The sequence below is a fragment of the Crocodylus siamensis genome, chromosome 5 (genome assembly GCF_052110815.1).
Source record: "Crocodylus siamensis isolate JL-2025a chromosome 5, ASM5211081v1, whole genome shotgun sequence".
Lineage (NCBI taxonomy): Eukaryota > Metazoa > Chordata > Crocodylia > Crocodylidae > Crocodylus > Crocodylus siamensis.
In genome coordinates, this window is record NC_143399.1 from 182,582,335 (window position 1) to 183,033,088 (window position 450,754).

Below are 450,754 nucleotides of genomic sequence, written 5' to 3' on the forward strand. Positions count from 1 at the left end.
CAGGGAGGGGGGCTGGTGCTTCCCTTCATGGCAGCGGCTTCCCCCCTGCCCAGGTAGCACCCGCCCACAGGACCCGACTTGAGTGGTCCCAGGGGCAGCGCAGCCGTGAAGGCAAGCACCAGGCCCCCCGCGCAGCTCAGGCAGGCAGGCAGGCTCCTGGGGAAAAAAAAAAGATCAAGCTCACTGCTTTTCTTGGGCAGAGCCTGCTTTCCTGGGCCGCTGCCTGGCTGCCTGCAGGGCTGCCTCCAGAGCCGCAAGCTGCATGGAGGCCAGTGCTTCGCTCCACAGCTGTAGAGGCACTCCTCGAAGAAGTTTTAGTTTGCTGAGGCCCAAGTCATTTAAGGTGCATTACGCTGCCGAATTTCCTACAGCGGCTGGAATTAACGTGCAATACGCTGCTGATGCATGCAAACACCGACACCATTAAAGCAGTGCAAAAGCATTTAGCCCGCTTTAAAGTGTCATGCACACATGCCTTCCATTTTGTCTACACACAGCTTCACAAACACACTCAGGCACATGGAGCTCTACATGCCCAGAAGTGCCTCGCACCCACACACGCAAGCCCAGATGCATGCTGAGACCCTTCTGCCGTGTCAATTTGTATTAATGGACACTTGGTGACATGGCCTTATTGCCCTTCTAATCACATGCTGATACCTCAGTCTCTTTGGTAATCAGGCCTGTCACTCATCCAAAGTGCAACAATCTTTCCATCAGCAGCACTTATTTCTCCCTATTACCTCAGACCTGTTGCCTCACACACCCTGCAGCCACGCTGGGTTTCCTGCCAAGATTTAGACAAGCCCCTATGCCTGCTCACTTACGGAGAAGCAGGACAGGAGTTCAAAGTCCTTCTAAGCCTTTCTGAACTAGGCCTTAGCTGCGCATGCTCGATAACACAACAGAATCCAGCAAACAGAAACCTGGGGCTACAGGTGAGGGCACTGAAGCAAAGACAGCGCACAGAGCTCTTGTTGGTTTACCTGAATCTGTTTATTCTGAGCGACTTAAAGTGAAGACTGCTTGGTTTGGAAACCTCTTGCAAATTATCACATGTTCTTGGAGGCAACGTGTAACTCTGAATACTCACAAGATTGAACCTCTGGCAAGACCATGCTTAAGTAATTGAGGTATCTATGAAGGGTCAGCACTGGTTCTGTAGCCCAGTTGGATGATAACTGGGTTTCACTTAACTGCACAATAGATTAATTTGGCTGTGGTGTAAAGCATCATAGTCTACATATACAATGCTATTAGACAGCATAAAACTAATTTTTGCTGTCATAAGATCAGTGCCATGGCAAGGAAGTTTGGCACCCGGGGCACAGCCTGCAGCAGCAGCCCACCCTGCGCATGAATGGGGGGACCCCCCCACCCATGCTTGCCCAGGAATGCACAGATCAGTGGAAGCCACCCTCCTTTCCCCTGTTCCTGTGACCCACCCGGGCTGGGCAGCACCTGTTGGCACCCCTTCGCTTTGGCCCCCAGGGCAGTCACCCCACTCCCCATTCCTTGCTACAGCACTGTGTAAGATAGTTCTGTCAGGGACTGTCTTACAGTGGCAAAACTAACTGCCTAAATGCACACATGAACACTGACCCTAGTGTAAATTACACCCAGTCAGCCCAGGCAGCAGGAAGCCAGACCCTTGCCTGCTGCCTAGGCACATGGCTTCATGATTTGGGCACTCTTGTGCCCCAGCCAGCCCCTCCACTGACTGATGCTGCAACCCAGAGCCTGGGGCCAGCCTCCCAGGGCTGCTCCACCCCAGTCCGCCTTCACAAAACTTGATCCAGTCCATCTTACTGTGCCTCACTCCCTCTGCAAGCTGACTCCACCAACCAAAGCAGCATTCTTACTCCTTTCCCAATCATCCACAGATTCCAAAGGATGCCAAGTCATCTTTGCAAGCATCCCAAAATCTATGCAGTAGTCTGCCTCTTCCTAGACCCTTTGCGAGCTTCAGAGTTCAACACGTTCTTTGGGATCCTGTGATCCAGTATTTACTTGATATGACCAAGCCACCCGAGTCTTTTATTATTAATCAACCTTCCCATGGATGACATACCAGCAGAATATAACTCTTCCACATTTGTCACCCTGTCTTGCCATCTTATTCAAAGAATTCTATGCAGGCATCTGATATGAAAGCTGTTTCATCTTTTGATATGTTTGATGTAGGTTGTCCATGTTTCTGAGCCATGTAGAAGAGTGGACAAAACACAATCTCATAAATATGGCTTTTTACTTTAGTTGACACTTTGTTATTGTTCCAGGCTCTGTCTTGCACAAGAGCAAAGTTCCTGGCTGCTTTGCTGATTCTACTACCAAGCTCAGCACTAATATATCCATATAATCAGAGGTGTAGTTATACTTGGATAAATGGATGTTGTACCTATGGGGAAAGAGAACACCCTACTAGGCTGAGCATGCTGGTGTAACTATCAATGCTAGAATTTGCACTGACGTAGGAAGAACACTGAATATAAACCAAAATACCTTACTGGATAAAACTCTGTGTAAGACCACACCTGTGGAACTTAGCCCCAAGGGATGAAGAAGAGTTCATGGCAGAGTTGAGATGATAGTTCAGGAGTAGGAAGGTGAACTAACTTCATATCTTTTTTTGGTTCAGCTGCTGAATTAAAAAAATAAAAATAGGTTGAAATAACTTATTTGCTTCAGGTATTTTTTTACCAAAATGAAAAACCCCAGAAAAATATTGCACGTGACTCGAAATGAGACTTTCTTTTAGATACTTGTAAGAAAAGCAAGCAGTGGAGGAACAGTCTCAAAAAACTGTCAGGGGAGGAGGCACTTCCCATGCCTTCCTCCCCATGCAATAGCTCAAAGATTAAGAGCCCTTATCCTGGATACAACCCAGGGTTCAATTATCTGTTTTTTCCAGAGAGGTTTCTAACCTCTGTCTCGCAAGGATGCACTATAGGCTTTAGGTTCTGTGTGGTCGCCCTCCCCATCTCCTTTTCAAGCTGTTTTAATCTATACAAATAATTAAACATTTACTGGAGCAAGAACTGGAACTCAAGTGTCCCATCTCTTAAAGCCATGTCTTCCAACCTAGATTGTCATTTTCACACTTTGGCTCTCAAAATAAAACAGCTCTAACAAGAGCAATTGATAGCATTTCATCCCAGAGTATACTACTACCTAGTGATCTGAGCATCCACCCGAGAGCTGAGAGCTCCAAGTTCAACTCCAGTCTCTTTCTGATTCAAGGCAGGGGCTTAAATCAAGTTTATTTAAAAAGGCAAGAACACATCTCACAAAATAACTGAATTCCCTAAATCTAATATTGTTCTGAATGATGCTGCAGAAGTAGCTCAATTAGCTGCATATCTTAGTTCAATTTTTTATTCTCTCTAAACTTCTTGATATCCCCTGAAGTGGCTTATTTCCCCTATATATTGTGTTCATCTGTATATATGCTTTAATGTGCAGTAGCCTATTCTACTGTACATTAAAGAGTCTTGTCAGAAACAGTGCTAATATGCTAATGTCCAGTAGAGTTAGTCTACTGCACATTAAACATCACTAAAAAGGCATTCACTTTTGCTACTGTGCATTAGGGCAGCCTAATGAACCTTTATGTAGTGCCTCATATTAAAGGATGCCTGTACACGAGTGCGGAGGCTGCTCCAATGTGCTGTAATTTAGAGCATCAGAACAGACTCGATTAAGTGAGTCTGCTGGCGTGTAGTAATTACCATGTTTCAGCAGCCTCCCGCGTCTTGTCTATCAGTATCCTCGCACTTCAAAATGGTGGCAGGGCCACTTGAACTAAAGCTGATCTAATGAGCCTTACTTCAATTGCCCCTGCTGCCATTTTGAAGCGCAGGGATGCTGATACACAAGATGCTGTGGAGCTTTAATTAGAGCATCTCCCAGAAACGCTGTACAATGCCGCCTCTCCCCACCCCCAGAGCACATGTAAAAGTGCACAGATGTACTAAACGTAATATGCAGTAGCAAAAGCACATTAATGAATGTGTAGACATACCCAATTTGAAGGTATCAGCAAGGAATTCCAGTACGATCTCTGTCTCATAGATTTCATAGATTTCATAGGCATCAGGGCTGGAAGGGACCTCGGAAGATCATCGAGTCCAGCCCCCCGCCCAAAGGGCAAGAAGTCAGCTGGGGTCATAGGATCCCAGCAAGATAAGCATCCTGCTGAATTAAAAAAATAAAAATAGATTGAAATAACGTATTTGCTCCTTGGCTTGTTTTATTCATTCTTTTTCTGACCAACTTGTTTTCCCCACCCTGAACTTGAGATGCAACAAATAGTCTCAACTCTTCTAAATTAAAAAAAAAATCAAGTCAGCAGTCAACATATAACATTCTGATTTTCTACAAAGCACTCTACTTCTAAAATCAGCATAAGTTTTGAGTGTAAGAGAACATTGCCTTATCTTTGTTTACATACAGGGAAAAAATATATATTTGCTCAAAATATTTTTCTGTCCAAGGCTCTGGATTTAAATTTTAGACAGCAGCTAAAATGTAGTGCCGTATGATCTAACCTCCTACCCAACCTATGATTACCACTACCTATAAGGGTTGCTAATAGCACTATGGCTAGGCTTTCATAATTTTGAGCTGGCACCATTATAATGTCTCGCATCATAGCAAATTACAATAATTTACATAATATTCATAATGAGGTAAGGACAAAGAACAGATTAGTAACTAAAATAGTACATTGGGAATTAAAACTCTTGTGTTTAGCAGCTGCTCATAAATTGCTGGAAATGGACATTTACATAAACAAGGGCTTTCCTTTAATGACAGGACTCTGTTGCACAAAGAGATGGCCAATATGCTATTTGAATCCCGCACACCCAGAGAAGATGGAAATGTTCAGCTGCAAGATCACATTTCCTCTCTCTTCCACTTCATGAAAAGCCTACTTCATGGTGTTTTGTGATGGGGAACATCAGAGTAACAATGGAATTACATCAAGGAGTAAAATTTACCCTTAAGCATGTTGCAGAAAGGTACGTACCACTTCCCTCAAACAGAGACAGTGAAATGTCACCTCGGCCATTTGCAGATCCAGTTCAGGTATGTCTTCCAAGGATCTCTGCTGGTTGTCCTGAAGTTACAGGCAACTCCAGGATTAAAGATAGGACTTTAAAAAAAGTTTTCCATGAATTTCTTCCCAGTTATCTTGCACCTTCTGGATCAAACTAAAGCGTAATATTTGTTAATTATTGTTATCAGTTGGTTGCTTCTGCCCATCCCAAAGATGGCTTTGGAGAGGGGCTAGCAGCATTCAACAAGACATGGGCTGGAACAACCAAACTCTCATCCAAAGTGAGCTGGGTGACTTTGGTGGCATGTTAGCATCAGGGGGCTTTCTCTTTGTCTGTGCCAGGGCCAGGCAGATTGAAGTGGTTCCCACATCCCTCCACTCCCTGGCTGCAGCACAGGCACAGCTTCCAGCCAGTGGGAAGCTATAGCAAGACTGGACATCTACAAACTGAATCCATGCTGCTACTGTTTCTCCCCACTCCCCCTCTACTCTCACCAGCTGCAGCATGGGTAAAGCTGCACCTGCCTAGCCCCAGTACAGCTCTCTACCAGCTAGAAGCTGTGGCCATGCCACAGCCAGTGGGAGGGGATATGGAGCAGGGAGAAGCAGTAGCAGTACAGACGTAGTTTGCAGACGTCTGGACCTGGCAGAGCTCCCCATGGGCTGGAAGCAGCATCTGCACCACAGCTGGGGATGGGAGAGCTGGGAGAAGTGGCAGCCGCATGAGCACAGCTCCCAACTGTCTAAACCCATCATGGGCTCAGGCAAAGCCCCTTGACACTGATGTCCTGCCGAAATCACTTGGCCCATGTTGGACTGAAGCTGGGAGGGCAGGGAGAAGAGGGAGTGGGGCAGCCATAGCTGGAAGATGCCCAGCCCTGGCACAACTCCTCACTGCCTGGCTCCATCCCAGGCACAGGCAAAGTCCTTCAAGTCCACTAGCCATGTCCAGTGGCTCTACAGGGCTAGATCCAGCCCATGGACCACATGTTGCCCTTGATTTAGGCAATTTCCTAAAGGATTTAGGAATAAGGAAACATTCTTAACTGAACAGGAAGAACTTTTTGGGAAGCTGTACAGCAAAGCAACAGGTCAAAGTAATACATGTCTTTAGATAGATGCGCTAAGTCAGCTTCCTCATAGGCAGCATTGCATGAGTTGATCTGTAAGAGGGATGTAAATACACAGAGGGCTGAGCCTTGTAAATAAATGTAGGAGCAGCCTGTGTACAGATTTTGTTCAATAAACTGACAAATGCTTAACTGAGACTGGCACTGTTGCCCTGCAGACAAGACCTGTGCGCAATGAAATACCCATGAATAAATAGGACAGGAAAGTATTATTCAAGACTTTGAAGTTGATGAAATGTTAGTGAGTATTTAATGGATTTTAGTGAGCCTGAATAGATTTTGAAAGAGAGTAACTTGGCATAATACATGTGTTGGAGATCAGAAGACGGTACAAGTTTACAAATTTGGACTACTTCTAGTTTGTCTTAGACTCAGTTACATTCACTTTAAATCTGAGTGGGCATCTCTAGTAAGAGAGGGGACCAGGATGCTAGGTGTTTCTCTAAAATCATGGCAGGCAGGAGGGAGAGCCAGGAAAGGGTCTAAGAGAAACTGCACTGAGAAGTAAATTTAAGAGTCAGTGGACACATCTACGTGAGATACTTTAGTGTGCAGTAGACTGATCACAATAAAGTGTCACCATCTACACGTAAGCAGTATTTACTGCACAGTAAATTTAAGGTACTGCATGGTTGGCTACTGACTGTAAAAACAGGTGGTAGATTAACTGCGTAGTAACTACTGCACAGTAGCGTACATGTAGATGGTGACTCGGGCTCATACCTGCGCCCAGTCAGTCAGCCCAGCTTCCTCTTTGGGCCAGAGCCACATGGCTGGGAGTTTCTTTAGCCACATGGCAGGGATGGCACCTTGGCTGTCCCAGCCTGGTGTTTAGACCTCTGGCCTGACTTCTGGGGCCTCTGCTAGGTGCTGCTTACTCCTGGGCTCCCACAGACCCTGGGTCTGGCCCCCAGGGCCTGTTCTGCCACCTGCCTACCTCCTGTACAACATGTCCCTCTGCTGCAGGCATCTGCCAAGCCCCACCAGCATCCACAGGCTCTGCCTGAGCCCCTGAGCTCCCTGGAAGCAGGGAAGCAGCCACAATGGCAGCCTTTCCAATACTGCATATAGTGTTGGGCCTCAGCTGGTTGGAGGGAGAAACCTTTGACCTCATAGCAGTGTGGAGCAATGCCCAGATGCAGAGGCAGTTTGCCCAGGGCAACTGGTCAAACATCTACATTTGAGGCCATGGCAGCCCACGTGTAGGAGCATGGCCACTAGCAGCCTGGGTATCAGTGCTTCATAAAAGTCAAGGCCCTGCAGGACCACATCCCAGTCGAGAGGTACCCTGGACATGGCCACCATGTCTACTTCAGCACAGGCAGCCTGCCGGAGCTTCCACCAAGGCCTGGCAGTAATGAGCAGTTTCTAGGGGAGGCCCCTCGGGGCACCAGCTATGGGTCCCAGTGTTAGAAATGGAATATTGTTAGAAATGGAGTATTGTTAGAAATGCACAGCTTGCATCTTGCACCCGATAAGAAAGAAACACTGCCAAGGACTTTTTTCCTTGCCCAGCCTTGCCACAGCTTTTCTTATACTAAATCGCAGACTCTCCCCCAGCTTCTCCCTAGCCTTTCTCATGCAGATTACAGAAGCTGGAATTCAACTGACTGTGTCCTTGAAAGGGCGGGGGTTTAAACTCTTGGTGACCTATAGTACTCTCTGAGCATGCTTAATTAGCTGATGCATATTTACCTCTCCGCCTTGCATACTTAAGTAGTTAATTATAATATACATGCAATGTATGTAGTGATGTAACCACATGTATGCTTGTATGAAACGGAAATGAGCTGTAAGAGTTCCTGTTTCTGCACACGTGCCCAGGAGGAAAAAGATAAATACAGCCTACAAAATTCCTTGGTGGGTTCAGAGTAATCTGAGTTTTTGACTCTGCTCTGACCCTATTTGCAAATACACCTTTTGTGCCATCTAATGAGTGTGTGTCTGTGATTTTAGTGGCCTCCAGAGAAACGAACCGCTTTAAGCATCACCAGCATGTTCCCCAGCCTCCTCTAGCAACTCAGGGAGCCCAGGCACATCTCCCTAGAGGGGAGACAAGCTGAGGATAGCATCAACAAGTCCAGCTCCAGCTCCTCCCCAGAGAGGGCCACAACTCAGGCAGCTAGGTGCTGTGCCTCCATGCCCCAGGACACTGTAGGTGGGAGCATCACCTTGCCTCCAGCAGAGACCGAGTCAGTCCTCCAGGTCTGCCTGCCACACCCATCCAATAAGCCCCACACAGGCACTAGGAGGAGGGCTCGATGAGAGGGGGCCCATGGCCAATGGGTGCATCTACATGAGGTGCTTTATTGTACATCAGACTAATCTAATACACAGTAAAGCATCATTGTCTACACAGCACTTACTGAGCATTAAATTAGTCTAGTGCAATGTTTGCTGGTACCAACACATACTAGACAAACTAGACAAATGGCATATCATCTAATGTGCTTTAGCACACACTTAGACACTGACCAGGAGCAATTTCCTGGGCAGCCCAGGCAGCAGGGGGCCCACTGCTGCCTGGTTAAGCCCTGATGTGGGAGATGTGCCAACTGTCTCCCCGCCATGGTGGGGAAAGCTGTGCTGGCTGCAGAGGCAGCTGTCTCCCACCCTCCCTCCCTTGTATCTGGCACAGCTCTCCCCAGCTGGTGGAAACTGAGACCAGCCCCAGTGCCCCCTGCCAGTCACTGGAGCTGGCAACCAGGGGAGCCTGGAGCTCCCCATAATTGCTGCAGGGGGTCAGAGCAGGGCAAGAGCAGCCCTGTACTGGGCTGCTTCTGTCAAGTACAGTTTTCTCTCAGTGGGGGCACATGTCTAGACCTGTGCCTGGAAGCATATTAATTGCATGTTTAGACACATCTAGTGTTACCTGAGAATGAATCCTGTTTCACATATTCTAATTTAGGTACCTGCTCAATGTTAGAAGAAAATATCTCTCTTCATAATGCTCTGTGTATATAAGAACAAGGTAATCCATTTAGGTACCTGGTAATTGTAGGTATTCCATCCATTTAGGTAGATCATATTCCATTTAGGTAATTTTCCCATCATGCCAAGTTATATTGTTTCAAGACCACAGAGAGTCAGGCCATAAAGTAGAGGAAAGGAAAGAGAGTAATGGAAAATAACATCCAGGAATATCTCTACCAAAGGAAACCAAGTGCTGAAAGATGCTCCATAAATAGTCTGTCATGACTTATTTTTCAGTTGTGGGGAAGAAGAGTTGGGGAGAGGAGAAATGAGCTCAGAAGAGACAAAGGCTGAGAAACAGAAGAATTTTTGTGTGCGTGGGAATTGGGTTCTGCAAGCCATGTTCATAAATGAAACAGCATAGAAATGGAGTATATTCATTTATTTCCATAGATTAATTCTTGTGCCTTGATAATGGTATGCAAATGCTTGCATAACAAGAAGATTTATGATAGAAGAGAGCTCTTTCTTTTGGTTGACAAAGACATTTGATTGAAATCAAGGGTGGATCTAAGATTTGAAGTGAGGGTGCAGATGGTGAGGTGCATCATCACCAGGCATCTGGGTTTTCCATTCACCATTAGAAAACATGGAATTTCCATTTTAAGGACAAAAATGTAGATTTTTTCCTTTAAAAGAGACAAACATAGGAAACGGCAGGTTTCCCCTTGGAACACTGGGGGGAGTGGGAGAAGGGTGACCAGGCAGGGGGTGCCATGTGCATGTGCACACACACACACATGCATATGGCAGCCAGGCAGCATGAAAGCAGCTCCCTTCAGGTAAATCTGGCGGGAGAGGGAGGGATTGAGGTCCCCACAGTGAAGGAAGGAGGGATGGAGTTGGGCAGGGCTGGTGCTGGGAGCACTGCCCAGCTGCAATGGTATGTGGAGCCTGGGGTCTGGGTCCAGGGGAGGTTGCAGGGCCTGGCGGGATGGAGCCATGCTCATCCAGGGAGTAGTGGGGAGGCTGACTCCCCGCCACTGCCCACACTCCTGGTGGGGAGCATAGGGGGCGCATGCCCCCCTGTACTGTGTGTGGGGCAGGAGCAGACACAGGTTGCTCACTGTGGGATTGGGACTTTCCATCCTGCTGCCCTCCCCCTAGAGCTTCCCCGGTAGACAGGACCCAACGTGGTAAGGCAGAGTGGAGGAGGGAAGCTTGATGCCACTGGGAACATGAACACTATGTACCCCCGGTGGCTCAGGGGGCACACCGAGGTTTGGCAGGCAGTGGTGGCACTGTTGGCAGTGGGTGCGTGGCAGCGGTAAGTAGGGAGCTGCTGCAGGCAGCTGTGGCACTGTCGGTGGTGGGGCGGAGGGGGTGGCGAGTGCCAACCTGTGGTTGGTGACCACCTGCAGACACTGCCAGCAGCAGCAACGATCACAGACCACCTGCAGATGCCACTGGTGGTGTCAGCAGCAAGGGGAAGGTGCTGAGCAGTGACCGCCAGCAGTGTCGGCAACACCTTTTCATAGGGGGTGCATATGCACCCACATGCACCCCCTACACATTGCCAATGACTGGGAAGCACCCCCTACCCACCACAGCTCCATGGTGAGGCACCCCCTACCCACCCAGCAGTGGTGGAGGTGGTGTCATGGAGTTGTGTCCTCCACTGGTGCCGGGCAGGCAAGGAGCACTTTGCCTCCCCACCCAAAACAGATTTTTGTTTTTTTAATCAGAGAACTTGTGTGTGGTGGAGGGGGGAGGAGGGTCAGAGAATCTGCAGCTTTTAAACAGAGAAGACCAGGATCCCTAGTTAATATTTCCACAGCCAAGTTAACATTTTTAGCTAGAGTTAAAAATACAGTCTGAAGGGCTATGAAATGTGAGGTACATAAGCTAGGAGCCACAAACAGACAGCAGCATTGCAGAAGTAAGGATAGCTGTAGTAGTGGAACTGTTAAAGGCCTTATAAAAAGAAAGAGGATCATTAACAAAGGTCAAAAGGAAAGAGGGTAAAATGAAAGGACCATTTAAAAGGAAAGAGGGTTATAAACTCCTAAGAGTTTAGGAGGAATCAAGGAAATTATTATGAGCCATTAAGTCAATTGACTCTATTACTACTGCCTGAATTCAAGTGCTGCTGCTGGTACCAGACAGTTTGCTTTAAACTTTGGATGGACCAGGAAGCAGAGGGGAATACAAGTGTACCAGTGCACCCCTCTTGGATCTGCCCCTGATTGCAGTGTCCTAATACAATAACATACAACACTGAGAAACTGATGATGACCAAAAAGGTAAACTAGAAACTAGAGGGCACATTCTGAATGATATGGGTAACCAACAAATAAAACAACTAGACTAAAACAGTAGGACCATTTTGTCACCTGAAGTCCTCAAACCAAGTTTGGATGGTTTTCTAAAAATGTATGCTTCATAGATTGTGTTATACAGAAGCTAAGATCCCTTCTCTACTTAAAATTTAGAAATCTGTTAAACTATTATCCAGAAATTCTATGCTTCTGAGATGTTTTCACACATACTATATGTAGTAAACCAGTTTTTGACCATGCTTATGGCCTAGGAATTTACAATCAAGCATAAAACATGGCACCAGTAAGAAAAACAACACAAAAGCAGTAAAGGATAAACAAAAGATCAAGTCCAACTTAAAAGATACATATGACAAAGAGATAGATGTACAATAAAGCTGACTGACAACTCTTTATCACATAAACTTGTGTGTATCATAAATAAAAAGAATAGGAAAATAAAGAAGTCGAAGACCAGTGTCCATGAAACATTAATCAATGATAAAGAACAGAAAGAAATAAGAGCATCTGAAAGCACAGAATAATGACTTAGATACTACTTTATCACAAAAAATCTGGGCAAATAATAAAATACAAAAAAAATAAAAAGAACGGTTATAGCAACAGTAGGGTCCTTATGTCATAAAAATATGATGAATGAACAATAGCTACTCCTGACAATAGGGGCAAAAACAGCTACAACTGGTTGAGACACGTAAGACTGCTCCTGCTGTAACGCTGCAAGGTCCTCAGCTTTGATCAGCGTTAAAGAACCTGAGATACACTGTACTAGAGCAAACCATAACAGTAAATTTCAGTTGCATGTTTTCCATTGTCCACTCACTTGCCCAGCGAAGAAACAGAAAAACAGTGGCTCAGAATACTAACATTTAAAGCAAGCGTCAGTGAAAGAAATGTTGAGTTTGTAAATAGAAGATAAGAATTGCTATTTACTGAGCCAGGTCACAGGTCCATCTATCCCAGCTGTTCACAATAGTAGAGAGCAGATGCTGAGGGGGAAACAGGACATGTCCAGAATATGCCACCCCCTGCTCCTCTCCTATCACAGCTTCCAGCCATCAGAGACTTAGGAAGTTTTGATTTGCAAACCTCCCAATCTATCATGTTCAATACCTACTGATGAATATTTTCTCCATGAAATTTTCTAATCCTTCTAATCCTCTTTTGAAGTGAGTTAAATAATCAGCCTCTAAAACATCTTACGGCAATCAGTTCTACGAGTTAATTGCATTCTGTGCAAAAAAGAACAGCCTCTTGTTTGTTTTAAACCTACTACCCAATGCTTTCATTTTATATCCCCTACTTCTAATATTCGAAAGAAGGTAAATAATAAAGCCCTATTTATTTTTTTTGCACTATTTAATATTTTGCAGCCTTCTATTGTGTGCTTTCTCAAGTGTCCCTTTTCTAAGCTGAAAAGTTCTAGCCTGTTTAGTCTCTCCTCATATGGAAGCCCCTTCTTACTCCTTTCTGCCCTTCTACCTTTTCTAGTTATTCTACACCCCTTATCCACCTTGATGTGATGGAAAGGCTTGTGTGCACCAGTGACCTTGACAGCGATAGTGTCTGGAATATTGTACCCCTGGTATGGTCACCCATGGTGGCAAGGCTGCAGAAACCTCTGGTCATCTTGGTTTTCCTTGACATCAGATGAAGGTTTCCTTCCCGCTAAATATCAAGCGACTTCCTTCACAGAGATGTCAGGTTGGCCTCCTTAGTCATCTGTAGACTCACCAATAACTTCCTTATTTCCTGGAAAACTGTCATTCTCATACTGAGGGACTGCTGACAAGGGTATTCTTTTTGAGGTGGAGGTAGAGGTTATGGTTTGGATATTCAAAAGATTTATAAATGGGAAAAACTTTCTGTTTTGTTTACAGTTCCCTTCCTAATCATTCCTAACATCTTATTTGCTGATTCTGAACTTTAAGTTGATTTTTTAGCAACTTGTCCATAATGACTCCCAGATCTCTTGCCTGTGTGGCAATAGTTAATGTTGAGACAATCGTCATATATGTGTCTGTTTGGTTGATCTTCCCCCTCACCCCCTACCATGGGCATCACTTTGCACCAATCAACATTGAATTTCATCTGCTACTCGGTTGCCTATTCACTCCATTTTGCAAGATTCTTCCGTAGTTTTTCAGTCTAGCTGGGTCTTTACCATCCTGACTATCTTTGTGCCACCTGTAAGCTTGGCCAGCTAAGCCACGTTTAGGGCATTTGTACTACTACAAAAGAATTCCTGTTTAAAACTGCCTTTTGTAGCTCCACATGTAAGTGTCCAAGAGAGCAGCAGATGTGGTGAGGGACCCTGATGTCAGGGAACAAGGCCACTGCCACAGCACTGGTGGGAGAGAAGTTGCCCCACCACACAGAGACAGTAGGCACAGTTGAGGTCTGCCTCCATGTTGCAGCAGTGGGGACGGGGGGGATTTGCTGTTTTTCACCACTGGCAGCTGCTGTAGACTGGCAGCTGATCACTGAGGGTGCTTGTATATGTGATGATGTGGCCTTTACACGTGAAGAAAAGTGACAAGAAATTGCCATGCAACTAGCATAATTGCGTCATCATGTACATATGCACAAAGCTTTTTCCCGTCAAAATTTTTCTGAGCGTGGCAACTTAGACCACCTCCAATGTATTTTAATTTGGTCATGGCAAATTGTCCCAATATGGACAAAAAAATCTGTCACATGTACATGTCACACAGCTTCTGCTACCTCCACGTGCTGCCCCAGGAACAGGCTGGCTTGCTCCTGCAGCAGTGCGGGAAGGCGGCAGAAGGGTGGCTGGGTTTGCTGGCAGCCGGAGAAGAAGGTGGAGACAGTGCACAAGGTGCAGGAAGCCTAGGCAGGCTCATGGAAGTTCGGGCTTGATGGGGCTTTCAGCACCCCGTGCACCATCTCTGTCGCCTTTTCCAGCTGCCAGCACACCCAGCCACCCTCCTGCTGCCTTCCCGCACTACCCCATGGGCAAGCCAACCCATTCCTCGGTGGTCCCAGGTGGTGGGAAGGCAGCAGGGACAGTGCACAGGGTGCTGGAAGCCTGCCAAGTCCAAGCTTCCCCAAGCACACCCAGGCTTCCAGTGCCCCATGCACCATTGAATCAAGCTGAGTGCTGCCTGTGAGCTGGGGCAGCATCCATGCAGCTAGCAGCATGCCCAGGCAACCCCGAGAGACACTGCCACCAGGGAGGGAAGGACTACCTCCAACCTCCCCTAGCTCAGGGGTTGCACAACCCACTGACAACTTGTGCAGGCAGGCTCCACTGAGAGGAAAAAACTGTGGCAAGGGGCCTGATCCATTTTTTTTTTCTCCCCATGAAGCCTGCCTACCACTCCCATGGCCAGAGGGTGAGCTGCTGGAAGCCCGTGAGCTGCAGAGGGCCCTACTCCTTCCCTCCATGGTGGCAGCAGCCCCCTGGGCTGCCCACGCAAACACGGGGGGCACCACCATTGCAGGGCCCCCCACTGCTTATGTACCATTAGCAGCTTGCCCCTTGGGCACCGGAGAAGCAGGCAGGTGGGGGGGAGGAGATTTGGCCTGATTTGGTGTCTGAATCTCCAAATCCAAATTGAAGCAGGGGACCAATAAAAAGGTTTGAATCAACGTGAAGCTCTCCAAACCTTCAGAAGAGATTCGGAGATCTTCAATGATTCAGACAATCCCTGCCCACTGCAGCAGGGAGCAGGAGCCAGACTCCATACTGGTAAATAGGGGATGGAGGAGGGAGGCTGGAAGAGAGGGGAGGGAACCATGGGGGGACCCCTGCCAGGCCCCGTCTCCTGCCTGCTCCTCCAGCCTCACCCATTACTGCCCTGCCCACCCCAGTTTCTGGCACTTGGGGAAAAAAAAGCCCCAACTCACCAGGTGCTTCTGGGCAGGGGGGCAGTCCCTGCTGCTCTCCCTGTCCCACACTGCATGGGGGGCACTGCTATAAGCCCCCCAATGCCCCCTACTTCCCCAGCCCCATAGGTGCCCCGCCTGCCCAAGTTCCAGCCCTTTAAAAAAAAGCAACCCCCCTGGACTCACCGGCTTCTGCAGTGGCCTTGGGGCTTCAGGGACTCATGGAAGAGCACCCCCATGCAGCACAGGGCAGTGTGGGGCAGCGGGGATTACCCCCCGCCCGGCAGAAACTGGTGAGTGCAGATTTTTTTCTTTCTAAAAGCTGGGGTGGGCAGGCAGCCATGGCTGGGTCAGTGGTGGGAGGGTGGGTAAGTGTGGGAAAGTACAGGGTGGCGGGGATTACCCCCTGCCCAGCAGCACCTGGTGAATCAGGGCTTTTTTTTCAAAGAGCTGAGAGCTGAGGCAGGCAGGGCAGCTACTGCCAGAGCTGGGAGAGTGGGTGGGGGATGGGGCCTGTGTGATTTGGAGATTCGGCTGATTCAGCAGTAGCCAAATCTCCAAATCAGATTTGGCCAAATTGAATCACCAGATTGAATCACTGTCCCCTGAATCAGCTGAATCTGAATATGAAGAGAATACTAGCCACTTTACACATGCCTATTAAACAGTACCCATCCCAACACAAATCCTTGGAGGACTTCACTGCTTGCTTCTTTCCACTGAAAACTGACCACTTATACTCACACCGTGTGTGTGTGTGTGTGTGTACACAACACCAGTTTTTAGCCGTGCTTTCGGCCTTGGAATGTATAATCTATATATATATTTGGTAGGAAGTGTTCAAAATCAAGTGTGCCATTGTATCTTCACTCTACAGCAGAAATGGAATACAAAGCTCTCCCTGGGCATGATTTGGTTCCAAATTGTTGTGTTTAGTTTCAATATATAAACAAATAAGTCCTAACTACATTTTTCATTGAAAAGCAATGAAAAACAGACCAACTAAAGATCTCCAAAATGCTAAAAATCTCTATATACTTCATTTACACATATGATCTGTAATTAACCAAATTGCAATTTGTAATTATAATTGAATGGTTTATAATTTTATTTACAAGGAATGTTCAGTTCTTCAATAAGCCCTGTCCATTTTCATGCTTTTTATGATTCTAAAAGTTCCATTTTCTTTGTTCTGGTCTCCTGTGTAGAGTAACTTCTCCCTGAAACAAGTTTAGCACTGCTCATGGTGGCTTGACTTCAATCACGCTCAAAAAATTTCCTGCTGTTTGTTGATCAAAAGCACCTTGACTAGAGTCTCGGTTGGGGAGAACAACATTCAAGATGCAAGTGAAAAATATTCAATAGGATTAGATAACAGATCTGATAGACAAGGAGAGTGCAAAGTAAAAGGGAGGGAAGTAGTGAAACTGAACTGACAACTTTTCCATGAAAACTGGCATTTAAAAAACACTGAAAATGTTACTTGATAAAAATGGAAATTCTAGTATTTTGATTTCTCAAAGGAAAACACTCAAAATAAAACCATGTAAATAAAACCTTTTATTTCATTTTTTGCTCACCATTCCTTTACTAAACTGTAAAGCACCACTTCTATGTAAGGGATAGAACAACTACATTTGATTTGGTAATAAATTGCAGCAGCTAGGAGATTCTGCTATGTTCAACATATATTCTGTGATAATGCCGTCCAAGCCCTGCACCAAGGAGAAAGCAAGGCTAACAGAACTTTAATAGGGGGCCAGATGCCTCGGTTTTCTGTCCAACATCTCTAGGAATCTCTTGCGTTTCTAGGAAATGTCTATTGAGTTGCGTATGTGCTGCACTTGAACAGCAGTTCTGTAGAAATTTTCAGATACCAGTCAAGAGTAACCTTGGGATTCATGGACCTTCCCTCACTGTTAAATGGAGTGAACTGCTTGGAAAACTTCTGACTTCCACCACCTCAGAGTTAAATAAGTGTGGCTAATAGCTTTGAGGAAGGACTTGTGCTGCTCCTTGAGTGGACCTGAAGGCTGCTGATGACTCTTTTTTTTTGTCTCCCAGGTTCTACTCAGCCCTTAGTATGAACTACCTACAAAAAATTAAAGCTTGATGCAGCATAGTTCCCTTGAGGTACCACTACCCATTACACTGCTCAGTATTTGAAGGAAGAAACCAGGGTTCCACCCATTCTTCTATCAAATCCACAGGGAAAAATGTAATGGCTCCTCAGAACTATGTCTCCAGCCATATTATATTACTGGGTTATGCGTGATCACCATAAACCAGGCTACAGTGTAGTCGCCATTAGTATGCTTCAACATGGAAGAAGGTTTAATCTGTTTCTAAATTTTAATTATAGCTGGATGAAATGTTGTTGGCCCATGATTTATTTTCTGAATAATGCAGCTTTGGAGCTGCTGAAATAATTTGAAAAGGCTTTTCAGAAATTAAAACTATTGTAAAAATATCAAAGTGGTTCACTTCATTGTTCAAGTTTCAAGGAGACTTCAGCATCATCCAATAAATAGTGAAGAAAGAGGAAGTGCACCAGTGCTTTAGTGCTTACCTGGACTATGGCAGACTTTGATACAATTATTTCCTGCCTGATTCAAAGCAAAGACTCAGACATAGGCCTGTTGCCTCCCAGAAGATTGCCCTGGCTATATTCTACAATGTGGTCTGAGCCTCTTCTCTTGTGCCTGTTCCACATTGTATAAATACTTAAATATTCACTGGGGAAGAGAGAGAGGGGAAAAGACAGAGAGTCTGAGGTCTGATGCCAGGGCACTCACCTGGAGGCAGGATGCCCAAGATCCAGTTTCTGCTCCACTGAATATTTAATTATTATAGGCAAACTAGAAGAGCTTCAACCAGAGAGACTGAGATTTTGTTCACCCCAAAACCTACACAGTTTTGGTTGCAAAAACAGAAGAAAAAACTAGTTTCAAGTCAGTTTGCAACAGGGGTTTTTTGTTGTGTGTTGCCACTCAGCAATTTTTTCATTTGGCCCAGACCTGAAAAGTTACTAAAAGTAGAGCTATGTCAGTGTGCAGTGTGATCTTTTGTTCATGTTTTTTCTAACTGCAACTTTTTAAAAGAATCTGTCTCAAAATCTATAGTATGCTTTGGCATTTGTACTTGTTTATCCAGCTCTGATCTATTTTCCATCTCCCTATATTCAACAAGAAAATGACTGCATTTTCCCTGCTTATTCTTTGAACAGTAATGTAATTGAATCTAGTGAAGTATCAGTTTATATTTCCCTTTTCCATTCACTTTGCCAAATCACTTGTTGCTATGATTCTCCAACTTCCAGCAAAAGCCACAGTACATAGCAACTTTGGTACATGCAAAGCATAATCACAAATTATTCATCAAATGGAGTGTCACTTGCCAAATTCTGATATGATTAGTCATTTCTTGAAATCATGAGCAATATAAATATTTTGTCTCTATTTCCCTAATTAACTTTTAGAACACCATGTAAAGAGAGGTGATAATATGAGGCAACATACTTGCATCCCCAGTTTGAAACTAACATTGTGAAGAAGCTTTCAAATTTTGAGTTAAGAGCAAAATATTAGTTGGAGGATAGCTAAAGTAAACCTTCCCACAAATGTTTAATATAATAGTATCACTGCTGACCTGTGCCCCTTCTAGTATAGAGCTAGTGTCCTTACTCTTCCTTGGATCACCGATTAATTTTCAGTGTCATATAAATTTACTGCCAAATGCATATAGAGAGTTACATCTGTCACATAAGGGTTGAGAGAACTGATGAGAGAAAATTCTTTTTCATTTCAAATTACTGAGGTTCAGATTTGGCAAAGGATTTATGCTTTATTTCAGTGAGACTTGGACATATGTTGCAAGGTTGTGGCTAAAAGCTGAGTTTAGCGCACACCTAGATGTTTAGAAACCAAAAGTGACATAAATTTTCTTTAAAGAATTTGGTACAAATTGGACTTTGCTGCTTACTTTGCAGTTCTGTGGATTATCTCCTTGTTTAATATGCAGCACAGAGCAGTGCTGAACAGTTACGCCCATCTGCTGGTTCTCTAAAGCTGGGAGTCTTCATCACTGTTGCAGAAGTGCTAGATCAATTTGCACAGAGTTTCTGAATAACATGTCAGTAGATGGTGCTCAAAAGCATGTTGAATTTGCAGGATCCTGTAAGAACTATATGCTGCAAATGGCTTCTTCTAGCAAGTCCTTACATTACCCCTTCCTGTTAACTGTTTGCCCCAAAACACTAAGGGAGCTAGAAATTTGGGGTAGCAGTATTTTGATTACATTGGATTAAGTGTCTACAACTCATGGAGCCTGAATTCAGTATAAATAGCATCACTTTTCTCTTTGTGCCTGCCAGGGAAAGGACTGTGGTTCACTATGAATTGTTAGAACTTAGGCCCAATAAGGCTGGAGCAATGTTGGCTGGCAGTGGAGCGTTTGAAGGAATGATATTGGCAATCATTCCAACATTTGTCTAGGGACTCCCTAGTAGACTTTGTTGCTGCTCTAGTGATAGCCTGTCCCATGTGCCCATAGTACATGGGGCTCGGAAAAAAGTTTTTATTGTGGCATTGCACAAGGAACTTCATTGGGAGAAAAAAAAAACACAGTGAAATTACTGAAGCTGCCCAGTCCCTCTCTCAGGCTCCCTGCAGTACTGCTGCCTATAATTAGTGCTAACTCTATCCTGCCTTGTTTTCTGCAATAGTTTTAAAGACACAGAACACAAATCTGTATTGTTTTTAATCTTTGCCCCACTAGGAGACTGTGTATTTTGTAATCATTCATCTATGATTGTGTTACCTCCAGACTTAAGTGCTGAAATGCACCTGCTTCAAATGGTTAGCTGAGCTGAGCCATGGGTAAAGAGAGTGTTGAAAGCTTTCTTGAAAATATATGTCTAGTAGGTATATTTCTCATTGTTTTGCAGTCTGTGCTTACACTATTAGAGCCAAATGACTCCATAGAAAGGAACAAAATAATACAACTTCCAATTGCATTGTTTCTGTATCTCTCTTGCAGTGCTAAGTAATCCTACAGAAAAAGGAGATGGCACCTATGTCCATATTTGCCTTGGAAATATATATGTATTAGGGGTGTGCAAAGTGGGCCTTATTTGATTCGGATTCGGCCCGAATCAAGGACAGTGATTCAACTCATTGATTCGGATCACTGTCCCTGATTCAATTCGGCCAAATTCAAATTTAAAGATTTGATGCTGATTCGGAGAATCAGCAATTTGGTCATAGACACAGCTTTAAAAAGTTTTTTCTACATACTTTAAGGTAGCAGGCATGGCTCGTGATCTATGGAATGCTGCATACACCCCAGCATCGCAGTGTTGTGCAGGAGGGCCTCCATGTGCTCAGTGGCAAACCCTGAAGTGGGCCAGAAATACTTCTGGTCCTCTTCTGGGTCTGCCGGAGAGCGCACTGTGCGCCACCCGGGCCTCCCCAGCTCAGCAATCGGCCATGAGGAGACCTTGGGTGCCCCCCCTCCAGAACCAGGAGGCACCAGTCACTGAGCTGGGGGGGGAGGCCCCCCCAGCGTGCTCCCCGGTGGACTCAGAAGTGGACTGGAAGTGCTTCTGGTCCACTTCTGGGTCTGCTGCCCCATGCTTCTGTGGGATGGTCCATGCACCTCAACATTGCAGTGTTCACGAGCCCCTGCCACCTAGAGTTATGTAGAAAAAGCATTCAAAGCTGTGTCTATGTCTGAATTTCTGAATTTTTCTGGATCTCTCTGAATTGATTCAGAGGGTTCCGATTTGATTCGGAGAGATTAAAGGGTCTTCTGATTCAATTCAGATTTGGAGATTTGACCACCAAATTGGGCCAAATTTCCACTGAATCAGATCAGGGTCCGAAGCTTTGCACATCCCTAATTCCACGTGCTGTGGGACAGAAAAAGCTTCTGAGTAGCTAATATATTTTCTGTGTAAATTTTGGATACTTGCTGATTCCAGTATGTGCTGGTAATAGCGCAGCACAGAACAGTCAGCATTCTTGAAACTGGGTCACTTATCTGAGGAGAGACAATACGCAGACAGCAGCTATAGGATTACTAAACTATTCTAATTTGCTTTTACTTACAGACCTACAATTCCTGCAGGGTGGGTTTGAAAAGGACAAATGTTATCAACAAAGTAGCCCAGTTCAGCCTGCAGAGAGGCATTCAGAATGAGGTTTCTTTTACCATCTGTGCTGAGCAATTTTTTTCCAGCATCCTCTGTCAGCATAGTCTAGCTGCCTCTCTGGCCACCCATTTTCATTCCTACCTGATGCTACTAGCCTGAATGATTCCATCCCAAACACATTAAATACCTGACTTCTCTTGGGGCCTCAAGCCAATTTAAAATGGGCAGCAGGGAGGTATGGCCTTTCCCTGACATTTCTTTGCCCCAGTAGGCAAAAACCACTGACCTCTGAGACTGTTGCACCACCTGAAAGGGTGCTGTACAAAGTATTTCCCCTGGTTGTGAGGTCATCATGGCAGTCTTCTGAGTGGAAGTCACAGCTGAGAACTATATTGACTCTGTTGCAGATACAGGTCCTGTTCCGGTGCACTGAAACTTTCCTGCTCATTTTCCTGAGCTATTTGGCATGGTTGCCCCCAGTGGGCCAGGGACATTACGGCTAGGAGCATTGTGCTACAAAGAAAAGGGTTGGTTACTTTAGAACTAACAGCTTCCCACCAGTATTACCTTCGGATTCAGCCAATTTGGGGGACAGTGATTCAATTTGGTGATTGGAATCACTGTCCCAAATCAATTCAGATGAATGCTGAATCTCTGAATCACACAGGCCCATCCCCCAGCTCTCCGCTCTTTGGGAGGTGGGGGAAGCCATCTCTCACCAGGTGCTGCTCAGCGGGGGGTGATCCCCACTGCTCCCGAGTGTCCCATGCCACGTGGGAGGGTTCTGCCATGAGCCCCCAGCCCCCCTTCATGGCTGCCCCCCCTGCCCTAGATCTGGCCCTTCAAAAAAACAAAAGCAAAAAAAGCCCTGACTCACCATCTGCTGCCTGGTGGGGGGGCAATCCCCGCTGCCCCCCACTGCCCCGCGCTGCATGGGGGGCCCCAAGGCTGCTGCAGCAGCTGGTGAGTGTGGGGTTTTGGGGGGGGAGGTTTCCTTAAAGAGCCGGAGCTGGGGTGGGCAAGGCAGCAGGCAGGGGCCGGGGGGCTTGGGTTGTGATTGCATTAGCTATCGTAAGTATGGAACCTTCTGCGTTCTCAAGTGAAGTCCCCGGGCATTGCATGACTAAGCCGGATTTTCTGGAAGGAGAACTTCCAGATATTACAGGAGTGCTGTTTTTTTCAGCAAATAGCACTGTTCCCTCTGAGTCAGTCCTGATGTTATACCTCAGAATAATGTTATGTAGTGCTTTGCTGCTGTACTCTTCCTCTTCTTTCCTCTTTTAGTTTTATAAAATAATCACAAGCACTTCTCTGAGTACTTTAGGAGAGTGTCAAATTGAGATCCTGGTATTCTGGTCATTAATCCCATGCATAGTTTATAGTTGTTTGGCATGTCCAGACAACAAAGTCCAGAACAAATTCCGTTTGGGGTAGTTATACCCTGCTTACATAAATGGATCCTGCAGTTTCAGATGGACATTATTATTCCTGAATTGCTGCTCATATTAGGTATTATAAATTAGTTGCCAAATGTCACTCCAGTGGTACTTCATATTAGTGACTGGTGAAAGGATTCTTCCTTGCATGTGTATGTTTATTATGAAGCCGGGTTACCCTTTGTTATAGTTTCATAGTTTGTAGGGTCGGAAGGGACCTGAGCAGATCATCAAGTCTGACCCCCTGCCATGGCAGGAAAGAGTACTAGGGTCAAATTACCCAGGCTAGGTGTCTATCTAGCCTCCTCTTAAAGACCCCCAGGGTAGGAGCCTGCATCACTTCTCTTGGAAGTTGGTTCTAGATCCTACTGCCCTAACCGTGAAGTAGCACCTGTTGATATCTAGCCTAAATTTACCCTCTGCCAGCTTGTGACCATTATTCCTGGTCACTCCTGGTAGCGCTTGGGGGAACATGGACTCTCCCAATGCCTGCTGGTCCCCTCTGACTAGTTTGTGAACAGCCATTAGATCCCCCCTCAGCCTCCTCTTGTGGAGGCTGAACAGGTTCAGGTCCCGTAGCCTCTCCTCATAGGGCCTGCCCTGCTGCCCCTGATCATGTGGGTGGCCCTCCTCTGGACCCTCTCCATGTTGTCCACATCCCTTCTGAATGCGACGCCCAGAACTGGACGCAGTACTCCAGCTGCAACCTGACCAGTGTCACATAGAGGGGGAAGACCACCTCCTTGGACCTACTTGAGATGCATCTGTGGATGCATGACAAGGTGAGGTCCTGACCGCATCCCCACACTGTCAGCCCATGTTCATTTTGGCATCAATAACGACTCCAAGATCCTTTTCTGCCTCTGCACTGACAAGAAGGGAGCTCCCCAGCCTGTAGGTATGGTGCTGGTTCTTCCTCCCCAGGTGCATCACCTTGCACTTGTCAGTGTTGAAACCCATCCTGTTCTCATCCACCCACCCCTGTAACCTGTCTAGGTCCAATTGCAGCCTATTTCTCCCTTCTAGCGTGCCCACTTCCCCCCACATTTTAGTGTTATCTGCGAATTTGAACAGGGTGCTTTTTACCCCCTTGTCCAAGTCACTGATGAAGATGTTGAACAGTGCGGGCCTGAGGACCAAGCCCTGGGGGACCCCACTGCCCACATCCCTCCAGGTCAAAAATGACCCATTCACCACCACTCTCTGGGTGTGGCCATCCAGCCAGTTAGTGACCCATTTGACTGTGTAGGTGTCGACGCCACAGTACTCCAGTTTTTTAATGAGAATGGGGTGAGAGACAGTGTCAAAGGCCTTCCGAAAGTCCAGAAAGACTACATCCACTGCTACCCCTACGTCTAAGGATTTTGTGACCTGGTCATAGAAGGCCACAAGGTTGTTCTGAGAGGACCTGTTGGTTGCCCCTAAACATAATCTCCCTTGCTGGCCCCTCATTGACATGCACTATGATAATTCTCTCAAAAAGCTTCCCCAAGATCAAGGTAAGACTAATTGACCTAAAGTTTCCTGGGTCCTCCTTCGTCCCTTTTTTGAAGATGGGAACCACATTGGCCCTTTTCCAGTCCTCTGGCACCACACCAGAGCACCACGAGTGCTCGTAAAGCCATGCCAGGGGTCCTGCAGAGACCTCTGCTAATTCCCTCAGCACTCTGGGATGGAGATCGTCCGGACCAGCTGATTTAAATACATCCAGTCCCTCCAGAAGTTCCCTGACTAGATCCTCACTGACTCAAGGTCTGGGTGAGCCTCCCCTGGGGTCTACGGAGGTCCTGGTTGTGGGGAGCTGACCCGGTCCCTGCTCAGGAAAATGGAGGCAAAGAAATGGTTAAATAGGTTAGCTTTGTCATCTGGTGTGATGACCAAATTTCCTAGCATGTCTTGCAGGGGCCCCGCATTACCCAGTACCTTCTTTTTTGCCCCCTATGTATTTAAAAAAGGACTTCTTCTTGTCCTTGATCCAGGTAGCTAGTCCCAGTTCCATCTGCACTTTGGCCTTCCTGACCTCCCCCCTGCAGCCCCAAGCAACTGCGATTTAATCCTCCCTGGTGATGGCTGCACCCTTCCATTGGGTATACGCCTCCCTCTTAGCCAGGAGACATTCCCGTGTGCTTTTGGTGACCCATGGGGGCTTTTGTGCCCTCTTTCCATCTTTAATCCATGTTGGGATTACCTCCCTTTGGGCTTGGAGGATCATCTCCTTAAGGAACAACCACTCTTCCCACTCTTCTTGGACACCTGACTCCCCTCCCCTCTGGGACCTCAGTGCCTCCCCAACTATTATCTGGGATCCTGATACTGAAATGCTGTTATACATACATGTTGTGACTGTAGGTTGGCTTGCTTTTTATAAAAAGAACTATTACAAATGGCTAGAAAGATTTTTCACATAAAAATATTCTAGAATTTGAAGATTAAAGCTTGCAAACCTGCTTCATGTCATTTAGTAAGGGTTAGATGTTTGTTGGGCCAAGTATGGAGGATTTTAAATGAGCTATTTCCTGCACAGGGCTTCATGGTTAAAAATTTCCTTCAATGCTGAATTAAGTATTTCAATTTGGGATGATCACAACATTTGAGGCATCATTTGAAGTTCTAGTCTAGCTTAACTACCTTAATGATTCATTTTTTACTATTAAAACTCAGTAAGCATTTTGAAAAGTAGTAACTTTCATGGTGAAAAAATGAATAATTGAATATGAATAATATGTTAGATAAGGAATCATAAAACACCAGGAAGAGTCAGCCAAACAATATTAAAAGCAATTCAGTTATCTATTCTTATTTTCGATTAGAACTAGTGCGCAAATCAGAAAATATCGTCAGCTGCATCTGGCATCCTAATGCAGAAAATTAGAATCTGCATCCATTAGTTACTTAAGAATTATTATTTTCTAGATCTGACTTCCTTAGTATGCTGGGTCCCTTATACAGAAGAACAAAGAGCACTGTCCCGTCTTGAGCAGCTTATAGATACAGGTGAAGTCTTTCCACTGGTTTCAGTGGACTTTAGGTGAGACCTAAGGAGGAGTTTTCAAACTGTGTTCTGTGCAACATGTGCAGGTGATTCAGGGAAAGCTGGCAGTTCCCACAGTGCTGGCTCCTTCTCTTTGCTCCTTCTCTTCTCTTGCATCCTGACATTTCTGGAGGTGTCCGTCATCTCCATGGCAAAGAAGTTTGGTATTTCCAGCTGCTTAGAGACACATAGGAAGGGGATCCAGTTTAACTGTCTATATCCCAGCATGTTGTTAGAAAAAGTAAAGGAGCTGCCTTTAGGAACTCATCCATCAAAGACAGAAGAATGTCTCGAAGAGAAGGGAATAAAATGCAGTGTCAAGGGTATGAGGCAAGGAGAACAGAAGGCATGAGAAGTTGTAGGATTTGGGTTATGTTATACATGCACATGTATTGTGTTTCAATAGTTATTTTATTATTTATGCTTACAATTGAGCCTAGAGGCACTAGGTGTGGACCAGGACACCACTGGACTAAACAGACACAGAACAACAATATGGTCCCTCTCCCAAATGGCTTACAATTAAATGGTGAGACAACAGGCAGTAAGTGGAAACTAAACCCCAGTGGCTTAGTCCTCAATGAAAGAAAGAGAGGGTGCACCTACACAAGATGCTTTACTGTGAAGTAGCATAGTTAATTGCACAGTAAGCATGTGCATCTACACATGCACATGCTTACCACACAGTAAACTTTTCTACTTAAGAATAAATTTGCTACCTACCCATGCAAGTAGCAAATTTACTTTTGAGTACTTATTGTGCAGTAATGCTCGTGTAGATACCACCCAGAAGCAGATTTGCTCCCAGTCAACCCTGCCAGTAGGGGGCTAGCCTGAGCTCAGCCCCAGGGGTCCCAGTCCTGAGAGCCTTCCTGCCCCAGGGCTGGACCATCTCTGTGGCAGTCTCAGTCACAGGCCCTTTAAAATCCTGCAGGCATTTTGAGCCATTGGGCACAAAAGCAGAGAACCTAAGGGGGATTCTTGGCCTCTGCTGCCCCTGCATAGGGCACACACTACCTGGACCAGCCTGCCTTCATGCTGCTGCTGCTGCTGTTGCTTCTTGACATTGCAGTGCTGTGCTGCTGCCAGAACCATGCCATCCAGCCCTTCAGGTTGCTACAGGTTCCTGCCCACCCTGACAGCCCCTGTGCCCAACCGCAGCCAGCTCCTAGCTGCTGGGGCCAGCACCAGCTGCCCATATCCAACCCCCAGCAGCCTGCCCAGAGCCTGCAGATGCTGTGGGGTATCACCTTGCCACATGGCTCCTAGTCCTGTGCTGTGCCTCTGTGCTGCAGGCAGCTACCCAGGCCTGGCAGCTCAGGGACAGCCACACAGAGCCCCGGAGAGCCATCATGGGAGCCCTGATGGCCTTGTTGCTGCCACCATTTGCTGCCACCCATGGTCCCAACTGGTTGCAAGAGGAGACTGGTGACCTCATGGTGCTGTGGGGTGAGGCAGAGGTGCAGTGGCAGTTCACACAGGGTAGGCATTCCGATGCCCAAATCTGAGGGGCTGTGAAGTTGGACGCAGGAGCATGGGCACACTTGATCATCACAGCAGTGTCACACAAATGTCAAAGTCTTGCAAACACAGTGGGTCACCATCACCAACCACAATCATCAATCAGGGAGTGCCCATAAGTCCATGCCCTTTATGTGGAAATTGACTGAAATCCTTGCAACCTGGGACCCAGCACAGGCAGCCTGCCTGAGCCCCAACTCTGGTCTGGACCCACGATGAGTGTCACTGAGAGGGGGCCCCTGAGGCACCGACAGCTCATCCCACTGTGCTCCCTGCATTCAGCCTTCACCAGCAGCTCATGGATTCTGGGCCAGTGCCTTCCCCGACAGCTCCACAGCCTCAGTCTCAGCCATGAGGCACAGCCATCCATGTCACCAGCAGCACCAGCTCCTCCCAAGGCGGGGCCTCTGGCCAGGTGCCCACATACCACACCCCACCTCCCAAGGATACCACTGGAGCTACTCACTATCGCTGCCAGCTGGAACTGACTGGAGCCACCAGGCATGCCAGCTCCACCCACATGGTAAGCCCTGCACTGTGGGGAGAGACCTCCAAGCCCCTGCCCCTGGCCCCATCATACCCTCGCTTCCCCGCCACCCCACCTGCACCTAGCCCCTAGGTTCCCCACCCCCCAACAGCATGCAGGGATGTGGGAGACAGTGCAAAACTTTATTGAGCAGCCCATGCCCCCAGAGCTAGGCAGGCACAGGCCTCACACACTGAGGAATGCACTGATGCTGGCAGTGATGTTCTCCTTGGCTGTGGAGGACAGGGATGTGTAGCACAGCCACAGGTAGCCCCTCAGGTAGTGTCAGAGGTTACAAGGCAGCCAGGGCTTGCCTTCCCACACTGTCAAAGGTCAGGGTCCCATGCCAGGTTTGTAGGTTCACCTGGAGCATCATGGTGATCAGCAGCAGTAGGACATAGTGCAGTGGTGGGCAAAATGGTGGATCTGGCTGGTGGACAAACTTCATTTTTCCAGCAGCCCCTGCCCGCATGGCTAGGGCTGGTTTCCATGGAGAGCCCAGCACCAGCCACGCTGTGATAGTGTGAGTCTGGAGTGTCTGTGAAGACTGTCCCTGGCAGGGCATGCAGTAGGATGCAGAGATGCTCCAGAGCCCAGCTGGGATTTTGCAACACTGACAGCATGATCCACAGCCAAGGCAGATCTGTGATCTGCAGCCTGGATGCTCTGAACAGGGGTGCACAGGCAGAGGATTGCAGCTGTGCCGCAGCTCCTTGCAGAGATGACAGAGTGGTTCAGAACCAGGGCAGAGCTGCAACCGCTGCTTATACGTCCCTGCCCAGAACATTCAGGCTGCAGATCATGACTCTACCCTGGCTCTGGATCGTGCTGTCACTGCCACAAGATCCCAGCCAGGCTCCAGAGCAACTCCATACTCTGCTGTGCACCCTGCCAGCAGGGGTGGTGCTAGGGGGGGGACTAGAGGGAGCTATAGCCACCCAAAAATTCCCCATAGACCCCCATAGCCACCCCTCCCAGCAGTGCCACCACCACCACTGCCTGCCCTGCACAGGCAGCAACAGCTGAAACCGTCCCACTCCTGTCCACATCACAGCCTCCCCTCAGCCTCTATCACAGCTCAGCTCCTGCTGGAAGCTCCATGAAAATGCCCCAGCCATGAGGGCAGGGGTTTCTTGGAAATGGAGTCCACTGCCAGCTTGATCTGGCCCACTGGCTGGACTTTTCCTGCCCCTGGCATAGTGGATTGAGCACCCTTTGCTTGGTGCAAACAGCTCCTCCTGCAGCACCTGGGACACATGCAGCAGGGGCATGCTTAGGGTGCAGCACCAATGCGGGGTGGGTTGGCCTGGGGTACCTCCCCAGAGAAGCCTCCGGGAGGAGGGCGGGGGCAAAGGTAGCTCCTTGTCCCAGTATGACAGAGCACCCTTTTGGGTGTCTGTCACTTTAAGGGCTGGAGCACGGTGCCTGATGAGGGCAGCCATTTTAAGGCACAGCTCTGAGAGAGTAGGGAACAGTTTGAGATCAACCAGCAGGGAAGAAACATCTCCCTGCTGAGCTCTGGCTCCAGGAACAACCTGGAGGTAAGGGTGAGGCTATGGGGAAGGAGGAGGCCTCATTGGTCCTGGGCATGATCTGAAACTGTACCCTGCTGGGATAGGGAGGCCTGATGGACCTGCCTGTGGTGGGGAAGGACCACTCAAATGCCAGAACTGAGAACCTACCTGATGTAAGGCAGGTCAGGGCACCTAAACCCCTGCTCCCACCTTCAGGTGGGTTACAGGGGTGGCGGGTAAGCTTAGGAGAAGCACATGAGTCCCATGGGGTGTTGGACCCTGGAGGTGGGCCAGCAGTACTCAAAGAGGAGCGCCTGAGCCCAAGGGATATAAGATCCAGGGCCCTGAGGAAAGGGCAGAGTGAAGGTCAGACATACTTAAGGGAGAGAAGCACCTGAACCTGTTGGGGTAGAAAACCCCAGTGTAAGGGGTGCAGTTGTGGCCCAGGAGAGAGGCATAGTGGTCCAGTGGGGGGCCAGGGGTGAAGTAGGCCCATAGTTGAGCAATCACTCAGTCCCAGTCAGGTGAGGGCCATGGGAGAGGCCCATAAGACTGCACGAGGGCTGATTGAGGGGTAAAGAGAAAAGTCCAAGGACCTCTTTGAGTAGGGTGGAGTGAATATGGCCTGGATATGCAGTGTTCAAGAGACCGAGTGAGAGCCAGTGGAATGTAAGAGACTTCGGTGACAAGGGGGTGGTATGTGGGGGGCCCTGAAAGGGACAGTGTAATAAAGATCCAAGCGTATGCCTAGTTTGACCTCGCCTTGAGCTGGAATATTATCACACAGTGTGACATCTGTGAGGCATGGAACCTGCCCTGTTACAGCTGGGTACTCAAAGAGCAGCCTCCTGCTTATTTAACATCCCAATCATATACCAACAAGGTGGGCAGTTTGCTCAGAGATGCAGGCAGGCCATATTAGCACTAAGCCTGGAAGTCACCTTTGTCACACCCAGTCATCTGGGAGCCCCAAGTCCCCCAAAGCCAGGCACCATGGGCTTGGTGGCAGCACAGAAGACCAGCAGGCTTGTAGGAAGAGAAAGGGGGGCAGCAGGGTCTGGAGCTGTACCACCAGGTGTTACCAGAAGCCCGGCCTGTCCTTGCCTGGGAAGGGGGTAGGGGAGGCAGGCTGCCCACAGCCAGCCAGCCAGCCCCAGAGGAATGAGTGGGCATGAAGGGGCTTGGTCAGTTGCTACCTGGGCCCAGGACTGCCTGGCCAACTTGCCATGGTCCCTGGACATCCATGCATACCCATCTGCTGAGCTGAGGCCAGGCAGCACACCGCTCCTGCCCTGGTGCACATGCCTGCATGTGGGGTTAGTGTAGGGAAAAAAAAAAAAATGCTCTAGGTGGGTAGGGCAGTTTGTTATCTCACAAATGTTGCAAATTCTTACAACTTCTTTCTCCTGGCTCTGCAGGTGCACAGAGGGGAGATGCTACCATTGGCAGCTGGGATGTGGCCCCAGGGTCACCACTGCCCACAGCTGGGGCCCTGGGGAGGCACCAGGATCAGAACTTCTTCCTGGGCTAGCTGGTTCCAGCCTCAGAGGATGGGCAGGTGGATGTATGGATGTGGAAGATGTTGCCCAGCAGCACAGATGGTGGGAAGAGGACATGGCCTGCAAGGACTCTCAGGACTGGGCAGACCGGGAATTCAGGGTGCAACTCCTGGCCCTGGAGCCATGAGTGCATGGAGGCCCTGTGGGAGCAGGCTGCAGTTGTGACCAGAGCCATGCAAGCCAGAGGAGGACTGCTGGGTGCTGAACACCATTCTGGCCTTAGCAGTCATCTTCGTGCTGCCCTGACCCCAACCCTAGTCCCACCTGCCCCTGGTGCCTGCCCACCACCCAGAAGCAGGCCCCCTTGTGGGCCTGGGCAAAAATCTAGCAGTGAGCAGCTGTCCAGGTAGGTTCTAGTGAGGAGAGCAAGAGGAGGCGATTAGCCAGAGCCTCTCACTCCTGGTGTCCTGGACCCCAGTAGCAGATATGCAGTTCAGCTGGGACCTTGGCAGGGGTGTCTCACCTCTGTTCCTACTGCCATAGCTGGTGCTCCTGCTGCCAGGCCTCCTCTGCCAAGGTCTTGAAAAAGAGTTCTCCCTGAGCCTCACAGAAGTTATACAGCATGCAGGCTGCAGTGATGACCCGGGGGAATGTTGTCCTCAGCAAACTTGAGGCGGGCAGTGATGGTGCCTTTGAGGTGGCTGAAGGTGCATTAGCAGCACACAAGTGCACCCCAGGCACTGGCTGAAGTAGGCCTGGAAGGGGTCCTGCTGGCTGGTGTAGGGCCATAGGAGCAGATAGACAGGGTCCCTGATGAGGAAAGGCAGGACCATGGTGCCTACAGCTGCAGGTCCAGCACCCCTAGCACAAAGCACCCTTTCTGCACCAAGGTTGGCAGGGCAGAGTTCCAAAACATGCAGCTATTATGGGTACTACCCACCCAGCCAGTACTTCTCTTGAGATGCATTTCATAGACATTAGGAGCTGAAAGGTATCATCAGGTCCAGCCCCCACCCCCCCGCCATAGGTGGGAAGTCAGCTGGGATCAAGCAACCCCAGGAAAATATAAGTCCAACTGTTTTTTTTAAAGGAGTCCAGAGTAGGTGCTTGCACCACCTCTGAAGGGAGTTTGTTCCAGACCCTGGACATATACACTGTAAAGAGCTTTTTTCTAATATCCAGTCTTAAACCAACCAACCAACCAACCTTCCTGGAGTTTATGGCTTTGAGGAGCTCTGGTGAACAGATGTTCTCCTAAGTCCTGACATAGCCTACCACTTCATAAGAGGGGTGCCACCAAGTCCCCCCTGAGCCTTCAAAAGGGCAGTGAGAGGGTCCAGAAAAGGGCCACTCTCATGATTAGGGGGCAGCAGGGTAGGCCCTAGGAGTAGAGGCTACGGGACCAGAACCTGTTCAGCTTCCACAAAAGAAGGTTGAGAGGGGATCTGGTGGCCACCTATAAACTCCCCGAGGGGGACCAGCAGGCAACGGGAGAGTGTCTCTGCCCTTGAGCACTACCAGGGGTAATAAGGAACAACGGCCATAGATTCAGGCTAGATATCAGGAGGCACTACTTCACTGTCAGGGCGGCTAGGAGCTGGAACCAACTCCCATGGGAAGTGGTACTCACCCCTACCCTGGGGGTCTTCAAGAGGAGGCTAGACAGCCACCTACCTGGGGCTATTTGACCCCAGCATCCTTTCCTGCCCATGGCAGAGGGTCGGGCTAGATGATCTACTTAGGTCCCTTCTGACCCTACCAACTATGAAACTACAGAACTATGGAGGTTTCTGCTGCCAAAGGGGCTTTGAATGTGAATACCAAATTCCAGCCGAATGATGTCTTTTAGGCCTAGCCTCCGCTAGGAGACAAGGTGCAAGATGGCACATAGATGCCATTACTCTCAGACATGATGACTTCAGTAAGAATTCTAAGTGGAAAACCTGAAGGATAAAATAAAAAAAGCCTTAATGATCTTATCTAAGACAGCAAGATCACTATCCAATGGGCCAAATCCTGAAAGTCCTCTACATTGAGATCCCACTGCCATGATTGGGCTTGATTCTCTATGGCATTGTAGCTTGTTACACTTGCATACTCTCAAACCACCACACAAGTGGGCATCTCATGGCCAGTCCTTTTGTGTAGTGCTAGCCACCCACCTACCTCACCTGTTTAAAGTTGCTCCCAGGCAAGAGGCTGCCCATTTAATTGCTCTGATTCCAAGAGCATATACACAACTCCAGACCTTCCCCTACAGCATGTCCCATACCTCACAGCTAGCATCCATATGCTCCATTACAGCTCAGCACCTTAGCTGGGCTGTCACTCAGCCTCACCCAGACTAGAAATCACTATGTCCCCCTCACACTGGGGCTCTCAGTCATGCCATCCACAGTGGGGCCTCAGTTCAGCAACTCCTAGCCCCTCACTTTGTCTTGGGCTCCCTGCCCTCCTCTGGACCTTCTTGGTCCTATGTGCCCCCACAATGGGGCTTCTCAATCCTATATTTGTCCTATTGCTCTTTGAGCCCCAGGCTTCACTATGGACCTGGGCCCTGTCTCAGGTCCTCTTCTCCAGCCTGGATCCCACTTCAGGCTTCATTCCATGAGCCAGGGCTGTGACAGCTGAAAACTATGTCTGTGTAATAAAAGGTGTTTGCTGAAGGCTCTATGAAGATTAGACCAAGTGTTTTTCTGTTATTTGTTTAAGTATTAAGCTATATGTTGTTGCTAAAAGCCATATTAAAGTTTAAGATGTAATAAGGCCTTGTAAATTTAGCAAAGCCTTGAAGTAGTAAGGCCCTGTGGTATAGTTAAAACTAACTTTATCAAAAGAATGCAAGGCTTGTACTATTATTAGTCAGTCTAAGGACAGTTGAAATAAAAAGAATCTGAGTGGCTGTAAGTTATCAGCACAGTTCAGAAGTTATAAATCAGCTGAAACATCCAGAAATCATTCAGAAGGAAGATACACCTCTGTGAAAAGGATTAAAATTGGCTGTTTACCTGGATCAGTGGGCCCGTGGATCTTGAGGAACCCAAGGACTGAATACCAGGGTCCTTCCTGGTACTTCTTGGACAGCCATGATCAGGGATGCCTAACTTTGCTGAGCTTTGTGGAAAGAAAAATTTGTTGTACATCAGAGGGGACTGCTGATAGGTTGCTGACACAAATTATTCTTGTCTGTCATTGTTTGTCTTGTTACTATGCATAGTTGTATTCTTGTTAAGTCAATAAACCTTTCTTATCTTTCTACCCCCTGACCACACTCAGTCAGTCAATCCCAAACCCTCCACAGGCAGCTGGGCCTTGTACTTTATCTTTGGGGTGTGCTCCCCTAGCCTTTTCGCTTCACAGGGTTCCCCACAAGGTGGCAGGGGTTGAGGCTTTCTGGAGCCACATACTCACCCTTCATTGGGGAAGCACAGGTGAGGCATTTCCTGAAAGCTGGCCTGCAACAAGCATCCCCACCACACCATCCAGCACCAGCAGGGTATAGTTTTAGGTCACGCCCTAGAACTAGGAAACTCTACCATCCCCATAGTTTCTACCCTATACCTCCAAGATGTGTGAGTAACAACTCCAAGCAAGTGATATTCTCTCTGCAGTAACTGCTGACTCTATTGTTTAGGATCTGCTTTTATCTCTAACAGCTGGGCCCTCTTTCCAATCAGGCATCCTCCTGCTGACCATGTGACTCCTGATTGAGCTGCAGTCACCTGCAGGCTGCCCTGCTGTCTGCCCAAATTCCTTTGGGTGAAGAGCACAACGTGTGCTCTGTCACAATAAGCTTAATACTTTTTTCTCACAGTTAAAAAATGCTTTCTTAAACAAAAAGGGGCATCTACAGAAGACTTAGTTCTGCTTAATGGGTAATTAATACCCCTGGGAAAAATGTGTCACAAAAATAGGTTTGAGCTTGTTTTAATGGCTTGACTCAGTGTTGGTGGAGATAAAAGCTTTGGTAGTGTATTAATATGTTGGCTTTTGTTTGAAGTTTATTTTTCTGTTAGGAACTCCAGGGTGTACAATGCATTGTGCGATACGCTGCTTTGCTCTGATATATTTCCTTTTACACTACCAGTGTGTCTGAAGGATGAACCAATTTTCCCAAAGTGAAGGCACCACTAATTCATATGCTTTGCCTTCTGCCATCCAGAGTTACAAAGCACCTCCTCTCCTTACCAGTACATCCTTTTTTTAAAAAAAATGTTTTCTTTAAAAACAAGTCTCATGAGCTTGCTTGGGATGGTACTTTACCTGTAATAAAGGTGTAACACACTGAAGTGCTGTTAAAAGTCCCATCTTTACTCACTGGCCGCAAGCGATTTAAAATGCTTAGAAGATAATGTCCAGAATGGAAATCAAAGGAAATGACTCAAACCTCCCTATAGATTAAAAGATAATTCTGCCTCTTATCTTCAAACCTCAGGGGCTTTCTAATCATATGGCCACTCCTTGACCAAGGTTTTAAAATAGGTAAAGTGGGCATCGGAGTAAATATCTTGATTTTGTGAAGTATAAGGAAACAAAAACTCATGCTGAAGTCAGTGGAAACTAGTGGGTGCTCTATACTTGAAAATAAAGCCTGCATTTAGACTTAATTTTAGTTGTCTAAAACTTGATTTATAGTCCAACAGTTCCTCCTTCAGTGGCCTGTAGTTGTTAACTGAGTTGTTTGAGCATGCATTACTCCTATTAAGCAAGTTAGCAGTGTCAGCAACATTCCAGATTTCCGTATAAAACTGTCAGTGATTTCCTTCATTTTTGTTCAGATATCTTCTGTTTCTTCTGCAGGTCTGATTTTCAGATGTGGCTATAGCAAAGGGCCATAGTGCAGATGTGTGATGGGGGCCAGAGTCTCCTGTTACTTTAAGGAGAGAGTGCAGCAGGGCAAGTCTGCTGTATGGGTCATGCAGCAGAAGAACACAGACAGGTGATTAGGCAAAGGGGAAACCTCTGTGTATGGCTGGGGAGCCACATGACTAGAAAAGGAGGGGCTTAAAGGCATAATATCCTGGCCTGAGGCTAAGGAGGCAGTTGGGTCCTGCATGTTGAAGAGAGTAGAGCTCCAGGCTGATAGAGGCCTGACTGGCCAATGAAGAAGGATTCCAGACTACAAGGAGCTGCAATAAGCTCCTGCATGACTGGGCAATAGAGGTATGTATCTTGACTCTATATTGTATCTTGTTGCTACAGTGTGATGTTGACCTAGACTTAGGAAAACCCTTTGGAAGTGAATGTTTGTATTTTTCACTGGCATTGTAGTTGAACCAGAGGACTAGATTGTGGCTGTTAGAGTGGAGGAGGCCACTGAGAAGGGTGCTGGGGGCATCCTGTGTCCCAAATTCTGCAGATGGGATGCAGCAAGTACTGTGGGGCTAAGGCTGAGAAGGTCAAGGCCAAGTCATGAGCCCCAGGAAGTTTGGAGGCCACAAGCAGCACCTGAGGTGAGCACAGCTATCAGCTGGGGCCGAGAAGCCTGAGCCCACAAGGGCAAGACCAGGAGCCAAGGGGTCCAGAGCTCATGAGGGCATGGCTGTTGCTGGTGTCTGGCATCCTGGGACAGTGGGCCTCAGGTGGAGAGGCCTGGACAGAATAAAGTGGGCTAAGACCAGAGGGTCTCAACCCAGACAAGGGCCTAAGACTCAAAGCAACCCTACCCTGCCACAGCCTCTAGGGGCAGCCTTGCTGTCCAATTATAACATAAAGATATGGCAGGTGAGGCAATAGGGTGGGACTCTGAGAGGCCACGGGGGCAAGCAAGGCAGGAGATGGGCAGCCATTAGGGCAGTAGTTCCCAAACTGAGTCACAACCCCAAATGGGGTCATAACATCAGCCACTGGGGTCATGAGACTTCTGCACCAACAATGGGGCATGGGGCTGGACCAGCTCCAGGCAGGAGCTGCCTTGGCAGCCCACTGGATGGGACCCAACGCAGGAGGGAGAACCATACCATCATAGCTGCCAAGGTGAGGTAGGTACAGCAGTGTTGGTGGCACAGAGTTGTGCCCTCCCTAATGCCAGGTGAGCAGGGGGAGCATCAACTTGGCTCCCTCCCATACCAGGTCCCACCTGCTGGGCCATGAAGCCACTGGGGGTAGGGCAGCAGGACAGGGAGCCCCAAGCCTACAGCAGGTAGCCTGCATCCACCCCCACCATGGGCTCTGCTTTGGCCATGCTGCCCACAGGGGAAGGGAGCAGATGGGGGAGGGGGAGCAGGAGCTGGGATGTGCAGTCTGCTTTGGCCACAGCAGCTGCCGCCTGCTGCAGGTGGCAACTGATGCTTTGCCACTGCTGGGTGGGGACAGGAGGCTGTGGGCCCTGGCTTTGGGGCACTTGGGAGGAGTAGGAGGCTGTGGGTTGGAATTGAGAGGCACCAGTGGGGCCGGGGGGCTGTGGGTCAGAAGTGAAGGGCACCTGGGGGGGCTGTAGGTTAAAAGTGAGGGGTCATGGTGAGGAAATGGGGTCATAAATGGAGTCAAGCTGAGGAAAAATTTGGGAAGCATTGCACCAGGGGATGACTTGCCCATGCATGGACCAGACCTGCTACAAAACATCAGTTCCCCAGATGCCCGTCCCTTTCTGCTTTCAGTCTTTCTTTTCCATTTACACTGAGATATATCTGTCTAGCAGTCTAGTTTCAGTACTTCTGTTTTAGTTTCCTGGCATATAGCTCTTTTTTACTTTTAGGTATATCACAATTTATTTTCCAGCACTTGAAAAGCTTTCAATTGTGCTCTTTTACCTATGAGTTTTCAGACTGGTGATTTTCTAATAAAGTATTGCTAGATGATACTAAAATTTCTCAATATGGATCTTTTGAATCTTCTAGAGATTTTGTTTTTTAAATCAATTTATTTGCTATTTGTTTACTTATAATTTTTTGCAACCATGCATGCAATCCTTGCTGTACTCTGAAAGAATTTGATGGAGTGTGCTTGAGCTATTATATAAAATAAAATAAAATAAAATAACTGAAACTACCCACTCATGAACCCAGGACCATTTCAAATTGTTAATTTATCTGCGAACACGTCCATTTTAAAATGCATTATTGTATTGTTTCCCTGCATTGTGCAACCATTCAGTCTCAAAACCATATGATTAGTTGATATCTAAGGCTGTGTCCACACAAGCACGCACATGGCCCAGGATCCCAGGTAGGACTGCTGGAGCCAGCCCAAGTGCTGGCCCAGGCTCTCCTGCCCCACCTAGAGCATTTTTCCCTATGCTAACCCCACATGTAGGTGTGTACACCAAGGCAAAAAGCATCAGCATGAATTTGTGCTGCCACTTTTTTTCCCCTGTGGCAACCTCATGCCACTGCTTATAGGGATTTGGCCTAAGACATTTTCCCCTTATAATTCCAACAGACGCATGGATGCTGCGTCAAGGGCATTCAGTAACCTTGTAGTTCCAGTGATTCTTTTACGTTCTGTATACTGGATTTAATGAGGATTTCATATGTTGCACTCAGATCCAGATGTGTCAGTGCCTGTGTCTAACCAGAAACACTCTGCTCCATAAAGGAAAGTATGAGCTCTAAGACTTGACAGACAGTAGGAGAAAGCTAAAACTTCCCAACAGAAGCTACCATGGCAGCTCTTTGGCTGCAACTCCATCAACTAGTGATGGTGTAGGGAGACTGTAGGGGCAGTGGGACAGTGTCTCTATTTTTACAGTGCTATGGGTTTTTGAGCTGTGTTAAATTGTTACTTTTAAGTTTGGGGTTAGTTGCTCACTTATTTTATTATCTTGATAGCCTTGCTGATCCCTTTCCTTTTCTAAATTGACTCAGTGTATCTTTTCTGATCTGTTGTTCTTTGATATGCTCTAGCCTTGTCTACACATACGCTCAACTGAAGAGTAAACTAATTAGTTGTGGAGCAAAGTGTCACTGTCTACATGTGTGATGGTATTAGGCCACAGTAAACTAATTAACATCTCAGTAAGACAGTAGGGGTCAGAGAGAGTACTATTTTATAGGGGGTGTAATTTACTGTGAATAAACACGTGTGGATACTAACTGTGAACAGAAATTGTGCCTGGTCAGCTCAGCCGGCTGGGGGCCAGACTCCTGCCTGCTGTCTAGCCATATGGCTCCATACTTTCAGCACCCTTGTGCCCCTGCCAGCCTCTCCACCATCTGCCATCACCCAGAGCCTTGGGCTGAGTGGCTCTGGCATAAATTACTCCACCTCAGCTCAAATTGTTGCTGTCCTGGGCACACGTGTAGACACTGCACCCAGGAATAGTTTGCATCAGCTCAAACTACAATGGAATATATTGCTTCAAATTAATTGTGCATGTAGAGGCACCCTCTTAGTACAATTCATGACATCTTGGCTGTCCTGGTGTGTGCATTTGGTCACTGTACAGATTACAAAATATTCTAAGCCACTTGGCGCTAAGTTAGTTATCAAAGCCTCAAATGAGAGAGAGAGAGAGAGATTTCTCTTGACCAGGTAGGGAGCTCCAGGGATGAGATGGAAAAGATTTTATGCAGTTTGGTCATCTATTAAGAATTATTCGTTCAATGTGTTTCTAGTTCAAGTCCATTGTACTGTCTCCTGAAAATGAGTATTTATTGAGTTCTATTTCCTTCAGACACTTTTGCAGCTCCTTGTTTTCACTATTAATAGGCACTTGAAAGAATATTCCCTCATAAATAGTTTCATGCTGGATCAGTATTTCAGATTTAAATAGGGTGATCATGTTATTTTTAAGGAAATCCAGGACACTCTCCCCCTCCCCTAAGTCAACAGCACTGCTGCAGGCAGGCAGGGATGTGGGGCAGTCTGGTGGGGAGGCAGAACAGCATGGTGCGCCAGGCAGGCAGGTGGTTGTGCCCCCCTGCTGCTGTGCAGGAGCCAGGTGCCGAAGCAAGCACCATCCCACATACACATACCTGGCCTGGCTTCTCTAGCAGCTGGAGGCAGGGGGTGGGCTAGGTTGGTTACCACTCATGTCTGCCCACCTTACTGTCGTACAGCAGCAGGGGTGCCTGCCTGTCCACCAGCTTGGTGCACCATGCTACTCCACTCTCTGCCAGACTGCACCCTGTGCCCCTGCAATTCCAGGACTTCTGTTTCAATTTCCACCAAGTGGCCAGAACCAGCCCATGAAGTCTGGAACTGTCCTGGTCAAAATGGGGTGTATGACCACCATTATGGTTAAGGAGTATTTTTTGCAATTTCAGGATCACTTCCCAAAGTCCTATGAAGTAATTTGCACAATGGGGCTATTAAAAGGTTTAATGGTTTCTCTATTTCCACCTGGAGAGATTTGTTCCCATAAACCTATTCATTAAGCTACCCAAAATCAAAAGCAATTTGTATGTTATTCTACAGCTTTCATGGACCCAACCAAACTTCTTTGTCACCAAGTTATGTGTCCTACACAATTTATTCCACTGGCATTTGTTCCCACTGGGCACGTCTATGTGAGATGCTTAACTTTGCATTAGCATAGTTTACTGCAAAGTAAGCAAGTGTGTCTACACGAGCACATGCTTATTTGCAGTAAATCTCCCTAATGTTGAGTAAATTTGCTACCTGCAAATGCAAGTAGAAAATTTACACAAGATTAGTAATAGTGCCAAGGAGCTCATGTGGTTGCCTGACTGGGACCAAAATCTGATCCTGGCCAGCCAGCCACCAGTGGGTTGAAGATAGCTCCCTGCCCCTGACAGCTTCCTGCTGCTGGGGCAGGCTCTGCCACAGGAGCCTGGGTGGGAACTATGTCACTCTACCCCAACAGGAGGGAGCTCCAAGCCCCCTGCTCTGAGATCATGAGCGGAAAGCAGGGACTGGGAGACCCTTATCTCCCAACACTGGCTCTATGACCGTGGGGCCAATGCTGAAAGAGCCCAATCTCCCAACCCAAGCTCCTCAGTTACAGGGCTCAGGCTGAGAGACCCTCACCTCCCAGTGCCGGTTCATGGAGCTGGCACTGGATGATAAGGGTCTTCCAGCCCAAGCCCCCTGACTGCAGAATTCAGCCTGAGCCCTGAAGTTGCTGGGAGCTTCCTGCTGGCATGGGCAGGGAACCCTGTTCCCCACCCAATTCCATGATCATGGAGTGGAGGCTGGGAACAATCACAAGTGCGATCGCAGAGCAGAGGCTGGGAGCTCCCTGCACGGGGACAGTTCTCCGCCCAGCCTGGAGCTGGTTGGGACCTGCCCCTAACCTGGACAGCTCCTAACCGACCTCAGGCTATGCAGGGAAGCACATGCAGTCCGGAGGTAGCTGGGGACTATCCTGTTTTGGACAGTCCCCAGCCAGCCCCAGGCTGCATGTGCAGACTTCCCCAGGCAGCCTGACACTGGCAGGGAACTGTCCCGATAAGGAGCTGGTCCCAGCCTCATGCCCTGAGTGGGTGATTGAGGCATAGGACTTGGAAAGAGCTACTACCATTGGGTAGGTTCCAACCCCCTACCCTGATCTCCCAGTGGGGCAACTAGCAGTGAGCTAGCTGCCCCACCAGCAGATAGGGCCAGGGAGCTAGGACTTGCCCCTCTGCTGCAGCTCTTTCCAAGCCCTGTGCCCCTGATTGGGGAACCAAGGCCAGGAGCTCCTGGCTGCTGGGGCAGGGGGTCATTATCCCCACCCCTACAGCAGGCAGCACCCCCAGGGCCATGAGACAGCTGTCTCCTGGCCCAATGCTCCCTGCCAGCCCCCGGGGGAGTCTGGACCTCCCACCAGTGGTGACAGGGGCCTACTGCAGGGCTGTAAAGATCTGGGTACAAATCTACTGCCTAATTTTCTCTCTAAATGTGTAGATGCTTACCCAAAAACTGTTACTTCATCTTAGCTTACACCAGAGTAAATCTGGGCCAGAGTAAATGTATGTGTAGATGCACCCATTCAGTTGCAGGTTGTTTTCTGTGACATTACTGCAGAATGTTTACATGTTCTTGTATCATAGTAGCGTTCTTTTTCAACAGATCAGCAGGTCATCCATTCTCTCCTCATCCAAATCTTCAAATATATGAAGCTTGCTGATTTGATACGTGAAGAGGAGGGAGAGTAAACAATGAAGAATTTTGCACGTTCACTGTCAGTTAGGAAAATGTTTGGTTTGTATCCAAAACTGAAAATACTCTTGCATTTTGAAGCCTGGGTGTTCTCAGTGGGTTATGGTCAGGCTTATATATTTGTTTCTTTAGACCGAGACAAATTTTTAATGTGCTCTATTTTATAGCCATTCGGTTCACCTACTCGCTTTCTAAGTCAATAAAACCTTGTGAGGTGAGTAGTGTCACTGATACTGTGTGATTTTTTTTTTTTTTTATTTGCTCATTAAACTAAAAATTTTTTTTGTCTCAAGCACTGTATTTTGTAATGAAAACGAAATCTTTGGGTTTCAGGTATATATTTTATGGGGTTTTTTAATTAAATTAATTACATTGTGGTAAATTTTAGGAAATAAATTTTCTGAAATAAGAAATTGGAAATGATTCATCACAAAGCACAGTGACACAAAATGGTTTTGACTTTTTCTGTTTCTTTTTGGCTTAAACTATTTAACAATTTCTCTAATAATTTTAGTAGGCCTGAATCTGCATTTTTCACTGCATAACATTTAGCAGAAAAATGCTGTTCAGCTGAAGCTGTGATAAAATCTATAGTCATTAAAGTGATTGTGATCACGATGATTGAAGCTTCTCCCTCAGATTTGGTGAGCTGACTCCTTTTTCACGCTAAATGTTCTTTCAGACAATCAAGAAATGCCTCTGTGTATGTCTAGGATCCCCAGTGTAAAAAAAGCACTTCAAGCTTTTAAAAGACCTCAGTAACCTCATAGAATACATTTTATAAATCTTCCTAATTTTCACCTCTATTAGAATTACAGGGACCTTCACTCACAGTTCATGCATCAGGATAGAACTGTTCAGATTCACTTAAAGATTCAATAGCGAAATTGGCATCTCGGCTGATTACTTAGGCACCCTCTAATTTCAATAGAGGTGACCTCTATAAAGACACATAGCAAAATCTGCTCTTTTGTGGTGTCACAGCGATTGCCTTTCAATTTTTCTAGAATGGTAGGTAGCTATTTATATTTAGCAAATACTGTTCCTTCTCCATTATTTTTCCATTAAAATGCATGCAGCTGAGCTAGTTAACCATTTACGCCCCATTTTAAACAGTGAAGGGCTACCAATACAACAGGAGCTTTTGCATATCCTATCATGGAACTACAATTTAGTCTATATTACAGGTCTGCTGGCACTTCAGCTGTGGTGGAAGAGCTACAGTGGTAGATCTTCTGGTGCAGACCACAGCAAAGCTGGTTGGAGTTTTTCAGATACCAGAGTTATGCCAGATCCCCATACAGAAAAAACTCTGGTGCCAGAACCTCATCTGCCCCAAAGGCTTTGCCACGATAGCAACATTGACTATAGGGTGGGGTGGAACACAGAGTCCTAAAATAAAGACTGTGAACATGATTTTGGGTCTATTTTTGCTGGGAAGAATGTGCAGCACTGTTTCAAAGGGATGACTCTAAAAGTGTCTTACTCTTGAGCATGCTCAAAGGCAACTTTCATCTATTCTGCTTTTTAATTCTTATTTTTAATGCAGGCAAACTAACACATCAGTGAGAACCACGTCAATACTGGGGTTCAGATTTCAAGCACCATTTTTTCCCATGAAACTTCAAAGGGAAGCATGACACTCTGCCCAGGTACCTTGACATGAAAATAAGGTTATTTTAATTCAAAAGCTGGTGAAAAGCTACTGCTAAGCTGAACCAGGCATTTGTGGAAAATGTCAGCACATGGTTTCATAGTTTCATAGTTTCTAGGGTCGGAAGGGACCTGAGCAGATCATCTAGTCCGACCCCCTGCCATGGCAGGAAAGAATACTGGGGTCAGACGACCCCAGCAAGGTGTACATCCAGCCTCCTCTTAAAAACCCCCAGGGTAGGAGCCAACACCACTTAGCTTGGAAGTTGGTTCCAGACCCTAGCCGCCCTGACTGTGAAGTAGCGCCTCCTGATATCTAACCTAAACCTACCCTCTGCCAGCTTGTGACCGTTATTCCTGGTCACTCCTGGCGGTGCTCGGGGGAACAGGGACTCCCCCAATGCATGCTGATCCCCCCTGACTAGTTTGTAACAGGCCACAAGATCCCACCTCAGCCTTCTCTTTTGGAGGCTGAACAGGTTCAGGTCCCGTAGCCTTTCCTCATAGGGCCTGCCCTGTTGTCCCCTGATCATGCAAGTGGCCCTCCTCTGGACCCTCTCAATGCTGTCCACATCCCTCTTGAAGTGCGGCGCCCAGAACTGGACGCAGTACTCCAGCTGCAGCCTGACCAGTGCCGCATAGAGGGGGAGGATCACCTCTTTGGACCTGCTTGAGATGCATCTGTGGATGCATGCCAAGGTGCGGTTGGCCTTCCTGACTGCATCCCCACACTGCTGGCCCATGTTCATCCTGCAGTCAATAATGACCCCAAGATCCTTTTCCGCCTCTGTGCTGACAAGAGGGGAGTTCCCTAACCTGTAGGTATGGTGCCGGTTGTTCCTCCCCAGGTGCATCACCTTGCACTTGTGTGTGTTGAAACCCATCCTATTCTCATCTGCCCACCCTTGTAACCTGTCTAGGTCTGATTGTAGCCTGTTGCATCCTTCCAGTGTGCCCACGTCCCCCCACATCTTAGTGTCATCAGCAAATTTGAACATGGTGCTTTTTACCCCCTCGTCCAAATCACTGATGAAGATGTTGAACAGTGCAGGCCCGAGGACCGAGCCCTGCAGAACCCCACTGCCCACGTCCTTCCAGGCTGAGAAGGACCCATCCACCACCACCCTCTGGATGCGGCCCACCAGCCAGTTGGCGACCCGTTTGACTGTGTGGGTGTCTACACCACAGCCCCCCAGTTTCTTAATGAGAACGGGGTGAGAGACAGTGTCAAAAGCCTTCCGGAAGTCCAGGAAGACTATATCCACTGCTACCCCTGCATCTAATGATCTGGTGATCTGATTGTAAAAGGCCACCAGGTTGGTCTGACAGGACCTGCCACTGATGAACCCGTGTTGGTTGCCCCTAAGCATGCAGCCCCCTACTGGCCCCTCCTGGATGTGTGCCAGAATAATTTTCTCGAACAGCTTGCCTAGGATCGAGGTAAGATTAACCGGCCTATAGTTTCCCGGGTCCTCCTGCCTGCCTTTTTTGAAGATGGGAACCACGTTGGCCCTCTTCCAGTCCTCCGGTACCTCACCAGAGCACCATGAGTGCTCGTAAAGCCGTGCCAGGGGACTTGCAATGACCTCGGCGAACAACCCCAAAAAAGATTACATTAAATGAATTGCAATTAAAATGGTCTTGCTATTTTACATGCTTAGAGGGCACTACTGGGCCCTAGTGTACAACTAGATACAGAAAGTATACTTGCGTGTAGGCAAGCATGCACGGACACCATCCCCAGTGACATAATTTGTTCCCTTTTGACTTGTTACTGTTTCCAGATCTGTTTCTGCCTATAAAAGATTTATAGGTAGTGGTACCAAGGTGTAATATTATTCAGCAGGGATAGTCTTATCGTATGATGATTTTCATGTGAATGTGTCAAGTGGCACAAACTGATAATAAAGCTTTTTGCCTTTCAAAGGAAGATATGAAACATTTAAGCATCGGTGACCTAGTATTTTCATCTAGCTTTGCAACTTGTTCGGATATCTCCCAACATCTATGTTTCCATTGTCACTCTGCTGTTTCAGATAACCATACACCTTGGACTGTTGCCTGCTAGCCATTAAGAGATTAAGGTCTTTCGGTCTACTACAGTGATGATTCCCTGCTACAGTTACCATTTTTAAATCAGTGAAGCAGGAAATTAAAAAAGACAGACCAGCAGCACTGGTCCTCAAATACCACTGACAGTAAAGGTGCAGGATTCCATTGTAACACTGGACTCGCTGTGTAACTTAAACAGTGTTCTTATAAATGGATTGCACTTGTTAAGCAGCTATAAATATGTGCTTCAGAAAACAACTAAAGATTAATTCATTGTATATTGTCAGTACCTTTTTTACATGTTTTCCTTTATATGAAGGAGACAAAAAGTAAAAAAAACCCTGAAGATATTTTCTTTCTCAATATTTTCATCTCAGTTTTTCCATGTAGTAGTTCTAGCTGTCTCCTTATAACACAGATTTCAGCCTGAGTATTTCCATTTCCTGTTTTGCTGATTTTAGGAGCTTGAATTTTCCTGATACAGTTTATCAACTTAATAAAATGACAACGAGTAAAAACAATAAGGAGAGAGGTGGTGAGTATTCCTTGTGATATGTGTACTGGTTATGGATTTTCATAGCACTAAAATATACAAAACATTGTTTATCTTATTATCATTATATAATAATTTTTCATTTTTCTATGGTTCCTCTAACTATTGACAGTAATTTTTATTCTTCAACTAAATGAATTTGTTCACTTATCGGTGAACAAAAGATTTATGTGCCCAATTCCTATTAGCATTAATGGGATCTACATGCAGAAATCCCTTTCAATTTAACAGGGAATAGATTTCTAAATACGCATTATGTCTTGAACCATTCATCAGCAGTGTCATACTTGTGTGGAATTTATTCTGATCTGCATACATGATTTCCATTAACATCCGGGGGCCTGAGCCACAGTTTATTGCAATCAGTAGAAATACTTCTGTGTATTCTACATAATTTGGGTTAAATTTTATAATACATCCATGCATAGAGAACTGGAAGTATTAATTTCTTGACGGGATGGAAGAATGATCTGAAATCACCAGCAAGACTTGCATTTGTCTTGCACATTCTTTGCTTAGATCCATTGATTTTGATCCTCAGAATTATATGTATAAAGAAAATAGTAATTGAAAATGTTCCATAATCACTTCAAAGCTGCTATCTCCACTGGGGAAGATTTAATATAATATAATAAAGCAGCCAAATAGTAAAGCTTATCGGTATTATATATGAACGAGAAAAGGTGTCAGCCTTCTGTCTAAGGTAGTTTTATTGTCATTGAATGAAAATCTACCCCAGGTTGAAGTTCTACTTAAGGTAAAAATGAAGAGGAGAAACAAAATTGGAATTGTGTTAAAATGCTAACCCAAATCCATAAAAACAATTCATTGAAAGTTATAGTCCCCCTTAATTCATCCAACTGGATTTTGAAATTGCAGCAGACATGTTACATGAGAGGAAACAATACTCTGAGAATTCATAGTACAAAGACACGGTGGTATAGTTTACATTTAAAGCTCTGTCAAATGTTGGTAATATAATCTGAAACAGTCAGCTTAGTTTTGTTACAGACCTGAGGCTCTGGTCTAGTTTAACAAAGAGTAAAGGAACTCAGGTGAAGGTTCCCCAAAACTGAAATGAATTTAGGGAATTTAGAGAATGAACTTCAAACAAGCATGTATTGTTCAGGGTTTGTTTTGAAACCGTGTAAGTCCTCAGGGGCTCCCAAAAACTGTATGATGGATTTTACAGGCTGCAATATACTGTGCCTTGTCTCTCATGAAGAGCTTATATTTGTTCTTGTTTTTCTTTTAATATAGATGTTTTTAATTTAAAATCTTCAATATAAAAATATAAACATTTCCTTGTATGGGAATGCTATCTTTTCCTTGGGAAAGAAAATTGTGCCTATTCCACCATAAAACCAAGCAATTTGACTGCTTCTTCTCTGACGTTTGGGAAATCTGAATCTCAAAGGAAAAGGGTTATTAAAACTCTGTCAACCAGCCATTAAAGTATATAATTATGTTTACCCCCAAACTGGGGAAAGGCTGATCATTTAAAAAGCACAGCAAAAAGAAAATGCATGTACTGGGAAAGGCTCTGGTCACTTGAGCAAACACATAATTTATCATTTTCTGACTATTTTGATCAGGAAATAGTGAAAACGTGAAGATAGATTTAACCATTCACATTGACATGACAAGAAGTCATTCCAGTTACGTGATGTCATTGAAACTATAAAGCAGTGGGTCAGTGCATCCATGAGTTAAATTATATATCACCAATCAAATCAGACTTTTGAAGCCCTCTTCATTCTTTTTGCTTTCCTCCTCTGTTCCTTTTCTTTATGTACAAGTGTGATTTCATTCTCCCCTAGTGGTCCAGAAAGATTGGTGGTTTTTTGCTTTGAAAATGTGGGTGCATTTATTGTTATTGTGGCTCTAAACTGAATGTTGCTGTCCAAAATGAAACTGATAAGCTCTTGAGGCTGTTGGTGATGCACTGGGGAAGTAGATGTACATGATCTTATATAGGGGAAGTGTCCTAAGCATTTATGGGCAAAGAGGAAAGTTAACAGCAGTACAGGAACTGAGGATAAGAACAAGGATTATCTTTGTCATCTTCACTATATTTATGAAACAACTGGAGAATAAGCTAGATAACTAAAAACGTACTGGTACTTATCCCTTGTCATTCTGGAGTCCCCACAAATAGCTTGGGGTTAATCCAGCAATCTGGAACAATGCTGGCCTGAGAGGAACAAGGTGGAGGGGAGGGGGAGGGTAATAAGGGAATGTTGTGGGAGCATTTGGGTTTTCACAGTTAGGCAGTAGAATTGATCTGATTTTTACTACAAAAATAAGGAACAATGGGCTAGGATTCCTGCAGTACATACAACAGTGCTGACGTGACATTTGGAGGCCAAAGGGAATCAGAATGAGAGCATAGACCAGAACATTAATAATCCCTTGGTAATTACAATCAATTGTGAAAGTGAAACATAGTGCAAAAGAAGTTGACTTTTAATAGGCTAAGTGTGCCATATAGATGTGGTACAACCCAAGGCACTAGATATGCCCTTGTATTCCTCTGCACTCTTAGCTGAACTTCCAAAGAAAACAGCAGGAGAAATGTGGGACTGGCTGATGGTAGTCTTTTGTCTTCATCGGACAGAAGGCTGGTTTAGAGGCTTGTATATTAAAATGTTTAGCCAGGAATGTCAGATTTCTAGAATGCTTGAATATAACCAGTAGAGGCAATTTAATAATCAGGCAAAAAATATACTTTTATAGTTATTTAGAAAAAGCATTTTTAATTATGAATCTCCTGAGTGGGTTAGATGAGATGCTGAGTTGTGTTCTGTTCTGTTCATGTTCTTATGCCATACCTGAGGTTAGATATTGGCTTTTCAATCTATAAACCATGAGGTTAGATATTGGCTTTTCAGTCTATGAGCTCTAAGCGTTATAAAGTAGAAGTCGAAGTAAAATGTATTATCTGCAGTTGACATTAACACAGTGTATTTTATTCTCCAATGCTGCTCTCCAAAAGTATAAAACTCTTTTCTTCAAGAGGGGTATCGCTGTCATAATAAGAAAAGCCCCATATAGTAATTTTGCTTCTGTGGAAGAAAAATCATTACAAATATCCATGAGATCCTTTGCTCCAAGGCAAATTTTTCCTGGTGTCACAGCAAACATTGAAAGGTGGCATTGGCATCCTCACAAATAAGGCCTGTTTGGCTTATTTACTAGTTTAAAGCTGAGACGATTCCACAAGCTTGCTGTACTGCAAAAAGCCTTTCTTGTTTGCTACTTGTTCCTTTGGTTATTTATGATGAAGCTGCAGAGAAACAGGAAGTTAAAGGCTGAGATGCAGAACGTTACTTGAGGCAGTACAATTCCATTACTTCCCACACATTCTAAGTGAATTCTGAGTAACAAAGTCCTCTGTGTACCTTTTGTGCTAGCTTTGACCCTAATTTGGGGGTGGGCAAAATACAGCCCACAGACCAGATGAATTGTATCTGGCTGGCAGGTACCCTGGCGTTTGGTGCCTCTCCCCTTTTTTGTTTCCCCATGTCAGCTGGCTGCAGCAGCAGTAGCCACTCCTCTCCCTGACTGGCCTGTCCTATCACACCATCAGCCCCCACCGTATGCTTCAAAGCAGGGGGCACTGAGCTCCTAGCCAGGCTTCTGCCCAACGAGGCTGTCTGCATGCTGCTCCAACTCTGTGGCCATTCACAGACCAGACGGCACAGTCCCTATTGAGCTGAAGCTCAGATAAGGTCTCCCTGCTGGTGGGGGAGGGAGTGCAAGGGGAAAAGGGTCAGGAGCTGCAGGTTATCCAGGTTCTGCCAGGCCGGGGCCTGGCAGGGCCACAGGCGTTGATAATGCAGTGCCACGCTGTGTTCCTGCCACATAGACATAGCTGCAGCGGTTGGCGCAGAGCTCCTGCCTGACCCCGAGTTCCCAGCGTGCGGCTGGGTCAGACAGGAGCCATTCTGGATGCACCCATGTGGCCTGATGTGGCACACAGGAGCACAGCATGGCACCAGCCTGGCTGTATGCCACAGCTGCGCTATTCCCACATGCTACCTTGGGCCATGTGGACATATAGCTCCTGCCTGACCTAGTCACAGGCCAGGGACTCAGGGCGGTGAGGGGGTGGGAAGTGCAGGGAGAAGCGTGGAGCAAAGGACAGGTTCACCTAACGTTTGTTCTCTCTGCCCCTGGATCAAGGGTGGATAATTATCTGACGGGGCACTTATGGAGTTTTAGTGAGCTGTTGTGGGGGTGAGGGAGATGGTGGTGCTTACCCGGCCCACCACAGCTCATCCAAACTCCCTAAGTGGCCCTCCAGCCTAAATAATTGCCCACCCCTGCCCTAATCCATTCCATGGATTTGGTAGAAACCCAAGAGGATGCCTTGCTTACAGACCAAAGTAACAGAAGCCAATTGCCATCATGGCTCCTCCATGGTGCCTTGAGTTTATCAGAGCAACCATGGAAGTGGTTTAAATGTTTTACTCTGCTAATCTTATTTCCATATAGCTAGTCACTATAACGAAAGACGGGGTGGTAAGTAAAGAAACCTCCCAGATCCATTTACCCTATATATTAAACAGACTGTGCATTTTGTACATAAGGGTAACAGTTTCACAGAGGAGAAGAGTGCTTAGTTTATCATAAGTATTCTATATACAGGACTTGTCTTGGTCAACCTTCAGATCAATACTTTATGTATTACAAAATGTTGTATTTTTCTGTAGTATCAGAAAGTATAGGCCTGCTGCATGCTCACAGACTTGTTTTCAAAGTCGCATGGGGATTGTTGTTCAATAAATTAAAAGCAGGAAATCCAAGACATGTTATCTCTTCTCTCTAACACCAACTGAATTAATTAGCAAATTGCTCTCTGTTGCATAGCAGGTGCAAAGCACGTCACATTCCAGACCTTAATCCTCCTGGGGAAGACAAATTGAATGCCATGTAGCTTACTGTATTGAGGGGTCTTCTATATGAATCCTTAAATATTTAAGTGCTGTTTGCACTACGTGATCAGTACTCTGTACACACAAATAATCGGGGGCAGGGTACATTAAAAATACTCAAACAAAGGGGTATATTTTGGTGAGAATTATCTTAGGTGGTGTTCTTAGCTAAAATTTCCTTTTCCCAGTGCTGTATTTTCCCACTTACCTGTTGCCCTCCTTATCCCACTTACCTGCTGTCCTCCACCGGAGAGGTAGTTGTCTTATTATCAGCTAGGGGTGCATAGACTGTAGAGCTTTTGGGAATCCTCAGGGAAGAATATAAAACCTGGTTACTTCTTGTTGTTATCTTGCATACAAAGAAGCATTAAGTGAACTAAGTGAATTGCATTTGCCAACAAGAAATTTTGGGAGTCCTGAGGTTTTTACATGTTGATTGCAAATTGGGGGTTAGATCCTACCCTATCAAGGGCAACAGATTTGTACCATTGCTTACAGGGATTATGACTAGTCCCTGGGAATGTAAATTTGTGGTCATTTCTGATGCTAATAATCCACGTCAACTTCACCACAGGTAACAAGTACCATCTTGCCTCCATTGAACTTATTAATACAAATATGAATATAGCAACTGAAGCTCGTAACTTATGTCTGTAATGTTTAAAAGATTACAGGGCCAGGATTTCCTCTCATTTATATGGGTTTTATATAACTGATTTTGGAGAAGAACATTCTTGATGTGTACTAGTGTAAATAAAAAGAGAATTGGCCCCACCTTTTGTTTGATGTATAAATCAACAGAGAGGGAGATTTGTATCCTTCAGGGAAAAAAAGTAATGTTTTGAAGTAGAATTTTTCCTATATAGTGGACAGGGGGTCAGTCACAGCCCTGCTGTTTTGAAAAATATTTTCTTTGTATTTATTCTGGCAAAAAAATTGCAGACAATTTATCTTACAAAGAGATTTCTTCTTTGAATTTCAGTATGACTGATGCTACAAATCAAATATCAGATAACTGTTTGATCACAGTAGTGGGAAGATCTGGGTGGCACTGCCCTTCTGTGTGTATTTGTAGTGTTAGCCTCTCCCTGCTGTTCCAGTTATTCTTTCTTTCCATGTCCTGTGGTGTCTGCTAAGCAAGGCAGTTCCCATAATCAAAGTTGGAACTGTGGGAAGCAAAACTGCCTCAAGAAACAAAGACCTACCTTTTTGTGTACAAAGAGCTGACTGGTACTGACAATAAATGGAGGAGAGCAGGACCAGGCTTTGTTTTCTCAATGGTTCACCAAATCAACCAGAAATCTTCTTTCTCTTGTTTGTCTTTCTATTGCATATGAAGGTGGTGAACACTGTATTTTAACAATAAGGAAAAATCCTGAGAAAATTTCTGTTTGGGATGGAACAGCTCTCCCAAGTATAAGGTTCAAAATGGCTTCCTACTCTGTTCTCCCTGCCTGGTTTCTTCCTCTTCTTTCTACTTCCTTCCCTATCTGTTACTGTGTTTCCTGCCCCTTCCCTGATCTACCACATGCCACACTCAGAGGCTGCCCAGGCCACTTGTGGCACAAATGCTGCAGGCTGGCCACCCCCAAAATAAACCATGCTCAACTATTTTATTTTTCAAAACACTAGGTACAGATCTCAGCTTCATTACATCCATACTATATGGTAATTGTAGGATCAGGCCCATAGTTATAAGAATTTTAAATTAATATGATGTAGCTTATTTTAGAAATGTTCGTGCATCAGGTGTTGTGCTACTTGGTTTTTCAGGGAATGTTAATTATTTTCAGGAAGGATAATCATCTTAATAAATTCTGAAGATTATTGGGAATCTTTGCATTGTTGGCAGTACTTTGATACGTGGATGACCATCTTCCAGTAAATAGGGACATGAGACTGAAAATGACTGAAAAGGTCAATCTAAGATTTTCATGTTCAACTGCAGACATGGCAAACAGTTCCAGGAGGGAGAAGATCCTGTTGATATCGAGTCACAGATTTTCCCTTTGTCTCTCTCATCTATCCACCTCCATAGTGAGGTGAGTTTGTTCCAAATGATTGATGCCTGGTCATGCATCATAGTGTTAGAAATGCGCAGCTTGCATCTTGCACCTGATAAGAAAGAAATACTGCCCAAGGCTCCTTTCTCCCCCGGTCCCGCCTCAGTCTTTCTCATGCTGATTACAGAAGCTGGAATTCAACTATTCATGGCCTTGAGGGGTGAACTTTTGGCGAACTGTTGTAGTTTTGAGCATGCTTAATGAACTGTTGCATATTTACCTCTCCGCCCCGCATACTTAAGTAGCTAATTATACTATACATGCAATGTATGTAATGATGTAACTACATGTATGCTTGTATGAAACGGAAGTAGCTGTAAGAGTTCCGGTGTCTGCGCACGTGCTCAGGACAGAGAAGATAAATTCCGCTTGCAAACACAATTAGTTTGTCAGAAGCTGATTTGGGCATCAATGCCCCACTCTGACCTTGTTTGCAAACAAATACTTCCTTTTGTGCTGGCTGATGTCTGTGTGTCTGTGATCTCTGCGTGCCTCCAAGGAAACGAACCACATTTGTGCAACAATAGCAGCATTGGGGATGACTCAGTTGTCAAGTTTCCTGGGTATTGATGTTAATATTGTATTTCTTCAGATTGGTCTTCAACGTGTCCTCGAATCTCTTCTTGGCTAGGGACAGACATTACACATAAACCAGTTTAAGTGATCAGAGACTGGTTTAAACCTGTAACAAAACAGAAGTTCAGTGCATATAAACCAGTTTGAAAATGGCTGAAACCGATTTAAGATTCTCCCCCCCACCCCCAACCACTGGTTGTTTTGGGGTTAACAGTAAAAGCTAAATGAAAACAAGATGCTGCACCTCATGAATGCTGCATGTCCCTGGAGGCTGGGGGGAGCGCAGTGAGTTCCCACAGGCAGCGGCAGCACTGTCAGCAGTGGGAGTATGGCAGCGGCAAGCAACGATCTCCCACAGGTGGCCACAGCACTGTCAGCACCAAGGGGGGTGGGTGGCAAGTGCCGACCAGGGACCACCCAGAGACGTCTCCAGTGGTGTCAGCAGTGCAGGGGGGTGGTGAGTGGCAACTGCCTACAGGCACTGCCAGCTGTATCAGCAGCACTTTTTGCAGGGGGTGCACCACCAAGCTTAGGGGGTGCAGGTGCACCCCCTATGTGTCGCCAATGCTGCATCTGAAAAAGAGACATGGTTAAAATCCTTAATGTTTCCTTCACAGTCCTGTCAAAATAGCATGGAAAGTATCCTGGAATACAGTGTACCATGGAAGTTTATTAACTAATGTGTCTTTGTAAACTTGAGGTAAACTAATACTTAGTTCCTTAAAACATTTAAGCTGCCAATTAGTGTAATGGCCTAGTAGATATTGTATCTGGCAGCTGATTGGTGCCAGAAGTAGAACTTTAGTTTTATTTTAGTAACCCTTTAAAAAATAAGTAAAGTGAAACTATGATGAATTTAAATATAGTCATAATATTTTAGGTTTATGTACATATTCTACAGTCTCAGATATGAAAATGGATTTTATGTTCTAGGGTCGAGGCTGCATCAAACTCTGCTCCTTATAAGTACTCCACAGTCCTCTGCAACAGTTACTCAAATCTACTGAATCCTTTCTGAGGGCCAGATCCTGCTAAGTTCCACTTGCTGTCAATTCCCATTGAGGCACAGGCATCAAGTAGCTGGCATGCCTTAGATTTTCAGATTTACATCCTGCCAGTACTGGTTTCTTCTCTACCTGTGGGGTCCTGAATGCTGGGACAGGCTGTATATATAATCTTGACCAGAATGAGTCTGCCCAACGTTTATCTTCTCCACTTCCCATGTGTGTGGCATTTGGTAATACCCAGCCTTAGAGCTTTGGTTGTTTGTTTACCTTTTCACATGGGAGTAATTGGATGGAAGTAGCTGGTGGCATGTGCTCTGCATTCTGGGGCTTGGTAACATACACCAGACTACCAAAAGGGCATCAGCTTGTCCCTAGGAACCTCCTACATATTCCCTCAGTCTTTCATTGGCTTTGGTAGCCCAGTTATCAAGGCAAGTAGTGGAACAAGCTAGTACCCTTGACCTATAATTTGCAATGTCAGCACCCTGATGCCACCATCAACCTTCTAAAGATCAAGGTTTCTGTTGGACAGTGTTACCCATTTGATGATCTAAGTCAACCAGCTGTTCCTATCAACATGCTGGGTTTTTTGGTTTTTTCTAAACTTGTATTACATGAAGTTCAGAAACCACAGCAATGCAAGGAAATGGTAGTCAGTGGAACAAGGATTGCTATTAACTGAGTGATGAGGTGTATTTGTTGAAACATTATTTGAAACCACTCCTTATCCTGTCATTCAGCACACAGCTATTAGATGTGGGGAATGGAAAGGTTTAACATGGACAGTTTAATATAGCTTGGGTACAAGTGGGATTTGCCAGCTAAATTCAAGGTTAGTGGTACAGCAACAAATATATTCCCTGAGAAATGGGATGGAATGTAGTTCTTGGAAGTGGCGATGTGGCTGCTTTTCTCAATGTCACTGAAGTTCAGAATTGGAAAATAATGACTGGTCCTAGAAATTATTCATGGAGCACTTTGAGGAAACCTTAATTTTGGCATTTCCTAATTTTGACTTTGCAAGCTTAATAATGCTCTTTTAATGTAGCTTTTGTATATTATACCATATATCAGGGGTTTTCAACCTTTTTTTAATAAGTGTACCCCCGGCAGCTCCCTCTTTAGCAAGTGTACCCCCAGGGAAGGGAGGGTGGCAAGTGGCCAGATGCGGAGTGGGGGCATGGTGAGTGGTGGAGTGGCGACAGTACAGCATCTGTGTGGTCATGCTCTCACTCCTCGCGGGCCCTGTCCCTTGAGATTTCCTCAAGATTTTCACTTGTTGTCAAAATACTATAAATGTTCACTGCCATTGGATGCAATTAACAAACAACTTGATGAAGTTTTCTGATTTATTTGGTGAGCTACTGAGAAAACAAAGCATCAGATTGGGCTGATGAAGAGGACCAGAGTGACATTCAGGGAGGGTGTGGGGCTAATTTGTGGCACATCTTCCAAAAACGTTGGCCCCCATTGGTTTATCTGTTTGCTTGTTTATGTGATTTACAGCAGAGTATTTCTAGAACAAGTTTTTAAATATGGATTCCTAATTAATAATGAAACCTGTATTCAATAACAGGCTTTAAATCTAGGGTAAACTAGCTCTAGAATGAAACAAAATCAATCTGTTGCAAAATAAATTTACTTACAGCAGGCTAACTACTAGATTTTAATATGTAATTGTTATATCAGAAATCTCGAGTGTGCAAGGTCTGGAATAGACTCCTCCCAGAGGTAGTACAATCACCTAAACTTAATATCTTCAAAAAACATCTGGACTCTTGCCGTGCTGGGGTCATCTGACCCCAGCAGTCTTTCCTGCCCAGGTGCAGGGGACCTGTACCTGATGATCTCAAGAGGTCCCTTCCAGCCCCTAACATCTCTGAATCATCTAGGAATCACTGCAGTCATAAGATGAGTGTGTTTCTAGCAGGGCCCTGTATGGACCAAGTCTTGGCTGTGTGCCACTTAAGATTTTTCACAGTGATCTACAATACAAAAAATCATTACTGTTAAAGTTTGCAGCTGACGCACAGATTGGGGAGTTTTTAACAGCAAAAGTCACTGATAAAGCTCTACAATTCACTTTAAAATTGGCACCAGAAAACAATATACTTGTTAGATCTTTAATATGGTCAAATGAAAAGTCATACATCTAGAAACAGAATGTAGCCCTTATGTACTGGATAGGTGACTTTATTTTGTGGTTCAGTGTGTCTGGAAAGGACAGGAGGATTGTGTTGGAAAGATCTCCTACTGAAATACCATATTCAGTTTTAGAGTCCACAGTTTATGAAAGATATTGATAAGTTGGTGGAGGTTCTGAGAGCAATAAGGACTGAAAAACAGACTTAACAGTGGAGGACTTGAGGATTTCAATCAGGTTAGCTTAACTCAAGAAAAAGGTTAAGGAGTATTTTGTCACATTCTATAACCATCTACATGGTTGAAATTTGATAACAGTTTCTTTCAATCAAGCAGGCAAAGGTATAATACAATCCAATTGCTGGACATTGGAAGTAGAAAAATTTAGACTTCAGACAAGGCACAATCTTTTAGTTCTACCATTAACCATGGAAAAAGATTACAAAGAATTGTGATGGACTGCCTGTGACTAGAATTTTTTAAATCAAGTTTAATCAAGTCTGGATTTTCACAGATACTCTAGTTCAAGAAGGTAGTAATTCAAGGAAGTTTGTAGTCTGAATTTTCAAGGAGTTTGGTATTCCCACTCCTTCAGAAGATGAAAGCCACCACTTTAAAGGAGTAGTGTTCCTGCTCTGTCCCAGAGCCGGTAATACTCACTGAATTGCTGAGGCTCATCCTGGGGCTCCGCCTCCCCTACACCCCAGTCCACTTGCCAGCTGTGCAAGCCATCATGCCACTGGCTCTGTTCCCAATTACTGGCTCCAGCCCCTCATGGCTTCCCATCAGGCCTCGACCCCGTCGGCCTCAGTGGGAAGTGCAGGCTTGTAGTTGCAGCCTGGCACTCATCTCTGATCCTTGGCCCTGCTCCATCCCTGGGCCTGGAACTGCTCTGCCCTCCATGAGTTCAAGGATGGATGTAACAATTCAGAGCTCACAGGGCAGTGACAGAGCCCAAAAACCGTTCTTGGGGAGCTTTGCATGGGAAGTCCATTCTGGCTCCCTTATGCTGCGTCCGACCCCTGTGAGCAGCCTCAGCCACCACACTACTCCTACCTTATATGTGTTATAAAACACATGTAAAGAAAACAAACATTAAAAAGTTGTTTCTATCCCATCTGCCTCCCACAAAAATCCAAGGGTTTAATCCTGCAAGGTATCATCTGGTAACCCTTGTTAGTAGGCACCCCACAAAATCAATGGCTTAGATGGAATCTTAACTACTGCAGGATGAGGCCCCTTATATGTTTATATGACAGGTGGACAGGAAGAAGACGGGGACACAGACAGAAGTGCAGCTCCCCAGTGTAACTCAGAACACTTCACAGGAAGCATCCTGAGTTACAACAATCCCCCAGACCAAACAGAAGTTCACAGTTGGTTCCAGGGGGGAGGGGAATCTAGTTGCTGGCAGGGAGCCTGCAGCCAGTTTCCCCAAGCAACAGCAGGCAGGTGCAAATTACAGAACATGGGTTCAAATTTTTGCCCAATCAGCCATTTTTGTAGCAGTCTGCAGCTGTGAACTTGTGTTTGGTCATGGCTATAGACTGCTTTCTGTGGCCAAATCAGGTGAAAATTGTCACTTCTGTCTGCACCCAAAGATACAGTGGAGGTAGAAAAGGTACAGAGAAAGACTGCAAAGACAATCAGGAATACAAAAAGGCTTCTGCACAAGGAGAGGCTACATAGGCTAGGACTTTCTAGGTTAGAGATAGGATAGAGGTCTATAAAGTCATAAAGAAAGGAAATGGAGATTTAGCATTTACTAGCACTTGCAATACTAGCACTACAGGACCTGCAATGAAATTATTAGAAAGCAGGTTTAAAACAAAGTTTGTTTTCACAGAGATTGTAATGAACTTCTGGAATTTATTGCCACAAGCTATTGTAGAGACTGATAAATTTAACCAACTTCAAAAGAGAATTGGACAAATTTATGCAGGATAGATCCCTTGGGGGGGTATTAAACTTAGTATTTGGTGCTGCGACCTCCAAATTAGGATTTCCTCCGTCTCTGAATCCTGGAACCTCTAAGGGAACAGCTATTTGGAGAAAAAACTACAAGATAAACATTAATTATTTTATCCTTTAAGTAGAAAGTAAATTCTTCCCAGAGTTAGGTTCCACTATGGAGATGTGGGTTTGTGAAATAGTCAGGTGTCATATACAGCCACAGCACACACTGCTGGACAATTGTGGTGCTCCACCTGTTTGCAGCTTGTATTACAGAGGGCACTGCTTCTCTACTCCACTGCATGGTACCACTACTGTTCTCCAGCTGTGTGATGAGGCAGTGTCCTTTGAAGTAAAAACTTCAGCAGTCAGCTGAGCACCTTTCTTTAATCTGCCAACCTGCTGCAAACTGAGTTGTAAACCCCCCAGGTATGAATGATCTGGGTGTGGCAAAATACCATCCCCGTCTCTCTCCAAAACTTTGCTACCTGACGATTTGGTTACCATGGTCACTCCTATACCCCATCTTTTCGTGTGACCCTGAGCTGGATACATTCCAGAGGGAGGGGGAAAACCTGCCGTCTCTGCCTACTGGCATCACATAGCTGGGTGAGGAGCTTACGTTCCGTATTGTTCTAAGCAATGCCAACCTGTCTGGGAGAGGGCTAAAGACCCTGCCAGTCTACACAGCAACCTGTGATGCATTTCAAATTGGTTGGCTGGCATCCAACAGGTGCTGGCCTCCACTGGACCAGGTAAATGAGGTCATAAGGTCTATATAAGTTAAGGACTGCCCAGGAGGAGGTGCAGTAGCCATAATGAAAATTTAGAGAGAAGCTGGACCATCTGAAACTTGCTCTCTCTTGAAACTCATAATTAATGAACTGCCTACCTCCAAAGGGAATCTCCACCTGCCTCTGGATAATACTCGTGAGTAAGCTACCTGAGATCTAACTATGTATATAGCTTGCAGTAACTCACATGCATGACCAAAGGCTACCCAACCATGCCAGTTTGCTCTATGGGATTTCTTTGATCTTGCTCTACCCTGTAACCTATTCCAAACCTACTCCGTGTAACCAATAAAGTTCTCCTTTGTACCTAACATGGGAGTTCATCTAAATTATGTCTTGAGGTCCCCTTGGTTCAGCTGACTAAGAGAGACCAATATTTGTGCTTCAGACTGAGGGAAGCACCCCAAGTTCTTGAACTGGGTTGAATACCCTCAAGGCCTACTAGGCCTGTGTTGCCCAGGGGGCACAGAGCCAGGATCACTCCAGACCCTGGGTGGTGGCATCATTAACCCCAGGCTAGCAGGTGTGCTCCAGGAAGGGGGTTGGCTAGACATCAGGTGCCACCAGAGAGGCACTTGGAGCCTGGAAGGTGGTTGGGCACAGTGAGGTAGGCAGCTCAGTGCAGGAGTACCCCCTAGTGACAAGCCACACTGGGTTCTATTGTAGTCCTCCCAAATTGTTTCTGAGGGCTCTACCAAATCTTGTCTGAGGCCATATTTGACCAAGCCTTACATTAAATGCAAAGAGCTAAACAATGCCTTCTTGACTCTGGCCTGCATGGCTGAGTTCAGAACATGTTGGAGCGGGGCTATGTACTGAGAGAGAGGCATTTTATGGGCTCATGATGCCCATCCTTTGGAATCTTTCAGTCCTCAATCCTTGTGAGTACCTTGGAACTCAACCTCCTATTGCCTTCAGTGGGACAAATTTCCTACATGCTAACTGATTGATTGACCCTGAGGGCATGTCTACATGTACATTTAGGCATGCCTAACTTGAATGTGCATTAGCTTAATGCACATTAAGGCAATTTAGACTCACATCTATACATACACATGTTAAAGCACATTAATGCCATGTGTGTGGACTGATGTGGGACTAAAGTTAGTCCCGAGTCAGTCCATACACAGTGCTAATGCACCTTAATGCATCTACACATTAATGTGCTTTAACTATTTTTGCTAAAAGCTATTTTCCATTTAGCTTTTGCAGGTATCAAATTTAGGTGAGAATAGCCTAAAATAGACATTTTTAAGGCACATTAAGGGCACGCACTGGTAGATGTGCACCCTTAATGCACTTTGTGACAGGGAAGTGAGCCTGCCCTGCTATAGAACACTAAAAGAACAAGGGAGGAAGTGAAACTTACCAGGGCAGAGAGCCCAGATGGGGAGAAAAAACACAGTGAGCCCGGACAAGGGGAAAGATGCGCAAAAACCCTGGATGGTAATTAAAGTGATAGCTGTGTAAGTAAAAGGAATACTACCACTGCAGACACAGCTGACCACCACAGGGATTTAAAAGAGCCAAACAGAAAGTTGGCTTTACTCCAGAGAAGGGAGCAGCACACAGGGGAGCTTGGCAGGACCAGAAGCCACAGAGACTGGGCATGCCCCACAAACTTACCTGAAGGATCAGGGCAATGAGGAAGTTCTCTCAGAAGAACTGGTGAGCATGGATTCAGTGGGAGTGGGGCTTCATCCTGGGAACTTGAGGGAGGAAGAAAGATAAGTGGACTTGAGTTCTGTATTAGGGCCAGTAGCCCAAGACGATCTTTCCCTGAAGCTAATGGGAAGACAAAGGAACTGTGTAACCTTATATTGTGCCCAATGAGTTAGAACAGGAGCAGAGATCCATGGCCAGAGACCAGCAGTATAGAGTCCATGTGAAGTAGCACTGAGATATTTGATCTTCACAAGAAAAATGGAACGAGATTGACGTACAAACATCTGGTGTGGTAAAGACAGTGTATGAGGATGGTGGAGCCCTGTGAAGAGGATCACTAATCTGAAGTTGCAGGATTTTACATCTGCTTTGTCCCACAGGACAGTCTATGCATTTGGATCCTTTTTTTGACATGTAAGTCATGGCGGGCAAGACAAAAAAGGAGGATCTCTGATCCTAAGAGGGAAGGAAGCTTCAATTTTCATTGGGGGCCAGATGCTGTCTTCCACACACTTTAAATTGGGCTAAAGCACTTTAAATCAGCACATGTAGACATGCTCACAGAGCCTTAGGCCAGAAGGCACAATGAGATCATAGTGCAGTGAAGCCCTTAAGGCAGATGAGTGGCACAGACCTGGTCTGCAGGTTGGCCAAACTCCACACACCAGGATGCTTCCACCCATTGGGATTGGGCCCCAGATCCCCACGTTGTCTCCACCTGGTCCTGCCCACCAGCATCACATTACAGGGCTCTGCACCACTTCTGGCCACCAGGATTGGGCCCAAGGGTCCCATGCCATCTCTGCCCAGCTCCATGTGTCAGTATCAAGCCTGGGGCCCCACGCTGCTCCTGCCTGGCTCTGTACAACCCTGTATGCCCCTGATCTAGGGGCCTAAGGGAGTCCCTACAGACCTGTCTGAACACTCGTGATCTAGTGTGACAACCTGTCTAACAGAAAGCTTTAAATCTCACCATAGTATCCCAACATATGTTTGCTTAACACACAAATTCTAGAAAGGCATCATGTCTTGACCTGAAGACATCAAGAGGTGAGAATTCATCATTAACCTTGGAGGTTCCTGTGATGGGGTAGTGGTTACACCCTGCCATGATGTTACAAGAAATCTGAGGAACTGCAGGAAAGAGGGTTTCCCTACCTGCATGATGGAAGAAAGAGCCAATAAAGTGAGTAGCAAATGAGAGCAGCTGTGGTGTTTTGCCGGGCCCAGTGGGGAGAATAGATAGATGGGAAGATGCCCTGATAGGCTTGGACGTCTGACCCAGAAATTAAAGCTCCAGGGTCAGGTGAGGGGTGTTTCTCTGGAGAGGGGAAAACCAGCAGGAGTGAGAGCTTATGCTGCTGCACAACCTAGTCAGGGGTCAGCAGTTTCTGTGAAGATGAAGAAAGGGACTTACCTGTAACGAGATCCAAAGCAGGAGCATCCCACAGAGGGCCAGCAGTGAGGCAGCTCAGTGGGTGCGGCATTCTGCCTTCAGGACTAAGGGGGACAGGCCTTGAGAAGACAAGGTTTTCCTCTTCCAGAAAGGGGAGGTCAAATGCTGGGACTGAGCCAGAGGACTGTGCTAAACTGGGTATGATTCTGGCCAGCTCCCTATGAGTTAAAGTAGAGTGGCACGGGAACTCAGAAGCGTGATTGGACACTGATTGCACAAGATAAAAGTGAGAGTGATCAGAGAAGGGATTTGTCCCTTTATACAAAGGAGCAAGTTGGACTGATATTGAACCTGAACTGGGGACATATGAGGGTGTACACCTAAGTTGTGGTAACACCATGGCCACAGGCATGTGATAACCAGCAAGAGCATACAAAACTGTGATGGTCCATTAGGCAAGGACTCTAGTTAAGGAATTGCACTATGAAATATCTGGAGTGGTAAAGTCAAAGTTGGGGGTGGAGGAGCCCTGTGAAGAGGTAATCTGGATAGCTAGGTTGCAGTAAGAACCAGCAATGTACCTCCCGATATTTACTGTCTCCTTTTGGATTTTCTTTAACATCAAAAGTGTGGCAGGCAAGTTCCAAAGAGAATCAACGAGTCTGGGGTGGATCGACTGCAACAAAGATTCCTGACAAGGGATTCAGGCTTCTACAGGGAACCTCAGGCTTTCACAGTTCCCTGTAATGGTTAATTACTCCCAATGTTTAATATTTTTTACTTTATTGCTGTTGTGAGCATAGGCGATGTTTGGGGGCCCAGATTTCTGCAATGGTGGGGCACAGAGTACTCAACAGCCATGGGAACAGTGGCTGCATAGAACTGAGTGCCAGCCCCTTCCCCCCCTCCAACTATCAACACTTATATTGTTAGCATTACTCACAGTCTGTCCTGTGGCAAACTGGGCTTATAGGGAATCTGTTGCTATAGGCAGGCCCAGAAGTGGCTCTGATGAACCAGCTCAATGGGCATAGACATTTGCAGGGACTGGTTCTGCCTGTTCCTCAGCTGTTTAGGCCTGTGTGCACTGTGGGAACAGTCTCTACATGCCTTTTAACAAGGAGCCCTGCAGTGACTACTGATAAGGTCTTCTGCTTGCAGACATGAAAATAAAAAAAAATCTGTGCTTTACTTTAAATTGGACATGCTCCTGCACTGAGCCCAGCATATGTCCAGAAGACACAGGACATTACTTCAACCTGACTCTGAAGCTTCTGTATAGATTGGGCACATTAGTGGGGCTTTTTGGCACTTTTATCTAATAGCTGAATCGACTTCAGATACAAGTGCTAAAAAGCCCCACAAAATCATCCAATCTGTATAGACACGGCAGAGCCAGGTTGAAGTAATGCACTGCTTCTTTCAGTAAAGTATAGTTTGGAGGGGAAAGGGGAAAGTCTTGCATTTGCAAGCAGCTGGTACTAAACTCATAAACTAGTAGAGCCACTACTACTCATAAACTCAGAATCATGTGTTGGACAGGTCCAAAGCACCGCAATATTTCCTGTTAACATCACAGACAATGAGAGTTTCCTGTGCTTCAGGGAGAGGAAATGCAACATCTATTTAAACTGGTTTAGCCTCACAAGAAGAATAAGATAATTTAGCAGTAGGGGCAGAGTAGAATAGAGTGTTTCTTTATATATATTTTTTATATTTATGCAATTCAGAAAAGACCATGGGATTCAACAAGGGCCTTTACTAAACCATAAAGTAGAAGGAAAATCTCAAGGAATGAACAGATTGCAGAGATGGACCTGGAGCTGAGAAGATTTCCTTTCCCTTCACATCAGAAGGTATGCACCGCCCTCCCCACTCCAAGTATAATCCTGGTTGTGCCACTGTTTGCTGCGCTCTGTAATTGGATAAAATTAAAGATAAATCCAAGTCAAATGGCCCTTTTTGGAATATCCCTCGAGATTAGCAAAGGACTCAGATGTAGGAAACTGTTTATGGGAATTCTTTATGTTTGCATCTATGTAATTCAGGAAAGTACCTGTAGGCTGGATAATCCGGAAGACAGGTCACTTACTATAGAAAGACTGTTACAGTGTTGGAGACACAGTGAATTTATTGTTGAATTAAGGTGTAATTCACAATTTGATGTGAAGGAGATACAACTCACCTGACTCTCTCTAATTTGTCTTGAGGGAAAAAGAAATATTTGATATTTTTAAGGCAAATGAAATGCGAATAATGTGATGTTAGAAAGTATAATGTGTGTAAAGTCAGGCAAAGTAACTGCTGTCCTTGATGTCAGAGGAAGCAGAAGCCAGACTTCTGTCTGTAGGCATTTAAGAGGGACAAAACAAAGAAGAATGAGGTATTTGAGATGAGTCAGAGTATTTTGCATACAGTGCAAAGTGACGGACTTGAAAATATCTGGGAAGCAATGTGGGGACTGAAGTACTTCCAAGCCCAAATATGCAAAAAATCATGAATGAGTGGCCCCATAAAATTACACTATTTTTAAGAGATTGCTTTTAAATGAGTTCCTGATTCTTTTTTGTTGTTGCTATCTTATTCCTGAGCCTTTATGTTCGAACCTGGGTCATGTTCAAATTTTTCTATACAGCCATGAGGGCTAGAACATATTTTATTTTAAACAAAAACTGAGTTTCTCTTTTCATCTTATGAAACCAGGAGCCAGGTCTTTAAGAACATCTCCAGATGTCAGGAGACTCGTGATGAAATCACTGCGGTTTGTCCAGCAGTAGGTATGCTGACATAACATGGCTCCAGTGGCAGAAATTTCTCTTAAAGGGAAATTGCTGTGGCGTAAGCACCAGAAATCTCTCTTCTACTAACCACTGCAGACTCAAGAGTTGTATTTGGGAAGAATGAGATTCATCAGGGTATCTGGGGACAGGCTGTTTGCATGAATTCTATGAACAGAATATTCTAGTATACACATGGAGCCCTGTCCACAGATAAAACGTCAGATTTCCCATCATGAAATCCTGAGGTTGGGCTTCCAACAAGATGTCAGTTGCAGTATAGAGCATGGAACCAGTGTCTCCCAGTTTCCAGACTGGAACCTGGAAGAAAAAGTATTTTTGTAGTTGAAAATGTTTGCATTATGCCTGCAAAAGCATTTCAGAAGAACTTGGGAAAGAACTTGGTTTACATTTGAAACCCTGATCTTCCAGGCTGCAGCATCAAACCATTAATATCAAGTTATGTTTCATTAGCTAACACGGTGATGTTTATATAAAAAGCATATTTACATTAATAAAGCTAATGGTGACATTTTTTTCTTGTATTTTCTTAACCTACCTAAATCTTGAATGACCATGAAAAAATCTAGCTGCAGGGAAATGCAGTTTTCATCTTATTTTTCTTTTGTAATTTAATTCAACAATAATTCTTTAGCATTTTAGTGAACTCCTGCACAATAAATATGTTTTTACTTCTGCATTGCAACCAATTTTGCTTGCTCAGGTTCTTAAGTGTTAATCCTTAATTCTCAGTGTTTGGGGAATCTTAACTTTTTTGTATCTGTGTGGACTGAAAAGAAGAATATGGAGGGAGGGAGGGCTGCTTGGTGCCTCAGCTATGTTCCAGGTTCCCTTCACCTTTTTTCATAAGTCATGTGCCCTAGCTCCCTAGCCATTTTCGTTGCCTTTCACTGGACTCTCTCCAGACATGCACAAGGGTGTCCCTTCCTGGCAACCCACTGCAGCACCACTTCAGGGCCTGCTGCCCACCCACAGCACAGCTGGGACCCCAGTCTCTGCTGTGCTGGGTGGACAGCAGTGACATGGCTCCTTGCCCCAGCGGTGCCGGGACGGCATGCCCATCATCAGTGGGGAGCTCTCTCTCCACAACCTCCCTGTGCTGTTTATGCTCAGCACAACATGTCTGGTCTGTGTGTTGCAGTTAAAAGTGGGTTTTTAAACCTAGTAGAGTTAAGGATTGACACAACACCTCATTTGATTAATAGCAGAAAGGTTTTAATAACAATGCCACAAACAAGCTATAACCCTAAATAACAGGGTGGGTTGGGGGGGGAAGAGACAACAATTCAATACACAACAAATGAGCTGTCACCAAAGTCTGAGTATTTGTTCAGCTGTGAGAGTGTTTTCTCACAGATGCAGGCAAGGAAACAGTTTCCTTATGGCTTTCACTGAGCAGGATCCTTTCTCTTGAAGAGCTGGGTACGATGTTGTAGTGATCTGTCTCTTTCTCCAGGAGCACACACCTTACTTGCAATTCTATTTTGCTCTCATACGGTTTAATTGTATAGCTTCAAAGAATTTTTTTTCTTGATGAGTGGTTAAATAAAGTCAGAACAAAACAGGGCAGAAAGAGGAATTATCACATTACAGCTGTTAGCTGCTTGAATCCTGTTTTTGGATTTGTCCAGGTGTGAAGCTTGTTTTTCTTGCGGTTTCTGACCAGCCTGGAGGTTGTAAGTCAATCAAATGTGATGGGTCTTGATTGGCTAAATGGGATAGTTAGGGGAATTGGTTACAGGACCTGTTTTGGGTATTTGTTTACCAATGGGGTGAATTTGAAATAGCCTGCACAGGTGATGATTTATTTACAAAACTCCAGAAAGATATTGAATAATTGAGGCATTTGAGGAATATGAGGATGTGTTAACAAGGCACATATAGTATGCATGCCCATGCATTCGTTAGGTACAGGGCACCTTTCACATATTCAGTGTACCTCTTACAGGTTCTGTTTTAAAATGTATATTTAGTCTTTTGTTTTCTTTAGTTACTAGTCCAATTGATATGTGTATGTAGTTTCCTTCTTTCTCTGGTTACACTGTCTCAGACAGTCTGTGCCCTTCTCTCTTTCTCTTAGCTTTGTTATACATGTGTGATGAGTGTGCAGGTCTTTGCCAACAATTTTTCTTTAAGGGGAACCATTACTTTTATTTTTAGGCTCATATGTGGTAGAGGGTTGAAGCCTATCTAACTCAGTGCTTAGAGGGTGGCAACCACTAGCAGAGCAGCTATTTTAGTTTTTTTGATAGCGCTGTCACTATCCTCACCCACTCATGCCCCAGCCTTCATTATGACTGTTATCGTTTATGGCATGGGTCTGGTATTGGATGCCACAAGCTACGCCTAATGGGTTGCAACCATTAGCGAAGACTGATCTTCTTTGTGGCAATCTTGTCACCATTACCCAGTTTTTCCCCAGCCACTGTCTTTTGTGAAGGAGGGTTTCTTTCCTAGCTATTAAAACTTTCAGGTGACTACAAACACTTCAGTGATTTGACACAATCTAGTACAGAAAATGAAATCAATTGGGATTGCTTTATTTTGCATGGTCCCAGCCACCACCTTGCGTTCTTGTGCAAGATGCACTGTTATTTCAATTTGGTGACTTCAGTGTATGTCTGGCCGAGCTGTCACAGCTTTCACAGTCATCATGTGTGCCATGCCTCCTTTGCCCAGGCTTTGTGGAAGACCTCCTCCCTGGTCTTGCAGATGTTGTGGAGGACACGTGATAAAAACAAGGTATGGCTGGTTCTCCTCCTCAACTTAAGGCACATATTAAGAGCCTGCCAGCCTGCCTTAAGGCAGCTAAAGGCACACTCCACAGTTGTGGGGGAACCTGCTCAAGTAGTAGCTGAAGTTCTCCTTTCAGCATCTAGATGTCCTGTGTGGGGCTTCATGGGCCGCAGCATAAGGGGGTAAGCTGGGTTATCGATGATATGGGGAAAGGCAACAATGGTGCTAGTGATGAACTTGGACTTCTGGAGCATAGCACTTACTTTCCACCATCTGGGGGAGCGGGGAGTTACAGAAGACTTGGGCCTTGTGGGCACTGCTGGCCCAGCTGCTGAAGTTGTGAGTGAAGCTCTGGTGGTCAACAAAGCCCTGCAGGATGCTGAAGAAGTAACCGTTGCAGTTGATGAATGCCTGGGTGCCTTTGGGTGAGCAGAGGATGGGGGTATATGAGTGCTGTCCATGGCCCCCACACAGTTTGGGAAGCCCATGCAGCAGAAGCCAGCAACCACCTCCTGCGGGTCGATCAGGCAAATGAAGTGGTTGGCCAGGACATTCTGGATCATCAGGTACACCTCCCAGACAGCCTCTCCAGCTGTGGACTTGCCCATGCTGAACTGTTTGGTGACACAGTGGACACTTCTGGGGGTGGCCAGCTTCATGATGGTGATAGCCATCCAGATCTCTGCAATATGGGGAACTACCTGAGCAGTAGTGTCCAAGAAGGTGGCCTGGCACATGTGGAAGCTCTGGACATAGCATTCATCCCAGGTATCCAGGAGAATTTGTTCACACCAGTCACTGCTGCTGGTATGGCCCCAGAACCACTGCTTGATTGTCTGGAGCTGGTGCCAGAGCACTCCAGCATCCATGGCATCCTGGGTGGTCTCATCCTCATTGGCCACTTGGAAATCATTAGCTTAGTTCAGGATGCTTGGCTAACTCAGGGTGCAATCAGTGGCCCCACACAGGACAGCCGGCTGCTGGCTTGAGGGCAGGAAGCTACATGTCATGGCGACCAGCTGCCACATCATGTCCAGGTGAGCACGCATGATGTCCCATACTCTCCTTCAAGTGTTTCATAGTTTCATAGGTTCTAAGGTTGGTAGGGACCTGAGCAGATCATCTAATCCAACCCCCTGCCATGGCAGGAAAGAATACTGGGATCAAACGACCCCAGCAAGATGTTCATCCAGCCTCCTCTTAAACACCCCCAGGGTAGGAGCCTGCACCACTTCGCTTGGAAGCTGGTTCCAGACCCTAGCCTCCCTGACCGTGAAGTAGCGCCTCCTGATATCTAACCTAAATCTACCCTCTGCCAGCTTGTGACCGTTATTCCTGGTCACTCCTGGCGGTGCTCGGGGGAACAGGGACTCCCCCAATGCCTGCTGATCCCCTCTGACTAGTTTATAACAGGCCACAAGATCCCCCCTCAGCCTTCTCTTTTGGAGGCTGAACACGTTCAAGTCCCCTCATAGGGCCTGCCCTGTTGTCCCCTGATCATGCGAGTGGCCCTCCTCTGGACCCTCTCCATCCTGTCCACATCCCTCTTGAAGTGCGGCGCCCAGAACTGGACGCGGTAATCCAACTGCAGCCTGACCAGTGCCGCATAGAGGGGGAGGATCACCTCCTTGGACCTGCTCGAGATGCATCTGTGGATGCATGACAAGGTGCGGTTGGCCTTCCTGACTGCCTCTCCACACTGCCGGCCCATGTTCATCTTGGAGTCAATGATGACCCCAAAATCCTTTTCTGCCTCTGTGCTGACAAGAGGGGAGTTCCCTAACCTGTAGGTATGGTGCCAGTTGTTCCTCCCCAGCTGCATGACTTTGCACTTGTGTGTGTTGAAACCCATCCTATTCTCATCTGCCCACCCTTGTAACCTGTCTAGGTCTGATTGTAGCCTGTTGCATCCTTCCAGTGTGCCCATGTCCCCCCAAACCTTAGTGTCATCAGCAAATTTGAACAGGGTGCTTTTTACCCCCTTGTCTAAATCACTGATGATGTTGAACAGTGCAGGCCCGAGGACCGAGCCCTGCAGAACCCCACTGCCCATGTCCTTCCAGGTTGAGAAGGACCCATCCACCACCACCCTCTGGATGCGGCCCACCAGCCAGTTGGCGACCCATTTGACTGTGTGGGTGTCTACACCACAGCCCCCCAGTTTCTTAATGAGAACGGGGTGAGAGACAGTGTCAAAAGCCTTCCGGAAGTCCAGGAAGACTATATCCGCTGCTACCCCTGCATCTAATGATCTGGTGATCTGATCGTAAAAGGCCACCAGGTTGGTCTGACAGGACCTGCCACTGATGAACCCGTGTTGGTTGCCCCTAAGCATGCAGTCCCCTGCTGGCCCCTCCTGGATGTGTGCCAGCATAATTTTCTCAAACAGCTTGCCTAGGATCGAGGTAAGACTAACCGGCCTATAGTTTCCCGGGTCCTCCTTCCTGCCTTTTTTGAAGATGGGGACCATGTTGGCCCTCTTCCAGTCCTCCGGCACCTCACCAGAGCACCACGAGTGCTCGTACAGCCGTGCCAGCGGGCTTGCAATGACCTCAGCCAGTTCCTTTAGAACTCTAGGGTGGAGATCATCCGGGCTGGCTGACTTGAATACATCCAACCCCTCCAGAAGCTCCCTAACTAAATCCTCGCTAACCCATGGCCCAGGTGTGCCTCCCTCGGGGCCCGAGGGGGGCCCAGCAGGGAGGTGGCTGTTCTAGTCCCTACTTAGGAAGACGGAGGCAAAGAAATCGTTAAACATGTTAGCTTTGCCGTCTGGTGTGACGACCAAATTTCCCAACGTGTCCTACAAGGGCCCCACATTCCCCGGGACCTTCTTTTTACCCCCTATGTATTTAAAAAAGGACTTCTTATTGTCCTTAATCTGGGAAGCTAGTCCCAGTTCCAGCTCTGCCTTGGCCTTCCTAACTACCCCCCTACATCCCTGAGCAACTACAGAATGGTCCTCCCTGGTGATGACCCCTTCTTTCCATTGGATGTAAGCCTCCTTTTTAGCAAGAAGACATTCCCGGATGCTTTTGGTGAGCCACGGAGGCTTGTGTGCTCTCCTGCTCCCTGTGATCCTCGTTGGGATTACCTTCCTTTGGGCTTGGAGGATCGTCTCCTTAAGGAGCGACCACTCTCCTTGGACACCTGGCCCCCTCCCCTCCGGGACCTCAGCGCTTCTCCAACTATCCTCCTTAGCTCGTTGAAGTTTGCCCTTCTAAAGTCTAGGGCCGCTGCCTTACTGCATGCCCTTGCCACCTTGCACTGGATGGTGAATTCAAGCAGGCGGTGATCGCTGTCGCCCAGGTGGTCAAGCACCCGCAGCCCCCTCACCAGGTCATCACCCATGGCCAGCCCCAGGTCCAACAAGGTGTCTCCCCTGGTGGGGCTGTGCACCTCCTGGGTTAGATGGAGGTCCTGCCCTCTGGCCAAGAACCTATGTGAGCGGTCAGACCTGGCTGACTGTTCTTCCCAGCAGATGTCCGGGAAGTTCAGGTCCCCCATGACTACCGCATCCTTAGCCTTCACTACCTCTGTGAGCTGATCCAAGAATTCCTGGTCAAGCTCTTCTCCCTGGTTGGGAGGTCTGTAGTAGACTCCCTCCATTAAGTCTCTTTCCCCTCGACTGCCTTGTTCTCTAACCCAAAGCACTTCAGAGTGCCCCTCCCCTGACTCCTTGCTAATTGACGAGGATGTGTATTCCTCCTTAATATAGAGTGCCACGCCCCCACCTCTCATTCCTGTCCTGTCCCTCCTGTACAGCCTATAGCCCTTGACATTCACCACCCAATCATGCGTTGCGTCCCACCATGTTTCCGTAATCCCCACTATGTCCGGGCTGGTGTCAGCCAGCAGGAGGGTGAGTTCCTCCTGCTTGTTACCCATACTACGAGAGTTTGTGTTGAGGCATTTGAGGCCTCCTGTGGGTGTGTGTACTGACCCCCTAGTCCCAGCGTTACCCTGGCCCTTACCTCTTACCTGTTTATTTGCTTCGCTCGTTGGGCTGGGCTGGGCTGTAGTTGTGGGTGCTGTTTGGTCTGGCAGTCTGATGTTTCCTCTGCCCTCATCTTCCCCTTCCCCTGACTAGCCTAGTTTAAAGCCCGCCGGAGGAGGTCCGCCAACCTAGAAGAGAACACATGCTTACCTTTAGGGGAAAGGTGAAGCCTATCACATCCCAGCATGTCTCTCGTTATGATGTGCTGGTTATGGCTGAGGAAGCCAAAGCCCTCCTCGAAGCACCATTCCTGTAGCCACCAGTTGGTCTCCGCGATGCACGTTTCATGCCGTCTGACTCGTCCACTCACTGGCAGGATAGAAGAGAAAACCACCTGTGCACCCATCTTCTTCAGCATGCCCCCCAGAGCGTGGTAGTCCTCCATCAGGTGATCAGGGCTCCTCCTGGCCGCATCGTTAGTGCTCACATGGACTAGGACCATGGGGTAATAATCGGTGGGCTGGATTACGGTTTGGAGCATCCCTTTCATGTCCTGAATCCTCGCTCCAGGTAGGCAGTAGACCTCGCGTGCCTAGGGGTCCCAGTGACAGATGGGGCCCTCGGTACCCCTCAGGATGGAGTCACCAATAACGATCACGTGATGCTACTTCCTCCTGGCCTTCTTGCCTCCTTCAGCTTGCACAGGACGCGGTGAGTGTGGAGTTGCCTCCTCCCTGGTTTCGTCCTCTCCTTCCTCCTCCTCCAGGGCTGCCAGGGTTTCATACCTGTTCTCCAGCCGGACTGGAGGAACTGGTGCTGCCGTGTTTCAAGCAGCCCTGGCACGGGAGGTGACCGTCTGCCACTTAGCAGTGGAGGGCTCATCTTGAGGGGCATCCTCCTTGGTCATACAACCCTGCAGGGAAAGAAAATAGCTGTCAATTTCTGTCAATTTCCTCCTCTGCCTCCCTGATTCCCCTCAGCCTTATGACATAATTAACAGTCATAATAAAGTAATAAGGTTAAAGATAGCCAATACAAATCTACTTTATTTAACTAAGAAAAAGTATTAGGCTTACACTGTTCAGTTTAGTTGTCTTTCCTGAAGACATCTAATATAACCATCATTGGAATTATCTAAGAAAGAAAGGAAGGATGTACTTGTGATTAAGATATTGTAAGATGATCAATTATTATATTAATCTTAGTATGCACTTAGTAGTCAGTAGTCACAGCCAAGGCCTTGGATCTTGTTTTGATAGGCATTTCACATCCTACCACACACACACGGAACAAGAAGATGGTTCTTGTCCTAAAGACTTCTGAATTCTAGTCCAAATCACTGCCTAGTAGCATCTAGGGGTGGGCAAGAAGGGCAATAGCCTTGGGTGCTGACTAAGAGTGGGCACAAGAATAGCAGCCTCCATTGCTGCCACTATTGCTGACCCAACCATGGCTGTTGCCCTGGCCACTGCCACTGTGCAGGGTGCAAAACTTCCTAGGCATGCCTCTGGCTCTGCCAGCTGACCTTATGTGTGACCTAGGTCAAGTCACAATTCCATAATGTCCTCTTGTTTGTTTGCAAAATGTCCTCTTTCTTGTTTGTTTGTAAAACGGGGAAAATAATATTACTCTTCGTATATGGAGTAACTGAAAAGCAATTATTTAACAGTCATTAAAATACTGCACAGATGACCACTATAGAAAAACCTTTAATATAGACAGGCAGATGCACAAAGAAGTTTTACTGAGACAGCTGAAGATAAATTATTATTTTAAGAGTCAAACATGAATAGTTTACTTATCTTTCTTTACACCCATCCTGTTTGCCTGACTGAACAAAGCTTGAGTTAGGTAAAGGGAATTCCTTTTCTTCTTGTGTTTATTATAAAAAAAAACAGTACTTCCTTCTACCCCTGAGCAATGATCCTTCAAGAAAACTTCTATGTATCTTTTGTGCCATAAAAACTGTTTTTCCTCAAATCACAAATATCATCTGCCATAATAAATTACCAAGCATATGACAGCAGAAGAGTCATTTATTAAATGCATGTAATTATTTGGAGCAAATTCAACACTTGGCTCTGCCAAACATTTTTTTTTTTAGTTGATCAAAAGAACGCTCTGACCCCTTTTGAAGCTCTTAGATGTGTGATCCATGTAATCACATTTGTTGAACTAGTTGGCTCAAGAGATTGTTAATAGGATAGAGCCCTTCACAACCTGGATCTACAGGGATGAAAAGCTGCTCCAATTTAGCAGCTCTTTGGTGTCCCCTGTGAAATGAACTAGTGGCCTCAGTCCAGTTCCCAGTAGAGAAATGTTTGCATTTATTATTTTAGTTTATGGAATGTATTTAATAAGGTATGTACAACACTGAAAGACATTGAGACAACAGAATTAGTAATACAACCAATAGCAAGTAAAGGATTCAATCAAAAAACACGATAAAAATATTTCCCACTCCAAAAATGTCTATTGCTCCCAGAGGGGAAAATGCCCATGTAACAAGCTGAACAAGGTAATCAAAAACTTAAGGATGTGTAAGAAAGGCAGGGGAGGTAAATTAAAGACTTGGGAGCCCTTCACTGAGACTCCCCTTTTATAAACCTTGCAGCACTAAAACTAGTGGCAATTAATGTGAATGTTAAGAAACAACTTCTTATTGACAAAAGTGGTCTTTACACTAAATTAGATCCAAACTTAGTGGGAGTTAGAGGCACCAATGGGACTTATAGATCAAAAAGAATACTCTGGCCATGTACAGATATTCAAAAAACCAGGGGAAGTATTGATTTAAGTTACCTGGTTTTCTGCAAGTGGCTTAGTTTCAATCGGGAGTGAACAGTTGGCCCTTTGGGGGGGCAGGGGGAGGGAGGGGGCACAGGCAGCCTGCACTACTGGAGACTGCTGAGTGTAGCTGAATGTCTGGGCTACCCCTAATTGGCTGTGGGGTATAAGCAAATATACCCCAACCCCCCACCATATCACCATGGACCCTCCCCTGTACCCTGCAAGTGCCCTACCTCATGAATTGCACGTGCTTCTGTGTCTCAGCTCACTTGGACCCTGTCAGGGTGCCCTGCCACCCATGCCCAAGCACACAGATCCAGGAGCTGAAGCATGTCACTGACAAACGAGATCTGCCAGACCAAACAGCACCCACAACTACAGCCCAGCCCAGCCCAACGAGCGAAGCAAATAAACAGGTAAGAGGGAGGAGCCAGGGTAACGCTGGGACTAGGGGGTCAGTACACACACCCACAGGAGGCCTCAAATGCCTCAACACAAACTCTCGTAGTATGGGTAACAAGCAGGAGGAACTCACCCTCCTGCTGGCTGACACCAGCCCGGACATAGTGGGGATTACGGAAACATGGTGGGACGCAACGCATGATTGGGTGGTGAATGTCAAGGACTATAGGCTGTACAGGAGGGACAGGACAGGAAAGAGAGGTGGGGCGTGGCACTCTATATTAAGGAGGAATACACATCCTCGTTCATTAGCAAGGAGTCAGGGGAGGGGCACTCTGAGGTGCTTTGGGTTAGAGAACAAGGCAGTCGAGGGGAAAGAGACTTAACCAGGGAGAAGAGCTTGACCAGGAATTCTTGGGTCAGCTCACAGAGGTAGTGAAGGGTAAGGATGCGGTAGTCATGAGGGACCTGAACTTCCCGGACATCTGCTGGGAAGAACAGTCAGCCAGGTCTGACCGCTCACATAGGTTCTTGGCCAGAGGGCAGGACCTCCATCTAACCCAGGAGGTGCACAGCCTCACCAGGGGAGACACCTTGTTGGACCTGGGGCTGGCCACGGGTGATGACCTGGTGAGGGGGCTGCGGGTGCTTGACCACCTGGGCGACAGTGATCACCGCCTGCTTGAATTCACCATCCAGTGCAAGGTGGCAAGGGCATGCAGTAAGGCAGCAGCCCTAGACTTTAGGAGGGCAAACTTCAACGAGCTAAGGAGGATAGTTGGAGAAGCGCTGAGGTCCCGGAGGGGAGGGTCCAGGTGTCCAAGGAGAGTGGTCGCTCCTTAAGGAGATGATCCTCCAAGCCCAAAGGGAGGTAATCCCAACAAGGATCACAGGGAGCAGGAGAGCACACAAGCCTCCGTGGCTCACCAAAAGCATCCGGGAATGTCTCCTTGCTAAAAAGGAGGCTTACATCCAATGGAAAGAAGGGGTCATCACCAGGGAGGACTATTCTGTAGTTGCTCAGGGATATAGGGGGGTAGTTAGGAAGGCCAAGGCAGAGCTGGAACTGGGACTAGCTTCCCAGATTAAGGACAATAAGAAGTCCTTTTTTAAATACATAGGGGGTAAAAAGAAGGTCCCGGGGAATGTGGGGCCCTTGTAGGACACGTTGGGAAATTTGGTCGTCACACCAGACGGCAAAGCTAACATGTTTAACGATTTCTTTGCCTCCGTCTTCCTAAGTAGGGACCAGAACAGCCACCTCCCTGCTGGGCCCCCCTCGGGCCCCGAGGGAGGCACACCTGGGCCATGGGTTAGCGAGGATTTAGTTAGGGAGCTTCTGGAGGGGTTGGATGTATTCAAGTCAGCCAGCCCGGATGATCTCCACCCTAGAGTTCTAAAGGAACTGGCCGAGGTCATTGCAAGCCCCCTGGCACGGCTGTACGAGCACTCGTGGTGCTCTGGTGAGGTGCCGGAGGACTGGAAGAGGGCCAACATGGTCCCCATCTTCAAAAAAGGCAGGAAGGAGGACCCGGGAAACTATAGGCCGGTTAGTCTTACCTCGATCCTAGGCAAGCTGTTTGAGAAAATTATGCTGGCACACATCCAGGAGGGGCCAGCAGGGGACTGCATGCTTAGGGGCAACCAACACGGGTTCATCAGTGGCAGGTCCTGTCAGACCAACCTGGTGGCCTTTTACGATCAGATCACCAGATCATTAGATGCAGGGGTAGCAGCGGATATAGTCTTCCTGGACTTCCGGAAGGCTTTTGACACTGTCTCTCACCCCGTTCTCATTAAGAAACTGGGGGGCTGTGGTGTAGACACCCACACAGTCAAATGGGTCGCCAACTGGCTGGTGGGCCGCATCCAGAGGGTGGTGGTGGATGGGTCCTTCTCAACCTGGAAGGACGTGGGCAGTGGGGTTCTGCAGGGCTCGGTCCTCGGGCCTGCACTGTTCAACATCTTCATCAGCAATTTGGACGAGGGGGTAAAAAGCACCCTGTTCAAATTTGCGGATGACACTAAGATGTGGGGGGATGTGAGCACACTGGAAGGATGCAACAGGCTACAATCAGACCTAGACAGGTTACAAGGGTGGGCAGATGAGAATAGGATGGGTTTCAACACACACAAGTGCAAGGTGATGCAGCTGGGGAGGAACAACCGGCACCATACCTACAGGTTAGGGAACTCCCCTCTTGTCAGCACAGAGGCGGAAAAGGATCTTGGGGTCATCATTGACTCCAAGATGAACATGGGTCGGCAGTGTGGGGAGGCAGTCAGGAAGGCCAACCGCACCTTGTCATGCATCCACAGATGCATCTCGAGCAGGTCCAAAGGGGTGATCCTCCCCCTCTATGCGGCACTGGTCAGGCTGCAGCTGGAGTACTGTGTCCAGTTCTGGGCGCCGCACTTCAAGAGGGATGTGGCCACTCATATGATCAGGGGACAACAGGGCAGGCCCTATGAGGAGAGGCTACGGGACGTGCACCTGTTCAGCCTCCACAAGAGAAGGCTGAGGGGGGATCTTGTGGCCGGTTATAAACTAGTCAGGGGGGACCAGCAGGCATTGGGGGAGTCCTTGTTCCCCCGAGCACCGCCAGGAGTGACCAGGAATAACGGTCACAAGCTGACAGAGGTTAGGTTTAGGTTAGATATGAGGAGGCGCTACTTCACGGTCAGGGCGGCTAGGGTCTGGAACCAACTTGCAAGGGAAGTGGTGCAGGCTCCTACCTTGGGGGTGTTTAAGAGGAGGTTAGATGAACGCCTTGCCGGGGTCCTTTGACCCCAGTATTCTTTGCTGCCATGGCAGGGGGTCGGACTAGATGATCTGCTCAGGTCCCTTCCGACCCTAGAAACTATGAAACTATATAATCCAGACCCTGGAAAGTTTCAATATAACACTAGACATACTCTGTGCATGTTAACCAAAACCATGTTCTTCATCTCTATCAGGACGAGCACACTAACAAATTACCATGAGGTAAGAGCAGGGATTTGAACTAAATCAGGTACCATGATAACTGTTTGTATGCCCACTCTTACCCAGCAGTAAATGAAAGTAACCCATGGTAGCTTGCCCCTCAGTGAAGAAGTCATAGCAGTAGATGTTAGCTTTCATGTAACATGGACTAAGAGTGTGCATATGCACAATTATCACAAACTGGCTGGAGCAGTGTTGAGTTCCCACCCTTGCTTAACTCATAATCCCTTGTTATGTGCCCATACTCTTAGGAATTTCTAACATGCCTAATTATAGGTCAGTGGTGTTAAAGAGAACATAGATATTTTTTTTAAGTATCTAAATAATATTTCATAACTAGTTTGGAAACTAATTGCTTAGGGAGAGAGAGAATTTGGGGTGAATCTGTGATTCCCAAAAGGGATGGGGGCAAGCATAATCTCACTGAGCACAATACAGTGAAACTATTTGGCCTAATTCAATAGGCCCTAACTCAGCAGGAGGTAAAGAAAGACCACTGTGAATTTACTGCTTCTCTAGGCAATTTTTTAAATGAAAGTGCTATGGTCTACTTCAGTTTCTTCTACATATGTTGTACTTTGCTCTGGTCATCCAAACTGCTTCAGCAGCTTTGAAAAATCTCACCCTCACTGTATACTATGGAGAAGAGAAGGGCATGTATGTGGTGGGTGGGCAAAAGGAAAAGACAGCAAAGCAGGGCAAGATGTGGAAAGAAAGACAAAAAGAAGAGAATAATCCAGGAGTAAGAATAACTTTTAAAGGGAGAGGAAATGTCACACTGACCTGCTGAGTGGCCTGTGGTATCACTTTACCCTTCTGTGCTTTTGTTTCCCATGAAAAATTTAATCTGTCTTGTCTATAGTATTCAGATTGTGGCTCTTTAGGGCAAGGTCTGTTTGGCACCTATAATAATGGGGCTCTGATCTTGTCTGTGACTTCTAGGTGCTACTGTAATACAGGTGTGAACTGGCTTTCTTTCTGCTGCAGTGTTCTGCAGTGTTGAAATCTATAAACTGAAAATTATTTTGGAGCAATTGTATTAAAATTATAGTGGGATTTTAGAAGACTGATTTCATCCAGAGGTTCTTTGTGCTGATGGGTAAGTTAAACAAAAGTTCTCAGATATGGCCCTCTGTTTCATTTTCTAGTTTCCATAAGAGGAGTGGGTGCTGTGCACTCATAATTACAGTGAAGATCAGTGAGAGCTCTGCTCCAAATAAAGTTCTAGAAAAGTGCTGTTCTGAGCATTCTTGCCCAAGCCCTCTGAAGTTGGACTCTTAAGCAAATTTTTGCCTAAGTATAAAATGGGAATAATAATGGCACCACACCATGCCATGTTGTGTCAAACAAACGCAGGAGTGCTTGTGAAGTGCTCCGGTGCGAAGTTAAAGATCAGCCCATGAAAACCCATTAGAAGTTAACTGAGCTGTGCTGAGTGCTGAATTTGGATAATGTGGTGTAAATAAAACATGGGCCCCACGTTCCATGATGAATATCGGACTGCTGCTCACCTCAGTGAGCACTGGGTTTCCTGCACGCTGAATGAGGTAGGCATCAACTAAGGGAAAAGTACTATCATGTCATTAAAGGCTGTATCATATACATGGGGAGGGGGTGAATATAAGCTGTGGTGGTATGCTCAGGGGTGCAGGTTGTATTCGTGTTGGTCTAAGGACATAGGCAGACTAAGATTCTTCAGGTAAATCTGATATCAGACCTTCTGCAGATGCTTCCTCAGCCTGATGAAGGGTGTTTGTGCCGGAAAGCTTGCTAAGAATTTTCCAACCATTTGAGTTGGTCTAATAAAAGATATTGGATTTACCCAAAGAAACTTCTCTGCCTTAGTATGTTCAGGCATTTTTCTAACTTTTGACTGCAAATTTCATCTTTGCCATTTTGTTAATGTGTTGTTATATCCATATCGTGCTGTCCCTGTGGATAAGCAATGATGTAGGACAGGTAGGAGAGTGTGAAGAGGGTATGCATGGGGAGCTCACTTCTCCAGCGGACTGGGAGAAACCGCATACGTATTAAACTGGGCAAGAGTAATGACCAGAAATGCTCTTGATCCTGATTCAGGTGCCTGGTCACTTTTTGCATCCTCCTCCTGGCAGGATGCTGCTGATTGCAGAGGCTTTTTTTGCTGTTTTGGTTGGACCAGCAGAAGCCGGATGACAACATGTGTGCGGTGACACCTGCGCGCGAGGGGCGCTTCAAGGGCTGCATGTTTGTGTTGCAACAGGAGCAGCCTGCAGCTGCATTTGGGATCCACCAGCAACTCGGGTGTTAGGTCTGGGGGAGCTAACGTCCCCCAGCCCTGCTGTGCGGGGGTGTCCAGAGGGAAGACGTGCACTTGTCCTCCCTTCGGGCAGAGCGTGGCAGTCAGTCTCCCAGGTCCGCGGGGCTGATCCGGCCGCACCGAGACACCCCAGGTGCTCCCTCCCCGCCGGCTGCACGTGGCCCGGCCGCCCGCGGGGCCGGGCCGGGGCGGGGCGGGGGGAGCCGGCCCCTTGCTAAGCCGGCCTTGGCCCCGGGCGGCGCGGGGCGGGGTGTCCTCCCGGCTGGGCTGGGGATTGCGGGGGATTAGGCGGGCAGAGCGGGCGGCGGCGGCGGGGGGGGAGGGGTCGGGCAGCGCCGGGCGCTGACAGCCCGCGCCCGGGACGTCCGGCGGCGGCGGCGGCGGCGGTGCCGGCAGGTGAGCGGGGCGGGGCGGGGCGGGGCGGGGCGGGGCCCCGCGGCCGGCGGCTCCTCTCGCCTGAGCCCGGCCCGGGGCTGGTGGGGCCCGGAGCCGCGCTCCCTGGGTCCCCCGGGGCTGGCGCGGCCCCTCCGCCGCCCGGACGCTGTTTTGCCTCCGTGGCTTCACCGCGAGGGAGTGAGGGCGGGGCGCGGCCTGCGCCCCCGATCCGGCCCGCCGGCGGCGCCTCGCGCCGGGCCCTAGACGTCAGGCCTGGAAGGGACCTGGTGAGATCCGTGGCCCCAGCCCTGCCCCCGGGCCACGAAGTCAGCTGGGGCCAAAGGATCCAAGGAGCAAGACAAGTGTCCAAATGTTTGTTGAAAGTGTGCAGCATTGGCGGTGCGTAGCGGTGCGTGTGCACCCCCTGCAAAAAGTGCTGCCAACGCTGCCGGTGGCACCTGTGGGCAGATGCCACTCGCCACCCGCCCTCTGTCTTGCCGCTGACACTGCCAGTGGCATCTGCGGGCAGGCCCTGATTGCTGCTGGGCGCCACCGGTGGCAGAGGCGTCTGCGGGTGGTCACCAGCTGCCAGTCAGTGCTCGCCCCCAGCCCCCAGACACTGCTGCAGCCCCCGTTCACCGCCACCACACCCCCTGCCAACAGCACCGCCGGCGGGCGGTCGCTGTGCCCCTCCAGCCTGCAGGGGCACAAGGCGTTTATGGCATCCAGAGTAGGTGCTTGCACGGCCCCTGGGGGAAGTCTGTTACAGGCCTTGGGGGCTCGGGCAGTAAAGAAGTTGTTCCTTATGTCCAGCCTAAAACGGGCTTGCAGGAGTTTGTGCCTGTTGGAACTTGTCATCCCCTGGGGCGCTCTGGTGAAGAGTCGTTCCCCAGGTCCTGATGCACACCCCGATGTACTTATGGGCTGCCACCAGGTCACCCCTGAGCCTGCGCTTCTCCAGGCTGAAGAGTCCCATGGATCGCAGCATCCCTTCATAAGGCTTGCTCTCTTGCCCTCTGATCATGCACGTGGCTCTCCTCTGGACTCTTTCAAGCTTCTCCATGTCCTTCCTAAATTGTGGAGCCCAAAATTGGTTACAGTACTCCAGCTGCAGCTTCGCCAAGGCCGAGTACAGTGGGAGGATGAATCCCTAGGGGACTGCTGAGTCACCCAGGAGATAAATGATAAGGCATTCATTAAAATAAATATTAAATGTTGAATCTGATTTATACCATTGTCCAGTGGGTTTTTAAAACACAATAGTAATGTTCATTTGCCTTCTTGATGTAAAGTCATTAATGTAATTACATCATGTGACGAAACCTCCCGGAATAGATTCAACCAGAGTTGGCAATCCTAAAGAGGCAGCATTTTTCAAAGGCTGCTGCAACCTTGGGCAGAGGTGCCTTGAGTCTGTCCTGGGATGCCTGGAGTCTGAAAAAGGCTGAGAAGTTCTGGGCTAGTTTGCCTCAATTTTCAAGCTTGTAAAGGTGGCTGATAAAGCTGGCAAGTTCTTTTTTTTGGTCGCCAGTGCTTTGTGTTGAGAAGTAGGCAAATGGGCATGTGTATTTCTACTGTATTGATTGTTATGACATTATACCATTTTCTGTTTGAAAATGGGAAAATTAAGTGATGTTTTAGCTTTGAAAGCAAACTTGTTCTGAAAAAAAATGTATTGATCTGGTGCCTAGCCGCTGAAAGCTTACACTCGTCGCTCGCAATACTTTTGTGCAAGGAGCTGCAGAATGGCTTTGATAGGATTGAGCTCACTGATTGTTAATACCAGCTCGGTGTTCCTACCGGCACAGGGTTCAAATGGAAAGGTGTTTTTATCAAATGACATCCTTCCATTATGAACTCTGCTTTCAAGGGTTTCTGTAATAGCATGAATACTTACCGTTGAATAACAACTGACTTAGAAATCCTAAGTTTATTTTTCAATAGATATAACTTTAAATAATGACTGAAAAAAAAAACACAAAACCAAATGAGATGTGTAATTATTTCTTTAATCTCAATGTAACTAAAATTTTACTGTAAAAAAAAATGGAACTCTGCAGCAATTTAGAGCTTCATTTGGCAAACATTGACTGCAGGGGAGGGCCATTACTTGCGCAGCCCCTATGCATGGAGTTGGAGTAGCAGGTATCTGAGCTGTTGTCAATGGGACTGAAAGACTTTGTCAGTCTTGCTTCATCAGGACATCCCTTCTGTGGCCCTGCAGTGGAGTTACATGAATATGTACAGCCACCTACCTGAACTCCAGTCCTACAGGATGCAGTAGAACTATCGCATGTGACATAGGTGGGGAGAGCAAGATCGAACCCTGCATGGCAGCATCATAAATGAAGGGTAGTAAGGAATGCCATCTTTTGGGAATACTCAGCAAGGAAATGAAAAACCTGCCCATTTCTGCTACAGTCCACCGGGAAGCCACCTCTTCATGATCAAGTGTGGAAGGCAGCAGATAGTATGTCCAGACTGACACTGTATCTGCATCTAGCAAAAAGAGGAGATCAGGTACCAACAACACCAATGCAGATTTTGTACCATGTGTGGAAGTCCAGCAGGGGTCAAGGAGACTGGAGGCATAAAGTTTCTTTCAGAGTTGTCTTGCCACTGCCTTCTCTATTATGTTAACCAAAGGTGGAAGATTGCAAAGTGGATGACAGCTAGCAAGGATGCTGGCATCAGATGTTGGAGCTTTGAGAAATGATTGCACAACTTAAAAGAAGCAACCGTCCTGCCCTACAGAAAGAAGGAATTGACCATCTCTTTCAGCAAAGGACTCTTCCTTTCATAGCCCTGAGATAATTTATTCAGTCTGGTCTCTTTATAGTATCTGAATGAGTTCTATGAAATATGTTACCTTCCAAAGAGAATAAATTTATATAAATATATGTGTGTGTGTAACTGTGCGCCACATCTCTTTGTATTTCATTATTGCCATTAGGCTGGGGAGCTGTTGCTGCCAGTGCTCTGTGGTTGTTGCCAAATATATCTAATTTGTCATTTCCTTGCTATCTCCCTGCCCTCCCTCCCCTCACATGTAATCAGGGCTATTTATTTTGGCAGTTTTCCAGGTTCTAGCTTATTGTAATATGTTTCCAACTTTATTGTCTATTTTTACTCATACAAGGAAGTGGTAGAGAGATCCAGCTCACTAAACATGAAATTGAATGTCATGGGTATAACCCAGATGTGGGAGGTTAGGGTTCAGGACCTGAGGGTCTACAATACCAGAAGCCCAGGCAGAGAGTTGCATTGTCCTTATTCACATTTTAAAAATAATCTGGCTAAAATAGTTTTTGATTGAATAGTATGAGCTATATTAAGGCCTCCAAAATTAGGTTAAGTCCTTTGAGCCTGGTTCTGCCCTTAGATCTTGGTTCTCAACCGTTAGACTCACGGTACTCCTTGACAAGTTTGAAGCAGCCCTGATTGAACTCAGTGCACCCCCTGGAAAATGCAAGTTCTTAGTTTTCATTTGTTTCTCAACTACAGAAAAACAATAGAGCAGATCTGTGCAAAGAGTTAGAAAAACCACAAGTCAGTTTTTATTACTATGGATTCCTCTTTGAAATATTTGCGTTTATCTTGTAAATCACGGTTGCATACCTAACAATGCTAATATTGTGTGACATCCTGCAGCACCCTTTAGAGTATCTCAAGGCACCATGGTTGAGATTCACTGCTCTAAATATATCTCACTTGTGTTTGGCAGTGGTAACAGAAGTATATAGGAAGTTCTAAGGTCCCTTGAATGCATTTGAAAATAGCATTTGGTTTTAAATGATTACTGTAGAAGTACATTGATCAGGATGAGTTCCTGTCATCAGACAAGTATAAACTTGTTTTGGCCAATCAATGGCCAGTGTAAAACAACAGTGAAACAGCTTGAACAAATGATAAATAAATCTTTCTTTTTCCTATTGCAGCTTTTATGCTTGATTTTCTTAAAAGCAGAATAGGAGTTGTAGGCAACAAAGACTTTATTCTTCATTTCTAGGAAAACTTTTGTCTTCTTTTATGTGGTGCTGGACAAGATTCTGTTCTGGTGTAACTTGCTATAGCTCTATTAAGCTATTTTTTCCTGGGGTATGTTACCAAAAGGTTTTGGTCTACAATCCATTATTACAGTCAAAACAATCTTACTATATTTGTATTGGAGAATCAAATAATGTGCGTATTTGTCTCAAGACTGAGTTATTGGCTTGGTAGATGCCACATGGGAACTGCCTATGTTTGTAGCTTATCTAAGAATCACTAATATGTACAGTAACATTTTTAGTCAGTGGTTGTTGGCATATGCACTAATTGAGGAAACTAAAATCTAAAAGGTTTGGGTTGTTGTTTTAATGCTGGTAGGGTCTTTTTGCCCTCTTTAGGCAGTAAAGCCACATTATGCCACGTCTGGAGTGGTCAGCCTGCACATTCATGCTGCAGGTTACATGGGCAGCTGCTAATTGGCATGTGAACCTCAGGTGTTTGGTAAAGGGAGACACTGGACTGGAAGCAGGGAGCAGAGCACTCTGTGGAGCTGAGTGAGGGCAGGATGCCGCTGGGAAAGACATGTCAGGTGTCACTGCCAAGAGCCAGGTTTACCCTTTCCTGGCCCTGCAGCCACTGCCAATTTCAGGGCTTTGGATCCTCACTGTCCATATAAAGCTGGGGCAGTTCCAGGGCTGGGGCAGGGTTAACCTGGCATTGGCAGTAACACCTTTTCTTGTAGCAACATCTTGCTTCTGCTCCATGCTGATCCACATAGCTGGAGGGTCAGAGCAGCACTTGGACAGGGAAGGTGGCTTAAGTTGTAGTATGCCTGCCAAAAAAGTAGGCCACCGTTGCCTCATTGCTACTAGGTGTTCTGAAGGCTGTTTTGAAAGAGGACTGGGATGGAGGAGTCGGGGTCAAAAGTGTGAAGATGCTTGAGGGGACCATAGAGCTGGTTGGAGATTCAAATTCTCGGCAGAATGAAGATGGAGGTTGGCAGTTCTTAATAGTTATAATTCTTAATAGTCATAATTCCCATACCCATAACAGATACAGTGATGATACACTATGTAAGACCCTGTTAGTAAAGACAGTGGAGAAAGGGAGAGAGGTGATGATGGATAAGAAAGTTAAAGTGAAGAGCCAGGAAGATGATCTTAGGGCAGCTTTTGGAATTGAGTCTGAAAGAAGCAAGAGGGCATTTGTCAAGGCTAGAAAGAAGGTTATAGTGGTCAAAAGGTAAGAAGATGAAAGCCAGGGTCCTGAGTTTCTACTGGAGGTGAAGAGGTTTGGTGGGTTATTGTTATGCTGCCTGTTTTTGTCTGCCTGCCATAGGCTTGAGATGAGACCTACAACTCAAATCCATTTCCTATTTTTACATGTTTCTTTGTTCACCGTTTTAATGTCATCTTGCCCTTCTGGAGAGAATGTTAGACCAGCTGCTACTAGGGAACCTCTACTTGTTTTCCATCTGCCTTTTTAATACTATGATTTGTTAGATATTGTTTATACAGTGCCAAATGCTTCCACTGAAGTCAGGCCCTAAAACAGCTCAAAAGGGCACTTGCTGTGGCCAGATCACTGCCAGAAGAGATGTCAGACAAGCACCTAACTTCCAGTGGGTAGGCTGGTAAGAGTCAAGCTGTTCAGTTTTCAAGCACTGCCAAAGCCTAGAGTCAGGAAGTATCAGGGTCACTTCATAAATCAGAACAGAAGACAAAACAAAAAAAAAGGGCAAAGAGGCAGGGCATGCTGCATCAAATGCACACAAAAGCAATCCTCCCTCCATAAAGCCAGCAGTCTTTATAATTTTCAATTCACATGTAAGCTCTGGGACCACATGACTTACAGGGCTGGAGCATCTCTGTTCCTTCTGTAACAAGGGAAGAAAAAAGGCAGCACTGAACAGCTCCATTTAATATGGCATGCATGATATTTACCCATAATTCCCATACCCATATAATTTGTTGTTTTGATGGAATTTTTGCTTTGATTAAATAGATTATCATTACAGCACTCAAGAAAGGCCAGAGAAATTGTTGGGGTTATGTCCTAGATGAGGGGACATTTATCTTAATATTTATCATTTAAGGCTCAGCCATTTATCTGTATAGGCTCATTCAATAACAGAGTAAAACTGAGAAAATATTGTTCTATATAATTCATGCAAGGCATACATTTGTAATTCTAAATCAAACCCCAAAGATTAGGGTGACTTCAGCTTTTTTAAATAGTATCCTTAAATTATTGACTAAAACTTTCTTACATGAAAGTCTATGTATGTTTTTACTATGTCCAGAGCTAGTAAATGCTCATAGAGTGTGTATGAGGACACTCTATATATACATTTCTAGCTGCAAAATGTCTCTAGCCACTGTATCCCCAAAGACAAGGAACATCTGTGGGATAGTGCATCCTGTACCTTGTAATGAGGTTTCTTGTGGTAGCTTCATTCACTAGCGGCAAATAAGTCATTAATATGGATGAATCAGATTCATTCCAGTTATATTTCATTAATGCTTAGGGAATCTAATCTAACCAGCTCAGTCATCTGCATCTACCATTTTTACGTGCTCACTAACCTTGGAAGGAAAAGATGGCCTTTTGGGTAAAGCTTTATACAAAGACTTGGCTGGGGGGGCGGCGTTCTACCCAGGACATTTACTGCGGAGTTACCTTATTAGCTTCTCAATAAATGTCTCACCACCTACACATGTGGCCCTATTAGGCTGCATGAAACAAACTCTGCAGCAGGGTAGTACTGGCAAATACAAGTACTGTCCTGCTACAGAGTTTTTACCCTGCAGCACCACACATGTAAATGCTGATGCAGCTGATTGGGCACATGGGTGCTTCAGTGCAGGGGCTGCCTGATGACTAGCCCGCTGTATGGGGGCTTAGGAGTTTGGCCGCAGGGAGGAGTAGTGGGAGTAGTACTGGTACTGCTCCCCTGCTGCCAAGTTTCCCAACCTGTGGGGAGCCCCATGGGCCAAGTGCCAAGGTTCTGTGGCCTGAGGATGAGCACTGGTTTATATAGCTAACTAATTCATATACGTGGACAATCTTTACTATCTTTATTTTAGTACCAGCAAAAATTTAAGTATGGAAATGAATAAAGCCTTCAAGAAAGTTTAACCCACATGCTGCAACTAGAAATATAAGATTGAAAAGCATTACTGAACTTGTTGCTTTATTCACTTTCTAGAATAATGTACAGCAAACTGCAATTCATAACAATACAGCTAGCTTTATCATCCTAAATTTATGAGGGTGACATACAGAATGCCATGATATGGATCCGTGGTAAAATATTTTAGGAACAAGACTCCAAAGTTTTCAGAAATAGGGACATAAAAAACATTTTTAAAAGTCGGGGACCTTACAGGGTGTCTCAGTATAGATTTAGGAGCTGGACATATTGTCAACTGTTTTTCTTCAAATGTTGGCCTACACTCTGAAAATGATCTATTAAAGGGTTTCTGAAGAGATTTTGCTTGACCATGAATGCTGCTAAGAGTGTTCCAATTTTTACACTGCAGGTGTAGAATAGTTAGCCAGTACAGAATGAAGGCTTAGTGGCTTTTATCTGTGACTGAGACCTATTTAACCTCTACCTTTATAGAATATAAAACATGCATTAAATAATGCACATTCTAAACACACCTTACATGCTTGTGCATATTTTAGATGTCAAAAGACCATGTTATTGTGTTCATAGTTTTCATAGACATTAGGGCTGGAAAGGACCTCGCAAGATCATCGGATCCAGCCCCCTGCCCAAGGAGCAGGAAGTCAGCTGGAGTCAGATCACCCCAGCAGGTTGGGCATCCAAGTGTTTCGTAAAGGTATCCAGAGTAGGTGTTTGCACTGCTTTGGGGAGTCTAGTCCAGACTCTGGAGACTCGGATTGCAAAGAAATTTTTCCTTATGTCCATCTAAAATGGTCTTCCAGCAGTTTCTGACCATTAGATCTTGTCTTCCCTTGGCATGCCCTGGTGAACGGTCATTCTCCCAGTTCCTGATGCACACCCCTTACATACTTATAGGCTGCCACCAAGTCATCCCTGAGCTTTTGCTTCTCCAGGCTATAGAGTCCCATGCCTCTCAGGCTCTCCACATAAGGCCTGCTATCTTTACCTCTGATCATAGAGGTCAAGTGGCTCTCCTCTGGACTCTCTCAGCTTATCCACATCCTTTCTAAACTACAGAGCCCAGAATTGGATGCAGTACTCCAGCTGCTGCCTCACCAAGGCTAAGTAAAGCGGGAGGATGACTTCTTGGGTCTTGTTTGAGATGCATCAGTAGATGCAAGTCAGGGTTTTATTTGCTTTGCTGGCTGCGACATCACATTGGTGGCTCATGTTTATCTCGTGGTCAATCATGACCCTCAAGTCTCTTTCAGCTGCAGTGCTAGTGAGTGTAGCACTGCGGAGCTCATAAGTATGATGTGGGTTTTTTCTCCCCAAGTGGAACACCCTGCATTTCTCCATGTTGAATATCATCGGGTTTGCATCCACCCACCTTGCAAACCTGTCTAGGTTGGCCTGACTTGCCAGCCTGTCCTCTAGCATGACCGTACTTCCCCATAATTCTGTGTTGTCTGCAAACTTAGCCAGTCCACTTCTGACACCCAAATCCAGATAATTTATTAATATATTAAAGAGTACTGGTCCAAGTACTGAACCCTAGGGGACACCACTGGTCACCATGTGCCATGTTCAGTTCCATGGACTCAGTTCCATTGACTATCACTCTCTGGGTTTGACTATGGAGCCAGTTCACCAGCCATCAGACCATAAGGTTGTCAAGACTTCAGTTCCCCGATTTTACCATGATGACATCATGGGAGATGAAGTCAAAGGCTTTTAAAAATCTAAATATATGACATCAACCTCTTCTCCTTTGTCCAGGTGATGCGTCACCTGGTCATAGAAGGAAATGAGGTCAGTTACACAAAACCTACCCACAACACAGCCATGTTGGCTATCTCTCAGAATGTTGTAAGGTTCCACCTGTAAGGATCCATTCTGTAAGGATCCACCTACTTGAACTTTATAATTATGAGATGTCTAAAAGCTAAGAATAAAATCTTCAAGTTGCCAGTTTAATTTAAAGGAGTGGGTAAAATTATTGCTTTGTTCCTCAGTAGGAATTTGTCCCTTTTCCCCTCAATTCAGGGTTGTTTAAAATGGAGCAAAACTCCTTTTTGGACATTGATGGATCAGTCATCTTTAGGTTTTTATAACTAAAGGGTAGCCCTATATGGCAAAATCCTATTGACTTCATCGGGACCAGGCTTTTTCTCAAAGTGAGCTTTGTACCTTTTCCAAATTCCCACTGTTCACGGAGGTTCCTATCCTGTGTGCAGAACCTCCACCTGATGCAGGAGGTACATGGTCCCACTACAGGGAATGCCTTACTGGACCTGGTACTGGCAACGGGGGATGACATGGTAGGGGACCTACAGATCAGTGGTCACCTGGTGGACAGTGACCAACAAATAATAGAATTCACCATAAGTCATAGAGTGGGCAAGGTAACTAGTAGGGTGGAAGTGCTAGACTTTAGGAAGGCTGACTTCAGAGAGCTCAGGCATTTAGTCAATGACACACTGCAAGGTAAGAGATTTGGTGGGATGGGATGGGATGGGAGCCCAGGAAGGGTGGCTGTGCCTTAAGGAAGTGATCCTTCGGGCACAGAGGAAGATGATCGTGATGCGGGGGAAAAAGGGAAAAGGGGCCAAGAGGCTTCCTTGGCTAACCAGAGAAATCCAGAGCAGCCTAAGGGCAAAAAGGGGGGCATATAAGCAGTGGAAACAGGGAGAAATTGCTGAAGAGGAGTATGCCTCCTCATCTCGCAGTTGTAGGGAGGCAGTTAGAAAGGCCAAAGCTGCCATGGACCTGAGGTTGGCATCCCAAGTTAAGGATAACAAAAAATTGTTTTTCAGCTGTATAAGGAGCAAAAGGAAGGCCCAGGGTAGTATAGGACCACTACTGAACACGCAAAAGCAATTGGTGACAGACAGGGGGGACAAGGCTGATCTCCTCAATGAGTTCTTTGCCTCAGTCTTCCTAAACGAGGGGCAAGACAAGTCTCACAATGGGATCATAGAGAGATAACAGCAGGGTGCCAGACCATCAAGCATTGACCCTGAGATAGTGCAGAGTCACTTGGAAAGACTGGATGCATTTAAGTCGGTAGGCCCGGATAAGCTCCATCTGAGGGTACTGAAGACACTGGCTGATGTCACTGCACAGCCACTGGCAAGAATATTTGAGCACTCGTGGCACACGGGCCAGGTCCTGGAGGACTGGAAAAGGGCCAATGTGGTGCCTATTTTTAAGAAGGGGAGGAAGGAGGATCCAAGCAACTACAGACCAGTCAGTCTCACCTCCATCCTTCGTAAAGTCTTTGAAAAGATTATTAAGGCTCATATATGTGAGAGCCCAGCAGGAAAAATTATGCTGAGGGGAAACCAGCATGGGTTCATAGCAGGTAGATCATGCCTGACTAATCAATCTCTTTTTATGACCAGGTTACAAAACACCTGGACGCAGGAGTAGGGGTAGATATTGTTTACTTACACTTCAGGAAGGCCTTCGATAAGGTATCCCATCCCATACTGGTGAACAAATTAAGAGGTCGTAACTTGGATGATAACACAGTTCGGTGGGTGGCAAATTGGCTGGAGGGTCGTACCCAGCGAGTGGTGGTGGACAGGTCAGTATCAATCTGGAAGGATGTGGGCAGTGGGGTCCCACAGGGCTCAGTCCTTGGACCGATACTCGTCAATGTCTTCATCAGTGACTTGGGCGAGGGAGTGAAGTGTACTCTGTCCAAATTTGTGGATGATACAAAACTGTGGGGAGAAGTGGACACATCGAAGGGCAGGGAACAACTACAGGCAGACCTGGACAGGTTGGACAAATGGGCAGAAAACACTAGAATGCAATTTAACAAGGAGAAATGCAAAGTGCTGTACCTAGGGAGGGAAAATATCCAGCACATCCACAGCCTAGGAAAAGACCTGCTTGGCAGCATGGAAGAGGAAAGGGATCTCGGAGACCTAGTGGACTCCAAGGTGAACATGAGTCATCAGCGTGATGAAGTCATCAGCAAAGCTAACTGCACTTTATCATGCATCAGCAGATGCATGACAGACAGAACCAAGGAGGTAATATTTCCCCTCTATTGGGCGCTGGTCAGACTGCAGTTGGAATACTATGTCCCGTTTTGGGAGCCACACTTTAAGAGGGATGTGGATAACCTGGAGAGGGTCCAGAGAAGGGCCACTCATATGGTTAAGGGCTTGGATGCCAAGCCCAATGAGGAGAGACTAGGGTACCTGGACCTCTTCAGCCTTTGCAAGAGAAGTTTGAGAGGTGACCTTGTAGCTGCCTATAAATTCATGGGGGCACAGAAGGGAATTGGTGAGGCTCCAAGGTGCCCCCAGGAGTTACAAGAAATAATGGCTATAAGCTAGGAGAGAGCAGATTTAGACTGGACATTAGGAAGAACTTCTTCACAGTTAGAGTCACCAAAATCTGGAATGGGCTTCCAAGGGAGGTGGTGCTCTCCCCTACCCTGGGCGTCTTCAAGAGGAGGTTAGATAGGCATCTGGCTGGGGTCATCTGAACCCAGCACACTTTCCTGCCTATGCAGGGGTCAGACTCGATGATCTATTGACGTTCCTTCCGACCCTAACGTCTATGAATCTATGAAATCTCAGACCACATTGTTCCTATCCATCCGTAGTCAACTCTGGACCTATCTTTCGAGTTCTAGCTGATGTGATTGTATGCAAATAATATACAGTTCCAGACTCAATCTACTCCTGAGGTTGCCACATATATCTTTGTTTTATCACACTTGCTATTAATTGCTTATTCAATGGAAAACTGAAATTTTGTTTTTTTTCAGGAACCAACATTTGAGATGCTTCCATTAACTGGGAAAACAATAATATTTGATAACTTCCCTGATCCTTCTGATACCTGGCAGATAATTGAAACCATTGGCAAAGGAACATATGGCAAAGTTTTTAAGGTGTTAAACAAGAAAAATGGCAGCAAAGCAGCAGTCAAAATCTTGGATCCTGTTCATGTAAGCCACTTCAATATTAATTATTAAATATTAATATTAATGAGTGATTTTTATTTAATTATTCTGTCTCCTGGGCTGGAATTTGAATAACCAGTGGATAACTCAGTGATACTATTTGTGATAGTATACACACACCTTTATATTGTAAATATATCCAGGCAGAAAGACTGTTGGGTGTTTAAGAAACTCTATTGACTTCAAGTGAGATCATCAGCTGGGCTGTTTGGCTTTACTTATAGTGGGTACCAGTCCATAAAACATGGAAAATGTGTGCCAGGCCCCTGCCCAGTGCTACTGCCATGGAGTCACAGCATGCCCTGCACCTAACTACGTCACATCTCACCCACTCGCCCACTACAATTTGATATTCAGATGATGACCCTGTACTTGCCTGGAGACACTTTAGTGGTTTCTTGTGGGCTGGATGTGATTATAGTGGTGTGTCTTCTGCAGAGTTCCTCCTCCTCTACACCCCACCCCTTTCCACTCGGGTGTGACTGCCATTGTTATGACAGTGGAGGCATTAGCTATGTGATGCATCCCACAATGTTAGGCTGAGGCTGGTATCCTTTTGGGGTCCTTTTTCCCCCATCCTGGCTAATGTAAAGCTCAGAAATAATGTAAACCAAATTTATAAGATGAACTCAAAAATGACTTGGACTGGTGACCAGATAGGACACCAGTGCCTCACTGCCTTGAGCCTTGTCCCTTTCTTGGGGTTGTGGGTTACTTTGGACCCTGTGACCCCTCACTCTCCTTATCAAGCCTCTTGAGCCTCCAGGAAGGTGATCTTTCCACACAGACCTTTTCAGTGTGTGCACCGGGCCAGGTATCGCTTTGCCTTGGGGTGGCTACCTTTGTGCCCCCACAAGGCCTGGGTTCCCTCCTGGGCATGGGGGGGCATGTGCCCCCAGATCTGTGTGTGAAGTGAGGGCAGGCTGCCACTGCAGGCTGGGGCCAGGGCTGTGCCAGGCTCTTCCCAGCACGGGGACTGGGCTGCTAAAATGGAGGGCTAAGGCAAATTTTGGGGTGGCTGTAGGCCCCCCCCCCATAGCTCTTCTCCCAGCACCACTGCCACCTACCCCAAACACAGCCTCGCCCAACCCTCCCCCCCGCTGGGAAGAGCCCGGCACTGCCTCTGGCCCCAGCCCCCCAGTACCCCTTGCCCTCACACTGCACACAGATCCAGGGCCCTCCTGGGGTGTATGTAGTGGCAGGAGCTGCCAACCTATCTCCGCACTCCCCAGACAAACCACTCATGCACTCCATCCCATGCCCTGCCCCACCCCAGTTGGGCAGTGCCTGCCCCTGCCCCTACCCCAGCCTGAGCCCCACTTCCTCCCCTGCCATGGGGACCTCAATCTGCGCCCCCCCCCACGCCCCTTCCCCCACAACAGATTTACCAGCCGGACGCGGCTTTCCACACTGCCAGGCTGAGCTCCTGGTCACCTGCATGCTGCACTGCAGCTGTGCACATGCGCAGGGCATTTATTGGTGACATTATCGGCAACATCAGCCAAAAAAAGCCAACTGCCGATAATGTCAATTTTCCTTATATCGGTGCCGATACAGGACGGGACCAATATATTGGTGCACCTGTAGTTACAGCGAGACATCTCTACTTGTTTCAGTTAAATAGTTTGTGTCACAGAAAAGGTCAGATCAGATGATCAAAATACTTCCTTGTTGCCTAAAGCTCTGTGAAATGTATTAATTTCACAAACCTACAATACAATTATTTTGCATTGTGGTTCATGTTAATCTTTTTCTGTTTTTCACTAGTTTTTTCAGTGCAAAAAATAGGACCCACTCTCCATTTATCATCATGTCACTTTTCAAAGGCAAAAATGATTCACAGCCAAGAGATTGCAGTCTTAATGAAATGAATTTAAATGCACCAAAACATTTTACAGATTCTTGCTGCTTTCTGTAGACAGGGTCTTTCAGTCTTACTGCTGACTGAGTAATCAGAGCTCCCTTGTAATCCAAGTTTATCTGAATGCCTGCATAGCAGGAAGTATTTGTGAATCAACATATTTTGCAGGCATACAAGAACATTCCCTAACCAGTCATTGCTTAAGGAAGGAATTATTGAAGGAAGTGGGGAAACAAACAGCAGTGTTGGGAGTACTTGAGAGAAAAGAAGAGACACAAGATAGGAGGTGAGAAGAGATAGGGGTGATGACAGGGGTGAGTTGAAGAGAGGGAGACATGATTCAGAGAAGGAGGAAAGAGAATTCAAAGGAACCAGGAAGAGTGGGAGGAACATAGTGAACAAAAAAATCGTTTGGGGAAGAATAAGGAAAATATGTGAAGCTGGTGAGAAAATGAATATTTTTAAATGGAAACGTTAGTTGAAAATAATGACTTATCCTTTGGGCCAAAATTTTAGTTAAAGAAAAACAAAACAACTCTGTTAAAAAAAAAATCTTTCCAAATTCATCCAAAATGTTTAGAATGTCCATTCAAAATTAAATAATTTTCAGCTGAAAATGCAAAACTGGAATTTTTCAACTTTTTTGTGAAAATGTTTATTTAATTGTAAACCAAATTTAATAGCCCTAGAAACAGGCACTTGATTCTGTAGACAAATAGCTGAGCTATGAGCAGGTTTCCAGTAACTAGCAAGTCAAATGCATTAGACACAGAACTCTTAACAATTAATTTCTAGTTGGTTTTGCTTTAAATTTTTATCCTTAAAAAACAAACAACACTTAATGTGACTCTTCATCTCACCACTAGGTCCAATGTACCTAATCTGCGTGTGCATACAATTACACACTAATATTCCATCCACTCTATTTTCAATAAAGTATTTCTTCCTGGAATATAATAAACTGAAAGAATCATTAATGGCTGCAGAGGGAGCTATTGCAATGAAGAAAAAAGCATTTTAATTGCTCCCTTCTTATTATTTTATTTAGTTTTATTTCTTATTATTTTATGCCTTATGGTCAAACTGGAGAGATGGACAAACATTATGACTATGTAAGACATAGTCTTTATTTTCAAATAATTCTAATAAATTACCGTATTTTGAGTGATATGAGACTGTGATGGTGTCTTTCTCTAATCATTTTGAATTCTTTTATGGGTTAAATTCAATTCAAAAGATATAAAAGTGAAACAGGAAGAATATTTGTGAAAAAAATAGCAATGTTATCATTTGGATTAAAAATGCTCTCAATCTCATCTTTTTCTTGCTTAGAAAGCATTAACAGCATTTGATGGATAGTTCAGTTTAAAAATATGTGTCAATTATGTAAATATAAAAAATCCCTTTTCTTGCTTCTAGGAAGGTAGCCTTTACTAGCAATTTGGGTTTTATGAAATTATTTTTATGATATATACACGAATCTTAATGAAGTATATCTAGTTCTCTTCCCTCATGAAATGCAGTTTTTCTTTCCATTACTGATAGAATGAATAGTCTATTCATACTCTCTTATCCCCTCATTTCTTCCTGTAATGATACAAATCACATAAAATCTGAATGCCCCTCAGGAGACAATAACCTCCATTAAATCACAGTAGGACAGTGGGTTAATTTTCATCTTCGTTTCCCTGAGGCAGCTAGGGCTACCATGTACTTGTTTGTAACATTTGCCTTTTTGTGTGCAGGCTTTTTTTGCTAATGACTTCTACTCCTATTCGTTTCTCTCCCCTTCTTACCTTGCATTTTACTCTTCTTCCTTTTCTATTCTTCAGCAATATCTTGATTAGTATTTGTCGAAGTACTGTACTCATATTGAGAAGAAAGTTTGCAGACATTTGGAAGATCGGGGGATTTCTGAGAAGCACCCCAGCCTCAGACAGATGGCTGAATTAACCTTTCCTCTATTTTTCACAAGCTTAGTTACTGAAGTTAGCAGGTCTTATCTCCAAGATATCTCATAGGACATTGTTGTCACAAGCAAAGGCTCTCCATGTTCAAGACCCTTCCCAGACCTAGCCTAAGACTAGCAGTGAAACCTTGAATTTGACTCAGAATCCAGTGGGGAGATGGTGTACAAGATAAATTATTGGAGCCCTGGACAGAGGCGAGGGGAAGGCATTTTGAGGGTAGATGCCTTTGTTCAGGGGCCAGGTAAGAGTAGACCCTGGAACTGCCTAGCACTTCTTTTCTTCTGGCCTCATAACCACCATCTTATCTGAGTTCAGCATTAGGCAGTTGCCTATTACTGAGGTGTTTGGCCTGCCCAGCCAGACAGAGAGGATGTTTGGAGTCAGTTTTCTCTGGGACTCAGACAAAGGTGTCATGAAGGTGATCATCCTCTATACTGGTGTTTCTGGCATTTGAAATCATGGCAGCTGTTTGTACAACAGCTTTATGTAGATAATACAAGTTGAGGTTATATTATCTGGAATAAATATGTATATCCATGTACATGAAGATCTAAAAGAGAAAAGGTGGCAGTTGTGATTACTTTAATTGTCCCATATCTCTGTGTGTGACCAGATGGGCTGTGCTGTGATCTCCCTGTCCCTAAGGATGGATGCAATAATTCAGGCAGAGGCTAGTAGTGTTCTTCTGTGTGTCCTTGACAAAGCCCCATTAACTTTGGGCTTCCCCTAGAATCCAGATCTTGTATACTCTGCACTTCAGAAACTCCAGACAGTCTGAGACGTGACTCCAAATTTGAGTGATTCAGTGGGACCCAAACAAATGCTGTGGTCTCCTCTGTCAGGGACTTTGAGAATAAAGCAACAGTGGCTGTTCTGACTTCGTGCTGAGAGAAGACATGGGTCCCACTGTCAAGGGAGGGAAGCTTATCCAGTGCCTTCACTAGATAAAGTGGTTGGTGTTCTTTGGAGAGTAAATATCAGTATTTAGCATATCTCAAGCTGTTACATTCTACCTTGTTCCAAAGTTACCATTTTCACTCTCATAGTCATCACAATATCTGGCTATCAGGATACATTGCACATGTAAGATTTTTAGACTGTATCTAGCTGGGTAAAAGTTATAGTATACTTTTAGTGTAATAAAGTTTTAATTTTAGGCCATTATTACATAGGAACCCTGGTCATGGATCTGGGTTTTGTTGGTAGGTGAATGTATGGTGCCTAGTACCAAGAGATTTTTTTCTTTTGTTGTTACTGCCTAAAGAACAACCTAAAACAAAAGACAACAAATGACCGACAGGAGAGCATAAGAAAACAGTGAGATAGTATTGGTCAATAAAATTCAATTACTCTGGTAAAATTTCAAATTCAGCCTTGATGCTGTCACTTTTTAATAAAGTTTCCTTCAAAGCAAATATTTCTATGTACTGGATGCTGGGTGAGTGCTGCTAATAGAAGGTGGCTGAGCTAAGGTCTTCTGTCAGAGGGGGAAGGCAATAAATCAAGACTGCAACTAATGGAGCCCACTACTAAAGGGAGGGCAAGTGGTAGGAATGCTATTGGCTCTCTTGCAGGAATATCCCAGAGGAGAGAAATGGCAAATACTTCTAGGGGGTTCAGTAATATCTCTTTGGATGAAGTGACAGTGGTCAGCACTGCCCACTTTTGGGGGTTAGTTTGGCTTCCTGCAGGCCCCCATCATATTATGACTACTTGAAACACAAGAGTGTCTTCTTTCTGATGGCCTCTCTTCCACCCCGTGCTTTAGCTTAGATTAGGGGTGTCAAACTCATCCCACTCCCTGGCAGCGGTGGGGCACATGCTGATGAAACAAGTAGTGCTGTGTCAGTGTAGCCATAGCTTCCCTCTTTGCTGTCAAAGAACACCTCTGTTCACCCCACTCCTGAATTCCCAGGACCACCAGGAGTTCTGTGGGCTCAAGACAGTGGTTCCATGGGCCAGATATGGCCCAGGTCATATGTGTGATTTCACAGGCTTAAATTGATAGAAGATGATGTAAAACAGAGGTGGTCTTTGTTCTATACAGTTAAATATATTCGGTGGGACTGAAATACCTGAAATATATACCTTATGGTACTGTAAAAGATGAACTAATGTTTCTTTTGATGTTGCTGTATTTTAAATGCAATCTGAATAACTTAAAAATAATGTGGGGGCAGCAGGGTTGGGGTGGTCTTTGTATGTGCTTTGCCTTTGCTAACTGCTGTTTATTTCTGTGATGACCATAGGACATTGATGAAGAAATTGAAGCAGAGTACAACATCTTGAGAGCTCTTTCTGATCATCCCAATGTAGTCAAATTCTATGGAATGTACTACAAGAAAGATGTGAAGAATGGAGACCAGCTCTGGTTGGTTCTTGAGGTAAGTAATTTGTAATATTTGTTACTTCTTAAAAAACAATACAACAGATTTCTTTCTAGTCACAGTCTTGGTTCAGTGTTGAATGCATGCCATCAAAAACAAATTCTTTACTTGATACCTTCTCCAGCATGACTCCATACACAGTACATACGTAGTATTGTAGCCCTTTGGCACTCTCATATAATTCTTTGATTTTTCTCTATTTCCTGAAAGACCTTTTTTACTATTTATAACCTTCTTATTAAACATGCCTTTTAGGGGTAAACCTTTAAAATAAGATAGCATTTTTTACATTATTATATATCCTTATATTAGTAGAAGTTCTCACCTTAGTGAAAAAAGTTTTGTGAAGATTGGCATAAACTTTCCATCTGTAGTATTTGTTTGAATATGTAGAAATTAGTGTAAATGCATGAGTAAAATATTGCCAATATGATGTATTTTTTCCATGATGTAGTAGAAATGAATGAACTTTTGAAGTCTGTATGCAGTAATAAAATGGGGAAAGAGCAGGCAAATAAACCAGCCCCATTCTGCCATTATACCTTTTGCCACATTAATGTTGATATCAATAAGTATTCTCTCTATAACAAAGGGGAAAACAAGGGCTCTAATTTTGGGGCTTTATTCTTGTAATTTTGATTAATCAATACCCAGAAATAAAAAGTATAGAATTGTTATTGAAATATAATCACAGAATCACAGAAAAATAGGGTCAGAAGGATCCTCCAGCGGTCATCTGTTATGGCCTCCTGCCTGATGATCTAAACTCCACATAAGACTACCAATGCCTGTGACACAACACAGACCTAAGACCCTAACCTGCCACAAGGAAAGCAAGGGAGCCCTGGCAGTCAATGTTCTGTTTCTGTGAAATGTCAATATATGCTCAAGCAATCCTGGGTAGAGGGCCACAGCCCCTGCTATATTTTCCCTCACCCCCACCCCCCGCAGTCCATACCAAACTGATCATGGAGTAAAATTCCTTTCTGACCATGAATATGGTGATCAGTCTGACACTGAGGGGAGAGGCAAGACCCTCTGGCTTTGGTCCCAGCAGTAGCATTGGCACCCCCCAGTCAAAGTGCCAAGCTTTGGCTTTCTCTGAGGAAGGCTTAAAAAAACCCTGGCACATATAACAGAAATAAGAGCAGGGGCAACCAGCAAAGCCCAGAAGCATCAGAAATACCCACAGTAGAACATAGGCATAGTCATGCCTAGATTGTCCCTGACCAGTGGCTGTCCAACCACAAATTTGGTCATCACACCAGACAGCAAAGCTAACATGTTTAACGGTTTCTTTTCCTCCGTCTTCCTAAGTAGGGACCAGAACAGCCACCTCCCTGCTGGGCCCCCCTCGGGCCCCGGGGGAGGCACACCTGGGCCACGGGTTAGCGAGGATTTAGTTAGGGAGCTTCTGGAGGGGTTGGACGTATTCAAGTCAGCCGGTCCGGACGATCTCCACCGTAGAGTACTAAAGGAACTGGCCGAGGTCATTGCAAGTCCCTTGGCACGGCTTTACGAGCACTCATGGTGTTCTGGTGAGGTACCGGAGGACTGGAAGAGGGCCAACGTGGTTCCCATCTTCAAAAAAGGCAGGCAGGAGGACCCGGGAAACTATAGGCTGGTTAGTCTTACCTTGATCCTAGGCAAGCTGTTTGAGAAAATTGTGCTGGCACACATCCAGGAGGGCCAGTAGGGGGCTGCATGCTTAGGGGCAACCAACACGGGTTCATCAGTGGCAGGTCCTGTCAGACCAACCTGGTGGCCTTTTACGATCAGATCACCAGATCATTAGATGCAGGGGTAGCAGTGGATATAGTCTTCCTGGACTTCCGGAAGGCTTTTGACACTGTTTCTCACCCCGTTCTCATTAAGAAACTGGGGGGCTGTGGTATAGACACCCACACAGTCAAATGGGTCGCCAATTGGCTGGAGGGCCGCACCCAGAGGGTGGTGGTGGATGGGTCCTTCTCAACCTGGAAGGACGTGGGCAGTGGGGTTCTGCAGGGCTCGGTCCTCTTCAACATCTTCATCAGTGATTTGGACGAGGGGGTAAAAAGCACCCTGTTCAAATTTGCTGATGACACTAAGATGTGGGGGGATGTGAGCACACTGGATGGATGCAACAGGCTACAATCAGACCGAGACAGGTTGCAAGGGTGGGCGGACGAGAATAGGATGGGTTTCAACACAGACAAGTGCAAGGTGATGCACCTCGGGAGGAACAACCGGCACCATACCTACAGGTTGGGGAACTCCCCTCTTGTCAGCACAGAGGCGGAAAAGGATCTTGGGGTCATCATTGACTCCAAGATGAACATGGGTCGGCAGTGTGGGGAGGCAGTCAGGAAGACCAACCGCACCTTGGCATGTATCCACAGATGCATCTCAAGCAGGTCCAAGGAGGTGATCCTCCCCCTCTATGCGGTACTGGTCAGGCCGCAGCTGGAGTACTGCGTCCAGTTCTGGGCGCCGCACTTCAAGAGGGATGTGGACAGCATGGAGAGGGTCCAGAGGAGGCCACTCGCATGATCGGGGACAGCAGAGCAGGCCCTATGAGGAGAGGCTACGGGACCTGAACCTGTTCAGCCTCCAAAAGAGAAGGCTGAGGGGGGATCTTGTGTCCAGTTATAAACTAGTCAGGGGGGATCAGCAGGCATTGGGGGAGTCACTGTTCCCCCGAGCACTACCAGGAGTGACCAGGAATAACGGTCACAAGCTGGCAGAGGGTAGATTTAGGCTAGATATCAGGAGGCGCTACTTCACGGTCAGGGCGGCTAGGGTCTGGAACCAACTTCCAAGAGAAGTGGTGCAGGCTCCTACCCTGGGGGTGTTTAAGAGGAGGTTAGATGAGTGCCTTGCCAGGGTCGTTTGCAGGGGGTCGGACTAGATGATCTGCTCAGGTCCCTTCCAACCCTAGAAACTATGAAACTATGAAACCTATTCTTGAACACCTCCAGTGATAGGGAGACCACAACTTCCTTGGATAGTCTATATCACTGCCTCATTATTCTAACAGTGGAGAAGTTTTTTCCAGATACACTATCTAAATTTACTTTACTGTAACTTTAGGCCATTTGTCCACATCCTCCTCTCTGTAGCGAGAGAGAAAAGGTGCCTTCCCTCTTCCTTATGGCAGCCAATCAGGTGTTTGAAGACCGCTATCATGTCCCCTTTTAAGTGCCTTTTCCACAAGCTGAACAAGCCTGGCTCCTTCAGCCTCTCCTCATATGACTTCCTTTCCAAGCCCTTTTGTTGCCTGCCTCTAGATCCTCTCTAACTTCTCTATGTCCTTTTTTAAATGTGAAGCCTAGAACTGCACACAGTACACCAGATGAGGCCTTAGAAGTGTCAAGTAGAGAGGCCCTATCACCTCACAGGTATTGCACCCAAAGTTTCTATTGATGCATCACAAAACTGCATTCACCTTTTGCACTGACATTCTCCAACCTGTATGCAGTACTCCCCAGTTTTGATTTATCAGCAAACTTGTTCAAAAAACTTTCTATGCCAGTATCCAAATTGTTAATAAACACGTTGAACAGCACCAGACCCAGGAAAGGCCCCTGTAGGTCTCCATTCAAAACCTCTTGCCATTCTGACATGGACCCATTAATAATTACCCTTTGCTTGCAGCTGGTGAGTTATGTGTCCACCTTTTAGCAATTTTATCTAGCCCATATTTATCCAATGTGTTTGAGAGGGTTGTACAGGACCCTGTCAAAAGCCCTGCTGATGTCCAGATACACTATATCCACAGCCTTCCCTTCACCCCCCACAAGTGGTTACTTTGTCAAAAAAGATCAAATTTGTTTGACATGATTTGTTTTTTGTAAATCCATGCTGGATGTTTGTGATCAGCCTTTCCTCCCCCAGATGCTTGCAAATGGCCTTCCTTAGGATATGCTCCAGTAACTTCCTAGGTAGTAAAGTGAGGCTAACCAGTCTGTAAATCCCTGTGTCCTCCTTTTTGGCTCCTCATGGCATTCCAGGCATAAGAGCTGTCCCACAATGTCTCTGTAATACCAGTCAGATAAGAGTTCTTTTCACAGGCTGCAACTTCCAGCTCATCATGTTTATTTCTCATACTTCTTGCATTGGACATATTTTTTCATTTTGACCTACTCACTTCCCTTTTGCACCACTTGTTGCAGTCCTGTACCTCTCTGGCCCTTACCCAGAGTTAAGTTGCTTCTTTGAGTCCTTTCCCCTCTGTACTGTGTGCTCTGTTGCTGGAGGGTTTTCCTCATTATCTCCCACAGAAATTAGCTGAAAACATCCCTTAATAGGTTGGCCAGACAATGCCTAAAGATGTTCTCCTTGGATAGATCCCATCTCTTAATAACAGTCCTTCTCCCAAGAGCATCCACCCATTGTCTAAGAAGCCAATGCCTTCATGTCAACACCGTCATCAACGCCATCTCAGCCACATGTTCATTCCAGAACAAGATGGTCTCTGCCTAAACCCTTGCCTTCTACAGAATGTATGAGATCACCACTTGTACTCCAAACTCCTTAATCCTCTTGCCAAGAGCTTCATAGTCATCCCGATCTTCTCAATGTCATTCTTGGCGGTATCATTGGTGCCTACATGGACAAGCAGGAAGGGGTAGGCTGAAGGATGGATGAGCTTTGGGAGTCTCTCTCTGACATTCTGCATTCCGGATGGCACACTGGTTTCTGTCCCCCGCAGAAGGGGTCACCAACTAACCACCACTGTTCTATTTATTCTGGTGCAGTGGTCCTGGAGCCCCTGGTCTTAGGGACTTGCAGTTCCTGCTCTCTAGGTTGCTGCCTCCTCTGTCTTCTCTCCTCTGCCTTTTCCTCAGTGGTTCCACTGCAGGGTGCTTGAAAGCAGTTGCTGACTCCAGTTTGCTGCTCTTCAATTCTGTGGGCCTTCCTGCTTTGAGTAGTCACATGCTGCCACTTCTCCTCATTGCCTTTTAGCATCTCCAAGACCAGCCTCTTGTAACTCTTGTCCAAGTACTCTTCGTGGTCCCTGATGCAATGTAATGTGAATGCCCATGCTTCCAATTGTTGAATCTTCTCCTCAAGGACAGACATCAGCTTACACTTGGCGTAGATTAAGTGCTTCTGACCCTGTAGGAGGAACAGAGACCTGGCACATCCCATGCTGGTCACCAGACTCCATTTGTGTCTTCTTTCCTCCCTGGAGAACACCTATTCTGTAAGGAGAAAAAAAAGAAAGAAGGGGAAGGGGGGAAAGACACACCACAAGAACCCACACCAAGACCCTTGCACGCATGCGCATGCACACACACACACACACACACACACACACACACACACACACACACACACACACACACACACACACACAGAGTCACCTGCTCCCTGGCTCCCTCCACAGACAATTCCCTAAGAAAATTCCCTGTCTGTTTGCTGCTCACACAGTTTGCTGGGACTGCTTTTTATAAGGCTGTCTATCTTAACTCCAGCCCTAAATTACCTAAACCAGCCCTACGCAGAACAATACCTGTCACTGTCACTCCAGTGAAGGAAAGAAAAGAACAGACAGACAGACAGAAAAGGAAACATGCACTGCAAGGGAAAGAGGGGAGAAAAAAACCTCTAACACACATCCACCAGGCACTAGACAAACACCTTAGCACCAATCAGCCACCCTAAAGTACTAGCACAGAGAAAAGCCTCTTCAAGGCAGTCCCATACCTGACCTACTTATCACAGAGCAACTACTCTGCTTCCTTCTCCGCTTATCAATAAGGGTCACAAACGTGGAATTCCCAGTGACATTTTCTGTGAATGCTACAAATCCAAATGGTCACTAATGTTTCTACAAACCTTGTTTGGCTTTTCCTAAAAATCATGACACTCTGCTGCATGGGTGTTTGATAACAATGGGACTAAAGAACATCCTTTATTGTATTGTTTGCTAACTAAATCAAGGAATACTGAATATTCTAGCTATACAAGTATTGTAGCATAAGCCTTTAAATGAATGTAAAGAAATGTGAGTATTCCAGTATATTACTTTAAGGTCACATTTTCAAAAAGGCTCATGACCCTATAATCAGCACAGCATTTTTTTGAAGAAGCTAAATTCACATTTAGAGCTTGTAACATATAACAGATTTTCAGAAGAGGAGAGCATTTTGAGCATTCTTGAAAATCTAATGGTGATGAGTGTGTTAAGCTTTGTAGGCAGAGTTTCCAAACTGGTTTGAAAATGTTGGCCTATAAATTGCTGAGGCATAAAAATTAAGATAGGACAGGGTTTATGGGAAGTGTTTTGTTTCAAGTTGTTTGTATTTTAATTCTTTTTTGCATAAATTTGTTTGAAAAAATGAGAGACATCAGCAGAACTGTTTTTATGCTTAGCAAACGTAAATCTTACATCAGTGTGTGGCAGGAGTATCAAACATACAGACCATGGACCAGCCACTCCGTCTGGCCTCCTGGGCTGCTGGAAGCTGAACATGGCCAGTGGTGCTGTGGCCTACCACAGAATCCAGTGCTATGGGGCCGCAGTGGATGTGATCCTTAGTAACAGGTGGGCAAATGAGGACTGCGTCTTCCACAGCAATCAGTTGCCTAGCTGGTTTTCCAGGTTGTATCCAGTCTGCAAGGAGCCCCACTGTCTGTCTGGATCAAGCCCAGACCCCTTGTGAATTTGTATATTATGTTACATTTTGTTTAAAATTATTACATTACTGTACATGTAAAAAGGGAATCCATTGGATTTCACTGTGTATCTGTACATATATTTACGTAGGAATGTTGGAAAATTTAAACTTCAAAGAGTAGATAATTGTAGCTTTTTGGTTACTGAAGCTTTTCTTCTTCTAACAGATGTCAAGGGGGAAAACTGTAATGTGAAAGAGATGGCCCTGTTGAAATGTCATCTTTTTATTCTGTCTCTGGCTTTCAGTAGCCATTATACCTTGTTTATTGACTGTAGTTATTTAGCTACATTGCAGTTTGTAAGAAGGAAAGTATCTTCTGTTTGTTTCAAATATCATTACTGAAAATATGTCCTGGAGAAAGAATGCTTGTTTATACATTCCTAAAAGTGTTCAGTCATCCTTCCCTGGCTTAGTGGTCATCTAGAGAGCTCTGTTTCGGACTGGAATGTCGGTTAGTGAAAATTGTTTGTTTTTAGAAAGTAAGGTCTACTTCTTCTCCTCAGCTACAGAATGCAAACTCTGAGTTTGTGCTTGTAGATTTTCTCTTGACATTTCATGCAAATGAACAAGTTCTTCTCCCTCTCCCTGGTCAGAAAAGTGCCAGAGATTACACTGATCTCAGTGGATTTTAGGTTATCCTATAACACAAAAAAGTATCCCTCTGCAATAGAGGTTCCCTTGCTAGACATCCTCTTCCAGGAGCCTACTGTGGCGTGTCTATATTAGAGCTTTTGCCCCTGTATCTGTGTTGGTATAGTACTGTCCACAAAGTCCTCTAGTGGAGATGCAGCTTAAGCTAGCAGAAAGGTTTTTTCTGATACTTTACCTGTTCCAGCTCCCCTAATGACACAAGCTAAACTGAGAGAATCTCTTTCTGTTGATATGGACACAGCCATGTCACAGGTTTTGTCAGCAAAGCTGTGTTTCCTTGTGGGTGTGCTGTTTTCACAACTGTAGCTGACATACCTGTGTCAGAAAAACTTTGTAGTGTAGACCAGATGTAAGCTTCCAGAAGATGGAGTGAGAAACTGGAAATCAGTGCATATTCGATAACTTATATTAGTTTCCCCAATTTGTGGGGCAGTGGGAAGAGGAGAAGAGAAAAAGGTGGAAGTAGATTTCTGTGCAAAGACCCTGATCTCTCATTCTTGGAAGACCACAGAGCCCGAGCTCCATGGATGAGCTTTGCTGAGGCCATTTCCCTTCATGCTCCAAGTTGGCATCCATAATTGCTGTCTCATCTCCTTGCTGTTTGTGGAAGGAAGTGTGGGGGCTAGTTTAGCTGAAAGACTACTATTTCTATGCATAAAGCAATAATAGCATAATAAGCTGTGACTGTTACAAATTAAGATTTTATGGATCAGCACTTGAGTACAATAGGTGCTGGGGATAACAGAAGAACCTAAACTCAGAGGCAGATGGTAGGATGCTAAAATGCCAGAAGCAAATAGCACAGTTGAAATCTGTCAGGACAGATACTGAAAATTTGCAGGCAGCCCATCTGCATACCACACACAGTCTCGATAAGGAAACAGTTAATGGAGCAGAGCACGAGGAGAGATCTTCAGGGCACCCACTAAGAATAAGTGGCAGAAGTGATGAAATTTCTGCCTTGGGAACAGGTGTGGTACCCATCAGTGTGTCCAAGCCAAATTAGATTTAAGTGTTGGAGAAAGCTTTAGCCTACTTCTGTTTGATTATGTGACAACTTCCTTTTAAGAACTGGTTGGAACTACAGAGCTGCTTTTTTAGTAGCCTCTTTAAAAATAGCACTTTACTAATTGGGCAACACCATACAGATCTGGTGAGTAGGCCATAGTTTGCATTTCTTGTTAAGACATCAGCATTGGCCTGCACTGAGTTTGTTGCCTGGCTGGTAAAAGTTTAATGAAACTTTCAACATGGGTGCATCCCCATATGCAGGGCTGTGCGTTTAATGTGGCACAAACTTGTGCCACTTCTTTTTGCTGCTGCGCACACCCCTATACCTGGGATTTGCTGTAGGACAAAATGCCCCGCTTTGGGGAACTGCCATTTCCACATTCCTCCTAGCTTCCGCATACTAGAACAGCTGGGGGACACCTAAAGCAGTGGAAATGCTTTGGGCAGCAGCCAAAACATCTCCCTGGAGGACCCAGCCTCCATTTGCTCCAGCACACGCTTCTGGAGCATTTTTTTTTATACCAGGGGTTGCCAGTATCAAATTTTGGTGCTGTGCTGTAAATTTGCAGCACAGTGAACATTTACTCATGTGTCACATGTGGTTTGTGGCACCTTAAACAGTTTTGAGGTGCCACAAACCACACATGCTTGTCTAGACATGCACTATCACTTTGTGAGAGGAACCCCAAAAGGAAACCTGTATAGGAGGAGCCCTAAGCATTGTATAGGAGGAGCCCCAAGCTGCACTGAAAGCTTAGGTATCTGGCTTACATGGTTCTAGCAGGGGCAGACCCAATCTGCATATAGCTAGATGGGCAAAGAAACAAGAATATAATAGTCATAGCTGCCACCTATAGTGGGCTGGTGCTTGACATAGCCTTAAATTCTGGGTAATTACATTTTTTTCTTTCATTGCCCTGCTCTCAGAGATAGAACAAGAAGGTATTCAGAGCGGAATTGAAGTGGGGATTTCAGAGCAAAATCAAGTGAACTAATAAATGTAGTCCATTTCTTTCTAACCTTTCTTGAGGGGTTCTTTTGAATTTTTAACCTCAAAGTAGCAGAAATATCCTAAAATCAACTGGTCTTATAAGATTTCAGCTCCCTTGGATGGTGAAAAATCTCATGAGATAAAATAAGCTGTAAGATGAGATTGCTGACAACTTGAACTGAAATCTCAAGAGAAGCATCTGTCCTGACCTAGCCATGGCCAGATCTGAGCCTAAACCAGGAAACGGCCCTTCTTCAAACTGAAAGTGTTGAAACTCAGATGGATGCTCATTAGAAGTTCACTCTTGGACCATGACTAGCGTTAATGAAAACTGACACTTTGAATTCAATTGTTGTTTACTCTGAGCATTTAGATTGAATAGTGCTGGATGCAGTGACACCCAGGTTGTAAACAACCCAGGCTGAAGCTATTTTCTGAGTAGAAATCATTAAACTAGAACTGTTAAGAAAAACTTGTCTACAACTATAATGGAGTCAGGAAGCACAGTTAAAATATGGAAGTTTTCTGAACGAAAATTTGGGTTCAGATGGGATCTGTTACTAGGGTTGATCAACACTGAGACTGAGGTCATAGCATTCCAAGATGCCTAAGGAACTGGGCCTCCAGATCCCCTTTGATGCTTTGAAAGTATCTCCTTCAACATATAATTGTGTTCTAACCAGGTTAGGGTAACACAAAAACTGATCTGCTGAATCAGACCAATGGTCATTCTTGCCCAGTTTCCTGTCTAAGCAGGGGACAGGAAATCATAAAACAAAATCCACAATAAACAATAACTTTGTGCAGACAGGAGGCCACTTTCTAACCTCTTCAGTAATTGGTCTGAAATAGCAGAGCATGTCCCCTTATATTTTTTTCCAGTTAAATCAGAAGTTTCTGATTTTTGGATTGAATTAGATAGATGCAATAAATGTATTGAGTTTTTTCCTCCCCATTTTCACAGGAGTGATGTACAAAATAGCTACCTGTAAAGTGCTTTGCAAATGTAAAGTGCTATTTCCCTAAAACATGCCTCTGGGAGAAAAGGAAATATTCTGAATTAAAATTTTGTTCCTCTGAAAAAAATAAAATGCAGCAGCTTGTTGAAATAATGAAGCAGCTAAATACATTCAGTTAATACTGCACTCTTACCTCCCCAGTAGCTGATAATCAATGTAATCAATTAGAAGTTCTCCAGATGGTATTGGATGATAGTACAATATCAATGTACAAAGGCCCAGATGTGTGTTTGTTGTTGACACATTTTTAGAAACAATGTGGAAAGACCATTTCCTCTTTCTCAGTGTATTATGATGTGTACATATACGTCATGCCTAACAAAATATTAGTAGGACAAGCATAGTATTATTACAATATGTGCAGGACAGGGTTGAAATTATATCTCACTATTCATCTCAACATATCAAGGGAAAGTCTAGGGCAAAGATAAAGAAATGTTGATAGAAAAACTGTGGAAAGTTTTAAATTATGCATAATTCATTTATTTAGTGTAAAAATTTTTGTAATCTCAGTTCAGCAGTTCTGCTGCAAGTAGACAACAGGAGAGAACATAAAATTGGAGTTGATCTGTATGGAATAAAAAAATACATCTGACTCTAAACTCGGTTGGCTTCACACTGAGATGTGCTGAATATGTGCATAGATTCTGATAGGATTGTGTTCGCTCAGTAAGACGAAATCCATGGTGTGGGGCAGACTTGAGAGGGCTCCTGCCAGTTTCATTAAGCTATTTCACATATCCAGAAATGCAGGCAGAAAAAATCTCTCTATTCAGTTTGGTTAGAAAAAAAATAACTGGGATGAATCAACTAAGCAGTCTCGAATTGGCAGAGGTCAGGATAGCTAACCTCCTCAGGATCAGTCTGATGCAGCTCTTTTCTTCTTCTTTGGGGAAGGTTCTGTACTTGGTGAGGGGTGGCTGACAGTGAGAGAGCCTGAGGAACCTGCAGAGGAGCACAGTGGTTGCAGGCAGTTGGGAAGCACCGTTCAGGTCTTGCCCAGTGCAGGAACCTTAGGGCTTGTGTACACCACCATGGACAAGCCTGGGGGTGCTGCTGATCCTACAAAGGAAGCAGCTACCTCTTTCAGGGTAGCTCTGGATGCACATCAAATCCAGCCTTGGGCTGTCATTGCAGGCATGCTTATAGGCATGGTCTCAGGGCTGCTGTTGGGCACAGGCGTAGGAACTGCGGGCTGGAAGGCAAGGATTACTGAACGTTTATGTATTACTGAACTTGTTTTTTCAACAGCATCCTGGTAGGAAAAAAATTATTATAAAAAAAGACTGGGTGGAGCATGGATCTTAATAATCTGGTTCTTACAAATGCCAGGCCAAAGTTTTAAAAAAGATTTAGTCTCTGATGTTCCAGATTTGCTTAGACCCATGAAAAAAATTATCCATGATCCATAATCAATATCTTTTTTGCATTTATTTTTTGCATCTCTTATACTAATTTTAGATGTTTCTGATTATACAAATTACAAACTAGGGATGACTGAAAAGATTTTGCTGAAACTGTTTTTCATGAGGAAAAAAGCTTTTTCAGGGTTAAAACATTTTATGGAAAACTGGCCCTTTCTGCAAAAATGTTTATGGAAAATGTTTAAATCAGTTGCCTTGACTTTCCAGACATCTGCTGGAAGAACAGTGTAACCAAACATAAAATATCAAGATGACTCCTCATGTGTGGAGGACAACTTTCTGTTTCAGTGTATTATGATGTACACATGTATGCCATGCCTAATAAAGTATTAGTAGGACAAATAACATTTTATTACAGCATTTTCAGGACAATTATTAAATTATATCTCACTATTGATCTCACCCTGTCAAGACAAACTTATCCCTTGTTCCAGAAAGTGGAGGATACAACTAGGGGATTATCTATCTTGGATCTTGTCCTCACCAACAGAAACAACTGATGGAGGATGTAAAGGCAATGGGTAACTTGGAAAGAAGTGATCACAATATGATAGAAATCCAGATCTTGAGACAGAGAAAGCATGAGGTCAGCAAAAGTAGGATGCTAGATTTCAAAAGGGCAGATTTCATCTGACTCAAGGAGTTAACAAGGGCAGTGTCACAGGAACATAAATTGAAGGATAAAGGTGCCCAGAATGGCTGGTAGCATCTGCTTTAGAAGCCCAACAAGAAACTGTCCTGACACACTGGGAGCACAAGAAGAATGACAAGGAAACCAATGTGGTTGCACAACAAATTTTTCAAATGTGAAAGGAAAGCATACAGGCAATGGAAGAATGGGCAGGTCACCAAGGAAGTATACCAGGAAATAGCCAGAGCCTGCTGGGACAAAATCAGGAAAACAAAGATAAAAAGCAAGCTGCACCTGGCAAAGGAGGTTAAGGACAACAAGGAGAAGCTCTTTATATAAGTTGGACAGAAAAGAAGGACCAAGGAAGCTGTGGGTTCTCTCTTAACAAGCCAGGGGGAACCCCTAACTGAAGGTGCAAAAATGGTGTATCTACTCAACAGCTACTTTGCCTCAGTCTTCACAAAAAAGACAAGCTGAGGGAAGAGATAACAAAAGAGATGGCCAGAGAGTTTTTGTTGGGTCTGAATGAATTCAGTTCAGTGGGGCTGAATGAACTTCATCCCAGGGTCCATAAGGAACTGGTATAGGAGATCTCAGAGCCCTTTGCAGGGAGCTTCATGAAGTCATGGGAAACAGGCCAAGTACCTGAGGACTGGAAAAGAGCCAATGCCATGTTCCTCTTTAAAAAAGGCAAAAAGGAGGACACAGGGAATTACAGCTCAGTTAGCCTCACCTCAATACAGGGGAAATTACTGGATCATATCCTAAGGAAGGCCATTTGCAAGCATCTGGAGGAGGAAAGGCTCATCACAAGCAACCAGCATGGATTTATGAAAAACAAATCATGTGAAACAAACTTGATCTTCTTTGAAAAAATAACTATCTGGGGAAACGCTTTGAGAAGATTATCAAGGAGCACATCTGTGATGGGCAAGTATCAGGGATGATGCTCAAGGGCTACCAGCACGGTTTCATTAGGGGCAGGTCCTGTCAGATCAACCTGATTGCCTTCTACGATCAGGTCACAAAAGCATTGGACGCAGGTGTCGCCACAGACATAGTCTTTCTGGACTTCAGCAAGGCCTTTGACATGGTCTCCCACCCCATCCTCATTAAAAAACTAGGCAACTGTGGCACTGATGCCTACACAGTCAGATGGATTGCAGATTGGCTGAAGGGTTGTACTCAGAAAGTAGTGGTGGACGGGTCATTTTCAACCTGGAGGGAAGTGGGCAGCGGAGTCCCCCAGGGCTCGGTCCTGGGGCCTGCACTGTTCAATTACTTTATTAGTGACTTGGACTATGGTGTTAAAAGCAACCTGTGCAAATTTGCTGAAGACACCAAGATTTGGGGTGAGGTGGGCACGCTAGTAAGGAAGGACGGATTACAGCAGGACCTGGATAGGTTACAGGGGTGGGCTAATGAAATAGGATGGGTTTCAATACTGACAAGTTCAGGATGCTGCACTTGAGCAGTAGGAACCAGCAGCACACTTACAAGGTGGGAAACTCCCTTCTCAAGAGCACGGAGGCAGAAGGAGATCTTGGAGTCATTATTGACACCAAGATGAACATAGGCTGACAATGCGAGGTCAAGGTCAGTAGGCTTAACTGTACCTTGTCGTGCATCCACAGATGCATCTCAGGCAGGGCCAAGGAGGTGATCCTCCCCCTCTATGCAGCACTTATCAGGCCACAGCTGGAGTACTGCGTCCAGTTCTGGGCGCCGCACTTCAGGAGGGATGTGGACAACATGGAGAGGGTCCAGAGGAGAGCCACCCGGATGATCCGGGGGCAGCAGGGCAGGCCCTATGAAGAGAGGCTGCGGGAGCTTAACGTGTTCAGCCTTCACAGGAGAAGGCTGAAGGGAGACCTGGTGGCCATCTATAAACTCACTAGGGGAGACTACAGGGTTTGGGAGAGACCTTGTTCCCCCTAGCAGCCCTCCGGGGTAACAAGGAATAATGGCCACAAGTTGCTAGAAAGCAGGTTTAGTCTAGACATCCAAAGGCACTACTTCATGGTCAGGGTGGCTAGGATCTGGAACCAACTTCCAAGGGAAGTGGTGATGGCTCCTACCCTGGGGGTCTTTAAGAGGAGGTCTGATGTCTACCTAGCTGATGTCATTTGAGCCCGGTTTTCTATCTTGCCCAGGGCAGGGGGTCAGACTAGAAGATCCACAACGTCCCTTCTGACCCTACTTCCATGAATCTATGAAGCCTGGGCAGATGAAGGGAATGCTGTGAATGTAGTGTATCTGGACATCAGCAGAAATGTTCCCTCCAAGCCATGTGCATGCGCGGCCACGCAGGATTTAAAACCATGCCGCGCACAAACTTATAATGCTGCACACCTGCCCAGGGAGGAGCTGGGCTGCAGCAACAAGCTGGGTGTGAAGCGTGGCAGATGCACCAAGGCCACACGGGATACTTACCAAAAGTAAACTCAGGCAGCAGCTGGGGCTGGGGATGGGGAACTGCTCTCCAGCCCCAATGCCATGTGCCTTTTCACTCCTGGAGGTGAGGTGGGGGCTGGGGCTGGTGCCAGGGAACTGCTCCACTCCCCAGCCCCGATGTCATATGCCTCCTTGCTCCCGGAGGTGAGGTGGGGGCTGGGGCTAACACCAGGAAACTGTTCCTCTCCCCAGCCCCTCCAGCTGCGTGTACCACCTGGAAAGCTCCTCTCCTCCCTTCCCTTCACCCCTCCTGCAGCATAGGCAGCCTGGCTCCCCTCCACCGTGTAAGCAACACCTGCCCCCTCTCTTCCTCCAAACAATTGTAAGAACGTAGGATAGTCTGCGATTTGAGGCACCTTTCAAAGAAGCTATTTAACCTTTTGCATTGCCTCTCTGTTTTAACATTGAAAAAGTATATGTGCATGCATGTGTGCGTGCATGCATGTGTGTGTGTGTGTGTGTGTGCGTGCGTGTAGTGATAGGGGGACAAATTCAAGGCAAACCTCTAACAATTAGATTTGATACACCTGAAAAATTATATCAAATTTATAAATTTTCCACATATAAAATCTAATTATTGGGGGTCAGCTTATATTTGAGTGAATACAATGTATCTCTATAGTTCTACAGTATGGCAATCAGATTAGTGCGCTTTTAATTCTTCCTCCTGAATTTCTCTTGATGTTAATTAAAAAATGCTAATCATACACTGATAATTCTACAAAAAGAATGAGGGAAAGATTATCACATAGGATTATTGTGATCTAGTTGGCAGTGATATATGCTAATTTAAAATCTGCCTGGAGTGATACTAAGTTTTATGTTATTTAATTTTTAAAGATCAAAGTTAATTCCAAAAGCTTACATTTTATTCATGCTGATCTGGAGAAGAAATGCAATGTTTAAATTCATTTCAAGTACTTTGGAGACAGATTCTTGAATCTTTTCATGGCAATGAACATAAATTCACAGTAATTAAAAAAAAAAAACTATAAGTTTGTTTTAACACCCAAGTAGCAGTGCTTAAGCTACAGCTAAATCAGTAAAACACTTATAGCATGGATACAGTTAAAGCAGTGAAAGGTCTGATATGAGAAGGAATAAACTATATGGATTAAAAAAATACCTTTTAACCAAATGGGATTTACACAAAGTAAATGTAAATGTCCCTTTGCCAAAATGCTTATAATGATGCAAAAAGTACATGTACATCATTTTAACAGGGACAACTGAATAGTATTTGGATGCAATATATAGCAACTGGAGTAGATTCTTTGAGATTCATAGTCATTTATAGGATGCAAAACTAAAAGGGACCATTGTGATAATTTAGTCTGATGCAGTCCAAAACACAAACTCTAGGATTCCCCTAAACTAATCACTGGTTAAATATGAGCATGGGGTGGGGGGGAGTGTTATAAAAACACCTAATTCTGAATAACATGCCCATAGAATAGTTTGCTTTTATTCCATGCATTATCAGCTAAGGTGAAGATGAAAATCTACAAGGTTTGTGTGCTGTCATGCCTGCTTTATAGTTCAGAAATGGGCTACATATGCTATACACATCAAGAGACTGAACAGCTTCCACATGAGATGTCTGCATAAGATCCTGAAAATGAAGTGGGGAAACAGAATACCAAACACTGAGGTACTGGAGTGCACAGGAAACTTAGAAACCACTATCAAGAAGAGGAGCTCTGATGGATTGGCCATGTCAGGAGAATGGAAGGAGACCATATCCCCTAGAATATTTTGTATGGCGATATTTGAGATGGCTGTAGAAAGCACTGTCATCCTCTATGGCGGTACCACAATGTATGCAAAAAGGTATGAAGTTAGTCAACATCGGTGTAGAAAGCTGGGAGGAGTGTGCAGAATCCTGTCAAATCTGGAGGGAACATCTGGCACTGGGTGCAGCTCAACATGAAGCACCTTTTAATCCCGAAGAAGGAAGCAAAGCGAGAAAGAAAAAAGCAGTATGCTATAAATACAGACTCCAGCTCAGACAAGATATGAATCTGTGCAACTTGAATCAGCTGCATTGCTCTCAAATTGAGCTTATCAGCCACAAATGTATTCATGCATCTGACTGGACCTCTTATGTGTACACCATGATCCAGAAGATTGATGATTGCTTACTAATCCTGAATTAAAATTTTCCAGTAATGGTGAGTCCACCACAATCTCTGGTAAAATGTTACAATAGTTCTTTACTTTTGAAAATCTTTTTTATTTTTAGTGTGAATTTCTCTGTCTTCAGACTTCCACTAAAGGGTCTTTTTTCCTGGTGGGGTTTTTTTCCCTGCTAATTTAAAGAGTCCTCCATTTTCAGACTTCTGTTCCCATACAGATACTTGCAGCCTCTTACAACCTCATTTTAGTTGAGCCAAGTAGATTGAGCCCTGTTATTTTTTTTACTCTAAAGCAGGGGTGGGCAAAATGGCAAATCTGGCCAGCAACCAGACTCCATTTCCTGCAGGCCCTGCCCACAATGCTGAGGGTGGTCTCCCTGGAGACCCCAGCCACAGGTGCACTGTGATAGTACAAGGCTGGGGTTGCCATGGAGACTGGCCCCAGCCACACTGGAAAGATGTGCAGCAAGGCAGGGCAAAGCAGGAGGCTGCACCAGAGCCTCTGGGAGCTTGCAGTGGGGGCAAATTGGGCTGAGGCCAAGGCAAAACCATGATCCACTGCCTGTACACTCTTGCCCAGAGCATGCAGGCTGCGGATCACAGCTCTGCCCTGATTCCTTGCAGTGGTGACACCGTGGTCCTGAGCTGAGGCAGAGCTGTGATCCGCAGCCTGCACACCCCTGCCCAGACCATGAAGGCTGCAGATCGCAGCTCTGCCCTGGCCCCGAACCAAGCTGCCCCCACTGCAAGATCTCAGCAGATCCAGAGCAGCACCCCTGCCCTGCCCTGCCCTGCCCTGCCCTGCCCTGCCCTGCTGCACGCCATGCCAGCGTGGCTGGGGCCAGTCTCCATGGTAACCAAGCCTTGTGCTGCAGCTGGGGTCGCCCCGGAGACTGGCTGCTGGGAAATGGAGTCCACTGCTGGCTGGATCCAGCCTGGGGCCAGACTGAGCCTGCCCCTGCTCTAAAGCATAACTTTAATCATTTTCATGGCTCTGCTGTGAGTTATCTCCAATTTATCAGCATCCTTGTGGGCATCAGAACTGGAAGAAGTGTTCCAGCAGCAGTCACACCTGTGCTATTGTTGTTTGTATAGTAGAGTCTTGGAGGACAAATATAGACAAGCTATGGACAAACAGGATAGAAGGCTCCTGCTCCCCAAAACCTCTGCATGGGGACAGTGGAGAGTGAGCACTGGGGTGCTTGAAAATTTAACCATGGATTGACCAAAGACAGGAACTGACTTCTTGCTGCTGGAGGAGAGGATATGTGGGAGTCTGGAGTTATGTTATGATAGGCCTTGAAAGATACAGAGGAAGAGAAGTCATTAGAAAAATGCAAAGAGAGAACTGGAGTGGTACAAAAGAAATGGCTAAAATATATCTTTAGCAGTAGCACTCTCAGTAGAAGGGAATGGTACAAAACTGAATTTGTAAGGGCTAGAAAAAAAATTACGGAAATGGTGATCCAAAATAACAGGACTGGATAAAGTCCATACTGTATGAATACCCTGCACACTAGCTTGCATGCCAGCAGTAATGTAACTGCAACACCATGGAACTGACCTTGGGCTAATAATTTACTCGACTTCTCTTTTCTGCTATAGCTGGGGTGTTTGTAGTACCCAAGCTGGCCCATTTAAAATTCACTCAAATGTCTCTGTTTTCTGCTGCAGACTGCAACAAAGGAATAACTTTGGGTAAGTCAGTGCTAAATACAGAGAGAGTATTCCAAGTATTACTGAATGTATTACCCTGAATATATGACCAGTGTCTAATCTATCAGTGCTCTGATGCAAAACCACAGCACATATAGATGAGACTTCAGTGTTGTTGCACTGGATAGCCATATCTGTATTGAATAAATGCATTTAACAAATGCCTCATGTCACATTAGATATGTCTTTTCCATCACTTTCATGACTGATGTCTTTTAAAATGTATAATTATACAACACAAATAGGATACTATAAGATATCACACTGCTGATATTTATAGATATAGTTTGAGTAGAAATTCACAATGGGAGTTCGTTGTGGAGTTTGCTGACCCATCCACCACTGCAAGCGCATTGAGAGGAAGCAGGTAAAGGTGGAAGAGGGAATTTTTCAGGCATAACAGCAGAAGAGGAAGAAGGAGCTAGCAGGATAATAAACAGGATGGCTGGAAAACATCACAGTACCAAAGCCTTTGTCACAGCCAGTTCTTCCTCTGCCTGGACCTGTGCAGGCTCTATCCAAGCATGGCCACTGACTAAGGCTTCCACTCAGGTTCTGGTCTGGCTTTACAGGGACTGCAGCCAGAGGATTGCAGGAAGAGATGGATAGGCTTAGACGCATCCAGGTCTTCATTGACTAAATGCACAAAAAGATGTCCCACATCATAGAAGAGGTATAGCCAGGGACGGCATTGGAAGACACAGATACACAGGCAGGTGGAAGCAGGCAGCTTTTCACTTCTGGCAACAGACAGCACTCCTCTTCAGACTTTTTGCTGTCCAGCTGGACAACAAGTATGAAGGCCTGGCATCAGATGAGAAGGAGACTACTTCAGTGACAGGAAAGCCCAAGCCATGCATGCATGAGAGGTGGGGGGAGGATTGAGACCACTGCTGTCAAGAGGAAGTGACAGGTGGTGGTGGCTGGCAACTCCATCCTGTAGGGCATGGAGGCATGCATCTGCCAGCTTGATCTGTTGGCTCAGAAGGTCTGTCTGTTGCCAGGAATACACATCCAAGATGTCACAGAAAGGTGGCCAAGACTCATCCAGCCCTCTGGCTACTATCCCATGCTGCTCATCCATGTGGGCATTAATGATGTAGGGGTGATCTTCAGCAGATCTGGGTACAAGAATGAAGGACACAGGTAGTGTTCTCATCAGTCCTTCCAGTTAAGGGTAAAGGCCCAGCTAGGAGCAGACACATCCTGGAGATCAACAAGTGGCTGTGTAGATGGTGTTACCAGGAGGTTTTTGACCTCTTTGACTATGGAGTGATGTTCCAAGAAAAACTACTAACAAAGACTTACAGATTTAATAACCTAGTAAAAAGGGCTTTAAACTTTGTTCGCCAGGAGGTGGAGACAAAAACCCAGAGTTGAGTGACAAGCCAGGGGACTTGGATAAAAACATAGCAAGGGGAAGCAATAGCAGAAGCCTCAGCAATGAATTATGATGTAATTGGGATTACAGAGATAAGGTAGGATAGTTCGCATGACTGGAGTATGGTCATAGATGGATATTCCTTGTTTAGGAAGGAAAGGTTGGGGAAAAGGAGGTATTGCTATAAAGGAGATGTATGCATATCCTGAAGCACAGTACTAAGTGGAAGGTAGGCCTACTGGGTAAGAGTCAAAGATGAGAGCAGCAGGGGGATGTCACATTGGACATTTGCTCTGGGCACCAAACCAAAAGGAAGAGGTGGATGAGGCCTTCTTTAAACAACTGACAGAAATGTCCAAATCACAGGACATGGTTCTCAAGGAGGACTTTAATTATCAAGATATCTGCTGAGAGGGAAACATAGTAGTGCACAAGCAATCCAGCAGATTCTTGGAGTGTGTTGGCAATAACTTTTTTATACGTATGGTAGGGAAGTCAACTGTGGGGAGGTCTTCTTGACTTGCTGCTCACAAAGTGGGAGGAATTGGTGGGGAATGTGAAGATTGATTAAAACAGGGTGACGGTTACCATGAAATGATAGGGTTGAAGATCCTAAGGGGAAGAAGAGAGGAGAGCAGCAAAATAAGGACACTGGACTTCAGAAAAGCAGACTCTATCAGACTCAGGGAACTGGTGGACAGGATCCTCTGGAAGGCAAGTCTGAAGGGAAAAGGATTCCAGAAGAGCTGACTATTTTTTAAGGGGGCCCTTTTAATGGTGCAGGACCAAGTTATCCTGATGCAATAGAAGAATGGAGAGTGCAACAGGAGAACAGTCTGACTAGACAGTCATCTCTTCAATTAGTTGTAATTCAGCAAGAAAACCTATAAAAAGTGGAAACTTGATCATAATACTAGGAAAGAATATAAGAGCATTGCATGAGCATACAGAGATAAAATTAGGAAGGCCAATGCATGATTTGACATGCAAGTGGCAAGATAAAGGGAAATACAAAAGGATTTTACAAGTATGTCAAAAGTTAGAAGATCAGAAAAATCCTAGGTCCTTTAATGAATGTGGAAGGCAATTTAGTTATGGATGATGTAGGGACAGAAGTAATTAATTTCTTTTTTACTTCACTCTTCACAAAAAGGGACATCTACCAGAAGATGAGCATTATTGACAGCAAAGACGGGGAAGGAGTCAAACAGCTTAGAGCAGCGGTTCTCAATCAAGGTGCCATAGCACCCAGGGGTTCCATGAGGCGCTGCGCACTTCTCCTAGATACAGGTGCAGCTGGAGTTGTCCTGGCTACTTCTGTTTCTGGGAGGAGTGTAGGAGGCCATGGACTGTGTAAGGTTACAGAGCATAAGGCAGCTCTTGCCTGCTCTAGGCTCATTAGAGAGTCCTACTGCAGGTGGAGCACATGCATGTGGCACAGCCCTTCCTTGGCTGGCTGTGCAGCAGGTACGCTGAATAGTTGAATCTGTAGGCAGCAGAATCCAATTGAGAAGCACCAAAAGTGACTCTCAGCCAGGGTAATCCCACATGAAAAAGAGTGGAGATGAATCACTCCACTCTGTGATTGAGAATCATAGAGAAGCAGGGTAGAAGGCACCTCCATAGGTGACCTGATCTAACCCCCTGCCTGAGAAAGGATCGTCCCTATCCAAACCATTCTATACAAATCCATTGTCTAATCTCTTAGTAAAATTATACAGTCACCCCTGATGCAACACAAGACATAACACCCTAACTGAGACAGGTAAGGCAGGGGGACTAGGGTAGTCAACATCCTGCTACTGCAAAGGTTGCTGAAAATATGTTCAAGAGATCTCAGCAAGATGGACATGTCCCCGACTCCAGAGGAAGGCAAAAGCACCTACAGTCTATACAAATTTAACCATGGAGTAAAATTCCTGCCTGACCCCAAATATGGTGATCGGTCTAACCCTGAGCACAAGGGCAAGACCCTCTAGCCAGGACCCTCTAGGTTTAACACCCAGCAAAAGCATTGGCACGCTCCAGTCAAAATCCCCAGTCCTGCACAACTACCAGCTAAACCCCAAAGCATGGGAAATACCCATAGTAAAACATAGGCATAGCTATGCCTATATCATCCCTGACCAATGCCTGCCCAGCCTCCTCGTGAACACCTCCAGTGATGAAGATTGACCACCATCCCCAGCAATGTTCCCTCTAAGGTGTAGTGGTCCATGAGCGCACCACTTTGGTCTGTTAGTGAATTGGTCCCACCTCCCCCTGCAACACTGCCCTGGGGAAGATCACAGCCTCTTCCTAACAGCTGACATACCCAAAGGCACAAAACCCATTCCATGGATCTGGACTACACTCAGCCTAATAGACAAGTATCCTCATGTAATGGATTTTGCAGTAATGGATTTTGAGTAAAACTAACAGTGAGTACTAAACTAGAAGTAGAATGGCGTGTGGTTTGTTTGGAGGAAGAGAGGGGGCAGGTGTTGCTTACACAGTGGAGGGGAGCCAGGCTGCCTATGCTGCAGGAGGGGTGAAGGGAAGGGAGGAGAGGAGCTTTCCAGGTGGGACATGCAGCTGGAGGGGCTGGGGAGAGGAACAGTTCCCCTGCATCAGTCCCAGACCCCACCTCACCTCCAGGAGTGAGGAGGCACATGGTTGGGGCTGGGGAGCAGTTCCCCAGCCCTGGCCCCAGCCCCAGCCCCAGCCCCCACCTCACCTCCGGGAGCAAGGGGCACATGGCATCAGGGCTGGGGAGTGGAGCAGTTTCCTGGCACCAGCCCCAGCGCCCGCCTCACTTCCAGGAGTGAAGAGGCAGAAGGCATTGGGGCTGGAGAGCAGTTCCCTGGCCCCAGCCACTGCCTGATTTTACCTTTGGTAAGTATCCCGCATGGCCCTGGTGCATCTGCCATGCTCCGCACCCAGCTCATTGCCACATCCCAGCTCTTCTCCAGGCAGGTGTGCAGCATTACAAGTTTGTGCGCGGCATGGTTTTAAATCCTGTGCGGCTGTGCACGCACACAGCTTGGAGGGAACATTGTTCCCCAGACAGTCTTTTCCACTGCCTCCGTGTTCTAACAGCGGAGAAGTTTTTTTTCCTAATATCCAATCTGAACCTACTTTGCAGTAACTTCAAGGCGTTGGTCTGTGTCCTACTCTCTGCAGCAAGAGAGAAAAAGTGATTTCCCTCTTCTTTATGGCAGCCCTTCAGGTATTTGAAGACTGTTATCATGTCCCTTCTTAAGTGCCATATCCTCAAGCTGAACATCCCTAGCTCCTTCAACCTCTCCTCATATGACTTGACTTCGTAGTCATTTATCATCTTTGTGATAGCAGTCTATGCCATTATCTAGGGTACTTTGACCTTCAAAAGGAGACCTTCTAGCTTAGAGTTATGGCAAAACAGGTTATTGATTACTTAGTGAAGCTTAATGCTTTTGAAGTCACAAGGTCAAATTGGATACAGCCTAAGGTACTGAAAGAATTGGCTGAGGTAATTTCAGAGCTATTCTCTCTGAGAACTTGTGGAGGTTGGGTAAGGTCTCAAATGACTGTAAAATGGCAAATATAGTGCCCGTCTTTAACAAAGGGAAGAAGGTGGATCCAGGGAATCACAGGCCAATCAATTTAACCTCAATAGCTGGAAAACAAGGTGATCAGGAACAGTCAGCTTGGATTCACCAGAATTAAGCCATGCCTAACCACTCTAATTTCTTTTTATGATAAAATGACAGGCTTTGTGGCTATAAGGGAGAGCAGTGGATGTGATATACCTTGAATTTAGCAAGGCTGTTGACGTGGTGTCATTAATAAGCTAAAGAAATGCAGACTAGACAAAAGTGCTGCACTATAAGGTAGATACATATCTGGTTGAATCGATGAGTTGTCAATACTGACTCAATCTCTAGTTGGGTGGACATATCAAGTGGGGTTCCCAAGGGGTCTGTCCTAGGACTGGTATTGTTTAACATCTTTATTAGTAAATTTGTAGATGACACCAAGTTGGGCAGTGTTGCAGATCCCTGGAGGATTGGGCTAGGATCCAGAATGACCTGGATAGAAACAGTTGTGAACATAGATGGTCCACCATTAAGCAGATGAAAGTCAATAAGGAAAAATGCAAAGTCCTGCACTTAGGACAAAATAATTGCATGTACAAATACAGACTGTGGATTGAGTGGCTAGACTGTAGTACCGAAGAGAAGGTTTTGGGTTTTACAGTGGACCATAAGCTGAATAAAAGCCAACAGTGTGCTCTTTTTGCAAAAAAGGCCAACAGTAAAATGGGTTGTATTAACACGGCAAATCAAGGGAAGTGTTTCTTCTACTGTATTCTGTACTAGTGAGACCTCACCTGGAGTATTGTGCCCAGTTTTGGGCCTCACATTTCAGGAAGGATGTGGAAAGATAGGAAAGAGTTCAGTGAAAAGCAACAAAATGACTTAGAGGCCTAGTAAAACGATCATATTTACTCAATTTTAAAATGAACCCCCTCCATTCAACATAGGGAAAACAGGGTTTCATCTTAGAATAGAGTAGCAAATAGAAATGCAATATCTGCAGTCAGAAGAGGTGGCAGGAAACTATTTGGCAAGGCACTGGGCAGCACACGATCCAGTGCAGAGGCACAGGGTGGCTCAAAACTCAGTGCTTAGACATAAGGTAGTGCAGGACTCAGCCCTCAGAAGCATGGGGTAACACAGGACCCATCATGGAGATGTGGGGCAGTGTGGCACACAGTGGCCAGGGGGCAGGCACAGGGTTGGGCAGGTAGCAGGGGTGGGGCAAGCATTGAGGGTGAGGGCAAGGGACCAGTCAAATTGTCTGCCCTCCCCACCACTGCCTCCCCACCACTTGTCCTTTTCCTACTGTTTTCCCCATCACAGCAGGAGAGGAGGGGAGAAATGAGTTTAGGATGCCCCTCCAATAAATTAGATTCTATACATGGCAAATTATAATGAATTTGTAATTTTCTATGCATAGAATCTAAGTTTGGGGTATTGTCTTAAATTCATAGTTGGCTTGGATTTGGGTCAATACCATAGTTTAAAGATAAGCCTAGTTAAGAAACTGAAGATTTTTCTATATATACATTTTCTCTTTTCAGAAATGTAGAGGATTTATATGAATCACAGTTTAAAATGACTTCTTGCGTCCACTTAATATATCTCCTTTGAATACAGCACTTCCGGTTAGCCATTATCTTTCCATCTATATGGAAAGAGAGGTAAAAATGAAAAATAGAAAAAGCAAAATATGATGAAGTAATTTGTTATAAAGGTAGCTATGCAGATGATTATAAGATTGAGTCTTTTATAAAGCAAGTATTTTTTGTTTTATTTTTCAAAAGTTCAGTATTACTAGAAAACTGACTTTTCTTCTCTGTGTGTGCTGTGATTATGCTGCATCATATAAAACATTTCAAAATGTCATGTATGGAAGAAAAATTGGGCAAGTCCATAATGCACTTTTTCCTGTACTTCAGTAGGGTATTTTTCCATGATGTCTTTGTAATTGCTCCTCTTATATCAATACTCAGTACTTTGATCCATTAAAGATCTGACTCAGCCTTGATTTATCCATTTTGAATAATGTGTTGCTTTTTTCTTCCCAACTATAGTAATTTTTCTCTTTTGAATTATGTCCTATTTTCTAAGATCAAAGATTTGTGGCTACAGTAGTAATCAATGCTTCAGAGTTTAGTAAATGCTCATAATTATTTATCCAAAATGACCCTTTTCAAATTGCATTGTAATATGCACAATCCACATCTTTTTGGCAGCTCTAGGATATAAATTAATGGCTACTTTATTTAGCATTTACTGCACATATAATAAGTTAGGTCCAATAGATCTTTCTTTACTGTAATTTCTGTCATTAAGTGAAGTAAAGCAAAGCAACCACAACTTTGTAAAATACTGCATTATAAGTGCTCTTAATTGTTAGGTGTACTTTTTAATCCATGAGACAAGATCACATTGTTTAAAAATCCAACCAACCTTAATACAGCTGGGACTTCTGCAAAGTAAAGCTTGCTGCCTCTAAAACTAGTCAGCTGCACCATCACCTACCATACCATGGGGATCTTTGTTTCAGTTTCAGTTTCCATTCTCAAACCACATGCCATCCTGCCAGTGGGGGAGGAAAAGCCCCTCAGAATATTAAATTATGATGAATCAGTAAATTATGGTGTTCATTTAGCCATGGGGATACAAAACAATTTATGAATTGCATGATTATGATGCTATTTGAAGGTATGTATGAAACCCAGTTTTCCAAGTCATGAGATAATAATTATTTTTCCACTAATGTTGTAACAATGACATTGTAACAGAGAAACATCCCTTGCAACTGGCAAACAGTGGGTTCAAGTGATATATTTATAGATAGGTGGACCCACTTGAAGTTATTGCTGGCTGCCATATTCACTCATTAGGTCTTGTGTGTATGATAGGGACCTGATGTCTTGACCATTGAAATATTCTCATAGACTTTGTTTAGCTTTGGATCAGGCCCTGAGAGAGACAATCTTAAATATGACCTTTCTAATTATTTTGTGGTAGAGTTGATCAAGACATTATAGACTGAATGGTTTCCTATTGGAAGATACCTGTTCAACAAAAAAAAAAGTTTTGTAGCAAAGCATTCACTTTGATTAATCTTTTGGCAGGGCTTCAGTAGAACTCTATATTCAAGGTTTCTAATTAATAATATCTGCCTGATTTCCTGCCACCTTGCATCCCAGCTTTTCAGCAGCCCTTTTACAGGATTATTTTATAATCATGACCTATTTTTTTCCAGGGTTCTATGGCTCCAAGACAAATCTCCCATGCTAAATGTACAGTGTCAGAGTCCCCAGACCTGCAGGATCTGTCTGTCCATTGTCAGGACATTACTGATGGCTTTCCAATTTTGCCCAGATTAGAACATAATTTTTTCCAACAACTTGAAAATTATATAATTGAAAATTGATTTCCTAGCCAACTCTACTTTTGAGCATTTTATATTGTATCCTTAGCATTCAAGGGCACTTTTTGCATAATAGAAAACAGAATTTCTCCAGTGCTTTTGGATCGGTTAATAAAGCCCTGGCTTAAACATTACTTCTAACCAATTTTACCCAGTCTCTTAATTATGCTAGCTTTGATTTAGTAAAAGTATCCTTCAGTGTTGTTTAATTAAAGAAAATATGAGTTATGTTGTATGGATCTGCATTACACAGCTGTAGTTAAAGATCTTTGAGAACTTCTATTATAAATACTTTCTGAAGGAATTTAAATACTCATGGTTTAAAATTGCACTAATCCAAATCAGAAGATAGAATATATATTTGCTAATGTTAGTACTGTTGGGACAGAAGGGACAGAGGAAGATACAGCCATTTAGCAATAGACTTTCCATGGCTTTAAACATATTTTGTTGGATAAATAAGTGAAACAGATTATGTGATAGTATGGCATAGACTTTTATCTAAATGAATTTTCAATACACCCAACTCAAATAGTGTTTCCACAAACTTTTAAACCCACTATACCACTCATTTGGTTTAAGCTTCGTATGTTTAAGGAAAAGCTATCTTATGAATATTTTAGAGAATTTTTAAAATTCTTGTTGGTAGAGAAATTGGGGGTGGGGTTTAATATCTGTGCCTAGGTGCTAAGTATAGACAGTCAAAAAGCTTGAGGCTGAATCAATTAAATCTTCACAGGTTAGTCTAAGCTGCATAGATTGAATCAACAAACAAATGGACGGACATTCACTTTTGATTCCAGAAATGCAGCCAAATGCCTGCAGTTGCTCAGGTCAGAAGCCAGGGGGGAGGGGGGAGGGCACGCTAGAGCATGCTGGCCTCCCTGCGAGACTGGTGTAGACGGCTTGGGCCAAGGCTAGTCTGCCCACCCTTTTGCGGGGGGAGGGGTTGCAGGGCAGATGCAAGGCATCCTGAGATGCTGGGGAACTGTGAGTTAACTTGAATTTAGAGGGGATCTGGGACAGAAGTTCAATAAATTGATTTAACCTGAATCAGTTAAGTCTGAAACTGCATCCTCCACATTCATCTTAAACTAGTTCTGACCATTCTGAAAGCAGTTTGTGTGCACTGAACTTCTTTTGAGTTATTTGAACTGATTTCCCATCACTTATAGTGGTTTATGTGTAATTTCTGTCCCTAGCCATGAAGTCAGGTGCCCTGGTTTAGAATTATCCGGTTGTGCAGGGCTTCGATTGAAAGAGTTTAAAAGCACATTTTAAAAACCTTTAAACCTGACTAAACAGTTTCTTTATTTATGACAGTGGCTCACTGTTAAGGTCCCTTCCAAGATATAAAAATGAGCACTGTGCCCACTGGTAACCTGGAAAATTCTGTTTCAAGAAATACAATCCAAAAGATATAGGATGTACAGGACATAAGATACCCGATATTAGTCATTACATTTTTTTAATAGAAAAGCTGATACTGGCTCAAGTGTGGTTCTTTTCTACTCCAACTCAAAGGCCAGGAGAGAAATTTCTACATTTTGGTTGAGAGAGAAATATTTCTTTGGAGAATGTGTGAGCACATGTGTATTTTTTTTTTCCATTAAGGTAAAAGCTGCATGGAGGTATGGCATGTTAGAATAATTTTCAGAAAAATATGTAGGTATAGTAGGTAAGCCAGTCAAAGCTGCAAGCTAAATGTATTTATTACACTACTCTGTAATTTATTATAGTGATACAACTCCCAAATATTTGGTAGATTGTAGCTAAAGCAATGATTTTAGTTAAAGTTCTAAAAGTTTTTGAATCAAAAGGTTGCCAATTTTATTTGCTTTAAACTTCAGTCATTTATCTGTCAGACTGATATTTAGTTTGTATTCTCAGTCTGGGGGCAATTTTTCAGCACATATATAGTTTGCCTGTTGCAATCGGACTTAGACAGTTTACAGGGGTGGTCGGATGAGAATAGGATGGGATTCAACACCGACAAGTGCAAAGTGATGCACCTGGGGAGGAAAAACCGGCACCATACCTACAGGTTGGGGAACTCCCTTCTTGTCAGTACAGAGGCAGAAAAGGATCTTGGAGTCATCATTGACTCCAAGATGAACATGGGCCAGCAGTGTGAGGACGCGGTCAGGAAGGCCAACTGCACCTTGTCATGCATCCACAGATACATCTCGAGCAGGTCCAAGGAGGCGATCCTCCCCCTCTATGCGGCACTGGTCAGGCCGCAGCTGGAGTATTGCGTCCAGTTCTGGGCGCCACACTTCAAGAGGGATGTGGACAGCATGGAGAGGGTGCAGAGGAGGGCCACTCATATGATCAGGGGACAGCAAGGCAGGCCCTGCGAGGAGAGGCTACGGGACCTGAACCTGTTCAGGCTCCAGAAAAGAAGGCTGAGGGAGGATCTAGTGGCCTGTTACAAACTAGTCAGGGGGATCAGCAGGCATTGGGGAAGTCCCCATTTCCTCAAACAGCACCAGGAGTGACCAGGAATAGCGGTCACAAGCTGGCAGAGGGTAGATTCAGACTGGACATCAGGAGGCGCTACTTCACAGTCAGGGCAGCTAGGATCTGGAACCAACTTCCGAAAGAAGTGATGTTGGCCCCTACCCTGGGGGTCTTTAAGAGGAGGCTGGATGTACACCTTGCTGGGTTCGCTTGACCCCAGTACTCTTTCCTGCCATGGCAGGGGGTCGGACTAGATGATCTACTCAGGTCCCTTCCAACCTTATGAAACTATGAAAATATGAGACCATGTTTGATTTACTTCCTCTTTATTTATTTTTAAATTCTTCTTTTTTACTTTATCCTTCACTGGCTGACTTTCATTTCACCACCCATCCACCACCCCCATTCCTTTCCCCCTGCCATTTCATTGCCTACCCCCATCCCATTAACTCTCTACCTCCCAGCTTCATGTTTCTGCCCTCCCAGCCCATCTCTTACCCCTCTCTTCCCACTGTCTACAGCAGGGATAGAAGCCTGTCCTGGCTCAGTGGCCCTGTAGTGGCAACTCACAGCCATAGCTCCTAGTCAGGCCCTGGCTCAGCAGCTCTCTAGTAGGAACTCACCGCTGTACAGGTGTGAAACGGGCAAAGAAGATTATTAGCTCTAAGGTGTGACTGTTCCAAACTCCAGGTAGCGCTAGCACCAATCAACATTTGAGCAGCTCAAACTGCAACATGTAACAAGGCCCTAACTTCCCCTGCGTTTTTAATTGCATTGAGCCTAGTGTCACTGTGAAAAATTCCATTAAAAATAACATTATTATTATGTTGCCTTTCAGATCCCAGCAGTAAAGGACTAGAGCTGCTCTTTGTAACCTGGGCTGCTCTCTCAACTTGCCATAGTTCTCCCAGTGTGTCAGGGAATGAGTGAGAGACCAATGGCTTGTTCCAAACCCTGCTAAGTTCAGTTGGAGCCTTTGTATTGACTTTGATAGATTTGGGATAGATTCCAGTCAAGTGTTCTTGTACAGATAAGAATTCTAAATAGGTGTTAGCTTCTTAATTCTCTATCAAAATAGATATTCACCTCGGGGTTAAAGGCCCTCCCGTAGGATAATAGTCATAATAGTTGGGTGCAAATAAAACATCTTTCTCTTAATTCATTTTCTGAGACTCTGGTCACTTATGTTCATTGGTTTAGAAACCTTTTCACAAACAAGATTCAATAGTTCTTTGATTAATGCTGTTCACTTTTACTGTGGTAGTGCATAGAAGTCAGGGCTGTACTAGGCACTATAAAATGAGGTTACATTTTTCCTTCTTTCATTGATTTGGCTAACTGTTTATAAATTAAGAAAATGTTCATACATTTAAACTTTTTACCAAAACTCCCGAAAATGTGTAAGTAACATCTCTTTTGAAGGTTATTTTAACTTGCAAGGCTGAAATTTTCAAAGCTGCCTGGTTTGGGTATGCAAATCCAGTGGAGCACATTGGAAATTCATGCTACACATACAGGATCCTTTGTTAGCTCAAAAGATGTCATGAAATCATAGTTCTTCACCTAGTAAAACCTGCAGCACAAAATCAGAAGTACAAACTAGTGCTTATTCAATGCCATTCTGCTGCACAAAATGGAGGACGCTACCATCTCTGCCTCAAGAAGTTTGCAGTTTAAATAAGGATTTTATAAAGGACTGAGGCACATCAGTATGATTTAAAATATAGGTGGTACATAAAATGCAACACAAAGTGGCTTCAGTCTGAGAAAACTCTATGAATGTGTTGCACTTTGTTGGCTGTGTGAGATGTTTTGTTTGTTTTTGGAAATGTGGCCTGGCAAAGGAAACCTGTTTCAAGTAACTGGGTCCTTAAGTGAAATAGTTCTTGTTTCCTGGGGTTTTGCTTGGGAAATGACCTGAAGCTTCTGGTACTATGGCATATCTTCAAAGGTCAGGATACCATTGGCAAAAGGGGGGTGGGGCGCTGTTTCTCCCCCACTTTATTTTGACAGCTCCTTGAATTTAAGAGCTATTTTATTTTACGGACATTTAAAAAGAAAGAAGTGGTCGGAGAGTTTATAAACACCAAAAAGGGTTTATATGAGCATTAGCAGGTTAGTTTCAGGTTGAAGCCAAATCAGTAAACCTGATGTACTAGAAATTGGGCGTGTGCAGTTTATTTACATAACTCTGAAATAAATGTATACATAGTTCCCAATGTTTTGAAAGAAAGTATCTGAAAAGGGCTGCTCCAGTATTCAAATTGATTTATAGATATGGAATAGTTGGAATAGGTGCCATTTGTAGAATTGTTATTTTATGCTCATTTATTTGAACAGTGATGCTGGTAGTTATTTCCATTGTACTGTTATTTACAGCAAATTCTGTTTTCTTCTATTAATGGTTATGTATTTTGAGCTTCCTGATACCTTCTGAAATAGGTATTTAAACATATTTTAAAGGAAAAGGCTAAAAATATAAGACTTAGATTTGTGGTGGTTCATTTAAGACTTTACACAATCCCACTAATCTGTCCAATTTATACTGCATCAGTTTTAATGTTGTTTACATATGTAGACTGCATTGTTACTGCTTTACAGGGCACTTTTAATACTTTTTACTGTTTAAGAATTGTAAGAATTACAAAAAGAAGCTGAACGTATTGAATACGTTACTTGTTGCAAGTTATTCGTTGCAAGTTATTCATTCAGCTTTGGTCAATATAGTAGATGAATGGAGCCTCTTTATTGTCAGCACATTCTTAATTGTTATTGTAGCTCAATACTTTTCTTCTTGTTATTGTACATGCATATGAAAGACAGAACCCAAAGTAAAGATCTTTTTTCTGGACTGTATTGTGTAAGGTAAGGGAAAAATGTGAACGAACACCAAGGTTTTTCCTCTACTCCTGTGAATTGTTTTGATGAATGATTTAATGGGGGAGAAAGGGAAAATGCCACTAACATGATCTTACTTGGTCCTTCCCTACCCCCCCCATAAAACTCTGAACTCAGTTATTAAGTAAATTCACTGTAGCTTGGGGTCCAGAATTACAGAAGTACTGCACCTATTCTCTGAAGGAAGATTTCCTCTACCCAGGCATTTTGTCAGTGCATGACCTTGGCAAGAAAAGTAAGATGTTAGGCAAAACTGAAAGAGATTAAATTAGGAGCAACAAAAACCCATAAAACTCTGACTGACACAGTCCTAAAAATGTTAAATGAAAGCAAAATATAGACGCATTGTGGCACATGATGATTAGAGCTATTTCAGAATTCCAGAAAAATGTCTTTTTCAGTAGCACAATTCCTTCAATGAATGTTGTCTTTTCCTGATGGAGTTTTATCTATGCATTTGATTTCCTGAGTTCATGATTAGTTTCAACAGTCACTTGAAGAAGAGAAGAAGCCAAGAAATGCTGCCATGTCAAACGATTTCACTAGAGAACTGATGAGTAAATTGAACAGCCTTGGTAAATTGAAGAGAATATCTAAATTCTGTGTCTCTGGAACACACCATTAGTCTTGGCAAGAAGTTGAACATATAAGCTTCCTCAGTACTGCTACATCCAGCATGTTAATCATCTACTTGACAGTTGGTTAGGCCTCGGCTAAAGTAATGTGCCCATTTTGGGACAGTGCTCATTCTGTAGGATATACATAAACTGGAGAGGTCCCTGAAGCAAGTGGTAAAGATAATCGGGTTGCTATGCAAGCCATGTGAGGAAAGGTTGATGGAATTAGGTAGGTTTAGTTGGAGAAAAAGGAGGCTAAATGCGGGGTATGATAAAGGTTTAAATATTTGAAAAGCTTCCATAAAGAAGAGGGAAGAAAATTGCTCTCCCTTGTCGCAGAGGGCAGGACAAAAGCCAATGGGTTTAAACAGCAGTGAAGCACATTTAGATTAACTCCCAGGAACAGCCTCCTAACTGTAAGAACAGTAGAAATGGAACAAACCGCCTAGGCAATTTGTGGGCCCTCCTTCACAGACAGTTTTCAAAAAACAGCCTTGATAGGCAGGGAATCCTGCTTTTGCAAGCCCTAGGCTAGAGGACCTTTGAAGTCCCTTCCAACCCTCGAATTCTGTTCGCTGGTCAGTTTATTGTACCATCACACCTGGAGCAAGGTATGAAGGTGTATTTAGAACTTCTCCAGCTGACAGGTGTGTCTTCTCACAGCTAAACAGCAGAGTGGTAAGCATAACAGGTTTTTACTCCTTTAATTTGGTGGAAAACTTGAGCCATACCTTATTCTATTCTAGTTTTGTAATCCTACCAAAGCCTATTGCTGGCTTTATGTGAGACACTACCTCCCTGTCAATGCAGACGCAGTTGTTCAAAAAATTTCACAGTAAGTCAGCTTCTGAGAAACCAGAATTTAATTCCACTAATGAATATGGGAAGGGCAGGAAACTCTTTTCCAGGAACTGATTAAAACACAACCACCATTTTCTTCAGACTCATGATTACTCCACAGCTAGTTGTATGATCTACTACAGCTGAAGTATCTTCTTCCAAGAGGGTCACAAGAGCCTAGTCTTCAACATATAAACATTCCTCTATAGCCTTTTTGGCTTTAGACACAGGTTAAGCAACCCTTCTGCAGTTGAAAAGCAAATTGAAAAGCCTGTTTTAAGGTCCTTAGTCACCTATCCAGAACAGTATAAACAGATTTGATGCCAAGGCACAATGTAGTTTCACACCATTTAGCACGGTGCACACATCTACACAAGATGCTTTACTGTACAGTAGATTAATCTATGTAACTGTAGAGTCTACACAGAGCAGCTACTATGCAGTAATACAGGCTAATGCACGGTTTTCTATTACCTGTAAATACAGGTGGTAGATCTACCATGCAGTAGCTACTGCACAATAGTGCATGAGTAGGCAAATTGCTCCTACTCAGCCTAGGGAGCAGGAGGTGGGAGAATTGTCCCTTCCCTGAGGCAGCTGCCTGTTTCCCAGCCCACAGCTCCTCTTGGATGACCAGAACGGAGGCTGGGACATTGTCCCTTGCCCCAGTAGCTGCCTGCTGCCTGTCCCCCACTTCAATCTCGGAGCCTGCTGCTGGGGCAGGGGATGATGTCCCAGCCTCCACTTTAATATCAGGGTGGGGGTTGGGCAACAGGCAGCTGCCCAGGGCCCGGGTGCAGGATGGGAGATAGATGCCCAAGAGGCAAAACAGCTCCCCCCGCCCCCTGGAGCCCAGGCCTGACCCCTGTACCCCCTGCCAACCCAGGGCTGGCACCTGGAAAGCCTAGAACTCCCCCTGGCTGTCATATGAGAGCAGAGCAGGGCAGGAGTAGCCCTGCAGTAAACGGAATCTCTTCAGGCTCTGCAAGAGAAGCCTGAGAGGTGATCTTGTGGCTGCCTACAAATTCATCAGGGGGATAGCATGGGTGTCTGGTGCCTCTTGAGTCAGGGGGGCACATGCCCCCCCGACTCCATTCAGTGACCGGGGGGGCCGATCTCACTCTTCGTAAAAGCAGCCACGCCACTTCCAGAAGTAGCGCAGCCACTTCCAGAAGTAGCACAGCCACTTTTGCTGGTGGCCCCGCTCCCTGGCCAGTGCTTGCAGAGGGGGCACTGGTGCTTCTGCCTGTTCCCCTACCTGCCAGGTAAACAGGGAGCACGGCATGATAGGGGGTGAACCAGAGCTCTCGGGGGGTGCACGTGTACCCCCTACACATTGCCCTTGGGAGACGGCAAGGAATAGGAGATGCTCTGTTTACCAGGGCACCCGTTGGAGTAACTAGGAACAACAGCCACAAACTGATGGAGAGCAGATTTAAGTTAGACACCTGGAAGAACTTCTTTATGGTAAGGGTTGCCAAAATCTGGAATGGTCTTCCAAGGAAGGTAGTGCTCTCCCCTACCTTGAGAGTCTTTAAGAGGAGGCTAAACATGCACCTGGCTGGGGTCATTTGACCCCAGCACTTTTCCTGCCTAGGGCAGGAGGTCACACGCAATGATCTGCTAAGGTCCCTTCCAACCCAAACATCTATGAATGTATGAACTGCTCCCATCAGGAGCACATTTGCTTCCAACTGGCACATGTGTAGATGTGCTCCCAGGGAAAGCTTACTGCACAGTATTTTACTTACTGCACAATAAGCTTTCAGTGCATTAATAGCACATGTAGATGCACACAGTGTAACTTTATTCTTCATACATACAAGCACAGAGCACTGAAATTAATTTAAGCAAATGTTTATGAGTACAGTACAGAATAGGAAAAGAAAAGGGTGGAGAATGTTAATTAGATGTTTCCAAGTTGAACAACTTCCTGATATTGATATTAGGCTTTAGGAAGTAGCTAAGAAACCTCTGTACCATTACCAGTGCCATATGGAAGATAGACAAAGCCACAGAGAACTGGGGAAGCACGGGAATAGTACCTAGTTTTAAAATGGAATAAAAAGGAAGAGCTGGGGAATCTTAGATCAGTCAACCTAACTTCAGTACCCAGAAGGATACTAAGACAAATAATGATCAGTTTATAATCAAGTTGAAATGTTTATAACATAATACAATGAAACCAGCTTTGATTTGTGAAGAGCAAATCATTTCAAATCCATCTAATTTCCACCTTTGATAACTCATCTAATGGATAAGGGAGAAACTACAGATGTAATATATCCTGACTTCTCAAAGGCTTTTGCCAAAGTCCCAAATGACATTCTCATAAATAGGCTAATAAAATAGGCTAATGGAAATTATTACAAGGTGGGTGAACAACTGGTTGAAAAGCCACACTGAAAGATTAGTTATCAAAAGTTTGCTGTTATCAAAAGTTTGAAACCATTTCACCTGAGGTACTTTAGCTATCTATCATATTCCAGTTAAACTTTCATTTGGTGCGTCTACATGTGCATATTAATATGACACAATAAACTCAAGTGCATATTGTGCCAGAGTTTATTGCTTCTGGGCAACATGTTTATATGTGTGCCCAGGACCCCAGCGTGTTGAACCAGATCAGAGCAGCCCTGGCCAGCAGGGTGTCTGGCCGGTCAGCCCATGGCTGCTCCAACCTGGCTGCAAAGGGGCTGGCTGGGGCTCAAGAAGACTTCAGTGTGGGACTAGTCAGCAGGCAACCCCTGCACTGAAGCACCCTCATGCCTCAGCCAGCCACATCAGAGTCTACACATGGAGATGTTCTAGGGGTATGGCTAGACTTCTATTTAAGAGTGATTCTAGGGGTTGCTCTTACCTAGCCCAAACTACATGAAAGTCAGTTCCCTGCTTTTGTCATTTTCCCACAGCTGCACACTAAATACAGAAGGGGAAGGCTTGTAGAGCACTGACTGATCCCTACATATGCTTGATTGGAGGTCTTTTGTTAATTAGTCATAGAATCATAGAATCATAGAAGTCGGGTCAGAAGGGACCTTGTAGATCTTCAAGTCCGACCCCCCGCCTGGGCGGGAGAAAAAGACTGGACTCAAATGAGTCCAGCCAGGTAGTCATCAAGCTTCTTCTTAAAGATCCCCAGGGTAGCAGCCAGCACACTTCCCTAGGAAGTTGGTTCCAGCTCCTAGTTGCCCTAACTGTGAAGTAGTTCTTGTGGATGTCTAATCTAAATCCACTCTCTAATAATTTCATGTGTCCATTGTTCCTTGTCATGCCAGGGGGCGCTAGGGGAAACAGTGTCTCCCCTAAACCCTTCTGGTCCCCCCTAGTGAGTTTATAGACAGTCACGAGGTCCCCCTCAGCCTTCTCTTGTGAAGGCTGAACAGGTTCAGGTCCCACAGTCTTTCAATGTAGGGTCTGCCCTGTTGTCCCCTGATCATGCGGGTGGCCCTCCTCTGGACACTTTCAATGTTGTCCACATCCCTCCTGAAATGGGGCGCACAGAACTGGATGCAGTACTCCAGCTGTGGCCTGACCAGCGTTGCATAGAGGGGGAGGATCACCTCCCTGGCTCTACTTGAGATGCACCTGTGGATGCACGACAAGGTGCGGTTAGTCCTGCCAACCGAGACCTCGCATTGTCAGCCCATGTTCATCTTGGAGTCAATAATGACTCCAAGATCCCTTTCTGCCTCCATGCTCTCAAGAAGGGAGTTTCCCATTCTATGAGTGTGCTGCTGGTTTCTACTGCCTAAGTGCAGCACCCTGCACTTGTCAGTGTTGAAACGCATCCTGTTTACGTCAGCCCACTCCTGTAACCTATCCAGGTCTTGTTGCAGTCTTACCCTCCCTACTAGCGTGCTCACCTCACCCCAAATTTTGGTATCATCAGCGAATTTAAACAGGTTGCATTTCACCCTGTCGTCCAAATCGCTGATGAAGAAATTGAACAGTGCAGGCCCCAGGACCGAGCCCTGGGGGACTCCGCTGTCCACTTCCCCCCAGGTCGAATATGACCCATCCACCACCACCCTCTGAGTACGACCCTTGAGCCAATCTGCAATCCATCTGACTGTGTAGGCATCAGTGCCACAGTCGCCTAGTTTTTTAGTGAGGATGGGGTGGGAGACGGTGTCAAAGGCCTTGCTGAAGTCTAGAAAGGCTATGTCCACAGCGACACCTGCATCCATTGCCTTTGTGACCTGATCATAAAAGGCAATCAGGTTGGTCTGACATGACCTACCCCTAATGAAACCGTGCTGGTTGCCCTTAAGCATCATCCCTGAAGCCGGCCCATCACAGATGTGCTCCTTGAGGAGCTTCTCAAAGATAGAGGTAAGACTGACGGGCCTATAGTTGCCCGGGTCCTCCCTCTTCCCTTTTTTGAAGATGGGGACCACATTAGCTATCTTCCAGTCATCTGGCACCTGGCCCGAGCACCATGAGTGCTCGTAGAGCCGTGCCAAGGGCCCTGCAATAACCCCAGCTAGCTCCCTCAACACCCTGGGGTGCAGAGCATTTGGACCCACTGACTTGAACACGTCCAGCCCCTCCAGAAGCTCTCTAACCCGGTCCTCCCCAACCTGAGGTCTGGAGGCGTTCCCCTCGAGTTCATCTGGCATTCCAGCGGGGAAGTTCTGGGCCCTGCACAAGAAAACGGACATGAAGTATTGGTTAAAGAGTTCCGCTTTCTCCTCTGGCGCAACCACCAGATTGCCCAGCGTACCTTGCAGGGGCCCCACGTTACCCGGTGCCTTCTTCATCCTCCCTATGTATTTGAAAATGGACTTTTTATTATCCTTGATCTTGGACGCTAGTCCTAGCTCTATGTCCGCCTTAGCTTTCCTGACAGCCCCCCTACAGGCCCAAGTAGAGGAGGTATACTCCTCTTTGGAGATAGCACCCCCCTTCCACTGGGTGTATGTCGCCTTTTGGTAAGCAGGCATTTCCGGACGCCCTTGGTGAGCCAGGGGGGCTTCCGGGCACTCTTGCCTCCCTTGCTTCTTGTTGGGATGGAGTCCCCTTGGGCCCTGAGTATCGTTTCCTTAAGGAACAACCACTCGTCCTGGACACTGAGTTCCCCTGCCCTCAAGGACCCCAGCGCCTCACCCACTAGTCTCCTCAACTTGTTGAAGTTGGCCCTCCTAAAGTCTAGGGCTACCATCTTGCTGCAGGCCCTTGACACCCTGCGCTGGATGGTGAATTCCAGCAAGCGATGATCGCTATTGCCCAGGTGATCAAGAACCTGGAGGCCCCTTACCAGGTCATCGCCTGTGGCCAGGACCAGGTCCAACAGGGCGTTTCCTCTGGTGGGACTGTGCACCTCCTGGATTAAGTGGAGGTTCTGTATCTGAGCTAGGAACCTCCTGGAACGGTCCGTCCTGGCTGACTGTTCCTCCCAGCAGATGTCTGAGTAATTAAAATCACCCATGACGACTACATCCCTCCACGTTTCTGTTAGCCCTATGATATTTGGGTTTGAACTAGCTATTCTGAGGGTGAGTTCCTCCTGTTTATTCCCCATACTGCGAGCATTGGTATATAGGCATTTAAGGCCTTGCAAGACTGTGTGTGCCACCCCCCCCGTTTAGGGAGACTGTCTGGACCCCCATTTCTTACCTTAGCACTCCTTGCCTTTGTCACCTGTCCTGCTTGGGTAGTGTCTCCTCATCTTCCTGTGGCCCCCTCCCCTGGCAAGGCTAGTTTAAAGCTTGTCGTACAAGATCAGCCAACCTGGAAGAGAAGACACACGTGCCTTTAGGAGAGTGATAAAGCCCATCCCACCCCTCCAAGTCTCCTGCCCGAAAGCATGGGTCATTATCAAGGAACCCAAAGCCTGCCTGGCGGCACCAGCTGTGTAATCGGTGGTTGACCATGCCAATGCAGGCCTCGTGTCGCCGTCCCCACCTACTCACCAGAAGAAGAGAGGAAAATTCCACCTGTGTCCCCGTCTCCTTCAGCTTGTCTCCCAGAGCCTTGAAATCCTTCATAATGTGGTCAGGGTTGCCCCTGGCTGCGTCGTTCGTACCTACATGGATGACAACCATGGGGTACTGGTCTGCAGGTCGGATGCAGGCTGGGATCCTTTCCGTGATGTCCCTGACCCGAGCCCCAGGCATGAAGCAGACCTGACATATCCAGGGGTCAGGCCGGCAGATGGGACCTTCCAGTCCTCGTAGGATGGAGTCTCCGATCACCAGGACCCGGCGTTTCTTCCTCCTGGTGTTTTCTCTCTGCCCATTCCCTGTTGTGTGCATCCCTGCCAGAGGCCATTCCACCGTCCTCCTCCGTCACAGCTGCTAGGGCATCAAATAGTGTAGCTATTACTTGTGTTTCTTTCTGTGTTTGACTCTGATTACAGCAATTGGGCTACAGCAGGACCAGATATCAGGTGCCAGAAGACTTCCTCTGTTTCTTTGACTGTTATTCTGAATGAGTTATGAACTTCCAGGGAGGATTAGAGGGAGGACAATGTGTTCTAGGGGGAAGCTTGACTTCAGGCCTAGATGCTCAGAAGAGCCTCTGGGGTAGGTTGGACTGCTACCTGTGGATGACTTAAGGGAGTTTTAATGTGGATGGTTGGCACCTTTGGGCTAGAGGCCCAGCCTTGGAATGACTTCAAGTAGCAGTACAGCCTACCCTAGGTGTACTCCATCTTGCATCAGTGCAGACATGTGGACTAGATGACTACTTTACTTTCTCTCCCTGCACTTCTGTGATTCTGTGGTCCAATTAGAAACAAAACAGCAATTACTCAAACACCTTTTTGCTGCCAAATGCAGAGCTAGACACAAAGTATGGCCAATACACACTTATTGAGTGAAAAAGAAACAGTTTTAGATTCTTGATGTACTGTATTTAAACAGAGGGATTAGTGGCCAGAATTAGTGGTAGTCTGAGGCATTGTGTTGGCTACTTAATAACTCTCACCTGTATACCATTTGTCCTCTGTAAATGAAGTGCTAAACCAGTATTTTAAGATCTCAGAACCCTCACAGTGGATCAAGATAAGAAATGCATTTGTCTAAGTAATCACAACAGAGTTATTGAAATAGGCTGAGGGAATCTTGACAAGCTCAAGAATATAAGCAAATGTAACCTGATGGCTAATGGTGTTTAAAGGCCAGAGTATTCTCTGTTTTATTAAAGCTGAGATAATTTATATTTACAAAATCAGAGGTGATATTGAACCTTTGGTCACCTGGCTTGAGAATAATATGAGCCTCCTTAATAGAATGACTTAAATAGAAATGTGTCGCTCATGTCCGCTGAAAAACGAGCAACATGTGAAAAGATGAGCTGCATGACTTCGAGATGGTTGCAATTTAAATTGACATTTCCTGTGTCAGAATTAAATGCCATTTTCTAGATGTATTGTTGAAGACAGCCCTGCACACAAACAGCTCAATTATGCTAACTCAGAGCTTTGGCAGGTTAGGGTGGGAAGTATATCATTTAAGAAAAGGGCCCTCACTTAAGTATAGCCAAATAAATTATTGAATAAATGTCTGTAACTACTGTGAAAATATGCAACCATTATTAATGGGACATCTCTGAATATGGGACTCATTTCCCTGGCAGTAGCCAGTTGGCTTTGCTGTTTCATTAGTCTGCTTGCAGCAAACTTCTTCTTTCCCCTTCCACATGAAGAACTTCCTGCTACTACTTCCAGTCCCATTTGTGATTGGCATTGGGAGGTGGAGACTGCAGAAGAACTACCTGAGGCAACAGGACACTTGTCCTGCAAAAGCAACTGAGACAGCCAATTCAATATACACATTTTGTTCCTTGTTCCGGGATCCCTGAGACAGCTGGTTTCCTTCTCATTTCCCTCTGTGTGCTCACTTAAAATCATTGTCCTTTTTCTTTGTTCCTCTGGAACATCGGATTTTAATTGCCCTTTGAGACCATTTCTCATCAGCATGAAGGAGAGACTGCAGTCAGGCTCTTATTCAATTACTTTGACTCTGGAGTCAGAAAACAGCCCCATGTTACCAGAAATGTGATTGCACTCTAGCAGGTAACACTAATGTGAATGGGGCCAGGCCCTGTGAGGTCAGCATGGGTGAAAGCATTCAACAGCTTGCCTGATCAGGCCTCTAGCTCTTACTGCATGTTCGTCTTCATTGCGTGATGCAATTTTTCGCTTCCACTTATGCCATAATTGCTTTCAACCAAAAAAAAAATCCAATGAGATTTTTCAGAACACGGTTTAGGAGTGACATGAACTAATTAACTGTCTGGCCGTTCTGTCTCACAATGGGTAAAATCTTGTGACAGAATGATATCTCACATCACCTCTTCCTTTTAGATGCTTGGCTGAAAAAGGGGAAGGTATCTGATAATGTTTAGCTCCATTGCCTTCATGATTTCTTGTCATGGAGGCCTTCCAAATAAATGAAGCTGAATTCAGCATAAATGATTCTAGGAAAAGTCTGCAAAGCTAGACTTGTAACATTTAAAAGCCCAACAGGAAACTGGCAGACTGGGAGTGCTCCAAAACAATATCTCTCTTAAAAACTCAAAGGAGAGAACTGTTTGGTTCCATGGGTTTTGACTTCTCAGCTTTTTTAGGCTGTGGACCTGATCATAACAGAGAAATGATCTGTGGTCTTCTCCTCTCTGCCTCACAACCCCATTCACATGCTTGTGACAAGAGATGCAAGAGCTTTCTATATGGAAAAATCCCAGCGGGGAAGAATTTTTCACTGTCTTTGAGGCAATGAATAGTGTGCCCTTTTAAAAATAGCTAACATCTCAACAAATTATCAGTCTTTTAAAAAAGCAGAGGAGAAGAAATTTGATCTAATTTGATCATTTTTATCAGAAATGATTAAAAACAGATTTTTCTCAATTTTCTAATTTAAATTAGAAACTCTTTTCCTCCCTTTTAAAAAATGAACTGACCTAAAATGAAATATGAATTTTATGCAAAATATATTAAGGCCCACACTTATAAAAGCAGAGACCAGAACAACTGATCAGCCAAATGGAATATGTAGTTCTGGATCCTGATGGGGCTTAGGCATGAGATAGGCACTAAGTCTTAGGTTCTTCTGGGCACACATTAGGCACATGGGAAACTTAATTGTCAAAAACTGAAACACATTTGTTTAGAGACTTTGAGATTTGGGGAACAACTAAGTAGAGGTTTTGGGGATCCCAGTTTTGGCACCCAGATTCTCCTAAATCACACTTCTAGGTGTTTAGATCCTTCTGTGCACCTGGCCCTTCATTATTTGTCAGTGGGCGCTTCTACAAATGACACTACATCACTGTAGCGACACACTACGACGATGTAGCGTCAGTGGGCACAATCCATGATGCTGACGCTATGTCGCCAAAGCAAGGAGCTACCACTCTATAGCATGTCACTATGGCGATGTAGCTGCTAAAAATAACAGCGAGCCTCCAGGATGGCTCAGTAATGGCTGTACTGCACCATCATTTAGTACTTACTAAAGCAAGTATTAAATGACAGCATGGTGACAACTGCACCGTGGAGTGAATGTGTCAACATACCCTGTGTCTTTGTATTCCATATTATAGCAGGAATGTTAAACATATGGCCTGCAAGCAGGCTCTGGCCTATGTGAGTGGGTCATCCAGGTTATGGGGCTTCCCACGGAGGCTGCCACCAGCAAGAGAATTAACTCTGCGTGATGGATTCACATCCTGATCTAGCCACTGAGCTTCTTGGTATGGCTTCTGCAGCAGCACCAATTGGTGTCGAGCAGTGGCAGCTTGTTAACTTCTTGGCTGCTGGTGCTGACACAGCAGCTCTGGGAATCAATCTGTGAATTCCTTCACTGCTGGCAGAAGCCCCTGGCCTATATCCAGAAATGCTTCATGTGGCCTGAGAAGCTCCACAATCTAGATCCAGCCCACAGAGCCAAATGAATGTGATTCTTCTGACTAGGCACATTTATGCATACATTTCATCTGGCCTAAATTTACTGTGGTGTAAACTACTCTGGAGTGAGCACTTTTGGGCAGGCATCAACACATGTGGGGATAAGGGAGCAGATTTGCTGCTCTTTGCACCATTTCCTGCAGCCCTGCAATAGGCCCTGCCACCACCAAGGGGAGCTCAAGGTTCCCCCTACGTGCTAGATCAGGGCCTAGCAGGGAGCACTGGGCCAGGAGACCTGGCTCTGTGGGGGCCGCTTGCTTTTGGAGCAGGGAGCTCCTGGCCCTTATTCCCTGATCAGGGATCGGGGATGTGAAAAGAGCTTCAGGGGAGGGGCAGGTCCTAGCCCCCTGCCTCAATCAAGCCCCATGCCTTTTCCAAGCCCCTTGCCTCAATCACTAGATCGGGGCATGGGGCTGGGACCTGCCCCTAACCAGGACAGTTCCCAGCCCCTGCCCTGCATGCTGGGTAGAGGCTGGGCAGCTTGTTCCCTGCTCGGCTCCATGAGCCAGGAGCTGGGCAGGGGGAAGAAGCTGAGGGGCTTGTTCCCTGCCCAGCTCTCTGAGCACAGAGGTGGAGGGAAAACAGGCTGGGGAGCTTGTTCCCCACACAGCTCCATGACCCTGGAGCTAGGGCAGGAACAGGTTGGGGGGCTTCTTCCCCACCCAACTCTGTGAGTGCAGAGCTGAGTGGGAAACAAGCTCCCAAGCATGTTCTCCCCTCAGCTCTGTGCTCGGGGAGCCGAGTGGGGAACAGGCTCCCCTCCCCCCATCAGTAGGGAACTCCCAGCACCAGCTCCGTGACCATGGGGCTGATGCTGGGTGATCCTTGTCTCACCGTACTAGCTCCACAGTTGTGAGCCAGTGCCAGGAGATTCTTTTCTCCCAGCGCTGGCTTCTTGACTGTGGGGCAGTGCTGGGAGATCCTTAAGGGTTCACAGAGCCGGCTCTGGGAGATAAGGGTCCCCCAGGCCTCCACTTCCCGATCACGGTCTCAGAGCAAGGGGCTTGAAGTTATCTCCCACCTCCTTGATGGACAGCTGACCAGCAGCATATTTTACTCCTGGTCAAACATCTACATGAACGCTACTGCAGCATGACTAATCTCAAGTACATTTGCTACTTGCATTTGCAGGTTACTAATTTCCTTGGGATTAGGCAGATTTACTGGGTAGTATGCATGTGCACATGTAGATGCAAATGCTTACTTCGCATCAAACTACACCAGTGGCATAGTGGTAACTGGAAGTCTCTGTTTCCCCCGTATGTCCCATTGCCCCAGCTCCAGCTATGCTCTTAACTGTAGTACATAAAATACTCATGTTTGAAACCAAACCATATATACAAATTCTGATATAGGAATGTTAAAACAACTTCAGTCTATTGACCATGACGTTCACAGAATAAGATATACAGTTCTAACTCAAATAATCTTGCAGGATGAAATTCACTCCAAATCCAGGGTCCGAGGCCCGGTACAGCACATTAAACCCATAATTGAGGATTCATTAGCAGTGACTTCATATGAAAATTCCAGACCAAGGGATTAAATTAGATCTGCTATCCCAGGGAGGGGAGAGGGAGGGGAGCCTGTGTCAGGGACCCAGTCTCCAAACCAGAGTTGTCCTTGTACCTGAACCTTTAAAGGTATACTGGGGAACCCAGCATCAGGGAATTGGTCCTCCATTGCTGGGCTACACAGTACAGCTTTCAATTTACTGGCATGCAGGAAGCCTGGAATTATGATTGTGGCCTTAAATGCACTGCTGGTCCTTAAATGTGCTCCTATGCAGGCTGCACTGTGTGGCTTCAGGAGAGCCCAAGATTAGGGGGCATCTCCCTGGTCTTGGGACCCCTCCCCATACCTCTCTCAGCATGTTCAAAAAAGCACATGGGCACTTGGACTGCAGAAGTGCAGGCAGCACAAGATTAATGAGTGGGTCAGAACAGCCCCACAGTTATTCCACATTTTTTGGATCTGGGAAGAATACTTCAGATCTCATTGCATATCTGCTGATGGAGGGGAAGCCCCAGATTGGAACTTCTTTGCATGGGTGGCATGTTATAATGAATAGCACAATTAGCATGTGAATTATGCCATAAATGCAGTGCCTTCCACACACTGTAGACATGGTAGGTTTTTTTAGGGGGAGATTTCAAAAGGAAGCATAATCATATTGACTTTTGTAGCACAGAAGTCTATTTTTCCAGAGTGATTTTTTTTTGCATTTATGATAAACTTGCATTGTTGAATATACATTTAGCTCAGTGACTTCATAAAAGAAAACAATCCCTTCCCTTTAATCTCTACCTAGCATCATGGCTGCAAAGAAGCAAGTGCTAGCACTGCTAGTAAAAATAGACAATAGAAATAGAAAATGTATTAGACGTGACATATTGCCTATGAGGTCTTCTTTGGGCATAGAAAAAATAGAGCAAGGTTAATACTAATTTTTTTCCCTGTGGCTCAGAGAAGAGCGTGTGGCTAAAATGTCACTCTTAATCTCATTTTCTGTTTGGAACATGCTTTTTAATAATCTCTCTCTCTCTCTCTCTCTCTCTCTCTCTCTTTTAACCACCTACATTCTGACACTGCACCAGTTTTTTTTTAATATTCTTCTCATCCTATTGATCAGAAAAAATACAAGTACAAATCTTACAGTATAAAATAAAACAAAATCTGGTTTATGTAACTGAATACCTAAAGGTTATGAAATGGAAGCATTGCAACCATCAGGCCTCCAAACTCTCCAAAAGTAGCTGCTCTTATTCATTATAAGCCTTCATAGACATACAGGGGCCTTTGGGTAAATCTGATATCTTTTATTAAACCAACTCAAATAGTTGGAAAAAATTCTTCTTTGAAAGCTTTCGGGTATAAATACCCTTTGTCAGGCTGAGGAAGCATCTGCAGTTAGTGTGTGCTTTTCCTGGATGGAATGAATAGTAAAGAAGCCAGAGGTTGAGCTGGTATGCATGCAAGAAAGCCAGTAGGTGAAGATGTAAATTGAGAAGTCAGTGGATAAGAGACAGGTGGCATGGGGGGCAGGGTGGAAAGGGAAATGAATGCAGCTGGTAAATAGTGGAGAGGTACCTGGGGAGTCAGATGTTAGGCATATTATAATGTGTCATAAATCCAATGTCTATATTTAGTCTATGATTTTTTGTATCCAGTAGATTTATGAAGTGAAGTTCATAGGCTCTTCTGTGAAAGGTGTTTTGTAAATTCCCTTTGAGGATTAGAACTGAGAGATTGGAGAGAGAGTGGTTTTCTTGTGAGAAATGTGCCCCCATGGGTAATTGGGTATTCCTATCTTTGATAGATTTTGGATGTGTGTTCATTCTGGTGTGCAGTTGTTGTTTGGTCTCTCCTATGTATTTTCCATCATGGCATTTGGTGCATTGGATGAGATGTATTACATTTCTGGAGGTGCAGCTGTAAGATCCAGAAATGGTGATGGTTCTGTTGTGGGGTGCAGTAGTTGTGGGGGTAGTGGAGATATGTTGGCAGGTTTTACATTTCTTGTCCTGACATTGTCTGGATCCATTCAGCGTGTTTTCAGTGCCATAGGAAGTTTGCTTCTGCTGATGAGGTCAGCAAAGTTTGGTGCTTGTCTGAAGGCTAGGCTGGGTGGTTCTGGGAAGATCTCTTTAAGAATTGTGTATTCTTCTAGTATGGGTTGCAATTGTTTCAGGATTTTTTGTATAGGTTCCAGGGATGGGTGATATGTCATAACCAGTGGTGTGCAATTCATGGAGGGGTTTTCTTCTGTACTGCAGCAATTCTTCATGTGGTATCTGGGTGGCTCTTTCAAAAGTGCAATCTATCTGGGGAAGCGTCCTTATTAAGTGAATGCCATCTCACAAATCTCAAAAAAGCTATCACAGGTGTTCTCCTCAGTGCAAATGTGGTGGTTTCTGACAGCTTGGCTGTATATTACAGCTTTCCTGTTGTGCTTAGGGTGATTGCTGGTTATGTGCAGATATGTCTATTGGTCTGTAGGTTTCATGTATATCATGATCTGTATTTTACCATTCGGGATATGAATCTTCATGTCTAAACAGGAGATGTTGGTGTTGGAGTATTCAAGAAATAGTCTGATGGAGGGGTGATGATTGTGGAATTTCTTATGGAACTCAATCTCAGATTATTCCATCAGAAATTCAAACTTCCTACAGCCCAAAATACACCAAATGGATCCAGACTATGCCATGAAAAGAAATGTAACACCTGCCAACATATCTACACCACCTCCACTACTGGTGGTTACTGCATCGTGCGCATAGCACACGGGTAATTTTCACCACTATGTTACCATAGTGGCATGATATACCTGGGGAGTGCTCTGGGAAACATTTTGATTTCTCCTTAAGTAAGTACAGTGTACTTATGGTGTACAGCATACTTACTTAAGCAGAAATCAAAATACCTCCACAAAACATGTTTACAAATTAGCCAGTTGCACAACAATAATTAAATCTCTTTAAAAGCTAACCCATTGCACTACAGGAATTTAGCTTCAAAAAAAGATTATCATCTTAAAAAAAGAACAGCAATATAAGACACACTATCTCTCTTCAAAAGAGGAGAGCAGTTAGATGTAGGGAAAATAAACAATATTGGGCATGTCTACACGTCACCCTACAGCGACTTAGCAATGCACTACATCGCTTCCTGGTGCACTGGGGCAATGTAGTGATCACGTGTATCTACATGTGATTGCCAGCTATATTGCCATAGCAGCATGCTCCCCAGGTATAGCACACTGCTATGGTGATGTAGTGGCAAGATTTACCACATGCATGGCACAGTAACCACCTATACTGTACCATACTTTACTGCATACTTTAGTGCACCTCAAAGCATAGTGCCATAGCAACATCACCATATGGCTATGTGTAGATGCACCCATTGGGTACAAATAGTAAAAACAATTGCTTTATAGATAGTGTGAAAGGCACCAAAAGTTGATTTCTAAATTATGAGTTTGAGGATCCTGTACAGAATTGAAATGGAATCTACTGAAAATTAGAATTAATGTGATTTCTCTGTCCTCATTTTCTATCTTGTATTTTAAAGCAATATGGTCTTTTACAGCTGTGCAATGGAGGATCTGTGACTGATCTTGTAAAAGGATTTTTGAAGAGAGGGGAAAGGATGGATGAACTTATAATTGCTTACATTTTACATGAAGCTCTTATGGTAAGCTAACCATGTCAATAAATGGACAATAAAATGGATAACTAATTTAAAGTAGTGTCTTTCAAGAAATAAGATGTATTCCTATTTTCAAAATATGGTGTACTTTTTTATATCATAAGGCTATCTAATTAAATGAGGATGATGTTTAGATTACACAATGGTATTTGAATAAAAACAAGTAAAGGGGAAATTCATCTAAATGTTTCATTATCAGAAAAATGAGCATTGATTTCAGGCAATGTTTATTTCTCCTTGTTTCCATGAAATAAATACAGCTTTGCATCTAAATTGACTTTCTTTTGGGGTTGTAAGAACAATATACCAAGCATGTTTCTTTTTCAAAGTTATTGTACAGCATCCAAGATGTAGTTATAACAAAATAATCTACAAATAATTGAAAATACTCTTAAAATAAATATCTTTTTAGTTAATCAAAATGAAGTATCTTTCTTACTGTTGCTATTTAATTGAAATTTGATTTTGCTGTAAAGTCATTCTTATTCGTGCCAAGAACTTTGCTTTGGTTTTGCTATTTAATGGTACAACATATAACCAAGATTAATAATGCTTCTCTTCTTCTGCTATCATACAGCTTGTGTCTGTAAGTGAAGTTATTAAAAAGTCTGTCTATCCCACACCTGGCTGACAGTCAACTAGGCATTCTTTCAATTTAGTTCAAAACTTCTAGTCCAGCATTTCTATGGATTTTCTACCAAAAGTTCTCAAAGTCTTAGAAAAACAGAAAAAATACATTGAGTATTATACGGTAAGTGCCTGTCTGTTGGAAAATGAAGGATTAGTTCATTTTAGAATTTTTGCCCCATTTTCAGTCGAAGTTCAGAAAGGCTGAGGCCCCAAATTATTCTTTGTTTGAACTTTTCTGGTATTTTGTATTTCCTTTTTCTGTCTTCAAATAAAACACACAAAATATAACAATTAGCAACAACAACAACGAAAGAAAAATTTGAATGTTTTTAACTTATTTTTCAGGGGCTTCAGCACTTACATGAAAACAAAACAATCCACCGTGATATAAAGGGAAATAACATCCTGTTGACCACTGAAGGAGGAGTTAAACTTGTGGATTTTGGTATGTCATATTTTTTCTAATCAAAGTTGTAAATTAAGCCTGGAAAATAAAGGCATCAAAGTTAACAAACTACACACTCCTGAAGTATTTTGATTTATTTTGACTATTTGTAAAAATCAACATAGATAGTTAAAGTTTGTCATTAAGGCTAAGTACAGGCATTCAAAAAGCCCGAGGCGGAATCCATCCAATCTACATGGGTTTCTCTGAGCTGCATAGGTTGGATGAGAAGCAAGCAGAATTCATGTTTGCCTTTCGGTGAGAAGAGGCAGGCAGATGCCTGTACTGGCTGAGACCAGGGAGCTGGGGGTGCTCCCAGGCATCTCCCAGCCTGCCAGACATTGGTGAGGGCAGCCGAGTGGGGGCCATCCCTCACTGGTTGTCAGGCACACGCCTCCCCCTGCTGCCATGTCATCTGCCAAGTAGTTCTCAGCTGCAGGCAGCTGGTAGACAAAGGCATACTCACCCTGCCTCAGTGGCATGGGGATCCCTGGACTTTGTCCAGTGGGGGAAGCGTGGAGATCCACCCCAGGCAGGACAGAGGCGAGGAGGAAGAAGGGCTCATTGAGAGGAAGTAGTGCTGGCAGTGCACCCCACATTCCTGGCCAGGCCAGCAGGACACAGAGTATCCCTCCCATGTCCCCAGCCCCAGGATCATGTGTTGAAGCAGCTCTGGGAAGGACTCAGGATTTCTACCCCCACGCCCCAAGCCAGTGCTGAGTTGCTGAATGAAGTTGATTCCTCCCATGCAGTCACCAGGCTCTGGTCTCTGGGGAGAAGAGGGGGGGGAAGCCATGCCCTTGCAGCTGCAGCACCTGGTGGGGGGGTGATTCCAGTGTGGGAACAGGGGCCACTGCCTAGGGAGCCAACCGAGCCCTCACCCAGCCCCACCTGGTGCTAGTGCTGACTGCTGCCAGCTGGCCTAGCTCGGCTCAGACAGGTCCGTTTTCCAGGGGGAGAGGAGAGGAGGCTGCCAGGTTAGCCCAGCACAGGGATTCACTGCCTCCCTGCCCAAACTTAGCACTAGTATTTCACCTGTCAGATCCTGCAGCAACAAGGATATGGCTGCCTCCCTATCCCCAGAGACTGAAGTCCCTTGTGGCTGCACAGAAGGAAGCAGCTTCAGCTAGGAACTCGGCACTACTTCCGGGGGTTCGGAAGCAGGGAACCCTCCGAGTCCTTCCTGGTGCCACTGCATTGCATGATACCAGGGCTTGGGACAGCGGAGGGACACTCTGTGTCCCACCAACCCAGCAGGGAATGCAGGGTGCACCGCTGGCACCACCTCCCCCCAGCAGCTCAAAAGCCCTATTCTTCCCCACTTCCCCTGCTTCTGTCCTGCCTGTGGTTCACAGGCTGAGAGGTCAGGGGTGAGTCTGGCTAGGTGCTCAGCTGGAGCAACTGAGCTGTGCCCTCCCTGTGAAAGGGAGCTAGCAGGAACCTACAAAGTCCCCTGGGATACTGGCAGACAGTGTCCTACCTTGATTCATGAGTGGACCTGGCATTCACGTTCAATAGACTGGTGTAACCTACCCTTCTCCTGAAGTCTGTAGCCTTCTCCTCTCACCTCCTCACCTAGGGGGTTAAGCAGTAGTATAGATTTCTGTGCCTTTTGGCCTTGGGGAGTATTAGCCCCTCCCCCCAAGACTTTGCATGACCTCCCTCCCTATGTCTCAGGGTACAGTTCTTCAGCCCTCACTTTTTCGGTGGCGAGCATGTTCTTTTGGCTACTTGTTAGCTCACAAGAAGGGTTACTACCATCCGTCTTGAGGGATGGCTCTGCGCTCCATACCTGAGTCTCGGGAGGCAAATGCCCTGGCCCTTGGCCAGTTGTTTTCTGTGCCCTCAACCCCAGCCTGCAGCCTGTAAGCAAGGTCCAGGTTCCCTTGATTTCTTCAAGTCTAGTTCCACTTGGTGAGGTTGGCCAGACACAATACCCATGGATTACGGGGAAGGTTGCAGACTTCTGGAGGATACTGAGTACATTGGGACCCTGAGGCTTAGTCACCTTCCTGTAATTCAGGTCCAGGTCTCTGCTCTGTTCTGCTGCTCTTGGTATTATTGAGAAGGTCTCCTCCCACACCCTGTGAACAGGGCTGTGCTCCCAACCCCTCTGACCTTGGGGGAGGAGTCTTCATTTTAACCCTTTGGGCTCTGTGCCTTCCGTGATGGGAGGCTGAAGTCGCAGCCCTTTTGTGCTCCTGGCACAGGGCAGCTTTGACCCCTTGGGTGAGGGGCTGGACCCAATGATCTTGCAAGGTCCCTGTCCCCGATGGGCCTTCGTAGATCCCTCCTAGTAATCTGGCACGCTGTTTTGGTGACCACCCTCTTCACCGAGCACTGGTGTTACTAGGTTTGGTTGTATACCTGCTTTGCCAACCCCGCTTCTCACCTGCCACGACTTTGCTGTTATCCCAGTGGGGCGGGGCTAGTCCACAGGTCCCTCGGTGTCCCGGGTCGACCTCATCGGTTACATACGGGGCTCCTGCCACCCCTACACCCTGGCCTCACGCCACCTGTGGTCTCCACCTGCTCTGTGATGGGCCATCAGACTCCTTCCCCGCCGGTATAGATGGCCCAGGCCTATAACACTGTATAATTCCCACCACCGATCCGTCACCCTACACCATCAGCAGTGTACTTCTTCAAAGTGATCTTCCTATAAGGCCTACCTCCCTGATCTACCACCAGCGCCCCTATGGTCTGGCCCCAGGAGTAAACATCTCCTGAATGAATATATATATATATATAGCGCTGTCCCCGTATCCTTCGATAACTGCCTTCTATTCTAGGCAGCGATCCCGCCCCGATCTTTCTCTCCCGCCGGGCGAGCCTTCAGCCTCATGCCCTTCTTTGGTGCTTCCTGCACCCACCGCCACGGCACTTACTTCCTGCGGCTCGGGATCTTCCTGGGTGGTCTTGATCCTCTGCTGCTCACCTGATCTGGCACTGCAGGCTTTCTCTGCCGGTGATCCGCCGTTCCGCCTCTTCTCCCGGCTACCGGACTCTCCAGCACTTCAGCTCAGCAGCTCTTGTCCCGCTGGGCTGTTGTCGGGGATGGCTTTGCCCGCCATTTGTTCCCCTCTCCATCCGCTGCCACCGGAGCAGCGGCCACCATTTTTAAATCTCCTGGCCGGCAGCTGACGTCACCGTCAGCTGCCGGCCACAGCTGTACATAGACGCGGCTAACGAGCTGCACGGGCTCTCCCTCCACCGCGGCATCCTGCTCTCCCGGTAAGTCTTCCTGGCCCCTTCGGGTCCCGGGACAGTCCCGTCCAGCCCTAATGTCTATGATACTGCACTGATCCAGGTCTATCTTGTACCAGGGTCTTCCATGTTTAAAGCAGTCTATGTGCCCTGAACTTCTATCCTGTTATAGCTATAGACTGGTTTCTGACGACCTAAACTGGAAAAAGTATAATTTCTGCATCTGGCCTAACACAGTGAGGGGTGTGTTGGATTGTTTACTTCATAGTTCAGTTAATATGCCTAAATATTAGCAGTTACACATTACACATTAGCAGTTAGTCACCTATTGCTAGGGGACCACAAGTGCCTTGGTAACAGTTGGTCAAGCCTGATTAGTGGAGTTGACAATTACTTTGGTATTTAGGACCTGGAGTGATGTTATGCTAACTCAAAGAAGTTAGGATCTGGTGCACAAAGCTTAGTGATATTATTTAGAGGACTGTGAAATTGTAGGATATTGTGGAGAATGAGAGAAAGATCTATGTTTTTTATGAAATTTGGGAAATAGATTATTGGAGGAGGAATATTTTATTATCTGAAATATTATAAAAATTATCTCATTAGCTCTCAGTGGCATAAATTGTAAGGATGTGAATAGCACACAAAACCTGGGCACCAACTTAGTGGCAGAATGGTAGATCCCTGGAGCAGCTGGGTGTATGGACACTGGACTCTGCTGTAGCAGCAACAACCAGTGCAGGCAGACCACATGGCAGCAGCAACTTTTTAGAGTCCCCAGAGCAGTTAAGACTCCCACCTCACTCATTTCCTCCCCTTTCCTCTCCCTCCCCCACCCCTAGGTTTGCCCAAGGGTTTAGTTATCTGTCTCTGATAGAAATTTGGCAGTTGTTGATGTCAGAAATTCATATGTTTGTAAAATGCATAGCCTGGTTATCTCATCTTGTTGCTTGAAGTCTTTATGTACACCACAGTAAAAATCATAAATAAGAATAACACTGTTTTCAAGCTTGTTTTGTATGGGCCCTATAGGTGTATAATTAGGGGTCTGTCATGTGAATAATTACTCTTAAAAATAATTGCATTGCTTTACTTAAAAAGAACCAAAATTATACAATATACGGTATAAAAATAAATTGAAAGGAGCAGTGCATAAATTCCATTCTCTTTGTTTGTGAATATGTATTAATTAATTAGACGGGTGTCTATTAGCTGTCTAGATAGTATGTTTTTCTATTTTCACTTTTTATAAGTCCTTGCATTTGTTTGAATATTCTGGCTGTCTCAGATAAGTTCTGGCCAAAGTTAGAAAGGTATTTAAAGCTCCCAAAGGTAAAGATAGGTGTTGAAGGAGATCTTCAGATTTTTTTTGGTACTTAACACCTACTGAATTGGGCAACAAGACACTATTTGAAAATCCAACTTGGCCCCTATCTGCATCCTTAGGTACCTACATACCTTTCAGAATCTGGCATGAAGTCACTAAAATATGTTTTTTTCATTTTATTTGAAATACATATTTTCACCCATGCCTTGCAAACTTTAACTAATTTCACTGAGAGCTAGAGAGTGCTTTAGCAACCATGCATTCCTGTGATGATTCTGTCAAGATTTAATAACTCTGCTTAAGTGTCATAAATGAGCTGTAACCACTGTAATTATACCAAAGGATGCTGATAGTAGCTGTTGTGGTGCAACTGTTACATTCAGCATGATTCTTTAGCAATACGAATTCAGTAAAATCTCCCTGAGTTTAACTCTGTTTCATTCAGAGTCAAGGTTAAGGTGCTTAAAGTAACTTGTATTACCATAAGCCCATGTAGATATGACAGCTAGATCGTAACAGCTTGGGCATGCTACTGAATGGCAGTCTCCCCTCCCCTTTTTTAGTGGCTAAAAGTATGTTTGTCCAGATTGTAAGTCAAGTTGCCCAGAAACTGAAATTCTTCTTAATAGAAAATTCCAGAAAGTCATTTTTTTTAATGTAACAAAAAACAAAACTTTTCATTTTTTGAAATATTGATTTTTAAAATGTCTGTGTGTGATTGTAGGAAGAATACATAGTAATGCCCATAATATGATTAGTTCTGCCAATACCACTACTTGCATTAAAGGTTTAATTTCATAATAATGACTCAACAGAAACTTTAGCTGATTAACATAGAAGTACATGTGTATGACTGTGCTAGTTCCAAGTTAATCACTCACAATTTGTGTTGGAACATTTCTAATAAACTAAAGCCTTTAAAGCAAGTGGTAGGGTGATAATCATGCCTATTCTGTATGCATAAATGCAGGCCAAGATGTTTTGTCAGGCTCATGCTTCCTCAGCCTGACAAAGGGTGTTTGTGCCTAAAAAAATCACAGAATGGAAGAAGAGAAGGCTGAGGGGGAATTTAATAGCAGCCTTCAACTACGTGAAGGGTGGTTCCAAAGAGGATGGAGCCAAACTGCTCTCAGTGGTGGTAGGTGACAGAACAAGGAGCAACAGTCTCAAGTTACAGCAAGGGAAGTTTAGGTTAGATATTAAGAAGAATATTTTCATGAGGAGGGTAGTAAAGCACTGGCGCAGGTTACCCAGAGAGGTTGTGGAATCTCCATCCTTGGAGGCTTTTGCTTGCTAAGAAGAATTTTTCCAACTATTTGAGTTGGTCTAATAAAAGATATCAGATTTACCCAAAGAACCTTGTCCTTAGGCCAACACTGCTACAACCTACGCCCCTGGACAAGTTCTTTAAATTCCTGAATGACTAAACTTGATCCATATTTAAGCACCTAAAATGAGTGGACTGAATTTTCAACAAATGAGTGTTGATCATCCAACATCTCCCTTTGTAATAGAATCATAATAATTATGGCCTCTGGCATGTTATTGTGATGACGTAGTATTCCTAACCTTCTGAGGCCAGTCCTGAAGTCATTGTTCAGTCCCTGGATAACACATCATTTGCTTTGGGAAAAGGGTAATTTGATCACTGACTTTATTAGGCATGAGAGAGGATTTCTGGTTTGTTTGTTCCACATCCACTGTAGTTATAATCCAAAATGACTTTCTGAAGTTTTCCAAATTGAAATAGAAAATTCTATTATTTTGAAGCAGTCTTATTCTAATATATTCATAGATTGTGGTTGTCCTACATTAGCTGCAAACTCAGTCTGAACCACTTTGCAAAATTCAATAATTAAGTACAATGATTTTAATTGTAAAATATTCAAAAATAAAAGAATTTGCCTATTGCCCTCAGCTTACTTTGAGCAGTGAGTCATAGCAAGTCTTCTGTTTGCTTTAGTCATTCTGTTATGCATCCATAATAAAGCTGTCTGCTTCACTGATTCAAATCAAGAATAAGGTATCATTGTGCTGTCATTTCTCTGTACTGGCTAACATGGCATTCGTATGTTACTTTTAAAGAACATTTAATATAAGATCCTAGCAGAAATCAATAAAAGCAAAGAACATTAAAGTAAAAGCTTCCTCCAGAGAAGAGCTTGTCAAGAGCTTTGAATATGGTCTGGTTAATAGCAACTGAATTTTCTGAGAGAGTCATTGGGAGAAAAATCCATTGCTATGGACCAACTTGCCCAGCACCTTTGCATGTGCCATTTAAACAACCTTCCTCTGTTAACTTACATAAAGATGCTGTTGAATAACATATTACAAAATAAAGTAATAATATGCAACAGCATTATGACAGTAAACTAATATATGTGTATAAATAAGAGTAGAAAGTATTGGGATTTAGCCATGGAAGGATTCCCTGGCATGAAGGCATTGTCTTCTGGCACAGGACTTACATAGTAATGTCTTGCATCATTTACCCACTCAGCCCAGGAGCAAGAAGCTTGTGAGAAGAGGGAGAGTTTGCTAAAATATACTGCACTTCTGCTAGGCTCATTGATTTATGGACCAAAGCATTTTAGCATAAGGTAATTGCCCACTGTAAGTAAGCTCCTTGGAGACACTCAGACTTACCTTTGAGTTTGGCCCAAATGATTTTCAGTCTGAACTTTAAATACCCTTTGTTTCCTTACATATAAAATTCTGGCAGTTGAAACAGAATTATAAAGAGCTAGTGAAAACAGTCCAGTTACCTACAGTACTCAGGACTAACTGGGCTCATGTACACATTCATTAATGCACTCTAACTAGGACACATTATGTTTAGTACCTGTAATGACAGGTACTAATTGAATGCACTGTAGTTGTTGTTACAGTGCATTAGTGCAAATGAACAGTCTTTTTGTGACATTAATGCACAGTAGACTAAATCTACTATATATTAGCATGGGTTTTGCCTGCCGCACTAATGTGCAGTAAAGTTAGTTTACTGCACTCAAAGCATCTCATGTAGACATGCCCACTAACATAAGTGATGTGTAGGGGAGCACAGGGGGGGCAAATGCACCCCCTAAAATTGGCCGATGCCTGCATTGCCGCCTGTGGGCGGTCACTGCTCCCCCCCCGCCCTTGCCTCAGATGTCACCATGGCCAACTGCAGGTGGTCACCGCTCAGCCTGCCCTTGCCTCTGACATCACCATGGCTGCCTGCTGGCAGTTTCTGCTCACTGCCGACACGCCCCCACTGCTGACACTGCTGATGCCTCCTGCGAGCAGTCACCATGCCCCCCCCAGCCTCTTTTATATTTTTAATGTCTCTTTTCAACTCCCCTCCCATCCCCCACACATACACTTTTTTTCCCCTTTTCACCAAAGTGCTTTCTTAAAAATCTTACCATAGCATAAGAGTGATGATGATGTAGCCATGATGGTCCAGAAATTATGTGAAAGCCAATGATATCTTAGGGTAATATCTTTTATTGAACCAACTATGTAGCTAGGACAAACTTAGACAAGCTTATGAATACAAGGCATTCTTTCTCGGGACTATGATTATAGGGAACTAGGCACAGCACACTGAGTGCAGCATAGGGAAGGGGCTGAGAGAAATTCTCAGGTACAGCAGACACACAATCAGCAACAAAAAAGAAGAAGCTGAGTTCTGGTAGATCAAGGCTCATCAAAATGGGGAATGAGGGGGTTCACTCTCACCTTCCATGTGTGGAACATATTCAGAAGTTGGATAAATTATCAATGGATAATAAATCCAAGACCAGTGTTAGTCCTTTGTTCTTAGCGTCCAGCCAGCATATTCATTTTTGTTCCCACATTTGTTGTTTAAAGATGTTTTAAGGATGTTAGGCAAATGTAGTTGTGGGTTCTCTGTATGCACTTGAGTCAAAAATAACCACCAGATTTGCGTTCAGAAAGGAATTTCCCCCAGGTCAAATAAACAAGGATTGTTTTGGGAGGTAGAGGAAAGGAGTGTGTTGCCTTCCCTTGCAGCATGGTCCATTTCCTAGGATCATCTGGGCATATTTTACCTAACAAATTCCCTGTAACTGGTGGGATCTTGATGGCACCTTTCCTTATCTCTCTCTCATTCTCTCTCTCTCTCTCTCTTCTTGCTTTCTTCCTGTGGCAAGTTGTGGGTGTTTTATACTAAGGATTTTAAGGTTATCATTAGGAGTGCTTTGAGTGGGAGGGGCCAGAGTGGAAATTCTATGAATCTTCTCTGAACCCTCAGAAAACTATATACCAGAAATAAGATGGAGGTGCCATCAGTGCCTATGACCCCTGCAGTGGCAAGGAACATGCCCAGATGACCTTAGAGAGAAAACTGAAAAATCCTGACATTTCTACCACTCTCACCAAGGGAAAATCATAACCCACTCTGCCACAGCCATGCACCAACAGCTCCTGTTGAGACAGTTATATATCCACGATGCCTAAGTCCTTCTCCAAGTTGCAGCTTTCTAAAGCAGAGTGACCTAGCCTATAGGATGGCTTCCAAATTATCATCTTGTATTTGACTATATTGAAATACAAGTGGTTGGGTTGTATTTTAACCAGGGAATAATACAGTTGCTAGGCCTGTGCAAATAGGGAAGTATTCGATTCAGATTCAGCCGATTCAGAGGACAGTGATTTGATTCAGAGATTTGGATCACTGTCCTGAATCAATTCAGCTGAATCAGCTTCAGAAGATTCAGTGCTTATTCAAAGTGATTCGGTGATTCAGATCAGACAGGGAGAGGCAGGCACAGCTGGGTGGCTACAGGTTCTCCCATGGGTCCTCCAGCTATGTCCGCCTTTCCCTGGGTGGGGGGAGCCATGGGAGAAGCCTCCATAGCTGCCCTGCTCAGCCCCACCCCTTGCCTAGCCCCAGCCTACTCCTGGCATGTTAAAAAAAAACAACAACCCGTACTCACAGGCTGCAGGAGCAGCAATTGGGGCCTCCAAGCACTCATGGCAGAGCCCCCCCCGATGAAGCACAGGGCAGTGGGGGGCAGCAGGGATCGCACCCCCCGCCAGATTGGCACCCATATGGCAGCTGTTGCATTGTGCAGGTGCAGCACCACTCAGCAGGGTGCCGCATGCTGTCTGGGGCCACGGGGACTGAGTGGTGCTGGGCTCTGGCTGACAGCTGGAGCCCCCCAGGTCCCAGACAGTGCACAGTGCCCTGCCAAGCCACGCTGCACTAGTGCCATGAGACAGCTTCTGCATGGGTACCAAGCAGGGGGGGCAATCTCTGCTGCCCCCAGCTCCCCCCAGCACTGCACAGGAGGGCTCTTCCATGAGCCCTTAGAGGCAGGGGAGTTGGGGCTGGGCAGGGCAGCCATGGAGGCTTCTCCTGTGGCTCCTCTGACTGTGCCTGCCTCTGCCTCTGCCTCTGCCTCTGCCTCTGCCTCTGCCTCTGCCTCAGCAGAAGGAACCATGGGAGCTATGCCCTGCTGCCACTTGCCCAGCCAGCGGGGGGCGGGGAGGGCACAATGCAGGCACGACTTGCTTCAGGTGGCAGCAGGGCATAGCCCCTGCTCCCAGTGCTGCCACACCCACATCAACACCGGGAGAGGGGACTCTGCCCTGGAGCTGCTTGCCAGCCAGTGTGGACAGGCATGGGATGCAGGTGCGGCAGCTCTGGAAGCGGGGGCTATGCCCTGCGGCCACTTGCCCCCTTCCACCTGAAGCAAGCCATGCCCGCATCCCAACCCCCCCCGCCCCAGCTGGGCAAGCAGCAGCAGGGCAGAGCCCCCGCTCCCAGTCTGCTGCTGCACCCACATCCCATGCCTCCCCCAGTCCCCTCCCCGAGTAACGCACCACCCTGCCCCAACCCCAATCCCTTCCTCACCCACACGCCTTCTCTCTTCCCTCCCCCAACCCCAAGAGACTTACCAGCTGGAGGCAGCTGTCAGCTGCCTGTTTAGTCCATGGCTGAATCTCTGAATCGGCCAAACCTTTCCTGAAGCTTTTCCGAATCGGTTCAGATGCTTCAAATCACTTTGGAGCTTTTACTTGATCTCCTGATTCGATTCAGATTTGGAGATTCAGTCCCCAAATCAGGATGAATCTCCTCCAAATTGAATCAGCTACCAAAGCTTCACACAGCCCTAACAGGTACCTATATAACAATAGTATGAAAATTAATTACCACCCAACCGAGCCCTGTGCTATCTACAATCTTTACCAAAAATCTTCCTGTTGGAAGTGGTATTCCTCACTGACTGTTCTTCATTAAAAGCTGATTTTTAGGATCTCTTATTGAGCCATTTTTTAAAATCCTGATTTGAGCTCTGTTAATTCCACAAAATGCAAGTTTTTGTAATCAAAATATCATGTGGGAACTAAGCCAAATTCCTCAAAAAAATGGAAGTATAGCACATCATCACAGCTGCCTTTATCATCAGACTTGAAATCTTGTCAAAATAAGACAATGGGTTTTCTGTGATAAGCACTTCCTTCCCAGAAACTATGCTGACTAGCATTAATTCCATGTTTAAGCTCTAAGTCCTTGTTGATACAGTCCTGAATTACCTTCAGTTTTTTATCTGGGATCAATATCTGACTAACTGGTGTACGGTGTCATTCCTTTGACCCTTTTTAAATATCACTTGCATTAGTAGTCATCGCATCCTTGAAAATGTACCCAGTTTCCCACGATTTGTTCAAACCTAATGTTAGTGATTCTGAGAGCTCCTTATCTAGTTCCTCTAAGACTCTCAGTTATAAGTTACAAGGCTTGTTGATCTGAAAATGTTAGTTTAGCTGCCTGATATGCTTCCTTATTTCAAAAAGTGACATTTCTATTCCAGCATCATCAGAGGGGAATGGATACCTTTTCTACACTGCTACTTATGGTGTTACCATCTCCATCAAATAATGGTCTTATATATGACCTAGATTTTTGGTTGCTCCTGTTGGCCACAGATATTTCATTGATTCCTTTAGCTTCTCTTATCCATTGCTGACCTCTTTTTAACTAGTATTCATTGCCATTTATTTCCCATTTTCCATGCTTTACATTTTCTTTATTTTTTTTATTTTCGTTATAGTTTCCATAGTATTTCCAGTGTTTCTTCTACATAATTCCTGATCTCACCTAATTCTTAAATGCTAACCTCTTGCTGTGAAGTGGTAAGGAGCCATTCAGCTGACTTTTGGCAATTCCTGTATTCTGTTTAGGATTTCTGCTCTAGTATGTATTTCTCCTGGAAGAGCTTGTGCAGCACTGTTTTGCCAATACTCCACTGTCACTGCTGCCCCTGGTAGTTTGTTCCACATGCCAGTTCTTCTTCATTGAATAAGATTCTCTTTAAAAAGATCTAAAGCCTTTCCTACCTCCGGTTTTTGAGCTGGTTTTGCCCACTGTGGTTTGGTGGAGAACCCCTGGTCGTTATGCTCTACGCAGGGTTGGAACTCTGGACTCCTTGACCCTAATTCTGGCATTGATGTTGATTTGCGGTGTATGTGCCCTGCATCCTGGATGTGCTGTCGAATAGCTGAACCATTGCAAGCTCATCAGAGTAGGTGCTTTTAAATGGCATTTAAAAATAACAAAGTGCATGCCATTTGTACATCTTTTATGCTCCTGCTGTCTTCACTATCCCTTCCCTCCAGCATAATCAGATATGGAAGACTGTGCTGTGAATGTGTTTTAGATTTTTAAAAAAATAAAAAAAGTAAAAGTTGAAATGTTTCAAAAACCTTCACTTTAGCTCATCATTTCAACTGCATTACCTCTTACTCCTCTACCAGTACTTACTCTGTTCCATCACATCAAGCCCAGTCTACCTATTTTTTATGACTTGACCCCCACCTGACTTCTCCTCATGCCATCAACACTGTCTCCATTCTGTCAGATCTGCAGTCGTTATGGATCCATTATTAAAGTTTCCCACTAAACAGCCTCATGTTTTCAACCTTGCCACCCCTTCTGCCTGAGGAACTCCCTGCAGGCCTCTACAAGTCAGCTGTTTTGTTCTCCTTTCACCTTTCCAGGATATTTAAAAACTCTTAACAGTGGCGATGCTGCCTGAGTGCAGACTAATCAGAAATAGCTCATTTTAACTGTTCTTCCTTTGTTGTCTATGGCTGTTATAAAGAATGTGTTAGGTATATTTCTTTTCTAGTCACATCACATGCTCCTCAGTTTATCTGTGCAAAATTATCCTGCCTAAATGGCTAAAGTTAAATCAAATGGGGGTATAAAGAGGGAACTCACAGGAGATGGGACAGTGGCAAAGATAAGACACCTAGGAGAACGTTTTAAAGGAGTTGAGACAATCATTTGCAAGGAAGCTACCTCCCTGACTCAGTGGCTGACTGATGCTGCTTACCAGAGCTCTCCATCTCCTCTCCTCCTGTCCCCCATGGCAGGCACTGCTCAGCGGAGCTAAGCTCTCTCTCCTCTATAGCTCTCTCCGTCTCCTCTATGGCACATGCTGCTTATTCTCTCTCGCTTTCTTCCTTCCTCCTTCCCATATGGCAGACTGCTGTTTACCAGAGGTGAGCCCTCTTCTTCTCTCCTTCCCGCGCACGTGTCTCCTTTTTTATACATATCTATAAAGGCACATTATACCAGTGTAATGTGCTTGTGTCTGCGCCCGTGCCTTTTTGTATTTGTGAGTCTGTAAAAGAGTGTCAGTGCATTTGCTCTGGTAATGCTCTTATTTATCAAGTTGTACATCTTCATAAAATTTGGCCTTTCAGATTTAATGAACCACTTCTTTGCAGTGTTTTTTAGACTTTCTAAGAAAAATACTTGATTTTATTTTCACTAAAGCTATAGTAAAGTTGGGGGGAGAGGGAGTAAAATGTTAGAAAATATACCATTAAAAAAAGCTGGCTAGCTTTATGCTTGATTAGTTGCCGAAGCGCTGGAAGAAATGTTGCTAAGTGTGCCATGACATCATCTTCCCCTCCACACAGAAAAAGCCCAAGGAAACATCATTTGTCATAAGACTTATACTCCATAATCTGAAATGCCAGTTTACTGCCAAAAGCAAAAGGATAAAAAAAGAAAAAGGAAACTAGTGACGAACACTTCAAATCAAATCAGATTTTTCTTGAAGTTAAAAATAAAGAGCAGAAAAAGAAATCCCTTCAATTCTTTTAATAATTGCAATTTGGTGAAAAAAATCTATAAATACTTTGAGAAGACTTTGCAAATTGACATTTCTTTTGCGTTTGCTCCTTATCTGTGCAGAAAGTTGCAATTATTTATAAACTCTGATGCTGTAATAATAAAACCTTACTTTCTGCATCTCTTTGCCAGCAGGTCCAAGTCTGGGCTCCTGTGCCAAATTTGAGTAAATGAGCTTAGTGCCGGAGTTCATGCTGGTTAGAGAAAGCTCCTCTCTCTCCAGTACCAAAGCAGACAAATCACTGTATGAACACTACAGTGGCTGCAGTAGCATGCATAGTTGCTACGTACTCCTCAGTGTGTTTTCCTGAAAGCTGTGTGTAGCCATGATACCTTGGGCAAAACCTAGCCCCAGAACTTCCTCCTGTTATAGCAAGGATTGCACTGCTGTGTAGCAGAGCTCCATTATCTGCAAAGGGGATCGACTGCAATGGCTTATATTATTCTGCTCCCTGCTATGTAAACAGCTACTGGTGGTTCTGGTATCAGCTGGGCCTTTACAACCATGAGGGGATAATAGATTCAGTGTTTTGTGCTCAGCATAAAATATAGAGAGGCCACTACCAAATGCAATGATTTTGAATTTGTTTATCTCTAAAGAACAGGCTGATGTACCAAATTGAAACTTTAATGCAGTCTAATTTTTAGTACTTACGTAAAGTGATTTTGCATGATGGACAAGTACAGACATGCCATGAGTCAGAGTTAAGTACAAAAAACAAAATAAAATAGAATAAAAAACAGACACTTTTCTCTAGAGTTTCTTTAAGCCAGTTGATCTGTTCTAGGTAGTGTTTTATTTCCACTTGGTGTGAATCATTCCTCTTATGAGGAAACTGTAGGTTTTTGGAGCCAGTAAAATCAGATGGATTCAAACAGGATGTTACCTGGAGGGGATAAATGCAATAGGGTTTTTTTGCTTGTTTTGGCCTACTGGCCAGGCCAGGGACCCTTAGCTAGCCCACAGGCTGAATGACATCAGATACTAGAAATGGGCTGAGGGTAGGGACCTCATTTTTTTTTCCTCAATAAATAACTGTTTTGCTGTTTCTATGGACATGTGCCTCTTTTGTAATGATGCAGGGCAACTAATAGCTTAAAGTAAACACCTTTAATCAGATAAAATGGGTAAATAAATAAATACATGAAGTACAAAACAAAGATGTGCCCTGGTCAGTGCTGGATAGTTAAAAGAAATAACACACACTAAAAGGGGCAGCACATTTTAGCAATAATTGTTTTGCTTTTCTAAGTACTACTTGTGGTTTCTTGCTCTTAAAATAGTGTACAGAAATACTGTAATTAGCCACTCAAAAATATGGAGTCAGATTACTCATAAAACACTCATGTAGGTCTAAGTCCAGGTTCCCCTGAAGTCATTGGAAGTTGAGGATGTTCAACAGCTCACAGAAGTGCCCAGTATCTTGGGGAACTGGGCCATTTGCAGAGAACTGGGAAGACTTGATCTGACAATTTTTCCTTCAATATACATAGCATCCCTATTCCCAGAACAAGATGACGAGGGTATTGTCCAGATGGAAGCTCTTAAGCAGAAGAATCCACCTCACTCAACGTGGCTTCCCCTTATTCCCTTAGGTGTGTCTGCTCAGTTGACCAGCACTCATCTCCGTCTGAACACTTCCGTGGGCACCCCTTTCTGGATGGCTCCAGAGGTGAGAGCTTATTTCATAGTGTTTAGTTTTTACACTGTTTTTGATTTGTGTTCGCCTACCTGTTTCTTCCCCTTTCTGCCCTTTATTGAATGTCAGTAGCAGTTGTAAAAACTGCTTACCCTGTTTTTAAATAGGAGTATTTTCTTTCAGATAGGCAATGCTTTTGAAACTGCAGTTATTTTTTAAAGTTCAGAGGTAGAAAGGTATATGTGGATTAGTTACTGAAATGCTGTAAGAGAGAAAGGACTGGCACTGGGCCCTTCTAGCCTTACACTACACTGTATGTAACTTTTTTCTGGCATCATCTCTTCCTGAGCAGACAGAATCCTGTGCGTTCAGTCCTCTCATTTTAAGATCTTGAAGGCTATTTTTAAAGTCTTCTTCTGAGAACTCAGTGATCCTGTCTGAGTACGATGGATTTTACACTGAAAAAGAACTAAGTAGATTACTCCTTTACTCTTATTGATATTCATTTTATTATTTATGTATTTCACTGCTCAGGACACTTTTAATACAAGTTCTTCACAAATAAATAGTCACAAAAGTAGAACACTTTAATTTTACCGATAAATAAAAATGTTTTGTGTTTTGAAGCTTCCTTCAGCTGTAAACCTAAAGTATACAAACAGGGTTTTTTATAAATTCCAGTAGGACAAATGTGTATATATAACATAAATATATACAGTGATACGGTGCTTGCACATAGACACATATTTATAAATTATGGTAGTTATAGAAAAAGATGTACTTTGCTGAGCCCAGTAACTAATCAGATGGCAGTTCCTGACCCCTCTGTAATTGTGAATTAACTTAAATTGATTTGAAACTAGAGGGCTGTTGCCACCGCCGTCACCATCATTGCTGCTGGCTCTCTGCAGGGTGTGCGGCTGAAGGGGAGGGTCGGGGTGTGCATGTGTGTATGAGTGAGTGTGTGATAAAGCAAGGACGGGGGGAGGGGTGTGAGAGAGAGAGAGAAAGAGTGAGTGTGTGGGCGAGAGAGAGATCTGTGTGTGCATGTGTCCAGCCTGGCACCAAACAATTCTGTCCTGCACCTCTCTCCTCCCCATCCTTCAATCAGGGCAGATCTCGGTGGGACAGGCACCCCCAGCTGCCATCACGGCTCCAGGGAAATGCTGGTGCTCAGCCTGCCCCCTCTGACACTTGGCACACAGGTCCCAGCCCCCAGGCATCCCCAGCCCAGTCAGTAGGTCCCTTCCATCCAGCTTCTCTCTGATTCTCCATGATTACTGTTGCTGACAGAGCAGCAAGGGGGACACTGCTCCCCCATGCCAGGCAGCTAATCAGGGATAGCTTGGTCATTCATCTGTGCTCAGGAGTCTCTGGCAGCCTGGGGAGCCCACAGGGTACACTGGGAGGCATGGGAGAGCACCCCAAGCTGCTGGCCTCAGCCACTGCAAGCAGACTCTGAGCCCCCCTTCTGCCCATCAAACAGCACATATCTGTTCAGTTTGGTCCTGACCTAATCTAGAGCACTTTGAGTTAAGTGTGATACTTAGAGCACTTCCACCTCAAGTTTTTTGAATGTCTGGACTTAGCCAAAGTTTCTATCTGAAATTGGCATTTTTTGTGTGTAGCTAATGGTGGGTATCTTGTTGAAAAGTTAGCTCAATTGTGAAACTGGCAGGGGGCTCCTTTGGGAAAGACTGAGTCAAATCCCTGCTTTAACTGAAGAAACAACTGCATGCCTCTTTCGTTCCCAAAGCAGGAATAACTCAGAGGATGGAAAGGAAACTTTACAAAATCCAAACACACTGGATTTCCTTCATCTTTGTCTGTTTGGTAGAGGAGATGATTTGCCATCGTCTACCAAAGCTAGAAGCTTCCACCATTTGAGTCGTCAGATCACCTGATATTTGCACAGATAGAGAGGCTAGGAACATCTGTACAGTTATTTCATGCTGCAGCTCACCCACCCCAAGCACACCAACTTCAGAAAATGTGTTTTCAGGAATTTTATCTGCAGCTGTTCTCAAACTCCTCTTTAAAAGGGTACTTTGGTGCAGATGAGAAATAGCACACATTAATACAATCTCTGGTTGTATTGGCTTTTTTGCTTTCCTTTTGCTGCTTTCCCTGGGGCAAGATAATCTGGATGAGCTGGATCAACTCCACATACCGGCCCTGGGTGCTGGCTCCAGGGCTGGTTCAGACTGGGCCATGATGGAACCACTGCAAAGGGCTGGTCTAGTGAGCACCACATGCAGCATGTGCCCCCTGCCAGCCCCCCCGTGCTGCAAGCAGCTCACACAGCCAGTCTGGCCCTATGTTCCACGTGCAGCACAGGCTGGCTCCAGGACTCCCTCTGCATGCAGCACACAGGGCTGGCATAGCATATGTCCTGCCTGAGGTGCCCAACCCTGCTCATGCCACAGGGGATGCAGCAGAGTCTGCAGGTTCTAGGTCCACATGAAGATGCTTAGTTGAGCATGGAGTCCTGAGTACTCGTTAATATTCAAGAAGGTGTTTAATGTTCACCTTGGAAAGTTCTTCTGCTGGTAAACCAATGTGTAGAAGGGAGATGGAGCATATTGTTAAGAACTACCCCAGACTTTTAGCGGTTATGTTTGGTAAGAAGGGAGTACTGTGCACCAAGCTCATGCTGAACCCATCCAAGCAGCTCTCCCAGTAAGTAGAATGTAGTAGAAGCACTCAAATGCCAATGTGGTATGGTTTCTGTGTGTGTGTAGGTAAATAGATATTCTTACTGCTTTGAGAATTGGGCTGTGACAAAACTGCTATTTGTCACTCTGGTTTGAGCATTTGTTTCTGTGCTGCATGAGAACCACTGGTAGGAAACTTGGACATTTGAAGTATAGCCTAAAAGTTTGCCTTTCAAAGTATTTGCAGTTTGTCTGTCCCAGTGAGAACATTTGGACACATGGCTGTCCAGGTTATTGTGCTTTTATGTTTAAATATTTAATGGAATTTTCAGAAATGAATAAAAAATTATATTGCTTTGATCTCACAGGTGATCGCATGTGAGCAGCAGCTGGATAGCTCTTATGATGCCAGATGTGATGCATGGTCACTAGGTATCACTGCTATAGAGCTAGGAGATGGAGATCCACCTCTGGCAGACTTGCATCCTATGAGAGCACTCTTCAAAATACCAAGGTAATGTCTGGATACACTTATATCTCATGTCATTAGTCTAATCCAGTGGTTTTCAACCTGTGGTCTGCGGACCCCTGGGGGTCTACAGACTATGTCTGAGGTGTTTTCAAAAGATGACTCTGATTAATCAAAAGTATGTGAATACCCACACTTACAATTCAAGGGGGTCTGCACTAGGCCTGTGCAAGTAGGCAGCTATTCAGGCCGCTTCGGATGCCAGGGAGCTCCTGTCCGAGTTCTGGCTTTGATCCAGCCGAAGCAGCTCCAAAGCTTTGGAGCCACCTTGGAGATCCAGCCATAGGGTATAATGGGGAATCAATGAAATATCTATAACTTTGTTGTTTTCTGTCTAATTTGAATGAAACTTGCAGGGGTAGTAGCCTCTGCTGAGAGCATGAAGCCAAGCAAGTTTCAAGGGATTCAGTGCAGGGATTTGGGGGGAACTGTACCCAAAATTTTGTGAAAGCAAAATTCATGTCAAGTGTATGTATTACACCACAGGGGGGTGAAAAATTCCAGGGTGGTGACCCCTGGTGAGGGCACAAAGCCTGACAAGTTTCAAGAAGATCAGTGTAGGGGTTTGGAGGGAACTTCACCTCAAGCTGCAGACAAGCAAAACTCATGACATGGGTGACCCTGTGTGTGCTAAGGCACAGCAGGGTGAAAGCTGCAGGGATGGTAGCCCCTGATGCAGCCACGAAGCCTGCCAGTTGTCAAGGAGATAGGTACAGGGCTTCTAGCTGCTGACAGAACTCATGACATGGGTGCCTCTGCAACTGACTGTCTCTGTCTTGGGGCAGTTGATCTCGTCTGTATTGATTCTTTCCTCTCCTTAGTCTGTTGTTTTGTAGGTGTTAATTGTTGCTAATTAACTGGTTACATTAGCTAGCAACTGTATATTGAGCTGGTTCCTGAGTGAATCATGATTGACTGGTAACTGGTAACACAGTAGCTTAGCAGCCAGGCCTCCAGTAGTTACCCTCTCTTCCCTCCCCACAAGACAGACACAGTTGCACAAGCACCCATGTCATGAGTTTTGCCTGTCAGCAGCTAGAGGTGCAGAGCTCCAGAACCCCTGTACCTATCTCCTTGACAGCCAGCAGGCTTCGTGGCATCAGCAGGGGCTACCATCCCTGCAGTTTTCATCCTGCTGTGCCTTAACACATACCCATGTCATGAGTTTTGCTTGTCTGCAGATTGAGGTGCAGTTTCCCCCAAACCCCTGCACTTATCTCCTTGAAACTTGGCAGGATTTGTGGCCTCAGTAGGCGCCACCACCCTGCAGTTTTCAGCCCGCTATGCCTTAATACACACAGGGTCATCTATGTCACAAGTTTTGCCCCTCAGCAGCTTGAGGTACAGTTCCCCCCAAGCCCCTGCACCAATCTTCTTGAAACTTGGCAGGCTTTGTGGCCTCACCAGGGGCCACAAGCCCTGCAGTTTTCACCCCCCTGTGTTGTAACACATAGATGTGACATGAGTTTTGCTTTCACAAATTTGGGGTGCAGTTCCCCCGAACCCCTGCACTGACCTTCTTGAAACTTGGCAGGCTTCATGCTCTCAGCAGAGGCTACCACCCATGCAAGTTTAATCCAAATCAGACAAAAAACAACAAAGTTATAGATATTTCATTGATTCCCCATTATACCCTATGGCTGGATCTCCAAAGCGGCTCCAAAGCTTTTCCTAAGCTCTTTGGAAGCTCTGAATCACTTCAGAAAGCCTAACAAAGCCAATGCTTTGATCTGGACATGCTGCTTTGGACGCCAAAGCATCCAAAGCTTCTCTGGATCCAAAGCATGGTCCAAAGCTTTGCACAGCCCTAGTCTGCACCTTGAGAGAAGCTTGAGAGAGTCCGGAGAAGAGCCACATGCATGATCAGAGGTCAGGAAATCTTATGGTGGGAGGCTGAGGCCACCTATAAGTTTACCAGTGGTGACCACCTGATCTGAGGGAACGTTTGTTCACCAGAGTGCCCCAAGGGATGACGAGGTCGAACGGTCATAAACTACTACAAGACCGTTTCAGGCTGGACATAAGGAAGAATTTCTTTACTGTCCGAGCCCCCAAGGTCTGGAACAGCCTGCCATCGGAGGTGGGTCAAGCACCTACATTGAACACCTTCAAGAGTAAATTGGATGCTTATCTTGCTGGGATCCTATGACCCCAGCTGACTTCCTGCCCTTTGGGCAGGGAGCTTGACTCGTTGATCTTCTGAGGTCCCTTCCAGCCCTAATGTCTATGAAATCTATGAAATCTATTTGAAATTTCCATAGAGGTCCACACCTCCATTAAAAATGTTTCAGGGGGCCACAAATGAAAAAAAAGTTGAAAACCACTGGTCTACCAAAGCTTGCTTAATTTGTTTTTTGATGTGTGAAAGAGGAGGCAGTGGAACTTAATAGACAGAGCACTAGACAGGGACCCAGGAGACTAATTTCATCTCTGGGACTGGCATACTAAATAGCCTGCTTAGTAAGTCACATCCTTGTTGTGTGGTTCAGCTTTCCAAACTGTAAAATGGAGATCTATACATCTCTTTTAGATGTACTGATAAAAAACACTATATGAGATCTAGACATAATCATTAAAAAGTCCCAGCTGAGCTAATGCCTGGAGGTAGGCTGGATTTATGGGTTAGGCCATGATTCACATTTGTTATTCTTGTGTTATCCTTAGTAGCCTATAATCCTGAAAATTACAAGTTGTATACCACCAAGCACAAAGATAACTATTTGTTTTTGAGCTACAGAAGAACATAAAGTTCACTGAACTTCTTGTCTAGATTCTCTCCAGTTTCAAAAATAAAATAATTTATATCCAGGAAAATAAAACATAGAAGTAACAAAGGAAAAGCAAAGCTCATTTTAGCAAAAATTATTACTCTTAATGTGATATCATATGGTCTCCATGTAGAATCATAGAAACTAGAATCATAGAAAATTACAGTTGGAAAGGACTTTAGGAGGTAATCTAGTCCAACGCCCTGCTCAAAGCAGGACCATCCCCAACTATGTCGTCCCAGCCAGGGCTTTGTCTACCACCAAAGATTCCACAACCTCTCTGGGTAACCTGGTCCAGTGTTTTTTCTACCCCCTTCATGAGAAGTTTTCCTTATATCTAACCTAAACTTCCCTTATATTTCTCAAATTCTTATATTTTTTTCAAAATGAGCTTCGTGTGTTTCTGACTAGCAACTCCTTGATTTAATGAACCTGTACATACTGTAAGAAGTTGTTAAGAGAGTAATGTAGAATTAAAGACAAGGTCTTTTTTATATCACAAATAAAAACAAAGAGCTATTAGAATTCACATAAAGCATTACTTGAGGAAAAGCAGCTATGATGGTAGATCAATATCACTTGATTACAGAACAGACTTGTCTTCAAGTGATTTCCTTATGCATCCGTATGTTAAGTGGAAATGGTTCACAATACTTCAAAGGCAAAAGACCAATTCAAAACACTGAGTCAAATTCAAACCTAGGGTAAACAGATGAAATCCCACTGAAAGCAAAGAGTGGTATGTATTTGCTGCAAGTCTGAATTTAATCTATTAAGTAGACTTGGTCTTACTAAATCACAAATGGGTTAACATGTATTTTGATATTATCTTCAATGGAATGGTGAACACAATCAAAGCCTAATCCTTCAAAGGAAATTTAAACTAGAAATCTGTAAAGAACTTTTGTTAAAAAAAAATACATTTTTTGTTTCTTTCATGCCTTTCTTTCAAGAAATAAAGTAATTTTCCATTATATAAATAGTGATTTTTAAGTTGTTAGTTTTTGTTGACATGCTTGAAAAATGATGGCAATTCTTGACTATATTTGGTCGACTTTCTTGATGCTTCTTATCTCTGTTAATTATGTAAAGTAGAAGGATCAATGGTGTATTGTATTGTCTACCCAAAGTTCCTTTTACCAGTGCAAATCAATACTTTTTTTCAGTGGCCTTTCTAAAACTCATTACTCAATTGCCTTCTCACATTGTTTTTGTCAAGTATGTACATATTAACTTATTGTAATGCTGACCTTTACAGAAATCCACCTCCAACATTACAGCAGCCAGAGCTGTGGTCACCTGAATTCAATGACTTCATTAACAAGTGAGTAGCAGTTTAGACCTTTTCAATCAAATAAGATAGGTGTATAAATGTTGTTAGAATGCAATATCTTTATATTCCATCTGGAAATCTACTGCTACATATATTTTGCTTTCCCATTATTAATATTGTAAAATTGTCTTTATATAAATTCCTCCTGTTTATTTGTAATTCTGTAAGCAGTTTTTTTATATTAAGCTTCCTACAAACACTCAGGCTGAAGATAACCAATCAGCGTCCACCGGAATATTAATGAGTACTTTATTTAATATCTTAAATACATGAACACTTTTCTAACTTAGAAAGAGCAGGGGTGTGATGCAAAATAGAAGCTTTTGTGAAATATCAAAATTTCACAGGGCAGCAAACTATTTTTTGCTTAGCTCTAATAAAGAAAGAACTGAAGCAGTGTAACAATCTACCAAGGACCTCCCATGCTTAGCATGTATAGTTCTGTAAATAGATCGCTGTTCCATAATGAAACATTTTAATGAAGTATTTGTATGAAAAACATTCGAATTTTTAAGTAAAAATTAAAAAGATGTGAGTTAGATCCTCTGAGCTATGCCAGTTACCACCAGATGAAGATCAAGACCAGATGGTGTTAAACATATGACCTATGGGCTTTATCTGGCCCAAGGAGTCATTTCACTTGCCTTCATGGCTCCCAGAGTGGCCAGGAATTTGGTGGTGGGACAAGCGAGAGTGGGGCCTGCTGAATTCCCAGTAGCTGAGACCCAGTGGCCATGTCTTGATAGTGCAGAGGTGGGTAAAAGGGTAAGCAATACCTAAGTCCGTGGTTCCCAACCTTTTTTTGCTGCAACCCTAAATTGGCTACCAACAGGACCTCCCGACCTGGAGCCATGGGGGCTACTGGGAGCAGAGTGCAGCAGCGGCCTGGGGGCAGGGGAACCACCATTGCCTCTTTTGTGAATGGCATCCCCACCCTGCCCTCCCAACCACCACTCCCAGGCTGCACGCTTGAGCAAGCATATACACACATGTGTGTGGGCCCTTCACAACCCTACTGAGGACCCCCCCATGAACCTGATTTGGATCGCACCCCAAGGTTGGGAACCAATGACCTAAGTAAACCCAAACCACGCCGCTGGGTCCAGATCTAACCCAGCAGGCTTTTTGCAGTCTGGATCTGTCATGTGACGATCCTTGTGAGGAGAGTGCAGGTGAGTTTGGCACCCCTTACCTAGACTGTAAATATAAATCATGTATATTATTTTGTATTTAGTATATAGGCAAGGATTATCTTCAGAATTTCTTTGCACCTACCTATTCCAATATATAAAATCAAAAAGCAAGTCAAAAATGTAAAGTTTGGAGATATACAGAAGTAACTAGACCTGCATCCCAGCTGGATTTTGTATAGTCCACCAAGCACTGCTACAGTAATAATATATCTGCTAAAGACCTGTGCACCTTATCTCTAATGATAGAATATAGTTTCTAAATTTCTGTGCTTGTCTCATAAGTGAATATATTTTTGTAATTTTAAAGTAAAATATTTCTCAAACTTCTCTTGATCCTGAAAAGGAATCTATTAAAAGCTAAATCCTGTCACATGTACCATCCTTGTGTAAAGGCTTTGCAGAGGGACTGTGTGAGAAGAATGCTCAGTGAAAAGTAGCCCTTTCTGCTGTGTGTCCTTTCTCTGTAGGAATAAGCAGAAGAACAACTGATCCTGTTCCCATTTTTCCTTTAGCTGTCCCAGCCTCCAAGCCCTGCTATGTCAGGATGTGCAGGCAGCACACCCAGAAGCAGTCAGTCATAGAATTATAGAATCAATGAGTCAGAATGGACCTAGACAAATCGAGTCCAAACCCCCGCCATAGGAGCACTGGGGGGTGGCAGGGGTCATAAGACCCCAGCCAGGTGCCTATCCAGTCTCCTCTTGAAGATTTCCAGGGAAGGTGAGAGCACCACCTCTCTGGGGAGCCTATTCCAGGCTCTTCCCTTACAGTGAAGTACTTCTTCCTAATATCTAACCTAAACCTATCGTCCCTCAGCTTGTGGCCATTGTTCCTGGTGACTCCAAGGGGGGCCTGGTGAACAGACTTTCCCTGAGTCCCTGCTGCTGGCCCCTGATAAGGTTGTAGGCGGCCACAAGATCCCCCCTCAGTCTCCTCTTGTGGAGACTGAAGAGATTCAGGTCCCTCAGCCTCTCCTCATAGGGCTGGCCACAGAGGCCCTCAGCCATACGAGCGACCTCCTCTGGACCCTCTCCAGGTTCTCCACGTCCCTCTTGAAGTGCAGCACCCAGAACTGGACCCAGTACTCCAGCTGCGGCCTGACCAGCGCCATATAGAGGGGGAGCAAGACCTCTCTGGACCTGTTAGTGATGCCCCTGTTGATGCATGAGAGCTATTGCTTCATCGCATTGGCAACTCATATTCATCCTGGAGTCAATCTTGACTCCAAGATCCCTCTCTGCCTTTTTGCTGCCGAGAGGGTCAGCCCCTAACCTATACCCATAATGCTGGTTCCCTCTCCCCAGGTGCAACACTCTGCACTTGTCCTTGCTGAACCGCATCCTGTTCAGATCCGCCCACTTCTCCAACCTATCCAGATCTGCCTGGATGCGGTCCCTGCCTGCCGGTGTATTCACTTTACCCCACAGCTTGGTGTCATCAGCAAACTTGAACAGAGTGCTCTCCACACCCTCGTCCAAGTCGCTAATGAAGATGTTGAACAGCACCGGCCCAAGGACCAACCCCTGGGGGACTCTGCTGCCCACACCCTCCCAGATCAACATCGACTCATCCACCACCACCCTTTGGATGCACCCCTAGAGCCAGTTTGCCACCCATGTGACTGTGCATTCATCAGTGCCACAGTCCCTCAGGTTGCCCACCAGAATTGGGTGGGACACTGTGTCAAAGGCCTTCTGGAAATCCAAGAAGATGACATCAACTTCCTCCTTCACATCTAAGCTCTTTGTTACCTGGTCATAGAGAGAGACCAGGTTAGTCAGGCAGGATCAGCCTTGCACGAACCCATGCTGGTTACCCCTCAACATCACTTCCCCTGCAGGGCTCTCACAAATGTGGCCCTTGATAATTTTTTTCAAAGACCTTCCCCAGGATAGAAGTGAGGCTGACTGGCCTGTAGTTGCCAGGCTCTTTCTTCCTCCCCTTCTTGAAAATAGGGACCACATTGGCCCTTTTCCAGTCCTCAGGGACTTGGCCCGAGAACCAGGAGTCCTCGAACAGCCATGCCAATGGCTCTGCAATGACACCAGCCAATTCCCTCAGCACCTGTGGATGAAGGTCATCCGGGCCCACCAACTTGGACACATCTAAGCCCTCCAGGTGGTCCTTAACTAGGTCTGAACTAACAGTCAGGGGACTCGCATCCCTCCCGGGCCTCTCTACGCTATCACCCAAGAGCACCCCATTGTCAGCAGACAGGAACACGGAGGCAAAGCACTTGTTGAAGAGTTCTGCCTTCTCTCACGTGTCCGTCACCAACTGCCCTGCCCTGCCTCGTAGGGGTCCAATGTTACCCCGAGACTTCTTCTTGCTACCTATATACTTGAAAAAGGACTTTTTGTTTTTCTTAATCCCAGAAGCTATTCTAAGCTCCAGTGCTGCTTTAGCCTTCCTCACCAAATCCCTACAAGCTCGGGTCAGGGAGGTGTACTTCTCCTTTGTCCCTGCCCCCTGCTTCTACCACCAGTATGCTTTTTTCTTTGCCTTCAGGCCAGCCTGGATATCCGCGCTCAGCCATGAAGGTTTCTTGGACCCTTTTCCCGCCTTCCTGCGCAGAGGAACTGTGTCCTGCTGCACCCCAAGGATAGCCTCCTTGAGGAAGGACCACCTTTCCTGGACCCCCATACTAGCTACCCCCCATACTAGCTGCCCCTCTCCACCAATCCACAGGAAGGGGCAGGGCTGCACGAAAGGCAGATCTCTTGGCCAATCAGTAGTGAGAAGCAGGGCCGCTGGGGCCCCTTGGCCAATCAGCGGCAGGGGGCAGGGAAGCAGGGTTTGCTGTGAAAAGACTGCAGAATGGCACTGGGTACTGCAAGTGATCTGCAGTTTTTATTTTCCCTCGGCACACTTTAAGTAGATCCCTAATTATATCCTTTCCCTTTAAAGTCTGTTATTTAAAGGTACTGTGTAAAATATGAGGAAGACAATTTTCAGGTTTAAAAATAATACTTAAAATAGCCCTGAAATATGGGCCCAAGCTCAAAGGGGGAATCCAGAGTTTCATAAAATCAGTGATTTTTATCTCAGAGGTAATCAAAGTGTTCACTTCTAACTGACATATATCTAGTGACAACCCGAGTGTCATGTTGAGATACCATATCTAAAATTTCAGACCAATAGCATTTCAGCTGCTTCTTCCAGATGTTCTTTAATCTTTCTTTCAACTTCAGATTCTCCCCAAATGTCTGTATTTTAATGAATACCAATTGTAATTATGAGGTATGTACTTTATTGCATTGTGGGTACATAGCTTAGACAAGAATAAGCTCAACATTAGTGCTTCACAGTGTAAGCCTCTCTGAACAATCACTTGCCTTCTCTGTCAGTGCAGGTGCTTGACTAAAGATTATGAGAAGCGCCCAACAGTATCGGATCTTCTGCTACATGATTTCATTAAGCAAATTGAGGGCAAGGAGAACATGTTACAGAAGCAGCTCATGGACTTTATTGATGTTCATCAACAAATGGGAGTCACTGAAAAGGCAAGGTACCTGAGTTATTTCCTCTTCAGTAGAGACAAAGATTAGTGTGGCAACCTTTGGAACTTTTAAATGTAGCTATCACTAAGGGTCCAATCCTGCTACTGATAGTGTACACTGGACTCCTGGTGATGGAATTAATGGGATTATTTATGGACTTACACATGGTGGGACTTCTTACCGCCTGGGTTAGGTGGAGGTCCTGAATACAGGTTAAGAACCTGCGTGAGCAGTTAGCTCTAGCTGACTGTTCCTCCCAGCATATGTCCGGGTAGTTAAAGTCCCCCATGACTACCATGTCTCTAGACTGCACAGCCTCTGAGAGCTGCCTGGAAAATTCCCCCTCTACCTCATTGTCCTGGTGCAGAGGTATCTAGTAGACCCGCACCACCAGGTCATTTTCCCCCCAGCCCCTTAGATCCTAACCACAGAGTTGCTTCTTGTCCATCCTCTGATCCCAGTTTGATTAGGGAAGATGTGTACTGTTTCTTGACATAAAGAGCAACACCACCTCCTTTTTTCCCTTCTCTGTCTCTCCTGTACAACCTATAGCCCTCGATTCCTACCACCCAGTCATGAGTAGAGCCCCACCAGGTTTCAATTAGACCCACTAAGTCAAAGTTATTGCTCACAAGCAAGAGTTCTAGATCCTCTTGCTTGTTTCCCATGCTCCAGAATTGATTCAGGCATGAGCTTTTTGACAGCCTGTACTTAGCTTAAGTGATGACTAAGGAGCCTAAGTCCCACTGACTTCCAAAGACATTTGAACGTTGAGATGCCTAAATTTATTTTGCAAATGGGATTTAAGTGCCAAATTGCACTTTTAGGCAAGTGCTGAAATGCCTGATAGTCATTTAAGCAATGTGTCAGTAAAACTGCAAAGAAGCCTTAAGTATGTTTTGCTACTGCACATACTTGTAAGCCTATGCCCATCTATATCCTGCCTAACAGCTTTTGCAATTCCTTTGTGGAAGTTTCTTTAGGGGCCAAGTGCTGTAGCCATGTCCTAGGCATGTTTCCACACACAGCATTGAGTTCCGCACAAAGTACAGGCACTTTCATTCAGAAATGCGGGCTACAGCAGCATGCATCTTCACTGGAATATTGTAGCAGTTAGATTGTTTACCCCAGTAATGGAAGACCTGGATTCCAGTCTGTCCTCAGCCTGAGGGGCTTAAACTCACAAGTGATTAAGGTATTCCGGTGAATGCAACACCGTGTTTTAAAACAAAAGATGGAACCTTTCTCAGTTCTTTCAGAAAAAAAGCTGTAGGTGCCTGTCTTTTAGAGGGAGGAAACCCAGTGTATGTTGTCCCTTTGTCAGATTTAGGTGCCTGACTCAGGTCATGTTTCCAATTGGTTAGCTCTAAGGGACTCCCAACTGTGTGTGCTAACTGTTTTGGATCCCTGCTGAGGTGCCTAACTCTCTTCATGCACTGTATTTGTCACTCAGCACCTAACTAAAGGTTCCAGGTCTCCAGGTGCTAGATACCAAAAAATCAGGCATTGCCATGCTTAACTTTTAGGCACCCAAGAACTTTATTGGATCTAGTCTTAAATCTCACTGGTGCTTTTGAAAATTTTACCCCTTCTGTATGAATTACCCAAAAAAAACTGAATCATGTAAGAAAAACCATCACATTTCCCAGTAGTGTAACTAGGGCAGGGCGAGCAGGGCATCTGCCCCAGGTGCTAAATAAGGGGACACCAAAGCAACAGCTTCCTGAAACCCTGCATGGTAGCTATATCAGAGCGTGTCTGAAAAGCCATTCATACTTCATAGCACCTACCAACAGGGAGTTGTTCATACACTTCAGCAGTTGCACAGCACCAGGCAGGCAGGGAGCCAGTCCCACTGCATTAGCATTCCCGTGTGAAGAGCCAGCCCCAGGCAGATAAAGTCACAACAACTCTTGGAAGAGAATAGTGGATTTCCCATTAAAGCTTCCTGAGTATCTTAATCCTTGTAATTGTGAAGTTAGCTCCATTCTTTCATAAATTCCAGCTAAAGCACAGCCTGTTGGAAATCCTCCATACCAGTCTCCTTTAGCTCTCAAGGAGCTTTTGAAAATATTTGCTCTATGTTTAATATGTTGCAAGGAGTTATCTGAGGGTCTTCTGTGCTAACCACTGAACTCTCTGCTTTTCTACAACCAACTTTTATATAGCTGTATATTCCAACCAACAATAAACAATGGTATAAACATAATAGGCAGAAAATACAGTGGTTTCTGTATTTCATCCTTGGATTCCCATGTTCCATGCCCTGGACCTACATTTGTAGCCTGATGAAGAACTAGGTAGCATAACTTGGGTCTCACTGTGCACATCTACATGAGATGTTTACTGTGCAGCTGTCTAATTAACTGTGCAGTAAACGTCTCTGCATCTACACTTGCACTCCTATTAGGGCACATTAAACTAATAATTCTGCAGCAGGTTAGGACTTTAAAATACAAGTCCTAACCTGCTGCAGAGTTTTTTTATACACAGCAGCAGACATTTAGATGTTGCCCCGGCTGACTGGGACACAGGGTGCTTCAGTGTGGGGCTAGCCAGCAAGGAGCCCCCACCTTGAAGCACCTTTGTGACCCAGCCAGCCACTCTGCAGCACAAGGAGCCCCCCATCAGAGCAGCCAGCCCAGGGCTGCTCCAACATGGCTCATGCTGCAGAGTGACTGGCTGGGGCACAAGGGTGCTGCAGTGCTGGGCTAGCTAGCAGGCAGCCCCAGGCTGAAGCATCCTCATGCCCCAGCCAGCTCCTCTGCAGCATGTGGAGCCTCATTGGAGCAGCCAGCCCTGTGCTGCTGCACACAAAAAACTCCAGAGCAGACTAGTACTTGTATTTACAAGTACTAGCTGGCTCTGGAGTTTATTAGTTTCATGCGCCCTAATAGGGACGCATGTGTAGATGTGGAGACATTTACTGCAGAGCTAATTAGTTAGCTTCATATTGTAGCTGGCTGCCCTACCTCATAATCCTAGGGTTAAGCCCAACTGACACAGAGCTTTTCTCTTAACTCAAAGCATATTTCATGCTTCTGGGGAAAACAATTCTTGTGAAACAGTTATACTGGGAGGAGTAAAATGTGCCTGTAGCTCAACCTGTTAGCAAAGTAATGTGAGGATAGAAAAAAAAGTAAGAGAAATAACTGTCATTTATACCCCCATTAAAAGTAGGACTAATAATGCCACCCCAAAAATCTGAACAACTTAGGTAAAGAAAAAAAGGTTCATGAAATAAAAATGCACAAAACAGTCTTCTTTGTTACACGTAACACAACTTTATTTGGGGTGTTCCAGCATTAAGCACAAAATGTGGTCTAGCATAGGTGTTGAGGTATGAAGGATTTTTTCTTTTATACAGGCAGAAACAGGGGACGAGGGCACAGTCAACAGCATCTCAAATCAGAGTGTCAAAAGTGTTCATTCCACCTCTGACTTTTCCATTTTTAAATTCTTGAATTAGCTGCAAATTAATTTCCAGTTTACTTTACAAATCCACAAGCAACTTAAGCCAAACCTAGTGTGCTTATTTGGCAATTGGGAAAACTGTCCAACATATGCAACAGGCAGTTAACCTTTCTCGCCTGTATCAACCATCAAGAGCCTGAAACTGCCTAAATTCTGTCAGTGTCAAGGATGATTTTAAAGGCAAGATGCTCTGAGTAACAAGGTAATGAGATTTAATGGGGTGCGAACATCTGAGAGCAGGCTGTTCCTTCAGGAATAAGCAGGCACACTCAAAATGACTTAAACACAGTGCCTTTAGTATTGAAATCAATGAGATTTGGCAAATGGCTAGTGTTTTAAGTGGGCTATGCTGTATTGAAACATGCTACATTAAGCATCTTACAGGGCCTTTCTCCCCCTCCATATCACAATCCTGAAAGAAATGGCTTTGTCTGCACCAACTTCCTGCATTGTGTAGCCCCTCTGGTGAAGTTAGATTGTCTTTTGTTAACTGATTGGCTCATTGTGTGAACCAAGGCATGAGGAATTGTAATGAGGCTGCCTCTTCTTTTACATCTGATCTAATTCAGTTTCAACATTAAAGTATCACAAAACAAGACTTTTTTCTCTGTTTTTTGTGATCTGGCCTGCACCAGAATTTGAACAGACCATTATTTTAAACTGGACATTTTTATTTCAGTTGAGTGGTTAAAATTGCTATTTGTGTCTAAGTTGGGCACAGACAGGCATCACATTCGATGCAGCTACACTTTGAAACAATTCAAATCTTCCTGTCTATACCTGAAGAGAGGTTGACACTGATTTAGCAAAGGTTATGTCTCACTGAAGCCAGCTCTGTAATGTAGGGATCCTCTAGTTAGCTTGGGTACTGGAAGCAGTCTAGCCAGGGGTACTGGAAGCAGCACCTCAGAACTCCACATAGGCTAATTTAACCTATCCCGTGCTGCTACAAGTAAATCTGTTCCCCCTACCTGAGCTAGTTTTAGCAATCTCTACACGGGAGTCTGCAGAACAGTCTTTGTAGCTAACAGCTCACTGTAGCCAACGGCACCAAAGGTTTGCTCCCTAGCCCAAATGAGAAAGCACCTATTTATTGCTGGATCAGCTGGGGACAGAGCAAGATGCTGTAGCCAGATATCTTACCTGCTTTGCCAGCATGCTCCCTGTGGTACAGACTTTCCCTTAATCTTGTCTTCAGATGACTTAAATTAAGATGGCATAAGCTCCATATGCAGTCACAGATCATAAATCAGATTTGACACTTACTGTACATGTTATTACTTCAGCTTTTGTTTTCCACCGTGTACTTTGATAGATAACATTTGTTGGAAAATTGCCTCCCATAGGGGAGTGCACACATCGTAGTAATAGTAGCCTCCTCCTGGATTTATTGAAAATCCCTGTTTTAATATCTACTGTAATCTTAGTGCAAGCAATAAAAGCATTGATAACTTTCTGATCATTTAAGCTGTAATAAAAGATGCTCATTATTTCAAGTTTGCCACTTCTGAAGAAATCAGATTTCCAAGGCTGTAAACAAAGTTAATGCAGGGCAGCATCTGATTGTTATTGCCCTGTAACAACGGGGTGCAGATCTCTCTGTCATTCCATGATTGGGCTACTTAGTTCACTTTTTGAGTGCTTAAGTACATTGAACTCCATTTGTACTCGGAACCACATCTCCTGATGCTTGACCAACTGGTGTCTGTGCAATGCCACCTGTCTTAGACCCACAACATGGTTCTGATTTCAGATTCAAAGTAATAGATTTTTAGCTTAGGGAAAAGTGTGCAAATTTGTGTGTGTATTCATGTGGACATATACACTATAGAAACAAAAAAGAGGTAGTGAGAGCAGAGTGAAAGCTGAGAGTGTGTTAAAGGGTAATCCAAGTAGCTTCTGTCCTCCTGAATAAGTCTTTACAAACATTTTCCACTTTAGAGCAAAGCAGTATGAAGTCTGGAAATGAGCAGTTAAAGGATCTAGCCAGGGCTCCCTGCCATCTACAACACTCTTTCTGAGTATCAGCCAGCCCAATCCTGGAAAAATCCCTTATTGAGATGGCTCTCGCAGGAGTGTAGAGCCTGACTGAAGTCATTGGGTTCTTTGTAGGTGGAACTAGTTGCAAAATCAGGGCCTTGGTCTTCCACATGTATAAAGTTATTACACTGATCATGAATATGGTGTGTCAGGCACAGTTAAAACTATTAGATACTTGTAGGTGCTGCATACTGCTGGTGAAAAGTGACAAGGCAGGAAATGGTATTATGATGTGATTATATTGATTTTGCCCAGCAAGATATAATTAGAAACAATTCAACAATGATATATTTAATAATCTTATATTTTAAGTCATAGAAACAGAACCAAAAGGGACCTCATAGACCATTGCATTCAGCCTCTTGCCATAGCTGTCATGTCATCTCTCACAAAATGATCGACCTCAAAAATAGCTTTATTTTACCATCATTGCTCCTACTGGGAGGATGTTTTAGAACCTCATTCACCTGAGGCCACCTTCTAGTTTCAGCCTAAATTTATTCATGGCCGGTTTGTGTCAATCTGATCTTGTGCTAACATCATCCTTTATCTGAAACAGCTCTTCTCCCTCATTGTCATTTATCCCTAGACATATCTGTAAAAAGCAAATACATCTTGTCTCCATCTTTATGTCACTAAACTATACAAACCAAGCTTCTTTACTCTCCTGTTGTGCGGTAAGCTCTCAATCACCTGGGCATCTTTCCTGGAAGTTGGTGACCCAAACTGGATGTAGTATTCCAGATGAGGTCTCACCAGTGCTTTGTAGAATAATATTAATACTTCTGTCTTTTTACTGGAGATACTTTGCCTGATTCATTCCAAGATTGCATTTGTCTTTTGGACAGCTTTATCACACTGGTGACTCATTCTTACTCTAATCAGCTAATACACCCAGGTCCTTCTCCTCCTCACTTGCATCCAGCTGATGAGCTCTTAGCATACAGCAGGAGTTCTTGCTGGTTATTCCCAAGTGCGTGATCTTGCTTTTCGTACTATTGCATTCCATCCCATTTGTATTGCTCCAGTTCTCAAGACTGTCCACTTCTTTCTGTATATTGCCTTGGTTTTCCTCTGTCTTGACAATGCCTCCTAATTTTGGGTATGTCTATGCAACTCAAGCAACACTATGCAGAAATATGCTGAGCTACTTTTGTATGTGTTAGAACTGGAAGCAGTACAACTGCATTGTACCGCTCCCAAGAGCTAGTTAGCCCAGGCACAGCCCTATACTAACAAGCCTATACTGCCTGAGTTCTCTGCAATACCCAAGAAGATCTGTGCATATTGTCTGTGTGGCATTACCTTGCACTGTGTCAGCATACCCAGTAAATCATGAGCAAATTTTATTAACATTTTCCCACTTTTTGTGCCCATGTTATTAAATACTGTACGATCACTCCCAAGACCAATCCTTGAGAAACTCCACAGCTAACCTCCCTTCCACCTTCCTCTTTCATCACTACCTATTGTCATCTCCCCTTATACCCTTATCCAGATAGCTACCTTCTTGAACTTACAGGATGGGCAATAAAAATGGAATTAAAAACTTAATTTTTTGAAAATCAGTGCTGTAGCTTCTACTCACTGATAATCCAGAGACAGCACTTCTTGTTGAGCTAAATATGAAAAACATACATTTTTTAGGACTGTAGCTACACTTGAAATAGAAACTTCTGTCTTTGAAACAACCTTCAAAACACTGGCTTTTCTGACTGACACTTAGGCTTGTTATACTTCTATCTGTGATTGTTCAGCTGCTCTTATACTGATGGCTTTCACATTTACTTTTATAATGTCTGCAGTAATACGCAGCAATTAGTATAACATGCATTTCTTAGAAGTTGTGACTCATTCGAGAGTTAGTTACTTATGTCGAGTCCCATCAGTCACTCCTGTCACACTCAGATTCTGCCACGAAGCCGTGTCATAATTTATTCCTAGATCCTTCCTTGACATTCTAAGTGATGTGGCTGCACATTTTGAACATAGAAGGGCTGCTAGCCTGGGCCTGTGATGGTTGATCATATTTCTTTGGAAGTTGAGACCAAGATGTACATCAAACACAGATCCAGTGATCTGTGGGAGGGGACTGCCTTTTGAAACCATTTAGAAGCTTTAAGCTTGTGCTTGCATGTGTGTGATCACTCATGCATATATGGCTGTGTATGTATTCGACAGAGAACTATCCTCCAAATTTTGCAGTAGGCACTACTTCATTTGAGGCATAGTTTCAATACATAGGAAGGTTTGGTTCCTGAGTGTTTAGAGATTTCACTTCTCCCTCTGTTGGCTATTGACAGTTGTAAAAATTCCTAGATTTTATTTTTGTCAACATAAAGTCCAGGTGGTCTCCAGTTAAATCTATAGTGTAGTATAAGTTCGCTATGAATGAGCTAGCTGAGAAGCAGAATTGAGTTAGCCATTGCTGTGCTGCTGCAGCTAGATTGCTTCCAGGCCTGTGCTGTTTTAAAGTTAACTTGGGTATCTCTAAATGGCACTGCAGTCTGAAGTGTTAAATATACCCCTAAGGGAGGGCTCTCAACTCTGAAATCCATTTCCCTGGTTGTTTCAACAAAGTCAGCATCTTCTGAGCTTCAGGCTTGTGGGAGAAAGTGGTGCTGGGCTTAACTAGGGAACCTAGAAATCCAGGTTCAATCCGCTACTCTGCTTGTCAACCTTGGTCAAGCACTTAGGGCTCCTCTACATATGCAGGAAGCCTGCTCTGGTGCACTGGAAATCCAGCACATCAGAGCAGACTCAGTTAATCGAGTCTGCTGGAGCACGGCAATTGACACACTCTAGCAACCTCACGTCAAGTGTATCAGTGTCACCATGCATCTCTGTGCTGACAAAATGGCGGCAGTGCACTTTGAAATAAAATACACCCAATGAACTTTAGTTCAAAGTGCACCACCACCATTTTTTCAGCATGGGGACACACAGCGACACTGATACACATGATGTGCAGGTGCTCTGTAGAATTAGTGCAGCTCAGTAATTAAGCACCCAGTACTGCATCCAAAACCACATGTAAAAATGCCCTTAGTATATCTAGTTAAAGTTATACATACCACTTAAACCATATGAAGGGCACTTAAAATGTGATCATCTGCATGTTAAAGTTTGTTAACTTAGGCTAAGTGCCCTCTGAGTTGCAATGCTGTTCCATTTCAGGCATATTTAACCCAGGTTAACTCTGGGTTTTACTACTTAGCTACTGGTAGGGTAACTACAGTCTGCTCTGTGGAGATAAAACAAGCAATTTGCAGTCCTCCAGCATCCTGGATTCACTGCTCCCAGCCACCCCAACCCAAAAAAGGGATAGAGCCCAGGTGTCCTGGCTCCTAGCCACACCTTTGTTTGCAAATTCTCTAATGGAAAGTCAAAGCTATGCAGGCAAGGAACGAGATTAACTCTTCGCATGAGACTGCTCACAGCACGTTCTAATTTTAACACTGCTTAGCGTTCCACAAAGTTAGTAGGGTCTGGGTGTAATGTGTAACTTCACCACCAGGTGCTGGATTTACTTGACACTAGCTAGTGTGTTTTCCATGCTATATTTGTCTGTGCACCAAGAAAAATACTGTTGGATGGGTTTAATATATTATGAGTTTAATAAATAGACAAGTGGTACTCCTGTAGCAGAAGTTCATTAACGATAAAAGGTTGTGGTTTTAATGACTGCCATTACATGTCATCTCCCATCTGACATATCAATAAATAGAGAAATTATTAGAGGGTTTCATCGATTTCATTGATTTCATAGACTTTAGGGCCAGAAGGAACCTCAGAAGATCATTGAGTCCAGACCCCCGCCCAAAGGCCAGGAAGTCAGCTGGGGTCATAGGATCCCAGCAAGATAAGCATCCAATTTACTCTTGAAGGTGTTCAATGTAGGTGCTTGAACCACCTCCACTGGCAGACTGTTCCAGACCTTGGGGGCTCGGACAGTAAAGAAATTCTTCCTCATGTCCAGCCTGAAACTGTCTCGCAGTAGTTTATGACCGTTCGACCTCGTCATCCCTTGGGGCGCTCTGGTGAACAAACATTCCCCCAGATCCTGGTGGTCACCCCTGATAAACTTAGGTGGCCATCAGATCACCCCTGAGCCTGCGGTTTTCCAGGCTAAAGAGTCCCATGGCTCTCAGCCTGTTGTCGTAAGGTCTGTTTTCCTGACCTCTCATCATGCGCGTGGCTCTCCTCTGGACTCTCTCAAGCTTTTCCACATCCTTTTTGAATTGTGGAGCCCAAAACTGGACGCGGTACTCCAGCTGCGGCCTCACCAAGGCCGAGTACAAGGGGAGAATGACGTCCCGGGATTTCCTTGAGAAGCATCTATGGATACAAGCCAGCGTTTTGGTCACTTACTGGCCGCAGCATCGCATTGCAGGCTCATGTTCATCTTGTGGTCAATGATGACCCCCAAGTCTCTTTCTTCTGTAGTGCTAGCCAGTGTAGCACTGCCAAGCCTATAAGGATGCTGCATGTTTTTCTTCCCAAGGTGAAGAACCTTGCATTTTTTGGTGTTAAACACCATCAGGTTCTCATCCGCTCATTTGCTGAGCCTGTCCGGGTCAGCCTGGATCACCCGCCTGTCTTCTGGTGTGGATGCTTTGCCCCAAAATTTGGTGTCATCGGCAAACTTAGCCAGTCCGCTTCTGACTCCATCATTAATGAAGATGTTGAACAATATGGGTCCAAGGACAGAGCCTTGGGGGACAGTTGCTTGAAATGCATAAATAGGATTTCAGCTGTCTCACTGTGCCTAATATTGCCTTCAAAGTAAAGATGTTTTTGTTCCAGTTGCACAAATTTGCACATCCAAAACATGCAGCAGCAGATTCTTAACTGTGATATTGCCTGTTTATGCCTCACATAATACCATCATATTGTAGTGAATCTCTTCTCTTTTGCACAGCAGTACTGGCTTTCCAAAAACATACTTTTCTGTAGTGTACTGCATACTAATTGCATATGCATATTGTGTTATAGGTGCTTGTATGTTCCTCATTCTTATAGTATATGAGCACCTCATCATCTGTGCTTTTTTACCTTCACAAGAGCCCTTGGCAGCAGGGAAATAGTAAATTCCTTGTCATGTAGGCCCAGTGAAACTAAAAACCAGCTCCAGCTCTACCTTTGGATAGTACGTAGATTTTAGATTTCACTCCCCCAGGAAGGCACGTAATTCTATGTGAGTACAAACATGCAGGGGGAAGGGAGGGGCGTGTTTGCCTTTCTGTGCAGCTCAGCAAGATAGGCACTGCCTTGAAAGTCAGGGGCCCTAGGTTGTGGTTCTTTTCCCCAGTGAGCATCCTACAGTCCATCTATTTCATCCAATGATCATTAAATGCAAATGTAGAAATGTCATTTGGCTAAAACCCCAGGCATCTCTCTTCTAGGGCAAGGTCCACCCCACCAAGACACACTCCTTTCTGATTAGGCCCCATGTATCTTCTTTTCCTGGCTGCCCGATAGGCCAGCTTCAGCAGGAGAGGTATAGTATTCTGGGCAATGCCTGGCCTGTGGTGGTTTAGGATACTTGCTGGGAAGTCAGAGGTATAGACTGAACCCCTCTGCACTGACTCCCCTCCTGGCTAGAACACACCTCTTTGGAGTAAGCACTAACTGCTGGCTTTGCCCTACGCCCAGCATTCCCTCCTTCCATGCCAGCTCCTGGAGCTTCCTCACACTGCTCCCAATTTGTAGCTGTGCACAAGTAAGTCCTGACAGCAAGGTTACAACCCACAGTACCATTTCTAGAGTTACCCCGCAGTGCAAGAAGGTGAATTAATATTGCTTGTGTCCCTGTGATTTTCCCAGTTGTATTATGCAGCCTGCTGTGTTAGCAGCAAGAAACATAGAATCCCAGTTAGTGGCTGTTGTGCTGTCTTTCTATACCTTTTGTTTTCAGTTATATTTTGTTAGCTGTTTGGAGACCTATTGCTATTAACACCTTCAGATCAAAAGGTATCTTTCTTATTTTTAATGTCTTTTTTTTATACCTTAGGTTAAAGCCAGGATTTTTCTAATTGCCTTCAAATCTGTGGCTGGTTTTTGAGTTTTCCAAGCCAGACGGGGTATTTTATTGTTTGTTTCACTACCTCACAAGTGATAGAAAGGATCAGTGAGTGGGGCATCATGAATCACACACCACTTTTCACAGTATTTTTGGAGTCATCAGGCATCACTTAAATACATTCTGACAATTTGAAAAGAAAAGAACTGCAGTGGCTTGGGTTTTGTTTTCACTGAAGCATGAAAGATAAAGTGGGGGCAGGGAAGGAGCAGAAACAATACTGCCTTGACTCATTTTCTTGTCCATACTAGCCTGATGTTTCTGGCCTTTAGCTGCCTGAATTGCTTATTGAACATGGCTCCAGGATTTAATGCCAAAAACAAATAATGTCTCTGAGTAGATGCATAATTATTTCAGTTCTCAGTATCCGTGTGCAAGATGATAATGAAAATTCATTGCCAATGTCAGCTAAGGGATTTTTTTTTAAATGTTTGGGGTTTAAGGAAGTGAAGCAATATAACTGCCCTTGAAGGGGTCTGTGCCCTTTGACAGCAAAGAGAAAAATATTGTGTGTTCTGCAAAACTGTCTCTTTCCTATACATAGGAAACTGAGAATATAATCTGGTTAAACAACAATGTAGTTTTCATGAAGACATCAGACAGGATCACATGGGAATCTGTAGATTTCCTCCTTCCTGGGAAATAAGCCATCTTTTAAAGTAGCAAAAATATTGGGGAGGAGAATAGTATTCTCTAAAACTGGGATTTTTCTCCTCCTTCTGTAATGCAGCTGTTAACTTTCCAGAGTGAATGAAAAGCCGGGCTGGATGCAAGTTTTGTGAAATGCCATTCTTTCTAATCAGTATAATTAAAGAGTCCACAGTATTCATCCAGTATATAATAATGATGTGAGGAATCGAAAATGTGCCTGACCTAAGCGTTTGCTTTGGGAGATGGAAAAGTGGAATGAGGTATAGTTTAATGAAATACTGTCATTTCCTACATCTTTCCTTCACATGTACATTTGCAATTTTCTTTGAAGTCACGCTGTGAGATATAGGTTCTAGAAAGCAGAATGACCTTCATGTAGCTCCACAAAGGAAATTCCTTCACATGTCCAGATTTCACAGGAAATCATATATTTTCCCTATCAGAGAACTTGCTATGGCCCTAAATGCAGTAACCCCCTTTGACATATTTAAGAAAATAAAGTCAAGTAGTACTTGTCAATGAAATGATGAGCATTATAATTATTTTAAATATTTTAAAATCTGTTCTATATAAAGCCAAAAATTGCTTCATAATTTTATAAGAGGGTAGCTTGTATGACTGGGGACAACTATTACTGCATAAAAGTCTCCTGTAGGAAGTGGAATGGATCATAGAAAAGATCACACCTATGAACAGTTTAATACCCCTTCAGAGCCATTCATCTAGATGTTGTGCCATGGTTCTTGCATATTTTCAGTGTCCCAGTGTTTTAAATGTGGGTAGTGAATTACAGGCCCTATTGTACCTATCTGTGGCAAAATCTGCAGGAAAATAATTTTAAAAAAAAACCCTTGGGAAACGCAGAGGTTTCCCCTACAGGAGCTGAGCAAAATTGATCTTATTATTAACAGTTCAGTTGGTGACCACAAGGTTTTAAATAATAATAGGAAAATAGCTATCTCTTGCCTTTACCCCACAATGAAGGAGAATAGAGCCTACAGGCAACCCCCGCTTAGCGCTCTTATTTGGTTCCCAAAAACCAAGCATTAAGCAGAACTGTGCTAAGCAAAACACATTTTCCTATAGAAATTAATGTAAATAAATATAATTGGTTCCACGACTTCTTGCCTGCCCACCAGCCAGAGTGGCACCGCCAGCCAGCCCAGACCCCGCGCTCTTACCACCCCATCCTGCGTCCTGCCGGCCCTGGCCCCGCACTTCTGCCACACCACTGGCCGTGCTCCTGGCCCTGGCCCTGGCCCCACTCTCCTGCAGCCCCACTTGCCCTGGCCCTGCGTCCTACACTCCTCCTGCCCCACCAGCCCTGGCCCAGGCACTGGCCTGGGCTCTGTGTTCACGCTTCCTGCCTGCCCCTTCTCACCGCCACCACCACTGCTGCTCCTCCCCACCCACCCACCAGCCATTCAGGTTCTGATCACTTAAACCAGTTTATGTGTAATGTCTGTCCCTAGCCTTTGGGAGTAATAATCATGCTCACTTAAACGTTGATGTGATGCTAAAAGAAATGTCTGTCATCATGCAGAGTGAGCCAGTAACTCTAGTGTTGAATAATCTTAAGAAAACTGTGAGGCACCATCCCTGCCAATGGACTAGCTCCTGTGTATGTGTACCAGTTCAGCGTACTAGGTACACTCCATTAGATTGGATCTTGGATATACCAATTCCTTCTGCTGTAGTAACATTAGGAATATATATTGAAGTCTATAAACATAAACAGGAATATCCACGTGGTAGGTGCCTAAGTGTGATCCTCTTCTACCCTGTTCAGGTCCCTGTAAAACAATCAGTAAGTCTATAATTGTAACATGCCTCCATCTTAGTCTGAAGACAAAGTGATTAAAAGCAGTGGTGAGGAGGAGTCACACACCCACCTTTTACATTAGTGGTTTTTCAAGGATTTGAGTAGGGTGAAATAACATCCTGCTTAGGCTGTTAGGTAGACCAGGATCTGGTCCTACAAGTTCAGCTCACCCTAATGTTTTTAATTAAACTGTTAGGATAGATTTGACAGAACCCAGAGCCCATGTGAGTTTGGCTTTTGGAAAAATCAACAAGTACAAGTCGAAGGTCTGTGAATTCACATGCCTTTGCCTACTCCTTGAAGATGTCCTCTCCAAGCCTCCCCCCAAGTCTCAGGATTGCCCTTTAACAATATTATTAAGTGAGGACCTGTCTTCTCACATCTCTGCCCCCATCCTGGCCCTTCATTGTGCTGTGGGTAACTTCACACAGTCTTCCATCTTCGAGTGATCTGTCCAGTAGATTCTGTCCTTCTGCACCCTGTCCATTCTTCCATGGTATGAAAGCACCTGCCCTGTTCTATGAGTGTCTCTGCATCAGAGCAAATGAAAGGGCCTTCTGTGGCTTTTCAGAAGCTGATAATTGGCTTAAATTCATGCAGCAGTCTCTGTGTTATCTCTGCTTCACAGCTGACACACCCAAACCTCATTTGTGTGCTTTTCTGCATGGCGTCTGGAGGAGAGAGATCAGATCAGGAGATCTGAACCAATCTATGGCCCCTGGCTGCTTTTGTCCATCTAAACTCAGTATAGGCTGTAACCCTTTTTAGCCTGTAGAATTCCTGTTCTTTGACCCTGTCTGGTCTCTAGTGGCACATATGCCTAATCTGAATCTTGCTTCCCCTGCTGTCTCCCTCATTAGTGTTTTGATGGATCCCACTCCTCTTTCTCTAATGTGGCCTTTTTCCCTAGGTAAGGAAACTCCCTGGAGATCACCTGCTCCTCTGTGATTTTTCTGCATTATTTCTAGCACTAAGTCAATTTTTCTTTGTTCCATTTAAAAACACAAAATACTTCCCCTAATTTATAAAATTACTAGTCATGCTAGGATGAAGGGCAGTTTTGAAATGCTCTGTTGTTTTCTACAATAAATTTTTTTTAAAAAATCTACTTCCAGTGAACACATTTAGGGGGTAGGACTCAGTTAGATCAATATTTTTTATAAAAACTACTTCCATCTTGGAGTTTTGCTTACATCAGTGATGCCAACTCATCTGGACTCTGAGCTGGATGAGTGTTGTGGTGCCAGTCTATGGGCCAGGTCTGGCATGGGGCTAGTCTGCAGGCCAGATCTAGTGCCTGGAGCCACATGTCATCTGAGCCACAGGGCTCTCCAGGAGTCTGGCAATTTAGTGGCAGGACAGGCAGTGGCACTGTTAATTCCCATGACTCCTGTAAGCCATAGAAATGAATGCTGCCACTGCTCCTCACTGCCAAATTTCCAGCCCTGTGGGGAGTCCCATGGGCCAGATAACATGACCTCATGGACCAAATCCAGCCCATGGTCCTTATCTTGGTTGCCCCTGTTCTACATCATTCTTGCCCTGTTATTCATCCACATAACCCCATATTTGTCCTATCCATAATAATAATCTGGTTCACTTTTCTAGGTAAACACTAGCTTATGATGATTATATGCATTGTTATATTTTCTATATAACCCAGCTCCCATCTAATAATTGATTCTTGTACTCATGTAGAAGCCATGTGAAAAAAAAATTCCTCCTGGTATCAGCTGCAGGATCAAAGCCTTCATCTATTTTGAATTTACAACATCAGGACATTGATACAGCTGTACCTGGAAGGGTCAGTTCATGCTTTCTCACTTCATGGAAGTGTATGACTTTTGTATTCTAGATTTGAGCGTATTCATACAAAGAAAGGGAACTACAATAAATCTCAAGTTTCTAACCAGGAGGACGTAGATGATTTAGCAACCTTGGAGGTACTGGATGAGGTGAGATGTTTCACTTGTAAAAGGTTTCCTGCAATGGAGCATTCAGATATGAACCTGCTATATTCTTGATGTTTAAATGGCCTGCATTCTCACATTGCAATTAATTAATAGCTAATGATACGTTACAGATTTCTGCTTGTTTGCTGAATGTGAGATAAAGCATGCTGCATCTTGAGTAGCCACAACTGACATAAATTGTTATAAGTTTCATCATTGGTCCTTTACCCTAGTAAAGACTGTGGAATCTGACAATGTGTTACCTTAAAACTATGGCAACTCCAGATACAGCAAACATCACTTGACATGCATCCAGAGGAGTTTGTTCTCAAAGGTGATACATCATAATGGGCCATAATGGGATTCTCAGCAGGCATAAAATGATGGGTAGGTCCATTAAAGTTAGTGGTGTTGTGCCACATTGAATCAGCTGGGGAGATGTTTTTGTGCAACCAACTCTTGAACCTATACAACATTTGAGAGACAAAATTACTGCTGTTTTGTAATCACCATCACATAGGGAAAGTGTACTATGAGCAAAATACCTGTGTCAAAAGCTATTCCCTTGGAAATCTTGCTCTGCATATGCTTCATTTTACTTTGTTTTATTGGTCTTTATTGTTTCCTTTACCTCTATTTGCTAAGGAATGTGGCCGGAAGGTTTGATTCTCTACTTACACTTACTCTGCAGTAGTATGCTTCCATTTTCTTCAGTGGAATTGCCTCTGATTTATACTAGTAAATGTGAGAGAGAAAAGAATCAGACAACAGTGCTTTATCTACCGTTCACAGAGGCAATGATTGGATGTTGATGAAATGCAAATGTTGCACTGTTGAATGGTTTGTGAATCATTACAGAATATAATTCATAATCTCCCTCTTCACGTTAAACTCTACTGATATATTACCATTAATCAGCCCATAATAGTTCACTCTGTGCTTCTGAGGTATGTTGTCATCATTGGATAGTGATAACTGCACTTTGAGTACTTTAAATTTTCAAAGCACCTTAAACATTAGTTAATACTACAGTAGCAGTAGTTTATTTACAGTGTTTGCTAAAACAATACAGTAAAATTGACAATAAACATATATATAATTCATAATAAAATTATATAATTTATGAGTATTGACAAAAGCATACGGTAAGATTACACATTCTACCAGTTTAAACAAAAATAATTAAAGCAGAACATAAGATTGTAGGAAAGTAAAGCTGGAAGGCACCTCCCAAGGTCATCTAGTTCAACCACCAGCTCAAGGCAGGATCATCCCTGACTGAAACATCTCAGTCAAGAGTCTGACTAATCTGCTGTATTGTAACCTGCTGTGACAAAATATATGGCAATGCAAAAATAGATAAAATGAAATAATACAAAATACTAGAATAAAATAAGAAAAACAGGGTTATTTTATTTGATTTTGGCCATTATTCTTTGTACAAGTAACACAAATACACCAAGGAGTATAGGATAAGCTATTAGTGAATAGAGACAAGCCAGATTGTTTTTACTTCATTAGCCCAGTAGTTAAAATCTTCCACCAATGAAGAGATCAATTTTCCTCTGATTTATATAAAGAGAATGAGGAAGGCCACATATAGAGATTTAAACATCTATCTCATTCTTCCCTCTAGAACATATCCACTCGAGTCCAACACCACCTGCCTATAATGACTTTGCATCTCATTTGAGTGAATTGCAGTCTATTAATGACCTGTCATTGTTTGTACTTTTGTATTTCAGATAAGTAGGTTTCTAGGCCAAAAGAGCACTTTATTAATCTCAAAAAGGAGAAGTTTGAGAAGATCTCACTGCCTGCATATTTATCTGTATTATATCTTATTCTAAATATAGGATTAATATTGGGCCAGTGACTGTCAACACATTTCCCAGACCCATTTGTCTGGAGGAGAATAAAAATGTTATTTAACCGTTCAAATAAGGATTTACTTGGAAGAGGGGAGTCTTCTAAAATGTACTTCCCAGGGTATCTGATAGGGCTACAGGCTCTAAAATGTTTACGCAATAATTTCAGCCCCATTTCAGATCATATGAGTTTCCCCTCCCCCCACCCTCACCTCCTATCCCCAAAAGACATTTATTCACAGTAAAAATGATCATACACTGACATAGGGTTGGATGGCAGAGTGAGTGGTTCAGGAGTGTCTGTTGCTCCAAGTGAATAATTTTAAGTCTTGTGTAAGCCCTGTACCAGGGGCTATTCCAAGTTAGCCAGCCTTCAATGGACACCAGTTCATTCAGTCTGGGAATTCAGAGGTGGCTAGACATGAATACAGGTCACATTTTGGGACCTAAAAACCCCCTCTTTGTTAACTGAGTGGCTACATTAATCACTGGTTAATGTTTATACAATTATCTGAATATGTTTGGTGGTCTGAGAGTCATTTAAAGCTTTAACATGAAGATGACTTCCCCATGTGTTCTCTCCCTTTCCTTCTAATACTCAATTTTGAATGTTCTTCTATCTGCAAAATAATTTTATAAAAAATAACAGAAACTTCCCTATTCTTTTTACAACAGAATACAGTGACAGAGCAGTTGCAGAAGAGCTATGCCAGGAATCAGATCTATACCTTTGTAGGAGACATCCTCATCGCTGTCAATCCATTTCAGAACCTAGATATTTATTCTACACAGGTCTGTAAAAATTGCATTGGTTTTCGTCCTATACTCTCACTAATTTACAGCGAAATATGAACATTTACATGAAATCCTGAGTAAGCCATCCCTAATAATCTACTCCTGCTCTCTTTAAATAAAAGAATTACTAATAATTCATGTTGCATTGTTATCTAAGTAGCTTCATTATTGTAGGTTGAACTTCTGACCTTAAATGAGCCACATTCTGTCACTGACAATGCAAACAGGCTGAAGCCCAGTCTACATTGAGACCCTCAACTTTCAATTGTCTTGTTTTTGGAAGAGATACAAGGGTGTGTCTACATGTATTTCCAAGCATGCAGCTGTTACTGTGCAGTTATTTAGTACTTGCATTAGCCCTTGCTTTAGCAAGTACTAAATGACTGCACAGGAACCACCATTTCTGTGCAGTCCTGGCAGCACATGGATTGTTTCCAACCCTACTGGGCAGTAGCAATAAGCTACTGTGCAGTAGTGTCAGCATCACAGTTCCTGCCTGCCAATACTATGTCACCATAGCAACAAGCTACATCATCATAGCTCATCACTATGGCAACATAGCGTCTCATGTAGACACCCAGTGTTTTCTAAAGCACCTTGTACCATCCACTTTTGCTCCTCATTGTGCTTTCCATGAAGGGCCAGAAGAATTTCATGCTGATATTCTACTGTTGCCAGTGGTTAGTCCTGGTTGACCCAATTGTAATAGGAGGAATATTGAAGAACAGATGCTAAAGACGCTAAGGATTTTCTCTGTTCCCCCTCATGTTATATTTCTGAAATGCCTTGTATTTTTTGCTGCTTTGCAACACTCTCCTTGCAGTAAAAAGCTAATTTTGGCCCCTTGACTACAGGGTTGGACAGGCCTGAATGGATATAATTCTACTAAAGAATGAGGAGGGCCAGACTATACATCCCCTGTGTGACACAAAGGGCTCCTCTGTTAGAGGGCCCTAAAATAACAGCACAGAAGGAATGAGGGGTCCTAGTCAGGCCACGTGAAAGCTTGATCTGGAGAATCTGTAATTACACAGACCTGTTCAACCCTACTCTTTCTACACAGGAATACCAAGTTCACAGAGATTATACTAGTTAGGAGACTAAAACAGACTCTGTGAAGTAGCTCTGCTTCTGCACCACAGAGGAGGGGAGATCAGAGTCCTCCCTTAGTCTCTTCCTTCTCTCCTTCCCTCTTCCCCCAACAGATAATCTGATCTGGATAATCTGAGAAATCTATGTATATATTTAACTGATTAGCTTGTTACCTAAGGGACACTTTAATGCTTTATCCTTGGGTATGTTGCTCATGGTATTTAAACAATAGGTGATTGATGTGAGAGTCAGGAACAAATACAAGATTGCCATTGTTATTCCTAGTTACAGAAAATACAAAGAGAACATCTGCTAAAGTTTGCCATCTAAACTGCATGCACACACTAGGAGGATGGGAAGAGAAAATGAAATGAAATTATAATTGGGTACTTTTTTTTGTGACTGAAAACAAAAAATCTTGCCCTAATTATTTTAATTTTACATTATAATAAAAGCACAATGGGATTTGTAGCTGTGCTAGCTCCTGTTTAGGGTATGTTAATACACAAAGCACATAACAGCCCATGGTATAGGTAGTGGAGTAATAATACTTTTAATTCTAAAACAGCTCTACTTGTATGCTCAGGATCCTTTATAGCAAGCAATAAAAATTAAAGGGCTGTGATGAAATAATCCAAATGATGCATTAAAGAAACACTGATGACATTTTCATTTTTCTTACACTCAGCATTCCAAACTGTATTTTGGAGCAAAACGGACTGCCAGTCCTCCCCACATTTTTGCTGTAGCTGACATTGGTTATCAATCAATGGTGACATACAACTCAGATCAGGTAAAAATACTGCTGTACAAAATCAGATTTATATTTTCTACCTCTTTCTGTTTAACTGAAAGAAAATGGACTTCTGCTTTGATTTTCTTCAGTGCATTGTCATTTCTGGAGAAAGTGGAGCTGGCAAGACACAGAGTGCCCACCTTCTTGTTCAGCAGCTCACTGTCCTTGGAATGGTAAGTTTTGAAAGTAGAGGTTTTTACATCTCTTTATAAAGTGCGAAACCAGAACAGATTGGGTCATATTCTCAAACTTGCAATACTTTTACAGCAGCATACCAAAGTCCATAATTCTGCATTGGAATCTGCTAGCTCAGGGTTTGAAGCAGGTGTGGAAAAGGTAATATGGCTCAAAACTGTATTATCTTTTCCAAAGATTATTTACAAGGCTAGAGGAAGGATGATGCACATCATCCATTGCACTTTTCCCCCCCGCATTTGTGTTGCCCTGTAGGGTCAGACCAACTCTCAGGATCTCAGTGTTGCGCTGTTAGACAGGAGGGTATGACACAATTGTACACATACAAACACACAAATTAGGTGCATGCACACACACACTACCAGCTCAGGCACATACACATCCAAACCAGCCTAGGCACATGCATACCTATCACCAATTCAAGCACATACACACTAAAAATTAGACAAAAGTCAATTTTCAATACCCGCATACTCAGTACACATACACAGATCTCTAATTTGTACATTATACACACAATTATATATATATATACACATACACACACACACACTCACCAGTTCACACACATAAAACCCAGCTACACATAGATAAGTTCCTAACTTGGATGGTATGGTATGTATGTGTGTGCTTGGGGTACCTAGGATACTTGGGGGAAGGTTAAGGTGAGAGAGAGAGAAAGAGAAAGTTAAAGTGTAGGAAGTAAAAGTTGCCAGAACCAGGATTAGAACCAGTGGACTAGAAAGAAGCTGACTGAGGCTTAGGTTAACTTAAGATCAAGTAGCCCCAGGGTTACCTGAGGTCGCTGGTGCAAGGGAAAGACAAAAAAAATAAAGCCTGGTGGCAAGGAGGAGACAGCCAGGAAAGAGAGAGAGAGAGAAACCTGGGAGCTTGGGGCTGGAAACTGAGGCAGACAGCTGAGATATTGGGAGTGGGGGGTGGGCAGATAAGTGGTGGCAAGGAGGAGACAGCCAGGAAGTAAACTGAGGAAGAAACCTGGTTGCTCAGGGGAAAAGGCAGTGGGAATAAGACCATGGCAAAGAAACAGGGGGGTTGGAGCCAGAGAGGAGATCAGGACAGGTGTTGGAGGTGGCAGTGAGCCAGAAACAGGAGAGGGAGAAATGAGACAGAAGTTAGGGGGGCAAGAAGCAGAGATTGGAGCAGGGCTGAACCATAGTAAAGCAAAACCCAACTCAGGGGTCCAAATAATAGGTTAATGAAACAGGCAACATGCAGCCCCATGAAGTTATTGGTTCACACACACACAAGCACTCACAATGGCAGCAGGAGAAAGAGACTCAGTGGAAGGGCTGGAGTCCAGGTAGGGAAGAGAAACAGAGTCCAAGTCCTTGGGTGAAGAGAGGGCAAGGGGTGATAGCTACCTATCCAGGCTGGAAAGGGGTCCTTGTCCAGTAGGTGTTGTCCAGAGGGAGGGTCACCAGCAGGGCCTCTGGGTGGATTGGTGGCATGGCATGGTGCTGGTCTAGATGGAGAGAGCATCCCAAGGAGTCAGTCTTCACTACCCCTTTTATTGGGCAGACTACCTCTGATCTCCTATGGGGAGGGCATGTCCAGGCAAAGTCAGTCCTGTTCCAGAGGGCTCCAGGTGTTCTTACTGATCATGTGCAGCCTGGCACAATGGTGGGTTGCCTCATCTTTTGTTTCTTGAATCCTGAGGGTGGTTCCAAGGGCTGGGTCATTGGTCCAAGTATGGGTGTTGGTGGTTCGGTCATTCAGAGGGAGCTATTTTCAAACCTACTGCCATTGTCTCTCAAGCACCCTCATTCATCCCCATTCATTCAGAAGCCAAGTTACATAGGTGGGGTAGGTGTGAGTCATAGGTTACACATCCGGGCCTGGGGACAGGATGGAGACTTGACAAACAAAATGGAAACTTCATATGGCTTATGCTAACTTACATATGTAGGCCTATATCATATAGTACCAGTAAAACAGTAATATAGAACAGTAAACATCAATATAAACATAATAATGATACAATATAAAGAAGGAGAAAAAACAAAACAAATGCAACTTGCTACCAAAATAAAATGCTGAAACTTATCCTATGTCTTAGCTCACTTATTACTTATCTATAGGGAATAGAAAGGGAGAGACAAAGTCAGAAATGGTTGGGTAAGGGGAGGGAATAAATTTAAAAAAGAAAAATTGGGGGGGTTGCTACATTTAGACCACTTGATAATTTTTTTTTCAAATGTTGGAAGATACTAGAAAATACAGTGAAATCTGTACTGTTCTTGGGCAATCCTCTGCAATACAGCCTTTCCTAAAAGTTACCCAAACAGTCCTAATTAAGATTCTTTTCCACCTCTTCAGAAGCAAACCTCTCTTCACCACTGGTTTGTTGGCAATTCCACTATCCTTCCATATGTGTTTTGGAGAAGGAAGTTTGGCCTGATGATTTGGCTTCTTAAATCAATGCAAAAGTATGGTAGATACCCAGGTCTTGAGAGTTTTAAAGAGTGGAAATATGTAGGCAGGAGCACACTGAGTTTGGGAATGATTTATTACTAATGGAGGAACTCCACTCAGATGTCAAATTGGGCCTCCAGGAGTATCCTCCTTCAGAAAGTGAAGATAGATAGGCAAAGGTTTCCTGTGAGGAAAATAATTAATGGAAATACAGGGCATCCTTACATATGTTCCAGGGTGGGGGTGGAGGTGTGCCTTAATTAGAGTGGCTTTTGGGAACCTCTCTAATTAAAGCACCTGCAGCATCTCATGTATTCAGTGTTCTGTGCTTCAAAATGGCGGCGAGGCACCTTAACTAAAGCTTGTTTGATTAACTTTAGTGAAAGCGTACCCAGCATCATTTTGAAGTGCAAGAACGCTGAATACATGTGATGCCAAAACTGCTGGAGCATGCTGATTTGCACACTCCAGCAGACTCAATTAATTAATCAAGTTCTAATTAGAACGTATTGGAGCAGGCACCGGTCACATGAATAGGTGCCCACAAAGACTAATCAAAATGATCAAATGAGAAAAATCTTGGATCCACTGAAGTCATTAGGAGTTTCCCGATTGACAGCCATTGACTTAATTGGATCCATTCATAGATTGGATTGGAAATCATGGTTTTCATTCACTGTCTTTACTCCTTGCTTCTATGCACTTTAAATGAAGGTACATGTACACACAGTAAAATGGACATGTAATTGTAACACAGATAGATATACCCAAAGTAGCCTTAATCTAGTTACTATAAATCACACTTATAGTTAAGACTTGGAGACATAGACTAGCAAGCTATCAGAAACTGTTAAGTAGACTCAACCTTCTTTACTGCACAGCATCTTTACTGCAATTGTGATATGTAAAACCAGATTAAAGCTGGTTATATCTTGCAATCATATTTGCAATATGTTGTAATTACTTTTTCCTGTGCAGAAATGCCCTCTGTCAGGTGGACATCCACTATGGCAATGGATCATGTGGATGGTTCTGTGGCTAAAATTAAGGCCCCAGTTTGCTTTCCAAGGGAATTTTTTCTCATTCGGGTTTTGATGTTTGCTAGTTATAGCTAAACAAAGATTTCAAAAGTAAATAAGACAGATCAGAAATCCAACTCTATATTAAAAAAGAAATTTTAACAGATAAATTGAGATTCTTCTAGATAACTTGTAAAAAAATACTTTTTCTGTATTTATAAGCAATTTGTTTATACAGGCTAATAACAGGACTCTCCAGGAAAAGATCCTCCAAGTGAACAATTTGGTAGAAGCCTTTGGAAATGCAGGCACCATTATCAATGATAACTCCAGCAGATTTGGGAAATACTTAGAAATGAAATTCACCTGTGGTGGGACCGTAGTAGGAGCCCAAATTTCAGAATACCTCCTTGAAAAGTCTAGAGTTGTCCATCAGGCTCTGTAAGTAAAAAAAAAACCAAAAAAAGCAAAATTGACCCATTTGGAAACAAACAAAAAGAATGCATAATGTAAGAAAATATTAAACTAAAGATGTAAATAAGTGAGATGTTTTCAAATAAAAGCTGATCGTTATAAATGTCTAACAATACAGCATGATTTTTAGTGTACCATTTTCCATTGCCTTCTGGTTTCTCTAAGCAGGATTTTTTTTAACATTGCATATCTAGCAAAAGGGTGTTTATGTGTAAAAAAGATAAACAGTTTAATATTCTTAATTCTGAGTTTCTCTGGTTATGTCATTTTATATTACTCTCTTAATATTGTATTTGTTTGTTTATTGTTTAGGTCAATATCTGTAATTTTCCTTCCTTAATGTAACTTACATGCAAAACATTTAATTAAATCTTGGATAGTTTAATACAGTTTTGTTTATAAAGGAGCATGACCCAAATATAGTACAGATACACAAGTCAATATGTATTTTGAATATGAGTCTGTAATCTGTAATCGTACACAAAAGTCCAGCTAAGTTTGACCTGGAACAACATGACTAGGGACCTACCTAATTCACAGAGACTGCCCCTCAATTCCATTGTCAGAACGTGGGCCCAGGCAGCCATTTTGCTGGAAGAGCACAGTGAGCCGAGGAGCCCGGCAGCCATGCATGGGGCCACATGACAGGCAGCCCTCAGAGCCAATCAGGAGCAAGGGGGGGTATCAGTCATCTTGCCAGCAGCCCTTTGAGTGGGCAACCCCCCTCCCTTCCCAACCTCAGCAGTCTGGCACAACACACTGAGGGCTGCTGGCTTCTTCTGGGGAGCCTGCATTTTATTTTTGGTAATTTATTTTTTCCACAGATTCCTGGATTTTGCAGGCAATGCCGGATTTCGCGGATTCTGTAAAATCCACAAATTCACAAATTTGGTCAGTCCCTAAGCATAACAAAACAGGGTGGGACCGGTTTTATGACAAACTTTTTTTTCCCAGTGAAACTTAAGTCACAGAAATTGTGAAGTTTCAGAATAAAATCAAGTTTGCCCTAAAATAATCCAAAAAATACTTTTCACAGAAAGAGACAGACTTATTGTTACTCACCTGGCCAAAAGTGTGTGTAAATTAATATAATGTAATGTAATTATGCTGTCCATCTGGACAGCATTTTTGACACAGTAATAGTGTCAGTGTCATTAACAGTACAACCAATTTACTAAAAGAAATAATTGTTATTTTTTTTGTTTCAGAGGAGAGAAAAATTTCCATATTTTTTACTACATTTATGCTGGTTTGGCAGAAAAGAAAAAGCTGGCACATTATAAATTGCCAGAAAATAAGCCTCCCAGGTAACACAGGTTTTTGTTTTTGTTTTTGTTTTGTTTTGTTTTTTACATGAATTAACAATGAAGAACCAGTCTGTAACTGGGTTCCTAACCTTGTTAGGATTCTAACCATTCCTCGCTCAAATCTTTCAGATATCTGCAAAATGATAATTTCAGAATAGTGCAAGATTTAATGAACAATAGTTTCTATAAGTCCCAGTTTGAATTAATTGAGCAGTGCTTCAAAGTCATAGGCTTCACAATGGAGGTGAGTACTGACAACTTCTAAACTTTCTCAGTTTTTGAAACCTTCATGTGCATGTTTTCAGACCAAGAGATAAATGGGAAGTATACACAACGGATGCAAATAGTCATCTTCTTTCTTTTATATTTTTCAACATTCTATAGTTTGTTATATTGGCAAAGAAATATTTAAATTATTTAAGAAGTTAAAGTAATGTAATATTATCCCCAGTTACTACAGAATTAGTGAACATAAGACAGCTAAGTGACTGGGGAAAAAGGGCTTTTACAAATTAGACACAGACAATGAGACAGTGGAGTGTCAGAATTAAAATATATTGGTTTTCAGAGATAATTTTTTTTACTGTAAACACTGATATCTTCTGAGGAAGTAGGCATTTTGTGTAAAAGAAAACCAGTTAGCCGAAAAACACTTTGATGGAAAATTTCCAACTGTACCTTTACTTACTTTATTGCACATCTGCGTACCATAGCCAAAGCAGATAGGTGCATCTTCAACTGCAAACGGTTTCCACATGTTCCACAATAAGCCATGGAGTCTATGTTTTCTTACAAGCCCTTTTCTTCTTTTTCCTTGTGATACTTATACACAACTTCAGCACCATAGCAGCATGAATAAGGCCACACATCCCTCCTTCACAGCAGTGTTTGTCAACCCATGGGGCATGACACAAAGGTGGGTTGCAAGACTGTATGAAAGGGTCATGAACAAACTTTAAAAATGGATTCTCCTTTAAAGGAGAAAAATGTGGGAAACTGTGGCTTTTCCCTTGCAGGCTGGCACAGTTTCAGCTTGCAAGGGGCTGCTTGAGGCCCCCCACCCCACACATCCACCCCTGTCCCACACACCGGGGAGGGGCTAGGGCCTGAGGATAGTGGGCAATGGGTCGGGAATGAGGGGCACTGGGCTGAGACTGGCTATTGATGGCTTACAAATGAGTGCTGGCACAAAAAAGGTTGAGAACCACTGCTTTACAGAACTAGTGTAAAAGAGTGTTCAGGATTCAGGGCACAGAGAACTGAAGGCCTCAATGTACATGAAGTACACTGTACAATGAAACCCTCCTCTTCCTGTTCCCTGTGCTTAGGTGCTTTGGTTGATTGATTAGACCACAGATGTCCAACTGGTGGCCCACAGGCCACATCTGGCCCACAAGGGGTTCAGTTACAACCCCTGGGGTCCTGCTCAGCTGCTGCTTTCCCCCTATCCTTTGCCTGGAGTCTCAGGGATCCCCTTCTCTCCTCTGGCTTTCACTGCCTGCCCCAACCCCCGGAGGTGGAGCAGTGCAACTTGGCAAGGCCCGGGAGATGACAATGAGCCAGGGGCAGCAGTGGGGGTGTGGTGCAGTGGGGGCAAGGGGAGGGGAAGTGGCAGCCACATCATGTGTATCCTGAGGGGCCCATTATCTGTCCTATTGTGGTCTATGAGTGTTCCCTGCCTGATGGTGTGGCATTCAACTCCCAGCCCCTTAGAAGTTGGATAGTCCTAGATAAGGACATCACTTGCATAAAGTGGTGACTTCATATGGCCTAAAAAGAAGTTACTTCCATGAGATTAGCTGCACTGCAGATGAAGTTAACTTTCCTTTTCTTTTCACTTTGCTGAGGGGGCACTGTGCTTAGGTAAGGAGGTTGGAGGATCATAGAGAGTACTAGCCAATTGCCTGTCAAAAATGACAGGGGTCAGGGGAGGGAGGGGACTGGGATGGAGTGCCACCACCTAACGCTCCATGCTGCCGCTGTTCTGCCTCTTGCAGGGGGCGAGGTGGGCTCCCCCACCTTCTGTCTGGTCCTCCACGCAGCTTCAGAATCATGGTGGTGCTCCCCCATGCTTGGAGCACTCCGATTGGCTGTTTCTGCCAGCCAGTCAGAGTGCAAATAAAGTGTTAGGGACAGACAAACAGACAGACAGACTTAGGTTTTTCTAATATCAGAATTCCTGCCTTCTTGAGCTTCCTGTGCTAGGCACGAGGCAGCACCGGGTCTCCATGGACCTAGTTCTGCACTTAACAATAGCCTCTCAAAAAAACCTAGCAATATTGCCTTGTTCCACTTCCAGACCAGCTGGCAGAGGAGGGAGTAGCTGCTGCAAAGGGTGATTCAGCAGCCATGTTCCCCCAAGCTCTTGGATTCACACCTACTTTGGTTGCAATGCCTGCCATCCTTCCTTACTGCAAGGAGTCTGTAGGTCTCCACAGCATCCCCTTTGCAGAACTTTGACTAAGGGTCAAGAGCTGAGCCTGCTATATGCAGAGACTGCTACTCTATGGCTAGAGAGGGATACTGTATCAGAAAGAGACTTTTTCATGGACAGCTGAAATGTTCTATAATGCAGCCCTAAGCTTTGACTTTTCATCCTGGAGCATAGATGAGTTTCTCTACACACGTTTATAAGCAGAAATGTTGAACATAAAGCCATCTTCACACTGACTGCAGTTCAAACCTTAATGTTTTTATGAAACATGTCCATTAAACTGGCTAATGTGCTTTAATGGTAACATCACACTCTATGTTTTCTGTGTTAAAGTTATAATGTTTTACTTACAACTGCATGACAAAAATAATAGGAGATGACTACCTGAGATAAACAGCGATCATTCTGTAGTAGGCAGACCAAGCCAAATTTAACACCTACTGAAAAAGGGCACAAAAATGTCAGCTGCTGTACACATAATAAAACAAATGGCAAAAGTCAGGTTATTCATTGTTTTGCATTCCATCTACATTTGCAAGCTTGGAAAGCAAATACTCACTTTAAATACATACATGCTGAGACCCAGTCATCCCAAGAGTAATTTTTTAAGTGTGAACTTTTATAGTTTGTCTCAATGTCACTGGACTAATTCATTTTTATTAGCCACTGAGTTTACGTTGGATTTTTTTTTTAGCATTAAAAACAAGATCAAGAATTTTTGTTTTGTTTTGTTAGCCACTGGGTTTATGCTGGATTAATTTTTCAGTGTTAAAAACAATACCACAAGTGTATTTGTGCAAGTAAGGATTTTATCTGACTAATCAATGCTTGGTGCAATGCCAGCAAGACAGTAAATATTTTGGGAGATGGCAGGATGAATAGCCTAGCTGATAAAATGTGTGTCCCTTACCCTTGAGAATATTTCACAGTTTTAGCTTAACTTTAGCCCACATCACAAGTATAATACCTGGCAAACTCTGCTTAGTAGATGACCATAAATCACCAATTATGCAGACAATGATATACATTTATGGCTTATATCAAGTCACGCCATAGTGAAATCTTTTATTTCTTTCATTAGTCTAGACTATTATCATTTTTTATTTATTTAAAAGTCAGTTACTGTATATCCCCCTAACAAAACTTATGCTTAAAGATACTGGCCCTGGGACAGGTAGATTTCCCCGTTCAGGACAGCAGTTAAGCACTTAACATGAGTGGTACCAAGACACATGCTTAAATTAAATAACATATTTACTCAAATACAAGACGAGGGTTTTTTTGTCCCCAGTCAGCATGGGGAACAATTTGCATACAAGGAAACCACTGCATACAAGGAAACCACATTAAGTATATTGTCGATCATTAAACTGGTGCCAAAAGCAGCCTGTGCTCAGCAATGGGCACCAACTATGATGTTGATTAAATGCAGCCAACACTGAGGATGACCCATAAGAGGGAAACACAGATGGGAACTTTTTTTCTTTGATGGTCCTTATGAAATGGGTGGGTATTTCTTCTACAAGGAATTGGCACCAGGCCTGGGGGTACTACAATACCATGCCAGCAATGGGACAGCCGGAGCCAGTCCTGACACCCTCCTCTTGGTTCCAAAATTGCTACCACCACACGAATAAGTTAATGCAGCCCATCTGAATAAAATATGTGCAGATGTCCATTGTATTTAGAGTTACTACTCTAAATACATTTGGACTTCCTCTTAACTCCCACTGCTAAGCTACACCTTACTTTCTCATTTCCAGTGATTCCTATTTCTTCACCAGCCTTAAATGTCTGGCAGACATCATCAAACAGGGCCCCAGACAGACAGAAGCCTTCCGTCACCCCCTTTTTCAGCCTGTTACATATGGTTAGTATGGCCCATTGTGCATGAGGTGGAACTGGACCAGGTTGCCCTGCACCTCATCTGCATATACATTTTTTGAGGATCCCAGGACTTGTGACAAAGACCACCCAGTTCCATTCATGAGTGGAGAGCTAATCAGCACATGGATCCTTTGGGGAGTGGAGGTACACACACATACTCAGCAATGCTGAGCTATGGGGTCACTATAGCTTAAAATGCTGCTAGGGCCCAGCCCAAAGAACTATAAAGCAAATCATGACACCTTTGGCTTTGGACTAATATCATGTATAGTTTGTATTATATAGAAGTAGGTACCAAATTGCTGCTTAAAGGTATGTTTATGAAGTACCTTTATTAAAACTTGCAGCCATTTCAGAAAAGATAAACTGTATCAATTCTAGCTGAATTAAATCAATAAGTACCTGTAGCAGTTTGCTGATATGCAAATTTTGCACTTCACTTTCATGTGCTTACAAAGAGCAGGGTCTAACAGTAAGGAGAGGAGAAATAAGTTGGAAAAGGGAGTGGGAGGGTCTAGAGGGCAAAGGAGCCCTTTGACTCTCCCCCCCCTCCCCCCCCCCCCAATTTATTTTCCATACTCTAGCAGTGGAAGGGGGGCAAATTCAGGGAAAACCTCCAATAATTAGATTCTATACCTGGAAAATTATAACAGGTTTACAATTTTCAATATATAGAATCTAATTATTAGGGGGCTGTCTTATATTCAATGTCATCTTATATTTGAATAAATGTGGTATGTGCAATGCTGAATGCAGATTGGCTTAAGGCATGATTACATGCTTTCAGAATCAGGTCCGTATACTGTCTGATTCTTCTTGATTTCAGTGGGCACAGAATCAGATCAATTTTAGGAAAATTCCTTGTACCAAGAAATTTAGGCAAAGATCCACAAAGGTACTCCAGTGTCCAACTGAATGAGACATAGCCAACAAGTATGAAATTCATTTCTATCATTGCAAATTTCACAGGGATTTGCTGTGCTAGAAATCTTGCAAGAAGTAATATAGAAGCATTCCAGCCTGCCAATCCCCAGGAGGAATCGTGCGACCAGGAAGCATACAGGCATTCATTCTGATACAAGAATCTCATGAAAGATGTTGAAAGAGGAAGTTGTTTCTCCCAAATCTGCCATATTTCTTCTGAGAGAATCCACTTGAACACCTGTACTCTCCCAGTTTCTTGTAGGCATTTCTCCTGCTACAAATTGAATGCATCTCCATGCTATTTTAATATTTTAAGACAACGGGGCCCAGTACCACTTCTGGTTATTAAGATATGGAAGAGAAGAACAGAATAACAGTTACACAGCCTAAGGCATCAGATGTAAAACTATAAATTGTATCTATTTTTCAGGAACTTGGAAGTGTATACAGTATTCTCGCTGCAATTTTAAATGTGGGTAACATTGAATTTTCTTCTGTGGTATCCGAGCACATGATTGACAAAAGCAACATTTCTAATCCAGTAGCTCTTGAGAACTGTAAGTTCCTCCTTTAATTTAATATTACATGTCTTCAATGTTTTAGGAGACAGCTTGTTATAAGACAATAGGGTTATCAATAAAAGTGTATTCATATGGAAATCTTACAAAAATAATAACATACTGTACTTCAATTCATGATGAACACATGCATATTTATTATAAATTATTATAGCAGTTAACCAAGTTGCATTCATGAAGCATTACATGAGATAGGTGAAAGCAAAATGTAACAATGATTTTTTTTATCTATATTTGAACTTCCAATGAAAATTTTCATTGAAATCTTAAATTCTTAAATTATTTTACCAGCCATACCTCCTACAATGCTCACAGCATTCAAGGGTTGGACAATACCTCAGGGGTCATCTAGTCTAAGCCCCTTTACTGTGGAAGGTTTTGCTATTTGTAAACCATCCCAGACAGATGCCTTGATAGCCTTTTTTGTCAAAAATCTCCAGTGAAGTAGATTTCCACATTTCCCCAAGGCTGGTTGTTTCATTGTCATGCTCTTCCTACCATTGGGAAGTTTTTTTGTAGGATTAAAAAATCAATTATAAGCTCTTCCTCTGGGTGGACTCTAGTTAGCAACCTACTGAGGTATAACAGGGCTATCCAGCTTCTAAGTGGCTGTAAGCTGCATGTTGCACAGGCCACAGCAGATTAGGCCACATACTCAGGGACCACAGTAGCATGAGCTATGGACCGTTTGGCCCCTAGGCACCCTAGCCCACAATGCATGGCCCCATCCCCAGCTCCCATGAATGCTCCTCCACTGCACCATGATATGAGCTTCCCTGCTGTTACAGCACTTACAGCACTGCCCCCTGGAAGCAGAAGCCAGAGGAGGGAACAGGAGCCCAGAGTGCCCGTCTGCTGCTGTAGCTGGAAAAATGGGGGAGTGGTAACCAGATGGGAACCCAGAGCCACAGATTAACCCCCTGTGGGCCACATGCATCCTACAGGCCTCCACTTGGACAGCCCTAAATTATAACAACAAAAGGCAAAGTAGCACCAGGGAAGTTGTTTCTTCTCTACCTAGAGTTGTGGCTGTGACACCAGCCTATTACACCCTAGCCAGCATGACTGAGCTGGCATGGAAGGGGATGTAATCTACACCTGGGAAAGATTTGGTGCATATTTCCCTATTTTAAAGCAAAGAAGAAATTACAGACATTATGACGGAATGACAGTTGAAGATCTTGACCTACTTCTAGGGTCAGCATAGTTATGCTCTACCCCTTTCTCAGGGCATGTTGCACTTGCATAGTCAAGCCCTTAGAAATTAAAAAAAAATCTTCATCCTTCAAAACTATCTCTGTGAGCTGGCCATATGTAATTTAACAGTAAACTTGTTTACTTCCAAGGTGCTTCTTTGCTGTACATTCAGGCAGATGAACTGCAAGAAGCTCTCACCTCTCATTGTGTGGTAACCCGAGGAGAAACAATCATCCGTCCCAACACCGTGGAAAAAGCGACTGATGTCAGGGATGCTATGGCCAAAGCATTATATGGACGCCTCTTTAGTTGGATAGTCAATCGCATCAATACTTTACTCAAGCCAGACAAACTTCTAAGGTAAAGGTAGAGGGCAATGTGTGGCAGGGGCACTCCCCAATGACAAACACCACACTCCCCATAAACCATACCCCCCCCACACACACCTCCCCCACACACACACTCCCACACACCCACACCCCCCAAAAAACTCCACAATGGCCCATATTCACTCACACCGCCACACACTCCCACACGCACCAACACCCCTACAAGCCCCACACCCACCCACATACACCCCCATACACATCCACACACCCTCCCAAACTCCACACACTCCCACACACACCTACACCTCCCACACTGCTTCACAGCCTCCTCCACAAACCCCACACCCCCACCACAAATCCCACACCCTGCATGCCCAGCCACCAGACAGGACAGGACAGGACCTGGTGACAGGAACCGTGGCCACATGGGCAGCTGCCATACTGCAGTCCTGCCCCATGCCCACACTGGTGCTGGGACACGCAGCCCCGGCCTGGGGTGGGGAGGGGGGAGGCTCCTGGTCCTGAGTATCACTTGGGGAATGATGTGCTGGGCAGAAGGGGTGAAGGTCGCAGCAGGGGTGGGTCATGGGCAGGGGGGGATTAAGGTGGCAGCACGGTTTATGTGTGTCTGTGATGGGCCAGTGATGGCAGCAGGGGTGTGAGAGAGAAAAAGAAATGGGAGGAGGAAGAAGAAGAAGACTATGGGTAGAAGCAGCCACTAGAGCCAGGCTTGGAGCCTCCCTGTCCTCCTACAACAGCCTATGCAGGGGGAGGCCGGCCCCAGCCAAGGGTTTTCCAGGAAGGGCAAGGGGATCACTGGGGCCTGGGCACAGACACAGGGAAAAGAATACCAAGGGCTGGCACTGCTCACAGCCACAAAGCTGCAGGTGGGACAGCTGCAGCTGGACTCATGTCCTGGTGGAGGGTGGTGTGAGATAGTGCTTATGCTAAGCAAGGGCTAGCATTAAGAACAATGCACTAAAACTCCCAGAATGCTTCAAGGAGGTTGAGAAGTCAGTGATTGACATTCTGGTAATCACTTTCTGACCCTTAGATAAAAATGCTGACCTTCTGACCCTTGGACAATGATAAAAATAGCAGGCAAGCAGCTTATATTGTTAATGGACAATGATAAAAATAGCAGGCAAGCAGCTTATATTGATAAAACAGGAAACCGCATGGCTAAACTTCAATGACGAAAAACAACCACATATTATGTCAGCCTTGACATTTTAACCCTGCAAAAACCAGCAAAACTTATAGATGAATAATGTATTTAGGTTATAGAAAATTAACATGAGAAATATAAAGGTTATTAAGAATTAACATAAGAAGCGTAAAAATTATAATACAAAGCGTATCACCTGATATTATAATATAGATAAGTTAACTAAATAACCAATAGAAGTAAGAATTAGAAATGCATATGTATATGTGTTATCATATATAAGTAATAGTAAAGTTATGTTAGATGCCTCACTGCCAACATGGGGACAGTTTTGTATCTTTTGTCTAAAAAAAGATAAGGGACTCCTTTTAAATGAGCTGTTGACCAGTTCTGAGACTCCTGAATCAGGCAGCCACACCTAGCCTCCAGGTTAGAAAGCAAGGGCTTGATTTGGGAACCTCATGAACCAACAGACCTCCTTTAGTTTATGGCTTTGTGAAACAATGAAAGTTTTAAATTGAACATCCAGGTCTGAGCCTGTGCTTAATTCACTCCTTATACAATTTGGCATCGAACTCACACAGGTGGGAGTTGCTGCCAGGAGGGAGTGAGGGGGGGGCAGGCAGAGGTGTGGGTGACGAGTGAGGGGCACTGGCAGGGCTGTGGGGGCTGTGGCTTGGGAGTGAGGAGCAGGGGCAGGGCACCAGCACATCCGTGCTGCTCAGTTCCACAAAGCAGCTGTAGAGACAGTCACAGCTGGACCCTCATCCTGGTGAGGGAAGGACACGGGGGGAGCTCTAATTTCCTATGATAAAAAAACCAAAAGTAAATGCCAAAATATATAAGTATTTAGAATTTATTTTATTGTAATGGTTGAGGCAGTGATAGGCTTCCAAACAGAATTAAAATTGTAAATATATCAATAAAACATTGTGCTTAACTAATACCTATATATATATAGTAGTGTTTCATTTTAATAATGGAAAAACATGGAATTTGAAGACTTAATTAGAGAATTTGGGGTTTTTATCAGAGAATTTGTGATTTTTAAATAGAGAAAACCAGGATCCCTGCTGCTGAGGCAAGTGGGGGGACACAGAGAGAAAAGCCTGCCCAGGGCCAGCACCAGGGACCCAGCTGGAGGGTGAACGAGGTGGCTGACCTTCCAGTCATTTGGAGCCAGGAGGACACACTTAAACAGTTCAAAGTGGACCACCGTAATGAGCACATCTTCTGAGTGATAGCTGCCCAGATGGCAGAGCAAGGGCACTGGAAGACATGACAGCAGTGCCACACAAAGGCCAACTGAGCAGCCTCGGGTACTGGAAGCTGGCAACTGGCCCAGTAGTGCAGGTGGCTCTGCTTCAGTGCCCATACCACAGCCCAAGTGGCCTTGCAGTCCCCATCTGGGTCTGGCAGGTGTGCAGCCGTGGGGCCATGGGTCACAAGTAGCAGCAGGTCACAGCCAGGCAGCAGCTCCCACTGCCAGACTTTTGCAGTAGGCAGAGGATGCAGGGGCCACGCTAGGTCCAGGCTGCTGCAGCAATCCAGCTGGCACAAAGGGCTAGTATCCCCAGATACTGTGTGGCTAGGCCTCAGAAGCTCCTGAGGGCAAGTGGCCTTGAAGGCAGGTTTTTATACTGCTGGGGCCAGCCTCCAGCTCCCCCTGGCTGAAGATCCAGGAGGAGCTGGACAAGGGCAGTTTGCCCCAAGCAGCGCAACTTGCCCCACATCAAAGTACACATTCAGACACATGCTGAGGCACAAATCTCCAGCACAAATTTGTGCCGCCGCTATTTGAACTGCAGCAAATGCACGTGTCTGTATGTGTGGACACCCTTAGGGAACATCTAGACAAGTGTGGATGCTTGTTTCCCCAGGAACAAGTAGCAGTGGCATACCTTGTTCCGCTGCTACTTGTCCCTGAGAAATGCTCATGCCACACATGCTCTGGTGTGCAGCAGGCTACCCCAGGTGAGGTGGAAAAGACTGGGGACAGCAACTGTGCTGGCCCCAGCAGCCTTACCTGGTGTCCTGAGGGCCTCCCAGGTCTGCAACCATAGCAGGAAGCATGGCCAGCAGCCAAAGTATGGCTTCAGCCAGGCGGGCTCCAGTTTAGGACAATGCGCACTGCCACCAAGTGCGCCACCCCACTTTTTTCAGTATTGTTTTATTCCTGCACCTCAAGGTAGCAGCACAGGGAACACCTGCATGTGTGGTGTGTAGTACCATAGACCAATCTACGGTGCCACATATGGCACATCCGCGCTTGTCTGGATACAGCCTTACTGTCTAAAAATGTAGCCAGATTCGGGGTAAGAGACTGGGATATAACATGTAAGCAAACCTGTTGAAGAAGTTATATGGTTTTGTTAGCAAGTCATATATATTAAGGCACCCTGAGGCTGCTGGTGGTGAGGAAATTGGATAAACTGCTTGTTGATTCCAAATATCCATTATATTTCAATTCAGCAAATCTGCACTTTCATTTTTGAAGAACTGGGTTAAATCTGAGGCTTCAGTTTTTAGGAGTCTCTTCTAAACTTTCCCATATTAAATAGCAGCAAAACACAAATACATATCATTTTAATCAATGGATGTGAAGCTGAAATGCATGGAAGATTGCCCAGCACTGCTAACTGATGCACATATCTCTTTTCTGTGCTACAGAGTATCCCTGGTGGGTCCTTTAGCCAGTGGAACAAGTCTTGATACAATCTGGAAGGGAATTTACTTATTAATTTCTTGACATTCTGTAAAGATAGAGTTATGTGAAATATTTTCAACAGATAATGTGTTCTGGAGCAACTAAAACTATTTGCTGATTTTGACCTGAATTAATTACTTTAACCAAAAAAGAGCAGGGGGTGTGGGGAAAGGGTGCAAAGGATAGAAATGTCAGAATGCTTAATTTTAATAGCTCCAAACTGAACCATTTTGATTTTTCAGACTACATTCAGAAAAGGCTTGTGAATTTAGTCCTTCATTGGCAAAAGTCATGTGCTTTTTATGAAAAACTGATTGTGAAAAATACTCCATCAAACAAAATGTTTAATTTCAGGTCACAATTTTTCATGTGACCCAGAATAAACTTTTATAATTAGCCAAAAAAACAAAACTTTCTACTTTGTGGTAACTAATAATAATAATAATACCTGCCATTTTGCCCCCTGCAAAAAAAAAAATCATTTAGTCACACAATTCCAGTATTGGTCCAATTTCTTTCACGTTTCTTGATAGAGGCATGTAAGATCATATTTTCAAACTTGGGTATCTTAAGCTACTCTTTTAAATTCCTTTTCCATGAACATATTTGCTAAGTTAATTTTCTATCTAAATCTAATTTTTAATTCTTAAAAAAGACATTTAGGTACATAATAATGAATGCAGGGACTTTTCTTTAGACTTTTTTTTTTTATAAAATCATTCCTAAGCATTACATGCATTGTAATTGAAAGCAAGCAGTAACTGGCATTTAATTACAAGGTATTATCCAGTAAAGCTTATTTTATTACCATAGAAACAAGAAGCAATTGAATGTTGTTTATGTGCTGTAGTTGGTTTTTTTGACAGGCTAATCAATATTATTTTAAACATAAAATTCGAAGTCTAACTTGTATTTGCCATTAGAGTTCACCAATAGTACAATTCAATTAGGTTGTTCTGCAAGTATAATTATTCTTACATGTCCATATCTGTTGTATTACGTATCAGAAAGGATTATATTTCTAAAGTAAATCTGACTGATATCAAATCATCTTGATATAGTATCCATGGACATTTGGTTCATTATTTGCTTTCTTGATACAATAATGAAATTAGAGGTCATGTAAAATAAAAATATGATGACTTTATTTAATCTTTGCAGTGAAAATGATGATGGCTTAAACATTGGGATTCTTGACATCTTTGGATTTGAAAATTTCAAGAAGAATTCTTTCGAACAACTCTGTATTAACATTGCTAATGAACAGATTCAATTCTATTTCAATCAACATGTCTTCGCCTGGGAACAAGTAAGTTGGGGAACATTTTCACACAGCATAGTATTTATGAATATCTAAACGTTGCCCAAAAGGTTAAACTGCTTCTTTCTCTTAAGAGTAAATGAACGGTAGATTGCAGCAGACTGCTTTCTGTATGTACACGATGTGAAAAACTGTTGGCTTTCCATTTGCAATTGAAATGCCTATCTAAAATGCATTAAACTTCAGATTTACTGTATCTAGGCAACAGAACACTGATAATTGGTTTAATGCAAATATCATGTTGTTCTGTTGAGGAATAATGTGTGCTATGTAATTTATGGTTCAGCTGCAACTCCCTACCACAAATGCCTTATATTACATATTTTTTAAAAACTGCAACTTTCATAATAGCTTGCTAATAAGGTTACCTATTTTGAATTCTATTTAAAAAGTCAGAAGTTATTTTCATTTCATTTAGGGACAGGATTTCCTAAGCCAACTGATAGAGGATTTACTTTGATTACACTATAATTTGATTTAAAAGATGAAAAAAGAATTCTTGCTGTATTTACTTAAGGTAACGAACTTGAAAGGGTGAGTAGTAAAACTGCAAAATCAGGAGTGTATAAAAGGATTCAACAAAAATTAAAATACATTATATTAAAGTTTTCAATATTTAGCCAATACTCCTTATTTGAGAAAAAGTGCTTCAAGAAAAAAATAAAATGCTTCAGAATACCATCTTGGGCAGTCACCACTAACATTTTAGGTTCAGTGGGTGAAAAGATACTTTTTTTGCCTTACTGGAGGATATTTTAGATATTAATGTTTGAACCTCATTTGGTTTCTTAATCTCATACTTTTTAGTTATGAATACTTCTCTAGTATCCTGCTAATTGTAACCACTGCTTGTTTGGAATGATTGAGACAAAAGGGGGGGGTGTTTGTGTGTGTATGCATATACACCAAGTGATACTATGGACAAAAAGTGTTATGTGACTGGGAAGTATCCTCCATCAAGATTTAAAGTCATCCTCAAGAGTTTAGAACCAGTCCCGTAAGACTGAATTTCCTTTGAATTAAGTGGAAACTATAAAATCTGTTTGCAGTTGAATTAGTCTGTTCTTATCAGTACAGCCATCCTTAGGTTTGTTGTAATTTATCTCAGAATGGGTTATATGTCTAAGATAAATCTAGGCAAAAATCCTCCTGAGATAGCTCCCATCTTTATAAAATGTTTTTAGATCCTGAGATAGCTCCCATGGATAGCAAAAAAATGGTTCATTATTTCCTTTCTAAAAACTATAATAGTTGGAAGATTCGTTTCAGTTCCACAAAAAAATCAAGGAAGTATAACAGTGTAAACATGTAAGTGAGACCTGTCAAGCCCATGAAACAAAAGAATACATTAATCCTTTTTGTAGTGTGCAAATTATGGAAGCGGTGGAATTAAAAGGAGCAGAAGCATACATAAGAAACCAAAAACACTTAATGAGTGAAACTTTTAAACTTTAGCATGGTAAATAAAACGTCTGAACACATAACAGAATAACAGTCATACAACATTTATCTACTTTGGTCCCTAATGTAAGTTGTACTGCTATGTAGAACAGACAATTGATAAGCTCTTCCAGGGTAGCTGCCACAGTAGGGGGCTATTATGGGACCTCATCCTGAGGTAGCAGGGGATTCAGTAATTTACACCAATGTAGTTTTTCTGAGATAACTCAATACTTGATCCCACTGAGCAAAACCAGTATGAAATCATACCTTGCATATTTGCTTCTTTTTTTTTTCCAGTGATGTATGAGCAGGTTAACTGGTATAAATGTGCTGTGTAGCCAAATGATCAAACAGAAAAACAAAATTAAGCCTTTTGTATGTATTGTGTATCATACTGGTGAAAAATGGCTTCAATCAGTCCAGACTCCAAATCCATAATTCACAATGACATTTTATTCCTCAACCAAATATTGGTCCTCATTGAGTATATTATGTTGCTTAGAGCAAAGTAATATCACTTCTTTATTGTTCCCCTAAATGTTAGTCTTTTAATACAGTGACAGCAGTTGTGTGCTCTAATGGGCTAATACTTGTTGCCAGACAGTAGTACTAAAATGACACGTACACAGAGATATTCAAAACAGGTGAAGGCTCTTTCACGAGGATTTTTCATTCCTACTTCTTTGTACGTTGATGGAAAGGTGCACTGTTTTTCAGTTCTTGGTTTATAAACTCCCTGAAGGATGACTTCAGGCGATGCAGAAATTAATTGTTAAAGAAGTCTGGAAGCCATTGTCTCTGCATGCTTTAATCTGCAACAGAAATATACAACTGGTAGTACAATCCACCATGTCTAGAAGAAGAGAATTTTTGCAAACTAAAGCTGAATTTTCACAGCAGATGCTCCTTAGCTATTTAGCACAGCTGTTACTGTAATTAGCACTGAAGTACCATTCTGTTCACTTCAGGGCAGAGGCTTTGCTGTTGGCAGTCATCCATGTCCAAGGACATGCCCAGCCACACGGGCCCTACACAGGTTCCCAGTCTCTCTCCACCTTGTTTCCAACTGACTTTTAATGCATTTATCAACTCATGGACTTGACTCTGACTTAGTGTGGCTGGCTTTCAGTTCCTGCAGAGTATCTTTATTTGTAGATTTTGGCCAGGCATCTGTTGACTCAAAGGTTCTTGGTTTTACCACTTAGTAAATAAGCTTGTGTATTTATTTCCTTCTGCTTTTATATCTGCCACATTTAACAGGAGGTCCAAACAGGCTTTAGAATATAGCAGGCTTCGTTACATTATCTTGCTCTCGCCAGAGGCTGGTACTGTCGTGATATACAGTGAATTCCGTGGGCAAAGTTAGTGTAACTCTGATTGGAAAACACTAAAGTTTTCAAAACAGGAAGTGATAACTGACAGTGCTGTTATTTATCACTGGTTGCAGGTGTCTGGCATAAGGATGATTCTTCTCACTCATGTGTAATAGTTATTATACAACATCCCTTCTCCCTCGTCTGGAATATGCCCATTGCTCCAACTCCAGGTCAAATAATAATCTTGGAGCAAGGAAGTGGTTCAGTATTTTGAAAGGTCATTTTAATGCTTGTTCTAAGTTGATAATGTACTGTGAATTCTAGTATGTCCCACTCTCCAAAAAATCTGCAGAGAAGAACACAAAAGATATTGTCAAAGTATCTTGTCAAAAGGGACAAAATATTGTTATTTGTATTATACCTGTATGTATGAAGAAACAAAATATGATTTCCCAAGTGACTAAGTAAGAATATAAAAATTGCAGAAATTTGTTATTCTATATATGCAAATCAGCATCTTTCAAATAAATGAGTATGGTCCCAGCCCTTTACTACTGTGCTTGTCTGACTTAATGCACATGTGTAAGAGTTTGTAGAGAGAGGCTTTTAATGCATCCCTGATTATTTCAATACAAAAAGGTAGAAGTTATGGAACTGACTATTACAAGCAAAAATTGAGTGTTTTCTTGTGAACACATCTGCCATTTCAAGTTGATCATATCTCAAACTTAAATATTTCTTTTTATTTTAAATGCAGTCTTCAGTGATATTACAGAGCCCACAAAGCCTATACTCTCAACATTAATTTTACACTCTATGGCCACATCCAGATGAGTGTAGCTTGCAGTATGTGACACTGCAGAGACATCTGTGGCACCACATACCACACATCCAACTGTTCTCCATGCTGCAAGGGAGCAGCATGGACAGGTTTTTTGACCCTGAGTATCCAGGGGGCAAAAAAACCCTCACAAAAAAAAAAAGCAGAAGAGCACACATGGAGGCAGCACACGCCACTCCAAACCAGAGCCTGGCTGGCTGGAGCCACACTCCGGCTGCTGGCCAGGCTCTGAGCAGCAGGATCACCACTGCTGCAGCCTCAGGTGGCCCCCAGGGTCCCAGGTAAGGCTGCTGGGGCCAGCCCAGTGTTGGCCTGAGCCTCCCCTACTGCACCCATGATAACCTGCGGCACTCCACAAGGCACATGGCACAGATGTTCCCAGGGGATAACTAGCAATGACACAAGGTATCCCACTGCTAGTGGTCCCCAGGGAAACAAATGTCCACGCTCGTGTGGACACTGCATATAAGTACTAAAAGGTCCTCATTTTAAAACTATGTGTAAAACTTTACGAAAGCATTTATGTTTTCTTTTGCAGATACAGTGTTAGTTTTTGCACACTGAACTTCCATCAGTTGTATAACATTTTCAAAGCATATTTAAATCTGTGGCAGTGTCCACTCTACAATTTTCACTTTCCCCTGAAAACATTCAAAAAGTGAGAAATAAATAATGTACTCTTTCCTTAAAGGGATTGCTTTTTGGCACTCTAATCAATAAAGCAAAGATTTGAATGATTCTGGAAGAATAAATTATTCCTTCACTGCTGGAGGTGGCAAATTTTAGGATAATATTTGCTGCCTTTGTTTATCCTGTACATTTTGCATAGAACAAGTAAATAATAATAATATCTAGTTCAAATATAGAGCTTTTTATCATCAGAACACTTTCCAAAGGAAGTAGGAATGGTATCATTAACCTTGTTTTACCTATGTGCAAAAATTAGGCTTGGCCTGGGTGGAGCTGGAGCTGGAGCTGGAGCAGGGGCAGGGGCAGGGTGGAGTGGAGCCCCTTCACCTCACCCCCCACCCCCACAGCTGCTGCAGCTGGAGTTTTGGTGGAAGGTATCATAGTACTTAGGGTTGGAAGGGACCTAAACAGATCATCAGGTCCAACTCCCTGCCCTGAGCAGGAATGGGTGCCAGGGTCATATCACCCCAGCCAAATATCTGTCCAGCCTCCTGAAGACCCCCAAGATAGAAGAAAGTACCACCTCAGCTGGGGGCCCATTCCAGAGCCTGGCAGCCCTGACTGTAAAGTAATGTCGCCTGATGTCCAGCCTGAACCTTCTCTCTAACAGTTTGTGGCCATTATTCCTAGTAACCCCAGGTGGTGCCCGGGGGAACAGAGCCTTCCCCAGTTTCCACTGGTCCCCCCAGTGAGTTTGTAAATGGCCACTAGATTCCCCCCTCAGCCTTCTCTTGTGGAGGCTGAACAGGTTCAGATCCTTTAGCCTCTCCCAGTAGGGCCTGCCCTGCTGCCTCTTGACCATGCAAGTGGCCCTTCTCTGGACCCTCTCAATGCTAGCCACATCCCTCTTGAAGTGCGGCGCCCAGAACTGGACGCAGTATTCCAAGTGCAGCCTGACCAGTGCCGCATAGAGGGGAAGGATCACCTCCCTGGACCTGCTTGTGATGCATCTGTAGATGCATGACAAGGTGCGGTTAGCCTTACTGACCACTTCCTCACATTGGCAGCTCATGTTCATCCTGGGGTCAACAATGACTCCAAGATCCCTTTCTACCCCCATTTTGACATGAAGGGTGTTCCCCAGCCTATAGATGTATTGCTGGTTCCTTCTCCCTAGATGCAGCACCTTGCACTTATCTGCATTCAATTCCATCCTATTCTCATCCGCCCACCTCATAATTTGTCTAGATCTAGCTGGATTCTGTCCATCCCCTCCAGCGTGCCCACCTCGCCCCACAAAGTGGGCATGAGGTGGGCTCGGCCCAAAAGCCAACAGTGGCTCCCTTCCCCCACTCTCTCCCCAACCCTCCTGACAGCAGCAGGCCAGGCCAGAGTTAGGGGAGCGGGGCTGGAATGGAGCTCCCTTGCCTTGTGGGCCGAGCCTGGCTTCCCCAAAACCTTATCCAGGGTATCTGGGGGGATGGGGGGCTTGAGGCGATGGGGCTCTGTACCACTGCACCCCCTCCCTCCAGGCAAGCCCAGCCAGCAGCTGACTGCTGCTCCTTCCCTTCCCTGTTGACAGACCTGGAGCTGAGGGACATGGGGGTCAGAACTGGGGAGAGGGGCATTTAGCAGCCCCTTGGAGGCTTCTGGAGCATCCCTGCTGGCCAGGTGTGCTGCAGGCAGGCTCAAGCGTCCCCAGCTGAACAGAAGAATGTCTGCTGGGTTGGGGGGGCTCTAACTTACAGTGCTTTGTGTAAAGCACCTTTAATTAAAGTGGGGCCCTTACACACCTGTAGGCACCCCTAGTTACTATAGTATCAAATGCAGATGGGACTGTCTGGGAAGACAACGTGACCAAAGACTCAGGGAATGCATTCACTGAGGTCATTCCCAAAGTCAGTTCTCCTGGAGACCCCATCTCAAGTGTAAACCTATTCTTTCTCACTCTTTCTCTCTCCCACTCTCTCTCTCTCAGAAGGCAGCATTGCAAGCAGTAGTTGCCAGCCTCCAGAAGCAAACCCTTTCCTGGGGCATAGTTGGCCATTGTATTTCCCTTGATTTGGACTGAAATTCTTGTAGTGCTAGAAGCAATCACAAGGGTAATGTTGTGGTGGATGGATGCTACAGATCACCACACTAGAGAAAGAGGTGGATGAGGCTTTCTTCAAACAGATAGCAGAAGTCTCCCAATCACAGGCCCTGGTGCTTATGGGGGACTTCAGTCACCCTGACATCTACTGGGAGGGCAATGCAGCAGTGCACAGGCAATCCAGTAAGTTTTTGGAGAGTGTTGGGGACAACTCCGTGGTACAAATGTTGGAGAAGCCAACTAGGGGCTCTTCTTGACCACCTCACAAGCAGGGAAAAATTGGTGGGGAATGTAGTAGTAGATGGCTGCTTGGGCAGCAGTGACCATGAGATGATCAAAATCAGGATTCTGAGAAGAGGAAGGAAGGAGAGCAGCAGAGTAATGACCCTGGACTTTGGCAAAGCAGACTTTGACTCACTCAGGAAACTGATAGGCAGGATCCCTTGGGAGACCAGTGTGAGGGGGAAAAGAGTCCAGGAGAGCAGGTTGTATTTTAAATAAACCTTGCTGAGGGCTCAGGAACAAACCATTCCAATGCACAGGACAACTACAAGTATGGCAGAAAACCAGCTTGGCTTAGCAGGAAACTCTTCAGTGAGCTAAAACACAAAAAGGACACTTACAAAAAGTGGAAACTTGGACAAATGACTAGGAAGCAGTATAATAGTATTACTTGAGCATGCAGGGGTGACATGAGGAAGGCCAAAGCACAATTGGAGTTGCAGCTAGCAAAGGATGTGAAGAGTAACAAGAAGGGCTTCTACAAGTAATGTCAGCAACAAGAGGAAGATCGGGAAAGTTTGGGTCCCTTACTAAATGGGGAGGAAACCTAGTGACAGATGAGGCAGAAAAAACTGAAGTACTCAATGCCTTTTTTACCTCAGTCTTCACAGGCAAGGCTAGCTCCCAGACTACTGCACCTGGCAGCACAATTTGAGGCAAAGGTGAGCAGCAAAACAGTGGTGAAAGAACAGGTTGGGAACTATTTAGAAAAATGTACAAGACCATGAGACTAGACATGATGTATCCAAGGGTGCTGAGGGAGTTGGCTGATGTGATTGCAGAGCCAGTGATCGTTATCTTTAAAAACTTATGGCAATTGGGAAAGGTTCCAGATGATTGGAAAAGGGCAAATGCAGTGCCCATATTTGAAAATGGGTAGAAGGAATAATAGAATCATAGAAAATTAGGATTGGAAGAGACCTCAGGAGGTCATCTGTCCCAACCACCTGCTCAGAGTAGGACTATCCCCAACCAGATCATCCCAGCCAAGGCTTTGTCTTAAAAACCAGGTCTTAAAAACCTCCAAGGATGGTCCACAACCTGTTTGGGTAACCAGTTCCATTGTTTTCCTACCCTACTACTGAGAAAATGCTTCGTAATATCCTACAACTTGAAACTTTGGCTCCTTGTTCTGTCATCTGCCACCATTGAGAACAGTGTAGCTCCATCCTTTTTCAAACCACCCTTCAGATAGTTGAAGGCTGCTATTAAATCCCCCCTCAGTCTTCTCTTCTCTAGACTAAACAAGCCCAGTTCCCTCAGTCATCTCTCATAAGTCATGTGCCCTAGTTCCCTAACCATTTTTGTTGCCTTCTGCTGGACTCTCTCCAATTTGTCCACATATTTTCTGTACTGGAGGACCTAAAACTGAACACAGTACTCCAGATGTGGCCTCAACAGTGCTAATCATTTCTGTTGACCTGCTTGCAACACACGTACCAATGTAGCCCAGTATGCTGTTAGCCTTCTTGGCAACAAGGGCATACTGTTGGTTCATATTCAGCTTATTTTCCTCTGTAACCCCCAGGTCCTTTTCTGCAGAGCTGCTGCTCAGCCAGTTGCCCCCCTGTATCAGTGCATGGGATTGTTCCATTCTGAGTGCAGAATTTTGCACTTGTCCTGGTAGCAAATTTTGCCCCAGCACTGCAAATTAGCAGTGCCATACACTGATGAATGTGCAACTCATACAATTTGTGGTGTTGCAAAGAGGTTTGCAGTGCCACAAACCACACGTGCTTGCATGTCTGGATCCAGGCATAAAGTTCAATAAGAATTGCAAAGTCGTGCACTTAAGACAGAACAATCCAGTGCACCAGTTCAGGATGAGGACTGACTGGCTAGGTAACAGCTCTGCAGAAAAAGACTGGGGGTTACTGTGGACAATAAACTGAATCTGATCCAACCGTTTGCTCTTGTTGTGAAGAAGGCTAATAGCATACTGGACTGCATTAATAGAATGTTGCCAGCAGAATGAAGGAAGTGATTCTTCCCCTCTATTCAGCACTGGTGACACCACAGCTGGAGTAATACACCCCAGTGTGAACCCCCACTACAGAAAGGATGTAGACAAATTGGAGAAAGTCCAGTGGAAGGCAATGAAAATGGTTAGGGGGCTGGGACACATGGGACACATGATTAATGAGAAGAGGCTGAGGGAACTGGGCTCATTTAGTCTGGGGAAGTGAAGACTGAGAGGGGATTTAATAGCAGACTTCAACTATCTGAAGGGTTGTTCCAATGAGGATGGAGCTAGACCAAGTGTAGGCAATTATTTGGGCCAATGGGCCACATCAGGAGTTTTGCTGAGCTGTCACAGGCCAGGACAACACCCACCCCCATTCCTGGCAACAACTTATCAAAACTCCCTATGTGGGATGGAGCCATGGGTGGGTGGGGAGCAGTGTTTGGAGAAAGATGGACAGGTGAGACCGGGATCATGGGGTAAACAGTGATACCATGGGACCAGGAAAGAGCTGCAATCCATTGCCCACACACCCCTGTGACAGGTGCTGGTTCCACAGGCATGGACATGCAAGTGAGCTTCTCCCCAACCCTGCACTGTCACCGCCCCAAGATGCCAGCCCCAGCCCTGGACACAGCTTCCTGCCTGACCACAGTCTCATTCTATCTGCCTGGCCATGCACCCTGCCTGCATGGCTCCCAGCCTGTCTTCATAGAGACCCTGGGATCACAGGGCTTTGACAGCATGGGGTTGGGGCAGAGCCATGATCCGCTCCCTGCACACCTCTGCCCGTGGAGCCCATGCCTGTCACATGGGCAGATAGCGGATCACGGGTCTGTCCTGACCCCAGTCCCAGTCATGGGCCCAGCCCTGGCCCCAGCCCCATGCTGTCACTGCCCCCAAGATTCCAGGTGTAACAGCTGAGAATCGTCTGTGTGATAAAGGTGCTTGCTGATTGCTCTATGAGGATTAGACCAGGTGTTTCTTGTCATTCGTCCATGTATTGGAGCTGCATGTTGCCGCTAAGAGTTTAATTAAAGTCAGAGATTAGTGAGACCTTGTATGTAGTGAGGCCTAGTAAATTTAACAAGGCCTTGCAGAAATAGTAGTAGGCCTTGTGGTGTAGTCAAAATTAACCTTATCAGAAGAATGCAAAGGCTTGTACTGCTATTGGTCAGTCCTAAGAAGAGTTGTAGTGGGAGAATCTGAATGGCTGTAAGTTATCAGCATAGCTCAGAAGTTATAAATTGGCTAGCACATCTGGAAATCATTAGAAGGAAGATGCAGCTCTGTGAGAGAAGCTACTAATTTAGAAATTAGCTGCCAACCTGGATTTGGTGGGCCCGTGGATCTCGAGGAGCCTGAGGACTGAATACTAGGGTGCTTCTTGGTACCCCTCGGACAGCACATAACAAGGATGCCTGACTTCGCTGAGCTTTGTAAAAGAAGAACTTGTCATACATCAGACATCAGAGGGGACTGCCGATAAGTTGCCAACACGAATTGTTATTGTCTCTCATGGTTGTTTTTTTATTACACATAGTTGTGGGGGGTTTTGGTAAATCAATAAACCTTTCTTGCCTTTTACTCCTGACCACACTCACAATCCTGAACCCTCCACTAGAGGCTGGGACACCAGGGTCTCCCTGCTTCCCACCCATCTGCAGCCACTGTGCCACCTCAACCCTGCTGCATGCCCAGGGGGCAGAGCGGGAGGCAGAACCAGCCACACACACCATGGCCTGGGCTGCCCTTCAGGCCTGGGCTGGGTGGGACCAAGGAATCTTCCACAAGCCGAACAAAATCCCTGTGGGCTGAATCCAGCCTGCAGGCCGTGTTTTTCCTACCCCTGAGCTAGACCCCTCCGTATTCTGTCATCTGTCTCAGTGTATTTATTTATTTATTTAGCAAATGCAAAAAATCTGCCTCAGTGGTGGCAGATGACAGAACAAGGAGCAATAGTCTCAAGTTGCAGCAAGGGAAGTTTAGGTTAGATTTTAGGAAAAGATTTCTCACTAAGAGGGTATTAAAGCACTCAAACAGGTTACCTACTCAGAGAGTTTGTGGAGTCTCCATTCTTGGATATTTTTAAGACCCAGATAGACAACGCCTTGACTGGGATGATCTAGTTGGGGATGGCCCTGCCTTAAACAGAGGTTTGGACTAGATGACCTCCTGAGGTCCCTTCCAACCCTTATTTTCTATGATTCTATGATTTGAGGGGGTTGTTATTTGGACAAAAAAAATCTTTCCTGAAATGAAAATGTATTATTAGTAGTAGTAGTAGTAACAAGAAGCCCAGCAGGCTCTTGCTACTTAAGAGGAAACTAAAGCAGACTGAGCTGGATCAGGGAGGGCTGGCAGCTTGGAAGCAAGCTAGCTGCTAATGAACTTGCTGCCAGCAAGCAGACAGACTGCAAGATCCAGCTAGAGGTCCACTCCAGGAAGGTAACCCACACAGGGAGTGGACACAGAGCAGTAAACTGTGCTAAGGCAGACATGAGCAAAGTGCTTCAGGCTGCTGAGCTAAGCCCTCATAGGGCAGAGCAGGAGGGTCATCAGGCCCAGGAGGGGAACACCTGTGAGTGTCTGCAGAGTCATTTGACTGGGTGGGCATGGCTTAGAAGGCACATAAAGCCAGGGCCTGAGAGCAGGCCATCAGTCTGGCCCTGCAGCTAAAAGAGTAGGAACTCCTGAGCAAGAAGGCTGAAGGGGATTGCCTGGTGGACTCAAGCTGCCCTGAGATCTGCAAGCGAGATGTTTACAACTTGCAGGGAAGTGGGACCCAGTAGTGGGCTGGAGCTTGGTGATCCATCCAGGGAGCTTATGTTATGTTGAAACCCAGTGTAAGGAGAGCTTTTGTTACATCCAGAGGGCTTTCTTATTGTGTTGGGGTTGATACTGGTGGTTTGGATTTGGGACCAGTAAGGGTGGTTGGAGATCCTATTAATGCCATAAAAGCATATGAGGCTTGAGCTTGCCAGGGGCAGGGCCCAAGCAATGGTATAACACAAGAGGGTGAGAATTGGGGCCAGGGACTCAGTGGTAGAGAGAAGCCCTGGAGGGGCAGAGGCAGGGCTAGAGATCCCACAGCCCTGGGAGGTGCAGAAGCAGGGCTATAGAGCCCATGATCCAGAGAGGGGCAATGACAAGGGCCAGGAGACCACATCTTGAGAAGGGCAGAGATAGAAGCCTGAGGGGGCAGGATGGGAGCTGGAGCCGAGAAGCAATGCAATGTTACGTTCCAAGTTAGATGGATTCAGGGATGGTTTCTTTTCCTCCTTTAGCTGATCACCAAGGAATATTGATGAGTGATCAAAAGAATGGAATCCAACAACAAAGATTGCTCACTATTCTTTCAGAAATCTCTTATTTTTTCTTTTTAATCAATCACTGCACGTGGCATTTAGAATTCTTCCAGTTCTAATAGGGTCACTTTGGTTTTAATTATTTTTCAAGCTTTCTAATAACTTAGCTATATATACCAAACAGCAGGTTAACAGGTAGAAAAAAATATAGCTGCACACTGAGCCAGTTCTGGTTATTGTAATGGGAGTTCATAAAGAGTAGCATGCAATTACTTTCCCACTATGTACACACATTTCTCCTAACTAAAACTACAGACCAAAATGGAATTTATAGGTCAAACAAGGGATTACAAATGGAATGAAAAGAAATTAAGCAGGATTAATGAGCACCCATGGCTTGAATTTCAAATCTGTTACCTTATCTCCATAACTGGAGATGCACAAAGGGCTTCTGTCTCCTCCTGAATTAATGTTCTGCAAAAGTTATTCCTTGCATGTCACAACAGCATTCAGCCTGTGCTATGCAGGGGCAGATCCAGGATCTGGCAAATCAGGGTGTGGGACCAATCACCAGTGCTTCAGGGGTGGCTGCATTCCTCTCTTAGCCTTCTCCCCTGTATCCCACCACTGCCGATAGATGGCACCATGGGAAACTCTGGGGAATTTTTAAGTCCTCAAAGTGGGTAAGACTCCCATCCTTCCCCTCTGTGCTCAAAAGCAGATCTCTTCACCTCATCTTTCCCCACTCCCCTGAAACTGCTGCTTTCTCTGCAGTCCTGGGGAAAGCTTCAAAACTGCTCCTGCCTGATCCAACTGGGCTGCATGTGAGCTGGGCTCAGTGACAGCTGCAGCAGCAGTGGTGAGCAGAGGATGGGTTCCCCACCCTTCCCAATCCCTGTAGGAGCAGGTGAAGGGAGTGGGAACACACCCTCCCTGTCCACCACTGCTGCTGTTCCCAATCCAAGCCCCTGCACAGTCCAGCTGGAGCAGGCAAGAGTGGCTTTGAAGCTTCCCCTGCCCCTGGGAACAGTAGAGAAAGCAGCAGGAAGAGGAAGGGGAGGGGAAGTGAGAGATTCTTACCCTCTTTGGAGACTTAAAAAAAAATCCCCAAAACTTCTCCTGGTGCTGTCCAGTCCAAAAGGGAGTGTGGCCTCACCACAACACCCCCTCTGGATCTGCCCATAGTGCTATGCAATGCTGTGGTATTTGTTCCTCAGCTTGCTGTCTTTGGGTGTTGATCATTCCAGGATGAACACCATCCAATGTTCAGTATTTCACAGGGTAATTGGTGGAGGAATGTTCTACTTGTGAGTATAGATATCTCTGTGTTTGTGGTGCAGGAGGCACTTAGGCTTATAATCGCTGTTCAGACTATTTCTATACATGGCTAGCAACCCTATGCAGCCATCCGTAACAATTGGGAGAGTGATTTTATTTATTTATGTATTTGTTTACCTTGGGTTAAAAAACAAATAATGAATTTGCCACAATATGTTGGAGTAAGATCATTATTAGGGGTCTGGGATAGGTAGAGAACAGGAGTCAGGCAAAACCTTATGAGAATCCCATTGCAGAATTTGGTTGCCTAGGAGTTGACCACACAAATTGTATTGGGAAATTATCCCAAGCACTACAGATTCCAGGGGACTGGCCCATCATCCCAGTGGTGCCATAATCTAGCCCAAGTATTTGTCATCTGATTGCATGGTTCCAGAAGTACCAGGCTGCCAATATCAGGCTTTCCCACAGCTTTTCTGTGATGTAGCTTCTCTGGTGAATGGATGATGAATGTGCCTGGAGAATTCATGCTCCAAACAGATGTTGCACTAGTCCCAGGGGAAACCATTTTTTTCCAGGACAAAGTGCAGTCATTCACATGTCTATGTCCATTGTTCCAGGACAAATCCTTAAAAGGTTTAGAGGATAAGAAGTGCTAACAGTTTGTCTCAAGCCACTGTGAAACACATCTGAACAGTTGTCTGTGGGCTGCATCATTAAATCAATGGCAGAAAAGCATCAGTGCATTCAGCTGCATACCAAACCCTGATTGGAAAAGCGATGTGTATACATGCCTAGCTTAGAACATTTCTGTTCCAGGACAACCAGAGGTGTACAACTTGTCCTGGGACAAATGCAAACATATGTTCCTAGCTTCAGAGTCACTCATTATTAGGAGTCTACTCAACTCAAGGAGACAGCCAGCTCATTTTGTGGGCAGATTGCTGGGCCAGCTGCCATTTTCAAAGGCTTATTGTGGCAAGGGACCCATCATGCCTCTGACAGGCCCTTGTGCCCCCACCCCCCACCACTGGGGGTAGCAGTCATCTTGCCTGTTAGCTTTCATACCAGCAATCTCCCTCTGCCTTTTCTCTGAACAGGCTGTGTTGAGGGGAGGACTGCTAGCTCCCACTGAGGAGCCAGCATTTTATTTTTAGTAAGTTTCTCACCCCTTCCCTTCCCCCCTGGATTTCACAGAGATTGCCTGATTTCCTGATTTCCATGAAATACGTGCAATCACAATTTGGGTAGGTCCGTACTCATCATGGAGCAGCAAGTCTGTTGGAGGAGGCAGTTGTTTGCTGCAGGTCATTTGTTTGCTGCTGAGTAAATATAAGATTAAAAATAAAAGCTCTCTTGTTTAACATTTCAGTTGGTCTAATAAAAGATATTGGATTTACCCAAAGAACCTTGTCTGCCTGTGTCCTTATCCTGCTTGTTTAACACAAACTTTTCTTGTGTTGATGTGAAGTAAGACACAGCCTCTACAGACCAGGGCCTGAAACCTTTAAGGCTAGGGACATACATTCAAAAAGCCTGAGCCTGAATTGAGTCAATCTTTGCAAGTTAGTCTAACCTGGCTAGGCTAAACCAGTTTGTAACTGTATAGACATCCCAGAAATGCAGGCACATGCCTGCAGTGGCTCAGACTAGAAGCTGGAGGAGTACTACAGCAGCCCTCCCACCCTTTCCATAGCACTGAGCTAAGGAGTGCATGGCCAGGCCCTGGCAAGACACTCTGATTAGGAAGGGGTTACCCCTCCCCCTTCTGAGCTGGCTAGCAGGGAATTGATAACACAGTGTTTATCACCCCTATTAGAAAACAAAGCCTCTCTCCATTAGTTCAAGCTCTTCTTAAACAGCTTTTCCAAAGAAGGAATGGAGGGACATTAGGAGGAGGGCCACTCGTATGATCAGGGGACAACAGGGCAGGCCCTATGAGGAGAGGCTGCAGGACCTGAACCTGTTCAGCCTCCAGAAGAGAAGGCTGAGGGGAGATCTTGTGGCCTGTTATAAACTAGTCAGGGGGGATCAGCAGGCATAGGGGGAGTCACTGTTGCCCCGAGCACCGCCAGGAGTGACCAGGAATAACGGTCACAAGCTGGCAGAGGGTAGGTTTAGGTTAGATATGAGGAGGCGCTACTTCACGGTCAGGGCGGCTAGGGTCTGGAACCAGCTTCCAAGAGAAGTGGTGCTGGCTCCTACCCTGGGGGGTTTTAAGAGGAGGCTAGATGTACACCTTGCTGGGGTCGTCTGACCCCAGTATTCTTTCCTGCCATGGCAGGGGGTCGGACTAGATGATCTGCTCAGGTCCCTTCCGACCCTAGAAACTATGAAACTATTACCAGCTACCTGTTGATTAGCTCCAAAAAGCCCTAAGAGACACTGTCCTGTCTGCCTGTGTCCTGTCTCCTGCAGCATGAGCAGTAGCCACCATGTGGTATGCTAGCTAATGCTGAGAGGTGTCTGTGTAAGGCAGAGGGACGGGGGAAATCCCTGCTTCATCATGGAGTGGTGAGAGGGTTGGGGGAAGCAGGAGGGAACCAGGCAGACACTGCTGTACAGGCATACCTCGGAGATATTGCGGGTTCGGTTCCAGACCACTGTAATAAAGCGAGTCACATGAATTTTTTGGTTTCCCAATGCATATAAAAGTTATGTTTACACTATACTGTAGTCTATTAAGTCTGCAATAGCATTATGTCTAAAAAAACAATGTACATACCTTAATTAAGAAATACTTTATTGCTAAAAAATGCGAAGTGAGCAAATGCTGTTGGAAAAATGGCACCGATAGACTTGTTAGACGCAGGGTTGCCACAAACCTTCAATTTGTAAAAAACGCAATATCTGCGAAGAACAATAAAACGAGGTATGCCTGTACTTGCAGTCTCTGCCAGAGCTGCAGCCAGGGAGCAGAGGGACGGGGCCAGCCCAGCTCTCTGGAGCAGAGAGCCCCACCCAGCCCAGAGAGCATGCCAGGATCCTGGAGGACTCTGATTTAACTGAAACCAGGAAGGGGTCTGGGACAGAAGTTTCATAAACTGGTTTGACCCAAATAAGTTAAGTCTGATACTACATTCAACCAGGTTTATCTCAAAGTGGTTTCAGCCGTTTTCAAACTGGTTTATGTGCAGTGAACATCTGTTCTGTTACAGGTTTTAACCAGTTTTTGATCATTTAAACTGGCTGATGTGTAATATCTGTCCCTAACCTAAGAAGGCATTTCTTGGTGAGAATGGGAGACCTGAGGTGCCAGCTTCCCCATGGACCCTGGTCCTGACTGGTGACAGTGCAGGTCTTCACCTCACCTGACCCTGCAGAAAGGATTTGATAAGGTCCAACAAAACTTGATAAGGTCCATTACAGTGCAGTGACCTGACCTTTTCTCTGAGAAGGATCTCCATTGACTTTAGGTAAAACCAGGAAGATTTCCATTTCTTCCCAAGCTGTGTTCATTCTTCTACGGTTTGCATTGTGTTAACAAAGATAAAAATTGTGCTGCTGACCATTTCAAGCAGCTGACCTTCTTAGTGTGACCCATTATATAAAGTTAATACAGGTGAAAAATGCATTAGTCAGGAGTACTCCAGCTTTCTCTGTTTTTTGAATAAGGAGCCCACAGTGTTTATTTTTAACTTTTACAGTTGCATCTTTTGCTTTTCTAAGCTGACAAAAGGCTGCTACTGAATACATTCTTTGGAGTTAACCTTCAAACCAAAGAGGCATCAGCAAAAGGTCATTACAGTTCTTACAAGCACAATCTAAATTTGCTAGCTGCATGTAATAATTCTGCTGTTTACACGAGGTAATTTGACCTGGTTTTGATCACAGCACGCAGCCTGAAATACTGCCTGAGATGCTCCAACCCTATTACATGTACTCCAGTGTAATGCAGTCATTCCTTGTGACATCCTATCTATGTGAATCCTGTCTTGTGGATTATGTTTTATCATCTCAGTGAGCAGCTGCTATTTTTGGGAACTCTGATGCTCTAAAACATCATAAGGGATTATAGCCTCCTGCAGCTGACTCCGGGTCTTGTTTATGGTGATGTTAAAAAATAATTCAAATGAAATCTATTTCATTATGGCTTTATAATACTTGTCACACAAAGCAAAAGAAAAAACTTATATATCACAATAATATGGGTAATATGGAGTCAGGAGTGGACTGGCCAAGTTCGCCGATGACACCAAACTTTGGGGCAAAGCATCCACGCCAGAAGATAGGCAGGTGATCCAGGCTGACCTGGACAAGCTCAGCAAATGGGCAGATGAGAACCTGATGGTGTTTAACACTGAAAAATGCAAGGTTCTCCACCTTGGGAGGAAAAACCTGCAGCTTCCTTATAGGCTCGGCAGTGCTACGTTGGATAGCACTACAGAAGAAAGAGACTTGGGGGTCATCATTGACCACAAGATGAACATGAGCCTGCAATGCGATGCTGCGGCTAGTAAAGCGACCAAAACGCTGGCTTGCATCCATAGATGCTTCTCGAGCAAATCCTGGGACGTCATTCTCCCCTTGTACTCGGCCTTGGTGAGGCCGCAACTGGAGTACTGCGTCCAGTTTTGGGCTCCACAATTCAAAAAGGATGTGGAGAAGCTTGAGAGAGTCCAGAGGAGAGCCACGCGCATGATGAGAGGTCAGGAAAACAGATCTTACGATGACAGGCTGAAAGCCATGGGACTCTTTAGCCTGGAAAAGCGTAGGCTCAGGGGTGATCTGTTGGCCACCTATAAGTTTATCAAGGGTGACCACCAGGATCTGAGGGAACGTTTGTTCACCAGAGCGCCCCAAGGGATGACGAGGTCGAACGGTCACAAACTCCTGCAAGACCGTTTCAGGCTGGACATAAGGAAGAATTTCTTTACTGTCCGAGCCCCCAAGGTCTGGAACAGTCTGCCAGCGGAGGTGATTCAAGCACCTACATTGAACACCTTCAAGAGTAAATTGGATGCTTATCTTGCTGGGATCCTATGACCCCAGCTGACTTCCTGCCCTTTGGGCAGGGGGCTGGACTCGATGATTTCCCAAGGTCTCTTCCAGCCCTAATGTCTATGAAATCTATATAGGGGAATATTAATGTGGAGTATCTTGCTATCAAGCCAGTGGTTTAAAGCCAGTTCAGTAGTGACTGGAAGTTTCCTGGTACTTATCAATGCAAAGTGATTTTTGTGGTTCATTCCATAGCCTAGATGCTAACATCACAAGGCCTGTTGGCACTAATTGACATTCTGTTTGGATGTTGTTAATAAAGAAGTTGAAGACTGAACAGTCACAGAGGACTGAACTACTCTGATGGTCCTTCAGGTCAGAACTGTGAATTAGGAGGGTAGCACAGGGAAGCTTGGGCTGCTGTTACCAAGCTGTGTAGCTATTGAGGAGTTCCTTTAACTAATAAAAATAACTGTTCAGATTCTAGTGCTCTTAACCTGGCTCCTTTCAAAACAACTGCATTTTAGAAAACAGGATAATTAATGGTTTTGTATAGGACTGTTTGTTCAAGGATAAATCAGCATCAAAGACACATTTTATTCCTTTTCTGACTATCAAAATCTACACCAGCAGATTCTTAATTCATTTGCATGTAGTTTCTTGCCAGTTTTAACAATATCAGCTGGAGCATAATCATAACAGCTAGACTTGCTGGTACAGCCACAGTTTTGAGCAAGAGGTGCTGCGTAAATAGCCCCCTCCAGGATTATCCCTGGGAAAAACTAACTCAGAAACATGCCGTTAGTTACAATTATTCTCCTATTTCTTCTTCTCCTCCAACAAGGTTAGTAATTTTCTGTTGGTCTCTACCAGTGATAAATTATTACTCTCCTGTCCTGCACTGACTCTGCTTCTCGAGTACTGGGGAAATTCAAGACTCCACTTGTTCACTGCTCAAAAGTAAATAGGCAAAAGTGAATGGACTTAATATTATGTACCTGCACCCAAGATATGAGTTTCCTGCAAAAGGATTCAAGAGACTCAGACTCCTTACTCTCTTGCTTAGAGAGAAGACTAGAAATCACTATGCAATGAGATATATCTAGCCAAAAGAAAGGTGGTACCATGAATTCCGCAATGGCTTTCAGGCAGGTTTAAAAATCCTATTTTTCTGGGCCTGCTTTCAGATTGGCAACACTGGTTTTGTTCATTTTATTCCTGTTTCTATCTGACTGAGAGGTGAAATAGATTTTGAGATGTGTGCATTTCTTGTTGTTAGACTATATATAGTGAATAAATGCTTTTTAAAATGTACCATGTATTGCCCTTTTCCTCATTCCTCCAGGTTTTTCAGACTAAAGTGAGTTATGCCCCAAAAGAGCTCTTCCTGGGTCTAGAATTCCTTACTTATTATTCTCACCTGATAGTTTGTAAATCACCTTCCAAAACTATGTGAGCAAAACATGCCTTTTATCACTCATTGCAGAATGAATATCTATATGAAGGTGTTGATGCAAGAGTTATAGAATATGAGGACAACAGGCCTCTCTTAGATATGTTCCTGCAGAAACCAATGGGCTTATTGTCCCTGCTGGATGAGGAAAGTCGATTTCCACAAGCAACAGATCGGACACTTGTAGGTATGTGTATGTTGTCTTTCAAAGAGATCTACAATGCTTCTGTCAATATTCTGTGCAAATTGTATTTTAATGCTAGCTGCCTGTGTTTTCATTGTATAATATTCCAGTTTCCAACTATATTACAAGGTAAGGGTGCTGTATGCAGGCTGTCCAGGAACTCTGGCTGGGAGCAGGAAGGCTGCAAATCCCCCTACTCCCAGGCAGCTCCAGTATGCCACTCCACCTGCTCTACCAGTTTGAGTTCACCAGCCGTGCCTGAGCGCTGCAAGCCAGTTGGAGTGGGAGAGGAAGGAGGGCACTGCCTTGCCTCCACTGCTGGGACTGGCTGTGCTCCTAGCAGAAGCAGAATGAGCTGGTCAGAGCAGGAGGGACACCACCTCCCCACCACCACTGGAACAACTGGTATGAGTTGGGGGGTATTGCCTCCCCTCTGCCACTCTGATCAGTTCTGCTCCTTGGAAGCAGAGCCAGTCCCAGCAGATCCTCCTGCCTCCCCACACTATGACTGGTTTGCTCTGCTCCTGCCAGAAGCACAGCCAGTCCCAGTGGTGGCAGGAGCCATCATGCCACCAGGCCTTCTGGGGCTTTGGTACTCACTCTACCCAATGGTAGCAGTGCACCTGTCCTTCCCCTAGCTCTTAGTCCTGCCCCTGCTCACCAAGCCTGTAGCGGCAAGCCACAGCTGTGCAGGTAAATGGCAGTCAAAGCAGGTTTTTTCCCTTAACATGTGACTGCTTCACTAAGCCCAACAACACTAAGCCAATTAACATTTTTACAGCTTTCAGTGTATGGCCTGGAGTCAGCTCTTATCAGGAGGTTCTAACTGTGTAAAGAAGTGGGTATGAATGTTGCACCAAAACACAGAACCTGTTGAAGTATCAGTTAAAACAAAACAAATGCTGCTCTAGGGACTGTCCACGTAAATACTGGAACTGAAACCTGAATTAAGAATACGTATTTCAGTTCAGCTCTTTATTTGGAAGCACTTATTTTAGAGTAAGAAAATCTACCACAGACTCAAAGTATAAGCTACTTCAATTATAATTGATTTAATTATTTTGGTTCTCATGTCCATGTGCAAGAGGCCTTATTTTAGTCATCATGCAACTATAAAAGTCTTGAAGTGCCTTTTGTTTTTCAAGTTAAAATTAATTTAAACCAAAAAAAGTTCATTTTAATTAAATTTAATTTTCACTTCAAAACTGCAAGGTTAAGTCATACAAAGTTTTTGACAGAGCAAATGATGGATCCAAGAGCTCCTAACTCTTTGTCCACTGCTTTAAACATAAGACCAGCTAATTAGCAGGGTGTTTTTTTTCTTGAAAGAATGACAGAATCTGTTTCAGGTCACTGCATTTGCTCGAAAAGCCAATTAAGTTTCCTTATTAGATCCCTGCTTCAAAGTACTATGGACATATGGCCAGTTTTCTACCATTACTTTAATAAGATGCAATGTGTTTTTGCTTACAGAAAAATTTGAAGATAATTTAAAGTCAAAATATTTTTGGAGGCCCAAAAGGATAGACCTAAACTTTGGGATTTACCATTATGCAGGAAAGGTAAGAAACTTATATTATACAGGTGGTTGTTTTAGCATTCTGAGTCTTAGAGGCACAATTCTGAGTGAGGTGCACAATTCCCAATGATTTTTAGCTAGAACTGAGTGCCTGCCTTCCCCATGTGCATTTGAAAATCTGCCCTTTTGGAAATACATAGATCTCAGAAAGAATGTTAAGTCTGATTGTGACAAATGCTTTATGTAGTAGTAAACAAATGCTTTATGACAGTTATCAGTTTGGCTTTCATGGTGAGTATCTTAGTGTTTCTGAACATTCAGAATTAAGACTAGCAGTCGGCAAAAGAGGAAGAGTCAGTCACTGGCCCTTAGGAGCGTGTCTCTGCAGAGACAAGTAGCAGCAGCACACATGGTGTGCCACATGCACTCTGGCTCATGGCATGTTGCCCCAGGTGAGGTAGGGGAGGCTAGGTCCAGCAACTGTGCTGGCCCCAGTAGCCTTACCTGGGGGTCTGGGGGGCCTCTGGGAGCTGCAGTCACACTTTTTTAGGTACAGACTTTTTGACCCTGAGATATCCTAGGCTCAAAAAAAAACCCCTGCACTGTAAAGTAGCAACATAGGGAATGCCTGCATGTGTAGCATGTGCAGTGTGTGGCACTGCATACCACACATAGGCGCTCACCTGGATTTGCCCCCAGGCTGCAAATTTTCTCTTCTGATATATTATCGTTTTATAGCACTTGGAACAAGGCTAATATATCAAAAACCAAGGGACTCCAAACATACTTTTTCAACAGGTACTTTATAATGCAAGTGGGTTCTTGGCCAAGAACCGAGATACCCTGCCAGCTGACATTGTGCTGCTCTTGCGGTCCTCCGAAAACACTCTGACCAGACAGCTGGTAACCCATCCTCTTACAAAAACAGGTAACATATTTCCTAGGAATTGTGGTAGATCTTTTCAGCATAACTAGCAACTGCTTTTACTGACTACTTCTGGCTTTTGTCTGGCTGCTTGAGATATTGCATAGCTTAGTGGCATTGCTCCTTAGAATCTATACAGATTTCAAGCTCAAAGTGGGGAGAGCTTTATCTGGACAAGTCAGAAGAAATGGGTTGGGACTCCTTCTGAGGTTCCCACATCCTTCCAGTTCCAAAGAGAAGGCAGGCAGAGGAGGGCCCTGCCTAAGTTGAAACCTGGCCCAGGGTGCTTAAGTAAGCTATAGGCATGGTCTGGGTAAGGCATATATATAAATGCCCTGCTCTGCCTGATAGAGCCTTGTCTCACTGTCTGAAGAATCTAGGGAATTGGCTCCTGATATCAAATATGCCTTATTTCATAGAATCATAGAATCAATGAGTCGGGAGGGACCTAGACAGATTTCATAGATTTCATAGATTTCATAGACATCAGGGCTGGAAGGGACCTCGGGAGATCATCGAGTCCAGCCCCCTGCCCAAAGGGCAGGAAGTCAGAAGGGGTCATAGGATCCCAGCAAGATAAGCATCCAATTTACTCCCGAAGGTGTTCAATGTAGGTGCTTGAACCACCTCCGCTGGCAGAGACTGTTCCAGACCTTGGGGGCTCGGACAGTAAAGAAATTCTTCCTTATGTCCAGCCTGAAATGGTCTTGCAGGAGTTTGTGACCGTTCGACCTCGTCATCCCTTGGGGCGCTCTGGTGAACAAACGTTCCCTCAGATCCTGGTGGTCACCCTTGATAAACTTATAGGTGGCCATCAGATCACCCCTGAGCCTACGCTTTTCCAGGCTAAAGAGTCCCATGGCTCTCAGCCTGTCATCGTAAGATCTGTTTTCCTGACCTCTCATCATGCGCGTGGCTCTCCTCTGGACTCTCTCAGGCACTCCACTGGTCACAGGGCACCACGATGAGTGACTGCCATCGATTACAACCCTCTGGGTCCAACCACAGAGCCAATTTCCCAGCCAGCGGATCGTGGTGGAGCCAAGGCCACAACTGGCCAGTTTGGCCAAGAGGTGATAATGGGATACCAGATCAAAAGCTTTTTTGAAGTCAAGATATATGACATCAATCTCTTCTCCCTTGTCCAGGTGATAGGCCACCTGGTCGTAGAAGGAAATGAGATTGGTCAAACAAGACCTACCTGCAACAAACCCGTGCTGGCTATCCCTTAGAATGTTAGCCTGGGCCAGTCCCTCAAGGATGGCCTCCTTAATAAACTTTTCTAAGATCTTCCCCATGATAGAAGTCAGGCTAATGGGCCTATAGTTAGCCGGATCCACTCTCCTCCCTTTCTTGAAGATTGGCACCACATTGGCCTTCTTCCAGTCTTCGGGCACTACACCAGAGCACCAGGAGTTTTCAAAGATCCGTGCCAGGGGCTGGGCTATGACGCTCGCCAGCTCCTTGAGTACCCTGGCGTGCAGATTGTCAGGGCTGGCTGACTTGAAGGTATCCAGCTTCTCAAGATGTTCCTTCACAAGGTCAGCATTTATGGAGGGTAGGGGATCCCCATCACCAGGATCTCCCTGTCCCATAGCAGGCATGGGCATCCCATGGGACTGATGAAAGACCGATGCAAAGTACCCATTTAGTAGGTTGGCTTTTTCCTGGGCATCAGTAGTCAGTTGCCCCATCTGGTATAGCAGGGGTCCAACGTTGCCCTTGCTTTTCCTCCGACTCCCCACATATCTGAAAAAGGACTTTTTGTTGTCCTTGATGCTTGAAGCTAGTTGGAGTTCAGGTGCAGCCTTGGCTTTCCTGGTTTGCTCCCTGCAGGACCAGACCAGTGCAGAATAATTCTCCTTGGAGGTGAATCCCGTCCTCCATCCTTTGTAGGCTTTCCTTTTTAGCCTCAGGAGGTCCGCTAGGTCCCTGGAGAGCCAGGAGGGCTGCTGTGCCTTCTTGCTGCCTTTCCTGTGTGTTGGAATAGATTTAGCTTGTGCATTGAGGATCACTTCCTTGAGAAGCAACCACTCTTCTCGAACTGCCATCTCCCTGGGGTCATGGTCCCTGAGGGCCTGACCGACTAGCCTCTTGAGCTTGTCAAAGTCGGCTTTTCTGAAGTCAAGGACTTCTGTGTTGCTGACTGACTTGCCAGCTTTACGGCAGATGGTGAAGGTGATCAGCTCATGGTCGCTGTCACCCAGCTTCCCATCAATCACTAGGTCGCCGATTAGGTCATCCCCCATAGCCAGTACCACGTCGAGCAGCGCTTTGCCTCTCGTTGGCCCATAGACTTCTTGAGTCAGGTAGAGGTCATCCACGCATGAAAGAAAGCTTTGCGACTGCTCGGATTTTGCTGAGTGATCTTCCCATGAGATGTCCGGGTAATTGAAGTCACCCATGACAACCAAGGTCCTGGAGCAAGCAGCCTCAGTCAGTTCCCGGGTGAACTTCTGGTCAAGCTCAGGACTTTGAGTGGGAGGTCTGTAGTAGACTCCCACCGTTGTGTCCCCTGTGCCGTATTCCCTACAAATTTTTACCCAGAGGGTTTCTAGCTGTCCATGCTGGTCACCGCCATCAGCTTGCAGGGACATGTAGCTTTCCTTCACATAGAGAGCTACACCCCTGCCCCTTTTATCTACACAATCCCTTCTGTACAGGGTATAGCCATCTATACCCGTGGTCCAGTCATGGGTGGAGTCCCACCAGGTCTCCATTATCCCAATGACGTCATAATTCTTTGCACTGAGCAGGAGGATGAGCTCCTCCTGCTTGTTGCCCAGGCTCCTGGCATTAGTGTACAGGCAGACAAGTGTCCCCTTGGGGGCTCTTGCCTTGCCCACAGATTGTGCCAGAGCTGGGGCAGGGGTGGGCTCCCTTAAGTGCCTTCGTCTGCTGGCTTTGCAAGGGTTGCTCAGTGGGCCAGCAGTGGCAGTAGTCCCCCCATCATTGAGATCATCGAGTCCGACCCCCCACCATGGGCAGGAATGACACTGATGGTGGGAAGGGTCATAAGACCCCAGGCAGGTGCCTATCCAGTCTCCTCTTGAAGATTTCCAGGGAAGGTGAGAGCACCACCTCTCTGGGGAGCCTATTCCAGGCTCTGGCCACCCTTACAGTGAAGTAATTCTTCCTAATATCTAACCTAAACCTGTCCTCCCTCAGCTTGTGGCCATTGTTCCTGGTGACTCCAAGGGGGGCTCTGGTGAACAGGCTTTCCCCAAGTCCCTGCTGCTGGCCCCTGATAAGGTTGTAGGCAGCCACAAGATTCCCCCTCAGTCTCCTCTTGCGGAGACTGAAGAGATTCAGGTCCCTCAGCCTCTCCTCATAGGGCTGGCCATGGAGGACCCCGACCATACGAGTGGCCTCCTCTGGACCCTTTCCAGTCCCTCTTGAAGTGCGGCGCCTAGAACAGGACACAGTTCTCCAGCTGCGGTCTGACCAGCGCCGCATAGAGGGGGAGCAGGGCCTCTCTGGACCTGTTAGTGATGCCCCTGTTGATGCATGACAGGGTGCAGTTGGCTCTGCCTATTGCTTTGTTGCCTTGGTGACTCATATTCATCCTGGAGTCAATCCTGACTCCAAGATCTCTCTCTGCCTCTGTGCTACCAAGAGGGTCAGCCCCTAACCTATAACCATAATGCTGGTTCCCTCTCCCCAGGTGCAGCACCCTGCACTTGTCCTTGTTGAACCTCATCCTGTTCAGATCTGCCACTTCTCTAACCTATCCAGGTCTGCCTGGATGTGGTCCCTGCCTGCCAGTGTATTCGCTTTACCCCACAGCTTGGTGTCATCAGCAAACTTGAACAGGGTGCTCTCCACATCCTCGTCCAAGTCACTAATGAAGATGTTGAACAGCACCTGCCCTAGGACCCAGCCCTGGGGGACTCCGCTGCCTACACCCTCCCAGGTCGACATCGACTCATCCACCACCACCCTCTGGGTGCACCCCTGAAGCCAGTTTGCCACCCATGTGACTGTGCGTTTGTCAGTCCCTCAGCTTGCCCACCAGAATTGGGTGGGACACTGTGTTGAAGGCCTTCTGGAAGTCCAAGAAGATGACATCGACTTCCTCCTTCACATCTAAGCTCTTTGTTACATGGTCATAGAAAGAGACCAGGTTAGTCAGGCAGGATCGGCCTTGCATGAACCCATGTTGGTTACCCCTGAACATCACTTCCCCTGCAGGGCTCTCACAAATGTGGCCCTTGATAATTTTTTCAAAGACCTTCCCCAGGATAGAAGTGAGGCTGACTGGCTTGTAGTTTCCAGGCTCTTCCTTCCTCCCGTTCTTGAAAATAGGGACCATATTGGCCCTTTTCCAGTCCTCAGGGACTTGGCCCGAGCACTAGGAGTCCTCAAACAGCCGTGCCAATGGCTCCACAATGACACCAGCCAATTCCCTCAGCACCTGCGGATGAAGGTCATCCGGGCCCGCCAACTTGGATACATCTAAGCCCTCCAGGTAATCCTTAACTAGGTCTGAACCAACAGTCGGGGGACTCACATCCTTCCTGAGCCTCTCTACGCTATCACCCATGAGTACCCCATTGTCAGCAGACAGGAACACGGAGGCAAAGAACTTGTTGAAGAGTTCTGCCTTCTCTTGCGTGTCCATCACCAACTGCCCTACCCTTCCTCGTAGGGGTCCAATGTTACCCCGAGACTTCTTCTTGCTACCTATACACTTGAAGATGGACTTTTTGTTATCCTTAATCCCAGATGCTAATCTAAGCTCCAGTGCTGCGTTAGCCTCCCTTACCAAATCCCTACAAGCTCGGGTCAGGGAGGTGTACTCCTCCTTTGTCCCTGTCCCCTGCTTCCACTGCCAGTACGCTTTTTTCTTTGCCTCAGGCAAGCCTGGATATCCGCGCTCAGCCATGAAGGTTTCTCGGACCCTTTTCCTGCCTTCTTGTGCAGTGGAATTGCACCCTGCTGCACCCCAAGGATATCCTCCTTGAGGAAGGACCACCTTTCCTGGACCCCCATACTAGCTACCCCCTGGGCTCCGAGTGCCTCCCTGACTACTGCCCTGAGCACATTGAAGTTGGCTTTCCTAAAGTCAGGCATTTGCGCTGTGCTAGTTACCCTCCCCACCTTTCTCTGAATAGCAAACTGGATCATTTCATGATCACTGTCCCCTAGCCTCCCTTGTACTACCACCTCCCCCACCAGGTCTTCCCCAGAGGCTAACACCAGATCCAGTATGGCGTTTTCCCTAGTACGGACAAGTACCTCCTGCATGAGGTATAGGTCCTGTACACATGTCAGGAACGTTCGTGAGTGGCTAGACCTGGGCGACTGCTTCTCCCAATTGATGTCAGGGTAATTCATATCACCCATGACCACAGCATCCTTTGCATGCACAGCCTCCCCCAGCTGCCTGGAGAATTCCAGATCCAGCTCTTTCTCCTGATATGGTGGCCTATAGTAAACCCCTACCACCAGATCCCTCTCCCCCCACCTCCTTGAAGTTTGACCCACAGGGTCTCAGTTAAGCCTTCCTCTGGTCCCATTTGGAAGGTAGAACTTGTATACTGTTCCCTAACATAGAGTGCAACCCCCCCACACCTTTTTCCCCCTTCCTATCTCTTCTAAACAACCTATAGCCCTCTATGTCTATTGCCCAGTCAAAAGTTTCATCCCACCATGTCTCCACTAGGCCAACCAGGTTGATTTTACTACTTGCAAGCAGGAGAGCAAGCTCCTCCTGCTTGTTCCCCATGCTTCTTGAATTAGTGAAGAGACACCTTAATCCCTCTAGCTTCTTAATAAGAGAAGGTGGTACAGTCTTAGTAGTAGTCTGGGATCAGGTCTAGAAGGGACAGGAAATTGATAGGAGCTCCTTCCCTCCTCCCTGTCAAACAGGTAGAAACAAAGGAACAACAATGACCAGCCCTGCACAAGCTCTTGCCGGGTAATTCCCAGATAATTCAAATAAACTTCCTAATTAAACCACATCCTTTGTATCTTGCATATCTAGTTTCCATAAGTTTTCCATAAATAAGAACCTGAAAGCTCAATATAATTTATTCTGTTCTGCTATGGAGCTAAACATTGTTGCAGTATTCTATATATGTAATTCTGTGTATATGCTGCCACGTCTAAATGAGATCCATTATTTTCTTTATTATATGGGCTATAATGTAGTAGACATCTGTGACAGAAAATAGGTATTTTTCTACTGTAGTTACATAGACAATTACTTGGGAGATAAATTGGTATTATAAAAAGAAAGTTAAAGTTGGAGACATTATTAGATATTACTCTAAAATATTACTGTAACCATACAGTAATCTAAAGTCTTTCCTTAGACAAAAGTCCTCTTGATTACAGATGGAGGTTTAGCTGCATAGGGAATTAAGATTAAGTCTATTTTAAGTCAGGAGAAGCAGGGAAGTTCAGAGTTCATTGTGAAACAATGCCATTCCTACATGCATTTTATCCAGGTACTGGAATTTTTTGTCATACAAAGGTGCAATTTCTGTGGAACCAACACACATTGCACTTCTAGGGAAGAAGCCAGTGACTGAAACACTCTTAAGCAAAAGTGTGAAATAAACCATGGCAAGGTTATTTCTGAATGTTTTTGTCTCCTTGACTTTATGCAGAGCACAAGAATTGTTAAAATGTGGACTGTGCATGGGAACTTTTAAAACAAGGTCAAAAGCATCTAGGCTAGGGACAGAAATTACACATAAAAGGGTATAAGTGATAAAAAAAAAACATTTCAAATCTGTAACACAACAGAACTTCAGTGCACATATACCACTTTCAAAATGTCTGAAACTGGTTTAAGAGAAAGCTGGATGGATGTAGTATCAGACTTAACTGGTTTAGGTTAAATCAATTTATTGAACTTATGTCCTAGATCCCCTCCAGTTTCAAGTTAACTCACAATCTCCCAGCATCCCAGGATGCTTTGCACCTCCCCAGCAAACCTCCCCTTACAGGGTGAGTGGGCAAGCTAGCCTTGGCCCAAGTTGTCTGCTCCAGTGGAGCAGGTTGATTTGCTCTGTCACCTCTTGGCTTCTTGCCTGGGCCACTGCAGGTATGTAGCTGCATTTCTGGAATCAAAATTGAATGTCTGTTCTTTTGCTTATTGATTCAGTCTATGCAGCTTTGGCTAACCTGCGAAGATTGAATCGATTCAGTCTCAGGCTTTTTGACTGTCTCTACTTAGCCCTATTAGCATTCTGATGAAGCAAAGGGGAGTTTGGTATTTGGTGTTATCACAATAACCATGAGCCCTTAACATACAACCAGTAATGTGCTACAATGTGTCTGTCTACATTTTATTCACCCATCCCTGTAGAAGCTGAAGACAATTTGTACAATGTTGAGATGCCCCAAATTGTATGTGGGTAGCTAAAGCAATGTCAGTTTGTTAAAATGGTTAGAATTAATTAAGCCCAAAGTGGATTGTTAAGGCATTCATAAGGTATTTTCAGTATTTCTTTAAAAAACCCTGTTCTGCTTAAACTGCCTCAATTCAGCTAATCCTGGGCATCCTAACAATAGAGACATTTCTTGATTTTAAGGACTCTAGAAGTGGAACTACAAAACTGATTTCCCTTTTTTAAGTCACGTTTGAAGCCATATTTACTTGTCAGGGCAGTATAAGGGGACTTCAGTGTAAATGAGCATCAGGGTATTCATGTTTGAAGAGGCTGCCTGTTTTAGTCAGTCATGGCAGAGCCCTGTTTCATCCTCATGTGGCTTTTCCAAAGTTTTCCCTTTTACCCTTGGGAAGGAATAATAAGAACACAAGGAGAAGCCAGAAATCTACAGAGATATGACCTCAGGAGCCTGCACAATGTGGTTCTTCATTTAGCTGAGATGTAAACGTTTTGGTAGGTTGTTTTCCTGTCATCTCTCCTTAGGTAACCTGGCGCATACTAAAAGCAAAAGTGCAATAAATTACCAAATGTGGACTCCCCAGAAATCAATCAGCCATACCAAGGTAAGAAACCTAGTTTCACTGCAGCATATTGAACTCTTATTTAAAGTAGACAATGGCAATATTATCACTACTAACAGTAAGCAAGTAACCCCTTCCTTGGTTTTTTTTTCCCTCTCCTATTTTCTTTTCTGCTTAGCTGGATTTCTTTGTGTTGTGCAATTCGTATTCCTTCCGTGAGGTAAAAACCTACATTTTCCCTTCTTTCTGACTATAGTTTATAGCTACTTCAGAAAAACATTTCCTAGCTGTATTGTTTAGTCAAATAGAAAATATTTAAATATTTGTTTGTGGTATAATCGTGCTCCACAGAGAAGCAAAATAAAAGTGTGTTAAAATTATGTACAGAGCTTCAGCAGTCCTTAATATAAGGGGGATAAAAAATTTTCCTCTTATCACAGTATTTCTGAGTTTTTATCTAGACATTCAGTTTTTAAGCTGCATCGTGTGTGTGTGCGTGCATATACAGATTGTATGAAATGTAATATACTGGCACAACAACTTCTGTCTTTATGAGTGATTATTCTATAGCCCTTGTAGTTTGGCATACATCCTTTATAAATGATAGTCTTTTAAGGAGTACTTTGTTTTGATGCAAAATACGCTACAGGCCATAACAATAAGAAGTGTCTTTTTCTTTTTTCATGTTTACAGAATGAAACTGAAGATACAACACATCATCCGAGAGAGACAACCAATATGAAAACACAGACTGTCGCTTCTTACTTTAGAGTAAGATTTTGGATCTGTCCTTACCTTATGCTAGAGTAAAAGTAATGCATACTTTCTCAGTTTTTAAAATGTACTGGCCTCCTTTCCAGGTACTTGTAATTATGACTGTGATTACAACAAATCAGACAAACAAAAGAGATTCTTTCACAATTTGTTAACTTAATAGACAACTTTGTGAAGTGTGGTGTAGATGCCTGGATTAGGCAGATGTGACAGTTCATGTTCACTCAATAGAATGGAATTGATCTCTTGTTTTGATGCAGCAAGGAGTAAATGACACTTCCCCCTACCACTCTGTCCTTAAAGGAGATAAAGCAGGGAGGAGAGCAGGCGCTAATTGTACTGCATCTCTTTTAGGTTTTAAACAGGAAAAGGGCAATTTTAATTGTCAACAGAGACTCAAGCAGAATAACAGTGGTAGACACTGCTGAACTGGTCCACAGTCCCCTTCCCTCCCCTGAAAGTTCCCTCTAGTTTCCCAGTATCAAACCCCTCAGTAGAAAATAGCAGCAAGACAACCTCCATTAAAGTATACTCAAGCTGAGTTATGAAATCATAATAATTTTTGCAAAAACATGAAAATGTGCTAATAATCATCATTTGCTACCAAGTCCCAAGTGCAGCATCAGGAAAAAAATATCAACCCTAATAGCGAGAGAAAGGATACCCAGACTCAATTCCAGACTGTTCCACAGAATTCTGGTATGACTTCAGGCAAGTCACTCTCTCTGTGCCTTGATTTCCTCTGGAGATGATAGTACTGCCCTACCTCACAGGGAGATTGGGAGAATAAATACATCAAAGAATGTAAGATGAACACATACTATGCAGATGAGAACCGTGTAAGTACCTAAAACAGGTAGAATAGCAAGCTATATTATCATAGAAGGCAATAATCAAACTTTGCATAGTGTTCTTGTAAAGCATGTTCCAGAACTGAAGAGGGGTGAATACAGTAAATAATACAAGAGAAAATAATTATTTCGTAGATTTCATAGACATTAGGGCTGCAAGTCAGCTAGGGTCAGAGGATCCCAGCAAGATAAGCATCAAAATGTTTCTTGAATGAGTCCAGAGTAGGTGCCTGCACCACTTCTGGAGGGAATCTATTCCAAGCCTTGGGGGCTCAGACAGTAAAAAAGTTTTTCCTTATGTCCAGCCTAAAACAGTCATGGAGGAGTTTATGACCGTTGATCCTTGTTATCCCTTGGGGCGCTCTGGTGAACAGACATTCCCCCAGATCCTGGTACACACTCCTTACATACTTATAGGCAGCACCAAGTCCCCCCTGAGCCTGCGCTTTTCCAGGCTGAAGAGTCCCATGGGTCTCAGCCTCTCTTCATAAAGCCTATTCTCTTGCCCTCTGATCATGCACATGGCTCTCCTCTGGACTCTCTCAAGCTTCTCAACACCCTTCTTGAATTGCGGAGCTCAGAATTGGATGCAGTACTCCAGCTGCGGCCTCATTAAGGCTGAGTACAGCAGGAGGATGACAACCTGAGATTTACTTGAGAACTATCTATGGATACAAGCCAGGGTTTTGTTTGCTTTACCAGCTGCAACATCACATTGGTGGCTCTTGTTCATCTTGTGGTCAATCGTGACCCCCAAGTCTTTTTCAGCTATGGTGCAGGGTTTTTTTCCTGAGGTGGGAGTACCTTGTATTTTTCGGTATTGAACGTCATCAGGTTTGTGTCCACCCACTTACTAAGATTATCTAAGTCATCCTGGATCACTAGCCTATCCTCACGTGTGGACACTGTGCCCTAAAGTTTAGTGTCATCGGCAAACTTGGCCAGTGTGCTTCTGACTCCAATGTCCACATCATTGATAAAGATGTTAAAGAGAACTGGTCCAAGGACAGAGCCTTGGGGGACACCACTGGTCATGGAGTGTCATAATGATTCACTTCCATTGACTACTACTCTCTGGGTCTGACCTCAGAGCCAATTTCCCAGCCATCGGACTGTGGTGTAGCCAAAGCCACAGTTGGACAATTTTTCCATGAGGAGATCATGGGACACCAGCTCAAAGTCTTTTTTAAAGTCCAGATAGATAACGTCAATCTCTTCTCCCTTGTCCAGGTGATATGTCACCTGGTCATAGAAGGAGATGAGGTAGGTCAGACAAGACCTACCCGTGACAAACCTGTACTGACTATCCCTCGGGATGTTACCATCAGCCAGCTTATCCAGAAGGGTCTCCGTGATAACTTTCTTCAGAATCTTACCGGGGATTGAGGTCAAGCTGATTGGCCTGTAATTCCTGGGGTAATTGTTGCCACCACCCGGGCTCTGGTCTCCGTTAGGGCCCTGTGCGGCTGGGGTACACAGACCCTCCTGAACTTGGGGGTACTTAGGCCACAGGTAATATTTCTGAGTGCTTCTTATAGCTTGTAGCCTCCCAGGGTAATCTTACATTTGTCTGAGGTAGTTAATAAGCAGCCAAGCTCTTCTGGGAGCAAAAGAGCATCTCTGACCCCTCTTCCCTCATATATTCACAGCTAGACTCACTGAGCCAAATATCCTTTTAATTATCAGAGAGAGAGAATAGGGAAGGGGGTATCACAAGGGACGTTAAGAGAAAAACACCGTGAGCAATTTCCAATCAATTGAGTCTTGCAAATATGAGCTCAGTGGCTCTTTTAATATGCAACTTCCTACGCGTAAATCCTAATTTCTGGCTAGATTCCAAGTTTCTACTTACATATCAACTTCAGGCAGCTGCCTGAGGTATGCTATTTGTCTGTGTTGCAAGATGCCTGGTCAAGGAGGGAGTGTCCCTGAGACCAGGTGACCTGACCTTTAAATAACTTTTCTGACCTCATCACCTGGTTCCAATTCAAAACAAGCGTTATGTGATGCAAACCAATCCTTTTAAAAGTCGTCAGCATCCCCAGGGAGAGGGACCAGGGTCATACAGGTTGTTCTCACAGGTATCCTGGTGGGGAAACTAAGACAAAGGATCTCTACATCCCAGCTCCCCTTAGGTGACCAGGCTCAGTTGCCAAAGCAACCTGGCAGTGTGAAGAGGAGACAGAGAGGGTTGGTCTGTCCCCTTACCCAGGAGAGGCAGACTGAGGATGATTCCTTCACAGCCTACACATGCCATTAGTGCACAGCAATAAATTGCAGATCTTATTGCTCCGAGGAAGTTCCTGGGCATGCGGTTTACACGTGTGCCTGGACTGCAGCACATTGAGCTGGGTTGGAGAAGCCCCACCTGGCAGGGAATCCCAGAGCTCAGCCTGCCAGCCTGGGACTGCTCTGACCAGGTTCAGAGTTCTGCAGAGGGGTTGGCTGGGGCATGAGGCATTTCCATGTGAGGCTAGTCAACAAGCAGCCCCAGTAGTGAAGCACACTCATACCCTAGCCAGCGGGGTTTACATCTACATGTGCACTGCTGCATGCGAAACTCCACAGCAGGGTAGTACTTAGATTTACAAGTACTACCCTGCTGTGGAGTTTATTAGTTTTGTATGCCCTAATGGGGGTGCATGTGTAGATGCTGAGATGTTTACTGCACAGTTAATTAGGCAACTGAGCATTAAATGTCTCATGTAAGTTCCTGCCTTTTACATTAATTACTCCAGCATTGCACCTGGAGATTGTTAATTTGGGGTTTCAGCCTGAATTCCAGGCTCCTGTTGGTTTATTTCTTCCTCAGATAATGTTAGGGCCTGTTGGGGTAACATTCAAGACAGAAAAAAGTAAGGAGCAGTCTCAATGTTTAGCAGACTGAATGTAGTACTTTACTATCAAGGAAATAACTGAGTGATGTGCTAGTCCAGTTGCGGCCAACCTTTTATTGCGGGCATGCCACAAATTAGCTTTGCACCCTCCCCAAGTGCCACTTCTATCTTCTTCCCCTGCCTGATCTTCTGCTCTGCTTTTTGCTTCCTGCTGTATCTGCCTGTCCCGTCCCCAGTCTGCTATGTGCCACACCCAGTGGCTGCCTGGGCTACTTACGGCACATGTGCCACAGGTTGGCAATGCCTGTATTAGCCTGTATTTGAATGTTATTTTGTTTACAGTGTGAATGGAGAAAAAGAGTGAACCAATTTTTTCTACCACTGATTTCTGTGATTCAATGAGCGAAGAGCAAATATAGTTCCAGAAGCTGGCATTAGGGCTTATTAAATCTTGACCCCTTTTGTGTATGGTGGAAACTCCATTACAGATAACAAAGGACTCAAACCAAATCCTGTTACCATGACTTAGCTGAAGAAGTCCACAAATTGTTGAGAAATGCATATACAGACCTCAGTGGCAAAATGACTTATCTTGATAGTGTTTCACTGCAAGCTGTTGACAGAGCTCATTTTAACACTATACTACACAGTGCAACATCCATCCAGAATGCAATTGTACAACTTAATTGGGAACATATGGTTTTTTGACACCCCACACTGGCTATGTGCATCTAGCTCACTACTGTGATGTGTTACACCCCGCCCCGCCTCCCCCTCATCCCCGCCATGCTGCCACTTTCCTTTGAATCTTAAGATATTAGCCTCTTCATCTGTGTTTTAATAGGATCTTGAAATGGAGCGATTCAGTAACAAGGAGACTGTGGGGCCAGATTCAGCCTTGTTACTAATTTTCAGCTCCTTATGGCAGTCTGAGGTGTAGGCTGACTAGGGTAAGCTGTGAAATGTAAAGGTGAAGTGGTGTTTTTCCACATCTGACCTAGAGGTTTCTTGCGGAGAAGGCAACTACTGTTTCACCAACTGGCTCTGCTCTGATCTAGCTTGCCAGAACCTCATTTTGAGGTGATTTGTTACCTTAATTCTTCTCCCTCCTCCTACCAAAGAAAGGTAGCTTTTACTATCTTGATGCCATTGAGCTATCCCATCATTCCTGACTTTGGAATGCCTGGGGTTCCCCAATAGCTCCAGGAACAGAGATGAAGAGTCTTCTATATAAATATCACCATATTTACTTAAATACAAGATGAGGTTCCCCTCTCCCCCCAGCAATTTGGCATGGGGTCTTATAATTGCTTACAAGGAAATCTCACTAAATACGTTGTCTATCATTAAGCTGTTACCAAAAGCAAAATGTGCTCAGTAGTGAAAACCAACTGTAAAGTTTATTAAATGTTTTTAGAACTTGGGCAGACAAGTTACTGGAAACATACCACAAGAATAGGTTAGTGTAGCCCATCTGAATAAAACATACAGTAGTGCCCATTAAGTGCAGTCCCCCTCACGACCAACTCTTTAAAGTCATGGTGAGCCACAACTTGGAATACAATTCACCCACAATCCCTCTGTCACCCCTTCTCTCAGTTGGCCGATATGATTGGTGTGGCCCTGCCCCTCCATGAGGTGAAGCCAGACTTGGTTGTCCTGTGCCTAATCTGCATATAAACTTTTGGAGCATCCCAGGACTTCTGACAAAAACACCTGGTTCTGATCATGAGTGGCAGCTAATTAACATTTGGATCCTTTGTCGAGGTATCTGGAGTACAGGAAACCCTTGCCATTCACGGACTTTCCATTCGTGGTTTCAGATATTCACAGTGCAAATATTCAAACCCACGCTCTCTCCCTGCGCAGGCTCTCCCCCTGCACACTCCCCCCACACACTCTCACCAGCTTTCACGCACTCTCCTTATAGTTTACATTAATTAACTGACTTGCCACCACGGTAATTGAAGGAGCGCGGCGACAGTTAACATTCATTGTGGATCATGAGCTCATCCAAGCTTCTGGATCAATTGATCTGCTGCCCTGTTCCCGGGAAAGTTTTTCCTCAAGATACCCTTCAGCAGGTCCATCCAGCCCGCTCCTCTTCATTCTTCCCTCCCCCACCACCAACAGCACCACTGCTGGCTCCCAACGTATTCATGGATTTGGCCATTCACAGGATCTCTGGAATGGATCCCCCATGAATGGTGAGGGTCTCCTATACACAGAAATACTAAGCAGTGTTAAATTGTGGGGTCAGCCCAGTGAACTGTGTGGTAAATCACAAGCCTTTGCCTTTGGACTAAAGAAGTACGTACTAAAGTACTGCTTAAAAGTATGTTTATGGAGTACCTGTGCTAAAATTTGCAGTAGTTTCAGAAAAAGGTAACATGCAACAATTCTGGATAAACTAAGTGTGTAAGTACTATATTCAAATTGCTACAGCCATGTTTAATTTCAAGGTTATTTTTTTCAGCTTTGCACTTTACTTCCATGTGCTCAGGGAGAGCAGTCTCTGACAGTAAGGAGACAGTAACGAGTTGGAAAGGGCTGCTAAGGGAAAAATATTGGGGATGTAGGGAGCAGAGGGCTACCTGACCCCCCCAAATTTATTTTCCCTGCTGTAGCAGTAGGAAAGGAGGGAATTAAAGGCAAACCTCCAATAATTACTTCTAGGCCTGGAAAATTATAATGCATTTATAAATTTTCCATTTATAGAATCTGATTATTGAATGGCCATTATAAAGAAGGCCATTCTTGCAAGTAAATATGGTAAATACGAGGGCATAAAAAGTTGAACTGTAATTACCTGATAAGATGTAACTATTTGATATATGATTCACTCCACTTACTTCATGGTTTCAGGATTACATCACCACATGGTCTATGTGCATTTTTTAGAACAAGACAATTAAAATACTATTTTTTAAATCTATTTTTTATTAAAAACCTTTCTGCTTTTGCAGCTATGTTCAGGTATTTTCCTAGATGAACTATGTTTTCCCACAACTTAATATGAGAGAACATAGCATGGCTGATGCAATTGACCAGCAACTACAGCAGTGCAACAGGTCATTAACATTAAACCTTGCAAAAAAAAAGCATTTTAAACAGTGATTGAGGACTAAATGAAAGTTTGTGCTCAATTATTTAGCCATACAGTAGTTTCTGAGAATATTCTCTGTAGGGATTTGATATTCTTATATGCTTCATATCCATATCTATTTATTTCAAGTATTGAATCCTGCTCCCTTAAAGATATCTCTGTGACTAGAACTTCTCCTAAGCCAGTTGCTTTGTGTACCATTAAATGACCACATTAGCAAAATTCAAATGGATTCATACAGGTTTTCCTTGCTTTATGGTGTACATGCGTTCCTGGAAAATGGTGCATAACTCAAATTCACATAAAGGGGAACCCACTTTACAATGTAACAAATAAGGATGCATTACAAGACCTTGACAATGCTGACCCCCAGACCCATTTCTACCACTTTTACAAGACAATTTTGGTAATCACTAACAGCAGACAGTACATGCAAGCAGAGGGCACTATCATAATGAGGATGGCAACTACAGAAATGCGTGTTGCAGACAATAAGCAAGGAGCACAGATCCACACAGGAGGCTATATTTTGGTGCGCATCACTCCCACAAAGCACCACACAAAGCAGCTGACTGTGGGCTTCCACCACACTGATTGCATAAGAGTGAATTTACCTCACATATAAGGAATCTTTGGTATATAACAAGGACCATTGCATAAGAGTAAATTCACACGTACATAACCCGCATGAAGTGAGGGAACCCTGTATATATATATAGAGAGAGAGAGAGCGAGAGAGAGAGTAAAAGTTCCATTGACTGGCACGTTACAAGCCAGCATACTCTATTAACTGGCATGCCAGCTTGTAAGGCAAAGAGAAACCAGAAGTGCCCACCATAGCACTTCTGGTTTCACCGAGCCACCACAGCCCAGGGCAAAGCAGCCTGCGCTGGCCTGGGGGCATGACAGGTTGTGCGGGGCCCATCTCCCTGTCCCACAGCAGCAACACCCTGGACGCAGCAGGAGAAGCGGCAGCCCAAACAGGCAAGGACACCTGTTCAGGCCACTCAATTAATTGGCATATTTTGTTATCCAGCATCCCCCATTACCAGGGGATGCTGGATAACAGAGCTTTTAGTGTGTGTGTGTGTGTGTGTGTGTGTGTGTGAGTGGTTCCACAGATGTGAAATGAAATTGCAAGTGCACCACTTGCATCTTACAGGCTTTTAATATCACAGTGAAAAACATTTCCTTTATTTTCTTACAGTACTCACTGATGGATTTGTTATCTAAGATGGTGGTTGGCCAGCCTCACTTTGTCCGTTGCATCAAACCAAATAATGACCGGCAGGCACATAAGTTCGACAAAGAGAAAGTACTGGTGCAGCTACGCTACACAGGAATTCTGGAGACAGCAAGAATCCGAAGACAGGGTTATTCTCATCGCATTCTGTTTTCTAACTTCATAAAACGGTACATATGGGAAACATGGGCCTTTTTCCATGATGACTGTCATCTGATGTTTGCTGGTTATCATCAGTGTGCTTGGCACTATCTTAAAATAGAAAGGTGAAAAGAAAATCCTGGCCGAAGAAGGTGACAATCTGGACTGGACAGACAAAATAGTTCTGATGTGAGGGTAAATGCCTCCTTTTTGATTAACAGGGGGAAACTGCCAATCCAAAAAAAAACTGTTTCAAGCTGTCTTCAGACTCAGAAATCACTCTGCTCACAATTTGGAGACTTTCCATTAGGTTTTGAAACTTAGAGATTTTAATGTTTTGAATTTGATGTAAAAAGGTGACAGCCTCGCTAAATCATAACTGTTGCTTTAGCTGCTCAGTGTTAATCTAGTTCAACCTCTGGCATTTCAATGCTACTTCATAGCTAGGATTTGATTAGAGTGTATCCAAGATTAAGATGTAAACTTATGAATACATGTTCCTGCCATTTTTACATTTAGTTTATAAGTGTTATTCATATGTTAAGAGAAGAGTATCACCCTTGTTGTGAATGTGAGAATGTTAAAGTAAAAAGCCCCACTCAAATGAGAATTATTAAACAATAATTTTGAATTGCTCTTTACAAATGAAAGAAGTCAGGCATTTGCCTATATCAGAACATAAATTTACAGGGGAGGGGAAATATAAAATATGCAGAAAACACCCACTCTGATCAAAACTCTTAAAAGAGCTAAGGGATGTTATATAGATTTTTCAGGAGTGCTGATGAGGCCATCACTTTGTCTGGAAAGCACAGCCTGATGAGGCATAGTTAACACTGTATCAAGTAGTGAACAAGCTGTGATGTGATTTTTGCTGCTTGTTTTCTAAAGATTTTGGTAATGGTAATATAAGAAGGGAATTGCAGGGAACAGCAAATATAAAAAGCAACCTCAAGTCACTAAAGCTCCACTGAAGTCAGCAAGGCTATGTTGATTCACACCACAGGAGGATCAAGCCCCATGCGCAAGGGTTTTGTTAAACATCTGTCAAGTTTTATTTGAGCCTTGTAGTTAAAGTCCTGGCAGAATGGGAAAGTTTGTTTATCAGACTAAAAATCAGCCAATCCAATCAGTAGTAAAATGAACAAACTGCAGATTTAGTGGCAGTAATAAAGGAATCAGCACTGTTTGTCCTTTTTATTACATACCATGGGGAAACTGCCTTCATTTATAACTGTACAATTCAGGATTTGTATGTCTAGATGAGCTGGACAACAAAAAAGATGACACCTAACGTGGCAGATATCCCACACAGTAGTGTTTCTGTAACTGTTCTTGAACTCAGAAAACTTTATGGTTTTACCCCCTAGTTCTACATGCTAATTATTATCTTGTTGGACACAGCCTGGTGGTCTTTACAGTAGACCTATGTGAGGTTGTGTTGTAGCAAAGGCAAAATATGTTTTGGAAATTTTTATGTAAGAGTGCTCTGTCCTTAGCTGAAAGTACCCAGAAAATGTTTCCTTAGAGCACTTAACTTCAAATATTAAAACCTGAGGTGAGAGAGGTAATCTCTCAGATATGTATGACCCAAGCTACAAAGGTCTTCATACATCAAAAACAACGCCTTAAATTATACCCAGGAAAAAACTAGAAACCAGCATAGTGTCTACAGCACGTATGTGAAAAACTCCCTGCAAGGATTTAAGTCATGTTCTGCAAGAGCTGAAGTTTGAGTGGTCTTCATAAGTAGCCCCAACTATTGCGGTAGTCAAGCTTAGCCATGGCAAGGGCATGGATACAAGATAGTAAGTTCATTGTTTTGAAATAATATAGCTAAACAGAAAACAATTGTAAATAATAGGATCAAAGTGTTTGTTGTCATTCACAACATGCAAAAAATTGTAAAGGCAAAGAATTGGCAGAGGATCTCACTAAAACAGCATGCTTTATAAAAGCCCTGTAGTGATGTTCTAGCACTAAACGCCCTCCAGAGTACACAATTTGCAATAATCCACTTTTAATGAAGTTACTAAATGCTGCCTTTAAATGCATGGTGGTTTTGGCAGGTTGTTCTATTATAGAGTATTTTTTGATTCTTACAAAGTTCATTTAAACCTTGTATTTGTTGGATGAATGATATGCATCTGAATCTTTCTTTTGTTCAGTATCACTATAATGAAGAATCATGCATTTATCTTTAGGTATTCTCTCATCTGTTATAAAACAAATGCTGATCCTCCAGTCAGCCCTGAGACCTGTGCTGCCATCTTGGAAAAAGCCCACCTTGACAACTGGGTTCTTGGAAAAACCAAAGTAATCTTTTTCATATTAGCATGCATTATTGGATTTTATAATATTTTTCAGTTTCTGTGGTATTGATGGAATTTCTTTAGTCTAGATTCACTTTTGTTTAACAAAGAGCTTGCTTTGCTAGATCTCTAGAGATCTAGACTGAAATCCTGGCCCTGTTGAAGTCAATAGCAATATTCCAGTCAACTTCAACAGCACTGGGATTTCACTCTCTGTATACAAAGGAATTTGAAACAATGAATGTTCATACATTTTTTTTGAAAGTCTGTTGTGGAAGATCAGTTTTAGGAAGCTTTAATATATCCTAGTGGCAGATGAGAGTCCTAAACTTCAAATAATAATAAAAAAGCCTCTAAACATTTTCCACTGAGCAATAGAGTTCAAAATGTAATCTGGTTTCAGAGACCTGTCACAAGAAAAAGATTTTTCCCAGCAAAAGGGGAGGAATGGACCTGACAACTCAGCTAAGTATGTGGAGAAGGGCTGGCTGGAGACAAATTCTAATGTGGGGTTAGGGGGAGGTTTTGTTTATGGGGTAGATATATATCTGTTGACTCAATATTGCCACTTGACTATGAGACAGTTCATCAATCACTCATCCACCCTCCCACCACAGCCTTCCCCTTCTAATGAGCTTCCTTTGATGTACCAGAAAGGTGCTCCATATCTCAACAAAGTATCCTTCCTCCCAACTCTGTTAGCAACTCCCTCCATGACTGACCTTGTTATTCACCTATTGTGACACCCAGAGATTCCCATCTAACACACCAGAGGTGGATGTTCATGGTGATAATGGCATGTAGAAGAAGGATCATCCTCAGGTGTGGATGGGCATTCCTGAGACAGGTTCTACTAAAGGAGACTGGAATAGGGAGCCAGGGGGATGCACCCCTCTTGCCTTAACCTCTCTCATATTATGGGGCAAGTCCAAGGGAGAAGTCCAAGGTGGGTGGGGACTATGGGAATGCACTCATCGCCATTTATTTAAATGCAATTAGTCCACATCTACAACAGCATAACTGAGAACATAATTTGACACACAAAGACTGCAACAAAAGGAGCAAAAAGAAGAGGAGAGAGAACCTGTGAAAAAATAATGTGCCTGAATCCCCTCTCATCTACACTGGGTAGCTTTGTATCAGCACATCTCCATTTACTTCAGAAGTTGCAGGTGTGATTTACCCCAATAGGAGAGCTAGGGCTACTGTTTGTAGTATTTCTGCTTGTCAGCTTTCCAAGCTGTTTTTTCTATAGCATTAACTTCCATTTAGGAAAAAAGCAATTTGAAAAATAAAATAAATTTGAAAAAAAAAATGGCCTGATACAGATACAGAGGAAAAAAGGTTGCTCAGACTTGAATCAGTTTTGTGAAACTTGCTTTAGAGGAAAATGTTTGTGATCTATACTCACAAACTCAAGTTTTACATTGTAAAAATGATAAAGTATCTTCCTGTGAAAACACAAGTGGTGGTTGGGATTTGGGGGTGGAATAATATTAACAGTTTTGGCTGCTTGTGGTACTAAATAAAAACAGATACATTCATATTTCAGCTTTGTCATCTTCAAAAATTATCATTTAAGCAATACGACTAAAGATTTAATCCATTTTTTGATCCTAGTACGTAATTCCCACTGATGCTAAACAGACTGAAATTCATTAGTGGGGAGAGAAGATTAATTTACATTGTGGGGTTTTTGCTCTTTTTAAGGTGTTCCTCAAATACTATCATGTGGAGCAGCTGAATTTAATGCGAAAAGAGACAATTGGCAGGATTATCTTGATTCAGGCTTGTGTCAGGGGGTGGCTGTGTTCAAAGAGATACCAGAAAATAAAGGAGAAAAGGAAACAAAGTGCTATTAAAATACAGTCAGGTAATATCTCAACAGTATTTTACATTAAAGATAGCATTTTGTGTATGTATAGATATATGACTCTACACACCTTCTTACATTTTGCTCTTTTACACCTCTTGCATTTGACAAAGTACCTTATAGTTCATGCTACGTATATTCTTTTGGAAAAAAATGTCAGTTAATCAGTTTATGACAAGAAGTTCTTCAGTGCAGTTGTGTTTGTCAATGTTATATTTAGGAGACTAGTTTAACAATAGAGGGATGTGATTACATAAATGATATTGTTATTAGTAATATTTGAGCATGCTCTGACAATATTGTGTAGGATACAAAAAAAAATTGAATGCATTAACCATCTTGGATAATAAGCCTAATTAAGTCATTGATTGAAAAATTGCTAACTGAAGGATCTCTCTTAGCTGTGAGCATCACCCTCTTGTAACTTCCAACTTCCATACTATTATTTATTAAATGAATTAATAGTAAAGATACCCACAGAGATCACAGGAATTTTTATACTGTTTGTGTCTACTTGCCATAGTTTTTGAAACCTCAGTTGTCTCCTTTATTTGAAATTTTACTTCTATGTATATATACCTGGAAAAAAAATATTTGTGAATCCTTTAATTCAGATTCTGTTATTCTTTGCAGCACTCTTTTGTATCATCTAATGAACTACTTAATTTTTCCTAACTCCTTTTAGCTTACAGGGACTATGTTGCTCATAAAGATTATAAAAACATAAAAAAAAATCACAAAAGGGAAATGTTGATTACCAGCTTTCAAGCAGGTAAGAACTGTTTGCTTTCTAGGGTTTTAATTCACTGATTTTACTCTTTATACATAATAACTTAGGATCTAGATCAAGCTCCTCGATCGCTCCTGTGAGCACCACTTGCCTCCCCACTGCTCATGCAGATCCTGTCCACCCTCCCACCCCCAGCAGATGATGGGTACCCTTGATTGCTCCCACAGATCCTGACAGCCCCCCACCTTCTCCCAGAGATCATGCCTCCCCACTCCCCATTCCCTGCAGAGCCCTAATCCCACCCCATTCCCCTCACTAGCTACCCCAATTCCTACTTACCTTAGATCAGGGGGCCATTTTTAATGCAATCTAGCCTCCCCCTAACCTCTCCCCACCTTAATGTCTGTACTTGGCTCTAGAGAAAAGTTGAACTTCTGTGTCTCTGACTTCCCCTTACATTACTCTTAACTACCACACCACAAGTTAGGAATTGCCCAGGGCTCTCTCCAGCACTTCTTTTGAAGCTGGTTCCTTGGGCAGTCAAGAGAGGGAAATGTATGCAGCCTGGAAGAAGAAAACAAGGTGAAGAATACTATATACGTAATTATTCAGTGGCTGGGGAGAAAGCAACTCCATAGTCTGCAGTGGGAGCCTACCTTTTTAGCAGGTATACTACAAATTAAGCCATGTGCCCATGCAAATGCTACTTCAATCCCCTTTGCTACCCAGTATACTGCTCTGCTTTATCCTCCATTCTATATGCTCCACATTTGATCTGCTGCTCTGTTTTCTTCTCCCTGCACTATCTGCCACTGTGCTGCATGACCCCTCTCTTATCTGCCATGTGCCACACAGAGTCTGCCCATGACATTTGTGGCATGCTCACTACAAGTTTCATAGTTTCATAGTTTCTAGGGTCAGAAGGAACCTGAGTAGATCATCTAGTCCGACCCCCTGCCATGGCAGGAAAGAGTACTGGGGTCAAACGACCCCAGCAAGGTGTACATCTAACCTCCTCTTAAACACCCCCACAGTAGGAGCCAGCACCACTTCTCTTGGAAGTTGGTTCCAGATCCTAGCTGCCCTGACCATGAAGTAGCGCCTCCTGATGTTCAGTCTGAATCTACCCTCTGCCAGCTTGTGACCGTTATTCCTGGTCACTCCTGGCAGTGCTCGGGGGAACAGGGACTTCCCCAATGCCTGCTGGTCCCCTCTGACTAGTTTGTAACAGGCCACTAGCTCCCCCCTCAGCCTTCTCTTTTGGAGGCTGAACAGGTTCAGGTCCTGTAGCCTCTCCTCATAAGGCCTGCCCTGCTGCCCCCTGATCATGTGAGTGGCCCTCCTCTGGCCCCTTTCCATGCTGTCCACATCCCTCTTGAAGTGCGGCGCCCAGAACTGAACACAGTACTCCAGCTGCAGCCTGACCAGTGCCACACAGAGGGGGAGGATCACCTCCTTGGACCTGCTTGAGACGCATCTGTGGATGCATGACAAGGTGCGGTTGGCCTTCCTGACTGCATCCCCACACTGCCGGCCCATGTTCATCTTGGAGTCAATGATGACTCCAAGATCCTTTTCCGCTTCTGTACTGACAAGAAGGGAGTTCCCCAGCCTGTAGGTATGGTGCCGGTTGTTCCTCCCCAGGTGCATCACTTTGCACTTGTCGGTGTTGAATCCCATCTTGTTCTTGTCTGCCCACCCTTGTAACCTGTCTAGGTCCAATTACAGCCTATTCCTCCCTTCTAGTGTGCCCACATCCCCCCACATCTTAGTGTCATCAGTAAATTTGAACAGGGTGCTATTTACCCCCTCGTCCAAGTCACTGATGAAGATGTTGAACAGTTAACCAGTCCTAGGTTGCAGGAGTCAGCAACCTATGGTCTACAGCTTAGATGCAGCCACCATGATCCAGATCACTGCCTGCAAAGCCAGGACAGTAGCAGAGGGAATTGGTAACAGCCAGATCATGTCACAAGTGGCAGCCCACCCCAGAAGCCGCATGAATTGGGCCCACTGCTGCTAAAAGCCCCTAGACCTCTGCTGTAGTGGCTAACCCTCACCTGCACTGTATCAGGTGCAAGGTAAAGTACCTCAGACACAGCAGAGACATGAACTTTGGTGTATTTCATTTGAGATGGTTGCTCCAATATTCAGGTTATTGACTGTTTCTGGGTCTTGCATACTCACACTACCCTCCCTCTTCCCCCTTGAAAAGCTTAAATCTAGGTTTCAGGCTGACACAGAATGGAAATATTTTTGAAAGCTCAGAAAATTTTACAAAACAGAAAATCTGAGTTGAAAACATTCTTGCCCCTTTGTGTATGCTTTCCTGCTGCTATGTTAAACTATGTGGTGTTAGTTTAGAATCCAGCCTGTATGTTGTCTGAGGTTTTATTCTACTGTGATTTCTATCAGTTGCAAGAGGATACTTAATCAGGAAGAAAAGGAAAGAACAGACCGATGCAATTAACAAAGCAGCAACAACAATTCAATCTCACTACAAGGGATACAGGGAGAGGAAGATCTTTGAAAGAAAAAGGTAGTGATCTTTTCCTTCTATTTTATCACCAAGTGCCACTGCTTTAGTAATCACAGTATCAGTTAGCACCTATATAATCTGAAAGTGAAGCAGAATTTCATGTCTGGTATATTTGACTGTTTTATAAACATCAGTAAAATTTTTCCTCCAGTTTTGTGAGCTCAGGAAGAAAAGACAAACTTGGGATTAAAAAATATAATTGGCAGTATTTCACTTTCTTGTAGTTTTAATATAATCAGGTGTCATTGATATATATTAATCTATGTCTGGAGTAGCATTCCAGGAGATATTTCTATAAATAATTACATTTATATATAGTTGATAAAAGTAAAATCAGAAAGAAATCAATAATCTAAAACACCAAAACTCCCACTCCCCCCCACGCAAAGTAAAATGAACACAATAGTGAAGCACAGTGGGTTTGGGTTCAGAATGATTTCCTGATGTGTGGTGGTTGTTCTGTGCCTGTTCAGTAAAATTGACCAATTATGATCTCATTATCTGTACTCCTGGGAAATCCTGTTTTTATTTTCTTAAATGTGAGCCTAGTTTTGTTTTGGGTTTTGGGTTTTTATTTGTTGTGGGGGAGTTGTTTGGTTTGGTTTGGTTTGGTTTGGTTTGGTCTGGGGGTGGGGGTTGTGATGCATGGTTGGGAGTAAGCCTAGAGAGATGTAGTGCTAGAAAGGAAGGTTTAGAAACTTTCTAATGGAAGGAAACCCCAGAGGTCACAGACAGCAATGATATGGATGGATAAAATATAAGGATGACGTAGTGTTAGTATGCCACATTGTGGAACAGGAAAATGACATTTAGTTTTCCTGTGTGACTTCAGCTGCATTACTTAGAACTAGATTCCTTTTCACCTCTCAGGTACTTTGGAGCACTCAGATGCCTGAGGATGGAAACAGACATCACCTTTTGTCATCTTTGTGCTACCAACAACTAACCACCAACTAAACAGAAGTCCTTGTTGCACTAAAAATGCCCAGAACTTGTGACCATGACAAGGTGGTATCAATTTTTGCCACTATTTTGTGGCAGATGTCTGTTTGCTTTGTTGCATGAAAGCGCAGGCAGCCCAGAGCTATCAACTTCTCCAGCTGTCCTAGGCAGCTGCTCCAGGGGACTTGAGGATCCTGATCCCCCCAGGAATTTCCACACAGGATTGGGCCGCTCATTCCATGGGAAACACTTGCCTGGCTTCCCCACCTTACAGAGACATTCCCCAGACATCTCAGGGACACATCTCTGTAAGAGGGAAAAATTGGCCAGGGACTCCCAAGGCTTCAGGGGTCTAATTGTGTGGGGGAAGTCCCAGGGCATGCAGGACTGGGCCCCTCAAGCTCTGGGAGAATGTGTTACCCATTGTCCCCGGCATCACTGGGTAGAGCAACAAGCAAATCACCTGTGCTGGGACATGGCCTGACCCAGTTGATCTGCTTCATATAGTAAAGCCCATTTCTAGCCTAAGTGCAATACTATTCCACCTTCTTTAAGTCCCTGCAAAACTGTTAATACAGAAGTGGTTGGGTTCTTTCCTTCCTCCCTGCTTTTTATGACTCCATCTTAAGGGTAACAAGTTAGTGTGTTACAAAAGAGATGCATGTTTGGATTTTCAAGGACTTGAGCCAAGTGGAATAGAATTGCACGTAGGTGCCAAAGTCCATTGACACCCCTGATAGGTAGAATAGGATCCAGCAATTAGTATCTCTCTGTCTCAGTTCTCTGTCTTTAAAATAGAGGTAATCTCACTTACTGTGCCACAGATGTGTTTTGAGTATAAATGTGTTAAAGGTTCCAAAATGCTCAGGCACTTGGGAATAAGTACCATATGAAATAGAAGGAAGTCATGGAAGGTGTCCAGGAGGTTTTTCAGGTGGCAGGTGGGGAGAAGAGCATGAAAGACATTGGGATTGAAGCTTAGCTAATAGTGAGAAGAAGACCAGGAAATGTGCCAGTTATTTCCCTGGTGTCAAGAAATATATCCATTGTTAAGCTTTATAACCTGGCTTCAGGTCCACAAGGTTTCTTTTTTGGCATTGCCACCTGAAACCAGGTAGCTCCTCTGTTTGAGAATGTGTTTTGGGCTATACAAATATGGCAGTTTTTCCAAGCTCCTGGAAAATGCCTGCCTTTATATGTTCTCTAGATTTTCAGTGTATTGTTCTCTATCAACTTTATCACTGGCCCTTTTATGCATAGATTACTATCCCCACTGCCTTCAAGAAGTTTGATAGAGATATTCTTCCTGACTTTGAATATCATTGGTATTCAGAAAATATATATATTCACTACTTCTCCTTAATGTGCTCTATGCAGTTGCCAAGTTTTCCCTTCCTGATGTATTAAATTATGGTTTAGTACACAAATGTTGCTACAGGAAGTTGGAAGGTAGCACTACCTGTCTGCTATATTTCCCAAATGCAACATGTCTCATGCAGGGAATCATTTGTGAAGAAGCAAAAAACTGAAAATGAAGGCTCCATTACTGTAATGGAAGAAGATGAGCAACCTCAAGGCAATGAAGCAAACCCTGCTGGGATGAAGAGTACTTCTTCTCAGACTGAAGAGGAGGCAGCTGTCATTGTGCAGAGCAATTACCCAAGCTACAGAGGGAATAAAAATCGAAAGGAACAAAGCAAAAAAATGTCAGAGCAAGAGCTATCTCCGGCAGAAAACCTCAAGCCAGAAGGAAAGCCAGATGAAAATGTAGCACAGGAGGCTGAGGCTGAGAGAGGCAAAAAAGATAAGGCTGCTACTGTCATTCAGAGCAGGTACCGTGGACACCTGGACAGAAAGAACCTAGAGGATAAAAGGAAAATGCCTCCAAGAGGTGATGATGCTTCTGACAAACAAAACCTTCCAGAGCAGAATCTCAGCAACAGTAAAAACCAGAACTCTTTGAAACAGCCATCTAGCAAATCATCTATCAAAATCACAACCAAACCTGGCCTCCAAGAGCAGACTACTGAGAAAACAGTCAGTACAGATGACCAAAATCAAGTGTCCATGGTTGTCGAAAATGAACGTGAGAGTCACCTGGAGACAAACCATCAGAAACACAAAGGAATAGTGCCTGTTGAAAGTAAAGGCAGTATACAAAAAGACTCAATAAGTTGTTCACATAAGCAAGTCAAGTTGGAAAAACAAAGTTCAGAAGATCAAGAGAAGGCAGCAGTGGTAATTCAGAGTAATTATCGGGGTTACAAAAGAAGGGGGGAACTCAGGAAAGAGGGCAAATTACCATGCAGAAATCAAGAGAGAGGCACAAAGAAGCCATTAGCAACAGCAGTACATTTTCAAAACCATGAAAGAGAATGTTCTCATTTGGCTGATGACCATAAGACTCTCAGGGAAGGCTCAGAGAAAGAGGCCTGTGATTTGGCAACCTTTTCAAGACAGGTAAGCTTATAATGTTAGATATATTAAGAGCAGTGCATTAGAAGAAAGCACGCTGAAAATGATTGTGATGAATCACACTCCTTTAACATGCAAAACACTGAAATTAACTGTAGGAAAGGTGCATTGTAAAACTGGGTGCAGCAGAGGCACCAAGTGTTAATCTGTTTTCCTTAAATTGTATCAAAATCTGTCCTAGTCCCAAGCCCTGGATTTCTAGATGGTCTTTAGTGCACAGAAGTCCCCTCCACAAATGTTTTCAGTCCATTAGCTGCGCAGGGGACAGTTCCTTTTCACAACATTGTTCAAGTTTAAACATACACCTTCAAGAGCAAATTGGATGCTTATCTTGCTGGGATCCTATGACCTCAGCTGACTTCCTGCCCTTTGGGCGGGGGGCTGGACTCAGTGATCTTCCGAGGTCCCTTCCAGCCCAGATGTCTATGAAATCTATGAAATATAATTTTGTCTTGCACTGAAATAAAAATGAAATAACCAGTGAAACTGGCAAACATTTATGCAAAGTGGAATTGTGTTGAAATGTCCATTTTTTAAAACAAAAAAGACAAAAAGGTCAGGTTATCCCTCACACTGTCTGGCAAAAGGTAGGGGAGGATGGCACCTGAGAAACTACCTGGTTCAGAGAAGCAAGAGTTTTCATAGGCAACAACACTGTGGGGAAGAGGGATGGGGAGGAGATGCGAGCAGGCTATCAGCCCTGGACACCAACTTAGAGGTAGTGCCAGGATGGCTCCCTCTCCCCAGGAGTCCTTGCCATGATAGGTGCATCCCCATACCTCATAATGAATCTGTGGGACAAGGGAGTGAGCAAGGCAAGGGGAATATCAACCCCATCCCCAGGAGACTTTGCCATGGGTGACACAACCCTGCTCCCAGAAGCCTGTCTGGGGGGAGGGGGAGTTAGGGAGCCCCAACTGCAAGGCTGCTGCACCAATGTGCAATGAGCCTATCCCTTAGCTGTGCACCCTTAGCCCCTGATGCTGCAGCAAGAGCAGTAGCTGTAGCACCTGTGGCCCAAATGCTTCCAGGTAGAAGCAACCAGAACCCAGCCTCCTTCCCTCAACACTTCCTACCCCTCAAGCTTCCCCTTAAAAACTTTGTCAGAATTGATACATCTCCACAATACACTCCAGCCTCAATGAAACAACATATTTCATGACAAATGCATTTGGCTGAAAATGTTCCAGCCAGCTCCAGTGCATATAGGGAAATTCCTGTCCCAGTTAATTCAGTAGCAAAACTCCCAATGATTTCAGTGAGACTGAGATTTCCCCCTTTAAATATGTGAGGTATTTTAATATATGTTTTATAAAAACTATAATGTTACCTATAAGTTAAATGAGCTTGCAGGGGTAGGAAGGAGAGGAGGGTTTTAACCTATTGCATCCGTTCTAACCTAATGGTTTGACCCAGCAGTTTTAACTTAATGCAGGAACACCAGGTATGTTAAGTGTTTTGTTGAAATGCTGGCCAAACTGTTTGGCCAATTTACCAAACCAGGATCTTGAGTCAGCAAAATAGGGACACACTGGTAAGTATGAGTACCGTGTCAAACTCAGTGGCCCTTATTCACATGCCTAAATTTATTTTTGCTGAGTAAAGTTATAGCTATGGGCAGATCTAGAACTTTGAAAAGGGGGGTGCAGATGGGAAGGTGTATCATCACATATAAAACACCACATTTTTCTCCAGTTAAAAATAAACTAGAAGCGTTATTGATATGCTGGGGAATGTGGTATTCAGTTTAAGATTGAAGCAAAAACAAATATAAATTAATTGGAATGAGCTAAAAACAGTCTGTCAGGCTGTGAAACAAGAGCTTCTTTAGCAGGAGCAGCTAAGAGACAGCAACATTTCGGAACAAAGGCTAGCTTGATTGGTGGAATATCAAGACCATTAAAAAGAAGGCAGGGTCAGTGACACCTGAAGAATGAAGAGTTTAGAAGGGATCGGGTAGACTATTAAAAAGCCATGAAGTCAGTTGACTCCCTCAGCACTGCCTGACTAGAAATGCTGCTGCAGTTGGTTTTAAACTTTGAGTGGAGCAGGAACCAAAGGGGGATGCAAGTGCACCAGTGCACCTTCCCTGGATCCACCCCTGGTTATAGGACCCATTTGTACAAGCTGCTCTGCGCCAACTGACTTCAGCAGGGCTTCATCTACTCACAGGTGGAAGACCACACAGAGCAGCTTGTAGAATCAGGTTGCCGATTGATCTTACCGATGTGGTACTTCATACAGTGCTGTGATGGGATTATTTCATGTTTTCACAAAGCAGCAGCATAGTGCATAGGAGCAGTTTCTCTTGCCTCTGTTTGTCTTATGGTCCCATCTGCAATTTTTAACCTTTGTTTTTATCTTGAAGCATAGAAATAAATCTCTCTCTATATATATATATTTTAGATATCAAAATTATCTGAAGACTATATAGCACTGCAACAAAAACTGAATGAAATGATTTTGTCGCATCAGCTGAGGCCTGTGGTTATATCCAAAGAAAAGCAAACAAATGGTCGACTTTCTCCTCACATGTGTCAATCAGGTAATCTTCAGCCTTGTTGTTTGCCAGGAGCAAATGTTGCATCCAGAGAGGGATTCCCTGGCAGTGTTTTATATTTCTAGTTTTTTTAGGTCATTGGGTCTCACCTCATGAACACATCCAATGATTGCAATAACCCTTCAGGTCACAGCATCACACTGGGAGCTCATGTTGATTTACTTGTCCCCAAAGAACCCTTATGTTCTAAAGTCAGCGCTTCTCAGGATACAGAGCCTCCTTCTGGCAGGTCTGCCTGCAGCCCTTGTTTCTAGCTGCATAGCTTTGCCTTTGGCAGCGTTAAAACTCATTTTGTTTGAAGTGGCCTTGGTTACTAAGCAATCCAGCTCACTTTGTATGACTGCCATGTCCTGTTTGTCTTGCTGCCAATCTTTGTGTCACCTCCAGATTTCATCAGCAGTGATTGTATATTTGTTCCAGAACAGTGATGAACATCTTGAGTATTATTAGGCTCAGGACCATTCCTGCAGAACCGCACTAGAAACACCTCCATTCAGTGATGATACTTCATTGGCTATCATTTCTTTATATCTGTCATTCAGTCCATACCTAATCCATTCAGCATCTGCTGTGCTGGCATTGCATGAGACTATGTGGGCTTTAAATCAACCACCTAAGGATACTGCAGCTACATAGGCTGTAGACAAACATTCAGTGGCTGCACTATGAAGTGCTTCAGCACTCTGTAACACTACAGAAATATAGTGCTCTAAGAGTGTACACATGTGCACAGTCCCTTGGCTGGAGGATGACAAAAATCACATCAAAAGCACACTCTCCAACCTTGGGTCAATAGGAGATAGCTGTTTTTCTCCCCGCCAACCACTTTGAAAGCCAGTCAGTAAGCCTGATCACTTACAGCAGGGATGTCCAACTGGTGGCCACAGGCCACATGAGGACTGCAAGGGCTCAATCCCCTGGGCTCCCTCCCAGCTACCTCCTAGAGGTAGCAGCAGCCAGGATCTCTGAGCTGTCCCTCCACCTGCTTCTGCACCTGTCCCAGGGAGTGGCATGGTGTGTGTGCCCACAGCTAGTGAGTTGGTCTGTGTCTGTGTATACAGTGGAGCAGCTGCCCACACATGATCTGCAATGGTGGGGGAGCCACCCACAGGGGAGCCCTCAGCTTGTACTATTGCAGCCCTGGTAGTGTGTGGCCCCCCTCCCTATGCAGACTATGTGGGATTCAGCCTCTGGCCACTGAGAAGCTGGACACCCTGACTTACAGACTGTACTCTCCAGTGGGCTGCCAGTGAGCAGCAGCTCTTCCTGGCAATTCTGTGGTGGCCCTGGCAGCTGTTCCCACTGCCATTACCAGAGCAGGAAGAGCTGCCACAGTCCCTGCAGGAAGAGCACCTCTGGTGTTCTCATGACAGTGTAGGAGTGAGAAGGTCTGCCACAGGAACAAGAGCTCATGCTGGTACTCTTTTAGCAGCAGTGGTGGCAGCCACAGTGGACCTATTCCCATCACTGCCGCTAGAGCACTGGTAGTAGTGGAAGCCCCTGTTCCCATTAGCACCATTACTACAAGAGCAGCAGCAAACAAGGGTATGTGTTGTGCTAAAAATGTAATGTCTGTCCATGGAACAGTTGTGTTTGCCAAAATGTTTTTTCCTTAAAACTGTTGACTGACATTAATGCTGTTCCTCCCTTTTTATACTTCATTAGTTGAATCCATTGTTATAGTTGCATTGTTACTGGTGCAGTTATGTTGTGACAAGTAGAGGTTAAGGATGTGAGTGAGAAGATCTTCTGTTATGCTCTGTCTCACATGGACATATGCATGAGGAGCTGTCAGAAAAAAAAAAAAGCCCTCTATTTTTTCAGGTTTCCTGGCCTAATGGGAGAATTTCCAATCCTTCCAGCACATCAAAGGCTTAGGGCATAGCCCAGACTTAGAATTTATCCCTCATTGTTCAAAGCGTGGTATACTATTTCCACTGATTTGTATTTGTAACATGATCCATTTACACACATCCTCCATTTAAAGAGGGTATTAAGTACATGCACTTTACCTCCACCCTTCCCACTGCCCTAGTAATGTAAAAGCATGCTGGTGTACTTGAGAGCCAAACCCCGTAAGTGTTAAGGCAACTCTGTAAATCCCCTGCTATCTACTGCAACACACTTCAGAGACTGAAGCTTTCAGGAAAAAACAAACCTAAAATGGAAAAGTCCATGCCAGGAGTTTGGGAGCTTCTTTCATTCTAGACATACTGCCATTAATGATTAGTAGGTTTATGCTGAATTCATGATTAAATTTTACTCAGTTTTGACAGTATGAGGCTAATTCCTTAACTGATATAGAATTAAAGGCTTCATCATCGGAAGGCAGGAATTGGTCCTCCACTTAAAGACGGGATCAGGAAAAGGAGGAAAATGAAATTTGTTTTGCTAGTCAGAAAATGATCTTACCAGCTAAAAATGATAACTCAGATGGAAACATACCTACATGTTCCTGCCATTCAGTTATGCTGGTCTAAATCTAGAATAACTCCACTGCAACCAATGGAATTAGGATATTGTTCATCTGGTAGAGATCCAGTTGGAGGTTTTCAGAGACATAAAAGGAAGCTAGGCACCCAACTGATTAAATAAAGTAAATGGGTGTACGGCATTTTACTCTCTTTCATATTCTTGAAAATTTTCCCTTAACTTACCAGTGTCTCTCTACAATGCTACAGTCTAGGCTTTATCCACTCTTTCCTTTTAAATGCCATGTTTTTTTCTGTGGTAACCCTGATAAAAAGTGCTACAGCACATCATTTTGAACATGGAGATAAAGAATGTCATACACTCCTCTGAGCCAAATCCTGGTGCCATTTAAAACAATGGTGAAGCTCTCATTTAATTACATTGCAACCAGGATGTTGCCCTTTCTTGAATAAAATGGAATCCATTTTTTCACAAAGAAAAGCACGTGGTTTTAAACAAAAGGAGGATTTATTTCCTTTATATTCTCTCCAGACAAATATGTGCACCTGTGACATGGCAGTACTTGATTCTTTTGTGCACCAAATGCAGTTATGAGAAAAATAACATCTGAGAATTCTGATACACACAGAAAACCTTGCTTTTATCTTGTTAAATAAAAGGCAAAAAAGAAAACTGGGTTTTTTGTTTGTTTGACTCAGGTACACTTAATTGCCCATTGAAAAAATGTCACCTATAATAATGCTTTCATGATTTCAAGCATTCATTACACAGCAAAAGGCCCTGCATATTCATCTTCAGAAACATAAAATGTTCTTATTTCTTGCTTTTTTTCAAGAATGCTCATATAGATTCTTTGGGATCATTCGTAATCTAAAGAAAAATGTTTGTAATTTTGATTACATTGCTAACAACATCACCTAGGCAAATTAGTGCAATACTTGAGGGGTAAGTGGGTGCATCCCTAGAAGAAAATATGCAGTGAAGGACACAACTTTATTAAGAAGATATAACCAAGCATGAAGTTATGCAAGTGCATTTAAAAGGGCAGCTATAGCTTTTCTCATGACTTCAAACCTCTACCTTCAGTTTCAAGGCAAATTAATTCTTTCAACCTACTCATTTCTGGCCAACTGCAAGGCTAATAAATTAGTTAATACTCTACTTCCTTAAGGAGAACCACCAAGCCAAACCCCACTGTGACGGGGGGCAATCTCCCAGGCCCAGTCACAGTATTGGCATACCCACCTGTCTAGGGCAGTCTGCCTAGTCTCACCTGCCACACCATTGACATAATGAAAAATGGTTGCAATAAAGCAGGAGACTGCCCATTTAAGACCCCGATGCCTAGGGGTTTACACATGACTCCGACCTCCTATTATCGTGTCCCATGCCTCGCAGATGTCTCCTTTTCAATTACTTTCAACTCCAACTTGGGGCCAGGCCAAACTCAGGCCCCTGCTTAGCCTCATGCATTCACCCTTTCTCTCTACCCTAATGGACCTCATTCACACCACCCAGTCTTACTGGGCCTCTTACACACTGCCCCACACTCAACCTGCCCCACTTCCTTGAGCGGCTCCCACAGGTCATTGTGTTTGCCTACTCGCATGCCGTGGCTGCCCGGCACACAGCCTCTCGGGCCTTCTCGTGACCTTCATCCAAACGGTGACTAGTCAATTCACCTTGCCCTGGATGGAGTTCTGACCCAAAGCCCCTCGTCAGGTGACTTATTACTCTCTCTCCCTCGCTAGGACCAATTACTCGGCCTCGGGCCCACTTGCAGTCTCAGGTGTCCGAAGACTTACCTGGGCCTAGCTGCCCCCTTTCTGGGGCCTCAACACACACACCCCTCTCTGAGACCCACACTCTGCCCCTATGCTGGAGCCTTGGAGTATTACACCCCCAAAGGCTCAGGTGCCTCTCAATAGGTGTACCTGGCCCCACTAAAACTGGGGTATTACCCCCTTGAGGTCAGATACCCCTCCCATGGGCCTTCCTGGCCCCACTACCCTCCGGTCATTATGACCCACCAGATGGTGGGGGCTGGGGTTATCATGCACCCCACCTGCCTTTCACCAGGGAGGTAACTGGCCTGGCATTTCTGGGGGACTGTCCCGCCACGGACAGCCCCACCAGACCACACTTCCCTGGCAGGGTGCAGTTTTCAGTCTTACCCAGGACCAAGCAGGCCAACCTGTCCTGGTCTAGTTCCCTCATTGCAGCTTCTCCTTGGGCTCTCTCTCTCATTGGGCCCAATTCTCGCTCTCACCCCATTCCAATACTGTAACTGCCAGCATGCTGGATGACCCCTACCCTCTTTGGCTGTGATGTCCCCTTCATCAAAGGGTCCTTCAGCCCATATGGGCTCTGGCCTCGCCTCCAGGCCAGTCAGGGTACCAGATAGCTCACCTTGGCCCTGGCCTGCCCCTCGTGTTGGGCATAACTGACCTTCAGCCTTTCAGGGCTGGCCCTCTTGCAGTGACCAAGTGCTCCATCTCACACCTTATTTCTCCAGTGACATAGAAAGGTAGCCTCAAGGTACTTGCCACTGATTTTTCTTTAATGGAAATATGGGTTTTTCTAATTTAGAAAAATATGAAGCTAAAATTAATCCATCTCATGGGAACTAAGAGAACATATTTGCTTATTGTAAAACAAGCCCACACATTTGCTTGAGAACACTGAATGCCACAAATGTTGATACAGCGTACTACTCGCAGTGTTTCTCTGAGAGGCCCTTGGAGAAGTCATACATACTTTATGATGAGAATGATGAGCAATTAATTGTGCAAAGCATGTTTTGCATTTTCATTGCCAGTATTATCTAATTTACACGATACTAATAATTAAAATTGACGTTATCCTTATTTTCAAATTTGCTGATTTTATATCAGGTTACTAAGCACATATCATGGATGCAATGAATAGCTGGAGCAGGAGCACAGCTCAGTTGACCTTGTATTTACTTAGATCAGTCTCAGTTTGGTCGTATTTGCACACACTTCATTGCTGACCCAAGCACTTCCTACTTAAGTCAGGCTGTCTGCCACAGTGAATACAATAAAGATGCCTTTTAACAGATAATGGTCATTGCAAGTGCAGGAAAAGTTTCCTGAATTAAAGCCTGTAATGGGGAGTTGTGAATTCTAGAATTACATTAAGTATGAAGTGCTTCTCCCCCTCCATCTCCGCCCCCCCAATGAATTATGAAATCTACTTTTCTTCCAACCTTGAGAAAAGCCAGAGGGCTGGTAGTTAAGGCACTCAGCTAAGATGTAGGTGGATGATGGGAAAAACTTGAAGCTCCATCCCAAATGATGGGAGCCCAAGAAGGGTGGCTGTGCCTTAAGGAAGCTATCCTTCGAGCACAAAGCGAGACGATCCCCGTGCGAGGTAAAAGAGGGAAAGGGGCCAGGAGGCTTCCCTGGCTGACCAGAGAAATCCAGGGCAGACTAAGGGCCAAAAGGGGAGCACATAAAAAGTGGAAACAGGGAGAGATCACCAAAGAGGAATATACCTCTTCTGCTCGTGCTTGTAAGGAGGCAGTTAGACAGGCCAAAGCTACCATGGAGCTGAGGATGGCAACCCAAGTAAAAGACAATAAGAAATTGTTTTTTAGATATATAGGGAGTAAAAGGAAGGCCCAGGGAGGAATAGGACCCCTGCTAAATGGGCAGAAACAATTGGTGACGGACAGAGGGGACAAGGCTGAACTCCTCAACGAGTTCTTCGCCTCAGTGTTCCTAAGCGAGAGGCATGACAAGTCTCTCACTGGGAGTGTAGGGAGGCAGCAGCAAGGCACCAGACTTCCATGCGTGGACCCTGAGGTGGTGCAGGGTCACTTGGAGGAACTGGATGCCTTTAAGTCGGCAGGCCCAGATGAGCTCCATCCGAGGGTACTGAAGGCACTGGCCGACATCATTGCAGAGCCACTGGTGGGAATATTTGAATGCTCGTGGCGCACGGGTCAAGTCCCGGAGGACTGGAAAAGGGCCAATGTGGTTCCCATTTTCAAGAAGGGGAGGAAGGAGGACCCGGGTAACTATAGGCCAGTCAGTCTCACCTCCATCCTTGGCAAAATCTTTGAGAAAATCATCAAGGCTCACATTTGTGAGAGCCCGGCAGGACAAATTATGCTGAGGGGAAACCAGCACGGGTTCGTGGCAGGTAGATCGTGCCTGACCAATCTAGTCTCTTTTTATGACCGGGTCACAAAACGCCTCGACGCAGGAGGAGGGGTGGATGTCGTATACTTGGACTTCAGGAAGGCCTTTGATACGGTATCCCACCCCATACTGGTGAACAAGTTAAGGGGCTGTGACTTGGATTACTGCACAGTCCGGTGGGTGGAGAATTGGCTGGAGGGTCGCACCCAGAGAGTTGTGGTGGATGGGTCGGTTTCGACCTGGAAGAGTGTGGGCAGTGGGGTCCCGCAGGGCTCGGTGCTTGGACCGATACTCTTTAATGTCTTCATCAGCGACTTGGACGAGGGGGTGAAATGTACTCTGTCCAAGTTTGCAGATGACACTAAGCTATGGGGCGAAGTGGACACGCCGGAGGGCAGGGAACAGCTGCAAGCAGACCTGGACAGGTTAGACAAGTGGGCAGAAAACAACAGAATGCAGTTCAACAAGGAGAAATGCAAAGTGCTGCATCTAGGGAGGAAAAATGTCCAGCACACCTACAGCCTAGGAAATGACCTGCTGGGTGGCACGGAAGTGGAAAGGGATCTTGGAGTCCTAGTGGACTCCAAGATGAACATGAGTTGGCAGTGTGACGAAACCATCAGAAAAGCCAATGGCACTTTATCGTGCATCAGCAGATGCATGACAAATAGGTCCAAGGAGGTGATACTTCCCCTCTATCGGGCGCTGGTCAGACCGCAGCTGGAGTACTGCGTGCAATTCTGGGCACCGCACTTCAAGAAGGATGCGGATAACCTGGAGAGGGTCCAGAGAAGGGCCACTCGTATGGTTAAGGGCCTGCAGGCCAAGCCCTACGAGGAGAGATTAGAGAAACTGGACCTTTTCAGCCTCCGCAAGAGAAGGTTGAGAGGCGACCTGGTGGCTGCCTATAAGTTCGTCAGGGGGGCACAGAAGGGAATAGGTGAGTATTTATTCACCAAGGCGCCCCCGGGGGTTACAAGAAATAATGGCCACAAGCTAGAGGAGAGCAGATTTAGATTGGATATTAGGAGGAACTTCTTCACAGTTCGAGTGGCCAAGGTCTGGAACGGGCTCCCAAGGGAGGTGGTGCTCTCCCCTACCCTGGGGGTATTCAAGAGAAGGTTGGATGTGTATCTAGCTGGGGTAATGTAGGCCCAGCACTCTTTCCTGCTTATGCAGGGGGTCGGACTCGATGATCTATTGAGGTCCCTTCCGACCCTAGCATCTATGAATCTATGAATCTATGAGTGCCAGAAGCACTGGGAACAGTCTGTCATGGGTCTTTTGCTTGATGTGACACATGAAAAATATTGAACTCTTGAAAATGTTCTCAGGATGGGAAAACCATTTCCTGTCCAGCTTCAATCTATATGCAAGATATTAAAAAAAGAAAAAAGATTAGTAGTTATTACTAGGCTGGAAAGCCAGTTAGTTTGTATCCAAGACCAACTTAAAAAAGATGTACATATCCTTAACAATAGTCCCAGGTATCCTAGATAGCATTTCATTTATTATAGCTACATATTATCTAAGGTGTACATATTACATAAGAAAAATAGTCCACTGTTGATTTATGTACCTGGGCCCTGATGGGGAAAAACAAAAGGAAAAACACATATAGGACACTAAAGTGGGACTTTGCCAGGATTTAACCCCTCGCATCAGGTAGTACCTTCTGTAAATACCTGCCTAACCACTCAGGTACTGAGAAGTCATAGGCATCTATGTTTCTACCAGTAAATGTCCTCAGTTGCCTTGAATTTTGCTACTACGTATGCATAGATGCACCTCCTGCTCCCCCCACCTCCCTCTACTTGTCTAAACTGAGCCGTCTAGCACCTAAACTTATTTGGCATTCACAAACCTGGCACCTCTGCATGTACATCCCCTGGGTAGGGTCATAGAGACCATTAACTGCACCCTAGCAGTGTTGGCACAAAATACAGCAGTCATGACCAATTTCATCCAAGAAGAAAACAGAAATAGAAGATGGCAGTATTACTGCCCACCTTTTGCCTAGTAGCCTAGTAGTTAGAGCACTTGCTGATGTGGTGAGAGACCTGCATTCTTCGGGGTTCAAGCCCACGTCTTCTACCACCCATAGAATGCTTAAACTTCCAGATTGGCTGCTGTGCTACCATGAATGAAAAATTAACGGGGCCAGAGAAGAGTTAGCAAGGTACTACTTCCCTCTACGGAGAGTACTCATCCAAGAGGCAGGGAGGGAGCAGGAGAAAGTCTTGGAGTCTACTCCTTGATGTTTGTGCATTTTATACAAAGTTCAGATGCAACCCTGGATGCAGTGACCAGACACTAGGACTCTGCACTCTGTGGAAGTGCCCCAAGCTAGAGTCCTGCCCCTCTTGCTCTAACACTCTGGCCCCATTAATCTTGCATTTGCCCTTTGTTTCTGAAGAATGGGACAGCTTCAACAGGAGGGGTGGAGAGTGCCCTCTGCCAGCTCTCCTCTAGCCTGGTGCTTATGGCATCCTTCTGCCCACCCCAGCAGGTGGGAGATTTTTTTTTAATCCTGCAAGCTGAGGAGGTCCTAAAACCAGTGTCTCCCACCTCCTGGGGCAGTGGTCTAACCCACTGGCTATTGTAGCAAAGGCACTTCCCCAACCTCCTCTGCCAGCTGTAGTTTAAAAATAAGAGTGAACCAGTCTCCCATTACCAAAAAGGACAATTTAGACATCTAAGTCCAGGAAAGAATGTCAAGCTGTGAATCCCAGTCTTACACAGAATCTCCTCATTCTGGAAGATGGATATGAATTCAGATGTGCACCTCTATTCAGTGTTTCCTATTAGCTGGCTAAGGTATCCCCTTGCTCAGTGTGCTTCCTGTTTTAAACCCATTTCCTAGACACCTAACTCTCCACATCCACTGTGTAGGGAGCTAAAATACGTATATCAGGTTTTTAACTTCCAGACACGTGTGGTAAGGTTGTACATCACCACACCTAGATCTCTTTGTGGATCTGGCCCTACTCCTTACAAGAATTAGCAGCATTCCAGGTTTCTCTTCTTTTTTTTCATCATGAATGCACCAGACTAAATTAGTAAAGAGTGCTCCTATTCTGCCAGATCCCTGCCTTTAATTATTGCTCACTGTTCTGATGTGTAATGACATGAAGCCTAAAAGACAATGAAAATTTAGGTACATCAGTTACTTAAAAATACTGCCTAAAACTAAATTATCAACTTTTCTTCATAAAAAAAAAAACCCTGGGAAACTCCAGGAAAAAATGAGCTAGTAACCTAGGCTACCTATTGAACATCTAAGGAGGAAAGATGTGACATACCATTTATCAGAAAGGGGAAAACCTTGCCATCCTCTTTCTGACATATTTTAAAGCAATGATTTTTTTTTTAGTACAGTTTTCACACTGAGTGGCACACTATCCCATTCCCGACCAGGGCATTAATCAGTGGATAGCAGTAAATGCTGATCTTTTGTCTGTCTGTAAATCAGAAGACAGTTAGATGTATATAATTACTATGATGGTTTAAATGATAATTGCACACATTTTCTTCAACTTCACTGGTTTAATCTGTCCTTGTACAGCTGCAACATATGACTCTACAACTGTATTTTGTATGCCAAACTGAAATATGCCTGCCTTTAGAAATAGATTGGCATTGTTCATTTTGACAAATTAGGAGCTCCAAGTATAATTTTTTTTATAGTATGTTTCCAGAAAATGAGTTTTGCTAACTACAGAAGGCAAAGGGCTGCAGATCACCTGGATGGCATGCTTGTGCCAACTACTTAAAGCTTTAAAAATATTCATTTAATAAAAATGTAAAAGCTGCAATATGAAAATCTGAGTAGAAGCTGCTATGGGTATTTTAGATCAGCAGGATTTTTAAATTGACTGTAAGTAAAATTTTGTTGAGTTTTATAAAATTGCACAAAGCAACCTGTGCAAGCCTCCTGAAATGAACAATATTCTCCATGGATTGTTCACCAGCAGGGATAGGAAAACGTACCTCTTTTCCATGATAATGGCTATGCCTGTCATTGCATGTATTAAATGAAAAATCAAGTACAAAAGTTCCACTAAAGAATTTTCTGCTTTTAAGTTGAAGTCCCCCTGGGTGCAAAGTGTCCATTCAGTGCCACCCTTTGTAGGCCCGTGCTAGTTCATGAGATGCTCTGGTATAGCTGAGAACTTAGCCCACTGCAAAAAGCCAAGGCAGAGTTGCAGGCTTTGAGGATATTCCTCTTAGTCTAGGCTATTTGAATGTAATATTAATAGCTTCTTAGGAAATCTCTGAAAGTAGGGGGAAATCTCCAGGTAGTGTAGGGTCAGCAAAGCAGCCCTTTACTCTATGCCAATGGTTCTTAACCTTTTTAGACTCAGAACACCCATTATTTCACTCAAGGCATCCCTTGGAAAATGCCAGCTTTTAGTTTTCACTCCTTTGTTGACTGCAGAGAAGTAGTGGAACAATTCTTCTGTTGCAAAGAACCCAGAAATACCACGACTGGTTGGAATGTTTTGGACACTATGGATTCATATTTGAAAGCTTTGGGTTTATCTTGCAAATCATGTGCAGGTGTTTTCACACCAAACAGTGCTAATATATGGCACACTGGAACACCATAAAAGGATCTCATAGCACCTCAACCTGGGGCACCCAGGTTGAAAATCACTGCTGTCTATATATACATCCCCAACCTTTGAGCCCTGGCTGGGAAAAAGGGATGTGCTCAGGTGCCTCTGCTGTCCAGGAGTGGTCCTTTCAATGCCATGGCAGTCATGTGTAAATTAAAACTGCTTTCTGGAATCTCCTGTTTATGCTAGCAATAGAGCAGATCCCTGGCAGGGTACGAAATATGAGGATCCAGAAAAAGTATATACAGCCACATTCCCCCACCAGTCTCCTCAGCTCATGAGCCACTCAGAATCAGGGCCTTGGTATCTATCAAGGAACTGAAAATTGTACTAGTCCTAAACTTGTTGAAATCAGGGCACAATCCTGAGAGACTGACTACTGTCAACTCCCATTGAAAAGACTAGAATCTGAAGTTTTTCAGCATAGGACTGAGCCCTTCATTCTGGGCAAATGTGAAAATAGCTCTTCTAATGTGAGGAATGAATTCAGGTTTGATAGCTTTTACAGTCAGCTACCCTGAGAACTGCCAGATCCTCAGACCAGATCTAATGCTACCAAAATACTTGGCATTGCAGTTTTCAAGTGTTTCAAGAAATCAGTGTTTTCAAGTTGGCGGCCCTTTGATGGAAGTGAAAATATATGACTTTCCTGTGACACTTACAATTAAAAATGAACAATGTGCTAGTGATAACACTTTATAACACTTTATTGTGTATGTGAGCATGTGCATTTGTGCACCTAAAGGACTGATGGTACCAACTCATCCTTATGCAAGATTTTCTTTTTTTAGTCATTTCATACCTCAGTATTTCACAAGTGTACAGGTGCTTGCTGCAATTTTTAGAGAAATTGCCTTGATCAAAACACATACAAATTAACTCTGAATGAATCAAGCTGTACAATCTTTATGCTGTTTCTTTAATTCTGTAGGAGCATCAATTGCATCTGAGTACTCCAGTGACAGGTCCTCTATGAATATTTGGGTTAGATATACATATATACAGAAAAATAGCCCAGATGGTCAGATCATCTTAGATGCACTTGAGACCTTCGACAAAATTAGGTCATGTTATAATTTACTCTGAAGAGACATGAGAACATGAGGAAATCTTTCCTGTGTAATGGACTCAAGAAGATGTTTAATTGATGTATTAATAAGTGAATGATTCTATTCATGCATTCTGCGTCCTTGCCCACTGCAGGACTGTACTGACTGTCTAGAAACAAGCACACAAAATTCACCATCTCTCAGGTTCAGGTGTCTAATTTGCCTTCCAACCTTGGCCCTAATTAAGTAAACCTTGTCTGGAAATATTGGCAACTAATGAAAAGCAGATTTCATTACTCCATGCAATTAGTTCTCCAGTAGTACAAATACCTGCTATAGTATCTGTATTTTATTAGCAAAGAACTCACAAAATGGAGCAAAAAGAAATCTTTTCATCACAAATTGCATGTCCACTAAGACAAAGAGGGCTAAATTCATCCTTGGGGTAACATCATTGATTTAATCTTAGAGAACTTCAAGACTATATCCAGTCTTCTATATAAACTTTTTCAGGATTTTGCAATGTGAAATCAGGGTTATATTCTTAAAGGGCCTGCTGTCTCCCAAAATAATAATTCTCTCCTCCTACAATCTTTCAACAGTCACTGACATTGGAAGTGCAGCATGTAAAACTCATCAGGCCAAGTTCCACCGGGCTTTAAACTAAGCCCACTGGGGGACAGGAGGACTACCGCCAAGTCTGGCCCACTGAGCAACCCTTGCAAAGCCAGCAGGCCAAGGCATTTAAGGGATCCCACCCCTGCCCCAGCCCTGGTACAGTCTGTGGGCAACGCAAGAGCCCCCAAGGGGACACTTGCCTGCCTGTACACAAATGCCAGGAGCTTGGGGAATAAGCAGGAGGAGCTTATCCTCCTGCTTAATGCAAATAATTATGATGCCATAGGGATAATGGAGACCTGGTGGGACTCCACCTATGACTGGACCATGGGTATAGATGGCTATACCCTGTGCAAGAGGGATTGTGTAGATGAAAGGGGAGGAGGTGTAGCTCTCTATGTTAAGGAAAGCTACACGTCCCTGCAAGCTGATATTGGTGACCAGGGTGGACGGGTGGAGACTCTCTGGGTTAAAATTTGTAGGGAACACGGCACAGGGGACACAACAGTGGGAGTCTACTACAGACCTCCCACCCAAAGTCCAGAGCTTGACCAGCAGTTCACCCAGGAACTGGCTGAGGCCACATGCTCCAGGGCCATGGTTGTCATGGGTGACTTCAATTACCCGGACATCTCGTGGGAGGATCACTCAGCAAAATCCGTGTGGTCACAAAGCCTCCTCTCCTGCGTGGATGACCTCTACCTGACTCAAGAAGTCTAAGGGCCAACGAGAGGCAAAGCGCTGCTCGACCTGGTACTGGCTACTCAGGATGACCTAATCAATGACCTAGTGATCGATGGGAAGCTGGGTGACAGCGACCATGAGCTGATCACCTTCACCATCCACCATAAAGTTGGCAAATCAGTCAGCAACACGGAAGTCCTTGACTTCAGGAAAGCCAACTTTGACAAGCTCAGGAGGCTTGTCAGGCCCTAAGGGACCATGACCCCAGGGAGAGGGGAGTTCAAGAAGAGTGGCTGCTCAAGGGAGCGATCCTCAATGCACAAGCTAAGTCTATTCCACCTTGGAAGAAAGGCAGCAAGAGGACACAGTAGCCTCCCTGGCTCTCCAGGGACCTAGCAGACCTCCTGAGGCTAAAAAGAAAAGCCTACAAAGGATGGAGGATGGGACTGACCTCCAAGGAGGATTATTCTGCACTAGTCTGGTCCTGCAGGTAGCAAACCAGGAAAGCCAAGGCTGCAACTGAACTCCAACTAGCTTTGAGCATCAAGGACAATAAAAAGTCCTTTTTCAGATATGTGGGGAGCCAGAGGAAAAGCCAGGGCAACATTGGACCCCTGCTGAACCAGATGGGGAACTGACAGCTGATGCCCAGGAAAAAGCCAGCCTATTAAATGGGTACTTTGCGTTGGTCTTTCATCAGTCCCATGGCATGCCCATGCCCGCTATGGGACAGGGAGGTCCAGGTGAGGGAGATCCCCTGCCCTCCATTAATGCTGACCTCGTGAAGGAACCCCTTGAGAGACTGGATACCTTCAAGTCAGCCGGCCCTGACAATCTACACCCCAAGGTACTCAAGGAGCTGGCGAGCGTCATAGCCCAGCCCCTGGCATGGATCTTTGAAAACTCCTGGCACTCTGGTGTAGTGCCCGAAGACTGGAAGAAGGCCAATGTGGTGCCTGTCTTCAAGAAAGGGAGGAAAGTGGATCCAGCTAATATAGGCCCATCAGCCTGACTTCTATCCTGGGGAAGATCTTAGAAAAGTTTATTAAAGAGGCCATCCTTAATGGACTGGCTGATGCCAACATCCTGAGGGATAGCCAGCACGGGTTTGTCGTGGGTAGGTCTTGCTTGACCAATCTCATATCCTTCTATGACCAGGTGACCTATCACCTGGACAAGGGAGAAGAGATTGATGTCATAGATCTTGACTTCAAAAAAGCCTTCGATCTGGTATCCCATGATCACCTCTTGCTGGGTGCTCGTACTGGCTGGGAAATTGGCTCCGTGGTGAGACCCAGAGGGTAGTAATTGATGGAAGTGGGGTCCCCTCAAGGCTCTGTCCTTGGACCCATATTGTTCAACATCTTCATTAATGATGTGGACATTGGAGTCAGAAGCAGACTGGCCAAGTTCACCGATAACACCAAACTTTGGGGCAAAGCATCCACACCAGAAGACAGGTGAGTGATCCAGGCTGACCTGGACAGGCTCAGCAAATGGGCAGATGAGAACGTGATTGTGTTTAACACTGAAAAATGCAAGGTTCTCCACCTTGGGAAGAAAAACCTGCAGCATCCTTATAGGCTCAGCAGTACTACGCTGGCTAGCACTATGGAAGAAAGAGACTTGGGGGTCTTCATTGACCACAAATTGAACATGAGCATGCAATGCAATGCTGCGGCTAGTAAAGCGACCAAAACGCTGGCTTGCATCCATGGAAAAAGCACAGGCTCAGGGGTGATCTGATGGCCACCCATAAGTTTATCAGGTGTGACCACCAGTATCTGGGGGGAAGGTTGTTCACCAGAGTGCCCCAAGGGATGACGAGGTCAAACAGTCATGAACTACTACAAGACCATTTCAGGCTGGACATAAGGAAGAATTTCTTTACTGTCCGAGCCCCCAAGGTCTGGAACAGTCTGCCAGCGGAGGTGGTTCAAGCACCTACATTGAACACCTTCAAGAGCAAATTGGATGCTTATCTTGCTGGGATCTTATGACCCCAGCTGACTTCCTGCCCTTTGGGTGGGGGTCTGGACTCAGTGATCTTCCGAGGTCCCTTCCAGCCCTAATGTCTGTGAAATCTATGAAATTTCTGCTAGTATCCCAATCTCAATTACTAAAGGCCAAATTCTGCTCTTAGTTACACCAGTGTCCCTCCAATCTGGAGTTATTCCATTACTTCTGATTTATACCAATATGACTCAAAGCAGAATTTATCCTATAAGTTTACCTCTCTGATTTACTGTAGTAAGTGCAGACTCAGACTCTGGTAAATAACAAAAATGGCTATACAGAACGAGAAATGTTCGGTAGCAGCTGGTAGCACAAATAGCAGACTCTGTGTGGACCTTGCAAGAGTAATACTTAATCCCAGTTGCAGTGAAGACATGAAAAGAAATCTCTGTTTGGAGAGGGGGTAGGAGATCGGCATTTCCAAATACTGGAGGTTCACAAGCATGGAAGAAAATAAGAAGGGACATAATCTGGACCTTTGAACTTCCATCACATCCATGGAGCAATCAAGTGAAAATTAAATATGGACATGTAAAATGTAACATAGGCATCCCTGTTGGCAGATTTTTCAAATGGTTTCACTACTAGTAAAGAATGGTACTCTTTAGCAATATAATTTTCAATAATCACAGATAATTTTCTTACTGAGATCCTTATGATCCTTAAAGACATTTCTTAATTGAGATTCCAGTGCAGTTAGGAAGAAGAGTAACGTTCACGGCTAATTTCAACCAGACTAGTGTTAATCTAAAATACTTTGTATCTTTGACAATGATATGTCAAATAAGACAATGAATGGCATAATAGTACATATGCTCTTTTATTAGAAGATTTTTAAAAAGTGGAAGATATGAGAGATCCTCTTTCTTGTGCTTCTCGTTGTGCTCCAAATTTTCCCTACTTTTTTTCCAAATTTTCCTGTAAACATCAAATCCCTCAGATACAATTTTTGAAAATTGAATGCAGGAGTTTTAAATGTAAATAAGCTAGTTGTATAATTTTAGCTCTCATGTCTGATTTATATTCCTGATATGTTTACAAAAGAAACAGAAGGGGCCTGACTGTCCTTGGTCACTTGTGTACATGAGGCATAACTCTACTGAAGCCAAATGAATGTACCCCTTTAAAAATAGTATGCATGGGAGTAGGGTCTGTCCCAGGATATGTGTATTGGACCTGCTATCTGTTTAAATGAAAAAGTATAAATCATATATAATCTCAGTTTAGCAAAATTAATTAATTGCATCTAAATCATATTGTCTAAGTGAATTATCTATGCCCTGACTTAGAAAAATGCCTTTGTTCATTTAAAGGCAAAATGTTAAGAGATAATTGTCCGTTCAGTACATTAGGAACAGTCTGCATTTCAGATAAGAAGCTAAAACAATAAATGTAACCATTACCCAAGTACAGTTTAAATTAACATTATTACTTCTGGCTCTTCAATATACCAGTGACCTTTAGATTTTATTTATCACACATAACAAAAAATTTATACAGCTAATTTTGCCAGAGTCAACTCTGATGTATTGCTGATCAGTTCTCATTATAAATGCTTGTGCCACCTTAATTAAAAGGCTCATGTAGATAAGATAGTTTTTACCTTCCTAGAGTAAAGAAATAAATAAAACTTTCTGGTAGCCATTAAAGAATAATATTTATTCCTCCCTACCTCACCCACTTGTGTGGTTGACATAACTGGATCATGGGACAAAACTCACTACAAGTGAAGAGTCAGTACAGTTTAAACATGCTTTCTGTGTTTAGTAATATGAAAAATTGCTGAGAGATTCTTTCCCCAAACACAATACCCTTGGCCAGCAGTTCCCTACATAGTCGGCTATGAGGTAGAGTCTTGACAGGCAGAAAAAAAAAGGGACTCAAGTGGAATCACTGAAGATGTTAATATCTTGAGAAACAATGTCATCCATGAAGAGGCCTTGTTCCCTCATATCATCCCTTATCTCCATCCATTCTCCTGGTAAGCAGAAACTATTTTAGGTACAATGTTACCTTCAATAGCACTAATAGTCCTGAGACTGTACCAATACAAAGGAGGCTCCACAACTGCTGGTTTTATTAACTTTTCTTTACTGTTGAAGCCAGGTGGCTCCAGATCAATTATTCTCATCCCTGGGTGGGAGGGAATGCTAGTGTATGGTGACACACCTTCTGCCATCACTGTTGCTGACCTTGACCCAAAATGTGCCACTCTCCTGTCACAGACTGCAAAGAGCCACTGTACAGGATGCCAAGCTCTTCTTTGAAGAGTGGCAGCAGTGGGCACATTTCCTCTTCCTACAACTGCTCCCTACTGCTCCCCAACTAGCTGGGAGAAGGCACTGGAAGGAAGAACTTGCCTCCTGCCATCTCCACTATCCCTTGTATAGGGGGAGCCCCACAGCTGCTCCTGCCCCTCTCCAGCTACAGGCTACAGGGAGCAGCTGAGTGGGTCAGCAGGCTTGGGTGGGAACAGCAGCAGCAGTGTGCAGGTTCCCCCTTCCAGTGCCTGCTCGTGGCCAATGGGGGATACGCCAGGGGAGAAAGTAGGCAGGGAGCAGGTGCTTGAAGGAGGAACCTGTGCATCACCACCACTGTCTCCAGCTGAACATGGCACTCTGCATTCCCAACAGCCCCATGCCAACCTAGACAGCTCAGAAACCAATTTCTAGCTGTAAAATTAGAGCAGGCCAAAAGGCAAGGTCTCCATTTTGTGAACCCTTACAAGATTTAGATGTTTGTCTTTGATTTGCACTGAAATGAAAGCAAAACCTTTGTTCAAAATTTTCCTTGGAGCAGAGACTGGAATTCACTCCCGGGGACCATCCTAACCATTAAGTTACAGAATCATCCTCTTGCACTTTTACACACTGAACATTTAAAACTGTCCGAAGGAAAAGCTTCTGCGGAAAAGATTCCGAGGAACCTACCTTAGAATACCCGGTGGCCCAGTGGTCATCCCTCTCAGGTAGAGAGAAAATGTGAATCTTCCACTTGCAGGTGAGCACCCTAACCTAGACATTGGGAGGAAGAATGTACCATCATCTCTCCATTTTAAGTCTATCTGATGTAATATAGCATGTTTCTTACAGCCCTTAGCTCTTGACACTTTTCCTTGAAATCCAACATTAGCCAGTGTCAGAAAGCATTGTTTATTAGATGGACCATTGGTCTGTTCAACTATATCAATTCCAGTAAGGTCTGTTTTCATGAGCACAACTAAGGATGGAATTAACAGATGCACAGCCAACCATGATCACAGAAATGTGCAAAATGGTTATTTTTTAAAAGCATTAAAAGTATCTGAAAGGGTCTTTTTTCTCTCTTTCAAATGAGTGTCCCCTCTGTAGGCTTTTATGAAACTCTTATTCTGTGAACAAATAAACAGTAATGTCTCTTGCTTTTTCTTACAGTTGCTTGCAATGCAGAGGACTGTCGTCCCAAGCAGAGACCAACAAGGAGACCACGGAGACCCAAGACTTTAAATAATCCTGAAGATTCCCCATACTATACTCTAGTGCATGTAAGATGGACAATTTTTGTGCATAAAAACTACCAGGCATATATTTCTAGAAATTCCTTTAGAGTAGAGAGTAGGAGCTGCTTTGCAGTGAAAAGGGATGTACCACAAAATTCAGAACAGGAACTAGATTTCAGCTTGGTCCATGTTCAGATATCTACATCTGCTTTTCCTTTTTTTGTCTCTACTGCCATTAAATGTAAAAATGGAAGTGAGTAAGCAGAAAAAAGGAAACTTAAAAAGCAGGTCAGAAGGCTTCAACAATGAGAGCAATTAAACACACTTGCTAGAGGCATGTGTGTTTTATTGGCTGATTTTAACAGCAAGTGAAAGCACAGTTGATCAAACTGACTGAGACAATTGGTACTCTTTTCAATGGAAAGTAATGCAAAGGTCCTTAAGGAACAGGTTGATTTGTGTACCTAAAAAAAGGCAAGGCATGGACTTAGTTTTGTATTCATGTGAAGCAAGCTATCATGTTCTTAAATAAAGATCAGTACATATGAATCAGATCTGTTTTCAGGAAGACAGGATTTGTAAGGCTAAGGACTCAAATGGAAAACATGATACTGAATTCTGTGTCTAGAACTTTAAGAGGAAAAAGTATGTTCTAAAGTAAATGAACATCTGTGACAGGCAGGGACTAAAGAGTTATAAATAAAAACTAGTTTCTGAAAACTCATTTATCAAGAAAAAAACTCAACAAAGATGAAGTTGGTGCTAGGGGGAACTGATTATTTTCAAGTTAAATGTCAACAGTAATCTTCAAGACAGGAATTAACATCAGTATCAATTCATTGTGTTTATTTGCAAGAAAGAATAAAAGAGAAAGTCTACCTTAATAACATCAAATTAACTGGCAAAGAAGATGTGGGGACCTAACAGCTGTACAGGGAAGCATGTCCTCCCTAGTGCTAGGTTTATTTGATCTTGAGATAGTCGCTACAAATTTTCAAAAACAACTCAGACAAGCTTCTTTGGGTAAATGTGATATCCTTTATTAGACCAACTAAATAGTTGGGAAAATTGTTCTTTGCAAGCTTTCAGACACAAACACCCCTTTTCAGGGTCAGAAGCTTGAAGAAGGGTGTTTATGCCCAAAAGCTTGCAAAGAACATTTTACCAACTCTTTAGTTGGTCTAATAAAAGATAATCACACTTACCCAAAGAACCTTATCTGCCTATGTCCTTAGACCAACACAGCTACAACCAACAAACCCAAAAACATCTCATAATTTATAGTCACTCCATTTTTGGAATAGTCAGTATTCAGAGGTACCGAGCACCATTAGCCTCGCTTGAAATCAATAGGAGCTCCAAAACTTTGCCTCTGAAAATTAGCCCACAAGAGGTCCAAGCTGAGTACCCAAAAATTAAGACATCCAATAGGAACAGGTACTTTTGAAATTGTTGTTCTTCCCCTCTCTACCTTATGGTCCCAGTCTGTAAAAATAGAGATCAGAGTGTGAGCTGGGACATCTCACACATCGTATGGTAAGATTTAATTAGTTAAACTATATATTGTTTTCACTTAGTTCCATGCAACCCCTGATTGCTGATGAAGGTTACATAGGTGTAACTGAGGATAGAAGATGGCTTATTGCACTAATTGTTTCAAGGGTATTTGTTGTAGTCGTGTTGGTCTAAGGACAGAGGCAGACAAGGTTCTTTGGGTAAATGTGATATCCATTTACCCAAAGAACCTTGCCTGTCATTGCACTAATAACTTTTGTAAGAGAACACTTGCTTTATTTGATGTTCATTTTTAGCCATTCTGTCACTTTAAAAGGTAAGCTGTCTTTCTGCACTTACTTGTGAACACAAAAGCCTGTACTATACTTAATAGCCAGATTCCTAAGTATGGTTGTTGTAGGCATGAATTTTGGTTTTCTTTACATGCTGGTTTCAAACTACTGAAATTCATTGGTTTTTATGCTGGTAAGTGGAAGCAAAATTAGATTCATTCTGCACTTTAAAATGTATTACTTTGTAAGTGTCATGCTGTTAAAAATTCTGCAGCATAGCATTGCATTGCCTATAGAGAGAGGCAGTTATTAGAGATAAGAAATTATTTAAATTCTCAAAAAGTTCTGCCTCTTCTGCAGCTTGGGATGTTAGTATCCCAAGGGTGATATAACATCAGTAAACTGCTGATTTAAGTATGGCCATAGTCTAGTCTTTTTCTCTTAAAGGCAACGAAAATCTCCTTTGGCTTTAGTAAGAACAGGGCTGGGCCTTCTCCCAGGAATTGGCTAATAAGTAAAGTAGTGTACCAGAAGATAATCTGCCTAAGTTGGCCTGTATATGTCAATATTTTTAAAACATGCATAGGGCCTTGGAACTCTGATATTCCCCTCCTACAGTTTATTTCATTTTTCCAATAATATTAGCACCTAAGATGCATGGGAGAAAAATACTAGCTTTATCCTCAAACTTTATACAGATACAGAGGCTATTAAAAATGCATAGAACAAGGTTTTTTACTCAATAAATTATGTTGTTCATAGCCATATATTTCATAGTAAGAACTATAGACAGTTCTTATACTGAGCATGCCCATGATCCAGACTTTTCCATAAAAATGCATTAGGGTTTATTTAAAAAGTGTTACTTTTTTAATTGCTTTATGTTTTCTTAGAAATCAGTACAAGAAGAAAAACGGAAACTAAGAAAGGACAGGTAATTTTTCTCTTCCTCCTTTCCTTTAACCCATAGTGATCCTTTTAGTGTTCTAGGAACAGTGAGTAGCTGCACTGTCAACCAAGAAAAAAATAATATTAAGAAAAGGATATAAGTATTTGATGATGCATAGATAGGGTATCATGTGCAAAGTAAAATTATGCCATTCTGAAGAAGGCGAAAACATTGTAGCATTCAGGCAGGCAGTTTTACTACTGCATAGTCTCTTGCCATGGCAACACAAGCATAATAATAAATTAAGCCAAGGTCCAGCTCAATGACAGTTCTAAAACAAAAACATTGGGTGCTTAAAATTCCAGTTCAAAGCAGATGAGCAGCCATTTTACTCAGTTAGCAAAAATTCAAAAAACGATGTAGCTCCCCTCCTTAGAAAGCAACCGCTTGGAGATGCCACAAAAAAACTATTTACATATTCATAGCAGTACCAAAAACAAAAATACCCACTGACATTTCAACCATAAAGCTTTTCCCACAGTGTAATTGAAACATTCTGGTGGATCGCCACATTCAGTAAAGGAAACAAAGCATATATCCTCTCCTTGCACTTCCTTGGATCTGTGTACTTGCTGTGTTTCTGAATGCATGGGAAGCATGGCAAATATACAGCATACAGTTTCTAGCAAAATTTATAACCAGCAGCTTTACTTAAACTTGTTTGGTGCTTCCCTATGATCCAGCAATCTAAGGTACACGTCTTAGTGGTTCCTTTACTTAATGTGTATCAGTAGTTATGCAGTATCTTATTCAAAAACATTCCCACAACAGGCTGAATGCCTTTGCTTCCACCAAAATTAATAGGGAGCGGAGTATGGATCACTTTGCAGGAAGTTATCAACACCCTACATATTTGACCCTTCATGCTGGTCTTTGGATGAAGCTTTAAGATGAAATATTTTTTCCTAATAATTTTAAGTTTTGTGTGTTTATTTTTTATTTTCTTTAAGGCACACTGAAACCGTGTTTGTGACCAATGCTTATGTAATCTCCTACATATCCACAGTCACCCAATAACACTTTAACACTCTTTTTTATTATTCCTATTGTTATTTATAATCCAGTAGTGCCTCAGGATCTTAATCAGCAAGGATCCAGGTTTTTCATTTCCCATGAGAAAACGGAGAAAAGTGTGGATTTCTCCCTTTCCCCAAGGAAAATGCAGATTTCTTGTTTTAATAGCGAAACCATGGATTTTGGAGTTTTTCAAAGAGCTCTCAGCAAGCTGGCAGTTTCAGCCTGGAAGGGACTTGTGGGGGAGTGGGAGGAGAGTGACCAGACAGGGGGTGCCAGGCAGCCTGGAGAGCAGCTCCTGCAGGTAACTTCGGTGGGGCGAAGTTTGAGGCCCTCATAGGGAGGAAGGGAGGGAGGGCGTTGGGCAGGGCAGGGCTGGGGCTGCAGCTGGGGCTCCTGTTGCTACCCGACTGGGTTGTACACAGGGCTTGGGGCCTGGGGCCATGTGCAGCTGCAGGGCCCTGGCAGGAAGCAGGATATGGCTGCAGGTGGCTTGTCCAGTGGACAGAAGTGTAGGACCAGCTCCCCACTGCTCTACACACTCCTGAGGGAGCAGGGGGGACCCATACCCCCCAGATCTGTGTGCAGGGCAGGGGCAGGCTGCCCACTGCGGGCTTGGGCTCCCCACCCTGCTGCCCTTTGCCAGTGCTTAACAACACAGCAGGTGTGACCCAATACTGGAGGACAGTGGTGGGCCATGTGGGGAAGCTCATTGCTATTGCAAGTCCCCCACTACCCTAGAGAGACTTCCCTGCCTGCCTGCCTGGATGCAGCAGGGGGCACAATCCTATGCCGCTGCCCCTGCTGCTGCTGGGCACACGGGACACCTTACCAGAGCAGCATGAAGCTCACAGCAGTAACAAACTTCTCTGCATGCTCCCCACCTGCCCTGCAGCGCTGGGTGGCACCCGCTGGGCTGCAGAGGCCCTGGGGGAGGACAGCAAGGTGGGGAATACCCACCCCAAGGTGGGGAATGCCACACACAGATCTAGGGGGCACAGGTTGCCCCTGCCCCCTGGGAGTGTGCACAGCAGTGGGGAGCCGGCCCCACCCCCACCCAAGCCCACAGCAGGAGGGAAGCCAGCAGGAGGGAAGCCAGGCTCCGTGCTCCACTCTGCTGCAGCAGCCTCCGCCTCCTGTGAGAAGCAGGGGGATGTGGACATGGGTCCCTAGCCCCATAGCCCTAGCAGCTGGGGGCCACCTCTGGCAGGGCTCGGAGGGCAGGAGGCTGTGGGTGGGGGACACCAGCAGGGCCTGGAGGGCTGGAGGAGGGAGGGGAGTTAAGGACACTGTGTAGGGCAAGGGGGGGATTGAGGGGCACCAACAGGGACAGGAGGCTGTGGGTGGGGAGTGAGGGGCACCAGCAGGCTGGGGGCTGTGGCTTGGGAGTGAGGAGCCTAGACCTGCATTCTGTGACCTAAGGGGGTAGGAGGAGCTCTAATTTTCCATGACAAAAACCCAAAAGAAAATACCAAAATTTATAGGTATTTAGAATGTATTTTATTATGGTCATTGAGGCACTGCTAGGCTTCCATATTGTTTTAAAATTGCAAATATATCAAGAAAAGATTGCATTCAACTGATACTTATATATATATATATAGTGGCCTTTCATTTTAATCATAGAATTTGGGGGTTTTATCAGGGAATTTGCAATTTTTTTATTCAGGGGAAACCAGGATCCCTGGTAATCAGTATCAGGGCCCCATTGTGTTATGCACTAACATGGCTTGTATTCCATCCAGGCTGTGGTGTGCCCCTTATTGCTGCAAAATATTACAACCCCATTTTCTATAAGAGATGGCCATTATTTAAATTTTTGGTTTTTTAAGTGAATTATTAGCCTTGCAACAGAATGGATAAAATGACAACACTAGAAAATGATGGCCCCTTTGCATAGAATAAGGATAGCATGGGCAGCAGCAGTGCGATTTTTTCATATTGTCCCAATAATGCAACTCAGTTTTTAATGTGGAGGCATTGCCTCCTTTAGCCATTCTCTGCCACTTTTTATGGCCAGAATGAAGCTGAATAACATAGGACCTGTATTGAGACCACCAACTCCATTTTGTGTATTTTAGGTCACAGAACTTCCCAGGTCCATCACTATCAGGTTCCATCACTATCTTAAGCAAGATATATATATCTGTGACAGTGAAATTAAAGTCTCTATATTACATTGCAAATCTCTTTAGAAATCCAGCTCTCAAGTGGTTTTCTGCTTTTTCAGCCATGGCAGTCTGAACATGTTAAATATACAGATGATGATTATCTCCTTATAACTTCTGGATCAGGATAATCCATTCATTTATCACTAAGCCATAGTCCTCCGGGGAGTGTCATAAATCTACTGATATCCCTAAATGCTAGTGATTGACTTTGAATCTCTTGAATTACCTGTAGATTTGCTTGCTAATTTGCCACCTAAAGTACATTTTGTGGACGGAACAGAAATGCCTGAAAATCAGGGATTACAAAGACAGTTGTAATACAGTCTTAATTACATGAATTGGAATGGCATCACTGAAAACTACCCAGTAATTTTAGATCTTTAAATGTTAGTGGTGGCCTAAGGTACACAGGTACATACAAGCATACATCTTATAAAATCATCTACAGCCTATGCAGGTCCGGAGAGAGTAGCTGATGTTAAAAAGGTCTTGGTGTGCAAATACATATTTGTTAAACCCAGTAAGAGACAGAGGTAGGTAGTCATCTTAGTCTGAAGTCAGGCAGGGTCTATTTGCACCTGAAAAACTAACTACATAAGATCTGACTTCATACAGCATCTGATGAAGTGAGCTCAAATTCAGGAAAGATTGTGCTCTACCTATATCTTCATCTATAAGGTGCATATGTGCCCTGCCTTCTTTCAGTAAAAGATATCACCCACAAAAATCCTTACCTCTCAAATATTTTGAAATGATAAACTTAGGCATTTTATAATAGTTACATTCCAGGGACTATATTTGTTGTGCTTCTGTGTATATGTATGTATAGACATATGCTTATGTACATGTACATATATGTCTACCTATACATAAGTGCATATGTATGTGCACATATACGAACAAGCACAACAAATCAGGTTTTGTGTGTGTGTATTATATATTTCTCCAACACTGTCAGCAGGTAAAAAGTCCTTAGCTATTAACTGGTAAAATAAATAGCAACCTTTGTTTTTCCATATTTTTGCTGAGAAAATTTTGAAAAATACAGCTGATAGCTTAGTCCATTTATTGATTGACAGTTTGGACAAGATGCTTGATAGAGAAGATGTATACTACCAAGGAATTTCATCTACTGATGCTGTATCAAAGAATAGTCATTCTGGCCGAAGAGAAAAGAGACAACCAGCTGAGCTCAGGAGTTCAACTTTAATGACTAGTGAAGGGTAAGTAAACAGAAAATAACAGCTGGTAAAATAAAGTTTTTTTAATTCAGCTTAGAAAATGATGATGCATTCTTATTTGGGTATATTTTCATATAAGACAAAACTATCTGCATTTAAAAGCTCTAAAACAACTCATTTTCATGGAATCTTCTACAATAATAATTCTAGCAATTAGGAAATTTTATGCTTAGCTGAAAATTTCCTTTCTTCGATTTTCAGTCTGTCTGAATTTTGGAGCAGAACTCTGCCCATTCAGTCTATGGTGCACATTTGTCTTACTCAAAAACCTGCCAGTTTTGTTCTGCTTCCACAGCTCCCGATAAGGTGAACACACCTCCTTGCTGTAGAGCCTCAGATCTCAAACTTGTATCAAACTAAAGAAAAACTTGAAAGTTAAATTTCTGGCTCAGTCAGGCTTTAAATCATATGGATATTTGCCAAAATTTTGCCTGACTTTAAGAGCTGATACACCAGATTCTTGGCTTCCTTTTTCCCTATTTTATAAAAACCAAGTGCCTTGATAACCTCAGCTTGATGTGAGCATGCTGCAGAGAGAAAAGGAAGAAGAAACCTGAAGACAAGCCCTGAGATGTGCCTATGTAGAGTTCATAGATAGTGACCTCTGTTGGTCAGAAAAAAATTGTCTTTCACACCCACAAATGTGTGCAGATACACAAATATGTACATGCACAAACATGAAATATAATCCATAGTCGGAGGATTAAAGAAAATTCTAAGGAAACAATCCTATTTATATAATCTAGAGAGACTGCCTGGTTTAAAAAGAAATATATTCAAAACAGTAGTAAAAATGTTTGCAAACCTGCCTTAAATTCTTTCTTTAATCCTTCTGTTACAAATAATTTTTTATGCTGAATACGGGAGCAACACAATTAGCTTTTTAGAAAGATTTGATGAAAGCATGGCCTTTAAAAAAAGAATCCATGTTATTGGGTCATTAACTTCACCTAACCTTTGACTTTTTGTTCAAAACATTTCTTGGATATAGTTGGAGGCTTGATTTTGCTAATGTTTAAATCAATGAGCACAGTGGAAGCAAGAACATGCTTTATAGCATGTTTTCCTCTGGCTGCCATCTTCAGTAGCATGTTGAAATAACAGGTAATTCTAGACATACCCTAATGCAAGTGAGAGCAGAATTTATCCTCTTGTTACAAGCTTATTACTTTAGCATTAGGTAGAATTCAACATTCAGTGACCATTTCAGTGGAGCTTCTTGTGTGGTTTAATCAATTAGGATATGCCTGTGGAAAAATGAACCCTGTTATTGTTTGCTGAATTCAGCAGCAGTTCCCTTCATGCTGCTTCCCAGATATTTCAGTGGTTATTCTGAAATAAGATATGTTTCAAAACAATCAAGTTTGTTTTGAATCATGTTACAGAGAAATGCCTGGTTTCACTTCATATGTTGAGACCTAATGCAACTTTCCATTTGGAAAAAATAAAATTAGATGATTCTGTTCTGTGATCTTTGCAGGTATAAAAATTGGGATAGCTCAGTGAAGCCAGACCAGTTTCCAACACCTGAGAATCTGGTCCAGTATCTATCCAACAAGAATCGATACCAAGTTTTGCATGCCCTAACATTTTTATTATGTCTCTAATGATTCCCACTTTATGGAAAAAACATGTTTTCCTGTAATGTTTCGCTGTACTGTCTGTAATGTGTTGGCTCTGAGGTGCCTCTTTTATTCTGCAGAGAAGAGGCCTGGGAAAGGCAGCTGCTTTTGCTGAGGGTGGAAGTTAAGCAGTCGATTAGCAGTGTTTGCTGAAGCAAATGTTTTGACTTTAATTTCTAAAGCACTTCTGCACTTAATCCTTAGGTCAAGGGTTGCAGAGAGCCCCCTGGAAGAGAGCAAAAATGAAGATAATCCCTATGACTACAGAAAACTGCTGCGGAAAACCTCTCAGCGCCGGCGCCTTATCCAGCAATTCTAGTTGCTGCTGCTGCTGCCATTTGGCTTTTATTAGCATAATCTTTTTTATGATTTTATACCATATGCTTTCCCTTTTTTTGTATGGCTATTTCCAGTATTTTGCATTTACAGTGTTTTTTTTCATTTAAATACAAACTATTTTAACTTGTGGTCCCACCTCCTGTTGAAGGGACACTGTCAGGTAAAAAAAAAATCATATATTTAAAAAATAATCCACAGAGTTTCCTTTGCTGATGTTCTTAATCCATTTCAAGATTATATAGCAGGAAAGGATGTTTAAAATTAGTTTATTTTCTTTAGCATATATTGTTTTCTGCTTTTGCATTTCTTTCATCTTTAAACAAGGTAGATAGACCAGTTAATGTATAGTCCTTTCCTACTCAGGTTCCCACCCTGACAGAAAATTAATTTAACAAATAGAAGAATGAATTAGCTGCATTGGATTTTTAATTGCATGTAACCATTTGTTTTGGTTTATGCTTTACAATGCCTAAATTATAGAGCAGATCTTCATATAAATTATTCATTGCACAGTATATCCTGAACTTATCTCCTTATCGACTATGTACTGTAAAGCTCTGGGGTGGGGTTAAAGGTCAATATAGCGTGTGTAATCTTTATCTGGGAAATGTTTATATGCAGGACAGGACAACTAACCACAACCTTCTCTCCTGCCCCCTCAGCTCTGTGGCGAAACTCCTGAATCTTGTTTGCTTTGTTCTCCTTTCTAAATCTGTATTGTTTTTTGTTAAGGCATTTTAATTTTTGGGTGACTGAATTTCTGGGTGCCGAGGGAAATGAAAATTGGTCTATTGCTGCCTCAAAGGTAAAGACCAATCGCAATCAGTTCCACCAGGGTGCAAAGGGAATAGCCACTTAAAAAAAGATCCACCCAAAAACCTATTTTACAAGAGGCCTGGCAGATAATTAGTGCATTCACACCCAGGCTTCCAGGTCTGATAACTGCACTCTCCCAGCTGTAAAGGGAGAAAGGCAGACTTCATCAAGCAAACAGCCCCCAGGGGCTGAGGGCCAAATCCCGCTCCCTCGCTCAAGCCAGTCACCCGGATTGCAGTGACTGCCAGAGGCGTCCAGTTCTGCACGAAGCCCTTCAGAGGGAGACACCGCCGGCCCGGTGCGCAGCCAGCCCGGCCGCGCCGCGCCCTGCCCGGCGCAGAGCCCGGCGGCCGCCCCGCCCTCGCGGCACAGGCGGGTGCGCTCTCGCCGCTCTTCCTCGTGTGTCCATCTGGAAAGCTCTTCCTTCCTCCCTAGCAGTAACGCGGCGGAGTAAATAAAGACTGACGCGAGTTAATGACACGCCTGGCTGTGTCTGAATTACCCCGCACAGGTGAATCGCGGCGGGGAGACAGAGGGGAGCGACCAGCGGGCAGCTGATCCCGCTGGCAGCGGCGCGCGGGGAGGGACGGGAGCAGGGCCCTGCCAGCGCCCCCCGGCTGCGCCGAGCGGAGCGAGGCCTTTCGCGGCGCGGAGCCTCTGCCGTCTAGTTTCTTCCCGGCTGCCCCTGCTCCCGCACACCGCCCCGGCCGCGGCGGGGGCCGCAGGACACGGCCCGGCTCCGACCGGGCGCGCCGCCAGCCCGAGCCCGGCGCCCGCGTGGGCCCGGGCCAGGCGAGCCCGGCGCGCCCCGGGCAGGTTGGGAGGCGCGGGCGGGGGAAGCGCACGAAGGCGGCCCGCGGCGTGTGCCAGGACCGGCCGCGCCCCGCCCCGGGCAGCCCCGCGCGGGCAGCGCCGTCCAGCCGCCGGGGCCGGCTCATGGCTGCGAGGGGCCCCTGGGCGCCTTCCCGCTCGGGCCGGGCAGGCGGGAGAGCGCGGGGCACACTGCCGAGGCCCTCCTGCGCCTCCCCTCGCGAGCGGCCGAGAGTCCGGGCCCCCGCTAGCCTGCAGCCCCAGCCGCGCGGGCGCCGACGGGGGAGGTGCCGGGGGGCCACAGCCAGGCTTTCGGCGCCGGGGCTGCGGCTGTGGCCTCCCCGCGCTACGAACGGACTCCACCGCAGCCCCCGCCGCCCGCCGTGCGGCACTGCCCGCTGCTGTGTCCCGGGGGCGGGGCCGGGGCCGGGGCTGCCCCCCCCCCCCCCCCCGCCTGCAGGCGTCGAGGCTGGACCTCCTCCTCCCTTCCCCGCCCTCCCAACGCGAGGCGAGGACGTCAGTCGGGCACTGCTTCGCCTTCAGTGCCGAGTCCCGCTCTCCTGCGCGGCGGGAGTGACGGTACTCATGTGATCCCGCCACAGACACCCCCCCTCGAGCTTCCCCCCTTCCCGCCCCCGAGGGCCCCGGGGCTGCCGCGCTTCACGAGCGGCTGTGGAGCGGGACGGAGCCCGGAGCACCAGCCTCCTCCGCCCCCTGGAAGGCGCCTCCGAGGGCGGCACGTCCAGCGGCCCCGGCCCCGGCCCCGGCCCCGGCGGGCAGTCGTGCCCCGGGCCGCGGCTCCGCGCGCGATAAAGGGGCAGCGGCGCCGCTCGTGTCACTGCCGCTCAGCACCATGGAGAGCGCCTAGCACCGCCCCGCGCCCGCGCCCGCGCCCCCGCCCCGCGCAGCCCCGCGCCCCGGCTCCTCGCGCTCCCGCACGGATGGCGACGCCGAGCTCCGGCTTCTGGTCCTTCGGGGCCGAGGAGGGCTCCGGGGACCCGGAGACCCCGAGCGCAGGTAGGGGCGGCGGGGGGCGCGGAGCCCGCGGGCGCCTTCCAGCCCGGCCGGCGGGAAAGGCCCCCGGCGCGGGGCTCCGAGCCCTTCCCGCTTACCTCGCGCCTCGCCGCGCACCGGCGCCACCCGGGCGCAGCTGGACGGTGGCTCGGGCTGCTCCACGACCAGGAGCCCGCCTGGCCACGAGTCCCCCCGAGGGGGCTTGTCCCTGCGGGCCGGCGGGGGGTCCTTCCCCGGGGTGGGGGCGAGGGGAGGGGAGAGGCCTCGAGGCCGCTGCTGGGCACGTTGCCTTTCTTTGTTCTCCTGGAGCTGCAGCCCCGGGCAGGCCGCACGCCCCGCGCCGCGCCGCTTCATTTCTCTTGTTTTTGCAGCCAGAGCCTGGTGCCAGGCGGCCCAGAAATTCACGGGAGGAATCGGAACCAAACTCTGTGGTAAGGAAGGAGCTCGCTGAGGCCAGTAGCGGCTTGTCCAAAAACAACCCCCAAAATATTTAGGCATTAAAAAGAGAGAAACTGTCGCAGGCCGCGGGACCGGAGAGCCCCTGCGCGCGGGCACAAAGGGAGCATCGGGGCCGCGGGCTCGGGGCTGCGTTTGACACACGCCGCATTTCGGCTTCCTCTTTTGTCTCCTCCTAAGCTTTGCTCTACCGGGATGCGGAAAAGCCCATGGAAACCGGAGCAAAGGAGGACCCGGGCTCGGAGGAGAAGAGGCCGGCCTGCACCTGTAACACCAAGCCCTGCAGCTGCCCCAAAGCGGATGTTAATTATGCATTTTTACACTCAACAGGTACGGAGCGTCCCCTCGCGCGTGTGCTCCGCGGGGCCCTTCTCACGGCCGGGCCGGGCTCGGGCCGGCTCCTCACCGTCTCGTCCCCGCGCTTAGCGCAGATGGCGCTGCCCGGGGCTGTGAAGAGGCAACATTTTATAACATCAGGATTGAAAAAAAAATACCTGCACAGCTTCGCCCCCCGGGCTGCTCTGCCCAAGGACGCGGGCAATAGCGACCTTTTCCTAGAGCGACTCGAAGCCCCGGAATATGATCCCTATTTTTATGGGGGGGTTTTTTAATTCGGGAAATTCTTGCCAACGAGTGCATGTCTAGCGGCCCCCCCTGCTCCGGCACGTCCCCCAGCCGCGGGTGGGGATGTGCTGCCGACACCTATTCCCACGCGAGCCGCGAGCTCCGGCCCCGCGGCGCGACGAGCTCGTTGCAGGGCTGCAGCCTCCCCGCGCGACAAACGGCTCGGAGCTGACACCGGGCACGAGCCGTAACTAGACACAGGAGCTGCACTGATTCATCCCGTTGAAACCCGCCGGTAACGAAAAGGCAGTAACCGATCAACCAGCCCCCACACTTGACCAGCCTCGCAGAAGGGATCGTACTGTAATGCATGCGTGGGGCCCGATCGGTCAGCGCAGTCCGGGCACAGTCTCTAGCTGAAACGAGACATGGCAGCGGGCTCGCCTTCCGCACCGCGGCTGCCGGAGCTCCCGCCCGGGGCCGGGCCCGGCCCCGCTCCCACCCGGCGCCGCCGCTGACGTTTCTCTCTTCCGCCTCCAGATCTCCTGCCCGCCCGCCACGGGGAGGTGGCGACCATGTCTTTCCTGCAAGACGTCGTGGACATTTTGCTTCAGTACGTGGCGAAAAGTTTTGACCGATCAACCAAAGTGATTGATTTCCATTACCCAAACGAGCTGCTCCAGGAGTACAACTGGGAGCTGGCGGACCAGCCGCAGACCTTGGAAGAGATTTTGTTGAACTGCAGAACGACGCTGAAATATGCCATTAAAACAGGTAACGGAGCCGCCGAGATTTCCTCCTCCTGCCGCCCGCGCCGTGCCGGCTGAGCGCCCGCCGGGGCCCGGGCCGAGGCCGAGGGATCGCGCGGGGCGCTGGCTCCGCCGCGACGGGGCGGCCGATCCCGGCGGCTGCGGCCCCCGGCCGCCGGCGCGCACGGACCCGCTGTGGCGCCGCCGCTCGCCCGGGGCCGGGGCCGGGGCCGGGGCCGGGGCCGGGGCCGGGCCGTGCAGGCCCTGTAAGGTCGGGGCTGGGCTCGTGCAGGGCGCGGGACCCGGGGCAGGAGCCGGAGGCCTGCAGCCGCCCGAGGCCCCGCGCTCCGCGTCCCGGCTGCGGGCGCGGGGAAGGGCTCGCCGGAGCGCGGGGGCAGGCGGCCCTGCCCCTCTCCGCCCCCCGCTGGAGGGACCGGATTGTGACCCCGTGGCCAGTCCCTGGACCATGGAGAGGGGAGATGCGGACCGTGTTTCTCACCTCTCCCCCAAGCTTAGTTCAGCCTACGAAGTCCATGCCCAGCCCCGCCGCGGGGCACAGACCGGCTCCCCCGCCCAGCCCGGGCCCAGCGCCGCAGACAGCCCGCGCCCGCAGGGGCACCGGACCCCGGGCTCAGGCCTTGGCCGAGCTGTGCTGCAGCCCCGGGCCGAGCCCGTGTGGGCATCGGAGCCTGGCGGAGCAGCGGGGCCGTTTCCTGCGGTGAGAGCTGCCCCCGCCTCCTGCCGCCCGGCTGAGTGACGACCCCGGGACAGCGGCAGCCAGCGGAGACAGCTGTGAAAACAGCTGCATTTTGCCGCTGGGGGAGTCCAGAGGCTGGCTGAGAAGTTGCCGTGACAGAGGAGAAGGGCTTTTAATGGAGCAGAGGAACTTGGACGCGAGTCCTCGCAGCCCACATAAACGCTTTCATTTAGGTCCCCATTTCCCGGGATTCACTCCCCTTCTGATGTCTGGGCTTCTCTAATTCTTTGCTGGCCGGATCATAGATCTTTAAAATTCAAGTTGAGTTGCAAGACTGAGATTGGGCGGATAAGTCACATGGCTTGGGTTTTTTTCCCCTGCTCCTTTATTGGAGAAGTCGGTCGGCACCGGTGTATCTGGTGAGAGGGCCAAAGGGAGATTTGAAATCCACTATCTGCAAAGGGTTTGCAATGGAGATGAATTGCAAGAGTTTTAAATTGTATGGGAACTGAAATGAGCAAAGGAAGAACTGGTGTTTGTCCAGCATTGTTTCCAGTCAGTGTTTTGTTTGGGGCGGGGGACGTTTTGGGGTTGGGCGGGTTGCTTTTTGCGGGGGTTGTTTGTTTTTTGGTTTTTGCTAATTAGCAAGTAGGGAATAAAAGAGGGCAAAGACATGGACAAAGCAAATGACTATCAGTGGATTTTTTTCTCCATTATTTGCCCAGTTCTACTGATTACTTTCCTGCCAAAGCCACTGGGGTTACTGGGGCCACAATTTTAGTATTTGGGAGCATGGAAAGACTGCAAAGAAATGACAGAGAATACTCAAACAGAAAGGTTGCTGTCAAATGGGGGGGTGTCCTAGTCTGTGGCTTTATTACTGCCTCAGACACCAGCTCCTTGTGTTAGGAGGGGCACATCACTGACAACAGATTGTCTGGCTGCAAGAATAAGATAGCACTAGCACTTACTTATTTCAGGCTTGTATTTTACAGCTTGAACAGTGTTTGAAAAATGCTTTGAGCTCTTCTGCAGATGGATAAACATATCCAAATTAGTATATATTCTTTTTAGAATTAGCACGTCAACAGACAGTAGTAATCCACTTCCCATGCTCCCCAGATCAGCCTTTAAGTCACCTCCTTTGGTTATTATCACACAAAGCTGACTGGCATGCACCATTGCCATTATTTTTCTAAATGCTGAAGAGAGCTTTGCTTCCATAGCCCAGGAGGTTTCAGAGGTGTACATAAGGTTAGAATTGACCTTGGTTACCCAGCAGGGTGAAATAACCCTACACTGCACCTTGGCCACTGCAAGAGAGGGAGATTCCAAGCACATCCTACCCACCCACACCCACTGGCAGAACCTAACCCACAAAATGCAGTAGTGACGTTGTTCTGGGATGCCCCTGGCACTTACTATTGAGACTTCTGTCTTTAACATGCTTAAGAGAGGCAGCAAGGGACACCTCTGGAGCAGGATATGGGCTAGTAAAGATGACTCCATTCATCAGTGATTAACGTCAAATGTAGAATTATGTTTCGCTGCTTTACATTTGGTAGACCCCAGTTTTGAAGGGGAGTGAATTCTCTGTGTGGAAATCTCCACAAGTCCACTGTGCACATATAAGGCTCTTGGTTGTGAGGACAGTATAACTGAGTGAACACAAGATAGATCTGAGAGAGAATCACCAGCGTCATCTCTCTGACAACCCCTGGGCAATTCACCAGGCCAAAAAATGTCAATTGCATATCTTAGGAGCAACCTGCTCCATATTATCCAGCTTCCCCACCCCAAGCTGAACAGTGGTTTGGCTAGCACCTGGGGTAACGCTGACAGCAAGGTTCTTCTGGAGTTGTGTGCTGTGGCAGACAATGCAGCCCCAATTCTGCCGTCCCCCAGAATTTCTCCCCGGGTTCCAAGCTGGAACGCCTGGAGTTTCCCAGACCGCCCAGGGGTCCTGTGGAGGGAAGGACTGATTTGACACTTCATTTTTTCTAAACCTGCCTGAGAAATCTGTTCAGCCAGGTTGGAACTGGCCTGTTGGCAAAGGGCCTGAGCTGGATCTTGAATTATTGAATTATTGTAGTGTCCCCAGGGCTGAAGCAGTATGGCCATGCGAGCCAGGGTGTGTAAAGCCGTGGGGTCTGCTCCATGCCAGAGGGGCTGGCTTGTAGCCCCATGGGAAATCCCTGGACCATGGAGATGGGGAGATTTGGCTTGTGTTTCTCAACTCTTCTCCAAGCTTAGTTTAGCCCACAAAGCTCAATTACTCAGCCTTTATGCACCATGAGGTGGGAGCGGATGAGTAATTCTCTGTTCATAATTTTTTAGCCATGTGTATGTTCCTGATAACAGGCCACTAGAGACTAGAAGATAAGTTTTCTCTTGGCCTTTGTCTGCATTTCCTCAATTATCCTGCTGTATCTTATGTTTCCCATGTAGGCTATAACAGCCTGTAATCCTCAGGTTAGGACGGGGAGGAGGTGTTTCAGCGGCAAATGTTTTCCTTAGAATCAGATGATATTTAAACAATTCTCACTGCTAACAAAGCCATGTAACTTTAGTCATGGATATGCAGGACATGCCTAGCAATATGATTTCTTATGAGTTATTTGTATTCCCAGTTTTAGTAGTTCCAGGCGTATTTTTGAAGTAAAATTTTGACAGGATTTTAGAAAAATCCAAGAGTCAATTAGATAAACCTTGAAAATGGACTGTCCATCCCACTAAATATATTGTCATGCATTATTCTGACATGGTAGCAATGTTGATTTTAATCAGGTTTATTTAAAATCACAATTATGAGGGAGCTTTGCTATTTATAATCATATTCTGACAGGGAAAAATGACAAGTATTATCACTGTCCATGTTTTCTTTGTATAATCATGAGCCTTTGAATTGTGCAGAGCAGTCAGCAAAGTGTTCCATTTTCTCATTTTGCTCTGTGTTTTATAATCATTAGCTATTCATCACTGATGCTGTTATAAGTAGTGGCAAGCTCCTCAGTTGGTGTTGTGTATGCCTTTCAAATGTAACCCAGCAAAAACATATTAACTGAAAACAAGTGACATGCAAACAGAAGTGAATAGCTATTTTCATATGAACAGCTATTTTTGTGTGGCAGCATCACACTAATTTTAAAGAAAAATTGAGAGAACAATAAAAATTATAGATGTTATTATTCAAAACCCTACTGTAGTATTCCATTTTTGCTTATTTTGGAAAAAGAAAAAGAAAAAAAGAAAAAAATCCTGCTTTTTAAGAAATATGTTTTTGTTATTTTTTACACATTAATAATATTTCCCATTGTGTGAAAGTCCATGGGTGAATATATTATTCAGTTTTGGGTAATTTCATTCCATGTTATTAGAATGTTAATAAAATTTTCCATTTTATATAGGGCATCCTAGATATTTCAATCAACTGTCAACTGGATTGGACATGGTTGGATTAGCTGCAGACTGGCTAACGTCAGCTGCAAATACTAACATGTAAGTAGTTGAATTTGGCAATATTGTTATCTAGAATATTTTTTAAAATTACATTTTGCAGTACTTGTTGTAGAGGTATGAAAAATGCAAGGTTTTGATGCTAAACTAGGAGAAAAAGTATTTGTCTGCCTTTTAAGGTTTTAGTAGACCCTTCATATTATTTGTATGAAGATTTTAAAGCTGGCTTTTATGTTGTCTCTCATAAACATTCATCACAAATAAAATTACACCTGTGCCAAAACCCCATGAAATGCAGGAAAATATTATTTTTATTTTGCATAATAAAATAGTAGAAATATACATATTATAGGATAGAAATCCAAGCAAATGCTGCAGTGTAAATGGTCTGAAGAACTCAGCCATGAATTCCTCATTCACAAGAGCTAGCAACATTAATTTCCTTCTTGAACTTCAAACTTACTGCAAAATACCATTCTTTGCTAAGTATAATATACAGAATATTATGGCTGTGATGTAATGTAGATTATGTGTTTAAAGCAAGAAACAGTTGTATAATTATTTAAAGTAGTAAATTAATGTTTTAGAATAAAACATTAAATATGGACATTACTACATTTCAGGTTCACCTATGAAATTGCTCCAGTGTTTGTACTTTTGGAATATGTCACACTCAGGAAAATGAGAGAAATGCTTGGCTGGCCAGGTGGCTGTGGCGATGGGATATTTTCACCTGGTACATGATATTTCAAGCTTTTTCTATGTTTCAGATTATGCTATAACGTCCCTGTAAAGAGTGAATATAATGAAATCCACACATCCAAGAGGACACTTTACTAACACTAATCAGTGACCTCTGCTTTATTAAAACCCTGCATATTCATGGCATTCGGGGACATGATTATTAGGGACTTTAATGTATGTCAGTGTTGAATATTCCCTTCAAGCAAATTTCACTGCCTTATGAACAGTGAAAGTAGTTCATGGAAAAGATAATCAAAAGAGACATTTGCCCTGCAGTTTTACTATGTCCTTACTATTTTATGGATTATATGAAATGAAAGGATACAGTATTAATAATGAAGAAGAGAAATACTCTGATACCTTCCAGTCTTATAGTGCGAAGTTAAGTGTGAAGGGAAATACTTATAGGAATACTACAAATACAGAGGCTAGTAAAGATCCTGGAAATACTTTTGTATCTGAATAACTTTACTCACATGAGTTTTCCTGTTGCGTTCAATGGGACTGCTCATGTGTGTTGTTACTGCACATTCTTGAAGGAACAGAGACTTAATTCCTTGAAGGTAAATACATAAGGCAAGAAATGAATGTGATTATCTATAGAGAAATCATTGGCATTGACATGCACTACTTTCCTGAGATATTTGATTTTTTTTAATCATGATATTTATTCTTTTCCATTGAACTCTTTGTCACCTCCTATTTTACTTTGAAAATCTATTATTTGAAATTAATTGAAGATGTATCTCCCTTAAATCATAAAAACTATCCAACAAAAGGGCAAAGATTTAGCCTTTTGTATAGCACCTTGGCTTATCAAAACAACCAAATGGCGACTGAGAAGCATCTGTTCCTGAAAGACTAAGTTCCTGGCATAAGAGAGAGAGGGATGTTTTGATTATCACCCAAGGAGAAGACTGTACTGATAATCATCACAAGTGTTTCAGAGCCCTCACATGAACTGAGGCTGAAGTTCATCCTTCTGCAAAGGACCAGCACAAGGCCTCTGTGTCACTGAGTCCCACATCTGAGATCTTAAGCAGGACATAGGTGATTCATGGCCTGTGTTGTGGCCCTTTGCACCATGGTGATTTTCAGCCAGAGGGTAAGGGAGGACATAAGGGATAGGGGCACGGATACTACTTATTACTAATGAGCATTGAACTAGTACTGTATGAGCCAGATCCCACTCCTACTGAAGTCAGTGAGAGTTTGGATTACATAACTAAGAACAGAATTGGGTTCTTAAATCTTTTTGCTTGTATGTCAGTTCCTGTACCTACTGCTCAGATGTCATAGCCAATGCACTTATATAGTCTTCCCATAAACAGGGGAAAGAAGCTAACCAGGAAAAGCAGGAAGCTGTAGTGTGATCTAAAAGAGTGTAGAAATAGAAGAAAATTATTAGTTTCATTGTGGTCTCGTTCATGGCCTGCATTGTGACTACCTGACATTCAATGAATACATGGCTCTACAGCTTTGTGTGGATTGTGGATCAAATTCAGCCTGAACTAAGTTGGTCAAGTCCTAAGATATACTCTGGCCCAAAGGGTAACATAAACTATAGTATAATTTACAGGCCAGCTGTTAGGAGGGTCAGAGAAAAGAGGGAGAGAGAAAGACAGAGTGTTGGGTTAACGTGGTATAACTGATACTGATTTGACAGTAAGTGGATTAGCAAAGTGAACAGTATATGGTCATCAAGGGGTAACAGGAGGGGTAACAAGAGGGTATTATTGTTATTATTCACTGTTTATATTACAGTGGTACTTACAGGCATTGACAAAGATCATGGTCCCATTGTACAGATGGAATGTATGAGTACATAGTATAGGATGAGTCCCTATCCCAGAGATTTTACAATCTGAACTGATATCAGATGGGAGGGGAAATAGAGGTAGAGTGGGGAGAATCAACTTGCCCAGAGTGATGCAGCAGGTCTGTGAACAGAACCTGGTACTCCTGCTCTGTATTCAGGGCCCTATCCAACAGACCATATTGTCCCACAAGAGACAAACAAGGTAAAGATATGATAAAGCAAGAGGACCTCAGAACTGACACCACTTAGAATCAAGGATCATAGAAAAACAGGGCTGAAAAGGACTTCAGGAGATCATCTAGTCCAACCACTTAGTCAAGACAAGATCATTCCTGTATAAACTGTGCTAGAGAAGTATTTGTCTAACCAGCTTTTTAAAAAGTCCAAGGATGGAGACTCCACAACCTCTATTCCAATGGTGAGAAAGTTCTTCCTAATCTCCTTCCTAAATTTCCTTTGCTGCAATTTAACGCTGTCACCCCTTGCTCTATCCTCTGCAGCCACAGAGAACAGCCTCTATCACCATTCTCTTTATAACCACCCTTTAGGTATTTAAAGACAGTTAACAAATCCCCCATTAATCTTTTCTTTTCCAGACTAAATAATACTACTTCTTTCAGCCTCTCCTTGTAAGTCATGTTTCCTAGATCTCTAGTCAATAGTGTTGCTTTCTGCTGGACTCTTTCAAATCTATCCAGATGTTTCTTGAAGTATGGGGTCCAAAACTGGACACAGTACTCTAGGTGAGGCCTCACCAGTGCTAGATAGAGGGGAAGAATCATTTCCCTCGACTTGCAACCAACACTTCTCTTAATACAGCTCAGTATGCTACTGGCCTTTTTTGTAACAAAAGCACACTGTTAACTCATATTCAGCGTGTGATCTACTGTAACCCCCTACTATCCCAGCTCCTTTTCTGCAGTACTACAGCCTAGCCAGTCATTCCCCAGTCTGTTATTGTCATTCCCCAGTGCATGTTATTGTCCCAAGTACAAGGCTTTGCACTTGTCTTTCCTGGGTTTCATTCAATTAATTTCAGACCATTTCTCCAGTTTACCAAGGTAATTCTGAAACATAATCCTAGACTCCAGTGTCAGCAATCTCACACAACTTGGGTTCATGTGCAGATTTGTTAAGTGTATACTCAATCCATTCTTCCACATGATTAATGAAGACATTAATCAATACCAGACCCAGGGCAGACACCCTGGGGCACCCCATTTGCTACCTCCTCCCAGTAAGACACAGTACTCTTGATGACTGCTCTTTAAGCACAATAATCCAACCAGTTATGTATCCACATTACAGTAATTCCATTTAGATCAGTGGTTCTCAAGTTTTTTAGACTCAAGGCACCCCTCAGAAGATGCTAGCTCTTAGATTTCACTAGTTTTTGCCTACGGAAAAATAATAGAAGAGTTTGTCTAGACCACAACAGGTCAGAATATTTTTGACACTATGGATTCCTATTTAAAATCTCTCAATTTATCTTCTGAATTATGTTTGTACACATAACAGTGCTAATATTGTGTGGCATCCAGTGGCACCCTTGAAAGGATCTCAAGACACCCTGGGTACCATAGTGCCTGGGTTAAGAATCATTGATCTAAACTGTATTTCCTTAGCTTGTTAATGAGAATACCATGGGGAAACAGTGCAGCAAGCCTTGCTAAAATCAAGGTATAGCAAATCTACTGCTCTGCCTCCATAGAACCTGTCACCTTGTCACAGAAGGAAATCAGGTTGTTCAGGCGTGACTTGCTCTTGATGAATCCATACTGGCTTTTCCTGATCACTTTTTTCTTCCTCTAGGTGCTTAAAAACAGATTACTTGATGACCTGCTCCATGGTCTTTCCAGGTATCGAGCTCAAATTGATTGGTCTATAATTCCTCCTTCTTTCCTTTCTTTTTTTCCACTATATTTGCCCTTTTCCAGTCATCTGAGACCTCACCTGATTTCCACAGTTCTCACACGTAATAGCTACTGGCTCTGAAAATACCTCAGCCAATGTCTTCAATACTCTAGGATGCATTCGTCCAGCCCTGCTGCCTTGAAAACATCCATCTTGTTTAAGTAATCCCTAACCTGTTCTTCTACTACTCTAGGCTGCTTATCTGCTCCCCTGTCCTTGCTGTCATCTGTGCTTGTCATTTGGTAGCTGATCTCACGCTTGAAGACTGACGTGAAAAACCCATTCTTGACTCAAATGTACTCTGCATTTAGTAAAGGACCTCAACTTTCCTTGGTTTTATTATTTCTGACATACTTTATCACACTGCATCTGTTCTCTGACCAACTTTACATTCAATATGCAACTTACTTCACAGTTTATATGACATTTATATTTGTCTCCTAGCCTCTAAAGACATCATCTAGCCTTAGAGATTTTCCTTAGGACCCTGTATCATACAAGTTGACAGTGTGTTCTATTAACTAGTGGTGTTGTGCTTCTCTGGGTTTCATTTTTGCCTTAATTAATATATGTAATCTTTTGTTTTGCTGTGCACATAATCAAGTCTAGTGTACTTGAGAAATACCGCACACTCCCTACTCCTAACTGAATTAGTAAGGAGCAATCCAGACTCAGGTACAAAATGAAAGCTCCACTAAAGTTTCTACTGGCTCAGGTATAAAGAATCTGATTGCCTTTTACCTAATTATTCTGCACATTCCTAGTAATCAAATGGTGCCACTAAGAAATATAATAGCAGCTGGGGCATTCCTGGGTGTATACTTACTGGGCATGTCTACATGTGCACATTTACTGCACAGTAACCAAAATTATGTGCAATATAGGCATGCATCTACACATGTATGCCTGTACTGCCCAGTAAATATGCCGACTTATGCCGACTTGAGCCTAAGTTTGGTACCTGCATGATGCAGGTATCAGCTTTATGCCCGATTAGTTACTGTGCAGTAACACACATGTAGATGCCTTACTGCGCAGTAACACTGTGTGTGCAGACTGTCTTGGGACTAACTTTAGTCCCAAGTCAGTCCATACATAGCATTAATGCACTTCAATGCCTGCATGTGTAGATGTCAGCCTGTTCCCACTTACCGCACTTTAGGTAGTTGTCAGCTGCTGAAATTACATGGTGGTGCAGCCCTATTGAATTGCAAAGAAAACTATTAGAGAAAAATGATTAATAGTAACAGTGCCAGGCCAATAGATCTGACAGTAGAGATGGGAAGTATAATTACACATACCTTTTTATTGCTAGATGTGAAGAGTAGCACTCTAAGACAAAGGTCCTATTTCAAGTATGAAGTCCTTTTAACTCTGGTAAACAGCTATCTGGGATGGAGTGAGCAACCAAACATACAAAGAATGCGAGCCCTGTTGGCTGGTCCCAGTAAAGTCAGTAGAAATTTTGCTGTGGCCTTCACTGGGGCCAGATTTCACTCAGTGGATCTAATTATGGAACTGTTATTTAGCCACTAGAATGAATACTGATACTTTGACTAGCAGAAGCCCTTTATACAAACCTCTTTTAAATAGGTTTTAAAACAGGTATGTTCTCTTATGGCCAGAGTAGGAGTCTTTCATGTCTGCTCAGAGTAGGGATAATCTTCATAAAAGAAAGAAAGGAGCTGCATGTAGGGACCATTTCTCAGTCAGGGTAAATGCAAATTCTGCTTCCTTTCCCCTACCTCTCACTCTCCCTCACTTCAGCATCTTGTCCAAAGGGCCTGCAGAGTGAATTCTTGGGGCAGACAATTGCTGCTTCACATTATGATAGGTCCTGATTTTCTGAAATACATATATGTGCAATTCCCATTTGGGGTGCAGCCTCATGTCATTCATTCTTATTTATGAGTCACTCTGCTGAAGAAGCAGTAGCAGCTGTGCTAGATCTACTTGTTTAGGCAATACTCAAAACTACCTTTGTTTTCTGTTTTGTGATTCACCCCCTGATCTTGGACATCTCACTTGGATCTCACCAAATTTTTCCAACTAGGATGCCTTAACTTAGGTATCTAATGCTGTAGTTAGACATTGAATTCTTTGGGGATGTACATTTGAAAATGTTGGCTTTACGTTCTCTTTTTCAGTTTCTTCATTTGTATAGTAAGGGATAGAAATATTGTGTAAAATAGATCAGCTGCAGGCTTGCTTCTACTCTCACACCTATTTAATACTGGAGCAACTCCACTGACTTCACTAGAGATAATATTAATGTATACCAATGCAAATGAGATGTAATTAGCGGAAAAAATAATTAATTGAAAACTAGTCTCAATTTAAAGGAAACCCCTAAACTGGGGTGCCAGTTAGGAATGGCATTAAAAGCACAGTTCCAACTGCAAGATGAGAGTACATAATGCCTTGCTCACCATGCTAAAAATAAACCAGCCAAAAGCCGAAACAAGATTAAATTTACCAGACCGTATCCCTCAGCTGATGTAATGTGGTATAATTTCATTGCCCTCAATGGAGTTGCTTTGATTTACACTAGCTGACAATATGGCCCATCATTTTGGAACATAAATTATAACAATTGAGTAGACATAGAAATATTATAACATTCTAAACCAGGGTGTATATTACATTCCCATAGTGATGATTCAGTATTCTACAATATCCAGGAATTACCTTCTGGATTCATTGCAGAAGCAGAGGCATACCTTACATAGATTTTAAGGAAGAAAAAATGAAGAGTTCCATTTCACTAACCCATGCCTAAATCGTTTAAGCATTGATCAATTCTGTTCAAAACACTATTCTGCCATAGATTTAGAATATTGATTCAATACTTGAAATTGATATATTTAAACTATATATGCTAATGATTTTAATAGATATGGCTAGAGATATTTTCCCTTGGTCCCAGTCCTATGAGCCGGTCCATTTTCTAACATTTTCAAGTAAACAGAACAATAGTTGGCCAAATGTCCCTTTTTTCTTCTTCTGTGTTTTTTTCTTGCTGTCCTGATGCTTTTACCTGGTGGTGCATCCTTTGGCAACCACTTTGCAACGAACAAGGGGGTTCCATCACTGGTCTCTGGTATCACATAGCACTTGAAGGAAGTTCTTTGCCTTTTTATGCATAAGGTCAGAATGTATGAGAATATATGCTTGCAATGTATGCAACTGCTTTCAGGAAACATAAGAAGAAATTTGAGAAGGGGAGGGAAGATCCTATTATGTGCTGTCTAAATTCTAATATGCTTTATTGTTGAGTTTGGGGGCAACAGATTAATTTGATATATTACCCCCATAGAGAAACAATACACATGGAGAATTCATGCTCCCTGATATAGGCTCTTGTATTGGGAAAATTGTAGCAAAATGTAGTACTGAAATGATGTTAATGAATAGAAAAAATAACAAGTGTATTACTGTGGACTCCAGGTGGTGCCATATCTAACATGTATGCTATGTTGATTGCACGTTTCAAGATGTTCCCAGAAGTTAAAGAGAAAGGAATGGCAGCTATTCCCAGACTGGTTGCCTTCACATCAGAGCATGTATGTTTTTTTTATTTTATACAATTTTTTATATTTGCTTTTGTTAATTAAACCACAACAGAAAGAATACTTGAACAAGAAATTTGTAGCCATCTGTCTTCATGCCTTTAATACTCTCATTGTTTCTTGTAATATAAAGGCACGTGTCAGATGCTGATTTCATGCTGAAATGTGTGATCCTGAAAAAGCAGATTCTATAAATCTCTGTCTTTCTGCGTCTCACTTATATCAGTACAAATCTTGAGAAACTCCACTGTAACCTAGTATGGATGTGATCAGAATCAAGTTTCTGACACGTCAGTAATTTCTTTGCCTATATCGCTTTAACTGAAGCAGCAGAAGCTGACACCATTTCTTCTGTAATTTAATAAGAGAATAATGAAAAACAGTCTTGTGTAAATATTGTACAACAGAATACCAGATATATGCTTGCTACTGAATAAGGTGGTAGATTAGATATTAATTGTTCTGATGGGTGGAAACTCGGCAGGGGTCTATCAGACATAGGCTACTTCAAGCAGACTGCCTTTTTGATTGGAAGCGGTGGAGCCACATCCATGTAGATACAAACTAAGGTTCTTCTTTGAAAAACCAAATGGAAATCTCAGTCCCATCTCTCCAAACTGGGGATTTTATTAGGACTCCAATAACATCCCTGCAGCTACTGTCAGAAAAGAGGAAAAAAGGACAGGCGGGTCCAAGGTCCTGAAATTTTGTGCATAAACTGGATGACAGCCACTGTGAGATGCTATACTGCTCCACTTCCCTGACATCATTCTGATGAGTCGGCTACCCTATATGGCAGTCTTGACTTGTTGAAGTCCATGCTCTTAGCACTGGGAAGAGCAGAGCTGAATGCCCTCAAAGTTGTTACAGCTGTCATAGTAGGGGAAAATCCCTTTCAGAATTTGTGCTGGCTCCCATGGGTGCAAAGATAAGAACAAAGAGAACCCCTGCAGGTCCACACCAAGAGCAACTGTCTGCATAGCAATAGCAGGGGGAAAACAATGCATTAAATAATAATGGCTCTCGAAAGAATGCCATATAGCAATAGATATACTGTACGTATATCATCAACAGAAAAACTATTTATCAGGTTCTTGCAAACAAGAATCAACAGGTTTGTTTAAAATAATAATTATCACTAGCCGTTAGATAATCTAACTTTATTTCACATAAATGGAATGTGACACAAAGAAGCACATTTTAATATCAGTTTCCAAACAATTAATTTAATTTAACTAGCATTTAGCAGCACACTAAGGGTAAAGAATATTTCTAAACAGTGAAAAAAAATCCAAAATCCAAAATGTTATCTAATCTATAGAATGACTCATGAGATCTGAAGGTGATTTAAAAAAATGTTGAACTGCAAATTTAACGCCTCCCATGAAATAGTTGCAAAACCACTGAAAACAAGAGGATCCAAATTTGCAGTGATTTATTTAGCTATAGTTTTCTATAAAATATTTATGAGTGTATATTTTAGGATATTGCTTTAAGATAAAACAAAATTATTGAAGCTTACTCTTGTAACCTTTAAATATATTTTAAGTATAATAGAAATTGTTACCAAATTATACAATCCCAGGAGCATAGTCCTATTTAGAAAAGAATTGTTCAGAACAGACACTGTGATCTTAGGATGTCAACTCCCATATGAAGCTGGCATTCTACACCATGTAATCCTATTCCAACTTGATGCTAGCTTCCCTTGGGTACAGTAGCATGCCATGGCTAAGCAACAAACCCTTCCATAAACTGAATATTATCCCCACATACACACTTTGCATATGTGACGTAATGGTAAACAAAGCTTTAAAATTGTAATATTTGTTTTGATGAATAAAGTCTGTCTGTCAGGGGACAATACATTTTGCAAGAGTTTTAACCCTAAGCAAAAACATCTAGCAGGATCAAATCACAGACAATTATAGCAAATCATAAGGCCAGATTCTGTTTCTATTTACACCAGTGTAAATATAGAATACCAGCATTGTTAAATTCATGGTGTTATTCAGAATTAAACTGATGTTACTAATATCAGAATCTGGTCCAATTTGGATTACATTTGATATCTTAGGACCTTGGGCCTCATGTGATATGATAACCTGTCTCTTACTGCACCTTTCCCTTTTCATTCCACCATTTAGGATAACAGGACAGCTGAGTTAAAACAGGTCACATTCATCCCTGATATAACTCTCCTGTGTTTATACCAGGACAAAACTGAGTCTTCTATATTACTGAAATGGCTATCTAGAAGCAAATACTGCTCTCATTTTCATTAGTGTAGATTTGGAGTAGTTCCTTTTAAATCAATTATTGAGTGTGATGTAAGACTGAGTAGAATTTGACACTTGATCCAGAACAAGAAAAAGTAGAGACATCTATTGTAAAATTCCGTAGTGTATATATATATATATGTTTTTTATACACAGTGAAAACTAAAATATAGAATACTTGCTGGTTCTGCTTTAAGGTTGTCTGGCAAGATGAAACAGAGTACATACAGGCACATGTGTTCAGATAGGTGTTGCATTCTACAGTGCCTGAAGAAGAAGTTTAGCCAGAACACCTCTATCATCAACGCAAGGCCTTCAGCCATTACAGTCATTTAATATCTGAGTTCATATTAGTCCATTATTGTTCCACATAATGCATGATCCATATTAAGATGGTTAGAAAATCCCATTGCATTTTGTACTTGACATATAGTTAAGGGCCATATGGTCTTTACCCTGAATGGAAGGAAGGAATAGCAGATGAAAATTACCTAGACTTGGGTGAGAAGACAGTGCTATTTCCACAGGTCTGCAGAAGCTTAAACAGTAAGTAGATCTGATTCAATCAGCATCAGCTTACCTGGCTTTCCATTCCCTTCTATCATACTGCTCAGGGAGGACTCCAGGACAAGTGATAGGAAGGGGTACATCTGGCAGCATAGCTCCAATTGTACAGTTCTTCATATGAAACCACATAATAAAAACTGGAGACCCTAACAGTAAGAGCCCATGACTGCAATTTGATCTAGGCATGAGTGGTCCCAGTACTCATACAGGGACCCAACAGGATATGCAACAAATCCAGGAGGTTAATCCTTGCTTTTTACATTCCTCAGGTTTATATAAGTCTATAGAAATAGGCTGATTTTGGTAAAGGCCAGTTCCTTCTCTTTTTCATATTCCAGTATGTCTGTATGGGACAGAATACACTATACTCTCCATCTGGAAGAATAGAGAGAGGTACTTAGGCATGTTAGCCATGTGATCCTTCCATAGCACCTGATAAAATGAGCTATGACTAATATAACCTTATGTCTCAGCTTATGTTAATCTATCTATAAGGTACACCTATACCCTGCCTTCAGCTAAAAGAATGTGTAGGTCTATAGGCCTCTCAGAATTTCCTGTTAACATATCTGGGAACATCCCATGTAGGTATGGTCCTACATACATTCAAAGGTTATCTGTAGGGGGAAGTCAGTGGATGCATCCACATGTGTAATTAGCATGTAGCAATAAACTCCAGTACAGTTCATGCCAGAGTCAGCTGCTTCCCAGATGCAGCATCTTCACATGGGACCACAGTTGTTTAGGGTAGAGCAACCCTGGGCTGGCAGGTGCTGGGGGGCAGTGGGGAGGTCAGATCCAGGCTCCGGGTGGCATTGTTGGGTGGCGGAGGGGCCAGCTGAAGCACAAGGATGCCAGCAGGCAGCCTCCACATTGTAGCACCTTCATGCCCCAGCCAGTCCTGATCACCATCTACATATGCATTTTGAAACACTAAATGGCTCTGCTGTAGGATAGTAATTATCCCATAGAGTACTATCCTATGATGGAATTAATTAATTTACTGTGCCCTTATATGGGTGTGTGTGTAGACGGTGATGCTTTACTGCAACGCTAATTAGTAAGTTCCTCAGTAAAGCGCATGTGTAGATGTACCCAGTGGGCACATCTACACTTGCATTTAGTGCACTTGAATAACATTCAAATGGTGCACCTGGAAGCAATTAACTCCAAAGCAGTCAGCTCCGGAGTTTATTCATGCACAGCATGTGGCAGGGAGGTCTGGAGAGTCAACCTGCCATCCTGGGTCTGCTCCCCCCAGGTCAACATGCTGTGGAGGGGCTGGTTGGGGTACAAGGGAGCTTCAGCGCAGAGCTAGCTGGCAGACAACCACTGTACTGAAGCACTCTTGTGCCCCAGCAAGCCCCTCCAGCGTCTACACATGTACTGTTGTGGAGTTTTCTACTCCACTAGGAACTCCCAGTATCAAAAGAAACCATGACAGAAAAAAAGCAGCATGGTGCACACACCAGGGGCTGGGCCCTCCAGGGAGACACTCTGGCTGCTGGCCAGAGCATCTCCCATTCTCTAGGTCCACCCTGGCTCTCCATCTGGGAGAGCAGGGCATTAATTTGTGCTGCTACTCTTTGTACCACTGCAAGCACACACTGCTGCATGTAGGGACACAGCATAAAAGTGCATTCTTGTGACTTAGCTTTATTTCACTTTAAATGCATTAAAAGTATCCCTCGGAGAAGTTAGTGAACAGTGTAAATTCATATTATCTTTCCTTTGAAGGAAGTCTGTTTCCTTTGTAGACAAGTAACTGTAATAAAGATCCAAAGTTCATACCGTAATGAAAACTGTGCCGTAACGCTAGACAGAACATTTCTACAAAACATTTTTTAACAGTCCGAATATGTTGTTATGTCAAAACCAAAATGTTTTGTGAAGACATGTTGATTTTACACATTTTTGGCAAAAAACGTTCCTGCAGTCCAGAGTGGATCTCTGGACAGTTCCAAAGAGAGGGGAGGATAAGAAACAGAGAACTTGACTGTTTCTATTCAGGGGGAGCATCTACACATGTGTCATTACTGCACAGTAACTTAGGTTAACATAAAGTTATTAAAAACGTATTCCCCCTAATTTAATAAATAACCTACTAATTTAATACCAATAGCAAATTAAACATTAACCACATGACTGCAGTGTGTTTAGTAGGGCTGTGCAAAGCTTCAGGTGTTGATTCAGTCTGGAGGAGATTCAGCCCGATTCAGTGGGAGAATCTCCAAATCCGAATTGAATCAGGGGACCAGTTAAAACATCCAAATTGATTCAGAAAAGATTTGGAGAGCTTTGGTGATTTGGGCAGTCTCCCCCCCACACCCAACCACTGCAGCAGGAAGCTGGGCCCAAGAGGGTGGGTGATGGGAGGCTAGATGGGGGAGATGATCCCTGCTGCCCCCCAGTGCCCCACACCATGTGGGGGGCTCTGCCATGAGCCCCCAGCCCCCACCCACTCTCCCAGCCCCACCCCCCATGGCTGCCTCTCCCACCCCAGCTCCAGCCTAGTGTTTAGGATGATAATGGATCAATGCCCAGAGTATGCATACAATGGGACGGACCATTGCAGTAAATGCTGTAGTTTGCTATTAGACCTGAAATTTCAAGTCATCCAAGTACCAAGAGCCTACATAAGGCCTGCCATACTGTTTAAACCCTGAGTGGAACTGCACTGTAGAGGGAATTTCCATGGTAGCCTAAAATGACTAAGACAGAGGGGCTATTAGGGATAAGGACCCAGGATCCATGATTACACAGAAGCAGTGGACCAGTGCCTACAAACAGATATCTCAGAGGGGCAGCAGCCACTGCCTTAGTTATTCTGCTGCCTGTCATGCGAAGTAGTTGAGAGTTAATTCCTCACCCTATTAATTTTCTTCTCAAAGCTTATCACTCTGATTTGTGTAGAAAGAAACTAATTTCAGGCTTAATTGTACTGACATGGGCACTGGGGATCCCTATGTTAAAATGTTTTTTCCTCAGTACCAGCCATTCCCAATTATGAGATAATAATTTAAACTAAAGTCAGTAGGTAAAATAAAGTCAGCCATAAAATAGGACAGTAGATTGAATGTTGTAATAATAACAAAGTATACCATCTATATATTAAAGGAGTTCTCATGTAAGATCATTATATATCTTGGTCATAGCAATTTTAATGAAGCTTTACATCTAATAAGTGGGATATCTATTATTTAAATTCTTTATTTTTTTTAAGAGGCCTGACCTTTTTAATTAATGCACCTGTAATACATTTGCATTGTGCTTCTTACCTTAGAAAGTATATTATCAAAAACTTTAGAAGAACTGGTACAGCAAATAAACTTATTCCAAACATAAGGCATTTTAGAACATATAACAAGTATCCTCACTCAGCAGGTCCATTTTGCTGTGGGGAATAATCCACTCTTATTGTTTAAAGTTAATAATACTCTCAACTCCCTGCTTTTCACAATTTCATTTAAACCATTTCCCTTTCCAAAAGCAAATCTAGATTTCCTTTCAACTCCTAGCCACTCAACTCTAACTCTTTGCTAACATAAAGGATATATAGATCATTTAATTGAAATCTTCTAAGAGGCCATTTCAAAGTCTCCTTTTACCACTGAGAAATACCATGAAATACATCTACCAACTTTGAGTTCTGTATTCTTTTATATTAGTAATACAATACAATACAATACAAGGCTATAGAACTCAAAAGTTGTCCTTAATTAAACACAACATATTCCATATTCTATTCAACATACATATGTGTATATGTATATAACTGAATTGATGCAAGTAATTATTTTACTAAATCTATAATAATTTCTGGCTTCATAAAACCATTAGTAAACTATTATTATTTTGACACCATTGCATTTCCACTCCAGTCTGTGTAAAGATCAGCTATGCCTTCTCAAACTCAGGAATTTACTGTCATTACAGACTTCATGATGTCAGCAGCTTTTTTCTTAGTCAATATGTCCTTTACTTATCATGGAGCTCTATGTATCATGGAGCTCTATAGATTTTCATAGATCTCATAGACATTCGGGCTGGAAGGGACCCCAGAGGATCATCGAGTCCAGTCCCCCACCTCAGGGGCAGGAAGTCAGCAGGAATCATAGGATCCCAGCAAGATAAACATCCAAATGTGTCTTGAAGACATTCAAAGTGGGTGCTTGAACCATCTCCGGTGGAAGTCTATTCCAAACCTATTTTCAAACTGTACAAAGTAATCAGTACCACCAAGTGAGTCTTTTTCTAGAATTCAATAGAGATATGGATCTAACTAATTAATGTAAAGCCTTCTGATTTAATCATTTAGCTAAAACATGAAAAGCTGATTTATTAATCTAATCAGAGAAGGTCAGTACTTTTTCCATTCATACTCAATGTTTGATACTGTTGGTATCTTTAGTCACATGAGTTTGAGAAGAATTTTAAAGGTTTCAAAAACCATTCAAGACAATAGGATTTTCCTTAATATATTGTCCAATATAATATATAAGCATATGTACCCATAGTTCAGTAATAGGTTTGTTAAAAGTATGGTTAGGTTGTACAGTTCAGTCGTAAAACTGAGTAAATACGTAATTATAATAAACTTTAAAAATGTTGTTTCCCCACTCATCTACGTTAGCTCCAACATGTAATCTCCCCAAACTCCATTTCACAACCTAAGCAAGGTAAAAGCCTGAAATCTCTATTTCATATGCCCAAAATGTGATTTCCATGGACTCATAACATGGACAAATCAAAACTAGTTTTCATCAGAATATTCAAAAACATTTCAATAACACTTATTTTATACCATATTTCAAATTTCTATCTCCACCTGTTTAGCACCCAACCACACAAAATTCTTTTACATAATTATTTTACTCTCCTTGTTCTCTGAAAATGTTGTGGCAGAGATTTAAAATGGAAACTCATGCAACCTTAGGCATGATAGATACTGCTACTCCTCTTGTGAGTACATAGATTATGTTAAATAGTTTTAGGTCTTAAACATCTTTCTATATCCTTTTTTCTTTTGTTACAGTCATACACATCATTTCTGGGGGCTGGTGTGATGTGGTTGCTAAGGCACAGAGTTGCAAGCCAGATTCAAGGCAAATAGCTGAAACACTCATGGCATGGCCCTATTAGATTCTAATTCTGTTAAATACCTTTTCACAAGAATACAAAAAAGAAAAGGAACTGTATTTCTTCACCTTACTAAGTATTCCTCAGAGGTAGCTCTGTCTTAAAAACTAAGTTAATTTAGAATGGACCACCTATTGCAAAAATTTAAGTATGCCCTAAACTTTAAATATATACTAAAGTTCCATTGACTTCACATGCCCAAAGTGAAGCACATGTGTCCGTGCTTCACTGTATCATAGGAGTCATAGTAAATAATTTTCTAGTCATCTACCTCTTTTCTTAATGTGTCCAAATCCATCTGCTTAGCAGCACAGCTGAGGTCAAGCAATTGCTTTGTGTAATAATAATGGTTAATTCTTTTTCTGACTCTATTCTGCCCTTTAGTTATTTTGTAATGGTGCAAGGACGGACCACATGCCTTAGTACAGCTACTCCTTGCTTAACGCCATAGTTAAGTTCTTGAAAAATGTGACTTTAAGCAAAACAATGTTAAGTGAATCCAATTACATCACAGTAGTTACCTACTAGCAGGCAGTGACCAAACAACGTTATAACCAAATATTGCACAACTTTAAACAAGCATGTTCTGAAATAGATCAGCAACGTAATAATGAAACAACATTAACCGGGGCAACCGAGGAGTACCTGTTTGTCCTCTTGTCTTTTTTTCCATGCTATTCCTGAGCTAATGCTACTGTACAATATACAGAAAAGTTCCTTATTGCTTTGTCAGAATTCTAGAATTTGGGTTAGATGCTGTTCTATGATATCATAACTTCCATCAATTCAGCACAAGCCACTTAAGATGGCTGCAGGTGAAGCAGAAAGCTATCCACATCATGCAAAAGGTACTACATATCTGCACAATCCCACTGATTTCAATATTAAAGGTATTGCTTAAGATGATGGAAGCATGCTTATTCATTTGTAGGGGAACAGCCTGCTCTCAGGTTTTCACACAACATTAAGTCTGGTTTTCTTCTTGGTACTCAGAGTCTCTGTTCAACTTCTGTTCCTCTCTTTGCACCTCATCAAGGCTCCCTACATTGTTACAAGCCTGGACTCTGCTAGCACATTTGAATCAACAGAACCTAGTCAGTTTGATTAAAAGCAAAGGTTGGACTTCTCCTGGGACAAAGACTTTTTTTTCTGGGACCCTACAGATATAGAGGCCACTGTTTCCCTTTAAATACCTGTGAAGTATCCAAGATAACACTTTTTCCCCAAGATAGTTGGGGTTAATTCCAAGTTGCCTGTGTGAAGGATTGTACCTATTTCAATACAAGTCAAAGTCTGGGACGGTCAGACCCAGGATAAACTCCAAGGACTGCTTTTACCCTTTGATTGTAAACAGACATTGCATTTCTCCCAGGAGAAAATCTTTTGACCTTGGATCCTACAGACCTTCACACCCATTGTCCTGCTCCAAGTACCTGTGAAGTATGTGCAATAAGATGTGTACTTCCCTCCTTCTTCCCATGGTAGTGCTGTCTGCATCTGTAAACTAACTGTGGTTTATTTAACTTAATTGCCATTTACTCCAGGGGCAACCCTTTCAGGGTGTGTGTCTCCATGGCTGTCTACTGGCAGAAGAACAGCAAGGTAGTTTTAAAGGACTACATGTGTAAACAACTGTTTTGATCCAAGTCAAAACTCAGGACCATTAGTCCCAGGACAAATGAGACATCTATTTACAGCCAGGGCAACTAAGGATAAAAACTGTCAGTTCTGACTGAATGAGTCAAAACCCGGGAGCAGCGTAGTCCTCCATACACACAGCTTGTCCCTGAAATGAATGGCAATTAACTTGAATTAGCCACAGTGGTCCTGGAGAAAGAGTTATCTGGGGTAAAAAAAATGTTGATTCCCACCCCTCCCCCAGCAAAAAACATTTTATCCTGGGATCCTACAGACAGTACAAACACTGTCCCATGTTAAATAACTGTGAACTGTTAAATTAAGACTTGGAACAATCATGGCTAATTCGAGTTAATTTGCTTTCAGATTGTGCAAACTGTGTGTGTAAATGTCTGACCTGGAACCTGTTTTAATGCAAGTCTACAGCACCAGATTAAACCTGCCATCTGTTTTTAGCCTAAAGGGCTATTCTGCTCCCAGGTTTTGACTCAAATCAGTCAGGATCTACTCAAACTCTACATTTGTTTTTGCCTTTGGGTGCTTCCAAGGTACCTAAAGTGGGGCAATGTGCTTGTATGTCTGTACAGTCCCAGGTTAACAGGCTTTGTCCCAAGAGAAATCTAACAACTGTTTTTAATCCAATAACACAGCAGTGAGAGTAGATTGAGATGGGATAAAAGGATTAACTATCCCACCACTCAAACAGTTTTCTGTTTGCTAACCCAACCTGCTTTTCAGTGAATGGCAAACATGCTTATCATTTTAATCACGAGTATTATAATTGTTTCAACTACAAAAGTTGCACACATTCCTTTTTGGACAATTTAATGATCTGTAGTTAAGTTATAGGACTTAGGACAGACACATTACAGTTAAATTCAGGTTAATCAAAAAACCACTTCTCAGCAGTATAGCTTGATACATTATTATACACTTATACAATATTATAACAACTGGAATTTAAATTTAATTATAAACCACCACTTATTTAGGAGCCAGTTCCTAACAGAATAATTAGATTAAGCTATTTTCCCCACTATATAACCCCCACTTTTATCCTGTGCATTTATATTAGCCCTGATTCTGATATGAGGTTGGTATAATTCCATTTACTTCAGTGGAATTACTCTTAATTTTCATTGACCTGAGATCAAAATCAGGCTTACTGTCTTTACACGTCCTCAGCTGGTTGCCTATGAAAAGTGAATGGCATTATGACAGTATCTGGCTACTGGTCACATAGCAGATGTACTTCACTTGGGATGCCACATGTAAAATTAATGGATTTTCCAGTAAGCTAAGGCAGTAAGTAAAAAAGTTAAGGGTTCTTCTGAGATGAGGACCATAGGGCTCCCAGAGTTAAAGCAGGTCAATTTCTGTAGGCAACAGCACACCAGGGAGGATTGTGGCTGGAATCACGTGACATGCTTTTGGGTCCCCAGCATGAGTACCCAAATATTCATTTACAGCTGGGTGGTTGGGGTAGCCTTTGCATAGGGTCAAAGTGGGGTTTGACATCTCATCTCTGGAGCCTTAATAAAATTACTTTAACTGCTCTACCACTGTGTCAATAGGAGTTACAGAGAGTCAAATTCAGTGATAGATGCACACAGGCGTTTCCTGAATAAAATCAGATTAAAGTTATTACTATTGCTTCAAATGATTCCAGTGTCCTAGTCTGAAGCTTCAAATTAAAGAGCTGAGTTTCTTGACTGGGGTGGGCAAAATGCGGCCCAGGGGCCAGATGCGGCCTGCCAGGCCATTCTATCTGGCCTCTGGGGCCCCTAAAAATTTTAGAAAATTAACATTTATCTGCTCTGGGCTTCCTGTCATGTGGCCCTTGGTGGTTTGCCGAAACTCAGTAAGCGGCCCTCTGCCCAAAATAATTGCCTGCCTGTGTTCTAGACAAACTACATGAATAGAATGATTGTCTATCTAGCTTTGTTTCTCGAGATCACTGGAAAACTAAAGATTTTTGTTGTTTTGGGTTTTTTTGCATTAAGTTGCAGAAGGATTAATAATAGAAATAACACAGAATACCATATATGCTTTTTCAGAGTCACTTTTCTGTGAAAAAAGGAGCCGCAGCTTTGGGAATTGGTACAGATAGTGTCGTTCTGATTAGATGTGATGAAAGGTAAGTATAGATTCCAAACATGGTCACTTTTAAATGCTATGCAAAACATTTAGGCCCTTATTATCATTTGGTGTAATCAGCCTGGTTTGCTTGATTTATACTGATAAGGTTGACTTACACAGATGAGGAACTAGGGCCTTTGAAACAGCTTGTATAGCAGCTCGTAATTAGAACTGGTTGAAAATCATAATTTCTATCATACTGAAAATTCTGAGATTTTGGAGTTTGTCATCATCCTGAACTGAAATAAAAAATCAACCTGTCAATTATTTTAACACCAAAAATGTTCCTTGAAATTTTGATGCAGAAGTATTGACATGCTGTGTTTGGATCAAATAACATTTAAATATTCTTGCATTGAAATGTTTAATTTGGCGTTGTCAAATTAAGCTGAAATACTGCATTTCAATGCAGTTCAATGTTGAATTACAGCCACCAGTGACTCCTGGGAGTTGCAGTTTGGATGCCTCCTGTCCTCACTCTCCTCTATGCGCTAGGTAGTTTGACTGAACCCTAGTTCATATGCTATACTATGTTCATGAGAATCCCAAGATATCCTCTGACAGTAAAGCCAGAGGACAGATTGTAGTACACTGTAGATCATGAACCAGGCAGTTCAGCCAATAGGACAGGAATGAGGGCATGAGGTACCTACAAAAACTTGAATATTCATTCATGTTGAACTGTCTGAAATTAAATGTTTTCATCCAGTTAAATCCATGTATGTTCCTAAGACAAAATAGAAAAGATGTGGCAAAACCAGCATTTTCTTGTGGAAATTTTGTTTTAGAGAAAGTGCATTTTCTGTTGAAAAAGAAAATCGATGCAAAATTTCCAGCCAGTTGTATTAATACTCTTTTAGTAAAAATACTCTTTTTATGACCCATTGAATACTATTGTTATAATGTGCTGAATCATTTATGGCTCCAGATGAAGTGAAACACTTAACTAGAGTCTCAGTGTTCTATTTCTATCATACAAAGAATAAAACTACCTGAGCAATTTAGAGTAGTAATCACAGAAGACCCTGTATATTGATTTATAGACTTATTATCTCCCTCTTCACAAAAGATTGAGCACTCTTTCCAAAGGAATTAATGACCACGTGGACAACTGACACACTAGTCCTTATAATAAACCCTTTGCTTTTTCTGTTTGCTAAGAACCAAATTCATGTAACTGACAGCTGACAGTAGCATACTGACGGGGGCAGGATGGGGTGGTAGTGGGCCATGGCCCAGGGCACTGGCCGGGGCGTGGATGCCAGCTGGAGAAGCTGTGACACCTCCCGCGTTTTGTGTGTGGCTCACCTGTCTGCCCGCCCGGTGGATTGTGGTTTGCGGCTTTTGGCTTTCTTTGGCCATTCCAGACAGAAATTCCAGCCACCATCCCTCCCCCTACGGCCAACATGCCGCACTGCTAGTTCCCCCATGGAAGTGCCATGGGGTAGGAGGTGGGACCCTGCACAGGTTGATTTGCCTCAGGCCCCGCACCCTGCTCGGTTCATCTTTGGGGGGGGCACAAATGCAAGCACTGGCCCCCAGGCAACAGATTCATGGTTCACCACTGACAGTTCTTATTCTCAGCTACATCTCCTAGAATTTGCCTGTATCTTTGTTGCACTGGGGCTGGTCTGCAGGGTATTTTCATAAGCATTTTAGCCAGAAGAACATGCAGGCAACTACCCTAAACAAAGCAAAAATGCAGTTCTGTCAAAGGTAGGACTAGTTTACCAATCTTTTTACCCTGTGTTTACTTACCATGCAGGTATATTGACAATGGTAGTGCCTGGATAACTCCATGCCCTTCTCCATGCCCATATTCCTTGAATATGATGCCCTTGAATTTAAGCTACCCAAATATTCTGACTTGCAACTTAATTTAAAAAACCCAAGCCAATAGGGACAAATTTAAAAGGATACAACCTCTGTGGTACATATAATAACTTTTTACTTTTTTTACTCTAAGACAGTCCATTTTTAGAAGAAAGATTTGGTTTTGAAGGCATATTATATATCTGTTTGTAATGTGATAGGTTGATTTGCTCCTACTATATTTTGGCTTTATTGAAGATTTTTTCTACCTGCTCCAATGAGTATTATGGCCATATGGGGGACCAACTTACTACTTGCTCCTGTGTAAATTTTGAAAATGCTTGCAGCTTTGTTTACTGAACACTCCTGTGTACATTGTGTTATTGCTCAGAGCTGGCTAATTACTTCCTTCCACATGAATTTTGGCAATGCTCAGGTCTAACTAGCTGCATGTGACTGGATCTATTCTAGCAATGCTTAAGACTGTAATGCAGCAGGTTTCTATACCATATATAGAGCAAGAATACTCAGCCTTGGTTTTACATGTTTTTATTACATTCCTTTTATGTTTCCAGAAACACTTTTAAGAGAAAAAGAAAAAATGTTCAGACTACTTAATACATAAGCAGGGGAAAGTTCGAGTCAATAGAAATTTTCCCCTTGGAATCTAAAAACAAAATGATTGTTGATGTTATTCTTTCACCGGGAAAGCAAAATACTGTGACTGGGTTTTTACAAAAGCTAGGCTGTCCAGGTATAAGAGGTCATAAGGTCTATATAAGTTAAGGACTTCTCAGGAGGAAGGGCAGTAGACATGATGAAAACTCAGAGAGAGAAGAGCTGGACCATCTGAAACTTGCTCTCTTTTTTGAAACTCATGATCAATGAACTCCCTGCCTCCAGAGGGAATCTCCACCTGTTGGATGCAAGCCAACCAATAAAGAAATTCATCGCTGGTTGCTGGGCAGACTGGCACAGTCTCTAGCCCCCTCCCAGTCAGGTTGGCAGTGCTTAGAACAATAGGGGGTGTAACCCCCTCACCCAGGTAAGTGATGCCAGTCACGTAGGCAGAGGGAGCAGGTTTTCCCCCTCCCTCAGGAATGTATCCAACCCAGGTTACCTAAAGAGATGGGATGTCTGCCCTCTGTAGGGCCCATATTAACCAAATTGTCACACAGCAGAGTTTTTGGGAAGAGACAGAAGTGGTCTTCTGCCACAGAGCTCATAAGAAATGCAGTTTTTTCACTGTAACTTTTCATTTTTTTCCGTCTCCATTAAAAGTTCACATGAAGATTTTTTTCAGAGAAAAACATGAAAAAACTTACACATTTTGGTATTCTCTTACCTTTTTGGGAAAGCATTTCAAGTTTTTGGTTTTCAGTTCTTTCATAAAAATATTCCTTTTTAACAAAAACCCACTTTTTCAGTAAAACAAATGACCAGCTGTACTAAGAAAAGGTCCTTTAAGATTTGGTCTCTATAAATACACCTGGTTAGTCAAAATTAATTAAAAAAACTTTGCAAAAAATCTACAAGGAACCATCATGATGCTAATCCTGTTATACATTTTCTTTCTTCTTGGATAGTCTTACTCTCAGCTGAAACAATCAAAGCCCCACATTTCAATATGTAAATATTAGCAGTGTTTTCATCACAAACCTAATGAATTTACAAGATTTCCCAAATTAGCCTGGAGGGCTTATATGACAGAGGTTGAATCTCAGGTGAATGGCTCATACTAAATCCATTTCAAATACAATATACTCTCCTCGTGAAGAGCTTGAATATGTACATAATCTTAGCCTGGACCAACAGTTTATTTTCCTGCCTGTTTCAAAGCTAATATTAGTTGACTGCGTCAAGCTATGGAGTAGTTTTCCCTGTTGTAACTCCATTGATTTCATTAGAATTACACTAAGGATGAATTTATTTTATTCAAGTGCAAATGAAAGCCAGTGCTTTCCTGTGGATGTGGAAGTGTGACATGGTCACACCTTTACTTCATAAAGAGGGGAGATACCTTCCTCCTACTGTCCACTTCATTTATGAGCTTCCAGCCAGTCCCATTGCTTGAGGCCACTGCAGCTGAATTGGGGATCCTGTGAGTTGGCCCTTGGAAGGTAGAATCACGGGCTTCACCTTTCAAAGGCCTGCAGTTGAGAACAATATTGGGTTACTGAATTCAGTAAATTCAGAATTTTCCCTGAATTCAGAACTCTCCTGAGGACATGCAGCATATTCTCTATGGTTACAATCCATTTGAACCCTGAGGCTCATTGGGCACGTACTTTAAGTGGAGCTTGTGTGAAGGGCCATGCCATGCCCTCTCTGATTTGGAGTGACTCACACATGATCAACAGTACATTGGTGCAAACTAGGTGACAATCCACAGGTTGACAATCAGCCCTGTGCTAAGACCAGTGCAAGGACTATACACCAGATGAGGTCTTAATTTAAGGGCTTAAATGGGGTATAGGCCTTGTGCAGTAGTATTAATTTCATCCTTACCTGGGATTGTTACTTAAAGGGGAAAGCAATAGAAAAGGCTGTTTTCAAAAGCAAAGCCCTAATATTATATTATCTTTTGCTGCAGGGGGAAAATGATTCCATCAGACCTTGAAAGAAGAATTCTTGAAGCTAAACAAAAAGTAAGTGCATTAGCATGTGCCTTCAGAAACAGTACATGGAGTTTGAGCTTCTTCACATATGAAAATGCGTTAAGGTCAATGTAGTTAAAAACAAACAAAAAACGAATATGTCCCATTTTGCTGTAGGTAGTTCAGAACTTTTAAGAAAGATCAGTCACTCTTTCTTATGTTGTTCTAAATGTTAAAACATATATACAGCTCCTGTCTGTAATTTTCATATACACTTTAGACTCCAAGGCTAAGTACAGACAGTCTAAAACCCCGAGACTGAATCAATTCAGTCTCTGAATGTTACTTTAAACCACAGAGATTAAACTGAGAAACAACTGGATACACATTTACTTTTGATTCAGGAAATGTAGCCACATGCCTGCAGTGGCTCAGGCCAGAAGCTGGGGGGTGCTAGAGCACGCCTTTCTGGCATGTAGCCATCATGGGCCATGTGTTTGCTTCCTCTCATAGGAAACACATACAGGGTGCACAGGGGTGCAGGTGCACCACCTGAGAGCGCTGGTGCCCCCCTTGAGAGCAAGCGCTCTCAGCTTAGGCAACTGGCCGTGGAGGGCAGGCACAGCACTGGGTAGTCCCTGCCCTCCCCCCCCCCGCCAGACATGTACCTTTCTCTGCTGGAGCAGACAGCCCAGCCCAGGGCTGGAAAGCATGCTGGGGGACTGTGATTTAACCAGGAAGGGGTCTGGGAAGGAAGTTTCATAAACCAGTTTGACTCAAATCAGTTAAGTCTGATACTGCATTCAAGCAGGTTTATCTTAAACTAGTTTCAACCATTTTGAAACTGGTTTATGTGCAATGAACTTATGTTCTTTACAGGTTTAAACCAGTTTCTGATTACTTAAACTGGTTTATGTATAATTTCTGTCCCTATCCCAATACACAATTAATTTGACTCACTATGTCTGTTGATTTCAGTGGAACTATTCATGTATTAAACGTTACACTCAAGCACAAGACTGCAGAGCCTTAAAATGTAAACTCCCTGGGGCAGGGCCAGCATCTTTTTACCTGATGTACGTAATCTAGCACATTCTGAATGTTAAAGAAATTGAAAGAATCATAATATACCAACAGGTTAATTCCAAATTTTCCAGAGATATTTGTTGTACAATGAATCTCTATGATAGAGGTAATTTTACATTGGCATAACACAGAATACACATTTTTTGTTTCTGACAGAGGCAGGAGGTGGGTTGTTCATTCTAAATCTTATCTTCCCAATGCATACCCTCAATCCTGACCTTGGAAGTTTGCTGCCACCTTAAGACAGAAATTGTAACATCACTACTATATCAAATAAGAAAAGCCAAAAAAATAGCATGCAAGTTCCTTATTTCCAAATGGCATCTCATTTTTTCATAGGAATATAGATACAGTAGCACAGCAGCTACTGGAATTAAGCTTATTTTTTTAATTACTTACTTTATTGTACTACTACACTCTGGCTACTTGGGAGGAAATCAAACTATTGCAAGTGGGGGTGGGTTTTGCTTGAATATTCCCTCTTTTAAAAATGTCTCTCTCCTTTGCATAGGGATTTGTTCCTTTCTTAGTGAGTGCCACAGCAGGAACAACAGTGTATGGTGCATTTGATCCCCTCATTGCTATTGCAGATATCTGCAAGAAATACAAAATCTGGATGCATGTGGATGTAAGTACTGTATTAGTCTCAGGTCACATCCCATGTTAACATGCATTCACTCATGCACATATAGTGTCATTTTGTACAGATAACAACATACCTGGTTCCTGTAGTGAAAACTACACCTAGGGACCAATTCTCTACTCCACTGATTTGGAGAAAGCCTGGGCTTCTGGAACAGACTGGGCATGTAAAACCATTTAAAAATAAAGGCATTTGATTTTAATTGGCTAAACATGAACTTACACAACTGATGTTTGAAACCTTTGTTTGAAAATCTATGCCTTATTTCTAGACATAATTAATTTTAAAAAACAACATATTTTCAGGCCCATTTCCTGCAAAATGGGGGCTGGGGTGGTGTGTAGGATTACCATATTTCCAGTTTCAAAAAAGAGGACACCTGCTGGGGAGGGAGAAAGGGGTAACATGATTGTGGGAGGGCAGTGACATGCCCATGCCCTGTCCCTGCCCCTCACTCCCAAACCACAGCCCCCCTCAGTCCTGCTGCTGCCCCTCACTCCCAACCCATAGTACTCCACCCCCCAAATCATGCTTGTGCCCCTCACTCCCAGCCTGCAGCCCCCTTGTCCTTGCTGATGCCCCTCACTCCTGACCTGAAGCCTCCTGGCATTGTCTGTGCCCCACACTCCTGGCCCACAGTCTTCCACCCCTCCTGGTGCCCCTCACTCCCAAGCCACAGCCCACCCCCACCCACCCTGCCAGTGTCCCTAACTACCGACCTGCAGCCCCCTGCTCTCCCCAGCCCTGCAGCATCTCCTGGCTGCCCCACCCCTGTGAGCACAGGCACCAGTGCCACCAGCCAGCCACACAGCTGTCTGCTGCCCCTAGAGTCCCCTCTCCCCTCCTGTGCTGGAGGGTTAGGCATTTCCCCCACCTCCTCTGCCCCGCTACAGCCCAAGTCAACTACCCCCAATGCCACCAGGCACCTGCCATACTCACACACCCATCCCCTCCACACACACACTCACATACACACACGCATATGCACATGCACATGCATGTGATGGATGCACACATGCACAGTCCCAAGCCCTGGCCCTCAAACCCCCACCTCCCATAGACTTACCTGCAGCCAGCTGCCGGGGCTGCTCCCACCACTCGGCCTGGCTGCATGCTGGCCACATGCATGTGCTTACACAAATGCATGTGATGCCCCTGCCTCCAATTGCCCTCCCTCCATTCCCCCCAGCCCCAAGCAGCTCCTTGCTAGGACAAGCTGGGAAGTGCCAGGAAAAACTTTGAAGCTGAGCAGAGCAAAACCCCAGACATTTGTTGATATTAAAAAAAAAAAAACCAGAGATGGGAGGGCCCAAAAAGAGGACACGTCCATGAAAACCCAGACATATGGTAACCCTAGTGTTGTGGGCACTAAGATTGACAGCCGAGAGGTTGCAAGTTTGAGGCCGTAGCAGAAGCACTTGTGGTGCAGCTATGTCAGCTGGAAATTCTACAAACTACCTTGTCACAAGGGCATGAAAAGGAAGGAAGACTGCAAAATAGACAGTTGAGCAAAAGGACATTATTTTTTTCTAAATTTGCAGACAAATAATACTATAATTTCCCCCAAAATGGCCCTAGTAACTGGGGCATATGCTGAAAGTATTTGCCAAATGACATGCTTACCTTACTGGGGTCCTTGCAGTGGCTTATTCCCCTGCACATGCTGGGAGATCAGCTCTCAGAGTTCTGCAAGAGGGGAGGCAAGGCAAACAGCTGTGTTTTGTGTCCCATCCCATTCTATTACCAGTGCCATTCTCCTCCCAGTCATGAACGTGTAAAGGTCAGTTGACCTTTCAGTGAGTTTTTTTTCCCTACTTGTTCTCCCTACCACTGCTTAGGGCAGGCCCAGTGTAGCACTGCCATGTGCTAGTGAGAGAGAAATTAGCTGGGCAGGAGGGTGATGCTAGCTGGTCCATGGACCTTGACCTACATAAGTCCAGCCACAGGCTACCAGAAAAAAACAGCAGAAAAAGAAGAACTGTGCTGGTATGGATTATGTTTCCACCCACAGACTGCAGCTCCATCAGAGCTGTGATTTAGCTTCATGCAACCCACTTTGGAAAGAAAAGGAGCAGACATCAAATTGACCTGAATATATGTGTGTCAGCAATGCAAAGTTATCTGATTTTTAAGAGAATGTATCTTGTTTTTCAGGCAGCATGGGGTGGTGGGCTGCTGATGTCCAGGAAACATAAATGGAAGTTAAACGGTGTTGAAAGGTATGATTTATTCACAGATTATTAGATGCCCCAGTGAACTCAGGATTACTACCAAATGGCTCTAAATAACAATCAACCAGGTTGATATACGATTAATAACTTATGCCCAATATACACAGTATGCAGCAATCTTTGAGGTTGTCTGTCCTCTCAACTGAAATAATATCATTAAGTTCCCTTGTTTAATAGGTATTTTGACTTAAAAGTTGTGGTATATGATTTTGTTTTCTGCTACAGATAATGGATATTTTCTATCTGTGGAATTCACCTCTTCCAAGCTGCAAAATAGCTTCTGAGTGATTCTCTGTGTAGATCTGTTTAGTGAGACTTAGATGTGTATCTCAGTAAGAAATGATCCCTGAAGACCTTGAATTTGGGTTGCCAGATGGTCTGAGATCATTCCATTATTACTGGGGCAATCATGTATAAATCTTCAGATCACTTGCAGGATACACAAAAAATCAACATCACAGTTTCCTGATGTTACAACTCCTAAGTCTTTTTGCAATGTCACAACATTCTGGGTTCCACAATGCAATTGGTTCTATAGAGATTTTTTATGAGCAGATGAGCTCCTGTGCATAGATTCTTCTATGCCCCATACTCCAGTCTTTCTCTGGAGGGTCAATCTCCTTTTCTCATATACATGACTATATAATATCTTGTTGCCAATGAAATCAGAAGCACAAAACCTTTACAATTAAAAAAAATGACTTAATAAGCTTGATATATTTTAGTTAACCTCAATCCCCACCAACACCCAAAACACACAAATATTTTTTGCACCAAACAGGATATATTTAGTATATCCAGAACAGATAAAAATTCTGCCCCTCCTGTCAGGAGATAGCATAAAAGAGACACATATGTAAAAAAAATGGATACAGGATAGGAGCCAAATCTGGATTAGAAACTCTGGCTATATCTGCATTTGAAAGATGTTCAAATTACAAAGTTCAAATCCACAACTGGATCAGAACTTCCTTAATGCTCTGCAAAGAGTCATCTCCAAGTAGTGGGCAATGACATGGTTCCCATGGGACATGGGAATCTTGCCATTTCCTATTCTTTCATCATAAGGTGATGAATAGGGGAACAACTTTGATTTTTTCAGGACTTGTATACACTTGATATGTCTACATTGAAAACTGTAATAGAAAACAGTTAAGTGATGTTGAGGGGTAACCAACATGGGTTGGATGTGAAGGAGGAAGTCGATGTCATCTTCTTGGACTTCCAGAAGGCCTTCGACACAGTGTCCCACCCAGTTCTGGTGGGCAAGCTGAGGGACTGCAGCACTGATGAATGCAAGTCACATGGGTGGCAAACTGGCTCCAGAGGCGCACCCAGAAGGTGGTGATGGACGGGTTGATGTCGACCTGGGAGGGTGTGGGCAGCAGAGTCCCCCAGGGCTTGGTCCTTGGGCTGGTGCTGTTCAATATCTTCATTAGCGACCTGGACGAGGGTGTGGAGAGCACCCTGTTCAAGTCTGATGATGACACCAAGCTGTGGGGTAAAGCGAATACACCGGCAGGCAGGGACCGCATCCAGGCAGACCTGGATAGGTTGGAGAAGTGGGCGGATCTGAACAGGATGCGGTTCAACAAGGACAAGTGCAGGGTGCTGCATCTGGGGAGAGGGAACCAGCATTATGGTTATAGGTTAGGGGCTGACCCTCTCAACAGCACAGAGGCAGAGAGGGATCTTGGAGTCAGGATTGACTCCAGGATGAATATGAGTCGCCAATGCGATGAAACAATAGACAGAGCCAACTGCACCCTGTCATACATCAACAGGGGCATCACTAACAGGTCCAGAGAGGTCTTGCTCCCCCTCTATGCGGCACTGCTCGGGCCGCAGCTGGAGTACTGTGTCCAGTTCTGGGCGCCGCACTTCAAGAAGGATGTGGAGAACCTGGAGAGGGTCCAGAGGAGGTCACTTGTATGGTCGGGGTCCTCCGTGGCCAGCCCTATGAGGAGAGGCTGAGAGACCTGAATCTCTTCAGTCTCCGCAAAAGGAGACTGAGGGGGGATCTTGTGGCTGCCTACAACTTTATCAGGGGCCAGCAGCAGGGTCTTGGGGAAAGTCTGTTCACCAGGGCCCCCCTTGGAGTCACCAGGAACAATGGCCACAAGCTGAGGGAGGATAGGTTTAGGTTAGATATTAGGAAGAACTACTTCACTGTAAGGGTGGCCAGAGCCTGGAATAGGCTTCCCAGAGAGGTGGTGCTCTCACCTTCCCTGGAAATCTTCAAGAGGAGACTGGATGGGCACCTGACTGGGGTCTATGACCCCTCCCACGCCCAGTGCTCCTTCCTGCCCATGGCAGGGGGTCGGACTCGATGATCTGTCTAGGTCCCTTCCCACTCATTGATTCTATGATTCTATGAAAACAGATACCTCAAATCATCTTTAATGAAGCTAGCTCAGGTACTGGAAGCAACGTAGCCAAGGGAGCATGAAGTTCTGCATAACCTGATTTACCCTGTTTCTTCGCAGTGTGGGGTGTAAATATACCGGCCATGTGTCCGTTTTGAAAAAGTAAGCACACGTATGGAATTTTCATGCTGGGAAACACTGCTGTTTAGTTACCATACATCAAATTGAAACTTGTTTCCTTAAATTCCAGTCTGAGCATCACACTATGACATATAAACACACAATTAATGTGGCCATGTTTGGATGTTGGTACATATCTGTGAATACCTCCAGTTTCAGATAATGCCTGTAGACCAAATTCTACCAACCTAAATTATGCAAAACCCCAAATGGTCCAATAGGAATTTGTCACTTTTTTTCATTTTTGCCTATATAATTGTTTTTAAGTGTTGTCGTCAATAAGCATTTTATTTAAGTATATATCAGTGGTTGGTGACCAGCACTCTGTGACAAAGCGAAAAAATCATAACTTCTCCTTTAACTAATTACAATTCTTTGTATGTAACTGGGAAGAATTTTGGCAATGGATGACTTGAAAATCAATGTGATGACTTAGGCAGAAAATTGGCACCTGGGCATCATTGTTGGTAAACAACCTTTTTGTTGGTAAAAAACAAACCAAAAACAAGTCACCTCTATTGCTCAGAGGGATCTTAAATTTTTTTTTGCATGTGTATGGGTTACAGCAAATGAAGTTCATAGCTCTCATATCAAAGGAGATTCATAAACTCAGATGCTAGTTTGGAAACATTTGCTCTGGCACCCTAACCAGATGATTGACTCTGAGTTGATTAAAAGCTGCCAGTTGCTCAGAGACCTGGGCCAAGTAGCCAGATGTTTGCCTGTGAAAGAGTATTCCTCACAGGCTTTGCATCAGGTGCCTGAATAGTCCTGTTTAAATAGCAGGAAGGAAAGTGTAGATGTATTTGTATTCCACTGTGTCCAGGTACAGCATTTCACAGTTGCCTGCTTGGAGAGAGTAAGAAGCAATCTGTGAGAAAATGATAATGATGTGTATACATCCAAATCCCTGCTTCCAAGATCTCCCAGAAAGAAAAAAAGCAATCCCTTCAGTGCCAGCTGCTCAAGCATGTCTCTCCATTTTTTAGTTTCAAACTGGGGGCCCTTTTTGGTCGACTAGATATTACACCCCGAAAGCCAACAGATTCAAGCTTTTATGGAAAGAGGCATCAGTTTCAGTCAAGGGCCTCTAGCAGAGAATGCCCTGCCACCAGCTCCCTCGTTTAGACACTGGAAGCTACAAGTCAGATTTGCAGGTACAGTCTGGAAGGCAGGGATGGGAGTGACCCAAACTGTGTTACAATTAACTGGGGGTGCAAAACAGTATCTGCAGATATTTGTGTCTTCAAAAGGAAGGGCACCGGATCATACTGGGATACATGTTGCCCCTGGCAAATTCTGGGCTAGATTCTGGGCACATATAATGGTGCTGAAAACTGGGAGTACTGGAGAGCAGCATATCATCTTCCTTTCCTGTATTGTAGGAAAGCAGCCACCACAGGTCCTTTATTCCCCTCCTATACAGGTATCTGCAGAGTGGGAAGAGTCCTGCACAGAATACCAGGGAAAGTAACCTGTGTCATCTGTAAGGGCGACACAGATTATTTAATTTTCACTCCTCCTGGAGATGGGTGGAAAAACCAGACAGGAGACTGCAAGACAATATTAAAAATTATAGAGAAATGAGTGAAATGAAATGAAAGCTCTTCTATCTCAGTCAATTTAGCATGCAGATTATAATGCACCCCCATAACTAATATTAATGTAACTCATATTATATATGTACATTAATAATCAAGCAGTAATCTTGCTGATGAACGAGACCAAGATCCTGCCTGAGGCAGGTAAGCCCCTGCTGCTGCCACCCTTACCCCAAAATGCCAGGAGCAGCAGTGGAAATCCAGCACCTGGATACCTCTGTGGTTCCAGTGGGGGTGGGCCTGACCCATAACGAGGGCAAGCAGGGCACCCGCCCCGGCCAGGGAGCCTTTGTCAGAGCAGGCAGAACCCTGATCCCAATATGTATGAATTGGGGTTGGGGGGAAAGAGTGGGACATCAAGCTCCCAGAAAGCCCAGACATGGGGCTGCCGCCAGAGCTGCTGTTGCTGATGCTGAACAGTTTCAGCACTTCCCTTCCCCTTACCCAGGCTGCCGCCATCCCCCATCTGCTGTGCTTAGCATACACTTGCCCTCTTTCCCCCACCCCTCCCTCCTCCTCAGGCACCAGATGAGCTCACTACAGCTCTAGGGTGGAGGCATCTCCAGGACCCCTGTTCTGACAAAGGACGGAGACTGAGAGCAGTTCCCCACACAGCCCCCTATAACACCATTTGGCTGGAGAGCAGCAGTTTTGCATTGTGTCTGGACCTCATAAGCTCATAACCTATTTTCAAGCATGTTACACTGTTCACACCCCCAGACAAATGGAGAGAGCAGGAATGAGGGTAAAAGAGTTGTGTGAGATAATCCAAAATTCATTGCCACAGCCATTTTAGGACAGATCCTCAAACTGAGTTCATTTTTGTAGTTCGTTAGAAGCAGCGGAGCATTGACGATTTATGTCAGCCGACCTTCCGGCCTTTGGGGTGAAAATTCTCAAGAGCACCTCAGTGACTGAGGCGCCTAAACCTCTTTTGAAATGTGGCAAAGGCCAGAATTTCAAAGGTTCGTATGGTATATCTAAACCATGGAGGCTGCGTGCTCTGGCTGAACACCTCTGAACCTGACTCCCATCTGCTCCCAGTTCCTGGCTGCAAGCTTGAAAATGTTAGTGAGGCTGCTCCGTGGACATCTCCAGTGGCTGCTTTCAAGCACAACAAAGACTGAGGTTTCAACAGTGGACTCAGAGGGAAGCCCCAGAATGGCTTTGTTGGCATATTTTGGAGTTTGGAGCATGTCAGCAGGAGTGGGAGGGCAGGGAATGCTCAAGAGCAGCACTATCATGCCCCTTACATCTCTGAAGATGCAGATAAAAGTGCCGAAGTGAATTAAATGCCCAGCTCTCACTGAAATCAACGGGAATGGAGTACCACATCTGTTAGGTAGTTTGGAAAATATCACTGGACACCTATTTGTATCTTTAGGTATCTAAAATACCTTTGATAAAACTGGTCCTAAAAGTCATTCCCCACCTCCATCTGCAATAGTGACTATAATTCAAAAGTATAGATGACTCCCTAGAAATGTAGAAATTGCAAAGTCTAGAGAATGGCAAACTTATTCAAAATTAAATCTCCAGGCCCAGGATCTTTTAGTCCTAACTATACAACAACATTTATTCAGGAAAGGAGCATGGATGAGTAAATTTACATCTATGTTAAATGGTAATGATGGGCCTTTTCTGAACATTTCACACTTCTAAAAACTGCTGGTCTTATTTGCAACTTTGGTTCTTGAGGAAAAGGAGCCCTATATAAGTTTTGTTACTTTCATTTTTTACTGTCTTACTGATCTCCCCCTTGTGTATAATTCTCAGTTTAAAGTTGTTCATTGTTGTAGGGCCAATTCTGTGACATGGAATCCGCACAAGATGATGGGCGTCCCATTGCAGTGTTCCGCCCTGTTAGTTAGAGAAGAGGTACGTCTTCCTCTTGCATCTTTTGCATGTTTCCCTGAATATTCTGGATACTTGCTCTATAACTCTCATAGCTGGTGTATGTTAACATAGCTGGTGTATTGTTTCACCTTCATTTTTTTCAGTCAGATTTTTTGCAGAGCTACATATACAGGTAAATCCAAAAAATAAAAGCCCAAATTCTCACTCCTTGTTGACTGCAAAATGCAATGCTATGAAGCAGTCCAAGGATGATCTTTATAAATACTTCAATAGAGCCATGATTAGGTTCAATTTACGTCATACATACATATAAAATGGAAAATTAAAACGTTATTAGCTTCATGCTTTTCCTGATACAGCTGCCCTTGCCTTAGCCAACGACTAGCCCTCATCCAAAGGATATGCACATTATAAGGTTGCCTTTCAAAATTATATTTTGCCACCTCTAACAGGGTCAGACAGAACCACTTGTCTTCAGAAGCAGCACTTAACTCCTTGTTTAACTCAGTATTTATCCTAGCCTACCCAAGTCTTCCATACCACATATTATAATCCCCTGTTCTATAGCTCAAGGGGAGCAAGGGCCTTATATAGACCATCTGCATTGGAGTTACCTGCAATCAGAGAGAAAGCAAGGCAAAGAGCCTTCTGGACACAGACTCAAGGGATAGTATGACATTATTTGCAACAGCCATTACAACCGACTTAGCCAAACTGCCTTAAGAGAAGGAATGCCTTCCAAGGTCACTTGGACAGGTTAAGTAAGGGAAAGAAAAAACAATGATCAAGAAAGAAAGCTAAGTAGTAAACTTATGCACATACCAGTTTTTCTAAATCACATCTCTGCTTCTTTAAGGGATTGATGCAGAGCTGCAATCAAATGCATGCTTCCTACCTCTTTCAACAAGATAAACACTATGATTTGTCCTATGACACTGGAGACAAGGCTTTACAGTGTGGACGTCATGTTGATGTCTTCAAGCTATGGCTGATGTGGAGAGCAAAGGTAAGCAAATATCTGATGCATCTGAATCAAAGCAGTGAACACCAGACACAGCTCTACTTTCTATATTGCCATTTTAGTAGTGTTTTTTTATCTGAACTTCCCACGTAGTAGATGAAAGAAAGAACAATAATAAGATATTCTTTTTATTATTATTGATTTTTTTTCCTTGTACTTCACCTTTACCCATTTTAGCTACAAGGGACCATAAAAGATTGTGAAACTCGGACTCAATGATAAAGCACAGCATTTGCCATGTCAAACTTTAACAACCTGATAGTATAAATATTTTGTCTAAATATAATGAGGCCAGAAAGTTTCTGGAATGCAAAGATTTTTCATTAATGATGTTCTAAAATTAAACATGACAAGCCAGACTAGAACACCTGGTTCCATTTTATGCAGTAATTATAGCAGAATTATTTTGCTAATATGGGGAAACTAATTAAAATCTGCTCTTTTGGAGACATGGCTCTGAGAAATCTAAAAGCACTGGATCACATGAATTAATGTATCCTTGTTTTTTAAATGTTGCCAAATAAATATTTTAGTGTATGAATTCATGTTATTATATCAAACTGTCTTAGATTTATTCAGTGCAGTTGATTGTTCCCCTCCAAAAAATGACATACAGGGTGTATCTACATGTGTATTTGCATGCGCCTAAACTTAATGCACCTTTGCTTAAGGCACATTAAGAAGATTTAGGTGCACATCTACATGTGGACATGCTAATGCTCATTAAGGTGCTTTAAACTTAGGCGCAAAAAGCTGAGTTTCACTAGCCCACATGAAGACATATTAATGTGCATTAAGTGTCTACACATGAGCTAATGCAACTTAGCTATTCGTGCCTAAATTTGATACTTGCATAAAGCAAGTATCAAATTTAGGCACGATTAACCTAAAATCACCATTTTTAAGCTGCATTAATGGTGCACACCTGTGGACACGTGCCCCTAATGTGTCTTAAAAATGGCAAGTTTAGGCTAATCTGACTTATAAGAGGTAGACACGCCCACAGACCCTCATGTACCTTATTAAAGTTCTGAAAAACATTCTGGGGCAGATCTTTGGTACCAACATCAAACTATACTGCAGCTGTGGAAAACTACAAAGTTAGATATAAGCCATCTCTTGTTATCCTGATCCTCAAGTCACTAGGCACCAGTCTAGCCACAAGATTTCAAAAGAAAACTCAAGCTTCAGTTGAGCTTTGCTATCCAAAATAACCCCCTATGAGCTGCTGGAGTAGTTGGGGGTCTCCAGAGCACAAGGAAATCCTGGTTCCAACCTCCTTTTGGCCAACCCCACTTCACCTAAGGCTATGCTGGCTTTACACTTTTGCAAGATTCCTTTATACATAGGACCACTAAAAAGAGTTTTAAATCTGTTTGACACTGCCAGAGCAGTACGTACAGTATTAGACTGGTAGGGCTGAGAGTCTGATCAGCTGTTAGACTCTTTTTCCTATAGGCTTTACAGTTACCATATGTCTTATACTACTTTTTCTGTCCCTGCACCCCACTTCTATTTAACATGGAACGTTTATGTAAAAATAGAACCAATGTTTCTCTTTTCATCAAATTTATCCTTTCCTGCTGCTTATTCAGCATAAGTCTTTATCTGTGGCATCACAGCTGGTAACTGAAGAAGTGATTATGATGTTACAAACAAAGATTATGACTTTAGCTAGAAAAGAACCAGAAAGGACTGCTGGAGCAAAACAAAGATCTCTAATCCATACCTTATCAAATAGAAAAGAGGAGAGACAATCCTGTAGAGATGCTGCTGCATTGAACAGAAGATCCATTTTTCACCACGCATCAGACTGATCTGTAAAAGCATATTTTTTAATTTTAAAGCTGGATTTTCTGTAAAAATGTCATTCCTGTAGGCTTAAATCTTCAAGCCACAAGCTAGAGAGCAAGTTGATCCACCATGTAACTCAACCCTGACCAAGAAGAAATTCATGCTCCTTTCCTATCCAGTCATACCTATCAGGTCCTTAATCTCTCTGCAGAGGCTACCAATAAAGCTGGCTACTAGTGAGAGATATCATCATGTTCCACCTGAAACAAGACTGATATTGCTCAATTACTTCTTTTGGATAGCTTATTGAAAGTTCTGACTCCAAAAGGAATAATCTAGTACCAGCTAGGCTTGGTTGTTCACAGCAATCTCAGCATCTTGGAGCCAGAATTTTGCAAGAAAAAGTAACCTGTGCCACTGCTTTACAAAATGCTATATATTCCTTTCACAGTATCAGTCAAAATGTAGACAGACACAAACTTCATGTTTTTTCTTTTCTTCCTTTTTAATGCAGGGAACTATAGGATTTGAAGCACAGGTTGACAAGTGCTTGGAACTTGCAGAATATCTGTATAATAAAATAAAGAATAGAGAAGGTTATGAAATGGTGTTTGATGGAAAGGTATGTGTTCTGGCTTGCTGTCACTTTAAGCATGTGGTTTATATCAAATAAACATAGGCTGGCTCAATATGTTCAAATGATCTGAGAGAATTTTCCCATGTTTGTTTCCCAGTAGAAAAATAAAACCGGAGCACCCCAAGGCAAACATTCAAATGCTAAGCCCCAGAGGAGTGGAGAGCTTGCAGTACTGATTCTGTGCATCCAGGGAGCCCTACACACACATCCAGGGACAGATGGCAGCCCTGATTGGCTGGCCCATACTGCTCAGTCAACCTGTGTCTGAGGCTCAGCAGTCTTATACTCAGCGGTGCTACGCTGGTTAGCACTACAGATGAAAGGGACTTGGGGGCCATGATTGACCACAAGATGAATATGAGCCTTCAGTGTGATGTTGTGGCTAGTAAAGCGAGCAAAACACTGGCTTGCATCCATAGATGCTTCTCGAGCAAATCCCGAGACGTCATTCTCCTGTTGTACTCGGCCTTGGTGAGGCCGCAGCTGGAGTACTGCGTCCAGTTTTGGGCTCACAATTCAAAAAGGATGTGGAGAAGCTTGAGAGAGTCCAGAGAACAGCCACGCGCATGATCAGAGGTCAGGAAAACAGATCTTACGATGACAGGCTCAGAGCCATGGGGCTCTTCAGCCTGGAAAAGCGCAGGCTCAGGGGTGATCTGGTGGCCACCTATAAGTTGATGATCAGGGGTGACCACCAGTATCTGGGGGAACATTTGTTCACCAGAACGCCCCAAGGGATGACAAGGTTGAACGGTCACAAACTTCACCGTGACCAAGTCAAGCTGGACATAAGGAAGAACTTCTTTACTGTCTGAGCCCTCAGGGTTTGGAATAGACTGCTGCCAGAGGTGGTTTAAGCACCCACTTTGAACACCTTCAAGACACATTTGGATGTTTATCTTGCTGGGATCCTATGATCCCTGCTGACTTCCTGCCCCTGGGGTAGGGGGCTGGACTTGATGATCCTCTGAGGTCCCTTCCAGCCTAAATGTATGTGAAAGTCTCCATGCAGCACAATATGGGATTATGAAGGGGGTGTGTCATGCTCCCTGATCAGCTGGAGCAGTAGACTCCAGCCTGAGCAACAAACTGGCTCCCCAGAAAAAGAGCATTGCTGGGAGCAAAGTGTCCTGGGAAGCTGGAGGACTGTGCTTCAGCTTCTCGCAGAAGGTAAAGTATACAGACATTCGCTCTCCCAGAAAAAAATTCTTCCAGAAGTAATATAACCCTAGTTGTTTCCAGGGTATTTTTTAGGATTGTGTGAAGCTTCAGTCCTTGATCAATTCAACAAAGATTTCCAAATCCAAATCAAATCAGGAGACCCTTTAATTTCTCTTAATTGAATCGGAACCCTCCAAATCAATTCAGAGAGACTCGGAAATATTCAGAGATTTGGACATAGACACAGCTTTAAATGTTTTTTCTACATAACTCTAGGTACCTGGGGCAGATGCAACATTCAACAGGAGCAGGGGGGGCTCCCCAGCACACTCAGCAGCAGACCCAGAAGTGGACCAGAAACACTTGCGGTCCACTTCTGCGTCCACTGAGGAGTGCGCAAGGGGGGCCCCCCTGGACTCCCCAGCTTGGCGACTGGTGCCTCCAAGGTAGCCATTTTTGCTCTGGTAGAACAATCCCAAATATCTATATACTTGTAGTTTCCACTGGGAAAGCAGTGACTCTTCCAGTAAAAATTGAATGTCTGTACATGGCCATAGTCTGAAGTAGAGATGTAGTAGAGATGTGACTGATAGGACAATGTGATTAACTTGTATATGGTGGAAGACTATTATCTATGGGGTCTATGGGCAAGTCGAGGAGGCAGCTGAGTAGAGAATTGCTGAGTAGAAAATTTCATCCTTACCCAGATGAAAGATAGTGGTCACCTTTCACTGAGAGTTCAGGGCATGTGGGCAACAGATGGTGGTGCTCCCTGGCTTGGTCCAAAGTGATGAAGACATGCCCTAAACTAAAACAATAGTAAAAGATTTAACATCAGAGTTTAATTGGACAATGGGTCCGCAATTTCCTAATACAGGTAACTGTTCTCTAACACAGACTACAATGCTCCATGTGACTAAAAAATAATCCTGATAACTGTGAGATACATTTTGTCAACATCTCCAGACAGAGCCACATTCAGAAATAAAGCTAGATGGAAGCTGTCCTGATGTCACTTACCCATTTCTGTTTATTATTGTATTGCAGTAGTCCTTAGCAGCTCCTAGGGAGATTGGGGCCTGACTGTGTAAGATGACATAAATATGTCATAAAAATGGTCCTTACCCCCAAAAGCTTAGGTTGTAAAACTCTCTGCTGTCTCCTATAGTAGGTGTGTTGCTGAAGTTCAGATTCCCTTGTGTAATGACTTGCAAGGAACTCAGAGGGAGGAATACCATCTGCAGAACCTCCTTAGACTTATTTTTTTGGGCCTCAGCTGAACACTTCACTCTTATCTTGCAGAGTACTTAAGCACATGCTTAAGTCTTACTGACGTAGGACTAAAGCTGACGGAGAACTGCTGGGTCACTGAGTCAAATCCCATATAATGAAAACTTAAAGTGCTCTCTTAAGACCAGTTAATTTTTTTGTCCCTATTAAGTATATTGCAAACCTGTTCGCTGCTCTGATGGTTAAAATTTAGCATGCTGTTAAGAGCTTTGCCAAATAGGTAGTGATTATAACTATGTACTTAAACGCTGCTCTCAATTGGAACTTTAGATTTATACTCACTTGTTAATGTATAACTGATTCCCCTTATCTCCAATATCAATACTAAATTTGGTTGCACTAAATGAGATAAAGGCATTGAAATTGGTGTATCCAACACATTTAGTGGGCAGCAAGGTGGAATGTAGCAAGAGAGGAAAAGCAAGGAGTAGGAATCAGTTAAATGTAAAAATGTGAGAGTCAGAGAAGGCTGCTCCTTGTTTTGTACTTCTCTTTTTCTGGATCCAAAATATTTAAGTTAGACCATCTAAAACTCCATTGTCCTCACACATTAGAAAGGAAGCTTAACTGCATCCCAGAAAGCCTAACTGAGCATCAAGGAGTTTCAGTGAGTACAAAGGAATCTAACTTGTACCCTTTATATATCTCCTCTGATCCTAGTCTACTGGGCTAGAATTATGTATTATGCATTCATATGAAAAAAATGAACCAGAACAGAATATACTATTGTTTAGATGATATATAATAGACACCGGCTTCTGGGGAGGCATCAACCTGACACTCCATTTATCCTCTAAAAGGGACAACACACACAGAATCTAGATGTCTGCCCACAGGGAAAAAATATATACACACAGCTGAGGGATGCATTTCTGCATCTGACATCTTTGAGATATTGCCTAAAATTATGCCTCCTGTATTAATAATGATGATGACTCTGTGTTCTGCAATAATGAAAACCATTGACTGTTGTCATAAGATGATGTATGAGAAAAGGCAAAGGCATGAATTTAATTGCAATTAAGATATTATGAGTTTTTCTAACAGTGTAGGCTATTATTATTTTGTGTTTAGCCCCAGCACACAAATGTCTGCTTCTGGTACATACCTCCCAGTCTACGAGACATGGAAGACAATGAAGAAAGAATGAATCATCTAATGAAGGTAAGTAAGACAGGCTGAAATGTTACGTGATCCAAAATGGGACTATGATGGGAAGTGGCCCATACAATAATCTTGTTCTCAGGGAAGCACTGCAATGAGTACTTACTTACATTTTTATAAACAAGATAATCATTAAAATTAATAAGAAAAGATTCATCACTTCAAAGTTCATTTTAGTTGTCAGTTTTGCAAGGTAATTAGGCTTACAAAATACTCCTGTTATTCAGTTGATTTGAATACTGTCTTCTCTATTCTGTATCCCATGAATTTACCTATTCTTTATCATACTTATTTAGACTATGGTCATCCTTGTCATTGGTGGTATAAATTGCAACATATAATTCCAAAATATGTAACAATCTGAACACAGATTTATTTTGATTATGCAGTGGACGTCTGCCACATGAAAACAAGAGGGAAAGTGATTATACCAATAAGCTGGAAGAGCTGGCTTGTATTAATTGCATTGTGTCAGCAATACTAAGTATTAGCAAACTGGTTAGTGTAGCTGTGAGCCATTTATTTTCAATCTAAAGAACAGTTTATACTTTTGCAAGGTGTCTTGACAGCCTTCATGATGTCATAAAACCCCAATGCCTAAGAAGACTGCAGTTTAGACTCCTCATACTTTTTATAGGCTGTGCTTCCTGGCTGATTGTATCTCTTCTGATGCATTATGGGGATATGTTGAGAAGGAGATGATGTATCTTTGGATTCCAGTTGGTCACCATACTTCATGAGATAAAATCTGATTTAGGGTCTGGTCCATAGAGGACAGTGGTTAGCAAACTGTAGCTTTGAGGTTATCAAACTATAACTCTCCTGAGACATATCTAAACAGAAAGGTACCAGGCTGTGGCTGAACTGTTTTGTTTTGGCTAAAAGTCACAAACTTTTCAGCCTTCACATTTGCTTATCCAACAATATCACAATTTTCCTCAAAGAGGTAGCACTTTTCTCAAAAGAAATAGTTGAAAGTCCAACTTTCAAGCAAAAAAAAATCTTTGATGGGATTTTTTTTTACCAGCCTTAATAACTGAATTGGTGAATTGGGGTTAAAATCAGTAGACAAAAAATCTCTCATTGATTTTTGCATGAGCACAACACGCTCTAATGTTACCACTAGGTGAGATCCTTACTCAGTTGTTCTCATTTTACTCACTATTGAGCTTGTTACATTTTAATGATTTTTGTGTATTTGTTGTTTGTTTTTAGTTTCCCCCTTTTCAGAGAAAGAACGAATAAGGTGTAGAATTGGAAATATTTCTCAGATTTTGTGCCATATCTTTGTAGGTAGCTCCAGTGATAAAAGCCAGAATGATGGAATATGGAACTACAATGGTGAGCTATCAGCCACTGGGAGACAAAGTGAACTTCTTTCGGATGGTCATCTCAAACCCAGCAGCAAGTCATCAAGACATTGATTTCCTGATTGAGGAAATAGAACGTCTGGGACAAGATTTGTAATATTCCGATCTGAAAGTCTGTTCCAGAATATTTAGGTAGACAATTAAGTTGTCACAAACTGTGCGAATGTATTTGTAGTTTGTTCCAAAGTAAATCTATTTCTATATTGTGGCGTCCGAGTAAAGTACAGTTTAAAATCAAGCAACATGGCTCCTTTCAAAATCCTATCTTGAGTTTTAGAATACCTCTTCAATAATTAGCTATAAAAAGGCTGCATTCAAACAGATAAAGAATAACAGAAGAGACTTGAAATATTTTCCCCAAATTTTAATACAATTAGTAAATAACTATTTTAGGTTAAAAGTAGATTGAATGATGCCAAATTTGCCCCTAAATAGCAACAAAATCAAATTTGGGGGGCAATTAGAAGCATAAAGTCCACAAACTGTGTGTTTAAAAGTGAAAAGTTTGCCTTTTTCATAGTATTAGAACAGAATTTCTAATTTACCTATAGCAACATTTCAAATGTATTTAAATAGGTATAATTTTACAAAAGGAATATATATATATATATATTAAAAAAAGCCTATTTTGTAAACTATAGATTTTTATTTTATATGGGTTATAAAAACTTCAGGGGCAGAAACTGAAAACTAAATAAGTTTTTTTTTCTTTTTGATCAAAGTACATCAAATAGTTAGCAATGCTTATTTTGAAACATAAGCCCACATAAATTCTTAAAAAATACTGATGCCTCATTCTACATGCTACATGGATAGTACATTTCCCAGGTTTATTACTGAAAACCACAAGAGTACTCCAGCTCTTTAAAACACTTAATCAGATTAATTACAGTACAATAATAAGATGCTATTATTCTTATTTATGTTTCCTATATGGCCTAACTAAACAGACGCACAATCAATTTGCAGTGCTAACCAAAACCGAATTAAGATTATTTTTGGATGGTTTCTTTCTTCTGTTTAAAAAACAATCTACTGCAAAAGGGCCACCTTGGATGTGTCTATATGAGATGCCCACTGCACAGTTGTTAACTGCACAGTCATTTAGTACTTGCATAACCATGTACTAAATGACTGCAGAGTAACCAGCATTACTGCACAGTAGCATCCCAGCTACCACAGTTGCCTAGTGATGCTTACTGCACAGTAGCTCATTACTCCTGCACAGTAGTGTCATATCACGGTTCGTGCCTGGTGACGCTACTGCGCAATAGTAACAAGCTACTGAACAGCAATAACAAGCTACTGTGCAGTAAGTGTCTCATGTAGACACAGCTACTGTAGACTAAATGTGGGTATTGGAACCATCTTACATATTTCATAAACCAGAATTTATTCAATAGAGACAAAAATATATTTGAAAACTAGAACTGACTGAACTTCTCTAAGAATCAGAGCCTGTACAGTTTCACAGGGTAATGTGAATTGGGTAAGGACAACTGGGATGTAGGATAAGTAAGATTTATAGGATATTTCAGGGTAGGCCCTAAATCAGAAGCTTGTGTAAACAGGATGACAAATGGTAAAACCTAAGTCTCTCACATAATATTTTTTCTAAACACCCCCAGTATTTGAAAAGGCATCTTACTGCAAATGATATCTAAATGCTTTGAGATACTCCTAAATTCTCCTAACATAGTTCTTGAAGAGCCAACTATGCCCACTTAAAAATCACTGGTGCAAAATCACACATAAACAACACAGGTGTCTCTGAGGGGAAAACTGAGATTCAACTTCCTTCCTCTTGACATTTGAAAAGGTTTCAATCAGTATTTCATGGGACAGAGCTGTCCATTTATAACCTTATTGAACTTTTGGGTTTAGCTATGACTGAAATCTAAATGACTACTTTTGTTTATAAAGCAATATTATTTTGCTGTCTTTCAAATACTTGAAGAAAATAAGTGAAGCGTGGTTTAACTTCAGCTAAAGCATATATAAATGGGGTACTGATTTAGTATAATGTCATAACAACATGAAATAAGAGGAGGAAATAAATTGTGTCTGTAATTGTGTTGCCTTTATTATATTGATAGTACTGTTTTGTCACCTCAGATTGAGGCTGTGCACTTTAGATTTAAACTGTACAGTGTTGCAAATCAACATGTGTTGCTGTATAAGCTTGTACAATATATTATTGATATGTCATTTTGTGTGGTGGTAGTATTGACTCTTGATATTGTAAGAACTGCATTCACAACAGTCCCTATACTATATCTTTGCTCAGTACTAATTCCTCATCAGCTTTAGAGCAGAACATTTGCTTCATCCCAGGGAATGCCCACTGCAGTTTACAATGCATAAGATGTCTATGAATGCTTTAGAGGAGATAAGAGTTCTGCTAACGAGGACTAAAGCTACCTGTTCCAAACAGCTCACAAATTGATAAGCTGTAGCCACTACAACACTGAGCAGCAGAGCACATTATATTCTTTTTTTCTTGCTTAGAAAATAGCAAAGAACCAAGTGTAAAAATAGTACAGGGACAATGGTGAAGGTGTTCAGTAGCCTGGTTACATCTTGCATGTGCTATTCTGTTTTTAAATAAGTACAAATAGTGTATTTATTAGTTCTTTGTGCCAATCCAAGATATACATCCAGTGTTTCATGAAAACCAGCATTTTTCCATGTTACTATGTTTATTGCAGCCAGGAAAGAACGACATTGCAACTTGTTCTTCTTGTGTTTGACCAAAGTATTTTATCCGTGTTGTTAATATAAACCCAAATAAAAGTGTAAAAAGTGACTTAGCTACACTTGTGAAGCCTACATCATTGAAGGCTGCTATAAACAGAAAACTGACATCTTTTGTGCTATCCCTGAGCAAATATCCCTATGATGAGAGTATTTTCATTCTCAATCTCTTCTTATTGCAATTAAGACACCTTCTATGAAATATGCTCTAACTGTAGGTGTATATTAAAAGATCTAACTGTAGGTGTATACTACAGACCACCAAACCAGGGCGAGGAATTTGATCTAGAGTCTGCCTGAGAACTAACAGAGACTGCATGTGCAGGGGACCTGGTCATCATGGGCAACTTCAAGTATCCAGACATCTCTTGGAAAGAACACTTGGCCAAGTCAAATCAGTCATGTTACTTCCTGACCTGCAACAAAGACCCTTTTCTGACTCAGGAAGTGCATGGGCCAACCAGAGGTAATGCTCTTCCAGACTTGGTCCTGGCCAAAGAAGAGGACCTGGTGACCGACTTAAACATAGAGGGCAGCCGGGGCAATAGCGACCATGAAACCATTACATTCATGGTCAATCACAAGGCAGACAAATCAGATAGCAGGCTTAAAGTTTTGGACTTCAGAAATGCAAACTTCAACAAGCTCAGGTCACTAGTAGACAATGTGTTGTGGGACCAGGCACTAAAGGTAAAAGGAGTACATGAAGATGATTATTCCTAAAGGACACGATTCTTGAAGCACAAAGGAAATCCATTCCCATGCAGAGGAAATGTAGCAAAAGGACTAGGAAGCCATCTTGGCTAAACAGGGAAATCATGGTCCTATTAAGAAAAAAGAAAGAGACATACAGACAATGGAAGCTAGGGACAGCCCCCAATGAGGACTATATAGCAATGGCCAGCACTTATAGGGATCAGATTAGAAAAGCTAAGGCAGCGACTGAACTAAAATTAGTAATGGAAATCAATGACAACACGAAGCTCTTTTTTAGGTACATAGGGAACAGGAAGAAAACAAATGGGAGTGTGGAGCCATTGCTCAACAACTCGGGACAGCTGGTTACCAGCACTCAGGAAAAAACTGAACTCCTGAATGCCTACTTTGCTTCAGTCTTTCACTCCGCCAAGGGGAAAATCATGCCAGCTAGGTTACAGAATGAGCAGGGTCCAAATGACTGCCTTCCTACTATTGCCATAGAACTGGTGTGTGATCAGCTAAAGAAATTGGATATATATAAGCCAACAGGACCAGATGAACTTCATCCAAGAGTGCTGAAGGAGCTGGCCGAAGTAATAATGGAACCCATAGAGAATCTTTTCCAAAACTCGTGCTCCGGGGAGGTCCCCAAGGACTGGAAGAGGGCCAGTGTTATGCTCATTGTCAAGAAGGGGAGGAGGGAGGACCTCATTAACTATAGGCCAACTAGCCTAACTTCTTTCCCAGGGAAAATCCTGGAAAAATTCATCAAGTAGTCTATATGCGATAGGCTTGCAAAAGGTAGGATTCTGAATGATAGCCAGCATGGCTGTCATGGGCAAGTCTTGTCTTACCAACCTCATCTCCTTTTACAATCAGGTAACTCACCACCTGGATAAGGGAGAGGGGGTTGACATTGTATACCTTGACTTCCAAAAAATTTTTGATCCGATATCCCATGATGTTCTTGCGATAAAATTGTAAGACTGTGGGCTTAACTATGAGACAAGTGGTTAGAAAGCTGCCTGAAGGGTAGGACCCAGAGAGTTCTAATTAACAGATCTATGTCATCTTGGTGGGAAGTGACCAGCAGTGTCCCACAGTGCTTGGTCCAATGCTATTAATCTTCATCAATGATTTGTATGTGGAGGTTTCATAGTTTCATAGTTTCTAGGGTCGGAAGGGACCTGAGTAGATCATCTAGTCCAAACCCCTGCCATGGCAGGAAAGATTACTGGGATCAAACAACCCCAGCAAGGTGTTCATCTAACCTCCTCTTAAACACCCCCAGGGTAGGAGCCAGCACCACTTCTCTTGGAAGTTGGTTCCAGATCCTAGCCACCCTGACTGTAAAGTAGCGCCTCCTGATATCTAACCTAAACCTACCCTCTGCCAGCTTATGACTGTTATTCCTGGTCACTCCTGGCAGTGCTCGGGGGAACAGGGACTCCCCCATGCCTGCTGATTCCCCATGACTAGTTTGTAACAGGCCACTAGATCCCCCTCAGCCTTCTCTTCTGGAGGCTGAACAGGTTCAGGTCCCGTAGCCTCTCCTCATAAGCCCTGCACTACTGCCCCCTGATCATACGAGTGGCCCTCCTCTGGACCCTCTCCATGTTGTCCACATCCCTCCTGAAGTGTGGCGCCCAGAACTGGACGCAGTACTCCAGCTGCAGCCTGACCAGTGCCGCATAGAGGGGAAGGATCACCTTCTTGGACCTGCTTGAGGTGCATCTGTGGATGCATGACAAGGTGCGGTTGGCCTTCCTGACTGCGTCCCCACACTGCCGGCTCAGGTTCATCTTGGAGTCAATGATGACTCCAAGATCCTTTTCTGCCTCTGTACTGACAAGAGGGGAGTTCCCCAACCTGTAGGTATGGAGCCAGTTGTTCCTCCCCAGGTGCATCACTTTGCACTTGTCAGTGTTGAATCCCATCCTGTTCTCATCCGCCCACCCTTGTAACTTGTCTAGGTCCGATTGTAGCCTATTCCTCCCTTCTAGAGTGCCCACATCCCCCCACATCTTAGTGTCATCAGCAAATTTGAACAGGGTGCTTTTTACCCCCTCGTCCAAGTCACTGATGAAGATGTTGAACAGTGCGGGCCTGAGGACCGAGCCCTGCAGAACCCCACTGCCCACGTCCTTCCAGGCTGAAAATGACCCATCCATCACCACTCTCTGGGTGCAGCCCTCCAGCCAGTTGGCAACCCAATTGACTGTGTAGGTGTCGACACCACAGTCCCCCAGTTTCTTAATGAGAACAAGGTGAGAGACAGTGTCGAAGGCCTTCCGAAAGTCCAGGAAGACTATGTCCACTGCTACCCGTGCATCTAAGGATTTGGTGATCTGATCATAGAAGGCCACCAGGTTGATCTGACAGGACCTGCCACTGATTAACCTGTGTTGGTTGCCCCTAAGCATGAAATCCCCTGCTGGCCCCTCCTGGATGTGTGCCAGCATAATTTTCTCGAACAGCTTGCCTAGGATCAAAGTAAGACTAACTGGCCTATAGTTTCCCGGGTCCTCCTTCTTCCCCTTTTTGAAGATGAGAACCATGTTGGCCCTCTTCCAGTCCTCTGGCACCACACCAGAGCACCACGAGTGCTCATAAAGCCGTTCCAGGGGTCCTGCAATGACCTCAGCCAATTCCTTTAGTACTCTAGGGTGGAGATCATCTGGACTGGCTCACTTGAATACTCCCAGTCCCTCCAGAAGCTCCCTAACTAGTTCCTCACTAACCCTTGGCCCAGGTGTGCCTCCCCTGGGGCCTGAGGGGGGCCAAGCAGGGGGGTGGCTGTTCCGATTCCTGCTTAGGAAGATGGAGGCAAAGATATCGTTAAATATGTTGGTTTTGTCATCTGGTGTGATGACCAATTTCCTAACGTGTCCTGCAGGGGCCCCACATTACCCAGAACCTTCTTTTTACCCCCTATGTATTTAAAGAAGGACTTCTTGTCCTTAATACAGGAAGCTAGTCCCAGTTCCATCTCTGCCTTGGCCTTCCTGACTGCCCCTCAACATCCCCGAGCAACTGCAGTATAGTCATCCCTGGTGATATCCCCTCCTTTTACATTCCTCCAAGGGCTCAGTGAAGAGCTCACTGGCCAAGTTTGCAGACAACACCAAGTTATGGGGAAATGTGGTCACACTTCAAGATAGGCTGCAGATACAAGCAAACCTAGACAGGCTAGCAAGTTGGGGGAACCAGAACCAGATGAAGTTCAACATCGAGAAGTATAAAGTGCTCCACCTAGGGATGAACAATCCCCTGCACAGCTACCGGCTTGGCAATGCCAACTTGACCAGCACTACAAATGAAAGGGACCTGGAGCTAATAACAGACAATAAATAGTATGAACATGAGGCGGCAGTGCAACGTTGTAGCCAGCTCGACTAACAGTACCCTGGCATGCATTAATCAATGCATATCCAGCAAAACCAAAGAAGTGATTCTCCCATTCTACTCAGCATTCATGAAACCACAGCTGGAGTACTTCATCCAGCTCTGGCCACCTCACTTTAACAAAGACATGGTAAAGCTTGAGAGAGTCCAGAGAAGGGCCACCTACAGGATCAAAGACTTACATAGCAAGCCATATGAGGAAAGGCTGAGGGATCTGGGACTCTTCAGCCTGAGAAAAGAAGGCTGAAAGGGGGCTTGGGAGCAGCTTACCAATCAGAATTGAGCTAGCAAACTGAGGTATGTGGTGAAATTTGAAGCACCTCATTACACTCTCTTGGCATCAGAATTTTTCAAGATTTTTCTCAGGTTTATTGCACCAGCTCTCCAGAATATGATAATCCTCTACACCAAACACATGCCCAATTAATCGAGTCTGCTTGAGCATGCTAATTAGCATGCTCCAACAGCTTCAGCAGCACGTGTATTCAGCGTCCCCATGGTTCAAAATGGCACAGGAGTGGGGTGGGGGGAATTTAACTAAAGCTTGTCAAACAAGCTTTAGTTAAAGTGCCCCCACCACCATTTTGAAGCTGTTATGATGCAAAGGGGATTCTGAGCAAAGAAAAATCAGGACATATCAAAGAAATGAAGGCAAAAGTGTGAACCCCTCTCAGGACAAACGTGGAAGGAAAGATGCCAACATTTTAAACACTAGAAAAAGAAAAATGATTGAGAAAAATAAAAATGTAAGTAAGCCTCATGTTTTCCCTGGCACAAGAGCTCATTCCTCCACACTCTGCCACCTGTCTACTGTTTTCTTTCCACTCTTCAAAATACTATGCAGCTTGATGCCAGATGCAGTAAGCAGAAAAGAAAACAAAACATTGTTGAGACAACAACAGAAGTTGGCAAGCATTTGCATAATGTGCGATTATATATATATATATATATATTGTTTCCTTAGTTCTGTGGCAGAAAAAAAAGACATGCTGGATATTAGGGAAGATGTAGTCAGAAGCTCTACAGTGAAAAAGGGAGTGAGAATTAACATTTTCCTTAATCTAATAAAGCTCCATGTTCAGTCTTAAAGATTGCCTGTCATTTCCGTGATCCCTACAACCGTCACACAAAAGATAAAGATTGGTCTTCCCCATCTTATTTTTGTTATAGTTACTGTAAACAAGGCCTAACTTCAGCTGCATTCAAAACTGTTTAGACACTTCTCAGGAAACTCTACACAAGATGCGTTAATGCTCTGAATTACAGTGAAATCTGAATTTTTAACTGTTTTCCACCCTTCTTCTATTCTTTGTTACAAAACCAAAGAGAGTACCATGTATGCCAAGAGTCAAAGTATTTTCAACATGGGATAATAATTCTCCAGTAAGATCAGGTGTTAACTTAGTTGTATAATCACTTATTCAATGAAATTGTGTAGCAATCTCGGAAACATTCTCAATTTACAAGGAGCTCTGATCTGAAAAGCACAGAACAGCTGTATTGGCCTCTGGTTTTTCCTCTACATGCAGTTTCAGCCCACCACCATACTTCCACACTTTTTTTTCTCAAAATTATTTGTTCTTGCCTCTGATAACTCTTCTTTGTTTTGTTTGAAATGTAGGAGACAGCATCCTTAGAAATGCAGTACCACACATTTGATTCAAATGTCAGCACAGTAAACTCGGCTCCTGAATCAAAATGGGGTGACCTATTCCTCTCCAGTGTCTGCAGGAGATTCACAGATTGCAAGGCTGGAAGGGACCCTTGGAAGATCATCGGGTCCAGCCTCCTGCACCAGGCAGGAAGACATCTGGGGTAGGTGTCCCCAGCAAGGTGACTGTCCAGTCTTTTCTTGAAGATTTTCAGGGTAGGTGAATGCACCACTTCTGAAGGAAGCTTATTCCACAGTCTGCACACCCTAGTTGTGAAGTAATTTTTCCTCATGTTGAGCCTGAAATAGTCTTCCCTGAGTTTGTTACCATTACTCCTAGTTTTCCCCCAGGGTGCCCTGGTGAACAGTTGTTCACCGAGCCCTTGATATATGCCTCTGATGTAGTAGTAAGCTGCTCCCAAGTCCCCTCTCAGCCTTCTTTTTTCAGGCTGAAGAGTCCCAGATGCCTCAGCTTCTCCTCATATGGTTTGCAATGCAAGTCTCTGATCATATGGGTGACCCTTTTCTGGACTCTCTCAAGCTTTACCACGTCCTTGTTAAAGTGAAGCACCCAGAGCTGGATGCAGTACTCCAGCTGTGGTTTCACAAATGCTGAGTAGAACAGGAGAATCACTTCTATGGTTTTGCTGGATATGCACTGATTGATGCATGCCAGGGTACTGTTAGTCCAGCTGGCAACAACGTCGCACTGCTGACTCATGTTCATGCTGTGGTCTGTTATTAGCCCCAGGTCCCTTTCATTTGTGGTGCTGGTCAGGTTGGCGTTGCCAAGCCTGTAGCTGTGCAGGGGATTGTTCATCTCCAAATGAAGCACTTTACACTTCTCAACATTGAACTTCACCTGGTTCTGGTCCGCCCAACTTGCTAGCCTGTCTAGATCTGCCTGTATCTGCAGCCTATCTTCAAGCGTGACCGCACTTCCCCACAACTTGGTGTCATCTGCAAATTTGGCCAGTGAGCTTTTCACCCCCACATCCAAATCATTAATAAAGATGTTGAAAAGCACTGAACCAAGCACCGGCCCCTGAGGGAAACCACTGGCCACATCTTGCCAGGACGACCAGATCCGTTAATTAGAACTCTCTGGGTCCTATCCCCACTACCAGCTCCCTACCCACCTGACTGTCTCATGGTTGAGTCCACAGTCCTCCGACTTACTCACAAGAACTTCATGGGATACAAGATCAAAGGCCTTTTGGAAGTCAAGGTGTACAATGTCAACCCCCTCTCCCTTATCCAGGTGGCGAGTTACCTGATTGTAAAAGGAGATGAGATTGGTAAAACAAGATCTGCATGCTGGCTGTCATTCAGAATCCTACCTTCTGCAAGCCTATCACATATAGACTACTTGATGAATTTTTCCAGGATCTTCCCTAGGATATAAGTTAGCCTGATTGGCCTATAGTCACCCAGGTGCTCCCTCCTCCCTTTCTTGAATATGGGCACAACATTGGCCCTTCCAGTTCTCAGGAACATCTCCAGAGTGCCACAAGTTTTGGAAACGTTTTGCCAGCAGTCCCACAATGTCTTCAGCCAGCTCCTTCAGCACCCTCAAATGAAGTTTCATAGATTTAATAGATTTTAGCATCAGTAGGGACCGTCACAGATCATCGAGTCTGATCCCCTGCCCTGGGCAGGAAAGAGTGCTAGGCTCAGGTGACCCCAGCCAGGTGCTTGTCCAGCCTCCTCTTAAAGACCTCCAAGGTAAGGAAGAGCATCACCTCCCTTGGAAGCCCATTCCAGATTCTCATAACCCTTACTGTACAGAAGTTCTTTCTGATGTCTAATCTAAGTGATTTATATGTCTATTTTTTTCAAATGATCACATACCAGTTCTATGGTAATAGTAGGAATGCAGTCATTCCTACCCTGCTCATTCTGTACCCACTCTGGCATAGTGTCATAGTGCTTAGGATCGGAAGGGACCCAAACAGATCATCAGGTCTGACCCTCTGCCCTGGGCGGAACGGGCGCCACGGTCATATCACCCCAGCCAAATATCTGTCCAGCCTCCTCTTGAAGATCTCCAAGGAAGGAGAGAGTACCACCTCAGCTGGGGGCCCATTCCAGAGCCTGGCAGCCCTAACTGTAAAGTAATGTCTCCTAATGTCCAGCCTGAACCTTCTCTCTAACAATTTATGGCCGTTATTCCTAGTAACCCCGGGTGGTGCCTGGGGGAACAGAGCCTCCCCCAATTCCCGCTGGTTCCCCCTGGTGAGTTTGTAAATGGCCACCAGATCCCTTCTCAGCCTTCTCTCATGGAAGCTGAATAAGTTCAGGCCCTTTAGCCTCTCGTCATAGGGCCTGCCCTGTTGTCCCCTGATCATATGAGAGGCCCTCCCCTGGACCCTCTCCATGCTGTCGACATCCCTCTTGAAGTGCAGCGCCCAGCACTGGATGCAGTACTCCAACTGCGGCCTGACCAATGCCACATGATTTTGCCCTTGGCCCAGTGAAAGACAGTGAAAGCAAATTAATCATTCAAGGGTTCACTTTTCTCTTGAGTGCCGGTAACCAACTGTCCTGAGCTGTTGAGCAGTGCCCCCACACCCCCATTTGTTTTCCTCCCATTTCCCCCCAAGTTGGGGCTGGTCGTTAGTCCTAGAAGCAAAAAAACTAGCAAAGCCCCTCAACAAAGTCTGAAGAGCAGTCTGTGAAGATGCTGCTGAATAAGCATGTCATGAAAGAAGGATGGTTATAAGGAAGAATTCCGTAAAGCTGAAAGTTAAGGCCTTAAACCTGACTAGTGTCCTCTTGATCTGCCCCTCCCAAACCAAAAAGCATTTCGCTGTCTCACTCTTGGTGCTTGTGATCAAGTGTTCTATAGTTTGCTACAAGCAACTGATAGTAAAACATAACCTTTGATAAAGTCTCACAAACTAAAGCAGCCTCCATGAAGCAAAGCCCAGCCAAATGGGTAAAGCTAATGGTGCCAATACACAGCACAATAAAACTAAACTAGTATGTACACATTACCCTTTGCAGTTCTGGTATAGGTGAGCTCATCCATGGAAACATGTTTCCTGTTGAAGATAGCTAGATTTGCTTGAATGGACATTTCATAATGTACTGAGTAAAATTGCATTGCATCTGTAAGTCAGCAACAGATTTTACTGATTGATGATCTTAGATCAGGGTCTTAGACTGAGGTGGCCAAGCAATAACATGTTTGACACAAATGACAGAGGCAGCCCCTGTTTGTAGCAAGAGGCAAGCCAGGGAGGGGACAGGCAGCACAGCAGGAAGCAAGAAACAGAGTAGCAGATCAGACAGGGAGCATAGGGCAGGGAACAGAAAGCAGAGCAGCAGATTTAGCAGGGGAAGGGGATAAAGATGGCACTTGAGAAGGGTGCAGAGCTAATGGGTGGCATGCCTGCCTAAAAGGCTGACCTCCCACTGTCTTATTATGTGATTATGTGGCAAGTGGAACTGAGAAACACAATCCTAGCTATTATAAATACCATTCATTGCCAGAAGAACCACAGTTTGATTATGTTTTGCACAGCAGAAAGTAGTCTGTAATGTTGTATAAACCTCTATCCCTTATAATACGTACTCCAGGTCTTTAACTCCAGAGAAAACATGATCAGTGGTAGTACCTACAGAAGGAAAGTGTGCCAGCTAACTTGTGTCATCTCCTGGGGCACAGAAGCATCCAGAAGACTGTGTGTCAATAGTTATCTAACAGGCTTAATATCTGCTTGAAATCAGTGTAGAAGCTATTCTGATGGGTAGGCACTTTTATATGCACTTCACAAGACATACATCAAGCAAATAAGTCAATGATTACTCAGTGGGGAAGAGCTGAGAGAATTCTCATTTGACTTGAATACTCACTGGTTGGATGACAGAAGAAGGAAAACTCAGAGAGCATGATGGCTGGGCCTTGAATCTGCAATGTTCTTAATTATCACTATGTCCATTACAATCTTTACCTATTAGACAGCCTCTATTTTACAGAGCCTGCAGTGTAGATTGTAGAGAGGACGGGGATGGAAGCTTTCAGTAACCTAAGAGACTATTGATGTTATGATTAAATATTAGCTACTTGTTTTAAATTGGGGCTCTAACATAATAAAGAATGGTGGTGCAGGTCAAGAAGTCAGTTTATTTGACTTAGCAAGGCTTACAGAGCAAAAACAGTGCCACATAGAATAAGAGCCCTATAGCAGATCTGCATATTTATTTTCTAATCTCAGATTTGTAACACCTGAACTAGAGGCTTTCTACCTGATCAGATTACTGATGTAGAGCAATTCAGCCATTAACAGAAAGCCAAATGCCTCTAGCTGGAAAAACTCACAAAAAATGACTTCATTGTTCACTGACAAGACAGACATGCAACATCCATTACCCTTCTGAAGAATTCAAGTGACTTCATTTTACACTGCAACAGAGCAAGAAATTGTCTCTAAGAAAGGTCAGAAGAGAAAGCTTTTTGTGTCTAGTCTTGTGCTAAAATGAAGAAATGTCAACATTATGCTGTGAATCCTACCCTGCGCTCCAAATAATGTATCTGTACATGATATAAAGTGTCACAGGCTGACTACATAGCAGGTATTGTTTAAAGCATCCTTTCTCTCCAGGTATTTATATACCTCTCATCATTATCATACCCAGGTCTTCAAAGTCTACAGGCAATAAACACCTAGTGAATTAAACACTGTTGGGTTTTTTTCAGTCCTAATACAGGGCTTTGTCCATGAGACCATCATTCTATTTAAGAATAATTAAGGAACTGTATTAAGTGCTGGTCTAAGTAGGGCTGGAAGGGACCTGCATAAGTTCATAAATTGTAATGCTGGAAGGGACCTCGGAAGATCATTGTATCCAGCCCTGCACCAGGCACGTAGTCCAACACCCTGCCTGAAGCAGGATCATCCTTATCCAAACCATCCTATGCAAATCCAGCATCTAACCTCTTAGCAAAACTACAGAGCCAACCCTTACACAACACAAGACATAATACCCTAACCTGCTGCTGGTAAAGCAGGGGGAACCACAGGGGTCAATGCTGTAGTGCTGTAAAGATAATATATGTTCAAGGGATTCCCAGGAAACCGATCAAAATAGTTCCCAAGGTAGATGCTTTGATTCCAGAATGACAATGTCTACCCGGGAAGCTATTCCCAAATAGCCTTTGCAGAATAGCTTAACATACCAAGCGGGATGTTGGTCAATTTCTCCATATAGATGACCCTAAATTACTGTAGCACTTGGAGGACTCAGAGGTCTGACTGGCCAGGACTATGCCCAGGGCAGTCCCCCGCTCCCTCTTCCTACTGTATCTTTTGGCAGGACTCTAGATCCAGAGGCTCCAGCATCAGGCAGCACAGCTAGAGCTTGCTGCTGATTCAGTGAGATGTGACCTCATTTATTGCCAGATGCCCATGTTGAGTGCCCAAAAATGCATCTGCTTTCCGTAGCCAAAAAACCCCGAGGTGACATCACCAGCAGCATCAAACTCTACTGCTTCTCCAGAACACCACTTCCCAGAGTGCCTTTCACTCACTCACATACCCTCTGCTGCTGCTCTCCTATGGGAACTGAAGGCAGAAAGTTGCTGGAGGGAGAGCAGGGGACAGGAGGATGAGGCACCCCTTTCTCCATTCTGGTCCCCCCACTTAGGCAATGCCCCGGGCTTGTGCCCCACTCGCCTTTCCATCCTTATGCTACCAGGAACACGCGAGCTAAGATCAAGGCCCTACTGCTTCAAGAGCTGCACGATCCCATGGTAAGAAGCAGCTGCAGCTTCAAAGAGTTTATAATCTCTGCAAACCAGACAGACATTGTATTGTAGAAGAATCACCAGTTCTTAGGATGATGTCCTGTCTCCAATTCCCGTCCCATATCACCTTCAGCTCATGAGATTTCCATAGCAAATACTGTTAAGTATGCAGTTTTTAGAAAATTGTCCATTTGGAGTTATTGTTCTAGATTATTTGCCCTTGAGTTTGGGACAGAAGGAGCCCTGAACTTTCCCCTTTCGTTCCACCAACTCCAGAATGTATATTTGTTAAGTAAAACCGTTCCCTCTGCCTTTGTTGCAGAGGGCTCTGCTCCAAAGATTTCCCAGGTCAAAGGGATCACACTCCTGAGCCAAAGGGATGTGAAGCCCATAAGGATGCATTCTCTGGAACTGCAAAATGTATTTCCCTGGAGTGTCTTCTACTTCCTCATGAAGCAGAGTGTGGGAGGTGGGACACATGCTGTCTGTGGGAGGAAAAAGTGAGACTAGCACTGCCTAGATCCACAGCAGCAGGTCCATTTGCAAGTGCATTCTCCTGCCCCTTATATTGTGGTTCTCATTCCCACAGCAGCAGAGCCAGAGTAGTAGCTGGAGTGCAGCTCCAAGCACCATTGCAGGGCTAGCAGTGGGGAGAAGTATCCTTTTACCTGTCAGTCCTGTGCAGTCTCCTCAAGTCAAGCCTATCTGCTCAGCAGGAGGAGCAGGGTGAGGATTTAGACAGGAGATATTGAAACATGCTAATAACAGTCCTTGGAATTATAACAATAATGTGGTGATGGGGCCCACTCTCAATATGCAGCAGGATTCATGAGGTTTGGGAACAGATACTTAATGAAAAGCTATTAGAGACCATGATCAATACTGACTTCTTTTTCCATATATTTTTTAATGACAATGCAATTATTTCCTGATTCCATCATGCAGAACAGACAGACAACCTTAGGAATCAGCACCTCAGAGGTAGATGATAAAGTGTGTCATGGTGACATATGGCAGCCATCTCCACATCTCACTCTGTCATTTTACCCCAAGCATGAATGAGTTATAAAGCTGTTCATAATGTGGGTACTTTCCAGGCAAAGATCTGTTTATACCTCACTTTGCCTAAAGTTTCACTGTCAGTAATTTAAAGAAAGTCTCACATTGAAATAGAATGAAATATATGTACAATTAATGGGAGCTGTCAAAAATGTCAGTTTATACAAACGCTTTATTTAGCATCTTGTCTATGCATGATCTAGCCCAGTTTATGATGATTCTCTTCCCTGCTTCTCTTAATTTATACCATGTTCTATGAGCTGAAAGAAACCCCTTATTATTGGGTTGGATTGCTATAACCCACAAGATGTGTACAGATTTTTCTTCTTGTTGTTGTCCTTTGCCCCTAGAATAGTCGGTATTGTGTTTATCATCATGATCAGCTTTTGTCTTTCACAGCTGGCAAGCTGCAAGTTGCTTTTCTTTCCTCCTCTAGCTCCTTCAGTCACTTCCATTGTGTTTAAAAATAATTCCTGTGATTAGCTCTGATTGCAGGTGCCTAAACTGCAATATCGTTAAAACTTTTGGTGTATTGTAGCATTTGAAAGCAATTATCCTGCAGTATCTCTAATGGCAATCTTGAATGAACTGCACCTAGTGAACAAAAGTATCCATTTTTCATGACAGAATAGCCAGATAATAACTAAAATTAACTAAGCAAAATAATTAATCTGTATTCTCAAAAAGATATTTTTATAATATTGATTTTGCTGCACTCACAATATACAGTAAGCTACTCTACAAAACACCACAATAGAGCAAATAGCTTAATTTAGTGTACTGAAGCCATCAAAAAAAAATCAATGCCAGACTTACAGAAGGCTTCACTGAGATGAGTAAGTATTAAACTTCTGAATACATCAGGAATTCTGAGAACATCCGACTTGGGCTATGCTAAGTCCTACCAAAGTAGCGATGTACAGGAAAGATGCAGAGATCTTGCAGAACTCTGTTCCATTCCAGGTCAGTTACCCACAGAAAAGGGACAAGAAAGCCCAGGAAGCAGGTCCCCACTCGAGAGTTTCTGGCAAAGCTTTAGGAGAGGCTGCATGGTATGTTATAGGGCAAACAGAAAAGCAATGCCTGTGCTATCCCTTCCAGTGCCAGAAGGAGAACACCATCAGCTTTGTGAGGAAGGATTTCTCTGCAGTGATAGCTTCTGCCTTTGTGCTGCTCCTGTTAGCAGCGCTGCTGAGAAGCAGCTCCAGAAAAGTCAGTGATGGACAATGGAACAGTGGACTTTATTACCTTATATGTAGCCATCACGGGATTGGGGTAAAGCATGCTCAGAGTATGACACTTCAGAGAACCACCATCAGCAGTGCCTTTCCCTGAATTCTCCCACTGCCACCCCTGCCATGTTGCTTCCCCAGTGCTCCATGAAATACCTCTTCCCCCAAGTCTGTTGGGGAGGGGAAGCCAGCAGCAGACAGACCCTCTACTCAGGCACTCAAGGTAGGGCTGCTGTAGGGTATCCAACAATCTGAAATTAAACCTCTGTAGCTCGTATAACTTCCTGCTTTAACATGACTCCAACTTGTCACTTCAATATAAGTTTGTTTCTGTGCGAGAAAAAATGATACGATGCTGCATGTTCTTTGTGAAGTCAACATGGATTTCTGGACTGACACAAGCACTGCATGGATCATCATTAAAGAACCCAGAGAGGGATTTAAGAAAACAAAACCAGTGGGCATTGTCCTGGCTGCACTGCACATTATAACTAGGACAGAATATACTGTGTCATAATTGGTTTGCCTGGCATGGCCCCAACTCAAGGCCATTATTGCCAAGGTAGTTCTGTAAATAGGAGTTAAAGGCATCACTAACAAAGAGTAAAGGGGAACCATGGTTTCCTAGCTATCATTCCTAAAGTCCAGCATTTAAGGATGTATATGAACTACTGGTGAAAGTCTGCTCTTGATACACTTACACAGGCAGTGCCTCACTGTTATCTAGCTTACTGCTTCAAAAAGTGCTTCAAGGACCTTGAATATAGAAGGTGTTATATAACAACAGCACAGTCTGCTCTGTTAAAATGACCAGAGAGAGAAATCTGACCTCAAGCTTCAGACAAACTAAATCAACAGGATACAGCGACAATGAAGAATTATGATGTATTGTTGCTAGAATGCAGAGTGGCACTTTCCATGGTAAAACCAGAACTAAAGAAAGGTCCCTTGGTTAATCCTGTACCTAGGGGCACATTCCTGTCATCTCTGAGCACTCATAGTACAGGACAGCTGGTGAGAATAGATGTTGAAAGTTCTTGAAATGGACTTTGAGCAGAATTAGCTGTGAGCAGGAAGAGAGGGAAGTGAAAATGGCTTTACCAAGGTATGTCTACTAAAGAGGTGCCATGGTCCTGCACTGCAGGGGATTAATATTTCAGTTTGTATTCCTTGCATAACCATAGGATCTCCATATTTTCCTGGCCCTTGTGACCCCTCACCCCCTTCTCCAAAAAATGAAGTTGAGAGTTCATTCCCTCTGAAAGTAAGGACTCCAGTGCAACTCCCTTATCAAGGTCTTTCCCATGAGGTTGACAAATAGTGTGATCTTTTCTCCCAGGCTGACAATAAGCATCCTATGATTGCCCCTAATGAGAAGCAATTCCAAGCTGCCTGGATGCTCAAACCATTCACATGAAAACATCCCACTGCAGCACCTAGATATGCTCCTGCTTCCTTCCTTCTCTTTTTTTTCTCTCTCTCTTTTTAATAAGCATTTCTTCTACATAAAGACATAAGACTGAAAAGGACCACCTGGGTATCATAGAAAATTAGGATTGCAAGGGACCTCAGGAGGTCATCTAGTCCAGCCCCCTGCTTAAACAGGACCAGCCCCAATTAGATCATCCCAGACAAAGCTTTATCTAGCTGGGTTTTAAAAACCTCTAAGGACAGAGATTCCATAACCTCTCTGGGTATCCTTTTCCAATCCTTCACTACCCTCCCACGGAGAAAGGTTTTCCTACTGTCTAAACTAAACTTCTCTTGCTGCAACCATTGCTCCTTGTTCTGTCATCTGCCACCACTGAGAACAGTGCAGCTCCATCTTCTTTGGGACTGCCCTGCAGGTAGTTGAAGACTGCTGCTGAATCCTTCCCTCCCTGCTCTTTTCCACACTAAATAAGCCTAGTTCCTTCAGCCTCTCCCCATATGTCAGGTTAACCATACATCCCATATTTACAGAGACACCTGTCCCAGGCACCCCATCAGTTTGATTAAATGAATGCTTTTGTCCTGTTTTCATTGGGACCCATATCAGGTGGCTAAAACAGGACTCTGGCACTCTACAGCCCACCATACTCCTGCTCTTGGTCTCCAGCATATTCAGCTGGGATAAGAGGCTGGGGAAAAGGGGAGCAGGGGATGAGCAGCAGAGTGTCCTATTTTGAGACCAAGGGAACTAAAGAACTTTACTTCTGGGTTATTAAGTCAAGTCCAGCACTGTTTAAAGTACCACATCAAATCATCTCTTTCCTAAACTTATCGCATTTGTTCTTGGATTTTTTTCCCAATTGCTCCTCTTGGAAGATGATTTCAGAACCTCACTAATCTGTTCAGTCAAAATTTATTATTGACTAGTTTATAACCATGTGCTTTTGCACCATCTCTCATTCAGCCAGTTCCTTGCCCAAAGTTAGCCAACTAGCAAGGTAAGTTATCCCATACTGGGCTCCATGCTGCTACAACTAGTTTCTTCCTGGTACCAGAGTCAGCTCATTTAAAACTAACTTGGGTATCTCTATATTACATAGCACTACATCGCACCAAAAATCCAATATTTAGATCTCAAAATCCCTACTCAGCTGCTGCCTAAATCTAAAACCAATGAAAATCCATCAGTACCTAAGTGTTCACCACTAAACTCAGACACCTAAAGTTCTCTTTCTTGGCATGCCCAAAAGCACTTCAGTATTGATAGTGCCAACCAGCTCAGTACCTACTTCATTCCTCAGTCCTGTCAGGATTCACAGTATTTCTCTGACTATCTCATGTGCAGAAGTATCTGACAGGTATTCTCAGATTCCACACAAAACATGATCAAAAAAATAGGTGGTAACAGCACTCAGTCAAGCTTAGAGAGACTGCACAGCATTTCCAGGGCATGCTTACATCATCTAAGTTGCATCACAACAAAGCATGGAAAGCCTGCCTTGTGTGCTAACTGGCCTGTGCCAGCTAGCACACCCAAAAAGGAGAGCTTATTGGACCATGCCCAGTACAAAAGGCAGCTACATTCTGTCCATTCAAGGTATAGTGCATAAAGAGCAGGCGTGCCATACCAGACACCACTGTGGTACTTTCAAGCAAGACCCTTTGACAGCATAGATGTGTCCTCAGGTTCAATTCCTTTGCCTGCTAAAAGGATTTGAATCTGCATCACGCACCTTCCAGGCAAGTGCTCTAGACACCAGGCTATAAAATATATTGAGATTAGGGCCACTCTCTTTCCTTTTGAAGCAACACCAAGTTCAGGTAGCAACCCTTGACTATTCTGTGGCAGTCTAGGACTCCAGTCAATGACACTTTCCAAGGTTGAGTACCACTACTGTAGACCAATTGCAGGCTAATTGCTAGTAAATCTATGTAGCAAGAGGCCTGTAGGGAATTTTTACAAAATTCGCAAACATAATCAGCATTATAATGAGTAGATTTTTCTTCCTTAGTGACAGTCTGAACTGCAGGCTCTCTCACTCCCCAAGCCTGCACTGCCCTAAGTTAACCAGACAATTCCTTGGTGACTTCTAAATCATTAGCCATTAAAAAACATTGCAGCATAGTAATATAGTCTTAGGAAAGAGTCTCAATACAATTGAAGAGTGTCCACTACAGAAACTTGGACTGAATTTGAAGGTAAAAAAATAAATAAGGGAAGAAAATACAAACTGGGTGAGTTAAAACCCAATCTAGTGAGAACTGACAGAAGAAATTATTATATAACTATTATCCTACATTTCTCTTAATTAATCAATTAGTAAAATTAATTTAGAAACTTACTTGGGAAGTTCTAATTTGTCAGTGTATGTTGTGTAAATATTTCCAATGGACTGTGTAAGGGTGCTTTGACCATCTGTTGACACAGATATTGAAAGACCCTAATTAGCCAATATAATTTGTGTCACCTTGCATGCATGAGGAGTGGACCTGCCTACAGAACAATGATTTAGCTCAAGGCTGTCCAACAGATTTGGTCCTGCAAGCCAGATCTGGCCTGGAGGGCTCCTCATGGGCTGGATGACCCACTCCTGGCAGTGGGACAGCAGCTTTATGCCACCTGGGAAGCCAGGAAGTGAACACTGCTGTTGACCCCTCCCCCCCCCCCCAATTTTCCCCTACTGCTGATTTGAGTTAGCAGCGGTGACCAAAGTCCTCAACTTTGGTGGTGGGCAAAGGAATGCAGTGTCTGCAGTAGGACACCCTGGGTCAGAGCAATGCCAAACCAGTGGCTCCAGCTGCTGTACTGATGAGCCTCACAAGCCATGATTTAACACTTCCTGCTCCAAATGCAGCCAACAGGCCACAATTTGAACAGGCCTGATTTAACTAAGGGGGCTGCAGAGACAAGTTAGTTCGAGGGAACTCCCATTCAAGGGTCGAAAAGGCTTTTCCTTAAGGCACCTCACACTGACTGAGACATAGTTCTGGAACAGAAGATACAGTTCTGGAGCAGAGTATGTTTTTAATTTACTCAGATCTGATTACCCATCAATAGCTGTATATGAAATGAAATACTGAGGTTATATTGGATTAAAATAGCTTTTATTGCCAGACAAGCACAATGTTTCTTACAAAGGAAATCACCGCTCTAGCAACTGAATGATACAGAGCCTGCTATATCAGACAATCTGGTGCAGTGCTGAATGGGTAATAAAACATTCCCCTGCCTTTAGTCACATATAAATTCAAAGGGCTGATAGATACACTTTGGAAGTGGGTGTCTGTAAATTCTGCTCTGTCTGAACTCACGTATTCTGGGCTTGGTCCAGCTCCTATCTGAGTCAATGGCAACATTACCATAGACTGCAAATGGAGCTGGCCTGAGTTTATGAGCCATGTAATTTAGAGAGTGTCTCAGCTACCTGAACTCATGCTTATTTGTTTGGATGCCATATATGTTTCCTTACAAACTGGTTTAACCCGTAAGCTAGGGCATATGTGATAAAAGCCATAAGCTTGCATCATACTACAATTGCCTATGCAGCTGCCAGCTATACCTCATGTGTGCTAATTCTCAATAATGCAAGTTTCCCTACAGCTGATCTCACTTGTTTCTATTTATGTGCCATGAGAAACATTACCTGAATCAAATAGATGTGTCCAGGCTGAGCCAGCCTAGTAGGAGTATCATACTGGGACGTAGTTGATTATCTGCTACTGGGACGCCCACATATCCTCACTTTTTTTGTTTTAGGTTTGACTTATTTGCCCATTTCCTAATCTTTTTTATATTTTTCATTTAGATCATTTTTAAACAAAACAAGTCACTTTGATGTGAAAAGTCAAAATGAAATGTTACATTTTGAAATGTAAATTGTTAATCTGGAAATGTTAAAATAGTGTTTTGACTTTTTATTTTTTCCTGCTCTTGTTTGGAATCACTTGCCCAATTTGACATGAACTGAAGAATAATGTTGGGCTCCCAGGTACTCCATTTCTTTAACAAATTTACTATTCATTGAAAAAAAATTACCCAGATGAAGTTACAAGCTCGTAACATCTGGATATGCAGTGCCCTCCAGAAAGAATTTAAACTGGGATAGCTTTGTAATCTCTATTGAAAACTCAACTACCCAGAGGCAGAGAATGAGACAGAGAAAATGACTGAAGGCTGTAACATGCGTATTTCATTAAAACTCCCTTTTGTCCTATTACTGTCTCATTACTAACATGACTGTGAAAGTAAGACGACGGAAACAGTTTTAAAAACTTAACCTGCTATTTCTTCACATTCAGTTTACAACCTAAGTCTGTAGGCTACATATGCATTCAGATATTTAAGCTTAACATATGGACAGAGTAAAAAGCTGTAATTGCTTGTGACTAACTGTGTTTTGAGGGAACTGATACAGCTTTCACAGGCAAATCTGCAAGTCTTCGGGGGTTAAGGTTAAAGGTTCTGATCCTCACCCAAAGCTGCTCTGAATGTCCTGGGGGTGTGCAAAGTTAAGTCGGACATGCTGGGAACAGGTGTTTATGTCAGATTCTTGGTATTTCCTATTATCAGTTGGGCCCCAAATCCTTAAAACATAGCCAGTCTCAAAGAATTGGGACTCCTGGGTAAAGCTAAAAATGAAAAGACTAGGGGCATGTGAAAGTGATGAAGCGGGAAACATTTGAGTTTGTCGTTATTTGACAAACTTCAGAATTGTTTAGTCTATGATTTGGTTAAAGTTTTTTTTTAACTCCAGAAAGGAAAATGTTCTTTTTCTAGCCAAATCTGATCAATCATCAACAGCTGTGTGATAAGAAATTAATCTACAATATTATTCGATTGAAATAGCGTTTACTACCACATCAGCACATCATTTCCTACAATGGAATTGTTGGCAAATACATGGCAGAGTCTTACAGGTTCTGGCCCTTTAACTCATCCTGTAGACTACGGAAGAAGAAGCAGGGAACTACATTTACATTTCAAAATAAAACCTGTAAAGGGTGAGAGACTGAAATAAGTGAGAGGGGCAAAAGACATATGTGGGATATGTGAGAGGAGCAAGAGATGTAGGAGATGTGAAAAATGTCATCCAAGGAGGAGAGGGAGGATACAAATCACTCATAAAAGCCCAAGCAAAGATGAAATCTGTGGGACCTTCACTTCACCTGCCAAAAAGATTTGTGGACTCCAGAAGGCTTTCTGAACACTAGGAATCTGCTCATAAACAAACACACAAACCTCTCTGTCAAGGGCTGTATCAAAATGGGACTGAGTAAGATATACCAGTACTACAGGAAGACAGTAGAAGACAACAGGCAAGAGATGGCAGACATCATATGGAAGAGAGGGGGCTGGCATAGACTTTTCAGAGGTGGGTTTCCCAAACAGAGTAGCAGTAGTGATGATGATGGCAACAAATGCAATAACAAGTAAAAGGACTGGGCAAGCAGGTGGGGGAGTTGAGAGGAAGTAGGGCACTGAGGTCGTGCTATGTGTATGACAGTTGAAGATGATGGTGACAGGCAAATGGGCATGCAGGAACATGGGTGCATGGTGCAGATTTTGTAATGGGAATAAGAATGGTGAAACTGTAAAGGTGTTTTCCTTGGACTGTCCAGTGAACTACAACAGTCACAAGACAGTTTGGTACAGGTATAACAATATAGTGATATAGATACATACATGTTTATATATCTATCTATATCTCTATTTTTTTTTTCAAAAAAACCCTAAAACACACCTGACTGCAAGGAGACACTTTGCCCTCAGGCCTTTTTAAGACTTATGCAAGGTCTTCTGTTGTTTCTTTGGCTTCTTGTCTTGTGTTTTGACTTAAGCAGAGTTGTTGGTTGTTCTTTGTCATGCTTAAAATTGTGAATTGCTGCACTCAATAAGCACTCTCTTCAAAGGATAGACTGTGGTTGTCCAAGCATTTTCATGACTTCAGTGCCACCACCTAAATTTTAATATTAAAATCCAGTAGCAGAATCATGGGTCAATACTTGATGCAAAGATTCATTTTTGTGTAAATAGAGTACACTACCGTCAGTCTCATGGAGTCATAAATTTGCTCATTGCTATAATGACATTTATCAGTCGGGGTGATTCAGCAACTTTTCAATATTAACTATGAATTTGTAGTAGCAGTGAAGAAAAACTATTGTGTGGTCGCATAGAAAGCAGACAATTTTCACCTGATCTGGCCACAGAAAGCAGTTTTTGCTGTTACCAAACACAAGTGGACAACCACAGACAGCTTCAAAAATGGCCAATCAAGTGAAAATCTGGTGAAGTCTTTCCAAAACAAAGAATCTTCTGTAACTTCTGTTTGCATTGCCTCCCTTCCTTAAGCTGTTTTCAGAATGGGAAAGGGAGCGGAGGAAGTTTGGTCTGGGGTTTTTTCAGCCCCCACTGGAGGGTGAGGTGGGTGAATTGGAGCCCCCCCCCCCCCCAGTCAATTTTAGGTCAACCTCAGCGGGGCGGGGGACTCCAATTCACAAAATCCACCCCACCCTCCAGCACTGGCTGGGGAACCCCTAAGATGAGCTCACTCCACTCTTTTCCCCATTCCCATGCTGAAAATTTTGCAGCCTAGGAGGGAGCAGGGGCTATTGTTAGGGGAAACCAGCTGCAGGCTGCGGCTAGATTCCCCTCCCCTCTGGAACCAACAGTGAACTTCTGCTTGTTCCAAGGGATCATTGTAACTCAAAGCGGTCTCAGTTATAGCGGGGAGCTGCGTTTCTGTCTGCACTTATAGTGATGAAGCAAAAGTCCACTGAAGTCACTGGGCTTTAGGTTTGAAAAGAGGTAAGGAAACAGCAACTGCATTTGATTGGAGTGAAATCCTGTTATCAAAAAATGGAAGAGATCAGTGAAAGGTAAAAACTACTTACTGGTACAGGCTGGTTTCAAGGCCAGCAAGCCTCACAGAGCTCCATGCTGCTGCACCCAGAAGGGCAAACAGTTCCTTCTAGCAAACAAGTTCACAAAACATCATCCAGGTACAATCCTTCAGTACTCTACAGTGAGCCATGATCTGACAAAGCTCATCTGCATGATCCAACTGCTGCCAATATGAGGGCCCTGATGTCTCCAGTTGGATTCCTCATGAACCACCCTGAAAGACCAAAGCCCAAGACTGTAGCAGCTTCTTCTGCCACCAGGAATATTGGGAGAGGGAAGTAAGGTGTCTATCTTGTCTGCTTGCACAGTGCAGCTCCACTATGCAAAAGAACTAGCCGTTCATTCAATTTTGTTACTAAAAAGGCAAGGGGGGAGCAGGGCGTTGTGATATCTTTTATTGGACTAACTGTAAGGTTGGGAGAGTTGTCAGACAAACCATGGGGCACAAAGCACCAGAGACAAGAGCTATGAAGGGAAAGATGCCACATTCTCAACAGGCAGAGCACCTATGAGACCAACAGGATTTAGGGCCGTAGAAATCTGAACCCGTGAGTGACAGTAAGAAAGGACTAGGGTGAGTAAAACAGCTACAGTATCCCATTACACTGAGAATGCTCATTTACTAAATATGATAAAGATCTTCCACTCATGGCTTTAGGCTATATTCAACTGTAGATCAGAAAAAACCCAACCTATCACCACTATTGTGCATTTTCAGCGTATTGTCTGATTCCTAGTTAAGTGAATAATACTTCATTTTGATTCTTCAAATGTGGCCTGCCCCCTAGCCTTAGAGCTAGGATATAACATTTTTTGTTACTTCCCACAGCAGCTGATGTTCACTGAGATGTTTGGCCATGCTACAAAATGCCACAGCTGCCTCTCTGTATTCACTGGGCACACCTATATGAGACGCTTACTGTTTCATTACTCCTGTGCAGTAGCATCACCAGGCATGAACTGTGATGCAGTGCTACTACACAGGAGTAATGAGCTACTTCACAGTAAATGTCACTAGGCGACCATGCAGGGACACTACTGCACAGTAACACCGATTACTACCCAGTGGGTGGCTCATGTACACACACCCAGTTGTATTCCCTCATACATGGCACTGAAACAGTGAGGGAGTGAAGAACATTGTCTGCCACACATTTTTTAAACAAAATATTTAACCTGTTTAATTTGTTCTTTGAGTTCTAGATCCAGAGTCCTCAAGAGATGTTACAGTTCTTCAAATGTACCTGAAGGCTAGAAATCCCTGTCTGTATAGCTTAATTTTGAAGAAAATTGGGTAAAATCCCACAAAACTAGACAGCTCCTTGCTCTTCTACACCAGGCAGTTTTAAGTACTAACGAGACAGCAAAAGCAAGCAAGCACCTACAAACATTTAGTGTACTTTTCTAAAAAACTACACGTCTCATTCTCCAATTTCACTGGGAATTAGACATGCAGACACTTCTGCAAATCTCAGATGAATGCCCATTTGCAACATCAGAAGGCTTAATAGCTTTACAATCTTGGCCCACAGTTCCTTTCCCAAATCAATGGCTGCCTGATACAAAAAGTCACTATTTTTGCCAAAATCACATCCAATTTAGGAGACAAAACTTCACACAGTTTTAAACCTGCATCTAAAATCTTTCATGAGAAAAACCCATTAAAAGAACAAGGGCAAAGCAAGGTCAGAGCTCAGTTCCTTCCTCCAGTCAGTGCATGCCTGAGAGCTTCTAAAAACTTTCTACTTAAATGCAATATGTAAGAGTTATATCTTGTTGAAATTGTTGTGTAGTATCCGAATGGCACTGACACTAGTGGCCCATGGGAAAAGTCACGGCAAATCACATACAGGAGTTTCAGCAGAAAACTGTCAAGTGTAGCAAAAAAGCTAGAGAAATGGCTAGTCAGTCTACAATTAAATACACTCCGTCATCATTCTTCAACCCTACATAGGGTTGAGATGTAATTGCATCCATTGTAGCTTCTCTCTTGTGTTCAGTGTCCAATGAATAGCAGGTGTTCAATGCCCTCCAGGGAAATACTTTGATCTTCACCCACTGCAGGATCATGCTTATATGAAGCCTATTAGTCCAGATTTTGTATAGATACAAAGGATGTTTCCATAATTAAACACCCTAGTTAATTAACATACTTCTAACTGAATGAAACAACTGAGCTGTAGCTGAAAAGGGATTTCAGGAATTAGGAATTAGTCTGAGGGTGAAATGCTGATCTTATTATAGTCATCCTGAGAGAAGTCTTCCTAGAAAAACAACTTCCTTAGCAATACCTCTTATGACCCTTCTAAACAGGTAGCTTTGAAATAGCTGTCTCATTATTTTATTTCAGTTGTTTCTCACATTTTACAAGGCTCATTGTAAAATGAATAATCTGCATTTCAGATCCTTATTTGGAGGAAAGTGTAAGCAAGCACAGTTTGACTCTAGATTTTGTTTAAAGAATGCTTTTGTGCTCTCTCAGGCCTTGTCTACGTTGGAAAAACCCTGATATACCTAGTGCAGAACATCTTTGAGGACTCAAAAGAGTTACCTACTGCTGTTTACCTTTCATTTACCACAGAATAAGAGCAAGCACACGGGCAGTTACTAAGAAGCAGCTAATGTGCTGTAAATCCCCATACTCTTTACCTCACAGTAATCCATTTGTGTTCCCTTGCTCTTCATGAGAGAGCAAGTGTGTCCATGAAGCTTATTGTCCATTGTAAACTCCAGGTCTTTTTTCTGCAGAGCTGCTGCTTAGCCAGTTGGTCACCAGCCTGTACTGGTGCATAGGATTGTTCTGTCCTAAGTGCAGGACTTTGCACTTATCCTCATGTAACCTCTTCATATTTCTTTTGGTCCAATCCTCCAATTTCATAGATTTCATAGACATTTGGGTTGGAAGGGATCCCGGAGGATCATCAAGTCCAGCCCCCTGCCCCAGGAGCAGGAAGTCAGCAGGGATCATAGGATCCCAGCAAGATAAACATCCAAGCATGTCTTGAAGGTGTTCAAAGTGGGTGCTTGGACCACCTCCAGCGGCAGTCTATACCAAACCTTGGGGGCTCGGACAGTGAAGAAGTTGTTCCTTATGAACTGGTCGCGGAACAATTTATGACCGTCCGATCTTGTCATCCCTTGGGGCACTCTGGTGAACAGTCATTCCCCAGATCCTGGTGAACACCCCTGATAAACATATAGGTGGCCACCAGATTGCCCCTGAACCTGCTGTTTTCCAGGCTGAAGAGTCCCATGGCTCCCAGCCTCTCAACGTAAGGTCTGTTTTCCTGACCTCTGATCATCCATGTGGCTCTCCTCTGGACTCTCTCAAGCTTCTCCACATCCTTTTTGAATTGCGGAGCCCAAAACTGGATGCAGTACTCCAGCTGCAGCCTCACCAAGGCCAAGTACAAGTGGACAGTGGCGTTCTGGGATTTGCTTGAGAAGCATCTACGGATGCAAGCCAGCATTTTGCTCGCTTTACTAGCCGCAGCATCACACTGAAGGCTTATGTTCATCTTCTGGTCAATCATGGCCCCCAAGTCCCTTTCATCTGTAGTGCTAACCAGCATAGCACTGCCAAGTCTATAAGCATGCCACGGGTTTTTCCTCCAAAGGTGGAGAAACTTGCATTTTTTGGTGTTAAACACCATCAGGTTCTTGTCCGCCCATTTCATTTGTCTAGGTCTCTCTGAATCCTAGCCCTACCCTCCAGTGCATCTACTACTCCCCTCAGCATAGTGTCATCTTCCAGGTTGTTAATGAAGATATTGAACAAAATTGGTTCAAGGACTGACCCCTGGGGCACTCCACTTGATATCAGCTGCAAGCTAGACATCAAGCCATTGATTATTACCCGTTGAGCCCAACGATCCAGTCAGTTTTCTATCCACCTTAGAGTCCACTCATCCAAACCATACTTCTTTAGCTTGCTTGCAAGAATGTTGTGGGAGACTGTATCAAAAGCCTTGCTAAAGTCAAAGTATATCACGTCCGCTGCTCTCCCCGCAGAGAGAGCATGTCCACTGCTCTCCCCGCAGAGTTAGTCGTCTTGTCATAGAAGGCAATCAGGTTGGCCAGGCATGACTTGCCACTCATCTAGGACCTCTCCTGACCTCCATGAGTTTTCAAAGGTAATGGCCAGCAGCTCTGTAATCACATCAGGCAACTCCCTCAGAGCCCTCAGGTGCATCACAGCCATCCCCATGGACTTGTACATACTCAGCTTTTCTAAATAGTCCCTAACCTATTCTTTAGCCACTGTCAGCAGCTCACCTTCTCCCCATACTGTGCTGGCAGGTGCAGTAGTTTGGGAGCTTACCTTGCCTGCAAAGACTGAGGTAAAAAGGGCATTGAGTACTTCAGCCTTTTGCACCTCATCTGTCACTTGGTTGCCTCCCCCATTCAGTAAGGGACCCACACTTTACCTGATCTTCCTCTTGTTGCTGACATACTTGTAGAAACCCTTCTTGTTACTCTTCACATCCCTTGCTAGCTGCAACTCCAATTGCGCTTTGGCCTTCCTGATTTCATCCCTAATTATTTGTCCAAGTTTCCACTTCTTTTAAGCTTCTATTTATATATTAGTTCACTGAAGAGTTCTCTGCTAAGCCAAGGTGGTCTTCTACCATACTTACTAGTCTTCCTGTGCATCAGGATGGTTTGTTGCTGCACCCTCAGCAAAGTTTCTTTAAAGTACAGCCAGCTCTCCTGGATTCCTTCCCCCTCATACTGGCCTCCCAGGGGATCCTGCCCATCAGTTCCCTGAGAAGGTCAAAGTCTGCTTTTCTGAAGCCCAGGGTCCTTATTTAACTTTCTTAACTCCAAGCACTGGAACTGCATATTTTCTGTTTTGGTTCAGACCTGCCTATAACAGTGCGACTTGCATCACATTTCCTTCCCACAGTAAGAGGGCCACTTATTAGTGGTGACTAACTACCATGATAATTAGGTACTGTATAAACATAGGAGGTGATTATTTATACAGCTACATAGAGTTGAACAGCTGGACCAAATGAGCAGAAATATTTCCTCAAAGGATTGCCAATCTAAAGGTACTAGACATTAGAATATGGACCAATGCAATCCAGATTGTGGCTGCTATTGGTAAGAGTATTTGAGGAACTGAAGGGGCACAGCTAGTGTTCAAGTAAAGGTTGATATGGAGAAACACATATTGCTCAATAGCAAGAAATAGATAGTAAAAAGGCAGCAGAAGGATATGTAGGAGAAGTGGGAGACAGGAATAGGATGCCCAAGATGAGCCAAAAGGGATTTGTGTTCAGGACTGAAATAATACTAGGTGATCAGAACTGCCCCTCCTGGCCTTAAGTGGGAGCATATGTGCCTTGTACTAAAGAGGAAGAGGAGAATCTTGAATGTAACACAAAAGAAAAGGGAAAGCCACTGGAAATTAGCCAAGAGGAAAATTGGACTGGATCCTGTACTCTTTATGCAAAGTCCTATTGTTCAAGAAAGGGAGAAGTTTTACCTGCCTACAGCAGGCAGATTCACACTGAAAAATGATCTCCAGAATATAATGAAAGTTCCTGCAGCCATTGGCCCTTGAAGAATATGAATTACAATGTTCTTTTCTTATGCTTCGATGGCATTCATGAGGCTGAGTGGACTTTTCTCCCCCGAGTGGGCTTATTTAGCAAACTGAAAAGTCTTGTTTCGACTTTAGCTGATGATTTATCACCCTTACAAACAGAGCAGCAGTCCAAGCATTTTACAATGACATTTTCAAGCATGCACACACAGTTATAATATTTTAGTACAGGGCCTGAAGGCCTTCTTCTTTGCTTGCCATGTTTGCCAAAGAAAACTGCTGGGACAGTTGAATAGTCTTTTAATTAAAATAGTATTAAAACTATTGCTGAGCTTTTATCTAGTCATGTCACATACTTTTAATCTGACTGACTTAATACCTAGATACATTGTTAAGAAATACTTTGCATACTTTGTATTTAGAATTCAGAAGCTTTCTAGATAAAACATGCTCAATTTTTTATTCTTCTTTCCTTCTCCTATCTGTAATGCCTAGAACTAAATCTCTCTGTGGTATCTTCCTTTTTAATTTATTTTTCCCCTCTCAGTTTTTTGTGTTAGAAGATTTTGTTTCATCTGATTTCTTTTTATTATCATGTGGATAATGAGATCATAGGAAAGCTCACATCACAGATGACCAGCAATGTGTAACTGTAAGTAGTAAGCCATGAAGAAAAGATACCTTAGTAATGCTTTGTAGTTAATCTTGGGCCTGGAAATATTTATTGCTCTCTGGAACAAATACAGTTAATGTAGCTTTAAAAAAATATGATAAGTTGCAGCATACTTATTTAGATCCTGGTCCTGTAAAAATTGACTTCAGTAAGACTACTTGCGGTGTATGAAGTCAAACACCTATTCACCAGACTTGCAGGACTGGGACCCAGATTAATTAAGAAGCAGCAATAGTTTCCTTCTATTTGGTTAGTAGCACACAGCAGAGAGCTGACTGTTATTCAGTCATGCCTTTCAATATTCCATCCCACAGTGATCTGGGTATTAGAAATGCAGAGTTTTTATTTTTTTTTTAATTATGCAAGCAGATGTGAAGACATTATATTAATAAAGAAATATACTGCCTGGCTGCAGCTTTACCCCCCCCCCCCCCCAAACTGAGCTCCTCAAATTACATAGATTAAGTTTGACCATGTCAGTCTGAGCCACAGTGGTTCGAAGAGAGCGTTCAATAGCAAACTAAGGTAATGCCATGTTGATAATCAGCAGCCACGGCTATATACTTGCTTTACTGAGAAGACTAATTAGCTGCAAAGTAAAACATCACCATCAAACGTCACCATCTATCATGCGACAGTATTATGCAACAGTAAACTAATTAATGCTGCACCAAGATAATTAGATAAAAATGCATGTGTAGTTGCTGACCTCAGGCATAACTAGTGCTTGGTCAATCCAGCCAGCAGGGAGCCATAGTCCTGCCTACCACCTAGCCACACCACTCCACACTGTAAGCATTCTCATGCCCCAGGCAGACCCTCCACTACCCAACAAACTGCCTTCCAGAGACCAAAGCTGAGCAGCCCTGGCATAAACTGCTCCACCCCGGCTCAGATTGCTGCTGTCCCAGGCACACGTGTACACGCTGCCCCCAAGAGTAGTTTACTCCAACTCAAACAGCTCAAACTGCTTCAGTGAACTAATGCATCAGGAGATGGGAGAGGACATTCTGTACTTTAGTTGCTGCCTTTTTAAAGAATTGTAAAATTGAGCTGAATGCTAAATCCGATCCATTTTAAATAATCACACTCAGCCTACCTAAATCCTCTCTGTGACGGTGGATGAAATTCTGGTTCTACTAAACCTAATAGTAAAATACCCATTGACCTCAATGGGGTAAGAGTTCATCCAGCTACCGTGTTGTCTACCCCAACCCACCTATCTCAAACTATTCCACATTTGTACTACAGGAAATGGTGGAGTGACTGTACAGCTAGGAGCAGATGTTGCATTTGTCTTGGGACAAGTTATGCCTGTGTTTCAACTGGAGTGGAAAAGTCCTAGAATACTTCCCACATACAGCAAAGGAGAAGAGACCGCCCTAGAACTCAGAGTCTGTTCTTGGTCTTTTCCTGAAGCAATGCAGCTGCAAGTTGCCCTTTACTTGGTCTGTACTACTATTCGCCCCTCCAGCCCCTTCTTAAAAGTTGAACAGAATATACATGAGGACATCATATGTTTGCATAAGACCTTATCAGCAGCTAAGAAATTAAAACTCACTGTACTCCTACTGGTTAATACAGTTTAAAGTATTAGATTTCACAGAAATAACTCCTTAAATAGAGAAGTTAATAGAGAATAACAGCCTCCTTCTGTCCTTTTTTAACCATCCTACAGAATTCAGTAGCATTCTCTAGTAAGGTCTGTTAGATGGTTCAGCACATCTTTATTTTCTGTCAAATTCTATAACACAAGTAGAGAGAGGTAGTTAGCCACGTTAATCTAAAGTCAGATAAAAGATAGTCATAGGTGGCAGAAGGCCAGGGGTAACGGGGCTTAGTCCCCTCAAATGAGAGGAGCAGTGGCAGAACAGAGGACCACGGGGCAGCTCAGCTGCAGATTCCAGGCAGCTCCAGCATGGGGAGAGGGACATGCACAGACTCAGACACACAGCTGCAGTCTGCAAGCAGCCCAGTGGCTGTGGAGCACCTATGAAGACAGGGCCGAGTGGCACCTTATAGACACTCATTCAGAAATGCATAAGCTTTCATAGGTAACAGCCTACTTTGTCAAATGCTATTTATGAATAAAATAACACAAGTATAAAACAAGTGCTGTGAAAATATATTACACAGCCATAAGCACCACTTAGGGAAATCAAGCATTTATTACAAAGGGAAAATAAAGTGGATCTACTGGGGTCCAGTGAGACATTACTGGGTACCCAAGGAGCTGGCGAACGTCATAGCCCAGCCCCTGGCACGGATCTTTGAAAACTCCTGGCGCTCTGGTGTAGTGCCCGAAGACTGGAAGAAGGCCAATGTGGTGCCGATCTTCAAGAAAGGGAGGAGAGTGGATCCGGCTAACTACAGGCCCATTAGCCTGACTTCTATCCTGAGGAAGATCTTAGAAAAGTTCATTAAGGAGGCCATCCTTGAGGGACTGGCCCAGGCTAACATCCTAAGGGATAGCCAGCATGGGTTTGTTGCGGGTAGGTCTTGTTTGACCAAACTCATTTCCTTCTATGACCAGGTGACCTCTCATCTGGACAAGGGAGAAGAGATTGATGTCATATATCTTGACTTCAAAAAAGCTTTTGATCTGGTATCCCATGATCACCTCTCAGCCAAACTGCCCAGTTGTGGCCTTGGCTCCACCACGATCCGCTGGCTGGGAAATTGGCTCCGTGGTCGGACCCAGAGGGTTGTGATTGATGGCAGTCACTCATCATGGTGCCCTGTGACCAGTGGGGTCCCTCAAGGCTCTATCCTGGGACCCATACTGTTCAACATCTTCATTAACAATGTGGACATTGAAGTCAGGAGTGGACTGGCCAAGTTCGCTGATGACACCAAACTTTGGGGCAAAGCATCCACACCAGAAGATAGGCGGGTGATCCAGGCTGACCTGGACAAGCTCAGCAAATGGGCAGATGAGAACCTCATGGTGTTTAACACCGAAAAATGCAAGGTTCTCCACCTTGGGAGGAAAAACCTGCAGCATCCTTATAGGCTCGGCAGTGCTACGTTGGATAGCACTACAGAAGAAAGAGACTTGGGGGTCATCATTGACCACAAGATGAACATGAGCCTGCAATGCGATGCTGTGGCTAATAAAGTGACCAAAATGCTGGCTTGCATCCATAGATGCTTCTCAAGCAAATCCTGGGACGTCATTCTCCCCTTGTACTCGGCCTTAGTGAGGCCACAGCTGGAGTACTGCGTCCAGTTTTGGGCTCCACAATTCAAAAAGGATGTGGAGAAGCTTGAGAGAGTCCAGAGGAGAGCCACGCGCATGATCAGAGGTCAGGAAAACAGATCTTACGATGACAGGCTGAGAGCCATGGGACTCTTTAGCCTGGAAAAGTGTAGGCTCAGGGGTGATCTGATGGCCACCTATAAGTTTATCAGGGGTGACCACCAGGATCTGGGGGAACATTTGTTTACCAGAGCGCCCCAAGAGATGACGAGGTCGAACGGTCACAAACTCCTGCAAGACCGCTTCAGGCTGGACATAAAGAAGAATTTCTTTACGTCCAAGCCCCCAAGGTCTGGAACAGTCTGCCAGCGGAGGTGGTTCAAGCGCCTACATTGAACACCTTCAAGAGCAAATTGGATGCTTATCTTGCTGGGATCCTATGACCCCAGCTGACTTCCTGTCCTTTGGGCAGGGGGCTGGACTCGATGATCTCCCAAGGTCCCTTCCAGCCCTAATGTCTATGAAATCTATGAAATTATCTTTCTTTCACTACCCTAAACTGATGTTTTCTATTAAAAGTGCTCTAAGAGGGCACATTCCTCTTAAAATGTGCCCTGGACCCTTCAAACAGGAGTACAGGGATCAAGATAAGATTAACTAGGATGATGACAAACATGAAACATACATTACCCCATGCTGCACAACTCAAACACTTTTTCATACCAAAAGAGTACACTACATAATTTACCCACTACGCAATGCTGAACAACCATTCATTTCTGTTATAGTAATGCTAAATATTAGTCTGCAAAGTCAAAAGTGTCACATAATTCAAAGTATTCTTCACTCTGTCTGGCTTAGCATTAGCTTTTATGTTAACTTGTAAATATGCATTTGGACAGAAACATGCTATTGATTTCTCTCGCTTTGTAGATGACTAAAACTACAAAGCAACCTCTACATTTTTGCACATTTTCTCTAAGGCTGTGCAAATATTATTTCCCTAAGGAAGGAGTTCCAGATGCTGTTAAACTAGTTGGTACCATGAGAATTATAGTAAAAAAATATTCTGTTTAACCAGACTAATTTTTAGTAAGCAAAAAAAAAAATGGAGACTTTCTGTTGGTGCATAACAATGACAAGCAAAAAAATGAAATGCAGTTTTCACATGCTTTTGGATTTAACGTTCTGAAAAACAAGTGGTTCAATTTTAAATGTTGATTTCGATCCATTACAGTTTTCATTCAGGAAAACTAATGAAGGCAAACATATTCCTGTGGTAGGATACATTGATTTACAGAATTGCTGTAAGAAAATTATAAGCATTTGGGTGCATGTGTGCTGATTGTAAATGGAAACCAGTAGGTTAGTCGACATCTTGAAAAGGAAATGGGATTGCTAAGACATACACTTTTTATTTTCTGCAATGTGGTTTGTAGAATCTGGTTTGTTTCGTCTGTTCCATAAAATAAACAACTGAGAAATGGTCCAGAAATATTCATTTTCAAACCCAGTTCCTTTTTATACAATGAAAATCCAGTGGGTATTTCTCCTTTCTTCCTTGTTTGGAGGAAGAATCAGAAGCAAATTTGCATGCAGAATGCAACATTGCATGACTATGTAGCCACTGGAATGTATAAATGGACACTATATTACCCACAGTTTGCTAGTGAAAATATATGTTTTATGCATGCGATGGAGGTCCATAGATATTTTGCAAGCATTACATGGGTGCAGTTCTGCAGGTTTGACACACGTGGTTTCACTGTGTTAGTAATTAGCAATCCTCATACGCTATCTCTTGTCTAAAAGTATTTCATGGTCCTCCGCAAATAATCTCTGGTTTTTATTCAGGAATAGCTATTTGTGTGAAATAGGTAACACTCCCCATTTCACAGCAAAAACCTATTGAAGCCTCCCTTGAGTTTTCCTTTACCAAACCCTAAAATGGCAGCATCCAAAGGTCACACTAAATGAGAGATGTTATTTAACAGGAACTTATCTAAAATTAATTTAAGCCGCTTGTTGCTATTTCATCTTCTGGAGGTTCTCAGGGATAATGCTGCAACCTGCAAGCTCAACATCCAGTAGTTGAAATGGTTTGGGGGGCTTGTAGAAAGTTTGATCATGGTCCCCATAAACTGAATCTACTCAGAATACACCTCAGGCCACTAGCACAGAAAGTCTAGACCTGACTTATTCCAAGAATGGCTCCTCTCAAGAACCAAGAAGCACAATGTCAACAGCTTTCCTGCAGGCTGCAAATTAGGTTAGAGATGAGGATGAATAGCTAATGAGGCTCAGACTGGGTAGGGCCACGCCCATGATTGAGCCTAAATACCAGGGTAAAAATGTATTTAGTGCATTATTCAAGTAACAAATTGTTGCCCACAATAAAGCTGAAATCACTTGATGGCTATTCTTAGGATCACTTTTGCTTACTCCAAAAGTGTATTATACAGCTGCTTTACTAATTTGCCATTCAAGTGCTGTTTTAAAACTTATTTCTTGGCAGTAACAACCGATCTAGTCAAAGATTTTTGTTCACGACGCATTTTGAAGAAAAATGGTTTTCTTTTAAATACAAAAAAGACTTATTTGAGATTTTCCTTGGGTTTTTATTCACTATATCAAGTGGAATAGGAGGAAAATAAGGATGAAGGAGGAAAATGAAAACAAAAAGTATATTTTTTTTTATCACATGGGGGGTATCAAAAAACAAAATTCCTTCAGTAAATTTTGTTGTTTCTTTCCAACCATATTTTTAATTTCTCGTAAAAAGCATTGTCCATTCTCCAGCTAAGTCTAACTGACAATATATCTCTTATTGTTGCACAACTTCACTTTTGACTTTCCTTGGTCTTACCTTGCTGTTCACAGCATGAGGCTTAATTTTGTTTGCAGAGATCACTCTGCCCTCGCTTTGAGATTCATGTACCCCCACCTACTGGGAAGAAACAAAACTTAGGCATCTACAGTTTCCTTTTCTCTCACTATCTGTGGGACTTCATTTCAAGCACCAGAAACTCAAATAGGTATTGGATGTTCAAGTATCGCTGCACATCTGGAAAGAACATTGCTATGTTTTACTTTTCCAACATTTACTTTGTGAAGAGCCTTGAGGCTACCTCAATAATCCATTGTTTTTGGCATTGTGCTTCTCAGTTTCCCTTGAGTTATCTAAAAGTTTCCTTCTTTGCTACTGTCCTACAAGAAGCACATGATTTTAATAAATATGAACACTTAGGCTAGGGACATAACCCAGTTTAAGTGATCAGAAACCATAGATTTCATAGACATTAGGGCTGGAAGGGACCTTGGAAGATCATTGAGTCCAGCCCCCTGCCCAAAGGGCAGGAAGTCAGCTGGGGTCATAGGATCCCAGCAAGATAAGCATCCAATTTGCTCTTGAAGGTGTTCAATGTAGGTGCTTGAACCACCTCCGCTGGCAGACTGTTCCAGACCTTGGGGGCTCGGACGGTAAAGAATTCTTCCCTATGTCCAGCTCCATGCAGCCACCTCCTCCCACTCAGAGAGGGGTTAACCCCTTACCAACATGAGCCCCACTTGCCTCCAGCTGTGCTGAGGGTCAGCAGGGGGCTCTGTGGCTACTGGGGGGTGTCTGGGGGACTTTGGGGGAGCGGGGGCATGGTGGGCTTTCACCTGCACGTCTCTCGCCGCTCCAGAGCCTAACCAATTTAAACATGTAACAGAACAGAAGTTCAGTGCACATCAACCAGTTCCAAAATGGCTAAAACTGGTTTAAGATAGACCCAAATGGATATAGCACCAGGCTTAATCAATTTGGGTTAAACCTGTCTATTGAACTTCTGTCCCAGATCCTCTCCTGACTCATTAACTCACTGTCCTCCAGCATCCCATGACCCTTTGCATGCCCATGCTGTCTGCTCCATGGAGCCAGGCCAGCCCAGCCCTCTTGGGCTGACATACTGCTGAGACAGAAAAGCCTCTGCTCCCCGGCCCTGTGTCTTGTCTACACCTCCCAGTAGTGGTGTCAGGGGAGGGGGACGGGGGAACAGAGGACTCTCACCATGTGGGCCACCCCAGCTGTACTTGCTCAAGTCTAGGGGGGCTGGGCCATGGGGTGGAGGCCTCTGCTCCCCCACTCCCTGGTGCTGCCCACCTCAGCTGACAGCCCACGTGGCTCCCAGCCTGGTTCTTCCCTGCTCATGTCAAATTGAGCTGGGCAGAGGGCAGGGGGAAGGGTGAGGGATCACAGGCTCCCCCCAGCTATGCTTCTGCTCCTCCACCCCCAGCACTGAGCAGCTTGTCTGACAATCCTGGTGTGGCTCTCAGCCCTGGCCCCTGCCTGCCCATGTCAGCTGTGCTGGGCTACAGCAGGGGGCAGGGAGGAGCACAGCTCCGACCCCACAGGCCTGACCTCAGACCCACAGATATGAGGAAGCACAGCTAGGGAGCCCACCCTGCCTGGGGGAGCCCTGGCCTGCCCTGGCCTGCCCGGCTTGGCTGACACAGGCAGGCAGGAGCAGGGCTGAGAGTTGTTCGTGATGTCAGCTGAGCCAGGCAGTGTCAGGGGAGTCAGGGAGTGGATGCCCCCCTGTCCCACAGCCCAGCTCTGGCCCCCACAACCCAAGCAGGCACGCCTGGGGGTTGTCCCCCTGTCACTGACGGGGGAGCTCCCAAAGTCTTGGCAAAATATTGCAAGGTCAAAATATTGCAAAGTCAAATAGTTCAAAAACACAGGAAACTGGGGATTTCAATTTCTTGGCAATCCAGAAACAAGCCAAGTGAGTTTGTCAGTAAGGTTGTATCTACTGGAAGATCTGAAATCCACTGTCAAATTTTCAATTAACCTAGCTGAGTTGATTTTGTCATAAAACTCCAAAGCAGGTAGATTTCATTTGGTTTCAGGCTTTGATGCCAACTGATTCTAAAGTTCACATTTCACAGAAGTAGAGAGGTAGTTAGCCATGCTAGTCTGAAGTCAGACCAGAAAGTAGGTCAGGATGGCACCTTAGAACTATGTCAAAGAGGCATAACCTCTTGTAGGTGATGGCCTACTTTTCTCAGATACCATAAATGGCTTTTAAATAAGAGTTAAGCTTTCTTCTAGCATTTCTGTTCAAAGCAATTAGGCATGTAGAGTATCTATACAAATGCTCTGGGGTGGAAGGGGGGGCTCTAATTAAAACACCCACAGCATCACATGTATTCAGCATCCTGCCCTTCAAAATGGCAGCAGGAGCACTTTAACTAAAGCTCATTCAACAAGCTTTAAAGCATCCCTGCCACCATTTTGAAGTGCAAGACATTGAATACATGTGATGCAGAGGGTGCTGGAATGCACTAATTTGTATGCTCCAGCAAACTCGCAGCAGACTTGATTAATCAAGTCTGCTCCACCACATGCTAATTAGCACACATTGGACCAGAGGTCCTTGACATGTATAGGTGCCCAAAGTGTTCTGTTTTATTTCTTTTTCTTTTCATATCGTTCCTACCATGAGGGGAAAAATCCTGGGGCCTGATTTCTTTAGTAGCAGTTTCTCTATTTTCAAGGTCACTTTGGAGAGGTATGGTGGCAATTATACAAAGGAGTTATTCTGCAGAACTCAGCAACTTCTGGCTATTCTTCAGTGCTAACTGTGTAAGTTGACCTCTAAAGCTAGGTGTCTTATGGCCATTTTAGCATTCAAATAAGAGATACAGTTGCCAGTTTCACTGAGTCACTGAGTCACCCGTGTCAGACCTACGGTACCCCCTAATAAAATCACTGTACCAATAAATGTAATGAGATGTAACTAAACAGCTTTCTATGCTATAAAATCCATATATTCCCAATGGAGCAAAGGAGGGTATTGGTCTACCTCATTATGCTAAACTATGGGCAAATTTGCTATCATCCATTTTAGATGCTCCTTGCATGTCACTTACCCACTCTGAAATCTGGCTTTAGCGTCACTATGGCTATTAAAAAGCACAAATCCTGTAGAGAGCAATGAAAAGGAAACATAGCTCATGGTAATTATGTCATTAAAAGACTATATTTCAAGGTGTTATTATATCACATGACTTTTTTGGAAGGGTGAAGAAAAACATAAGCCCAACTTCTGGATGGTTAACGTGCAAATAAACAAAAGTCAACTATATGATAATCAGGGATCCAGGTTTTTTGCTTGCCACAGAAAAACACAGTAAATCATGGATCTTCTCATTTTAAGGAGAAAAACCTGCATTCTCTCATTTTAAAAAGAAAAACCCAGATTTTCTCCTTTAAAGGAGAAAAACACAGGAAATGGTGGACTTCCCCTTGCAGTCTGGCAGAGTTCCAACCTACAAGGGGCTGGGGGGAGCAGGAGGAGGGCAGTCTGGCAGGGAGCACTATGTGCATGTGTACACGCACATGGCCGAGAGCAGTTCCCACAGGTAAGTCTGGTGCGGGGGAGGAATTGAGGTCCCCATAGTGAGGGAAGGAGTTGGACAGGGCAGGGCAGGGCTGGGGCTGGGGCTGAGGCTGAGGCTGCTGCATAGCCTGGGCAATGCATGGGGCTTGTGGCAAGGTGCCTTCAGCCCACCCAGCAGCAGTAGGGGTGGCAGCACAGAGAACACCTTGCCACGGAGGCTCAGGGCTCACAGGGTGCCCACTGGGCCCCAGGGAGAGAGCAGCAGGGTGGGGAGCCCCAAACCCACACCCATCCTGTGCACAAATGGGGGGGGCACATGTTCCCCATACCCCACCCCGGTAGTGTGTGGCCTGCAGTGGGCACCCCACACTTCCCCCCCCCCACGGTCTCCACTCCAGCCATGCTGCCTGTGGGGGACGGGGAACTGAGCACCATGCTCCACTCTGCAGCAGTAAGCACTGCCTCCTACATGCAACAGCCAGGACTTGGACACTGCTGTGGGGGCGGGGGCCTGCAGAACTGGATCACTGGCCCCATAGCCCTGGCATCATGGAACCCCCTCCAGCAAGGCTGGGGAGGGACAGGGGCCTGCGAGTGGGGAGTGACAGGCACCAGGTGAGCCAGGGGGCTGTTAGTTGGGAGTGAGGGGCACCAGCAGGGCCAAAGGGGGCTGTGGGTGCAGAATAAGGGCTCCAGCAGGGTTGAGGGGCTGTGGGTGGGGAGTTAAGGGCACCAACGGGGGGGGGGCTGTGAGTGGGGAGTGAGGGGTACCAGTAGAGCTGTGAGGCTCTGAGTTAGGAGTGAGGGGCAATGGCATGGGCAGGGCACCAGCATATCAGGGCTACTCAGCACCACAAAGCAGGGGGGTAGGATTGACAGCCACAGCTAGACCCACATCCTGCTGAGCAAAAGGGGAAGGGGGAGCTCTGATTTTCCATGATAAAAAACCCAAAATCAAACTCCAAAATGTATAGGTATTTACTGATGCTTATGTATATAGTGGAATTTCATTTTAATCATGGAAAATCGCAGATTCTGGGTGTTTTAATCAGAGAAGTCATGATTTTTTTTAATCAGAGAATTTGCATTTTTTAAACAGAAAAAAAAACCAGGATACCTGATGATAACTGACTGATTTACATGGGATATCAGCATTTCCCCTACAATCCAATACTGTACTCCTACATTCAAGTAAGGTAGGGGACTGACACACAATAACTTTAGCTGAGGCAAGTTCATACTAACTGAAATCGGTCTGCAGAGGGTTCCAGCAGCAATTGGATCAAATGCTTGCTAAAAGAGAAGAGATTTATGCATTAAGAAGCTGTCATTAATAGATAGTCCAGCTTACTACTTTAAAATGTTTTTGACCCCCTAAAACTAATCTCATCAGTGGCATGTTTTTCTTCTCACCACTGCCTCCCCCTTTTGTGTTACAACTGGAGAGAACGGTGTAAAATCAGCTTAAAGACGAATAGAGTCTTCAACAGAAGAAACAAAAAGCAAACAAACAAATAAAAACACACCAGACAAGGAGGTCACTGGGAGTCCAGCGACCTTGGCTTTACCAGGACCTGCCATGTGACTGACTAAATCATTTTATTTCTCCATAACTCTGAGTCCTCTCCCATTCTTTTTACCAATGCAGAGCTAGAGCCACAATTGTACTTAGCTTCCTTGTAGCTGCCTCACTCTATTGTTTACTCATCAATGAATAAAGCCACTCCAAGTTACTATTCAGCCATCTGACCCCACTAGCACCTAGGGGTGCTTGTACACATGCCAGGAGGCTGCTCCAGCACTCTGTAATTACGGCAAATCGGAGCAGACTCAATTAATTAAGTCTGCCGGAGACTGCTAATAAGTGTGCTCCAGCCAGCCTCCGCATCTTGTGTATCAGTGTCCCCGCACTTCAACATGGTGCCAGGGGCACTTTAACTACAGCTCATTTGAAGAGTTTTAGATAAACCACCCCTGCCGCCATTGTGAAACGTGGGAACGCTGACACTTGAGGCACTTTAATTAGAGCAGCTCTTGGAACTGCTGTAATTAGACACAAGATGCTTCAGGCACTTTAATTAGAGTGGCTCTCCAATTAAAGCACCACACCACCCCTGGAGCCCATGTAAAAAAGTCCTAAATTTTCACAAGTGGGCATGATTGAGCCACCTGAGGACAGAGGCTGTCCCACAGCTGGTCAGCTGTTGGGTCCCTATGCCAAGAGTGGGATTCTTAAAGTAGAAGTTCCCCCCCTGTATTGCCAAAGGGGGCTGGTCCTTCAGGCTGCCTAAACTAGATGCACCTGCACAAAAGGATGGGAATGTTCATCCTGAGAATAGCCTACTGTTAGGGACCCAGAGGCACTTATGGTTCCTGGGCAGTTCTAGCGTGGCTCCCAGAGAAAAGTAGAGTTGGAGCAGTTTTCCAGCTCTTGGCTCTATAGAGATTTTGATAGGCATCTCCCAGGGAAAGGAACTTTGGCTACCTTTAGCCTGCTGGTTAGACCATTCACCTGACTTGTGTGGTACCTGAGCATAAGTCCCGGAGCAGGTACTTGAATCACAGTTCATCCACTGTAGGTATTTTAATAATCATTAGGCTATCGATTATTCTAGGTTGGCACTCATTCTCACTCCCTCTCCTTTTAATGCAGACAGGAGAACTGAATTTAGGTACCTTACCTGAGAAGAGGTTTCCCAGCTCAGGAGGGAAGCACCTGCATCACCAGAAAGAGAGGTGTTTACCTCTACTCGATCAGCCACTGAGCATTGCCTTCTCCTCTGCATTTCACCCTGGTAGCTTATATGGAGCCTCTCTCAATTGACATCCCAGGATTCCTTTCTTAGGAATTATATAGGGATCTTAGGCACCCAACTTGGAGCAAAACATCCCCCTAAACAGCATCACAGCTCTGAGTTTGATGTTAAGAACAACTAGCATTTTATTTTTCACAGCTCCCAGAAAATTATTAAAATACTAGCAAAAGGAAGAAGCACATGTTTCATTTCTCATTATTAATAATCTATTTACTCAAGCTGCCCCAGGTCCTGGCAAATGTTGCATCTTGACTGACAAAAAATATTGTACCCTGTTTATAATCATCTCAGAAAAGAAATAGCATAATGATGTCCCAGTGACACATTTTGATGTATATGATCAATTCACCCTCCTTGAAATGAGAAGGCATTGAACCACAGCACTAGCTCAACTGTTCAGTTTTCTTGTCAATATTCAACATGCCTCCCAGCAAAATAAACCAACTCACAATGCAAAAAAAAAATCTGTGTGTAAATCTTATTTAGGCTTTTCTGTCAGAAATCACAGAATTTCTGAATGCTAATAAACTGAAACGCCTTGGTACAAAATACAGTTAAACTTTTGCAGCATTTTGCAAAACATCCCAGCAAGAGATAGTGATTGAGATATGTAATGTGATATTTGGGAGACTGACCCCAATCTCTGGTTACTGACCCTTATCTTGCCTGCTGCTGCTACAGAAAGCTGAAGTCACTGTGGAAACACAAATATGAGCACAATCTAGTATAGATTGTGATAGTATGTTTTTACAAAGGAAAAGAATTGCTTCTTTTAGTTGAACAAAATCTTGCAAGCAATTTCTTCCTGAGATCTTTTCAAAATCTTTGAAATCCAAGGAGAAAAGTAGAAAATAGATGCTTACTGCTCATAAATGGTAACAAAAGAAATCTTGGGTTTAAAATAATGCAACACTATCATTTCATTAAGTTATTCATTTTGCCTTTATTTATATTTCCAGGTTTTTTCAGCAGAAAGCGGAAGGATTACTGAGGAAGAAAAGAGAAGCGGAGGAGAGGAAGGGCTATCCAAAAAGTTCTCTTCTCTCCTCCCATAATATATCTTGCCATTCTTACTGAGGTAAAACTCCAGGGCCTTTAGGGGCACATCCAGACATACGTAGATGTTTGGTTCCCCAAGGACAAGTAGCAGCAGCACACCTTGCACTGCCACTACTTGTCCCCAGGGAACGCCTGTGCCATGCACAGTTTTGCATGTGGCAAGTTGCCCCATGTCAGCTAGGGGAGGCTGGGGCCAGCACTGGGCTGTCCCCAACATCCTTACCTGGTGACCTGGGGGCCACCTGGGGCTGCAGCCACAGTGACTCTGTCATGTGGAGCCTGGCTAGCAGCAGAGTGTGACTCCAGGCGGCTCAGCTTGACTGTCCAGCAGCACGCACTGGCTGAGCATGCTTTGCTCTGGGATTTTTTTCCATGATTTTTTTTGACCCCTGGATATCCAGGGGTCAAAAAACCTGCAGAAACCCCCCCCCAGAGAAGCACACACTCAGACAGTGCACCCTTGCAGTGTGGAGAACACTGGACTGGGCAGTATATGGCTCTGTAAACGTGTTTGCAGCACCACATACCGCACAACCACACACGTCCAGACACACCCTAGGACTCCATCATATAGACACATGAACAGATCTAGAAATTTGAAAAGGAGGATGCAGATGGTGTAATATACCATCAAATAAACCACAGTGCATTTTTCTCCAGTTAAAACTATATTAGAGAATTTCCTAATATGCTAGGGACCTAAAGCTATATTATTTAAAGATCACAGCAAAAACAAATATAACTTAGTTGAAAAGTGCAATAATTTGCTATATCATTATTATATATAAAAATGCAACAAACTAGGCAAAAATAATCAAAAGATGTTGCCTTATTACTCCTGTTGTCACTGGAATAAAATGTAGAGTTATTTTTCAGGTTCACAATACAAAACCCAGCCTTCTTGAATACCTTGGCAGGTCATCCAGCGCTTCGTTGTAAGTTAGTTCCACACCTCAGTTAAAGTTCACCCGAGTTAATGTTTTTAGCTAGAGTTAAAATAGTCTGCAGAGCTGTGAAATAGGAGCTTAATGACCAGGAACAGCTAACAGACAGCAGAATTGCAGAAGAAAGGATAACAGATAGATTAGTAGAATATCAAGATCATTTAAAAGGAGAGAGTTTAGAAGTAATCAGGTAGATTACAATGAGCTAGCTATGAAGTCAACTGACTCCCTCACTGTTGCCTGAATAGGAATACTACTGACCCTGCCAGGCAGTTGGTTTTAAGCTTTGAGTGGAACAGGAATCACGGGAGCAAGGGGTAACGACATCACTGTAGCCCTCCCCTGCCCCATCCACCCCTGTGCATACACAATGCCAATGGCAACTAGCAATGGTAACTAGGGGAATGCACTAGCTCCAACCATAGTTTCATCTCCTTTCTCCCAGGTAAGTTCCCTAAATACTGGTCAGCTGCAGGCAAGGCTACGTGGAAGGGCACGCTCCTCCTCCTGCTGAAACCTGACACTATGTAAAAAAAGAAATGCAAGTTTCAGGCCAGAGAGAAAGATGGCACATGGCTTTAGAACCCAGCAATGAGTACGCTCCCCTGAATCCCCCCATTGTACAAAAAAGACTGATTTTTTTTCTCAGGGAGTTTTTGTCTTTTGTGTGTTTTCTTTTCTGCAGATATTTTAGTGACGGGTCCTGCTTCTCATCCAACAACTGCAAAACATTTTCCTATGTGGAAGAAGCAGGTACAATTACACAGAGCCTGATCTTGTCCCACTAAAGCCCAAGGAATCTTTGCCATTGACTTCACTGAGAGTAGGATCAGGCTTATAATCCTTGTGTGTCTCCCGTCTGTGCATTGCTAATCAAACTAGACTGCAATATTAGTCATTCATTTAAGTGCCTGGTCCAAAGCCCATTGAAACCAATAAGAATCTTTTTCAGTAAACAAATTGTTCACCACAAATGGTTTGGGCAGCTGTCACAGCTATCATCATCCCCATCTTACAGGGTGAGGAACTTGAGACACAGACAGGTTAATCATTTATCTAAATTGACTGTGTGGGTGACAGAGCCAGGAACAAAATCCAGCCCTAACTCAGTTTACTGTTCCAACCACAAGACTGTTCTTTCCCTTTGAAGATAAGGAACATATGATTCTAGGGTCTTGTTTCAAACCTATACGAACAAGCTGATGTGCGAGTATGTGTTACCAAAAACCCAGGATGTATCAGTTTTGAGAGGAACAAGACTACCAGCTCTCTATGATCAGGACTTCCTTTGTTAGACAGAATCAAGGGTCAGTTAACAATTCTCCTAATGATTACCCTTTCTGAACACCAAATCAAGGTACAGTTATACTTCCTAGTAACTCTCTATTCCTTATTAGCATGTAAATTATTACTACCACCCGAGTCAGATACAGAGACAAGAGCAGGTGTATAGCCCAACCTTTTATTGATTACACTTGTCACAGTGCCTATCTAGCTACCTGCAACAGCACAGTAGAAAGTCTCACCTATATGTCCTAGAGATACACATGAGGGAAGAGGAAGGTAGCACGCAGATTTTCAGCAAGTTGTCTTGTATTTAGTGAGATTTCTAAAGTCCCCCCACCATCCCCCCAGTTTAAACCCAATATTTATATATGGCTTATTTTAATAAATATTCTCTGATTGGTGTTCACATTTATTTGTTTCACTGAGACATTGGAAACTGGACTGGACTGTGTTTCTATGGACTTTAAAGATGCCAATTAGCTAGGGTCCATGACCTTGTGAAAATTACAGTTCTGGAAAAGAGGATTTACCTCTTTCCCTCACCATCTGGGAATGTTCTGTTTCTTTTACTCTGGTGTCCAGGCTAGTTGTAAGGTCTGCAAAAGCTCTCGCTGAAGCAGACTTTGGAACTTTCTGCAGCTTAGCATAAAGCCCTTGAAAAGGGCCAAGGCTGACAACAGAAGTAGTGGACTTCTTTTTCCTCTGTTCCTAGATTCACAACCTAGAGCACCTTTAAATCCCACTTTAATTTCTTTTCGGCATATAACATACCTTTTGGTTTTACAATATTTAGTTAACAAAGACACATTATTGTTATTCATTCTTGGAGTCACCTAATATTAGTGGCCTTGATTAACAGATTCTTATGCTACTTTCCTAGGTTACTGCTCCTAATTTAAATGCAAGTGTTATCCAGAGTACAGGTAACCTTGCAGGTTGGCAACTGATAAAAGAGGCATAAGCAGGCCTACAGCCTGACCTTTTATTTTCTTAAACTTCAAAACACAAAAAAAAGCATTTATCCCAAAGTCTATCTGGCTACCCTGTGATGGCACAGTGTAGATTCTCACCCATATTGGTTGGAGAGACCCAAGAGATGGGAAGAAGGTGGCATGCAGATTGGCAGCAGGTCTTGAATTTGCTGAGTTCTCCAAATTTCCCTCCAGCTTATACCCCACATTTATAGATGGCTGGTTCTTATAGTCTATTAAATGACTTTTGATTGGTTTTATTTACATTTCTTTGTTTCACTGAAACTTTTGGTAGAATGGACTGAACCAGTTTTCCTGTGGATGTGAAAGGTGTCAATTGGGATGTAAATTATAATTACACTTCTGAGGGGAAGGATTCTAATCTCTTTTCTTCACCATTATGCGTATTGTTTGCCCTCATCCTGTTTTCCTCTTCCCCAAAATTTATGGTCTTCCCGGAGACCGGGGTGACACAGGGAACTCACCAGCGGCAGGAAACGACGTGCCAGGGAAATCCGCGCAGCTCGTGAGCCGGCTCTTTATACAGCTGCAGCCAGCCGGTGAGATCAGCGCCGGACCCCAGCCAGTGAAAATAAAAAAGGTGGCGGCTGCAGCGGAAGGGGCTGATGGCCCCGAAGAGGGAGATCCATCGACGGCGGAAGAGGAGGGTGAGGCCCCACGGCATCCAGGGAAGGACGGGGAGCTGGAACAGGAAGAGCTGGAGAGAGGGAGCTGGCAGCAGCTCCCAGGAGCCGGCGGCAGATGGGAGGCATCTGAACAGGGCAGCAGTGAGGAGGAGCCACCACGGAGGACCCACTGGAATCAGGTGCACGCTGGGCGCGGCAGGGCAGCAAGGATCCCTAGGGAGGAGCCTGATCAGGGCGGGGTCGCCACCAGGACCACGGGCGCCCAAGTCTATTAGAGACACAGGTCCTAGGGACTGAGGGTCCGGAGCCAAATCTGTAACTATAGAGGCTTGACCCTTTTGGTATAAAGGAAAGGGATAAGGGAAGGTGGTGGACGGGCAAGAGGAGCCACGTACCTTCTCCTCAGGGCCAGCTCCAGAAGGTGGTGTGAGGCCGGGGTACAGGGGTGGTTGGAGCCCCATGTCCATCCGCTGGGTCAGACCCGGGCAACAAGGGACCCGTCAGATGACCCCCCTCATTGATGGTACAGCAAGACATGGCAGGCGAGAGCGGGGGCGGCGACACGGTGAAAGAACATCCGCATTGCCCTCAAGGGTCCCGGGGCAGGGCGACATCAGAAGGGCGGTGCCCTCAGAAGTGAAAAAAGCCCGGCAGGCACAGTACCTGGTGCATTGGCCGGGAAGCGTGGTTCGGGACACCAGAGATCCAGGCATCCGAAATGGGTCCCGTTGATCTGATCATAGATTCATAGATTCATAGTTGCTAGGGTCGGAAGGGACCTCAATAGATCATCGAGTCCGACCCCCTGCATAAGCAGGAAAGAGTGCTGGGCCTACATTACCCCAGCTAGATACACATCTAGCCTTCGCTTGAAGACCCCCAGGGTAGGGGAGAGCACCACCTCCCTTGGGAGCCCGTTCCAGACCTTGGCCACTCGAACTGTGAAGAAGTTCCTCCTAATATCCAATCTAAATCTGCTCTCTTCTAGCTTGTGGCCATTATTTCTTGTAACCCCCGGGGGGGCCTTGGTGAATAAATACTCACCAATTCCCTTCTGTGCCCCCCTGATGAACTTATAGGCAGCCACTAGGTCGCCTCTCAACCTTCTCTTGCGGAGGCTGAAAAGGTCCAGTTTCTCTAGTCTCTCCTCGTAGGGCTTGGCCTGCAGGCCCTTAACCATACAAGTGGCTCTTCTCTGGACCCTCTCCAGATTATCCGCATCCTTCGTGAAGTGCGGCGCCCAGAATTGCACGCAGTACTCCAGCTGCGGTCTGACCAGCGCCCGATAGAGGGGAAGTATCACCTCCTTGGACCTATTTGTCATGCATCTGCTGATGCACGATAAAGTGCCATTTGCTTTTCTGATGGTTTCGTCACACTGCCGACTCATGTTCATCTTGGAGTCCACTAGGACTCCAAGATCCCTTTCCACTTCCGTGCCACCCAGCAGGTCATTTCCTAGGCTGTAGGTGTGCTGGACATTTTTCCTCCCTAGATGCAGCACTTTGCATTTCTCCTTGTTGAACTGCATTCTGTTGTTTTCTGCCCACTTGTCTAACCTGTCCAGGTCTGCTTGCAGCTGTTCCCTGCCCTCCGGCGTGTCCACTTCGCCCCATAGCTTAGTGTCATCTGCAAACTTGGACAGAGTACATTTCACTCCCTCATCCAAGTCGCTGATGAAGACATTAAAGAGTATCGGTCCAAGGACCGAGCCCTGCGGGACCCCACTGCCCACACCCCTCCAGGTCGAAACCGACCCATCCACCACAACTCTCTGGGTGTGACCCTCCAGCCAATTCTCCACCCACCGGACTGTGCAGTCATCCAAGTCACAGCCCCTTAACTTGTTCACCAGTATGGGGTGGGATACCGTATCAAAGGCCTTCCTGAAGTCCAAGTATACGACATCCACCCCTCCTCCTGCGTCGAGGCGTTTTGTAACCTGGTCATAAAAAGAGACTAGATTGGTCAGGCACGATCTGCCTGCCACGAACCCATGCTGGTTTCCCCTCAGCATAACTTGCCCTGCCGGGCTCTCACAAATGTGAGCCTTGATAATTTTTTCAAAGACTTTGCCAAGGATGGAGGTGAGACTAACTGGCCTATAGTTGCCCGGGTCCTCCTTCCTCCCCTTCTTGAAAATGGGAACCACATTGGCCCTTTTCCAGTCCTCCGGGACTTGACCCGTGCGCCACGAGCGTTCAAATATTCCCGCCAGTGGCTCTGCAATGATGTCGGCCAGTGCCTTCAGTACCCTCGGATGGAGCTCATCCGGGCCTGCCGACTTAAAGGCATCCAGTTCTTCCAAGTGACCCTGCACCACCTCAGGGTCCACGCATGGAAGTCTGGTGCCTTGCTGCTGCCTCCCTACACTCCCAGTGAGAGACTTGTCATGCCTCTCGCTTAGGAACACTGAGGCGAAGAACTCGTTGAGGAGTTCAGCCTTGTCCCCTCTGTCCGTCACCAATTGTTTCTGCCCATTTAGCAGGGGTCCTATTCCTCCCTGGGCCTTCCTTTTACTCCCTATATATCTAAAAAACAATTTCTTATTGTCTTTTACTTGGGTTGCCATCCTCAGCTCCATGGTAGCTTTGGCCTGTCTAACTGCCTCCCTACAAGCACGAGCAGAAGAGGTATATTCCTCTTTGGTGATCTCTCCCTGTTTCCACTTTTTATGTGCTCCCCTTTTGGCCCTTAGTCTGCCCTGGATTTCTCTGGTCAGCCAGGGAAGCCTCCTGGCCCCTTTCCCTCTTTTACCTCTCATGGGGATCGTCTCGCTTTGTGCTCGAAGGATAGTTTCCTTAAGGCACAGCCACCCTTCTTGGGCTCCCATCATTTCAAAACTACTACTCTGTAGTGCGTCCTTCACTAATCGCCTGAGTTCACTGAAATCAGCTTTCTTAAAGTCCAGCACGTTCACCCTACTAGTTACCTTACCCACTCGACGCCTTATGTTGAATTGTATTTTTAGGTGATCACTGTCCCCCAGACGGCTACCGATCTGTAGGTCCCCTACTATGTTATCCCCCGTTGCCAATACCAGATCCAGTAAGGCATTCTCCCTAGTGGGACCATGTACCTCCTGCGTCAGGTGGAGGTCCTGTACACAGGTTAGAAACCTGCGTGAGCGGTGGGACTTTGCTGTCTGTGTCTCCCAACAATCTCCCAACAATTCTGGGATCGCCCAGAATCTGCAGGCCTTAACCCAAATCGTGGGGTCACAACAGAGGTGGCTAGCCCAGCAGGGCTCAGCAACCTTGGGGATGCCAAAGATGTCGGCGGAGGATGACCCCGAGGCCTTTATAGAGGCGTTTGAGTGGCACACCATTGCGATGGGCTTGGATAAACGGCTGTGGGCAAGCCAACTGGGAGCGCTGCTAGTAGGCAAGACCCAGGTGGCATATAGGTCCCTAAATCGGGAAGAGGCCCAAGATTATGAGGCAGTGAAGGCAGCAATATTGTACCGCCTGGAGTTAAGCCTGGAACACTTCCGGCGGCTCTTCCGAGCTCGTAAGGCACCTGAGGAAAGGAGGCCACAGGTACTCCTCCAAAGGCTACGTGATCTATTTGGGAAGTGGGTCAACTTATCAGCATGTACGATGGCGACTCTGGTGGACAAGATCATCCTGGAGCAGTTTGTTAATGATTTGGAAGACAGAACCCAGCAGTGGGTCCAGCAACATGCTCCGGTGACATGAGAAGAAGCCTTAAAAGTGGCGGAAGTCTTTGCAACCTCTGAGTGGTTCTACCCACGGGAAGGGAGAGGAATCTCAGGAGCGATGCCGAGATCAAAGGACACCGAGCGTCGGAAGATGGGGTATCAGCCCCAAAGCCGGGATATGGTGTGCTATCATTGCGGGAAAGGGGGCCACTTTGCGCAAGAATGTCCCGGGCATGGTTTGGGGAAAGGTAATACTCTGAGTACATCCAAGGGGACGAGGGAATTCTCCAGAGATTGGAGTAGTGGGGAGCCGATGGATTGTAGCTTTGGGGTGGCAAATGAGAGCCCTGTGTGGGAGTGCCCTGTAGTGCAGGCATGGATAGAGGGCAGACTGGTGCGAGCCGTATTAGATTCTGGTTGTGCCCAGTCGGTGCTTCAGGCCGATCTGTGGTCTGGAGATGATGTTGGACAGGAGGGCTCGGCAAGGGTGTCCTGCCTTCACGGTGACATCCAGGTCCTGCGCCGCGTTAAGGCCTGAGTGAAGGTAATGGAGCATCAAGGAGAGTTGGTGGTTGGGTTAGCACCACGCTTCACGTGTGAGATGCTGCTAGGGCGGGATTGGCCCCCATTGTACGAGATGCTAGATAGGGTGCAAGACGTAGAAGTGGCACGTCGGAAGTGGAAGTATCGGGAAGGTTGGCTCGGAGATGCAGGTGGCCAGACCGAATTGATTGAGGAGGAGGAAGGTTCCTGGGAAGAGTGGAGAGATAACATCAGTGGACCTCAGTTCCAAGAAGCCCAGAGAGAAGATCCAGAGTTGCAGGAACTGTGGAACAGGGCGATGGATGGGAACGAGCGAGCATCGACAGCAACGGGTGCTGCAAGCCACTTTGAGGTGAGACATCACCTTCTCTATCAAATAACCCCAGGTAGAGGGGGACAGGAGCAGAGAGTCCAGCTGCTATGGTGCTGTGGGAGTGTAAACGGGTTGTGTGGAGCCTGGCCCACGCCACGCCCATGGGGGGGCATCTGGGTCGGGAGCGGACTGTAGATAAAATCGCACGGTGGTTCTGTTGGCCTAAACTGGGGGACGATATTGCGCGGCGTTGCGCTGAATGCCCGGTGTGCCAGAAAACCCGAGAGGATAGGCCTCCCTGCGCCCCACTTCAACCCATACCCATTATAGATCAACCATTCTCTCGAATAGCAATGGACATGGTAGGACCCTTACCGCGGAGCAGCAATGGCTACCAATTTATCTTAGTTTTTGTGGATTATGCTATTTGGTACCCGGATGCCATACCCCTACGGTCAGTGACAGCACCGCGCATTGTGGAGGAACTAGTGAAGTGGATAGCCCACGTGGGGATCCCACAGGAGTTCCTCACGGATCAGGGGCGGAATTTTATGTCAGGGATGTTGCGAGGGGTCTGTCAGACGTTACAGATCCGCCAGCTCAAGACATCGGTGTACCACCTGCAAACAAATGGGTTAGTCGAGTGACTAAACGGGATGACGAAGAGAGTACTGCGGCAGTATATCCAAGGGGACCCATGCCATTGGGATTTGTTGCTACCACTGGTTCTATTTGTATTATGGGATGCCCCATCGGAGTCATTAAGATACTCCCCATTTGAGTTGGTGTTGGGGCATCAGCCTCCTGCAGATTCTTAGGAAACAATGGAAGCAAGGTCCGGAGACCACCCCAGATTGGTTGAAATACCAGCAACCATTTCAACAATGAGTGCAGACAGCACGAGAATTCACGGTAGGAAATCTAAAACAAGCCCAACAACAGCAGAAAGCCCGGTATGATACTCGTGCAAAGGAGAGACAGTTTCAACCAGGACAGAAAGTGTTAGTCCTGTTGCCTTCCTCAACCAGTAAGGTATTAACGCAATGGCAATGGCCTATTGAAGTTATAAGGCAAGTGGGGCCCGTGGACTATGAAGTCTATCGCCCGGGACATTTAAAACCAAAACAGATCTATCATATTAATTTATTGAAAGAGTGGTGGCAACCGGAAGGCTGGGTGACCTTTGGGGGAAAAGACAAAGGGAGGAATATCGAAAACAGTAAGGGTGCAGGAGCCGTCCAAGTGAGTGGGGACTTGAAGCCATCACAGTTGATGGAAGCAGAGAGTATTCTAAAAGATTTCAAGGCTGTATTCTCGGAGGATCCCGGATGGGTACGGGACACGCATCACGTCATCCATACCCCGCCCAGAGTGGTAATACAAGATCGGTGGCGGCCGCTGCTGTATCACTGGAACGAAGAAGCAAAAGCTGAGGTGGAGAAAATGCAGGCACTAGGGATAATATGGCCATCACGGAGCTCCTGGAGGAGCACACTAGTATCTATCCAAAAGACGGATGGGTCTCTACGACTCTGTATAGATTTCCGCAAGTTAAACAATATAGCAACATTCGATGCCTTCCCCATGCCGCGAGTAGTTGAGTTAATGGAATGGATCGGAGCGGCTCAGTACATCGCTACCTTAGACTTGGCCAAGGAGTATTGGCAAATTCCCCTGAGACCCTGTGACTGCCCCAAAACTGTATTCAGGACCCCATGGGGACTGTACGAGTTTATAAAAATGCCATTCAGGTTACACGGTGCAGCGGCCAAAGGCTAATGGAACGACTCCTGGCACCTCATGAACGATATGCGGCAGCGTATATCGACGATATAGTCATCTTCACTCAGACATGGGACCAGCACGTACAAGCTCTATGGGCAGTCCTACAGGAACTGAAGGAGGCGGGCCTGACAGCAACACGCCGAAAGTGTGTAATCGCCCACAAATATACAAAGTACCTGGGGTTTCTCGTAGGACAGGGAACCGTTTGACCATTACAGGACAAGGTCCAGGCCATTCGTTCCTTCCAAGCTCCCCAAACTATGAAACAGTTGCAGTCCTTCCTAGGGCTAGTGAACTATTACCGGAGGTTTGTTCCCAAATTTGCAGAAGTGTCAGCACTTCTGTTGGAGGCCCTAAAGGGTCCACTAAAAGGGGGGTGCGGTGGACAGAAGCCCGTTATGGAGCTTTCGAGCCTTGAAACATGTGCTGTGTGGAGAGGTGATTATTCATACCCCTGACTTTAGGAAACCATTCTCATTGCAGACCAACGCATCCGAAGTAGCTATAAAAGCAGTATTGACCCAATGTGACGCTGGAGTAGATTGACCAGTAGCATATGCTAGCCACAAGTTACTGCCCGCAGAAACCAGGTATGTGGCAATTGAAAGGGAATGCCTAGCAATCAAGTGGGCAGTTGAGTATTTTAGATACTACCTCCTTGGCAGGGAATTCACCCTAGTAATGGATCACACGCCGTTGAAATGGCTTAATGCGGCAAAGGTAGAGAATGCACGTGTCACATGGCGGGCCTTAGCTCTTCAGCCTTTTAAGTTCCAAATCCTATATCGCCCAGGGAGAACTAACGTCACCGCAGATTTCTTGTCCAGATGCTATGAAGAGCAGTTCTCTAGGTCTATAGCCAGCCTTGAAGGTTTCATGCCTGAGGGAATTATCACCCACAAGAATTCAAAAAAAGGGAATTTGTTGTTTAACCCGTCCACAAGAAAGCTCTACCTCCATCCTTACAATAGAGATACCAAGATTTATCTTTGAGATTTACTTTAATGGAGTGGGGATTTCATACAAGTTTATACATAGGGGTTCACAGTTTAGAGAGTCTGCATTCAGAGAAGACTTCGAACAGTGGGTAATTTTACAAGCTACAGAAACTGATTTGTTTTTGATAAAGCATGTGATAGCATCTGCATGTTGCCCCTTTGCCCCCATCTCCCCCTCCAAGGAAAACCCCAATGGATGGAAGTAGATGTATTTCTCTCTTTTCTCTCTAACAAAATCCTTTTCCCTCTAATGCATGGTGGTCACAGACCTAGAAAAAACAATGCCTGCTTTTAATTTCTCTAAGTCAGAAAAGTACTGCCCTCTTTACAGAAAGCAGATGGGAGACTCTGGGATTCAAAGCAATTACACACACATGCTGATCCTGAAATAGGACTGATGATGTAAAATCCTTTGAGCCTGCTGAAATAGATGGGTCTCCTTTGAGAATGAACTCAAAGGAACAAGGTTTTTCAAATTGATGGATTATAACCCTTTATGGAGAGAATAGAAAAAGGAACAGACATTTAAGAAACACATACTCTGAAGAAAATACAGCTCACTGAACGGAAAGTTTCAGTTTGTAACAACTATTTGTGATGAGTCCATACTGAAATTAGTTGCAGCCATATCTTATCATCAGCATACCTACAGGGTTCATTTTGGAGTCTTGGGAGATTTTCATGCAAAGCAACAGCAGAAAATGTAAATGTAGGCATCATGTTGCCAGTCTTAGATTAACTATACACGGGGCAAATAATGGTTAGCCATTGAGTGTGCCAACTATGAACTGGGGGCAATACTACAGGCCTCATTTTTACAAATACAGCGTGGAACACACATTCAGAGTGATGAGGAGGAAGGTAGTTTTAAGTCACCCTGGAAGACTTCTAATTCTGGGCTGTCAAAAAAGGCTGATGTAAATTATTTCACATTGAATGATTTGATTGTTTATGATGGACCCTGGCCTCCGTTACAGGAGCCAAAGTCTTCTCAAATGTTAAGAAGCTCCCTGATGGCTGTCTGTGGGCTTCTCAACCCAGAGAAGCACAGAATCAGCCCCAGTTCGCTCCTGAGACTGCAGATAGATAGTATAAGGCTGGGAGCTGCTTCTACTAAAAGCAATCTCCCTGGCAGGGAGGTTTCTCCTCCAGCATGGTCTACAGAGGCTGCAGACAACATGTGATTGTCACTGCCTATGTGTTTCCAGAACCCAAGGCAAATATGGCTGCCTACAGTAGCAGAATATTCAGCTCCATTACTCAAGGGGATCATTCCAGTCCTGTGCTTTAAAGGCATGGCTCCTGTAGAACAAAACTGGTGAAAGAGTAGGAAGTGGAACAGGAAACTGAAGGATTTGTCGATAGAAAAAAAAAGTTGGTTTGATAGGTCTTTCCACTGTAGCTGGATTGGTTCAGGTCTATCTAGAGACTGTGTCCACAGGGTTTTGTTAGTGTCAGTTTAAGCTATTTACCTTGTAAATCACATAGATCTGCTTTTTCAATTTGCCAAGCGGCTTTCTGAACAGATACTCCAGGGTGCCATGTTCTAACATTAGGTTCTATGCATCCTTGGTTTTTTTCCTGAAGTGTATTGTGGGATATCTACTTCCCACAATGAAGTGCATTGTGGGATACCTACCCACTCTGTTCAATTATGGCCTAAAACTACAAGCCCTCATGATTCCTTTAAAAAATCCCATCATGTAGCAACTCAATGCCCTTTTCAATGTGCTTTTGGGGAATATGGAGAAGCACAGCTGAGCACAATAGTCTTGTCAGTCATTAATAAAAGTAGGGTAAGGTGGAAAACTGACACATCAGCATATCCAGCACGATGGCATGGAGATACTATTATGGAAGGAGGTATTATAACTTGAGTTATACAAATTGCTTCTTAAATGCATTGTTCAAGTAAAAAAACATAATATTTTGAGTTGATTCAAACTGAAATGGTTTTTTGATTTTCAAAAAAATGGAAAGTCATAAAAAAATTGCTGTGAGTTGAACAAAACACAGTTTTGTTTCACATCTGAGACAGATTTTTTTCAGGATTTGAAAAATTAAAATGAAAGACATTTCAAAATATTTCATTTTGAATGCAAAACAGAATTATTATATTTAGGAAAAAGCAAAACATTCTGAATATTCCAGTGTCTCTCACACGCTCCCAACCAACAGGTAAGCAAACAAAAAAATACATGAAAGATGTTGGTGCCACCACCTCTGTATTTTTGCCCTGAGTGTGATTCCTTTTGGCATTCTGGGAGACAGCTCTCTCTGCTTCTGTGGTGTAAGAAATCTTTGACACCTGTTTTCATATAGGCTAAGTAGCTGCAGAATGACAATGGAGGTGTACTTAGAAGACTGAAGGGAAGGTGGAGAGGTGTCATGGTTGCAGATGTGTCTGAGAGAGATCTGCCATATGTGATAGCAGTTTGCTGTGCTTGAGGCAACATCTGTGAGAGGGAAGAAAGGAGCCTTCAGGTGCTAACAGAAGAGAAACACTACAACAGGTACTGCCCTGAATTGGTCTTCATGCCAAAAATAAGCAGCTGCTCCTTTTCCTGCCTTAATTTTGGAATTTCTTTCTCCTCTACTCTTGCCATTCTGGGAAAGGCGTAGAGATGATATATGATATTTTCCACCTTATTCCCTCTTACATTGGAACCATGTTCCCTAGAACTGGACATCTGCACCCTTGCACACTGAAAGCATGGGTGGGAAAATCAGAGAAGGGAGATTCCCAAGAGGAAGCTGTCCTCATGTTGAAGGATGTTACTATGAGGTAAGTTCCCAAGAGGCAGAAAATGTTCCAAAAGACAGTGGGCTAGCTGAGGAGAGCTTCAGCTCTGCTGTTTTCTCAGATCGTGACCCCTGGCTGATGTAGCAATGGAACAGAAATACCACCAGTATGGACGGTATGGAAAAGGCCACATCAACTTTGTGCACACCAAAACAGAGTATAATTTTTGCTTTAAATGTATTCTGTTTGCAATACCTGCTGAACAATACAAAGTGCTTGTTGGCTTGCTTAGTATCCTTTATACCATATGGAGCCTACAAGGAAGTGTCTCCAACCCTCTGTCAGCTGCTTTTCTTTCTGACATTGACCCATTCCAAATGCCTTCATTTTTCATGCTCTCTGCCATCCACTTCCATGTCTCTACTGCCCTCTTCCATGTCACATCCACTTTCCTCTTTTCCTTTTCCCAGTGGGTTCCTCAAATATCACCAGTATAGCACGTGGCCTATTCCACACCGTCTTGTTTGATTTCCATAATGATGTCTCTTGGCTTAGTCTTCTCTTCTGCCTGTTGTTGAGATATTAGTGCACTGCAGAACAAACAGAGCTTTGTAACAATTGATCTGTAATGATTTTTCATGGAAGGGGTTAAAAGGCTGTGCATTGCAACAATAATGGTCTAACAGTAATTAACTGTGGTCTTCTGTAACTTACGTGTTCAAAAATGGCAGCTAGTCTTACAGTTTCTATACCATAGAGAATTATACTATTACCTTTTTTAAGCAAATCTGTTGCTATGTTTTGTATCTTTTTCCAGTGAGTGATCAAAAATTCAAACGGTAGTTAAAAGCATGGGGCCAAAATAAACTGTGATGCACAATGCAGTTTTCAGTGCTGTTTCTCTTTTTGGGACTATACCTGCACTACAGTCACTCCTCTAAATTTGCTACTTTTAGTAGCCACATAACTAGGGATCCTGGTTTTCCCTGTTTAAAAATTGTAAATTCTCTGATTTAAAAAGCACCCCAAAATCTGTGTTCTTCTGTAATTAAAATGAAACACCACTATGTACATAGGTATGTTTTGATATATTTACAGATTTAAAGCAGTTTGGAAGCCTACCAGTGCCTCAGTCACTACCATAAAATACATTCTAAATACCTATACATTTTGGTGTTTGATTTTGGGTTTTTTATCATGGAAAATCATTGCTCCTCCTACCCCCTTTGCTCACCAGGACATGGGTCCAGCTGTGGCTGTCCCCTCCCTACTGCTTTGTGGTGCTGAGTAGCCCTGATACACTGGTGCCGTTGCCCAAGCCATTATCCCTCACTCCTGACCCACAGCCCCCCCACCAGCTCTGTTGGAGGGGACCCCCAGCTGACAGGGCTATGGGGCCAGGGACTGGTTCTGAAGCCCCCTGTCTCAGTGTCTGAGCCCCAGTTGCCATCCACAGGAGGCACCTTGCCAGGGCAGTGCGGAGCTCCCAGCAGCAACAGCAGCAGCAGCAGCAGCAGCAGCAGCAGCAGCAGCAGCAGCAGCATCGAGCTTCCCTACTCTGTAGCAGCAGCAGCATCGTGCCCCACTCTGCACTGCCATGCCAGTGCCCACCCACTAGGCCCTGGAGGCCCCAGGTAGAGGGCAGTAGGGTAGGGAGTCTGAGCCCACAGGAGGCAGCCTGTCCCCACCCCACACACATCTTGGGGGCACATGCCCCCATTCCCCCTCCAAAGTATGTGCAGTGACAGGGAACCAGGCCACATAATGGACTGGGATCAAGCAAGAGGAAGAAGGATCCTCAGGAAACAAGGGGAAAGGAATGGGACCTGGGATACATAGTTCATGGTCACTGGATTAAAGATTTCAAGGAGATAAACACTTGTAAGCCAAAATTTCTGCCGTATGAGTTTTTCATACTAAGAACAAGAGTGGATAAAACCTAAACATGCAGAAACCTCTCGGTCCCTGCCATTGCCAGCAGAAAGTGCTGTTGGCAATGGCTTAGGGGCTCTGAGTAAGAGTGGCTGTATATGCAGAGGTCTCTGTTGCAGTGAACTGCACATTAGTGCCTTCAAGGGGGTTGTATATATTTCTGTGCATCTCACATTATATTGTTATATACCGGTATATAACAATACCAGTGCATCTCACTGGGCACATCTACACATGCCCCTAATTGTGCATTTGGTACTGGCCTTAGCATGTACTAAATGACTGTGCAATATGCACCAGTACTGCACAGTCCCAGCAGCAGACAGTTATTTTTAGATGCTATGTTGCCATAGCAATGAGCTTCAGTGATATAGCTCATTGCTATGGTGATGTAGCACCAGCATCACAGTTTGTGCCTGCTGATGCTATGTCACCATAACCCATCACAGTTTGCGCCCTCCGATGCTATGTCACTGTACCAATGAGCTACGTTGCCATAGCTTGTCGCTATGGTGATGTAGCATCTCATGTAGATGCACCCACTGTGTATTAGTATACATGAATGAGTTATGCAATCTAGAGTATCAGTCATGGTCATTCCTACAATTCTTGACATTTTGAATTACACTTTCCCACACCACAGTTCTCAAGTACACCAGTCTGTTCAAGTTTTTAAAGCAGATGATGATATAGGGTAGGAGTATGATATTGCTAGAGGTTTAATGATTAGTGATCTAAGTACAAGACTAGAAGCCAGTAATCCTTGAGTTCTTGTCATGAATATGATAACACACTAACATACTATGGTAAAGGGAAGTACCTGGCACAGCAACCCCAGAGTGACAGCTGCCTGGGAGGTGTCCCTGGCAGTGTCAGAGGACTGAATGAGAGCTTAGTAAGAGCAGGAGATGGGCTTTGCTTACCTGCAGGGACAGTGACGATATCAGCAGTGGAGCATCAAGAACAGCGTCAGCCCCATTTTGTGAGTGCATGCCAGCTGTGGATTGGGCAATGTGTTGGGGCTGACATTATAAGCGAGTGCCCCAAACCAGTGAGAGAAGAGCATGGGGAAGCCAGGAGGCAGGGGACATAGCCCCATGGCAGTGTAGCCCTGGCAGGGGCATTTTAAGCAAGTGAAGGAACCTGCTCCAGAGACTGAAGGCTCAGGGGAGCTTTCAGCCGCAGGGATCCAGACTCTGGCAAGGAGTAAACCATGGCCTGGGAGATCTTCCCCAGATGTCATTACCACACTGGATCCACAGGAGGAGGGAGCTGCAGATGCAAAGAGGTGTAAGTGGCCTGAAAGAACCTGGGATCGGGAGCACACTGTTTATGTTCTTTGTGATTTTGCTTGTGAGTTTTGATGCTTTTTCATTGTGGGAGGACTAGATTGACCCACTGGTCAGGTACCTTCATGAATTACATTAGGATGAGACTGAGCTAATCAAGTGGGTAATGAATTGATTGAGACTGAAGGGAATTGTTTATTCTGGAAAGAGTTGATTTATTTATGCCCAGAGGGGATTAATAAATTACCACCACTGGAGGGCGTGGAATGATTTACGTATGAATTAATGGAGACTGAAGCCCACCATTTATTCATCAAGGGCTTGATTTCTGTATATCTGAAGAGTTAATGAATTACACTTATCAGAAGGCAAGGGGTGAGTTGCCTTCTGCATTGATCCAGGAGCGTATAAAACACTCAGTTGCAGGATGCAATGCATTGCTGCCTTTTCCCCCCACCACCACCCATAGACTTAATAAATCCCTACTGAATGTGGCAGACTGAGTTGCTTGCTGAATGAGTTGCTAGCCCAGTACCTTCCTGCTTGGAGAAGCTGTAGCATGTGTTCCCATTTAAGACCAGCTGGCATGTGGATAGGGTGAAAGGGGAGAAGGGAGCCCCGAGTCCCACTGGTACATGCAGCTTGTGTGGGCACCCACAGATAACCAGGGACCCCCCCTCAAACTCACAAGATCAAGGTGTGGCAGGTGAGTTGGGGGTCATGCCCTGCGAGTGGGACATATTAAGGGTCAAACGGTCCAGCCACAGAAGTGGGAACCCTAGAGACTGGAGTGCATGGACCATACAGCAAAGTCTATTTTGGCACCGCCACTCACACACACACACTAGCTCATGTATGGTTTGTGGGCTCAACCTGGTTCTGTCCACAGACAAAGGCATAAATCCTAGAAAAGTTCTCATTCACAGACATGCACTGCCCATCCTCCCTGGGTAACTATGTCAAATAAGAATGTGCATGTTCACTTCTCTGAGCATGGTTTTAAAAAAAATGGTTTTAAAAAAAATGGTCTCTAATCTCTCTGTACTTGTTTCTCCTTGCACGTCATAGAATAAGAAGAATCCCCTGCTGGATGAGATGTTGTGAGAATGCTTTTTCAAAGGCTCTGCAACCATTTCCCAATATGAAAAGTACTAACAACTTCAGGAATAGAGTCAATGTGATATTAATTTCCAATTCTATAGATTTTTGTTTTGCTCTTCCATTGTTTTTCCAGTGTACAAAGTGCAAATACATCCACTTTCAATCAGAATGAGTAAATCTTAATCTTCCTTAAGACTATAAAAAACAACATACAAAAATATCAATTCTCCATGAGAAAGAGAGGAATGCAAAAATTCACTCATTTTGCATCTGGGCTGAGCACAAAATGACTCCTTGTTCTGCGGCTACAGGTGATGGAAGGGCAAAGAGACTAACTAAATTGTCTGTTTTTAAAAGGGCAGTACATAGAAAGCAGCTTTTTCTGGAAAGAGCAATTATAAATCTAAATACTAACGTTATCTCCTTTCAGTCTGCACAGAGGGGCCAAATACTAGAAGTGAGACAAGGGACTAAAGAAAAAGCTGAGAAAACTAAATACCATAGTTTTCTAAACAATACAGTCTAGTTCAAACAGAAGTGAAAATTTTCATCCAGGAGTTATGTTCTAAAACTATGGATTTAGCACAGAAAGTCATTTCCACCATTTCATATAGCAATATCTACTCAATATGGCAGCACCAAGTGGGCACCCACAGTAAAACTGTTTACATTCCACTATTGAGTCAGTATTCAAACAGTTTAATGTAGTGCAACACACACACTTTACTGGTCAGAATCCTTCTTCAGCACTGAATGTGTACTGGAATTTGAAATCAGAAAAGTGACCTCTGGTCAAGATAACTCCAGAACAGTGGAGGGTGCACAGGTAAGCAGCCAGGCTGGAGTAGATGTAAAGCAATGTGATATAGGGTAATAGTGGTTGGTTTAATTTATTGAAAGCCAGGACACATCCACATAAATATTTCAGCATTATAACTCTTTTTGGAATAGAGGTAAGCAGCTTTCAAAGCAGAATAAGATGCAGATAATCTTCAAAGGAAGGAGTAACTTTTGTATATGGATACAAGGCTAAAAGCTATGATCAACACACTTTCCCATACAGAGAAGCCCCAAGAAAATTTCCAATAATTCATTATGCTCAGCAAGGTTCATTAACACTGATGGAGAAAATAAAACTGAAGAAAAAAACATGGGGGCAGGGGAGGAATATATAATAGCTCAGTTATGATGTTACATAAATCTTAACCTTCAGTATGTCCTGTGCTCATGTGTCCATGCATGTGCAAGCATACACCCACATACTCAAGCCCTTGACACCCATTTGAGGCTTCTTCCCCCCACCCCCACAAGAACCTTTGCAAGGACTGAGGACACTGCATTCTGGTTCAAGAGTATTAAAGTAGCTGAGTGTCTGCCCATGTTGACCCAAGGAGTGAGATATGCTCGAAGCAGGGAACGCTACATTTGTTTTTCACGAGATTTAATCTGAAATACTAAGCAGGACTTAATGGGTCCTTCAAGAACCTGCTTGAATGGCACATTCAGCATTTTTGTCAGTCAGTTGTAAGTCAGAGATTTGATGTTGCAGAACTACAACAATAGCATTCAAAAGGTCACTTCTAGATTCTTTGTAGTCTTCCGTATAGAGCTGACACTGTGTAACATTAATTGCAGGTGTTTGCAGTATCTATATTTTTAGCTTTTGTAGAAGCAAGATAAGCATCTTTCTGCAAATAAATAGCTTCTTCAATAGGTACTGTCGGAATTATTCTTTGCTTGTACAATGCTGTTGGTAAAGGAAGAGGTTTCAAGAGATGCCAAAAAGGAGGCTGTAAAGCAGTACCCTAACTTTCCTAGAGCTGGGCCAGCCAGAATGCTCATCCCCATATAATTGAGAGCAGATTAAGGTCCACCCCATGTGACACTGGATTTATAGCAGTCTCACATGCATCATGTGTAGGCTAGAATAAGGTGGAGTACTGTGAACTAAGCTACTGGCCTGCCCCTATGCCTGTCCCTTGCATAGCTGTTGTGCCCTGTGCCTCCTATACCCTCAGGCTAGGGACAGAGGTTAAATGTAAACCAATTTAAGTGATCAGAAACTTTAACAGAACAGACACTCAGTGCACACAAACTGGTTTCAAAATGGCCAAAACTGATTTAAGATAAACCTGGTTGAATGCAGTATCAGACTTAACTGATTTGGGTCAAACCAGTTTATGAAACTTTTGTCCCATACCCTTTCCTGGTTTAAGTTAAACCAGAGTCCTCCTGCATCCCAGCATGCTCTGCAGCCCTGGGCTGGGCTGGGCTGCGCTCTCTGCTCCAGAGAGCAGGGCTGGCTCTGCCCCTCTGAACTCTAGCTGGACCAGGGATGGGGACATGGCCAGAGACATATCAGCATGGCCCCGTTATGGTTAAGAGGGCAGGGAGGGTTAATTCTTCCCTCCTTCCCCTCCCCCAACCACAGCTGGGGTCTGCCTGTCTGTGGGAAAGCAGCAGAGGTGGAGGGGGAACCGGGGATGGCAGAATCCAGCTGCAGTCCCCTCCTCCTCCTCCTGCTCCCCCTACCACTGGGGTCTGGCCCTGTCTGGCCATGCTCCCTCTTCCCCCCCACCCAGCTCAGCTTTCCTGTAGAAGGGAAGGGAGGGCTTCTGACCTGAGCCATTGCAGGCATGTGCCTGCGTTTCTGGAATGAAAAGTGGATGTCTATCCACTTGCAGAATGGTTCGATCTGTGCAGGTTAGACTAACCTGCAAAGATTGAATCAATTCAGGCTCGGGCTTTTTGAATGTCTGTCCCTAGCTTCAGAGACCAATCCCCAGCACCTCCTCTGGGGAAGGTTGTCTTTGGTTTGTGCAGTTGAGACAGCAAAAAGAGCAGGGGCTGAGAATATGGTTTTCTATGTTTTAAAATATATTAAAAGAGTAAATGTATCTAATTAAAGTGGCAACTGGTCTAACCTCTTAAGTGTCTGTTCTGCCCTGATCTCCTCTCATTTAACTTCTATTGAGGCTAACAACAGCTATACATAAGCATCAAGGAGAAAATGGATTGCTTAAATTTGGACTTCCTTAATCGTTAGCATCAGCATTTCCAGATGTGCTGAAATTGCATTCAGAATAAACACAGGAAGTGAAGCAGTTTAAGTATTTGACAGTAAATTACTACCACGAGTGAGAAAAGAGCTGCTATACATAACTGAAAAAGCAAGTACTAGTGTTGGCTGGTGGGTGCCTTTCTGTGGTCAGTGTTTAAAAAAAAAACAAAAAACACACAAAATGCACACGGATAGTTGCCTTGTAAACTTCTTTCTTTCTTCTCTAATAGAAGAACTCACAGTATGTTGGGTACCCTTCTTGCAGTGCTCATCTGCATAAAAAATTAACTGAACCCCCCAGGAAGTTTGCTTGAATAAGAATTACAGTTTTGGCCAATTGAAAAGAGAGGTCTTGGTTCTGACCAAGGAACTCCACTCCCGAAGTCCAGAGGAAGACCTCAGATTTCCAGACTCGCTCTGCAATCAGTCCTAAAGGCCCTCCTCACCCCCCCCCCCCGCAACATGGCTCTTAAAAAGAACAATGTTGCCACCTGTAAATGGTAAGATGATGGGTGCTGCCAGCCAGGGCAGCACCAGGGTGACAAAGGTTTGTGTGGCCCCCTGGCTAGGAGCCCCGGTCAGATGATCAGGGCTCAAGAGGCTGGGAGAACTGGCCACATATTCAATTAAAGAGACGATAGGAACCAGCCACAAAGTCATCACACATATTTTGTGTAATACCTTGATGGCTTATCCCTCATTTTATCTCACCATTAATTGAATTAACATGTGGCCAGGGCATTACTTAAGATGTGATTAACTATTTAATCATGTCTTTAGTGTAACAACTGTCAGGGGCCTTAAAGGCAAAATAAGATTGGCGCACAAATTCCTAGAGACGTTAGGTACCTTCAGGATTGGGCAATAGCTGACAAGATGTTTTTGAGGATCTAAGTTTCAGACTTCAGTACTTAAAGAGAAGTTAAGTAGCACTTAGATGCCTCCGTTGTTTTGTATATCTAGCTTAAGAATATAAGCCAACTTTTAAATATGGGAGACTAGGAAGAAATCTTCTGCAGAGGCAAGCTGCCCTACAGTTATCCACAGCAAAATTCTTCATCTGAAATTTCTGGGCCAAGCCACTGCTGGAGACAAGAGGCTTATCAGTTTTTTCCACAAGAAATTTTTAAAGGTCTTTGCTACTTACAGTGTGGAATACAACTAAATATTAAGGTCTTGAAATTTTTTGTGAAAGGGCATTTCTTTTCTTTTTCCCCCTCAGTTTGCCCTTGTCACTAGTGAAAAGCAAGTTTAGTTATTTTACAGTTCCTGGCGTTATTTCTCACCCTCTTACAAATTCACATCACAACTGATACTCAGCCGAGTAGATGTTTAGAAACACACAGGTCGTGCAGATTAGGACTGAGGCTGATTGTCAAAACAGTGCAAGGAAGCCTTGAAAAGCATCTCTGAGCACTCCGAGTTCCCTCCAGGCAACACTTCACTTTCAGAAATGGTGAGATGTAAGTACAGAACAGGACTTCAGCTCAACATTACAATATCAAACCTGATTTTAGGTACACTGCTGAGTCAAACAGAATTCACAACTCAAGTTAAGTACTTAGGGTCCCTAGAAGGGGTGATAAATAGATATCTAAGAATAAATTCCCAGAAGAAGCCAGCACACTGAAGGGGTAGCTGCTTAGACTAGCAAACAAAAAACAACAACAAAAGGGATATAACTTAAACCAACAACTCAAGCTCTCGGACTGGTAGATATCTAAACTCCAGGCTGGAGCAAGAAACCTCTCTTCTGGTTCAGATTCACAACCATGAACCTGAGTTGAGCTTGACCTGGCTAGACGCCTTTCTCACAAAAAACAAAAGAAGGCCATGCCTGCTCCTCTCCGTCCCCCTAGCCCATTTTACCAAAAAAGGTAGTAGTTACAGCACTTACCTGGGATACAGGAGACCCAGGTCCAAATCCCATCCGCCTGCCAGTTTGATCTACATTTTCCACCTCCCTAGAGAAAGCCCCTGGGATCAGTCTGCAAAGAGGAAAATAAGATGTTCTTTTAATTATCTCCTTTTGAAGCTGTTCAACTTTGTACAAAATACTTTAAAATATTCACTGAGGCAATGACTGGAACCCAAGTATCTCCTCTCCTAGGCTAGTATCCCAATTACCAAGCCATAGGGTCTCTCTCTTATTCACTTTCTCTTTGACTCAATAAATAATTGTTTCATTCAAAGTGGCATATCATCACAGGTAAGTGCCATGATTAGGGTGGGGGGGCTGTGAAGGCTACTACCCTCTTCTACCTCCTGGCTATGTTTTGTGTGGGGTCAGATGTACTCTAAGCATGTCCACTGGCTCAGGCCTGACAAGTGACATAGGTGGTGGAGCTCCTAGTTTGTGAATCCTGCCGAGACTCATGCATGAGATAAGTCTTGTCCCTGTCAAGATGCAGGCAGTTCTGTGTATAACCAGTGACTTGAAATGTAAGTGATTAGGAAACCTTACTTGTGGCAAGTTAAACAAGTAGGGAAATTAGATATTGTATGGTTTACTGGAGATTTTGAGGATCTAAAATTTGGATTTAGGCAGCTAGGATGGCAATGGGGTGTCAAAGTCCTTCTCCTAATTAGTCCTAAAATCCCATAAAAAGAGAACAAAGAAGTTATTCTACCCCATCTGCCTCTCCCCTACATCTTCCTTTAGAAAATGCAATGATCATTTACTTAGAAGTAAAATGTCTGAACTAGAATAAATTCTAGTAACCCTCTTAAGACTTGGGGCCAAATCCTAGTTGCTATAAATTGCCATATTCTGTCGGTGTGACACTAGCTGAGGATATCGGTCTTTGCATAATTAGACCTTTATTGCCCAAACCTTACTCATGTTGGTGAATGCTTACTCACATGGATAGGCTCTTTGACTTTTGTGGGCCATGTATCCTCACTCGTGAGTATAATGGTAATGGAATTTGGTTCATAGAGAATGGAGCAAACATTCCCTCAGCAGTACACTTTGCTATTGCTAGTGATTTTCTGTTGCACTCTGACTGCAGTGACTGGCAGCAGCAAAAAGCCCTTAGATAAGAAGCTATATCTCTATGTTACTAAAAGGAAAATGGGGGGAATGAATAAAATATACCCAATACTTCACAGAAAACAGCATACATTTATCAGATACATATAATGACAGTAACAGATGGTGGCACTAATTGTTGGTTGGGAAGTTACTGTTCATTTACTTTGCTGAAGGGCAAAGTTTGGACATGGATGTGGAATTTTTTATATTACCACATTTTGACACAAGTTAGAAAAGCATTACAGATTTCTTCCCTTTACTGAGCTGTCAGATCAGATCATGGATGTACGTGACTGTATGCTATAGAGTTTAGCACTATCTACACAAAGCAAAATTAGAGCAAACCTTGGTAATGATATTTGATGTTTCCATGTACAGTGAGGTACAGTTTTAATGAAATAAATGTACAGGTGTCGCTGTCAAGGGAACAGAGGTGTTCTTGTCTCAGAAGTGCAACGGAGCATGCACTCCATGCAGGTACCATTATGTCTGAGCACCTCGCAATAAACAGCAATGGATTTAAGCTGCTGTGAGATAAGGGTATATTATCCTCTTTTTACAAAAGGGGAACTGAATAAATAAAGTGTCTAACCTTTCCACAAGAACTCTATTGCTGAACCAACAACTTAGCCAAGGTCTTCTGACTACTAGTCCAGGCCCAGGAACCAATTCTCTAGACCGGGGTGGCCAGGGTGACCCTCATCCAATCCTCCACTGAAGTTCAAGAGCTGGAGAGTGGGGAGGGGGCTGAGTGACCCAGAGTGAAGGTGACCCCTCCCCCCCCACCACTGCACTCCAAATTTCCCTGTGGGGAGCACACCCCAGGGTAAGCAGCACAGCTGCAGCCCCCACCCTGGCACTCCCGGAGGGAGAGAAGTAGGGAGGAGGGCAGCCTTGGGGCACGCTCCCTGCAGAGAAAGCCAGAGTGGTGGGAAGTGCCATGCTGCACTGTCCCCCAGAGTCGCATCATGGAGAAGTGGGTGTGGGTTTGGCCAATTTCCAGAGAGCTGCAAGTACTGTGCCGATGAGCCGCATGTGACCTGCAAGCTGTGGTTTGGCCACCTCTGCTAGACCATAAACCCTATATCAACCTACCACAGCACTTTACCAGTCTGTCACAGCCTGGGATGGCATGCACCACCTACATTAGTGACATGTAAGACATTAAGTGTCGCTACCCATGATGACAGTCCTCTCAGCTCATGCTGGAAGAGAAAGCAGGCAGTCATTTTATATTCAACTGCATGCAAATCCTAAGACGAAGGGACACATTGTTCCCTCATTATACTACAGAGTACTCAGAGTAAGCAGCCCTGAGCCTTTTTGAGAACAGGCAGCATATAAATCCAATAAATAAATAAATCAATACTGGGGCACCAGAATGAACCCACACATAACAATTAGCTTGGGAACAGGTGCTAATTTCCCATTTGATAATGCAGTGCACTTACAAAAGAGAGGTACTGCAGGAAAACATGATAATGAGTGAGTATTTGTGTTCAATACCTGATGGTCAAATGTTACAGGCTGGATTGAAACCACCTGTTAAGTACATGACCTGTGAAGACTGCAGGAAGAAAAGAAACCAAAGTCTAAAAGATCCATGACCTTCTCCCACCCCACTCCATCTCTTACATCTCCATGCAAATATGGTTCCTTTTCTTTGGGAGGAATGGAGGTGATCTGGGGGCCTTGTTACCCGTTTCACTTTGAGCTGTTCAAATATTGAACATTGTTAATACTAGCTCAAGTTTGGATCAGCCACAGTTTACGGCTAAAAACTAGGGCTGTGCGAAGCTTTGGGTAGTGATTCGATTTGGAGGAGATTTGGCACGATTCAGTGGCTGAATCTCCGAATCTGAATTGAATCAGGGGACCAATTTAAAGGTCTAAATTGATAAAAAGCTCACCAAATCTTCAGCAAAGATTCAAAGAGCTTTGATGATTCGGGCAGTCCCCGGTGGCTGAAGCAGGGAGCTGCAGCTGACTCCAAGCTGGTAAGTACTAGGGATTGGGGGAAGGGACCATGGAGGAACCCCTGCCAGCCCCTCCAACTCTCCTGCTCCTCCAACCCCCCCCCCCCCATTGCTGCCCCACACCCCCAGTCCCAGCTCGGTACTTCAAAGAAAAAGCCTGGTGCTCACTGGGTGCTGCTGGGAGGGGGGGTGATCCCTGCTGCCCCCCACTGCCCCACACTGCATGGGGGACTCTGCAACGACCCCCCTGCTCCCCCAGCTGCCCCATGGGTGCCCCCCCCCCAGGCCAGCTCTGGCCCTTTAAGACAAAAAAGGCCGAGAAAAGCACCAGGACTCACCACTCCTGCAGCAACCTTGGGGCTTCAGGGGCTCGTGCAGAGCCCCCAACATGGTGCAGTGCAATTGGGGGGCAGCAGGGATTGCCCCTGCCAGCAGGAGCGGTGAGTCCCAGGGTTTTTTAGATTTTTTTCTTCTTAAAGGGCCAGAGCTGGCCCATGTGGGGTACCCGTGGCGGGGGGGAGTCAGGGGCTTCATCCAGAGCCCCCCATGCAGCATGGGGCAGTGGAGGTCAGCAGGGATCACCCTCTGCCCAGCAGCACCAGTTGACCCGGGGATTTTTTTATTTTATTTTTTTAACAATTGCCAGGATTTGAGGCAGCCATTGCCGGGCTAGGAGAGCAAGTAGGAGATGGGCCTGGCCTGGCTGATTTCGAGATTCAGCTACTGCTGAATCTCTGAATCAGATTCAGCCAAATCAAATCGGGACAGTGATTGGAATCACCAAATCAAATCACTATCCCCCGAATCGGCTGAATCCAAATCCGAAGCAAATGCTAGCTACTTCGCGCAGGCCTACTAAAAACCTTCTCTGACTGTATCCCACTTGCATGCTATGACCTATGACTTGCCACTAGAGGGCTGGTGAGCAGGAGCCTGACAGGGAGCTACAGCTGTGAGTTTCTAGGGGTGCAGGTTGTGCTTCCCAAGGTAGAAGTGGTGAGAGAAGACGCTTTTGGGGAGTTACTGCCTCTGCCTGAGGCAAAAAGCTCCATCTCATGGGTACCTGATCCAGCTCCTTACCTTGTTTCCTCCCATCCTGAACCCATCCATACATTGCAACTTGGCTAGCTGGTAGGTGCTCTGCAGGCTGTTGCACCCCTGGGAGTGGGAAGAGAACTTGGCTTGGTGCCAGTGTTAGAAATGGAATATTGTTAGAAATGCGCAGCTTGCATCTTGCACCTGATAAGAAAGAAATACTTCCAAAGACTCCTTTCTCCCCCAGTCCCGCCTCAGTCTTTCTCATGCTGATTGCAGAAGCTGGAATTCAACTGACTGTGGCCTTGGGGTATGAACTTTTGGCAAACTGTTGTAGTTTCTGGGCATGCTTAATAAGCTGTTACATATTTACCCCTCCGCCCCGCATACTTAAGTAGCTAATTATACTATACATGCGATGTATGTAATGATGTAACTGCATGTATGCTTGTATGAAACGGAAGTAGCTGTAAGAGTTCCGGTGTCTGCACACGTGCTCAGGAGAGAGAAGATAAATTCCGCTTGCAAACACAATTAGTTTGTCAGAAGCTGATTTGGGCATCAATGCCCCACTCTGACCTTGTTTGCAAACAAATACATCCTTTTGTACCGGCTGATGTTTGTGTGTCTGTGATTTTTGCAGGCCTCCAGAGAAACGAACCGCTTTTGTGCAACACCAGAACTGCCTTCTGGGCAGCAGAGTTCAGAGGATGGAAAGTTTTTCTACACAGAACAGGAGGGTGCAGAAGACCCATCTTCCAGGACTGCTGAAGGACTGCAACCTGGGCAGGTCATCTGTGGGGAACGGCCACACATTAACGGAACACAAGCTGGATAACACAGATCAGAGATAAACCTGCACTGGAGGGCCATAACCTTTAGCTGCCTAAAGTATGCTTAAAACTTGGTGCAGGTGTTAATGTGTGGACAATCCAGAAGATAAGGGCTCCAGGAGCTGCCTAAAATGAATGTGTAACAAGGCCCTGAGTCTTCTGCTTATGGAGTATAACTAGTTAGGCCTTAGGTGATCAGGCCTAGCTAACTATACTTACTTGATTGTTCAGTTTAGCTGTATTTATACTGTGCTTACATTGTTTTCATGGCTTTCTCCCTGTATTTTACCACATGCTGGACAAACTTTGTTTTTTGAGAGGGAAATGGAAATGGATTGGACCTTCTGTGCACTCTCTAGACCAGGGGTGGGCAATTATTTAGACTGGAGGGCCACTTAGGGAGTTCTGGTAGGCTGTTGTGGGCCAAATCAGCACCCCCCCCCGCCCCACCCACAACAGCTCACCAAAACTCTTTAAGTGGCTCTACCTGTGCTTGGCCAGGTGGCTGGGATGGGGTCACAAGTGGATAGGGAGCAGCATCTGGGAGCAGGACAGGCAGCTGGGGCCAGGATCAGGATCGCCGAGCAGTGACAGCATGGGGCCAGCTTGGGGCAGAGCTGCAATCCACTCCCCGTACACCCCTACAACAGGCGGGGCATGCGGGGAGTAGATCACAGTTCTGCCCAGACCCCGGGTCTCCACTGTCACTGTTCCATGATCCCAGAGTTTCCACGGGGACCTGCGAGGACCCACATGGGCAAGGCATGTGGCTTGCAGACCCAATCCCAGTCCCAGCCCTGGCCCCTCCCACCCGTCCAGCTCCCCACCCACCTGTGGCTCCATCTCACCTGCCTGGCCATGCAGTCTGCCTGGTTGGGTCCCAAGCTTGTCTTCCTGGACACACCACCCACCTGCTCTGTCCAGCGCCCTCAGCAGTGGGTATGGGGCAGATGGGCTGGAGTGCCTAGGCAACAGAGCAGATCTGGCGGCAGCAGCAGTAAGGAGCCACCACTGTAGGAGCTGCCAAGAAGCAAGTCCAGCCTCCGCACTGCTGCAGCCCTGCTAAATACCTGGGGGTGACAGGACCAGACACACTATGTCCCACTTCGGATGATGTAGAGCTTTCGGATCTTAGTAACTGAGGGTGGACAACAACAGTCTATCTAGACGGGAGAAGTTCTGTCTTCTAAAATAGGGACCCATCCTGGTTGGGTTTTTTGTTTTTCTCTGTTTGTAGGAACTTCTTCATCTGACTTTGAGGGGGGAAAATTCTCAAGTAATTTTTTAAAAAAAGAACATGACATAACAACCTTTCACAGTGCAGAATCGCATCTAACTTGCCTTTTGAAATGCTCATAAACACTTCTTAGTCTGTCATGCTTTTGAGCTTTGACTCACAACCTTTTCAAGGCCTTTGATCGAGAAAAATCACAGATTTCTTTTTCCCCTACTTTGGTCTAGTAGTTTGCATACATATTTTATACAAAATGAAGTTAGGGGGCTGATTTAGAACCCATAAAAAATCAAGGGAATTCAGTGGCTGCAACCTCCATTTCTAGGTCTCATGCTTATGTCAATATATTACAAACACACAGGGTAAGTCAGATAATTCATTCTTTGAAGACTCTACTGCTAATCTCAGACCCTGAAAAGAAAAAAATAGAGTTTTAGCTTTTCCTATGGGCTCGAGGCAGTTTTAAATGGTACATGGATTTTTTAAAATGTGGCTTTGTTTTGTTACTTAGGACCAAAAAAAGATAACAACAAGAAATCCCTTATCATGTGAAGCCTCTGCTTGTTCAGTTTTGTAGACCTACATTGCAAACTCCTTGAGAGCAGCAAAAAGTGGTAAAATGCCTGCAGATAGCCTAGAGACAGTTCAAAACACTGTAATAGAAGCACAGAGTAAATGTACACCATTAATTAAAAGACACTAAACAGTCCAAAAAACAGTAAAGGGGTCTACTAATGGCAAAAGTCACACCCAAATGAGGAAGTTAGAAAAAATACTACAGACACAAAAGAATTTGAGGAGCATCTTGCTAGAGGCTAATTAAAAAAGTGCATCAAACACAAAGCCTGGCAGAGTGTCAGTGCAGCTATTAAATGACCAGGATTTAGAATAATGGTTCTCAACCTTTTAGACTCATGATACCCCTCAGGAAATGCCACTTGTTTTTTGACAAATCTCTGAGTTGATCTTGTGAATCAAGTGTAGGTATGTGTATACCTAACAGTGCTAATTTTGCACAGCACAAAACTCAATACCTTTGAAAGGATCTCATGGCACCCAAAGACTGAGCATTACTGGTGCAGAAGATTTCATAGATTTCATAGACATTAGGGCTGGAAGGGACCTCGGGAGATCATCAAGTCCAGCCCCCTGCCCAAAGGGCAGGAAGTCAGCTGGGGTCATAGGATCCCAGCAAGATAAGCATCCAATTTACTCTTGAAGGTGTTCAATGTAGGCGCTTGAACCACCTCCGCTGGCAGACTGTTCCAGACCTTGGGGGCTCGGACAGTAAAGAAATTCTTCCTTATGTCCAGCCTGAAGCGGTCTTGCAGGAGTTTGTGACCATTCGACCTCGTCATCCCATGGGGCGCTCTGGTGAACAGATGTTCTCCCAGATCCTGGTGGTCACCCCTGATAAACTTATAGGTGGCCATCAGATCACCCCTGAGCCTGCACTTTTCCAGGCTAAAGAGCCCCATGGCTCTCAGCCTGTCATCGTAAGATCTGTTTTCCTGACCTCTGATCATGCGCGTGGCTCTCCTCTGGACTCTCTCAAGCTTCTCCACATCCTTTTTGAATTGTGGAGCCCAAAACTGGACGCAGTACTCCAGCTGTGGCCTCACTAAGGCTGAGTACAAGGGGAGAATGACGTCCCGGGATTTGCTCGAGAAGCATCTATGGATGCACGCCAGCATTTTGGTCACTTTACTAGCCGCAGCATCGCATTGGAGGCTCATGTTCATCTTGTGGTCAATGATGACCCCCAAGTCTTTTTCTTCTGTAGTGCTAACCAACGTAGCACTGCCGAGCCTATAAGGGTGCTGCAGGTTTTTCCTCCCAAGGTGGAGAACCTTGCATTTTTCGGTGTTAAACACCATGAGGTTCTCGTCTGCCCATTTGCTGAGCTTGTCCAGGTCAGCCTGGATCACCCTCCTATCTTCTGGCGTGGATGCTTTGCCCCGAAGTTTGGTGTCATCGGCGAACTTGGCCAGTCCACTCCTGACTCCAATGTCCACGTCGTTAATGAAGATGTTGAACAGTATGGGTCCCAGGACAGAGCCTTGAGGGACCCCACTGGTCACAGGGCACCATGATGAGTGACTGCCATCAATCATATCCTCTGGGTCCGACCATGAAGCCAATTTCCCAGCCAGCGGATCATGGTGGAGCCAAGGCCACAACTGGGCAGTTTGGCCAAGAGGTGATCATGGGATACCAGATCAAAAGCTTTTTTGAAGTCAAGATATATGACATCAATCTCTTCTCCCTTGTCCAGGTGATAGGTCACCTGGTCATAGAAGGAAATGAGATTGGTCAAACAAGACCTACCTGCAACAAACCCGTGCTGGCTGTCCCTTAGAATGTTAGCCTGGGCCAGTCCCTCGAGGATGGCCTCCTTAATAAACTTTTCTAAGATCTTCCCCAGGATAGAAGTCAGGCTAATGAGCCTGTAGTTAGCCGGCTCCACTCTCCTCCCTTTCTTGAAGATCGGCACCACATTGGCCTTCTTCCAGTCTTCGGGCACTACACCAGAGCGCCAGGAGTTTTCAAAGATCCATGCCAGGGGCTGGGCTATGACGCTCGCCAGCTCCTTGAGTACCCTGGGGTGCAGGTTGTCAGGGCCGGCTGACTTGAAGGTATCCAGCTTCTCAAGGTGGTCCTTCACGAGGTCAACATTGATGGAGGGTAGGAGAGTACATAAGATGTACTCGCTCAGAGAAGATAAGGCCATAGCAGGGAAGCTAAATGAATTCTTTGCACTGTTGTTTATGTAACCTGGGCGGTACTCCAAGAGGTACCCCCTCTCCAATTGAAGGGATCAAAACAGGTGCACAAGCACTGTGGGAGGTGTAGGGACTCTCCTCTCCCTATAGAGCAGAGCCAGACCACGAATGGGGACTTAACCATATACATTTTAATGAGGAAACAATACTGGGAACATAACAGGCATAAATCAGAGGGTATAGTGGACACTATAATGCCCCAAGGGGGCAGGATTCAGCAAAGTTTAGATGCTTACAATCATTGACAAACGACATATTTAAGAAAATATAAAACACAAACAGCAGAGCAAACAATACTGGTTGGTGAAATATAAAAAGCACACTCCACGATGAACATGGGCCGGCAGTGTGGGGAGGCAGTCAAGAAGGCCAACCGTACCCTGTCATGCATCCACAGATGCATCTCGAGCAGGTCCAGGGAGGTGATCCTCCCCCTCTATGCGGCACTGGTCAGGCCGCAGCTGGAGTACTGCGTCCAGTTCTGGGCGCCACACTTCAAGAGGGACGTGGATGATATGGAAAGAGTCCAGAGGAGGGCCACTCGTATGATCAGGGGTCAGCAGGGCAGGCCTTATGAGGAGAGGCTACGGGACCTGAACCTGTTTAGCCTCCACAAGAGAAGGTTAAGGGGGGACCTTGTGGCCTGCTACAAACTGGTCAGGGGGGATCAGCAGGTACTGGGGGAGTCCCTGTTCCCCCGTGTGCTGCCAGGAGTGACCAGGAATAATGGTCACAAGCTGGCGGAGGGTAGGTTTAGATTAGATATTAGGAGGCGCTACTTCACAGTCAGGGCGGCTAGGGCCTGGAACTGGCTTCCAGGGGAAGTGGTGCAGGCTCCTAGCCTGGGGATTTTTAAAAGGAAGTTAGATGAGCACCTTGCCGGGGTCATCTGACCCCGGTGCTCTTTCCTGCCAAGGCAGGGGGTCGGACTAGATGATCTACCTAGGTCCCTTCCGACTCTAGCTACTATGAAACTATAAAATGCAAAATGTCAAATGACAAGGGAAATACAGGGCCTAGGTACCTGGACAGGGAGAAAAACACAATGGCCCCTTTCCACTGCAAGAAGATTTGTTTCTTGCTAGCTCACTCACCTCAAACCATCTCAGCTGGGACTTGAATTCAGATCTCCCACATGGTAGGCAGAAACACTACCACACAGCCACCAGTGCTAGTACTGCTCTAAGCTGACCTTCCCAGAGTCCCAGCCTCACGTCAAGCTGCCTGGCCTCTGATTGGAGGAGCTGGAAGCAGGGCTGGGAACCTCTCAGGTCACTACTGAGATCCTTGCTGGAGCTGGGGAGCCTCTCCTGCCGACTGCAGGCTCTCGTAGGCAATCCTGGAGCCCAGCAGGGAGCCCTTCCTGGCAGCCGCACACCGTGCTGCTGAGGGTCCAATTGTTGCCTGCAGGTCCTGCTCTTTCACTCTCTTCTGAGGCAACTGCTCCTGCCCTGCTGGCCCAGCTCTTGCCAGCTCTTTGAAGCTCCTTCCTTGTGGTCCCTCGCTGATCTCCCCTGAGTCAGCCATGCTGCCCCTTTTATGCCTCTCCAGGTGACCCAAGGGGCCAATCACAGGACATGGAGGGTGAGTCTCTGGGGCCTGATTGGTGAGGAAAGGGAATCCCAAGCACTCCAATCATCTTTTGCCCTTTCAAATCCCCTGGGCTAGGTCACTGCCAGCTAGCCCATCACATTTATTAAAGAGGATGTTAGGGAAATTCTAATACCAGATCCTTTCTTTTTAGAAGGTAATCTAATTGGATCAACTGAGGTGACAAGAAATGAAGTTTCAGAAGACATACAACATGAGATACACCAACAGAAATAAACAATGAATTGAACCATAACAAATCACCAGGACCAGAGGGTACTTTCTCAAGAGTCCTGAGGGGAGTCAAATATTAAAGTACAGAACTAGTAGCAAAAGTATATAACTGTCACTCAAATGGCTCTTGGTGCCAGAAGACTGGAGTTTTGTCAGCATAATATTGATCTTAAAGAGGGATCTAGAAGTTATCCAGGGAATGGCAGACTGGTGAGTTCAGTTCCCAGTAAGTTGGTAAAATCTATAATATAAAATAGAATTGGTCATATGCACATGTATAATATGCTGAGGAAGAATCAGCATGATTCCTGCAAATGCCTTGCCAGTCTGCTGGAGTTCTTTGAGTATGCCAACAAGGGGGATAGAGCAGATAAGTATTTGAGTGTGTCTAGAAGATACAGTATACTCGGATCTTCAAAAAGCTTTTGACAGGGTCCATCACCAAAGACTCTTAAAGAAACCAGGTGAAATGGAAGGAGAGGGAAAGTCCTTTCCTAAATGGAAAATTAGTTAAACCATAGGGGGGAGGGGGAAGAAAAAAGATTTTTTTTCACAGTGGAGGAAGGTTAACAGAGGAGTCCCCCCAAGGATCCAGGCTGGAACTTGTGTTTTCAACACATTCATAAATGAGGTGGAAAATAGGTGGAAAAGATGATATAGCAAAGTTTACAAAGTATATGAATGGTGTGGAACAAGCAAATAGGGAATCATTATTTACTGTGTCTCATAATAGAACTAGAGGACATCCAATGAAATTAAGTAGTGTGCTTAAAACAAAATGAAGAACACTTAAAATAATGGATACTTAACTTGTGGAACTCATTGCCACAGTGCTTTGTGGAGGTCCAGATTATCAAGGTTCAAAAAAGGGCTTAGGCAAATTTATGGAGGAATGGCTGTTATACGTTGTCAGGGATGCAACCTCAAGCTCAACACATCCTTAAAAACTTATAAGAGCTGGTGGTTGGGGGGGGGGGGGGGGTGATGAGATGCCATTACTCTATACATAACCTGTTTCTTATACTCTTCTTCTCAAACATATACTACTTGCCATTCTTAGAGTCAGACCTATTTGTTACATAGGCACAATGGGCCTAGAGTGCAGGGGGGCTGGACCCAATGATCTATAATGTCCCTTCCAGCCCCTAACAACTATAAAACTGTGAAACTTCCCTGAATGGTTAGAGAGAGGCCACAAATTGTATAACAATTAAATTACTGGGGAAAAGAATGAAAACAATGGAAGGGAAATGCAGGTCAAAGGTTAATAACCAGGGTTCCAAGTGAGGTTACCAAGCAGAGAACTCCAGCTAGCACCCGCTGCCCCAAAATGTGTCCACAAAGCATGGATACACCCTTAAAGGAGTGTCTCAAGTCTATTGAGGGGTGCCTCAAGCCTGAAAAGATTAAGAACCACTGCCATAGCAGAAAGATCCTGGGCTAGACAGAACCTTTGTCTGATCCAATATGGACCAGTTTTTAACTTGCACTTCTTGTTAAAAAAAAAGGACTAAGATGAATTAATCTATGATTACCATTCATCCGAAGTCCTACTAACATACCTAAAGTAAAAGGGTACAAGTGGATATAAGATGATATCTGTTTCCTGGAATGTATCATAATACAACTTATACACACATCTAAGAAATAAACAATAGAATTAAATGTACCATAGACAAATTACAAATGAAATGCAGCTGTTTAATGTACAATAGAAAAATCCAAAAGCATCCCATTCCTCTTTGTAGACTAACCAAAGCGTGTATATAGAAAGCTTGTGGTATACATAGCACAAATGTGTGTGGATTGAAGCTCATTTCATCAGATGCGTATCAGCCCATGTGAGCTTGTGCTATATATTTACTTTGGTTAATCTATAAGGTGCAAATCTACCCTACATTCTACTTGATTTCAGACTAACATGACTAACTATGATTCTCATCCCATTCTTCATGCCAGAATAGTTTCTCTCTCTCTCTCTCACACACACACACACACACACACACTCGCACACACAGAGTATACTAAGGGCTTCTTTAAAAAAAAATGAGTAAACCATGGAGGGAAAAGATACTAGTAATAAAGGAGTTCTGCTCAGGTGGAAAAGGGAAGCATTGTGACCCCTTCTAAAGTTGCTTCTCTTTAATTTACCCAAAGCATTACATACAACCTGCAGGTGAGCCCATCTGTCTCAAAGCCGACAACTGTCTCCTTAGCTGCTGTTTGTCAAAACCTCCCCCAGGGTCACAGAGACCTGCCTTTTTACTGCCCTTATGAACTAGCTGTTATTACCACTTGTATGTTAGCTAAAAGGAGCTAGTGATAAATACATCCTCTTTATGTTTTGAATGTCTCTCTAAAAAGAATGAATCCCCTGTCATAGACCAATCTGTGAGAACCTAATGGCATCAGCCCTAGGTACAAAAAACATCCGAGGCAGTAAGAGTACAGTAAGCATGGAGGCTCCTAATTTCATTGTCTCATTCTTTCCCCCATAAGGTACCATGGAGGATGCATGTGTCTGGAGGCTTTAATTGTTTGGGGAGTTTTTTAAGCTCTTGTAAATTCATTCCTTTTGTACATCAACTGCAGCTTCCTGGGATTCTTGAGGTAACTGCATATTGAGGGCATTTTTACGCATGCAAGTGCTGGGTACCTTGAAAAGCACCTGGCACTGACACACTTACAGTTGTATAGGTGATTAGATGCATTTCAGCACTAAGAAAATGGTGACAGCATGCTTTTGAACTAAAACACATCAGAGGTGCTTTAGTTCAAAAGTGCACCACCGCCATTTTCTGTATGCTGATGTGCATTTCACCACTTATACAACTGTACATCACCTCAGCAAACATGCAGAGCAGATTCGATTAATCAAGTTTGCTCCAAAGCACCGGATCTCCAGCACATCACAAGAAAAAAGTATGCGTATAAATGCCCTGAGAGTCACTGTTAATATTAACATATTCCAAGTTTTTATGATCAGTCTGGGGTTTTTATTTTTATGTTTTGGATGAACAGCTCTTATACTACCTGATGAAACACGGACCATAATCTTATTGCTTGAAGTCCATTGATTGCTAATATTGTTGACATTCATCACTCAAACTTGCAATAGTTACTCCAATGTAAAATATTAATTTCAAAGTGATCATTTATTTAGATGAGACAGTTGATCCATATCATGCGAGGTCTTTTATGTCACCAAGAGGAATCAAATTTGGGTATGGACACAGATACATTTGAAGCTGTTTCAAGAGGGTAATATTCTAAAAGGGCAGGAGCTACTACAGGCATTTTTACACGTGCTCTGGGAGGGGGAGAGGGGCTTTAATTAGTTTGCTGGTGCCTATATACTCAGAGCTGCTCTAATTAACATGCCCAGAGTGTCTCATTTATCAGTGTCCCCATGCTTCAAAATGGTGGCGGGGTGCTTTATCTAAAGCTCATCAAACAAACTTTAGTTAAAGCGTCCCCGCCACTATTTCTGAAGCACAGGGATACTGATGCACGAGATACAAAGGCTGTCTGGGACACAGGAATTACCATGCTCCAGCAGACTTGACTAATCAAGCATGTTGGAGCAGCCTCCTGGCTTGTGTATAGGGACCCATTACCTAAGGACATCTGGGATGATACAAACATAGCAAACCACTCCAACTTTAATACTGGACAAAGTGTTGAAGTTGGAGCAGTTTTGCTACATTTGTAATATTCTTAGGTTGCCCACACATAACAGTGTTGCTACCCTTTTAAAACATCACTATTTTGAAACGACTTCAAATGGAAACGTGTCCATACCCCCATAGTAGCAACTCTCAACATAACCAGTTTAGAATGGCAGGCTTCGTGGCCACAACAGGGCCTAGCAGGCCTGCAGCTTTCACCCTGCTGCACCTTGCTTGTCAGAAGCTTGAGATGCAGTTCCCGCCCCAAACCCCTGCACCTATCACCTTGAAACTTTGGAGACTGTGGCCTCATGAGGGGCTACCATCCCTGCAGATTTCACCCCCCTGTGATGTAACACATACATGTAACATGAGTTTTGCTTTCAAGAATTTGGGGTGTGGTTCCCCCCGAATCCCTGCACCAATCTCCTTGAAACTTGGCAGACTTCATGCTCTCAGCAAAAGCTAGCACCCCTAGAAGTTTCATCCAAATCAGACAAAAAACAGCAAAGTTATAGATATTTAATTGATTCCCCATTATACTCTATGGCCGGATCTCCAAGGCAGCTCTGAAGCTTCGGAGCCACTTCGGCTGGATCGAAGCAGGAACCCAGTCCAGAGCTCCAGATTGGATCAGTGGCATCCAAAGTGGCCAGATCCAAAGCCAGCTCGAACAGCTGCCTACTCGCACAGGCCTAGTAGCCTGGTCCTCAGGGAAGCAGAGTTCTAGGGATCAGTAGGGAGGCAAGTCTTGAGGGACATATTAAATTGTAGATAAGACTAATATGAATGTGGCTATTTTATTGTTTTAAACCATTTCTCCTTGTTTGCTGTATTTCCAAGGATTAAAATATAACACTGCTTTGAAGGAGCATAGGAGAGAAGCACAACTCAGAAGAGAAGCATGCCACAGGAACGAAACCCAATTAGACCTGCTGAAAAGCATACTTATTAAGCAGAGGGACTATGACTTTGTGGTCTAGGCTAGAAGTGGAGTGTATTGTGGGGTTCTGTCTTGCATGATGTCCAGGGTGCACAGGAATGGGAATGCTCACAAAAGAAACTGTGTAAAAAGCTAAAAGTGTCAAACCCATGACACAAGACAACTATGAGTTGCTCAAACCAGTAGTGACAAAATATTCTAGGACCAGTGAGATGCATGTGGAGTGGAACTGCTCCTTCATTTGCTTTGTGTTGCTTCCCATTCCACATCTGCACTACATATTTTATTCATTATAAAAAATGAATAAAACAGGTCTTGCTCTTTCTTCTATTGAAGTCAATGGCAAAGCACCCAGCCATGTTGGAGCAGGGATCTCACTCTGCTAAAATGCCTAGTGTTTATTTGATGATTTAGTAACTACAAAGTGTTTTCTTGTCAGCTCTTGGGACAGAAAACTTTGGGAAGAGGGAAGTTTTACTGTGTGCTAAGTTCTCACTGCCAGTCTTCTGTTTTGTTTTCTCCCCTTTCTGCCTCTTATATGTATGCCATGGCTTGTTTTGTTTTTCTTTCAGTATACAGTAAAGTTTTGAAGATAAATCAAAATTTCTTAACAGCAGCCAGAAAGCCTCAAACCAGCCTGAAAGTGCTGAGAGAGCAGCAGCAGGTGCAAGAATGAATTAATAGAAGTAGAGAAGCTCATTCAGGCTGGCTGTTTGTGTAGGGTTTACATCAATCTCAGAAGAGGGTGTTTTTTGGTGAGTAACAAAGCCATAGCATATGTCAAAGGCTTGTCATTTTGGGCTGGTTTTGGGTCAGAGGACTTAAGCTTTTCAGAGAAATTAGAGTGGTTAAAGAGTTACTAGATTTTTCTAAAGCTAGATTCAATATAGGACATAGGTGTCTACAACCAAGGTAGTTACACTTAGGTGTCTCTTCTCCCCCCCTCCCCCCAATCAGATCCTAAACCCAGCAGTAATGCATGGGGAGAGTTAAGCATCTCAGAAGGGGAACCTAAAAACCCTACCTGCTGAGCAAGGGTCTGCCTAGGGCAAGAAGGGGGGGTCCTGGGTTTCAATTTCTGCTCCCATCTCTGTTTATACCCTTCCACATTAAAAAGTCACCAGAAAAAAAAGAAATAATCTTGGGATTAGCAATCAGAGCCTGCAATTGTGCTGTTCCAGGTGAGTGCCCAAATCATTAGGCTGCAGTCTTATAAATCATTCATATTGAGAGATCACGAATCTAGAAAACTTATAAAATGCAACTTTCCAGTATTCGATTTTGGACTATTACATGTTCATCCATTATTGCTTCAAAAAATAATTAGCATTGATAAAATAAAAGTTCTGCATATTAGACCTGATTTAGGAACCACAGAATTCAACTGAAAGACTCTACCACATGGCTATCAGTATTGTGCTTTAAAATGTTTTCACCATAAAGTTCTGAATTCTTGTGGTGAGCAGCACAGAGACAACAGTGAACTTGAACCCTGAACTTACCACTATAAAAAAAAAGCAGCATAAAAGGCAGAGTAATGCTGGCTTGGCTTGGCTTAAACAAGTAACGGTAGGGAACACTGGTTGAGCAGAAAAGCTCAGTGAATTTTTATATTCAACATTCTTAGAAGGTAATTACAAACAAAGGTTAGAGCTTTTGATTTAAAACTATAAAGAACACTTGAATGTCTCCTTTTAACTCTCCAATAAGTAAACCACAGAGTATCAAATGCACTGTGTTGGGTATTTTTAAAACATTTATTGAAATACTTACTCAATTTTGTATTGTCATTGAACTATCTATACATTAATCTAAGACCCTGATTTTGCAATGTGTTAAACACACTAAAAGAACTGCTTGGTTCCTTAAATTAAGCACTTGCTTGAGTATCTATGGGCATGTTTACACATGCTTCAGGGAGGAAGGGGTGCTTTAATTAGAACAGCTCTTGGGAGTGCTCATGTAATGTAATTAAAGTGCCCACAGTGTCTCATGTAATCAGTGTGCCACACTTTAAAATGGGGGTAAGGAGGGAGTGCTTTAACTAAAGCTTATTCAACAAGCTTCAAAGTGCCCTCACTGCCATTTTAAAGCACAGGGACAGTGAATACATGTGATACTGAAACTGCTGGAGCATGCTAATTAGCATACAGCAGAGCAAGTGTCAGGCACGTGTGTAGGTGCCTTATGAGATCAGCACCTAATGTGCATGTTTTACATTCACAAATTAAAAAGAGATGCTTACAAGCACTCTGACAGACAGAATGGCACAAGGCCAGCCCCACTTTAGGTGTGTAAGTAGCACTTACATCAATAGTTAGCTGCATCAGTGACATTTGAGGCTATTGGGCTAGGGACAGACATTCAAAAAGCCTGAGCCTGAATTGATTCAAGCTTTGCAGGTTAGTCTAACCTGCCTAGACTGAATCAGCTTGTAACTGTACAGACATCCCTTCTGGGCTGAAGAAATGCAGGCACACATGCCTGCAGTAGCTCAGGCTAGAAGCCAGGGGGAGCTAAAGCAGCCCTCTCTTCCCTTTGTCAGCACTGAGCTGAGGGGCAGTGTAACTAGGCCCCAGCAGGGCACTCTCATTAGGGACAGATCCCCCCATCCCATCAGAAAACAAAGCCTCAGTCATTAGTTCAAGCTCTTCTTAATCAGCTTTTGCCAAAGGAAGGAACACAGGGACATTACCAGCTGACATGTTGATTAGCTTCAAAAAGCCCTAAGCCAACACTGTCCTGTCTGCCCTACACAAACACTTCTCAGCATTAGCGAGCATACCACTGTTTGATGGAGAACACTCTCATCCTTTAGCAATCAACTTAATGGATGGGACACTTGGCTCAGGGAGTAGGAGACCCATAGTCAAGCCTGATACTTTCCCCTCCATTGCAAAGGGTCAAACATACATTTCCCACTTCCTGGCAAAGTTCCTGATTCACCAGACCAGGGCTTAGGGCAAGACTAAAGCAGCCTCTACCTTCCTGCCAAGATATATGAGGTCAAAAGATACCTTAATAAATGGTTCAAGGGAGCTACCCTAGGAAGCAAGGAACCCTGGGTTTTAGCCTGTGTCCCAATAGTGTTTCTTTATTTTGTATTTAATAATCATTGGATAAAATGGACAGACAGCAGTGGGATAGCTTTTGCACTAGTAGAAATAGGAGATGAAACCCAGGGTCCCTCCCCACAGGATAGTACCTGTTACATGAAAAGTACCCTTCTCGTAACTGTAGAAAGGAAAGAGAGAAGCAGAACCGAATCAGCCACCTTGTTGGAGAATATCTCCGATGGGCAACTGCCATGCAGGCTAAGGCCCAACAAGATGCCACAACTAAAATTAATAGACTTACCACAGCCTGACAACAGGAGCTGTTTTGGAAAGGTCCATGAAACAATGCAAGGCACCTCAGAGACTAAGTGAACATAGCCGGTAGACTTCATAGTTTCATAGTTTCTAGGGTCGGAAGGGACCTGAGCAGATCATCAAGTCCGACTCCCTGCCTTGGGCAGGAAAGGATGCTGGGGTCAAATGACCCCGGCAAGGTGTTCAGCCAGCCTTCTCTTAAAGACGCCAGGGTAGGAGCCAGCACCACTTTGCTTGGAAGTTGGTTCTAGATCCTAGCTGCCCTGACAGTGAAGTAGCACCTCCTGATATCTAGCCTAAATCTACCCTCTGCCAGCTTGTGACTCCCCCAGTGCTTGCCCCCGACCAGTTTGTAAACGGCCACTAGGTCACCCCTCAGCCTTCTCTTGTGGAGGCTGAACAGGTTCAGGTCTTATAGCCTCTCCTCGTAGGACCTGCCCTGCTGCCCCCTGATCATGTGAGTGGCCCTCCTCTGGACCCTCTCCATGTTGTCCACATCCCTCCTGAAGTGCGGCGCCCAGAACTGGATGCAGTACTCCAGCTGCAGCCTGACCAGTGCCGCATAGAGGGGGAAGATCACCTCCTTGGACCTGCTTGAGATGCATCTGTGGATGCATGACAAGGTGTGGTTGGCCTTCCTGACCGCTTCCCCCACACTGTCAGTCCATGTTCATTTTGGCATCAATAATGACTCCAAGATCCTTTTCTGCCTCTGCACTGACGAGAAGGGAGTTCCCCAGCCTGTTGGTCTGCTGCTGGGTCTTCCTCCCCAGATGCAGCACCTTGCACTTGTCAGTGTTGAAACCCATCCCGTTCTCATCCACCCACCCCTGTAACCTGTCTAGGTCCGATTGCAGCCTACTTCTCCCTTCTGACATGCCCACTTCTACCCATATCTGAGTGTGGTCTCCGAATTTGAACAGGGTGCTTTTTACACCCTCATCCAGATCACTGATGAAGATGTTGAACAGTGCAGGCCTGAGGACTGAGCCCTGCAGAACCCTACTGCCCACATCCCTGTAGGTCGAATAAGACCCGTCCACCACCACTCTCTGGGTGCGGCCCTCCAGCCAACTAGTGGCCCATTTGACTATGTAGGTGTTGCCACCACAATCCCCTAGTTTTTTAATGAGAATGGAATGAGAGACAGTGTCAAAGGCCTTCCTAAAGTCCAGAAAGACTACGTCCACTGCTACACTTGCGTCTAAGGATTTTGTGACCTGGTCATAGAAGGCCACAAGATTATTTGTATGCATCTGAAATGCTGACTATGTGACCATGGATTGTTACCTGTTGTTGCTGTTATATTTGGCTGGGGAAGGAAGTTGTGAAGAACTGTATCTTTAAAAGGTTCCAGCATGAACCAGTTGGCTGTTGTGTTGTGCAGTCTTAAACAAGACCAAAATCCAAATGCACTGAATGAAGCAGAACTATATTAGACCTTTTAGCCCCATGTAACTATAGGACACACCCAGTGTCCATACTACAAACACAGATCAATCATACAAAAGACTGCTATAACACAAACAAACTACCTAGCCTCCCAAGAGCAGAGATGAGCCTTAGGCTGTTTGAAGATCCACAGGGTCCTAGCGGTTGCCAGCCTGGTTTATAAGAGAGGTGCTCAGATGCCACAGTAATAAACAGCAACACAAAACTCTGAAATAAAGAAGGGAGGTAAGAGAAAGGAAGGACGGGAGATAAGAGATCAGAGTAGAGCTGTATATAGAGCCTTGTTCCTTTAAGCCAATAAAATAATTGCTTAACTCTGTAGGATATCTTCCTTTATATTTCATGTAGCGAAGAACAGATAACCTTGGGTGACATATAGGTCACACTTACCTGTCTCAGTTCAGTTTCTGCAACAAGAATCATCAGATATACCACCTGACAGGCAGAAGTAACACCAGTTTTCATGCATGTCAGTCTAAACTGCTAGGGTTTCAGGCTGGTTGTCTTAAATATACCAAAAAATAAACATGTCCATTTGTGCCATGCTATGGACTAAAGGCCATAGCATGACCTTCAGGACAAACATACAGCACTTTCATAGATTCTAATAGAAAGACAGCACTGGTAAAGCATCCCTCCCTGGTCCCCACCTCACATACCCCCTCCCCCACCCCCAAAAAAAAAGTGTGTGTGGAGGTGGGGGGGAAACGTGTGCTTAAAGACAAAGCAACCTTTACAAATACCTTACTAAAATGCAAAAAATTACAAAGGAGTGAATGTTATGCCTCAAGTATAAACAAAAGTGTTCTTGCAAGTCCATTTCCTATATGAAAATCAATTAACTATTTCTTTAGCTAAATAATTTACATATTATACCTAGTGGGTATAATAATACTTGGAAGCAAAGGTTTAAACATATCTAGATGTCTAAATGAGAAGCAGTCCTTGAAGTACAGAGCTCTTCCAAGCATGAACCTAAAATAGATTGCTTAAACTGCCTTTATTAGCTTGGCACAAGGCAAACTTCTTTTATTCTCCTTTCCTAATAAAGCCAACAAATTTACTTCTTGACCAAATGCAATGCTTTATAGTGTGTATTCAATCTTTTTACTTTTTTGGCCTTCGAAGTGGAATATGAGGGCTTTTGTAAGGGTTTGATGTAAAGCACCTGCAATGCTTCTCTGAGGCCACCTGCTTTTAATCTATTAATAATCTCAAAAGTCTTTTGTACTCTTTAAAGTGAAGGCTGCAATCATATGATTCAGATGTGACCTATTGGGTGATTCAGATGGGTAATCACATTTGCTTTGAAATAATTACCATATTTACTTTGTTCTAAGGTTGAGATTTTTTTCCCCTATATAACATGCAGGGAAAAGCACCTTGTCCTAGAATCAAGTACAAAGGCGGGGGAGGGGGTCAGATGGTGCAGCTCAGGCCCCTGCCCCTGCCCCTGCCCCTGCCCCTGCCCCAACCCAGGGTCAGGGCTAAAACTACAGCTGTTTTTTGCCTCCCCTCTCTTCCCCCTCCCCTCATTACCTGTGCCTTTCCCCACTTGCCCCTCATTACTTATCCTTGTTCTGACTCTGGCCATCCAGCCTGAGGCACAGAGCAAGCATGCTGCAGCCCAAGTCTGCCCTGAAAGGAGTAGCAATGGAGGGCATAGCAGCTCTGGCCTTGACTCTGGGGCCCAGCCAGAACTGCTGCTAACAGGCTAGGCTTGGGCTGGAGCACAAATATCCCCCATGCCCCAGGCTGGAGTGGATCTGGAGCCTACTAGAGCTGAAGCAAAGGTAAGCATTGGTGCAGAGGCAGGCAATAGAGAGGAAAATGGGAGGCAAGGGGCCTGAGGTTGAGAGTGGGGCAAGTGGGGGACCAAAGGCTGCAGGGATAGGAGAAGATGGCAGGCAAGGGGGCAAGTACCAGGAGGGGCAGGCACAGGGGAGGCAACTGTGGTGGAGACGGACAGAAAGAGATAAGGTGTGGGAGAAGCAAGTGACAGGGGTCAAGCTGCTTGCCCCGACTCCATTGCCTGCCCCCTCTACCACACCACTGCAGCAGTGGTAGGGGATGAGCTTAAGGCAACCAACCACTAATTAAGAGTCTATGCATGGAACATTTATAATTTTGTTATAATTTTCTATGTATAAAATCTAGTAATTTGGGGGGGGGGGGGGTCATCTCAAATTCCAAGTAGACTTGGATTTGGATCAATATAGTAGTGAGGCTCCTAGGCTAAGTCTCCACATACACATACACACAGGTTCCTCAACTGGTTCCAATTGCTGGTTTAAAAAAAATGAAGCAAGTAGGCAAAATAAATACAACAAAACTTCTCTAAACGTACTTACACTGTTGCAGGCATCTCCCCAGATGAATGGCCAGGCCACAGCGAAATGGCAGAATGCTAGGCCGTAACACGGGCCTCTGGACGGGTGACCCCTGTCACGCTCATGAGGCAGAGAAGTCAACCGCATCAAACTGCCATCGAAGCAGGAAGGAAATTGCAACATAACTGGCTAAGCAGAAAGCAATGAGGGGACTGCTGTGGGGAAAGGGCTATTGATGAGTGGAAACAGAATGCTGGCAGAAAGGTAACACAATTGGCCAGTAAAAATAAGTGGAAAAAAAGTGAGGGTATAAAAGGGTAGAGCCACAAGGCCCTGATGGGGAAGTTTGAACTGTAACTTCAAGCATCAAAGGGCCCACAGACTGATCACCCGCCAGGGTTGCCCCCCACCCCGAGCCTTCCTTGGGTCGTTCTGGAGGCCTCCGCGAAGAGACTAGAGCTCCCAGCCATGAGGCCGCTCCTTTTGTTTGCTGTAGCGGTAAGCGTGCACATATGACTCTAGCTATTCAGGCTTGTATTTGTCTGTCTTTCCTCTAAGAGACATGAGCCGTTGACCAAGTCTAGGTCTAGGGTCTTGGCTAGCCGCACCAAGGTCATCCGCAATCTTGAAAGCAAGGGGCCTTGACCTGAACCCCATGACTCAACGGATGTAATTACCCATTTAGCTGTTTGTAATTATTTTGATTGTTTTAATTGTTAAATGACCTTTTAAGAGAGATGAGCCGTTGACCAGATCTGAGACTAGGGTCCTGGCCAGCCGCACCAAAACCAGTCATGGTTTTGAAAGCAAGGGGCCTTGACCTGAACCTCATGACCCAACGGACATCGCTCCCCAGCTTTGATTGTTTGATTATTGTGTGTTGTCATAGATTAGTTTTATATAGGAAATCATTTGCTTGAGTTGTCAATATTTTATAGGTTAAAGCCAAATAAATATTGCATATTAATCATAAACTGCATCCTCATTGGCATCAGCCCACCGACCTAGCCACAACTGGGCATTTTCAACCTAGTGCAACATACACAAAGTCCTAGAAACTCAGGTATGCCGACACTTTGGACTAGCTTAGTGAAGAAGTACCCAAGCTAGCTTTAAACTAACCAGTCTAGCCAGTGAAGACTAATGTGCACTGCTGAGTAGAATTCTCCAATGAAAACGTTTCCTGAAAGGTTAAAAAAGAAAAGAGAAAAGAAAACTAGCTGTACTACATCACAATCCACAAACATATTCAGCGGTTTCTTAACACAACTTAAACAATTTATGTACTCATTAACCAAATATAATGCTCCAGTTCACCAAATACTTAACTTTAAATATGTGAGTAGTACTAGTGAAGTCTATAGAGCTTTAGTAGATTAAATTCAAGTAACTTTATAAAAATGCTTTATTGAATCATGACATGAAAATAAATTTACGGTTGAGATGATTAATCTTCAGTGGAACAAAGGTCTGAGTAGACTTGATCTAAAAAAAGTCTGCAGTAGTTTAAAAGAACTGGATTTGATTGGTGTGTGGTAGAGCTGTACAAAGCTTTGGTCGCTGATTCAATTTGGAGAAGATTCGGCCCGATTCGGCGGCTGAATCTCTGAATCCAGATTGACTCAGGAGATGCATTAATCTGTCAAAATTGAATCGGAAGCCTCCGATTCAATTCAAAGAGATTCAACAATTCAGCCATAGACACAGCTTTATATGTTTTTTCTATGTACCTCAAAGTACTAGGCGCAGTTCATGAATGCTGAGATGGTGGGGCGGATGGAGCATTGCACAGGAGTGGGGGGGCCCCCTGCACACTTATCAGCAGCAGACCCAGAAGTGGACCAGAAGTGCTTCTGGTCAACTTCCAGGTCTGCTGCCGAGGGTGCAGGAAGCCATGCCGCCCCCCAGCTGCTACCTGCTAGGTCTGGGCAAGCATCCAGGGACCCCCCCCCACAGCTGATCACTGAGCCGGGGATTTGGGGGGGGGGGCAGTCCCCTGCGCGCTTGGTGGTGGACCAGGAATCAGACCCGGAAGTATTTCTGGGTCTGCTGCTGAGCGTGTGGGGGACCCCCCTCCCGCACTCCCATGGGACTCTCCATCCTCCCCACCATCTCAGTGTTCATGAGCCGCGCCTGGTACCTCAAGGTACATAGAAAAAACATATAAAGTTGTATCTGTGGACAAATCAATGATTCTCCGAATCACAATCAAATCTTCAGATTTGGATTCAGCTGAATTGAATCAAAACGGTGATCTGAATCAGCGAATCAAATCACTGTCCCCCAAATCAGGCCAAATCTGAATTGAATACTGCCCGCTTCGCACACCCCTAGTGGGTGGGTGGGTGTGTTCACATGCACACAGACTCAACCAGACATGTTTCAGTTTCACATTTCTTTCTGTTGTCTCTCAACCTCTTTCTCATTCTCCTTCTCTTTTCCCCATATTTTACCTCCACTTCTTTGTTTCTCATAACTACCTGCAGCAAAATAGAAAAAGAGAATAAAGGGGTGGGGGAAAGATAAAAAAAGACTTGGAAAAAATGGGGATGTCAGTTTGCATCAGGAAACAACAGAACATTTCAAAATCATTTTCCCATAAGCTTCTCTCCCACAAACCTCTCATTTCTGAGAAAAAGCCACTGTTAAACAATGTTCACTTTTTTAAATCAGTTTTTCTTTCAAGCTTCAAACTGAAAGCTGGTATTAACACCTGTCTATGGGAAAATTACATCTGTGCTTTTAAAGGCCTCTTTCAAGAGATGACATTTAACAACATTGTACTAGATTGCCTGACTCTGGGGAAATGTTAGAATTTCACACCTAAGAGGTAATTAAAGAACCTATAAAAATGCCATTCTGAAAGTCATGACATGTTTTCAAAATTCCAAGGAAAAACTTAAGAAAACTACACAAGCTGTGGTTGCCAAAGGAAGCTCCATGTCTGCAGTGTAGATTTAACTGCTTGACTCACATAGCTATGACAGCTAGTTGGATTATTCTTTTTGTGCCTTATACATGATCTTTTTGAACCAATCATTTACTTTTTTGCACCCAGGGTCAGATTTTGAGACATACAGGCAGAGGCATAACTATGAAAGTCTGTGCCCAGGGTGGCAGTGGTGGTGGCAGGAGGGGCCAGGTCATTGGCTATTGTTCTTGTGTCTGGTCTAAATGGACCCCCCGGTCACTCACCTATCATTACACTACTGGACATAGGCATGTCTACATTGCCAACAGCAGTGCAGTGCAGTGCAGTGAGCCAGCCCAGGCAATGGAAGCAGTCTAGTCATAAGAGCCTTGCCCAAGCTGATTTCCTCTGCTTCTCAAGAGAAAGCTAGTCAGATATTTATAGTCCCCAGGAGGGTTTTGCAGCCTGTACTGAACCCCATGTTGCTTATATTGTAAGCCTCCTCCTATTGTAAGCTTTACAATATACACTCTTATTGGTACCTAAGCTATCTAATTTAAAGTCTATACCAGCTGCACTCGCGTTTAGGACTGCAGCATAGATATGTCTTCTGGCACTGGTCCTAGAAAGCCCTTAATCAGCTGTTTGACTTTCAGCCCATGAATAGTCCTCTTAATTTTATTGGAATTGATCATTTGTTTAAAGCTAAGCACATGCTTAGATGCATGGTTGAAATGTTCATACAATGTTCAGTGCTATGCAGGAAAACTTCTTATAAATCCAGATCAACAGTCTCATCTCATCTTACTTTAATTATTTTAACCCTATCTTTCTTGAACTGCCATGCTTTCTTATGTGGAAGAAATCAAACTTCGCGTTGTGGTTGAATCAAAACTGACAGAGCCAGCTTTTCTTTATTTCAGGCTATACTGTGATCACAGGGAGAATTCCATACAGCAAGGGGAATCACCCACTTGTCTGTTTCAAAGGATTTCTCAGACTCTCTAAGTTTACAAGTGTATTTATACTAAAGACAGAGAAAGAGATAAAAAATACACCTTGGAGAAACAAAACAATAGTAAATTACACAGAAACTTAGAAAGTTTACTTAAACAAACTATCTATGCATAGGGCAAGATATCAAGATAACCCAAGGCATGCAGGATTCCTTATCTCAGAACATTTGAATTGAGCAGTATGAGCACGTCTGGTCTTTGTCTGTTTTTCTAGTCAAGTCAGTCAATTATTTCTACATTCCCTAATTTTTTTTTCTATAAGTTAGATATTTATAGCCATTAGTCTTTCAACTTCTAGTTTTTCTTTCTCTTTATTTTCTGCTCTTTCAACATATAAATTAGATACCTTATTTTTGGTTGATGGTCTATTCTTCATTGGCTTAGCAGCATGGCTTAAGCAATATTGTATTATCATAAATACTAGGTATACTCCAATAAAAACAACAAACAATATCAACAAACTATGAATGACAGTAGAGCCTAAGGAACTAAAAATAGAGCTAAACCAAGAATTCAAATTCCAGTTATCTGACTCACGCAATTTAGCTGCTTCTTTTCGAATATGTTTACTTAAATCCTGGATTTCTTTTGAATTATCGGGAATATAAGTACAGCATTCTTTACCTATTAAAGCACAGACTCCTCCTTTGCTGGCTAGTATATAATCTAATGTAAGTCGGTTTTGCAATGTCATGTGCCTTATTTCCTTCATTTCTGTATTTATTTTATCAAAACTATCAGCAGTAGCATTAGCAATCTTTTTCAGATATGCTGTAACTTTCTTTATCTCAGATATAGCTAAGTCTGCACCATAGCTGAGGAACATTATACCCCAAAATCTTTGATTTTCTGTAATTCCACGAACATTGCGAATTCTCCCTTTAGGTAAACAAGATCTCATAGTAAAAGCAGGATACGCTGCGGAAACATAGCATGTTCCTCTCCAACCAGAGGGAAGATTTTTATAGGCCTTATCTCCACATACAAAATACTGACCAGCTACTGCAGTATATTCGCCTGTATTACAGTGTGGGGACATCATCCATTGTGAATAGCCTGAAAATTGACCTGCAGGGGAGTAGTTAGATATCCAGGAATTATTAGAAAACCAAGGACCGTTTATTTTAAATTCTACCTCACACCTACTGACTCCTATTGCAACACAAGATCCATTACAGGTCCAACAGAACTTTCCAGGGGTGGCATAAGCTAATCGTACATATTCAGACCAGTTGCAACTTACATTCTGCCAGGTTTCGTTCCCATGAAAATTTGAATAGTAAGGGGCTAACATCTGAGTTGCATTCAAGGGTACTGGTATCATGGGTATTCCTCCAGTAGAATAGATAGGGACATGACTACATATCCAACAACGAGAGACATTTAAATCTATTTCAATTTGATTAACTAAAGACAAGAATACATTTCCATGAAGTGATCTTCTTTTTCGGTGCAGAAATGTAGTTTGGTTTACAGAGTTTCTTATAACTGATGAGTCAAGTTCATATAAGATGGCCCAAAAAGAAATATTGGCAACTATCCAAATCACGACTAACCAACTCCACCTCGGGAACCAGGAACTAGGTAGAGGCCTTTTTCCTGTCCTGAAGGGCATAGTGGTGTTGTTGGGGTACATCCGCTTCGCTCTGTAGTGGCAAATCCTCTTTGCCAATAGGCGCTTGGCTCACTACTGGTCTTGAGCTCTCCTGCTGGCAGGTGCTAGGCTCACTACCAGTCTGTGGAGGCTGATGTTTTCTTACTGTGTGAAGCATGGATCCATGTCTGGAGTCCTTGACACTTTATTGCAGTGCTGGTGGTCAGGAGTACCTGGAACGGGCCGTTCCAGCGATGACTTTCGTTGATGGACTTTTACATGGACCCAATCTCCAGGCAGGATAGAATGGCACGGCTCACCTGGTTCTTTGGGGAGAGCTGCCTGTACCTGTGAATGAAAAGCCTTAACACACTTCATTAGTGCTTTACAATAGTCTAGAATGGTATCATCAAGTGAATGTATATCGCAAAAGTGGGAAGCAACAGGTGGCGAGGCAGGGAGCCTCATGGGTCTTCCCATTAGAATTTCATGTGGGCTAAGCCCAGTCTTTTGGTTGGCAGTAGATCTCATACTCATAAGGGCTATGGGAAGTGCATATGGCCATTTTAGGTGAGTCTCAGCACAAATTTTGGCCAGTTTATTTTTCAGAATGCCATTTTGGCATTCTACTTGACCCGAGGCCTGCGGATGGTATGGGCAATGAAAGTTCTGTTGGATCTGCAGGACTTTGCAGACTTCTTTCATTATCTGTCCAGTAAAATGAGTTCCTCTATCAGAGTTTAGGGATAAAGGAATACCAAACCTTGGAATAAAGTCTCTGAGCAACTTTTTGCTTACAGTTATGGTGTCAGCTTTTGCACATGGGTAGGCTTCTACCCATCCAGAAAACATACATACAATAACAAGAACATATTCATAAGAACAACATTTCTGCATTTGAATAAAATCTAATTGTAAATTTACAAACGGTCCCCAAGGTGGGGGATGTGCTGCCTTCTTTGTTTTTATCGGCTTTAAGGAGGTAGATGCCAAGAGCAAATCATCAACATATTGCACAAGCACAGAATTTTCTTTAAATATTATGTCATCTAGATCTTTTTCAGAATTTGGGAAAAAAGAGAAGGGGATTCAGTATAGCCCTAGGGCAATCGCATCTAGGTATAATGAAGTCCTTGATAGGTAAATGCAAAGAGAAACTGGCTATCAGGGTGTATTGGAATAGAAAAAAATGCAGAACACAAGTCAACAACAGTAAAGTAACAAGCTTTAGGGTGTTGGTGTCACTGGGCATAACCCTAGGTAACTCAGAGGGATGGAAGACCACAAGTGTCGAGGAAGTCCTTCTGCTCTGGGCTCAGACGAGCCAGGACCCCCCCTTGCCCAACCTTTGTAACCCTTTCTCTGGCTTCCTGTAATCTCCTGTCCTTCTGGAAAACAGGCGAGCTAAAACTGTTATCTGTGGAATGCAAGGGCACCGCTCGGAGAGAGAAGGGAGGAGGGAAAGGGGAGGAAGAGGGGGGCCAACTAGTGGAAAATCACTGCAGAGAATTGACCAGGGTATAAAAGTACACTGTTGCAGAGCTAAGTGCGCAGGATTTGAGACAATACAGTCTCCCTGCGCCTTTTACTTGAGCTCAAATAAACTCTGTCTACTTCTCCCCCCAGTGTGTTTATTTGGCGCGACGCACACCGGGCAACGAACCCAATTGTTGCCTCCCTCAGGCACCTTGTGCCAGCAACAGTTTTTGGCACCCAATGTGGGGCTCGAGGCTAACATTTCGCCTTGCCCGGATCCCTCCTGGGGTCGACGACTTGCGGCAACAACCGACGCCCGGCACGCACCGGTGGTTTCATCGGGGGCCTCGGCGGAGATGTGGTTTGATCGACCCCAGAGGGCACAACGGTGCAACGCGCTCTAATAGTGGAGAAGCGATCGTGAGCGACAGTGTGAAACCGGTCCCTCAGACAAGGTAAGATAAGCTCAGCAGTCTGAGCATTGCCTGTAAGACCCGGGGACGCCCAGTGTCTCCCTGGAGTATGGGCAGGGACAGAATACGGTTGGCAGGGCACGGTGTACACCCTTAGAATGCATTCTAACTAATTGGAAACTGTTCAAGTCAGATTTAATGACTAAAAATAATCTTAAAAGGTTTTGTACAGTGGAATGGCCTCAATATCAACTGGAGGATCAGGAAAGGTGGCCTCTGGAAGGGTCAATTAACTATAATACAATCCTCCAATTACTCCTGTTTTGTCAGCGGACAGGTAAGTGGAATGAACATTTGTATGCGCAATTGTTTATGGCTTTATGAAATAAGACAGATATTTTGTAGAAGTGTAATTTGACTCCGACAGGATCGGTAGTTGTCAGTGTTGAGTCTCAGCATTCCCCCCCAACCACTGTAATGCTAGAGTCAGTGTCCCCTTCGGCTTTAACACCTCCACCATATAAAGATCAGATGCCCCCGGTTCCAGAGATTCCTCCCTCAGTGGGATTTTACCCTTTACTTACTGAAACAGTAATAGCCTGGCCTGGGGCAGATGGGCGTGCAGCCCAGACCATGCAAGTATACACCCATGTACCTTTTAACCCGGTGGACCTGGCGGCTTTTAAGGCACAGGCTGGAGAATTTTCAACTAACCTGAGTAAGTTTATCTCTGTCTTTGAGGGGTGTTTAGCTAGTCACAAGCCTGATTGGGACGATTGTAATATCCTTATGCGAACCTTATTATCTGAAGTAGAGCAGAATCAAGTTATTTCCAAAGCAAGGGAGGAAGCACAACGGAGGCATGAAAGGGATCCCGTCAATGTTCCTGGTCCGGCAGATGTGGTTCCCCTAGCAGACCCTAGATGGGACCCTAACAACCCTGTGAATCATACCCGTCTTACCTCTTACAAAAAAAGGAAGGCTTAATGGGTATGTCTGTAGCACAAATCCTGGAGACTGCAAACAGGGCGTGTACCCTCAGAAAGGAAGAAGAGGAAGAGACAAGTTAAAATGCTAGTAGCAGCAGTACAGGCTGGAGTCAGAGAAAGGCCACAAGAAGGTGGGAGAGGCAGAGGTATAAGGGGTCGTGGGCGCAGGCGCCCTGGCCCACAAGAAAGACGCCTGGGACGGAACCAGTGTGCCTTACGCCGGCAAGAGGGACACTGGAAGAATGAATGCCCAGAGAAAGGGAGAGACTGTACTCCTGTAATGGCAGCAGAAGGACAGGAGTAGCGGTGTCAGGGGAAACGGACCACTCCACCCCCGGAACCCCGAGTAAAAATGCGGGTGGGGAATTCAGAAATTGATTTTTTTGGTAGCACGGACCGCTGTAAATCAACCTCTTCAACTTCCTGTAGCAGACTCTCTCACCGTGGTGAGAGCCACGGGGAAAAAAAGACTCAGTGCCCAGTGTATGCTCCTGCAAAATGTGCTCTGGGAGACCGGGCTCTTTCTCACAAATTGGTCTACCTTCCAGATTGCCCAACACCCCTGCTAGGATGAGACCTGCTTTGTCGATTAGGTGCATCACTGCATTTTACCCAGGATGAAATAACCCTTGCATTGCCCCCTGAAAATGCATGGATAATGACCCTCACAATTGAACCCTCGGCTATGAACGCCCCACTGAAGTGGAACCAGTGGGAAGACCGGGTATACCCTTTGGTGTGGGCAAGGGGGGTCCCCGGAAAGGCTACACATCAAACCCCCATTAATATCCAACTACTGCCAGGAAAAGGTCCAGTATGAATCAAGCAGTACCCAATCAAAAAGGAAGCCAGAGAGGGACTGCAGGAGACTATAGACCATTTCCTAAAGTACAGCATACTGCGAGAGTGTCAGTCAGCCTGGAACACTCCTATCTTGCCTATACGAAAGCCTGATGGCACATATCAACTGATGCAGGACCTGAGGGCGGTTAATGAACGGGTTAAAACTATTCATCCCCTCGTCCCAAACCCGTATACCTTGCTGGCCTCCATAGGGGGGCAGTATACTCATTTCTCAGTTCTCGATTTGAAAGATGCTTTATTTACGATTCCAGTTGACCCCCCCCTCTCAGGAGATATTCTTTTTTTAATGGGAGGACAGAAAAAGGGTTAAGAAACAACTTTGTTGGACAGTATTAGCCCAGGGATTTAAGAACTCTCCTACCCTTTTCGGCCAGTCCTTAGCTAAAGACGTGGAGGAGTGGAATAATGAGCATGAAGTTCTCTTGTTACAATATGTGGATGATTTTTTAATTGCTGCCTTAGATTTAAACTCTTGCCTTAACGCCACTGTAAGCCTCCTGAACTTTATTGGACTTCGAGGATACCGGGTGGCTCGAAATAAAGCTCAAATTGCTCTCCCCGAAGTACAATACCTGGGATTTCACATAAGACAGGGGGAGCGCCAGCTTTAAAGTGAGCGAAAGGAGGCTATATGCCAGGTTCCCACCCCAGGCAACCATAAGCGGCTCAGGGCATTTCTCGGCATGGCAGGTTTTTGCAGAATGTGGATCCCTGAATTTGGACTATGGGCAAAACCACTATATGACTGTGTAAAAGGGGCAGACCGTGATCCCTTTTATTGGACTTCAGAAGCCGACAAGGCATTTAAAATACTAAAAAGGAAACTAATGGAAGCCCCCACCCTGGGTTTACCGGACCTTTCTAAACCTTTCCAATTGTATGTGCATGAACGAAAAGGGATGGCTCTGGGAGTGCTTACTCAATTGTTGGGGGCGTTCTCCAAGCAGCTTGATCCAGTTGCCAAGGGATGGCCAGCATGTTTACAAGCAGTTGCGGCAACTGCCCTAGTACTTGAGGAAGCTAAAAAGTTAACGCTGGGAGGAGTCGTGCAGGTGTATACCCCTCATATGGTCCAGGCTCTGCTAGACACGAAGGGGGGTCTCTGGCTCACCCAGGCTCAAGTGGCTTGGTACTAAGCTAAGCTGTTGGAGAACCCTGAAGTGACTCTGCAAACCTGCCCCTCCCCTAACCCAGCTACTCTCTTACCTGAAACAGAAGAACAAGAGCATGATTGTTTAGACATCATAGATGCACAGTACTCCAGCCCTCCAGACCTACAGGATCAGCCACTTCTGAATGCTGATTGTGAGTGGTACACTGATGGCAGTAGCATTGTTGTAGAAGGGCAAAGGAGGGCAGGTTATTCTGTTGTGACCCTCTATGATGTTGTTGAGGCCAAGGGTTTGCCCGCCGGAACATCTGCTCAACTTGCTGAACTGGTGGCCCTGACCCGGGCGCTAGAACTGTCAAAAGGGAAACGGGTCAACATCTATACTGACTCTAGGTATGCTTTTGGAGTACTGCATGCCCATGCTGGCCTATGGAAACAAAGGGGACTGCTGACAGCCCAAGGCTCCCCAGTGAAGTATGGACCCCAAATTCTCCGACTCCTGGAAGCTGTTCAACTTCCCTCGGCAGTGGCAGTAATGCACTGTAAGGCGCATCAGAAAGAGGATCAAGACGTAGCCAGGGGTAACGCCCGGGCGGACAGAGAAGCTAAAAATGCTGCCACCCTGAGGACGCCGAGACCTGCTGACACCCATACGCATGCCCTCATTCCATCAGTGGGGGAGCTCCCGGATTCCCAGTACTCGTACAAATCAGACCCTCAAGCGTCATCTATCAAAGATCTGCCAGGAGGCCTCTCTGCGATGGGCCGATGCTTTGCCCCTTGCTCTGCTTTGTATCCGTGCCCTCCCAAGGGAAGATTAGGGCTTAGCCCCTTTGAGATTATGTTTGGAAGGGCATAGCCAAAGAACGGGACGCTGGTTCTAGCAGGGGAGTGGGAAATAGGATGTAATATTTTGTCACAGTATATGTGCTCTCTGTCTGCTGTTCTTTCTTCTCTCCATAGGTACACTAAAGACTTGCAGCCTCTTCTGCTGGATGCTCCAGTCCACTCGTTACAGCCGGGGGATTCCATGCTTGTTCGTACCTGGAAGGATGAGCCCCTCCAAGAGAAGTGGAAAGGACCTCACACTGTCCTACTAGTTTCCCCACACAGCGGCAAAGGTCGACGGACACAAGAACTGGATTCATCACGAGACAGATTTGGCATGATCTTTCTCCCGTCGTATGGAGTGGGCCGGTTAGCCAAGCTGTATCATCAACTTTCTGCGTTTCTTACAAAATTTGCCAATGACACTTTAGCTATTGAAAAGAGCCTTAACTCCGAGATTTATCAACTTCGTTTATTATCTCTTCAAAACCGTCAGGCTCTAGATTATGTTTTAGCATCTTGGGGGTGGGGGTATGTGCTCTAATTGGGAACGAATGTTGTACTTATCCCAGAAAATTCCCAAGATATTAACAAACATATTTTGTCAGCTGAACAGGCTTTTGAGCAGTGGAAAAGTCAGGAATGTGAACCCACTGTTTTTGATTCTCTCTGGAGCTGGTTGCCCAACCTCGGAGGCCTAGGAACGGGCATCCTTCACCTCCTGGTCACCCAGTGTTGTGTTGTGTTTAATTACCTTCCTCTTATTTGCATGCTGTAATGCCCTCCTGCGCAAAGTCTGTGCATCCCCCTCCCCAAGCGCTTCACTATACCCCTGCATTGAAGATCCCAACCCTCAAACACTCAATCACTTTTTATCTTCAGAATATGAGAAAACTTGGCCAAAACTTTGAGTATTCTCAAAGGGGGGAGTTGTTGGTGTCACTGGGCATAACCCTAGGTAACTCAGAGGGATGGAAGACCACGAGTGTCGAGGAAGTCCTTCTGCTCTGGGCTCAGACGAGCCAGGACCCCCCCTTGCCCAACCTTTGTAACCCTTTCTCTGGCTTCCTGTAATCTCCTGTCCTTCTGGAAAACAGGCGAGCTAAAACTGTTATCTGTGGAATGCAAGGGCACCGCTCGGAGAGAGAAGGGAGGAGGGAAAGGGGAGGAAGAGGGGGGCCAACTAGTGGAAAATCACTGCAGAGAATTGACCAGGGTATAAAAGTACACTGTTGCAGAGCTAAGTGCGCAGGATTTGAGACAATACAGTCTCCCTGCGCCTTTTACTTGAGCTCAAATAAACTCTGTCTACTTCTCCCCCCAGTGTGTTTATTTGGCGCGACGCACACCTGGCAACAAACCCAATTGTTGCCTCCCTCAGGCACCTTGTACCAGCAACAAGGGGGAATACAGGCCAAGATAGTAGCTGGATTTGGTACAACAGGAGAAGTAGGTAAAACTGCAGAATTTACCGCACAAAGCAATAGGTATTCTTTCCAGGTTTTTACAGGAAGAATAGGCCTATTACAAGGGCTCTTAGTTGGGACAATGATACCTTGCTTTAAAAGGGCAGTTATAACAGGGCGTATCCCTTCTTCAGCTTCTGAATGTAAAGGGTATTGAGCAACTTTGGGTAAAGGCTTAGCTGGGTTTAATCTAATTTTTACAGGCTGGGCAGTATGGATTTGTCCTACTTCATTAGCATGCTGGGACCAGAGAAATGGAGGGACAGCTTTTATGATTTCTTCTTGCAACACAGAAAGATCAGGGAACTCAGGTTTAGGAGGTGAGCTAGCTAAAGTGGCAAGTACTGCTATCTCATTATCACAAGGGACATCTAAATAAACACCATTAGGAGAACAATAGATAGTACAACTGAGTTTACAAAGCACATCTCTGCCTAACAAATAACAGGAGAACAAGGACTAAGGAGAAAAGCATGTTGATCAGAACAAGGACCAAGAGAAACATGTAATGGTTGGGAAAGAGGATGAGGAACTACTTGATTTGAAAT

At 44.3% G+C, this 450,754-nt stretch overlaps 2 protein-coding genes across 4 annotated transcripts; both read left to right on the top strand.

Moving 5' to 3' along the window:
• Positions 1-64,531: 64,531 nt before the first annotated feature.
• On the top strand, positions 64,532-297,330 carry MYO3A (myosin IIIA). Its single transcript, XM_090047375.1, has 36 exons — positions 64,532-64,658; positions 93,038-93,220; positions 99,316-99,450; positions 148,320-148,424; positions 149,415-149,514; positions 164,799-164,875; positions 167,865-168,010; positions 172,052-172,117; positions 176,672-176,827; positions 192,744-192,843; positions 195,384-195,500; positions 197,284-197,388; positions 197,481-197,564; positions 201,277-201,479; positions 202,721-202,819; positions 202,949-203,063; positions 208,495-208,621; positions 209,989-210,199; positions 215,205-215,352; positions 234,945-235,098; positions 236,569-236,657; positions 237,413-237,542; positions 245,426-245,505; positions 245,642-245,683; positions 246,157-246,234; positions 254,239-254,444; positions 256,620-256,731; positions 258,438-258,600; positions 259,286-259,372; positions 261,746-261,869; positions 264,311-265,271; positions 267,693-267,831; positions 286,845-286,954; positions 289,590-289,630; positions 293,910-294,053; positions 295,898-297,330. The coding sequence occupies exons 1-36, from the start codon at positions 64,614-64,616 to the stop codon at positions 296,010-296,012; spliced, it is 5,097 nt and encodes a 1,698-aa protein (XP_089903501.1). The 5' UTR covers positions 64,532-64,613; the 3' UTR covers positions 296,013-297,330.
• Positions 297,331-298,203: 873 nt separating this feature from the next.
• Positions 298,204-350,013, top strand: GAD2 (glutamate decarboxylase 2). Of its 3 annotated transcripts, XM_090047378.1 has the most exons (16): positions 298,204-298,675; positions 299,044-299,103; positions 299,309-299,458; positions 300,233-300,466; positions 304,546-304,636; positions 305,218-305,330; positions 312,519-312,634; positions 324,321-324,400; positions 328,808-328,862; positions 330,409-330,525; positions 332,695-332,759; positions 338,718-338,796; positions 339,632-339,781; positions 342,105-342,212; positions 345,753-345,842; positions 347,136-350,013. In XM_090047378.1, exons 1-16 carry the CDS (start codon positions 298,600-298,602, stop codon positions 347,307-347,309), a joined length of 1,758 nt encoding a protein of 585 aa, XP_089903504.1. In that variant the 5' UTR covers positions 298,204-298,599; the 3' UTR covers positions 347,310-350,013. The 3 variants fall into 3 exon arrangements, with proteins under 3 accessions (XP_089903504.1, XP_089903506.1, XP_089903507.1); XM_090047381.1 differs by lacking the exons at positions 298,204-298,675; positions 299,044-299,103; positions 299,309-299,458; positions 300,233-300,466 and having other exon boundaries at positions 304,602-304,636; positions 312,566-312,634; XM_090047380.1 differs by lacking the exons at positions 298,204-298,675; positions 299,044-299,103; positions 299,309-299,458; positions 300,233-300,466; positions 305,218-305,330 and having other exon boundaries at positions 304,544-304,636.
• The last annotated feature ends 100,741 nt before the right edge of the window (positions 350,014-450,754 follow it).

Coding starts and splice junctions, on each gene's coding strand:
- MYO3A (XM_090047375.1), top strand. CDS start 64,614: ATGGACCTGGAGCTGAGAAGATTTCCTTTCCCTTCACATCAGAAG. Junction 237,543..245,425: donor CCATCCTCTTACAAAAACAG/GTAACATATTTC, acceptor ATCTCTCCTTAG/GTAACCTGGCGCATACTAAA. Junction 286,955..289,589: donor CATACTATACTCTAGTGCAT/GTAAGATGGACA, acceptor ATGTTTTCTTAG/AAATCAGTACAAGAAGAAAA.
- GAD2 (XM_090047378.1), top strand. CDS start 298,600: ATGGCGACGCCGAGCTCCGGCTTCTGGTCCTTCGGGGCCGAGGAGGGC. Junction 305,331..312,518: donor CGATGGGATATTTTCACCTG/GTACATGATATT, acceptor TGTGGACTCCAG/GTGGTGCCATATCTAACATG. Junction 332,760..338,717: donor AAGTTAAACGGTGTTGAAAG/GTATGATTTATT, acceptor TCATTGTTGTAG/GGCCAATTCTGTGACATGGA.